General features: G+C 37.8%; 1 protein-coding gene, 2 long non-coding RNA genes, 1 other non-coding gene and 2 pseudogenes across 9 annotated transcripts; 2 read left to right on the top strand and 4 right to left on the bottom strand.

Annotated features, from left to right (window-relative positions):
- Positions 1-5,322: 5,322 nt before the first annotated feature.
- LOC139436537 (uncharacterized) lies at positions 5,323-56,652 on the bottom strand. Its single transcript, XR_011645831.1, has 3 exons — positions 56,555-56,652; positions 27,221-27,264; positions 5,323-9,469 (listed from the first exon to the last, which is right to left on the bottom strand). It is a non-coding gene; the product is annotated as an uncharacterized lncRNA (long non-coding RNA).
- On the bottom strand, positions 50,343-54,721 carry LOC105746555 (uncharacterized). 3 transcript variants are annotated; one of them, XR_011645830.1, is made up of 3 exons: positions 54,616-54,721; positions 54,342-54,481; positions 50,343-52,244 (listed from the first exon to the last, which is right to left on the bottom strand). It is a non-coding gene; the product is annotated as an uncharacterized lncRNA (long non-coding RNA). The 3 variants fall into 3 exon arrangements; XR_009180650.1 differs by lacking the exon at positions 54,616-54,721 and adding an exon at positions 52,671-52,777 and having other exon boundaries at positions 54,342-54,613; XR_009180649.1 differs by lacking the exon at positions 54,616-54,721 and having other exon boundaries at positions 54,342-54,613.
- Positions 54,649-278,540, top strand: TDRD3 (tudor domain containing 3). 4 transcript variants are annotated; one of them, XM_012526884.4, is made up of 14 exons: positions 54,649-55,917; positions 124,193-124,277; positions 130,161-130,226; positions 161,196-161,356; positions 165,539-165,680; positions 192,650-192,721; positions 196,050-196,199; positions 204,110-204,250; positions 214,331-214,487; positions 215,181-215,306; positions 231,464-232,311; positions 240,753-240,878; positions 271,182-271,307; positions 278,271-278,540. In XM_012526884.4, exons 1-13 carry the CDS (start codon positions 55,877-55,879, stop codon positions 271,296-271,298), a joined length of 2,232 nt encoding a protein of 743 aa, XP_012382338.1. In that variant the 5' UTR covers positions 54,649-55,876; the 3' UTR covers positions 271,299-271,307; positions 278,271-278,540. The 4 variants fall into 4 exon arrangements, with proteins under 4 accessions (XP_012382338.1, XP_058132580.1, XP_004462863.2 ...); XM_058276597.2 differs by having other exon boundaries at positions 55,788-55,917; positions 130,165-130,226; XM_004462806.5 differs by lacking the exon at positions 54,649-55,917 and adding an exon at positions 56,248-56,949.
- Positions 278,541-296,830: 18,290 nt separating this feature from the next.
- LOC101439445 (ubiquitin-conjugating enzyme E2 C pseudogene) lies at positions 296,831-297,496 on the bottom strand (annotated as a pseudogene).
- Positions 297,497-310,495: 12,999 nt separating this feature from the next.
- LOC101439878 (large ribosomal subunit protein uL18 pseudogene) lies at positions 310,496-311,443 on the top strand (annotated as a pseudogene).
- A 105,450-nt stretch (positions 311,444-416,893) lies between these two features.
- LOC111765226 (U6 spliceosomal RNA) lies at positions 416,894-416,996 on the bottom strand. The gene has a single exon (XR_002797625.1). It is a non-coding gene; the product is annotated as a U6 spliceosomal RNA (small nuclear RNA).
- Between the last annotated feature and the right edge of the window lie 70,591 nt (positions 416,997-487,587).

The following is a 487,587-nucleotide window of genomic DNA, read 5'->3' as shown; positions in this document are numbered from 1 at the left end:
CTCTCTCCCCAAGGCTGATAAGATGGCTTCTGATCCAGCCAGCCACCCAGCCTCCTATTCAGTAATTCCAAGATTTTTCTGTCTGGAAATACACATCAGTCCCATAAAAAGCTGGCCCTGCTTTTGTCACCTGCCTACTACTGCACCAGTCACTGTATCCAGGAGTATTCTGATAGGACCCATGGTCCCCTGTATGACTGAAGACTGAGGCTCTGTGGTAGTCATTAGATCTGTTTAAGAATATTTCTGCTTGCCTCCCAGATACATGGTAGGATTGTATTTCCCTTCCCACCAGAGTTAGGACTGTCCATGTGCCCAATGAGAGTTGAAAAAAGTGATGGGTGTCACTTTTTTTTAAAAGAAAAGCAACTTTATTGACTTATAATTCACATACCATAAAATTCACCTTTTTAAAGTATATAAAGTTAGCGGTTTTTAGTGTATTCATAGAGTTGTGCACCCAAGCCACTATTTAATTCCAGAACATTTCTTCACCCCCAAAATAATTCCCAGACCCATTAGCAGTCACTCCCCATTTCCCCCTGCCACCATCCCTTGGCAATTACTAATCTACTTTCTATCCTATAGATTTGCCTATTCTGGTCACATCATATAAAGGGAATCATTTGTGACCTTTTATGACCTTATACTCTAATTGAGGAGACAGAATGTGTTCATGGAACTAAAGCATGAGACAAGCTACCATATGATAATGGTGCTTCAGAGGTATAAGGAAGAAGAAATCAGAGTGAGATAAGATGGCCAAGAAGGGCTTCACTCTGCTTGACTTACGCTTAGACAATCAAGGAGGAGAAGGAAAGTAACATTGGTAGGGGTGGAGAGAGGGATGGACAAAGAAGTAGTAATCTACTTAGGAGACAATGAATAAATGGGCCAGTCTACCTAGAAAAATAAGTTCTATTGAGAAGCAGTTGTGAAATCTTTGGAGACTAAATTGAAGAAGGCTGTGAGTGATGAATCTATTTTATTCTGAGGTAGTAGGAGAACACTGAAAACTTGATTGTATAGAAAATTATGTTTTTGTGAAACTTATCTTATGGCAGTGTCATTAGAGGCAAAAGAAAAAGTATTCTACTCACTCACCTCTGAAGTGCCCTGTAAAGGTCACTCTGTAATGGATCTAATTCACCATAGCTCATCAGTACACTCGTGTGCAGACTTGAAAGTGACAATTGTTTCACCATCACTCTTTAACTGCAAAGACTGACTGTTACTACCTAATATAGGCATTTTCTATATTGGGTAGTATAGTGCCAGTTTGCTGATTAAAAATGCATATCAAAATGACCCAAAATATGCTGAACACAGGCTTTAAATTTGAGTATCCATCAGGGTTTTGCAAACAGTCTCTAGAGTCAAATCGTAGATTTCAATAGTGAAGGAAATTGAAGACTCAGTCATCTGAATGTGGCAATCATGAGCCATTTTGTGTGAGAGTTAACAAATATTTTCCCAACTGTCAATTCTAAGAAACATGCAAACAGATTCTGTGTAAGTGAATGCAGCAGTGAACCTGTGTCTCTGTTAAACCACAGAGAAATGAAATAAGCTGATTTTAAATTTCTAAAGGGAACTTAAACCACCTGCTAAGTTGTAGAATTTAATTTGCAAGATGAATACTTGGCAATGTGACACTTCTTTCATAGCTTCATTTGCTGTTTTAATAAAAATGTTCACAATGCTTTGGTTCCATCTGTTAGAGAGAGGGAAAACAGCTAACTGCTATTCAAACAACAAAAAAATACAGCTTTCTAGAAAACTGTATCTGGTGCAGCCAAAATGTAAAGAGGTATTTATAAATTTTATACTTCTGCCTCACTTCTAAAGAACATTGTAGTAATTGCTCTGCATTTTGGACTCAACATATAAATAATTTACGCAAAAATTTTAAATTTAAATTATTTCCCCCACTCCAAATGCAAACAAATTGCTTTCAAAGTTATCATGACCGTGAATCTTACTGCAGCAGGCTACAGATTTTCATTATAACAATTTGTAAGCAAATATTTGGTTATTTTTGTAAGCTACAAATCTGGCTGAAGGAGAAAATGATATGTAATAAATAAAAACTGTGCAAGCCACAAAGTATGTTTGTTGTTACATTCCCAGATTAGAGATAACAATAAGCTATAGCTTGCCAGCCTTCCTACAGTATTGATTGAACTTCCATAGTTCTTTTCCCTCAGAATAGGTAAAAATTTTCTAGCTTTCAGTAAGAATTATTTCTCAAGTACTAATTCCATTGCTAAAACCATGTTGGCATATAATAGGCTCAAACTATGTTTTTGATAAGTTAAAGAAACATAACAGCTGTCAACATAACATTAAAGAGAGACAATGAGGGGGAAAGTGGAGTTGGCCCAGTGGATGGGGCATCCATCTACCACATGAGAGGTCCACGGTTCAAATCCTGGGCCTCCTTGACCCGTGTGGAGCTGGCCCACGTGCAGTGCTGATGCACGCTGGGGGTGCTGTGCTATGCAGGGGTGTCCCCCGCGTAGGGGAGCCCTAAGCGCAGGGAGTGCGCCCCAGAAGGAGAGTCACCCAGCGCTAAAGAAAGTGCAGGCTGCCCAGGAATGGCTCCACTCATGTGGAGAGCTGATGTAGCAAGATGATGCAACAAAAAAGAAACACAGATTCCCGTGCCACTAACAACAACAGAAGCGGTCAAAAAGAGGAACACACGCAAATGGACACAGAGAACAGACAAATGGGGTGGGGAAGGGGAGAGAAATAAATAAAATAAACCTTTAAAAAAGAGAGAGAGAGACAATGAGGGCAGAGACATAGGGATGGACACCAAAATGTAGGGAAAATAAAGATAGAATAGCCTTTACAACCCTCTGCCCCATAGATATCAGTTTGAGATGCTTGGTAAAACTGAATTGTTGTGCAAAGAGGGGGACTGAGGCAGACCTTGCCCCAGTAGGGCATCTGTGGCCTATCTTGTTGATTTTCCCATGCTGTCCTATAAGGAAACAGTATATTCACCTTTCTTGCATGAAGCAGGTTGATGAGAACCTCATCTAGTGATTCAGTCTTGTGTATGGTTCCAGATGTCATGGCCTTGTCTCACCTCAATTGATACTGAGAGTTATTAGTCTCTTTGAATATTATTTTTAGATATTTGAGTCAAAACCTAGGCATTTTAAATGAATTTAGACTGAGATCCATGGACGTTAAGAGGAAATAAATACAATATCTCCTTAAGCCATTCCCAACTCTACTTAATTTAAAATTCAATTTAAGAAGGAAATGAACCTTAAATCAATTTACTTTTTCACTTAGTCTTTTCATAACAACAACAACAACAACAACAAATTTATAATACCCTGTCTATTTTAAGATGGGCCAAAGCCCCTAAAGGAATAATACCTATGCTAAATGCAAAGGAAAGTGTTAATTTCCATAAACTTGAAATAACAGGAAGATATGAAATATGAACTTGAAGAACCTAAAATAGAAGCAAAATAAAAAGGTAAAGGCATTACTGAAATGAAGATGAACTTATAAGAGAACAAGGAAAAATGGACATTGGAAAGTAAATAAGGGATTAAAGGGATAGAAAGGATAGAAATTGGAAAAGTGGGGGGAAAAAAGAAAAACAATTATGAAGAATTAGAGAAAAACAGCAGAAAAGCCAGGCAAAGAAGATTCAAATGGCACATGATAGAATCCTTAAAAAAGAAGACAAAATCAGTAGAAAATAATTCAAAAAATTTTCCCAAGGCTAATTTTTTGTTTTTAATCAGCCTATTAAAAGGGTATATACTACTACAGGGAAAATTGACCTAAATTCATCAAGTCTAAGACATCTCCTAGTAAAATTACTAAGTAGCGATTTTATATCCACCCACATTGCCCTTCAAGGCCTCAGAAGAACATTCTTCACACATAAGAACTCAAGGAATAGATTGCCCATGACTTCTTATTGGGGATAGTAGAGGACATAAACTTCATCAACAAAGAATGACTAGGGAAACAATAACAAAATAACTTTCAATGAGAATTAAATGTGTTTAACTGAAGAAGTAAAACCAAAACAAATGAAGAGACAAGGGTGACAGAAAGTAAGCCTTATATCTCTTTCCAATTTAGAAATTAATTGGTTAACAAAATTGGGAGAATTAGGACACAGAAGATGGATATGGACTCATCTGTAACGTCTAGGAGTCAAAAGATACTGTTTTAAGTTGACAGTCAAATACTCTAAGTAAAAGCAAATTTAGCAAACACAGAAATATAATTTATGATTCATCATGGATGACAAAGGAAAACGAGGAAGATGAGAAAACATTCTAATATTATCCTTGGTCATAATATGGAACAAATAATGTTTAAAGAAATAACGGTAAACAAAGGAATAAAAACATAGGCTTTCTTTTAAAAAGGCTTATATACACATACAAGCAAACAAATTATACTGGAGAGACTTTTAAAAACAATTATTGTCAGATAACTTCATTGGTAACAATATGACAGGACTAAGACCAAACATGTCATATCAATAAATGTGAATGAGTTTAATTCACCTATTAAAGGAAAAAATATTTTCAGATTGGAAGTCAAAGGAGAAGTTAACTTCTGCAGGAAAAACCTCTAGAGCTTTCAGAAGAGTTGAAATTAAAATAGGTGTTGAGATGTTAATATCAGATGAAGTGGTCTTCAGGATAAAAACCATTTTGTAACAAATATCCTTTATAAAGCCAAAGTGTACACTCCACAGTGAAGATACAAAAGTCATGAAAATCTATGCAGCAATCAAAATAGGAATAACATAAATAAAGCAAAAATGGCAGGAATTTATAAGCAGAAATATACAAAAATTCACTAGTGCAGGTAACTTGGGTCTTAACAAACATAAATAACATTATTAAAATAAATCTAATTGATATATGTTGAACTCTGCATGTGAAAATAAAGAATACACCTTGCTTTCAAATGCACATTTAACAGTCGTGGAAATTGGTCGTGTATTAGGCCATAGAGGAATCCTGAGTTAATGTATTTGATCACAATCAAATAACTCTTTGATCACAATCAAATAAAATTAGAAATGTCAGTAGATAAAAAGGCTATTTACTGATCATTTAAAAACTCTTAACTCTTAGGTCAAGAGCTATAAACTGAAATTGCAGAATTTCTAAAAAATTATAATTAAAATATGACAGTGCTCAAAAAAGATCATAATCCTAAATATTTGTGATTTTTAAAAAGAAATAAAAATAAATGAACTCAGCTCTCAACTAAAAATGTTTGAAAAGTGGCAACAACAACAACAAAAAACAGAAGACAGTATTAATAAAAAAACAGATTTAATAAATAAGAAAATAGAACACGTAGATAAATAGAACATGTAGATAAATTCAAAACCTGAATCTTTGAGGAAAAAAATTAAGTAGATAAACCAGCTATAACTTAATCAATGAAAAACAGAGAAATTGCAACTACACAAATTAATAAATGACAGTGGGACAGCAATCCCAGAAACTGAGAACAGTCAAAGAATTTTAAGATATTACTCTGCTCAACTATACTATGCAAATAAATTGAGAAACCTGGATGAAATGAATAAATTACCATACAAGAGATAGAAATGCTAACAGACTAATATCCAAGAAGAAATAGCAGTTGTCAAAGAGTCATCCTCCAAAAAAATTACAAGGCCCAGGCAATTTTACAGGAGTAAAACTTCTTTTAAAAAGATACCTCCAATGCTGTTTGAACTGCATTTTTCCAAGATGGAAAAATTAAAACTCAAAACTTATTTATTTATTTTTAACTAAATTCACAGACTTACATGAAGAAAACATTAAAACACAAAGGAGGGACACACAGAGAACATGTGAATTAATGGAAAAACAGACTATGTGCTAGATTAGGATCCAAATCAGTTTCTTCTAAGTTATATTTTAATTTAACACAATCCCAATAAATTCCAGTAGAGTTTACTTTTACGTAGACAAGTTGTTCTTAAATTTCACTTGGAAAAATAAAAAAGAGCAAAATAAGAAAATCCTACAAAAATAAACAAAACGGTGATCTAGAACTAGCCTTACAATGTTTTAAATTTTTACGAAACTTCACACAAACCCAAAGATCAAAATAAAAATTCCAGAAATAGTCAAATACATATTGAATTATATATTGTAAATTGGTATATAATAAATGTGGCACATTTATTGTGGCACATGTGGCACATGTAGGATATTCAATGAATAGTGTTGGAAAAATTGGGCCACTATCTGGAAAAGAAAAATAAGTAGGATACAGTCATACCTTGGTACTCCACTGCTTTGAAATTCATGGGATTTAGTACTCAAAGCATTTTGGTTTTTTGAAGCATTTTGATGCGAAAATTTTGTCCCAGTACTCGTTGTTTACTTGGTACTCAACATGCACGCCAGAACTTGTCAGTATCAGTTGCCCTGTGACTCACTACCTTTCCAGCCAAAATAAAGGGTCACATGTTAGTCACATGGTAGCTCTTGCCTTGTGCATATCCCATTGCAATCTTATCTTAGCTTCTGTGGTCATTTTGTGTATTTTTGCATTTTTTCTCTCATCGTGGATCCTAAGAAAATGAGCAGCAATAATGCTGAGCAGAAAAGATTACTTCATACCACCATTGAGCAAAAAAAGAAATAATAGGTAAATATGAGAGTGGTATTCACATTAATGATCTTGTTAGGGAATACAGTAAACCTAGAACAGTGGTCTCCAGCATGCCGAGAACAATGGTTTCTACCATCAGGAATAAAGAAGTGATGAGAAAAAAAGGTCTAATGTTGTAAAAGGAGTTGAAGCAGTAACAAAGCAGTGTTCCCAAACATTTGAAGTTGAAAAGCTGTTATTAATTTGGGTAAACAAGAAGGAGTTAGTTGGTGACGGTTTATCAGAAGCCATGATACGTGAAAAAGTGAAAGCATTGCATGCTGATCTTTGGAAAAACTAACCAGAACTGAGTGACGAGTGTTTGAAGTTTTGAAGGCCAGCCAAGGCTGGTTTGATAATTTAAAAAAGATGATCAGCATCCATAGTGTCATGAGCCATAGGGAGGCAGCAAGTGCTAATAAAAAAGCTGCTAATGAATTTATCAGTGAATTTCAAGACTACGTAGAGGCTAAGGGTTTTATTCTCCACCAAGATTTAACCTGTGATGAAATTGGAGTTTTTTGGGAAAAAATTCCGAGTAGAACCTACATCATAAAAGAAAAGAAGGCATTACCAGGCCAGAATTTGTGGCCAGAAGTTGTGACTCAGAGAGACTCTTAGGTTTGTGGCTGACCCCAAGACTGCAGGTACAGAAGGTACAGCTGTGCAGGATATTGTATCTTTGGGCCAATCCATGGGTCTGGAGGATGATGCTTCTGATGTTAAGGAGTTAGTGGAGGAACATCATAAAGAGCTCAGCACTGAGGAGTTGCAGGAACTACAGAAGGAGCAGCTAAGTGGCTGAGAAATTTCTTCAGATGAGGAGGAGACAAGGAAGGATGTCCCCAGTTCCTTGAAAAAGAAATGTGTGCAAAATGGGCAGAAATTCAAAACTTTGTGGAGAAGTACTGTATCAGTTAGGGTTCTCTAGGGAAACAGAATCAACAGGAGATACCTGTCAATAGCATGAGATTTTTTAAGTCTCTCAAGTGACCGTGGGAATGTACAAATCTTGGTTCCACAGGCAGGCTGCAAACCAGGGGCTCCAATGGAAGGCCAATGAAAGTCCTCAGTGAGTTTCTGGGAGATGTTTGCTGTCCAAAGTAGAACTGGGAAATTCTCTCCAATACTGAAATCACTTCCCCTTTTAAGGCATTCAACTGATTGGATAAAGTGTCACTCATTGCTGACAGCAATCTTCCTAATTGATGTAGATGTAATCAGCTGCCTATGCTTATGACTAAAGCCCTTAAATGTCCTGTATTACAATTAGCCCATTGCTTGCTTGACCAAAGAACTGGGCACAATTACCTGGCCGAGTTGACATATTAACCTAACCATCACAACTACCATCTGGACAAAGCTTTGACAAGCAGAAATGTGAACTTATTGAATGACCGAACAATTTCACACTTCTGAGGAATTCTGAAAAGATATGTCTTTATCAAAGGATAAAGTTTTTAGTGAAGGTGACAGTATGTCAGAGCCTGTGGTACAAGTTGAAAAAAGGCAGAAAAGAGAAAGAACACCTGAAGTGCAAGTGCCTGATGTTCTATTGGAGGGGGACTCTCCTTCCAGGCAACATGGCACGTAGCCTCTCCTTCTCACCACTCTCCTCCCACCATCCCATTAGGACATGGACTCTTCTCAGTACAGGTAAAGTGAAGTTTTTATTTTATTTAACCTAAGTGTTTATTAATTTTTAGGTTAATTTCTCATGTAAAGTAATGATATAAGATCCTATCTTTTTACATATTGCCTTAAAAATGTGCATTGACTTTGGTTTGGGAATGCATTAAATTTATTAACACTATTCCTTATGGGAAAAATTTGTTTGGTACTTGTCATTTTTGTTACTCATAGTGCTTCCCAGGACCAATTAATGATAAGTACCAAGGTACCACTGTACTTCACACCTTGTGGAAGGCAGAATTCTGGGGTACTTCCCAAGATTCCTGCCCCCGGGTGCATATACTCTGTATAATCGCCTCTACTTCATGTGGTCAGGGACCTGTATTATAAGAATTATGAGCTGTCACTTCTGTAATTAGGTTACAGTATGTGGCAAAAGTGAAGGGATTTTGCATATGTGATTCAGGTCTTTAATTGGTTGCTTTTACTAGAAAGGAGATCATCTGGATGGGCCTGACCCAATCAGATGATTCCTTTAAAACAAGGTCTGGATATCAGAGATTCTCCTGGGGCCTCGAAGAAGCAAACCCTCATGCTGTGAGAGGACCTGTGAGAGGCCCCCAAGGTGGGAAAGAAGGGGCCTCTCAGAGCTGAGGGCACCCCTTGGCTAACAGTCAATAAGAAAGGGCCCCCTCAGTGTCCTCAATCCTACAGCCACAAGGAACCCAATTCTGACAACAATCACCATGTGAGCTTGGAAACGGACTCTGAACTCCAGAAAGAGACAGAACCTGGCCTACAACTCCTTGATTTCAGCCTGGTAAGACTCTGAGTGTTGAGTCCAGAGAAGCTGCTCCTGGATTCCTGACCCAAGCGAACTGTGAAATAATACATGTATGTTATATTAAACCCTTGAGTTTGTGGTAGTCTGTTATAAAACAAAAGAGCAAATACATAACTAAATACCTAAAATTCAAAAGGATGAGAAAATTAGATATAAAGGTCACAACCATTAAGAAGAACAGAACATAAATGAACACATGAGGATGCCAAAAATTTAATCAATAACATTTTAAGAATGTTGTTGCTATTGTTGTTTAGTTGTTTTCAGCAGAAGTGTTGAATATCTTCGTCTGGTCTTGCCAGAAATGTCCCTGAAAACCTAGAAATGAACAATAAGAACACCTCAGAGAGGAAAAATTCTATGGAATATAAGGCAAAGCTATATTTTACATGAATAGTGCACACAACTAAAAAGACCCATTCCATCATTTTGCTCACATAGGCCATGCTTAAATCATCACACATGTGGCTTCAAGTTCTCATTGCTGTCAAAAGAATGAACTAGTGAATAACTGGAGTTGGGACAAATGACTCACTATTTGGATGAGAATAAAGCTGGATCCTCACCTCTCACTTGACAGCAAATTCCAGGGGGGTTAAATGTAAATAGTTGCATAAAACATTTCAGAGAGCAATAGATCAATATCTATGTAATCTTTGGGAAGAGAGAATAGTTCTGAGCATAATGCCAAAGCCAATAGGATAAAATTTTATATCCTATATATAATCAATGAATAACTTAACTTTAAAGTTCATCGACAAATCCAAAATACCAATGCAAAATAGGGGGAAAACTTGCAATTTGATAGATAAGACATACTAATGTATAAAGAGCCTTTCAAATTAATAAGTAAATGCAAAACGCCTCAATTTTGTAAACTTGGGTGCTTGTTAGAAACAGCTCAACAGGAGTATTACAGAGCAAGTTTGAAACTTTATAAAGCAACTGTTATGCAATACATGGAGGAGTTTCGTGTGGCGGGGGAATTAAAATTATTCAAGAGAATTTCCAGGGAATGTAATTACTCCTTCAATTAGTCATTCAATAAATGTTTATCAATTGTGTACTTGGTACTAGGTGCTAGGAATACAGTGGTGAGCAAGACATGGAGCATGCATTCCAACTGTAGGAAACTATAACTTAATAAAGAGAGAGTGAGAGCACAAGCAAGAGAGGGAGGGAGCTCAAGTGAGAGAAGAACTATGTCAAGAATTAAATTTTAATTAAAAGAATTAAAATGATGGTGTGACCCTGGGAAAATGAACAGAGTCTTTTAGAAAAGGTTAGAAAAAAGATTCAGTCACAAGTTTGATAATATTGAATGGTCATTTCTCAAAGATAACTAGATACTTTTTAAATTTCAGCAGATGCTTGGTGTATGAACTCACTCAGGCCTGAGAACAGGATAAGAGCTAGGGCTCTCCAATGAGATAGCATGCTCTTCACTAGATCTAGTGTTTTTATCTGTTATACAATTCAGGTAGACATTTATGGGACGTTCTTCTATATTGGTCTCAGAGCTTCAGTGATTAAATAGTTACCTCTATAGACTCATTTGATGACCATATTAGATCCATTAACTCTAAAGATAACCACCCACCCCTTGCCTCTAGTTACTTAGGCTTTGTCATTATTGGAATCTATCATCATCATTGAAAGAGTAAGCCCTCTTCATCTGTAATTTCTCTCACTAGTATCCTTGGTTAGCAGAGACCAACCACTGTGTTAGTCAGCTAAAGGGGTGCTGATGCAAAGTACCAGAAATCTGTTGACTTTTATAAAGGGTATTTATTTGGGGTAAAAGTTTACAGTTATGAGCCCTAAAATGTCCAACTCAAGGTTGCTTTCTCACCAAAGTCAGTTGCCATGTGTTGAAGCAAGATGGTCATTGATCTCTGCGAGGGTTTGGACACCCCATCTGGCTTGTCTTTCAGGGCTTCCTATATCAAGTCTCAGCTGTCTTCTCAAGGTCAGCTGTAAGTTATCAGGCAAACAATCTATCTGTCCCTGAGGCGTTAGCCATTTGAGAGTTCTCCTTTCTGTCACAAGGCAGGCAGGATCGAAATAACAAATTTCTCTTCTCTGGTGTCTGTGGACCTCTCTCTCTACCTGCATCTTCTTGAGTGAGTGTTCACTTATATCAGCCCACCAAGGAAGCAGGGACTGAACCCTGAGCCATGCCCTACTTATGTGGTCAAAACAAAGCCCTTATTTTAACAGGTAATTTAATCAAAGCCATTGCAGGTGAATCTAATGCAATCAAAGGGGCTCACACCCAGAGGAACAGACCAGTTTACAAAAAATCTCTCTTTCTGGGGATTCATAAAAAATCTCAAACTGCCAAAACCACTAAAAAAATTATTTTACAGTGGATGATTCTCCTCTCTGCATCACAATGACTGCCTCTGGACCCTCTTTTAGGGGCATAGTTGGGTCTTGGTGAATGAGTTACATGTGATAAATCCAGCCCAACATTCCCATCTCACGAAGTCTTTGGAGTCATTTACTATCACACCAATGAATTTATCCTCCACCCCCCCCCCCCAAAAAAGATGGAGTGACTACTTACAATGAGTTATCACAGAAGACTCCTCTGAGGAGGTGAAATTTAAACCATTCTAGGAAGAAGAAAGAGCTAGCACAGAGTTCCTAAGATACACACAAGTTTGTTAGGAAGTAGAAATGTTGCTTCCTATGGTCATCAATGGTGAGAGGGAAAGTGGTCCAAAATGAAGTTGTCAAGGAGGCAGGAGAGAGATTCTTAAGGCTTTGTTAACTAGGGAAAGGATTTTTATTTCATCAGAAATGCAAACAGAAGTCATTGGAGAATTTTAACTAGCAGACAGATAACGTGACCAAATTTACATTTACATTTTAAAAAGATCACTTTAGATGCTGTGGCAAGAAGTGCTAGTACATATGAAAGAAGAAGTGGAGTGACAAGATGGGAAGGTATTGCAGTGCTCCAGGTAAAACATGATGGTAGCTTGGCCAAGGGGGCTAAAAATGGAGGTAGAAATGAGGCGTCTTGGTATATGTCTTGAAGGTGGAAATGATAAGACTTGTTGATTTGGAGGGTGAGGGAATGAGAGGAGTTAGCGATATTGCCTAGATTTTACTGCTAAAAGGTGGGTCTGAGTCAATGGTAGTGTTCCTTACTCAGGTGGAGAAAACTAAGAGGAAGCAGGTAGTTTGGGATGTGGTGTGGGTAAAATGCTCCATGATGGTGGTTATGGGATTCCAAAGACATCTAAAAGTTATGTCAAATGGGCACAGGAAGTAAGAGGATGAGCTTGGAGACACACAAAGTGGGATGCCATTGGCACATGGATGATATTTAATGCGTAGTGTCTAGAAAAGAACTTGTAGGGCAAGATTATGGAGAGGAAGCCCATGAAGGGACTCTAGAATATTCTAACATTTAGAGGGGCTGAGAAGAAAGGGACAGCCAAGAAGCCCAAGAAGAAATAGCCAGGAAGGTAGGGAGAACTCAACAGAATTTAGTGTTAATAGAAGTCAGGGAAGAGTTTCAGAGTATGAAGTGGTCAACTGGAGGACAAAGTGGTCAACTACCTTGAAAGCTGCTGCGAGGTCAAGCAAGAAAAGAAGAAAAAAGTGACAGCTCTGGCTACCTGAAGGTACTGGTGATCTTGACAAGGGCAATTTCAGGGCAGTGGAGGGAGCAGAGGCCTAACTCAAAGTTCACATCCTCTCAGTTTGATCCTTATAAGGAACGCTTAGCTCCTGGGGAAGGTTTCGATGGGCTCATCCTGATTTATTTTCTCATCCCTTGGGATCACTGTGTCAGGGAAGTAATTTGGCAGAAATGGCTCAGCTGGAGCTGATACTCACACCCTAGAACCATCAATGTGACCTGGGAAGTCAATTCACAAAGCAGAAAGAGTCCACAGCAAGTCACGTCACCACTCTCCCAACACACAAAGGTACACAAATCTTTCTCTAATCTTAAAATAAGTCAAGAAAAGCAAACTTTTGGGTAATAAGTTACTATTTCCTGGTCAAGGCTTATTCTCAGCCTTACTTATAGGGTACAAATTCTCTATCAATGACAACACAAAAAGTATTAAATATTCAAACATTCTTGATTCAACATTCTTTTTATAAGAATAGTTTTTCTCCCATTATCTTTAATCTAGAGTCAAGTTAATTTGATTTACTGATCATATCATAAGCTTATCTAATTCTTATTTTGGGATATCATCCTTTATTATGAACCATGTGTTTAACTAAGTGTAGAGAATTGTAAAATGAAGATAATAGGGTGATTAATTTGAGCACAATAAGTACAAATTAAATTTTAATAGTCCTATGGTGGATATCTCTGTATTATCTTGTAAAGTATACTCAGACTTTTTCTATTTAGTCATAACATATTCAAGTTGCTTTTGAAATGAGTTAAGATCACTAACTTTCAATTTTGCTTTAGAAGTTAGGTAAATTTGTATTAGAAGTCAAAAAACTGAAATAGAAATAATTGTAATAGTCTATATGACAATTCTTTGTGTTTACATCTTTAAAATGTTACTTCTGTTTTAAAAATGAGCTGTAATTCTACTTAGCAATACTCTACATTTTTAAATTTTATAGAGAGGCTACACTTAAGTAATTACTATTAAACTGCTCTAAACTGAGCACAATTCTGGAACATTTACTCCTCAAATTCAGATAAACTTATGGTAAAGAAGGTTAAACTAAGAATGTATTGAATACATTCTTATGAATATTCCACAGTCCATCTATTGGGCTCAAGAAAGCAAATGGCAATGGAGAGAAGGAGGTGTCAAAGAGACTAAAAAGTTATATTAACTATCAGGATTATTTAATTATTTTATGAAACCATGTTTCATAAAACAAGAGCTCTGATTCCATGAGAGGGCAATGTACTGATGGTTGTACTGAAGCTATAGTCATTGTGGGGGTCAATTATTCTTACCTTGTGGGCAAAATTGGAAAAGTCTACTTGTCTTCTGTAATTAAAGGATGAAATCTCCAAATGGGCAAATTACTATAGTCATCCCAGTTGTTTGGGAAAATCCTAACAATTCTGCATAGGTTCCACTGAGGGCTCCATTGCCTCAGGGGAGCTCTCCAGGCTGCCCCTAGAAACATTCTTATCATACATGGCCACATGGCAGACCCATGAATTTATATCCTACTATTGCTTTCTGCTCACCCTATGGACTTGGATCACCTAACCCGGGAATCAGACCTTGATTGACACACAGCCTAGGTCAATAAATATTTGCTTAGTATGATTAAATTTTTTATTAATGAGTTTCCACTTCCAGGATAATTAACTAATTTTCACAAATTTGCTTATTGGTGTAATTTAGTTGATTTTGTCCTCCTGTTATAATAACCTTGAATTTTGTAGATAAACCTATTGCTTTTAATAAAACTTTTTTGTGTCTTTATATTTCTATTTTGCTCTTCGCCCTATATCTGTTCTCTGATTTACAATATTCAAAGAATTGGAAGCACAATTGTATTATTTTACTGTTGCTGCTTGCTATTCATAAGCACTTGCTATTTTCTGTTTTGTTTCTTTATTTTAAGTAATAGCCATCCTAGTGGGTGTTAAGTGGTATCTCATTGTGGTTTTACACTGCATATAAGAAATGGGCCTCACAGGGCTAAAATCAAGAATGACATCCAAAGCACAAGCACCAAAAGAAAAAAATAAATAATTTGGATTTCATCAGAGAACATTATAAGAAAGGGAAAAGACAACCAACAGAATGGGAGAAAATATTTGGAAGTCATATATCTGACAAAGGTTTAATGTCCAGAATATATAAAGGATTCTAACAGCTCAACAACAAAGACAACCTAATTTAAAAATGGACAAATGAGTTGAATAGACATTTCTCCACAGAAGATATACAAATGACCAATAAGGACATGAAAAGGTGTTCAGCATCTTTAGTCATTGGAAAATACTAGTAAAAACCACAATGAGATACCACTTCACACCGACTAGGGTGGCTATTATTTTTAAAAAGAAACAAAATAGAAAAGAGCAAGTGTTTGTGAAGATGCAGAGAAATAGAAATCCTCTACATTGTTGATGGTAATGTGAAATTGTGCAGCCATTGTGGAAAAGTTAGGTGTTTCTCAGAAAGTTAAACATAGAATTGCCATATGATCCAGCAATTCCACTTCCAGGTATATAACCAAAAGAACTGGCTTGAACAGATATTTGTACACCAATGTTCATAGTATCATTACAGACAATTGTCAAAAGGTGGAAACAACCCTAATGTCCATCTATAGATGGACAAGCAAAATGTGGTTATACATTCGTTGTAGTTTCCTTGGCTGCTCAAGCAAATACCATACAATGGGTTGGCTTATGGAATGGGAATTTACTAGCTCACAGTTTTGAAGCTAATTAGAAATCCAATTCAAGGCATCATCAACACGTTGTGTTCTTCTTGAGCACTGGTGTTCTGGCCATCCTTGATGACTGCTGGCCATCCTTGGTCCTAAATTCCTCTGCCACGTGGCAGTGCACATGGTGGCCTCTTGGCCTTTCCCTTCTCTTCCAGGCTCCACTGATGTACAGCGTCTGGCTGCTCCCTCCATGGCTTTCTCTCTATTTGTATGAATGTTATTCTGCTTATAAAGGACTCCAGTAATAGGATTAGGATTCATTCTGATTGAGTTGAGCCACACTTTAACTGAAGTAACCTCATCAAAAGGTCCTATTTACAATGGTTCACAGCCACAGAAATAGATTAAGTTTAAGAATATGTTTTCTGGGATACTTTACTCCAAGCCACCACAGATATTACTTCAGCCATAAAAAGGAATGAAGTTCTGGTACATGCTTCAACATGGAGAAATTTTGAAGACATCATATTGAGTAAAATAAGCCAGACACAAAATGACAGATACTGTATGATTCCACATATATGAAATGGATGAAATATGAAAATTTATACAGACAGAAAGTAAATTACAGGTTATCAGAGGCTAGGGGAAGAGGGAGAATGGGGAAATTAATGATTTACAGGTGCAGAGTTTCTGTTTGGGGTTGTGGAAAATTTTGGTAATGGATGATTGGTGATGGTGGCATAACATTGTGAGTATAATTAACATCACCGAACTGTATGCTTGAAAGTGGTTAAATAGGAAATTTTGTTTTTTATATATGTTACGACAATAAAAATAAATAAATAAATAAATAAATAAATAGAAAGACAGCTAGATTACCCAGGTCAGCTAACAAGGAGGTGAGGATGAACAACCACCACATGAAGGAACTGAGTCTACAACTGCAAGAAGGAGAGCCCCATCCATCAGCCATGTGGGATTGAAGCCCCGTATCAATTAAGAGGTGGAGTGGGCATCACCATCCCAGAGTCCTCAGGATTGGGAAATAAAATATGAACTAGAGTGGACTTACTGATATTCTACTACAGAATCATTGTGACTCCAGCAGTGGAAGAAATTATATCATTGATGTGGAGACAATGGCCACTGGAGTTGCTGAAGGCAGGGAGAGGGAAAAAGAGGTGTGATATGGGGGCATTTTTGGGACTTGGAATTGTCCTGAATGACATTGCAGGGACAGACGCAGGACATTATATATCCTGCCATAACCCACTGAATGTGCTGGGAGACAACGTAAACTACAATGTAAAGTATAATCCATGCTGTGTAGCAGTGCTACAAAACATATTCATCAAATGCAATGAATGTACCACACTAATGAAAGAAATTGTTGATGTGGGAAAACTGGGGGGTGTGGGGAGTGAGGCATATGAGAATCTCCTGTTTTTTATTTTTATTTTTTATTTTATTTTTTTAAAGATGTATTTTATTTATTTATTTCTCTCCCCTTCCCCTCCCACCCCGGTTGTCTGTTCTCTGTCTGTTTGATGCGTCCTCTTTGTCTGCTTCTGTTGTTGTCAGCGGCACGGGAATCTGTGTTTCTTTTTGCTGCATCATCTTATTGTATCATTTTCTCTGTGTGTGCGGCACCATTCCTCGGCAGGCTGCACTTTCTTTCGCACTGGGCGGCTCTCCTTACGGGGCGCACTCCTTGCACATGGGGCTCCCCTATGTAGGGACAGCCCTGCATGGCACGGCACTCCTTGCGCACATCAGCACTGCAAAGGGGCCAGCTCCACACAGGTCAAGGAAGCCCGGGGTTTGAACCACAGACCTCCCATGTGGTAGACGGATGCCCTAACCACTGGGCCAAGTCTGCCGCCTCTCCTGTTTTTTAATGCAACATTTTGTGTGATCTATGTAACTTTTAAAATAAATTAAAAATATATTTTAAAAAAAGAAAAAGAAAAATAGCTAGCTACAAGTCATCTAATCCCAGCATTCTATTTTTTTTAAAGATTTATTTTATTTATTCCCCCGCCCCCCTCATTTTTTGAGGTCACTGTCTGCTCTCTGTGCCCATTTGCTGTGTGCTCTCTGTGTCTGCTCATCTTCTCTTTAGGGGGAACTGACCTGGAACCTCCTGTATGGGAAAGAAGTGCTCAATTGCTTGAGCCACCTCAGCTCCCCGGTTTGTTGTGTCTTTCATTGTCTTTCCTCTTTGTATCTCTTTGTTGTGTTATCTTGTTGCTTTATCTTGTTGCATCATTTCATTGCATCATCTTGTTGCATATTTCACCATGCCTGCCCATTTTGCCAGCTCGCCTTCTCTAGGAGGCACTGGAAACTGAACCAGGACCTCCCATGTGGTAGGCAGAAGTCGAACCGCTTGAGCCACATCTGCTTCCTCCCACCATTCTACTTTTTAAGGTGGAGAAGGAAGGAGTTATTCCCCAACCTGATCCAGTAAGGCTGGCTGTGTGGCAAATTTCTTGATAACTTACAGTATCTGTTACCCACTGTGTTGCAGGGCTTTTTATGTAGATAGGTGTACCTAGGATGGGGGACACCAGAGGTAAATGAAAGAAAAGTTTATTAGTACTTACAGGTCCTGGAACAGAGAGGAGTGGCAGGTCTCACAGGGTCACCTGGGGAAACATCAGGAGTGTAGGCTCAACCAAGTAGGTGGAGAGCCAGAGGTTACAGTGGGTCTGGGGACTCTGCCTTTATAGGGTTGAATGGGTGGAGTATAGCAGTTGATCCGGCAGGAGTGGGAATTGGGGAGTTTGTATTTGACTTTCAGGGAGGTGGGAATCCAGGTAGAACATGTGGAGGAGAGGGAGAAACTTGATCTTGTATCAGCAGGTGTCAGGGGTGGTCATTGAGGGACCTAACAACAGGGTCTAAGATGTCGAGGCATCTTTACAGCAAAGCCCCTTATTTTACTATCTACCTCAGAGATGCTGGGGCAGTATGATAGTATTATTTTATTTTATACATCTACGAATGACAAGGTTTGATCACAAATAAAGCATAATTCCTAAAAAAAATAAAAAATCAATATGTCAATGGGATTGCATTCTTTCTAGAGGGTTCAAGAGAAAATCCACTCTATGCCTTTTCTAGCTTCTACAGGCTGCCTTGGCTCATGACTGCTTCCTCATTTCCCACATCTCCTGTGTCACACCTGCCTGGTCTTCTAAGGACCCTGGTGATTATACTGGGTCCATTTAGATAACCCAGGATAATCTTTCTTTCTCAAGATCCTTAACCTAATTTGCAAAGTCACTTTTAACTTTTAAGGTAACATAGTCACAGGTTCTGGGAATTAGGATTTGGAAATCTTTGGGGGATCATATCTTGTCTATCTACCACAACATTCACAGCTATGACATCAGAGGAGCAAAGAAACATATAAAATTGAGGCCAGACTTTACTATGCTCATTAAACCTTAGTACCAAAAGATCAAATTGCATAGAAAATAAATTATTAACATAGTTGGTAATGAGATTATGTGGCGTGGAGAGTTAATAGTTAACAAAATTCAATCTTGTGAGAAAATATAAATGCCATATTGGTTTGAAGCCAAAGTCTACCTAATCCAATTAAACCTAGAAATAAATTCTGTGAAGCCTTAGTTTCTATAGTATCAAACTGGATACATGAACATTCTCTTCAAGCTCTGATCACTGTTTTTTTAGTCTTTTCTTTTTGTAAATATATACATGATAAAAGAATTTACAAAAGTTGGAAGAGTATATGGTTAAGAGTAAATCTCTATCTCCTTCTGTCTTGCAGTCACTAGATTTCTTTCAGAAGTAGCCATGTCACTGGTTTCCTCCTTAATAGTTTTTGTTTATTCTTCCAGAAATTACTTGATCATTTTAGTTGCTTTCCTCTGGAATCACTGAGGCATTAGGAAGTTAATCCATGTATGCTTTTTGATAAATAAAACCGTCTCTATGCCAGTTATATAGCCATTAGAAATAATGTCTAATGAAACTTGAAATCTTTTTTTTCATATTTGGTGCTTAATATCTAATAAAGTATGTATGTTCTGATGACCTACAGTGTGTACCTTGATATATAGATCTTTGATGACATTTTATTTTTATTTATTTCCCAAAGGGAGCAATGCCATTATCCTCGATGTGATGCACTATTGTTTGGCAAGATATTACCTCTGGAGGAACTGGGTAACATAGCCAGTTAGGGGCAGAGCAGGATTTGAACCTAGACAGTTTAAGTTAGGTATCTGTACACTTAACTACAAAATTCTACCACGTCCAGAGGACAGTATTTACTCTGGCATTTCACTGCCTCTCTGCCCTTCATGCCTTTTTTCTTCTTTCCTTTTTTTAAAACAAAATTTTATGAATGCCTCGTATGTGCCAATTACTCTCATAAGTGCACAAAGATAGTAAGGCAGCGTTTGCATCCTAGGGATCACAGTGGCCAATAGCAACAAGTTACAAATTCTGAAAAATAGCACCAGAATGTACCTTCTACCAGTTGAGGCTAGAACGTGTGGTTTCCAATATTTCATATAATATCAGCTACTTATCTCTTTCAAAGGATGGTATGGAAATGAGAATTTCCCTCATTTCTTTCCCTGATTGGAGTGAATGGCTCATTTGTTCTCTCTTTATTCTCATCTGTACATGTTTTACATTGGGATTATTAAGTGCCTATTTAGCAAGATTCCTATCTTAAAATAGTTTAGAAGTATCTTATTGATTTTTTTACATTTTTATTAGTTTTTTTCTAATTCAACTATTTATTTTGAGATAATTGTAGATTCATAATCAGTTGTAAGAAATAATACAGACGATCCCGTGTGCCCTTTACCTAGTTCCTCCAGTGGTAACGTTTTGCCAAACAATAAGGCATCGAGGATAATGACATTGGTACAATCTACTGATCTTATTCAAATTTCCCAGTTTTATTGGTACTCGTGTGTGTTCATGTGTGTCCACATTCACACTTATGTGTGTATATAGTTCTATATCTCACTGATATTTTCATTTAAGGTGAATCTTGGATTTTTCCCCTCAGGTAATTATATTTTTACTTGATCTTCAACTTGAGCAAATTTTACATTTTAAAAGAGATACTCTATCTCATTCTGCAATAGTGTCTTTGACATTGCACTTTTTCAGACATTGCAATCAACCATAAAGACATTTTTTTTCTCCCAGAGACCTAGACTTTTGATTCATGCCACATATTTTCTTGAGCTTCCAGTGAGTCGCTTCTAAATTATCTTCAGTGAGTCTGTTGCTTTTTTTTTCCTTTTAAATTAATCCATGATTGTTTTTCCTAATAAATTCACTTACTGTATTCTTTTTGTGAAATAGAGTAAATGTGCTATACAGCTTTTTGGTTTTTCCCCTTGAATTGAATCATATTGTAATAGCTCATATATTAGTAGTCCAATTTCAGATTTTCTGTAGTAGCACTTCCTATTCTTACTTTCATTCAAATCTAATATAATTCATTTCTTTCTAGGTGCTAACATCACCTACTCTAAAAAACAGAAGTGAGTAATTGAGCCGACATAAAAACTTATCTTCAAAATCTCATCCACATTTAATATTGCCAACCCAAGAGTTTTACAGCACTACACTCTTCCAGAGTTCCCTAAGTTTAGCTATATCCTATTAATTTTTCTCTTTCTACCCAGCTTTTGATATGAAAATGAGAAAAAAACTATCACCTTCAATTCCAATTAATGCAACATAATAATCACATTACCTTCCATTGTAATGTGCTCATTTTATTTTTGGAATCTATTATTTATTAGGTAAGTATTGTTAGTTTTGTCACCATCTAATATTAAGAGACGGCTGATAGGAGCCCCAGATCTATGGGATTCTCAAACAACAACCTTGTGTGGGATCCTGCCACACAAAGTCACAAGGGACTTCAAGATGACACAACAAAGGATCATACCTGGTCCCATAAACCAGTCTGCTTGGCCTGCATGCTGTTGGCCAGCACAGTGTTGTTAAAAAGTTTCAATGAACTGACAACATTTTAAAAATCAGATTTCACACAAAATTCACACTTCTGATTTTTTTTGAAAAAAATTAGGATTCTGGCAGCAATCAGCCAGCGTAGAGGGTCAACTGTCCATACTGCACAGTCCGAGCTGCCCCGGCTCCACCACTTTCTCCTCTCTCTGACCTCAAACATGAACAGCACTGATCATTTAGCCTGGTCCTCAGGCTACTGTTTTCCTTAGACCTGGCCTGCCTGGCTCAGTCATGTCACCTGCCTAACTCCTATTGCCACTGACATGTGCTAACCAAAAGTCTGGACTTGGATCAAAACCCCTCTCTGGTCACCTGCTTCCTAGTAGCTGGGTCACATGTGATCCATGAGAATTCTTTTAGGCAGGTCGTTGGTCTTCTTTGGTAGACTTAAACCATTGATTTGAGTTTCCTAGGACTTCATCTTTGAACCTAGGCAGAGAAAAGGAGATCCCTTCTCCTCAAGGACTGGTGAGGTCTTTGCATGTGTTCTTTCCCTGGTCCCACGCTGGTGTCCACTGGACTGTCCAAAGTAAAGGCATCCCCAATCAAGATTCTGCTAGTAAACAGTCTTCTGTCTGCTCTCAGGTATTGCAGTACCCTGTTTAAGTTGGGGGTGGGGGTCTCATATGGGAAATACCTTCAGACTCTGCCCTGACACACTAGTCAGGGTGAGGAGAGAAAAGAAAACAGCCAGGTGACATTGGAAGGGAGGCCGATGGTCTCATTTGAGGTCTACTGACTACACTTTTTCAGTTTCCACGAAGACCTCCTCCTCTTATTCCATGACCTAAATTTTGGTATTTCAGGACTCCATTTTGCCCTTGACGCTTTCATATGTTGGAATGAATGGGGTTAGGGAAGACCAGTGTTTCCCATAGAAGTTAGTTTGCCATTAGCAATTGCTATTCTCCACTTCACATTGCTTGAGTATGCGCAGCTTTAAAGCCTTAGGTTTTTGGTCCACTAAATACTGCAAATTTTGAGTTTTGAACTGTTCTCAGTGTTCTGAGAACTGTTTGTTAGTCTCACTATTTTGATACCCACCAGGGAAAATATCCAACCTGCCATGGAACAGGATCGTTAACTGAAGCATCCACTATGAGAGGGAAAGTACATAATGTTATAAATGAAGTCACTGCCATGAAATAATACAGATGTATTCTTTTCAGTGAATTTTGTGCAAACACCCAGTCAAGCTGAGACTTCCCTGATTATGTACAGGGAATGTATTTCAGAAAATCACCAGCTGGGTTTTTCAGTGGTTTAAAAGCTGCTCTGCTGTAGCTTTCCAGAATAAAATAAGCAAATACCACCTACAAACTCAGTCAAGTTTTTTGATGCAACATCCCTTTACTTCAAAGCTTATAATGAAATTGATTTTCAGTGCTTTTTCATTTCAACTTGCAAGCTCCCATGAATAACTACTCTAAAATAATTTCAACTTAGGAATGCTCAGGAACTGGTGAGAAATTGATAGTGACTGTTTTATGCTTAGCCAAAAGCTATTGAATAAAAATGTTAAAGAAGAACTTGCTGTGTTTAGATGAGAAGTACCACATGATAAGGAGACAAAGAGCCAGAACTTGATTTTACATGATTAACATAATAATTTGAAACTTTCTTCAGTTTTTAGCCAGACTCAATCTGCAAAAGGAGGTTTCCTTGCCTGGGGAATTGGCAGAGTCTATACATCAGATTCTCATATGTTTGATCCTAGGAATTAATCATTGATTATGGCTATTTTGATAAGAGGTTAAAGAATATATGTGTGTGTGTGTGTGTGTATTCAGTGAGTCATCTACATATCTGGAAACTCCTAGATGAGAGACAGAATTTTTGTTTTGCAGTCATTTAGATCAAACTATGTTGGTATTCTTTCAAAGACATGTGTGGACCCAGGTTTCATGGGACCTTAATCTAATTGGGGAGGGCTTCTTTAGGAAGGAAGGCCAAACAAAATTATGTATTAAAAACTTGGTAAGAAAGCAAGTATTTATTTAGGAAAGATAGAAATCACAACAAATCACAAATCTTAAAACCTAAATATACCACAAAGATAACAAAATCCAGAAAATTAACAAAATGCTTTTAACTGAGGAATTGCCTAATACATATCTTTCAGACTTTTTTCCTTATACTTTTTTGCTACATACTCATTGACTATCTTTTCATATGACATTAATTTCAGGATATAATTTTCTATAGAAGGGATAAAAAGATAATCCAACCTTTCCTCTAGCATGGTTAATTTAAACTTGTTTATCGTTATTGATAATTTAGAAAAGCTTCAGCTTCACAACTCCTTGTTGGTAATGTCATGTACAATTTTAAGATTTTTGCTAAGTCTGGCACAACCTCTATCAAGTTCCTAACATATATGAACTATAGGATTTCAGGACATTTCAAGAGCTCTTGGGGAGTGACTATAGTTTGGTGGCACTCATTAACCAATTTCCCATTGATGTGCTTGTGTCATGATGCTGGGTGGGTCCTCACTGTTGGATTTAGGAAGAGTCCTAGAATCCATTCCTATACTTGGAAGCTAGCAATAACAACTGTATAGGGAAGTGCCTGTAAACACATAAATATATGCCACCAAACCCAAACTAAACGCATCCCAAACTCAACTTCCCCTTAGGCAAATCCTTGTAATGCCTGCAATTTCAAGTATAAAGAGACAGTTGTCTAGACTGACTGTGATTAAATTTTACAAAACAGGAGACTCAAGGAGAAAGAGCTTGAAGCCAGAGGGCTAGATCCAGCATTTGACTCAATTTTATCTATTCTCTAGGATATGCCCTCTGGATTCTGTATGAGCATGTGGTCTAGCTCTAGTACTGATGATGAAGAAAAATGATTCCTGGATTGCTCTGTTCCACTAAGTGTCTGAATGTTTTTCTAAAGAGGTAAATTTTGTGTCTAATTTCTTTCCCTTTTGCCCTGCATGAGTTCTCTGATTTCTTTTGCTCATTCCCTAGCCTTTCTGAGACTACTAACTGAGCTCTGTTATCCAAGACTGAACCTGGGAAGGTACGTGACCTTCTTGTAATAGAGGGAACAGAGAATTCCTTATGAGTATAAGAATGGGAAGATAAAATATAAAAGAAATACATTATTTAAGAAACAAAAAGAAAACCTAATATCTTTGTTCAATGAAAGTCAAATATATTATTTAAGTGTAGATCATCAAATATGAGAAACAGATATATTAACTTTTGTATGGACTGCAATTTTACTTGTACCAGATTGTTTTAATGTTAGTAAAGCCTTAATCAAAATTCCATGCTCTTTCAAACAAATTTAGTTTTATTTATGGCTTTAAAAGATGTCATTAGGATTGTTGCAGTAATTTGGCAGAATGGGGTGTTTCCAGTACAATTATGATTTGAAAGACACCAAAAGGTCACTTGTTCCAAAATATTTCTGTATTTCATAACAAAAAGGGATATGTTACTAGGGAATGTTCTTCTCCTATTATGATGATATAAATTATTTAATTACGTGAGCTATTTATCATCTTGATTTCTATAGAGACAAAAAATCTGACAGGCCTGAGGGTCAAAAAAATTGAATAGAACACAGCAGAGACAAGCTCTTGATGGCAGGAGAATGTTTGATCATAGATGACAGGGCTAGGGCAATGTCAAGGAAACCAGTTACTGCGAAACTCAAACTTTCAATTTAATTTGGCAAACATAAAATATGCCAGTGTTTGCCTTATGTTTATATTAGTTTTCTAGAGTTTCTGAAAAGATAGTAGATAGGGAATAAGATAATCAGTGTTCTGTCTTTCCTAAATGAGATTCATTTTTTTAAAATGGTAGCATTCCATTTAATTAAAGAGAAAATTGTGGCTAAGGGAATCTTAGGAAGCATAAGTATTCAAATATATAACTTCTATAATCTAATGTAAATTTTTCTCTTCAATTTGAAATAAGCTAAGAGAAGTATTTGAAATAGCTGTAAGAGATAGATGATGCAATTCAAACTGGCTGATGTAAAAAAGAACTTGTTGGCTTATGTAACCCATATATAAACTTCAGTTTTGGCTTGATACAAGGGCCAAAATAAATCAATATATCTCTTTCAACTATGTCATCCATTGTGGGACATCATTTTAAGGTCCCAAATGATGACTTCTGGAAGCTCCAAGCTTATAACTTCTAAGATTCAAATCCAAGAGATAAAGAAAAAAAAGCCTGAATGGCAGATCCTGAAGAAATCATAGGGTTCATTCTTACTGGACCAACTGGGGTCAAATGCTATTCAAAACCAAATCACTCTCTATAGGAAATCAGTAGCTAACTGGCCAGGTGTAGGCCACATGCTCACCCCTAGAGTGAGGGACAAAAGTGTACCTCAACCATATGGATAAGAACATAAATGGGGCCCCAAAGGAAATCCTAAAATGATGCTGCCTGCAAAAGAAGGGGAAATGAGTGTTATAGAGAGAAGAGCAATTGTAGTCTACCCTTTAGTAACTTAGCGTCAATGCACATCAGTCTTCATATATATAAACTTCCAAATATACTTTAGCCTAACATAATGGCACACTTGCATGGAACTCACATCCTTCCCAAAGAGAGACAATGTTTGGTCCAGTTATTCCATTTTAACTATAAATCGATATCTGGGTGATACATGTTTTCAACTAAGTCTAGAAATAACTGTCGTGGTCTGACAACCTATTGCTAAATGATAAATCTAATTATTCCCAATATACTCAAAATGCAATTGCAAAATAAAATGGGCTAATTTCAATTAGAACTCTTACAGAGAAAAGGATAGAATGAGAAACAACTCAGAGTGGTCTCTGATTCAACAGCACATTCAGATCTTGCATATAAGGAACCATCTGGACTTTTTTGCCTGGGCACTGAAGGAAAATCCATGATCAGCCATCAGCAAGAGGAGACCTAGGGATTATTTAGGATTTAGGAGTGGAATGATTACCAACTTTTTGTTTACTAAACTTGAGATTTCTCTAGCAATACAATTTTCTTAAGAATTTAGTTGGCTCTGTGTCTGCAATTCCATAGGTTAATCACCAAAGCCATTGATCATGTCAAATTAGAGTCTTTCAACTTAGAACCTGGCCAGAGTATTTGTATCTATTAGCAACTACCTTCAGTTCCCTCTTGTTCAGTTTGAAGGCCTCTATCTTGGCCTCTGACTTACAACACAATGAACATATGGTCTGTAGGTGAAGAGGCAATGGATAATGAGTTTTTGGCCTCCAAGATGCATACTCACTGAATATTTGCAATTACAGTAATTATTCCCTTCTGTTGGAAAAGAATTTATAAAAAGAGATGCTAAGAAGGAGCCTAAGCATTAGGATTCTTTTAGGTGCCAATCTCATGTCATGCTAGGTTTCTCACCTCCTTCATTTTTTGTGTTTCTCTAGCTTGGTTCAGAGAATTTTATTTTACAATATTGCAAACCTACAGATCACTGAACCCTCAGGCATCTTGGACTAAAGAGCATTGACCAAGAGTGCCTACTTTTAGCATAGATCTATTTTCTATTTTTCTTCCCTCTCTCTTTCAAATAGGTCAATTTCTATGCAGTTGTTGTCTTTTTTGTAAGAGAAAAACCAAGAGAGTGTCACATCTTACAAGCCAAATGAAAAATGTGTATCAGTGGAGAGAGGATGCGTTTCAAGCAATTGGGTACCTGCTTCCCACGTGGAAGGTCCTGGGTTCGGTTCCAGGTGCTTCCTAAAAAAGACAAGCAGAAGCCACAATGAGCAGATGTCACAACGAGCAGACACCACAGTGAGCAGATGCCACAACCAGCAGATGCTGCAACCAGCAGATGCAGCAACCAGAAGACAATGCAACAAGCAGGGAATGGAAGTGGCTCAGAGGTTGGGCACTGGCTCCCCACATGGGAGGACCTGGAATAGGTTCTGGTGCCTCCTAAAGAAAATAAGCAGACAGAAAAGGGAACTATCTGGGGTGGGGGATGGGGGAGTAAAAATAAATAAATAAATAATTAAAAAAATAGTAATCATTAAACGGAAACTTTTTTAAAAATGTATGTCAGGGAGGAAGAAGTACTCAACTGTGTTAAATGGCAATCTGATGAGACAAGAAAGAGGAGGAGGAAAGATTGGATTGGCTGTGTAGAGGTTTTTATTACCTTAATGAGCACAGTTTCAGTGGAGTAGTGAGAGCAAAATAGAGTGGGTTTAGGTGAGAATGGGAGGAGAGGAATTGCAGAAAGTGAGTTTTTGAAGAATTTTTGCTGCCAAGGGGTGTCTAATATTATTTCTATCCCTGGTGAGTTTTGACTGCATGCCATTGAATAAGAAGGGTATTTCTCTACTGGGTCTGTCAAATTCCTTGGTGGGCCCTTACTTACCACCACCAGATGGCACCTATAAATATTACAAGGATGAGTTAATTTTTTTTTTTTTTTACCTTTTTCAGTTCATCAACAGTATAACGAGGTTCACAGCTAGGGCTTTGCTGAAAATTTATAATAGATAGTATGTTAATTGACTTGAATTGCTCAAGATCCCTGAATTCCAAATTTACATCAAAATTACCAAGAGGGAAACGGACTTTGGCCCAGTGGTTAGGGCCACATGGGAGGTCCGCGGTTCAAGCCCCGGGCCTCCTTGACCCGTGTGGAGCTGGCCATGCCCAGTGCTAATGCGTGCAAGGAGTGCCCTGCCACACAGGGGTGTCCCCCGCGTAGGGGAGCCCCACGCGCAAGGAGTGCACCCATAAGGAGAGCCGCCCAGCGCGAAGGAGGGAGCAGCCTGCAGAGGAATGGCGCCGCCCACACTTCCCGTGCCGCTGACGACAACAGAAGCGGACAAAGAAACAAGACGCAGCAAAAAGACACAGAAAACAGACAACCAGGGGAGGGGAGGGGAATTAAATAAATAAAAAAATAAATCTAAAAAAAAAAAAAAAGATTAAAAAAAAAAAACAAAAAAACAAAATTACCAAGAGACAATAATCTGACTTATATCTATATCTATATCTATATATAATATATATTTCTTTATTCATAAAATTAACATTAAAAGGGATACCTATTCAGTGATACAAGAACACAAATATACTTAATAGATAGTTTGAGGTCTAATGGACAAAAATGATATAAAAACAAAGTATTATTAATCTACTTACATTTTTATCCATTGTATTCAATTTCACTTATTAATAACTTATTGGGAAATCTCATTTGATCTTGTTAAAGTAAGAATAATCAATTTTTAAGAAATCATATACTGGAAAGTCAAAATTTGAGAATGAATGAATTTACTAGGTTTTTCTAAGAGCCCTGAATTTTAAAAAGCCTTATAGTTTGTATATAATAAAGAGAAATACTCTCCACTATTTATAGATAGAATGTGCATTCCAATATAGTACCATACTGGTTGTTTGCTAGACATTTCTGAAAAGAGCTTAAATACAAGAAGAAATGAAAAGCAGTGTTAATAAAGGGAAATGTGGAATAGTATTATTATGCAGCTCATTCCTTACCTTCTAGCTCCTGCACACTGTTTTTAAGTAGTACAGGATGTCCTTAGTGTTACTTTGCATTTTCATGTGGAGAAGAGGAAATTATCTCCAGTCCTTAGAAGATAAAGAGGTTGACGTGGGTAGGGAAGACAGAGTTATTTTTGCTCTATTTCAGAAATGCTCTTAGATCCCCCCGGGAAGGACTTCTGACTTCTCGCTCTACCCAGAAATTTCCCCTTCAATCAGCCACTGTCCTGTTCAGGACTATGGCTTCAGGCAGTTGGCAGCTCATTATTATTACTGTCCAGAGCAAAGAATAAGGCTACCCTCTATCCAGTCAATTATCCAGATTAAATTTATTCTAAGGGTGAGCTTGATCCTGAAAAATGCAAAATGTTTCAAACTCCTGGAGGGATAGCAGGAACACTGTCAGCATGGTGGTTTGAAGCCGTATGTGCCCCAGAAAAAAAACATGTTCTTAAATTTAATCCATTCCTGTGGGTGTAGATAGGACCTTTTGATGAAGCCACTTCATTTAAGGCATGGCCCTTCAATCAAGATGGGCCTTCAGCCCATTACTGGAGTCTTTTGTAAGCACAGTGAAATTCAGATAGAGAGAAAGTCACAGGACGCCAGAAGTCGGAACATCGACCAAACCCAGAAGAGCGGTAGGGTCCAGGAGGCCCCGCCACATGATAAGTTAAGGACCAAGGACAGCTAGCAGCCAGCCCCAGAGGCCACCGTCTTTGGGAAGAAAGCATGACCTTGATGACACCTTGATTAGGACTCTTTCCTAGCCTCAAACCATGAAGGAATAAATTATTCTTGTATTTTACTGAATATATTCCAACAAAGAACTGCTATTTTTTTTCACCAACATTGCTTTTTACCATTTCATTATTCTATGTATGTGTAGAGGTATTTGGGAGAAATGTGTGAAAGGTTGTAAATTTTATGTGGCCAAGTCTATCAGTGTTACATGTTGCCTTTTTCCCCATTCCTTTTCAAATGTAGAAAGTTTTTCTGCACTCTTTGTGTTAATGAACTGCTTTTTATTTGTTCAAAAAAGGATCATTAAGTATCTTTTCCAGAAAAAAAAAATTCCCATTGTTTAACCTGACCCACTTCATAGTATTTGCTTGAGCAACCTAGGAAACTAAAACAGATTCCACACCGAATTCACTTGCCTTTCGGTATAGTGAAGAGCTAACATTCCTGATGGTGGCCTTTGCTGTAGGATTATGTTTCATGTGAGCCTGTGGATACATATTGTAGTATATCAACTTTCACATTATTTAGTGTAGGGCTAAACATAATGCCAATCAGTGTTATTTTGTAAGAAAGAAAAATAGGAAACCGTTGTGCGCTGATTCCTACTTCTTCTCCATAAGTCACCATTTCTAATGATATTAAATAGTTGATATTTTGAGAATATTTTATATATAATAAAGTATTATCTTCTATAACAGAGTTATTTATAAATAATGTATCCATTTTCACATTTAAATTTTAACAAACTATAATTTAAATGCATTCTGATTAATTTCAATTTACTCCCATATTAAATAGAAAAATATTGTGGGAAGTGTGCTTGGTAGAAGTTGTTAATTATTATGATGATGGTGATCATATTTAAGGTTTTTAGGATTTCTTGGAATAAGCAAAGGTATTAACTCAAATAATATCTCTAGACATACTTTCTACTGCTGCCGATGATTAATTGCAGCTTTATTGGACATAATCTTTTGTTTTTTACTGGAGAAGTTGTAGGTTTAGAGAAAAATCATGCATCTACTGCAGAGTGTCCATATACCACCCTATTACTAACACCTTGAATTAGTGTGGCACATTTTTTACAATTCATAAAAAAACATTTTTTAATTGTTCCATTAACTATAGTCCATGGTTTACATTAGGGTCCACTGTGTGTTTTATACAGTCCTATGTTTTTTTAAAGGTTATTTTAGTAACATATATACAACCTAAAATCATCTTTTTAATCAAGAAATGATTTACAATATAACCACACTAATTTCAGTCTGTTTAGGTGCTGATATAACTTAAACATGTCCAATTAACAAAATGACAGAAACACTTATTACTTACAGTAACCAATGTTTATTGTCTATTGTATAACAGGCACTGTATATGTATTGATCTTATTTAATCATCAGAGCAATTCAATCAGGACATTCTGTTAGGAGATAATGAGAGCCGAGTGCTAAGTAACTCCAGTATCACATTGCTAATAAGTAGGACAGCCAGGACTCAAATCCTCTCTTGACCACCCTTCTCTGGAACCACGCTGGGTGGTAAATGATGAGAAATAGTCCCTGCCTTTAAGCACCTCACAATAGGGAGGGGGAAATGGATGGACACATAGATAAATGATACCAATGTAGTAGAGAATGGATTGCAAAATGGCTAGTAAGTACAGAGGGAGTTGTCCTGTCAGGGTAATCTGGGAAGGGATAATAGCAGTGACAACTGAGCAGGAAGGAGAGAGGCATTCAAGGGTAAGAGCACAGTAAGTAAAAAAAAAAAAAAAAAAAGAAAGAAAGAAAACAACAGAAAAACCCCAGCACTGAGGAAAAGACATTAGCACACTACGGAAATCATGTAAAAGTTTGGTATTAGGGTAGAGGTGCTTGTTGGAATTAAATATGGCACTGCTGTGAATTTACTCTTTTGAATAACTGAATATTAAAATAGTCTGTAAGGATCAGGGAGCTTAAGTTAGAGGTTAAATGACTAAGACAGGACTTATGACTTGCCAAGTTTTAAACTAGGTCTATTTCTCAAGTTGTTTTAATTACTTTGTCAGCATCCTTCAAAACATATCCTTTCTGGAGATTTTTGTTTCAGGTCAACAACTCCGTGTGCATTTCAGCTAATGCCTCATTATTATGCTAACTGTATTTCCTTTGTTGAAACTCTATATTACAGTGTGTTACTATATATGGCAGGGTATGATCTGGCCTTGCCAGACTTTGGGCCATTACCAGTGGCTTCAGACTGAACAGGGTTATTTTGAGGTTACACACTGACTACAAAGAATTGAATTATTTATGACTTTAATATTCACCAGTGTTCCTAGTTCAAGATCCAATATACTACTGAATATTATCTGTCAACAAAATACTGCATCTCTTCCATTTGTTGATGACCAATAAAATAAAGCAGTTTGAATCTCTGCTTTGAACTCAGGCTGGTTGAATTACCACCCTCAAGTATTTTAATAATAATAATATTTATAATAATATTTATGTGTAACACTAACTCCTACCAATCATAATTAAACATAAAATTAGACATATATTATCAATATCTATGTGTGTATATATAATTTTACTATATTAGTATACTTAATACTTTTATTGTTTCATATAGAAACTGATTTGGAGAAATAGGTATCTTCCTCAAATATTAGCTATAAACCACAGCTGCACTTCTGAAACAAATCAGACTCTGACATACAATATATTTAAACAAAAATTAAATGTGTCAACACCTCTCTCTCATTTGACCACTTATTTCTTATACTTCTTACCTTCAGCAAAATTTAAGAAAAATGAATATCCGTTAACATGAGAGAAGTGGTAGAAGAAATATTTAAGAGTAGTGACTAAAATTCCTCATTTTTAAAAAACATCTAAAAATAAAAATATTGATAATATTATAGAACTAAACCTTAGAGATGAAGGCAGTTTACAGTTCAATTTTAATCATTTTTAAGACTTATATCAAAATTGTCAACATGAAAGCACTACTTTCGGAGCATAACCTTGAAACGGGGCGCATTACTTCATGGTAGTTTTTCCTCTTACTAACCAGGCAGTGAAGGGCACTGCTGGGAACAGCCCTGGGGAATGGAATGTCTTAAAGTAATAGTTATTTTTCCCAAGGAACAGTGTTATATCTGGAAGTTGTATTACTGACCAAAAAATTTGGCATAAAATAAATCACAGATATGCTCAATAATGGCATAAGGAGGACTTCTGGGAAAATGGTGGATTAGAAAGACACAGGACACTCTCCACTCAGAAAAGTCCTTAGAGGACAGGCAGAAATGGCCTGGGGAAAAGAGTTCTAAGGTGTAGGACACCATGGGGAGGCTGGACACCACCCAGAAGAGAGAGGGGCACAGGAAACGAACCTCAACCTCAGACCCTGAGAAGACTGCAGGGGTGGCTGCCTCGCCCCTCCTCCACTCTACAGCAGAAAGCGCTGAATTCTCCAGCAGGGCGTTGAGCTTGCAGCTACAAAGGGGGCCACGGTGATTTACCGCCACAAGAAACAGGAGAGCGAAAGGGACTCAGCCTAGGGCTGATTTAGCTTGTGACCCACAGATGTGGTCTACTGTGTCCAACCAGCCCTTCCAGGCTGGGTGGGGGCGGCACCATTTGTTGTCCCTGGGAGCCAGCATGGGACTAAAGAGAGGCAACCCTCTCAGAGCCTCCCTACGACTGGGACAGGTTGTTGAGGAAACTGAGGGGAGTGGAATTGTTTCCTACTTGGGGAAAAGAGAGGGTGCTGCCAGCAAAGGTTGGAGAAAGTCTCTGAGAAAGTTTGATTTGCAAGGCTCTTAGCCTCCAGGCAGCAATCTCTGTCTTATTGATCCATCCTGAAGCAGCAAAAACATTCCCACCAGGCATGGAACTGAGAGGCCTGTTGAAGAGTGCCATCTGCTGGCAGACCAAGGAAGTGCACGTGAGGGGATTAAAAGTAAACAAGAAAGGTTTTTTCTGGCCTTTACAGCCTTCTTCCCCAAGGCCCTTAGAAGCAGGTCTGCAACCCATTATTGGGTTCATGGTCCAGATTTGAGCAATTTACAGAGATGATTCTAAAGACCTAGAACAAGTAGAGCCACGGATTGAAGAATGTCAATTAAACAGTCTCTCCCCAGTATATCTCTCAAAAGAAAGAGAAATTGGACAGAGTAAACTCAGCATCATAATCAGATGTTAGACATCAGCAGAAAATTATAAGCCATACTAAGAAAATGATAGAAATAGCTTAAGCAAAGTAATATATCAAAGACCCAGATGAAACACAGGATTTGAGACAACTAATCAGATATTCATATGCATTTCCAAACTCAAATTAGTGTGTGGAAGGACAATATTGCTAACAGAATAAGGACATCAAGAAGACAATGACTGAGCAATCACAAAGAAGAATATGAAAACCTGAATAGAAAAGTAACAGAGTTCATGGAAATGAAAGACACAATAGGTGAAATAAAAAACATATTAGAGGCATATAACAGCCAACTTGAAATGAAAGAAGAAAGAATAAGTGATACAGAAGACATAACAGCTGAAATTGAAGAGAGAGACCAGAGAGAAAATAATGGAAAAAATTGGGCAGAGGGAAGCAGATTTGGCCCAGCCGATAGCGCATCCATCTACCACATGGGAGGTCTAAGGTTCAAACCTAGGGCCTCCTGACCTGTGTGATGAGCTGGCCCACACGCAGTGCTGGTGTGCGCAAGGAGTGCTGTGTCATGCAGGGGTGTCCCCTGCATAGGGGAGCCCCACGTGCAAGGAGTACGCCTCGTAAGGAGAGCTACCCAGTGCAAAAAAAAGTGCACACTGCCCAGGAATGGTGCCGCACACACAGAGAGCTGATGCAGCAAGATAACATAACAAAATGAGACACAGATTCTGGGTGCCACTGACAAGAATACAGGCGGGCACAGAAGAACACACAGTGAATGGACACAGAGAGCAGACAACTAGGGGAGGGGTGGGGGAGCAGGGAAGGGGAGAGAAATAAATAAAAAATAAATCTTAAAAAAAAAATTGGGCAGAGGCTCAGGGATTTGAATGATAACATGAAGCTCAACAACATACATGTCATAGGAGTTCCAGAAGGAGAAGAGAACGGAAAAGGGGCAGAAGATATAATGAATGAAAATTTCCCAACACTCATGAAAGAAATGAACTTACATGTCCAAGAAGCACAGAGTACCCCGATCAGAATAAATCTGAATAGACATATACTACTCAGAATGTCAAATGTCAAAGAGAAAGAGAAAATTCTGAGAGCAACAAGGGAGAAACAAACCATCACATATGAGGGATGCCCAGTAAGACTCAGTGCAAATTTCTCATAAGAAACCATGGTGGCAAGAAGACAGTCATATGATATAATTAGGATACTCAAAGAGAAAAATTGTCAGCCAAGAATTTCTTACCTGGTAAAACTGTCCTTCAAATATGAAGGTGGGTTTAAAATATTTATAAATAAAGAGCAACTAGGAGACATCATAAAAAAGAAAACCTTTGCAGGAAATATTAAAAGGAGGCTTAGAGCCCAAAAGAAAAAGACAGGCGAGACAGCTTAGAGAATGTAGAAGGCAAGAATAGCAGAAAGGGCAACCAAAAGTGTAAAAAGGCAGATGAAAATATAATGTGACATATGAAAACCAAAGAATAAAATGGTGAAAGTAAATAATACATTTACAGGGTGGCACACTTGGCCCAGTGTTTAGGGCATCCATCTACCACATGGGAGGTCCGCGGTTCAAACCCCGGGCCTCCTTGACCCGTGTACAGCTGGCCCATGCACAGTGCTGATGTGCGCAAGGAGTGCCGTGCCATGCAGGGGTGTCCCCCATGTAGGGGAGCCCCACGCGCAAGGAGTATGCCCTGTAAGGAGAGCCACCCAGCGCGAAAGAAAGTGCAGCCTGCCCAGGAATGGCGCCGCACACACTGAGAGCTGACACAAGATGACGCAACAAAAAGAAACACAGATTCCCGTGCCGCTGACAACAACAGAAGCGGACAAAGAAGACAGAGCAAATAGACAGAGAGAACAGACAACCACGGTGGGGGGTGGAAGGGGAGAGAAATAAATAAATAAATGAATAAATAAATAAATAAAATGCATTTACAGGAATATCACTGAATGCGAATAGATTCAAGTCCCCAGTCAAAAGGTATAGGTTGACAAAATGGATAAAAAACATGAGCCAGCCATATGCTGCCTACAAGAGACTCACACCCACCTTAGACCCAGGGATACAAACCAGCTGAAACTGAAAGGATGGGAAAAAAATGCTCAAAGCAAACAGTAACCAAAAAAACAGCAGGGGTAGCTATACTAATATTGGACAAAACAGACTTTAAATGTTAAAAGTTATAAGGATACAGGAGGCCATTATATATTAATAAAAAGGGCCCATCTGCCAGGAAGATAGAATACTCATAAATGTTGACATGCCTAACCACGGTGACCCAAATACATGAGGCATAACTGACAAAACTGAGAGGAGAAATAGCCATCTCTACAATAATAGTTGGAGACTTCAACACACAGTTCACATCATTAGATAGAACAACTAGACAGAAGATCAATGAGGAAACAGAGAACTTGAACAATATAATAAACAAGCTTTACCTTACATATATTCAGAATATTGCATCCCAAATCAGGGGGTTATACATTCTTCTCAAGTACTCATGGATCTTTCTCCAGGATAGTCCACACGTTAGGTCACAAGGCAGGTTTCAATAAATATAAAAATACTGAAATTATACAAAGCACCTTCTCAGATAATAATGGAATGAAACTGGAAATCAATAATAAAAAAGGGGAAATTCACAAATGAGGGAGGCTGAACAATACACTCCTAAACAATCAGTGGGTCAAAGAAGAAATTTTAAGTGAGATTAGTAAAAATATGGAGAATGAAATTGAGAACCCAACATATCAAAAACTAAGGGATCCAGTGAAGGGAGTGCTGAGAGGGAAATTTATAGTCCTAAATGCCTTTATTTAAAAAAGAAGAAAGAGCTAAAATCAAAGACCTAACTGAGCACCTGGAGAGAGTAGAAAAAGAACAGCAAACCACTCCCAAAGCAAGCAGAAGGAAATAACTCATAAAGATTAGAGTAGAAATAAATGAAATTGAGAACAACAACAACAAAACAATGGAGAAAATCAATAAAACCAAAAGCTGGTTCTTTGAGAAAAGCACTGAAGTTGACACACCCTTAGCTATACTAACAAAGAAAAAAAGAGAGAAGTTGAAAATCAATAAAATCAGAAATGAAAGGTGGGAAGTTATGATTGACCCCATGGAAATAAAAAGCATCTAAGGATATTATGAGAAACAGTATGCCAACAAGCTAGACAACCTAGAAGAAGTGGACAAATTCCTAGTAATGTATAAAGAACCTACACTCATGCTATAAGAATTACAAGAACTCAACAACACAATCACATTTAAAGAAATTGAATCACATTTGAGTCACATTTAAAGAAAAGTCTGGGATCAGATGACTTCACGAGTGAATTCCACGAAGCACTTTGAGAAGAATTAACCCAAATCCTGTTTAAACTCTTCCAAAATAATGAAGAGAAGGGAAAATTACAATACATTTTATGGAGCCAACATAACCCTAATACCAAAATAACGAAGCCAAATAAATATACTACAAGAACAGAAAATTACAGACCAATCTCTCTAATGAACATAGATACAAAAATACTCAAGAAAATACTTGTGAATAGATTCCAACAGCATATCAAAAGAATTATACACCATAACCAACTGGGATTTTTTTCCTGATAGGCAAGGGTAGGTCAACATAAGAAAATCAATTAATGTAATATACCACATTAGCAAATTGAAGGGGAAAAAAACCATTATGATTATCTTGATCAACACATTAAAGACATTTGACAAAATCCAGTGTCCTTTCTTGATAAAAAAACTTTGAAAGATAGGAATAGAAGGAAAATTCCTCACTATGATAAAGGGCATGTATGAAAATCCCACAGCCAACATCCTACTTAATAAGGAAAGGTTGAAAGCTTTTCTTCTACCAGCGGGAAGAAGACAAGGGTGTCCACTGTCACCACTGTTATTCAACATTGTGTTACAGGTTCTAACTAGAGCAATTAGAGAAGAAAAAAAAGTCATCCAAAAAGGAAAAGAGGAAGTAAAACTCTCACTATTTGCCGATGAGCTTATATATAGAAAATTCTGAAATTTCTATGAGAAAACTACTTGAATTAATAAACGAGTTCAGCAAAGTGGCAGGATACAAGATCAACATGCAAAAATCAATAATGTTTCTGTACACTAATATCGAACAATCTGAGGAAGAAATCAGGAGGAAATTTCCATTTACAATAGCAACAAAAAAACTCAGATAACTAGGAATCAATTTAAACAAGGAAGTACAGGATCTATAATCAGAAAACTTCAAAACAGTGTTAAAAGAAATCAATGAAAACCTAAACAAATGGAAAGACATTCCTTGTTCATGGATTGAAAGAATAAATATCATGAAGAAGTCAGTCCTACCCAAACTGATTTATATATTCAGTGCAATACCAATCACATTCTGACAGCTTATTTTCAGAAATAGAAAATGTTATTTAGAAGGGAAAGTGCACCCGTAATAGCCAAAAACATTCTAAAAAAGAGCCATAAAGGAGGAATTTCACTTTCTGACCTGGAAACACATTACAAAGCTACAGTGTCAGAATAGCATGGTATTGGCATAAAGATAGAACATCAATCAGTGGAATAGAACTGAGAGTCCAGAAATAAACCCTCACCTCTACAGTCAACTGGTTTTCAACTAACCTATTAAGTCCATGTTAATTGGACAAACCAGTCTCTTTAACAAATGGTGCTAGGAGAACTGGATATCCATAACCAAAAGAATGAAAGAGGACCCCTATCTCATTCCCCACACAAGGATCAACTCAAAATGGATCAGAGACTTAAATATAAAAACGAAGACCATAAAACTACCAGAAGAAAATGTAGGGAGGCATCTTCAAGATCTTGTGGTAGGTGGTGGTTTCTTGGACCTTACACCCAAAGCATGAACAACAAAAGAAAAAAATAGGTAAAAGGGACCTCCTGAAAATTAATTAATGTGCATCTCAAAGGACCTTGTAAAAATGGTGAAAAGACAGCTGACTCAAGGGGAGAAAATATTTGGAAATCATATATCTGATAAGGGTTTAAAATCCAGCATAAATAGAGACGTGCTATAACTCAACAATAAAAAGACAGGGAAGTGGACTTGGCCCAATGGATAGGGCATCCGCCAACACATGGAAGTTACACGGTTCAAACTCCGGGCCTCCTTGACCTGTGTGGAGCTGGCCCGTGTGCAGTGCTGATGCGCGCAAGGAGTGCCCTCCCATGCAGGGGTGCCCCCCACGTAGGGGAGCCCCACACACAAGGAGCATGCCCCATAAGAAAAGTTGCCCAGTGTGAAAGAAAGTGCAGCCTACCCAAGAATGGCGCCGCACACATGGAGAGCTGACAGAACAAGAGCACACATGGAGAGCAGACACAACAAGATGACGTAACAAAAGAAACACAGATTTCCGGTGCCGCTGATAAAGGATAGAAGTGGTCACAGAACACACAGCGAATGGACACAGACAACAGACAACTAGGTGGGGTGGGGGGGTGGGTGGGAAGGGTAGAGAAATAAAATAAAATAAGATAAAAAAAGACAAATGACCAATTGAAAAATGGGCAAAAGACTTGAACAGACATTTGTTCAAAGAAGAAATACAAATGGCGAAAACAAATATGAAAAAATGTTTGGCATCATTAACAATAAGGGAAATGCAAGTTAAAGCTATAATGAGATATCATTCATATCTATTAGAATGGCCACAATTAAAAAGACAGAGAACTTTGGTGTTGGAGAGAACGTGAAGAGATAGGAATACTTACTCACTGTTGGTGGGAATGTAGAATGGTACGGCAACTGTTGAGGGCTGTTTGGCAGTTCCTAAAGAAGTTGCATATAGATTTTCCACATGTCCTGACAATACCACTACTGGGTGTATACCCAGAAGAACTGAGAGCAGTGACACAAACAGATGTCTGCACATCAATGTTCATAATGGCATTATTCATGATTGCCAAAAGATGGAAACAATCCAGGTGTCCATCAACCAATAAATGGATAAAGAAACTGTGGTGTACACATGATGGAATATTATGCAGTGGTGAGAAGAAATGAGGTCATAAAACATATTAAAAAAACAACAAAACAAACCTATAACAACATGTATGAACCTGGAAGACATTATATTGAGTGAAGCAAGCTAGAAACAAAAGAACAAATATAGTATAATTGCAGTATTATGAACTAAATATATTGTGTAATCTTATGCAGTTAATAACTTGAATATGGGTCACCAGAAAATAGAATGAAGTTAGGGAACAGAAAGCTGAGTGTTAAGTAGTGCAGAATTGGTAAAAAGGATGTGTGGTAATCTTTAGAAATAAATAGAAAAGGTGAAAGCACAGCTTAATGATTGTAACTAGCAGTGCTATTATACGGGTATGACAGTGGTTGGAAAGGAAAGTCTAAGGTAATGTCAATTAATAAAAGAAAAGCTAAAAAATGTAATGTGTGACGGTATAGCATAGTAAAACCTCATGGGAAATATGAATATGTGTAATATTGCATATATGACTGTTTTTCTTTGAAAGTGAAAAAATGTCTGCTAATGTTATAAGATGTTAATATTAAACAAAAAGTTATTTATGCTAAGTGAAAGAAACCAGACAGAAAGTACTACATATTGTATGATTCCATTTGTATAATGTGTAAATATAAATCAATTTATAAGAGTGAAATTAGATTAGTGGTTATGTAGTGACGGGGAAGGATAGAGGGATTGAGAGGTGACTGCTATGGGGTGTGGAGTTTTTCTTTTTAGAGTAATGAAATTATTCTAAAATTTTTTTGTGGTGATGAATGCACAACATTATTATACTAAAAGCCATTGATTATACACTTTGTACAGATTTTTTGGTATGTTAATATATCTCAATAAGACTGCTTTAAAATAGATAAATATGCAAGAACAAAAGGCATAATAGTAAATATTGAGTTATGGTAAAGACTAAAGGAAATGATGTGAATAAGGGGCCTGCTGCAGTGCCAGGCAAGGTAGATAATCCATGTATATTAGTTTCTCTCATCCCAGATACTGGTTACTTTGGTTGCCTAACAAATTAAACCAAAAACATCATGCCTTAAAACAATAATAACCATGTTTTACATTTCATGGTTTTTGTGGGTCAGGAATTCAGCCAGGGTATAGCAGGCTCAGCTTTTCTCTGCTCCGTGTTGTTCAAGGCCTTAGCTAGAAGACCCAAAGCTGAAGTTGAATTATCTGAAGGCTAATTCATTCACAGTCTGGCAGTTGATGGTGGCTAGTGATTTAGGGGACTCAACTAGGGCTTTTGCCTGAAACACCCACATGTGGCCTCCTTGGTTGTTCTTATAATGAGATGGCTGAGGTATAGGGACTATAACAGAGACAGAGAGCAAGGCAGAGAAAGAGATGGACAAGCCTGTGTATTACCTTTTATGATCTAGCAGCCTTAATTCTCCAACTTTCTACTGGTCAAGGAAGTCATAAAGATTCAAGAAGAGGGAATATAAATTTTAGCTCTCAGTGGAAGTAAGTCAATGCCATATTGTAAGAAGAGCACGTGGGTTTGGATATAAACTGGTGCAGGCATCTTTGGAAAATACAATAAAATTACACTTGAAATGATAGAAATTGAAAGGGTCTAGAGGTTTTTGTAATCTACCTATTTGGGAAATTCAAACCTCTGGAGAAAACTGTCCAAGAAAAGTAAATGACCTGTGTGTGGCCATTCAACTGGTTATTCCTTAGTTAAGAGTTAAAAACAGGTTTGCTGAATCTCATTTCTATATCAGTTACCCTGTAAAAAATCCTATAAAATGGGTCAAATTAATTTACTGATTAGAGAAGAGTCTTAATGAATCTGAAATTCCAACCACATTAAAAAAACACAATTCTTACATATGAGAAATCTGAATTATTAAAACTTATATTGGGAGAGGAAGTTTCCTAGCTGGAATTGTAAAACTGTAGGTGTGTCTGAATAACAGGTTGGCTGGTGAGCGCCACGGTATCTACGTGATGAGCTGCACGTGTAGGGCAGTGTTTTCAGCAAGGGAAGAGTGGAGAGGACAGTGTAGTGTCTGTTCCTCAACTTGTTCCACACAGTGTCTTGTCGGAGCTTTAGGGGGCCAAAGGGCTGAAGCAAAAGCTATTTCAAAAGGAATCTGTGAGACCCACAGTTTGAGCAGGGTTCCAGGTGACTCAAGAGCAACAGGACTTTGGAGAGGCACAGGGCCTTAATTTGCACGAGTATCTCTCACAAATAACACAAACTGGTTTTGGCATAAACAGCAAGAATTAATTGACTCATGGTTTCAGAGACTGGAAATCCAACATCAAGATGTCTGCAAGGCTTGTTTTCCTCCTGAAGACCAGGGTGTTATGGTGCTGGCTGCTGGTAAAAGTTTGGGTTCCTTGGCTTACCTCTGCCTCCGCACACGGCAACGCTCTCTCCTTTCCCTTCTGTGCTGACTTTCTGCCTCTGGTTTTTTTGAGGCCTCCAGTGATTGGGATTAAGATCCACTCTCATTCAGATGGGCCACAAGCCGAAATAAAAATGACATCTTTAAGAGGTGCTATTTATAGTGGGTTCACACCCACAGGAATGTGGATTAAGGTTAAGAATTTGTCTAAATAGGGATGTAATTCATACATCACAGGTGGTTCCCATTTTGCAAAGAACTCGGTAGGGGTTGGGAGACACACATGGCCATTTGACATATTGAGTTTTTGCAGACTTGGAGGCATTACAGACAACTCCTTTGACAGAGAAATAGCACATTCAAAGAGGTCACTGCAGCAATTACAACATACGGATACTTTCCTCTTGCGGGTGGTGAGCAGTCGGCTCAGTTTCCTAGGGCTGCCATAACAAAGTACTGCAAACTGGGGGGCTTAAAACAACAGAAAGGTATTGTCTTCCAGTTCTGGAGTCTGGAAGTCTGAAATCAAGGTATTGGCAGGGCCATGATTCCTCTGAAACTATAGGGAAAAATCTGTCCCATGCCTCTCTCCTGGCTTCTAGTGGTGGCTTCTTTGCCACTATAGTGTTCTTTGCCCCAGTTATCACATGGCATTCTCCTCTCTGTCCAAATGTCTTCTTCTTAAAAGAACACCAGTTATACTGGACTAAAGACTTCAGTATGACCTCATTTTACCTAGCCTTATTCCATCTGTATGAAGACTTCAGTATGACCTCATTTTACCTAGCCTTATTCCATCTGTATGACCCTATTTCCAAATAAGGTTGCGTTCCAAGATACCAAAGATCAGGACTTCAGTGCATTTTTGCAAGGCGTGCAATTCAATGCCTAACAGGAGTGGACAGAACATAGGAGGTAGAGGCCTGTTGCTACACATGAGGAATCCTAGCAATACCAGGATTAGTTATTGCAGGCAGGGCTGGAGGTGTGGATAGTAAGGGATGCTTAAATCCTGTTAATTATTTTGTGAAAAATGACAATAAAATTTGACTATAAATGCTAATGTAGCCTTCTTTGTACCCAAGGGCAGATGAGTCCTATGAAAATTTGGATCACACTAATATACTACATAAATAACACTTACTTACCAATTATTTTATTTGACTTCTTAGAATTTGAAGAGTGTTTGGAGGAATTTAGATGACATATGTCTAAAATCCTGAAATGTTTCCTTCTTTTCCCTTTATTCTGAGTCAACTGGAAGCATATAAATTTCTTCCGTTTATCACCCTTCAAAAATCATTTACTGAGGGGAGCTGTTGTAGCTCAGTGGTTTGAGTGCCTGATTCCTGTGTATGAGGTCCTGGATTCAATTACCAGTACCTCCTAGAAAAAAATAATAGGAAAAATGATTTACTGAGGCATCTAACTACTTGTTTGGTTTTTGGGGTGATTGAAAGTTAGGTAGCCACAGCCTGATTACTGTTTTATTCTTTGCTGTTCCCAGAATCCTAACCCCTCCTTACCCTCCTTTCCCATTTCCAAGTCTTCATGACTCCCCAAATCCAAGGCAGCGTTTGAAGTTTATAAAAATCACAAAAGTACAGTTGAAATGGTGTGTACAAATAGAATGTTGCTGAGTAGGTTGTGGAGGTGGATAACTTGTGATCAGAAGTTTAGGCTCAAATCTCAGCTTTGCCTTTGACCAACTATGTGAATTTTGGCCTTAGTCTTCCCATCTGTAATGAGTTTTTACACACTTATCTTTATGACTTTTTTGTTAGGATTAGATAAGCTAACACAAAGAAAGACCCATTACCTAGGTCAACTAGAGAGTTATGAATAGCACTAGCTGGGAGTCACTTCTGCCTAACACCTCCTTGAATCCCTGCTCACATAATACTCATCTGTGTGAATGGATGTGTTTAAAGGTCTTTCTCGAGAACTGGATAGTTCTGAATGAGCAGAAGAGTGAAAAAAGCTTTGACATCAAATGCAATGAATGTGCCATAATGATGAAAGAGGTTGTTGATGTGGGAGGAGTCGGGTGGGGTGGGGTGTGGGGTATATGGGAAACTCTTACATATATATATATATTTTTTAAGATTTTTATTATTTTTTATTTCTCTCCCCTTCCCTGTTCCCTTCACCCCTCCCCCAGTTATCTGCTACCTGTGTCCATTTGCTGTGTGTTCTTCTGTGTCTGCTTGTATTCTTGTCAGTGGCACTGGGAATCTGTGTATCTTTTTGTTGTGTCATCTTGCTGTGTCAGCTCTCCATGTGTGTGGCACCGTTCCTGGGCAGGCTGCACTTTTTTCATGCTGGGCAGCTCTCCTTATGGGGTACACTCCTTGCTCGTGGGGCTCCCCTACACGGGGGACATTCCTGCATGGCACGGTACTCCTTGCACACATCAGCACTGCACGTGGGCCAGCTCATTGAATGGGTCAGGCCCTGGGTTTGAACCCTGAACCTTCCATGTGGTAGGTGGATGCTCTATCCATTGAGCCGAATCTGCTCCCCTTATATTTTTTAATGTAACATTTTTTGAGTTCTATGTATCTTTTTTTGTTTTAAAAGACAATTAAAAATTTAAAAATTAAAAAAAAAAAAGGCTTTGAAAAGTAGTAACCACCTTTTATTTATACTGAGATATTTTGGAATAAAAGAGAATATGAAAATGGTTTACTTCCCCTGGGCTTAGAAATGACTTTTACGTCCTTTGTAGTAAAAATTAGCAGAGGGGCCTCCTGGCTGGTGATTCAGAGGTCATACTATTTTTAGCCCCAGAAAGCTAGTGAAGAGAACTGAATTGCAGAGCAGGGTCTCCAGCCAGCTCAACTTTTTTGAACTAGAAACATTCCATTGAAGAGCTGCATACCAGCTAGAGCCCTGACAGCTGGTAAGCAGGAAATTTTTTTTTAAAGACTTATTTTTTATTCCCCGCCTCCCCCCCCCCCCCCCCCGGCTGTCTGCTCTCTGTGTCCATTCCCTGTGTGTTCTTCTGTCTGCTTCTATTCTCATTAGGTGGCTCCAGGAACTAATCTTGGTACCTTCCAGAGTGGGAAAGAGGCGATTACCTCTTGCACCACCTCAACTCCCTATTCTGCTACGTTTTCTTATTTTCTCTCCTCTGTGTCTCTTGTTGCATCATCTTGCTGTGCCAGCTCTCCATGTCAGCCAGCACTCCTGCACAGGGTGGCTTTCCCACACTGGGTGGCATTCCCATAGAGGGCGGCACTCCTGCATGGGGCAGCATTCTCGTGTGGGTTGGCACTCTGTGTCAGCCAGCTGGCTGTCATCAGAAGGCCCTGGGCATCGAACCCTGGAACTCTTATATGGTAGACAGGAGCCCAGGTGATTGAGCCACATCCGTTCCCCAGGAATTTTAAAAAAGGAAAAGTCTACCGTATGAGATGGATAATCAAATGGAAGGCATCCCTTGGATCAGTTCTAGAGGAAAAGTTACAGGAATGGAAAGACAAAATAAGTAACTGATTCCTGGCATTAAGGTCACAATTAAGAATTTCACAGAAAGGGCGAAGATGTTTAACATAATGCAGCTTCCCCTAAAGTTTAATCATTCCCAGGCCACTCATAATTTTCCCATATCCCTATACTTCCTGTATTATTGTTTACTTAATATATATATTTTTAACAGGTTCACTTTTTAAAATCTTACATGTATTTAGACAGGAAATTATATTCACTACTGTAAATGGAAAGCCAGGAGAATTTGTCATAAATAGAAATTAACTAAAAAAAAAGAAATACAATAAAAACACAAAACATTATTAAACTCTAGCTAGATATTGTCTGCAGAAGATTCTGACCTCAAGGCTTGCCTTCTTTTTGTGAAAAAATGGAGTTTAGCACGTGTTAGGGGGATATTTGAGAAACTTGCTCAAAAGTGACATCTCCTTTTTGAGGTCATCAGAAAAACTGAAAGGGAATTGGAAAGGGAATAACTTTCTTACTGTGTGATTGGTTCAAAGAATATTTATTGGGAAGCAGATGTGACTCAACCAGTTGGGCACCTGCCTACCACATGGGAGGTCTCAGGTTCAGGTCCTGGTGCTTCCTAAGAAGACAAGCAGATGCCTATATCTGCTGTAAGGAGCTAGATGCTGCACCCCAGCATAACCTGCCTCAGCGAGCTAGAAGCCACACCCCACTACAACCTGCCACAGGGCGCTAGACACTGAACCCTGCCACAAAGAACAGACGCCTAAACGAGCAGATGCCACAAGTCAGCAGACACCACAGCCCACAGGGAGCAGATGTGGCTCAGGCCGTTAGGCACTCGCCTCCCATGTGGAAGGTCCCGAGTGGGTTCCTGGTGCCTCCTGGAGAAGGCAAGCAAGCAATGAGCAAACAGTCGAGAGAACCATTGGGGGAAGTGGGGGAGGATAAATTGAAATAAATGGATAAAGTAAATAAATATATCTTTAAAATATTTTAAAAAAGAATATTTATTGATTCAATGTAACTTAATGTCATGGCCATAAACACGTAGAAATGATTCGATCTCCATTTATCGCACTTTCCTGGAATGCTGTTCTGGTGAAAAAAATGGGTCTGAATGTTCGACAGACAAGGATTTAATTTCCAGCTTTGTCATTTAATGACATTAAAATGTCATTTAATGAGTGTCTTAGGTATTTTTACCTCTATAATCCTCATTTTCCATATTAGTATTTAAGAAAACATTTAGCACATTCAATAATTTCAAAAAATTTTATTATAATTATTTTTTAGGATGTACCAGGGATTGAACCCAGGACCTCGTACATGGGAACCAGGTGCTCAGCCACTGAGCTACATCCATTCCCCAATGAGAATTATTTTTGTCATTTGTTTTGGTTTTAGGAGGTACCAGGGATTGAACCTGGGACTGCATCTATGGCAAACAGGAGCTCAACTCCTTGAGTTGCATCTGCTCCCCTTAATAAATTTTGCTGTAATGGAGATGATAATATGAATATTGATGTGCCCGAAGAGTAAGGAAGGTGCTGACTGTATTTTGCTGTTGTTTTATTAAGGTTTTGTCTATACATTATCAAGCAAATACATTTTAACTTAACAGTTTAGTTTGTTTTGACAATCCATCCATATTATTTGTCCTTCTAGCAATTGGACTATAGCTTCTTATTTCTTCTGCAGTGTCCTCTTTCTCTTACAGTTTACTGTGGTTTTTCCTTAGGCTCATTCCTTGAGCCTCTTGTCAATGTTCACATTGTTCCTCAGAAGCCTGTTTATTTTCAAGGCTTTAACTATCTCAAATAAGATGACTCTAAAAATCAATATCTCCAAACCTGCCCTTCACCTGTTTACAGTCGAAATCCTTATTTGATATTTGGCAAGTCTCATCACTTTAGATTCAATATGACTAAAATCATTACATTCATTCCTCCTCTTCTCTTTGTCAATGATCCCATGGTGCTTCCGGTTTCTAATGAGTGTGGAGGCTAGGTGAAAGTGCTTTGAGGTCAGAATACTCTGGATCTTGGCTCTAACATTTACAAATTGAACTGGAAATTACTCTTCAACAGACCCCATATATATATATATATAAATCATCAAAATTTCCAAAATCATGAAAAACGATAGAAGAGGAAGAAATTGTTCTATAAAGAAATATACTTAACATATGTCACACTTCTTACATCAAATTAGTTGATAAATGAAGGTGAAGAATGAAGTATATCTGTCTTTTCTTTGACATAGGTCCTTGTGAAATGTTGGTCCTAAAAGCAATTCAAATTTGATGTGTCTTATTCAGTGTGCTGAAAAGTGGTTAAATACCAAAAAGGGAGGAAAAATGATAGGAACTGACCTGTGGGGAAAGTCTGAAGAGGGGTCTGCATGTAAGGTCAGTTGCTAGCTGCAAGCTCTGAAGAGAGGAAATGATTTATAAAATATTTAGAATGTAGTGACTTTGAAGAAACTAAGGAAATGTAGGAAGTAATCTGGCAAATTTCATTAAGTATAAAATTTATAGCAAAAGTCTACAGATTTTGTTTGATCATTTTCCATTTAGCTTTTTTTAAAAAGATTTATTTTTACCCCCCCCCCCCAATTGTGTGCTCTCTGTGACCACTCGCTGTGTGTTGTGTCTGCTTGTATTCTTGTCAGCGGCACTGGGAATCTGTGACTCTTTTTGTTGTGTCATCTTGCTGCGTCAGCTCTCCATGTGTGTGGCACCACTCCTGGGCAGGCTGTGCTTTTTTTTTATGTGGGTCAGCTCTCCTTGTGGGGCACACTCCTTGCACATGAGGGACACCCCTGCATGGCATGGCATTCATTGTGCACATCAGCATTGTGCATGGGCCAGCTCACCACATGGGTCAGGAGGCCCTGGGTTTGAACCCTGGGCCTCCCATGGGGTAGGGGAAATCCGCTGCCCCCTTTTGTCTTTAAAAGCAGATCACCCAGTGCATTTTATCATATCATGTTTGAACACAAAATAGCTATGGTCTTTGTCCTAAGTAACCTAAAAGGTAGTTTCATTGGTTCTAAGGAATATAGCAATATTTAGTGTTCGAAGTGAATTAAATGAGATAACGGAAATACATATGTGTGAGCTTATCTTGTGATAGGAAAGCAAACCAGGCCAAATCCTTTTGTATATACTTATAAAAAAGTATGGTGTAAAATTGTTGGAAAGTGATTGTAACTTCTTTTTAAATAAAAATTGTGACAGTTTATAGCTGGGTGTACCCCAGAAGATCATGTTCTTACAGCTAATTCATTGCTGGGCCTGTAAACCTATTCTATGTGGGATCTTTTAATTAAATTCCTTTAGCTAAGGGCCTTTAATTAGATTGTGTGACACAGGGTGGCTCTTAATTCTTTTACTGGAGAGGCTGAGAGGAAGCCACAGATGGAGCAGAAAGCAGCAGAGCCTACAGGAGAAGGCAGAGATCGGCAGACCTGCTGTGTGCCTTGCCATTTGCCTTGCCAGAGGAACGAGGAATCCAGGTCTATCAGCAGTTGGTTCTTGGGGAAAAAAAGCAATGTTTCATCAAGCCTTGATTTGGACATTTTCAAAGCCTTGAAACTGTAAAGTGTTTAATAAATCCCCATTGCAAAACCCAACCCATTTCTGGTATATTGCCTTTGCAGCCTTTAGCAAACTAAAACAAAAATGAATATGGAAATACTTGAAATGTATCCAGAAGATACATTGAATTGTGATTATTCATTTTATAAGTGGTTACAATTATAAGTACTTTGAGTGATTTAAAATATAAAATAAAATTTTGATTTACATATGTTTAAAAGTAATACATCTGCAATGGATAGCTTTTGGAGAGTCTGCTAAGGGGAAAAGCACTGCTTCTCTCACTTGGTGGACCTCTGGCAGACTTTGCGTAAAATGTGACCCCTTCTGTCCATATTTATCCCCATGCCTAGTATCTAAGTACATGTATTTTTGTTCAAAGGTTATTTTAACGAGTAGATATTAATAGACTTGTCCAAGAGGCGGAGCTAGACCCACGACTCTGTCTATTCTCCTGTTCCTCATGTGAGCCAAGGTGGAAGTCCTCAAATTCCAGCCAGGTGGCAGATTTGCTGGTCTGAGCTGACACGGTTCATAGGAAACAGCCTCCCTTTGGAACTCTGACCTGCTGCCATCTGCTCTCCCTAGTCTGGAGTGGTGGTGTTGGGAAGCCATCATCTCAGGTGTCAGCTGGCTTCCGTGCAGTCGTCCTTCAATTGTCAAGAGGAGCTGCTTTTTCTCCAGCCAATGTAATCATGGGAATAAAACTGCTCAAAACCTTTAGGGACTCCCCATCCCTAAATTGAGAATTGAAATCTTATCATAACCTTATCCAAGCCTCCCCCAAACTGACTCTACTTTCCCACCTTTAGTCTCCATTCTCTTATTCCCCAACCAGACAGGAAAAAAAATAAGTGTCATTCAGACACACATATACCTGACACAAAATCAAGTTAGTTAAAAATTAGCCATTTTAATAATTAAATTAACTCACAATATCATAAGATCTTGGGTTTGTCTTCTTCTTCCTAACAAAGCTGTTATGTCATCTTAGGGTTTCTCCCAACTTTCAGGTCATCGTATAATTTCCATTTCCTGTAAATCAATGGAAAACCTTTTTTCGTCCCATCTAATCAACTACTACATTGTCCCTGGTTCTAACATATCTGTATAAGACATAACCTCAATATAAAAATTTACATGTGAAAGAAATTAGTATAATCCTTAATTTTTAACTTATGTATTTTTAAAAATTTCAAACCCTTAGAAAAGTTAAGAAAAAAATACAGTGAGCAGCCACACTCAATTAGATTCACCCATTAACTTTTGCCACATTTACTGTCTTTCCCTCTTTCATAAATATACATATATATATATAATTTTATTTTATATACTATATAAACATATATATATATCGTTGAATCATTTAAAAAATACATCGTAGACACTACAACTCTTTAGGCCTAAATGTTTTGGCATAAAATTTCCAAGATTAAGGATAAGAACATTATAACATCTAGGAAAACTGTAATTCTATTATATAACCCAAAATGCAAATTTCAACTGGCTCCAACATGTGTTTGTATACATACATATTTATATGTAAAAATTACACAGGCTATTTTGAACAGTCCAGGCTAGATTTCTTATAGAATATACCACTGGATTTTTTTTTTCCTTTTAACTCACTCCAGTATCACTTATATGTCCTTCAAAATCTGTTTAAATCTAGAGCAGGGTTTAGATCTATAGAGGTTGATCTTGGCATTATTGTCATTTTGGGTCAGATAATTCTTTCTTGGTGGGTGGGGGAGGGGTTGTCCTGTGTGTTGTAGGATATTTCGTGGCATCCCTTGCTTCTATCCACTAATGCCAGTAGCAGCTCTCTCTCCAGGTTGTGTCAATAAAAAAATATCTCCAGACATTGCTGAATGTTTCCTGGTAGGAGGCTGAGGGTGAGGTAAAATTGAGTCCCTGGTTGAGAAGCATTGTACAGAAGCTTAATTAAATTCAGGTTAAATAATTTTGGCAAGAACTTTTCTTAGAAGATGTTGTGTACTTCTAATTGCATTACATCAGAAAACACATAATACCAGATGTTCCATTATTAATGATGTTAACTCTCACCATGTGTTTAAGGAAGTGTTTTTTTTTTAATAGCAAAGATACCTTTCCCTTTTGTAATAAATTTTTGGTTTGATACTTTGGGTGGATATGAATATCCTATACTCTTAAAAATTTTTTTTTAAAAAAGATAATTAAATTATACAAATGTCACATAAAAAATACAGGGGATTCCCATATGCCCTGTTTCCCACACCTCCCACATTTTCCCACATTTAACATCTTTCATTAGTGAGGTACATCCATTGCAACTGATGAACACATCTTAGAGCACTGCCAGCCACTAACCATGGATTCAAGTTTATATTGTAGTTTACATGCTCTCCCACCCAATTCTGTAGGTTATGGCAAGATTTATAATGACCTGCCTCTGTTGTTACAATGTCATTCAGGACAATTCTTAAGTCCTGAAATTGTCCCCATATTACACCTATTTTTCCCTCCCCTTAGCCTCAGAACCTCCAGTGACCACTGCCTCCACATCAATGATATAATTTCTTCCACTGCTAGAATCACAATAAGTCTACAGTAAAATACCAGTAAATTTACATTAGTCCATAGTTCATTCCCCAATCCTGAGGATTCTGGGATGGTGATGTCCACTCCACCACTAATTGAAAAGGATCTGTGATTCCATAGAGCCGATGGATGAGACTCTCTTGCTTGCAGTTGTAGACTCTCTTGGTTCCTTGGTATGATAGTTGTCCTTCATGACCTTCTTGTTAGTTGTCCTGGGTGAGACCAATGAAAGGAGAGTAGGTGTTGCAACTCCATTGAGATTAAGGGTCCAGTGGCACATGGGCAGCCCAAAGATTTAAATCTCTTCAACATACACCTACCAACTCTAGTACTAACTATAGGTTCAAATAGAAGGCCAGAAGAGCCATGTGCAGGGAAATCACAACTAAGTCTGGCTCTGTCTCACTGGGGAGCATAAAATTCCAAAGTAAGGACCATTGGCAAGGTGCCAAACTCCTGAGCTATCTGCCCTGACTATAGTATCTGGATGTCTCAGGACCCCTCAGGAGCCCTGTTGTTTGGGGTAGTATCTACTTTGACAATCAATGAGATCCTGCTGACACATGCATTAAGTATTACCTCTGGAATGACCTCCCAACTTTGAATTCTCTTAGCCATATAAACTCACTTGTCTTTACCTTTTCCTCCTTTTGGTCAAGGTCTTTTTCCAGTTGCATTGCCAGTTGGTGCTTAGTAGTTATCCCTTGGTGCCAGGGAGGATCATTCCTGGGAGTCATATCCCATGCTGGGGGAAGGTAATATACTCATTTGCTAAGTTTGGCTTAAAGTGAGACCATATTTGAGCAACAAGGAGGCTCCCAGAAAGCAACTCCTAAGCACCCTGTAATATTAGGCTAAGTTTCAATTTCAGGAGCAGCAAGGAGGCTCCCAGGAGGCAACTCTTTGGCACCCTGTAATACTAGGCTAAGTTTTAATTTCAAGAGTAAAGGTTCATAACACATAGTCATCAATATCAAGGGCCCATCAATGGGCCATTGTCCTTCAGAAGTCATTGTCCCTGTACTCAGGGATTCTTGCTGATCCACTGGAGAATGTGGCAGAGCTCCCCTGGATGGGAATCGGGTATTCCTTTGGTTATTGTGTGAATCTCCACCCTGCCCCCAACCCGTGACAATCTCCTATGAACATCTGAGCACATTTACATGCCTAATATGTATACCCAGGTGAGCATCCTCCCATGCATCCTTCATTACTGACACCAACATTAATGATACTCTCCTGCCACAGGTGTAACACTTCTTCCAAAAGGAAGTCAATAAAATAGTCAAATACAATTAATAAGAAAATGAAATAATGATAGTTTTAAAAATAAGAAATAAAATACAAAAAATTTTAGAGAAAAAAATAAAAATTTGGAATAAAAAATGAAAAATTAATTTTGCCTTTCATCACTGTAAGATCTCTTGTCCTATATGTACAGTGATATTTTCTTCTGTTTACTACCCCAGTGTCTTACTTTTTTCATTTTGTCCTTAAAGATGTTTTAGGTTACAGAAAAGTCACATACCAAATACAGGGGACTCCCATATACCCAATATCCTTTCCCTTTCTCCCCCCTTCCCCTATTAATAATGTTTTACATGTGGATGGTTCATCTGTCAGAACTGATGTACAAATACTGAAACACAGCTACCAACCATGGTCAACGATTTACATTGTGGTTTACATTTTGGACATACACTTTTATAAACTTTGATACCATTTAACATTGCCTGTATCCATCACAGCAAGATCATGTAGAATACTTCCATTGCCCCCCAAATAACTTAACAAAGGCTTTCAGCATCCCCTGATGAACACTGCATGAATCAATTATGATATCTGGGATGGAAACATGTTTTCTAATTGTTATTTCTTCTACATTTATTAGTCTTACTTTTGTAAAGAAACGTTTTTATTCTCTTTCCTTTTTATTTTTAATGACACTATGAACTTATGCATTTATTTTCAATGTATTGCAATAATTTACTGTAATCATCCAAGTTGAATGATCATATAGTCCCAAATTTCACTCAATTCATTCTTTAGAGAATATCTTAAAGTAAGGGCAATTAGTGTTTGGGGAAGCATTTTGTTACAGTTATATTAAGGTTAATATGCAAACGGTAAATTCTTACTGTATTACACTTCACAAGACAATATATAAAAGCTTCACATTTAACTATTGAGGAATTCTGCTGATTGACAAAACATCATTTTCATAGATAAGAAGTTACAGTAATTGCAAAATGTAAATAATTGATAGAAAACCCTAATTAAATATTAATAAAGTATAATCAGCAATTTACCTTTAAAATGGTACGTCATTCTTCTTGCTCCTAGATATAACTGGTTTATATAAATAGAAATATATTTGTAGCATATGAATCATCTAAAAATGTTTATACTACTGCAAGTTGTAGGCAACAGGGTGGAGTTATTTCTGATTCTAAAAAAGATTAGAAATCAACAAGGAGTCACGTTTCCATACAGCTATGACTCTTGGGAAGTCGAAATGGAATAACCCAGTAAAAAAGAGGAAAAGTTTGAAATAAGGGATTTTAGCTCCACCCAGGCAATTACCCTCTTCCTTCTGTAAGTGCTAATTTCCTTCCCAGCTCCAGGGGCGGCTCAGTCCAGTTCCGCAGTCTCCGTTCCCAGCCTGTGATGGCGGCTTCAGAAGAAGAAATCGTGGTCACGGGCGGTAACGGGGTTTAAGTCTTTCTCCAGTTCTTGGCAGTTGGGACCACCGCCACTCGGGATTGCTTATTTCCGGAGACGCAACATAAGCGAAAGACCTCGGAAGGTGGGGCAAATTCTTGGAGCAGCATTTCTTCACCTCGGCCCTTTCTTCATATCCCTCTGATTGGCTGGCGTCCGTCTCGGCTGCCCAATCGCGCCGGAGCGTCCTCCGCGCCGCCGCCGCGCATGCCCACTCGGAATCCACCCCTGCGCTTCGGCCCTGTGGGGCGCGGAAGAAGGGCACAGCAGAGTGTGTGGTGGAGTTCGAGCCGAGGTCGTGGGGTCGCACTGGGACGGCGATAGGAAAATCAAGCAGTGACACAGTTGCCCTTTTTCCCCATTTGCCCTAAGTGCAGCTTTCCTTGGCGGTGACTGTTCCCTTTCATTGTGGTGTCCAACCTGCTCGTGGAGACTCGAAAAAACCCAAGACAAATTTTTTTTTTTTAATTTTTTGCATCTGGGCAGATCGAAAGGCAGTGACGTGGAGTAAATCTTTACAGGACGGTAAACTTGCCTCGTATGCAGAGTGGGCTGCGAACACCTTTCCTGGGAGTTTTCTGCACGAAACGCGGCCTTAGGAGCGCCGTATGGAAGTGCTGCCCCGCACCGGACCTGTCCTTGACAACTCCGGCGTTTTCCTGCCTTCTCTGAGGTGACCGCCTGCTGGCGCTGCACACACGGACGTTACTTTCTGCTGTACAAAAAGACCCTCCCTACTACTTTGCTAGGTGTGCAACTCAGTAAAGTGGCAAAACCCAAAAGCTAGGCTTCAGAGGAGAGGCAGAGTCTCCGTGGTCCTTGTTCGCAAACTGGCCTCCGAACCGCCACTCGCAGTCCCCAGCCCCACTTGAGGCGACCGCAGCCCCTCCGGCCCGCACCGGGCCGACCCCTGCGGTCGCTCTGAAAACGCGGCGAGCGGAACCCGCACGCGGAAGCGCCGGTCGCACTGAGCATGCCCAGTTGCAGAGTCGACCGGAGGAGTTTTTTGTTTTTTTTTCTTTTTTCTTTTTCTTTCTTTCTTTCTCTTTTTTTTTTGGCCAAGTAGGAGGCTTCCCCCTACCCCCACCCCAGGCCCCCACCTCCCTCGGCCTAAGCAGCTACCATGGCCGAGGTTCCCGACGCGGCGTTGTCCCAGGCGGGTTGGTAAGTGCCAGTCGCGCCGGCCGCCGGGCCGCGGGCGCGGGCCCCACGGAAGGTTGGGGTTGGGGGCGGCGGGGTGCGTGTCAGGGTAGGCGGACGCCGCCGCTCGCCCCGGCCTCTCCCCGGACCCTCCCGGCCGACTCCGCCCCCGGCGCCACGCGGAGCCCGACTAGTGCCCCTGCGGGCCGGGCGGCGGCGGCGGCGGCGGGCCCCCGAGAGGCCGGGGCTGCGGCTGGGCGGGCGGCGGGCCCGGGAGAGGCCGGGGCTGCGGCTGGGCGGGCGGCGGGCCCGGGAGAGGCCGGGGCTGCGGCTGGGCGGGCGGCGGCCCAGGCCCGGGCCGAGCCGGGCTCAGCCTGCAGGAGCCGCCGCGCGCTCCGCGCCGCTTCGGGCGTTGTCGGGACGGCGGGACGAGGGCAGGCGGGGAGAGCCGAGTGCGGCCGGGCCCGCTGCAAGTTGAGGGAGCCCAGAGCGCGGCCCGGGCTGCCCGGGAGCCGCCGCCTCCTCTTTCAGAGTACTGTGCGGATCGGCGTGAGGCTGCTGTCGGCGGCGCACGCACGACTTCCGCAGCGTAGAATAGCTGCGTTCTGAACTCGTGTGGTGCTCCCTACAACTTTTCTCGAAAGAATGGTGTTGTTCTTACCTTTAAATGCGTTTCACGTCAAATATTTCGGAGCCGAAAGCAGTAAAAAATTAACGCGGAATTAAGCAGTTTCTGGAACTGCGGCCATTACGGTTGTCAATATCCAATTTAATTCAGTAGCTGTTTTCTAGGCCTCAAAAGGCACACTTGAGGGTGAGAGGGGTAGGAATGAGGTTGAAAGAGAACTGCTTTTCCTCTCAGGAAGTTTACAACCGTAATGAGAGAGGGAGGCACTTAACACTAAAACGAGGAAATAGTGGTAAACTGTAGAGAAGACTGGGCAAGTGGGGTGTGGAATGGGAGGGGATGGAGAGTTAATTTTATAGAGAAGTGGGCTTTGAAAGATGCTGAGGAAAAGGTTTTCTGGACATGGAGCTGCTGGAAAGGAGGCACAGGTAGGAAAGTATTTATTGGTTTCCTTCTTGGAAATAGGAGGGAGTCCAACGAGGATTAAGACCTGAAAAGTAGGTTGGAATCAGATTATGGACGCTTTGAATATCTAGGAGATGTGGACTTGATTTTCTGAATAAAGTTTTGATCAGTGGAGTTATGTAATCTCAACTGTATTTTGAAGAAGTGGCGCCTGGCTCTACAGGCAACTCTAGTTTACAGGTGAGGAGACTGAAGCCAAGAGCTGTTAGGTAACTTGTCCAAAATGATATAGCTAGAAAGCGGTGGAGTTGAATGTTGAGTGCAGGGGAACTGGTTTCAGACCTGGTACTTTGAACTATTATGTATTATTGTTCCTACAGTTTTTGTTTTAGAATACCTTGTTATAACAAATTATAGCATTAAAAACTCACCTTTTTCACAAACTACGTTGTAGTTTCTTAGTAATGTCTCATATAGTTGACCTTGGACTTGGCCCCTGATGATTGGATTTCCACAGCCACTCTACTCAAGTTTAGAGAAAGTCCCTCTCTGCTTTGTTATATTGTTATATATTCTCAACAGTGTCATATTGTAGCACTTAAAAGTTTGTACTGTAAATGATCTGTTTACATGTTTCTTTCTTCCACCAGACTTTACTCCTTCCCCATGGCAGTGATTTTAAAAAGGCAGGACATAATCTGTGGTGCTAATAAAACCATCAACGAGTTTGTGAGGTTCATGTAATTTCTGATGGATCTTGAACAAACTAGGCATGTGCCAAAGAAGGCTAGGCTTTTGGGTGGCTTGCGCTAGATCTTACATTTAAGTAGAGATTGGATATGTTAAAATACAGACTCCAAGGGTTTAGGCAGATAAGAACACAGGAAGGAGAATTTCTGACCTAAGAGCAGCTTTTGGCTAATTCATTCCAGTTCTAACTATCCTGAATTTTCTCTTGCTCTTGGGTTATTTCTAATTATCACTGCGATTTTTCTTAGAACTCAAGTCTTTCATGTATTTAATGACCTGTGGGGCCTAAAAAAGAAATAGATGCTAAAGCTCCTAAACTCTTATTATATCTGTTCCATCATCTTTACCTAAAGTAGTAGATTTGGGAATTATTTAGTGCTGAAAAACTTAGGTTTCTGAAAATGTGATATTCAGGAGTACTAGATGGTCAGTATAGACCAATCCATTCAAATTTGCATTTTTTAGTATATTTTTTCTTGTACGTTTGTAATCTTCATTTTCTTCCATAAAAATTACTATTTTAAAATATAACTTTAACAGTAGCCACCCTGACAAACTTTACACTATTTTTTTCCCCCGTAGTGACCAGAAGCACACAAATTACTTGGTTTTGCTGATTTGAATGTAAAAGTTTTTGGGGCTTCCACAGTATCTTTGTTATGCTTAAATAATGCACTAAATAATATCTTAATCCTTTGTAATGCTTAATTATGTGCATGGGGTAGCTTTACCTAGAAAAGACGTTTGACTCTAGTTTTGTTTAGATAACAGTTTTACTTCACTCTGCTTTTTTGTTTTTGCTCTTTGGAGATTCATTCTCCTTAAGGGACATTGCATATTTCTGTTAACAGTGAGCAGGGATTATCAACCTTGAATCATTATTTTTTTTTATGTTAGCATGTTACTGGGACCTAATCAGCTGTGCTTGTGTTTCTGGAAAGATATTTTCCATAGATAAGTGAGTGTGCATGTGCAGATGAGGAAATTGAAGCACAGAAAGCATCAGTAATTTCCTTAGAGTCAAAGTGGCAGAACCAAGAATATTCACTACTCCTTCCACCATACCTTGGTGACCACTTGTACTTTAAATTGTTGATTAAAAATAATGTGTTTTGAAATAGAAAATTACATTAAAGCTTTTTGTGGCATGTAAATTTATTTTTGTCTTTGGGAAAGATAAGGTGCTTATTCTGAGGAATGATTGATGATACTGGAATTAAAGAAATTTACCTTGCAGTGGCTCACTTACTTGCTACTTAGGCATATCTGAAAATCTGTTAATTCTGTATTTTTTTATGTATTAGGAATGCACTGAAAAAGTGTGGCACTAAATTGTGTATCTTTGCTGTAAACCCAGCAGTGTTGAGTAGAAGATTCCATGAGGTAATTTTAGAAATGGTGTTTTCCATTTTATTTTGAAAGAAAGTATTCAGCACATTCAAGGTTTAACTAGGAAGGTTTTTTGCTTGTTTTTGTTTTTGCTTTTTCGTGGTTAGGACAGGGATGGATGGGAGAGAGGATGAACTTGTATGTATGCTTCTTAACCAAGTCTCGAGAATTTTATATTCCCTTTGGGGTTCTCTCTCTTTGATTACTATTGCTACCACCATGCTGACATCCTCTGGCCCAAAAAGTACAAAAGTACCTTCTCATAGTTTCACCTTTAAGCAGCTTAGCAGAAAGACTGCAGGTTATAAAAGTTTTTAATCAAAATGTACTGCTGGAGGAGAACAACCATGGGATAAATAAAGAAACAAGAAGCCCAATGGCAGTATGGATTATTAAGTGATTATTGCACTCTTGTCTTTAAGGGCCTACACTATTCCACAAGTTGCCTTGAGATAGCAACAGCAAAGGTGGAACAATTTCAGGGTATTTTGCTGGGATTGCTAATTACTAGCTTTGACCTAGTAGTAGAGGGCTTCTTTTTCGTATCATATTACATGGATGCTTTCTGCCAGACAAATTAATGAAAGTTAGATTCCTGTTCTACGCACACTCCTGTGCCTTTCTTGTTTGTCTGGTTTTAGTTTTGTGGGAGACACACCCATTCCCTTGGAGATTTGTGGTAAAGGATCTTTTACTTAAAGCCAGTTTTACTGATACATATTAATAAAGCATACAGTTCATCCAGTGTATACAATCAATGGTATTTGGTATAATCACATAGTTGTGGATTCATCACTTCAATCATTATTAGAACATTTTCATTATTTCAATAATAATAATAAAATATAAACAAGAAAATTCTTCATCTCTCAATCTCTGTTTCCCCTGTTGTACATAGCTGCTATTTCTAGCTATTGCTGCACAATTATTTATTAGGCAGTTTTGATAAAATATATTCACATACCATGCGATCTATCCAGAGTATGTAAATAATGGCTTTTAGTATATTCACAATGTTGTGTATTCATCACCACAAAAAGTTTAGAACAATTTTATTACTCCAAAAAGAAAAACACCACATAGCTTAGAAGTCCTTCCCCAGTCCTACATAACCACTAATGTCATTTCACCTTTTTTTTTTTTTTAAACAAATGACTTTACTGGTATATATTAGTAAAGCATACAGTTCATCCAAAGTGTACAGTCAGTGCTTTTTGGTATAGTTATTAAATAGTTGTGCATTTATCACTTCATTATTAGAACATTTTCATTATTTCAGTAATAATAATAAAAAATAGACAAGTAAACAAGAAAATTCTTCACCTTTCTGTCTGTTTCCCCTGCTGTACGTAGCTGCTATTTCGACTATTCTTGCACAGTTATTTATTTACTCAGCAGTTTTATTGAGATATATTCACATACCATATGCTCTATCCAAAATGTATAATCAATGGCTTTTAGTATAATCACAATGTTAGGCATTCATCACCACAAAAAATTTTAGGTCCATTTCATTTCTCCAAAAAAGAAAACCTCCACACCCCTTAGCATGCCTTCTCCAGCCCTACATAACTACTGATTTATCTTTTTAAATTTATTTACATTTACATTTTATATAAGTGGAATTATATGTTATGTAGTACTTTATTTTTGCTTTCTTTCGCTTAGCATAATGTTTTTTTTGGTCTGATATTAACGTCTTGTAGTATTAACATGCATTTGTTCAGTTCCAAAGAAAGTCTTATATGTGCAATTTTACCCACATTCATATTTCACATGTGGTTTTACTATGCTAAATGTTAAATTTTTAGCTTTCCTTTTAATACCGTACATAACCCTAGACTTTCCCTAAAGACCACTTTCATGGCTGTAAAATAGTACTGCTAGTTACTTGGTCTTTCACCCTTTCTATTCATTTCCAAAGGTTAACATACATCCTTTTTATCTGGTAAAGGATCTTAGTTTTCAGATGACAGATAACTTTTGTGGACCCTCAATTTAACTATAACTTCTTACAGTACACTAGTGGTAATAGTCATACATTAAGAACGTATGCAAAGAGTATCATAAAGATTGCTTCCTCATATTATTCCCAGCATAATTTTTAGGCATAGGTATGTTTGTAAAGAGTATTTATATTTCTTAATAAGGTTGTATATTAAGTGCAGGATTTTTTAAAAGGATTAATAAAATCCTTTATTGTTACCACTTTGATATAAATACTTCTAGTACACTCTGTGAAAGATCAGAACTGTTGAAACACTCTTCTAGATGAAGTAGAATAATATATCATGCTGAAGAAAACAAGAAGCAGTTTGCTTTAAATTCAGTTTTCTAGTAGAGTTTATTGGAGACATCCTTCTAGTTTGAAATATTTCCTGTTTCTTTAATGAGCATTTATAACTCTTTGAATTATATTGTTTGTGAAATTAAAATATTCAAAGGTAATAAGCCTTGTTGACCTTCCATCTCAAAATATGTTACGTATTGCCTTGCTGCTTTTATTGATACTGTAAACTGTTAAAAATGACAGGATGTTTTTTAAACTGCAAGTTTTCAGATTTCAAGGTGCTATTTGCAATGATTTTGTGTGTGTGTGTGAATAACCTATAAATCTAGTTTTAAGTGTCTGTAGACTTGACTGCCTCAAGCATAAAGGGATATAAAAATAAACTTGCTACCTCAGCAGATTGAAAATAATTTTCTCTTCTCACATAGCAGCATTTGCTAAATCAAGTAAAATTGCAAAATAACATTTCAAGAACCATAAAAATATAACTATATCAACTTTTTTGGCTAATGTTTTTCCTTTTGACACAAGAATACTGGCATTTTAACTTATCATGTTATTGTTAAGTATCTAGAAATTCTGAGTTTTGGAAAGTCAAGGATTGAAAGTAGCTGAAGAATACTTTACCTCCAGATAATTTATGGAAGGAGGAGACTGCCCTCCCAGGGATGCAAAAATTTTTGAAAAATTTTGGGAAACTTTTGAAGTGATAGGATGACAAGGAAAAACAGAAAAGAGGGAGCAAGAAATATGTGGTAATAATGGGAAGTATTAACAAGGGTGTCAAATCAAAGGTATTGACAGCAGAAACAAGTTGGGATGTGAAGAAAGGAAAGAACAGCTTCATGTTCTGAGGCTATACCAAGATCCTACTTGTTTCACAGCTGTCTGCTAGATGGGTTTGTATCTGTGTGCTCTTTTCACATGTACTGCAGTTTTAAAGCATTTAAAGGGATACCTTTACTATGCGTAGAGCCATATAGCTACCCACATCTCAGTATAGTATTATTGATGGTACAGTATCTTTACAGCAATAAGTGAGTCATAATGCAGAGAAATATACAATCCTTTACAATAGTGTGTGTACTGAAGTATATTTAATATTTATAGTTTTTATATGTAAGGCACTGTGTTTGTTGTTGGGATAAAATGATGTACAGGACAAGATTTAAACATGTCATACTCTTGTTTTTATACTTGCAGTGTGTTGTTGGAATACATCTGAGAGCAGTTAACCCAGACTTGGGTCATCTAGAAGGTCTTCCAGAACTAATGATGTAAAATCAGGGCATGTTGTAGTTGCCATCTCATGATGCGGTCTTTAGTGAAAAAATAAGGCATTTGCATTCATGTATTCATTCAGCATCTATTGAACATCTTTGTTATGGCAGGCACTTTCTTTTAGTACAATCAGATGTAGTCTTACGGAGAGAAAGCCATTAATTACCTATGAAATATGCCAGAGAGAAGGGACGTGATTCCAAAATAGCTTATAAGAGGGGACTTTGGCCTCTTCATCTTTCATCCCTAAGATCTGAAAGATGAGTGGGAAATGGTTGAACTAAAAATGGAGAGTAGCAAATGCATTTGTTGCATGCCAGTAGGGAACATGGCAAATACAAAGGTCTAAAGGATCAGTATGATTGGAGGGCAAGGCTGAGGGGCAGTGTATCAAGATGAACCTGGAGATACTGAGTGGTTGAAGATACAAGATCGTATATGGTGGGTCTTATTTTTTTCTTGGAGACAATAGAATCAGTTGAAGAGTTTTGATTATGGGATTTGAGGATTTAGGAAGGGATGACATCAGACTTAAGTGTTGAGATACTGTTGCATTTAATAAAATAGGTGGAAGTTGGACAGGAAGGAGTAGATGGACTGGGGCGATGGTGATGGTTGAGATAGAGAGTAATAGATTGATTTGAGAATTTAGAAGGTAAGATGAATAGAACTTTTTGACCAAGTGGATATAGGGGTAAGAGAGAGGTAAGTGCTGAGGTGTTGATTTCTGGGGGTTTCTTGTTTGTATCATATAATTGATTTCAATTTGGTTAGAAAGGGCCTGTTAGAAGAGAACCACATTTTTGCAGAGGGGTCCATGAATCAAATTTGGGAATTACTGAGTATGAGATGTCTTTGAATCATCTAAAATAAGATGTCCTTGAAAATAAGAAAGTACTAATCTGGGATTCAGAAGAGAAGACTGAGTAGAGATATAAATTTGTGAGTTGTTTAACTTTAGCTGATGATTGAAGCAGTGCTCTGATGAGGTCTTCTAAGCTTGCATTGTGCAGTATGGTACTCATTAGTCACATGTGACTACTGAGCACTTGAAATATGTCTAGTCCAAATTGAGATGTACTGTAAATGTAAAATACACACTGGATTTCAAAGACTTAGTACAAAATAAAGAAATGTAAATTACCTTATTAATGATTTTATATTGACTACATATTAAAATAATATTTTGAAAATATTATGTTAAATAAGTATATTATGTAAATTAACTTGTTTCTTTTTACTTTTTAATATGTGGCTTCTAAACAGTTTAAAATTAGAGATGTGGCTTACATTGTATTTCCATTAAACAGCTCTACTTAGGAAGCAAGCTTAGTTTGAGAAGAGGCTAGGTTCAAGCATTGAGGAATTGCAGCAGTTTTTACAGGAGAATTTAACCTGTAAGAACCTGATGGGGGGGAACATTGGAATTCATTATTAAGTTACTTTTCTTAGAGAAAATGTACATAGCTTTAAGAGTTCTGTGATAAGACTATTTGATTAGGTCAGTATTAGTTTACCGACTCTCGGACATTAGAAATTCAGAAAGAGCAGTTTTTAAAACATTCTTTATAAATTTAGACATCTGAAGTTTGTTCTTTTATCCCCCTTACCATTCCAAAACTCTTCAAAATACAAAATGCAAATAAAATTCAGCTGTAGCTTTTCAGAAGACAGTGTGTTATGGCTACGCCATTAAGTAGAGATACGAAAAAAAAGTTTTATTTTACTTTCTGGGTACTAAGAGGAGCTTGAAAATAAAGGTAGATTTTGTAAAATATCCAATATGAATAATTAAATATTAATACTGATGGAAAAAACTTGCTAAACAAATTAAGCTAACATTTTATAATGGTTTTGGAATTGATTCAGTTCAGCCTTTGTTCTGAGAGAGAAATAGGGTCATATGTAAGTTTAAGTGTCCAGAAAGCTGACAGGCTGATAGGTAATTGTGATAAAGTTATTGAAAAATTCTTCCTTTTGCCATAAATATATTCTAATTTTAGATCCAGAGAAATAAATGAGTATTTGGCTCATCTAATTAGTTAAAATAGTTTGACGCCTTACTATTTCACAGGCATCTTTAAAGCAAGGATCTGATGTGAACCAATGTATATGAGGTGCAGAGGTGCCCAAAGATGTACTTACCAAATCCAATGGATGTGTCATGATGATGGGAACGAGTGTTGTTGGGGGGGGGGAGAGGGGGGGTGGGGGGGTGGGGTTGAATGGGACCTCACATATATATTTTTAATGTAATATTATTACAAAGTCAATAAAAAATAAAAAAATTAAAATAAAAAAAAAATAAAGCAAGGATCAAGTCTTTCATATTTTTGTAGTATTCCTATCATTTAGTAGAGTGTGAGGCCCACAGAACACATTTATTTATTTATTTATCTATCTATTTATTTATTCCCACCCCCCCAGATGTCTGCTCTCTCTGTCCATTCGCTGTGTGCTTTTCTGTGACTGCTTCTATCCTTATCAGCGGCACTGGGAATCTGTGTTTCTTTTTGTTGCATCATCTTGCTGTGTCAGCTCTCTGTGTGTGCGGCACCATTCTTGGGCAGGCTGCACTTTCTTTCGCGCTGGGCGGCTCTCCTTACGGGGCGCACACCTTGTGCGTGGGGCTCCCCTACGGGGGGGACACCCCTGCGTGGCAAGGCACTCCTTGTGCAGTCAGCACTGCGCATGGGCCAGCTCCACACGGGTCAAGGAGGCCCGGGGTTTGAACCGCGGACCTCCCATGTGATAGGCGGATGCCCTAACCTCGGGCCAAATCCGCTTCCCAAGAACATATTTAAATACACTAGTTGCTCTTTTGTTAACTTTCTATTATGAACACCAAAAAGGATTATGCATATGTTTCTGTTTAGGATACAAAGCATGTGAAATAGGTTCCTTTTCAGTCTCCCTACTCAGTTCACCCTACTCAGAATGGCAAGTACTGACCACCTTTCTGCCTCTGCTGAGAGGCCAATTTAGTAAGTAGGGACTTCTATTCCTAGGGGTTTTCCTGGATCTTTCCCCCTAGGCTGTCTGCTAACTCCCTCAGTCTGTTTCACCCTAATTTGTGGGTAATATTGAGATTTCTCCAGGATTTTACTGATTTGTTTTCATTTGTCAGTTTTGCAGGTGGTGGAGGTGGGGGCAGAATTAGTACCTAGGCCCTATCAGAATTTTCTTTGACTGCCACATTTTAGTGTTAACAGGATGAGGATGTACCTTTTTCCTTACTTAGTTGCTGCTGATAAATTTTTTTAGTGCTTTTTTTTTTATTGTGGTTGCTTGCTTTGTTTTCAATATTCCTTTTTTTGTGTAATTACATCTTCATTAGATGTTTTTGTAAGCATATATTGTTTATTTGATAACTAATGTTGATGCATAATGCAAATATTTTTGTGCAGATATGATGAAAATATGATTACTATATTAGTACCATGAAATTTCATTGCCCATTTTGTGTCTCTCTTATATCCTTGTTGGTGCAAAGTGACCACCCAAAATGACAACACTTAAATTTGTGGGTGACCATGTTTAGTTGCTCTTGCTACACAGAGGCACCTGCCATGTACTCATTACTTTTCTACCAGTTATAAAGACAGGACTTCTTTGTAGTGATAGTGCACAGTTGGTAAACATCTCCATGTAATTAGACATAGTTTCTTAAGAAATTGAGAGTTTAACAAATTGAGTGTTTGATTAGACATTTTGAAAACAATAGTCCAGTGTAATGATGCATACTTTAATGGGCACAAGGTAATAAGAAAGGACTTTTTATGTAAATGATATGCATATTAAGTCTGATTATCCCAAAAGGGCAATAGGGCCTTGAAGATTTTATTAGTTTATACTTATGTGAATAAGCACTTAAACACACTGATATTATTTTAGTCCAAATGCAGAAATAGATTAACTGCCTTAGCCTGCATCGTTTTGTTGTTAAAAAGGAAAACCAAAACACCCTGTGTATTAGTTAGGTGGAAGGCTCAGCTGATGTAACAGAAACCCCACATGAAAGAATATAGTTTTTTTCTCTCTCATAAAATATCTTAGATTGGTGTGGCATTTCTGCTTTATGTTATCATTTAGGGACCCACGTTTCTTCCATATTATTGCTTTGTTATACCCGAGCCCCTTGATATTCCAAACATGACCCATGGACTAGCAGCACCACCTGGGAGCTTGTTAGAAGTGTAGGCTCTCAGTCCCACTCTCAGTGAATCTTTTGCATGTTTAAGTTTGAGAAGCACTCCTCTAGGGTATTGCCATCATCTTCATGGTCGTAACAGAGTAGTGGTCATATATGGGTTCCAGCTAGCAGGAAAAAGAAGGAGAACAAATGTCATGTCTTTGGGTTTCCAAGAATTTGGAATCTGCAAAGGATTCTGGAAAATGTGGTCTACCTTAGTGGTTCTCAAACTTTCTGTGATGAAGGGCCAGTTTTAAAATTTTCCAATTCTCTATAGACCACTACTCTTGGAAACTATAAAACCATGTGACAATGTGAAATTGTTCTAAAGGTTTCTAAATGCTTACCTCAGTTTACATACTTACTCCCTCATGAAGCAGTATTAAAGAGTTTGTAGATTGGCACTGGTCCATGGATCACAGTGGTTCTTTTCTAACTGGACACATTTTGAAATTATTACTCAGTGATACAGTTCAAAGTTAGAAAAACTTGAATGAATTGTTGGAGAGGAATGAGGCCTTTCATACTTTCTGATTTAATTTACTTGTTAATCTTTTTTAAAAAAATTCGTCATTTAAAGATTTGTTTGTCATTTTCCCTATGTCCTTTAGCTCTTTGTTCATATTTTCCTTTAGCACTTTGAGCATATTTAGGACTGCTTTTTTCTTTTATTTTAAGATTCATTTTATTTATTTATTCCTGCCCCCTGCTCCCCAACTTCGTTGTTTGAGCCTGCTGTCTGCGCTCTGTGTCCATTCACTGTGTGCTCATTTTTTCTTTAGGAGGCACTGGGAACCAAACCTGGGACCTGCCATGTGGGAGAAAGGCATTCAGTCACTTAAGCCACCTTAGCTTCTGCTTTCTTGTGTCTCTCATTGTCTTTCCTCTTTGTGTTTTGCTGTTGCATCATGTTGCATCAGCTTGCCAGCTGATGTGTTGTGCCAGCTTGCTGCACGTTGCGCCAGCTCGCTGTCTTGCTTGTCTTCTGCAGGAGGCACTGGGAACCAAACCAGGAGCACCCATGTGGTAGGCAGGAGCTTAATCGCTTGAGCCACATATGCTGCCCAATATTCTTTTTAAAAAGCCATATTATAAATTTGTTATCTCATGCTTGTAAAGGACTTTTCGGCTTGTAAAGCACTGTTTCCTACATTACGTGGCATTCCATAATAATAATTAATAGTATGTATGCATGTATTATATTTTCTTAAAGGGGATTGCAAACTTTCTGAATTTAATCATATTGTTGATAACTAGTATAGAACATCAAAGAATGGTCACTTTTTTTGAACTAATGTCTTTTTATGTATTCTGTAACTTTCTTACACTTTGAGTTATGAATTAATCTTAGTTTGGAATTGTTTCCCAACTCATCTGTACCATTATCATATAGTCTAACATGGCTTGACAAGGTTTGAATTATTTCTGCCTCAACATGTTTTCTGCAAAAATCAAGTTGAATTGGACTGTTGGTGGTCTTTTAAAATGTTTTATCTTATCAAAATAACTATTTTTTGTCTTTATTGTTTTAATATTACATTAAAAAAATATGAGGTCCCCGTATACCCCCCACCCCCCTCACCTACTCCTCCCCTTATCAAAATAACTTTTATGTGTAACTTAAATTGTTTGTAGTTATTCGTGATTCTTTAATGCTTTAAGCAAAAGTATATTTTAAAAATGTATGATTATGGATCTTTTTCTGTATAAGATAAGATATGTAATGTCAAAGTGGAATTTCTAACGTTAGAGTGAATGTTTTTCTTTTTTTTTAATTTAAATTTTTTTTTATTTTTAAAGATGCTTTAAATTACATAAATGTTACATAAAAAATATTGGGGTATGGGGAGAGGATACTGCTGAGCACCTGCTTCCTACATGGGAGGTCCCAGGTTCAGTTCCCAGTGCCTCCTGAAAACAAACAAACAAAAAAACAAGCAAAAGCAAACAAATGGAGAAATCACTGTGGCTCAGTGGTTGAGTGTTGGCTTCCCACATGTGAGGTCCAAGGTCCCCAGCCCTGGTACCTCAAAAAAAAAAGAAAAAAGAAAAAAAATATATAGAGAATTCCCACATATCTGACCCCCTCTTGCTCCACACTTTCCCCCATTAACAACATCTTTTGTTAGTGTGGTACGTTTGTTACAATTGATGAACATATTGAAGCATTGCTACTAACCATGATCTGTAGTTTACACCATAGTTTACGCTTTGCACTGCACAATTTTATAGGTTTTGACAAAATATATAATGAAGTATATCTGTCATTGTAGTGTCATGCGGGACAATTCCAGTGTGCCCAAAATGCCACATGTTACATCCATTTTCCACTCTCCTTCCCCTCAGAACTGCTGGTGGCCACTGCCTTTGTATCAGTGATACAAGTTCTTCCAATACTAGATTAATAATGAGTCTACTTTAGCCCATAGTTGCATTTCTCCCTGTTTTAAGTCAGCCAAAGGGTGCTGATGCAAAGTGCCAGAAATCCTTGGTTTTTATGAAGGGTATTTATTTGGGGTAGAAGCTTACAGTTACAAGCCCCTAAATAGTCCAACTCAAGGTACCATAAAAGGTATTTTCTTACCCAAAGTCTGTTGCCACGTGTTAACGTAAGTTGGTGGGCCATAACTATGAGGGTTCAGCCTGCCTCTTTGCTCTTAAAGCTCCTTTGGCCCATCTTCTTCCCATCTTAGCTGTAGGCTGGCATAGGGCTCAACTACTTTGTTCTCTTAAGTTGCAAGCTATCAGGTGAATGGCTCATCTCTGGGGCTGCAGGATCCTCCTGCATTTATATGGAACTCCCTTCCTCTTTTCTCATGTATCTCCTTCTATGTGTCTCCTCTGTTTATATAGCCCACAAAGGGTGCAGGGGCTCAAACTGAGTAGCCCAAATGGTGAGGTCGAATCAAAGCCATATCTTAACATAATTTAATCAAAGGCATATCAGCTGAATCTAATACAGTCAAAGGGTATCATGCCTAAAGGAACCAGTTTACAGGCATAATCAAATATCTTTTTGGAATTCATAAATAATATCAAACTACTACAACCCCTTATGGTTGTTCATTCTCAATATTGAGAATATTGGGATGGTGAAGCCCATTCTTGTTTCTGATTGAGAGGAGGCTTAAATCCCATGGGGCAAATGGATGGAACTGTCTTGCTTGCAGTTATGGATACTCTCTGTTTTTTTGAAATGGGCATTGTCCATCTCATCGTTTTTTTAGCTGTCATGGGTGAGTTCATTGAACAGAAGAGTAGGTGTTCCAGCTCTGCTGAGATTCACGGCTCAACCAGCATATGAATAGAATGAAGATTTAAGTCTCTGGGACATATATTTAATGAGTAAAGTGCTAATTATGAGTACAAATAAAAGGGGCAGAAGAACTATGTGTAGGAAAATTATAAATAAGTCTAGCTCTGCTACATTGGAGAGCATATATTCCAAAGTAAGACCCATTGATGGGTGCCAAATTCCTGAGATTGTCTGCCTACTTACAGTGTCTAGGTGTCTCTAGAGCCCTCAGGAGCCCTGCTGTTTAGGCACTGTTACTGTGGCAGTCAATGAGATCTTGCTAAACATGTATAAGCATAACTTCTGGAATGACCTCCTGACTCACTTTGAAATCTCTTGGCCATAAAAATTCATTTGTATTTAATATTTCCCTCTTTTGGTCAAGGTCTTTTTCCAAGTGCATTGCTAGTTGGTGTGTAGTAATAATCCCTTGGTGCCAGGGAGGCTTATCCCCAGGAGTCATGTCCCATGCCAGGGATGGGGAGGAAGGTAGTGCATTTATATGCTGAATTTGGCATAGAGAGAGGCCACATTTGAGCAACAAGGAGACTCTCAGGAAGTAACTCTTAGGCAATATATGATACCAGGCCAGGGGTTTTTAACCTTTTTTTTTTCCACAGACCCCTTTGCCAGTCAGGTGAAAGCCGCAGATTCTTTTCAGAATGTTGTGCGGATAGTTTTATGACTCTCAACATCAGAGGTCAGAGGAGATAAAGATAATAAGTTGATATTTTTCAATTCAAGCTCACGGATCTCCTGAAATCCTGTTAATCCCGTGGACTCCTGGTTAAGAACCCCTGTACTCGGCTAAGTTTCAGTTTCACAAGAACAAGGTTCATAAGTACAACCATCAGTATCAAGGGCCTAGCATAATCATTGTCCTTCTTCACTAGGCACTGTTCTTGTACTCGGGGGATTCTTGCTGCTCTATTGAGAATGTAGCAGGACTTCTAAGATGGGAGTTCAGTATTCTTTTGGTGATTGTGTGGGGCTCTACCCATCAAGACAATGCCCCATGACCACTTGAACATTTTCTTATGCCAGAGAGGCATGCTCCAGGTGCAGCCTTCCCTCACACATCCCCCCATCACCGATACCCCAGCCGTGATACCCCACTCCTCCCACAGTTGTGACCCTTCTGGGATCCAAAACCATCCCCACAACAAAGTCCCAAAAAAATAAACCAAAAAATATATATATATAATAATAACAAAATACAAAAATAAAATTTTTTTTCATTGTGTCTTTCATCACTGTAAGAACTGTTGTCTTCTATGTATAGTGACATTTTCTTTGGTATGTTCCCCCAGTGCCTTTTTTTAATTTTATTTTTAACTTTTATCTTCAAAGAAACTAGGTTGCAGAAAAGTCACATAGAAAATATAGGCAATTCTCCTATATCCAACCCCCTCCTCCATCCCCCTCCCCTGTTAATAACATTTTACATGTGTATGCTACATTTGTTACAGTTGTTGCACAAATATTGAAGCATTGCTACTAACCATGGTCAACAATTTACATTATAGTTTACATTTTGTACTGTACTCTTTTGAAGGTTTAAAATGGTCTGTATCTGTCATAGCGAGATCATGCAGAACAGTTACAATGCCCTAAAAATGCCCTGTTTCTTCTGTTCTGCCTTCTCCCTCCCCTTGGAAGCTGTGTTGACCACTAAGTTTAAATTTTTGAAGAACAAGATTCATAGTTAAATGCAATAATATTAAGGGCTTGACATAAAATTTTTTACGCATTGTCTATGTTCTAGAGAGATTTTCACCTCTTTAATTGAGAACATAGTAGGACTCCCCAGAATGGGAGTTTAATATTTTCTTGTTTATTGTGTAGGTCTTGAATATTTTTCTTACATTCAACTTGCTTGTTGCTGTTGTGGTTGGCCTAATATCCCTCTACAGCCTTCTTTCTAATTTGTATGTGTGTGTGCATGTGTCTACATGCCTAATTTGCCTAGTTGTACAGAAACCAACAAGACAGGAGGAATTCAGCATCTTGAAAGTGCCACCGAGGGGTGGGCTGACAAACATAAATCAATTTGTGTTTGAAACTGAGATTAATAAATTACATGATTTGAATAGTTAATATTTTATAGTCTTAAAATTATATCAAGACTGGACATATATCATGAGGGATTACTGAGAAAAGGAAAATTGTTACAAATGACACTTCTCTGTACACTTGATCTTCAGTTAGATTCATGTCTACTTCTTGAGAAGCAGTGTGGCTGAGCATGAACTCTGGACTCCAGCTATCTGAGCTGGGGTCAGTCCTGACTCTGTCACTCATCAACTGTGGGGTCAATTATAGCTCCTACTTTATAGAGTAATTAAGAGTATTAATGGGTAAAATACATGTAAAGTGCTTAGAACACTGCTTGGCAAGTAAATACTTGCTGTTTTTGTTATTTTATTTCAAGCCTGAATGTTCTTATTTTGAGTGAATAAATTCACTTGACTTGCTCATATTCATTTCTGATCTTGTGTCACTCTTAGAAAAAGTTAATTCCTTTTGTCCTATTTTAAAATTTCACATATAATCTGTGAAAGGGCTACTTTATATCTTACGGATTCTGAATCTCATAAAAATATTCCCTATTTGCCTTTGATAATCTTATAAATACTAGTGTCTCAAGTTAAAGATAAAATGGTACAAGTAGAAGGCTACTAATTGTTTCTAATATGTTATTTCACTTACAAGAGTAATAAAAATTTGAGAGAGGAAATTGTCAGTAATCTCAATATGGACATGAATTTAGTAGGTCTCAGAAGATAAAGGCAAATAATTTCACTTTCTTTTGAATTGTTGCTTTATTATTAACTATTTGCCCTTTCTTTTTATAAATAAGGTTTCCACTTAAGTAATGGGATGCCTTTCTCAAAAATTAAATATTTTGGAGCCAATTATACAATAAGTAAATATAAGGGCAGTATAATGTTTGTATTTTTTTTTAAGATTAAATTCATTTTATGAGAGAGAAGGACATCTCTTTTGAGTTTAGTTTTTGAAGGAAGAAAGATTATATAGCTATACTTTAAGTAAGGGGCCTGTACACTAAATCTGGCTTTCTACCTGTTTTGTAGATAAAGTTTACTGAAACAGTCATGCCCATTCATTTGCCCACTGTCTCTGGCTGCTTTTTTGCAAAAAAAGGCAGAGATAAGAAGTTCTGACAAAGACTGTATGGTCTGCAGAGCCTACAGTTTTTACTACCTGGCCCTTTGTAGAAAAACTTTGCTGATCTCTGCCCTAAGTAATTATTGAAGTAGATTTATTACTTAGAATTATTACTTACTCATTACTACTTAGAAAAACTGAATATGGAGCAGCTACTTGTTCCAATATTTGTCAAAAATAACTTTCCAGAACAACTACAATCCTTGTCCTTTTAAACCTCATTTGTGATGACTGTTATGAATGGAGCTGCCCTCACAGATTGGTAAATCCTAGTTGATAGGAATGTGCCATTACTTGCATTGAGGGCTTTCTAGCCAATACAGAGTTGTCAGGGGTTTTTTAAATGGTCCACTGATTTTAATAGAACTTTTCCATTATGTCCTGGGGCAGATGAGATAGAAATCCTTTGTTGGTTTCAATTGAGCATTTCGCTCACACCTGGACAACTTTGGGATTCTATAGAAAACCCAGACCACAGACAGGTTTTATCAAATCAATATTGTTTAAGTAGAGGAAACAGAGGGAATGTGAAGTTGAAAAACCCATGAAAACATACCAGACTTGAGTAAAATATAGATGTTCATCTTTGAATAACAAAATATATTTGGTAGCCCATCATATTTAAATGAACTCTTATTAGCAACAAGATGATTAGAGTAGAAATATGTTATAAAAATAACTTTATGCCTCAATTTGACAAAGCTTGAAGTTTTGTAATAGTGTTCAGGACTCCAGGGTTGAAGGGTGTAATAAAATCCAGTTTTTAAATATTCATTACCATATTTCCTGTTCAGTTTCCTTTTCGCAGATATGTGTGAAATTCTCAAACTGGTAGATTTACAAGTTCCCCCACTTGTGATTCGTATTCACTAGGATCCAGTATACAATTTCCATTTTAAACAGTATTGTGATTTTAGAAATTATGTTACTATTTTCTTAGGACTTTTATCTAACCTCTTTGGTGTTTTGGTCTATAATTAACATAGTGGCAATAAGCAAACATGTTAATTTAACAAATGTAACCAATAATAGGCAAATACTATTATTGGGAAGAACCAGGCCCTGTTAAATTAATTTTAGCTAAGTTAAACAGTCCAATGCAATCCTATAGCTCTTCACATCGTTGAAGAAGATAATAATTTTAGTGATACATTAGTTTTTCTGTCAAAATCATGATTAAACGTCCATTTCCAATTGTGAAATTAAATTGTTTTCTTTTCTCAAGTGGCCAAACTTTGTATACAAGATCCCCTGAAGAATTTTAAATCAGGGCCATGAAAAGATCAGATTTTCCATTTATGAAGCTCACTCTGGCTTTTATTTCAGGGATGGATTTTAAGAGATCAGGACTAATGCAAGGGACACTTTAAAGAAAAACATTTTTCGAGATAAACTCCATCAATCAATTTATTCTTAAGGGAAGGTGAAAAATGGAGACCTTTCTTTGGTTGGATCTTAGTGTCCTTGCCTTCTCCTCCCCATTTTACCAATAACATCTTTTAATACTGTTTACCCTATTAGTGTTAGTGCTGGCTGTTTCTTCATGCTCTTTGCATTCATAACTTCACTGAATGCCTCAAAACTTGGACTTTGTAAGTTGATAAAATAAAATAGTGATTTAAGATTTAACATGGTATAATATCAAATCATAATTGAAGAGCCATTTTATGATTTCAGGTACTCCTTTCAATAAAAAAAGCTATCTCTATAAAGATTTTTAAAGGTAGATGAGGAAGTACTCAAAGTTTTTAGATGTAGATTTCTAAAGAATAATAGGGGCTTTGTTTTTTTAAAGTATTGAAGTTAGAAGAACATATTGATGAAAAGAAAGGAGAAATTACTGATAAATGGAAATACTTGCTCTTATCTATCCCATAATTTAGCTAAGCTATTAACTTCTAATTCCATTCTTATTTTAGTGCTATTTTCAAACCAATATCTGGCTGAAGCTTTATTTAAAGCATTCATTTGAACAAGTAGATATTTATTAAGCAAGACATTTTTCTCCAAAATGTTTCCTTTTTAAGAAAATGTTTTGTGAATGCCTTTTCTAGCAAATATTTTCCTTTGGCTTGAAAATTGCTGTTTTAATATTAAGTGTATGTATGACTTTGTTCATATGTTCATGTCTTTGGCTCAGTCTTTATATTAGTTTCTGGACCTTAACCTACACCTACTGTTTACCCCCGTCTGTTGCAGTCTGGTTTCTGCTTGTCCTACTCTACTGAGATGCTTTTGCTAAAATTACCAATGACCCCCCAGTTGTGAGTGAATACCTTCCATGCCTTTCCTTCCTGACTTCTTAGCTAAATTGGACAGTATTGATTAACCTCCTTTTTTTTTTTTTTTTTTTAAAGATTTATTTATTTATTTAATTCCCCCTCCTCCCCTGGTTGTCTGTTCTTGGTGTCTATTTGCTGCGTCTTGTTTCTTTGTCCGCTTCTGTTGTCCTCAGCGGCACGGGAAGTGTGGGCGGCGCCATTCCTGGGCAGGCTGCACTTTCTTTTTCATGCTGGGCGGCTTTCCTCACGGGGGCACTCCTTGCGCGTGGGGTTTCCCCACGCGGGGGACACCCTTGCGTGGCACGGCACTCCTTGCGTGCATCAGCACTGCACATGGCCAGCTCCACATGGGTCAAGGAGGCCCGGGGTTTGAACCGCGGACCTCCCATATGTGATTAACCTACTTTTGGAAATTCACTCTTCTTTGGCTTCCCTAACACTTCAGAATTCTTGCTCTCTTCATCCCTTTGTGATCATTTGCTTCTTTTTAGTGATATTATTATCTCACCATTTTCTACCTTCCCTAACCTCCCTGTTGATATTACCAAATCTCTGTCTTTGGTCTGCTTTCTCATTCTTCTCATTTTAACTGGTCAACCTAATTTGCTTTCATGGTTTAAATTTATATCAGATGCTTCCTGAATCCGTCTAGACATGTACTTCCAAAAGCAGTCTTGTATATGAAATACTTGCTGGACAATTTGAACTGTATATCGCAGAAGCCCCTCAAAGTCGTCATGCTTCTGACTGCACTTCTTTTCCACTATCTTCCCAAATTCTTTATTCTCATTATACTCTTAATTGGTGGTATACGCATCTCATCAGTAGTATGAATTATAAATCTTAAGGGTCATTTTTGACTCGTCATTCTCATTTAAATTTAAAGAATCAAATCCTGCTAAGAATCAAGTCCTGCTAATAGTTCCTAAATATTTTTCCACTTCAGGCCTTCATTCATGGGAGTATTTTAGTGCCCTCTTGATTGGTGCCCTGGCTGCCTCTCTAAAATCCATTTTCTCTGTAGCCTTTAGAGTAAGTTATCTAAAATGGTTATCTAATGTTGAGATCTCTTGTAACCTATGGATTCCTTAGAAAGATAGGTTTTGGCCTCTTAGTTCTCCCTGGTTTCCTTTCTTTTCCTCCCCTGTAGTTTATGCTGTTAGACCATTAACTTGTTTGTGTGTCTTGCCATCATATCATTTCTCATCTGGCCGTTTCTGCCTGGAATGTTTTTCTCCATTTAAGTTATTTAATTCTTGTATAACATTTTATTTTATTTTAAGTTTTTAAAGATTTATTTCTCCTCCCCCCCCCCCCCAGTTGTCTGCTCTCTGAGTCCATTCGCTGTGTGTTCTTCTGTGACCACTTCTGTCCTTATCAGGGGCACCGGGAATCTGTGTTTCTTTTTCTTGCGTCCTCTTGTTGTGTCAGCTCTCCGTGTGTCTGCACTTTCTTTCGCGCTGGGCAGCTCTCCTTCCAAGGCGCATTCCTTGCATGTGGGGCTCCCCTACGCAGGGGACACCCCTCTGTGGCAGGGCACTCCTTGCGCGCATCAGCGCTGCGCATGGGCCAGCTCCACACGGGTCAAGGAGGCCCGGGGTTTGAACCGCGGACCTCCCATGTGGTAGACGGACGCCCTAACCAGTGGGCTAAATCTGCTTCCCTGTATAACATTTTAGAACATAGCAATAACCTTTTGTAAGAGATCTTCTCTGACCAAAGGAGGTATCCTTCTTCCAAGCTCCTCTAACAGTTTATATCTAGAACATTGTGCTATAATTGTTGATACATCTGTCTCAAGTGAACTATTAGGACTGAGGTAACTGACCATGTCTTTTTTATCTTTTCATTCTTAGGGCTTGCACAATGTCTATCACAGAGTAGAACTCAACAAATTTTTATTGAATGTACTGAACTTTCTTTTCTTTATTGATGTTTAATTAACATGCATTAAAATGGGCAGATTTAAGTGTTTAGTCTTATAGGTTTTTATGACTTTTTTTTCTTTATTAGAGAAGTTTTGTACATTTATAGAATAAACAAATAAAATACAGGATTCCCACCCTGTTATGAACACCTTTCATTGGTGTAGAACATTTATTACAGTTGACGATAGCATATTTTTATAATTGTGATAATAAGTATAGTCCATGATTTAATTTTGGTTCACTGTTTGTGTAGTATAGTTCTGTGGATTTAAAAAAAAATGTTTTTATTCTTTTACACCGTCTATACAGTCTAACACTTCCCTATTTTATTCACATTTACATATATATTTCATTGTTCTTAATTGTATTCACACTGTTATTTTACGATCACCACCATCCATTACCAAAATATTTCCATCATTCCAAATAAGAACCCTGTATTCTAGATTCTGACTGTATGAGTTTGATTATTTTAATTGTTTGATGTCAGTGAGGGCATACAATAATTATCCTTTTGTGCCTGGTTTATTTCACTTAACATGATGTTTTCATGATTCATCCATGCTGTTGCATTTATCAGGACTTCGTTCCTTTTACAGCTGAATAATATTCCATTGTATGTATATACCACATTTTATTTATCCATTTATTTATCCATTCAACTTTGGTTGCTTCATTCTTTGGTAATTGTGTATGATGCTGCCATGAACATCGGTGTACAAATACCTTTTCGAGTCCCTGCTTTCAGTTCTTTTGGGTATATACCAAGTTGTGGAATTGCCAGGTCATCTGGTATTTCTGTACTTAGCTTTCTGAGGAACCACCCAAGTGTCTTCCACAACAGTTGCACCATTTTACATTGCCACTAGAAATGAATGAGTTTTCCCATTCCTCCACATCCTCTCCAACCCTTGTAATTTTCTTTTCTTTCTTTCTTTTTTTAAAATAGCTGCCATCCTAACGTGTGTGAAACGGTATTCCATTGTGGTTTTGATTTGCATTTCCTTCATGTTGGGAATGTTTTCATGTGGTTTCTGGCCATATGTATATCTTTTTTGCAGAGATGTCCATTCAGGTCTTCTGCCCATTTTTAAATTGTTTTTTGTCTTTTTGTTGTTAAGTTGAAGGATTTCTTTTTATACTTTGGATATTAAAACCTTATTGGATACGTAATTTCATATTTCCTCCCATTGTGTAGATTGTCTTTATTTTCATGATAAAGTCCTTTGAGGCACAAAAGTTTTTAATTTTGATAAGGTCCCATTTATTTGTTTTTTCTTTTGTTGCTTGTGTTTGGTTGTAAAAATCTGAGAAACTATTACTAAGCACAAGATCCTACCTTTTCTACTAGAAGTTTGATACTTTTAGATGTTATATTCAGGTCTTTGATTTTATTTGGTGTGAAGTAGGGGTCCTATTTCTTTTGCAAATGGAAGTAGAGTTTTCCCAACACAATTTGTGAAAGAGACTATTCTTTCCAATTGGGTGGTCTTTGCCCCCTTTTCAAAAATCAGTGGGGCATAAATATGAGGATTAATTTCTGAGCTTTCAATTTGATTCCATTGGTTGATATGTCTCTTTGTGCCAGTACCATTCTCTTTTTATTATGGTGGCTTTTAATACGTTTTAAGATTGGGAAGCGTGACGCCTTCAGCTTCATTCTTCTTTTTAAGATGACTAGCTATTTATGGCCCCTTACCCTTCCATATAAATGTGATGATTGGTTTATCCATTTCTGCAAAGAAGGTTGTTGAAACTTTGATTAGGATTGCATTGACTCTGTAAATTGCTTTTGGTAATATTGACATCTTTTTTTTTTTATTTTTTAAAGGTTTATTTATTTATTTCTCTCTTCTCCCGCTGCCCCCACCCCGGTTGTCTGTTCTCTGTGTCTATTTGCTGCGTCTTCTTCTTTGTCCGCTTCTGTTGTTGTCAGCGCAGGGGAATCTGTGTTTCTTTTTGTTGCGTCATCTTGTTGTGTCAGTTCTCCATGTGTGCGGCACCATTCCTGGGCAGCTCTCCTTATGGGGCACACTCCTTGCTCGTGGGGCTCCCCTACGCGGGGGATGCCCCCGCGTGGCACGGCACTCTTTGGGAGCATCAGCACTGCGCATGGGCCAGCTCCACACGGTTCAAGGAGACCCAGGGTTTGAACTGCGGACCTCCCATGTGGTAAACAGATGCTCTAACCCCTGGGCCAAGTCCGCCACCAGTATTGACATCTTAATGCTGTTTAATATTTTAATCCACGAATTCAGAATGTTCTTCCATTTATTTAGGTCTTCTTTGATTTCTTTTAGGAATGTTTTGTGGTTTTCTATGTGTAAGTCCTTTACATCCTTGGTTAATTTTATTTCTAGATATTTGCTATTGTGAATTGAGTTTTTTCCTTTATTTTTTTTTTTCCTTCCTTGTTCATTACTTGTGTATTAGAACATTACTCATTTTTTGGGTGGTGATCTTGTACCCCACCACTTCGCTGATTTCATTTCTTAGCTCTAGGAGCTTTGTTGTCATTTTTTCAAGATTTTCTGTTTATAGGATCATGCCATCTGCAAACAGGTTAAGTTTAATGTCTTACTTTGCAATTTGGTTGCCTTTTACTCCTTTTTCTTGCCTAATTAATGTAGCAAGAACTTTCAGTACAATGTTGAATGACAGTGGTGATGGTGACCAGTGGACATCCTTGACTTCTTCCTGGTCTTAAAGGGAAAGTTTCAGTTATTCATCTTTCAGTCAGATATTGCTTTTTATCTATGTTCTTTATCATGTTGAGAAAGTTTCCTTCTATTCCTAGTGTTCTAAGTGCTTTTATCAAGAAAGGGTGTTGGATTTTGTCAAATGCCCTTTCTGTTATCAATTGAGATGATCTTTGTGTTAATATGTATTTGATTAATTGATTTCCTTATGTTCTACCAATCTTGCGTGCCAGGGTTAACTCCAACTTTGACAATCTGTATAATTCTTTTAGTATTGTATTAGATTCAGTTTGCTAGTATTTTGTTGAGAATTTTTCCATCTATATTCATAAGGGATATTGGTCTGTAGTTTTCTTGTGGTATTTTTATCTGGGTTTGATATGAGACTGATGGTGGCCCCATAAAAAGAATTAGGGTATGCTCTCCTCTTCAATTTTTTGGAAAGTTTGAGCAGAATTGAAGTTTTCTGCTGGAATACTTGGTAGATAGCCCCTCTGAAGCCATCTGGTCCTGGGCTTTTCTTTGTTGGGAGGTTTGTTTTATTTATTTATTATTTATTTATTTATTTTACTGTTTCATTCTCTTTAGAAGTAATTGGTTTGCTGAGATCTATTTCTACTTGAGTCATTGTAGTTTGTGTGTTTCTAAGATTTTGTCCTAATTTATTAGTGTTCAGTTGTTTTATAATCTTTTTATATTCCTTTTTATTTCAACAGGGTGGTGTTTGATGTCTCCCTTTACATTTCTCACTTTTTCTTTGTCAGTCTAGGCAAGGGTTTGTCTATTTCATCGATCTTTACAAAGAATCAACTTTTGGTTTTGTTGATTGTCTCTATTGCTTTTTGTTTTCTGTTTCATTTATCTCTGCTCTGATCTTTGTTATAAGAACCTTCTGCTTATTCTGGTGGGTTTAGTTTTCTCTTTTTCTAGTTCTTCCAGTTTCAAGGTTAGTTCTCTGTTTTCTGTTTTTTGAATGTAAACATTTAGAGTTATAAAATTCCCTCTTAGCTCTGCCTTTGCTGCATCCCGTAAGTTTTGGTATATTATATTTTTATTTTATTCACCTCAGGATATTTTCCTCTGATTTCCTCATTACCCCATGGGTTGTTTGAGTATATTGTTTAATTTTCACATATTTGTGAATTTTCCCATTTCTCCCTGTTACTGATTTCCAGCTTCATTCTGTTGTGGACAGAAAATATACGCTGTATGATGTCAATATTTTTTAATTTGTTGAGTTTCATTTTGTGACCTAACATATGGTTTGTCCTGGAGAATGATCCATGTGCACTTGACAAGAATGTCTATTCTGTTTTTGTTGGGTGACATGCTCTATATATGTCTCATGTCTAATTGGTTTAGAGTATCATTCAAGTCTTATATTTCCTAATTGATATTCTATTCCATTATTGAAAATGGTGTATTAAAGTTTCCTACTGTAATGCAGAACTGTAAATGTTTTCCTTCATATATTTTGGGGCTGTTGTTAGGTACATAAATATTAATAACTCTTACATCTTTCTGTTGAATTTTCCCCTTTATTGGTATGTAATGACCATCTTTGTCTCTTGTAACTGTTTTTGCCTTACTTAAAGTCTATTTTATTTCTACTTGTATGGTACATATTTTTTTCATCCTGTCACCTTCAACCTATTTGTGTTTTGAAGTAGGTCTTACAGACATCTTACAGGTGGCATATAGTTGGGTCTTGCTCTTATATATCCCTTCTGCCAATCTCTGTCTTTTGACTGTAAAGTTTAATCCATTTACATTTTAAGTTATTACTGATAATGTAGGACTTTCTTTTGCTGTTTTGCTCTTTAGCCTTTTGTAAGTCTTATATCTTTTTGTCTCTCACCTCCATTAATGCCTTTTATATTTAATTGATTTTTTTTTTTTGCATTGTACCATAATGAGTGCCTTCTTATTTTCATCTGGATATATTTCTTATTTGTTTTCTTTGTGGTTACCATTGGGTTAAAATTTAACATTATCAGTATATAACAATCATATTTGGTTTGATACCACCTTAATTTCAATAGCATACACATATGTTTTTCTTAGTCCACACTCGTCTTTTTTTTTGGTACTTGTTGCCACTTATATCTTTGTACATTGTATGTCTAAAAGCATACATTTACCATTACTTCTTATGCATGTGCATTTTAGCACCTGTGGGAAATAAGAAGTAGTGTTACATACCACACAATACACTGCAATGATACTGACATTTATAATTACTCAAATGGTTACTGTTAGGTTTGGAGGGAAGTCAAGGAAGAGACAAATCTTAGAGATCAGACCAGGAGCTGAGGTTAGTTTAAACAAAACCTTTAATGAGAGAGGTTAACACGCGAGTTAAGTCTAGAATAGACACCAGCAGCGAAGGAGGGAAAGAGGAGGGTATTTATAACTTGTTCTGGGGCTAGACTACAAAGGGGCTAGTTTGTGATGGTTTATGCTGGCTTTGCAGTTTTAAGGTCAGGACGAGATAACTCATATCTGTAGTTTCATCCATGTTCCTCAGACATGGGTTGCTGCTATCAGACCAGAATATTTAGGGAGGCAGCTGGGAGGAAACAGGTATCGGAGCTCTGATTCTGTAGAAATGAGTACCTGCAGGAAGAGGTGGGAGGGAGGAGGGATGAGGAGAGGGTCAGGATCGGAGCCCTGGGCCTAACAGTTGCCTTTACTGCAGGTCTTTATATCTTTATGCCACTTTGTTCCACTGCCTAGTGTCCTTTCTTTCAGTCTGAAGAACTCCCTTTAGCATTGCTTATAGGGCACGTCTAGTGTGATGAACTCTCAGCTTTTGTTTATGTGAGGATGTCTTTTTAATTTCACCCTCATTTTTGAAAGTCTCACGAGATTTAAAGTTCTTGACTGGCAGTTGGATTCTTTTAGCCCTTTAAGTATTTTCACACACTGCTTTCTTGCCTTCATGGATTCTGATGAGAAATTAGCCCTTAATCTAATGGTTACTCCTTTGTATGTTGTTTTCTTTCAGCGCTTTCAGAACTCTCTCCCTGGCCTTTGTATTTGATGTTATCAGTATATGACAGGGTATGCTTTTCTTGATGTTTATTCTGCTTCATGTTCTCTTGACTTTTTGGATTTTCATATTCATGTGTTTTGCTAAGTTTGAGATGTTCTTTATCATTATTTCTTTGACTATTCATTTTGTCTCTTTCTCTCTTTCTTCTCCTTCTGGAACTTCCATAATGCTTATATTGGTATGCATGATGGTGTCCTGGAGGTGTCTTAGACTATATTTGCTTTTAATAATTCTTTTGTTGTTTTTCATTTCAGCCTGGTTCAGGTGTCTTATTTTCAAGTTCACTGATATATTCTTCTTCAAGCTCCAATCTGCTCTTGAAACAGTTCTTGGAATTTTTCAGTTCAGTTATTGTGGTATCCAGTAGTTTTTTTCTTTTTTAAAATATTTTTACCTCATTACTAAGATTCTTATTCATTTATTTTCCTGATATCCTTTAGTTTACTCCTTGAACTTTTTTTTTTTAATTAAAGAAATTGTGACTTTATAAAATAATCCTACATAACATACATGAATCCCATATACCACCCCACCACCAGCACCTTGCATCATTGTGGAACATTTGCTACAATTGATATAACAGAACATCCAAATATTACTACCAAGTACAGTTTATAGCATACATTAGGTGTATTTTCCCCATAAACCACCCTATTATTAATATCATATATTAGCATTATACATTTGTTATAATTCACGTAGAATGTTCTCATATTTGTACTGTTAACCACAATCCATCCTTTACCACAAGATTTGCTGTTACATAGTCCAAAGTCTTGTAGAATCCATCCAAAGTGTATATTCAGTGGCTTTCAGTTCTATCAGAGTTGTATTGTCATCACCTCAGTCAACTTTAGAATGCTTTCATTATACCAGAAATAAAAATTGAACCAACTTTTGCTGATCCTCTCTATTGTTTTATTGTTCTCAATCTAATTTATTTCTGCTGAAATTTTTCTTCTTCTTCTTACTTTGGGATTAATTTGCTGTGCTTTTTCTAGTTCTTCCAGGTGTGTAGTTAGGTCTTTGGTTTTATATCTTTTCTTTTTTTCCTTTTTTTAATTTTTTTAAAGATTTATTTATTGCCCACCCCCTTGCTACTTGCACTCACTGTCTGCTCTCTCTGTCCATTTGCTGCGTGTTCTTCTGTGTCTGCTTATCTTTTCTTTCCATGTTTTTTTGAGGAGGCCCTGGGAACCGATCTCGGGACCTTCTGGCATGGGAGAGAGGCACTCAATCACTTGAACTACCTCAGCTCCCTGGTTTGTTGTGTCTATCATTGTCTTTCCTCTGTGTCTCTTTTTTTGTTGCATCATCTTGTTGTGTCAGCTCTCTGTGCAAGCCAGCTTGCTGCATGGGCCGGCTTGCCTTCACCAGGATGCCATAGGAATCAAACCCAGGACCTCCCATATGGTAGAAAGGAGCCCAGTCGCTTGGGCCACATCCACTTCCCTCTTTTTCCCTTTTTCATCTAGGTATTTAGCACTATAAATTTTCCTCTCAGCACTGCCTTTTCTGCATCCCCCAAATTTTGTTAAGTTGTGTTCTCATTTTCATTCATCTCAATATACTTACTGACTTCTCTTGCAGTTTCTTCTCGGACCCACTTGTTTATGTATGTTGTTTAACCTTCATACTTTTGTGCATTTTCTAGTTCTACGCCTGCTATTGGTTTCCAGCTTCATCTGTTATGATCAGAGAAAATGCTTTGTATAATTTCAGTCTTGGAAAATTTATTGAGACCAGTTTTGTGACCCAACCTGTTCGATGAATGTGTATCCTGTTGTTTTTTGTTACACTGTTCTGTCTATTCTTTTAGATCTAGTTCATTTATCAAATTGTTCAAGGTCTCTATTTCCTTATTATTGATCTTCTGTCTCGATGTTCTGTCTATTCATTTGAAGTCTTCATCTATTATCGTAGAGATGTGTATTTCTCCCTTCAGTTTTGTCAGCTGTATTTTGGGGTACCCTGGTTTGCTGTGTAGAAATTTATGATTGTTATTTCTTCTTGGTGGATTGCCTCTTTTAATAATATATAATGCTCTTTGTGTCTTAAACAGCTTTGCTTTTGAAATCTATTTTGTCTGTTATTGATACAGCAACGCCAACTTTTTTTTGGTTACTGTATAAGGTATCTTTTTCCACCTTTTTACATTCAAAATATTTGTATCCTTTGGTCTAAGATGAATCTCTTGTAGATAGCATGTAAATGGCTCAAATTTTTTTATCCATTCCACCAGTCTGTGTCTTTTTATTGAAGAATTTAATCCATTAACATTCAGTTTTATTACTGTAAAGACAGTATTTACTTCACCCATTTTGTCCTTTGGGTTTTATCTGTGGTGTCTTATTTTCACCACTCTATACTTTCAGTGTAAGATCATTTTTTAAAGCCTGTGTTGGGTAGTCCACTTTCTGGTCATCTTTCTTAATGTTTTCTGGAGTTTTATCCTCTTTCTTTGGATGGGCCGTCCTTCCTGCTTGTTTGTCTTGCATACTGTACATTGTAATACTTTAAAATGTTGGCTCTGGAATTTATTCCCTGAGATGTCTGTTGTTTTTTTTAAATTTAATTTGTAACATTTAATTTTTAAATTAATTTGTAACAAATTTATAATTTGTAAATTTAAATTTAATTTGACAGAGAGATTTTCTTGGGCTTCAGCCTTCTTACCAGGAAAGTCTGCCCAAGACAGATGCAGTGTGCAGGGTTTTCCCTTTCTTTCTGGGCCTCTTTGTTGCCCTGGACTTTGGCTTGTTAGTTATTTTGGAGTTCCCCTGTTTACAAGAGTTGGTTGTCCCCTCTGTTTCCCTGGAGACAGACCTCCCTCTTCTAGGTTTTTGAGGCCCATAAGCCTTTGCCCAGACTGTCTGCCTCTATGGATTCTTTTTTTTTAAAAGATTTATTTTATTTATTTATTTATTCCCCCCTCTTCATTGTTTACACTCACCATCTGCTCTCTGTATCTGTTTGTTGTGTGCCCTCTGTGTCTGCTCGACTTCTTTTTCTTTTAGGAGGCACCAGGAACTGAACCTGGACTACATGGAGGCACCCAATTGTTTGAGCTACATCTGCTCCCTGCTTGTTGTGTCTTTTGTTGTGTCTCCTCATTGTATCATCTTGTGTCAACTTGCCGTGCCAGTCCATCATGTCAGCTCACTGTCTTGCTGGTCTTCTTTAGGAGGCACTGGGAACTGAACCCAGGATCTCTCGTATGGTAGGCGGGTGCCAAACTCCTTGAGCCACATCAATTCCCATATAGTTCTTTACGTGCTCTTTATTGTCTTGAGCTACTTTTTTCCTGGAGGGCAATTTCTGGGAGGAGGGTCAAACTGGACAAGACTTTCCCAAGTCAGTATTTCCCAGCTGAAACATGGCCAGGGCCCCTAAGGAGAGCCCAGACCATCTCCAAAGTGCCTTGGGAGAGGGGAACAGGAAAGTCACCAAGAGCTCCTCCAATGGCTCCCATAGCTGAGCTTTCCTGACTTGCCTAGCAAGTGCTGTCAATTTTCTTATGACTAAAGATATTGAGCACTTTTCATTAGCTATTTGTAAATTTTCTTTTATGAAATGTGTCTACTTGAGTGTTTTGCCCAATTTTACAAATTTGGGTTGTTCAGCATTTTAATATTTGTTTGTTGGAGTTGTTTATATATTCTAGTTACTAGTACTGTGACAGATACATATGCTGTGAATATTTCTGTGTTTGTTGCTTTTCTATTTTTTTAATGGTCTTTTTTGATGATTAGAAATTTTAAATTTTGTGAAGATCAGTTTTATTGTTTTATTCTTTTATCACTAGTTCTTTTAATGTCCTGTTCCAGAACCATAAACCTCAAGTTTACAAAGGAACTCTCGTACGTTTGCTTCCAGAAGCTTTAGGTTTTTGAGTTTTTTGTTTAGGCCTATGGTCAAATTAATTTTTATATGTGGCATGAGAAAGTGGCCATTTAAAAAAAAATGTAGATATTTTGTTGTTTCAAGCAACATTTATTAAAAAGATTTTTCTTTCCCTAGTGGATTGACTTGGAATTTTAGTTGAAGATGTGTTGACCATATTCTGTGACTCTACTCTGTATCATTGTCCTCTTTGGCTGTCTACATGCCAGTACCACACACTCTTAATTAATGATACTTTATAGTAAATCTTTTTTAAAATTAAAAATTTTAAATTTTATTTTATTTTCTTGTATCATCCATGTCTATTCAAATTTATACTTCCCTTTCCTCCCTCCTTCTCCATTCTCTGGTAAGGTCTACTCCAATTTCCTTTACTGTGGATTTGATATTTCTAGTCTTTGATAAGTTACATTATACAATATTTGTCCTTGTATATCTTGCTTATTTCACTTACCATAATGTTTTCAAGGTTCTGCCTTATAGCTGCATGTCTCAGATTCATTCTTTCTTAAGGCCAGATCATTTTCCATTGTGTGTACATATCACATTTTGTTTATCCATTCATTTGTTTATAGGTACTTTGCTTCTACCTTTTGGCTAATGTGAATAATGCTGCTATAAACATTGGTGTACAGGTATCTGTTTGTGACCCTGTTTTCACTTATTCTTGCCTTATACCTAGAAGTGGAATTGCTGGTCATAAGCTAATTTTAGGCTTTACTTTTTAATTTTTTTTAAAGGAGGTACTGGGTGTTGAACCCAGAACCTTGTACATGGGAAGCAGACACTCATCCACTGAGCAACATGTGTTCCCCAAGGAGAGTTGGTTTTCTCCTTTGTTTGTTTTGTTTTTAGGAGATACAGGGAATTGAACCCAGGACCTCATACATGGGAAGCATGTGCTTAACTAGTCAAGCTACATCAGCTCCCTGTGCTTTACTTTTGGAGGAACTACCATATTGCTTTCTACAGTGGCTGTATCAATTTATTTTCCCACCAACAATGCCTTAGAGTTCTCATTTCTCTGAATTGTCTGTGACAGTTATTTTCCATTTTTAAAATACAGTAGCCATACATGGATGTGAAGTGGTATGTCATTGTGGTTTTGATTTCCATTTCCTAGATGCCTAATGATGTTGAACATCTTTTCATATGTGTATTGGTTATTTGTGTAGTACACTTTGATATCAGTTAGTGTAAGCCCCATCTTCTTTTACAAGATAATTTGGCTATTCTAGATCCTCTGAATTTCTATATGAATTTTAGAATCACCTTGTCCTTTTCTTTGCAAAAGCCTGCTTGAGTTCAATGAGCCAAAGGTAAACATGAACATAAAACTAAAGGAAATCAAGAAGACAGTGTATGAACAAAAGGAAGACTTAGAAATTTTGGAATTAGGAAGGAACCAAACAGTCCAGCCAATTCCAAAGTCTGACTTATCTCTGGGTCTGCGTCTATTGACTCTTACCTCTTGACTATTGTGTATCTACTTTTTGCTTTTTGGTATGTTGTGTGATTTTTAAAAAAATTTATTTTATTTATTTATTCCTCCCTCTTGCTCCTTGCACTTGCTCTCTGCTCTCTGTGTCCATTTGCTGCATGTTCTGCTGTGTCTGCTTGTCTTTTTAGGAGGCACCAGGAACCGATCCTGGGAGAGAGACACTCAATTGCCACCTCAGCTCTCTCATTGTGTCTCTCATTGTGTCTCATTGTCTTTCTTCTGTGTCTCTTTTTTGTTGCATCATCTTGTTGCGTCAACTTTCCACATGGGCCAGCTCACCTTCACCAGGAGGCCCTGGTCTACCATATGGTAGATGGGAGTCCATTCGCTTGAGCCACATCTGCTTCCCTATGTCATGTAATTTTTTTTTTAATTGCATGTTAGACTTTTTGTATAAAAGAACAGTAAGACTGAAATATTAATTTTAGTGCCCCTTCTCTTTAAGAGTTGGGGTTGAGTCAACCAGATCTGCAGCTTTTGTGGGCTTTTTTCAGCTTTAGTTTGATTCAGGTCACTACTAGTTTCAGGTGATTTGAGAGAGGGATCATAACTGTCCCTTCAACAGGGTATGGTAATTGACCATTGGCAGATTTTAGAGATCTGCTCTTGCTTCACAGTTAAGCTGCCAGTTTCACAGTTAATTACAGGAGATCTATTTCTCACTGTTATTGCCCAACTGCCAGGTTTATGGTTCATGTTCTGCTTTCTTTTCCTAGAGAAGCTTTTTCAGACTTGTACCCTGTTTCCTCTGTTGTGGCTTGGAATGCCTTGGATTAGTGTTTCTCAGCTCTCCTAAGAACCTTCATTCACCTTTGATTGCCTGGAGTGCTAGGGGGTTTCTCTCAGCTTTTCTTACCCTATTCCCTGATTTTGTTTACTGAAAGCCTGGAGCGTCTGGGGTTGCAGGGTTTGGGGGTGGAAAGGAGGAGGAGAGAGGATGCTCTCTTCTCCCCTGCTTTGCCTTGCCTATAATAATTGGTTGCTGAAATCCTCAAGTGCTCAGAGATACCATTCTTTTTTTCTTTTTTTAACTTTTTTTATTTTAGAGTTAATAGATCACAAAGACGGTTACATTAAAAAACATAAGTTCCCATATAACCCATCCCCCACTCCCTCAGATACCTTACTTTTTTCTTAAAGATTTATTTTTTATTTATTTCTCTTCCCTTCCCTGCCTCCTCCTCCCCAATTGTCTGCTCTCTGTGTCCATTTGCTTTGTGTTCTGTGCCCGCTTGTATTCTTGTCAGCGGCACCTAGAATCTGTGTCTCGTTTTTGTTGCATCATCTTGCTGCATCAGCTCTCCATGTGTGTGGCGCCACTCCTGGGCAGTCTGCACTTTTCTTCGTGCTGGGTGGCTCTCCTTACAGGGTGCTCTCCTTTTGCGTGGGGCTCCCCTATGCAGGGGACACCCCTGCGTGACATGGCACTCCTTGCATCCATCAGCACTGCGCATGGGCCAGCTCATCACACGGGTCAGGTGGCCCTGGGTTTGAACCTTGGACCTCCCTTGTGGTAGGCGGATTCCCTGTCCGTTGGGCCAACCCTGCTTTCCCAGAGATACCTTTCATCCCCTGCCCTGCACTAAGCCTTTTGTAGCTGATAGCTCAGAGTACCTCTAATGGATTTCCCTCAGTTCTCCTTTCCTGATCTCAACTTTTGTTATAAACATCTGAATACTTTGTGGAGACTTGTGGAAGAGTTGGCAGGTAATTGCAGACTTGCTTGTGACTGGGATTCCTTAAGATTCTAATCTGTCAAGCCAGACTATTTGACTGTTAACTAAGTCTGGCTGATTTCTCCATACCTGTGTGGCAGATTCCTCTTCTTTAGGTAGGTACAGAACAGCTGTGGGTCTCTTCTCTCCTCTGAAGAACTTGTCACTTTCTAGAGTTTAGTTCATTTAAATTTCTGTGTGTCCTCACTCTCTGAAGGATTTAAAAAACTTTGAATTGATTTTGCAACAGAATATATTTTTTTCATGAGATTTGTACTTTGATATTCATTGTTTAGGTAAGGTATTACAAAGTGAATAATTTTAATTTCTTTTAATTATGAAAAGAGGAAGCTAACTTTCATTTCAGATATATAACAATAGTTAGGATAAATGACCACTTGTTTTCAGGTAGAGAAATAAAAAAGTATATAAAAAGTATAAAGCGGAGTCTCTCAAGAATTGGTCCTGGCTCATGTTTTGTTTCATATTTGTACAAATGGTTGGAAAATGGAAATGTGTAGAAAAATTTTTAGGTTGCCCAGAGATACCAAGCTTTTCTACTAGGTAAAAGCTAAATACATAAGGTTAAAGGATCTTTAGATTAGCACATCTTTGCAATTAAAAGCTAAATTTAATAAAATGTACTGTAAAATAAGCACATTTTATTTATTTTGGACCAAATACAGGTCTGATAAGGCCTTTTGCTTTACTCTTCACTAAGAAATGTTAGCCCAGTTATAAGTGGTCTTTAGATAACTAGATTCTTCTGTACTTTTTAAAAAATAAGATTTATTTATTTCTCTTCCCTTCCCGCCCCGCCTCCCTCCCGAAGTTGTCTGTTCTCTGTGTCTATTTGCTGCCTGTTTTTCTTTGTCTGCTTCTGTTGTTGTCAGCGGCATGGGAATCTGTATTTCTTTTTGTTGCGTCATCTTGTTGTGTCAGCTTTCCGTGTGGGTGGCGCCATTCCTGGGCAGGCTGAACTTCTTTCGCACTGGGCGGCTCTCCTTATGGGGAGCACTCCTTGCACGTGGGGCTCCCCTACGAGGGGGGGACACCCCTGCGTGGCATGGCACTCCTTGCGCGCATCAGCACTGCACATGGGCCAGCACCACACGGGTCAAGGAGGCCCGGGGTTTGAACCGCGGACCTCTCATGTGGTAGACGGACGCCCTAACCACTGGGCCAAGTCCACTTCCTCTTCTATACTTTTTACAAAGAATGCTATAGTACAAGATTTTCTCTTGTTGTTGCCATACATTTGATTATGGGATTTCAAGTTTCCTTCCTATTTCAACTGATTCTAAGGCTGTACTTTATTCTCCTGTGCCTCAAATCCTTTATGGTATGAAGAGGGATAGGATTACTGGGTCATTACATTAAGAGCTTTACTGTTTCTGAGGAAAGCATTCAGTACTTCCTCTGTTCACTCTTTTAAGTTCTCCATTTCTTTCAGAAACCATTCCACTGTTTATTAAACATATAACTTAAGACAGGTTAAAAAAATCTGAATTTTCTTCTATATAAAATGAAGATGAAGTAGTACTTCTTCATAGGGTTATTGTGAGGATTCAATGAAATAAGGTATTTCAAATGCTTAGAGTAATGCCTGGCAGTTAATGGTACAGTAAATATTTGCTGTCATGATTGTCAGTCACCATTGTCATCAACATCATCATCCCCACCCCTTCACTGTCTCCTTCTGTCCATTCCAATCCTCACTTATGTTAGTCTGAACTCTCATTATTTTGCATTTAAACTTGTGCTAAAGCATCCTGGTACTTCTGTTTCTGATTTCTGTTCCTTCCATCTGGTTTATTTACATTTTCCAGACTAATCTACCTAAAGTGGAATTTTTCATCAGCACACTAGAGAATACTTCTTTCATTTGCTCATAGGACCAAACTTTGCATTGATAACTAAAGAATCCCTTTTACCTATTACAAATTGCTTCCTTAACACGTATCCATGTTCATTTATACTTTCCTTCTGCTACCAGTTCTTTGCCTTTTTTTAAGATTTATTTTATTATGTATTTCTCTCCCCTTCCCCCCTTTGCTCTCTGTCCATTTGCTTTGTGTTCTTCTGCATCCGCTTGTATTATCAGGTGGCACTGGGAAACTGCATCTCTTTTTTGTTGTGTCCTCTTGCTGCGTCAGCTCTCCGTTTATGCAGTGCCACTCCTGGGCACACTGCGCTTTTAATTTTTTTCACGTGGGGCAGCTCTTCTTGTGGGGTCCACTCCTTGTGAGTGGGGTTCCCCTATGCGGGGGCGCCCCTGCATGACACGGCAGTTTTTGCGCACTGCAGCAGTGTGTGTGGGCCAGCTCACTACAAAGGTCAGGAGGCTCTGAGTATAGAATGTTGGATCCTCCATATGATAGGCGGACACTCTTATCAGTTGAGCCACGTCTGCTTCCCTTCCTTGCCTTTTTATATGTGATGGTTTGCTTCTCCCTTGCTGTTCTTAGAATTTTCTCTTTATCTTTTATTTGACATTTTGAGTAGTATGTGTCTTGGAGTAGGTATATTTGGGTTTATTCTGACTGGGGTACACTGTGCTTCTTGTACATGTAAATTCTTTTCTTTTTTAAGAGTTGGGAAATTTTCAGCTATTACTTCCACATATACTCTTTCTGCCCCTTTTCCCTTTTCTTCTCATTTTGTAACTCTCTGGACATGTATGTTGTTGTGTTTCATGTTGCCATTCAACTCCCTGTGCCCCTGCTTGATTTTTTCCATTCTTTTTTCTCTGTTTTTTTTCTGTCTTCAATTCCAGCTGTTCTGTCTTCTGTATCACTTATTCTTTCTTCTGTCATTTTCAGTCTGCTGTTGTATGCCTCTAATGTGTTTTTGATCTCACCTATTGTGTCTTTCATTCCAGTGAGCTCTGTTACTTTTCTATTCAGGTTTTCAAATTCTTCTTTGCGCTCTCTCAATGTCTTCTTTTTTTTTTAAGGCTAGTATAAAGAATTTATTTGGGAAATGGGGAAAGAACAGTGCTTGCTGAGAAATGGGAAAGACAAATATACTCCAAGATTTGGTGAGGGTTCCTCTAGGCAGAGAGCGCGAGCTCTGCCTCATGTGATTACTTTTAAACAGTTAATTATACCACCCCCTTGCTAATGATAAGGGGCTGGGTCCCAGTGTTTTTTTAAAAATATCTGGGGCCAAGGGGAGGTCCCAGAAAGACAAACTGGGTCTTCAAGGTTAAATTCAGGGTCCCCTCAAGGTCTTGCAGCCATGTTGTCTGCTGCCCATGCAGGCTACCAGCTATGTTGTCGACCACGTTGTGGGTTGTCTTCTCCTCCATCACCCTGTACTAAACTGCCTCAACTCCTTCCCCCCCCCCCCCCCCCCCCCCCCCCCCCCGGCCGCGCGCGCAATAAGTTTATGCCCTTATTCTTAAGGGGGTGCTGAGGAGTGCTGATCATTCTTCTGTAGTTACTTCCATATGGTTAGGGCAGTAGTTCCCTGCCTGACAGGGTATAAACCTGTCTGGCTATTCTGTTGAGGTTGAGGGAAGATGATCTTACACTCTGGTTGGAACTGGCTGAAATCCCTGCATGACTAATAACCTTGTTTTGGAAGCCATTGATTCTGGAAGAAATAAATTTTGAAGCTACAGCATCCCACTAAGAGGATAAAGATGGTGGTAAGTGAGCCTAAAATAGGGGCCAGCTATGACACACTGGACCACGAGAGTGAGAAAGGCCATTTGCCTTCAGAGGCTGCATCCCTCTGAAAGTAGTGGGCTTCATCTTGCAGGTTTCTAATGCTGGACTATTCCCAAGCAATTTATATAGAAACAGCATTTTTCGTGAGAAATAGGCATTCCCCCCTCCCGTGCTGCTGTTAGCATGTTAAGGGCTCTGTGATTTTGCAGTACTACAACACAAGAGTTTGTTTGCTGTTTTAGTACTTCTAAGGCACAATTAGTTTCTTCTGTGGTGTTAGTTAGCTTTAGGAAGACACTGTAAAAGATAATGGGATTTGGTGTAAATTGCCAATCCCAGATTTCTTTAGTGGTGGTTATGCCTGAAACAGCTAGCTAAGAGGGGAGTGAATGCAGGAACAGAATACAGGAAATGAAAACAGACAAGATTTCTTAAGGGGTTTCTGGCTTGCCTTCTCCCTAGCAATATGTATTTTGGCTAGAGTTAGAAGGAACAGCTGGGTTTGACACAGACACAACTTAGCTTTGTATCTTGAAGAGGTATTTCAGGCCATCCAACAACTGGCACTTGTTTGTCCTGTCAGGTGCTTCTAGTAAGCAGTTGGCTTCACTTGTGTTAAGTGCACCCAGCTGGTAATTCTTTTAACTTGAATAGCTAAGCCAGTGCCATCTTGCTGGAACTCCTCAAGGTCTTTTTGCTGTCCTTTATCTATTTATCCATATTGTCTTTCAACTCATTAATTTGATTTTGGAAATTTATGTGCATCTCATTAATTAGTTGTCTTAAATCCTGCATCTCTTCTGGGGCTTTGATATATTCCCTTGCTTGGGCCGTGTCTTCCATTTTCTTAGCGAGACCTATAATTCTTTGCTAATCTCTAGGCATCTGATTAGAATGGTGCATTTACTCAGATGCTTGATTTCTCTCTCTTTTGTAGGGATTTAATGGTGGGAGGCTCTGCATTACTGCTGTCCATTGATTCTTAGTTCAAACTGGGTCTTTAGAATTGGCCCTGTGGTTGCTCATAACTGGGCACTGGACCCAGTAATGGATTGCAAACCCATTTCCCAGGACCTTGGGGAGGAAAGCTATAAAGACTGGAAAAAGCCTCTCTTATTTACTTTTAATTTCGTCACATGACATCTTTGGTCTGCCAGCAGATGCCATTCTTTGGCAGCCCTCTCAGTTCAGTGCCTGGTTGGAGTGTGTTTGCTGTAACATGAAATGGATCAGTGTGTTATAGGTTCCTGCCTGGAGGCTAAGGGCCTTGTAATTCAAACTTTCTTAGAGACAGTTCTCTAACCTTTGCTAGCAACCCCTTCCCTTTTTCTATAAATGAGTGAATAAGTAATTTACCTAAGCCATTCATTACCTGAACCTGTATATTTTTGCCCTCACACTTGAGTGATTGATATTTTTGATAGGTAAAGAATTGTCTAGGACTGATTTTCTTGTATTTTATACTTATCTTGACCCTCATTGTCCTACTACCCTATAACAGGCCACCATCATCTTTGATTTGGATTGCTAAAAAAGCCCTTTAACTTCTTAGTCTTCAGTATCATTTCCCTGTAGTCTGATCTCCAGTCTGCTTTTCTGTTGTGTGCCGCCAAAAGCATTACTAATTAACCCACATAGTTAAAGAAAAGAAAGTGGTATGAAGCAAGGAAGGCACAGAGTCACCTAAATTGGAGATAAAATGATGGTCTTCCTTGAAATCTTTCATAATCAAAGAAAAAACTATTAGAACAAATTATGGACTTAATGTACATGTTGGGATAATAAAATAATAAAATTCTAAAGCTTGCTTCTTTACCACTAGTAAGTAATTCAATAGGAAATGCAATTAAAAAATCTTATCCATAGGAACAAATCAAGAAATAAATTTGTTAAGACTTAGGCAAGATCTATATGAAAAAAAGTATAAACCTTTACTGAAGTATATAACAGATAATTTGAATAAATGGCTAAATAGATCATGTCCAGTAAATTAATGTTTCAGAGATGTTTTTCATATATAATGTTATTTTCCCATGAAATTCTAATTGTACTTACTCCTCTTCCCCATTTTTTTTTTTTTTTTTTGGAGGCATAGGGAGAGATATGAGAAGATGGTCATAAAGTTCATCTGGAAGCCCTAATGCATGAAATAGCCAAGAAGTATTTTGCAAAAGCAGAATATTGAGAGAAACCTTGCTGTATCACTATCAAAACCTATTTATCAGTGTTCTGGTGTCCTAGTGGCACAGGAATGGAAGAGAGCAGTTACATGTATGGATGCTTGGGGACTTTGTACATGACAAGTGTGGCTTTTCAGATGAGTGGAAAAGTATATGTATAATACAACCTGCTATAGCACCGTGTTTTTATTTTTTTCCCTTGCTCTGACTTAGTGACAGCTGGTATAACCTACTGTGCTATAGTTTGTACCAGTGAACACCTAAATGATCTTACATTGTATGTTGTCCAACATGCCTAGTTATTTTTTTTAGCTTGTTGCATTTTCTTTTATTAAAAATCTTATTTTCTTTATATATTTATGTAAAGAGCTTTAGATTACATAAGTGTTATATTGAAAATATAGGGGGAGTCCCATATACCCACCCCACCCCCACACTTTGCTCCATTAACATCTTTCATTAGTGTGGTACATTCCTTACAACTGATGAACTTATATTGAAACATTGTTATTAACTATGGTCTATAGCTTACATTATAGTTTACACTTTGCACTGCAGAATTTTATAGATTTTGACAAAATGTATAATGACCTGTATCCATCATTGCAATGTCATGCAGAACAATTCCAGAGTCCTCAAAATGTCCCATGTTACACCTATTTTTCCCTCTCCCTACCCTCAGAATCTCTGATGACCATTGCCTTTTTTTTTTTTATTTTAAAATATTTATTTATTTATTTATCCCTCCCTCCCCCCCTCATTGTCTGCTCTGTGTCCATTTGCTGTGTGTCTGCTTGTCTTCTCTTTAGGCAGCACCGGGAACCTATCCTGGGACCATCCGGAGCAGGAGAGAGAGGCACTCAGTCTCTTGTGCCACCTCATCTCCCTAATCTGCTGCATCTCCTATTGTCTTTCCTCTGTGTCTCTTTTTATTGTGTCATCTTGCTGCGTCAGCTCTCCGCTCAGGCCAGCACTCCTTCGTGGACTAGTACGCCGCATGGGCCAGCTCTCTGCACCGACCAGCTTGCCTTCATCAGGAGGCCTTGGGAATTGAACCCTGGATCTCCCATGTGGTAAATGGGAGAACAGTCACTTGAGCTACATCTCCTTCCCTGACCCGTTGCCTTTATATCCATGTTACAAGGTCTTCTATTGCTAGAATAATAATGTCTACTTGAGTCCATAGTTGGATTCTCCCTATATGTTTGTTCATTCCTCAACCTTGAGGATTTGGGGATGATGATACCCGTTCTGTTTCTGATTGAGAGAGGGCTTAGGTCCCATGGGGTATATGGATCTTACTACTTTTTGTGGCTTCATTTTGTCAGACAAAAGTCCTGCAATTAATATTGGGCCTAATGTGGATAGAATATTATCTTGAATGTTAAAATTTAAGTTTTACAGTGGCATGATGAGGTGCTTTTAAGGAAATGGGAAAGAAACTAGAGAAAGGTCAGTAAGCATGGTGGGAAGATGGATCTATAGTTGCTGGAAACTGCATTAGGCATATTATGACTTCAGGGATGTTTAAGGACTTAGATCTAGAAAGGACACTAGAGATTGTTTTGTCTAACCTCTTATTTTATATATGAGTAATGCAAGTACCTTATGTTAGGACATACTGTGAGTTAGTGCAGACTCCAGGTTTTCTGGGTCTGAGCATTTTTTTTTTTCAGGAGGTACTGGGGATTGAACCTAGGACCTTGTACATGGGAAGCAGGTGCTCAATCACTGAGCTACACCCACTTGAACATTTTTAAAATCTGGGTTTAAGTGTGGTTACAAAGAGTATAGACTGAACCAAAATCCTGGAATTAACCAACTCTGTCAGAGTTGCCAGCTTTGTCCTTTGCAAGCTGTGTATCCTTGGATAAGCTAATTAAGTTCTTTGTACCTTAGATTCTTGAACTATAAAATGAAATAACTGTACCTGCTTCACAGCATTGTTGTGAGGACTTAACTAAGTTAATGTATGTAAAGCATTTAGAACAGTGTCTAGCACATAGTAAGCAGCCATATTATTTATGATGGGCAATGTTAACTGTTGTAGTTATTATTTTTGTATGGTATCTTAAATTTAGTTTTATATATTGCAGAATTTACGCATCATGTTACTTAATACTTTAATTTTACAATACACGGTAATAGCCATGGTGCCTAAAATGTAGTCTTCATTTATTATAGGAATAATAGTAGAACCTTGATATTTGTGAGGGATTTTGTCTGATTTCACTCCCACCAAGCAGACATTTAACAGGGATGCTTCAAATTTGTGTTGTAGCAAAAATTACACATTGCCCTATTTGGTCTTTTACTTTTGATTACAAATAGTATTAAATCCTCAAATACTAATATGCTGTATTGTTTTTAAAAATATGTTCAAGGCTATTAAATGGGAAAGTTGTTTCTCTTTTTTTTTTTGTCTTTATTTTTTAATGTTACATTAAAAAAATATGAGGTCCCCGTATACCCCCCACCCCCCTCACCCCACTCCTCCCACAACAACAACCTCCTCCAACATCATGGGACACGCACTGCACTCGGCGAACACATCTCTGAGCACTGCTGCACCACACGGTCAATGGTCCACATTTAAGTTTACACTCTGCCCCAGTCCACCCAATGGGCCATGGGAGGACACACAGTGTCCAGTAACTGTCCCCGCGGTATCACCCAGGACAACTCCAAGTCCTGAAAATGCCCCCACATCACATTTTCTTCTTCCACTCCCCACCCCCAGCAGCCATCATGGCCACTTTCTCCACCTCAACGCCACATTTATTTCCATCACTAATCACAACAATTCTAGAATAGAGCATCAGCAAGTCCGTTCCAATCCATACTCCACTCCTCCATTCTATGGACCCTGGGGTGGCTATGTCCATTCTACCTCTGTATCAAGAGGGTGCTTAGATTCCACTTGGATGATGGATGCAGTTCTCCTGTTTGCAGTTGTAGGCACTCTTGGCTCCCTGGTGTGGTGGTTGACCTTCATCACCTCCCTGTTAGCTGGCTGGGGTAAGTCCAATAAACCAGAGGATAGGAGTTGCAAGTCTCTTGAGGCTCAGGGCCTGACTATCACATGGACAGTCCAGAGATTTCAGGTCCCCTGAGTATACACTAAACCCCAGCACCAACCACAGGTCTGGTAAGAGTGACAAGAGAGGCTTGTGAACAAAGATCACATCTGAGTCCAACTCCATCACACTCAGGAACACAAACTCCAAAGTAGGGCCAACTGACATGGCACTGAACTCCATTTGCCATGACCATAGAACCTGTGGGTCTCTGTAACCCTCAGGAGAACCAATACCTGGGCTTGTATCTACTTTACCTGTCTCTGGGACTCTGTTGAGGTGTGCATAAGGGTGACTCCTCTGATGACCTCCCAGCTCTTTATTGGAGACTTATAGCCATATAAACTCATTTGTCCTTTCCATTTCCCCCTTTTATTCAAGGTCAAAAGCATTTTTAACTCCTGATATTACATGTAGGCTGAGATATTCTCCTGGTCTGAGTTGACCCTTTTATTCAAGGTCGTTCTCCATCCACATGATCAGCTAGTACTTGGTAGTAATCCCTCGGTGCCAGGGAGGCTCATCCCCGGGAGTCATGTCCCACACTGGGGGGAAGGCAATGCATTTACATGCTGAGTTTGGCTTCGAGACTGGCCACATTTGAGCAACATAGAGGCTGCCAGGAGGTAACTCTTAGGCACCCTGCAACTCTAGGCCTAGTTCTTATTTCAGGCACACAGGCTCACAAGCATAGTCATTAGCATCAAGGGCTCATTGTTGGACCATCCTTCCTTATTGGTCTTAGCCATTGCACTCGGGGGATTGTTGCTGTTCCATTAGGGAATGCAGCAGAGCTTCCCCGGCCAGGAACTCAGCACTCTCCCAGCCATCGTTCCTAACTGTAACCACTGTGAGAATATCCAAACATTTTTATGCACCCTGCACATATGCCCTGGAGAACTGCCTCCCAATCATGCGTCCCCCACCAATAACCCCCCACACCAGTAATCCTCCTCCGCCACCATTGAACCCCTCTGTGGCCCCAAACCTCCCTGAAATTGAAACCCAATGTATTGCCAGGTTCCATTAATAGTAAAATGGAATATAGTGATGGGTTTAAAGGTTAGATATAGAATACATACTAATTTAGAAAAATTAAAGTAAAAATAAATTGGGGTATCAAAAAGTTAAAAATTAAAAAGCTTTGTTTTTGATGTTTTGCCTTCCATCACTGCAATAAGTGTTGCCCTGTATGCCAATTGGCAAGGCAACTTCTTCTGTCTCTTCCTCAGTGTCTATGTACTTTATTTTTCTTTTTTTTTTTTCTTATTATTAAGCTTGTCTTCACAAAAGTTTTAGACCACACAGTAATTCATATATACAATATATGGTACTCCCACATATTCAACATCAGACACTTTGTCCCTTCCCCAGCAATAACCTTTTTACATGTTCATACTATATTTACTGCAACTGATGTACAGATATTGAGACGATAGCTTTCAAACAAGGTTACACTTAGGTTTACATTATGTTTTATATTTTAGATTATACAATTTTCTAAATTTTTAGTTATGTTTTACATTATGATTTACATTTTATCCTATTGGCCCCTATACATTTTTGGTGTAATTTAACATGTCCTATATCCATCCTTGCATAATCTTGTGGAACCCTTCCATTGCCCCACAGTTACACTGATTCCACCTGTTCAATACCTCTTTCCCCCTCCCCTCAGGGCCCACAGCGACAGTCACTCTTCATTGCTTAAAGGGCCATGTTCAGAGATACTTGCAAGAAGTTGAGGGCTTGACATGCTCGGCTGCCTTAATGCATCGGGAGCCTCCATTTCTCTCGAGAAATGCAATTCCCTTTATTTGAGAACATCAGTCCTCCCCAGGAACGTCTATTAAAAGAAAGGAAAGTAGACTCTTCAGAGCCTTTAATAGTATGTTAATTTGTCTTGTAGCATTCTTAACAGGCAATATAGTATGTAGCCAAACATTTTGTTCTGAGTCTAATGGATTTTATAAAACAATCAACTGCCTTAGGATTGTATTAATATGCCCCAGTTAATATGAGATCTTTCTTTAGTAATTGTACCAGTTTAATATAGTTATGAATTCCAAAAATAGATATTGGGTTATGTTTGTAATCTAGTCTGTACCTGGGAGTGATTAAATCATTATTTGGGCTTTGATTGGGCCACGTCATTAGGGCGCGTTGAGTTCCCATCCCTTGGCACAGATAAAAGGCATGGCAAAGGACAGAGTTGAGGGATTTTGATGTTGGAGTTTGATGCTGAAGCCTTCAGCTGGAGCCCCGGGAAGTAAGCATGCAGAGGAAAGAGAGGCAAGCCCCAGGAAGAGAGGAGCCCTGAGCCCAAGAAGCAAGCCCTGGGAAGAGAGGAACCCTGAACCCAGAGAGAAGCAAGACCTTGGAAGAGAGGAACCCAGGAAGCCTGAACTTCCACAGACATCGGCAGCCATCTTTCTCCAACACGTGAAAATAGACTTTGGTGAGGGAAGGAACTTATGCTTTATGGCCTGGTATCTGGAAGCTCCTAACCCAAATAAATACCCTTTATAAAAACCAACTAGTTTTTGGTATTTTGCATCAGCACCCCTTTGGCTGACTAATACAGTAATACAGAAGGTATGAGAAATACCATATTTGTCAAATAAGAACACTGTATTGGGAAAGGTGTAAAATGGGTATTTTAATTTCCTAGGCTATTAAATTCCGTATTTGCCAAATAAGGACACTGCATTGGGAAAGGTGTAAAATGGGTGTTTTAGTTTCCTAGGCTATTTGAGCAAATACCATGAAATGGATTGGGTTAAACAATGTGAATTTATTCATTCATGGTTTGAGTCTGGGAAAAAGTCCAAATGTGATGCTTTCTTCCCAAGGACTATGGTGTTTTGGGCTAGCTCTGGTGATCCTTAGCTTGGCATATGGCAAGGCATATGTGGCCTCTTCCTTCTCTTCTGGGTTCCTTTAATATTCAGCTTCTTGCTTCCTGTGGCCTTTTCTCTGTCTGTATTTTATTCCATTTATAAAGGACTCTAGTAATAGGATTAAGACCTATCCCAAGTGAGGTGGACCACATCTTGACTGAAGTAACCTTATCTAAAGGTCCTACTTACAGCGGGTTCACACCCACAGGAAAGGATTAGGTTTAAGAACATGTTTTTCTGGGGTACATAAAGCTTCAAACTCCCACAATAGGCAAATGATACCTTTTTTTAAATTCTTTTTTTCTTTTGTTTTTCTTTATGTCTCTCCCCTTTCCCGTCCCCCAGTTGTCTGCTCTCTGTGTCCATTAGCTGTGTGTTCTTCTGTGTCTGCTTGCATTCTTGTCAGCGGCACCTGGAATCTGTGTCTCGTTTTTTGTTGTGTCTCCTGCTGCGTCAGCTCTCCATGTTAGCAGTGTTATTCCTGGACAAATGATACCTTTTTAACTCATTTTAATATTTATGATGCTATACCAGTTTAACACTGCAGTTTTAGAACATACAATATGCTTCTGACAGCTACAACTTGCATGCCTATTTCATAGCTTTGAGCTTTTTCCAATTTTGCAAGATTTATCACTCACAGAAATGATTGCTGTTTTTGTTGGCATTGAGAAGAAAGGTTAATTACCTTTTTTGGTGTCCCAGGCTCAGGGTTGTGTTCTAAATAATCTCATCCTATGATGCCACTTCCTGTTTTCCTTCAGATTTAACCACTCAATGCATCATTCATCCTGGAAACATTAGAGCATTTTTATTTTTCATTATGATTTTTTTGTTTGTTTTTATGTCTCACAGTTTACTAGACAATAGACATTATGAAAGTGGGGCCTAATTTTTAACTTTGTATTTCTTGTGGTGCCAAATAGGTCCCAAATAAAAATTTTCCTGATTGAGGGAGAAAGAAGAAAAGTATTCTTGAGACTTAATTACCTTTAGGGAGACCTTTCTGAAAAAATCTTTTGTCAGTGTTTTGGCTCCTACAAAAGGTGATTAATTCTTGTAAATCTATCTCTGTCCATATCCATTGCCAATTAGGAGTGCAACAGAGTTTTTGGGCAGCTATTAAATAATAGGGTTTGATTCTTTACTTAAAATTGTTTTCACAACAAATATACTGCCAAAATATGGGCTTTACAGTTTTCTAAATTACAGAAGTTAAAAAAATGGATTCATAAAATATAGTTTTGTCATCATACAGTTTTTGTTAGGGCATGCTTTTTTTTTTCTTTCGTTATTGATTTTTTAAAATGATCTTGAGTATTACCCTATTGGAATGAAGTATACCAATTTAGAGAATATCATTAAAGAACTTAGATTACACTTCCTGTGTTTGTTTATTTAAACTGTTTATTTTGAAATACCTTTAAATTTACAGGGTAGTTGCAAAAAATTATACAAACTCTGGACAGAAAATTCCACAAAACCCCTGCTCCCTCTCCCAAGATACCCTGATCTAACAATGTTTACATTTTGCCACGTTTACTGTATGTTTCTTTCTATCCAGCTATCTCTGATGATCTCTTTACTGGACTTTTGAAAGTAGATTGCATTCATTTGCTCCAAGAACACACAATACTTCCTTGTAGTTTCTAACTTCAATTCTGTAGCCACTTTAAGTGCAGTTATCAAGTTTAAGACCTTTAATATCGATATAAACTTGGAGTCAATATTCCAATTTTTTTGTATGTCTCAAAATGTCCTTTTCAGCCATTTCTCCTCCATTATTAGATCCTGTCCAGGATCACATATTGCATTTAATTGTTATTGTTGCCTTAATGGCTCCCATTCCTTCCTCCTTCACTCCCTCCCTTCCAACATATATATAATATAAACGTTTTCATTTCAAGTACTCCCACACATACCGTTCAGTGGGACCAATTACATTCCTAGCACTTTGCCACTTCCACCAGCATTCACCATAAACGCTTTCTTACCACCTCGAACAGAACCCTACACCCACCATGCATGAACGGTCTATGCCCCCTCTTGCCCATCCTGTGCAGCCTGTACTCTACCTTCTGTCTCTGCATTTGTGTATTCTCCAAAATTTTTTTTGTGATTACCATGGGGCTTAAATTTAAAATCCTAAATCTGTAACAATCTTGTTTGGTTTGATACCAGCTTAACTTCAGTAGCATAGAAAAACTATGTTTCTACATCTCTCCATCCTTCTACTTTTATGTAGGTCTTGTCAGAAATTACATACTTATACACTATGAGTCCAAAAATATAGCTTTATCATTAGTTTTTTATGCATTTGCCTTTTAGATCTTGTAGTAAGTGGAAGTGAAGTTATAAAACAAAAATATAATCGTACTGGCATTTATATTTATCCATGCCATTACCTTTACCAGACATCTTTATTTTTCATGGACTTCAATGTGTTGTCTAGCTTCCTTTCCTTTCAACATGCAGACTTCCTTTAGCATTTCTTGTAGGGCTAGTCTAGTGGTGATGAGCTCCCTTAGCTTTTGTTTTCTAGGGATGTCCTAATCTCTCAATTTTGAAAGGTAGTTTTGTTGTATATGGATTCTTTGTTGGCAGTTTTTTCTTTTAGCACTTTCCATATGTCATCCTACAGATTTCTTGCCTCCATGGGTTTCTGGTGAGAAATTGGCATTTGATCTTATTGAGGTTCGTGTGTATGTGACACATTGCTTCTCTCTTGTGACTTTCTCAATTTCCCTTTATCTTTGGCCTTGGATAGATTAATTATAATATATTTTGGTGTTTCTATTTAGATTTATCCCTCTTGAATTTCACTGAGCTTCTTGGATGTTTACATTTTTCTTGTCTTTGATTAAATTTGGGAACTTTTCAGCCATTATTTCTTTAGATATTGTTTGACCTTTTCTCTCTCTCTTCCCCTTCTGGGACTTCCACAATGCATTTATGGTGTCCAAAAGGCTCTGTTCACTTTTCTTCACTCTATTTTCTTTCTGTTCCTCATACTAAATTATTTCAATTGTATTATCTTCAAATTCACTGATTCTTTCTTTTGCCAGCTTCAGCGTGTTTGACTCCTAGGAGTTTTAAAATTCTACTACTGTGATCTTCAGCTGTTTAGTTCATTAACATAATTTTAATTTTTATATATTCTTTTTGTGCTTGTCATTTTTCTTTATGTCCTTTAGCTCTCCCCCCCACCCCTTTAGCTCTGTTCATGTTTTCCTTTAGCACTTTGAGCATATTTAGGAGTGCTTTTTAATAATTAATTTTTTTTAAGATTTAATTTATTTTTTCCACCACTACTACCACTTTGTTCTTTGTGCTCGCTGTCTGCTCTGTGTCTATTCATTGTGCACTCTCTGTGTTTGCTTGCCTTCTTTTTATGAACTACCAGGAACTGAACTCGGGTTCTTCCCATGTGGGAGAGAGACGATCAGTTACTTGAGCCACCTCTGCTCCCTCCTTTGTTGTTTCTCTTGTGTCTCCTTGTTGTATCACCTTGTTGTGTCATCTTGTTGCATCAGTTTGCCATGCCAGCCTGTTGGGTCAGCTTGCTGTCTTGCTTGTCTTCTCTAAGAGGCACCAGGAACCAAACCTGGAACCTCCCATGTGGTAGGCAGGCACCCAAATACTTGAGCCACATTCGCTTCCCAGGACTGCTTTTTAAAAAAAATCTGTCTGCTATGTTCCAAGTTTGGCCTTCCTTATTGATGGTTTCTAATGCTTTTCTCTACTCCTTTGCGTGGGCCATTGCTTCCTCTTCCTATGTATGTTTTTAATCTTTGCTGCAACTTGGACATTTTAATGTTTTTACATGATATTATCTCTGGAATTTAGACTGTGGCATGACCGTTCCTAAAGCTTGTATCCAACTAGTGTTATGACAAAGATCCTTGAGTGCCAGGAGCTAACAAAATAAAACAAAGAAAACACTGTTCCCTGTCTTTGCAGATTGCCTATGGAAGTATTCTTTTAACCATAGTTAGTTTAGAGAACAGACTGAGGGAAAAGTTTGGGGACTCCTTGACCTTTTCTGCACATACGTCTTGTCCTGAACATGCAGTGTGTGGCCCAGTTTACCCATATCTAAATCCTCATTCTTGTAGGAAATGGTGTTTCCTCACAGTTCCTACCACTGTACTATATTTCTTAAATCTGGCATTCCTTTGCCTCAGGCTGCTACAATTTGTCTGTTCACCTACAGCATTCTTTTTTTTTATTTATTTATTTTATTTATTTCTCTCTCCTTCCCCCCATCCCCCGCCCCAGTTGTCTGTACTCTGTGTCCATTTGCTGCGTGTTCTTCTTTTTGTCCACTTCTGTTATTGTCAGCGGTACGGGAATCTGTGTTTCTTTTTATTGAATCGTCTTGTTGTGTCAGCTCTCCGTGTGTGTGGTGCTATTCCTGGGCAGGCTGCACTTTCTTTCGCGGTGGGCAGCTCTCCTTGCGGGGCATGCTCCTTGAGCGTGGGACTGCCCTACGCGGGATCCCTGCGTGGCTCGGCACTCCTTGCATGCATCAGCACTGTGCATGGGCCAGCTCCACACGGGTCAAGGAAGTCCAGGGTTTGAACCGCAGGCCTCCCATGTGGTAGACAGACGCCCTATCCACTGGGCCAAGTCCTCTTCCTGTACAACATTCTATATGAGAGCTCTGTGCACTGCCTCTACATGCAGCAGATTCTGGGATCGCCACATGTCAACCTATGATGAGTGTTCTGATTCAGTTTTTAGACTGCCACCACATAGATTGGCACAGACATACATGCTCCCGGTATGAGAAGAGGATGACTCTGTAGTCTCTGGAACCAGAACCACAGTCTCCCACTGGGACCACAGGCTGGTCTCATGCTGACTTGGGGCAGCAAGGGCACCATGAGGTCCTACTGTTTTTAGGTTGTTCACTCTGTTACTACAATTATTTAACCCTTTTCTGGAACTTTGAAATGGAGTCCTGTAACCTCTCACTCTACTATCTTTTAAAATAATACTTCCCCAATTTCTTGCCATTCTGACTTTTATTCATTTTAGAATTTTTACTACCATTAGTGTTAAATTAGAAATGTATTCATTTATTTATTTGTGAGAATTAATTTGTTTAAATAGCATCTTTGTTCATCTGTGCATCTTTAAATTGGAAAATTGTTTTTAGAGGAAATTGGTAATGGTTTTGTGCTTATAAAATGTTGACATTTTATTCATCTGTAACAGTTCCTGATTTTTATATGCCAGAGATAGTAAAGCACAATCACTTTATTGCTTTTATAATTAAGATTTATATGAGCCTTCTTTTATGATTAGATTAATGAAGATGTATCTTTTGCATGAGGCATGTGTTGGTTCTAAACATTCCACACACATGAAAATGAATAAATTGTTACATTAATAAAAATCATGAGTTTATCCTGAAAACTCCATATCCTGTCTAATATCAGAAGAATATTTCTAGCCTTTTTACGTTTTATTTTTGTATCTCCATTCTCCAAAAGTGAGAACCCTGACTCCTACAACATCAGTGTATTTACTTGCTTTGTTTAAGCAGTTAAAGTTGCTATACCCATACACTATGAAAAAGAAACCCCTAAGTAGAACTGAAATTTTGTTAGCACTCAGTTGTTTTTTGTTTGTTTTTTGTCTTTTCGTTGAAGGTATTTACTCAAAGTGTGGTGTTCAAGGTTAAACATGGGTTAAGTTCTATTTTTAGTGTGTTTTTTAAAAAATTGATTTAAAATATAGACAGTTAATTTTTTTCTGAGTGTATTTAATTTTAGGCTCCCCCACCCTGTTGATTAAATTTTAGTTTTTGAATATATTATCATTTTTTGATAATAGAAAACATTTGAGACAGCCTTGATACAATGTAAAGAAGATCGGACTAGGGATTTGAAGACCTTGGTTCCATCCAGTGTTGTCTCTTACCTGTATATCAGTAAATTAGTGAACCGAACTTTTAAATTCTTTTTTTTCCCTCCTCCTCTTATATTTATTATACTATCATTTATATGTAATGAAATTCACCAATTTTAAGAATACAATTTGATAAATTTAGTAATTGTATCTAATTGTGTAATTACTACCAATAAAAGTAGCGAACAAATTTCTTACCCTTCAGCCCCTTTGTGTTTGATTCCCTCCCTATCCTCTGGTGCCAGGTAATTGCTGATATGCTTTCTGTCGCTAGTTTTGCTTTACTAGAATTTTCTTTAAATGGAAACATAATGTTAGCCTTTTGTGCTTGCTTTCCTTCATCTTAGGACAGGGTTTTTGACATGTGCTGTGTGTATTGATATTTTGTTCCTTTTTATTATCATATAAATCCATTCATCAGTTGATGGATTTATATAACAATAAAATAAATGGACATTTGGATTACTTCCAGTTTTTGCTATTATTAATAATGCTGCTTTGAACATTCATGTATGCATTTCTTTTTGCATTATTTTCCTAGGTATTACAGAACACATCTTTTCACGTATCACAGTTCATTTGTAGTTAATGTACCACTTCATCTAAAATATATAGGTCTTGCAACCTCTATCTTAAATTTAGCAGTGGACACTGTTATATCATTCAGTCTAGTGAATTTTTTATTTTTCCATTATGGACTTCCCATTTGAATTTTAAAAGTTGTTTTTATATCTCTACTGAGACTTGTTAATTTTCTATTCAGATTTTGTATATTGGAAACACTTTTTTTTTTTTTTTTTAAAGATTTATTTATTTATTTAATTTCCCCCCCTCCCCTGGTTGTCTGTTCTGTGTCTATTTGCTGCGTCTTGTTTCTTTGTCGGCTTCTGTTGTTGTCAGCGGCACGGGAAGTGTGGGTGGCGCCATTCCTGGGCAGGCTGCACTTTCTTTTCACGCCGGGCGGCTTTCCTCACGGGCGCACTCCTTGCGCGTGGGGCTCCCCTACGCCGGGGACACCCTTGCGTGGCACGGCACTCCTTGCGCGCATCAGCGCTGCGCATGGCCAGCTCCACACGGGTCAAGGAGGCCCGGGGTTTGAACCGCGGACCTCCCATATGGTAGACGGACGCCCTAACCACTGGGCCAAAGTCCGTTTCCCACTTTTTTTTTCTAATTAAGACTAATTACCTATTTTAATATCCTTGTTTGTTCTGGTTCCTTTTGGGGTCAGGTTAATTTTCTTTTTTCTACAGTATGCATTTCTCTTTTAAGATTTTAAAACATTTACTCCCCTCCCCTCTCTTTGTTTTGCGCTCACTTTCTGCTGTGTGCTCACTGTGTCTATTTGTCTCCTCCTTAGGAGCACCAGGAACCAAATCCGGGACCTCCCATATGGGAGAGAGGTACTCAATTGCTTGAGCCACCTCTGCTCCCTGCTTTGTTGTGTCTTTCATTGTGTTACCTCTTTGTTTCTACTTTTTGCATCGTCTTGTGTCAGCTTACTGTGCTTGCCCGTCATGCCAGCTCACTGTGTTGCTCTTCTTCTTTAGGAGGCTCCAGGAACCAAACCTGGGACCTCTCATGTGGTAGGCAGGAGTTCAATCTCTTGAGCTACATGCACTTCCCTATGTGTTTCATTTTGTAGATTCTTTGCGTGTTGGATAATTTGGATTGTATTCTGGTTATTGTATTAAGTTGTGAAAATTTTGGTTCTGTTTTTTTCACTGATAGTTTATGCTTCCCAGGTTTTAACAGCTATGTTTTGGCCAGGCTTATAATGTAGATTCGATCTTACATGGCATATCTGTTCTCCGTTCAAATCTTTTGTGTTTATTTGGGCTGCTTTGAGTCTGTTCCACACATGTGTGGTTCAGAGGTGTCGGAAACTATGTAGTCAGAGTTTGGTGATCTGTGACTCTTTTCTCTAGAAAAATGTCTTTGTTTAGTACTCCTGTTTCCTCACTTCCCTTTTATTTTTCCCAGGCCAGAAAAATTGTGGGGTTGTCTTGTGTGTACCTGCTGCTGATTGTGCCATTAGTACTACACTTTGCCCTAGACTAAAAGTTCTTGTATAGCTCCCTGTTTCCTCTGCTCATGTGAACCTGTACTTCCCTGTCCCTGCTTGCCCTAGTGTATTCTGTTCACTTTTGAGTACCTTTAGTTGATTTTAGTGTTTTAGTTTTTTGTTCAGGTTTTTTGTTGTTTTCTGTAGTAGGATGTCACATGTCCTTTAGGGTCTTACACTGTCATACTCTGAACTAGTATTCTAGAGATCACTCTTTTCTTTTTAAATAGGACACTAATGCACACACTTAAAAGCTGTGAGATTCGCACAAGGCAACTATATTAACTTTAACACACTTGACTGAGAGTAGGTAAGTAGGTATCAAGTAATTCAGCTGAATTCTCATTCAGTTATTGAAATTACTTTTTTACTTGTAAATTTCTTTAGAAGTAGTTGGTCAAATTTCTCTTTTTTAAACTTTATTTTTACATTTAATAGTTGAAAATATAAACAAAAAAGAAAAAAACAGTTAAGTAAAAACATAAATTTCTCAAATGTACTTGGATATAAATAAATTTGGAATCATGCAATATGTTTACACAATATATTTAGTTCATAGTAACGCATACAGTATTTGTCCTTTTGTGTCTGGCTTTCTTCGCCTATATAATGTCCTTGATGTTGATCCATGTTGTCATATGCCTTACAACTTCATTTCTTCTTATAGCTGCATAATATACCATAGTGTGAATACACCACGTTTGTTTATCCATTCATCCTTTGATGGAAACCTGGGTTGTTTCCAGCTTTTGGCAATTGTGAATTATGCCTCTATGAACATTGGTGTACAAAGTCAGTTCGTGTCACTGCTCTCAGTTATTCTGGTTATATAATCAGTAGTGGTGTTGCAGGGTCACATGACAAAACTATATTCAACTTCTTTGGGAACTGCCAAACAGTCTTCTACAGTGATTATACCATTCTGCATTCCTACCAATAGTGAATAAGTGTTCGTATCTCTCCACATCCTCTCAAGTACTTGTAGATCTCTGTCTCTTTAATAGTGACCATTCTGATAGGTATGAAATAAAATCTCACTGTAGTTTTGATTTGCATTTCCATAATCATTAGTGATGTTGAGCATTTCTTCATGTATTTTTTTGCCATTTGTATTTCATTTTGGATAAATATCTGTTCATGTCTTTTGCCCATTTTTTAATTGGGTCGTTTGTCATTTTATTGTTGAGTTGTAATATCTTTTTATGTATCCTGGATATTAAACCCGTACCTAACATGTGATTCCCAAATATTTTTTCCCATTGAGTTGGCTGCCTTTTCACCCTTTTGATAAAGGCCTGTGATATGCAAAAGTGCTTAATTTTGAAGAGGTCCTATTTACCTACTCTTTCTTTTGTTGCACATGCTTTGAATGTAAGGTCTAAGAAACCACACCATACTACATGGTTTTGAAGATATTTCCCTACATTTTCTTCTAGTAGTTTTATGTTCTTGGCTTTTACATTTAGGTCTTTGATCCATTTTTAGTTGATTCTTCTGTTGGGAATGAGATAGGGGTCCTTTTTCATTCTTTTGGTTATAAATATCCAGTTCTTCCAGCACCATTTGTTGAAGAGACAGCTTTGTCCCATTAATATTAGCTTGGTAGGTTTGTCAAAAACCAGTTGACTGTATACGTGAGGGTTTATTTCTGGATTCTCAGTTCTATTCCACTGATTGATGTTTCTATCTTTATGCCAGTGCCATGCTATTTTGACCATTGTAGCTTTGTAATGTGTTTCAAGGTCAGGCAGTGAAATTTGTCCCACATCACTCTTCTTTTTTAGAATGCTTATGACATGCATGTTCCCTTCCAAATGAATTTGTTTTTTCTAATTATGTAAAGTAGGCTGTTGGGATTTTAATTGGTATTGTATTGGATCTATAAATCAGTTTGGGTAAGATTGACATCTTCATGATATTTATTCTTCCAGTCCATGAACACGGAATGTCTTTCCATTTGTTTAGGTCTTTTAAAGTTTCTTTTAGCATTGATTTTTTTCTGCATATAGGCCCTATACTTCTTTGGTTAAATTAATTCTTAGGTATTTGAGTACTAGTGTACATAAACATTGCTGACTTTGATATGTTGGTCTTGTATCCTACCACTTTGCTGAACTCTTTTATTAGCTCAAGTAGTTTTGTCCTGGATACTTCAGTATTTTCAAAGTACAGGACTATGTCATCTGCAAACTGAGAGTTTCACTTCCTCTTTTCCGATTTGGATGCCTTTATTTATTTATTTTTCCTTGTCTATTTGCCCTAGCTAGAACTTGTAGTACATTATTGCACACAGTGGTGACAATGGACATCCTTGTATTGTTTCTGATCTTAGAAGGAAAACTTTCAACCTTTCCCATTGGGTATGATGTTGGCTCTGGGTTTCTCATATATGGCTTTTATCATAGTGAGGAATTTTCCTTCTATTCCACTTTTTCGAAGTGTTTTTATCAAGAAAGGATGCTGGATTTTGTTGATATACCTTTTCTGTGTCAATTGAGATGATCATGTGGATTTTTTCCTTCAATTTGTTAATATGGTGTATTATGTTGATTGATTTTCTTTATGTTGAACCAGCCTTGCATACCAGAAATAAATCTTCCTTGGTCATAAGTCTTTTGATATGCTCTTGGATTTGATTTGCAAGTATTTTATTGAGAGTTTTTGCAGTTATGTTCATTAGAGAGATTGGTCTGTAACTTTCTTTTCTCGTGGTATCTTTATCTGGGTTTGGTATTAGGGTGATGTTGGCTTCATAAAATGTGTTGGGTAATTTTCCTTCCTCTTCAGTTTTTTGGAGGAGTTTAAACAGTAATGGTATTCTTTTCGAAATGCTTGGTTGAATTTACCTTTGAAGCCATCTGGTCCTGGGCTTTTCTTTGCTGGGAAATTTTTGATGACAATTTCAATCTCTATAAATGTGATTAGTTTATTAAGTTCTTGTATTTCTTTTAGCGTCATTGTAGGTTGTTTGTGCATTTCTAGGAATTTGTCCATTTCATCTGTATTGTCTAGTTTGTTGGCATACAGTTTCTCATAATATTCTCTTACAATTCTTTTTATTTCTGTGGGGTCAGCTGTAACTTCCCCTCTTTCATTTATGATTGTATTTATTTGCATCTTCACTCTTTTTTTCTTTGTTAGTCTTAGCTAGGGGATTTTCAATTTTACTGCTCTTCTCAAAAAACCAGTTTTTGGTTTTGTTGATTTTCTCTGTTTTTTAATTCTCAATTTTATTTTTTTCTGGTCTAATCTTTATTATTTCTTTCCTTCTGCTTGCATAGGGATTGGTTTGTTGTTCTTTTTTAGTTTCTCTAGTTGTTCAGTTAAATCTTTGAATTTAGCTCTTTTTTGTTATAGGTGTTTAGGTTTCCTCTGAAAATGCCTTCGCTGTAACCCCTAGGTTTTGATAATTTGTGTTCTTGTTTTCATTTGTCTCAATATATTTATTGATTTCAATTGCAGTTTCTTCTGTGAGCCACTGATTACTTAGGAGTGTGTTGTTTAACATCTACACATTTATGAATTTACTTTTTTCCTGTCTTTTACCGATTTCCAATTTCATTCCATTATGTTCTGAGAAGGTACTTTGTATAATTTTAGTCTTTTATATTTATTGAGAGCTGCATTGTGCTCTAAATTGTCTATCCTGGGGAAAGATTCATGGACACTTGAGAAGGATATATAACCTGCTGAGTTTGGATGCAGTGCCCTGTACATGTCTGTTAGGTCTAACTTGTTTTTTATATTGTTCAAGTTCTCTGTTTCCTTGTTGATCTTCTGTTTTATTGTTCTATAATGATTTGAGTGAGGTGTTGAAGTCTCCAGTGATTATTGTGGAGATGTGTATTTCTCCCTTCAGTTTTGCCAGAGGTCGTCTGATGTATTTTGAGTCACCTGGTTAGGTGCATAGATATTTATGACTGTTAAATCTTCCTGGTGGATTGTCCCTTTTATTAAAATATAATGGCCTTCTGTACCCCTTATAACTTTTTTGCATTTAAAGTCTGTTTTTTTCTGATTTTTTTGGTTGTTTTTTGTGTGGAGTAACTTTTCTCAACCTTTCACTTTCAGCCAGTTTGTATCCCTGGGTCTAAGGCAAGTTTCTTGTAAGCACCATACAGATGGCTCATGTTTTTTAATCCATTCTGTCAGACTGCATCTTTTGATTGGGGAGTTTAAATCCATTTACATTCAATGACATAACTGTAAATGCATTATTTACTGCCACCATTTTATTCTTTGGTTTTCATATGTCATATACTGTTTTTGTCGGTCTTTTCACTCTCTTGGTTATCTTTTCTGTTATTCTTTCCTCTATACTTTCCTCCAACCCTCTCTCTCCTGTCTTTTTCTTTCCAGTTCTAAGGTTTCATTTAATATTTCCTGCAAAGGTGGATTCTTTTTTTTGTGACCTCTCTTACTTTCTGGGGTTTTTTTTTGGTAAATATTTTATATTCACCTTCATATTCAAAGGACAGTTTTGCTGGATAAAGAATTCTTGGCTGGAAGTTATTCTCTTTCAGTATCCTAACTGTATCATACCACTCTCTTCTTGCCTCCATGGTCTTTGCTGAGAAATCTGCGCCAAGTCTTATAGGGTGTCTCTTGTATGAGATGGTTTGCTTTTGCCTTGCTGCTCTGAGAATTTTCTCTATATCATTGACATTTAACATTCTGAGTAGTATGTGTCTTGGAGTAGGTCTATTCAGATTTATTTTTATTAGGGTACAGTACCCTTCTTGTATATGTAAATAGATTTCTTTTGTGAGAGTTGGGAAATTTTCAGCTACTATTTCCTCAAATAATCTTTCAGCTCTTTCCCCCTTTTCTTCTCCTTCTAGAACTCCGAAGACGTGTATGTTGTTGCATTTCATATTGTCATTCAATTTCCTGAGCCCCTGCTCAATTTTTTCCATTATTTTCTCTCTGTTTTTTCCTCCAATTTTTGGTGTTCTTTCTTCAGTATTACTTTTCTATCATTTTGAGTCAGCTGTTGTATGCCTCTAATGTGTTTTTGATCTTACCTATTATGTCTTTCATTCCCATGAGCTCTGTTATTCTTCTGTTCAGGATTTTAAATTCTTCTTTGCACTCACTCAGTGTCTTCTTTTTTTTTTTTTTAACATTTACTTTTATTTATTTATTCCCCTTTGCCGCTTGTGCTCACTGTCTGCTCTCTTGTCCATTTGCTGCACATTCTTCTGTGTCTGCTTGTATTCTCTTTAGGAGGCACTGGGAACCGATCCTGGACCTTCCAATGTGGGAGAGATGCACTCAGTCATTTGAGCCACCTCTGCTCCCTGGTTTGTTTTGTCTCTCATTGTCTTTTCTCTGTGTTTCTTTTTTGTTGTGTCATCTTTTGTGTCAGCTCTGTGCACGGGCCAACTCTCTACTTGGGCCAGGTCTTTGTGCGTGCCAGCTTGCCTTCACCAGAAGGACCTGGGAACTGAACCTGGGACCTCCATATGGAAGACGGGAGCCCAAATGCTTGAGCTACATCTGCTTCCCTCATTGTCATCTTGATAACGTTTATCTCTTTAGCCATATTGTTTTTCAACTCAGTAATTTGATTTTGGAAATTTGTGTGCAACTTGCTAATTAGTTCTCAAATCCTGCATCTGTTTTGGGACTTTTATATATTCCTTTTCTTGAGCTGTGTCTTTTATTTTCTTAGTATGGCTCGTAATTGTTTGCCGATATTTAGGCATATGATGGGCATTAGGATGGTAGTTTACTCAGATGCTAAGTTTCTTTCTCTTTTGTAGGGATTAAGTGGCAGGAGGTTGTGTGTTACCATTGCTCATTGTTTCTTGGCTTGACCAGGATTGTTAGGATTGTACCTGCTAGTTGCTCAGAACTGGGCTCTGGACTCAACAGACCCACTTCTCATGATTGTCTTCTTGATCCTAATCTCAAATTGATAAAAATTATTATAATATTTTCCCATTTATAAGAATAAGGCTAAATTTTCAATTTTGAAAGCATGCCCATAGGTGATATCTCAGTTCCTTTGAGGAAATTCTGTTCATTAATAGGCAAATTTTCATTCTTTTTCTTTCTCTTAAGACCTACAAGGCATTTTTGAATATCATTATGTCTTGAAAGTACTGAATTTTCCAGAATAAACAACAAGGTTAAGGTATTTAGGAAGGAAGAAAACTAATACTTATTTAACATCTGTTGTATACCATGCACATACTAGGTGTGTTATACTGTCTCTTTATCCTCAAACAACTCTGTAGATCATTATTTTCTCCATTTTTATTTTTTTTGGGGGGGAGGAAATTGAGAAATATAAAGATTAAGTAAATTGGGTAGGACCCCACATGTTAAATTAGAGGGAGTGGCTGAAATTTGCATTCAGTTCTGTCTCGCTAAAAAGTACAAGTAAGGTAAGTATCTCTCTGAACTATTCATAAAAATGCCTTCCAATATTTGCTATGATACGCTGTTTTTTAATAGAATTTCTTAGGTAACTGTAAGTCAGTATGCAGTCTCCTTATTCCTGGAATGCTTACCATGTGAGGCCCTTAGCATGACCTATAGGCATTGCTGCTGTAATGCAGTTGTGAATTTATAAAGCATTAGGCTTGAAGTAAAAATTTTGACCTGATGTTTGGTTTTATAAATGCCACCTTTATGCTGAGGAAAAGACAACAGAAATATCACATCTTATATTTTAAAATCTGAGTTATTAAAAACCTCAGCTCGATTTCTGAATTAAAGTATAAACATGTTGAAATATAACCTTCAATGAAGGTAAAAATAAGCTTTTGTTTTATGTTTTTAAATTTATGTGAAGGCTTAGTTTGCAGAATGAATAATAACATAGGTGAAGGTTACCATTTCCACTATGCTTTGTGATATATTAATTATGGAATTTCATCAGAATTTTTTATGAATTTTTTCTTGCTTGGCTTTAATTTTTTTAATACTTAAAGTAGTCTAGGTTTTCATAGTTTGATATGAGGTCATAAAAAATAGAAGTTTGTGATTCATTGTGACCTGTCTTCTTATAGGAGTCTTTTAACGGTTATGCTTCTCGATAACGAGAAAAGCAACTATTGAAATAAAGTTAAAAATGCTCTTTGTACACAGTAAAAAAAAGCATAGTCTCTAAAAATTCATGTGTAATTTGCCTTTATAATTCTCTATTTCCAAAAGATAAATATAGGAGAAAAAATTGCCTTTTGATATACTTCAGTTTTTTTTTCCTTATGGGGAGGTATTTCTTTAATACCATGAAATGAGGTTTTTTAAAAAAGCCCTCTGTGATCATTATATCAAATACAAATTCTAAAATTATAAAAGTCTTTTTAAAGTTTCTCTGTTGTTCTTTTTCTCCTCCCCCAACAAACAATACATGTATCAGAAACCTTTGAAACTGGTTTATAAAATCTTAGCCTCCAAAGTAGTATGATAGCATTTGTGAAACAAGGTTGTCATCTAGTGGTGTTGTCAAGTAATACATCCTTCAAGATGAGCTACCTCATAATGTTCAGCTTTTCAAAGGAAGTGTTTAAAAACAAAGGTTTCAGGGACGTGTGGTCATGGCTCAACTGATAGAGCATCCCCTACCATATGGGAGTACAGGGTTCAAACCCAGGGCCTCCTGGTCTGTGTGGCGAGCTGGCCCACGCGCAGCGCAGCTGTGCGCAAGAGTGCTGTGCCACACAGCGGTGTGCCCCGCATAGGGGAGCCCCACGCACAAGAAATGCACCCTGCATTGAGCTGCCCGGTGCGAAGAAAGCACAGTCTGCCCAGGGGTAGTGCCGCATAGACGGAGTGCTGACGCAGCAAGATGACACAGTCAAAGAGAGACAGATTCCCGGTGCTGCAGAGAATACAAGTGGACACAGAACACACAACAACAGGGTGGAAGGGGAGAGAAACAAATAAAATAAATATTTAAAAAAAAAAGCAAAGGTTTCAGTTTTTCAGATTTTAAACACTTTCAAATGTTGCTAATAGCCATCTTTCATTCTTTAATGTTGGATTAAGAAAAAAATTTTGTTAGGAAAATGAACTATTAAAGTTTGAATAGATTTTGGCCATGCAATCCCATGGGTTCATTCAATTTACTGCTGGTATCCCAATTTATATCCTTGTCTGTGATTCCCTCCCCACTTCCCCAATGTACCTGTAACCTGTATCAAATACATTTATTTCATCTGCACAGAAAGGAAAAGAGTACCTTCTGAGAATATTACTCTCTTAATGACCAGGTTGTCTGAAGCAAATTTTGTGCCCAAATTCTTGTTACCTTAATAATCTTGGTTCTCAATACATTTAAATGCTCCATTTTCCCCAAATTATATTCATACACAGACATTTATAAACTGTTTTCTTTTGTGCTAGAGAAGGACGGAATCAGCAAGTTGATTATTTCATGTCTTTTACTAGATGCAGTAAGAGCTTTGTAAGACAAATAGCAAAAACTGAAGTTTTGGTGCGTGTGCTATAATGCATTTATACTATGGAGAGTTAAACAGGTTAGGCAGAGTGAATAGAGGGAGCATTATAGAGTAAGTAGTCATAATTTTTATAATTATTTAATGTTTGAGAATTTGTAATAGGTTGGGAGCTTATGTATTTGCTGTTTTAAAATAACTTTTAATATATGTGATATTTTAAAAATCTGTGATTCCATTCTCATATGACTTGGGTAATTGAGCGTTAATTATCACTATTTGTGAATAAGAGAATTCGTTTATTACATTGCTGTTTTAGTATTTGGGTGTCATACTTGGTATTAGCAACTCCATTGTGGTAGGAAATTATCACATATGGAACATGAATCCCAAAAACTGCATTAGGCCTTTTGATTTAGGTTTTATTTGGACAATTAAGACCAGCCGTTGTCTGGATAACTTTTATTTTTTGATTGCGTTCCTAACTGTTTCGGAAGAATGTTTTTACTCTTGGTTTTCTCCTTGCTGTTTTAAAGATTTTTTTTTTCCTTAATGTGTTATCAGACTAGTTTATATCAATGTTTAATAATAAAGTCTTTTTAAAAATTATTTTATGGATTCAGGTCTCAGTTCGGATTGGAATAGGCACTCATTGTTTCCATGGATAGATAGGTGGAGAGGAAGAAAACTTTAATGTTTGCTTTGATGGCTCCGTTTCAGGTCACTTGGAGAATTCCTTCCCTTTGAAAAATATTTATCATCTGGAAGTCTGCAGCAAGGATGGGTTCTACATATGTCCATTTTGTAAAACAATTAGATCAAAGACCAAAACTAAATGTTTTGTCATTTTTTATTCTGATATAGGCAACTCTGGTAAGAACATTTGTTATGTGCATAATTGTATTCATTGCTTTCTTTTACTCAAAGTTTGACCTAAAAGACATGGTCCTTTTCCTCTTTTGCTTAAAAAGGAAGCCAGCCAAGGATGTTTTATCATTTGAGAGACATTTATGGTACAACACTGCATTTACAAAGGCAGCTTGGAAGTATACAGGAGCAAATAAACGGATAACTTAAATAAAACTTTTCAGTTGCGTAAGTGCAGAGTGTGTGTACCAGATGCAGGGTGAAACAAAACCCTGAAGCTAAAAATCAGATTTGGCAATAACCTAAAAGTCTGTAGGCAATCAGTGGTAGCTGAATTACATGCGCTTACTTGAGATGGGGTGTGTGCTCTTTAGTTTGCCTTGGCCCTCATTACATGCACATCATAGCCAGGGAATAAGATGGACTCAGTCTTTTACCTGCTTTCAGATGAATGGATCAAAGGAAAATTGGTTCCTTTTTCCTTATCTATGGTCTCCTGGGGATCCACTATCTGAATCTAAAAAATGAGGTTAAAATGATAATATTGGTTTTATTGCAGTTTTCTGTCAATGAAGTTCTTGAAATGCAAAGTGATTTCTGTCACCGAGGTGAAAATGGTTTTCGTAGGCACTTAGGATTTTTACCCCTTCTTCCTGAATATAATATTCATTATTTGCAGTAAGAAAAAGTCACCCTTCAAATTGGTAGATAATAGTTATTATTAAAATGCTTATTTCTGAAGTGAAGTGAGTTGCTTAAAATTAAGTGACTAAGTTGGAAAATTTAACATCTGTGAAAAAAGGAAGCATTTTGTAAAATCATCTTTATAAATATAGTTTGAACATTTATTAAACTGGTGATTTAAAAGTGTATTATTTGAAGGTAAAATTGATGGAAAATATTAGTCTATTTAGTAAGTGTCATGCAGAAATTTATCTCATTAGTGCCCCATATGTCAATAAAATGTTTTCAGATGTATTTTTGGTTCAGAATAGTTAAAATAATGTTGTTCCAAAATCTTCATTAGGAAGTTAAAAAACAGGTGCTTTTGCTAACTGTTCTAGTAAACAAGAGCTCCCTTGGGTCCATGTCTTTGGGGTCCATGCCCTTGGGTTTTATGTGCTCAAAGATGGCACATGGAAACTGATTATAATCCTCCTCCTGCCAGGCCCTTTGTGGAAATGTGCACAGGAATCAGCTCTGATGCACCTACTCCAGTTTTCATTTCCGGATGACCACATTAAAGTTGGTGAATCTTGTTTTGTTCATATTTGCATACTGCGTAACTGATGAATTTTGAAGCACATGTTGGCATTTGACTTTTCACTTTATTGTTTTATTCATTGATAATATTGCAATTTCAAATGTTTACAAAAGCAAAAAAATTAATTTATAGATCCCAAGTTATGGTTAATTTATTTAGGTTTAATCCCATGAAAATGGCCTGGTATTTACAGAAGGATCATTAAGATATTACTTGAGGAGAGCTGTGAATGGATTTCCTGGGTTTTTTTTTTTTTTTTTGATAATTATGGAGTAAACCTAAGTTTCAGGTCCTCTTGTTTTTCAAAATAAGAAGGGGTGAGTAAGGATGACCTTTGTAACTTCAAAATTGGGACCAAGCCGAATTTTGTAATGGTAGATGCCAAAAGTAGTTATTTCCTTGACCTACAGGTTTCTTCTGTTTGAAGCTAGAATTTTAAGGCCAGATATTTGAATATATATATGTTCTTCAGAAAGCCATTTAATGGCGTTACTTCAACAAAATTACACAATATTTAACTCAAACATGGGTAAAATCAGATTTTTCATCCCCTAATGGCTTCTGCTTAAGAATTTTCTTTAGATAGACTTTCCCTTTTTATACTTTGTAAGGATGTGTTGCTGGATTTTGTCTAGGTTCTTGACTAAACTGCAAGAAATGAATTTCTAGAGCAAGCCATGTTGATTAGTTGATTAGGCTAGTAATTTGTTAAGGTAGGGAGGGAAGAGAAATGGAGAAAATAACAGATCATGGATCCCAGATAGAGAGGAAGGGGCCAATATACCCCATTATAGATTATAAATTCCCAGCTTTAGTTGCATATTGATCCAAGCAGGGGTGAAGAAGGCCAGAATAGGCGCCAGGGACAGGGTGAAGGGAAGAGAGAGCAAAAGGCCTTTGCACTTGCTTTTTAAACCGCTAATTATTCCACTCCTTTGCTAATAGCATGGGAGGAGTCCTAGGTGTTTGCTGTTTTGATTGAGTTCCCCACCCATCAGTCCCCTGGGAGGGCCCAATTTTAAGGCTGCTGGAGAATATCTGGGGCTTCTGCTGGCTCCGAGAGGAAATCTCATTCTGAATGGGATTTCTCTTAAGGGTCTTCCAGCAACCGTCTTGGGGGTACTGATGTCCACATGGTCTTTTTGCCAGCTTCCAGATCCCTCTATTGATTTCTTATTTTTCTAGCCTGCTTCAGATGGGTATTTTGTCGTTATAACAATTATTGAATCTTTTATTATTAGTAAATATTAGTTTCCTGCTCTTTTACTGTGCAACTAGAACTACTCCTGTTTAATGTTTTAGTGCACACTGATTCAATATGTCTAGTTGTGTTTTGTGTGTATATGTGTGTGTGAATTGGTAAACTGATTAGTTGATTAGGAGACTGATTTGTAAGATATTAGCTTCTGTTTATAAGGAGTCTACTTTACTAATACTAGCATCCATCGTTCAATAAGTTAAAGCAGTATGCTTTAAATGGAAAGACTGCTGAAATGAGAGTCAAGAGGCATGCCTGGATTCTCATTTTAGCTTTACCAATACCAAAGTTTGTGTTTTGGGACAAGTTTAATTTAACATATCTGGGCCTCCTTTTTGTCATTTGTAAAAGTTAAGAGTTAATTTATAATTATCTTTTAAGATCTATCTCAGTTCATCTGACGTTTTATAATCCTTTAATTTTAAAAAGTTGTCTTTCTAGAAAGCACAGTATTCTGTTAGTCATCACATACTGTTTCCCTACTATGTGGGAGTTTGGAAAGTTGTGTTGTTACAATAATTCAATCAGCATTTTGTTTATTATTCATATTCCTTTGCACTGTTACTTTCTAAAATTGGTTTCAACCTTTACTTTCAGTTCTACCCCATTTCCCAGACAGAATGCTCTCGGTAATAGAGCTTAATTAATTAATATCTGTAGATATCTGTAGGCTTTGTGTGATTAATTGGTATTTACTACATATAGTATATGGCTACAGAATAGTATATTGACAGGATAATGAAGGAATTAATTTAGCCATTTTGGATTAAAGCAGTGTTTTAACCATCTGAGCTGACTGAACACATTTGTATTCTGTCGTCCTTTTTGTACTATCATTGCTGCCCACCATCTATCGTTCTTATTGACTCATCTACATACTTAACCACTGCTATTTTTGTTTTAACCCACTCAGCTACTTGCTTTCATTCATCATTGTACTTTAGCACTGCCATCTTCTTAAACTTTTAGTGGTAACTAATTTTTTTTTTTTTTTTAACATTCTTGGCTTGATTTATTTTTACCTTATCCTGACTTGGTCTTCTTTATAGACTTGTCATTGTTATATCCTGTCACCCTTTTGGGCTTTCTAACTATTTACGTTTCTTTTCACTTGCTCTTTTTCTTTTGAGAAATCATTCATTTTTTGTGTCTTAAAGGCTCATATTTTTTGGTTCCTGCCTTCAGGTAGGGTTTACATTAACAAAGGTGTCTTAGAAAATCAGTCTAATATTGGTGTAATTTCTGGCCACCAGAAATGATCTTGAGTTAGCTCTGTCAGACTACTAGTTCTGGATGCTTTTTGTGGTGGGAGAATGTCTGCAGTGGCAGTGGTACCATTGGCTCTTTGATTAAAGAAATTGATACTTAATTAAGAAAGATGTGATATGTTATAGGCATTTTTACAGGTGGACTTTTGGGTAGTAGGTATCTAAGTTGTAGAATTTATCAAAGGATTTCAAATTAACCATGTTGCCCATGGGTGGATGCATAGAAATAATTTTTCTTTCTTTGGATTCAGTGATCTCTTTAGTCTTGAGCTAAATATTTTCTCTGACGTGTGTGTGTGTGTAGTTTGAATTAGATAAAAGAACAGAGAGCAAAAAAGACAATTAGTACATAAATAGAAGAGAGACATAAAAAGTAAACTGTGTGGGGTAAAAGTTGTCTATATTTGTACCACTTAAAGTCAATTAGCATTTATTGAAGAACTTTAGAGAGCATAATGTTAAAGAAGGAACTTCAGAAACTAATATAAGAAAGTAGCCCAGAGAAAATTTCTGTTGGGTTAATTTTACAAATATTTTTTCTTCAGTTCTATTTTTATAACATATCTTAAACTCTTTCAAGAGTTTAATGTATTACCAGATATTAAATAAGTCAGGTAATGCATTTGTATAATGGCAAAGGTATAGTTCATAAGTTCCTTAAGAAGTATATTGACGTTTAAATAGCCTTTCTTGGAAATCATATGGATAATCTTATTAGCACAATATCCCTTTAATGGTACAAAAGAAGCGAAATAAGCATTATCCAATTCTTTCAGAAATGCTAAATAAGAAGTGTCAAAGACTTTTTCCTTAGTTTTTGAATGGAAGCATTATATAGTAGAGAAATATATGTAGACTTAAGATTTTGATTAATTTTGATTTTAGATAATATTAAATCATTTGTTTTATTTTAACAGGTATCTTTCAGATGAAGGCATTGAAGCTTGTACAAGTTCTCCTGACAAAGTCAATATAAATGACATCATCCTGATTGCTCTCAATGTAGGTTGTGTTTATTAATTTATAAACATTTTAGACCTGGAAGCTATATTCATGACAAATGTCTCATAGAATAAGCTGAATATTATGATAAATAATATGGAGTACACCTGTCTTTCTTCCTTTTCAAAATTTTTGATCCCATCTTAAGTTGCAGTGATGTTGGTTGATTTTGGTAATCTCAGATTAGGCAACTTTATTAGAAGTATGTTTTTTAACATCTATTATACAGAATCCAATGAAAAAGGAAAATGCAATCAATACTAATTTTTAAACTCAGTGATCAGTTACAGAATTCCATAACATTTATGGTAGTGATGTAATAGTGGAGAAAACTGACCATATTAATTTTAAAAATTGCCACATAATTTATATGGAAACTCTGGTTAAGTTATAGTTATTTGACAATTTAGATTTATTGTTTCAAAATAAATGCATTTGAGTGCATTTCTTTTCAATTCCCCTGTCCCCATTTGTATAGCTTTATCTTTTATGTAATTAGGATTGGATTTTGGATTTTTTCAAAGAGTTGTAAAAATTGCTTGAATTATAAATAAGTGGATTAATATTCTTTTTTCAGACCTATGGTTACCCCTGTTGGAGTTTTTCATGTTACCTTCTCAATACCAATTTATTAACAAAGTTATATTTTGTGATATATGATGGGTGGAATTCTTCAGAGACCATTGTCTAATAAATTCATATCAGTGCAAAATAGGTTTATTAGAAAGCAGAAATGGCAAACACTAATAAGAACATTTAAAGTATAAATATATAACTAAGTATATAACCACTTTTTAAAACTCGATTTAATTTATATTTACATAATTAAACTTGGGCTTAAACAGATAAAATTCATGTTCTGAAGTCTCCTTTTTTCAGCTTCTTTGAATTTTATTTAGCAAGACTGACAAGATTATTTCTTTGCTTCAGAGCTGTGTACCTAGATTTTTAATAAACAAAAGATTGGATTTTATTTAATAGAGTAAGCATTAGAAATTATACCTGTTATTTATGATGAAAATGGTAATATTCCCTACACTTTAACTTTCTTTGACTTGCACTCAAATTATTCTATTACTTCAAAAAAATGTTCTAAAAGAACTCTCTTTTATTTCTTTGTTAATTTGAGGTGGGAAAAACTTTCTAAAAATAATAGGAAAGTGATTTTTATATACTTAGGTAAAAAGCAGTGAACTGACTAATCAGGTATGAAACGTAAGTAAAATAAATCAAGATGAAATATTTGTGCTAGGCACACAAAAGATGTGTGATACTATCTGAATGAATTAATTTGTATAATTTTTTCCAATATATGTATCAAATAGATATATATGAATGAATATCTCAAAAAAAAAAGAATACTCTGTGATGAAAAACAATACTTTCAATCAGAATAAACGTACAACACATAAATCATCTACTTTTCAAGTTTATTAACTTGCAGTAAAATTTGGCCATTTATATTATCCTGTTGAATTTCTTTTCAATTTTATAGTGATTGTGACTATTAATCACTAGTTGAAGAAGACTTGTGTTAACAATTCTTTATAATTTAACTTATTGGGAAAAATGGACATGTTAATTGCACAGTGTTTTGTTTTTTTTTAATCTTACTAGGAAACTATAAAACTATATGGACTTTTTGTTTTTGGGGGGTCCTCTTGACTACCCACATGTTCGGTGGTTCACTGGGAGGACTCAATGGGCTTAGCATATAGTTGTACTCAACAGCTAAGGTTTATTACAGAGAAAGCATGCAAAACAGAACCAGCAAGGGGAAAAGACACATCAACCTGGAGAAATCTATCCATAAGTTTCTTATTTTTAAATTTTTTTAGTTTTTAATTTTTAAAGAAGCTTTAGATTACATAAATGTTACATAAAAAATATGTCCCACCTTCTTCCCCTCCCATACTCTACCACATTAACAACATCTCTCATTAGTATGGTACATTGATTAAAATTTATGAACACATATTGAAGCATTGATACTAACTATGGACAATAGTTTGCATTATAGGTTACAGTCTGTCACGCACAATTTTACAGATTATGAGAAAATGTATTAATGGCTTGTATCCATCGTTGCAGTGTCATGCAGAACAATTCCAATGTCCTGAAAATACCACCATGTTATACCTATTTTCCCTCTCCTTCCCCTCAGAACTACAGGTTGCCTGCCTTTATATCAATGATAAAAGTCCTTCCATTGCTAGAATAATAATCTGTAATAGAATAATAAGTCTACTTTACTTCATTGTTCATTCCCCAGTCTTGAGGATTTTGGGATGGTGATGCCCACTCTGTTTCTAATTGAGAGGGGGCTTAGATCCCATAGGGCAGATGGATGGAACTGTCTTGCTTGCAGTTGTAGACACTCCCTGTTCCTTGGGATGGATGTTGCCCATCATCATCTCTTTGTTAGTTGTCCTGGGTGAGTCCAGTGAACTGGAGAGTAGGTGTTGCTGAGATTCAGGGCTCAACTGGCACATTAACTGTTCAAAGATTTAAGTCTCTGGGACATATATTTAACAAGTATGGTGCTAATTATAGGTTCCAATAAAAGAGACAGAAGAACCATGTGTAGGGAAACTATAAATGAGTCTGTTACACTGGGGAGCATAAATTCCAAAGTAAGTCCCACTGCCAGGTTGCCAAATTCCTGAGCTTGTCTGCCCTGCTTATGCTATCTGGATATCTTTAAAGCCCTCAGGAGTCCCACTGTTTGAGGCACTGTTTACTGTGGCAGTCAGTGAGATCATGCTAAGATATGCATAAGTATAACCTCTGGAATGACCTCCCAACTCACTTTGAAATCTCTTAGCCATAAAAACTCATTTGATTCCCTCTTTTGGTCAAGGTCTTTCTCCAGATACATTGTTAGTTGGTGCTTGGTAATAATCCCTTGGTGCCAGGGAGGCTCATCCCTGGGAGTCATGTCTCAAGTAGGGGGTGGGGGGTAGGGAAGGTAGTGTGTTTTTATGCTGAGTTTATGCTTGCTTCTTCCTGTGAAGGACACACCCACTTGGTTCTTCCTCCATCAGTGAAAAATGTAATAGCATGTGTACTCAGTGCCTAAGGCTTTTATTTTTATCGGGTTGTTCATGAAGGTACTCTCTGCCTATCACACACCAGAACTGTAGACTTAGATTCTCAGAAACAAAGGTGTTTACCATAAATTACATTGCTTGTAAGAGTAGTATGAACTATACTTTCGGATAAGGAATGACCCCAAATGCTAGCATAGGGCCACCTATGTAAATAGGGTCTTCCAAAGATAGCAGTCTCATGCCTGCTATGTTAACTCTTTTCTGCAGAGATTTTTATGTTGAAAAGGAGGTTCTTAATTTTGTGCTCTATAAAGTGGGGAATAAGAATATTAAGAAATGAAATTGAAATCAAGCATGTAGTTTGAGGTATAACTACTTGAATTATTCAGAAAAAAATATGGAATCCTCAAATTATTGAACAGTATTTGTAAAAATTTATGAACAGATTTTGTTATTTTTCTAAAATTCTGTATATTAAAATATGATTTGCTAAATAGGTGTTCTGTTGAACTTGAATAGTCAGGAATCTTTTGTGTTTGTGTACATGTGCATGTGTAACTGTGTGTGTGTGTGTGTAGGTAGCTAGATGCTTTGTAATGATGGTAGACTTTTAATAGGTTAAATATTTTTCCCATGTAATTTTTTTGTTCATTATAAAAGTATTCTTCAACCCAGTTGTCTTAGTGACCTTGATATGTTGGGGTGTGAATAATAAAGCCTTTGCAGTACTGAAGAGTTGACAGAATTTAGGATGTTTAAAGTATTTGTTACGCCATTTTCATCTTGCTAAAAACACATTGAAGTATCATTTATTTATTCCTTTTAGTATGTATACACTTTAAAGGTATTGTTTAAACTTTGGGCATATTGTCTTCTATTTTAGCCTGACAACAACTTTGTAAGATCAAGTTGGTGATATTTTTCCATTTTATAGAGTATTAAATTAACTGCTTTTAGAGAAGTTGTGAGTGTTCAAGGTCAAATGATTAATAAATTAGAGTTTGGAATGAATCAGACTTTAGGGTTTTAGTCTAGTGTTCATTTCTATTTAATGTTGATGGCTTATTTTAGTTTACATTAAATTTCATGATTATTGATAAAAAACCAGAAATGAAGTACCATGGTATATCTTAAAATTTGTATATGTTCTCTTTCTCAGTCATGTTTAAATATTTCAGCCTTTGAATGACTTCAAAATAATGTCTATGATTTTATGGACTGTTAGTTATATTATTCACTTAATGAGTATTAGGCACAGTTAGATGATAAAATGGACATGTTTTATGTCTGCTGAAATAACTATGATAGCTAACATCCTCTGAGTGCTTACTCTGTGCTGGTCATTGTGCTAAGGACTTCACATGTATTAACAGTTAATTCTCAAAACAGTCCTAAAATAGGAAAAACTAGTGTAAGAAAGTATTTTTTTACTCTTATGTTGTTACTCAGTACTTTCAAAGTGAGAAGACATACAACCTGAGGTATGGTTCATAATTCTTTCCACTGCATTATTGGACTGAGACTAGGAAAATCGTAAACCTTAAAGCATTGATAAACAAGTGTTTGGATTTGGGGCTTAGTTCGCCCTGGCAGTTTCATTTGGTGAGTTTTAGTTTTGAAATGATCCTTGCATTATGTGAAAGAAATTATGATTCATAGTAGGAAAAGACTAGAAAACATGGATGGTAGTTGTGTAATTGATATGATTGTTTCTTAAGCTGACTACAAGTGGCTATTTAAGATAGGAGGATATTCTATTATTGCAGATATTCAAAGAAGACTTTCTTACTTCTATATGTATTCCTTTCACATCATAGTCATTTTAGTTACCCAGCATTTTCTCCTTAAATCTAACTAAATTCTTCATCATAATTTATGTGATAAAATGTACATAAAGTCTATATTCTTTTATTCTGCTCTTGAGGTGATGAAGAATTACTGTATTTCAAAGAATAACAAAAAAATAAAAATTAAGTTATCCAACCTCACTATCTCAAGTATCAGGTTAGTTTCTTAGGTTAAACGTTTGTGCTCTTTCATGAATATTGATATTTTTCTCGAAGTAAGTAAATACCTTGCCATTCCTTTAGGTTTTCACTTCCTAAAGAGGACATTGTCATTAAGAGTTCTTTTTTTCTGTGGCCTCTGATTGAAGTTTTCCTTTTATGTCAGAAATGCTATAATTTTGATTGTACATTATGTTTACCTTTTTATGTTTTGCTTTGGTTTGCTGAGTAATACTACATGTTTTAGCATTTTCATATGATTAAGTCATTTGTTCACTACCTTCCAATTTGTTTAAACAAATGAAATATTTACTACAGTAAAGTCTTATAATAATTCATTTGCTATTCCCTAAAACATTTGTGTGGCTTTGTTATATTACAGGCATCACAGCCTATAGAGTAATGTGTTTTTATGTCTCTGCCTAATAAGATACGTGGGGTTCAGTTGTAAAAATAAACTATCTTTATGTTTTCAAAAGTAGTCTTTGATTTAGATTGTGGCATTACTTTAAGTAAGACCAAAGTTTACGTAAATCAAGTCTGGATTTTAATATTAGAAGAGTTAGTATGTTAAAAGGTTACCTATAATAATGACCAGAATTAAGGCTTTATATGTTACTGTTTACCTTGCCAACACACTTTAAACAACTTATGTGTGGGACTGTCGTTTTAAAAGGTTGATCATATATTTGACTCTCATAACCAGTTAATAGACATTTATTTAATTTTTGATCCATAAACTCCTACGTATTTTCATCTTTTGTTTATGAGGTTTAGATTTACTTTTCTCCATAATTTGTTTTAATAGTAATATATTTTTGTTTTAGACAGATCTAAGAACAATTGGCAAGAAATTCCTTCCCAGTGACATCAATGGCGGAAAGGTAGAAAAGGTAAAGAAGAATGTTAACTTACTAAATTATGCTAATTACAGTAAACAGGAACATCTACTAAATTGCTGGAATTTTCTTTTATTTATAAAGACTACAACTGCAAAGCAATATTTTGGAGGTGAACAGGTCACAAAGTCCTTATTATGGTGATTTCCTGAACACATGAAAAATTATTGAGTTAAACTTTCATGACTTTTCAACATGTAAAAAGCTTTCATTTAGGAATTAAAACTTTGGCACACCTGTCTTTATACTTTATACTTACCTTTATGGCACACTTACCTGAGGAAAAGGACCTTTTCTTACCTTTATATTTTAGTTATCTATTGTATTTATTTAATGAATTTATTAATATAAAAGTATAAGATTGAGAATATTAGGAGCAATTTGGCAAATGTGGTTATTGCTTTTATTTTGCATTCATATGTGTATCCAAATTACGATTTTTTTCATTGATCTCTTTTTTAAATACAAATATATTATGTACCATCCAGTCTTTTGCATTCTTTTCATTTACACTGATTTTTTTGCTTTTAATTTTTTAATTAATTTTATTTTTAAAGAAGCTTTAGTTTACATAAATGCTACATAAAATCATATGCCCCACTCCCACCCACCTCCCACACTTTCCCACATCAACAACATCCCTCATTAGTGTGGTACATTTGTTACAAATGATCAACACATATTGAAGCATTGCTACTAACCATGGATCACAATTTACATTATAGTTTACACTCTGTCCTGCAAAATTTGTAGGTTATGACAATACATACAGTGACCTATATCTGTCACTATAATGGCATGCAGGACAACTCCATTGTCCCAAAAATGCCCCGTATTACACCTATCCTTCCCTCTCCCATCTCTCAGAACCTCTGGTGGCCACTGCTTGTATATCAATGATAAGAGTTCTTCCATTCCTAGAACAATAGAAAGTATATAGTAGAATAATAAGTCTGCTTTAGTCCATTGTTCATTACCCAATCTTGAGGATTTTGGGGTGGTGATGCCCTCTCTGTTTCTAATTGAGAGGGAGCTTAGATCCCATGGGGCAAATGAATGGAACTATTTTGCTTGCAGTTGCACTGATTTTCCTTTTATTTGAAAATGTATATAAATCATGTCAACCAAGAATGATATATACATTACCTGTACTCCAAAGAGATACTTTCAGTGTATGTGTTTTGTGTTTGAATAATTTTTCTTATAATTTTAACACTCAGATATTTAAAACCACTATTGTACCTCAGATATTTTAGGAATAACTTTATAAGGACTATTATATATTTTTACATTTTCTAAATATTAGTCTTTTTATGCAATAGATGGTAATCATGGCCTGGAAGGAACTGTAAAAAAGATTTCTAAGCTCCTTTAGTTATGAGGTAGATATTCAGGGAAGATGACTCTGCAGCTTCTTCAGCAATTTATTTTAATGTTTAACAACACTGTGTCAGCAAACGTTAATTATTTTTAATCTAAATTTCTTATGCTGCAACTTAAAATCCTTAATGTCTTCTTTATCTTCCCTCAGGGGAGATGGAGAACATCTGGTTATGCTCCTTTGTGAATAATTCTTCATGTATTTGAAGACTTGTTAAGGTCACCCATGTAGGTTTCTTTTGGATAAAGCCATTTCTCTTGGTTCCTCAGTTTATTCTCATTATTAAACTTTCCCTTCATATTCATTGTTCTTCTTAGAGTCTTCTCCAGGTTCTTTACATTTCTTTTTTGGTAGTTGTTCTTAGACTTTAGTTTGTGCCCTAATCACCCTGAGAGCTGTCTAAAACTAAATTGGTTCCACCTTCACCCTGAGCTTATGATTCCATAATACTGGAATGGAGCCCCATTCCAGCGGATGTTTATGTTGTTGGTCCAGGGAACATACTTTGAAAACTGTGGGGTTACAGAACCCCAGATTTGGCTGCAGACTTGCAGAATATGATGAGTATAACCATTCTCTGTAGGAAAAGATGATAATATCAAATCAGTTTCTGTGCATCTTTACACTTGTTTACTTAATAAAATTTTGAAGCTTTCTAGGTTTCCAGTTTTTCAACTTTCTCTCTATGTGTCCACAGGGATTCTGAAAACCCAATTCCATAGTAGCTCATAGATGATAGTAAGGTGAAACAGAAGACAGGGCTATTCTCTGCTTCCTCCATCCTACCACCATATCAGATCATTTTTGTTTTTGAAAGTTTTGCACAGTGGTCTCTTTAAGATTTCTTATGAATGTAGCTAAGAACAATTAAAAACAATAACTTAAATGCTCTTGTCTAGATCATTCTGTGCTATCTCTTACCTTTTAAAATATTCTTGAGTAATACTTATTATTGGAAGTTTTATTTGTTTTAACAAAAATATACAAATAAGTTTGGGGGAGAAGGAGTAAGAAGAGGCGAGGAATAAAGAAAGCAGAATGAGTATACCTTACCTTCTCCAAAAACCAATTTCTTGTCCAAAAATCTTCCATTAAGTATAGTTCAAAGTAAAAAGGCCATTGAGTTGGCAACAGAAATTATAGCACATTCAAATGTAATCAATTGGATGATGGTAGACAGTGCCCATCCCCCAAAACAGAGAGTACCTACAACTGCAAGACAGTTCCACCCATCTGCCCCATAGGATCCAGTCCCCCTCTCATCCAGAAATAAAGTTGTCATCACCATCCCCAAATCCTCAAGACTGAGGAATGAACAAACATAAGGGTGGGAGGGGGGATGCAACTATGGACTAAAGTTTACTCATTCTAGTAATGAAAGAACTTGTAACATAGATGTAAAGGCAGTGGTCATCAGAGGTTCTGAGGGGAGAGAGAGGGAAGAATTGGTGTAACTTGGGGTGTTTTGGGGACATTAGAATTATTCTGTCCGGCATTGCAATGATGTATGCAGGCCATTATGCATTTTGTCAAGACTTACAAAGTTGTGCAATGCAAAGTGTAAACTGTAATGTAAATTATAGACCACAGTTAGTAGCAGTACTTCAATATGTGTTCATCAATTGTAACAAATGTACCACAATAATGAAAGATATTGTTAATGTGGAAAAATATGGGAGGGGAAGGGGTAAGGTATATGGGAACTCCCCCCCCCACCCCCCCTTTTCTTTTAGGAAGTACTGGGGAGTGAAGCAGGACCTCCTACTTCGGAAGCAGGTGCTCAACCACTTGACTACATCTGGGCTGCGCCCCCTATATTTTTGATGTAACATTGATGTATTCTAAAGGTTTTTGAAAAATAATAGCAATATAAAATGATATTGTTATACCATAGTTCTGTGAATTTACTTCCCTCTGTTCCTGCCATCTCTTATCCCTAATAGAAAGGTCCTACCTAAATATGTAGACTATGCAGAAAGCATACATTGTTATACTAATTATACAGATATATATATACTGATTATATTTGTACTGAATATAAATATATTTATACTGATTATATTTATACTTATAATCAGATATTTACACTGATTACAAAAATTTTAATACTGAATTTTCTGAATCCTCCCAATGTCACATCTACTTAATGTACATTATAGACGTACTTGTTCAACAAGCATCTATATTATACCCACATTATTTGCTAAGCCCTAAGGTGAGGTATTTGTTTAAGCTTTGTTTTTCTTGCCCTAGAGCTTTCTCTTTGGTGCATAATAATTGAAAGGGTACCAGAATATTTGGTTGATTATTTATACATTAAGAAACTGCAGTGTAGTAGAGAAATTGTTTTCTTTGATGTCGCTCTTCGGTAAATTTTCCTTATCATCTAAATTATTATTATTTTTTCATCTAATCTTTAGTTATGTTGCAGAATTACATCACATCTTTAAAACACAGTCAAGGTGTGAAGAATCCTTTTAGTGACAGCCTGCATGGGGTATTGCACTTAATAAATATATGCTTCAAAATGGATTTTACTCACTTATATTTTTACCTTCATTTTTTTAAAAAATCTCCATGCAAAAAAAAAGACTAATATAGTAACAGCTACTTTATTTGTGCTTTGTAATGCATTATTAACCAGCATTTTATCATGCTAATGGTGGTGTTGAGTCATTATAAAGGCATGGCTCTGGAATCATCAGTTACTAAATTATATGTTATAGTTCTTAGTTAAAATAAACTTTATGCATAACTTATGGGGCTGCATTTAGTAAGCAGAATATTCAAGTGACAATCTACCTATTCTTTGAGTGTGTCAGGACATGGTATAAAATAATATTATTTTCTCATTTAAAAAAAATTAATTTATTGACTATATCACACATACATAATCATACATAATAAGTGTACAATAATAGTTGTGAACTTACAAAACAAACATGTAACATCAAACAGAACTCTCATAACTCACCTTACCACCAATAACTTGCATTGTTGTTAAACCTTTTTAAATAATGATTAAAGAGCATTGTCAAAATATTACTACTAACCAAAGTATTTTCCCCCAACCAACACTATTATTATCTTTATATCATTTATATATGGACATACATGAACAATTAAGTGTATTGTAAAAGTTGTGAACTTACAAAGTGAACTTGCATAACATCATACAGGGGTCCCATTCATCAACCCTCCACCATCACCTTGCATTGTCGTGAGACGTTTGTTACAAATTATGAAAGAATATTGTCAAAATCTTTACTACTAATTATAGTCCTTATCCTATATTTTGTGTGTTTTTCCCCCAATGTCCCCTATTATTTTTTAAATTTATTTTTTATGACAGAAGTTGTAAACTTATAAAACAATCATGCACATTTGCAGAATTCCAAAACAACACCCCTCCATCAACACACCACACTGTGGTGGAACATGTGCTGCAGATAAGATAATATCATCTGATTGTTACCGTGTCCGTAGTATACATTTGGCTCACATTTTCCATACTCTGCCTCATTATCACCATAGTACATTTTTTTCATAGGTGCAAGAATATTATATTATTACTACTAACCACAGTCCATAGGTCATTCCAGCTGTATTTTTCCCATGCTTCTCCACATTCCCAACTCCCTGTAGTAGTGATGTGCATTTGCTCACAAAGGACACTCTTGCATCTGTACCATCAACCACAATTCTCATCCACCTCTTGGTTTACTGTGCTATTCAGTTCTTAGATTATTCTCTAACATTCTGTCAGTTGGCATTTACATACCTAGACTACCATTTTCAGCCACATCCCCATTTACAAACTAGCTGTTACTGTGTGTTACCATCCACTCTACACATTTCCACACTTTTACAATAAAGTTAATTAAAACTTCTACATGCATTCATTAAGCATATAGTAGTCCATGTCAGTCCTCCTCTTACCTCCTTTAAGAATCTACCGCCTACCACCAGGTCTTGAAGATATTTTCCTATAATTTCTTCCAGAAGTTTCATGGTTCTTGCTTGTATTTTTAGTTTTTTTTCCATTTTGAATTAATTTTTTTTTTAAGATTTATTTTTTATTCATTTCTTTTCCCTTTTCTGTGCCCCCCCACCCCCAGTTGTCTGCTCTCTGTGTCGGTTCCTGGGCAGGCTGCACCTTTTTCATGCTGGGCGGCTCTCCTTATGGGGCGCACTCTTTACACATGGGGCTCTTCTACATGGGGGATCCCCTCCGTGGCACAGCACTCCTTACGCATATCAGTACTGAGCGTGGGCCAGCTCATCACATGGGTCAGGAGGCCCTGGGTTTGAACCCTGGACCTCCCTTGTGGTAGGTGCATGCCCTATCCATTGGGCCAAATCCACTTCCCTTGAGTTAATTTTTGATTAAGGTGTGACATAAGGGTCCTCTTTCCTTCTCTAGGCTATGGATATCCAGTTCTTTCAGCACCATTTGTTGAATGGATTATTCTGCCCCAGCTGTGAGGGGTTTACAGGCTATTCAAAAATCACTTGACCATACATGTGAGGGTCTATTTCTGAACCATCAGTTTGGTTCCATTGGTCTATCTGTTGGTCTTTATGCCAATTCCATGCTGTTTTTTACTACTATAGCTAGATAATCTGATTTAAAGTGTGGAGATGAGGATTTTTTTTTCTTTTTATTGTATTTCTGGCTATTTAGGACTCCTTACCCTTTCAAACAAATTTGATCATTTTTCCAATTTTTTTTAAATGCTGGTGGAATTTTTATCGGAATTGGATCAAATCTGTATATCAATTTGAGTAGAATTGACATCTTAATGATATTTAGTCTTCAAATCCATGAGCATGGAATATTTTTCCAGTTATTTAGGCCTTTTTTGATTTCTTTTAACTTTGAGTTGCAGTTTTCTGAATACAATTGCTTTATATTGTTGGTTAATTTTATTCCTTAGTATTTAAGTTTTATCTGTCCTATTTTCACCACTCTTTTGACACTTCTAGTTACTCTTATTGATATAATCTACATTTTTAGACTCTCATCCAGGCCTTTCTCTCCTATCTTTTCCTTTCATGCTCTAGCACACCCTTTAGTATTTCCTGAAAATCTCTTGTTTAGAAATTCTCTCAGTTTGTGTTTATCTGTGAATATTCTAATCTTGCCCTCATTTTTGAAAGACAGTATTGCTGGATATAAGATTCTTGGCTGAAAGTTTTTCTATTATAGTATCTTAAATATATCAGACCACTGTCTTCTTGCCTCCATGGTTTCTGGTGAGAAATCAGCACTTAATCTTATATGTTATGTTATGCATTGCTTAGTTCTTACTGTTCTCAGAATTCTCACTTTGTCTTTGGCCTTTGACATTCTGATGAGTATGTGTCTCTAGATTTGTCTGTTGGGATTTTTTCGGATGGGAGTACGTTATGCTTCTTGGACATGGATATCTATGTCCTTCAATTGGGTTGGGAAATTTTCTACCATTATTTCTTCAAATATTCCTTCTGCCCCTTTTCCATTCTTTTCTTCTGGGACACCCATGACATGTTTGTTTGCATGCCTTTTGCTGTCATTTAGTTCCCTGAGACCTTCTTTAGTTTTTTCCATGTTCACTTTCAGAGGCCATTTCTTCAAGCGCACCAGTCCTTTCTTCTGCCTCCTCAACTCTGCTATTATATGATTCCAATGTTTTTTTTTTTTATTGACTTTGTAATAATATTACATTAAAAATATATATGTGAGGTCTCATTCAACTCCACCCCCCCACCCCCCCCTTTTCCCCCCCCCAACAACACTCGTTCCCATCATCATGACACATCCATTGGATTTGGTAAGTACATCTTTGGGCACCTCTGCACCTCATAGACAATGGTCCACATCATGGCCCATACTCTCCTCCATTCCATCCAGTGGGCCCTGTGAGGATTTACAGTGTCCGGTGATTATCTCTGAAGCACCATCCAGGGCAGCTCCATGTCCCAAAGACGCCTCCACCTCTCATCTCTTCCTGCCTTTCCCCATACCCATCGTCCACCATGTCCACTTTTCCCAATCCAATGCCACCTCTTCTATGTGGACATTGGATTGGTTGTGTCCATTGCACCTCTATGTCAAGAGGAGGCTCAGATTCCACATGGATGCTGGATGCAATCTGCCCATTTTCAGTTGTAATCACTCTAGGCTCCATGGTGTGGTGGTTGTCTTTCTTCAACTCCATCTTAGCTGAGTGTGGTAAGTCCAATAAATCAGATTGTAGGTGCTGGAGTCTGTTGAGGCTCAGGACCTGGCTATCACATTGTCAGTCCAGAGATTCAAATCCCCTAAATATATCTTAAACCCCAACATTAACTGCACCTCCAGCACATTAGCATGAAAGTCTTATGAAGGGAGATCCCATCTGAGTCCAGATTCATCACACATAAACACCATTTCCAAAGAGGGGCCATCTGCCCTGGTAGTTAACCCCATCGGCCATGACCATAACTCCCATGTGTCTCTTTAGCCTTCAAAGGAACCAATATCTGGGGGTTGTATCTGCTTTATCTGTCTCTCTGACTCTGCTCAGTTGTGCATGAGGGCAATCCTTCTGCCAGCCTCCAGACTCTTTTTTAGAAACTCGTAGCCATATAAACTCATTTCTCCTTTCCATTTCCCCCTTACTTTAGGTCAAACAGCATTTTAAAGTCATGTTATTTTATGTAGACATGGATATTCTGCTGATCCGCATTGAACCTTCCGTATAAGGTCCTTTTCCAGTTGCATCATCAGTTGGTAGTTGATAGTGGTCCCTCGTTGCCAGGGAGGCTCATCCCCGGGTGTAATGTCCCACGCTGGGGGGAAGGCATTGCATTTACATGCTGAGTTTGGCTTCGAGACTGGCCACATTTGAGTAACATGAAGGCTGACAGGAGGAAATTCCCAGGCACAATGTTGCTCTAGGCCTTGTTCTTATTTTAGGTTTATCAGCTCACAAGCATAGTCATTAGCATCAGGGGCTCACTGTTGAACCCTCACTCCCTCCCGGTCCCTGCCGCTGTACCTGGGAGACTGTCACTGCTCCCCTAGGGACCACGACAGAGCACCCCTGGCCAGGAACCCAGTACCCCCCCTGCTGTGGTTTTTAATTGTTGCCACTATGAGTATATCCAAACATTACCATGCACCCTGGACATATGTTCTGTACAGCTCCCTGTCAGCCATATATCACCTGTCATTGGTATCCCATACCAGTATCCCTCCATTGCCATTGTTGAAACACTCTGTGATCCAGAACTCCCCGAAATTTGAAGCCCAATATAATGTCATGGTCCCTTACTAGGGAATGGCATATAGCGATGGGTTTAAAGGATAGATAAAGAACTTGGATAAAGTTAGATAAAGAACTTAGATAAAGAATGTTGACTTGAAAAAATTCCACATCCTATCTTTTTTTTTTTTTTTTTTTTTCCCCCCTAATTATTCAGCTTTTCTTCACAGGAGTCCTAGACCACAGCAATGCATATATATAATATACAGCACTCCCACACATCCACCAGAAAACCTTTTCCCTTCCACAGTGATACTCTTACGCCCTATTCATATCATATTTACTTAAAGTGATGTACAGAGTCTGAGACATTAGCTTTCTAACAAGGTGACATCTGTGCTTACATTATGGTGCATACTTTAGGATACACAGTTCTTTACATTTTTAGTTATCCTATGTTTTACATTATGGTTTACATTATCAGTCTGTCATCTCCTATATGTTATGGTGTAATATTACATGTTTTATATCCCTCCTTGTGTACTCTCAAGAAACTCCTCTCTTACCCCCCATTTACTTTGGTTCCACACATTTAACGTCCATTTTCCCTTCCACCTTGGTGCCCACAGTGACAGCCAACCTCCGTTTCCTGAGGAGCCACTTCCAGAGATAGATGGAATAGTGTTCAGGGCCTAACTTGCTCAACTGCCACAATGCCCTGGGAGCCACCCTTTCTCTCGAGGGATACAGTTCCCTCTATTTGATGGCATTAGTCCTCCCCAGGATGTGGGTCCACCCCCACTCTCACTACTTGGGATTCTACCCCATGGTGTCACCCACTCTGGCAGAATGAGCATTTAGACATTCCCCAGGAGCCCGTCCTGCATCAGACCCTCCCCTCCGAGCATTCTAAACAGGTAACCCTCTTTATTATATTTTGATATGATTTTCTCGGCATTTTACTCTCCACCAACTCCTGACCCTCTCCTGTGTTCGTATGCTACCCCTCCCTCCCCCCACTTTTGGGCAACGTTACCCATCCGTCCCTCCCCAGCCACCCTCAAACCCGCAAAGCCCCAACCAAAGGCAACCCCTTGCCCCCCTTTTATCTCTTCTTTGTGTTCATACTTACCACCATCTCGTCTTAAATTCCACCCCTGCAGACATCGGCTCATATCCTTCCTCCACCCTCGGATTTCCTGTAAGCCTATCGTTCAGTCTCTTGCTATCTAGGGCAGCTTGTTTATTTCATATCATTGAGGTCATGTAGTATTTGTCCTTCAATGTCTGGGTTGCTTCACTCAACATAAGGTTCTCAAGATTCATCCATGTTATCACATGTGTTTGTAGTGTGTTTGTTCTTACAGCAGAGTAGTATTCCATTGTGTGTATATACCACATTTTATTGATCCACTCATCTGTTGATGGGCATTTGGGTTGATTCCAACTTTTGGCAATAGTGAACAATGCTGCTATGAACATTGGTGTACATATATCGGTTTGTGTCCTTGTTTTCAGTTCTGTTGGGTATATACCCAGCAGTGGTATTGCTGGGTCATATGGCAAATCTATGGCTAGTTTTTTGAGAAACCGCCATACTGTCCTCCAGAATGGTTGGATCCTTCTGCATTCCCACCAGCAGTGGATGAGTGTTCCCCTTCCTTCACATCCTCTCCAGCACTTGTATTCTTCTGTTTTTTTCATAGCTGCCAATCTTATGGGTGTAAGATGGTATCTCATTGTAGTTTTGATTTGCATTTCCCTGATAGCTAGAGATTTGGAACATTTTTTCATGTGCTTTCTTGCCATTTGTATTTCTTCTTCGGAGAAGTGTCTGTTTAAGTCTTTTTCCCATTTTTTAAATGGGTTGTTTATCTTTTTATTTTCAAGATATAGGAGTTCTTTATATATGCAAGTTATAAGTTTCTTATCAGATATATGATTGCCAAATATTTTCTCCCACTGTGTGGGCTCCCTTTTTACTTTCTTGACAAACTCCTTTGAGGTACAGAAGGCTTTAATTTTGAGGAAGTCCCATTTATCTATTAGTTCTTTTGCTGCTCGTGCTTTTGGTGAGATATTCATAAATCCATTTCCTATTACAAGGTCCTGTAGATGTTTCCCTACACTGCTTTCTAAGGTTTTTATGGTCTTGGCTCTTATATTTAGGTCTTTGATCCATCTTGAGTTGATCTTTGTATAAGGTGTGAGATGGTAATCCTCTTTCATTCTTCTACATATGGCTATCCAGTTCTCCAGACACCATTTGTTGAATAGGCCACTCTCTCCCAGTTGAGAGGGTTTGGTGGCTTTATCGAATATTATGTGGCTGTATATGTGAGGTTCTATATCAGAGCTTTCAATTCGATTCCATTGGTCTATGTGTCTTTCCTTATGCCAATACCATGCTGTTTTCACCACCGTAGCTTTATAGTATGTTTTGAAGTCGGGTAGTGTGATTCCTCCAATTTCGTTTTTCTTTTTCAGTATGTCTTTGGCTATTCGGGGTCTCTTTCCTTTCCAAATAAATTTCATAGTTAGTTTTTCTAGTTCCTTAAAGAAGGCTGCGTTGATTTTTATTGGGATTGCATTGAATGTGTAGATCAGTTTTGGTAGGATAGACATCTTAATAATGTTCAGTCTTCCTATCCATGAACAAGGAATAGTCTTCCATTTATTTAGGTCTTCTTTGATTTCCTTGAACAATCTTGTATAGATCTCGTTGTATAAGTTCTTTACCTCTTTAGTTAAATTTATTCCTAAGTATTTGATTTTTTTATTTACTATTGTGAATGGTATTTGTTTCTTGATTTCCTCCTGATCTTGCTCATTATTGGTGTACAGAAATGCTACTGATTTTTGCGCATTGATCTTATAACCTGCGACTTTACTAAACTCATTTATGAGTTCTAGAATCTTCGTTGTAGATCTCTCAGGGTTTTCTATGTATAGGATCATGTCATCTGCAAATAATGAAATTTTGACTTCTTCCTTTCCAATTTGAATGCCTTTTATTTCTGGTTCTTGCCTCAGTGCTCGAGCAAGTACTTCTAAGACAATGTTAAATAGGAGCGGAGACAGTGGGCATCCTTGTCTTGTTCCTGAGTTTAGAGGGAAGGAGTCTAGGATTTCTCCATTGTAAACAATATTGGCTTTAGGTTTTTCATATATACTCTTTATCATGTTCAAAAAATTCCCTTGTATTCCAATCTTTTGGAGTGTTTTTATCAAGAAAGGGTGCTGTATTTTGTCAAATGCTTTTTCTGCATCAATAGATATAATCATGTGATTTTTTTCCTTCAATCTATTTATATGGTGTATTACGTTGATTGATTTTCTTATGTTGAACCATCCTTGCATACCTGGGATGAATCCCACTTGGTCGTGGTGTATAATACGTTTAATGTGTTGTTGAATACGATTAGCAAGTATTTTGTTAAGTATTTTTGCGTCTAGGTTCATTAGAGAAATTGGTCTGTAATTTTCCTTTCTTGTGATGTCTTTGTTTGGCTTTGGTACTAGGGTAATGTTGGCATCATAGAAGGAGTTAGGTAATATTCTTTCTGTTTCGATGTTTTGGAATAGTTTCAGCAGGATTGGTGTCAGTTCTTTCCGGAATGTTTTGTAGAATTCACCTGTGAAACCATCTGGCCCTGGGCTCTTCTTAGTTGGGAGATTTTTAATAACTGATTCTATCTCTCTGCTTGTGATTGGTTTGTTAAGATCATCAATTTCTTCTTTTGTCAATATGGGCTGCTTATGTGTTTCTAGGAATTTGTCCATTTCCTCTAGATTGTCATTTTTGTTGGAATATAGTTTTTCAAAATATCCTCTTATGATAGTCTTTATTTCTGTGGGGTCAGTGGTGATATCGCCTTTCTCATTTCTTATTTTGTGTATTTGCATCTTCTCTCTTTTTTTCTTTGTTAGTGTTGCTAAAGGTTTGTCAATTTTGTTAATCTTCTCAAAAAACCAGCTCTTGGTCTTGTTTATCTGTTCAAGTGCTTTCTTATTTTATATTTCATTTAGTTCCGCTCTTATCTTTGTTATTTCCTTCCTTCTTCTTCCTGTTGGGTTACTTTGTTGTTGTTTTTCTAATTCCTTCAAATGTGCAGTTAGTTCTTCAATTTTTGCTCTTTCTTCTTTTTTTGATATATGAATTTATGGCTATAAACTTCCCTCTCAGTACTGCTTTTGCTGCATCCCATAAATTTTGGTATGTTTTGTTATTATCATTTGTTTCAAGGTAGTCATTGATTTCTTTTGAGATTTCCTCTTTGACCCACTGTTTTTCTAAGAGTGTGCTGTTTAATTTCCAAATCGTGGTGTGAAATCTGGGCTTCTGTCCCTTGCAAATCTCCAGCTTGACTCCACTGTGGTCAGAGATAATGTTTTGTATGATTTCAATCTTTCTGAATTCGTTCAGCCTTTCTTTGTGGCCTAGCATATGATCTATCTTGGAGAATGATCCATGTGCGCTTGAGAAAAATGTATATCCTGCTGTGTTTGGGTGTAGCGATCTATATATGTCTATTAGATCGAGCTCCTCTAATATACTATTCAGATGTTTTGTTTCTTTGGTGATTCTCTTTTGAGATGTTCTGTCCAGAGTTGATAGTGGTGTATTAAAATCCCCCACTATAATTGTAGATGTATCTATTCTTTCACTTAGTTTTTCCAGCGTTTGCCTGACGTATTTAGAGGCACCCTTGTTAGGGGCATAGATATTTATGATTGTTCGATCTTCTTGACAGATTTTCCCTTTCACTAAAATGTAGTATCCTTCTTTGTCTCTCACAATTGTTTCACATTTAAAGTCTATTTTGTCTGATATTAATATAGCTACTCCTGCCTTTTTTTGGTTATTGTTAGCTTGTATGATTGTTTTCCAGCCATTCACTTTCAATCTCCATGCGTCTCTGGGTCTAAGATTAGTATTAGTGTTGGGGAAAGGCAATTGTGTAAGCAAGGGAAAAGTGTAAAGTAGTATTGGTGATGTATGTTAACAAAGCAAGAATATGAGATCTGGGAGGATGGAGGTTAGATTCATGTAGATTGTATAGAGTTATAGCTGTAGGTAGAGTACCTTTTATGAAGTAGATGACTGAATATGGGAGGAATATGGTATGAACTACAAAGCTATTGTTTTCATGAGAGAGGGAAAAAGAAAAGAAAGGTAATAGTTTCAAGAGTGGATAACAGACAGAAAACAGAACAAAGGTATTAGAAATTAAGAGTTAGACACTTTGTGGATCAAAGAACGGGAGGTGGGGGGTGGAATATAGGAGAGACAGTAGATGATAGTGGATATCAAGATGCAGGGGAAGGGGGATAGTGTAGGTAGCCTAAATCAGTTCACACAGAAATGAGGCAGTGGAGGATGGGAAAACCCAGCAAATGTGAGGTGTTCCCTGTAGCACCTATTGTGTACTTGAATTAAAATAAAATAAGTGGAAAATGAGGGACAAGAGGAAAGAGAAAACCGCAAAAAAAAACTAATTATAATAAAGAGAAAAAGAAAGACAAGAAGAAAGGAAGAAAGAAAAAGAGGATGGGCAAACGGTGGGGAACAGATAGGGGGAAGAGAGATACAGGTATACACATGTCACAATTGCAACACTATCTAAAACAACATCCCAAAAACCCCTAAATAACTGTATAAAAAAAAGGACTTTGGGGGACACGCTAGGAGAGAAGACTAGGGGATAATGCAATATTAGCAATCAGGGCGTCAAAAAGAGTAAAAAATAAGATAAAGTGAAAATAAAAACAAAACAATATGAACCAATAAAGATAAAACGCAAACGTTAAGGTCCAGGGCACTCAAGGACCCCAGGTAGACCCCAGGGCGTGATGGATTCAGGGGTGGAAAGTCTGAGACACTGAAGACTCAAGAGGTGTGAGTCTGGGGTGTGGACTGCCAGAGTCCAGGGGACCCAGACCTGGCAACCTCAAATCTGGTCCACAGAAAGCTTAGGAGCCCCGCAGTGCAACACAGCCTTCAGGGATCCCCGTAGCTGGGTGCCAGCCCCGTGGGGGAAGCCAGGTCCGCGAACTCTATATTGAATGTCTGATCCCTGCAATTCACCTACTCCTCAGGGTTTTAGCCTTTGGACAGCTCGCTCCCTGTGCTCCCACGCAATGGCCACTTGAGGGCGCCTCTACACCACAGCCAGTTCAATGACCCAGATCCCAAGCCCCGCCGGGTGGGGTGGGCTTCAGCTGGAAACGCTGAAAACAGACTCTAAGATCCGAAATCCCAAACTTCGCAAAATATTCCCCAATCGGCTTCCAGACGTGTCCTCCTCCCTCACTGCACCCTACAACAGTCTCCCCATTGTGTCCCCTTATTGCCCAAAATCCAATTCCATTGCAGATCGGCAGCCGGACCTGTGGGGATGGGGCTCCAGGCGGAAGTGCTACCCCCCCTGTCCGGCGACCAAAACGTCCCCCGCTTCACAACAAAACACTGTCTGTCTCCCCAAATCGATCTGCAAAGGAGTCTTGTCCCAACAACCCCTCACCAGCCAGCCCAGTATCCGCGAATTTCTCAGCACCGCAAAGCCTCCAGAAAAAGGAAAAAAAAGAACAAAAACCCTGGCCGCCGCGGCTCCGGAGCTGCAGGAGCGCCCGATACCGCGGCTCCGCCCACCCAAGGAGGGAACTTCCCGCGCCCAGCTGGGACCTCCGTTTATATATTATAGACGTATCCTCTCTGTTACCTTCCCACTGAATTGACGTCCAGACACCTTCCAACCAGCAAAAATCCCCGAAACAGCGCGGTCCCAAAGAGCCTTCAACGCTGCCCAGCCGCCCCCTGCAGAGACATTACCAGGCAAGTTCACTCAGCCACCATCTTGCCCGGAAGTCCCCAATGTTTTTTTAATTTCATTTATTGCACCTTTCATTCCCTAAGGTCTGCTATTTTTCTATGTATGCTTTCAAATTCTTCTTTGTGTTCATTCACTGTCTTCTTAATATCCATAATTTCTTTAGCCATGTCATTGAATTCATTAAGGAGATTTGTTTTGAATATCTGTGATTAGTTGTCTCAACTCCTTTATGGCATCTGGAGGTTTCTCTTGTTCCTGTAACTAGGCCGTAGCTTCCTGTTTCTTGGTATGGATTGTAATTTTTTGTTGGTGTCTTGGCATCTGGCTTACTAGAGTATTTATTCTGGGTGCAGTTTTTCTCTTTAGTTTAGGGCTTCCTGCCCTTTCTCCCTTGCTGGTTGTGTAGTAGGAGCCAAGCGTGTAATTGTTGCTGTAAGCTGTGGAGGCTCAAGCTGCCCTCATTGTGCCAGGGACCAATGAAGCTTCTTCCACCTTTTTCTTTGCCAGGGGTAGTGACAGAGTCACAGCTGTGTGGAATATTCCAAGTTGTGCAGCCCTAGACTCTTGTTGCCCAGAGAGACTGATGAAGCTTTACACTCCTATCTCCCCTGCCTAGGGTGGGAATGGAGCTGCTGGTGTGAACAGCAATCTATGCAGTGCAGATTCAAGATGACCACAGTTGCCCCGGTAGACATCTAATTTTAATCCATGTCAGCCAAAGTTACCTGCAGTTACCTGGATAGGCTGGTGCAGGGCTTGCCAGCCTCCTCCTTGCCAGAGGTGGCCCTGAAGCCTAGGCTAGGGCTCCAGGCTAATCTGGGTGAAAGAAACTTGTTCCTGTCGTCATTGTGATTCAGTCAGCTGGCCTTCCCCTCACGCTGGGGCGGAGTCAAAATAGTGGCCACTGGCCTCTTTCCAACTTGAGCTAATTCACACCCTAGCTGTTCCCAGGGTTATACCCTAACCAGCTGAATCTACCAATCAGTAGCTGGAATAAGCAGCCAACTGTCTCTTCCTCCCCTGTTTTTGGGAAATGGAACTTCAAATTCCAGCCACAGAAAAGCTCCTGGGGTAGCTTGTTCCGCCAGATTAGGATAATCACTGGCCTCTGTGGCTTGGCTGGTAATATCCTGGAAAGGCTGACACAGGTCCCTGCAGCTTCCTCCCTACCGGAGATGGGCTGGGGCCTAGGCTAGAGCTGCATTCTGATTTGGATGGAAAGAAGCCGGTCCCCACCAGCACTGGGATTTTCAGTCCTCCTCACTTCCCCCTTGTGCCAGGCACAGAGTTAAGATGGCAGCTCCTGACCTCTTTCTGGCTTGGACAGGCCCAAACTTCAGTTGTTCTCAGGATTTTTCTTTAGCCCCCTGGATTTACTCCTCAGTAGCTGAAATTGGTGCCCAACTGTCTCTTTCTCTCCTGTTTTTGGGAAGTGGAGCTTTCAATTCCGCTGCCGAGACGGCTTGTGCCTCTTGTGGAGGATGGGCCACCGGCCTCAGTGGCATGGAGCAGAGTTCTACTTATGAGTCTTTTCTGCAGATGGGCAGTCTCCTCCTTCCATTCCTTCAAGTATGTTGCAGGATGCTCTTCTGGTCTCCTGGAGACCACAGACAGGTGCTTCAGCTACCTCCAGACAGTTATGGGTGTTTATTAACTGCCCTGTAGCAGGAGCTGGCTCTAGGAGCTCCTTACTCTGCCACCATCTTGCTGGTTCTCCTCATTTTCTTTTTATATTAAAAAAGAAGGAAAGGAAGAAAGAAGAGCTGGGTTACTTGATCATCTTCCAAATAGATCATACTAGAAACCAATTTTCTAAAAATAATTAAGACAAACTTAAAATATGAGATGGGCTAGCTATCCCAAGAAGCAGAGACATGGTTGTGATGTTTCAGATAGGGTAAAGAAGGGCATAAAATGATGTGGACTGGTGAAGATAACAGACTTTATCTTTGGGCTGGATTTAAATCCTTATTGTCTTATTTATTAGTTGTGTGATTTTGGCAAGTTATTTAATCTTGCTAGATTTTAATTTCCTTATCATTCAAATATTATCTGCCTTATGACATTGTTTGAAGAATTAAATGTAATAATATACATGACACAGTAAACACAGTTGTAGTCGATTGAATTGTTTACCCCAGTTTGGACATGTTCTTGGTCTTGGTCTACCTTCTAGTGAATATGGATCCATTGTAAATAAGGTCTCTTCAAGATGTTACTTCAGTTAAGGTTTAGCCGAACTGAATCATGTTGGGCCTTAATTCAGTTTACTGTAGTCTTTTATAAGCAGAATGAAAGTCTGACAGAGAAAGAAAATTCTGGAGATGTAAGAAGCTGGACATCAGTGGAACCTAAAAGAGAAAGGAGAAGATGCTGCCATATGCATTGCTGTATGACTGAAAATCCAAGGTGCCCCAAAGATTGCCAACCAGCCAGAGGCTACATTGGAAGGAAGCCTCCTAGCCTTTGAAACCATGAGCCAATAAATTCCTGCTGTTAAGCCAGCCTATTACATAGTATTTGTTGCAGCATCCAGGAAACTAAGTTTTGGTACTGGAAAGTGGGGTGCTACTAAGACAGTACTTAAAAATGGGTAAATGGCTTTGGAATTGGGTAATGACTTTGAAGTGGGTAATAGATTGCTTTGAAGAGACTTTTGGTAGATATATGGATGTTAAACGTACTTCCATTGAGGCCTTAGAAGAAAGTGATGAATGTGTTATTGGAAATTAGAATGATGACACTTGTTATAAAGTGGCAGAGAACTTGACAAAATTGTCTTCAGATGTCAGATTGACAGTGGAACTTTTAAGTGTAGACTTGGATATTTATCTGAGGAGCTTTCTAAGGTAAGAGTAGAAGGTGGAGCCTGTCTTCTCTTTGCAGCTTATAGTAAAATGAGAGAGGAAAGGAATAAGCTGAGAATTGAACTCTTAAGCACGCAGAAACCAAAAGTGGATGGTTTAGAAAATTCTGAGCTTTATCCATAAAATGTACTTTGAGACTAGGGCCAGAATGGCTTTATCAGAGACCTCCCTCAGCTTTTGGAAAGTGAGTCCCCAGAGGATAGGGCTCCACCTGAGGGTTTAACTGAACAACTCCTTGTTGAACATGATTTCCATTTCATGAACATGTCATCATTTCAGTGACAGTCAGGATTGGAAATATAGTTATCCAGGGTAGGGTCTGTGGAAAGTTCAAAAACTGATGGTTTGGATGCAATTGAACTACAAAACCGACAAGGTTTTTACAAAATTTGTGTGAGTAGAACCATTGTCAGCTTGGACTGAAAGGGACAGAGAAGAAATGAATTGAAAGAATGACTTCAAGGACAGAACTGTGGAAGCCAAGGTTTGGACTGAAGAGATTTTCTTGAGCTGAAAATGTAGGCTCACCCATGTGAGTGGAAAGGATGGTTCTGCCTCTGCACTTAGAGGGGGCATTCCATCTACTGGGACATGGAGCGTGTAAGCCTTGAGCCCCATTTCTCAGGGAGAGTGCCCATACCTTAGTGCTTAGATAGGGTGGGGTCTTCATCCCAGTGTTTGGGGAGAACATAACCACTGTACAAGCATTTGGAAGGGGTGGGGCTGCTGCTTCATCAGTTCCAGAGGATAAAGCTTTGATCCGTAGATGATTCTCAGAACTTGAAATCTAATAGCATTTGCCCTACTGGGATTTGTACTTGTTTTCCTTCCAATTACTTCTTTTTGGAATGGGGATGTTTATTCTCTGCTTGTCCCTCCATTGTTTTTTAGAAGCAAATACATTGTTTTCTAGGTTTCCCAGGCCCATCATACAGAGAAATTTTGCCCTAGGACTATCATACCCATAATTGATTTTGATGAATCTTTGTACTTAGCATTGTTACTGAAATCATTTAAGACATTTAGGTTATTGTGATGAAATTAATTTATTTTGCATGTGAGAAAAACATGTCTTTTTGGGGTCCAGAGAACAGACGGTGGGAAATTGAATTGCATACCCCAGTTTAGACATGTTCTTGGTCTTGGTCAGCCTTCTGGTGGGTATGGACCCATTGTAAATAAGATCTCTTCAAGATGTTACTTCAGTTAAGATGTGTTCTCATCTGAATCAGATTGGACTTTAATCTGTATTACTGGAATTCTTTATAAATGGAATGAAGGTCAGGCAGAGAAAGAAGCCACTGGAAATGCAAGAAGCTGGTATTCAATGGAACCTGGAAGAGAAAGGAGAAGATGCCACTATGTGCATTGCCCTATGACAGAAAAACCAAGAAACCCCAGAGGTTGCTGATCAACCAGAATATACTGATCCTGAGAGGAAATAGGACTTCTAGTCTTCAAAACCATGAGCTAATAAATTCCTCATTTTAAGCTGATTCATTGCATGGTATTTGTTTAGCAGTTAGGAAACAAACAGTAGTGCAATGCATATGGCAAGTATTGATTATGAACAATTTAGGATGATATTTTTGTCCTGGAGACCTAGGAATTCATTAATCTCTTTTACCTCCGTTGGGTGCTGTGTTAGCAAAAGTGGTGCTAATGCAAAACACCAGAAATTGGTTGGTTTTTCAATAAAGGGTATTTATTTGGGTTAGGAACTTCCAGATACCAGGCCATAAAGCGTAAATTCCTTCCCCCACCAAAGTCTATTTTCACGTGCTGGAGCAAGATGGCTGCTGATGTCTGTGAGGGTTCACGCTTCCTGGGTTCCTCCCTTCCAGGGTCTTTCTTCTTCCTGGGCTTCAGGGTTCTTCTCTTCCTGGGACTTGCTTCTCTTTCCTCTGTCAGCTAACTTCCTGGGGCTCCAGCTTAAGGCATCAGCATCAAACTCCAACATCAAAACCCCTCAACTCTGTCCTTTACCTTGTATTTTATCTGTGAGTCCCTACCCACCAAGGGGTGGGGACTCAACACCCTAATGATGTAGCCCATTCAAAGCCCTAATCATAACTTAATCATGCCCAGGTACAGTCCAGATTATAGACATAATCCAATATCTATTTTTGGAATTCATAACCATATCAAACTGCTACAGGTGCCTTGTCACTGAGAGACTGGTAAGAGGATTCATTGAATGAAGTAAGGCAGATGGAATCTTCATTGACTGGAATTTGTTCCCAAATCCTAATGCAGAACTCTCTTACGTAAGAGAATTCTATCACTCTGATCTCAGAGTGATAGAATCAAAACCTGGCTGTGACGGTTTCTGCTAAGTGCCAAGCTGGTCTGTAATAGTACCATTCCTATGAGAGAAAGCCAAAGCAAGAGGACTGAGCACTGAATAGCATCATCCCAGTATTTAAAAAGCAAGAGAAGAGAAGCCATCTTCCTAGTGAGAGGTGCTTCTTTTAGCCTTGTAGTATCCCTTGGGACAGGCTTAATATGTGTCTTTCAACCCCCTTGGAAGATCATTCACTAGACCTGAGGATCTAAACTGTACTGGAGTTTTTCCATTACAGATCAGTAATTCTTCTGTTTGGAGATGAATTAAAGGAGTGTAGAAAGGAGTCTTCAAACTTCTGTAAGAGGACAAAAGCAAATGTTTGCATGATTTGTATTGTTATTATAATCAATAAGACTTCGATCATACCACTTGGGAATTTTAGAGTAGAATGAGGGAATGGAGAACTGGTAGATCTGTGGTTAGGTAAGAACTATTAGAGGTCTGTGGTTAGAAGACAGTTAATCCTGAATACGTTGCATTTATAACTCTATGTTCTAAGACAAATTTTGGGCCATCAGAACACTGTTAACTAGAGTTTGCAACACTGAAGTCTTATTAAATACTGTTAGTTATCATTGGGTATTTTGACAGAAAGTAGAATGACAAATACTTTCAGTTGATCAAGATGGTGACATAAAATGCTCCAGGATTCTGTTACCCCACAGAATATATGAACAACTAGCAAATAAACTCAAAGAACTATTTTCCTCAGAACTCTGGTAAGTGGTTAAAGGATTGCAGTAACTAGGCGTGTGCTAAAATAAGAAAATGCAACTTAACATATGCGTAATTATAAACACCAGTACTATTGCTTTGTATGTTTGGTATGTAATTTCACATTTTACTTTTACAGATAGTAAAATGCAAATGCATAAAAAGTAATGATGAATTTATGGTATTGGACGTATAAAGTATAAAGATATATATAATTTGTAACGTACAGACAAAATGTGGGGGGGATGGATATAGGAGCAATATTTATGTGTGCTATTGAAGTTAAGTTGGTATCAAATCAAACATAATTGTTATAGATTTAGTGTGTGAACCATGAAGAAATATCTGAAAAATGTATACAGAGATAAATGAGGAGGAAATCAAATAAGAAAGTAGTTGTTAGCATAAGAACTGAGGTACAGAAAGCATATATGACTTACATAGACCAAATAACAAAATTGTGAAAGAAAGTCCTGCATTATCACTAGATACTTTTAATGTAAATGAGTTCAATTCTCCAGTAAAAAGACAGAGATTAGCAGGATGGATGAAAAAGCATGATCAAACTATATGCTATTTACAAGAGACTCACCTTATATTTTAAAGATGCATTTTGAAATTACACAAGGATGGAATATTCCATGCAAATAGAACCTCAAAGAGCGGGGGTAGATATACTAAGTACATAAAATGGAGTTTAAGTCAAAACTGTTACAAGGATGAAGAACAACATTATATAAACAATAAAGGGGCAATTCAACAAGAAGTCATACAATTATATTATAAGCACTTAACATCAAGGCCCAAAATATATGAACAAACACTGGTAGATTTGAAGGGAGAAAGATGGTTTTACATTAGTAGTAGGAGACTTTAATATAATACCTTTCAATAATGAATAGAACATCTGGACAGAAAATAAGGAAATCAAAGCCTTGAATGATGTACACCAACTAGACCTAACAGACATATATAGAATACTTACCCAACAACAGCAGAATACACATTCTTTCTAGTGCACATGGCTCATTCTCCAGGATAGACTGTATGTTAGGTGACAAAGCCATTCTCAAATTTAAAAATACTGAAATCATACAGAGTATGTACCCCAGTCACAGTGGAATGAACCTGGAAATCAATAACAGAGGGAGAACTGAATAATTCACAAATATGTGGAAATTAAACACGTCTTAAACAGCTAATGAAAAAACCCACAGCTAGCATCCTATTCAATGATGAAAGACTGAAAGCTGTCCCTCTAAGATCTGTAACAAGACAAGGATGCCCGCTGTCACTACTGTTATTTAACACTGTACTGGAAGTTCTAACCAGGGTAATTGGTAAGAGAAAGAAATACTGCATCCAAATTGGAAAGGAAGAAGTAAAACTTTCCCTATTTGTAGACACCAGGATCTTATATATAAACTATCCTGAAAAATCCATATAAAAGCTATAAGGGATAATAAATGAATTCAGCAAAGTGGTGGCATACAAGATCAAGTCACAAAAATCAGTAGTGTCTGTTTACAGTAATAATGAACAATCTGAGGAGGAAATCAGTATTACAGTAGCAACTGAAAGAATAAAGTAACTGGGAATAAATTTAACCAAGAATGTAAAAAGACATGTACATGGGAAATTAGAAAATACTGCTGAAAGAAATTTAAAAAGACGTAAATAAATGGGAGAACATTCTGTGTTCATGGATTGGCAGACTAAGTATTATTGTGATGGCAGTTCTACCCAATGTGATTTACAAATTCAACACAATCTCAATCAAAATGCCAGCAGCCTAAGACAAAACAAAACAAAAACAAAGAACAACAGCCTTCTTTCCAGAAGTCAAAATGCCATTCATGTTTACATGACAGGGAAGGGGCTCCCTGTATCTAAGCTTTCTTGAAAAAGAACAGCTACAGGAAACTCATACTTCCTGATTTTAAAAATGAAGAAAGCTAAAGTAATTGAAAAAAAAAGTCATAGTAACACAAGGACATACAGATAAACCACTGGAATTGAGAGCTCAGAAATACACCTTCACCTCAATGAATACCTTTCTTTTTTTTTTTTTGCGGAAGTACTGAGGATTGAATCCGGGACCTCAACCACTGAGCTACACCTGCTCCCAAGCAGTTATTTTTTTTTCTTGCTATGAATTTTAAAGTACTTGTTTTATTTTTCTGTTTTGAAAGTTGCTTTATTTAAAACCTTATAGTTTAATACAAATAGACATATTAAGTCCATTTGGCCTCAACACAACAAAACATTTTCAGAGTTTACATTCATGATCTATTCCTCAAGTTATTCCATACAAAACGGTTTATAAAGAATGTGTTCAGGGAAACGGACTTGGCCCAGTGGTTAGGGCGTCCGTCTACCACATGGGAGGTCCGCGGTTCAAACCCAGGGCCTCCTTGACCCGTGTGGAGCTGGCCCATGCGCAGTGCTGATGCGCTCAAGGAGTGCCACCCCACACAGGTGTGTCCCCCGCCTAAGGAGAGCCGCCCAGCGCGAAGGAAAGTGCAGCCTGCCCAGGAATCGCGCCACCCACACTTCTGTGCTGCTGACATCAGAAGCGGACAAAGAAACAAGACGCAGCAAAAAGACGCAGAGAACAGACAACCGGGAGAGGGGGGAAATGGGGGGGGGGAATTAAATAAATAAATAAATCTTAAAAAAAAAAAAAAGAATGTGTTCAGCAATAGTAATGATTTAAAAACAGTAAGTGCAACAACACAAAAGCAATGAATATTCCTATTTTTAGGAGACATGTTTTACTGTGGAGGCATCCTGTTTAAATATCTATGATATCAATTCTGGGTGAACCAGGACAGTCTCTTCCTTTTTCTCAAGTAGTAGATTTTTTTTTTTTAAGATTTATTTATTTATTTATCCACCTCCCCTCCCCCCCCCACTTGTTTTTGTACTCACTGGCTGCTTTCTGAGTCCATTGCTGTGTGTTGTTCCGTGTCTGCTTGTCTTCTCTTTAGGCAGCATGGGGAACTGATCCTGGGACCTTCCAGAGTGGGATAGAGGCACTCAGTCTCTTGTACGACATCAGCTCCCTGGTTTGCTGTGTCTCTTATTGTTTCCTTTTGTTTCATCATCTTGCTGCATCAGCTCTCCATGTGGGCCAGCACTCTTGTGTGGGCCAGCTCTCCATTTGGGCCAGCTTGCTGCACAGGCCAGCTTGCCTTCAGCAGGAGGTCCCGGGAATTGAACTCTGGACCTCCTATATGGGAGACAGGAGCCCAATTGCTTGAGCCACATCCGCTTCCCATCAAGTAGTTGATTTTTAACAAGGGTGCCAAGTGCAGTTAAGGGGAGAGACTAGTGCCTTCAACAAATGATGCTGGGAAAACTGGATATCCATATGCATAATAATGAAGGTGTACATCTTCCTCATACCACATACAAAAATTACCTCAAAATGGATCAAAGACCTAAATATAAAAATCAAAACTATAAATCTCTTAGAAGAAAACATAGGGAGGCACCTTTAGTGCCTTGTATTAAGCAGTGGTTACTTAGACTTTACACCAAAAAGATAAGCAACAAGAGAAAAAAATAGATAAATGGGACTTCATTAAAATTTCAACTTTTCAGCATCCAAAGACTTTGTCATTGTATTAGGGTTCTCTCAGGAAACAGAATCAACAAGAAATGTCTGTCAATAGTATACAATTCTGTAAGAGTATCTTATGAAGCTGTGGGGATGCACAAGTCCAGGTACTACAGGCAGGCTGCAACCAGGGGCTGCAGTGAAAATCTCGTGAAGGTTCTTGATGAGTCCATCCTTGATTCCTGGACTCATGGATCCTAGTTATGGGAGAAACAGCACCATAGAATGGACACTGACGTAGAACGTACACAGCCTCGTACACAGCCTCCTGAGTTCCGATGCATGGGCATGCGACAACAGGGATGAACCTTGAAGACATCAGGCTGAGTGAAATTAGCCAGAGCAAAAAAAGGACAAATATTGTATGATCTCATATGTATGAAATAATAATAATAAGCTAACTCATAGAGTCAGAAACTAGAATATAGACTGCTGGAGCCTAGGGTGGGGTGATGGAGTAGGGATTAAGGTGTATTTGGTTCAGAGCTTCTTGGGGTGATAGAAGTTTTTGTAATGGCTAGTGGTGATTGTAGCTCGACATTGTGAAAGTGATTAACACTTTTGAATTGTGTATATGAAAGTGTTTAAAATGGGGAATTTTAAGTTATACATATGTTAACCGGAATAAAAATTTTAAAAATCATTAAAATTGTACAACACAGATTGTGAACTCTAATGTAAACTATGGACTATAGTTACTAGTATAATTATAATATTTTTTCATCAATTATAGCAAAGTTGTACTACACTAATGTGAAATGTTAAGGAAAACTGTGTGTGTGTGTTGGGGGGGAGGGTTATAGGATCTCTACTTCATGATTCTTTGCTAAATCTTTAAGAAAAACAAAACAGCTATTACTAATTAATTTGTTGTCTTGCTCAGGTCTTTTTCTTGTATTCTTCTCTCATAATATAATTTTGCCATTCTTTTCTTTTCTCCATAATGTTCTTCCATAATCTTGATGCATAGGTTTCAAACAGAAATTGAAACCACGTGGTAGAAATGTGAAGATGTCTATCTTTTTCAGTATTCCAAACTTAAGCCAGATTTTCCCATAGGCAATTCATGTTTTATTTTCAGGCCATAAATATGATTGTGACATGGAGGGATGTGTGGTGGAGAATATTTGAGTTTTTCAAAAAGAGCAGGTTTTTTAATTTTTCAGACTGAAAAAAAAAAAAAAACCCCGGAAACATAGTGGTTTATAACCTAAAAGTCAAGGAAAAAAGGTATGGCATAAAGGAAATAAAACCATTCATCTTCTAAAGTTGTTTAATATTTTCCATATTCCTCTCTAAGTTTAAAATTTTGATGTCCCAAGATGTAGAAGCCAATTTTTTAATAGAGCTTAATGTAAAAAAATAGTTTGTAACCAGTCCAGCTGAGGGACCTTTATACATTGCTCTGGAGTCCTCACAGGAAAAGCTTTAAATTCTGAGTTTATTTTTTATATCTAAGTTCTAGAACTGACATGTGTGCCTTTTTAATTATGAAACAATGATTAAGACCTAATTTCTCCAAGTTGAAGTGTCCGTCTCAAAGTCTTGGCAATACTAACAGCCACCACAAGATGGCTTTGCTGCCTTAAAATTCATAGTCATTGCAACCTCACGGTAGGACCCAGTCTACAAATTGAATTTTTTTTTTAAAGAAAAATAGTTGAAAACAGTTTTGAGTGTTAATTTAAATAAAATTGTGCTAGATCTCCTATATATTAATTTAGTCTCTGCTGAATTTACAATTTATGGGATTTCCTTTTAGTTATGAAAATTACATGTGCTTTTATTTTTTCAAAAAATGCATCACTGAAACCCTAAATTTACTATGTTTTCCAAGTTTTGGGTTCAGTAACATCAAGTTGGTAGTTGAAACCTGCCATGGTGATGTGGAAGTATTTAAACCATGGAAACTGACAAATGCTACAAATCAGGGTCGCCCTCCCCTGCTCCCCACACTCCAAGAACTTGTTTACCAGCACACTACTGCCATCAAACCAATTCCGTGGTTTGATTTTGAATGTTTTCCTTGATGTATAACAAATATACATACTTCAAAGCTTAATAATCCATCATTCATGTGGAGTGGACATCACTATCCCAGGATACATAGGATGGAGGAATAAAATATGAATTAGAGTGGATTTAATGATATTCTACTATAGAACTATTCCAGATAGTAATGAAAGAAATTGTAGCACTGATGTGGAGGAAGTGGCCACGGTAGTTGTTGAAGGCAGGGAGAGGGAAGAAGAGATGTGATAGGGGGGCATTTTGGGGACTTGGAGTTGTCCTAAATGATATTGCAGGGACAGATGCTGAACATTATATATCCTGCCATAACCCACTGAATGTACCAGGGGAGAGTGTAAACTACAACGTAAACTATTATCCATGTGGTGCAGCAGTGCTCCAAAATGTAATCACCAAATGCAGTCAATGTGCCACAATGATGAAAAGAGGTTGTTAATGTGGGAGGAGTGTGTGTGGGGGTGTGTGGGGTATATGAGAACCTCTTATATTTTTTAATGTAACATTTTTTGGTGATCTATGTATTTTCAAAAAATACAATTAAAAGAAATGATGGTTTGGGGGGGTGGGGAGTGGGGTATATGGGAACCTCTTAAGTTTTTTAATGTAACGTTTTGTGTGATCTATTCATTTTTTAAAAAGATAATTAAAAATTAAATTAAAAAGAAAAAAGCTTAATAAATGAAGTGAGCACCTGTGAAGCCTCAGTCCAGTATAAGGACTAAAACATTCTACCATTTTTGTCTACTTAATTGTCCTCATACCAAGGAACTGTCATCGTGAATATTGTGGTTAGCATTTCCTTGATTTTTAAAGTTATTTTAGTTACATATGTAATTATCCCTGAACAATATGTTGTTTTGTTTTTGAGCTTTATAAAATGATAGCATATTATCTGCTGCAGCTAATTTTTATCATTCCATGTTGTAAGATGTGTCCGTGTTACATGTAGCTATTGTTCATTCATTTTCTTTTATGTAACATTAAACTGTGTAAATATATTTATTCTACTGTTGATACATAAGCTCTTTTTTTGATATCAGAGGAACTGTTTCTAGGAACAAACTTGTACATATTTTCTGATGCACATGTGTAAGAGTTTCTCTTGGGAATCAGGAACTAAATTACTAGATGATAGAGTTATATGATTTCAACTTTACAAGAGAATGCCAAATTAATTTCCAAAGCAATTGTGCCAGTTTACATTATCTGCATTAGTATGTTTGAGGTCTCATTAATCCATATCTTCTGTGACACATCAGGTTTTTCTAATCTTATGGTTATAAAATGAAATCTAGTTGTATTTTCAGTTTGTATAATCCTGATCGTCACTGAGGTTGTTACAGTTGGTCATTTGGGATTTCTCTTTCGTGCATTTCCTATTCGTATCCTTTTTACATTTTTCTATAAATATTAAATTATCTTTTTATAATTATCTGTAAGTATACTTTATAAATCCGAATGCAAATTATTTGTTGGGTATAGGGCCACATATCTTTCACTTTCTTTTGAAGACGAGAAGATTAATTTTAATATATTTTTTGTTTTATAGATAACTTTTTCTTATGTCTTCCTTAAGAAACCCTTCCATACCCCACATCCAAAAATGTACTACTTGATATGTAAATAAAGTTTCCATTTTTTAAGTCTCTAATATACTGGCAATCGATTTTGAATATGGATAATGTAGAAATCCAATTCTGTTGTTTCCACATATATATTACCAACTAGATCCAACACCATTTCTTGAATAGCGCATTTTTTGTCCAGTGATTTGCATTGCTTATTCTGTCCTAAAATATTTTCATATATGCTTGGGTCTTTCCCTAGGCTCTCTAATATATCGTTGATCACATTGTCTTTCCCTGAACCAGTTTTTCCCTGTTTAATTACTATAGTTTTATCATTAATCTAGATATATATTAGGGCAAATCCTCAATTGTTAACTCTTCTTCATGATATTCTGCCTTTTTTCTCCATATCCATTTAGAATCAAATTATCAAGTTTCTTAAAATATCATGTTGGGGTTTTGATTGAAATTGCCAAATTTGCAGATCAGCCTAAAGACAACAGACGTCTTTATGATATGATACTAGCCCTGATTAGTAGCATTTGCTACTAATGTATTTTCACCATGACTGATTGTAGGCTACTGATAGGAAGTCTGTCTGAATCTGGAATTGGGAGGAGACGAGCAAGTTGGCTCTTGTGAACTGATAGGAGGCAGCTCCAGCACTCTGCTGAATATATCCCTAAATTGAGTTTTTCCATAATGTTTATAATTTATTGAAAGTATGTACGTAGTACATCTGCTGTAGTATTTATTGCAGGAACTTTCTATTTGTATTGCTGTAAATGTTGTTTTATAAATTTGTTCTATCTATCATTGGTACGTAAAGGCAGCTGATATTTTTATATCGATTTTAAGTTCTGTGACCTTGCTAAACTGCTATTCATTTGTAGATTTTTTTCCTGTTTTCTGTGTAAACATCATATGTATTTTGGTAATAAAGATGCCTTCTGACTTACATGTCACAGAGACGGAGTGAAGATACCCTTGTCTCTCTGGACATTAACTTTTAATTATTTTCTAAGAATTAAATGAAAACAAATGTTTACTTCCCACTTCAGTGGATGTACACTCCCTAGGATGTGTGCATCTCACTTTGGAGTACAATAGGTCTATGTTATGCCTATCCAATAGAACTTTCTGCAATGGTGAAAATGTTCTATATGTTCTTTATCTCCACTGTCGAGATATAGAACGCTTGAAATGTGGCTAGCGTGACTGAGGAACTGAATTTTTAATTTCATTTGATTTTAATTAATTTAAATGTAAGTTTAAATAGCCTATTATGGCTAGTAGGTCATATTGAACAGCTCAGACTGGGTATATAAAAATGTGTACACTGAAAGTATTGGGAGTAGTAAAGGGAGAAGATGAACATTATAAGAATTATAACCGGCCTAAGATTTAAGTGTCTTTATTTTAATGACGTTAACAAAAGCAAAGTTATTCCTGAATAAGCTGCTTATCTATACTTGATAAAGGTTTTGGACTTGTTTCAACTTGGAATTTTTTTCAAACTAAAAATTAGATGAGATTTCCATTATGTCTCTCATATTTTTTCTAAATTTATTACAAAGTAATTCCTTTACAGGCAAATACTGATATATATGGAATAGAAATTTATCAACTTGGGGACATACTTAGAAAATTAAGTGTAAAAGTTAGTTAAATCATTTCACATTTTCCTTTGCTGAAAATATAAATTAATATGCACAGAAAGATTTTACTTAACAGACTATAACAATAAAAAGTAGCCTTTTGTCTTTGACTGGAATATAGCTAGAGAAAACATTCTTCTCCCTGTTGTCAACACATACAGTAGAGCATTAGATTTAAAATCATTTTAAAAGGCAAGTACAGCTGATACTTTTTGAACTCTGTATAGCTTAAATTTTAGAGAAGTGTGTATTCTTCATTTATGCCAGAAGAGGGTGTACTTTAAACTTTGAAAAGAAAGCATTCCTTTTAACTGCTGCAGTAAAGTTAATGTCCTTAAAAGTATCAGAATGTCCCATGAGGGGACATGAGAGGGGCAAAATGGGATGTAGGTAAATGATTTAGAGCACAGAAGGCTAATAACATGTATTAATGTTCCTTTAATCCAGAAATATTACTTTGTTTTTCCTAGGGTTTTATTTTATTGTTTCTTTCTGAAAATGAATTTTAGATTATAAAATAAAAGCTGTTACTTGGGAGAATCTTTTGAAGGAAATTTTATCTTTACCAAAAAGCTAATATATTTAATTTCAATTTTTATTTAATAAAGTTAGCTTTATAGACCATAAAGTATGAACATTAAGGAAAAGAGGAGCACAATATGAAGACAAATATGTGACTAAAAAGTGTTTTTTATTTCTTTGTGTTTTGACAGCTTGAAGGTCCATGTGTGTTGCAGATTCAAAAAATTCGCAATGTTGCTGCACCAAAGGACAATGAAGAATCTCAGGCTGCACCAAGAATGCTTCGTTTGCAGATGACCGATGGTCATATAAGTTGCACAGCAATAGAATTTAGTTTCATGTCAAAAATAAGGTAATTGACACTGTTTTCTACATTTGTTACAAAGTGTTTCAATGTGTATTCAAAATGGATTTCATTTTAAGTAGTTTGGAAAGAAGCAATAAACTCTTAAGTACTTGTAATTTTTCAGAGGAAATAGCAGAGCTTTGCATTTGTGCTAGATATATATAGAAAAAGTAAAGAAATGCAGTTACTCCTTGCTTCAATGTTAGCTGTAAAAATAAATTTAAAGTGTTCTTGCATGAAAAGTAATTTTTTCAATTTTATTATAGAAAATTTCGAGTCATTGAGTTGCCCAGAACAAACATAATTTGAGAATATGTTAGTTTTTTCTTTGACAGCTAGCTTATTAGTTGTGCCCATCATGCTACTTATAGAGTTCTAGAAAAGTGTTATAGGCAAGTGAGTTTTCTTAGGAAATTTTTCAAGTCAGGGAGTTTCATGTGCTCCACTTTCCAAGATAAGGAGAAACTCTAAGGAACAATTTTCTAAATTCTTCTTTCAACTGCTTTTATTGAGGCTCTTTGAGTCATGTCTGTTGGAGTGGAGAAAAACAGTAGGAAGGAAGGGAAAGTGTCTCCTTTCTCCTCAATGTCCCCATTAAGCCAGTTTGAGCTGTGTTTTCTCAGGTTGGAACTTTCACTGGACATATGAAAACACTATTTTTTTCTGCTCTTAGTCATTTTTCTTTGCTTATGTTTTCTTTGTGTCCTCTGACCTTTTTCACTAAATGTAAACTCCTAAACCATATTTCTTTCCTTAGCAAACATTTTATCAGGCATTTATCATACATTATGTTCCAGTTCTTTTACCAGGTGTTAGAGGTACAGAGGTACATAAGGTTTAGACTTTGCCTTCTAGAAGTTATATTCTGATGCCTATATTCACAGGCATGCACATTATTACAATTAATATATCAACTGAATGGAGTAGAAGTTCAAAAAATTATTTTTACATTGGGGAGCTAGGAGTGGGGCTTGTGTGCCAAGCCCAGTGATTTCTTTTTTTTTTTAAAACAAATTCAATCAGTGAATGTCTGCCTCCAGTCACTGAGACATCTTTGTCAGAAGACAAATGTCTGCCTCAAATGTTGATTTCCATTTATTGGCTTTGTGAGCATATTGTCTTTTTAAAGAATGGAAGGATTCCTATTTTGTGGAGAAACATAGCCTTTCCTCCTTTGACAAATTCAGTGAGACCTCTGCAAGGTAGTTCACAGGTGACTCAGATGGAAGTCTTGCCATATAATAGCTTATTCTGCTTTTAGTGCTTTATGTTTCTCTAAGGTAAATGAAAACACAAGATCAGCCCAGAGTGGAGGTTCCTTCTCTATGCTGCCCACTGTTCTCTTTCGTTGTATTTATTGCTGCTTGATAACAGAAAAAAATGCTACATGCTTGTTCCCTCATTGTTGAAGCACACCTACCTTTGGTGCCATAAAAATGACAATTTATAAAACTACTTTTACACATGAACAGTTTGGGAGACTCTTTTTTTTTTGTCTTTATTAATTTTTTTAATGTTACATTAAAAAAATATGAGGTTCCCATATACCCCCCACCCCCTACCCCCACCCCCCTCACCCCACTCCTCCCCCCTAACAACAACCTCCTCCATCATCATGAGACATTCATTGCACGTGGTGAATACATCTCTGAGCACCACTGCACCTCATGGTCAGTGGTCCACACCATAGCCCACACTCTCCCACAGTCCACCCAGTAGACCATGGGAGGACATTACAGTGTCCGGTAACTGTCCCCGCAGCACCACCCAGGGCAACTCCAACTCCCAAAAACACCCCCACATCAGGGAGACTCTTTAAAATATGTTTTATCAGTGGTTTTCTTAGAAGGAAGGTGTTTTAATTTTGTGGTTGCTAACACAAATACTATCCTATGAGCTGGTTTTTCACTGGCTCAGTTTCAGAGGCTTGAAGGCTTACTTCCTCCCGGGGCCCATATCTTCTGGCTGTCTAGCAATCTTTGGGATTCCTTGGCTTTTCCATCACATGACAGTGTTGTCTTTTTTCCCTTCTGGGTTCCATTGACTTCCAGCTTCTGGTTGCTCCTCATGGCTTCTTTGTCTCTGACTTTAATCTTGCTTATGAAGGATTTAAGTAATCCAGATTTAAAACACCTTAACTGTAGTAATATCTTGGAGAGATTTTATTTACAATGGTTCTCACCTACCAGAATGTGAACCACAACCAAGAATATGTCCAAACTGGGGTACACAATTCAATTCAATCCACCACCATACACTTCAACCACACAGTTCATTCTCTAGGGAAGGAACTCACTAGAGAAGATAACCAGAAATTGGTATGGTGTATTTTTCCTCAGTTGGGCATTGTATTTCTCTGGAGTGCTCTTTCCACATTTCTGCCTTTCCTTGTGTCCTTTCACTGTTTTTTCTTTGTTTTTGCTATGAAGGGACTGTAAAGGTACCATGGAGTGCCAGTAAAAATAGCAATTGCACAAAATATGCTTTCTGAATTTCTACTATGGGAATGAAATTATAATTTAATCTAATGGTGCTGTATCAGTTGTCCTAATGGAATGGTAGTCCATCCTCTAATTAATTTGACATCTTTCCTTTTAAATTATTGAAGAGAGTTTTGGGAAGATACAGTCATTTTATACAAAAATTGTTCATCATCTGCCTTCAGAATAGCTTTTAGTTTTAAAGTTACATTATCACAATCTAAAGGTCTTTGTAAATCATCCTACTTTTTAAGGTCTTATGTAGTTTTTCCTATTGCTAATTTAATGTGGTCCTACATTTTTATTTTACTTTATAGTTTTACCAATTCATAAGAAAGTATTGGCTAAAAGTGATTTTGAAGAACAAATATAAGTCTTATATAAATGACACAATTTATTAGTAATTTCTTTAGAGGCAAGGAGTACAGCAGCCTGGGTTCTACTGTGGTTATCTTTTTGACTTATCCTTAAACAGTGACTGCAAAGGTGTAACAGTCTGGATCCGCTGATTACTTGGAATTGAGAAAACATTATTAAGTATAACTGTGTTCAGTGATTGCTGATATTGAAGACAGATAGACATTTCCCTAGCTTACTACACTTCCCACCCTAGAGTTTTTTATTTAGGGATTGGATTAGGCAAAGCTGTTTAACTATTTGATCTGTAAATTATATGTGATTACTAAGGATAATTAAGTTTTGGGTACTCAGAATAATTTTTACTAGTTCATCTGTCTTACTCTGTGTATGGCCTTTGAAGCTTTAAAAACAGACATAATCTAGTTCTTTTTATTATTATATACTTTATTAACCATATTTATTCAAAATAAATATGCTCTCACTGATTACTGATTACAGTGCTCTCACTGATTTACTTTTGCATTTATCAGCACATGGTAAATTTCATGAGCTTTTAAAATATGAACAATGAAAAGCCATTTCAGCATGATTTTCTAACTTATTCTATGTGTTTTAGGGTAGACAACTCTTGTTAGACATTGTTGTATGTAGAAGGAGGGTGGGTTGGGGACAGTATTATGTGCTTTTACTATAGAATAAAACTATGATAAAGTGGATTTCTTCCACTGTTTCCTTTACCAAAATTAGGGGGAGTCATAGGTATAATGTTTGCCCCAAATCTGTTAAAATTAGCCTGTTTGAGAAAAGTCCTTTTGAAATTAGTGCGCCTTAGAGTAAATAACTCAGGTGATCTTTAATTAGATGCTTACGAAAGAATAATATTTGGGGTGGGTTACTGTAGTTCATACTTATAATAAATTTGAAAGATTGTTAACTAATCAGACTCCTTTCTCTATATTGGAATTTATGTATCATAGCGTATCTTTGCAGTACATAATCAAAGCTCAGAGGAAAAATGCAGTCTTACATTTTATAGCATATAATAGTTTAGAAGGTACTTTTATGTCCTGTAAGCTTTCTTTTTTACCACAACTCTGAGATGTGGTTATTATTACATTTTTTAACATGCAAAAACAGAAACTCAGTTACCATTTAGCTAGAAAATGACAGCCTTGTACCTGGGTCGTCTGACTCTGTTATGGTGATCTATTCACAGTATAGCCAGTCTTCTAAATATTGTTTTCTTTTTAGTGCAGTTTGAAGAACTTGATTTATTTAAAATATGAAAGTGAATTCTAGTTTTTTGGAGGAGCTTCAACTTGTTTTAACTCTTTCTTGATTGCTTTAGCCTGAATACACCACCTGGAACTAAAATTAAGCTCTCAGGCATAGTTGACATTAAAAATGGATTCCTGCTCTTGAATGACTCCAACACAACAGTTCTTGGTGGTGAAGTGGAGCACCTTATTGAGAAATGGGAATTGCAGAGAGTAAGTATAAACTAAGAAAAATTGTTTGAACTTTCGAATCACTGTTTTTATTGCATTCTTTATTTTTTTAATGGAATCTTCTCATAATGAATAGGAAAATTAGTCTTTTGTGTCATAGTTGAATAGAGTGGAACACAGTGATATTTGGAGAAACTATCTACCTTTGTCTAAGCATACTGTTGCTCTAAAACATGCCATTTTCAGTATTTATTACATTATATTACATATTTTTAAAAATTTTGCTGACAAGTTTTCGAAATTGTCAAGATAACAATTATAAACTGTGATGTGTGTGTAAGTCTACAAATAATCTGTATGCATTTATATGATTATAATGTATAGCTACTAAGCTAAATTCCATACAAAGAGTGGGTATAAGAAAAGGAACTTATTGGCTCATGGTTTCAGAGGCTAGAAGGCTTGCTTCAGTATCTTTTGGCTAGCTGGTAATCTTTGGGGTTCTTTGGCTTTCCATCACATAGTAATGTGCATGGTGATGCTTTCTCCTTTCTCCTCCATGTTCTCTTGACTTCCAGCTTCTGGCTCCTTCCCTTGGCTTTTCTCTTCTTACAAGACATTATGCCACCCTCAAACTTGCCTGTTGTGCAAAGTGAACTAACGGGTCTAGCAGTATTTCAAGCTTTTGGAATTTTATGATGTTTCACTCTATCGTGTTTTCTTAGTTTGAAAGTGTCCATGTTTGGGGGATAAATGGTTAAGGAGAATTAGGCACAATTTTATTCTTTGTTACTCATTCTTATAATATGTGTTATATATTTAGCTGCTGTAATATGGAATGGAATGGAATGTCCCATAATTACATTGTTTAATAGAAAATGGCACAAAGGCAAGTGGCTTAATTGTTTTATGCAAATAACCAAGTTTATGAACTTGAATTTCCTGGAGAAATTCCACCTATTTCATGTGATCCTTTCATAAGTTGGTATATTGTACTTTTATTAGAGATTTTTAAGCTTGTGGTAAAATATTCTAAAGTCAAAACAATTAACTTACATAATTTCCCACAACCCAGCCAGAAGTGCCAACTGTAAAGTCATTTAATCATTCTGAGCTCCCTCCTCACCTTCAGTACACACATACATAGACACAAACACATAAATACATGCTCACACAGGTTAGTTGTACTTTGATAATTGTCCTTGGAATGTTGTATTATGTATCTGTTTTGTTACCTGAAAGCCATGTTAGTGTTTTTTGTTAGGAGTTGATAAAAATCTACTTTTAAAATAATTTTTAAAAATATTAGTATGATTATAGTTCTCTTTGGTTTTATGTTTTTGGTTTGGTAACCATAGCAATGTGAGAACCATGGAGTGCTCATTTACTTAGGCATCTGGCAGGTGGGTGATCCCTACACAAATGTACAGATAGAATTTATAAGCCAGAGATTTAATTTTGGAAGTAAGGGAGCTTTTCTCTAAACAGTCTCATAAAATAAATAGGGGAAGGGAGCATCGGGCAGTTTTAAAACTATGTGCAGGTGTTGTAGTTGTAGCAAAATGGATAGAGAAAGATGAAAAAAAAACCTTAAATGGTCTTATAAAATAAATAAGGGGAGACAACATTGGGCAGTAAATGACATGCAGGTGTTGTAGCTGTTGCAAACTGGATAGAAAAAGGTGAAGAAAAGAAAAAAAATTAGCTTAAGTGTTTTGAATGTTTGACAAAGATAGATTCTAGGAAGTTCCATACCAGATATACTTGCAAAGTAATGTAATTTTATAACATTTTCATGCCCCCAAATGACAGATTCGTTTTGCTTTATTCTTTCTCTGTATAATTAAGACTAGTTTTCATTTTCATATTTTTCAACTACTGTATATTTTTATTTATATTAGGTAATTCTCATTAATAATATTAATGCAATTTTTTTCCTGAAGAAAATGTGATATTTCTTTTTTTCCTATTACATTCCTTAAACATTATCTCATAAATTCTTTAACTAGATCTATTTTTTTTTTTCCTGGGTTCCTTGCATTGTTTTTGTTTACATCCTGTCTTTTGCTTATTTCTCTCTTCTTCTTTGGATTTCTATTGCTGAAATAAAGAGAAATGATTAACAGTAATAATAACAAACAGCTACTTTTATTAAGTATCTGTTATATACCTGGCATTTTATTGTGTACTTTGCATACATTATTTCTTTTATTTTTTTTTTAAGATTCATTTGTTTATTTATTTGTCCCCCCTCTCCCCCCAGCTGTCCACTCCCCGTGTCCACCTGCTGCCTCCAGGGGCACGAGAATCCGTGTTTCCCCCTGCTGCGTCATCTTGCTGTGTCAGCTCCCCGCATGTGCGGCACCATTCTTGGGCAGGCTGCACTTTCTTTCGCACTGGGTGGCCCTCCCTATGGGGCGCGCTCCTTGTGCGTGGGGCTCCCCACGCAGCGGACACCCCTGTGTGGCAGGGCACTCCCTGCGCGCACCAGCACTGCGCATGGCCCAGCCCCACACGGGTCAAGGAGGCCCGGGGTTCGAACCGCGGACCTCCCAAAGGGTAGACGGACGCCCCAACCACTGGGCCAAGTCCGCCGCTTCATTATTTTTTTTATACAAGATGGATAATATCATCCTTATTTTATAGATGAAGAAACAATAGCTTGTTTTCAAATCTAGTTATGTTGGATTCCAAAATTGATGATTTTTCTAACCATAAGTACTCTCAGGTATTTTTTTTAGGTGTGATCATAAATACCTTTGTATCTGTCAATATTTTAAAATTATTTTTATTTTTGGAGATCAGATGATTGCCAGTTTTTTTTGTACAATCATATCTGAAGCATATGATATATGAGTATCTGTTAAGAGTGGTTCAGTATGGCAGTGATTAAGGTAGCTTGGAAAAAAGCTCCTTCTCTCCTCCCCAGCTGCCCATCTAAGAAGAGAGCATTCATTCTTGTTCGAATAAGATTATGCTGTAATTCCAACCAAAATTGGAACTTTCGGATACTGTCATTACTTATACAGGGACATGAAATAATTATATTCACTATATAGAAGACTTGAGACATAAATATTTACCAGCACTGTTACCATGTTTTTTTTTTGCTTACCTGAGGAAAATGGAGAACATGAGAATTTTGTTATAATGAAGCAATAACTTTATCATAAATTTTTAAGAATTAATTTATTTAAGTATATCAGTCATACATAAACATACATAAACAATAAGTGTATAAAAATAGTTGTGAACTTATAAAACAGACATATATATAACATCATACAGGACTCATAACTCACCTTACCACCAGTAACTTACATTGTTGTTAAACCTTTTGAACTAATGATTAAAGAGCATTGTCAAAATATTACTACTAACCAAAGTATTTTCCCCCAACCAACCCTATTATTATCTTTATATCATTTATATGAACATACATAAACAATTAAGAGTATAGTAAAAGTTATGAATTTACAAAGCAAACATGCATAACATCATATGGGGGTCCCATACATCAACCTTCCACTAACACCTTGCATTGTCATGAGACGTTTGTTACGAATTATGAAAGAATACTGTCAAAATGTTACTGCTAATCATAGTCCTTATCTTACATTGGTGTGTTTTTCCCCCAACCTACCCTGTTATTTTTTTTAAATATATTTTTTATGACAGTTGTAAACTTATAAAACAATCATGTTCATGAGCAGAATTCCAAAACAACACTCCTCCATCAACACACCACACTGTTGTGGAATATTTGCTGCAGATAAGATAATATCTGATTGTTACCATGTCCATAGTGTACATTGGGCTCACATTTTCCATGCTGCCTCATTATTAACACAGTACATCTTTTGCATAGATGCAAGAATATTATTACTACTAACCACAGTCCATAGGTCACTCCAGCTGTATTTTTACCATGCTTCTCCACATTCCCAACACCCTGCAGTAGTGATATACATTTGTTCTAGCTAACAAAGGACCTTCTTGCATCTGTACCATCAACAACAATTCTCATCCATTTCCGGGTTACTGTTCTATTCAGTTCCTAGATTATTCTCTAGCATTCTGTCAGTTGGCATTTACATATGTAGACTACCATTTTCAGCCACATCCCCATTTATAAAGTAGCTGTTACTGTGTGTTACCATCCACTCTATACATTTCCACACTTTCACAATAAAGCTAATTAAAATTTTTACATACATGAAACATTAGTAGTCCATCTCAGTCCTTCTCTTATCTCCTTTAAAAATACACCACCTACCACCAGGTCTTGAAGATATTTTCCTACAATTTGTTCTAGAAGTTTTATGGTTCTTGCTTTTATTTTTAGTTTTTTGATCCATTTTGAGTTAATTTTTGGATAAGGTGTGAGATAGGGGTCCTCTTTCCTTCTTTTGGCTATGGATATCCAATTCTTTCAGCACCATTTTCCTTAATGGACTGTTTGGCCTGAGCTGTGTGGGTTTAACAGGCTATTCAAAAATCACTTGACCATACATGTGAGGGTCTGTTTCTGAACCATCAGTTTGGTTCCATTGGCCTATGTGTCAGTCTTTATGCTAGTACCATGCTGTTTTTACCACTGTAGCTAGGTAATATGGTTTAAAGTCTGGAGATGAGGGTTCGCTTTTCCTTTTTATGATGTTTCCTGGCTATTCAGGACCCCTTTACCTTTCCAAATAAATTTGATGATCATGTTTTCAATTTTTTTTTTAATGCTGGTGGAATTTTTAACAGGATTGCATTGAATCTGTATATCAGTTTGAATAGAATTGACATCTTAGTGACATTTAGCCTTTCACTCTATGAACATAGAATGTTCTTCCAGTTATTTAGGCCTTTTTAAATTTCTTTTAACTTTGAGTTGCAGTTTTCTGAATACAAGTCCTTTACATCATTGGATAAGTTTATTCCTGACTGTTTGAGTTTTACCTGTCATATTTTATTTTCACCACTCTTTTGATACTTTGTTATTTTTATTGATATAATCTTCATTTCTAGACTCTCTTCCAGGCCCCTCTCTCCTGTCTTTTCTTTTCAGGCTCTAGCATACTCTTTAGTATTTCCTGGAAATCTGGTCTCTTGCTTAGAGATTCTCTCAGTTTTTGTTTATCTGTGAATATTCTAACCTTGTCCTCATTTTTGAAAGACAGTCTTGCTGGATATAAGATTCTTGGCTGGAAGTTTTTCTCATGTAGTATCTTAAATATATCTGACCACTGTCTTCTTGCCTCCATGGTTTCTGGTGAGAAATCAGCACTTAATCTTTTCGGGTATCCCTTATATGTTATGCATTGCTTTTCTATTGCTGCACTCAGAATTCTCTCTGTCTATAACATTTTGATGAGTGTGTCTCTGAGTAGGTCTGTTTGGATTTTTTCGGATGGGAGTACGTTGTGCTTCTTGGACTTGGATATCCATGCCCTTCAGTAGGGTTAGGAAATTCTCTACCATTATTCAAGTATTCCTTCTGCCGCTTTCCCCTTCTCTTCTCCTTCTGGGACACCCATGACACGTATGTTTGCATGCCTTTTGCTATCATTTAGTTCCTAGACCTTGTTCAATTTTTTCCATTCTTTTCTTCATCTGTTCTTTTGTATGTTCACTTTCAGAAGCCTTATCTTCAAGCTCACCAATCCTTTCTTCTGCCTCAACTCTATTAAATGATACCAATGTTTTTCTAATTTCATTTATTGCACCTTTCATTCCCATAAGATCTGCTATTTTTCTATGTGTGCTTTCAGATTCTTCTTTGTGTTCATCCAGTGTCATCTTTTTTTTTAATATACATTTATTTTTTTATTTGTTTCTCTCCCCTTCCTTCCCCCACCCCAGTTGTCCATTCTCTGTGTCCCTTTGCTGCGTGTTCTTCTTTGTCCACTTCTGTTGTTGTCAGTGGCATGGGAATCTGTGTCTCTTTTTGTTGGGTCATCCTGCTGCGTCAGCTCTCCGTGTGTGTGGTGCCTGTCTTGGGCAGACTGGACTTTCTTTCACGCTGGGCGGCTCTCCTTACGGGGTGCACTCCATGCATGTGGGGCTCCCCTACGTGGGGACATCCCTGTGTGTCACAGCACCCTTTGCGCGCATCAGCACTGCACGTGGTCCTGCTCCACATGGGTCAAGGTGGCCTGGGGTTTGAACTGTGTACCTCCCATGTGGTAGATGGACACCCTATCCACTGGGCCAAATCTGCTTCCCTGTCCAGTGTCGTCTTAATATCCTTAATCTCTTTAGCCATCTCATTGGAATTATTAAGGAGATTTGTTTGCGCATCTATGATTAGTTGTCTCAACTCTTCTATGTCATCTGGAAGCCTATCTTTTTCCTTTACCTGGGCTATAGCTTCCTGTTTCTAGGTGTGGAATGCAATTTTTTGTTGGTGTCTTGGCATCTGGCTTACTAGAGTATTTTTTCTGGGTGCAGTTTTTCTCTTTAGTTTAGGGCTTTCCGCCCTTTCTCTCTTGCTGGTTGTGTAGTAGGAGCCAAGCGTGTAATTGGTGCTGTAAGCCCTAGAGGTTCAAGCTGCCCTCATTATGCCAGGGACCAATGAAGCTTCTCCCAACTTTCTCCTTTGCCAGGGTTAGGCACAGATTCACAGCTGTGTGGAATAATCCAAGTCATGCAGCCCTAGACTGTAGTTGCCCAGAGAGACTGATGAAGAAGGTTCATGCCCCTTTCCTCCCCTGCCTGGGGTGGGGATGGAGCTGCTGGTGTGGACAGCAATCTATGCAGTGCGGGTCCAAGATGACCACAGTTGCCCTGGTAGAGTTCCAATTTTCAGTCCATGCCAGTCAAAGGTACCTGCAGGTACTTGGATAGGCTGATGCAGGGCTTGCCAGCCTCCTCCCTGCCAGAGGTGGGCCTGAAGCTAGGCGAGGGCTACAAGCTGATCTGGGTGAAAGAAACCTGTTCCTACCATCACTGTGATTTTCAGTCAGCCTGGCTTCCTTTCATACTGGCGTGGAATCAGAATGGCTGCCAACAGCCTCTTTCTGACTTGGGCAGATTCACACCCCAGCTGTTCCCAGGGTTATATCTTAGCCATCTGAGTCTACCACTCAGTAGCCAAATTTGGCAGCCAACTGTCTCCTCTTTCCTTGGTTTTGCAAAATGGAGCTTCTAATTCTGGCTGCAGAATAGCTCTTGGGGCAGCTTGTGCCACCAGAGTAGGACAATCACCAGCTTTCATGGCTTGGCCATAATTTCCCAGAGAGGCTGGCGCAGGTCCCCCCAGCTTTCTCCCTGCTAGAGATGGGCTGCAGAGTGGCCTGGATGGAAAGAAGCTGGTCCCTACCAGCACTGTGATTTTCAGTCTGCCCTGTTTCTCCTCGTGCCAGGCGTGGAGTTAAGATGGCAGCTCCCGGTCTCTTTCTGACTTGGACAGTCTCAAACTTTAGCTGTTCTCAGGATTATACTTTAGCCTGCTGATTTTACTCATCAGTAGCTGAAGTTGGTGCCCAACCCTCTGTCTTCCTCCCCTGTTTTTGAGAAGTAGAGCTTTCAATTCCAGCTACGGAACAGGTCCTGAGGCAGCTTGTGCCTCCAGTGGAGTCCTCCATGGCCTGGAGCGCTCTTCTTATGAGTCTTCTCTGCAAACGGGCAGTCTCTTCCTTCCATTCCTTCAGGGATGTTGCAGGATGCCCTTCTGGCCTCCTGGGGCAGCCAAACAGTTGCTTCAGCTAGCTCCAAATAGCTCTGGATATTTACTAATTGCCCTGTAGCAGGAGCTGACTCTAGGAACTCCTTACTCTGCTGCCATCTTGTTGATTTATCATAAATTTTTAAATTTCAATTTTTAGAATTATAGTTATTTCACAATATAGAGGAGACAAAAATTTCAGCATATCTTTTTATGATTGGAAAAACTTTCTGGCCTTACACATCTTTATATCATATATATGTTATAAGCTTTATATTTTCTTTTAAGAACAGTTGATCTAATATTAATCAGGTACAAAGAAAAAGTTTTTTTTTTTTTTTCAGGAATATGCTTTTTCAGAATTCTCAAGCACAATGTTGAAAAAAATTAGGCTGCCCTTCTTTCTTCAATGAGCATAATTCATATATAATGTGTTGAATTTTTAGAATCCTTTTATAAGAATGAAAACAGACCTCTAAATAAAAAATGATTGATATTTTTTCCAAAATACTGATATAGGATTTCTGGAATGTGACAAAAACATATTCCTTGAAATTTGAATTTCCAGATACCCTGGGGCAGAATGGGAGAGACTTCGGAATATAAAATGTTGGCTTAAGTTTCAAAATTAGCAGATTTCTGTCAGACTGGTGGTCATCTTAAGGTTGCTTATGGGCAGAATTTGAGATTGTTAAAAATGTAGCTAGTGAACACTTGGAAAAGCAGCTGGTGAGTAACTTTTTATTTTGCTCAGTAGGGTTATTAGACTGATAGTTTAGAAAAAGATTATAGCCAGATAGTGCATGTGAATGTCAGGGAGGCATGTGATATACTCTCTCAAGATGTCTTTGGGCAACACAGGGAAGCTTGGACTGGTGGATCTTAATTGTAATAGAGTGTGATGCCTTGCTTTTACTACATTAACAGCTATTAGGACTAACTAAGCATGTGGCCATCATTTCTTCTCTGAGCTTGTTTCATTTACTTGGTATTAACTCTGGCCTTTGTCTTTTCTAAGTGAGAAAGATAATAAGAACTTGAAATATTTTCTTTTAAAGAATGCAGTAGAATATTATATGCTCTATTTGTTAATAAAATACAAAGTGTGTTCTGTTTTTATGCTGTATTATTTTTGATGTTTATGAATTTTTAAACCTACCTAACACTTTCATTCAAAAATATATATCCTATATTTTGATTGTTTTTTCCTTTTAACAGTTGTGTTTTTGTCAAGTTATGTAAATAAAGTATATGTTTTCTCTGGGGCTGCTTTCTCTTCCTCTGCATACTCCAGACATACTTGCAACTATTCCTGGTTTCTGCCTAAGGGCTTTTCTACATGTTTTTACCTTTTGCAGGGAAGTTTTTCTCTAACTTTCCCCTCCACCCACCCCTACCAGCTAACCACTACTCATTTTTCAGATTTGCCCTAAACCAGGGATTCTAAACCTTTTTTACCCTTTGTCAGTCAGGTGAAAACCACGTACACCTTACTCAGTTCATACTATACTGTTTATTATTTAATAAATATATCATACCTGCACCAACATGTCCCTACAAGAATGTCTTTTTTGAATTTCAGTTCAAGCTCACAGACCTCTTGTTAAAAACCCCTGCCCTAAACCATCACTTGGTCAGGGAAGCTTTCTTTGATAGTCAGGGAAGCTTTCCTTGACCCTTTATGCTAGGTTAGGGTTTCCTATTATATGTTCTGTACTTTTCCATTGTAGCACTCATCGTATTTATAATTACTTGGGTAATGTCTGCCTTGTTTTATGCAGTTACAGAAAAAAAGCTTGAGAAAAAAAGGAAATAAAGGTAGAAATAGAATCATAAGATTATAGTGTTCTGGGAATTTAGGTAAATGAATTTCAAAAATAATTTATGTCAGATGCTGTGTAGAAGTGAAAATAGATACTGATATGTGGCTCTTAGTTTTGGAAACTGGGTTGTTATTGGTGACTTTAGCTAAAGAACATCTTTATTATCTAAATGAACATTTTCATTATCTAAGGATAGAAAGCAGATTTCAGAGAGAACTGAATATACTTAGTGCAAACTCTTATTTGAAATTAGAAGGGGAGAGAAGACTATGATCGGTAGAGGGAGACTCCGGAATAAAACTTTTTAGGAAAGGGAAAAAATACACGAGTGGATAGGCTTAGGTGAAGGAGCTAGTAAAAAGGTAGAGTAAGTTGCCAAGGCAATGAATTTTTGTGTTAGGACTTGGGAAGGTCAAGGAGTAGGAGGCAGGGCTCCTAAGCAGTCAGTGAGGTTGAGGCAGGTGAGGAATGGGCTGAGTGTCTCTAATAACAATAGATTTGCCTGGAATTGTAGAGACTTCTACTCATCTATGGGGACCTCTGATGGTAATGGAAAAAAAAGGAGTAATTGGAAGTCTTTGAAGCCAGGCAAGTTGAGTTTTGGTGGGTATTTGTATGGAAAAAATTTTATAAGCATTTTTAAAATCAGCTACTGCCTGTATGTATTTTCATTATGTTTAAGGGCGTTTTGTAAGAATGCACACAAAAAATAATTTAATAAAAGTACTGTTACTTTTTAAAAAAATCAACTTTATGGAAGTATAATTTACTAAAATAAAATGCACACCCCCTTTTTTTAATTAAAGAAGTTGTGAGTTTTCAAAACAATCCTGCTTAACTTAAAGGATTCCCATATACCACCCCACCCCCAACACCTTGCACTGTTGTGGAACCTTTGTTGTAACTGATAAAAGAATATCCAAATGTCACTATTAATTATAGCCTATATAGTTTACATTAGGTGTATTTTCCCCTAAACAACCCTAGTAACACCTTGTATTGTATTGTATGTTTGTTATAATTCATGTGAGAATGTTCTCATATTTATACTGTTAACCGCAGTCCATCTTCCACCACAGGGTTCACTATGTTATACAGTTCTATGCCTTGTACTTCATCCAAAGTATACATTCAGTGACTCTCAGTTTCATCACAGAGTTGTGTTGTCATTACCTCAATTTTTTAATGTTTTTATTACTCAAAAAAGAAAAATCATATACCCCCTCATACTTCCCTATTGTTCACCCTTAGCATTGATGTAGTACTTTCATTGTCGTTGGCCCAAAAATATTACAGTATTAACTGTTAACTATAGTCCATAAGTTATATTAGTTGTATTTTTCCTAAGTGTCACCATATTCTTAATACTTTGTAATAGTGATGTACATTTGTTCTAGTTCATAGAAGAACATTCTTGTATTTGTACTATTATCCTCAAACCTTACCTGCTACTGCTACTGAGTTTGCTGTGTTATACAATCCCATGATTATCCTCTAGCTTTCTTTCTGTTGACATTTCCGTTCTTAAACTACGCCTTTCAGCCAAATTCACATTTATAAATCAGCAGTGTTCATTATACTCACCGTAATATAAAATCTTAAGTGTACACTTTGATAAGTTTTCACAAATTTATTTTTCAATGTAGAAACCACTAGAATCAAATTTCTATCACCTCAAAATTTCCTTGTGTCCCTTTCTGTTACCCCCGTCATCTTTCTAGATTTTAATATAAATAGAATCATACAGTATTAATCTTTGTGTCTGGTTTCTTTTGTGTGGTATATTATTTTTGAGATTAATATGTGTTGTTAAGTATACAATTAATCCATTTGTTTTTATTTATTTCATTGTGTGAATACACCAGAGTTTGTAGATACAGTCAGCTATTGATGGACATTTGGGTTGTTTTCAGTTTTGGGCCTTTATGAATAAAGGTGCTGTGAACATTCATATGAAATCTTTAGTGGGTACATGTTTTCAATTCTCTTGGATAAATAACTAAATTTGAATGTATAGGTCAGCTGCTAAATGAACATTTAACTTGTAAGAAACTGCCCAACTCTTTTCAAAATATTTGTACAATTTTACGTTCCCACCAGTAATGTTTGAGAGTTGTAGTTTCTGTGCATTTTCATCAACACTTGGTATTGTCAATATTTTAACTTTAGCCATTCTAATGGGTGTATAATGGTGTATCATTATGCTTTTTTTAAAAAAAATTAATTTAAAAAAATATATACTTAGATTGCATAAATGTTACATAAAAAATATAGATTTCCATATGCCCTGCTCCTGATCCCTCCCACACTTTCCCACGTTAACAACATCCTTCATTAGTGTGGTACATTTGTTGCAATTGATGAACACATTGGAGCATTGCCACTAAGTGTGGATTATAGTTTATCTTATAGTTTAAATTCTGTGCCACACAATTTTGTAAGGTATGACAAGATATATAATGGTTTGTATCTGTCATTGCAGTGTCATTCAGGACGATTCCAATGTCCCAAAAGCTCCCATTATACCATTTTTTCCCTTCTCTCTCCTCTCAGAACCTCTGGTGATCACTGCCTCTACATCAATGATTAAAGTTCTTCCATTGCTAGAATAACAATAGGTCTATAGTAGAAAAATAGTAGGTCTACTCTAGTCCATTGTTCATTCCCCACTCCTGAGGATTCAGGGATGGTAATGCCCACTCTGCCTCTTAATTGACAGGAGTCTTAGATCCCATGGGGCAGATGGATGGGACTATCTTGCTTTGCATTCCTAGACTCTCTCTGTTCCTTGGGATGGTCACTGTCCATCATCTGTTCCTTCTTAGTTGTCCGGGTGAGTCCATTGTACTGGAGAGAGATGTTGTAACTCTCTTGAGATTCCGGGCCCGACTGGCACTTGGAAAGCCCAAAGATTTAAGTCTCTTGGACATAAACCTATCAACTCTAATACTAACTATAGGTTCAAATATAAGGGGCAGAAGAGCCATGTGTAGGGAAACCACAACTGAGTCCAACTCTGTCACACTGGGGAGCATACATTCCAAAGTAAGGCACACTGGCAGGGTGCCAAACTCCTAAGCTGTCTGCCCTGCTGTAGTGTCTGGATGTCTCCAGAGTGCTCAGGAGCTGTACTATTTTATTTCTTTTGCTATTTCCTCCTTGCTGTCTAAGAGTATGTTGTTTAACTTCCATATCTTTGTGCCTAATCTGCTTCTCTGCCCATTACAGAATTCCAGTTTGATTCCGTTGTAGTCAGAGGAATTACTTTGTATAATTTCAGTCTTTTTTAATTCAATGAGAATTGTTCTGTGGCCTGGTATGTGGTCTATCCTGAGAATGGTCCATGTATACTTGAGAAGATTGTATATCCCACTGTATTTGAATGTAATGTCCTGTATATGTCTTTTAGGTCCAGATCCTCTTATGTTTTTAAGGTCTTTGTTCCTTTATTGATTATGTTGAGCTGTTGTGCCTAATTGTAATAATGGTGTATTAAAGTCCTCCACTGTAATTGTAGAGGCATCTGTTTCTCCACTTAAGTTTTTTCAATGTTTGCCTCATATATTTTGAGGAACCCTGGTTAGGTGCATAAATGTTTATGATTGTTCTCTCTTCTTGATAGATTTCCTCTTTGATTAATATTTAGTGTCCTTCTTTGTCTCTTAAAATACTTTTTTATTGAAAGTCTATTTTTTTCTGATATTAGTATGACTACTCCTGCCCTTTTTGGTTATTGTTTGCATGTAAAATTTTTTCCCACCATTCACTTCAGCTTCCTTGCATCCCTGGGTCTAAGGTAAGTTTCTTGTAGACAGTATATAGATGGGTCATATTTCCTTATCCATTCTGCCAGTCTCTGTCTCTTGATTGGAAAGTTTAAGCCATTAACATTCAGTGTTACTACTGTCACGAAATTACTTGCATTAGCCCTGTTTTCTTTAGGTTTATGTGTGCCATATTTTGTCTTTATTTCTCTTTTTATCTTTTTTGTTATTCTTACATTCTCCTCCACCTCTCCTGTTTTTTCCTTTCAACCTGCAGAACTCCCTTAGTATTTCTTGAAGGGCAGGCTTCTTATTGACAGTCTACAAATTTCTCTCAACAATCTCTCAATTTCTGTTTATCTCTGAATATTTTGAACTCTCCTTTTTTGAATGCCAGCTTTGCTAGATAGAGAATTTTGGGCTGGAAGTTTTTTTTTTAGTGCTTTAACTATGTTATACCACTGCCTTCTGCCTCCATGGCTTCCAAGGAGAAATCAGCACTTAATCTTCTTGAGCTACTACCCTTGTATGTGATGGATCTCTTTTCTCTTGCTACTTTCAGTACTGTCTTTGTCTTGAACATTGCACAATTTGACAGGTATATGACTTAGGGGCCTATTAGGATTTATACTGTGCTTCCTGGACATGTACATCCATGCCCCTCAATAGAGTTGGGAAATTTTCAGCCATTATTTCCTTCATCACTCCTTCTGCCCCCTTTCCCTTCTCTTCTCCATCTGGGATTCCTATCATACGTATCTTTGTGCTTTTCATGTCGTCTTTCAAGTCTCTAAGTCCCTGCTGGATTTTTTCCTATCTTTTTATCTATCTGTTCTAATGTCTTGTCTGATTTCAGATGTGTTGTCTTCTGTGTCACTGATTCTTTCCTCTGCCTGTTCAAATCTGCTGTTATGTGCTTCCACTGTATTTTGATTTCTTGCATTGTGCCATTCATCACCATTATGTTATCTTCTTAGGTATGTTTACAGTTTCTTCGGTATGTTCTCCCATTGTCTTCTTAAGATCCTCATTCTCTTCCTTCACTTCACTAAGTTGATTCGTGATACTTGTTTGGACGTCTCTGGTTAGTTGTTCCATGTTCTCCATCTCCTCCTGTTTTTTAGTTTGTACATTGGACTGGGCCATGTCTTGCTGTTTTTTATTATGGCCTGTAATTTTTTGTTGGTGTGTAGGCATCTGTTTATCTTGATGGTTTTATTTGATTGCTAAGCTTCCTTTTCTTCTCTAGGGTTTTGTTTTGTTGTTTTTGTGTGTGTGGTAAGGTTTCACTTTTGACACTTCATTCCTCTTATTCTGTTTCCTTGCTGTTGAGTCCCTTGGAAAAAGAAATTAAGACCAGAGGTAAAGAAAGAGACAAGAAGAGAAAAGAATAATAGTAATAATGATTTAAAGGGTAATAGAGGAGGTGTACAAGAACTAGGAAAATAATTAACGCAAGTAAAAATCATAAGTAGTACAGAGGAATAAGAATAAAAATGTAGAATAAAAAAAATGAAATGAGAAACAAAGCAGAAAAATACATAGACTGAATCAAAAGACTGGACTGGTAAGAGAGGAAAAAAAACAAAGGAAAAGTAAAGCAAAGAAAAAAGAGAAATTTGAGAAAAAGGAGGTGGAATGACTGAAAAACAACAAATCAGAAGATAGAAAAATGAAGAAAAGAAAATAAATAATATAGGTTTAAAAAAATCAGTAAAAGAAGAAAAGGGGGAAAAACAAAGGCGAAACCGACAGAAACAGCAACTGAAAACAAAAAAAACAAAACACAATAAGAAAACAGCCTTCCCCCTTAGGCCCCTAAAGAGCTTCTCAGGCTACTTGTGTTCATCAGTCAAACACCCTGCAGCCTGCTTTCTGCAGGTAACACACTGGGTTTTAGTGAGTAAAGTAGGGGAAAAAAGGAACCTTTGGAAAAAAAATAAATAAATAACAGATCCAAGAAAGCCTAAAAGAAAAAGATCATTTATATGTTCCCTGTCATAAGGATGCTTGATAACTAGGTGGATGACTCTCCTGATCACATCTCTAAGGTGAGCCTGGGAATTGAACCAGGGGCCTCATATATTCAAGGCGAGAATTCCTGCACTGAGCTAAATTGTCTCCTTAGGTTAATTAATCTTTAGAGAGCTGTCTGTCCCCTCTCCCCCAGCTGTTTTAGACTTCTTTAGCTTGCTAGAATCCTGCTGATTAGGTGCCTATCCCTGCCCACTCTAATCTAGTTTCTCTTTGTCCCTGGGCAGCTAGGCCTGACAGTCTGCCTGAGCAGTCCTCTGTCTCCTTTCCCTGTCAGGTCGGGGTACCGTTCGAGATTCAAAGGGAACTCAGCTGGTTAAACTCACTGCAGAGAAACCACTCTTCACACTCTGCCAGACCCCTCTTCCTCACAGGGAACACCCCTCTCAGTACATTGGCTGCAGCGAGCCAGGCGGCACTGAGGCTACTTGCCCTGAGGAAGGGGGTATATGTGCCATTTCCAGCCATAGAGGCAAGCAAACGATGGTTTTCTTTGGCTTCTTTATCTTTCTAGTACCTCCTAGATGACTCAGCACATTCCCATCCTTTATATATCCAAAGCAGTTTCTTTAGATAGGTCCCTGCCTTCTTTGCACTTTTTTTGTGAGAGGGTCAGACTCTGCATACCTACTTTGGTGCCATTTTCCTGGAAGTCTTCTATATGTTTGTTTTTTTGAAGTACCGGGACTGGGTATTGAACCTGGGACCTCACATGTGGGAGGCTGGTGCTCAACCACTGACCCACAGCACCTCCCCAGGGTTGGTCCTGCCATCTCTTTCCTTGTTTGTTTTCTTTCTCCTTTTCTCTAGGAAGCCCTGGAACCTAACCTGGAACGCCCCCCCGGTGGGGGGCCAGTGCTCAAATTCTTGAGCCACATCTGCTCCCCTCGTGTGGTTTTAATTTGCATTTCCCTGATTACTAATGATGTTAAGTTTCTTGTCATATGCATATTACCCATTCATATTTGTTCTTTGTTAAATCTTTTGCCCATTTTTAAATTGGGTTGTTTGTTTTCTTATTATTGAATTTTTAGTGTTCTTTATATATTCTGATACAAGTTCTTTGTCAGATATATGTATTGTGAATATTTCTCCCACTCTTTGTGGCTTTCCATTTTATTTTCTTAATAGTGTCTTTTGAAGAGCAGAATTTTTTATGAAATTCAGATTCTCTTTCTTTTTTCCTTCATAGCTCATTCTTGTGTTCTAGCCAAAATATCTTAGCCTTTTTCTTCATCATGGAGATTTTCTTCTAGAAATTTTGAAGTTTCAGTTTTTAGAGTAGGTCTATTTTGAGTGGATTCTTATATATGGCATGAGAAAAGGGTCCTGCTGACTTTTTTGCTTTTGGTTATCTAGTTGTTTCAGCAACATTTATTGAAAAGACTATTCTTTTCCCCACAGAATTACCTTGACACCTTTGTTTAAAAAAAAAAAAAAGTGTAGGTGGTGCTGTATATGCGTCTTTTTCTGAACTCTCTATTCTGTTCTGTTGGTCTAAACATTTTTCCTATGCCGATGTGTGGCTGTCTTGATTCATGTTGCTTTATAGCAAATCTTGATGTAAGTTCTCCAAATTTGTTCTTCTTTTTTTTAAAATTGATTTTTCTATTCTAGGTCCTTTGCCTTTCTATTTAATTTTTATAATTATCTTATCAATTTCCACAGAAATACCTGCTAGAATTTTGATTATGATTGCATTGAATGTCCAGTTCAATTTGGGGAGAATAAACATCTTTACAATACTTACTTTTCCAATTCTTGAATGTGCTATATCTCTCCATTTATTTAGATAATCTTTTTTTTTTAGCAGTGTTTTATAGTTTTCATAGCACAGGTCTTTACATATTTGTTAAATTCATCCTTAATTATTTTGTGTTTTTTGATTCTGTTGTAAGTGGTTAAGCTTTATTTAATTTCAATTCCCAATTATTTATTGTGAAAACAAGAAATAACAATTTATTTTTATATATTGACCTTGTGTGACCATGCTGAACTCATTTATCATTTATTAGTTTTATCTCTTTTTTGCAGTGTCTGTATGATTTTCTAAGTACATGATCATGTTGTTTGCTTCTTCCTTTGTAATTGGTATGTCTTTTATTTCTTTTTTCCTTTCCTTTTTCTGCAGTGACTAGAATTTCCAGTACAGTATTGAATAGAAGTGGTGGTAGTGTGCATCTTGCATTTGTTTTCTTGATTGTATGGAATGCATCCAGTTTTTCATCATAAATTATGAGTTATAGGTTTTTTATAGACACCTATGGTAGGGTTGAGAAATTTCTCCTCTTATTTGCTGAAATTTTTAGTCATAAATGATTACCGAATGTTGTCCTGTGCATCTATATCTGTTGAGATTACCATAGGATTTTTCTTCTATATTCTTATATGGTGAATTGATTTTTTTTTTTAATGTTAAACCATCCTTGCATACCTAAGATAAATCCCAACTGATCATAGTGTTGATCATATATTGCTAGATTTGACTTCCTAAAATATTTGTTTATGGTTTTTGTGTCTTCATGAGGGATGTCACACTGTAATTTTCTTTTAATTTCTTTGTCTGATTTTGGTATCATGATACTGCTGTTGTTATTTAATAATTGCGAAGTGTTCTTCTTCCTCTGTTTTCTCAAAGAGTTTGTGTAAGATTGGTATTATTTCTTCCATAATGTTTGAAAGAATTCACCAGTGATGCCATCTGGTCCTGGAATTGTCTTTAAGGGTTTGAGGGAATTGAATTATCAAGTCAATTTCCTTAATATGGTATTTTGGTTTCCTTCTTGCTAAAGTAAATACCATGCAATGGGTTGACTTAAGCTATGGAAATTTACTGGCTCACAATTTTAAGGCTAAGAGAAGTCCAAAATCAGGTGTCATAAAGATGGGACTTTTTTGGGATGTTTGCTCTTGATCCTTGGGACTTGGCTCCTCTTTCACATGGCAGTGCATATGGCATCCTCTTCTGGCTCTCTTCTAGGTTCCATTGACTTTCAGTTTCTGACTTTTCCCTCTGGCTTTCTCTCTCTATTGCCCTCTGTATAAGGCTTTCAGTAGTGTTATGACCCTTCCTGATTCCACTGGGCCACACCTTAACTGAAATAACTTCATCAAAAGATCCTATTTATAGTAGGTTCACACCCACAGGAATGGATTGATTTTAAGAACATGTTTTTCTGGGATATACCTGTAAACTACCATATATGGCTATTCAGATTTCCTTTTTCTTATCTTGTGTCAGTGTTGGTCATTTGTATCTTTCAGGTAACTTTGTTGTTTCATCTGAGTTGTTCAGTTTGTTGGCATAAGTTCTTTATAAAAGGTAAGAAGCATTTATAGTGATGTCTCATTGTCTGAAGCATCTGTAATGATTATTCTTTTATTTCTAATATTGATAATATCTTCTCTCTTTTGACCTTATCATTCCAACTAGAGATTGTCATATTTATTGTTCTTTTCTGAGGGTCAGCTTTTGGTTTTATTAATTTTTCTCTGTATCACTTAGTTCTACTCTTTCTTAATTTCCTTCCTTCTACAAATATCTGTTCTCATCTCTGCTTTCAGTTCTTTCGGTTATATACCTAGAAGTAGGATTACTTTGTCATATAGTGGCTGTATGTTTAATTTTTCATGAAATGCCAGACTGTTATCCATAGTGGTAGTACCATTTTATATTCCTACCAACAATGTACTAAGGTTCTTACTCATCCGTAGCACTTGCTATTTTCCATTTGCTGTAATAGCCAATCTAGTGGGTGTGTGGTTGTTTTAGTTTGCCAGAGGACTGCCAATGCAAAATATCAGGAAAGGATTGGCAATGGAAAATTTATTAGTGGTAAAAGCTTACAGTTCTGAGGCCAGGAAATGTCCAAATCAAGGCACCATCAGGGGCTTTCTCACCAACGTCAGCTACTAATGATCTAGTTGTTCAGCCATGTGGCTAAACAAAAATGGCTGCTGATTTCTGCCAAGATCTCTGTCTTCCCCTCTAGAATCTATCATCTCCTGAAGCTCAGCTGTGGGAAACAAGGCATTGGGCTTGTCTCTTTCTGGGCCTCATCTCTCATTCTCTTGGGACTTCTCTGCCTTTCTGTAGCTGTAGGCAAACCTGGAGTCCTCTCTCTCACATGGCTGTGTCAAAATGGCGGTGCTCACTTTTCCTGTGTGTGTCTCAGAGCCAGCTAGAGGGCGGAGACCCACCCTGAGTCACGCTTCACTGTCAGAGTCAAATTGAAAAGGTCTCACACCCACAGGAATGAATTAGTTCACAAATATAATCTTTCTCTTCTTGGGATTCATAAAAGAATTTCAAACTGCTGTAGAGGTAGTGTCTTAATTGTGATTTGTTGTGTTTTTTTTCCTGTAAACTTTTTATTGGAAATAATTTAAAATTTACAGGACAGTTGAAAACAATGTAAAATCCATACAGAAAACTCTAAATTATCCCTTACCCCAATACCATGTCCACCAATTTTAACATTATGCCACATTTGATGTATCATTACAACTATCCATTTACCTATCAGTCCACCTATCTTATCAGTTTTCTAAATATTTGAGAGTAGGTTGTATATATCATGCTCCTTGAACACAATACTTTCATGTAAAATTCCTAAGAGCAAGGATATTCACTCAGGTGTGGTTATCAAATTCAAGAACTTTAACATTTTTATTAAACCTTTAGTATATATTCCAACTTTTCACATAACTCAGTAATATCCTTTTGGGCCTTTTCTCCTCCATTATTAGATCCAGTACAGTATCATGTATAGCATGTAATTGTCATTGTCTCTTTAGTTTCTCCCTTTTTTGAATTGTGGAAACATACCTACAACCTAAACTTTCTTTTCTCAGCCACTCCCAAGCATACATTCATTATGGCATTAATCACATTCACATTATTGTACTACTCTCACCAGCATCCATTCTCAGAACTTTCCCATTACCCCAAACAGAAACCCTATACCCATTATCCATTTTTCCCATTCCCACCTACCCATCACCACTCCTTCTGATGTGTACTCTATTTTCTGTCTCTTTGTATGTATATTCTAGCTATTTCATATAGGTTGAGTCATAAAATATCCATTCCTCTTTGTCTTACTTATTTTACTCAATATGATGTCTTGAAGTTATACCCATATAGTGGCACGTATTAGGACTTCATATCTTTCAAGGCTGATTAGTATTTCATTGTATATATATAGCACATTTTGTTTATCCATTTTTCTGCTGACGGACATGTGGGTTGCATCTACCTTTTGGCTGTTGTGAATAACGTCACTGTGAATATTGGCACTATTAGATGTCTGAGTCCCTGCTTTCAATTATTTTGGGTGTACACCTCGAAGTGAGTTTACCAGATTATATGGTTGTCGTATGTTTAACTTTCTAAAGAACTATCAAACTGGTAACTACAGCAGCTTCACCATTTTACATTCCCCCCAATATATGAGGCTTCCTATTTCCCTGAAGAGTAGTCATTTTAGTGGATATGAAGTGGTATTTCATTGAGGTTTTGATTTGCTAATGCTGTTGCATATCTTTTCACATACGTTTTGGCCATTTGTAGATCCTCTTTGGAGAAATGTCTGTTCACATCTTTTGCCTCTTTATAAATTGGGTCTCTGTCTCTTTGTGGTTGAGTTGTAGGATTTCTTTATAAAATTCTGGGTGTTAAGCTATTATCATGTCTATGAATTCTAAATACTTTCCTCCATTAAGTAGGTTATCTTTTCACTCTCGTGACAAAGTCCTTTGCACAAAAATTTTTACTTTTGAGGAGGTCCTATTTATCTAATTTTTCTCTTCTGGCTTGTGCTTTAGATATGAAGTCTAAGAAATCATTGTCTAAAAATCCTTAAGATGCTTCCCTATTTCCTTTTAGGAGTTTTATACTCCTCATTCTTATATTTAGATCTTTGTCCATTTGAGTTAATTTTTGTATATGGTATGAGATAGTGGTCTCCCTTCATTTTTTATATAGTTATCCAGTTTTCCCAGCACCATTTGTTAAAGAAACTATTCTTTCCCCATTGTGTGGACTTGGTAACCTTGTCAAAAATCAGTTGGGCAGGGGAGTGGATGTAGCTCAGTGATTTGAGTGCCTCCTCATGTTTGAAGTCCTGGGTCAAATCTCCAGTATCTCCTAAAAAAAAAAAAAAAAAGAATCACTTGGCCATAGATACAAGTGTTTATTTCCAAACTCTCCATTGGTCTATATATGTCCCTCTGCTAAAAATGCAAGTCCTCTGACTTCATTCTTCTTTTGGAAGATGTTTTTGGCTACTCAGGGCCTCTTACCCATCCAAATAAATTTGATGACTGCCTTTTCCTTGTCTGCAGGGAAGGCTGTGTTGGAATTTTGATTGGAATAGTGTTGAGTCCGTAAATCACTTTGGGTAAAATTGTCATCTTGACAATATTTAATCTTCCATGAGGATGGAATGTCCTTTCACTTAATTAGACCTTTAATTTCTGTTATCCATGTTTTGTAGTTTTCAGTGTATAAGTCCTTTACATACTTGGTTAAATTTATTCCTAGATACTTGATTCTTTTAAATTGCTATTATAAATGGAACTTCCTCAATTTTCTCTTCATATTGTTCATTATTAGTGTATATAAACATTGATTTTTGCATGTAGGTCTTATACTCCATCACTTTGCTGAATTTATTTATTAGCTCTAATAGCTTTGTTGTAGATTTTTCAGAACTTTCTAAAGATAGGATCATGTTATCTGCAAATACCAAAAATTTTATTTCTTCCTTTCCAATTTAAATGCTTTTTATTTGTTTTTCTTACCTATTGCTGTGGTTAGAACTTTCCATACATTGTTGAATAACAGTGGTGATAGTGAGGATCTGTGTTTTTCTCTATATATTAGCAGATAAGCTTTCATTCTTTCACCATTAAATAGGATATTAGCTCTCAATTTTTCATATATACCCTTTGTCATGTTGAGGAATTTTCCTTGTTTTCCTAGTTTTTATTCTGTTTTATCAAGAAGAGGTGGTGAATTTTGTCACATGTCTTTTCTGGGTCAGTTGAGATATCATGCATTTTTTTCCCCTTCATTCTGTTGAAGTAGTATATTATATTATTTGGCTTTCATAGCATACCTGGAATAATTCCTATTTCATCATGGTGGATAATTCTTTTAGTGTGGTGTTGGATAGGGTTTGCTAGTATTTTGTTGAATTTTTGTATATCCATTCATAAGGGATATTTGTCTGTCATTTTCTTGTAGTGTCTTTATATGGCTTTGGTATGAAGGTGATGTCAGCCTCAGAAACATGTACTGTCCCTGCTTTTCAAATTTTAGGAAGTGTTTGAGCAGGATTGGTCTAAATTCTTCTTGGAATATTTGGTAGCATTCGGCTCTGAAGCCTTCTGGTTCTGGGCTTTTCTTTGCTGGGAGGTTTTTGATTATTGATTCAATCTCTTGTAATTGGCCTGTTTAAGTCTTCTGTTTCTTCTAGAGTAAGTGAGTTTTCATGTGTTTCTAGGAACTTGTCTATTTCATCTAGCTTTTCTAATTTGACATACAGTTGTTCATAGTATCCTTTCATAAGCATTTTTATTTCTGTGGGGTCAATAGCAATGTCCCCCCTTTCATTTCTCTTTTAATTTTTTTACTGATCTGTCCAATAACTAATTTTGGTTTTGTTAATTCTCTGGCTTTTAAAAAATTCTCTGGCTTTTAAAAAATTCTCTGGCTTTTAAAAAATTCTCTTTTTCAGTTATTTCTGCTCTAATTTGTATTTACTTCCTTTTCCTCATTTTGTGTATAGTATGTTCTTTTTCTAATTCCTCCAAAAATATGGTTAAGTCCCTGATTTCAGAGTTCTCATCTTTTTTAAAGTAAGCATTTACAGTGGTACATTTACCTCTGTGCATTGTCTTCACTGCATCCCATAGGTTTTGTTAGGTTGTCTTCTCATTTTGTCTCAAGATATTTCCTGATATATCTTGTAATTTTTTTCTTTGACCTATTGATTAAGATCGTCTGGTTTAACTTTCATTTATTTGTGGATTTTCCTCTTCTCTCTCTGTACTTGATTTCTAGCTTCATTCCATTGTGGTCAGAGAAAATGCTTTTTTTAAAAATGTATTGAGACTAGTTTTGTGACCTAATGTGTGATGTAACCTGGAGAATGATCCATGTACACTTGATAAGAATGTGTATCATGCTGTTTTGTGGTACAGTGTTCTGCATATGTCTTTTATGTTCATTTATTGTTCAAGTTCACTCTTTCCTTGTAAATTTTCTGTCTATTCTGTTCATTGATGGAAGTGATATTTTGAAGTCTCCAACTATTATTGTAGAGGTGTCTGTTTCTCCCTTTTGTTTTGCCAGTGTTTGTCTCATGGGTGAGACACTGGTTAAGTGCATAAATGTTTGATTGTTATTTCTTCTTGGTAGATTGACCCTTTTATTAATATATCGTGCTCTTCTTTGTCTCATGACAGATTTTAGCTTAAAATCTATTTTTCCAATATTAGTATAGCTCTCTTCTGGTTCCTGTTTGCATGGTGTATCTTTTTCTGCCCTTTTACTTTCCACCTGTTTGTGTCTTTTGTTCCAGGGTGAGTCTTTTATAAACAATATACAGTTGGATGATGGCTTTTTTTTTTTTTAATCTGCCATTCTGTCTTTTGATTGGGAAGTTAAATCCATTAGCATTCTGTATTACTGACAAGACAGGACTTCATCTATTTGTCCTTTGTTTTTTATGTGTCATATCTTCTTCTCTGTTTTCCTGTAATGTAGATTGCTTTTTTGTATATTTTATCTCTTGGAATATAACTGTTAGATTCCTTTCACATTCCTATTTCTGTACATTTTAAAAATATTTTCTTTGTGGCTACCATGTATTTGTATTAAACCTAACTGGTAACCTACTGGATTGAAATTATACAGATTTATAATTTCCACTCTATGTTGTTTTTGTCAACTATTACCTCTTTATAGAACTATTAATTGGGTTTTGCATTTACCCATTTAGTTACCTATAGTAAAGATTTTTCACTTCTTCATGCTGTTCCAATCCACACTGTCATGGCTTTTCCTTCCAATCTGAAGAACTCTTTAGTAATTCTTGTATGGCAAGTCTTTTGGTGACAAAATTTTTCAGTTTCTGATCATCACTGAATGTTTTAAACTCTTGTTCATTTTGGAAGGACAGTTTTTTTCAGACAAAGATGTTTTAGCTGGCAGTTTCTCCCTTTTGGTACCTTAAATATATAACATCACTTCCTTTTTGTCTCCATAGTTGCTAATGAGAAGTTGGCATTTAATCTCATTGAGGATCCCTAGTATGTGACAAATCACTTCTCTCTTGCTACTTTCAGAATTCTCTATCTTTGGCATTTGACATTTTGATTAGTTTATGTCTTGTAGTAGGTCTGTTAAAGTTTATCCTATTTAGTAAATGATGGGCTTCTTGGGCATGTATATTTATGTCTTTTTTTTAAGAGTTGGAAAATATTTGGCCATTTTTCCCTCAAATATTCTTTCTGCCCCTTTTCTCCTTCTGGGACTCCCATGATTACATATTTTGGTACACCTCATGCTGTTACACAGGTCCCTTAAACTCTGCTCCTTTTTTCCTGTTTTTTTTCCTCTATCTTTTCTTCTGATTGTATGATTTCAATTGACCTGTCTTGTAGTTCACTGATTGTTTCTTCTGCCTCTTCAAACCTGCTGTTTTATGCCTCTAGTGTATTTTTAATCTCCATTGTTTTTCTTCCCCTTAAGTTGTTTCTTTTTAAATTTTTATTCATACAGAAATATCTTACATATGTTCATATCTTTTAGCTCTATATTCATATTTATTTTTATCCATATTTCACTTCAACTCCTTGCACTGATTTAGGAGATTTGTTTGAACTTGTTTTGATTAGTTGTTCCATAGTCAGTTTCCTTTGAAGGTTTAATATGTGGCTCAAAAGCCACATATCCATGTTTCTTAGTATGGTTTATAATTTTTGCTGATGCCTGGGCTTCTGATTATTTCGATGTACCAATTCTGAAAGTCAGTTTCTCTCTCCTGCCTAGGGTTTTATTGTAGATTTGCTGTCTGTTAATGTCTTCTTCAACTCTTAGTCCGGTTAATACTGAACCTTTAGAGCATCCTGTGTTCAGATTTTCTCAGGTCTTCTGTACATGTTTCTTGCCCGGGACATGTGGTATAACTTTTAAGATTGTACTTCTGTGTAAAATAGTTTTACCTCCAGGAGGTTTCCTTTCCTTTGTTCCTTCTCTGAATCCTGGACTTTTCTGTTTATTTTTATGCAGATTTCCATCCCCTGTGGCTTTACTCAACTGTCCTCCAAGTCTCAGTGTCCTATTTATATTACAATATTCATTCCTGGGGTCTGTCCTGCCACACAGCATTTCAATTTTTCCCTTTTTTTCTGTGAGACTTTGATGCCTCCAGTAAATTCTGTGTTAGAGCATCCCACCCAAGGGAGCCAGAGGCATCAGCATGCAAAAAAAACACTTTTTTTTTTCCCCCCATTTAGGTGCTCCAGTAATTAGAGACTTGGGTTGGGTGTGTGCATCACTAGCTAACAGTTCTACCACAGGTCTCTTTTTCCTGGGGGCCCTTTTATATACATTATACTTACCCAGTGCTTGAGCTTCTCCCAGAGTCTGTTTGGCCATGAATCCCTATGTCTAAATGTCCATGTGTTTACAAATTGCTGCTTTGAGTGGCTCTCTGGGGCCTGACTATGGCTGGAGGTGTTCCGCCAGGGTCACAGTGTGACCCTGAAGTTGGGGAGGATGGATTGTGGAAGAGGGGTCTAGACTAAGAGGTCCAAGTTGCAGATCTCTCCTGTCTTTTTTTATTTTTTCCCACTTCTGCGCCCGTTTCCTCTCCCTCTCCTTCTTTGTCTCCCATATGTCATCTCCATATGTCATCATCCTCTATGACAGGGGTTCTTAACCAGGGGTCCGTGGACCCACAAAGGGTCTGTGGAAGGATTTCAGGGGGCCTATGAGCTTGAATTGGAAAAAAAATCAGCTTATTATTTTTATTTTCTCTGACATAACTGAAATCTAGTGTTTCCTTCACTTATGAATGTATGCAATAAATAAATTATACTAGTGTTCATTTCACCTAACTGGCATAGGGGTCTGTGGAAGAAAAAAGGTTAAGAACCCCTATTCTATGAAGAAGATTTTATTGTAATTAAAAGTCACCTCCATATTATAAATTATAACAATCTGATTTCTTTTTAAACAATTAGAAATCCATTTTTTCCATGTGTTGCTTGTTAATATACTCTGTATCTAAAAACTTAAAGTAGTAGTCAGTCTTGAGTATTATTAACTAGGTAATATTTATCTTTCAGGTTATTGTTTTAGTATGCCTTAAAGCAAAATTCTTGTTACCAAAGTTTGTTACCTTTAAACTGACTACTTGTTGAGAAGAGTTTTTTGCTTGTTGTTTTGTTTTTTAACTGTGTTTTGCTCTTTAGGGGAACAGCTTGATAAATATTTATGAAAGCTATGTGTGAATGTGTATTTTGATAAGTGAAGACGAGGGAAAGCCTTTGCATATTTGTTGCATTTAGTAATCAAATATTTTATATAGTTTGAAATAGTATGTATAAGGCTTTTTTCTCTGTTTCTTTTAAGTAACTAGTAAAAGAAGTGGATGACTTGTGTAAGTGTCGTAGATATATTTTTATGTATAATTTTGTTTTAACGACTCACTTTTCTCACAGAGCTTGTCTAAACACAATAGAAGTAATATTGGAACTGAAGGTGGACCACCCCCTTTTGTGCCTTTTGGACAGGTAATGACTTTTAAGTTGGAAGATTAATTTTAATCAGGGAAAAATGTTTTTCCTTTGTATTCTGTGTTTAGTTCTATGTGAAACTATTCAGGGCTTATGGGTGTTATATGAAAATATATTAAGTACTAGGAATTTAATAATTATTAATTTTTCCCCTTGCCTGTAATGAAATTGTTGGTAGAATCTTTTTTCAAGACCTATTGACCAAAAGATTGAAGCAGTTAAGAGCCATACTGCAGAGCAGTTTACAACCATTTAAGATAAAATTGGGGCAGGAGCTGAGAGAGAAATTCAAATGTAAACAGAATAAAATATGCCAAAGTTTCTCAATGAAAACAAACTGGAGAGTGAGAAAAGAAAATGTGTATAGAGAGATAAGACCAAGTTGAGAAGAAAAGAGGCAGGGAAGATACCATTGTGCTTTAAGGGAACCTGCTGTTGGAACTGTTCCTTCCAAGATTCTGTTCTTCTGCCTCAACCCAAATACCCATCTGTCTTAGTTTCCTAGGGCTGCTGTAACAAAGTACCATAAACTGGGTGGCTTAAAATAACAGAAATTTATTGTCTCACAGTTGTGGAAGTCTGAAATTGAGTTGTCCACACGTCCATAGGAAAGAATCTGTTCCTTCTCTCCTGCTTCTGGTGAAGGCTTGCTGACAATCCATGATGTTCACTGTTCAGGCATCATATTGCATTCTGTCCTCTATGTCTAAAGTTCCTCTTCTTTTAAGGACACTATTCATACTGGATTAAGGGCCTACCATACTCCAGTGTAACCTCATTTTTACTTGCTTAATTCTATTTGTAAGAATCCTATTTTCAAATAAGGTCACATTTTGAGGTCCTGGGGATCAGGACTCCAACATATCTTTTTGGTGAGCACAATTCAGTCCATAACACTATCTCATTTCAAAGACTTTTATTTATTTATTTTTTCCCTTTTTTTTTCTTTTTAAATTTATTGAAATAAATCACTCATACATAAACATACATAATAAGTGTATAATAGTTATGAACTTACAAAACAGAAATAAATAACATCTCACCCTACCACCAATAACTAGCATTGGTTTTTTTTTTTTTTTTCGTTTTCAAAAGTATTTTGTAATTTCTAGATTAACTAGCATTGTTTTTAAACCTTTTTAACTAATGAATAAAGAACATTGTCAAAATATTACTACTAAAGAAAGTATTTTTCCCCTAACCTATCCTATTTTAATAATTTCTAGTTAGCATTTTACTCCTCAGTCACAACAGCTATGATCCTTTACCCACATAAATTAAAAGTTTTCTCTCTAGACTCCCTGTTTTTCAACTACTTCTTGCTGCAAAATGCTACCTTGAGGTAGCTTGCACCTTCCTGGTTGTACTTAGCATCCACTTATATCCCCAGCAATCTCCTCTAATCTCTCCTTACTATGTCTCTGAAGATTTGAGAATAACCCCTATGGCAGCTTCCTATTCCTCATAATGGTACCAAAATTTAGCTATTGATAATCTGCCTTGCATTTCCTCTTTATTTTCCTTTGAGAGATCTGATTTAGAATGAAGATGAGCTAGAGATGTATTAGGTAGGAAACACAGAGACCTAAATTTCAATATTAACAAGAATTTTGTTTTTATTTTTCTATGAGTTACAGGTATTTAAGTTGATCAGAAGATAAATGGATGGTGTCAGTTTACTGCTATCCTCTTCAAAAACAAACTTGGTCCACTCAAAATTAAATTAAAGTTATATTTGTATTATGGATATTTTTAAAGTATTTTAATTATATGCTCCTTTTCTACTATTTTAGAGTAAGGGAAAGTCAAGATAAAAGAGGTATGGGGCCCAATAGCGTTGTTGATATTGTCACTTCTCACAATGTAACAACACGCCTTCCCCTGCCCTGAATGAAAAGAGTGCTAAGATGCTAATAATTTATAAATTATATGTAGGAATTTACTTTCCCCTTAAAATTTTGGTGTTAATATTTCTCTTTCATAAATACACAGTCAACTTTTTTTTTTCAGAGCAATTTATGATCTAATTATTTTCAAGAATTTGTAGGGTGCTTTATAGTTTTTTGTGTTAGGAAGTGTAATAAAAAAAAAGGTATGAGGAAGCAGATGTGGCTCAAGTGATAAACCTTCCACCTACCATATGGGAGGACCTGGATTCAATCCCTGAGGCCTCCTGGTGAAAAAGAAGAAGAGAAAACGTGCGCACCAGGCAAACCAGTGCCTGCACGAGTGCCTGCACGATGAGCCAGTGCCCCCACAAGTATCCGCATGGTGAGCCAGTGCCTCATGCAAATGAGTCACGCAGCCAGATGATGACACAACAAAAGAGACAAGGGGAGAGTCAAGGTGAAGTGCAGCAGAAACCAGGAGCTGAGGGTACAATTGGCAGGGAACCTCTCTCCCCATCAGAGGTTTCCAGGATCGAATCCTGGTGAATCCTAGAGGAGAGAAAATGAGAAAAGAAGATAACACAGACAACAAAAACAGCAGGGCGGGAGGAGGAGAAGGGGGAAAAATAAATAAAATAAATAAATCTTTAAAAAAAAAAAGGTATGGATTCAATCCTGTACAACCTGTTTCAGCCTTGAAACATGGGTTCAAGATAGATAATGCCAACCGTGTTTTGGTATCAAAAGTATGTATTTATATTGCTGAAAATATACTTTATAATATTTCTTTGAGAAGATGTTTTCCTCTTCTTTTGGTCACTGCGTTGAGAAAATAATTTCTTTTATGGGATTTTTTTACTGCTAGGATTGGAGTAGAGTATTAAAGTAGAGTCTTTTAAAGAAATGTTATCTTTTAAAATTTATTTTATGGGACTAAAAACTTTGCATCTTGATGTGTGGGGAGGAATGTTTTTAGATTTTTGGTTTATAAGTTCAGAGGCATTTTTTTCATATGTTAAAATAACTACCTCCCCTGCCCTCATGTAATGGGGAAATTAAACTGTTAGTTAAAAAGTGGAATTTAATTCTTGTGTACTAGTATAGTTTGCTTGAAATTGAAAATTATTTCAAATGCTTATCCTAAAATGAAATTTAGATCTTTTCTTTAGAAATGTGTTTTGAATGTATGCCTAATGTTAAATGGGTACAATTTTGTATAGCTTTTAATTATATTTACTAGTTACATTTATTTAAGTCATTTTACTCAATATTCTACCTTTATTTTTAAATCTATAGGATGGGATTTTATTTTTTATAAGCTCTCAACTGTTGTAAGAGATAATAAATATTTCTTTTGTAGAAGTATTCCTTTTTAATGAAAAACATGAATCTTTTCTGAACTATTGGATTCATTTATTTTTATTTATTGTTACCAGAAATGTATATCTAATTTCCAAGTGGATAGCAGAGAACTTGATCGAAGAAAGACCTTGCAAACAACAATGCCTGCTAAGCCTACAAATGATAATGATGAATTTGAGAAGCAAAGGACTGCTGCTATTGCAGAAGTTGCAAAGAGCAAAGAAGTAGGAAACTAAATCTAATTACAGATTTCTCTTATTTCTCATTATGCTCATTTAGATTACTCATGATCATTGTTTCTTTTCACATAGATAATTAATTGAACAAACCCTTAACATTATTCTTCTTACATATTCTTTAAATAGAAAATGCCTACTGCCTTATGGTATTTTAAACTTACACGTTTTACTCACATGTTTGTTTTCAGAATAGCTTTGCAATTACAGTAAGTTACTAATGGTAGCAACCTGCCCTTCTTGTCTCCCTCTTCCTTTTCTTTATAACAGTGTAACAACTGAACACTTTTTATTATGGCAGAGAGTTTCCCATTATTGGGCTAGATGTCATTTTTTCAGGATAATTTCCCCCATAAGAGCAACTTCTGAGGAATACAGGTAAAAATTAAAGGGTAAATCAGTGACTCAGGATTAAAAATTTTATCAGTTTTTATTCTTAATTCTATTCAATGTATAGTAAAAAAAATTTTCTTTGTATTATATGTATATTTGTACATATACATGTATAGTACATTGTATATTAATGATAGCCAAATGCTTTCCTTTTCATATTTTTGAATTTCTTATTTATTTGGAATAGGTGTTTTCTCTATTTATTGATTTTTAAGTTTTGATAAGAAATTTTAACTCATGAATTTTTTACGTAGTTTTTCTTAACCAGTGAGATTGAAATACAGTTGCATTCATTCAGAACCATTGCTTAAGCTTCACTAGCAACTGCTTTCATATTTAAATTTCAGGTTTAGTAGGAGAATTCTCAAATTTTGTTTGTTGTTCCTGCCCCATGTGTTTTCTGTTGTCAGTCTAGCAGTCCAGCTCTGGGGTCAGGTAGCCTGTAAGCATATTTACCTGACAACCTTGGATTGGTTGTTAGCTTTTTTGTGTCACATTTTTTGTCATCTGTAAAATGGAATAAAAATGGTTTCTACTTCATATGGTTGCTGTGAGCATTAAAACTGATAATTTAAAAAAAAAAAACACAACATTTAGAACACTACCTGGCAGAGATCATGTCATTCCTTTGCTTATAGCTTTCTTTTTTTTTTAAGATTTATTTTATTTATTTATTCCACAACCCTCCCTTCATTGTTTGTGCTTGATGTCTGCTCTCTGTGTCCACTTGCTGTGTGCTCTCTCTGTGTCTGCTCATCGTCTCTTTGGAGTCACCAGGATCTGAACCTGGGACCTCCCATGTGGGAGAGAGGCACTCAATCGCTTGAGCCACCTCCACCCCCTGCTTTTGCTATTGCTATCATTGTGTTTCCTCTTTGTGTCTCCTTGTTGCATCATCTTGTTATGTCAGCTCCATCATGCCAGCTTGCTGTCTTGGCCGTCTTCTCCAGGAGGCACAGGAACCGACCCTGGGACTTCCCATGTGGTAGGTGGGAGCTCAATCACTTGAGCCCCATCTGCTTACCTATACCTTTCAAAAAATGTGATTCTTACTATTCTTTTTTAAAGATTTATTTTTTATTTATTTCTCTCCCCTTCCCCACTCCCTCCCCACCCCCGTTGTCTGCTCTCTGTGTCTGTTCACTGTGTATTCTTCTGTGTCCACCTGTATTCATATCAGCAGCACCCAGAATCTGTGTCTCTTTTTGTTGTGTCATCTTGCTGCGTCAGCTCACCACACGGGTCAAGAGGCCCTGGATTTGAACCTTTGACCTCCCATGTGGTAGGTAGACGCCCTATCCATTTGGCCAAATCTGCTTCCCGATTCTTGCTGTTCTTCAGCATTTCTTCTTTCTTTGGCACATTTAAGAAAAATCATTTTTAACATACCTCAAATTAATGCATTTACATGACATATGTTCCTTTTTTCCCAAGAAGCTATTGAAATTATGAAGTTTCAAAAGTGAGGATAAAGGTACATATCAGTTTTCTTACTGATTGTTGGATAGTTTTTTGTTGTCGTTTACATTTATCTCAAACAAAACTCTCCTCCCTGGAATTTTGTTTGTTGTTACAGCTACCAATTTACTAGAATATACTTGGCATACTATAATATGCTTAATTTTTAAAAAGTCATAATCTTTCAGAGAATTGAGAATTCTCTGAAACTCTTGTGTTTCAGAATCTAAGTTAAGTGAGCTTTGGAATGGATATATGTTTTGGAGAGTTGTAGGCAGATGAATGATACTTAAAACTCTGAGGAAAATTAAGATCACCAAGGAAATGAATACTGATAGTGAAGAGAAAAGGGTAAGAGATGAACCTTGTGTCATTTCAGTCTTAAGAGATTAGATGGAAGATGTTGAGCCAGTCATGGTGTGACTTATGAGAAAAGATAAAACCAAGAGGATGCAGAAGATATTTTAAGGAGGAGTATTAAAGGCTGTTGAAAAGTCATATAAGATGAGGATTGAGAATTAATGTACAATTGGGATGGTTGTAGTTTGCTAGGCTGCCAAAATACAGTATACGTGAAATGGGTTGACTTTTACCATGGCAGTTTATTAACTTACAAGCTGTCAGTTCTGAGGCTATGAAAAGTGTCCAGATCAAGGCATCATCAAGCAATACCTTCTTCCCCAGGACCAGCTGTTGGACTCCTCTGTCATATGGCAAGGCATGGTGGCATCTGCTGGGCTCTCCTCTCCAGGATTCATTGCTTCAGCTTCTTGCTTCTGGCCTTTCTCAGCCTCTATGCCTTTCCCTCTGTCTCTCTTATCCCCTTCATAAAGGACTGCAGTAAGAGGATTGAAGCCCAGCCTGGGCCACACCTTACAGAAGTAACCTAATCAAAAGGCCCTTAACTGAAGTAACCTAATCAAAAGATCCCACCCACAATAGGTTAACACCCACAGGAATGGACCAACTTTAAGAATGTGATTTTCTGGTTTATATACAGTCTCAAACTGTATACTACAAGGGTAATCATTTATTCCCTCTACATTACTCTTAACATTCACATGGTGATAAGATAAAATATATGCTGCTAAGATAAAGTATAAGTGTGCAGATACTAGTGGTTGGGTAGATGTGGTGAGACTATTCAGGTTCTTTAATGATAATAAAAGTTTTCTCAGTGAGGAAGGAAGCTTGACATCAGTGATAATGGGGGAGAAGTTGTTAAAGGTTTGAGGACAACATGTAAAATAGTGATCTAGAAGATAGAGCGAGTGGGCTATGGAAATACAGTTAGAATTGCTAGGCACTATTAAAGACCATTTGAATTTTGTTTTCATGATGATGTCTCTTACCTAATTCACATAATATGGACAAGACCATGTGGTACCCTTATTGGTAATATTTAAGTTGTAATGGTTCTAGATATTTATATATCTTGTTTAAAGCATTGAAGAGCTATTCTGAAAATACTGTTTATCTGATTCTTTAATCCATAAAATGGAAAGAAAATAATAATACATCCAGAAGATGGGACTATGTTACTGGCACCAAAAGAAAATGCACTTATGGAGTTAACAGTATTTAAACTTCAGAAATGTAATTAATTTGGAACAGGTCAGGCTTAGCTTTTTATCTTCTGGTATAATAACAAAAACAGTAATTGCCATTTTTATTGAAGTTACCATGTGCCAGTTACTGAGCTAATGATTTCATAGTGGTGATATAATTTAATGCTTATAACAGTCACATGAGGTAAAATTTTCTCGTCCCTGTTCTAAGGGATTAAAAAGCTGAGGCTCAGTGGAAGTTAAATGACTTCCTTCAGGGCAGGAGCTAGCAAGTGATTGAGCTAAATAGAATCCCAACTTTGGCTCTGAAATCTGTCTTTTTTTTTAAAAAAAAGATTTATTTATTTATTTATTTCCCCTCCCCCACCTCCACCCCGACCCCGGTTGTCTGTTCTCTGTGTCTATTTGCTGCATGTTCTTTGTCCGCTTCTGCTGTTGTCAGCAGCACGGGAATCTGTGTTTCTTTTTGTTGCGTCATCTTGTATCAGTTCTCCGTGTGTGTGGCACCATTCCTGGGCAGGCTGCACTTTCTTTCATGCTGGGCGGCTCTCCTTACGGGGCGCACTCCTTGCGCGTGGGGCTCCCCTACATGGGGGACACCCCTGAATGGCAGGGCACTCCTTGCTCGCATCAACACTATGCATGGGCCAGCTCCACACCGGTCAAGGAGGCCCAGGGTTTGAACTGGGGACCTCCCATGTGGTAGATGGATGCCCTAACCACTGGGCCAAGTCCGCCGCCCAAAATCTGTCTTCTTAACTATGCTATATTATCTCCCAGTTTAGTAAGTATTATATCAAATTATTATAAACATACATTTTTCTTTACATTTTCCCCCTTTATTAGAGAAGATGTGGGTTTACAGAACAATCATGCCTAAGATACAGGCTTCCCATACCAATCCTATCACCAGCACCTTGCATTGGTGTGGCACATATGTTATAATAGATGATAGCACATTTTTATCATTGTATTATTAATCAAAGTCCATGGTTTAACTTAGGCTTCACTGTTTATGTAATGTAGTTCCATGGATTTAAAAAATTTTTAAATTCTGCTACCATGTACACAATCCAACATTTCCCCTTTTATTCATGTTCAGATATTTATTTCACTGCTTTAATTGCATTAACAGTGTTGTGATACCATCACCACCATCCATTACCAAATCATTTCATTCATTCCAGATAGGAACCCTGTACATTTTAAGCCATAACTTCCTATTCCCTATCCTCACCCTGTCTTCTGCCAGCCTGTATTCTAGACTGACTCTATAAGTTTGCTTATTCTAATTGTTTCAAATCAGTGAAATTATTCAATATTTGTACTTTTGTGCCTGGGTGATTTCATTCAACATGATATCTTCAAGTCATTCATGTTTTGCATGTATCAGAACTTCATTCCTTTTTATAGCTGAATAATATTCCATTGCATGTATGTACCACATTTTGGTTTCCATTCATCCATTAATGGATATTTGGATTGCTTCCATCTTTTAGCAATTGTGAATAATGATGCTATGAACATCAATGTGAAAATACCTGTTCGAGCCCCTGCTTTCAATTCTTTTGAGATTTCTAGATATTGTACTTCAGTACTTAGCTTTATGAGGAATGCCAAACTATCTTCCACAGTGGCTACACCATTTACATTGCCACCCGTAATGAATGAGTGCTCCTATTTCTCTGTATCCTTTCCAACACTTGTGTATTTTCCTTTATTTATTTATTTATTTATTTATTTTTAATAGCAGCCATTCTAACGGGTGTGAAATGGTATTTCAGTGTGGTTTTGATTTGCATTTCCCTCATGGCTAATGATGTTGAGCATGTTTTCATGTGCTTTCTGGCCATATGTATATCTTCTTTGGAGAGATGTCTGTTCAAGTCTTTTGCTCATTTTTAAATTGGATTATTTGTCTTTTTGTTGTTAAGTTGAAGAATTTCTTTATATACTCTGGATATTAATCCTTTATCAGATATGTGGTTTCCAAGTATTTTCTATCATTGCGTAGGTTGTCTTTTTACTTTCATGATAAAGTCCTTTGAGGAACCAGAGTTTTTATTTTCATGAGTCCCCATTTATCTTGCTTTGTTTTTTTCTTTCATTTCTTTTGCTTTGGGTGTAGAGTCTAAGAAACCGTGGCCTAACACAAGGTCCTGAAATACTTCCCTGTGTTTTCTTCTAGGAGTTTGATAGTTCTAGCTCTTATATTTAGGTTTTTGATCCATTTTGAACTGATTTTTGTATGTGTTCTGAGATATAGGGGTATATTGGGGTTTTCTAGGAAACAGAGTCAACAGGAGATAGCTGTAAATAATATGAGATTTTATATGAATCTTGCAGGTGACTGTGGGGATGCACAAGTCTGGATTCTGTAGGCAGGCTGCGAACTAGGGGCTCTGAGGAAAGTCCAGTGAAGGTTCTTGATGAGTTTCCAGGAGAGGTTGGCTGTCTCAAGACAGGCTGGAAAATTCTCTCTGAATGCTGAAATCACTTCCCCTTTTAAGGCATCCAACTGATTGAATAAAATGTCAATCATTGCTGATAGCAATCTCCTTGGTTGATTACAGATGTAATTAACCATCTATACAGTAAAGTCACGGATTCCTAAAGCCCATAAATGTCCTTGTATTAAAATTAACCCAGTGCTTGCTTGATCAAACAACTGGGCACAATTAACCTGGCTGAGTTGACACATTAGCCTAACCATCATAAAGGGTCTTCCTTTTTTTTTTTCAAATGGAGATTCATTTTCCCAGCACAGTATGTTGAAGAGACTTTTTTTTTTTTTACCAATTCAATAGTCCTTGCTACCTGGTAAAAAAATTAGTTGGCCATAAATGTGAGGGTTGATTTCTGATCTCTCAATTGTAATCCATTGGTTTATATGTCTTTCTGTCAGTACCATGTTGTTTTAATTACTGTTAGGGATGTTTGAGGCCTCCAAATTCATTCTTCTTTTCAAAATGGCTTTAGCTATTTGGGGCCCCTTACCCTTCCATATAAATTGGATGATTGGTTTGTCTGTTTCTGCAAGGAAGGTTGTTGGAATTTTGATTAGGATTGCATTAAATCTATAAATTGCTTTTGGTAATATTGGCATCTTAATGATGTTTATTCTTCTAATCCATGAACACAGAATATCCTATTTTTTTTAGGATTTTAAGCAATGTTTTGTAGTTTTCTGTTCACAAGTTCTTTACATCCTTGGTTAGATTTATTCTTATTTTATTCTTTTAGTTGCTATTATGAATGGAATTTTTTTCTTGATTTCTTGTTCTGATTGTCCATTCATTTTTCTTTTATTTATATAAGTAATAACTATCAAAACACTTCAGGTGGCTCCCTGCCAGCCTGCCTCCCTCCCTTCCTTCCTTCTTCCCTTCCTTCCTTCCTCTCTAAAAACCAAAAATTGAATGAATCCAGTAATGAGTCTTTTGTCTTTGAAGGTGTTTTAATTTTTATTTAAATTAAGCTTAAACATTGTGGTATATCAGCTACCTAATAGAAATATTTATTATGTTATCCATTAATGCTCATCTAACATTTTCTATTTTATAAATTCTATTTCATTCATTTTCATCTGATTTGATATAATTTCTCAGTGCTATATAGATTTGTCCTAGGTATTTTCTTAGTATAGTCATTTTAAAACATTAAACAATATATGACATAATTTCTAATAAAAATCGAGTCTTGACTTCATTCTTCTTAGATTAGAACTATACAGATATTAAATACCAGATAGTTAATTTGATATTGAAAAAGTAACATTGTGGGATGATTTTCAGTCATGAATTTCTGTTTTTTCAACCAAGTCTTCATTATGGTCTAGTCTTAATAGTTTTGATGAAACAAAAATTAGATTACATCAAAATTTCAAACTTAAGCACACATGTAATTATTCAAGTAAGTCCAGCAAAGTAAATATAGACTTGAAGGCTCTTCTCTATTCTTGGTAAGAAGACATATTATGTGATTGATGTAAAATAACATAGTAATGAGAGTTTTAATCTAAATTAAAATTTAATTTAAATTCAACCCAAAATTAAATTTTACGTTATATATGTTTACTTTCTAAGATCATAGAATCATATTACTGGACCATGTACATATTTAACTGATTCTCAGGCAAATCTAATGCCTTACTAAAGATTCCCTTGAAATGTAGCTAGATTTGTAACCCAGTATTAAATATTTGCCAATATTTTGTTGTGGAATCACTTTGACATCTAATTGCGTTATCTAATGCTTGCATTATTTAATTTTCTTCTACAGTGTAATCTTGCATTTTTTGTTGCCTGACCCCAACATGGCTAGTAGATGTTTGTGCTGTTACAATTTTTTATGTAAATCACAGTTAGGAAACTTTTAACTACTTCAATTTTGCCAGATGTTTTTAGTCATGACTTAGTGTATAGAGCTGTCTTTAAATGCTATTTATTTACATCTCTTTTATCTTTGTCTAATCCAAAGACCAAGACTTTCGGAGGAGCTGGTGGTGGTGCTAGAAGCAATCTCAACATGAATTCTGGTGGTAACCGAAATAAGGAAGTTTTACAAAAAGAAAAGTCAACCAAATCTGAGGGGAAACAGGAAGGTGTCTATAGAGAACTGGTAAGGCTAAACAACAGCCATATAGTTAATGTGTTCTACCTTCATTAGCCTTGATGACTCTTTTATTCTTTTTCACAACCACCAATAGCAGTGATCAGTGTATTATGGATAGATTTTACAACATAAGGGATTACAAGTAACTCAGATAAAATGTGGATTGTTTGGAAACTAATTTACAAAAAACTCACATTTCATTTAAATTTCTTATGTCTGAATAATGTCATTTGGAATGAATTGATGAAAAAGCTATCAAATTAAATTGAAACTACTCAGTGGAAATTATATACTAAGCAATTATGCACCAAGAGCATATAGTTATGAAGTTCTCCAAAGTATTTTCCCTTCCCTACCTCTCCCTACATCTTTTCTGAAATTTTACCTAAAGGATTTTGGTTTTGCTTTTTATGGATAAAAAATACTGAAACAAACATAGGTATATTATGGCCTTGATTGCAAAAAAGACATGGATTTTTAAGATCAATGGGAGGAGTCATTTCCATTATCTTGCAGTGGTTTAGGCTTTATCCTCATTTTCTTTTGTCTTTAGAGGTTGAATAAGTTCCAGGGATTTTTTTTTTTTCAGAGGTACCGGGGATTGAACCCAGTACCTCGTACATGGAAAGCAGGTACTCAACCACCTGAACTACATCCACTTCCAGTTCCAGTGATGTTTGCCAATAGGGTAAAGAATACCTAGGGTTACTTTAAGTAATGAGGGTTTATTATCTCCCAAAACAGGAAACCCAGAAGTACCTTGTTAACAAAAGTTGGTTAATTCAGCAGTATAACAATGTCAGAGCTCTAGTGGGCATTTCTGTAATTTCCTTGGCTTTCTTCTTAGGGTTACAAGATGCTCCATTCATTACATTTTCATGCAGAAAGTCCAGGGAAAGGGGAACATTTCTTTGGATGTGTGTCTCTTTTATCAGAGAAGGAAATCTTTGCTGAAATCTCTAGCAGATTTCTATTTATATCTATTTGACTAGAATTAGGTCACATGCTTACTACTAAACCAATCACTGGCAATGGGGAATGGATTTATAACTATGGGCCAGGCTTCTTCTTCCTTGAACAAAGTCCTTTTAAATAATCAGAGTTTAAATAGCTAGGGAGATGGTAGGCTGTTGGGAACACAAGTGGTCTCTGTCCTGAGGTATTTTCATGGAAAAATTAAGCTACAACTTATAAATAACTTGAATTTAGGGAGAAGGTGAAAAAGGAAAGTAAGTTAGGAAGGTAAAAGCGGACAATACAAAAAAAGATGAATAAGGAAGTGCAAGAAAAGCTTGTGTTAGCGGTCTGCTCAGATTTTTATTTCTCAGTTTTATACTGTGTGGCAAATAGCATGTTCTTTATTACTCGTTTTGGCTTTGAGAGATTCTCTGTCTGCTTCATCCTCTGTGGGGAATATTGTAATCTTTTAGTCATGAAGTAATGAAAGATATATTAAAAGAAAAATTTACCTCAAAGCAATAATTGGTAGTTTCATTCTTTTTATTTTTAAAACAATTTATCGTTCATACATAAACAAAAAGTATATAGTAAAAGTTGTGAACTTATAAAATCAGTAGTTTTTTTTTTTAAGGAGGAAGATATCTTTATTTAAGAAGGACTCTTGTAATTGCTGTCCTGCTATATCTGTTTATACTTATCTTCTGACTCATTTCAACATTCAGGAAATTTGACACATCCAAAAATCAATAAACATTTTTATGGTCAAACTTTTTTTAATGTAATTTTTCCATCAGGAAACTGTCTTTATTGGGTTCTACACATTGTATTTAGAACCCATATGATAGGTAGCAGAGGAGAAGAGAATGAGGAACTTATGAAGAAGTACTATGTTTTATACCATTAGGTTCCTTTATCTGTGACAATAACGTTTATAATATGTCTTTAGTATAATCCAGATATTCACTAACTAGGTCACAAAAGTGAATAGTTAAACTAGAGAGGAAAACGACCCCATTTACACTTTTTTTTTTTTTTTTTGAGGTTCCAGGACTGAAGATTGAACCTGGGACCTTGTATGTGGCAAGCCAGCACTCAAAGGCTTGAGCCACACGTGCTCCCCAAACATTCCCTTTTACATCTTTTTTTTAAATCAAATTTTCTTTTAAAGAAGATACTGGGGCTTGAACCCAGGACCTCATACTTGGGAAGCAGGTGCTCAACTAGTTCAGCTCCCCTCCCCAGATATTCTGATTAATGAAAACGTGAGCATTTCAACTTTCCAAACCATGCTACTTTTTTCTTATCTTTTTTCAGAAACATTTTGCTCATAGTGTGGGAAAAAAAATGAATATATATATAAAAATATAAATTGTATTATTAAAAGTTGGAATTTAATTTTGTATTTCTTAGCCAAGTGCTGGACATACTTACCATGCTTTAAATGATAAGTTAAAACTTTAACACTTCCAAAATAAATATAGGAAAATATCTTTGTGCCATTGGGACAGGCAGAGAGTTAAACAATACAGATAACAATGCTGTAAAAGAAAACAATTGATAACTTAGACTTCATGAAAATTTTAAGACTTCTGCTCATCAAAAGACAGTTAAGAAAATGAAAATAGGAAAGCCACAGACTGGAAGAAAATACTTAGTAAGATATATCTAATATATTCCTTAATATATAAGGAACTCCTACAACTCAGTAAGGAGAAGGTAATTTCCCTCCTTTTATCCCATATCACCCCCAACTCCAAAATAGGCAGGTCTTGAACGGATACTTTACAGAGGAAGATATATAAGTGGCAAGTAAGCATATGCAAACATGCTCATTAGTCATATGCAAGTTAAAACCAGTGGATACTACTACACTGCCACTATAATAACTAAAATAAAAAAGACCAACAAAACCCAGTGTTAGTGATACTGAAATAATGGAATCTCTCATGTATTGCTGATAGAGATGCATTATATGCAATTAATAGTAAACCCACTTTGGAAAAGGCTTGATGGTTTTCTAATAAAGTTCAGCATACAACATACAACATGCCCTAGCAAGTCCACTTGTAAGTTTTTATCCAAGAAAAGTGAAACATATGTCCACTGAAAGACTTACATGTGAATGTTCACAGCAGCTTTATTCACCAAACGAGAAACAACCTAATGACCCCAAACTAGAAACAACCTAAATGTTTGTCAGTAGGGGAAGGGAAAATAGAAGAATGGATAATGGTGCAGTATTCTACAGTGGAGTTTTACTCAGCAAGAAAAAGAAAAGAACTACTTACAAAGACAGGATAAATTTCAAAGACATGCTTATAGAAAGAAGTCAGACACAAGTCCATACTGTATGATTCTAGTAATATGAAGTTCAAGAACAGGCAAAACTAAGGTGAAAAAAATCAGAACAGTGATGGGGAGGATTGCAGGAATTGACTGAAATTTTCATGACAACTTTCTGGGAGAAGTGGTATGGGATTATACAGAGGTGTGAGTTACTTAGCATATCATTTATTATAATTGTATACCTAAGATAAGTGTATATAAATATATGTAAATTTTACCTAAAAAAAATAAAAAAGGGGGAGTAGGTATAGCTCAGTGACTGAGCACCTGCTTCCTGTGTACAAGGTCCCAGGTTCAATCCCCTGTACCTCCTTAAAGAAAAAAAGAATAAAGAGGGAAGCGGATGTGGCTTAAGTGATTGGGCTCTGTCTACCGTATGGGAGGTTCAGGGTACAATTCCTGGGGCCTCCTGGTGAAAGCAAGCCGGCCCGCACGGCAAGCTGGACCACACGGCGAGCTGGCCTACACAGAGTGCTGGCCTGCACAGCGAACTGGTCCATGCAGCAAGCTGACCAGAGCAGAGAGCTGGCTCAGCCGGGTGATGCAATGAAAAGAGACACAGAGGAGAGACAATAAGATGCAGCACACCAGGGAGCTGAGATTGTATAAGAGATTGAGCACCTATTTCTCACTCTGGAAGGTCCCAGGATGGGTTCCCAGTGCCACCTAAAGAGAAGACAAATAGACACAGAAGAATGTACAGCGAATGGACACAGAGAGCCCACAACGTTGGGGGGGGGCGGAATAAATAAATTTTTTTTTTTAATCTTAGAAAAAAAAACTGTTGAAAGGAATATGAGGGAGTAAGAAGTGATTGGAGGTATATATAAAATTAGAATGGCAGAATGTTGATAATTGTTAATGCTGAGTGATAAGTTCATTATGCTATTGTTAAGTTTGTACATATTTGAAGATTTCCATAATAAAAAGTTTTAAATTGCTCTAATAAAAAATTGTTTTAATGCTGTTCTACAGCCACTTAGCAATTTATTCTCTGATTTACTGTCATAGGCTGATATTCATGTTGTTAATTTATTAGGAGCATCCAGTTGTTTAAATATAAGGTATATACATAGGATTAGGAAATAATCTTTTATTCTACTTCACATTGGAATTTCAAATATAAGTAATAAGGTTATTTTTGCCTTAGATTTAACAGTAGTGTTATGATATAAGAAGTAACGAAACATTTGATATAGCCAAGATCCCGGCCGCGATTGGTGCTGTTTTATGAATTTTGTAGTGCATATGAGCAAGGGCACAAATCAAGCCATGTGAGTTATGTCAAATCTCAGTCCTTTATCCCTGCTCTGAAAATCAAAGTCATCTTCTCTTCAACCAGGAAATTAGCATGATGATCTAAATTCTTTACACTGCCCCAGCCCCTTGTTAATATATGCAAATGGCACTACCTTAAAATGAGACTTTCTAGCCTCTTGTGCTGGTATCTCCTATGTATATTATACCTCAGCAAGGCGGGTCTCATAAACATAACGTATGATCTGCATCAATACCCTTTCCCCCTTTTCCTATAGTATAATAGGACTACATAGCTCAGCTTATTTTCCATATAACAGATTTTCTCTCTTTTTTTGTTTATTTTTGCTCTATGAAATAAAAAGGCTGCCAAAGCTTGATAGATGTTACTAAAAACTTCACATTTTCTACCTTTCATTTATCAGTAGGATTTTGTGTCAAGATTGTATGACTACTCAGATATTAGTTTGAGCAAGCATTGCAATTTGTTGAGGGGAAACCTAAAATCAAATTTTGAGGTATTTCCAGTGGACAGATAGTTCTTAAGCACTTTTGAGAATCTGGCAAAAGTTACTTTATAGTGTACTCCTTGGAAAAATAGGAATTGGCATATTCACCCAACATTCTGTATTAAGTATCATTTGGTTTAAGGTTTTCTTGAAGGCAATCTGTTTTATATGGAACTTAGATTAAAAGCCCTGTAGAAGCTCTAGGGAGAAAAAATTTTTTCCTGTATGAACATAGGTGGTTAAAGACAAGGGGAAAGAGTTTGGTGTAAATGAGAGGTCTTAAAGGGAAAGACGAATTTCTACATTTTTATTCCACTCATAGAGAAATTTGTATGTATATTTAATTAGGGGAAATAGTTTATCAAGTGTTGTGTTTCTTTATTCGTAATAGAGTGAAGCAATAGTAATGGCAAGAGAAAGTCTTCTGAGTCATATCTCATTGTCCATATGATTTGATATTTTACAATAGAAGAATTACTATATCTAAGTGAGGTAGAAAAACCTGCATCTATGTTTTTCTGGTCACTAGTTTTGCTCTTCATCTTTCTCTTTTTGAAGGTACTCAAAGCTATATATGTTAATTTTCTTTGACAGCTCAGTCTAAAGCTTTCCATCAACTTCCATGATAGGTATTTACTGGCCATTTGCCAGAAGTTAATTTGCATTCTTGCAGTGACCTTATTATTAAAGTTTTGTTTAATATGTTATTTTAAAATACCAGTGTCTTCTCTTTTTACTTTTTTCCCTATTCATTTTCTGTCTAGCTTTGCTATACTGTATATAGATACAGATAAAGTTTTTGTATGTGTGGTTTAAAAAAATACAAGTTTATTTTCTCTATTGTTAAAAATGAACAGAGATAGGCAATTTTGGGGTGGTATACCATCTTCATAAAGTAATTAGGGACCTAGAGTCCTTCTACTCCCTCGCTTCACCATCTATCTCATTTTCACCGTCCAAAATGGTCCCCGCAGTTCCAGTCTTCATACCCGCATTCCAGAAAACTATATAGAGAATTAGAAAGAAAGGTACACACTCTTTTAAGGAGACTTCTCAGAAATATATAAAACTTCCTCTTATATTCTGCTAACTGGAATTTAGTTATATGGCCCCACTTTTTTCTAAGAAAGCTGGAAACTTCAGGCTTTTGATAGGTGGCGCTGTGACCAGCTAAAGACAGGGTACTGTTACTCAGGAAGGAGGAGAAAATGTGTAATGCCACCCTAGACAGCCATTATTATGAAGAAAACTGAAACTCAGGCTGTTAAATACCTACCAAAATTCATGCAGTTTATGTATTTTATACTGTGCTACTCCTTTCACAAGGGTTTCTCTCTTCTTATACTATTACAGTATGTGAATAAAGATTTCATTGTTACTTTCAGTTTGGCTCATTTTGCTAATTGACCACCTTGGCACCTGGCAGCTCTTGCCAGTCATATGGTAATTTTTGAGGAAGTGCTGAACAGTTTTCCAGAGTGGCTGCATCATTATACATACCCACCAATAATGTATGATGGTTCCAGTTTGTCCACAGCCTTGCTAATACTTGTTTCCTCTTTTTTATTATAGACAGTATAGTGGGAACAAAGTGGTGTCTCACTGGGTTTTGATTTGCATTTTTCTAAGGAGTAATAATGTTGAACATTGTTTCATGTATTTATTGGTATTTGTATATCATTATTTTGGAGAAATGTCTATTCAGATTCTTTGCCCATTTTTAAATTGGGTTATTTATCTTTTTATTGATGAGTTGTAATATTTCTTTATATAGTCTGTATACAAGACCCTTACCAGATATAAATTTGCATATATTTTCTCCATATTGTGGGTTGTCTTTTTACTTTCTCGATAGCGTCTTTGGATGCACAAAAGTTTTTAGTTTTGATGAATTCCAATTTATCTATTTTTTTCTTTTGTAGTTTGTGCTTTGGGAGGCATATCTAAGAAATCATTGCTTTAATCCAAGGTCATGAGGTTTATGCCTAAGCTGTCATTTAGAGTTTTATAGTTATATGCGGTTATAGGTGTTATATTTAGGTCTTTGGTCTATTTTGAGTTAATTTTTTGTATATGGTATGAGGTAAGGTCCAACTTCATTCTCTTTCATGTGGCTATTCAGTTGTCCCAATACCATTTTTGTTGAAAAAAACTGTTATTCCCCACTGAATTATCCTGGCTCCTTTGTTGAAAATGAACTCACCGTAAATGTTAGGGATTTATTTAAAGTCTAATATTATGGAAAGTATTTTCAGTTCTGTTATTTTTAATATATTTAATTTATGCTTAGATAATTTGTTCAGAAGCCTAGTTTTATTTTCAGTTATTTATAGGATTATTATTCACATTATTAAGAGAGATACTCTCTTCTCTTATATATACCCATCCTGGTGCCCTCTTGTTGGTATGCTAGATCAGATTTGGGAAGAATAATGAATTCCTCTGTGTATATGCAAAGTTTTTAAAAGGTGATACTCTGATGTTAATCTCTCAAAGAATTTTCTTGTAGAGTTGAAGAGACAAACAAAAAGTAAATTCCTTTTCTGAAATTCAGATCTTTTGTAAAAGATAACATGAAAGCTTGTTGAAAAGCTGAAAACATTACACTATCACATTTGGCTTTTCTCATCTGAGAACCTTTTTTTAAAATTAGAAGGTATGTTACCAAAATATCATCATGGTAGAGAAAAGAACTTTTTTCCTTTTGGATTTTATTATGATGATGTAATTAATGATATAGTTCTTTTTGTTTATTTCAAATCAAAGCACTTAACACTCCAACAGATTGACATGTACAGTTTATTACAGAACACATTAATGTTTAGAGCTCATTGGGATGAGAGCCCATGCTTCTACAATCTGAGAGACAGGAGGCAGTGGAGCCAGAGCAAACAGCACCTGTGCCTTTTCATGCCAGGGTGAAATGAAAATGCATGACCACTCTCATGGTACTTGGGCTTCTTATAACTTGCAGATCCCAGTTTTTTGTTTTTTACTTTTTTTTTTTTTTTTTTCCTGAGGTACTGGGGCCAGGGATTGAACCCGGGATATCTTTTGAGGGAAGCTGGTATTCAACTACTGAGTCACATTGTATCCCTTGAATTGGTTTTCATTTGTTTGTTTGCTTGTTGTTTGTTTTGTTTTGTTTTTAGGAGACACTGGGAACCAAACTCGGAACCTCCTATGTGGGAAGCACGTGCTCAACTGCTTGATTCACATCTGCTCCCATCATAATTAGTTTTATTTTGGCTATTTTTATAACTCTTCTTGACTGTTCTGAATTGGGATTTCTTAACTTATTTATGTACATCCTAGCCTTTACTCCCTTATTCATCCTTGGCACCAGTCCAGAAGGAGCTTCATCCCACTATATTGGGAAGGCAGCTTTGAATTTTTTGATAAATCATGTTAGGATCCTAAATGACTGAATAGTTCTAATACAAGTTGGCCAAGAATGCAGCATGTGTGGGGAATTATAAAATAAGTTTTATGACTTTCGATGTTTTCACATTAAAAGAGTATTTCATACTCATTTAGAAAAAGAAGATAGGTGAAATAAAATAATCACCTCTATTTCCATTAATTCGAGAAAACCACTGTTAATAGTATTTGGGTATGCTATCTGCTTTGGGGTCTTTTATATTTATGTATATATGCATTATATGTTTGCATGTTTGTGACTATGTATAGAATGTATATTTAAATATGAATATACTTTAGGGGGAAAATGGACTTACATTTGGGAAATATAAAGGTTTCTTGGATAACAATATCTGAGGAAGGAAAGGGCTTGACAAAATATACAGGTTGGACAGACCGAAAGAGTTTTGTTAAATGTAAGTGAGATCAGTGAGAAAGGTAAGATAAGTTATACCAAGAAGCAGGTTTAGTTATTAACTGATCAGTAAAATTACTCTTGGGTCAAGTTCTATGTATGAAACTATATTCTTAATTAGGTATTTGAGAGAGAGTTGGGAGAGGGATACATTGTCAAAGGTTTGATCATTTTCTGTGTTCAGATTAGTTTTTGGCCTCCCCCCTTCCCCTTCCTCCCCACCCTCCCTCCTTCTCTCTTTCCTATATTAGATTTTGAATAGGAAGGAATGAAATATAGTTTTTATGTCCAGGCCATTTTACATTGGTTTAAAATATCTATAGCAGGAATGGTAGATAAATTTTCTTTTATATACTAACTCTAATCAATTGATAGTAGCTGCTGTATTGAGAAAGATTCTGAGACAAAGGGCTTGAAAAAAAGTACTGTGCTTTTATCAGTGAGTTCATGGTCATCAGAATGGGTATAGCTGCACTATTATGTCATGCCTGTACTACCTTAAAGCCTACCCATGTTAACTGTTAGATATGCAAAAGTTAAAGATACATACTTGCCCATCCAGCTAAAGTTCTCAAGAAATGTCTTCATGGAATATGTGTGTGCTACTTAAAAGGGTTCTCACATTCTACTCAGGTCTAGATTTTTTAGGGTGATTTGGATTCTGGCACTTATAAAGTGTACTTAATATATTTGGAGTATAGACTGGCAAAATGTTATACATGTGATTGATAATGGTTATAGAGTACTAATGAGTACTGAAGCAAAGGAGAGTATAGAAACAACAAAGCTACTGAGGTGGTTTTGTTAGCTTCAGTTTATAGTTTGCTTTTTTAGAGAGGTACTATATAAATTACAGTTACTTTCTAGGATGAAATATGAACCATGAACATTTTCCATTAGGTAATTTTCTCTTCACTGCCTCTGTTATTTTCAAAGGACTTATTCTGACATTCCTTAAAATTTACTTTTTTTTTGCATTTGGAATAGAACTTGTAAAGTCAGAGAGTACATAAGGCACTACCCAACACATCATGCAGATTTTTCCTCTAATATTGTCTAAAAAATAGTATACTTCTCTTCCATTAGTATGAGGTGTAGTTTTTAGTTAAAAGACAATATTTTGTTAAAACTTACAAATTGATGTGTACTTATCAGCATTTTTGTCTTCACTCTTTGCAGGTTGATGAGAAAGCTCTGAAGCACATAACAGAAATGGGTTTCAGTAAGGAAGCATCAAGGCAAGCTCTTATGGATAGTGGCAACAACTTAGAAGCAGCATTGAATGTACTTCTTAATAGCAATAAACAGAAACCGGTTACAGGTCCACCTATGAGAGGTATAATTTATTAAGCAGTGTGTCAAATAGTATTGTTTGCTTTTCACAGGAATATACATTATGGACAGAGGTTGGAATTTATAGCTTTGAGGACGATAGCCTTATTTAACATTGTGGTAAGTGGAAGGAGCACCAGTTTTAGAACCTTGATATCTGTACAGGTTATTTTGAGTCTCATTATCTTTATCTTTCTATAAAGCAGGTCTAATAGTATATTATTTCACAAGTTTGTTGAGAGAATTAGAATATAAAGTATTTAGTTCTGTTAATTATTTCTAGAAGTATGTCACTTGTGTACCTGACTAAACATTCTATAATGTTTTAAAGAGCATAATTTTTCCTTAGTGTCAGTGTCATTGCATGATCAAATTATTACATGGTTTTTTTTCAAATGTGAATCCCACGTTCTTAAAAATTAGTCTTTATAGAAAAATTTGTAAGAATGTATTTTTTCCCTTTAAAAGGCAATTTATATGAGCATACTCAACTTTATGGATAGATCATTTAGAGGATTAAAGGTGCAATTTAATGTAATCATTCAAAAACTTTTTCAATAAAAAATATATAAAATGCAGAAACATGAAAAGAAAAATATATATATAATCCTACTTAAGATGATTGCTAATTATAAGTGTATTTTCTCCTTTTTGTTCTTGGATATACAGTATATATGTCTTCCTTTTAAATCTTAAGGTAAGGGAAAAGGCAGGGGGAGAATAAGATCTGAAGATGAGGACGACTTGGGGAATGCAAGACCATCAGCACCAAGTACATTATTTGATTTTTTGGAGTCTAAAATGGGAACTTTGAATATGGAAGGTAAGTTAACTTTAAAGAATTTTTCTTAAAGAACTAACTTTACTTGATATTTTACTCAAAAAAGCTTTAATTATGAACCTGTATTCTGTGTGTTAGTTTATAAATATATTTAATTACAAATTTCTTGTACAGGAACACAAGAAAAATTTGATGGTTAAATTCTGAAAATGCTAAATGGCATCTTATTTTATTGCCTCAATATATGAGTAATATCACCAAACTATTTCCTCCAGCTTTACTTCTACCCAGAGGGCATATCTAGCTATGAAAACAGAGTGTTGGTTGGAAAATTTATTATTATACAATCTTATATAACTTATTTTGAATACAAAACTGGTCTTATCTTTTCTTCTTCCTTGTATCACATATTGTTTGATAATATTCACACAGTAAATAAATATATTCCCACAAGACAATGTATTCTTAATATATATTTTCATGATTATCATAAAAATTATAAAGAGGAATAGTCACATGAAATATTTATCTTTTTTCTTAGCAAAGAATATGGTAAATATTTCCTAAAGTGGCGAGTTTTTTAAAAATATGGTTTCAAAAGGTTAAACGAACATACTTTTAAATTCAGATTTCTCTTTCAAATGTATTTTTAATCAGTCAAATAAAATCAGAGATAAAATGCCTTTATAACAAATTTGAAGTGTCCAGATTTCATGAAAATGGAATGTTATTTCCTAGACTATACAGAAAAGGCATTGTATTTTCAGAAGACAAATGTTTGATGTACATGAGATTTGTAACCAGTAACACAGAAGAGAACTATTTCCCTGATTCAAAAGCATGATATATTAGTTTTCTATTGCTACATAATAAGAAAGTGATTTAAAACAGATCAAATTTATCATCTCAGTTTCTGTGGGTCCGGAGTCTGGGCATAGCTTAATTCAGTCTCTAATCAGTGTCTCACAGACTGAAATGAAGGTTTCTGTTAGGGTTATGATTTTGCCTGAGGCTTACTGGTTGTTGGTAGAATTTAGTTCTTTGTTCCTGTGTTCCTGGATACTGGTTGAGGACTGATCTCAGGTCTGCCACATGGCCCTGTCCATAGGCAGTTCATAACCTGATTGCTTCCTCAAGGGCAACAGGAGAGTTTCTGCAGCTTCTGTAAATTGCTCTGACTTCTTCCTGACTCTGACTTTACTAGACCCTCTTTTTCAAAGGCTTAGCTGATTAGGACACACCCATTCAATGTAATTTCCCTTTTGGTTATCTTAAAGGCACCTGGTTATGGGCCTTAATTCATCTGCGGGATCTCTTCACCTTTGCCATTTCAGGTAATCTAATCATAGTTGTAAGGTCCCATCCTAGTCACAGGCCTGAGTCACATTCACAAGGAGGGGGATTCTATAGCGCATATACCTTAGAGGTGGTCTTTAGAATTCTGCCTATCTTGCATGAGAACACTGGCTGTATATGTATACCACCAGCTAAACCAATCTCTCAATTCAGTAGAATATCTTATTTGTGTATTCATAAATCCTTTGTTTTCTGGTACATTCTTTGTGCCTGCATTATAATCCCCAGAGTTCTTACTTTATTTTGCAATTGTAATTTTACCTTACTAGAAAAATGACAGAATTAAGAGATGTAACTTTTTAAAGCCCTTTTTATTGCTTCTCTTTTTTGTGTGTTCTTTGTCAACCCCATCACACCATTCCCTTCCTCGCTCCTCAAGTCACAGTGATAAAAATTACCCAAGTCATAGTGATAGATACATTTATTATTCTCCATACACCATGGGTTTCCTAATGGCTTTTTAATTTATTCATTTAACCAATTTTTATTGACGTGTGACATTTTTATTGACAATGAATGTGACAGGGACTGTGCTAAGTATTACAGCATTATGGCTTAGAGCATTGACTAGTACAGAAACCCTGCCTGTCTTTATAGGGCTTGTCTAAAAAAAAAAAAGGACAGAAGATTTACATGAAGCAAGATAGTACCTGTATAAAATTACTTGAATGCAAAGATAATTTATAAAATCTCTTTTTCTAGGCCCCTTGATATTCTTGTCTCAATCAACCCTTATACTATCCCACTTCAAGTTTCTTTGATTTCCTTTTATCTTACTATCCCCTTATATTTACTTTAGACTCCTAAATCATAATGAGGTTGAAAGATAATAGGAATTTTGCTCTGACCTATGTTCATATAGTGTTTCAATTCTCATAGGACTCATCCTATACCAATGAAATGAAGTAACAGTAGTATTCCATCTGGAAAAATGTATCAAAGTTAATTATGTGACTACTACACTCAAAACCTAGCATTGTAGGTTACTTATTTACCTATGTAACATTTATTTATGAGGAAACAAAAACTTGTGAATACTTCTGTTAATACAGAATATTGTTTTAGTAGAATGTGTTATATTTATATTACTGTTACTAACATGACTCAGAGTCAGCTAGAATTTGAGAAAAATATGTAAATTAAAATTCACAGGGTTGGAGCAAGTATAGCTCAGTGGTTAAGCACCTGCTTCGCACATACAAGGTCCCAGGTTCAGTTCCAGTGATGCCAAAAATAAATCACAAGGAATGCAATCTGTGACCTTATAATCCCGAAGTTTAAGAAATTTGAAATATTTGTACAGGCTCTTAAATTTTACCCAAATTCTGAGTAATGTGTTGATGTGATCATCTTAACACCAGAAATTACCCACTCTTTTCAAGAACACATTAGAAATTTCTGTCTTACTTGATGACCATTATTCTCAGAGAAGAAAATATGTGTTCTTTCCTACAAATACTGGTAGGAAGTCCAGCTAACATCATGGGGGGTAGGCAGAAGTCTTCTTAGAGGAGGTGACATTTAGCTGAATCCAAGGAGGAGCACTGGAGGAAGGGCAGACCAAGTTATGAGAGTGTATATGCAGGCTGGGCAACACCAGAGCAAGCAGCTCCTTGGGGCTGGAAGAGTGTGGGTGGGCAGAGACAGAGGGAGAAGAGTCTGAAGTGGAGGGCTGGAGCCAGATCAAGAGCATTTCATCTGTAGTTTTTATTTTATCCAAATGGCAATATAAAGCCATGAAATGATTTTGGACATGACTCATGAGGTCTCTTTGGTGTTTTCAGAAGTTTTATTGCCAATATAAGACCAATCATGGGTGCTTAACAAGGGATCTGTGAGCTTGAATTGAAATTCAGAAAAACATATTCTTGTGGGGACATGTTGGTACAGATATGATACATTTATTAAATAATAGACAGTGTAGTGTGGACTTAGTATGAGGTCTGGATTTTCACCTGACTGGCAAAGGGGTCCATGGAACAAATAAGGCTAAGAACCCCTGAAGTTGTTTTCAGTGTCTTAAGAAATACTTTAATCAAGTAGACTTGAAACCACTGTTGGGTTTGCTATTTCACTGTTCTAAATTTTTGTCTGATCAGAACCTGATACTGTCAGTAGCAAATTTTCTGACTCTAAACTGTCTTTTTAAAAAAATACACTTATTTATTTTTATTCCTGTCCCCATTCCCCCACCAAAGATGGCTCTCTTGTCTCTCTGCTCATTGTCTGCTAATATTCTTTAGGAGGCACCAGGAACCAAACCTGGGACCTCCCATGTGGAGGCAAGTGCCCAACTGCTTGAGCCACTTCTCCCTGCTGATTGCAGTGTCTGCTTGTTATGGTAGTTGCAGCATCTGCTGGTTTCTCTGTCTCTTGGTTGTGGCATCTGCTCTTTGTGGCGTCTGTGGTGTCTACTGGTTGTTTCGTCTTCTCCTTGTGGCATCCTGCTGTTTGAAACATCTGCTCATTGCATCATCTGCTTGTCTTTAGGAGGCACTGGGAACCTAACCCAGGAGCTTCCGTGTGGGAGGTGGGCATCCAATTGCTTGAGCCACTCCACTCCCCTAAACTGTCTTTTTGATGCTGTTGATATCAAACAGAAGAGATTGATAACACACATAAGCAGAAATAACCATATTGATTTATATATAGACAGCAGATTATTGTGCTTTTGGATAGCTCTTATGTTTTCTTGTTTTTGTCTTCATGGCTACAAGGTTGATGCAACTCCATGGTGTATGTTTTGCAGATACCATTCTGTTGCTTTCTTGTTAACCCACTCAGACTACCAAGTGAGTATATTTTTAGATGAGCTGTGCTGTGATTGATTATAAAAAAAACTGTGGTAAACTACTGAACTGTTTTCTGTTCCTTTTATGACTTCAGGATCATCTTTCTTTTTAATTAAAATTCAAGCACAGAATATACTTTTATTTTTGTAAAATTGAATTTCCATTTTGGCCAGAGTTCCATATATCTTATATTCTAAAATTAAATCTTTATTGATGGGAGAAATGCCCAGTTTTTTGGGAAAATCTGGAAAGCCTTTCAGGATAGAGTCTCTGTAATGTTTAATGGTTAAATGTTTTTGAACAGATACTGAAGAGAGTAATGCTCTTATAAATTTTATATATATTCAGTCATCAGTATCATTCTTTGGGTCTGTTACAGAAACCATTGATACTAGAAAGAAGTAGTCCTGAATCAGTGGTGTACTTTTGGGTTTAAAAATATTTTGGGTTTAAAAATTTTTGTTCCTAATTTAACTAATCAAACCTTTCTTGTTTCTGTATTTTGAATCAGTATAAGTTGTAATAGGACTTTGTTTAGTTTTAATACTCCTAGAAGTTAAGTTTTAACTTTTGGGGAAAAAAAAAAATCCCTTACAGATATAATTCTTTTTGACAATGTAATGATGATTAGTAATACATTTCCCTTCATATTACTTAATTTTCTCTAAGAGAGCAAAGGGTGCTAATATTTCTTTATTTTGGTTTTTTAAAAATTCCACCAGAGAGAATTATCTATTTTTCTTAGAACTTTTCTCTTAGCATTAACTTTCTGTTTTTGTATCTTTAAAATTGTAGCTCAATACAATTCTAGTTGACATTTTTATCAGTATTCTAAAAGAGTTAGGTTGGATTACATTATTTTCTGGAGTACTCAATAAAGTTTTCTATACATTGTGTAATGACTTGATGTCAACTTGGAAAATTTGGATTGATCAATTTATGACAGGCTATGTTCCAAAAGTCCTCATATATATGGATTTTTGGAATTTGATATTATACACTAGCTATTATAATTTACGACTAGATGATTGGGTCAACTTTCAAAAATTAGTTTTTTATGTCCTCATTATCTTAAGCATATCAATAATATAACTTCAGTGATACATAACTACCATTTGAAACAATGACCATATTTTAAATTTTTCAGCTTGGGACAAAAGAGGAATATGTTTGATTCTTCCCAGCGTTATGAGAGAGGAGAGTGAATTGACCAAAGAGTCTGGGTGGGGTGAAAAAGGACACCTTGAGACAATAACTGTATTGGTTTAACTTTATACGTCTTAATAAGATCAGGCCAACCTTAATTCGTTTGCTCTTATGTTCTGGTGTGGGAGCAAGGGGTATTGTGCTGAAAGTGAGCTGATTAACTCCTCAAATTTACTCTTCTGTTATCTCATTGTTTGTGTAGCTTATTTTGTAAATTAAGTGTATGTGATCAGTTTTGTGTTTCTCCATATTTTATGTCAAAAGTTTGGGTGGTAGAACACCACATGTCCTAATTATGTTAAGGACAAACACTTAGAAAAATATGAACAAAATTCAAATGGTAGAGACTTTTTTATTGAAAGGATAAGATTCACATTAACTAAGAACTTAAAGACATTCATGAATGTTGGAGGTCATAAGTGATCAAGCTCCCCCTTTCCAGGACCCAGTCTCATCTCCTGCTACATTTCCTACCCTCCCTCTTTTGTTCATTGGGACAAAGAATTCTACAGTCTCTATGGAGCATGATTATCTGATTCACAATCTTTTTGGCTTGTTGCTAGTAGATAATAATAATAAGACTACCTCTTAGCTATTTGCATCTTTGTCTTCATTGCTTTCAAAATGTTCAGATTGTCTCTTTCTTGCAGGACTTACTGAAAGTGGTAAAAAGTAACCTATGCAGTTTTCTATCATCCTGACATTTTCATACCAAGTTCTGTAAAGTGCCAGCTTTATTATTATTAGCAGCATTCTCCACTCATCATCTCTTCATCTCCATCTTTCTGCCTTATTGCAAGTCCTCATCAACCCTCCACTGACTCTGTGCATCTCTTCCTCCATTTTGCAGTAATTGCTCTTTCAAAATATAAATGAACCTCTTTTTCTTTTTTTGCCATTCTTCTGTTTTCTTCCTCAATTGTGTGTTCATTTAAACATATAGTGAACATATACATAAAATAATAGACATTATTGCTGGGTATCTGCTACATGCTAGGGACTGTGCTAGATGCTTTGCATATTAATATATTTAGTCAGCTGCAATTTCAAAATACATGCTGCTATTTCCATGTGACAGATAAGGAAATCATCTTGAAGAAAGATCTTGTCCATAAGAAGTAAAGAACTGAGATTTGGTCCCTCATCTGACTGATTGCCAAGTTAGAACTCTCTCTACCTTGCTGTATTTCTAAGGACCTACTAGTTTTTTGGAGGGGAAAAACAAGCAAGATAATATATTAAGTTTTTTTTAAAAATTAAGGAGTAATATCAGGCAGGCAATTGAATTTGGACATCAAGTAGAGTGGGAATAGCCAGCATAAGATATTGAGAAAGCAGGCCAAAGGAGGAGGAGCTCAAAGGAATGCTGAGAAATAAAGGTAGAAGTGTCCTGTGGGTTTATAACACCAGTAGTGTGCTGATAAATATTTCACAGTTGACTCTGGAAGTGGAGGTAGGGTGAGGACCTGATTTGTAGCTTTTGACAATTCCGGGAGTAAGTATAATACTCCCACTTTAGCTGGTTTCAGGTTATCAACAGTTTATTAGCCAGCTTGCAGATTTCTGAAAATTTAATAGTTGGCTCTTGTGAGATGTTCATACTGGCTTCAGAACACTACTTGTTGGGGACCTTGACAAGAATAGTCACAGTAAAGGGATGGGGTTATTAGAAGAAGCTGGAGGAATCCAGTAAGTGAAATGGTATGTGAATATTAAAATAGTTATTTTGAAGAATATGATAAAGTATTTACTATAGCATGAAAAAGTTACACAAGGGTTTCAGGTGATCAGTCGGCAATCCCCATAATATTTATAAAAGTTTATATTCTGTTTTGTAATGATTGGAACATGAATTACTTGTGTTTATACATATGTGCTAGGAATGAGAAATAGTCCTTGGTTTTAGGCTTGTAATCTAAGTCAGAATTCCTACAGAGGAAACATATAGAAGAAACAAAGTGTATAAATTTTGAACTTAGAAATTTTTATAGCCAAAGAGTTTTAGAATGTATGTGTAATGGTTTGCTTCTCCATTGCTGCTCTCAGAATTTTCTCTTCATCTTTGAAGTCTTGGAGTCTTGCAATAGGTCTATTCAGATTTATTCTGCTTGGCGTACGCTGCATTTCTTGGGCATGTAAATTCATTTCTTTCATGAGAGTTGGGAATTTTCAGCCATTATTTCCTCATATATTCTTTCTGCCCCTCTTCCCCCTCTCTTCTCTTTCTGGAACTCCCATGACATTTATTTGTATGCTTCATGTTTTGTTCAACTCCCTGAGTCCATTTTTAATTTTTTCCATTCTTTTCCATTCAATTTCAGCTGTTCTGTCTTCTGTATCACTTTTTCTTCTATCATTTCGATTCTGCTGTTGTATACCTATTTTCAATCTCACCTATTGTGTCTTTCATTCCCATGAGTGCTGTTATTTTTCTATTCAAGTTTTCAAATTCTTCTTTGTGTTTGCTCAGTCCTTTATCTCTTCTTGACCTCCTCTATCTCTTTAGCCATATTGTCTTTCAATTCATTAATTTGAGTTTGGAAATTCGTATAAACCTCATTGATTAGTTTTTTCAAATCCTGTGTCTCATCTGGGGCTTTGATATATTCCTTTGCTTGGGCCATTTCTTCCATTTTCTTGGTTTGGCTTATAATTTTTTGCTGATGTCTAGGCATCTGATGATGTAGGTGAGCTTACTCCAGTGCTCACTTTCTCTCTTTTGTAGGTATTTGGTGCTGGGAGGCTGTGTTATTACTGTTTTTCTTTGACTCTTAGTTCAACGTGTTCTAAGTCTTTAGAATTATCCCTGTTAGTTGCTCAAATCTGGGCTGTGGACCCAGTAATGGGTTGCAGACCTGCTTCCAAGGGCCTTGGGTAGGGAGGCTGTGTAATGGCCAGAAAAAGCCTCTCTTACTTACTTACTTTTAATTTCCTCACATGCACTGCCTTGATCCACTAGCAGATGGTGGTCTTTAGTAAACCTCTCAGTTCAAAGCCTGGTTAGAGTGTGTTCACTACAACACCAACTGTGTGACTGAGGATTCTACCTGGAGGTTATTCAGAGCCTCACAGTTCAAACTTTCTCAGAGGCTGTTCTCCAGCCTTTGCTGACAGCCCCTTCCTTTTCCCAGTTAGGAAATAATTCCACAACCACCTGTGTCTTCAATAGCCAGTCCCAGTCAGTAGGCAGCATGACTGAGAAGGTTGGAGCTCTTCAGTCTGGTGCCAGCTCCCAGGGCAAAGGATGGCCTGACTCCTCCCCACCTGCAAGGCTTATGGGACACAGCAGACCAAGTTCGTTGACCAAAAGCGAATCAGCCTTAGGCTGCATCCCTCTCACTCCTGTTTCTGGGAAGTGGATCCCTGTGGCCCCCTCTGCCTGTAGCCACCAGCCCAAGGCCAGAGAACTCAAAATTGTCTGCTCATAGGGTGGGGTAAGAGTGCTGATGGCTGCAGCTGCAGCTTCTACTCACAGTCTTCCAATTAAGATTTTTTCCCTGTGTCTTCCTCTCTTCTGGATAGTGTCCAGCCTTCCCCTGGTGTCCTAAACTCTAGAGCATTTTTTTCCGCAGGCCATTTCTGCTTGTCCTCTACCTATTTTTCTGGAGGAGAAGAGAGTCCCATGTCTTTTCTAATCCACCGTCTTCCTGGTTGGTGACATTCTTCTGGAAAAGTACACTTTTTGTTCAATTGTTGTACCCTTAGCTAAGCCCAAGTGACAGTGTTAAACTGGTAGTAATTATGAAATTGGCCAGTGTTTCATAATTACTAAGTTATTAGTACATAATTATTAAAGCATTGCCAGTGTTTTTGGTAATTGTATCTTTCTTTTTAGCAAAAATTTACTGAATGCCTCTGTTTGCCTGATTCTGTAGTAGCCTAGGCACTAGAGAAAACAATGCTGTCAAACCTCATCCTCAATTTGGTTACTGTGTAATAACATTTAAAGTAGTCTCCTTTCAAAGAAACACGAAATACTAAAATTAATGAACTCTATGCACTGACTTGGAGAGATGCCCACGATATATTAATTTAAAAGGCATATTTCAGCCCATGAGATGTAGCATGATTCCTTTTTTTTGTTGGTTAAAACTAAATTGCATATAAATATGTCTGTATAAATTATATAAAAGGAATAACACCCTCTGAAACTGTTGATAGTGGCTACTTCTGGAGGTGGGATTGGATAGTCAGAATCTGGAACTTCCATTTTAAACATTTTTCTAAGGATACGTTTACGGGTGATTATTTTTTTAATATTTCTTAGCATTTTTAATGTAGAAAAGTTTTAAAAGGCATAAGTAAGAAATTTTATCTGGAAAGCATTCATATGTATATAATATTAATAGACTTTCTTTTTACAACAATTTTAGGTTTATAGATAAAGTTAGCATATACTACAGACTTTTTTTTTTTAAGATTTATTTATTTATTTCTCTCCCCTTCCTCCCTGCCCCAGTTGTCTGTTCTCTGTCTATTTGCTGCATATTCTTCTTTGTCCGCTTCTGTTGTCAGCGGCACAGGAATCTGTGTTTCTTTTCGTTGCATCATCTTGTTGTGTCAGCCTTCGTGTGTGCAGTGCCATTCCTGGGCAGGCTGTACTTTCTTTCATGCTGGGCAGCTCTCCTTACAGGGTGCACTCCTTGCACGTGGGGCTCCCCTACATGGGGATACCCCTACGTGGCAGAGCATTCCTTGCACGCATCAGCTTGTGCGTGGGCCAGCTCCACACGGGTCAAGGAAGCCTGGGGTTTGAACCGTGGACCTCCCATGTGGTAGGCAGAGGCCCTAACCACTGGGCCAAGTCCGCTTCCCAACACAGACTTCTTATATACCCTCTCCCTTCTCCCTAGTTTCCCCTGTCATTAACACCTTTCATTAGTGTGGTATATTTGTTAGATTTGATGAGCCAATATTTGATGCATTATTACTTACTAAAGTACATAGCATCCATGTATTTTTCAGTGAAAAAAAAAGTTGGATATTAAGCAGTATTAGACTGTAATTTTTATTTTCTTATATATCTAAATTTCTTCTGAGTTACTGTATAATTTTACCATAAAGGAGTTTTTATTAAAACATTCGTCCTGCCCTAACAAGTAAAACAACAACAGAGTTAAACAAGATAAGGATCCTAAAGCTATGGTGGCACAGGGGGGCGGATGGAACGTATTGGTAGTTGGTGGAGATGTCTAGGTAGGGAAGCTACTTATTATCCAAGTATTGGTTTTCCCTTATGTGTTTAAATTTAATAATTTGCATAATTATAATGGTAATAATAATAGTTGTAAGATATTAATAGCAGTAACAGTTAATATTTACCAGTGTTTAATAAAGCTAGGTACTGTACTAAGTGCTTTACATCTATTAACTAAGTTAAACCCATTAGGTAGGCACTGTTATCATCAGAGAGGCTTGGAAAAGTTAAATATCTTGCCTAAGGTTACAGAAATAGTAAGTGGCAGAGCTGCGATATAAACCTGGCCATCTTGTTTGAGAGATTGTGCCCTAAATAGTCTGTGTTCTGCTAAATGCCAGTTTGTGAGTTTCCAAATACCAATCCAACTGTTCATAGGGGTTTTAGTTTTTTTTTGTATCACTTGAAAGACATAATATTAATTTTAGGTAAGAGTTCTGGCAGTCTCTAGCATCCAAATGTATTTTTCAGGATCATGAAAAAGGCTTTGTGATTTATACTTCTTACCAGAAATGAACAGATGCAGGTGATAAAATTATTGCTAACATGTTGGTTGCATTTTATTATGCTTCTGTATAGAGGCAACTTGACATCTTGAAAAGGTCCTGGGCTTTGGCTTCAGTTAGACTTGAGTTTAAATCCTGGCTACATTTTTCTAGCTGCAAGACTTCAGTTGCGGCAAACTTGGTTTCTTCACTTGTGAGATAAGGCCAACAGTACTGCCCTTCAGGGTGGCTGTGACAATAAATGAAGCAGTGTAGGCAAAAGACCTTTAAAGGAGAGGCTAGCACATAGTAAATATTAAGTCTCTCGCTTTTGGGGTGGGGTGTTCCAGGATAAAATGAAAAATATTCTTGGGGAACAAAATGTACCTATTTTTCTACTATAAAATACAGGTACAACTGCTACTTGAGAATGAATATTTATTTGAAAAGAAATATTAATATTTGAAGATATCTGATTAATTTAGCATATCCTAATATATAGACCCAAATGATTTGTGACAATTAATAAATTTATTTTTTAATGATTCTTGCTTTTCAAATCATGGACATGTAAGACATTATAATCAGTTATCTTGTTAATATCATTTATTTTGAAACTCAAGATCTGATATAACAGGAATATTTTATCTTAAGTCAAACTAAACTTGTACAGCATTGTTTGATTAGTTCTCTTGTATGAGCTTTCATCATTTTGATCTTTTAGATGTTTCCAAATTTTCATCTATTTTTTGATAAATCCAGTTTCTGTTACTCTTAAGGTTTCCTTTTTTCTGCTTTTTAAAAATTTTTTTCATTTTTTTTCATTTTTTTTTTAAAGATACATAGATCACACAAAAACATTAAATATATATTTTTATTTTTATTTTTTTGGGGGGAGGAAAAGTCCTTTTTTTCCATTGGATAAATTTAGTATATTTGGGAAAGCTTTTTTTTTTGATGACACTTTTTTTAATTACAGTTAATAGATCACATAAAATGTTACATTAAAAAAAAAATAAGAGGTTCCCATATAACCCACACCCCTTTTCTGCTTTTTATTTTGTGTTTACCAATTTTTTTATGCCTATTTTTCTTTATGAATCTTTCTCCTTTGAGCATTAAAAAAAAAAAAGGATGCATTTTATTCTACTACCTGCACAGAAAAATATCTTGGTGTCTTTATTGTTGGAGTGATTTTAGACATGGCCTATGGTACCAATTAGTATTTTATGTGGTTGGGAGTCATCAGGCCTTTTCAACAAGGGCAGCAGAGAATTGACTAGATTCTGACTGGAGAACTAGGGAGCTACCTTTCCATTTTACTTTGGGGCTATTCTCTAATTTATTTAAAATTGCCTTTTCCTTAGTTTAATAATTGAGTGTATTCTATTAGTTGTTTCATGGGTTAGCTCAATTTCAAATTATTTACTGTATATGTGGAATTTAGGAATTTTCCTTTCTTTGCTTACTGTTATTTCATTTTGTAGTGAAAAAGATATATGTAAAAGCTATTTTCTTCTTTTCTTAAGCTATTTTATTGAGCTATATTCACATACCATACAGTCCATCCTAAGTGTACAATCAGTGGCACTCAATATAATCACAGAGTTGAACATTCATCACCACAATCAATTTTAGAACATTTCCATGACTCCAAAAAGAAAAACCCCATACACATTAAAAGTCACCTCTTAATCCCTCTATTCTTTCCTAGACCTACATAACCATTAATCTAATTCTGTCTCCATAAGTTTATTTGTATTTACATTTTATATAAATGGAATCATACCATATATAGTACTTTGTGTCTGGTTTCTGAAAACACAATTTTTTTTTACCCCCAAGATGGCTCCCTTGTCTGTGTACTGGGTTTTTTGGGTTTTTTTACTTGTTGTTTGTGCTTATTGTCTGTCTGTTTTTTTCTTTAGGAGGCACTGGGAACTGAACCTGGGACCTCCTGTGTGGGAGGCAGGCGCTCAACTGCTTGAGCCACATCGCTCCCTGCTCTTTTGTTTTTTGCTTATTGTCTGTTTGTTGCTGGTTGTTTGGTTTTTTTTTTTTTCCCTTGTCTGTCTTCTTTAAGAGGCACCAGGAACCAAATCTGACATACCTCCCATGTGGGAGGTGGGTGCTCAAGTGCTTGAGCCACATCCGCTCCCCTATTTTCTTTTAAAATCACAATTTTATCTTCTACCTTAGTGGGTTTATTTCACTTATTCTTAAAGGAAATTCTTATTTTTTAAAAAATAATTTTCTTTCTAAATTCATTATACTATCCTAACATAATAATTGAAAAAATATTAAGTTAAGCAGAATGATTTTTCCTCCTTACTGTCAGCCTGTTTGTTTCTTTGTTCAAAACAATAAGCTATATTGGAATTTCTTATTATCTTTTCTAGGACAGTACTTTTCATACAAGAAACCTGATGGATGAGTGACTGAGTATGTAAATGAAGGTGTTAGAGCTTAATAAGAGCAATAGTCATAATAAAGTCCAGAAGTTCTTTCCATAGGTTGGGTATGGAACCAAAGGAAGAAACTTAGTATTTTTTTTTTATGAATACAGCTCTTCATTATAATTCCATGAATTTAGTAAGCCACCCTTTAATCCTCAATTGTAAATTAGGATATCTTTCCATTTTTTCTTTTGGAAGAAGTGAAATAAAATTCTCTTTAACCTTTCAAGCCTAGTTGAAGACTTCTTTTTGTATATAGAGTTATCTAGCTTCCAGCATAGTCCAGAATACTGAGTTACTCTTATTCTGATCTAATTATTTGTACCTCCTGACCATCTTAAATATCAGGGGTCATAACTAGAAAAATTTAAGAAAAATTGATCCCCTAAACACAACAATGTGAAAAGCTTACCTCCCAAATCTCTATTCAAACGTACTTGGAAGCAAATAAAATACCTTCATATTTATTCATTAATTTATTTTGGAAGTTGAAAACTTCTTTCAATTCACTATACAGGGACCTTACTTCTGTTAAATAAACCTCATAACCCCTGTATCATATGACTATAGTGGAGACTATCAATAATGTATATAAAGTGCTAGTACCTAATACATAGAAGATATTTTGCAGAGGGCAACTGCTGTTTTTATTCTTTAATAATGACAGAAACAAATGTGAAAACATGCTTTCTGATGAAAGTGTTCATTTTTGTACAGCTCATGGTTACTATTCTTGCTTTTCTGAAAATTTTTACTGTTGGATGCCAATAGAAAGTAGAGGTGACCATTTAGTGAAAAATGTAATATTAACTACAGTTGCTTAAAATGAGTTATTTGTATTATGTTTATAAAGCAAATATTCCTGGAAAGAAGTAACTTTTAAAAATGTCATTTTAACTTTAAATGGTCTTAATTAATGCTTGAGATCTTGCATGTGTGAGAAATCTATATTCTTTATTCACAATTAATGGATGGTTTGGTTTGATACAGAATTCTACATAGGAAGTAATTTTCCCTAAGTTTTAAAAGTATTTGAAACTTATTAGATTAGTTTTCCAGTTCTTTTGAGAAGATTGTTGCCATTTTGAGTCTTGATCTGCATCTGTGACCTGTTATGCCACACAGGAACCTTTAAGGATCTTCTATCCCTGTTCCAAACATTTCTCCTGGCACCATTCTGCCTCCAGTGGATGTTTGGAAATGTATGGTGACAGGATTAGTGGTCGCAGTACTTGAAAGTACCCAAGAAAGGTACTTTTAGCATTTAGTGCCTGGAAATCAAAGAAGATAATTTTCTTGTGAGGCAAGGAATAGTCTCACCCAAAATGTCAGTAATGCCCCTCTTGAGAAGTTTTGTGACTGTGAAAAATAAAGAATAGTCCCTGCCTTCATGCTGATTATGGTATATGACCAGAGAAACAAGCACTGTTTACAAAAGATCAGTTAATGTATTTGGTAATGTTAGATCATGCTATAGGAAACAATGGAGGAAGAAAATTTAAACGTTATGGTACTCATTGAAATAGAATAAAAATCACAACCTGAAATACAGCCATTTTTTAAAACTTATCTGAGGATATTTAACTGTTACTGCCTTTAGTTTCAAGTTCAACAATATCATTATGCCTAGCCATATTTTTGATGCCTTTTTCTCCATTTCCAATTAGTACCTGCTCTTACTTAGGTCAAAAATATTGTTAACTCTTTTCTATAATAGGGCATCTAATTATAATCCCAACTCTTAGAAATTCCAGAACCAGAAAACTTAGAGAAAGAGACTTTTTGCAAAGACTAGTGTTTAACAACGATAGTTAAATAAGTTTTTTTATTAGTATGGGATTCAGAAAGGAGTTGAACAGGGTTGTACTTGTGCAGCTTCATGGTAGCTTCTGATTTAGCAATTTGAAGTTCTGTTTCATTAAGGCTTTAGGAAAAGAGTTGCCAGAATAGCATATATAGCTATATGTTAGGAAGGAAAATATTCAAAGACAAGGACAAAATGCTTTAGAATTATCCCCCATTTTCATAATCCATAGTGTTGCTTTACTTCATTTTTTTTTTTTTGATTTTTTTTATTGATTTTGTAAAAATATTACATTAAAAAATATGAGGTCCCATTCGACCCCACCACCCCCACCACACCCCTCCCCCCCCCCCAGCAACACTCACTCCCATCATCATGACACATCCACTGCATTTGGTAAGTACATCTCTGGGTATCTCTGCACCTCATGGTCATTGGTCCACATCATGGCCCACACTCTCCCCCATTCCATCCAGTGGGCCCTGGGAGGATTTACAATGTCCGGTGATTGCCCCTGAAGCACCATCCAGGGCAACTCCAAGTCCCAAAGGCACCTCCACATCTCATCTCTTCCTGCCATTCCCCATACCCAACAGCCACCATGTTCACTTTTCCCACTCCATTGCCACCTTTTCTCTGAGGTCCTTGGATTGGTTGTGTCCATTGCACCTCTATGTCAAGAGGGCTTTACTTCATTATTGAGGCTAACTAGGAAAACTCTACTTTAAAAATAGGTGCTCTAAAGAAGCAGAAAGGCATTAAGATATTAGGGTTGGAAGATGAAAGAAAATGTTAAAATAGCAGTTTGATAGTTTTGTATTAGTATAATTTTTAGGCACTTTAAAATAATTTTAATGCAGAGTCTTCATTGTAATATGCACGTGATATAATTTTACCTTTCAGAACCTAAATCTCAGCCACTACAGATTCATCAGGGACAACATAGATTGTTGAATACAGAGCAAAATGGAATAAAAGATAATAATCAACCAAGACATCTTCCTCGAAATGATACCAGGCAGCCAAGAAATGAAAAACCTCCTCGTTTTCAAAGAGACACTCAAAATTCAAAGTCAATTTTAGAAGGCAGTGGATTACCTAGAAACAGAGGTTCTGAAAGACCGAATACTTCTTCAGGATCTGAAGTATGGGCTGAAGAGAGAATCAAGTGTGATAGACCATATTCTAAATATGATAGAACTAAAGATACTTCATATCCTTCAAGTTCTCAGTACAGTGATGGTACTTTTAGGAAAAGAGATAACTCTATGCAAAGCAGACCAGGAAAAGGTCCAGCCTATGCAGAGACAAAAGAAAATCCACTTCAAGAATCTATAGATTATAGTTATCAAAAACGTGGGAAAAGAGAAAACCAAACATCAAATCCTGATCATTTTTATGACAGGAAACCACGAACAATAAATAATGAAGCTTTCAGTGCTATAAAGCTTGAAAAATATTTAAATGTACATACTGATTACCAGAATCCTGTTAGAACTAACAGTTTCATTGGTGTTCCAAATGGAGAGACAGAAATGGCACTGAAGGGAAGGCGAGTAGGACCTATTAAATCAGCAGGGCCCATCACAACTATACCCTATGATGATAAAATATTTTATAATAATGGGCCCAAAAGAAGATCTGGGCCAATTAAACCAGAAAAAGTACTAGAGTCATCTATTCCTATGGAGTATGCAAAAATATGGAAGCCTGGAGATGAATGTTTTGCACTTTATTGGGAAGACAACAAGGTATGGATGCTGTAAATATATTATATATTGATACTAATAAATGGAACATTCTTGTGGGACTTCATAGGACTCTATCACTTTGGGACTGAGTTTTTTGAAAAAATATTTAACATTCTTATAGGGAGATGTCTATCCCATAAGATTCGGTTAGGTTAGGTTTTAGTTTACATGGTAGAAAACTATTGTAAAGGTGACTGAAGTTGAGCTTTTAATTCATCATTAACTGAGCCATTAATGTCTGCTTCTTTTCTTAGTAAAATTATACCACATCATAAGGAAGAAAATAGATTGAGAGGCACAAAATTTATTTAAAATTTAAGAAATTTAAGAAATAAAAATTTAAGAAATAAAATTTAAGAAATAAAAGAAAATTAAATTCTACATTTTCTTTTAAATTATATTCAGAATACTTTGAAAAATATTTAGTGGAAAGATTGATTATTTAAACTAATAAAACTAATAATTTAAGAACTCTTTGGTTTTATATTATATGCTAGTTGGAAAGAGAGACATCATGGAAGAAAGGGAAGGGAAAGAGAGAAGGTGAGAATAAGAAGGAATGTGGTCAATCATATGAAAACCTCCTAATAAGAGGAAGGAATCCAAGTCAATGAGAACGTGGAGGGTTGGTGACAGAGGGACACCAGAGAGAGAAGAGCCTATACACGTTTTCCCTTCTGCCCAACATGCTCTTTTACCAACTACCCTTCTTATACTTGAGGGCATGGCTTAGCTACCCCTTCCTAGAAGATGCCTTCTTCCTCTTAAATTATTTTTTCTCATTTCGTAGCTTGTTCACGTTCTAAAACTTAACACAAATTGTAAATATTTTTGTTTTAAGTTCCTGGATTAATATCTGTCTCTCTACTATAATTTTAACTTCCATGAAGGCAGGTGTATTAGCCAAAGGGGTGTTGATGCAAAGTACCAGCACTCTGTTGGCTTTTTTAAAGGGTGTTAATTTGGGGTCGGGTCGAAGCTTACAGTTACCAGGCCCTGAAGAGTCCAACTCAAGGTACCAGAAGAGGCAGTTTCTCACCCAGAGTCTGTTGCCATGTGTTGCCTGCCGCAAGATGGCGGGTGATGTCTGCGAAGGTTCAGCCTTCCTCTTCCCTCTTAAGACTCCATGGTCCCAGCTTCTTCCGATCTCAGCCGTAGGCTGGCATAAGGTTTGTCCCTCTTCCTGGAGCTTGTTTCTTTCCAGACTCAGCAGCCACTCTGTTCTTTTCACAAGGTCATCTGACTTAATTTGCTTTCTGGGGTGTGTCTATGCAACATTCTCTCTTGCTGCGTATCTGCTTCTATGTGAGAGTCTGTTTTACTATCCCAAGGGTGCTGGGACTCAAAGCTGAGTCAGACTCAAGCGATGTGGTTGAATCAAAGCCCTAATCCTAACATATGTTAATCAGATATCTCAGCTGAAGCTAATAAAATCAAAGGGTATCACACCCAGAGAAACAGACCAGTTTACAAACATAATATCTCATTTTGGAGTTCATAAGTAATACCAAACTGCCACAGTGGGACTGTGTCTCTTTTTCTTTTATAGTCCTGCTTCTCACACAGCGTAGGAATTTCATAATTATTAATATTTGCTAACTCTCTTAATTAGCTATATCAGGAGAGGGAACTTACATAGGAAAAAAGTAGAGTGGTGAAGGGACTGAGACATCATCAAGATAATAGAAACAGATGTAAGGAAATTTTAGTGTTAAGAATGTGAAGATGAAATTAAAGAGAAAAATATTTGAAGTTAATATTTCATAGGTAGAGTAGTTTCATGTGATAAGGTACAGGGTGTGTTAAAGGGAGTATAGAGATAAAGCTTACTGAAGATTTCAAGAAACTGAAAGGCTAGGGAATTGCATAGATCTTTTATAAAGATGGTATAGGACTTGGGATTGAAAACCAAGTCCTAAAGTGTTCAGTGAATGATGAGGCATAAGCAAACTGTTAACCTGATGATAGCAACAAGGGGGCAGTATTGGGGGGACAGTTATGGCTAGGTAACATTGGCTTTTTTTTTTTTTTTTTTTTTAACTAAATGTGGCACAGTATTAGTTTAGAAGCACATCTCTAGCTATCAAGTCCTCATCTAAGGCTGGAAGGAGGAGAGGAGATAGCACTATGTATCTTTCCTATTTTTCCCAGAAAAGCAAAATCCTTTCCAAAAGTACCAGCAGACTTCTGTTTAAATCCGATTGCAACTGTTTCACAGGGCTACTCCTTGGCTCTAAGGGAAGTTTGTAAAGCAAGCAATATCTCAAATATGTTCCCAAATTTAGGAACCAAAGAGATTGGGGTAGTAAGGATTACTTTTACCTGCTTTGGCTTTTTCTGTCTTGTGATGGAGGCAAGAAAAGGAGAATAGTTGGAAACCAGTGTCTGCCTTAGAGGGATTAGCCATTTGTGCTAGATGCTTCTGTGAAAGTGCTTTCTGTATTGGGTGTGTAGTGTTGTTAGTGACCTTGACAAGAGCAGCCTGCCAGGTTGGGATGAGTGCAGACTTCAAATTATAATGGATGATGAAGAAACAGGCAATTAGTTTAAGATATTAAACAGGAGAAGAAAAATGGGTAATAACTGGAAGCAGGTTTGAGAATAAAAAGAGGGTTTATTTTAGGATGACATACTAAAATGTTTGTATGCATTTTCAGATAATCTAATATTAACATCCTTCCCTAACCATTCTCCAGCCTAAAATATAAGGCCTATAATTTCAGACTTTTCCTTAAAAATATTCTCAATCTTCTTGGTCATTTGTCTTTCCATCTTGTAAAATACCAGCCTTGAACCATTTCAACTATTGATTTTCCTCCTTCTAAATCCTGGATACCAAGTAGTGTTGGAGAAAATCACTCACATGCTTGGAATGGTGCCACATATTTGTATTCTCCAGCCTTCAACTTACTCTTAATGCTGTTACTGTCTGTTTTCCATAGTCCACATTCTTTCATTGTTTTCAGTGAATTTTCTAGCTCAGCTACTCCTGTTGCCACATTTCTCCTGTACTTGCAGCAGAGGATCGTGCCTCCTGTTTTGCCTAGGAAATAAATGTCATCAAGCAAGAACTTATCTTTTTGCCATTTTTTTCAGTCTGTTGATGCCCACTCAATCTTTAGGACTCAATTCAGACATGTCTTTGAGAATAGCTTCTTTTACTCTCTGTCCCCTGCTAGATTAGGGGTGTGCCTTTCTGACCTTTTATGTCACTTATTTAATATAAGATTTGCCTATTTTCCTACTGACCTTACAAGAAGGACCAGTACAGGGACTGTTAGTTATTTAACATCCTATCTTTGATTCTTCCACAGTGCCTAGTTGAATGAATCTATTATGGATATGGGTGTATTTCCTAGATGCTTGCCTTAATTTATTTGTACTTTATCTCCATTGCCTTTGCAGAGTACCTGACTACCAATACATATTTAGTAAATGCTTGTATGAATGACTTAACTGTTGACTCAAAGGTATTCTGATTTTATATACATTTGAGTTCTTAGTAACTGTCTCTTTTTTCTTTTTCTGAAATCTGTGAATCTTAAAAATTAGGAAATTCCTTACTTAATAAAATGCTTTTACTTACACCTTGACTTAAACTTTGTATACTTTAGAAGACCTGATTTCCTCTGACTTCCTTTGTTTATTTTTGTTTTTTCATTAATACTTTTCTTTTTCCATTGACCTATTAATTTGTAAAAATAAGTATAGTATCACGAGATATGTGTGGCTTACAAATTATTTTATTTATTTGTAATGATTGGATAAAATCTATGAATATAGAACACCATATAGCACTGCATTTTGCTAATGTCATTTTAAATAATATACGTGAAGTAGAGAAAAATAAAATATATTTTTTTATATATTATAGAAAAGTATTTCTGTGTGTATACTCTTGATCAGGGGTTATTAACTTGATTTTACTCCACAGACCCCTTTGCCAGTCAGATAAAAACCACAGATCCCTTCTCAGAATCTAGTAGCAGATAGTTTTATGACACTAGACATTGGAGGTCAGAGAAAATAAAGATAATAATTTGATTTTTTTCAATTCAAGCTCATGAACCCCCTGAAATCTTTCCACAGACCTCTTTAAGAACCCCTGCTTTTGATGGATTCTGTATAATACATTTTTGTAGTTCTTAAAGCATAGGTTATTTATCACTTCTTTTCAGAGAAAAATCCATAGTTTTAATATATTTAATAATTTCCTTTTTATACCATTTAATAATTTCCTTTGCTCACTTTTATCTACTATTTTTAGATATAATTTTAAAAAGTCTTTTGTTTGTGAGTAGCAGATGGAGCTCAAGTGGTTTAGCTCCTGCTTCCCATATATGAGGTCCCAGCTTCGATTCTTGGTACCTCCTAAAAACAAGCAAACAAGCAAAAAAAAAACATCTCTCATTGGGGAGCAAATGTAGCTCCCTGGCTGAACACCTTCTTCCCATATACAGGGTCCTGGGTTCAATCCCTGGTACCTCCTAAAAAAAAATCTTTTGTTTGTCTTGCTTTCTTTTTTTGGATATTTTTACTTTTTAACAACTTTATATAATTTTCGATTCTATAGCTAGCTGCCTTACCAAAGTAAAAGATTTTATTAATGATGCCATAATTTGATATTCACTGAGTGAATTAATTGAACCATGTTTTGTAACTCTGGGTTGAAGTCTTGGCTAGCTGTCTTAAGCATCTGTTTGTATAGTGATTCTAGTTCCAGTGAAGGCCCAATAGCTTATATCAGACTAACCCACTGGCCAGTAGCAATGAAAAAGCTGAACAAAATACTTTAAAAAGCAATTTTAGAACTCTAGTAGAAACAGGAGGGAATATAATCCTTGAAAGAAAGGAAGCCCACTTTAAGTGAGCTTCACATTTACCTGGTTTTTCAGAGAGTACTTCCTAATTCACCTGTAGCTCCAAAATCTACAGACATAGTTCTTTCAAAATTGTTGTCTTTCAGATTATTAACCGACTCTTAAATTGTACATGCACACATGATATTCCAAGGAATCTAGCAGAATGCAGGAAAAAGTCTCCTGAACACTGATTTCAGACGCTGTCCAATGCAAGGGAAAAAAGACCCTGTAGTCTAAATCCCACAATGAATGGCTTTCCATTGAAATCCCAAGGACCATGCCTTAGTAGTAAGTACAAAACTGAAATAAGTCCTTACAGGATCAAAGATATCTGTATATTGTCTGCCTGACAAAAGAAAATATCCTTTTTTTTGTAGGGGACTGGAGAAGAGAGAGTAACATCTTCTAGAGCAGGGGTTCTTAACATTTTTTGTTTCATGGACCCCTTTGCCAGTCAGATGAAAACCATGGACCCCTTACTAAGTCCACACTAAACTGTGTATTATTTAATAAATATATCATACCTGCACCAACACGTCCCCATAAGAATAATGTTTTTTCCTAATTTCAATTTAAGCTCATGGATACCTAGTTAAGAACCCCTGTTCTAGAGCCTCCAAGATTTCATCTACAACATCTGGGATCCAATAAAAAATACGAAGCATGGTTAACACACACACACACACACACACACACAGAGCAAAAGAGAGAGAGAGAGAGATTAACCAGAAACTAATGAAAGAACAAAGAGAATTAGACCTACAGGTATTCAGATATTGAACATAGATAACTTCATTCAACAAATATTAACTGTTAAGTGCCAGGTGCTTGAGATGTATCAGATAGTTTTGACTGTACTATTACCCAAATGTCTCCAAATATCTGTTGAGATTACTAATAAAACTTTACTGTTAGTCATAATTGTCTCAAAAAATCAGTAATGTATAATTCATTTTGCCTCTGCCGAATATATTCAAACAGTACGGTGGTATAGGTTCTAAAAGAGTGTGCCTAACAAATCCCAAATAGATTATACCATTAAGCATTGGAAATAAGCTAAACAAATACCCTGTGAAGGAGATGGATTTAGTTATTTGCTGAAATCATCTCACTAAGAAGTAATCTTTAAATGTCTTGTCAAGAATAGATAACTTTCCATTTTTTAGCCAGAAACTAGTATTGTAGGTATTAAGAAAAGGAATTGAGTATAACTGCCATAAAGAAACCATAACCTTTTAATTATATTGTAATGATGATTTTGAGATTAATTAGTATAATTCACATTTTTTTAAAAAATGTGTTTTAGTTTCCCAGCTGTTAAACATATACTATACAATGTGTTGGCTTAAATAATGGGATTTTATTGGCTTGATGTTTTGAGGCTAATAGAAGTCCAAAATTGAGGCATCAGCAAGACAGTACTTTGTCCCAGAACACGGTGGTGTTCTAGGGCTGGCTACTGGTGATCTTTAGTCCTTGACTTTTCTGTCACATGGCAGTGCACATGGCAGCATTTTCTCCTGTTCCAGGTTCCAATGACTTCCAGCTTCTGAATGATACTCATGGCTTATCTGTCTGAATTACATTCTGCTTATAAAAGACCCCAGTAATCTGTATTAAAACCCAAATCAATTCATTTGGTCCACACATTAACTAAAGTAACATCTTGAAGAAGTCTTATTTACAGTGTCCACACCCAAAAGAATGCAGATCAAGGACATGTCCAATCTGGGATACACAGTTCAGTCTACCACTCAATATTCTTCTTTGTTTCTGTAAAAGGAATTGAGAATTTGAGGCAGTTTTCCTTTTCCCTCTAAACTGCCGTAACTAGCTCAGTTCTTTATCCCCTTTCATCTAGAATACTCCAGCAACCCCCAAGTTGGTCTCCTTGTCTTAAACCTTATGCCTCTTAAATTTTTCATCATTACTGCCACCACTATGATCCTCGTCTTAGACCTTGTCATTCTTTCTATCTAAAATCTTTCACTTGTATAAAAAAAAATAGACTCTAGCATTAATACAAAGCTTCCATCAAGTGGTCCTTACCTACTTGTCCTGTCTTAATTTCTTCTTTTAAACTGCTTTCTAGTTTCCTACATTCATTATCATGTTTTCTATCTCTGTAACTTTCCCTGCAACAGCCTTCTTAGTTATTTACTTGGCTAAACCCTACACATTTTTGAAGATGGGATCCATTGTTATTCCCTCCAGAAAGTTCTTCCTAAACCTTCAGCTTTGCTAAGTAACATATCACTACACCTTTATTATAGTACTTTCCACATTAGATAGAATATTAAACTATTAGTTCCTAAAAGGAAATCAACTTATTTGTTTTCCTAGGATATTACATGACTCATTGTTGAATTACCTGAAACCTGAATTGACAGGATATGAGAAGCTTACAATTGAAGCATAGGTCCAGAAATATCCAAAATAATTCACAGAACACAGAAGAGTTGGGTTAAGAAATAGAGGAGGAGAGAGGAGATGTGAATGTATGCCAGGAACTCTAAGATAAGGAAACCCCAGCAATTGAACATGGTGTATCCGAACTTGCTAGCATTCAGACCAGGAAAGGAAATACCATGGATTCATGTATTAACCTTTGTAGTATGAAATATATTAATCAGTAAAAGCAGAGTCTTGGTATATAGGATAACTCTTTTTTTTTTTTGAGGCTGTGGAGAATAAGAATTTTTGTTGCCCTTAGCATTTCCTGATTTTGGTTAACCTATTATTAAGAGACCATGAGAGTAGGTACTGATATAGTAGAGCATCTAACTATACTAGTTTAAAGAAAATATTTCTTAAAAGAAAGTGTTCTTTGTTTTCATTTCATGTTCACTAACATTCATTCAGACCTCACATTTGGGTTCTAAATAGGTTGGTTGACTTGTACTGGAGGAGCATTCCTATCAGATAGTCTGCTTCCAGTTATCTAAGTAGGTGAATTTTAAAATTGTAGTTCTGTTATCTAAATCAGTTTCTTGTGAGCATATTAATATACATCAGTTCCTAGAGCCAAATAAGACTGGGTAAACTGATAAAATAAGTTTCTGGTTTTGCAATGCCCCAAGTCCTATAGATTCTAGACATAAATAATCTGCTTACTCCCTCTCTGATATTCCTACCTCACCCTAGCACCTGTGAGGATTGAAGCAAAGAGCCTTCTTCTTTGCCATTTGTTTTTGTCATGTATTTCTGTTTCTAAAATAAATTACTTCATAGTTATTTTGTATATTTGATTATTAAAAAAGAATTGTCAGTGTTAGTCAAAGGTTTCAGTGGCTAACAACAAAATATAACAATAGTTCCTTTTACACCCATTAGCTTGTGAATATTCTTTACTAATCCTCTTTCGTTTCTTCTGAAATCTTGCTGTTATTGCCCAGTGTATGTCAGAACTCATATGGATGAGAGAATTTATCTCTTTTTTAGCCAATTTTATGATTATTCAAAGTTTTATGTCTTTAAAAATATTACATATTGTAACCATTTGAAACTTATTTCCATCAAATACTGCCCTTTGTAGATAATATTGATTGTCATATTTAAAACTCCTTTCTGTCTCCTCAGTTCTACCGAGCAGAAGTTGAAGCTCTCCATTCTTCGGGTATGACAGCAGTTGTTAAATTCATTGATTATGGAAACTATGAAGAGGTGCTACTAAGCAACATTAGGCCAATTCAAACAGAGGCATGGGTATGTGATCCAAATATGGTACAAAGGCATAAGCTATTTTGAAGAAAGTATATAGCTTCAAAAGATTAATCATAATCACAAAATTTGCAAGTGGAAAAATATTTTGAGTTTGCTTGAAACTGGCTACCACTAAAGTAAAATTTTAATTTAGTAATCATACTGAACTGCAAAAAAAATGAATGCATTGGTATTAATGTTCTTGTATAATGCTTTGTTATATTATGCTTTGGAAATAGGTGCCCTTATTTTCATGTTTACCAAAAATTTGTTTGTATGTATAAAATAGGTTTTTATGCATATTTTGTTCTTTCCTAATTTGTTGCTCAGTTGTACCCAGCAGTTGTCAATTTTAAATCTCTGTTGGATACATGTTTATTTGTTTATATTTTTTCAATTACATGTAAAATCGAGAAGAAAAACTTTAAAAAATTTAAAACTTTAAATTATATATGAATTAACACTGCATTTATCACACATAGACTTAACATATATGTATAGATTAATTATAAATATAGCCTTATAATTATATGATTAACTTTGTTGCCAAATGTTATGTCAAAGCTGTATGATAATTTTTATGATGTAATTTAGAACTTACTTGCCTCATGGAGTCAATTTTATACAGGATTTAAGTGACTTTATAAAACAGATACTTCATTTAAGCAAAAACAGGAGTACAAGATTAAGTTTCATAAAGTTTTTCTTATTTCTTTCCTTTCTCGAATAAACTTGTCATTATGCTTAATCTGTTGCTAATTCCCTAAAATATCAAAATATGCTATAAAGTTATATCTTTCAGACAGTAGCCTTCATCATTAAAATATGCATTATTTTCTCATGGGCTGCTTTTAGTTTTGGTCTTTTTACATTTTTCTTCTATGTCCTCAGTGCCTTCTATCCTCCCATCCCCAAATAAATGAAAATTATTGGCAAAAACACAATATTAGTAATCATATTTTGGGCTATGCATCTTTATTTTGCCTTTTTCTATGAGAAAAACTATCATTTTCTACATAATCAATATTTCGTATTTTACTGTATAAAATTATTAATAGTTCATATTTAAATTGAGATCTTCACCTTCAATCTCATTCTCCAAATTTTAACTTTTTTCTCTAAAACAATGAACTGTCATCTGTAAGTAATTTGTCTTTCTTTTCTTGAAGAAACTTGATGTGACCACGTTTTTGCCCACTGATTTTCATATGATGACTATTTTCATTCCCCTTTCCAGTTAATATACTTTAAGCTAATTTTGATGGTGAAATTAAGTATTTATATGTCTATATTTCTAGAAGTAGTCTTGGTTTGCTGTTTATCATATGCTCCCAAATTGCTTTTAAACATTGCAGTCAAAGATTCAAAATAGAATTCTTACATTTAGATTTTTTTTACATTTTAGAAACTTAATAAGAGATTAATTTTATTTTTCTCTCCCTCAATAAAAATTTATTTTTCTTCATTTTTTTTTTCTACTTCCTTTTTCTGTTCCAGAGTGGCCATAACTGATGAGTATACTTATCATCCCTCACTGTAGCTCTTTTATTTAGAGATGTTTGGTACTGAAGTGATAATTTTCTTTCTATAATCAGTGACTTTTCTTTTTTCCCCCTTAATAGTTCTTATTGCTTTATCCTTGGTTTTCGGGTCTGTGTAAACATATCTGGGCAATAAATTTATCAGATGCCACAGTTCATTTAGTGATTCTGTTCTGGACCACAGCCATACTTTCATACTCTTCCTGTTCATTTGTGAATAGTTATCTATGCTTTCTTGTGCTATTTTGTTACCTATTTACATTTAACTCCATTACCTTTTATAAGATGCTTGAAATATTTTACAAAACAAAGCAAGAAAGTATCACTAAATCTTTTGAAAAGTCTGGTATTTCTTTCTCCTACGTACAGATAGTCAAGGGATTGTTGATATTTTATGATTCTGCATAGGTTGATATAACTGTTTTTGTATCATGCACATTGTTATTAATAAGATCAGCTTTTCTTCATAATCTGTGTGAATAATTTGAGAGAATGATTTCCTTCCTGAAGTACAGAGGCCACCAGCCTAACATATCTCTATCCATTTCCTTAAAAAAAGAAAAAACTGATGTCTGCATATATTCATAAAAAGCCTTTGAAGAAATATAATCTTTGAGATTGCCAGTAAATTTATTGGAGAGTCAGTGTAGATTTCCTTAGCTTCTGACAAGGTTGGGGTTTATGAGCACTTTTTCTTTTTGTAACTTGGGGAATTGTAAATAAGTTTTAATTTAATCACATTTAGGTATCAAATGTACATACTTATCAGAAGCAAAATATTTACTGTATCAGTAAGATGGTAACTAATTGTCCAGTCATATCCAAAAAATTAAATGGCTAGAAGGTATAGGGAAATTGTTAGAGGCTTTAGCACAATTATTCACTCACAGTATTTGTATTAGTCCAGCAAAGGGGTGCTGATGCAAAATACCACTATCTGTTGGCTTTTATAAAGGGTTATTTATTTGAGTGGAAGCTTACAGTCACAAGGCTGTAAAGAGTAAGTTACTTCCCTCACCAAATTCTGTGCCACATGTTAGAGCAAGATGGTTGCCAGTCTTTGCACGGGTTCAGGCTTCCTCATCCTCCTAAGGCTACATAGTCCCAGCTTCTTCCCATCTCAGCTGTAGGCTAGCATAAGGCTCGTTTCTCTCCCCAGGGCTCTTTTCTTTCTGGGCTTTCTCAGCTGTTCAGGGTTCTGGTCTCTGCAGCTGCAAGCCATCAGGCAAACGGCTTTGTTTTCTCCCCGGGGCTCTCAGCATCCAAAACTAACTAAACTCTCTGTGTTCTCCTACTCTGTGTATTTACTTCCTTGTCTTTGATTGAGCATCTGTTCATATAGCTCACACAGGGGTGGGGTGGCAGGGACTCAAACCGAGTCTCCCTAGTGGTGTGGTCAAGTAAAAGCCCTCATCTTGATGTAATAAAGTAAAAGTGAAGCCTCTGAATCTAACATAATGAAATATACCCAGAGGAACAGACCAGTTTGCAAACACAATTTTTGGAATTCATAAATAATACCAAACTGCCACACTATTAATTGTGGGTTTTCTAATTTCTTAATTCTTGCACTACTTATGTGCATTATTATTTTTAAATTTGAAATGGTATTATTTTATTAAGATTTATGTTTGTTATTGGCACAAGATTTTGGGAAAACCACTTGTTTTCCTAAATGTAGCAATGATCATTCAGTGAAGAATTTTTTTAATAGTTTGCAGAAAAACCAACCAACAAAAGGCTGCAGATAAATAAAAAGCTTTTACAGAAGTGCATTGCCTGTATGTTTCTTAAAGGTGTAAGGATAAATCATCAAATAAAACCTTAAGAGACTTAATGACTAAATTAATAGTCTGCTATATGGAAAATTTAAATAAACATCAAATTAATACTTTAATTGTTAATGTTTTTCTCATGAGGTCTAGGAATTATTTGCCATAAATCTGTAAGCCGAATAGTTATTTTCTGTTTTTATCTGGATACACCTTTTACTTCTAGAAGGTACTCAATCTGTGATGGTATTTTTGATGATCAAAATATATATTCTCATTATAATCAAATACTTTATTTCCTCTAAAATAATTTATTAAGCCTTTTGGTAGGTCATACTTGATTTTTGTTGTTGTTCTAGCTAGATTTTACCTGGTTCTTTTGGCTGTCATAATATATTGTATCTTAATTTTAGTAACTTTAGGATAATGAGCTCCTTAATTATACACATCATGTGAGATCCACAGCTCATTCTTAACATCCAGGATAAATGCTCTTAATTTTTTATTTCTTTTTTCTGAAGAATCAGTTTTTTGGACATTGTAGGGCTTTTCCCATTTTAGCAAAGTAAATGAAGCATTATAGTCTCATTTATTATTTTTGAAATTATTAGAGAGAAAAGCCATCATGTTATTTTCTATTTCTGACTACTGTATGAGAAAATAAAAGGGGCAAAGAAAACCCTCCTTCTTGTGTTCCCTGTGGGCACTTTCCAAATTGGTTACTTTTAAGTCTAAAACTGAAACCAGGAAACCAGTAAAAAGATACCACAGGCAATTTGGAAGCCCTGAAAGAAAACCCCACCACTGTTCTCAGGGTCTGAAAAGCTCTTCTGAATGTGGAATGATACTGTCAGGTCCTGGTTTTCTGAGTATATTCATGGCCTGGATTCCTTGAGACTTTAATGTCCCAAGAAATTGTTTTACAACATGTTCATTTCCAAACTTTTTTTAATTTTATTTTATTTCTCTCCCTCCCCCACCTCCCACCCCAGTTGTCTGTTCTCTGTGTCTGTTTGCTGCATGTTCTTTGTTGCTTATGTTGTTATCAGCAGCACCGGAATCTATGTCTCTTTTTGTTGTGTTATCTTGCTGCGTCAGTTCTCCGTGTGTGCCCATTCCTGGGCAGCCTGAACTTTCTTTCGCACTGGGCGGCTCTCCTTACAGGGTGCACTCCTTGTGTGTGGGGCTCCCCTACGCGGGGGGGGGGGTCACCCCTGTGTGGCACGGCACTCCTTGCGCGCATCAGCACTGCACTTGGGCCAGCTCCACACGGGTCAAGGTGGCCTGGGGTTTGAACTGTGGACCTCCCATGTGGTAGACAGATGCCCTATCCATTGGGCCAAGTCTGCTTCCCCCCAACTCCCCCCATCTTAAAATCTTTATTTTAAAAAATTCATAGCACCTGCTTCTTGGTGTCAGGAAATGATCATTGTTCAGCTGTTGCTCTTATTAGAAACGTCATTTCTGGATAATGACCCTAAGAACAAAGCATGCAAATCATTTTGGGCAGAAATTCTGGGAAATGACTTTGTTATTATCTTTTAGATGATCATCCCATCTTAAGTGTTTTTCTAAAGAACATGCATTTATTCAGCAGATATTCTTTGCACATCTGTGTGGTGCTAGGTACACTATTCTTAGTGAACGGTAAGTATTAGCAAAACACAATAATCCCCGTCCTCTCTACAAAGGTAGGTGAAAGTCATAGTTTCTTAAAAAAACTTAAATATCTCATTAGGGTTTTTATTCTTATCTCTTGAAGCTTTAAAATAAAAAAAGAAATGAAGAAAATGCTCTTGTTACTGAAGTCCTAATTTACATAATCTTTAGATCTTTACTTTAGTCTGCCTTAGTCTGAAAATAAAATTAGTGAGAAGAAAGTATAACTTACCAATGATTTTTATCTGTAAAAGGTCCTTCTCTATTTTATTTTATCTACTTAGTAAAATTTGTTTTTAGCACTTAAAAATTTTTTTTTTTGGTTTTAGCATACTTATAAAAAAACTATCAGTTAATCTTAAATTTTACTTCTGTAATAGCATTGCACAAAATTTATTTCATAATGGTGCCCTGGAAAGTACATTTCAAAGTTACCTTTTCAGATTCAAATAACATTCATAGAAAGCCATAAACTATTCTACCACTAATAAAAATATTTTTAAAATGCCTAACAGAAAAATCTTATCCTATTTAATGAGGAGGAAGATTAAGAGTTGTGATATGTAAATCAATGGCTTAAAAATGAATCCCAAATATAGTAGAACAAGATCATCCTAGCTAATTTTTAGTGACATAGAGATAAAATTAGGGTATGTCTAGTTTGTATTTGAAATCAAAAGGTCTCAATAGATGTTAATAGATAATAAAGATGTTATTATAGAAACAAGATTTAGAATTGTGTAACAGTGAGGTTCTTCCAGTTAATATCTATTAAATAGTACAAATACCTATTTGTTCGTAGTCCAGAAGGCTTTTCATTCTTGGTGAGAAGTTCTTAAATAAATTAGTGTGTATCTCTTCTCATTCTTAAATTTCTTCACTAAAATCAGTTTTACTAAGTTACTGAAATACTGAGATACTTTATTCTTCCACCATACTTATTTTGGGAAACGTACCTTTCAAAGGTTGTCATATGGGCAGTACTCATTTTCTTTTCTAACATAAAAGCAGAATAAATCAGAATGAAACTGAATGACTAGTTTTTCAAATTGTGAGCTTGGGGATTCCATGCAATATCTTTAAACTTTCTTTTAATAAAGTTTACTTGTAGTAGATATGTTTTATTTACTTTTTCTGTATCTGTTACCCAGCCTGTCAAGAGAGTTGTGGATTACAAAAGGATTCTACTGGAGATATGAAACTGCTGACATAGAGGGAGAAATTATTCATTCATAACTACATTCCACATGCATAAATAAGTGAACTTAAATACTATTTATATCTGGCCCTGGAAACTTAAATTCATTTCGTGACAACTAAACCTACTGGAAAGCTGAAAATCTTGAGATCTAGTTTTGACCCATCTATACTATTAAATAAAGACATTTTATTTAGCCATTTAAATTAATAATACTAAGAAAATAGTATGCTATTTTAAGAATCTTTTACATAAGAATTGCTTGAATTCTGATATCTGATCACATATATTGTAATCGATTCACATGAACTGTATATAAAAACATCTTTAAATGGTGTGCTGAGTATTCTGAGTTTTCCTTTATTGAACAATAAAAATAGAAGGTTATGTTATTATTTCATGCGTCTTTTTCTGAAAGTGCAGTAACTCCCAAAATGAAATAATATGCTTTCTTTTTAAAATTATTTTAATGACACTAATCAGATTTGTTTCCATATATATCATAAAATAATTTAATTCTCAAATTATTTATTACTATGTACCAAATTAGCATAACTATTTGAAAAATCCACAGCATTTTTTTGTATAAATACCAATACAGTAGCTATTAGTCTTTTATCATCTAAGTGTCCCCTTATCATCTAAATGGCAACCTAATAGTTGGATTTCTGAATATAAGAGTTGATTAAGTAAATTCAAGGTATTTTACTTTAAATTGAATATTATTTTAATTTTTCCTTTATAGTAATCTTGAGAAGACATCATGGGTGAGATCCATAGCTAAAGGGGGGCTGGGATTGTAAGGTGAACCTATTCTTTTCTTTGACATTTTTGATTCAGTAAACCCAAGGCTTGTTCTCTTCCAACTGTAAATTTTGTCTTTTCATTTACTTTACTTATAGGAACTTTCGAAGCTGTAATTTCACACTGCAGTGAATTTTACCTTTCCTTTGCAAATATATTCAAAAGATTTGCTAATATACTCATTGCACAGGAAATAAAGAAGTAGTAAAATGAAACCAAGAGATGGTTTCATTTTGTTTTATTTCTCTGTTTCTAAAAATGTCACTCTCATATTGGGCATGTGCCTTGACTAGATTCTCATGCCAGTATATTTCAAAGATTTTTGTAACCCTGAAGAGGTGAGATATCCTTCTTGAATTAAAGAAAATATACTGTGTAAAATTTCTGCTTTAGTTTCTGATGAATTTCTGAGCCTCATCCATCTGCATCCAAAAACAGAACCAAAAAAAATGATGTAGTTCATTTTACTGTAGACTTTATTCCTTTTCAGATAGAGCTCTCTCAGTGTATCTTTCCTCTTCTATAGGCGATGGCAAACCTTGATGGTGAAAAGCTAAAAGTAGACATGTGATACATACTTGATTGCGTACCATAGTGCATCATCAGTTCTTTTTTTAAAAATGTTTGTTTTAAAGAAGTTTTAGATTACAGAAAGCTTCATTGAAAATATAGGGGTCTCATATGTCCCATCCCTTCTCCCTCACATTTTCCCCTATTAATAACATCTTTAATTAGTGTGGTACATTTGTTATAGTTGATGAACAAATATTGAAGCATTGCTACTAACCATGTTCTGTAGTTTACACTATGGTTTACACTTTGCACCATGTAATTTTATAGGTTTTGGCAAAATGTATAATGGCCTGTATCCAACATTGCAATATTATGCAGAACAATTCCTATGTCCCAATATTAGTTGTTCTTTATCTTTTTTACTCTTACGTGATCATCACTGTGTTTCTTTCTACTTAATACTATTTATCTGTATTCTTTTATCATCTTACTTATCTCTCTTTTTTCATTCTGTCTTCTAAACATCATTGAATCCTTTTGACTTTTTCTTTTTCTTTTTACCTCTGCTGGGTGGTTTCTCTTGATGTATATAGACTACCCTTCATACTGATCCTAATTCTCCTGAACTTCACTGTACCTATGCTATTTATTTTAGAATCTTGTGCAATAGGTTTAACCATCACACCTCAAGGGAAAGAGACGAATTGATCTGTTTCCTTATGAGAAACACTCTGGTGTTATGGAGCTTCAAGTTCCGTTCAACTCGGAAACTACTATTAAGAGTTTTATACCTTGGCTTGCAGTAATTATGGTAGCAGCCTGTCATTAGCTGAGAGCTCCATCCAGAAGAGAAAGGAAGTGCTTAACGGTCAGTACATTTCATTTGCCTTAAAAACAAAAACAGTTTAAGAGTAAACATAATGAAAAGGTTCTAATTAAGTAGACCATCATTATAAGAATATAGAAGTCATAATTTTTTCTACATAATTTTTAAGGCCTAGTCAATCTATTGCAGAGTTTTCTAAGGTATATTCTTAGAACATTAGCTCTACTTCATGTTAATAGAGTTTCTTGGTTAAATAAGTTTAGAAAATCTTATGCTAACAGAATTAAGTACACTTTGATTAAAGGACTTTTTTGAGACACTAGCAAGATAATATGCATTTTCAAACCGAGAGAGAGAGAGGAGAGAAGTGTTTCACAAACTTATTTGCTCATGGAACTCTTTTTTTTTTTTTTTCTTTCCCTTGAATAGAACCTTTTAAAAAAATTCTACAGGAAGAACTTTGGAAAATGTCTTAACTATCTCCTAGTTTTCAAATTTCCCATCTGTAAAATGGAATAAAGATTTACTTTGAAAATCTTTTGATTTATCTTTATGATATATAAAAATTTAGATTTTCCAAATCTCTTCCTAATAATACAATATGGTATATTTATGTTATGAGACTATAGAAAAAACAATTTATTCTCAAACCTATTCCAAGGTTCTTTGTTTTTCTGTGAATAGAGTACAAAATGTATTTCTGAATTTTTATGTCTCTTCTAACTACTAAGCTATTAGTAGTAGTGTTTTATGTGAAAATAAAATTTATATTTTACATGTAATATATATATGTAACTCACTGGATTTTTATTTTAACAACTCATTATGGAAACTTTTATGTATTAACTTTCAGAAATTGTTGTGTGAAGATTCCCATAGAAGCTTTCGTAATATCAGGATCCTTTCCTCTAATTCTCACCTAATAACCTTATGATGTTTATATGTTTCACCAGTAAGGTGGTTTCATCTTTCTTTGTATTTTCTATTTGTCATTCTCCAATTATCTAATCTAAGGCAAAATCTGAGATCCTTTTGTATATGTGTGTTAAGCTAGACTCAACTGCTAAATCAAAAAAAGGGTCAAAGCAAATTCTGTTGGATATGTGGGCATTCTTAACTTAAGAAGAGGACTCCTAAAAGGCCAGAAATTCTACTTGGTTTCAAAAATTTATATTGATCTTTTACTAATAAGCTAGTGTGTTACCTCTGAAGCCTTTGAATAATACTGTTTTAATTAGCTAAAAATTTGTTTTTCAAAGCCTCCTTAAAAAAACAAACCCATTATTAAACTGTTCTTATTTTTCTTGATAGCAGTTGTTAAATGATGTGAATTGGAAATCTTGGATCTAGTTCCAGAGCTCAGCTGAGAGATCTAAGGAGGAAAAGTCTTATAGTAAGAGACATTTCCAGAAATTTATAATTTAAAATCTAGGGCAGGAATTACTGTTGTATAGTAGTAGAATTGCAAAGCATTCTATAAATAATCAGTATATATATTATTAATACCATCTTTTTTAGAGTTCGGTGAGATACGAATTTTCAGTTAGCATACAAACTGGTTTGGTAGTTGAAACAGGGAAGGAAATAGTAATTTTTTGTTGTTAAATAATATAGTTCTGGTGGTCATGTTTATTACTTAGGAATCCTTCCTCAGACATCAAATCCAAGTATGGCAGTTTAATATGATTGTTTTTCAACAAATAGTCCTCTGACTATTCAACCACTTTTGAAATCAAATTGACCTGTATCCCCAAGAGATTAAGCAACAGAAAGAAATAGAAGATATGTTTCCTTCCTTCAGGGAGCCACCTAATAAATAATGATAAGGCCTCTAAAAAACTGTCTAAGAACCATTGCTGGGATGGCTCATGATTACAATTTTGTATTCACGTTAAGTGAATGGAATATTGCCAAGAAGTTGGGTTGTACAGCATTGATTCCTTAAAACTCATATTAACCTTAATCTTTTATCAGCATTTTCATCTTGCCTGAAGAATGCTCACTTTTTCCAAATTGTATGATTAGGGAATGTCTTGGCCATGTTTAACAGAGAGCTTATTGTACAAAACAAGATATTAAAAATCAGTTTAATTTCAATTCTCTTTAGTTCAAATTCTAAAGTTCATGGATTTGTGATTTTTTTAAATATTGTACAATATTTAATATTTTTGTACTATTTAAAGAATATTTTTGGGAAATATGAACAGTTATCTTGAAATGATTTAAATATTAAATTAATACTTTTTAAAATGTGGGGAGAAGTACACTAACATATTTTTACTTTTTTCATAAGGTGATCAGATAATATAAATCTTTTTACTTACAATTACCTAATTTGGCCATCAATACCCAAGGTAATCTTAGACTTAATCCAGTTTTTAAAATATGGAATTAAAGTCTTAAAGCAAAAGGAAAAGGCAGACATATCTAGACCTTGAATATTAGTACTTGATCCATTATAGGTAAACCTTTTTTTTTTTTTCATGTTCCTGCTTTTCATCTTTTCCTTCCTTCTCCTTATCCCACCACCTCCTTCTTGTCCTCTTCCTCTTTTATTTTGTTTTGCATGTGAGTGTGTGCCTTTTTATTCATTTTAAAGTTTTCAGGTAGCTTTTAAATATTGGGCGGGATATATTCCAAACCAGACTGGACAGATACCTAAATAAATAAATAAACATAGCATCTCTTAAAAGTTCAGAAATCTTCTAAAAACATCGGACACAAATACATTGATATTCCTGGTTGGTCTTTTATATGCCATAATTAATGTTAATGCTTACTTTGCACTTGGCCGTACTGGTGGTAGTTCTCATAAATGGAAAGATGTTTAGAAACTATTATTGAGATGTATTGGAGCTAATTGCAAAAAGACTTAGAATAATAAAGTGGGTAGTATGCCCAGGCCACATAAATTGTGCCCCTGTATTTGTAGGAAATTATCAAAGGAAATATTAAAAATTCTCATTGAATGTTTTTGAAACTTATAAATAGTGAAGATAGGGAATTAAAATATATAATTCCTTTAAGAAAAATTAAGGAACTTTTCAAGAAATCAGAGACTGAAAAGTATAAATGTTGTTAGAGAAAGTTAATTATGAAAGGCTAGTTTTAAAATCATTTGAGATGTAATGAATACAAGATGTATATCTTAAGATGATACGTATGTTTTCCCTTTAATTTATTAAAAAATACTTAAAGTTGACTATGAAAAGACCGAATATTTGAATAATCTATCTAAACTAAAGATTATAATTACATTAATGAAAATAATCATTGAGAGGAGATGATTTTTAGAATAGGAAAAGAGTGGCCAGAGATGAGGTTAACGGTAAATTTTTTGGATTGGTTCTTAGGCAGTTTTCAAAATAATTTTTATAATGGTATAATTTATAAGGTTTGACTGAAACTACTAAACAAAAATTTTTAAGCAATCCACTTTAAATGGTTTAAGAAAAGAAGATTGACTTTCTAAAATGAAAATTAGAATTTTTTGAGTTCTAATAAATTTCACACAAATGACAAAAGAGCTAAAAATGCTTTCGACATTGTTTCCTACTTATTGCCATTCTGGGGCCCAAGACTGAGAAACATTTTCAGGTTCTGTACGTTTTATCCTGAAAGGATTTGGTGAAAAAGGGTCACTGAGAGAGTTAAATGTCTGCTCAGCTTGGCCTTTGAAAGAAGAGGAAAGGGCAAGAATGGTCTTGGGCAAATTACTTCCACCTCCCTTTTTGCCCCTGCTTCAGCTCCAGGGGAGCTGGAAAGTGCACAGGAGGAATCAGAAGACCTGGGTTCGAGTCCCGGCTCTGCCACTTACTACCTATTTGACTTTGGGTAAGTTACTTCATTTCTCCTGGTCTCAGTTTCCACACAGGGATGTTGTGAGGATTGAATAACATAATCCATGTAAATGTGCTCTGAAAACTCCCAGGGACTATACATTTTTATTATCATAAGCTTGGCCTGCCTTCTTCCCTCTTCTTCTGGAGTGTCTAGTGTCCTCAGCTATGTAGATTTAAAGCAATCCAAAAAGATGTCTTCACTCCTTTTACTTTTCCCTATGTCCTCTTCATATTGGAACTCTTATTCATATTTCTGCATGCATTAGAATATACTCTAAGATTATACATGCCAGCCTGATTAAATTAATAATCTTCACTAGAGTATAGATTACTATTAGCCCCTTCTTACCCTTCCCACTCTTACCTTTCTTCTTTAATCTTCGCAGAATTATGTACTTAGAAACTTCAGAGTGTCTAATGCATGGAAATTCAGACAGAGTTGGGGAAAGAGATTTGGGTAGAAGGAAGTCCCTTAAATCTTCTTACCTAGCTCACTCCCCCATTAGTTAGTAAGGTTCCTGGAAATGGGGGGAAATGACTGTGCCTCTAGTCCTTTCTTTTTCTCCACAGTAAAGGAGATAAAAATAGTTCACAATTAAAAGTTCTCTAGAGGTCTCATGGTAAACTTAGATCCTTAAGGAATTATCATAGAGAGGAGAAGAGGCAAGGAATTTGGTAGGCCTTTCTTAAGTCAGCTCTTGGAATTGTATCTGACTTGAAGTTCTGGTCCTCTCTAAGCCAAACTAAATTTCCAATACCCGTCATTACTGGGTGCTCCGTTTATAAGACAGAGGGTGTATGGAGCTAAAGAAGAAAGATAACTTGCCTCCTGGATCACGTTTAGGTTCATATCAAGGAGACTATATTAGGGCAAAAGAAGAGCTTGTAGTTTTATTTGTTCCAACCCTCCCCTATAATCTGTGCATGGTCTGACTGTGTAAGTAATAGTAATAATAGCCAATTGTGTGCATTGCTTGCCATTAATGCTTAATTACCATGCAACACAGTAACAGTTACTCATGTCATTAAGTGAATAGATTAACTTTGTTTAAGATTTTATTTTATTTTTATACCCTTGAACCATTGACTTACGCTCAGTATGGTTTCTTGCTGAAGTAGCAGTGTCATCTTTTATAACTTTGAAGTTAGAGGGAAATCTGAAATTCTGGTAGTAATCAGATAAATGCAAATGGAAACAGTTGATTACAGTTTTTAACTTATGAATTAATGGAAAAAAATTAAATGATAGCACTTATTGCTGGCAAGGTATAGTGACATGGGTACATTGCTAATGGCAAATTGGTATGATTGCTCTGATTTTTTTCCAAGCCCTGAAAGTGTTCATACTTTTAAATCAATAATGTCACAGCTGATAATCTGTCCTAGTGAAATAGCAAAGGAAGAGATTTAATTGCTGGGTGATGACCACTGCAGCATTATTATAATAGTTGAAAAAAAAAAAAAATCTAGAAGCTACCTATATGTTAAATAAAAAGAAGAAAGTTAAAATTATCCATCTACAGGGTGAAATATACAGCTGATAAAAGATCACATGAAGGCTGGAATATCATAGAAAATATTTATGATAAGTGAATAAAAGCAATTTAAAAGCTTAAATGAGAATACACTCCAGGTAATGTTTGGTTTAGGATAATGAGATTTTGTGCAGTCTCCCTCCCTATGTACTGTATGAATGGGCATATACATATGTTTTTCAATTTTATAAACTTCCTGTAATTTTGTATTACATTTTTAACTTTAAAAGTTAAAAGCAGATAAAATTAGCAAGGAGATTGTTGACCATGATTAAGGGATTTTAGTCTAAAAAAATACCTGCAGTTTGCAAAAAGGATCCAAAAATATGGGAGTAAAAACAAATAAGATAAGCAAAAACAATCACTTCTTAATTTTTAAATTTTTTTCCCTTTTGCCTTCAGTGAGGTTAACAGCAACAATACTGTGGTTTTTCATGATAGAATACCTGTCTTTCAACTTGCTTTTGTTTGGAATCAGTAAATGAATATACCTATCATAAATAAGCCAGTAGTTACCTATCGAAAGCCTTACTACCACCTTTTCACTCTAGCCATTCAACCTACTTTCTAATTCCTTGCTGAATATTCAAACTCAGTCTCTCCCCAGTGCTTTCAAACACAGGTTGAAATACATTTCCACTATGAAATGTGTATTTAATCTGTCTACTACATATAATTTTGGGACTGTGTTAGTATGTCATTATGGCTTATATTTTTTAACCCTTTTTGTTTTACACTTCTCCATTTTAGTATTTGATACATTCTTAAAATACATATAAAGTGAAATTTTTTATTTGAAGTCTTCCTATTACCATATGATTTCAAATATAAGTTTATTTCAAGAAACCTTTTTGGCTCACTTACTATGTGCCTTTATGTTCACCATCAGAACAGTGCCCTATGAAACACATTTCCTTAGAAGGATTATGTGGGAAACAATGGGAATGCATAGAAGAGAAGTCCTTGTCCTGAAAGAATCACAAACTGTTTGAAGAGCCCAGAAGTAAATCAGCAATGGCAGGACAGAGCAATAAGGGTTGTGATGAACACAGCACAGATGTAGAATACCTAATTCCAGAGATGTAGAGTGAAATGTGTCAGGAATTGACTCATAGAAGAGACAAGCTTTCCCTGACTATCTTTTTATAAGACAGCAGTGTGTCCTCAGACACACTCCCTATACCCTTTACCGCCACCATTTTTTCCATACCCTTCTGCAACTCCCCACCAAGTGAAATCAATGTGAGGACAAGGACTTTGCCTCAGCTAAGACCTGCACATCCAGAACAGTGTCTGAAAAATAACAGGCTTCAGTAAATATTTGTTAAACCTAAGTGAATGAAGTTTAATGTTGAGTCTTGACAATCTTGAAGGATAGTTAAGACTTAGCTTGGGAGAGAAAAGGAGGAAAATGAAAGAAGGGAAAAGGCAGGAAAAGTCTAGAAAGGGCACAGCTTAATGTGTTATTTCTGTAACAGTTTAGGTTGGGTATAACAAATGTCAGTAGATGAGGCTGCAAAGGTAAGCAGAACTCAGATGATGAAGTGTGATAAGCAGGTTATGCTAAGGACTTTGGATTTTATCCCTCAGGATAAGGACCTCAATGAAGGATTTTTGACAGGGATCATGATGTAATCTTTGCTTTAGGGCATTATTGCCAGAGTACAGAAGATGAATTTCAGTGAAAGGAAAGAGCATGAAGACCAGTTACTGCAATAATTGAGGCACAAGATGAAGACTTTGGAATCATCACAAGTCTAGGCAAAAATCAGGAGAAAGGTGAAATTACCTTGAAAAAGTGTATAAAGAAAGAAGAGATAAATACTGGGGGTCAGATTTCTGGAAAATTATGCAGTTGATGGGTGAGGAGGGAAATTAAGAAGATATAGCCAGAAAGGACAAGGAGTTGGACAGTGTGGAAGGGGTGCTGAACTGGTACTATAACATCCTGGAAAGGCCAAGGAAGAGAATTATAAAGTGCCTATTTTTCTGATGTGGCAATCAACAAGTGACCAGTGACTTCAAAATGTGCTTTGAATGGAATGATGGAAATGTATTTGTGGTTGCTTGAGAGCGAGTGGGAAATAAGGTATGGAGGTGTAGAATCTTGACTACTTTCAAAATATTGGCTATGAAACGAAAGAAGATAGAAGATGAGAATGAAGAGTAAAGGAACCTAGAGTAAAAACCCAAGCTTGTTTATCTCAAAGGTGCAGGGAGGGCAAAGAGAGAATTAACACTAAACAGGAGTGAAGATTTAAAAAAAAACAAAAACCCAGGCCATAGTGAGTAAGTGGTGTCCAACACATATGACTTTGAGTATGTTGAGGAACACTAGAGACAGGAGGGAAAAGCAAAAATACAGGTGAGGATGTGGGATAGTTGGGTTTCCTGGTAGGAATCTGAATAATTCTTGACTAGGGAACTCTCTCCTCTGGAAAATGGATGCGGGTCATCTGTGGAAAGTACTGAGGACAAAAATGGAGAAAAATTTTGGAGAGTGGTGTGAAGATTTGAAAACTGTCCAGGTGAATGGGAGAGCTGACCAATAATGTATTTATTCTCACAGCAGAAGTTTTCAACACTTAATACAAATCATGCTCAAAGCATTCCATGGCAGCTTGTACATTGTTTATAGTTTTTTACTAGCTTCAAGAAAAGTTAGATGGATATGCACATCAGAAGACATTATCATCTTTATTAAGCAAAAGCTAACAGTACCCACTCAGTTTTCAGCAGAGATTCTCATTAGGATCTATGCCATTGTCTTTAGGCATTAGGAACCATGCCATTGTCCTTAGGACCTAGCAAAATTCATTGTTGGAAAATACTCTGTAAATCTGGTTTAAGGATCTTACTAATAACTTTATTAAACCCTAAGAATGTTAACCAGTTTTTTTGAGTTCATGTTCATGCCAGGTATTGATATATTAAGTCAATAAAAATGTTAATTAGGAAAGTGACCATTCTAAGTCACATTGTGTGTGTGTGAGAGAGAGAAGATTCTCTACAAAAGGTCTAAACAACTCATAGTCTCTCAGTAAAACCAGAGTTTAGAAGAATAGTCTGTCTCCAAAGATCATACTATTGAATGTGATAGCAGTCATTAAACAGAGAAACTTACTACTATGAAGTTTACCAAATTATTCATTCTATGAACATTCCTTATTTAAAATATTATAGTGATAAGTTCTTAAATACATTTAGTAACTTGCCAATTATGTATATAAAACAATTATTTCTCTTCATCTAAGCTTCTAAAGATAAATGCCTTGGAACATGCAGTGGTTAATGTGAAGAATCTGGTGTGGAAATGTTTGTGTTAGTGAATTTTACTGCTTTATTGTACTTTCCTTCTCAGTAGTCATGTTCTCAGGAGAGTTAATGCTCCATATCTGCAGATACCAAGGGGGAAGAAACCTAAATGTAGATTAATTTTATAAAGACAATTACTGGTTTTGATAAGCTGGTAGGATTTGTGTCAGTAAAAAAGATTGCTTCTGGGTTCCTTTCTTCCTTGGGAGAAAAATGAACATAGTGCTAATTGACCAGATCCTCTGCCTCTCTTCCGTATTACATTGGCTATTAGCAACAGTAATTATAAAATCTCTTTGTAAATATAGAGTGCCTTGGGTTTGGTTCTCAACCTCTGTAACTCACTGGAATAATGTAGTCAAATTGCTTGATTCAAAGCAGTAAAAGAAAAACTTTATGCTGTATTAGGCATTATAAAGAATGAAACTTTACCTTTGGAAAGTAATCATTGTTGACTTTAACACTTAACTTTGTACTAGACATTATTCTATTATTTATTTATATTAATTCATTAAGTAAATGGTTACTGGTGTTGTAGAATTTGAGAGAGGTTCAGTTATTTGCGTATAGAGAGGCCAGGACTCAGGAATGATTTTGAAAAGGAAAATGGTTTATTGACGGTGGGCCGGACTTGGGAGCTTTTTGTTTCAATCCCGAGTCCGGAACAAGATTTTTGAGTCCCTTTTATACAGAGAGGAAAGGCCAAATGGTCCTTTTGTTTCAGTTTTCAATAGGTTTGAATTAGCATCTATATCCTCTACATTTTAGGTAAGCTTTTAGCATGGACTTTAGGCATTCTAGATAAGTTTTTAGCATATTTGGTTTATATTTCCCTTGAATACTTAAAAGTTTATAGACCTTGCATTGCTAAACTGTTTCCTGGGACTGGAGTCCTTGCCATGGTCACCAAGGGCAGGATTGCAGCCTTTTATCACCCCACGCCCACAAGTCACAGATAGTTTAGGTTATCTCTGAAGAGGCAAAGAGCCTCCCACCAATAGCCCACATCACTGGTACTGTGTAGCCAGGATAGATCATTCTCTCAATTGAGTCAGTTTAGTGTACATTGTGCTCAGAGTAGATGGTATTGTGGATAATTTGTGTTTTATAGTAAGAATTCTAGCCCCTAAATGATATATCCATTTTGTTTTATTAATTTGATTATATATTTAAAATACAAGTAATTTAGAAAGCCCTTGATTTTCATATATTTATATAAACTTGTAAGAATTTTATGATCAGTCTAATTCTTTCAGCCTCTGCATCCACTACGATATGTGGGAAGAACACTTATTAGAGTCCCATATAACCTGGGCAAGATAAATAATTGTTTTCTTTTTAACCTCAGTTTTGTTTTTTCTCTAAAAAATAACAACAAAATAAACCCTACCTCATAGGTTTGTTAGGAGGAACATAGCTGCAACATAAACATTTTGTTCAGTCATTGAGTGATTGAAATGCCTGGCACATGGGTCCTTAATTAAGGTTGTTTCCGTTTCTTTAGTTTTTCCTTCAAGGCTTTGGAAGGGGCCACCTTTCTTTTATTGCTTACCTCCTAAAAGTGATGTTTGCTGGTTCTAGATTGCAGCGGCAGCTGCTGATTGAAACTTCCAAATCAGGTGTTGGGTATCCATTGTAAATTATCCCTTATGGAAGAAAACCCGCACTATTTTCTTTGTATTATCATTTTCTTCAGACTCAATCCATTTCCTTTTATTTTTCCTGTTAAAATTTTCTTTGCTATTTGAATATTACTTGTATAATAAAGGAAGTTCTGTATTAGAACTCTTAAAATATAGTCCTAGTAGAAAAATCCAAACATAGTTTTTCTCACAAAATGAAAGAACTATGCTCCTTTAAGATAATAGTATTGCCTGCAAGGTTATAAAATTTTCCATCTTTTTTGCTTTATGAAAAACCATTTTCTTTTACACTTCTGAAATCCCATGGTTTGTAACAACCTTCATAAATCGGTGACTTCCCTCCCAGCTCTGACACAAAGCTTTTCAGCCCATCTTGCTGTCAGTGTGCCTGCTGCTTGACATTGACAGTATTCTTGTCAAAACCAGGGTTTTGCATAGATTAGTGTTTAACCCTGGGCAGACGTTTCCTCCTCATTTCAGAGTATCTTTTTAAAAATTGTCATGCCATTATTCTGAGGTGATGAAAGCAGGTTTGGAATATTGTATCAGACATTTTGCACTCCAAAGGAAGGAGTTTATAAATTGTTAGAGTACCATGAACTTTCCGAGTATCTCTGATTTCTCATTGAGACTTAATTAGTAAACCTCAGTCTTAGAAATTCCTGGACAATATTGACCTAACCACTGATAGTCTCCTGTCTCTTCTAGTCCAAAGGATCTACTGGCCTTGGACAATTATGCACTTTTAAAATAAACAACCTAAATTGTGGGATTTGGGAGTGGGAAGGGGGATGACATAAGAAGAGGGAAGGAGGTGTAGTTGCACAATCTTACCTGTAAATAATCTTATGGGTGAAAGTTGATTGTTTTGCCTTAATACTTGTGAGAAAGATATGTATTAAATATTTGTTAAAACCAAAAATCTCTGACTCAAATACTACAGAGACTTGATGCCCTTCAACTTAACTTGGTCTTGCTGTTATTGTTACTAGCTATGGCTGAGTAGCAAAGAGGAAACAGCTTCATCCTTGAACAAGAAGAAGAATCTAGCACATATTTAATATGAATATATATTTATTACGTTCTGCATTTAAGATCAGAGAAAATTACTCTCCAAAGAATATATAATCAGTTCCTCCAGCCTCTATTGACCATTTCAGATATTTCAGATATGGAATTAGAGGTGACTAAATATGGTCCCTGAATCACTAACCTAGAAATAGTCTCATTATAGTAAAATATAATATATTTAATGGTCTTCATTGTATCTATCTCTTTAATTGTGGATATGAAGCCTGCCACTAAAAATTATGTGTTGTAGTTGATGATTGAGAGAGATAGGGATTGGGAAGGAGTGAGAAGTGGTTATATGAAAGGCTAATGAAAGCAATATGAAATTGGTCCAAGAGTCTGAATGAAATAGCAATTGTGGGTACTGGGAACAAGAGTGATTACAAACCAAAGCTACTGCCCAAGCAAGTGTGATGGCCACAGTGTTGAAAGTTGCGCCACCACATAAAATATAGAATTTGAGTGTCTGTCACAAGTAGTGTTGCTGAGAGCACAGCACCTTGCGTGTGAATCTGTTCGTTCATACTGTCTTATTTTCCTTTACCAAAGTTGATGGAAATAAGCTTTTTTATTATTCCTGGAGAAAGTGTGATAACTTTTTTTTTCTTCAGCCATCAAAAAATGATTGAGAGATTCCATAAACTTAGAAAAAGAATGGTTAAATAAACAAACATTTGAGATCTCAATGTGAGGAAAAAGTCCATAAATTAATCACATTGAGGGTAATGTGCATTTAGATAACAACCAGATGTGTGTTACTTCTCTACCAACTTCCTGGTATAAAGTGGTACAAATAGTTGAAAATGTGAAAATTAGAATTCCTTCTGTACAAAACCTAGTTAACAGTTGAAACACTTATTGTGTGCCAGGTACCATATAAAACTCCTAATGTATGTTAATTGATTTAATTTCTACAGGATCCCTATGAAATAAATATTAATATTCCTATTGTAATCATGAAGAAAACTGAAAATAGAGGTTCAGTGCCATTAAGTTATTTGCCTAAAATTTTTGAGCTAGTAAGTTGTAGAGCTGATATTCAGGCTTAGGACTCATTGGCACCATAACCAGTGATCCTATACTTTACCTGGAAATGCAGATAAATTATACCAATCTACCTGATGATTTTTGTGTGGATTTAATGAAATAATATATATAAACATCCAGCATTGCAGTCAGTCTGTACTCAATGTGTGGTAGTTGTTACTACTCTTTGGATAAAGTATCTTTTAAACATTTGGTTCATTCAATCTTAGTCCTCATAAATTTAGGGAATTTAAGAGAGAGACGTGAAGATGAATATTGGTAGAGATATCAGCTGATACTTCTCAAGAGGCTAGATATTTTACAAAAGGAAGGAAAAAATCTATTTTCTTTAACCTCCATTCAAGTACTGAAAAGAGTAATTTTATACAAAGACTCATATAAATTTCACTGATATCTAGTTTCAAGATTAACTGTATTTAATTCAAAATATACCAGTGGTAATGTTATGCCAAATATATCTTTCATTAGTGCCAGACTTGAACTTTAACTAGGATTAAATTTAAAACTTTGTATTTAGGTTGGGAAAATAATTATCTACAGATAAAGAATGAAACAGACCTGAGAGTAGGTTTTAGAGATTTTGGTTGATGGCAAGCAAAATATGAGTGAGCAGTGATTGAGCAGCTGCTAAAAGCATTAAAGCAAGGTTGGTTTGCACTAATTGATTTATGTAGAGTATCTTCATCTCAGGAAATAATAGTATTGTCCAGGCAGGCCATACTTGGAATATTATTCTGAGTGCTAGGATATGTAGAATCGTGAAAAACTAAAATGTATAAAGGAAAAGATGTTCAAGGTGTTGGAGAAACAATGGAAATAATGGTATTTCACAAATGTTTCTAGGAAGTGAGTTTTTGTTTTCGAAAATGGAAGACTCAGAAGTATAATACTTGTTTTTAAATAGTTTGAAAACTTTCATATGGAAATGGACATAGACTCAACTAGAAAATATAGGTAGAAATTACAGAAATGCAGATTTATACTTTCTAGTGAAGGGTAGAGAGCAGTGGAGTTGGCTTCTCAACCAAGTTCCTTTTATCAGAATTATTTGAATGGAGGCAGAATTGCCATCTGTGAGTGATACAGTGGCTGGAGTTTGTAACACAGAGATTGGATCAGTAACTCCTAGGCTATCAAACATTTCTAAAACTATGGTTTAAACTACTCTTTTAAAATTGACTAAGGGTTTTTAAACATGTTATCTTTATAATTCACTAAAGAGAAATACTTGTAGTTCATTATACAGGCATGATTAGTATAGGTTGCTGGGCAGGAATTAGGAGTTTAATGTGATAATGGTGTTTACTACATTGGGTCTCTACCCACTTTAGGGTTTAAATTTTTCATTCTTTTCCTCTGTCTTAGGCTTGTTAACTCTCAATAAGGAGATGAAAGCATCAGCAATGATTTTGTTTCTTTATATGATGCAATTTCTTCCTTATTATTGTATCATGCATTTCAAATCATATTTCTCTTTCCCACTCCAGCCCTCAGTAATTTTTTTTCAGACAGTACCAGGGATTGAACCGGGACCTCGAACATGGGAAGCAGGCGTTCAACACTGGAGCTACATCTGCTTCCCCCTCAGTATTTTTTAATGACAGAGCTCTTGCTTGTATTTTTATCAGTTCTGTCAGGGAGAGCTCTAATTCAGTTTCTTAAACTCTGTATTATGAGTCTCTGTAGCATTCTGTATCTGTCTGTCTCAGGTGGTCAGTTACATAAAATGCACTGTAATGACTATGTTAGAGTAAAAAGCAGTCTGGTATTATGTTGTAATAATTACTACTTTCAGAGAAAAAATGAGTTTACCCATCTTAAATTATTTTATGTTAGCCTACTCATTTAAGAAGTAAAAATGATATAAATTATGAGTGAAATGGTTAGCCACCTGTGATTAGTGCTCGTGTTTCTTAACCTTAAAATATTCTAAAAAACATTCACTCATTTACCATATTTGGGAGAACAGGTGCTTTTGCAAAGATAATTTATAGGAATTAACATGAAAACATATCAACATATATTGATAGGAGAGGCACATATTCCATTATTAATCATCACTGTTAAGTCAACTTTTTAAATAATTTGTTTCTTTTTTCATGACATTTACTAAAATTTTAAGGGTATGATCTAAAGGCAGGATGCACAAAGAGGTTAATCAAGTTAATTTATTTTAAGCTTCTCTTAAAATATTCAGATATGCAAATAATGTCTTCTGATTGATCCTCTTCATTATTGCCCCTTTGCTCATCTTCCTCTCCTTTTGTTCTACTTTTTTTTCTCTGTAATTAAAAGAGAAAAGAAGGACCTACTTCACCAAATGGTAACAACAGAATGAATTATAAAGTGAAGTTGTTAGTTTTTGTGTGTTGATTGGTTTTGAGTCTCTAAAGAGATGACAAGAAGGCAGATAGCAGGAATCTTTCTCTTTGCATTGGCTCTTGCATTTTCTCCAGTGGATTTTCCACTCTTATCTGCCCTGAACAATTTGAGGAATACTCTTACAACAAGCTAAGTCATGAATTTCAGCAGAATCTGTGATTCTAGATAGTTTAATTAAAGTAGACATGTGTGTTGTATTAATTTAGAGTGATTGAATTCAGAATAATATCCAACATGGATTGCTTATTATTTGCTAAACTCTTTATAGGTATTGTCATGTATAATTCTCCTAATAAACCTGTAAGGTCTTCACAGCTTTATTTGTGAAAACTGAGATTTAGAGAACTTGACTAACATGCCTAGGAAATCCAAATCCAGAATCAGATCTTAGACTGAGCTCCTAAATGCCAACCAGTGTTGTGATATAATAACTGTTGAGGGAATCTTTGAGTGGTTTGGCATCTTTTTGAGCAAGAATGTACTCCCTAATTCTAACTTCTGGATGAAGCTTTTGGATTCTATTTAACTTTTTTGCTAAAACAGCATGCTCTTTATAGAGGTATACATTTTCACAGGTCATATATTCATTCTTTGGTCTTCACTCATTAAATGATGTTTATTTTCACTAACTTTAGGGATGATGCCACCCGTTTACTTGAAATTGACCATAAGCTAGCTATCAGAAACCAATTCAGCAAAACTGTCTAAAGCATAAAATGTAAATATACCCAAGGTGATGCAATAGAAAGAACTTCAGAGCTAGAAGTCCAGGAATCTTACTGCAGTGCAGCCATTTACTATTAACTTTGAGTGAGTTATTCAGAGCCTCAGTTTTTTCATCTGTATAATGATGAGATTAAACAATTCAAAACATTGTTGAAAGACTTAGACTTGAATGAGATAACGTGCAAAATGCTAGGCACATGGTAGAATAAACATCCCCTCTCTATTACAATTTATAAATAAACTTAGATGCCCTTTTAAATGAAAGAGGATCCATAACTTACCATTTGGAATTTGATAGGTAATGTCTCTCCCATTCCCTTTTTGGTAACATTTTCGTCTAATTAAAATATGGGCATACCTTTTGATATTTAGATAAATTTTCATGAGTCTCTAAACTGCCAGAAATAGCTTGTTTGCTTTGTTTTATTTTGTTTTGGGGGGTTGTTTTTTTCGGAGGTCCGAGGGATTGAACCTGACACCTTGTACGTGTGAAGCAGGTGCTCAACTACTGGGCTACACTGGCTCCCAAAAACTTGTTTATTTTGTATTAAAGTGCAGATGAGATTAACAATGTTATAGAAGGTCAAGGATGGTGGCCCTGTTTTTGTTTTTATTGTGGTTTAAACTTGTTAAAGTTTAGTAGTCTTATTTAGGTTTTGCTTTCATTGACAGAGCATGAAATAAGCCTTCAAGCTAGACATTCAGGTGATTTTGTAATATCATCTTATAGAATCAACAGTTTGAATTTAGATGATTAGCACCTCAATGAAATGATTCATAGTCCTTCTGAAATTCTGCATGATAAAAGAATGAAAACACTATGTTATGCTGGTCATGCATTTTTGAACAGTTGTTTAATAAGTGGGTGTTGAGGCTGATTTCCCTTTTGTCTTGAGTCAGTATGTTGCTGTTTTCTCTTTTTTTTTTTTTTTTTTTTTTGCCATAAAATGTTTTTGTTTAAACAAAATATTACCTGAGGTGGTACATATATATTCTCTGGGAAAAGGGAGACTGTTATTTTCCATTACATTTTTTTCTTTTTTTTTTCTTTTTTACAATTACATTTTATTCTAAAATGGGTTTTATTTTAATCAAAGTCTAGAAAGGTAAAATAAATCAGTTATAAAATTTACAGTATTTCAGTTACATATAATAAAAACTCTCTCATTTATTAATAAGGCCAGAAATTTTTTTCCACTTAGATAAGGCGAGTTTTTATTATCAAATGAGACATTTCATTTATAGGAGTCAAAAAAAGAGTTTTGATTTTCTCAGTGATAGCAAAGGGGAAAGGGCTCTGAACTGACAGCTAGAGTCCTGTGTTCCAGTTCCTGTTCTTCCACTACCTCACTTTAATGCATTAGTCAAGTCACATGACCTAATTGGGTCCCAGTATACAATGGAGTGAACTAGGCCAGGTTTTTAATTTTTGTTTCTTAGGGTCTACAGAGCTTGTAGGGATTGAGGAAAAGAAAGTTAAGGGATCCTCCCTCACATAAACATGTAAAAACACTCAGTTTAACCTGAGCCCATCTGTTTTATATTGGAATTCTCCATAACCTTTCATTTGAAAGAAGGGTGCCATATTAACCCCCACCCCAAAAAAATTTTTGTTTCAGATCTGCTAAGTTAGATTATCTCTGATTCGCCTTCCAGTTCTGATTTTCAGAATGTCTAGGTTCTCACACTCTACTTGGAAGCTTAGTAAAGGGCAGACAGGATTGTGGACCAGAAGAACTAACTGTATTCTAACTTGGGTTATGGCACAAATTACTTGAGCAAATAGTAGCTTCTGATTTAATTGGACTAAATGTTCTTTACAAAAACTTCCTAATTTATAATCTACAGTTTCAGGCCTACCAAGGTCTGGTCTTCATTGTGGCAAACTGAGAGTATTGAATTGGAACATATTTCTTGGAGAGTAAACTTAGGTTCAGTGTTTGATAAAACATGACTTCTGTAGGCACAAATGCTATTCATCATCTTTTCAGAAAAAAGTGCTGACCCAACTTAGCTTTTGCTTTTAATTTTCAGCCTAGCTAATTTAATAGACTATCGGTATGACTAATCTAAAGTAGATCATTTTAAAATATTTTTATTGCAGATTATTTTTATTGAAATTTTTCATTCATACATGAACATCCATAAACAATAAGTATATAATAATAAAAGTGAACTTACAAAATAAACATGATATCATCATACAGGGCTCCTATACATCATCCCACCACCAAACCTTGCATAGTTGTGAAAGAATTATTATAAACTATGAAAGAACACTGACAAAATATTACTGTTAACATTGCCAATATCTTATATTTGGTATGTTTTTTCCCCCAACCCACCCATTTGGAGTCCTTTGCAAAGTGTTTTGGGAAAGCAGATTTGTCTTGAAATGATTGTTTGCTTATGTTTATATTAAAATTAGTTTATATTTCTATAAACTGTCTACACAAGCTAACCAAACCAGCAAAAGGTGTCCTGGAAATTAATCAAATAAGTGGTTCTATGCCAGTGTCTAAAGAAAAACTATACTCATTAACATTCGTTGTTCATAATATCCTAAATAATTTTATATGTGGGATGCTTCTGTGACTACTATACATATTCCTTTAAAAGAAACTGATTAGGAAACAATGATAAAATTACACACAAAATAATTATTAATGGACAAGTGACAATAATAATACATTTTTCTAAATATTCCTTTAAGAAACTGCCATCCTCTCAACCAAATAGTCCATCAGTATTGCCTCACAAAGTTATGGCTATTAGATAATGCTGAGGAATGGTATTTTAAGATAAGTCAATGCATTAAGTAAATCTGAACAAGGAGCTAGGGAGAACATAATATATATTAACAGCAAATTAGAACCCAATAAAAAGTTCCATAGAGAGTGGGTCAGCATTTAGTCCTTAGGGGCAGAGACAGCAAAAGAAATGTCTAAAAAGAAAGAGGGTAGGGGTGCCAAAGTCAAGACTTAAAAATTTCAGAATTCTCCAGCTGCCCTCACATTTAGACTTTACCTGGCTCGGGGTGTCTCACCCTCAGCACTATGGATTGGCTAATTTTTTGTTGTAGAGGGCTGCATTGTGCATTATAGGTGTTTAGCAGCATCCCTCGCCTCTACCTATTAGATGCTAATAGCACCTCCCAAGGTTGTGACAACCAAAAGTGTCTCCAGACGTTGCCAAATTACCCCATGGTAAGAAGGCAAAACCACCCCAGTTGAGAACCACTGGTCTAGCCCCCTCTTCCTTAAGAGTATCAGTTTGTACACTTCACCTTACTATTTGTGGAACAGAAAAACTGAGCTCTATTTAAGTGTTCCACATCTCCTAGTGAAGTATGTTCCAGGTTGCAAGTGACCAATTTACAATGAGCTTTTGTAACACAATTTATGAGTGGGGGAATGTATTTGCCTGTGTTTGTTCTCACTTCAGTATAATAAGCACTGAGACTGAAGATGATAAAGAAAGATGTTGTGTCTTGTCAAATGAGTTTTATAGATTAAATTGTGTATCTCTATGCATTGGTACTGGAACTTTTTTTTCTTTCAAAATACTTGATTCTTGCTTGATGCCACAATGACTTGCATTTTGAAATTTTTCATTAAAAGGAGCGATGAAGTGAATATTGGCATGAAAAGAGGGCACGTTTTGAATATTCATTAATATTTAAAATAGTATTTTAAAGTCAAGTTTTTTCTGATAACAGGTGAGCAAAAATGTGAGTCGTAGTAAAATGGTTCTAAATTTCAGACGCTTAGGTGGTGATGGTATTGGACAGTTGCTTTTAATGAAGTTATTGCAAGTATTTTTAAGAACTGAGACCTGAGACAAAATAAAATCATTCTGATCCTGACCCTGCCACTCTTGATCTGTATCACTGGGCAAATCATTTCACTTTTGGATTTGTAGATATTCATCTATAAATGTAAGGGGATGAACTAGATGATCTCCAATCACTGTTCCAGCTTTAAAAATAGTGCCAGATTTTTTAAAATATGTTCATAAACTAAATGAAATTAATTTTTTTTGAGTTTTAAATCTGTTACAGAATACTGAACCTAAAGTAAGAAGATAGGGTAGGATAAGGTGTAAATCCCATTCATTTATAAATGAATAAATTCATAAAATGATTTATAAATTGAGCTGTGTGCTATATAAAATGAAAAGAGATACCCAGATGATGCTAAAAATTATTAGCTATAGATTTGAAGATGGGTGTTTTGAGTGACCAGATTTGCCCTCAACTCCTCAGCAGGAGGATTATTTTATTTAAAAGTAAAGAAACACAGATTGAGTCTTCTACAATAACTGAAAACCAACTGTCAGAATCATCTTTTTTACTTCTACTTAGTATAAAAGGATTAAGATAGCAAATAATGAGAAAGAAATCTCATGGTTGGTCATCTCTGTAAAACCATTTAATTGGCTCTGGATAGTATAGTCTATAAATCTTTTAAGCACAGTAGAGACAGGTTTTCAAATAGCGGTGATATATTTATTTTATAAATAGAACTCATTTGCTCAGCAAATTTAGTGTCCTACCTCTGACAATGTATTTTGGTAATGTAGACTTTTAGATGTCCTCTAGCCAGCTCTGCATCTGGATGTGGAGGAAAATACCATTCCGTTCTAATTCCTAAATAATTACTTCATCTCCTTCAGTACCAAATACATTTTTAGTCCTTCTCAGTTAATATGCAAAGCTTCAGATTTTATCATCCATCATAAAATTAAATAGCTCCTTTTCAAATTTAGCAATATTTGACAATCATTGTTTAGAACATTGAACAGAATAATAATAATATTTTCTGAACACTTTTATACTGCTCTTCTTGTATTTTAATTGCTTTGCTAAATTACAGACAGTATCTGATGCTTCTAGACATTTTGAGATTGATTGTTAATGAAAGGAACATAGGTAAAGGAGAGCTAATCTGGGAGTTTGTCTCTAAAAGGTAACTCTTGCATCATACCAGATATATTGAGATTTCTGTTATCCTTTTTGGAAGAAATTGGCCCCCTAAGAAGGATTAGTTTTTGGCTATTGACTTTATTTCGTTGACATACAGACTTAAGTTTAAAGATTCAAGCAGCAGTGTTTGAATTCAAAACTCAAGTTTCCCTTAGAAGTATTAGGGTGATGTCACAAAACTTTCCTGGGCTTCAGTGTCCTTTATGAAAGTGGAAAGTATCTTAAAAATACTGTGGAGGATGCCTAATGATGAGAGTTATGTTTGTACCAAACATTAAATATCATTGCTAAAAATAGGATTTGATCAGATTATCTTAAAATCTGTTTATATCAGGTCAAATTGCAGTAGTTGGGTCTGTAAAAATTTAAAGAATAGAACTCAGCCTTGCATATAATTTCTCTGTTATTAATAGAGCAAGGAAGGTAATCATTTGGGAAAGAAAATTCAAAGGTAAAGTGAAAAAAAAGTAGTAGGATAAATTTCCAAAATCATGCAAATTATCATGCTCTTATAATTCAGTTGGAATTTAAACATTCTACTTAGTGGAATAAATGGTGTCTTGTTCATAAACAAAACTGGAAGCCAGTTTGTTTTTTCTGTCTTTTATAGGAGCATAACTTCATAGCTGAATTAATTTTAAAACACCAAAATAACAGGGTGGCAGCACTCAGTAAGAAACCAGTGTGGCTTTTGGCTATATTTCTGTTGCTTCTAAGTCCTTTATAAATATATGATTAATTGTTCCCTTTCTTGCTGTTTAATATGCTTATCCTCATTTTCCCATGCTATTTGAGCTGGTAGATCTGCACCCCTTTTTAAGAAAGAAAACGAGAAGAAAATAGTTTTATGTCTTACTGTGATGATCTCTGTGTCTTGCATGAAGCTTTTTTTTATATATGTAAATTGTATTCTCCCTTATTTCAACCCAATATTTTTTCCTGTCTCTTGATAAAAAGTTCTTAATAAATTTGGAGATTTCATCAGATGAGGACAGACAGCTGGTGAACATTCTCTGCCTCTTCAACCTCTTCTCCATATCTCACCAAAATCCATTTCCATAATAAATATGTAAAAATATTTAGAAGCCCAAATATTCAAGAACATTTTTATTGTAATTGCTCCTTTTCTGTATTTTCACAACATTGTATCAAATCATTTGCTGAAATATAGTCATGTTAACGTTTAGAAATAGTTCCCTTTTTTGGAATTAAATTTGATTTTAATATTATCACTATAAATTTCATTATTCTGTTACCAAGGACCAAAAGAGTTTTAACAGTGTCCCTGCCTTCTTTTCCTTCCCCCTGCCTCTGTCTGCTGTAAAAGTTGGCAAATGTGATCCCAGGGCACCTTAATAGGGTATATGAAATGGGAGCTATAAAACAGATTTAACTTAGGAAACTTGGAGCTATTTTAAACATGTTAAATCACTATTGTTTGCAAATAGGAGGAAGAAAGTACCTACGACCAAACTCTTGAATTTCGCAGAGGAGGTGATGGCCAGCCAAGACGATCAACTAGGCCAACCCAGCAGTTTTACCAACCTCCCCGGGCTCGAAACTAACATGAAAAGGTAAGGCAGAAACTGTGAGGTAGTTCCCATATAAAGAAAGGTGCTGTTCATGTTAACTATGTAATTCGGATTATTGATATTTTATAATAGACATGGAAAGAGACTGATGTTTTAAAACTAATTATAATCATAAAATATTTAAGGTGATACCATAGTTAAGTCTGTTAGAACCATTTTTCCTACAGCATGTCCTCACTTTGTGTCTCTGTCACATTTTAATTGAGGAATACACATCGTTTAGACATAATATCATTGCACAGACTACAGTATAGTGTAAAAATAATTTTTATATGCCCTCGGAAACCAAAAAATTCAGGTTACTTTATTGCCATATTTGCTTTATTGCAGTGGTCTTGGACCAAATCTGCAATATATCTAAGGTATACCTATTTAAGTTTGAAAGCAGAAGGAGGTGAAAGTAAACAAAGGACCAGATAATCACCAACATAGACCATTTAGTTTATTTTTACTTTGAAAAAAATCTTATTTATGTGTATTTTTTAAACTTTTATTGTAATAACATATATGCCACTGAAAATTTTCCATTTCATCCACTTTCAAGTGTACAATTCAGTGGTATTAATTACATTCACAATATTGTTCTACAGTTGCCAACATCAATTGCCTCAACTTTTCCATCATCTTAAACACAAACTCTGTGCCCATTAAGCAGTAACTCCTTCTTTTTTCATTCCCCCATCCCTGTTTTTGTTTCCCAACTGCTAAAACAGATACCATACAGTGCATTAGCTTTTAAACAGCAGGAATTTATTCACTCACAGTTTTGAGTCCAGAAGTCCAAAATCAATGCATCAGCAAGGTGATGCTTTCTCCCTGAAGACTGTGGCATTTTGGGGCGGGTGCTGGCAGTCCTCGGACTCCTTGGTTTTTCTGTCATATGGCAGTGCCCATGGCAGCATCTTCTCCTTTCTTTTCCACGTTGCATCTTCTGGGTGCTCCCCATGACATCTCTCTTTCCATATCCAATTTCTTCTGCTTGTAAGGACTTCAGCTATATTGGACCCTTATTCAGTTGGGCACAGCCTAACTAATAACATCTTCAAAGGTCTTATTTACAAATGGGTCCACAACCACAGGACCAGGGTTTGAGACATGAACCTGTCTTTCATGGGGAACATGATTCAATCCCCGACACCACTCAATTTCTTTTTTATTATTTAATTAATTTCAATCCTTTGTAAGAAAAAGGAAGTGCTTCAGAGTATATTTTCAAGAATTTTATGGTGATAACATGATTACTTAATGGAATATAATTTGGGGGTCATATGCTAGTGACTCAGAAATTTTCATCTTAGAGTTTAAGGAATAGAGTTGCTATCTGAAAATCATCTTCTGTAGGTAGAATATAAATAGAACAAAAATTTGATGAATCACACGGCCAATGTAAGATGTCTTATTCTGATGAACAAAGGCCTTATTTCTTAATATATTTTTGGAAGAAAATACTTTTGTCATATTTGTTATCATTGCTATCATTACATTAGTGCTTTTTAAAATTTTTCTAATAATTAGACTTTTCCCCTAAAGACTATATGTATCTTTTTTCTATCTCATTTTAATAACGAGACAATTGGAAATTTTTTAGGAATTGTTTTTAATTCCTTATTTCAGCTATTCATTCCATTAAGGTTCTATCCACGTTGTATTTTCTCCCTGGTAAGTGACTCTCTCAGTCTATTGAGACACTAGACCCCAAATGTGTCTGTTCAGGCCATAAAAAGTGGTTAGTCTGAATTGAGATATGCTGTAAGTAAAAAACACACAGTTTTCAAGAACCTAAAAAAAAAATCTTATAATTTTTTATTTTGATTATGTATTAAAGTGATAATATTTTGGCTATATTGGGTTAAATAAAATAAATTAATAAAATTATTTTCATCTATTTATTTTTACCTTTTTAAATGTAACTACTAGAAAATTAAAAATTCCATGATGTGTCTTGCATTATATTTCTATGGGACACTCTTGTTCTAGAGTCTTATATGTCCTTCAGCTTCCCCAAACTCCTTCTTCAGTTAAAAATTAGTTCTATCATCCTAAGTGAAAAAAGTTTTTCTTCTATTTTCTAACCCTCAGCCCCTATTTAATAGTCTGCCTAGAGAGGAAGCCTATTAATACTAGTTGACTTCTGAATTACCTGAGCATGCCAATATAGTGCATTTTTCTTTGTGGTTAACATAAAGCCATCAATTAACTGGATATGTTTAGTTGGTAGTTTATAGTGTCCTGGTCCATAGTACTTCAGATAGCCCATAGTATCACAGAAGAGCTACTTCTCGACTCTGGTTATTTTCCTGTAGCATTCAGTAACTATCCAAATGATTCTTCACTGTGCTCATGACCATTTTTAAACAAAATTAAAAGGTATATAAGGACTCCACCAACTTTGCATTTTGAAAACTTGGACATTTTAAAAAATGAGCTCAATGTGTCTATAATTGAATCTCTTTTAAAAGTTAAGTGAAAACTTGGAAATCCCTTTTAGCTTTCTGAGGTCTTTAAAATTGTTTAAAGCAAGGTCTTAACATGAGGCCAAATGGTCTCAACTCCCTGATTGCTCTAGAGTAAAGGTTTTCTCAGAATGGACTGCAGAGCTCTAGGATTCTTCAGGGTTGCCTTCGGGACTGCTGAAAGCAAGAAGTAGAGGGAAGGGAGTGAGAGTGACTGAGCCAAATGGGTAGAACTCTCAGTCCTCTTGGCTTTTTAGTTTCCTTCATCTGTTTTATATATATAAGGGTTCCACACAAAATTTCCTTTGAATAAAGAGCGTACTTCTTAAAAATAATTATATAACATTGCTCTGGGGTAACTAGCATATTCACATCAAATAGTGCACATGTAAACTGCTCCTGTCAACTCTCTGTCACATTCTTAGTGGTTTTCTACATTCTCCTCTGTTAAAACTTCCACCTTGCCTAGATACTTGCTTTGGATTTTACTGTTGGCATAAGATATATGTGACAAAGAAATTTTGAATTCCTGATGTTTTATTTTGCCAAAGACTACGGATCCAAAGTTACCAGAAATGGGTTGGCTTTTATAATGGGAATTTATTTGGGATAAAATCTTACAGTTCCAAGGCTGTGAAAAAGTCCAGATCAAGCCATCATTAGAGATTGTCTCACCAAAGGTTGGCCTCTGGAGATCCTAGACTTCTGCTATGTGGCAAGACAAGATGGTGGCTGTCTCTGCTTTCTCCTCCAGAGAAAACCAGTATACCTGTTGAAGCAGTTTGATATTATTTATGAATTTCAAAAAAGATACTGGTTATGTTTGTAAATTGTTCTGTTCCTCTGGGCATGATACCTTTTGATTGTGTAAAATTCAAAGGTTTTACATTCTCTTGATTAAATCAATTTAGGGCCTTTGATTCGCCCATTTCAGTAGGGTATAACTCAGGGTTGAGTCCCCGCCCCTTGGTAGGCTATGTAAGTGGACACTCACTCAAGACACACTGAAGAAGATACACATGGGATAAGAGAGGCTCCACGGACATGGCAGAGGAGAGAACTTTGATTCTGGGGCCCCGGAGAGAGCTGAGGCATTCACCTAATAGTTTACAGCTGACCTTGTGAAGAGACCAGAGCAGCTGAGCCCGGAAAGAAATTAATCTATGCCAACTACAGCTGAGATTGGAAGAAGCTGGGACCATGGAGTCTCAAGAAGGGAGGTTGAACCTTCACAGAGATCAGCAACCATCTTAGGTGAGAAAGTACCTTTTCCAGACCTTGACTTGGACTCTTTAGGACCTTGTAACTATAAGCTTTTACCCCAAATAAATACTTTTTATAAATGCCAATAGATTTCTGATACTTTGCATCAGCACTCCTTTTGCTGACTAAAACACCTGACAACCTTAAAAAAAATACTTTTGAGGGACAAACCCATTGTGGTATTATTTTAAAACTTGTAACTACAAAATTTGTCTTAAAAAGTAAATGTACAAAGACATGTGATCTCAGTTGAAGAAAATTGTTTATATCTTTGGGAGGTTCAGCAATAATAAGAACTATACTTCTTTCCTTTGTCACATAATTGAATGTATTATTTTCTTCTGATGAGGAAAGATATTTTCTTCTTATTTTTTTATTCCTGGTTTCCATTAACTTGAACATCTTAAAAAAAAAAAAAAGACACATGTTGTAGCTAGCCATTTGACTTCCAGAAAATATAAATATGAATTTTAATATTTATTGAACATTTTCTAAGGCTTTATCTAAAATTATTCTGACAGTGAGGTTAAGGTGCTTTGTACTCTTTAAAAAAACATAATTTCATCATCATGTTCTTTATGTTTTGGGTACTTCGTATGTTTTAGTTTACTTTGACACTTGGTAGCTGTTCAATAATTGTTTTGTTGAATCAAACATTTTTTGATAAAGTTTTAGGTGTGTACTTTGCACATTCTCTGATTGTCCTAAAATTCTGTTTGCTGGGGAGTGGGTAAAGCTAAGTGGTTGAGTGCCTGCTTCCCATGTACAAGGTTGCAGGTTCAATATCCAGTACCCCCTTAAAATAACAACAACAAAAACCTCCACCCACCACACACACATACACAGATATACTTTCCCAGAGCTGGAGAGAAAATTGGTTTCTATTTGAGCCTATTATTAAGGATGGCATCACTGACTACATATGCAGGAGATATCTGGGAGTCAGAGAAGAGATGAGGGTTTTGGGGAGCAATGTGGGAAGATAGGCCCAAAAAGTGATGGCAGGTCAGATGTCAGCCTTGAGGGGAGACAGAGCCCAAGATTCCAGGCTTCTAGTCCCTGAACTCTGTCATAATTGTTACAGACAACTTGGAATCATGAGTACCTATAGATTACAGAAATTATCCATAGTTCTTTATTCAGTGAAACTGACCAAATCTATGTGCATTTGGAAAGTTTCTGACATGATTGGACTCCTAGGAACTAGATAGCAATTAGTTGAGTCAGGCCTTAAAAATGAATTTTCAACTTCATTATCATAATAAAGAAGGGTCCTCTGAAGATATTCTAAAGGCAGGGAAAAGTTTAAGGGAAGAAGCAAGTGACTTTTGGTGGCTACAATAAAGAGTATGAACCAAAATAATGGGGGCCAAAAAAATCTCTCGGTGATGGCAAAAGAGTGACTTCAGGCACATGAAGAATTTTAAATTTAATGGGTTTGTTGCTGTCGTGGACTTCTGAATTAGAGAGTAATATGATCAAAATTAAACTTACAAAATATAACTTTGGGATGTAGGAGAGGTTATGGCACTGAGAAGGAAAAATTCTAAGAAGTTATTGCAGTGATCCAGCCAAAACGTGGTTAGAATTCCGTGTCCTGCTGTGAAAAGAGGGAAATCGCAGACCAATGTAGTAAGAGCTTTTAAGACAAATTAGCAGGAAGTTCTCTAGTGCCATGGATGTTTAGCTTAGCCTGTAAAGGGGTTTAATAAATGTTGACTACCTTTGAATTTCCTTTCTAGTTTCTCATTTGTTTAATGAAAGCATGATCTTTACAGTTTTACATATTAAGCATAGACTACTACATAAATATACCCTGACATTGTTTATTTCCAAAGATCCAGGCTGTAACATTATTTTTAACTATTAAGAGATGTATTTTAAATGTCAGTTTTTTGGAATCTTGTTCAGCATCTGTTTGCAGAATTTTCTAAAACAAAATCAGGGAAACAATTGCAATAAAGATAGGTGTTAGAGAACCTCATGATGCCAGCATGACCAACCTCATATGAGGATAATACCAACCAAACCTCTTTATTGTCTAAACAGGAGACTACTTATTTAAGGCAGACTTGAATTGTTTGTATGCAACCATGGGAACTCCCCTGGCCCTGCCCAAGCATTCTTTCTTGCATGAAGCTGAAATATGACTGGAGTAAACAAGTGTTTAACCATTTGCTGTCACCAGCTGTAGCAGTTTGATATAGTTATGAATTCCAAAAATAGATACTGGATTATGTTTGTAAAGTGGTCTGTTCTTGGGCATGATTATGTTATGATTAGAGCTTTGATTGGGCCATGTCAGTAGGGTGTTAAGTCCCCATCCCTTGATGGGTAGGGGCTCACAGATAAAAGGCATGGCAAAGGATAGAGTTGAGGGTTTTTCATGTTGGACGTTTGATGCTGAAGTCTTAAGCTGGAGCTCTGGAAAGTAAGCACACAGAGGAAAGAGAAGCAAGTCCTGGAAAGAGAGGAACCCTGAGCTCAGAATGAAGCAAGCCCTGGGAAGAGAGGAACTCTGAACTTGGAGAGAGCAATATCTGGGAAGAGAGGAACCCAGGAAGCCTGAGCGCTGACAGACGTCTGCAGCCATCTTGCTCCAACATGTGAAAATAGGCTTTGGTGAGGGAAGTAACTTATGCTTTATGGCCTGGTATCTGTAAGTTCCTATGTCAAATGCATACACTTTATAAAAGCCATCCAATTTATGGTATTTTGCATCAGCTCCGCTTTGCCTGACTAATACACCACCTAAAATAGTTTCAACCAGGGTGGTATCTGATAAAGGTGGGGAGCAAGCAGGGGGAGGTGGCTAATTAAAATAAAGTACCTATGTGGAATAAACTAAATCCAGAGGTGTTAAAGGGGAATGGAGGTGGGGAGTAGGGTGGTGAGATAATTCATTGGCAGGTTGTATCCTTTTTTGTATTCCTTATTAATTCAAATTCAATCCAAATTCCTGAAGTCTACATCCTAAGAATACAGAGGCTAACAGTAACAGAGACATAGTTCCACAATTTTTAGAAGAAAAATAATCTTTTTTAAGAAGTTTGTTTATATATTGCTTTTTAGAAATTCTGTTTACAAATTACAGAGCAGTGTCCAATTTATTCCACTTGAGATATGTCACTTCACATTTGCAGAGAAGTTTCTTTAGAAGTATATCTTGACAAATTATGGAAAAGTCTACTGAGGGTCCAGTTTCACTTTCTTCCTTTCTTTCATGTAGAGTCTTCATGAAGAAAGGAGCAATTGACTGAAACCTGGCCGAAACCTGTTGCTAGACCTTCTTTCTGCCTTCCCTTCAGAGCAAGATGCAGCCACAATGGGTGGATATTATTATTTGAAGAAAGAAAAAGTAGATTTTTAAGTAAAAAAAAAAAAAAAAAAAATCAACCCTTACAAAGAATGGGAAAAAAACTGAGTTAAATAAAGGAATACCTTTTACAAATGAAAGAATTTTTTCTTCTGCCATCAATAAAGCCAATGCACTATTAAATATGTATGTTTTATTTGCCTAATATTATCTTTCTTGTTCATTTAGTCTTAACTTCATACTAATAGGTTTCTGTAATATAGCAATTTCAGCATGCTGAAGCCTCCCCCTAAAATTACTGAATAAATTGACTTAGCTTGCCACATTTCTTGCAAAAACAACCTGGATCCAAGTAACAGTTCTTAGTGTGATAATGATAATAGCTGCTAAATATGACTGCAAAAAGTATTTAAAATTTGAATATGTTGTTTTGAGAACTTAAATAGCTTTTTTCAAGTGTGATTCAACTAAATAGTAGGCATTCCCTTCCTTATAGAATGTGTGGTGGTTCTTTCAACTTGGGTCTGGTACAAACCGGCTTAAACACTGACGGAACTTTACTGGCTTTTTAATTTTTCACCTCTAGCTTCATTGGACTAAGGCTATGAGAACACAGTCTTTGTCCTATTAAATGAAGAGTTTATAGGTAGTTGACCTTCCAGCCTGAGGCCACAACGACAGCACCCCCAGCTTCATGCGGTTCTCTCCTAGTTCTCCCTACAACTCTACTCCTATTACATCCTCTGGAGACTTTGGCTGATCACAGTGACTTCTCTCCTGGGTCTCTGTGACTTTTCATTAATATATTGTGGCTAACCCCAGTCGTAGATTAGCTGACTGCAAGGAGTATACATGCAAGGGCAGGAATAAGGAAGGAAAATATGATTGACAGTAGTACAAGTTGTGCTCCTGCTGTGAGTAGGCCAGAGTTGCACTCAGTCACAGTGTACACACAGGGAAGCAAAATGTAGGCCCAGGTGTGAGCATATGTGGGTGTCAGTGTATGGTTTGGAGAGCTCTATCTGCCGTCCCCTTTTGTATTGGGTCGATATATTGATGATTTCCAGAAGTAAAAATGTGTTGGGATGTTTATCATTCTTTTCTATCTCCCATTCTAGTAATATTTCTTAAGGTGAAATACCAAAAATATAGATATTCATTAAGACAAAATATTTGAACTTAAAAAAAATATAAACAAGGCCACAGACATATAAAGTGGTTTTAAATAAACAAGAAAGAGAATAGGGCTACCTCAGTTTTTTATAAAGTAACCACAGAAGGAAAACCTTAGTGTTGTGTCATCATTTAGTTTCACTGTGAAGAAAAAATTCAGTCGAGAGAAGTACATCTTCAGCCAGGGGAATGGATTCCACATGCCTCTGGGACAAGTCTTTCTGGGGATGTGGCAGACTCAGGAGCCTTTACCTCTCAGTGCCACCGGGTGCCTGCCAGACAGGTGCATGGGACCACAGGGCTGGCTCTGGGAGAGACAGCAGACAGGAGGCCCCATGGACTTGTGGCATCCCACAGCAAGAGAAAGGCAGGCTGTGTCTAGAGCCAAGGTGAGTTCACTTCCAGGTGGGCAGGCTTGGTGGGGTTACGCACAAGTGCGCAAGCCTCTAGTATTCCTTTTTTCCTGTTTCTCAGCCAGCACAGAGGGGGAGGACCTGGTTCATTAATTAAAATAAGGTCATGATAAACCGTTCCTGTAAAAGAGGTCTCTGAACAGGATATTTGAGCCCCAATTCTAAACAAGGCTAACTAATGCTTGTCTTTCAAAGGGTGAAGAGTGGAAGGTTGATAAAGAAAGCTTATGGCAGACACTTTGAGAACACAGGCATGAAACATACCAATAACACAGTGCCTGCTAAGATAGACTGGGAGCCTTCTGGGCTAGAGAAATAGAAAAGCTATTGTTTAGGGAGGTGTCTATTATAAAAATGAGGGATTTTTCTCACGAGAGGATGAAAAATTTCCTTGAGAAATTAGTACCAAGAACAAAGTGGAAGGGAAAATGGAGAGAAACTGAGAAATATCAAATAAAAGAAAGAGTCCTAGGGAAATACCTAAAAACTTGAAGAGAGATGTCCTTTAGATTCTATACTCCAAAAGAGGTGGTCTTTGGAAAATAGATAGATTTTTAAGGCACCAGAGTGACTCCTTTAATTTTTCCTTGCTACTGTTTCCAGAGGCCCTGCTTTCCCAGTAGCAGTAAGTCTCTTCTACGACCATGGTTAGACAAACCATGTAGGTCAAAATCTCAAAGCATTGATTGCTAGTATTGTTAGGTGCACAATATATACTCTAGTATGGTGAATGTTATAACTTGAGAGGATAATGGTGGAATCATATTTAGTTTCATACTGGTATGACCTTGACTGCAATAATGTACTGACTGAATTCAGAGACCTGCAAAGGCCAACATCGTTGAAACATTTATAAAAGGCTTTGAGAGACCTGTCCATCTCATGGATTTTATGTTGATTTTAAAAAACAAATTTAGAAGAGTTTTAGCTAGAAAAAGTATCTCCATGAAAGGGCAGCTGGACATGTTATAATACCTCATTTGAGGGTATGCTAGATTGATACATGTACCCCAATTAAACATGTTCTTAATCTGCATACCTGTGGGTGTGGAACCATTGTAAATAGGACCGTTGAAAGTGTTATTTTTAGTTCAGGTGTAGCCAACTGAAGCAGGGATTAATCTGGATTACTGGAAGGCCTTATAGAGAACAAACCAGAAACAAGGGTCAGAGAAAGTCAGAGGGAGGAGCTGTAAGCCAGATGTCATCTGAATCTAGGAGAGAAAGAAGAGGATACAGCCCTGTGATTCAAAGCAGGGATAAATGCTAAAGAACCCCAAGGATTGCCAGCAGTCAGCCCCAGAGAAAGTAAGCCTCACTGATATCTAGATTTTGAACGTCTAGCTTCAAAACTGTGGACCAGTAAATCCCCATTGCTTAAGCCAACCCATTGTGTTGTATTTGTCATAGCAGCCTGGTAAACTAAGAGAGAGGGATACAGAAATATACCTAACTAATTACAGACTTTAAATGCTTTTGGATTAGTAGGAAAAGAACAACATTTGGAGGGATATGGTGACAGTCTCTTAACTTCAGGTGGCAAGTTCTTACCCTTTCACCATTAAATAAAGTCATTTTAGCTAAAGTTGGGAGTTCAGATCCACTTGTGATCAGGACAGAATATCAGGGACTGGATTTTTCCTGGATGAAACAAAAAAATCTGGACAAAATATATGGACTCTACACAACAAAGTGTAGTGACCCCTGAGAGATGGCAAGCAAACTAGGTGAGCTCTATAATTGCTCCAGATTACTGCTTGAAAAAAGTTGTAAGGCTGTGTTGCAAGAAAGGGGAACCCAGGCACTGCCTGTCAGCTTCCATGGGTTGGGAGATGGAGATGGAGCTTGAGGAAGATAAAGTAGATAGATTTTGCAGGGCAGAGCACCAAAGAAATGAATCGACTTAAATATAATAAACTATAAAACATCTGGTAGAATACAGGATTTCTTGTGGCCTTAGGTTAGGCAAGGAATTCTTAGATATAACACTAAAACCATGATCCATAAAAGAAAAATTGATAAATTGTACTGCATCAAAATTAAGAACTACTCTTCAAAGATAGGGTTAGAGAGTGAAAAGCCAAGGCACAGGCTTGGAAAAAATATTTACAAATCACATATTTGATAAAGGACTTATATGTAGAATAGGTGAAGAACTCCAAAACTGAATAAGAAACCAAACAACCCAATAAAAGGGCAAAAATTTGAACAAAGAAGAAATACATACAACAAATCATTTGCATGAAAAGATGCTTGATACTACCACTCATTAAGGAAGTGCAGCTTGAAACCATAATAAGATAGCACTACACACCAATTAACATGACTAAAATAGAGAAGGAAAGATAATAATAGGGAGGGTTGGGGGAAAATACTTTGGTAAGTAGTAATATTTTGACAATGTTCTTTAATCACTTGTTAAAAAAGTTTAACAACAATGTAAGGTGTTGGTGGTAGGGTGAGTTTTGAGAGTCCTGTATGATGTTATATATGTTTGTAAGATCACAACTATTACTATACACTTATTGTTTATGTGTGGGTGATATATTTCAATAAATTAATTTTTAAAAAATATAGAGACCACTAACCATACCAAGAGTTGGTGAGGATGTGGAGGAACTGGAACCCTCATACACTGCTGATGAGAATGTAAAGTGGTACAAACTGTTTGGAAAGCAATTTGGTAATCTATTTTAAAAGTTAAACATAATGCCTATCCCATGACCCCCAGCCATTCAACTCCTAGCTTTTTACCCAAGATAAATTAAAGCATGTGTTCATACTAAGACTTGCACATGAATGTTCATAGCATCTTTATTTGTAATGGCCCCCAAAAGGAAACAGAAAATAAATTTCTGTTGTTTAAAGCCACCCAATTTGTGGCACTTTGTTATGGCAGCCCTGGAACCTAACACAGTGACAGACACAGATCATTGTTTGCCTAAAGATGGAGAGTAATGGGGGGGAGGTGACATGGCGGGTGGGAGGATGGGATTACCAAGGGACACATGGTAACTTTCTTGGATGATGGATATATTCATTATCTTGAGAATAGCTGTGGTTTCATATGTGTGTATATGTATACTAAAATATTTCAAAGTGTAACTTACAATGTGAAGCTCATTGTATGTCAATTATACCTCAATAAAACTTTTTAAAATTATTATTATTTTAATAAGAGCAGTTGTTACCCCATTGCTTTTTATTTAACTGATTTAGTGAATGCTAGACATTACTGCTGCATTCAATGAAAATGTCATAACTTTTCACTCTTCAGTGAGTTGGGTAACAGTATATTGACAGTTGTTATTATCTTTGTTAGGAAATATTTGCAATAAAAATATAACTGATAATTTTAGAGATATGAAGTCTTTAAATTTCTAAAGCTCTCGATTCTCAGAACAGGTTGTTCTAATTGTTATTTTAACTACTGTAACTACTGCTTAGATCAGGTATTCTTAACCTTTTTTATTTATTTATTTATTTTATTTTTTTGAGGTACTTGGGATCAGGGATTGAACCTGGGACCTCGTATGTGGGAAGCTGGTGCTCAACCACTGAGCCACATTGGCATCCCTGAGTTGGTTTTCTGTTTATTTTGCTTGTTGTTTTTGTTTTTTTCAGGAGGTACCAGGAATGGATTCCTGGTCCTCCCATATGGGAGGCAGGAACAACCACTTTATTTTTTTTTTTAAGATTTATTTATTTATTTATTTCTCTCCCCTTCCCCCACCCTCCACCCCAGTTGTCTGTTCTCTATGTCTATTTTGCTGCATCTTCTTTGTCTGCTTCTGTTGTTGTCAGCGGCACAGGAATCTGTGTTTCTTTTTGTTGCATCATCTTGTGGTGTCAGCTCTCCATGTGTGCGGCACCATTCCTGGGCAGGCTGCACTTTCTTTCACGTTGGGTGGCTCTCCTTATGGGGCACCCTCCTTGCGCGTGGGGCTCCCCTACGCGGGGGACACCCCTGCGTGGCAGGACACTACTTGCGCGCATCAGCACTGCGCATGGGCCAGCTGCACACGGGTCAAGGAGGCCCGGGGTTTGAACCGCGGACCTCCCATGTGGTAGACGGACGCCCTAACCACTGGGCCAAGTCCGCCACCAGAAACAACCACTTGAACCACATCCACTCCCGGTTCTTAACCTTTTTGTTCCATGGACACCTTTGCCAGTCGGGTGAAAACCATGGATTCCTTACTAAGTCCACACTGTACTGTGTATTATTTAATAAATATATCACACCCGCACCAACACGTCTTCACAAGAATAATTTTTTAAAATTTCAATTCAAGCTCATGGACCCCTTGTTTAGAACTCCTGGCTTAGACACTTAATTAAACTCTTCCTGTGGCCTGGAGTTTTGTGTTTGTATGTATGTGTGTGTGCACCTACATTTTTTATTGTTAATCTCTCCTCTATCTGAAGTCCCAGGCATTTATTTAAAATGACTAGGGTTTTACATAGGAAACATATATCTATCTAATCCTTTTGTGTCTATTTGTATTTACTATACAGTTTTCAAATATTGATGGAAGTAACTTTAGCATATGAGGTCCAGTTTGCTATTTAATAGGTACTTGTTTTAATTTCATGTGTCCTTTACATTTCTTGAGAAATAAAGCTCATAGACAAATACCTTTGGCAATTTTAAAGTTCTATGAATCCTTCTAAACGTCACATGGCATATTTTTCATTCATGAAGTAACTTCTCCCCCACCTATTCAGTATTTGATTGGAATGACATATACATGCTAAAATAATACACTTACATAGAAGTATTTGCATAATATTATAACTTCTTTGTAGTCAGATTTATGTGCACTGAATAAATGACTTATTCATTTGTCTTTCTTTTTAGGTACAGGGGCCAGGAATTGAATCTGGGATCTTGTATGTGGGAAGCCAGTGCACAACCACTGAGCCACGCCAACTCCCCTAAGCTGTTTTTTTTATTTGTTTGCTTTTTGTTTGTTTTCTTTTTGTTTGTTTTTAGGAGACACCAGGAACCAAACCCAGGACCTCCCATGTGGGAAGTAGGCATTCAGCTGCTTGAGCCACATCTCCTCCATTTGTCTTGACCTGTTGCTTTGGATTTATTTATAACATGCTAAAACTCATAAAAAAAAAATCCATAGAGGAATCTAGATTCATGTGATAGTTACAAGATTGAAGATTTTCTTAACCATTTTATATGAAACACTTCATTTTGAGATGGAGCATAGCAATTTTTCCATGTTTTCGTTATAACAAACTTAATTAGCAAAACACTCATTTCTAAGTCTTTCATATAAGTTTAAAAATCTTTTATTTATTTATTTATTTATTTATTGTTGGCCCCACTGAGTATCAGGCCCAGGATACTCAGGCTATTCAGGCTATTTACTGTTTTCTTATTCATGGACAATGCAGGTAGAAACAAAGATCCTGTACTGACCAGATTATAGTTAAGTCATCTCCTAAAATTTCTTCCATGAATTAACTTGATCAACCTAGTTTTTAAAACTGTCATATGCTTCAAATAAGCTGCTTATGTAAAACTGGCTTATCGCAACAGGAATTGTTCCTTTTAAATGCTGTTCACTCATACTTTTTTAAACCTAATTCTTGGGGTCCTCATGGCAAACGATTTGTATGAGGTATCAAGGTCATGTCCAGTTGTTCAGTAGGAATCTCCTGGTTCAATTGTTTTGACTTTAACCCCTGAATATGATTCATTACTTAGATCTTTAGACACCAATAAAAGGAATCTATATTATCAGAGTAAACACTATAAAAATTGGATGATAGGTATTTACTAATTCCCTTAAACACATTTAGGCACTTTTGGATTGCTTATCCAGGCTCCACTTTTCTCAGCATTGCTCTTCCCCTTTTGATCAACTGTTTTTCAGAGGGAATGCTATGTTTGCACAGTAGTTACTGCAAGGAGGAGGTGGAATCATGGGACCAAAGGTCCTCTTGCTTCTTGGCTTTGTGACCTTAGTCAAGTTGCTTTACCTGTCTCAGTCTGTTTCCCCATCTGGGAAGGGAGGATAAGAGTGGTACTTTCCCTGTAGGATTATTTTAAGTGAGTAAGAGAGAAGCAGACTTTGACATCCAGGAGTTGTCTTGAACTTCACAAGTGGGTGTTCTCCAGTTGCCTATAAGCAATTTCACAGAACGACACCATCAGACAAATTCTGTCTATAACCATGATGGAGCAAGAAAAAAGCAAAACCACTGCATAATCTTCTCTGAACACCAAAAACTGAAACAAGAAAAACTAAAGAAAACAAAAAGGAACGTTGTCCAAACCACAAAAATGACCCTTTTCTGGCTAATTTGAGTGATGGTCTCCTCTTTACCATTTAGAATATTAACTCTTCTTTATTCCACCATCTAGATAAAACTCATTAAGGTACCCAATCACAGAATTATCCTGCCTCTTGACAATACCCAGTTTAGATCAAAATCTACTCTCCCTGACTCCTCCCTAAAGCCACCTCACAAGACCAAATCCTATAATAAGTCCTTTCTCATATTATCTTCCTAAAATAATCCACAGTTTTCCATAGTGTGTGGTCTTTCATTGCTATGAGTCAATAATCTCAAGCTCATTCAATGATAGATATTTTCCTGGTAGTCTTTGTCTGGAGTGCATTGAAATGAGATTAAACAGGACAGTGCCTCTAAATCCCAGTGACTAAAAACACTGAAAATCTCAATAATAGCATTTAAAATGTGATCTCTTTCTTTGCCACAGTTCCTTGACCCAGGAGAAGACCTTGGTAGGCCAATGAGTGTTTCTCTTCAAACCGATAGACCTGTAACAGTGAATTTCAGCAGTTATTGGAACCAGCGTACCATGTGACCTGGGAAATAGAGAGAACCCACCTGCTGTAAGATAGAAAAATAATTCAATGCTCACAGAGAAACAGAGCTGAGAGACAAGATGCCTGGGCTCCTTACAGAGCTCCTGGCTTATGCTTGTTTTTCAAGTGTGAAATACCCTTTCCTTGGATTCTAAGAAATACCACAGTATCCTTGGAAATTCCACTACTGTTTGCTTAAGAGATCCTAATGTTGTTTCTTGCAGCCAAAAGAAATCATAAAAAATATAGAATTAACAAGTAATATATTAAATAAGTAAGGTCTTAAACATATCCCATATTACTAAGGCACTATTTTCCAGCTGGGTTTTCTGTATTTTTCTGGTTTCTGTAATGATTTACTTCTGCTCCTCTCTGAGTTTCTACTCAGGATCCTATGGACTTTTCATCATTCATTTTCTCAGAGTTTTATTAGGACACTTTAGGAGTTCATTATACCTACCACAGCTCTAGAGCTGCTGACACTATGGGGTGGTGGTTGTGTTCCCTGTTTCTGGTCTCTGTCCATTTGTGATCTGTATTGTTCTACATGGAGCTAAGTTTTTCTAAGGATCTCCAGCCCTAAAGTATTTTAAGGCTATGCTTTGTAAACATGTTTCCTCATACACCCCTTAAACATTAAAAACAAACAAAAAGCACCCCACCTACACTATATACCTCTCTATGCCAACTTTAAAATTTTTAAATTAGCTATAGAGAAATGTTATCAGAAGTTTAAAAGTTGCAAAGGATATCATTCCTGCCATGTCATATACGCACTTTTAATATATTTATATTTTCAAAGCCTTTGGATCTGCAGGTTTAATTTATTCAAACTGGGGACACATCTTATCATTTTCCAAAGTTTAGGAAAAGCCAGTCCTCATTGTCAGACCAGTTTGGTGAATAAGAGTTTTTGCTTTGCTTGTTTTTTTGTTGTTGTTTGTTTGTTTTTTTTGGACAGTGTGGTAGACTGAATTATGTGCCCCAATAAACAAATGTTCTTAATCTTAATCTGCATTCCTGTGAGTATGAACCCATTGTGAATAGGGCCTTTTGAAGATGTTATTTTTAGTTAAGTTGTGGCCAACTGAAGCATGATGGACCTTCGTCCAGATTTCTAGAGACCTTACTCAGAGAATCGGGAATTCACAGAAGCACGAAAGGAGAAGACATTACCATTTGATCAGAAAGCTAAGGTACCCCAAGGATTATTGGCAGCTGTCCTCAGAATGCTACTGACACGGCAGGAAGCAAGCCTGCTAGCCTTCAAAACTGTGAGACAATGAATTCCCATTTTTTAAACCAACCTATTATGTGTTATTTGAGATAGAAGTTCTGACAAACAAGACAGTCAGAAGTGTCTAATTTTATTTTTTTCCTCAAATCAAACACAGTAATACTGTACTTTTTGTTTTCAACCTTTTTGTTGTAGTAACAAATATACAACTCAAAATTTCCCATTTTAACCACATTCAAATATACAACTCAGTAGTATTTTTTATTTATTTATTTTTTATTTCTCTCCCCCCCGCCGCCCCAGTTGTCTGTTCTCTGTGTCTATTTGCTGCGTGTTCTTCTTTGTCCGCCTCTGTAGTTGTCAGCAGCATGGGAATCTGTGTTTCTTTTTGTTGCATCATCTTGTGTCAGCTCTCTGTGTGGGCGGCACCATTCTTAGGCAGCCTGCACTTTCTTTCACGCTGGGCGGCTCTCCTTACGGGGCGCACTCCTTGCGCATGGGGCTCCCCTACATGGGGGATACCCCTGCATGGCAGGGCACTCCTTGCGCGCATCAGCACTGCACGTGGCCCAGCTCCACACTGGTCAAGGAGGCCCGGGGTTTGAACCGCGGACCTCCCCTGTGGTAAACGGATGCCCTAACCACTGGGCCAAGTCCGCTTCCCTCAGTAGTATTAATTACATTCACTTCATTCCCAAATTCCAAGATTGATAGAGCCTTGCCATGTATTCATGCCCCAAAGAAAGAAGACTTCAATTTTTGCTTGGCTGCTCCACAAGTCTCCTTCAGAAGTTTATTCTTGAATTTTCTCTACTTCCCTTCTCTCTGACCATTGCATTTACCAGGGAAATAGGCATTTTAAGATTCATGATGGTTAAAAGTTATGGCTCTCTTTCTTCCACTTTTTTAAATGTACTTTTCTTTTTATGAACACTCATTGGATTGGGGTGAAGGTGTTGAACCACAGTAAATATACAGCCTCCCTTCTTAAATGCCTTAGGTTTCTTAAAGAGGAGAAAGATGACCATGAAAAGATGGGAAGAAGGGAAAAGAGAAGTAGCAGAGGGACCATTGGCAGTATTCTCAGACAGATCAGTTTTTGGAAGAGTACATATGAAAGTTGAGGATATAGAAAATGATTCCTTCAAGCTATTCATGTCTATGTGCCTATGGAAAATCTTTGTGCTCACCCCCCTCTGGCCAGCATACAGGTACCTCTTTGAAAACCAGTGCTGTAGTCTGAGACAGTGATTTTCCAACATATCACAGGACAGACGGTTAGGACTTGAACATGACTTTTGGGGGACTCAGTTCAATCTTTAACACCAGGGTATGGAGTAAGCCTGACATTAGTGTAGAAAAAGCCCTCAGGAGGCTTTGTTTGGCTGTTCCCAGGTGTGTGGTCCTCCTGGGAAGGTTCTTACATCCTCTGGCCTGTGCCCTGGGCTCACCTTGACTGTCCTGTCCAGGCACCAGGCCATGAGTAAGTAATTGCACCATCAGCACTGGCCTTCCACAGATTGCTTTTTCTTACAGCCTGCCTTGCATTGTCTCCTCCACCTAGCACTTCTCTTCAGTCTCTGCTGTTCTCCCACTTTGCAGGGCTGCTTCCTCATCACTGCAGGAGCTGCTCTGTGCTAGCTTGGCTGGCAGGTCTCACTTATGAAGGAATGACTTCTCAGAAGATACCGCTAAGGCAACCATTCCACTGGGAGAGAATAACTTTCTTCTCTAGCTAGTTCTCTCCATTTTCACTCCCTTCTCAGACCTCTTCCCCTTTCTGTCTTCTTTAACTGACAAGTTTTAAAATCTTATCTCAATGAGCATTAAAAGCTACCAAGGGAAGCAGATGTGGCTCAAGTGATAATGCCTCCACCTACCATATGGGAGGACCCGATTTGGTCCCTGGGGCCTCCTGGTGAAAAAGAAGAAGAGAAAGCATGCCTGTGCAGTGAGCCAGTGCCTGCGCAAGTGAGTCAAGCAGCAAGATGATGATGCAACAAAAGAGAAACAAAGGGGAGAGTCAAGGTGAAGTGCAGCAGAGACTAGGAACTGAGGTGACGCAATTGACAGGGAACTTCTCATTAGAGGTCCCCAAGATCTCTAGGTGAATCCTAGAGGAGAAATAATGCGGCGGCTTGCTCAGCAGATAGGATGTTACCCATTGCTAATGGCCTTTTGGAGCCGATAAGAAAAGGGGCCCTTACCTTGAGAGCGCGGTGATGGGAGCCGAGGTGCGCGGTGAGATGAGGGGTTGGAGCCGGTGGGGCTCCGATGGTGGTCGCAGGCCAAGAGAAGGCCCCAACGAGGGGAGGGCGGAACAACGAGCAGTGGAGCAAGGCAAAGGGGGAGCAAGCGTGGAGGGGAGGAGGCAGAGGTGAAGGCAGGGGTGGAGGTGCTCAGGCACGCGCTCCTGAGAGTTTTATTGGCGCCTCTTAATCATAGCGGGTCGGTATAAGCCCCCGACATGGAAAGAGAAAGCCATCCAGCGATTCTCCCAGACCGCCGTGGATCATATGAGGTCACCAAGGTTCAGGAGCAGCAATGCAGAGTGAAAAAATAGGGGTGAGAAGAGAGGAGGGCGTAGGGCAGTGGTAGGGTTACTTCAGACGTGCAAGCGCGCGCTCCCGAGAAATCCAAGGCTCCTCTTAATCATAGCGGGTCGGTATAAGCCCCCGACATGGAAGGAGAAAGCCATCCAGCGATTCTCCCAGACCACCGTGGATCATATGAGGTAGCCAAGGCTCAGGTAGCAGCAATGTTGCACGAGAGAAGCCTCACGGTGAGAAGAGAGGAGGGGGGGGCCGCCAGGTTATGGAGTGTGGCTGTGGTGGGGTTGCCTTGCCCCACGTTGGGTGCCAACTGCGGCGGCTTGCTCGGTCGGTAGAGGTGGGGTCTGGCTGCGGACGAGGGGTCGGTCCAGCTTTGGACGAGGGGTCGGTCCCGCTTGGGACGAGGGCTCGGTCCCACTTGGGACGAGGGGTCGGTCCGGCAGCAGACGAGGGGTCGGTCTCACAGGGGTTGCACAGTTAGGCTGACGGGGTCGCCCGGCAAAGCCGGCGACGAAGGGGTCGCCCGGAGAAGCAGGCGATGAACTGGGGACAAGGGAGGCCAGGCCCTTGTCAGGGGCTCTCAGGACTGGAGGGCGCACGGCAGAAGAACTACCGCGGAGACAAGGTAAACACGCAAGTCCACTTTATTGAGGGAGAGGCAACAGTTTTATAGGGGCTGAGGAAGGCTGATTGGTTGAAGCCATGCCCTGTTCTGATTGGTTGCCGGAGAAAGGTCAGTGGGCGGTACTGGACGGGGGAGGGGTGGTGATTAGGATTGGCTGTTGCTGTTGCTGGGGGAAGTGGCAGGGTTTAGTGATTGGTGGCTGCTGTTGCTGGGGTAGAGGGCAGACTTGAGTTTCCCACCCACGCCTGGCTGTTGCTGCTGTCGGGGGGAGGGGAAAAGGGCAGACTGGATTTTTCCGCCCACGCCTGGCTGTTGCTGCTGTCGGGGGAGGGGAAAAGGGCAGACTGGAATTTTCTGCCCTGCGCCTGCACAGGGAGAAAGAAGAAGAAGGGTGCCGCCCCACAGGCATCGTGTGGCGCCATCCAGGAGGAGGGGCGGCCGCGGAAGCATGGCTGCCGAGAAGGGGAGACCCGAGGGCACTCTGCGCCCATGCCGAGCTCCCTTCAGGGGTGGCGGTGAGTCCGACCAGCCACCCTATTATGGGGGCAGCGGCTTGGCCTGCCGCGGCTGCTCCCCCACCAGGCCAGCAAACCACACTTCAGCCCGAGGGGTGACCGCAAAATAAGAGAAAAAAGACAAAAAGAGAAATAGATGCAAAAGATCACACAGCAAATGGACAGACAGCAAAAACAGGAGGGAGAGGGAGGGGGAGGGGGGAGGGGAAAGGGGAGAGGAGAGGGGAAGTGGGGGAGAAAAAAAAGAAGGGAAAAAAAGGCTAGCAAAAGCTTCATATTTTAAACTTCCTTTTCCTCTTTCATGTCCCATTCCCTGCCTTCCTCCTTACCTGTGGACACTGCTGTTCCTGGTAAGTAGGGTGGAGCCTGGATATTGGCAGTTGGGGATACTCGTACAATGTGATTTGAGGAGTGCTGAAAGATACCTCCTCAAAGGAGTGGTATTCAGGAGTAATGGAACATTGAGCCATTTGCCTTTTAGCATAAAGAGGGTCATCAGGTAAATGAGCAGATTATCTGAGACTGTGTGGGAGGGGGAAAAGCAAGACTTGGATCTAGGGGCTGCTACTTTCCAGCTATGGCTTTTTATTTTTATTTTAGATTTCACAAAGCTTTATTTTATTTTCCTCTAAAATGGAGAATCATTACCCATCTTGCTTGTTGTAAGCCTTTAATTGTCACTTTTAGAATAACTAGGATATTGTGAAGGCTTGGAACAGACAGTAAGAATTTGCTTCTCCTTCTGCAAAAAAGCAGAGCCATGAAGGTGCTGTGAGGAAAGATGGGGACCTGAGAGCTGTGTGAGGCTAAGACCCCACCCAGCCAGGAAGCTCTGGATCAGCACAAAGGGGAAGTATGACTCAGAAGAGAAAAGAGATACAGAGAACGAGTAAGGGAAGAATGACTACCCCAGCTTTGCAAGTTACCAACTCTAAGTCACAAGTATTACATCGGAAGATGTAATTGGCTTATTTTCTGAATGTTGTTGAATTAAGGAAAAAGGAATGGGTGGGTGGATGGATGAATGAATGAATGCTTACTTGTTCTAAGATGCAGTTTGAGATGTAGACATTTTTTTACAAATTCAAAGTTTAAAGATGTATATGAAACAGGGAGTTTCAAGAAAATATCAGGCCAAAATCCCTTACCTGTTTTTTTTTTTTAAGATTTATTTATTTATTTATTTCTACCCTCCACTCCCCCACACTTGTTTTTGTGCTCACTGTCTGCTTCTGTGTCCTATCACTGTGTGTTCTTCTGTATCTGCTTGTCTTCTCTTTAGGCAGCACCTGGAACTGAGCCTGGGACCTTCAAGAGTGGGACAGAGGCACTCAATCTCTTGTGCCACCTTAGCTCCTGGCCTGCTGCATCTCTTATTGTCTCTCCTCTGTGTCTCTTTTTGTTGCTGTGCCAACTCACCATGCAAGCCAGCTTGCCTTCACCAGGAGGCCCCAGGAATTGAACCCTGGACCTCCTATATAGTAGCCAGGAGCCCAATTGCTCGAGCCACATCTGCTTCCGCAAAACCACTTATCTGTAATATAGAAATCCAAAAATCCCAGAAAACCCAGCTTGTTTTTAAATTTGCAGCAAATTCATTTATCAGTAAAGTCTGACCTGAAATGATATTACATAGGATTTATTTATTGTATTTAGTGTGAATATACATATTTCACAACAGAAATATTAATATTTGATTATGGGGTACTGCTCCAGATCCACTTGGAGGTGTTGTATGGTATAACACTATATTATCTTACCAAAGTCTGAAAAAAATCAGACACAAAATGTTTCCAGCAAAGGATTCTGGACTTGTATTACTTCACAGTTGTTCATGAATGTGGAAAAATGATAATGCAATTTATAAGACAAATAACATGTGTGGGCATGTCCTCTTAATATTCATGTAGATATTTCTCTTACAATTTTGAAAATACAAAGAGAAATTTCTTTCACATGCTCTGCTGCCATATGGGGTACAGTTACATTGCCCATCTAATGTTTTGGGGTTCATGGTTCCTCTATCATAATTGCTGCACTCAAGATTTAAAGAAAAACAGCACATAAGAAGAAAGAACAAATATATAGTTGAGTTTTCATCTCAGGATCTTCAGCTATTCCAGTGAACTATCTGGACAACCTAGGAGAAAATCCAGTGTACTCTGTAAGGTTTAGACATAGAGTGGAGTGGTAGAGGGGGTCTTTGTAGATACATTCATGGCATAGTGGGTCTTGGTAGAAAGCATCTTAGAGGGGAGCTTCATGGTGTATACCTTTGTGGCACAGTGGAGCTTTGACAACTATCCTTGGTGGTGGAGTAAAACTATATAGCTGTCACCTTAGTGGTAGTGTGGAACTTTCTAAAATTCAGCTTGGTGGCTGTGATATATTGAATTAGGTACTCCAGAAAAAAATCTAAAACAAAACAAACATATTCTTGATCTTCAACTCATTCCTGTCCGTGTAAACCCATTGCCAATAGGATCTTTAAAAGATGTTACTTTTAGTTAAGTTGTGGCCAAATGAATCAGGATGGATATTAATCCTATTCCTTGAGGCTTTCTAAAGAGAAAGCCATAAGGAGGGACAGGAAGCTAGAAGTCAACAGAACCCTGGAGAGAAAGTTCTCCTTCCATCACATAACCATGTGATGGAAAAGCCAAGGAACCCAACTATTTATGGCCGGCCAGAACACTACAGATCCCGGAAGGAAGCAAACCTTCCAGCTCCTGAAAGGATGAGTCAACATATTCCTGCTGTTTATAAGCCAACCCATTGTGTGGTATTTGTCATAGCAGCCTGGCAGACAAACACAGTGGTAGAGTGGGACTTTTTAGTGTGTAGCTTAGAGGTGTGGTTGAGCTTTCTGGAATACACTTTAGAAGAATAGTGGAGTTTGGAGCTTCAAGTTGGAGGTTTGACTCTTAGGTCCACCTCTTCCTGGTGAGACTTCAGTTCATTGTGCCTAATAGTAATTGTACCCATCTGAGAGGGTGTTCATGAGGCTTAAATGAGATAGTGTATGTAAAGCATCTACTATGGGCCTGACATAGGAGGTACATGTCAGGTGGTAGTTGCTCTTGTAAGAGCCAAGACTGATCATCCAGTACCCAGCATTCTTGTTTCTAAACTGGGTCCTCTCACAGGTCTGCTATCTGTGGTGCCGCCTAATATGACAACTATCCCAACCCCAAGGATCACAGGGTTCACTACCCCTTCTACCCCCAATTCATTCTGTCATACTCTAGGCTCCAAGGAACCACATCCTGCCACTTAATTCCAGTTTCTTACTGTCTGAATGATCAACTTGTATTCTATGTCAATAACTCTTCCAAGATGTGTTTCTTCACCCACTGAGTGTTTATACTTTCTCTAGTGAGGGTAGGAAGTAGAAAATTTACTGAACACATTACAAGAAAAACCTCAATGTTTCTTTGCAAGCTAAAAATAAAATTTCCAACATGTATTATATATTTTAAAGTACACGATAATGAATAGCAGGGCAGAAGTTGCTAGGTTTTTTGAGTACTAAATACCAACTTATTGTCTCTTTAATTTTTTTTTATTAGAAGAATATGTTTTTTAAAATATATATATGAAATGACTCCCCCCACACACACATTGCTCCCTTGTCTGTTTTGTTTTTTTTTTTTTTTTGCTTGCTGTTTGTGCTCATTTGATTTTTCTTTAGGAGGCTGCAGGAACCGAACCTGGGACCTCCCATGTAGGAGGTGGGTGTTCAACTGCTTTAGCCACATCTGCTCCCTAAATGGCTTTTAAAAAAAAAAGTATTCATTTTAAAGAAAATTTAGATTACATAAATGTTACATAAAAATTATAGGGGATTTCCCATATTCCCCTCCCATACTTTCCCACATTAACAACATCCTTCATTAATGTGGTATATTTGTTACGATGAACACATACTGAAGCATTGGCACTAACTGTGGATTACAGTTTATACTCTGCTCTGCACAATTTTGTAGGTCATGACAAAATATATAATGACCTGTTTCCATCCTTGCAACATCATGCAAGATAATTCCAATGTTCCAAAAATGCTCCCATATCAGCATTTTCCCTCCCCTCAGAAGCTCTGATGGCCACTGCCTTTATATCAATGATACAAGTTCTTCCATTCCTAGAATAACAATAAGTCTATATATAATAATAAGTCTACTTTAGTCCATTGTTTATTCCCTAATCCTAAGGATTTGGAGATGGTGATGTCCACTCTGCCTCTAATTGAGAGGGGGCTTAGATCCCATGGGGCAGATGGATGGAACTATCTTGCTTGCAGTTGCAGACTCTTTGTTCTTTGGGATGGACTTTGTCCATCATCATCTCCTTAGTTGTCCTGGGTGAGACCAATGAACTGGAGAGTAGGTGTGGCAACTCTGCTGAGATTCAGGACCCAACTGGCACATGGAAGGATCAAAGATTTAAGTCTCTTGGACAAACACCTATCAAGTATAGTACTAACTATAGGTTCAAATAGAAGGGGCAGGAGAGCCACATGTAGGGAAACCACAAATGACTTAAATGACTTTTTAAGTTGAAGTATTTAAATACAAATATTTCAGTCTTTGGTGACAGCTGAGTATTTACTTTTTTTTTTTTAAGATTTATTTATTTATTCATTCCTCTCCCCTTCCCCCCCACCCCCACCCCCACCCTGGTTGTCTGTTCTCTGTGTCTATTCGCTGCGTCGTCTTCTTTGTCCGCTTCTGTTGTTGTCAGCGGCACGGGAATCTGTGTTTTCTTTTTGTTGCATCATCTTGTTGTGTCAGCTCTCTGTGTGTGCGGCACCATCCTTGGGCAGGCTGCACTTTGGCTCTTCTTATGGGGTACACTCCTTGTGCGTGGGGCTCCCCTATGTGGGGACACCCCTGCATGGCAGGGCACTCCTTGCACGCATCAGCACTGCGTATGGGGCAGCTCCACACAGGTCAAGGAGGCCCAGGGTTTGAACCGCAGACCTCCCATGTGGTACATGGATGCCTTAACCACTGGGCCAAGTCTGCTGCCTTGAGTATTTACTTTTATGGCTGTGGGTTTTTTTTTAAACCCAAAATGTATTTATTTAATTAATATATTAATCACAAGGGCTCAACAGAGACTTAATTTGAAAAACAAAAACAAAACAAAAATGACACCATCTATACAGAAGGAAAGGACAGACCGTCTCAGGAAAAAATAAAAAGACAACACAAAGAAAGATGCTGGACAGTCTGGGTCAGGGCTTTTGGCTGGAAACTTGCTTTGAGTAGGTTGCTTGCAGGTACTTCTTAAAGGCTGTGGGGTTTTTCCAGAGCTCGGCAGCATGTGTGTTCAAAGGGCTATCGATGTTGGGTTCTCCCAGCAGGCTCTGGATGGAGAGGAGGATGGTCCTGACATCATACAAAGCAGACCACTTGTCCTTCAGGATGTCCAGGCAGATGTTACCCTGGGTGTCCACGTTAGGGTGGTAGCAGGGCATAAGGAACTTCACTGTGGGCGTATTGCAGGGGTAGCCACTAGGGAACTCCAGGGAGAGTTTGTACCTCAGGTCTTCATATACTGTGCCAGCTGCTCCGTGGATGGTTCCTACCCATTTGAAAAGATTGTCTGATTTCAGGCTGAAATTCCTTTGTCACCAGACATCATGAGGGCCATCAACTCCTGCTGGAGCCTCTTGCCCACAGAGCCCCAGGCGGTGCCCCCTAGGCTCGGCCCCTTTACGGGCGGCGGCAAAGCTGACAGTGGCTGGGTCACGGTTTTGGGATGCCATCCGGACAGCGCTGGCAGGAAGACCAAAGTTGGGAGAACACGACTGCAACTCTGTGGCTGTGTTTTCACATTTCCTGGAACCCAGATATGGACACAGACATACACACACTTCTCTGTTATTCTAAACACATCGAGTGTATGAGTTTGAGGTTTAGCTTTGGTTTTAGAAGTCACCAAATCCTCTCCAGGATTGTAGTATGACTGTGCTCAGGGGCAGATGACAGACTCTGAAGTTGTAATTGCTTCCCCCTCTCAGGAGCATGCCTAATTCATGGATTTAGAGAGGCCTGCCACACCTTTCAGCTCTCCTATTAGGCTATAATTCATCTTTGGAGCAAAGAGATTCCAAATGGAAAGGTCAAACCACTCAGAAGCTGCCTTGGCATCTAACAGAAAGATTCTATGTCTCGGGGCACCTACCAGCCATCCAGGTGAGGCTGAGCAAGCAGGGAAACGTTTCACTTCTGCTTCTCAACATTGTAGTGAATAGCGGCACAAATTCTCATAGCTCATCAAATGCAGATAGGGCTTACATTTTCCTTTCAAAGGACAGGGAGAGCTCTGACTCCCTGTAATTATTGGATCTTACTTAACACCCCGCCCTCCCAGCCCTAGGGCACCAGGACCCTGCTCCATCCCTGACTGCACAGGCTTTTCTTGGCAAGAAAAGCCAACGCTTCAGGCGCTTTCCATTTGTCACTTGCCAAAGGCTGCAGCCAGTGCGCAACTGCCTGGCTTAAAAGTGTTCCAGAGCAAGGTTCTGTGGGTTTGAGGTTTGTCCTCGCTCATATTCACCGTGTGCCGGAAATTCCCCAGTGAAATGAGGCAGCAGCTTGGCACTCTACATATCAGTTATCTTCCGCCTTGGGTCTTGAGGCGAGCTCAACGCAAATGGAAAGCATCCTGGCTCTTTGTAGGAGTGTTAACAACTCACCAATTATTTTCAAACTCACTACAAGGCTATTTCCCTCCAATTCTCAAGTTTGAATATAGCAACCTGCTTTTCTTTTAGACAGCAGTATTCTAAGTCCCAATATTGCAATTTTTGATTATATCCCCTTTGTAGAATTTGCAACATAATCTTCAGATCTGTCACTATAACCTTTCAGAAATCCTCTAACAAGTAAATACATGTTGACTCCATCTCGATCACCCCCCTCCACACACAAACACACACACCTTTCAGGATTTTATTTCTGCTTAACATCTAGTCTATAATGTCCTTTGTTGATAGCAGAAATTTAATTATGTGCCTATTTATTTTATTTTATTTTTAAAGATTTATTTTTTATTTATCTCCCCTTCCCTGCCCTCCCCACCCCTGCAGTTGTCTACTCTCCATGTCCATTTGCTGTGTGTTCTTCTGTGTCCGCTTGTATTCTTGTCAGCAGCACCGGCAATCTGTGTCTCTTTTTGTTGCATTATCTTGCTGCATCACATGTGTGCAGCACCACCCTGGGCAGGCTGCACTTTTTTTGTGCTGTGTTTCTCTCCTTATAGGGTACACTCCTTGCACCCCTTTGCAGGGGACACCTCTGTGTGGCACAGCACTCCCTGTGCACATCAGCAGTGCGCATGGGCCAGCTCATCACATGGGTCAAGGAGGCCCTGGGTTTGAACCTTGGACCTCCCATGTGGTAGGCGGACACTCTATCCATTGAGCCAAATCCACTTCCCTTATGTGCCTATTTAAAACCTGAACTTACTCAGTCTGTAGATCCCTTGAAAATGTTATTTTTTCAGGTGTGCGATCACAGCAAAACTGCAAAAATTTCACACAACAATTATGTTTCAACAAGATTAATTTAAAACAGGTGGAGGGACTAACTTTTTAGACAGAAAAAGTGGTTCCCTATATATTAGAGACAATAAAGATAATGCACAAAATGAGGGAGAAATGAAATTCAGAAGATTACATATATAGGAAAGATATTGGGAGAGAAAGTGATATTAAAGGAAAGAAGGAAATAAGACCGAAACGAAAACATAAATAGTTGCCTCTTGCTAAAGACAGTAAACTCTACTCAGCTCTCCCCTCCATGATTGTATCTCTCTGGGCCCTCCCTCTACTGAGTCAATCATTCCTTTTTATGTTTTTCTATAATCACACCCTCCTTGTGTGTATGTTTACCCTTATATGTGTCATCAGGTGCTTCACATTACTGTAATGATATGTTAATGTAATGTAATGTAGTGATAGTGGCCTCTCCCACCACACTAAAAGCTCCAAGGGCAGGGACCCAACTATCTGGTCTGGGGCAGTGCCTTCACAGAGTAGGTGGTAGGTAGTCTTAGTTGGAAGAGATAATAGTGTCTTTGTGATGGACATGGATGCACTTCTTTCCAGGTAACCCTTCAAGGAAAGACTTGTTGCCCCAGCTGCGGCAGACAGATTTCAGCTCTCAGCCCCTTCAGGGATTGCCTCAGCTGCAGAGAGCTGCCTCACTCAAGGTCACCCCTTCTGAGGGTGGTCATATCTGTCACTGAGGCTGGCTCCTTCAGCCCAGTTTGGGGCGAGGCTGAAGGGCCATTCTAGCTCCAGAGCTTCTCCGTGGGCCTGGCCAAGGCTCTCAGTGGGTCTGCACTGCAACTCGATTTTTCTCTTGGCCCACCGCTGCTCTTGTCCCTTGCTTCCACAGGTGTCCATCCCCAGGGCACTCCAGATGAAGGTTCTGCACACTCATTCCATCTCAAAGTTTGCTTCCTGGGGGCTCCAACCTGTAACATATTTTAGCTGAGTCTAAAAATTAATTAGGGAATAAAGGTAGAGAATTTAGGAGGAAGTATTTTATTGTCTTTAGTAGCATACAGTTTTAAGGAGATAAAAACAAATAGAAAAACTGAAAGGAAAAAAAAAGACCATACTGTGAGGGAAAGAATAATAACCAGGGACTCCTGGAGACCTGAGGCTTGAGCCAGCTCTGCTAAAAGCAGTGTGTGACCCTTGAGCCTCCTTGTCCTCTGCAGAGAGAGGAGATGGAACAAAATAACTCCAAAGTTCCTCCCCCAGCTAACTTTCTACCTGACTGGGGTAGAAATTCTAGTAACATTTAGTGGAAACTGGGCTGTGAGCAAAAAGTTTCCGAAGAGGACCTTAATACTGTAAATCCAAGAGTCAAACCTGAAGGAAAAGAAAATGTACCATCCAGAGTTGGAAATGGTGATATAAAATCCCTCGGAGACTGTCATTCTGACAACTGACAAAGATGTGTGTGAAAAAGAGATTCTTTGATAGCTACTTGTCTAGAGATAACTGATGCCTTTCAAGGGGAATGAGGTAAGAGGATGAAGAGGGCATGGACTCGCCAGACAATGAAAATTAGGATAGAGATTAAATTCAGTTATAAAAAAACATAATCAGTGACATTTAAAATAAAGAGAGAGGCAAAGAGGAACATTTTATAGTCTCAAAAGTAAAACTTACGGAAATCAAGAAGTTTGGCTAAAAGTTGAAATCTTACTGTATTATTTCATTTTGGTTTCAGGATCCTCTGGTTTATATTCTAAGTTAAGAACAATAGTCATTCAACAAATAGTTATTAAATGCTTACTTTTATCAGTTAGGCTTATTTGGTGCAATAAAAAAAAAGGAGCAAAAAATACATATATATATTTATATATGGTAAGGGTTTAGGGGGCTAACAGAATAGAAGGACAAACTGAACTGAGCAGGCTATCCAGGGGTCTAGCAATAGGAACAAATAGAGAATCTTTCCTGGCATCCATGGCTCCAACCTTTTTCATCTCTTTATTTGCTTCTAAAGATTCTACTTACCAGGAAAGAAGGGAAGTGACTAACTTGAGGTGCTTCGCACACCAGGCCTGGGAGCTTGAACACTTTGAGAGTCCTACCAAGATGGAATGTCCTGGGGGAAGGGAAGTTCCCCAAAGGAAAATCAAGGTTATGTTGTCAAAAGAAGGGGGAAAGGATGCATTCTGGGTCAGCAAAAAATTCAGATGTCGCCCACACCTACTTTGTACCAGGCACTGCCCTAGCCATAGGTACAGGTTGGTGAGAGAAGCAGACCTGATCTCTGCTCTCAGGGAACACATAGCCTAGGGACAAAGTACCACAAGGTATGGTAGCAGGGTATTCATCCCCAGTCCCAGACTATTTTTTCTTTTCCCAATTCTACTATACAATTTGGAAAACTGAAACGTCTTCCCAGACTCTCTTGCAGGTAGGAGTGGTCAAGTGAAATAGTTTTGATCAGTAATGGAAGCAGGGGTATACTAGCAGGTTCTAAAGGAGGTATATGGGAAACAGTTTCTGCTTTCTCTGATGAAAGGGACAGATGCATCTGGGACTGCTTTTTCCCTTTTCTTTATATTTGGGACATGATAGCTGTTGCTGCAGCAGCCATGTGGTGACCTCGAGGATGAAAATCCAACAAGTAAAGATGGTAGAAGAGAAGAAATGAGGAAGCCTAGGGTCCTGATGTCATCATTAAAGGTCATCCTTGCTATTTGTAAACCACCATTAAAGGGGGTTCTCTTCCAGCTACTGCCTCTTTTTTCTTTCCCTTCCTTGCAATCCCTTGAAAAATCAGTGTCTTTTGTATTCCTCACCTCTTCATAATGCTATACCTTACTGCTATTCAACTGTTATACTCTGCCACTGTGCTGAAGCTGTTCTGATTAGGTAGTTTTGATGGGGCAGGGAATTTTTCTATTTTTCCATCACTGTGTGTCCAGAACCACAATAGTTGCTCAAAAAGTAAAAAAAAAAAAAAAAAAAAAAAAAAAAAAAATTCTATTCATCAAAACAAATGCATTATCTTCCTTATCTTGACTTTTAAAAAATATACATTTTTATTCTTATTTTTTAAAAGAAACCTTGATAACATAAATGTTACACAAAATATATAGGGGGGAAGTGGACTTGGCCCAGTGGTTAGGGCGTCCATCTACCACATGGGAGGTCCGCGGTTCAAACCCCGGGCCTCCTTGACCCGTGTGGAGCTGGCCCATGAGCAGTGCTGATGTGCGCAAGGAGTGCCCTGCCACACAGGGGTGTCCCTGCATGGGGGAGCCCCACACACACGGAGTGCGCCCGGCGGGGAGAGCCACCCAGCACGAAATAAAGTGCAGCCTGCCCAAGAATGGTGCCGCACACACGGAGAGCTGACACAACAAGATGAAGCAACAAAAAGAAACAGATTCCTGTGCCTCTGACAATAACAGAAGTGGACAAAGAACACGCAGCTAATAGACACAGAGAACAGACAACTGGGGTGGGGGGGAGGGGAGAGAAATAAATAAATAAATCTTTAAATATATATATTTAAATATATATATATATATAGGGGATTCCCACATGCCCCACTTCCCTAGCTTTCCCACATTTTCCCATATCAACAACATCATTCATTAGTGTGGCACATTTGCCACAATCGATGAACACATCTTGGAGCATTGCCATAAGTGATGATCATAGTTTATGTTGTAGTTTACACTCTACATTTTTGCAAATTATTACAAGATATACAATGGCCTTTATCTGTCATTGCAATGTCATTCAGGATAATTTCCTGAATGTCCTGAAAATGCCCCCAAATTACACCTATTTTTCCCTCTCCCTTCCCTCAGAACCTCCAGTGGCCACTGTCTCCACATCCATGATAAAAGTTCTTCCATTGCTAGGATCACAAGTCTACAGTAGAACAACTGTAAGTCTACGCTAGTCCATTATTCATTCCCCAGTTCTGAGGATTCTGTGATGGTGATGCCCTCTCCACCTTTAATTGAGAGGGGGATTAGATCCCATGGGGAAGATGGATGGGACTTTCTTGCTTGTAGTTGTAAACTCTTTCTGTTCCTTGAGATGGTCTTGTCAGTCATCATCTCCTTGATAGTTGTTCTGGGTAAGTCCAATGAACTGGAGAGTAGGTGTTGCAAGTCTTTTGAGATTCAGGGCCCAACTGGCACAAGGACAGTCCAAAGATTTAAGTCTCTTGGACATCAATTCTAGTACCAACTATTGGTTCAAATAGGGGGCAGCAGAGCCAAGTGTAGGGAAAACACAACTGAGTCCAACTCTGCCACACTGGGGAGCATAAATTCCAAAGTAGAGCCCACTGGCAGTGCACCAAACTCCTGAACTGTCTGTCCTGACTGTAGTGTCTGAGTGTCTTCAGAGCCCTCAGGAGCCCTGCTATTTGAGGAAATATTTACTTTGGCAGTCAATGAGTTCCTGCTGAAATGTGCATAGGTGTAACCTCTGAAATGACCTCCTCACTCACTTTGAAGACTCTTAGCCATGTAAACTCATTTGTCTTTCCCCTTTCCCCTTTTGGTCAAGGTCTTTTTCCAGTTGCACAGTTGAACCCTTCTGTGATCCAAAACTTCTTCAAAACGGAAGCCAACAAAATAACTGAATACAATTAATAGGAAAATGATATAATAATGGCAGTTTTAAAAATAAAGAATAAAATACAAAATTTTTTTAAGTTTGAAGTAATATAAAAATAAAAAATATAAAATTAAAAAAAATTTTAACATTATGTCTTTCAGCACTGTAAGATCTGTTGTTTTTTATGTAGAGTGACACTTGCCTCCATTTATTTGCCCAATGTCTTCTTTTATCATTAAGTCTTCAAAGAAGCTTTAGATTACAGAAAAGTCATGTATAGATATAGGTGATTCCCATATGCCCAACATCCTCTCCCTTTACCCCCTTCCCCTATTAATAACATTTTACATGTGGTAGATTTTATCACTTTTTTTTTTTCAGGTAATACTGGGGATTGAACCCAGGACCTCAGAATGGGAAGTAGTGCTCAATCACTGAGCGACATCCTCTCCCCAATGAGAGTTTTTTTCCTTTCATTTGTTTGTTTGTTTTTAGGAGGTGCTGGGCATTGAACCTGAGACCTTGTGCATGAGAAGCAGGTGCTTAACCACTTGAGCTACATATGCTCCTCATCTTTTGTCATTTTTTGTTATTTTCTTATATCACTTATTTCTTGGTCTTTGTAAGTTAATTATGTCCCCCTAACTTTTAACTTTTTATTATGGAAAATTTAAAATTTATGAAAAATTATGAAAAATAAAATAATGAATGCCTAGGCATCCATCATTCAGCTTCAATTCATGACCAATCTGTGTCACCAAAATCTTCACTCACTCCTGTCAAGTTAATTTGCAGAAATCCAGACATCATGTCATTTCACCCCAAATATTTCACTTTATATTTCTAAAAGGAAATAAAGCATTTTAAAAGCCTAACTACAATACCATCATCACACATACAAAATTAACAATAATTCCTTAATATTGAATGCAATTTTTCTTGACTTTATTTTTGACCCTTTTGATTATTTTTTGGAGGGTGGGATATCTTTTTCTGCCTCTGTTTCTTCTACCTGATCCTTAACTGTTTGTGTCTCCAGATTTCTATTCTTGGCCCACTTCTACACTCATTCTAACTTTTCCTGGGAAATCTCACCAGTTGTTTACCTTCCATAGATGTGCTTATGACCCTCATCTCCAGCCCAGATTACCATCCTGAATCCCTGAACCATTTGTCTACCTGCCTGCCAGATATCCTTACCTCGGTCACCTAGAGGTACTCAAATGCAGCAAGACAAATTCCAATTTCAAAATGGCAGCAAAAAGACATTTCTCCCTCCTTTTTCCAAAAACCATGAGAACAAGACAGAAGTTTATAAACTCCATCCATGAAGAAACTGGGAGAACTCTTTAACTGTAAACAATAAATATGGGGGTGGAAAACAGATCAAGGAATGTGAATGATTTTGTAGAGAAGAAGATTCAAAGGACAAGCAGGGAGAATGTACCAAATCCCTAGAAAGACTTAGATTGGCAACACCATTACTTCTTTTTTTTTTTTTTAGGTGATTACTGTGTTTTTATTTTATTTTATTTTATTTTTTGTCTTTATTTTTTTAACCATTACTTCTTAAGACAGGGGTGAGGTATAGAGTTGAACACAGCAGATTGCATTGTGTTGTTTCCTTTCCACCTGGGATCATGGGTGTGCCTAATACTAGGGAAGATTCAGAGGCCATTTAAAGTAGCCATGAAGCATGGGGTCAATTAAGCAATAGAGGGAAGCAGATGCGGCTCAACTGATAAAGTGTCTGGCTACCACACAGGAGGTCCAGGGTTCGAACCCAGGGTCCTCCTGGCCCATGTGGTGAACTGGCTGACACGCTGTGCTGTCATGCTCAAGGAGTGCCATGCCACGCAGGCCTCCTGCATCAGGGAGCCCCCCGTGCAAGGAATGCGCCCTGCGAAGAGAGCCGCCCCATGTGAAAAAAGTGCAGCTTGCCCAGGAGTGGCGCCGCACAGAGAGCTAACGCAGTAAGATGATGCAACAAAAAGAGACCGAGATCCCTGGTGCCTCAGAGAATGCAAGAGGACACAAAAGAACACACAGTGAATGGACACAAGAGAGCACAATTGGGGGAGGGGGGTGGAAGAAGAGGAAATAATAAAATAAATCTTTTTTAAAAAAAATTAAGCAATAGATGCCAAGTCTGCACTCCCATCTTGTGCTTTCCTGGTCCATGCAGAAAAAGAATTGTAACCTTCTGTTAGAGACTGGCTGGCAAAGCCAAGCAGAGATTTTTCCAGACTTGGTATTAGCAGGCACAGAGGAGGATGGAGTGAAGAGCTTAGCTGAAAATAGGGAGGTTAATTCTGCACATTGTAATGGGAGACTCCTAGAATCTACGCAGCTTCAGGCACATAGCACCCTCTTCTCCCAAGCAAAAGATTGAAGGTAACTTCTCAGGATAAAATAAACTACTGCAGAAAAAATATCTAAAAGCAGACCGTTCTGCTTACCCCACAATAAAGCAACAATTTGACAAGAACCACTCCCCATAAAGCTCCTAGTCTCACTGCCTCTCTTAGATCTGAATGGGTTGCCAAGAAAAACTACATGTTTAGGAGAGTCAGCAAAATGAAGAGTGACCAAAAAAAAAAAAGCCACAGTTTTTAAAGAAAGGATTTTTGAAAAGAGACATTACAGAGAGCAGAAGATAACATCAAATAAGTTATTACTATTAAACTGAAAGAGATAAAGGAGGTAATACACTCAGGAAATAAAAAGGGGAAATTGTATATGCGGTCACCCCTCGGGCTGAAGTGTGGTTTGCTGGCCTGGCGGGGGAGCAGCCGCAGTAGGCCTAATTCCATAGGGTGGCTGGTCAGACTCACTGCCACCCCTGAAGGGAGCTCGGCATGGGTGCAGAGTGCCCTCGGGTCTCCCCTTCTCGGCAGCCATGCTTCCGCGGCCGCCCCTCCTCCCGGATGGCGCCACACGATGCCTTATGAGGCAACACCCTTCTTCCTCTTTCTCCTTGCGCAGGCGCAGGGTGGAAAATTCCAGTCTGCCTTCCCCCCCCCACCCCCCCCCCGACAGCAGCAACAGCCAGGCACAAGGCGGGAAACTCAAGTCTGCCCTCCACTCCAGCAACAGCAGCCACCAATCCCTAAACCCTGCCACTTCCCCCAGTAACAGCAACAGCCAATCCCTAACCACCACCTCTACCCCTTCCAGGACCTCCCACCGACCTTTCTCCCCAGTAACTGCTTGCGACAACCAATCAGAACATGGCATAAACTTCGACCAATCAGCCTTCCCTAGTCCCTATAAAACTGTAGCCACTTCCTCAATAAAGTTGGACCTGCGTGTTTACCTCGTCTCCGCGGTAGTTCTCCTGCCATGCGCCCTCCAGTCCTGAGAGCCCCCGACAAGGGCCTGGCCTCCCTAGTCCCCAGTTCGTCGCCTGCTTCTCCGGGCGACCCCTTCGTCGTCGGCTTCGCCGGGCGACCCCGTCAGCCGAACCGCGCAACCCCTGTGAGACCGACCCCTCGTCTGCTGCCAGACCGACCCCTCGCCCCAAGCCAGACCGACCCCTCGTCCAAAGCTGGACCGACCCCTTGTCCGCAGCCAGACCCCACTGCCACCAACTGAGCAAGCCGCCGCATGTATATATGAGTAAATAGAAAACAAAGCATCTTTAGAAATTAAAAACCATTGCTGAAATAAAAAAATTTATAGACATGTTGGAAGATAAAGTGAAGGATCTCTGAGAAGGTAGAATAATAAGACAAAGAAGATAGATATTTTAAAATAAGAAAATTATTGGATCAGTACAGAAGGCTTAAAATCTGGCCAATGGCAGCTGTAAAAAGGAATGGCATAGATAATGGAGAGCAATAATGTGCAGAAATTATACCAAAAATCCTGAGTCTTCCAATTGAAAAGGATCGCAAATATATAAGAACAAAAACCAAGAACCACAATCAAGAAATAGTAGCACACCAGAAATAAAGAAGAGGTTCTTAAAGCTTCCAGAGAAAGAGAAAAGAATTAGATGCCATAGAAAATATCAGCAATAAGAATGGCATCAGGGGAAGCGGACTTGGCACAGTAGTTAGGGCGTCCATCTAGCACATGGGAGGTCCGTGGTTCAAGCCCCGGGCCTTCTTGACACGTGTGGAACTGGCCCATGCGCAGTGCTGATGCGTGCAAGGAGTGCCCTGCCACGCAGTGCTGTCCCGGTGTGGGGGAGCCCCACGCGCATGGAGTGCTCCCTGCAGGGAGAGCCGCCCAGCGCGAAAGGAAGTACGGCCTGCCCAGGAATGGCACCGCACACACAGAGAGCTGACAGCAAGATGACGCAACGAAAAGAAACACAGATTCCCATGCCACTGACAACCACAGAAGCGGACAAAGAAGACGCAGCAAATAGACACAGAGAACAGACAACTGGGGCGGGGGGGAAGGGGAGAGAAATAAAATAAATAAATCTTTAAAAAAAAAATGTCATCAGGCTTCTTAAGAGCAATATTGAATGGAGAACAGTAGTGGAGAAGAGCCTTAAAAATTTGGAGTGAAAGTGAGTTTTAACCTAGAATTCTATTTCTAGTCTATGCCCATCAAGGTGAGGGTAGAATAAAGATATACCTTAAGGCATTTGCTTCCATATCTTTTCTTAGGGAATTAAAAGATGATGAGCTCACTGAAATGTCAGCACAAACTGATAAAGAGGTAAACTTGGGATCCTGGGTACAGGATCTTCAAAAAGTTTGGGGAGAAAAGATTTCACAGGACTAAGGCAATGCCCAGTCCCAAGATAACAGCTGCATAGCAGGTCTCGGGAGCAAACATGCCAAGCTGGAGCAGATGTTAGAGGCCCTAGAAGATGGTTTCCAGGAAAATCCTGGAACTGTGACTGCATCTGTGTTGAAATGTTCTGTTTTCCAGAGCTGTGAAGGGCTGTGGGAAGACCTAGTCAAAACTTTAAAGAAAAACAAGCAAATTAAAAGAAATGAGGCAATTGTTAACTCAAAAAAAACCACATAGTTTTATAAGAAGGAAAATGCGATCATAGGATGCTAAGTGATGCCACAGAGAAAAATATTTCATAATTATAATATATATATATGGATTTAATTTTAAAAGAAATATATTTAAAATGGAAGATTGGTAGAGGAGTGTTTATTAAGTCCTCAATAATCCTATTGAACCAAGAGGTTGCAGTTGATGTGGCTGGGTGGGATTATCCCTCACTCCTCATGCTTCCATAGAGGGAGAGGAATTCCCACTTTAGGCCCAAAAAGAAAACAGCATGGGGTGTTCTCTTCCAGCTTCCCCACCTCTACCCCCACCCTTGCTACTCCTTTTTGTTCAAGGGAAGTGTGCTGGTTTGAGTCTTTTGTGGATTGCAGAAAAATCCTGTGTTTGTGTTTTTTTTTTAGGTTTGTCACTTTTTTTTTTTTAAAGAGACTTAGACTACGTAAATGTTACAGAGACTATATAGGGGATTTCCACATGACCTGCTCCCCACACCTCCCACATTTTCCCACATTGGCAACATCTTTCATTAGTATGGTACATTCATTGCAATTGATAAACACAATTTGGAGCATTGCCACTATGATGGTTAGGCTATTGTGTCAACTCAGCCAGGTAGATGGGCCCAGTTGTTTGGTCAAGGAAGCACTGGGCTAACTGTAATGCAAGGGCATTTATGGACTTTAGTCACCATTGATTTTACTTAGTGGTAAATCATAGATAGCTGATCACAATTACATCAATCAGGAAGATTGCCATCAGCAATGAGTGATGCTTTATCCAAGATTCCAGCATTGACTGAGAATTTCCCAGCTTGTCTTTGGACAGCCAACATCTCCCAGAACTCATCAAGAACCTTCACTGGACTTTCATTGGAGCCCCTATTTGCAGCCTGCCTGCAGAACCTGGACTTGTGCATACCCACAGTCATGTGAGAGACTCTTACAAAATTGCATACTATTGACAGATATCTCTTGTTGATTCTGTTTCCCTAGAGAACCCTGACTAATACAGCTTGGTACCAGGAGTGGGGTTCCTCCCTTGGTCCAAGGTGATGTTCTAATTCCAGATCTCAGCTTCTATGGTTTTCCTCTTGAAGTCATTTCCCCTTTAATCTCTCCTTTCCATGTCTCTATTATTCTAGGGTGACAGTGGTTTTGTTCATACAGCTCTCTCAAAAAGTCTGTTGGTTTCACATGCAGGAAGTAGGCATCCAAACCATCAGACAGTGAGACTTTCCACAAGTCTTTCCAACATAACTGCATCTTCAATCCTGATTTACAAGTTCCAGGTTTAGTTAAGTCCTCCAATGGGGCACTTTTATCTGGGAGATTGACTTCCAAAGCCTTGGAGTTTCTGGAATCAGTTTCTGTTTTCTTTTGCCCAACAGTTCAGTCCTTAGTTTATCTCTCTAGTCCAACATTTTGCTATAAGCTGCAAGCAGAAGCCAAGCCACATTCTCTGGGTTTACTTTGGAAATTTCTTCAGCTAATTGTCCAGGCTCACCATTTTCAAATTCTGCCTTCCATATAATACCAGGAGCTAATCTTGCTAAGTTCTCTGCAACTTTAAAACACGGATTGCACTCCCCCTCCACCCCGCCCCCTGTAGTGCTCCCAGGCCTGCCAGTCTGTGCTGAGCTGCGGACGCTTTTCTCTGATCCACAGGATGGGGTTTGTTAAAGCTGTCAAGAATAAGTCCTATTTCAAGAGATACCAAGTGAAATTTAGAAGACGACAAGAGGGTAAAACTGATTATTATGCTCGGAAACACTTGGTAATCCCGGATAAAAATAGGTACAACACACCCAAATACAGGATGATAGTTTGTGTAGCCAACAGAGATATCATTTGTCAGATTGCTTATGCCCATATAGAAGGGGATATGATAGTCTGTGCAGCTTATGCTCATGAACTCCCGAAGTATGGTGTGAAGGTTGACCTGACAAATTATGCTGCAGCATATTGTACTGGCCTGCTGCTGACCTGCAGTCTTCTCAACAGGTTTGGCATGGACAAGATCTAGGAAGGCCAAGTGGAAGTAACTGGAGATGAATACAATGTGGAAAGTGTTGATGGTCAACCTGGTGCCTTCACCTGCTGTTTGGATGCAGGACTTGCCAGAACTGCCACTGGAAATAAAGTTTTTGGGGCTTTGAAGGGAGCTGTGGATGGAGGCTTATCCATCCCTCACGGTACCAAACAATCCCCTGTTTATGATTCAGAAAGCAAGGAATTCAATGCAGAAGTACATCAGAAGCATATCATGGGTCAGAACATTGCAGATTATATGCGTTACTTGATGGAGGAAGATGAAGACACTTACAAGAAACAGTTCTCTCAATATATAAAGGACAGCATAATGCCAGACATGATGGAGGAGATGTACAAGAAAGCCCATGCTGCTATACGAGAGAATCCAGTCTATGAGAAAAAGCCCAAGAAAGAAGTTAAAAAGAAGAGGTGGAATCGTCCCAAAATGTCTCTTGTCCAAAAGAAAGATCGGGTAGCTCAGAAGAAGGCAAGTTTCCTCAGAGCTCAGGAGCAGGCTGCTGAGAGCTAAACCAAACTGCAATTTTCTATGAAGATTTTTCACACAAAGACAATAAACTTATCAACTTGCTAAAATACACACACACACGCACACGGATAGACTTTCCTCCAGTTTCCAATAATAGTTTCATCATCTACTTCTAAGGCATCATAAAATGTCTCTTTAGCATCTATATTGCTATCAACAGTCTCTTAAAAGAACTGTAGGTCTTTTCTTCCAAGCAGCTCTCAAGTCCTCCAAAAAATACCACTTACCCATTGACAAATCCATTCCAGCATTCTGGTAATTGCTAAAGCACCTCCCCACTCCTTGGTACCAAATTCTGTATTAGTCAGGCTGATGTAAATTACCAGAAATTGGTTGGTTTTTATAAAGGGTATTTATTTGGGGTAGGAGCTTACAGATACCAGATCATAAAGCATAAGTTACTTCCTTTACCAAAGTCTATTTCCACGTGTTGGAGCAAGATGGCTGCCAAAATCTGACAGGGTTCTTAATGCTGGAGTTTTGATGTTGGCGTTCGTTGCTGAAGCTGGAGCTCTGGGAAGAGAGGAACCCTGAACCTGGAAGGAAGCAAGCCCTGGGAAGAGAGGAACCCAGGAAGCTTGAACCCTGTCAGACGTTGGTAGTCATCTTGCTCCAACATATGGAAATAGACTTTGGTGAGGGAAGTAACATGCTTTATGGCCTGGTATCTGTAAGCTTCTACCCCAAATAAATACTCTTTATAAAAACCAATCAATTTCTGGTATTTTGCATCAGCTCTCCTTTGGCTGACTAATACAACCACCAAGCATGGATTATAGTTTACTTGTAGTTTACACTCTCTCCCACTCAATTCTGTAGGTTATAGCAAGATATATAATGGCCTGTATCTGTCATTGTAATGTCATTCACGATGATTCCCAAGTCCCCAAAATGCTCCCGCATACACCTGTTTTTCTCTCTCTCTACCCCCAGAACCTCCTATGGCCATTGCCTCCACATCATTGATATTTCTTCCATTGCTAGAATCACAATAAGTCTATAGTAGAAACAAGTAAATATACTTTAGTCCATTGATCATCCCCCAATCCTGAGGATTCTGGGATGGTGATGTCCACTCCACCTTTAGCTGGGGGGGGGGGGGAGGGGGGCTTCACTCTCATATGGTCAATGGATGAGACTCTCTTGCCTACAGTTGTAGACACTCTCAGTTCCTTGATATGTTGGTTATCTATCATCTCCTCCTTGTTAGTTGTCCTGGGTGAATCCAATAAACTGGAGAGTAGGTGTTGCAACTCCATTGAGATTCAGGGCCCAGTTGGCACATGGGCAGGCCAGAGATTTAAGTCTTTTGGACATACACATACCAACTTTAATGCTAATTATAAATTCAAATAGAAGGACAGAAGAGCCATGTGTAGAGAAACCACAACTGAGTCCAACTGTCGCTCTGGGGAGCATAAATTCCAAAGTAGGGCCCACTGGCAAGGCACCAAATTCCTGTGCTATCTGCCCTGACTATAGTGTCTGGATGTCTCTAGAGCCCTCAGAACCCCTGCTATTTGGGGTAGTATCTACTTTGGCAATCAATGAGATCCTGCTGTAATGTGCATAAGTGTTATTTCTGGAATGACCTCCCAACTCACTTTGAAGTTTCTTAGCCATGTAAACTCATTTGTCTTTATCTTTTCCTCCTTTTGGTCAAGGTCTTTTTTTTTCTTCAGTTGCATTGCTTGTTGGTTCTTGGTAGGAAAATACTGTTCTTTTATCCTGTAAACCGACTGTAGATGGACCTTTTGATTACATTCAGTTAAGGGCCTTTGATTAGACTGCAGGACCAAGGGTGGGTCTTAATCCTCTTATGAGAGTCCTTTATAAATAGAGGACTAAAAAGGTGCAGACATACAAGTAAAAAAGCAGCTGAGAGAGAGAAACTCTGAGAGGTTGAGAGAGAGCTCCTAGAGGCTGGCGACTGGAATTGGCAAAGCACAGAGCATAGAAAGAGGCACCCTAGAGGCTGAAAGTGGCAGGGCCTGGAGGAGAGGAGAGCAATGAGCCATTTGCCTGATTCATAGCTGAGCTCAGGGAGAAGCATCTTTAGATGATGCTACCACGTGCCTGATCACCCACATCCTCAGAACTGTAACCTAATAAAGTCCCACTATCAAAGCCAACACATTTCTGTACATTGCTCCCAGCAGCCTTTAGCAAATGAAAACAGGAAAAGATGCACTTTTGATTTGGCTGAGACCTCTTCAGAAGCATCCAATTGGCAGGATTCCTGCTCCTCTGCCATAGCCTTCTGGAAGCTCTCTGGGTCCTGCTCTGCCCTGTGGGCAAGGTCTGCAGTTTAGGAAGCCCATCTACCCTGGTCAATAATCAAGCTGATACTTTGCTCTTCACTCACCTTCCTCCCCTGCCTGCCTCCGAATCAGTTCTGAACACAGGAGGAAGAGTGATGTTAAGCTTCTTCAGGAGAGTATGCATATTATTTGGAACAGCAGAGGTAAATACCAGAATAAAAAGCTGTAAGAGTTGAAAGTAGTTGTATCTATGGAGGAGAAAAGGCACAATGGGTGGGTGGGAATGATGGCTGCCTTTTTTATTTGGGTTTTAACAATATATGGCTCTTTATGATATGTAAACCTAATACTTTAATGAAAATAAAACACATAATGCAACGTATCAAACCGTACTCAATATTCTCTCTTGTATCTGCCCTTCTGTCTCTCAGGGACTGCCATGTCCTTGGGGAAACCTTTCTCAGCCTCTCCCTCCAGACAGAATTGATGTCTTTCTTTTGTGTCCATTTTGTACCCTATATAGAATTCATCCCTAAATATACCAAATTTGTATTGCAATTATTTTATATCTTGTTCATCTAATGTTTAAAGTTACATTGTAATTTTGCATAATCAGGGCCTAGTATAATGTTGGCACATAGTAGGTTCTCCAAAAATGGCCCACTGACATCAAATGAATCAGTCTGTAAAATTGGAATGATTATGTTAGTTCCACTTACCTCAAAAGGCTATTGTCTAAAAAAAAAAAAAGACTATTGTCTGATAATATATGTGGAAGTTGGTCATAAATTTTAAACAATAATTATATATTAGTAATTATGTTTTACCTCTTAAAGATGAATTGAAACTGCAATTTATTATTTGATCCTAAGTGTGAATATACACTAATCGGGAGTCATTTCCAACCTTTAAAATTCTTCTTAAAACACAAATCATGAAAATGTATTGTTGGAAAAGGTATTAGATGATCTGTTCTGACCACCTGGTTTTATAGACAAGGAAATGAAAAATGACAGCTGTGACCATAGGCACATAGCCCCCTCTTACCCGCGCCAGAACTCTTGATTCTGTCGTGCACTTGCCCTGCTTGTGGGGTGAATTGTGTACCCCAAAGATAGATACAAGTCCTAACACCAGTACCTATGACCAGTGACCTTATTTTGAAATAGGGTCTTTTTAGATGTAATCAAGTTAAGATGAGGTGATACTGAATGAGGGTGGGCTCTAATCCAATAGCATTGGTGTCCTTGTAGAAGAGGAAAGAGACCCAGACATGTGGGGAGACTGCCAGGTGGCAGTGGAGTGGACATCGGAGCACACTTCCACAAGCCAAGGAGCACCAAGGCTTGCCAGCCACCACAGAAAGTTGGAAGAGGCAAGGAAGGATCCTCTCTTAGAGCCTTAAGAGTGAGCATGACCTCGTTGACATCTTGATTTTAGACTCCTATCCCCCAGAACCATCACAGGGTAATTATTTTTTGTTTTAAGTCATACTTTTTGTGGTAATTTATTATGGTGGACCCAGCAAACTAAGATATTGCCTCTGATACAAAAGAAACACTGCAGTTAGTGTGATTTGAGAAAAAAGGGAATTTAAATGTAATTTAAGAAAGAAAAAAGCTGCCAAATTTACATTTATAAAAGTAATAGAAAGATTCTGACTCTTAAACTGTTTCTAAACAAAATATTATGAATGAACTTCATTGAATATTGATATATCCTTCAGCACTAGGGCATTTTAGAGCATTTATTTGTTATTGTGAAAAATTACACATGAATTATATATAACAAGATGTATATTCAAATTGCATTTGAATAATGTATAATAAGAATGTCTTTCTTTATTCATTTAGTGCTTTTCTTTCAAGAAACTAAAAGTACCTTGTGCACTTTTTAGGTTAGGTATGGTTTGTTGGGTGTAAGCTTTTTCACTTAACCTTAGCATTTTGGATACATTAGCAATTGTCTGAGCCCTTTAAAATATCACTCATCCTGAAAGGCAGCATTCTGACCAAGTAACAGATGTACATTGTCTACCCCATCCATCAGCACAACTTGGAAGAACCATCTTGGAAGATAAAGCCATGACCTGTGACTTTGTGGTGGAGGAATCTGAGTTTGAGTCTAAGTTGTGTCTTTTGGTGGTATTCAGACATTTCTGGACTTTTGGAGGAAGTGGTAGGGCCCCTGTGACAAAGAATGCTCACCAATGGGAAAGATGAGTGCTCTTTCCACTGCTGTCAAGAGCCCATTATTAGCTCAGTGAGGGCTACAGGGAATGCAGCCCAGCTTTGCTGCTTTGGAGTCTCAGGATAGTTTGTCACTTTGCCTTTGGTACAGAGAGGGAGTGGCTATACTGCCATGGGTCTAGAAGCAGAGGTGGGGTGAGGGGTTTCCTCAAGAACTATCAAAAACAGCAGGCAAAGATAGGGCAAAGATCCGAAAGAGCTATACATGAACTCATGAGAGAACTTCCTAGAGACTCCCACACATTACTGGGCAAGACTTTGACAGGGTACAGAAGGTCCTGTGTCAGGCAGTGGGAAAGCATGCATTCAATCATTAACAAATCTGTGCCAGGCATTCTTCTTGGCGCCAGAGATACAGCAGTAAACAAAACAAAGATCCCTGCTCTTGTTGCGCTTACATAAATGATGGTGTGATGATAAATAAGAAATATATGTATATAGTTTATGTATTTACTTATTGTTAGAGGTTTGTAATAACTAACAAGCTGTAGCTCAGTTTCCTCTGATATGCATTGGGAAAAAGGCAAACCCTTTCCCTGGCGTCTGAGGGCACAGCACTTCCCCACAGGTTAAACAAAAAAACCTCGTAGAGAAAGGAGTAAAGGGAGATACAAATCTTCACCATCTGCATATCAGAGGGAGGTGGAGATCTTTACTACCTCTACCTGCATATCAGAGGGAGATGGAAACCTTCACTATTTACATACCAGAGGGAACTAAAAGAAACCCTTTAAATCCCTACAGATAAGAAGAAACTTCTGCTCCTGCAGCATTCCAAGAAACCATAAACTCCTTAACCCATTATCAGGAAATATTTTCACTTCTGGTGCTTCCTATTGGCCCCTGCACCTCACTCTGACCTCAACCCCCTCCCACTAACTATCATTTCCCGGCCTAGGCAAGTTCGGTATAAATTCAAGTCCCGCCATTCCAGGAACGAGCTGAAGTCTCTCTTCAGACCCTCACCATGCTGGTTGGGGGACTGAAGTCTGTTCTTCAGACCCCCTTTGTTGGGAGAGCTTCTCAATAAACACATTTTCTGCCTGTGGTCAGTCAGTCTCTGTGTCCCAGTGAATGCCGTTTTTCTCCAACACTTATATATGCATGTATTTGTTTTAATATTTATAATAAACTATCTACTGTTAGAAAGTGACAAATGCTATAAAAACTAGAGCAGAATAAGTGGGATTAGTATAGGGTTTGGGGAAAAGGGTCATCACACTAGGACACTAGTAGTCAGGATTCTCTGGAGAAACAGAACCAACAGGATGTACACATATATTTATATACATATACACATACACATACACAAACACATATATACATATATATACATATACATGAGTATGCATACACACATTTTATACTATAAAAAAGTTTATTTTAAGGAATTGGCTCATGCAATTATGGGGACTGTTGAGTCTAAATTCTGCAGGAGAGGCTGAAAGCCTGAAATGCTTATGGGGAAGCTGGCAGACTGGAAATTCTGGTAAGTATTGATGATAAAGCCTTGAGGCAGAAATTCTGATCCCTGCTACTCTCAGGTTTTGCTCTTAAGACCTTCAAATGATTGGCTGAGACTCACCCACATTATGGAGGGTAATGTCCTTTACTGAAAGTAAACTGAAATACTACCACAGCAAAAACTAGGCCATTGTCTGACCAAAGAACTGGACACCATAACCTAGTCAAGCGGACACATAAAATGAATCATCACAAGGACCCATTGAGAATATGGTATTTGATGATATTTGAACATAGAACTGAAGGAGATGAGAGAATTAGCCGAGCAGTTATCTGTGGGAAGAGTGTTCCAGGCAGAGGGAAGAGAAAAGGTTCTAAGTTGTGAATGGGGACACATCCAAGTGACCCCAAAAAGGCCAGTGCACCTGGAGGGGAATGAGCAAGGAGGAGAATGGGAGGACAAGAGATCAGAAAAACAGTTTGTGTCAGATCACAAGGGGCTTGTAGGTCTTTGTAAGGACTTTGGCTTTTGCTCTGAGCAAAATCAAAAGACCACTGTAGGGGTTTCAGAAGGAAATGGCATGATCAGATTTAAGTTTAAAAGGAACCTTTGGACTGTGATGGGGAGGATAGTAGGAAGGAAGATAAGAGGATTATGCAGGAAAGCTGGTGAAAGCTTGGACCAATATGGTGGCATGGACATGGAAAGAAATGGTTAGATTCTGGATGTATTTTGTGACTAAAGCCTATGTTATTTTTTGAGGAACAGGATGTGGGATGTTAAAAAAAGGAAAGCATCAAGGATGGCTGATTTGAGCAACAGGAAGGTTGGAATTGACATACTGAGAATGGAAGATTGTGAATGTGGTGCAGATTTTGGAGGGAGCGTGGAGTTTCAGGAGTTTGGTTTTAGACATATTGAATTTGGGATGTCTATTGTTCATCCAAGTGGAGATTTCAAGCCTAGCATTTTTCAGTTTCTGTGACATAATTACCTCAAATGATGAACCCTGGGAAAATCTGGGTTACATTCACAACATGCCCGTGAATAGCAAGTTGGAGGGGATAATTGCTGTAACTCGTGTTACTGGTTAGAAGTTGAATGTGTTCACAACAGAGTTAGATAATCAGCTAGATAAGAGGCTAGATTTTCAGTTCTGGGCAGTGCCACCTCTCTCTGCAATCTGATTCTTTGTGAAAAGATCCATATGCTTCCAAGAAAAACTGATTTGGGATCTACCTATTTCTTTTAATAAAAGTAATTATCTCTTTATGTGCTTTTCTCTCCTACTTGATTGTGAGCTACTTGAAGGCAGGGACTGAGCTCTCTTTATTCTAAACAATTGGCAACATGAAGTCTAGATTCAACCAAAAATGTTTATTCACTGAGTAAATGAATGTCTACATAGAATTTCTGTCTACATAAAAGTCAATCATTTTGTCTGAGTAAACTATATTTAAATATTTTAAGCCATCTTTCTCCCACTTAATGTCCTTAATTGGTCCAAATAAAATAGGGCATAGGTAAAAAAACCACTAAGTTGAAAGAGTATTACCATAATGCAAAAGTGATCTGGTAAACATAATGTTTTTTCTGTCAGTGAAAGCCCTCCTAAAAACATTAGTCTCTAATTTACACACATTGTAGCTAATAAAATGGATGCTCTAACTTGCTCCTCAAAGTATGATCTTCAGACCAGTAGCAATGATATCACCTGGGCGCTTCTTAGAAATGCAGAATCTCAGGCTCCACTGCACACCTGCTGAATCAGAATCTGCTTCCTAGACAACCCCCCCCCCCCACCCTAGGTGATTCATTTACACATTAAAGTTTGAGAAGCACTGCTCTACAGCAGGGATGGCAAACACCACCTGGGCTGGCAGCCTGTTTTTGTACATAAAGTTTTATTAGAACATGACCTTGCCCACTTGTTTATATATTGTCTATGGCTACTTTGGTGTCAGAACAGCAGGGTTGAGTCTTTGCAACGGAGACTATTTAGCTCACAGAGCCTAAAGTATTTATCATCTGGCCTTGTAAGAAATAGCTTGCTGGCCCAACTCTTGAATTCCAGGGGTAATATCGGTATGCCTCCATGGCAAGCACATACCAGGAGATTGTGGTGGCCTAGATAGAGGTAAGGATTTCTTTATTTTTTACTCTTTTTTACTGGGAAAGAAGTTATTCAATAATTTTGAATGAGTATGAATTTTTCTGTGGTACTATTGAAAATGTGACAATTGTGGACACCACTACTGTTCCAAAAAGAATTTTTTTAAGGGGACTTTTTCTGATTATAAAAACAATATGTACTAATTGTTGTCATTTTAAAAGAATGAACAAGAAAAAGAAATATTATCTATATTTTAATATGTATTTTTTTACATAGTTAGAATATTATATTTTGCATTTTGTATCCTGTTTTCTACTTATCATATTACAAACTGGTTCCCAAGATAATTAAAAACTGTTTCTAAGCACGATGCTTAGTAGTGCTTAACCTTCCATCATGTGGCAACTGTTTAGTTTTCTTAACTATTCTCCTATGGTTGGCTATTTAGATCAATACTTATTTAAAAGTGAGAATTTGTGCTTATTATAAAAGTGACTAGTAAATAATGTATTTTGGCCATTTTACTAAAAGGACAGGGAAACAACACAAGATGAAAGTCCAAATTAATTAGCCCTTTAGTATTGATGGCTCTTTGTTTGTCTGGAGAAAGAAATTATTTGGGAGAATATGATGGAACATGATGGAAAATAAAGATACAAGTTGTAATCCCTAATAAAGAGGTAGGTGATCTGTGAAAAATAGAAAAAGCGTTATACATACAATGCAGTGAGAACAGTTTTGACACAACACAAGTGAAAAGACATTAAGTCCTCAATTGTGAGATTAAAAAGTATGCTTAGACTATCAACAGGCAATTAAAACATCATCTACCCAATCAACATAGCATTTATAGGCAAAATATGTTGTTTGTTAACAATAAAGCAGCTTTTATTTTTTCTTAAAGGTTTATTTTTTAATTTATTTCTCTCCACACCTCCCCGCCCCCCAATTTGTCTGCTCTCTGTGTCCATTCGCTGTGTGTTCTTCTGTGTCCACTTGTATTCTTGTAGCGGTACAGGGAATCTGTGTCTCTTTTTGTTGTGTCATCTTGCTGTGTCAGTTCTCTGTGTGTGCGGCGCCATTCCAGGGCAGGTTGCACTTTTTTTTGTGCTGGGCGGCTCTCCTTATGGGGTGCACTCCTTGTGTGTGGGGCTCCCCTATGCGTGAGACACCCCTGTATGGCACAGCACTCCTTGCACGCATCAGCACTGTGTGTGGGCCAGCTCATCACACAGATCCGGAGGCCCTGGGTTTGAACCCTGGACCTCCCATGTGGTAGGCGGATGCTCTATCCATTGAGCCAAATCTGCTTCCCTAAAGCAGCTTTTAAAATACTGACTCTTCAGGTCATGGTTTACGTACTGGGCTCAGATACGTTCATATCTCTTCGGTAAGTGTGACCTTCCTTCGCCATGGTCCTGAGGGAAGGCACCAAGTGCTTGCTTGGGCTTCTCAAGCAAAGCTGCCTGGCCACACCTACTGTCAGCAAAGTCCTACTAGATCCATCTCTGAAGAGGGCTGCTACTCTCTGTCCTACAGCCAACCATCATCATCTACTGTACTCCTTATGTGGATTTACTTATTCTGAGTCTGAGACCACACCCCCATCCTTGTGTTCCAGAATGCTGTTTTGGCTCATGTCCTTCTCTTTACCTGTAGTCTGTTCTAGTCTAGCTGCCCAGAACTCTCAGCCCTGAGCTTAACTTGCCCTTGTGGTATGTCATCCTCACATGCTATTCCTTGGAGAATTCAGCTTCCTAATAGGATTGCTACTTCTAAAACCTTTCATAATCTAGAGAATCCACAGTCCTATCCCCATGTAAACTAACTGGTAATGAATCATTCATGACTTGCTGGCTGACACTATCAGGAAAGGTATGATTTTGTAATTTGCAGTATCACCAATAAATATATAATGAAGGAAGAAACTCTCAGTCTCAGGAACAAATGCAGAACTTGGGTAAGGAGTTTACAGTGTCCTCTCCCAGCTCTGCAATTTGAAATGCTCTATATTAGGAGGAAGTTATGTTGGTGCCTAAATGAGGTAGAAAGGTAACACAATGCATATACAAGGAAGCATGCTTTGTGTTTGTAGATGAAATACATAAATACATAGGAATAGTCTTTACTTCCATGAAGAAATAAGACCAATTACTACATTTTTCTTGAAACATTCAGTTCTCTTGTTCTATTTTCTTTTTCTCCATGGGTATAGATAAATATTTCCTTTTCCTTTTCTTTCTATTAACAAAAATATGTATTGGAAAAATTTTCAAATGCAATTATTAATCGCAACTAGCAGTAGTTCTCAGTGTCAGGGTGACTATAGGGCATAGTGAAGATTTTGGAAAATTGGAGCAGGCATAACATATTTAAAGGAATAAATGCTGTTCCTTTAAATGGGCTAACTGCAAAATGATTATATAACCTTCTGTAAAATGATTATATAACCCCACTCTAATGAGCTCAGTCATGTGACATGTGTTACTTCCAGGCAGTGCATAATTCTGTGTGTTCTCTGTTCCCTTCTTTTGAAATCATTGGAATACGTGTTGGGATGGTGCCTGTCACTCTTTTTGAGTGATATGATAAGCAGGCACTCATTCAGTCCATTATGGACATGTAGCAAGCATAAGAAATAATTTTTTTTTTTTAAGATTTTGGCCCATTTGTGCCCATCTTGACTGACACAAACCATAAATTGGGATTTTTATGTGATAACTTCTAATTTTTACATACTGCAAACCAATTCCAATTCAAAAATTTTTTTAATTATTTTAATCAAAGTAATACTTAGACATAGTTAAAAAATCAAATGATATCCAAAGTATATAGCAAAATAGAGACATGTACTATTCCACCCTGAATCCCTTTCTTTAGAGTAGATCAGTTTCTACAAGCTTGTTGTGCTGTTGTCTTCATAGAATTGTCCCTGATACCGTCTTTTTTTTAAATGATGTTGTGAGTGTTTATTTTGTAAGTTCACAACTATTACTATACACTTATTTTTTAGTATGTTTATGTATGGGTTTATGCCTTTTTTTTTCTTAAATGTTACATTAAAAGAATATGAGGTCCCCATATATCCCCCACCCCCTCACCCCACTCCTCCCACATCAATACCCTCTTTCATCATCATGGGACATTCATTGCATTTGGTGAATACATTTTGGAGCACTGCTGCACCACATGGACAATAGTTTACATTGTAGTTGACACTCTCCCCCAGTCCACCCAGTGGGCCTTGGCAGGACATACAGTGTCCAGCATCTGTCCCCGCAGTACCACCCAGGACAACTCCAAGTCCTGAAAATGCCCCCACATCATATCTCTTCTTCCTTTTTCCTACCCTCAGCAGCTACCATGGCCACTTTCTCCACATCAGTATCACAATTTCTCCAATTACTAATCACAGTGATTCCATAGTAGTATATCAGTAAGTCCACTCTAATCCATACTCTATTCCTCCATCCTGTGAACCCTGGGATGGTTATGTCCACTCTACCTCAATATCGAAAGAGGGCTTAGATTCTACATGGATGATGAATGCAATTCTCCTGCTTGCAGTTGTAGGCACTCTTGGCTCCCTGTTGTGGTGGTTGACCTTCTTCACCTCCCTGTTAGCTGGCTGGGTTAAGTTCAATAAATCATAGGGTAGGAGTTGCAAGTCTGCTGAGGCTCAGGGCTTGGCTGTCACATGGACAGTCCAGAGATTCAGGTCTCTTGAGTATACACAACCCCAGCACCAACCACAGGTCTGGTAAAAGTGACAGAAGAGGCATGTGTAGAAAGGTCACATCTGAGTCCAACTCCATCACACTCAGGAACACTAACTCCAAAGTAAGGCCAACTGACATGGCATTGAACTCCAGAGCCATCTGCCATGACCATAGAACTTGTGGGTCAATGTGGGTCTCAGAAGAACCATCTTGACTTAGATGGTTTCTTTCCTTGATGTCATTTCCTCTTGTGTCTTGGTTTACTCATTTGTTGTGCTGAGATACAGTTGCCAGTAGCTTCTAAAGGAAGAGTGCATGGGAGGTAAATTTTGTGAGCCTTTGCATGTTTTGAACTTTCTTTATTCTGTCCTCACACTTTAATATTTTGTCTGGATAAAATACTTGAGTGTGGGAAATAATTTTCACTCAGAAATTTGAAGGCATTTCACCACAAGATTTTACCATCCAATATTTTTGAGAAATCCAAAGCTATTCTGAACCATGATCCTTCAAATGGATTTAGTTTCTCCTTTATTCCTGGTTTTCTAAAATTTCATGATATTATGCATGGGACTTGGGACTTCTGTCATTAATTTTGCTAGGTTCTTGGTGGGTCCTTCAATTTGAAGACTCACTCATGGATGGGGAATTTTCTTGTTTTAATTCCTTGATGATACTTTCTTTCTTTCTTTTAAATCTCTTCCCCCTTTTCTAGAATGTCTGTTAGTTTCATTTTGAATCTTTTTATACTGATTCTAATTTTCTTATCATTTATCTTCTATTTATCTTTTTGTTTTGCTTTCTGGGGGAATCCCTGAATTTTATTTACTGTATCTTCTGTAGACTTAAAAATGTTTTTTGGTGTGGAGAAAGTGGCCATGGTGGCTGCCGGGGGTAAGGAGTGGGAGGAAGAGATGAGATGTGGGGGCGTTTTCAGGACTTGGAGTTGTCCTGGGTGGTGCTGTGGGGACAGTTATTGGACATTGTATGTCCTCCCATGGCCCACTGGGTGGAATGTGGGAGAGTGTGGGCTATGATGTGGACCATTGGCCATAAGGTGCAGCGCTGCTCAGAGATGTATTCACCAAATGCAATGAATGTCTCATGATGATGGAGGAGATTGTTGTTATAGGGGGAGGAGTTGGATGAGGGAGGTGGGGGGCATGTGGGGACTTCATATTTTTTGAATGTAATATTAAAAAAATAAAGAAAGACAAAAAATAAAAAATTTTAAAAAATTAAAAATAAAAAATACTAAGAATTGGAAAAAATGTTTTTTCTGCTTTCATATTTTAAAATTTTTTTTAAAATTTTATTTTGATTTTTACAAACTAAAATTTCTGATCTCTCTTTTGATCTCTGAATTTTCATTTTTACAGCAATATATCTCATCTTAAGGGAGTGAGTGTTGCTGGGGGGGGAGTGGTGGGGTGGGGGTGGTGGGGTTGAATGGGACCTCATATAATTTTTTTTTTAATGTAATATTTTTACAAAATCAATAAAAAATTAAAAAAATAATTATCAAAAAAATATATATATATATCTCATCTTTCTGTGTTTCCTTGAAGTTTTCTTCTGCTCCTGCTATTAATCTATTTTTTTAAAAGAGATCTTTATTTTTTCCTTTAAATTTTTGTACATTTTGGTCTTTTGTGTCATGGTAGGATTTCCTCAAATGCCCCATGCTTCTTGGGTGTCCATTGATACTTAGACATTAAAATGCTTTATGCATGGGCCGAGCTTACTGACTGGTGGGTTTGCCAGGGGATTTTGGGGCAGCAACTGAGCATTTGTTTGTAGCTACCAAATATCAGTGTCTTTAGGTCCTCTAGGATGGCTCATGTTTCCAGTGAAAGGCTCCTAGCTGTATAAACCTGGCTGCTGGTGCTCTGGAGATGATGAAGAGAAGGGGGTGGGGGGCTTCTCAGTCTATCGTATGTCGATTTTCAGTTAATTCCTCTGGCTCAGCCCTCTCCCATATAAGGTTCACTGAGTCTTAGCTGGCTGAGATTCAATTCCTCAAGAGAGTAGACCTTTTCTTTCCTCAGAGGAGGGCATAAGAGGAATTGTCTAACCATATAGAGTGGGAAAGGGGACTTGTGGGTCTCTAAAGGATCTTTCCACCCATCCCTGTACTTAGCCCTCAAGTACACTATGCATTCTATAATATTACTTCCAAGTTCCAAGACTTTCTGGGCTTCAAAGGTTGGACTGCATAGCCTCTTGCTACTTTTGCTCTCTGGAAGCACAGAAGTTTCAACTTTTTCTTTGCTAAGTTAGTTTTTATTCCTTAGTTCACTTTCATTCCTTAGTTCACTCTTCATCTTCCAAAATTTTGTTTGTCCCCCCTATACTCTGCCACATTTTTTCCTGTCCTCTTTATCACTGGGGTTCATACTACTTTCAGTCTGCCGTGTTTAACCCTTATTAGAATTAAAAAGAATAAAACAAAAAAAAACCCAAACACTGGATGGGCCTCTTCATCCTGTGAACTGCCATTTGTCATAACAGGTCTAAATTAATCTTTCATTTTGACTGAATTTTATTTCTGATAAATATGATCCTGGGTAGGTGACACAAATTGAAGTTGAGAGGTAAGTATATTATTTATTTATTTATTTATTTATTTGTGTGGATTGCTTGCTTATTTTCTCCACTAGTTTTATTTTAATGTCTTACACAAAATTTATCTGTCAGGTAAAGAGCCTTCAATCATGACGTCAATGTCTTTGGCATTCAGGAACAAATCAAGTACACATCAACATCGCTTGAATGTCTGGCATAATTGGAACCAATCAGATCCTATAAAAATGGATATTTAAATGCTAAAAATCTCCCATAATGTACATCCAAATGGCTAACAAAGCTAAGGTCCATCTTATTTCTGTGTTCTGGACATTATGATAATGGAATCTGACTTGCTCAACACTAATGAATTACTATCCACACAGCAAGGTTGCTGCCTTTTGTCTTAAACACTAAAGTCAGACTTACAGCTTTGTTTATCATTAAGTAGATGCTTTGCCTCACTGCTTGTCTTTCAGTAGCAGAAGACAATGGTTGCATTGCCAAATTAAATTGGTATGGTTGTCTAATTAACTATGAGTATCTGCACAAATTCTTTCCCTTGCTTCTCCAGAAGAAGAAACAGCATGTTCTCACCAGCTCAGCAAATCTTTTCCAAGGCATTGCTACTTCCATTAACAGGCTTTGCTGCATTAACAAAGAGGGAAGAATGTGAATCATCACACTTCAGTGGTGGGATGCCCCAAAGCCTCTGGTCCCAGGGATCACATTTCATCAGTAGCTAAGGACCATCCTTAAACACAATATGCTGTGTAGGCTGACAACCACCCGAGTGTGCCTAGTACTCAGGGGTTCCTGAGACACAGGACTTTCAAGACTAAAACCAGGAAAGTCCTAGGGAAACTGGGAAGTTAGTCATTCTACCTCTCTGCGGTCAGGAATCATGTGAAACCTCATAGGCATAAGGCTTATCCGAGCCACCTCCACATTAGACTGAGAAATGTTAGGCCAACACATAGGGAAACTGGCATAAGGAAGCTGAACACCAAGCTGACCACTGCCTGGCTTTCCATCTGGTCTGGACAGTGGGTCAACCCTGGATTATTGGATGCCTCCCACTGTTGTCTACCCTGAGAGAGCGCTGCAGCTCAATAGCTCTTGCTCACTTCAGTTTCCTACAGTCTTCTTCCTGTTTGTTTACAAGCTGTGCTGGATGGGCTGTTGTTAATCTTTCTTACCAAGAGCCATGGCAACTACATTAGGGGCAAGACAACAGAATTTAAGACAGCCTGTACAACCTCTTATCCACATGGCTTGATAGATTTGAGTGCTGTGAACACCATCCATTTAATGGGTATAGTCAACAAAGAAAAAGAAGACAGGGATCTCCGGCCACTGCCTCTTTCCTCCTTACCAATGCCACCCTTATTCTCTATACCTGGTCCCAAGGCAGGAAATTCTGTCAGTCTGGTTTCCTTCCTAGGGAAGGATGTGGCTGACTACTGGTGTCATCTAATTGACTATTTTGGGTCCCTATGGTCAGGAGTTTGTTCTGTCCTAGGGGAAGTTCTAGAGATCAAGTTCCGGCCCAGAGCATGCTCCAAGCCTGCACTCCTGCCTGGGGCCGGTCTTATTTCATGCACTCTTTGCTTCAATCCATCAGAGCAGAGTGTCAGTCCTGATGTGGTGGTTTTGCTCTCAAAAGGTTATTTTTTCTTAAGTTCTCAGAGAAAGGGATTTAATTACTATTAGCTCAATTACTCTATCATACTTAAAAGAAATCCTAGAAATAAAAATAATCATATAAACCAGGTCATGCTAACCAGTCCAAAACACTCTCTAATTGTGCTTTGTGTTACTACTCCAAAACATACTCAACCAAAATATATTGGACATGAATGTCATCCTTTTTTCCCCCAATGTGTGATAACCACAAACCGAACTTTGAGATATACTCTGGACTCTCTGCTGTATTTGGTCAGTTAAATGGATTTAAAGGTGGAAGTAGAACAAAGGTTTAGTGAGCACTGATTACATGTCAAGCACTGTTCTAAATAATCTGCTTTATTAATTAAACAACAGAACTGTACAGTAAAATGGGAATTCATATCCCTGTCTTGTATTAGCAACTGAGCTATTTCCTTAAGGTCACACACCTACTAGTAATGCTTCCACCTCCCATGAGTCTTAAAGTTCATGGTCTTTCACCTACAACACGTTGAGTGCTAGCCCTCATGCTTTTGCCGTTTTGAATGGCCCCAACACTGGTGAGGAGAACGGTGTCAAAGGACCATTTTCAAACAGAAGTTTGAGAGAAAGGAGAAAGAGAGTGGAAGGAAGGTGGTGACCTGTCTTTCTACTGTTGCTGTTTCTGATGTCTGAGTCTTTTTCTATATTGTTCAAAGTCAAGCTTTCCATCTTGATCTAGATCCTGACTAAACTATGAATATTCATCTTCTTTAATTTCTCATGCTTAATTAAGTCTTTCTCTTGCTCACTCGAGTCCCTCTGTTTTGCCCACTTTCCTATGTGATGAGCTACCAGATGGTACAGGGAGTTTTGGCTTTCTCTGGAACCCCTGAGAAGCTTTCTTGTACCTTCCTCATTGACTTTTTTTTTTAAAAATTATTTTTTAATACATATCAGCTGGTATTGTACTTTCATGATCTCATGTAACTAAATTCCACCCAGGCTTACATTCAAAAGCATCCTTTTCCCATCCAGAACCCTACCAACACATCCTGTTTGTATCATAAGCTTATTCCTTAGGATTCAAGAGGCCCATTACAACATTTATTTATGGGATCCTGGAATTTAAATGTAGCCTGATGGTTACCCTTTCATAATTTAAGTTTCATCTAATTTTGTCTTTGTTGCAGTGCAGCTCCCATTTACTATTTTCTCTGTTCCACTGTGTGATTAGTCCCTAAAATATGCTAATATGTAAACTTGTGATTTGGATGTTGTTTTGTTATTTGGATTCATGTGACTGGCATTTGTAAATTTTTTCTGTCTTTTTGAGGTTATTGCATAGTATCCCAGTTTACTATATAAATTTCATCAAATGAGTGATATAGGCCTTTTCCATTATTATTGTTTGGTGTTTGTGGACTTTTGATTGGCTCAATGCAGAGAAAATCCCTGGGGAAGATATAATCCGTGTGCTCAGTAAGACTTGTTGAAAATGATTACAGATTGTAAAATGGTTTTAAAAAGAATTATCACTTCCTTTTTTGGTATAACTCCCTTTGCCCTGTCCTCAAGTAAATATACCAAAACTTATTTCATTTTGTTTAGAATCTTTGGCCAATTCTTTTTTTTTTTTTTAAATTCAAACTATATTTCAAATTCAAAAGATAAAATAGCATAATTTTATTTAGCCAATTCTTAATACATATGTAACAAGCGTCAAAGTCTATGACTTCAAGGGGTAGCTTTCCTTGGAAAATAAAGTATTTATTGCATATTTGTCTGTGAATTGTCCACTGGTCAACTAATTCTCTGTAGGCTCTGCAATGAGCACCACTCCCTTTGTTGTTAATCATGGCCTGGAAATCTGGGACTGCAACCTGCTCAGTGTGATACTTCCCCCATCTTGCCCTTGAGACTGTAAACTCCATGAGGGCAGGCTTGAGTTCTTATTTTCTGAACAAATTGCAGGCACCTAGCACAATGTCTGTTCATAGTTGATTCATGAAAGATATGTTTCGGGTGAATGAATTTATTAATCATCTGCTCTTTGTCAGGCACAATGATGATAGACACTAGGGACTCAATGGCCATCAAGAAGTCCCTGTCTTCCTATATATAGCCTATCATTTTGTAGGGAATATTAAACAGAATAATTTATGATAAATGTTATGGCAGGTTTGTGAAACTGAAGGAAAATGGAGTAAGGGAGGATACTGAAATGGATTGAAGTGAGGATTTAAGAACTCGAGCTGGGGAGAGAAAAAAATGAAGTGAGGGTAGTAACAGACAGTAGAGGAGTTGAAGACCTAGAGGAGGTATGAGTAAAAGTGAAAGAACTGGGAAAATTGATGTTGTGGCCAGAGTGTGATATTTGAATTTTATTACCGTTACAGAAAGTCAGGGCAAAATCCTAGTTAATGGTGTGCTATGGAAGCAGGCAGCCTAGAGGAAAAAACTTAAGCCACGAACAGGTTACAGAATTGAGAAGTTACAGGCTAGGATGACACATCCACATGAGTGCTAACATTATTTAAAACAATCAGAGAGGTGCCATATGACTGAGCCCAGGAAAAATCCAACCAAATTATTTCAACCTCTTCCTCCTCTAGGGCATATGGCCCTAGATGAATGCCACTCCTATGAGGTAGGTTTCTGTTCTAGGAGCACCCCATGCATCTCTGTCATGCCCTTGTGATGGCACTTATCACACTGAATATCAGTGCCTTTTTACATGTGGGTAAAGCATTTTGAGAGCAAGGATTAGGTGATGGTGCATAGAGGTGCTTGATAAATATTTCTGAATGGAGAATGAATTCAGCTATTGAAAGTAAGCTTGGTTTCAGGTGTGACTTGATTAAGGAACTCAATAACACTGCTAGTTTTCCCTCTCTGTTTCCGGGCTCTGCTTCCTTTGGCTTAGTTCCATTCTTAAACATCTCTCTTCTCATGTTAGAAAAATGGCACCAGACCTTACTTTTGCTCAGGTCACTGTCTTCACAATTGTGATCTATATCAAAATGTCATCTATATCACATAGGCTGAGTGTAGGGAAGGAATGGTTCTCTAGAGGAAAATAAAGGCGCTTCTATGAAAAAAAGGGCAAATGGATTGTGGGCAGTGGTAACAATAGATATCTACACAAAAGGCAACAAGGGTTACTTCCTTTATGAGATCAAGAGGTACCAATAACAACTTGAAGAAGGGCAGGAAATGGATCTTGTTTTCTCAGGGCTCTGAGTCAACACCCAGATGTTTGACTCCCTCTGTTCCTGAGGATCTATTCTCTTTGACTTCCCAGAATCTCAGGGGACTGAGAGGTTGGAGGTCACTGGTTAAACGGAGGCAGGAGCTTGGTGGCTGCTGTGGGCAGCTTTCTCATGGGAATTCCCTCAAGACTTCTGATGAGGACTTGACAGTGACTTCCAATTGAAGATAGACCTGCAAGGCTTCCAGCAAATACCTCAGCTGCTGGGAACAAATTCTGTCTTGCAGTGAAAGGATAAAGGCATAGGGTTTTGGATATGGATGGGAAGAAAGTAAAACTGAGAATAACTGAAAACAGTAGGTGAAGAGAAACAGATTTCAAGATAAAGAAAAAAAAATAAGAAAGGATTTGCTGCACATTGTTACATTTTGGAAACTAGAGGGTAAATCTGCTCATGGCATTTAGGCACAGCATAAGGAAATAACACCCAGAGTTACTCAGAAAATATAAAAATCCTCAGTAGCAGAAAAATACAAAATCCATTTTAGAAGAACTCCAGTCTTAGTAAGAGATAAAAAATATAGTGATAGACAAGGTAATACACAGAACAGATATGAACACATTATTTTAATCTCCTGGACCATTCTCTCCCAGGCTTTAGACCATTTTAATTCTCTTCCAATTTACAAATTACTTTAACATTTCTAAGGGACACAGATGTGTCTTAAATTGATAAGTGGCGTGTCAAGCATCACTTCCAGTAACAGGAAAAGAATCCACAGTCTTTAATTTTTACACCTAATTGACTTCAGTTGAGGTGTAGTCAAATGCATATTATTTCCTAATTTGACACCTTCCATTTAAGAAGTCTTATTTTATATGTGGCAGAGTCACAGGTGTGAAATTAGTCACTGGGAAGGCTAAGTGTTCCAGATTCTTTTGACCTTATGGCTGGAAGGAATTTAATTGTCACCTCATAAAAAGAAAGGAATTTTGGCCACTAGGGAAGATGATTACATAGTCATTGACAATGTGAACTTGAATGACCACATTAGCTCTTTAATTATAATGAATCAAGAAGAAATGTTCAAGGTTGGAAAGGAGGCACTTGGTAGGGGATAATGACAGGTACTTATGCAAATGGTATCAACACTGATGGAATGAAGAGGCTGGTACTTCTTAGGGCCAGTTGGAGACTTCAGCCAGGAGGGAGAAGTAAAAGATCTACAAAAGGGTTCAGCATTTCATCACTACACATGAACTCATATTTTTCTATTCACTTCATTTCAAGCTGGGGTTTTTCTAGAAAGGTGGCTCCACTGTCTTTTTCCTCTTGAATTTTTAATGCAAATTTAGTGTTAATTTCCCTAAATGTGAATGGAGGAGAAAAGGGAAAAATTAGCAAAAACTTCCAATAAGTGAACTTTCTTTACATACTGTATTAGTCAGCCAAAGGGGTGCTTCTGCAAATTACCAGAAATTGGTTGGTTTTTATAAAGGGTACTTATTTGGGGTAGGTGCTTACAGATACCAGGCCATAAAGCACAAGTTACTTCCCTCACCGAAGTCTCTTTTCACGTCTTGGAGCAAGATGGCTGCCGATGTCTACGAGAGTTCAGGCTTCCTGGGCTTCTCTCTGGGCTCAGGGTTCCTCTCTTCCTGGAGCTTGTTTCTCTTTCCTCTGTGAGTTTACTTCCTGGGGCTCCAGCTTAAGGCTTTAACATCAAAGTCCAACATCAAAACACCAACATCAAAAAACCCCAGCATCAAAAAGCTTCAACTCTGTCCTTTGCCATGCCTTTTATTTGTGAGTCCCCACCCACCAAGGGGTGGGAACTCAACACCCTACTGATGTGACCCAATCAAAACCCTAATCATAATTTAATCACACCCAGGTAGAGAACAGATTACAAACATAATCCAATATTATTTTTGGAATTCATAACCATTTCAAATTGTGACATATACCCTCTGTATTAGCCAAAGGGGTGCTGATGCAAAAATCAGTTGGTTTTTATAAAGGATATTTATTTGGGGTAGAAGTTTATAGTTACCAGGCCATAAAGTATAAGTTACTTCCCTCACTAAAGTCTGTTGCCACGTGTTGGAGCAAGATGGCTGCCAACATCTGCCAGGGTTCAGGCTTCCTGGGTCCCTTTGGGCTCAGCTCCTCTGTTTTCTCCACAAGGTGAGCTGTAGACTATGAGGCTCTCTAGGCTTTTTCCCTCTCCACAAGGCCAGCTGGTTTCTCTTTCCAGGGCTTTCTCTCTTTCCTCATGACCAAGGTCCTCTGAGTGCTTACTTTCCAGCTCAAGACTCCAGCATCAAAAACTCCAACATCAAAACTCCAACCTCTCTTCTTTGCAGTGTATTTTTCCTGAGTCCTGGCCCACAACAGGGTTGGGGAAGAAATGTCCTATTGATGTAACCCAATCAAAGCCTTAATCATTATTTAATCAAGTAAAAGTAAAACCTTTGAATCCAATACACTCTAATATGCCCAGAGGAAAAGATCAGTTTACAAACATAATCTAATATATTTTTTGAAATTCATCAATAATATCAAACTGCTACAGCCTCTCACTAGTAAAAAAAAAAAAAAAAACAGAAGCAAAAAATAAAAAAACAACTTTAAAAAATTTTTAAATTATTTTTTATCACTAGCTCTGTCTTCAACTTCTCAACTTTTATCATCTCAAAACACCCAGGACAGTTCTGAATGCATAGAACACACTAATTAAGATGAATAAATTAGTGATTGAACAAATGAATGATAAAGAGGCCAGTTATGAATGTTGTAAAGGAGAAATGAAAGCAGCCAAAAACAGAATTAAGGGATACATCTTAGAACTCAATTTCTGTACCTTTTACAACACTGAAAATAGACATATTTCTTGGAACTGATTAGAATCTGTTGAGAACTCTTTTAGATAATCATTTTTAGTCAGGGATGACTTAATTAAGGTAAGGAAATATACACAGTTTTTACCACCCACAGGCAAGGTCCCATGGTGGTAAATTTGTCAGAGTAATGAAACTGGTTTCTGTTTATAGAAAACCAGACAGTCCCCATTGGAGTCCTTCCTTCTCAAAAGTGAAAATACAGTCCCTGTGAAAAATATCATATTGAAGGGTACAAGAGGGGGCGGTGGTGGAGCTATTCCTCACTCCTAATGCTTTCTTTCATGTGGTGGGAACTTTCATTAGAATAACACTTCTCTCTATCCTTCTCTCCTCTCCCTACTCTCACTCTCTACTTTTCTTTTCCACAGGGAAAGAACACTGACTTATTTGATATGTCAATTTGGGAGAAGAAACTCACCATCTTCCATCCTTTCCAGAGCTCTCCTGCCCACAAGAAGCCCACATTATTTTTCCCACTTTGTCAATAGTTCTCAAAGTGTGTCCTTAGACTAGCAGCATAAGCATCACCTGGAAACTTGTGAGAACTGCAAGTTTTCAGGTCTCCACTCAGACCTACTGAACCAGAAATCCAGTATTGTGTTGTTTGTTTGTTTTTTTAAGATGTATTTTTTATTTATTTCTCTCCCCCCCCCTCAGTTGTCTGCTCTCTGTGTCCATTTGCTGTGTGTTCTTCTGTGACCGCTTCTATCCTTATCAGCGTCATGGGAATCTGTGTTTCTTTTTGTTGCATCATCTTGTTGTGTCAGCTCTCCATGTGTGTGGCACCATTCTTGGGCAGGCTGCACTTTCTTTTGCGCTGGGTGGCTTTCCTTACGGAGTGCACTCCTTGCGTGTGGGGCTCCCCTATGCGGGGAACACCCCTGCATGGCACAGCACTCCTTGCGCTCATCAACACTGAGCATGGGCCAGCTCCACATGGGTCAAGGAGGCCCAGGGTTTGAACTATGGACCTCCCACGTGGTAGGTGGACGCCCTATCCATTGGGCCAAGTGTACTTCCCCCAGTATTGTGTTTTAATAAGTGATTCAGGTGATTCTATTGAATACCAAAGTTTAAGAACCACTGCCTTAAGTTTTACAGGGGCAGGCCCCACTGGGGAGGCAGAATTATGCATATTTGCACATATTATACACATGTGCCCTGTAACCTCTGTAGGTAAGTGTCTGTATTAACATCTGTTGCTGTGTAACAAATCATTCCAAACTTTGGTGGCTTTTAAAAAGACATTATCTCATAGTGTCTGTGGGGCAGGAGTTCAAGAGCAGCTTAGCTGGGTGGTTCTGGTTCAGATTTCTCATTGGGTGGCAGTCTATATGTTGTTTGGGGCTGCAGTCATCTGGGGGCCAGACTGGGGAGGAAAAATCTGCTTCCAAAATGACTCACATGGCCAATGGCAAGAGGCCTCAGTTCTTCACCATGTGAGCTTTTCTATAGGTTTATTGAGTATCCTTATGAGATGGCAGCTGCCTACCCCCATAATGAGAGCTCTACCAGAGTTAGACAGAAGTTGCAATGTCTTTTATGACGTAGGCTCAGAAGTCACATTCTGCCATTTTTACAATATTCTCCTGCTTTTACAAGTCAGCCCTATTCAGTGTGGGAGGGGCCTACAAAAAACATGAATAACAGGGGCCAGGATTCATTTGAGGCCATCTTGGAAGTTTACTGCCCTATCAGTAATCAAAGTGATATTTTACTTCTGTCTGCTCATTCCCACCTCACATTTGTTTTCCATCTTGGACAGGGAAAAGCAATGTTATTTATATACCCTCTCAAAATTCAAGATATAGAAAGAGTAAATCATGATAATCTCTCCCTTGTGTTTCTCTAATTAATTACCCACTATACATCTCTGCCAGGATTTCCCAGTCACTGCAAGCTCATGAAATTAAACCCCTGATCTACCCTGCTAAACCCGCTTTTCTTTCATGTCCTTCCCAATAGCATCAGCATCCATCCAGTTGTTCAAGCCAGGAAGCTTGGAATCATTCTTAACTCCTGCCTTCTTCATTCTCCAAGGTCTGTTTATTTTTTCTCCTGAATAGCTCTCAAACCATCCATCTCTCTTCAACACCGCAACCCTTCTCTGTCAACAGGATTGACACTACAACTTCCAGCTGGTCTCCCTGACTCCTCTCTGTCTAATCTATTGACCTGGCTTGGCTCACATCTCCAGGCTCTTCTCTTGCTCACTATTCCCAGTCAGTCTGCAGATCCTAAAGTCTTGAGAATGCCTACTTTGGCTCATTACCAGACCTTTCTACACATTTCCACCCTACCTGGAATGTCCTTTGCTCTACCTTTCTCACTTGAGAACTTCTGTTTGTTCTTCAGAACTTGGTTTAGATAATACCTTTCTAGGGAGGTCTTTTCTGACGCTCAGGTATGGGGTACAAGCCTTTCTATGGCCTTCCTCAGCACACTATAGTTAACCAATAGCATTTACCAATGTGGAAATGATGACTTACTTAAGCCTCTCCTCCACTAACCTGCATGGTCCTGGAGGCAAGGAACATGACTTATTAACTGTTGTATGCCCAGCCCCTGCCACATATTCAACACTTTATTAAACTTGCTGAATGAATGAATGCTTTTCAATTAGTATTTATGTCTTTTGCTTATACTCTCAGTGGAGTGTTATCTCCTTTGACTAATGTCTATTTACTTCCCATTATATTTTCTGTCCTCCCTCCATCCTGTCCCTCCTTCCCTATCTCCTTCCTTCTCTTCATCCTTTCCCCAAAATTTATTGAGCTTCTACTCTATACTAGTACTGCTCTGTAGCTTTCTTTCCACCATTTCTTCAGAGCATACAAATGACTTTGTTTAGAATCAATGTGGTGCACTTGACCCACGGTGATGCATGCCTTGCTTTTCTCTTTCCTAAACATAAACACATACCTGGGTTGAAGGTCTTTTGAGCTCGCTCCTTCTAGCATGGATGTTCCATCCCATAATTCACCTCTTTCTTTCTTGTGTATACTAACTATGAATTACCTGGTTAAAATTGAATGCATATATGTATATATATGATCAATTTAGTGTTGGGAATTGAGAGTTAGGGAATTTGAGGAGGAGGCTAATTGAAAGGTAATTTTAGCACTTTTCCTCCTCATCTTGAGACTCTGCTGGCTCTCTGAAATAGAAAATAAGTCTTTATTTGTAGTGTTTGCCAGTTTTCATGGTACAAGTGCACTCCCCATGGTTGATTTCAAGTTATCTATGTGATATCACTGAACCTGGAGTTGGGAAATGATGGGCAGAGTTGGATCTCATGATCTGGTACCAGCTGGCTCCAGCATGCCATGGCTATGTTGGGGGAATAGGCTCCCAGCAAGAGACTCCTGGACAACTTTGGTAGTTGTCCTTTTTTGATGTTTGCCCTAAACACTGTATAGTCACCAATTGGGTTATTCTGATGGGGTACAGGATACTATACTCAAACTGGGCTGAAAAAAGTACTTTCTAGAAAACTTGAATTTGGAATTGGTCTGGCTGGTTTCATGAACAAAGGAGATGTAAATCATGGATTAGTACAGTGGCCACTCCTTCAAATGGACTGACAACAGAACACACCCCTCTGCAGCATAAAAGTAGCAGCACCAGGAGGTGGAGAGAAGGGAATGCCTGGGCTGCTATTGCTTCATGTATCTGAGCACAAGCAGTACCTCTGTCTGTGGATCTCTGACACTCCTTGGCCCTCTTTGCTTAAGCTACCTCCCTGGTTTTCGATTATTTACAAATGAAGCTGTTAATAGTATTAAGTATCTGAAAAACAACAACCTATTATACCATTTCTGCATTCATCTTCCCAGTCATCTAGAGACTCACTTCTGATAATAAATTCCTGATTATAGGTTTAGGAATGGAATGGCTCTTTTGTTAGAGAAGATCTGTTTCACAATACAGCTTGCAGTAGGCCACTGGTTTTCCAAGCATCATTCTTGGAATCCTAGAATCGCTCTGAGCTACCTTGGGGACTGGAAGGACAAGCACAGTGGGAGAGGTCCAGGCTCCAGTAATAACATCAACCAGAACAGCTCCAGGTTGAATCTATTTTAAATGTACTTGTTCCTTTAATGACTTCACTTGTACTAAATTGTAGTAGGGCTACTGAAGCCTTACTACAATTGTGAAGAGCTCAGCTTGACTTGTGTGTCCCTGGCATTTCCTTCTTACTCTCTCAGGCACTGGTCTTCTCACCCTCTCCTCCAGATACTTATACCACTGCCAACTGCAGAAGCAGCTCTTGGGAAAGGGAAATAATTTGGAACACCGGAGTAAGAAAGTGACTGATAAGGGCAAAGCCGTCACCCTCCTAAGACTACCTGCATGGAAGCAGATGATAAGGTAAGGCCAAGGGAAGAAGCTCTAATATTGGAATTTCAGTCATCATCCAAGGGGTAGAGAAAGATTTTTAGTGGCTCTGTGTATGTGATGCGGGCAAGATGGGGATGATTTTCTGTACCCTGTGAAATTTGCTGAGTAGGAGGTTAATTTGCGGAATCATTAGACCCATTCTGATTCATAGTCCTTGCCTAGGTACTGGTTTGAGATGAATGATCTCTAGTTTTTACTTTGGCTTCACTTAGATGAAGAATATTGTGTTAGATTGAACTATACACCCGTCCGTAGATATGTTCTTCATCTTAATCCACATTCCTGTAAGTGTGAATTCATTGTAAATAAGATCCCTCAAAGGTGCTCTTTTAAATTAAGGTGTGACCCAAATGAAGGAGGCCAGGTTTTAATCTAGATTAGTGGAAGGCTCATGAAGAGATAGAAATGGAAGCAGAAGTCGGAGAATGCCATGGGGGTGGAGCCAGAAGCAGGAAGTCAGCAGGAAAGGGAAGAGAAAGGAGAGGCCGTTGTAACGCGAAGGGAAGTAGAGGTCAAGTCCAGGAACCTTAAGGATTGTGCCAGCTGGTGCCAGAATGTTACTGACCCCTAGAGGAAGCAGCCCTTCCAGCTCTGAAACCGTGAGTCAATAAATTCCTGTTGTTTCAGCCTACCCATTGTGTGGTATTTATCATAGCAGCAATCTGAGACAACCAGGACTAGTGTTTACTTTTCAAAAGTTTCATTTTCAATAGCAAATATGAATGAATTGCTGAGCTGTGTGTGGCATGTCTCTGATTGCCCCTGTGAGGCAAGAACAGCCCTTAATGGCATTTAGCTAGTACTTCTCTTGGCTCAAGAGCTGAGGGTGTTTTCTAATAGACCTCACAGGACTCTCGGCTGTAGTAGCATGCCAAAATCACAGCACTGGGATTAAATCAACATGCAGATGTGCATATGAATTTGGAAAAGGACAGAGTATGCCCCTGAGCATAATAATTTATATCAGTTTGTAAGGTACCATGCAAAGTATAACTTGGCAACAGAGTTCCAACATGCCTTAGGCTTCAAATGGAATAAAGTGCATTTCTCAGAAACCTTTGGGAGAGATGGTAGTGTGGCATTTTCAACACATGCATAAAATGTAGAAATTACCTCAATTCCTATGGGCTTTCTTACTGACCTTAGAAATTTGATCACATTTAATAGGATTTTGTGATGAGCATGTTAATTTTGAATGTGTTCACTGTAGCCCCTAGGTTTTATTGTGTGTAACCTAATTAATGGAATATTCAATAGATTTTGGTTAGTGTATTAAAGAAATTGCTAGTGAGGATTCAAAGTTCTAGGAAAAAACAAAAGGTGATTTCACTGCTAAATAAATATGTAATGGCCATATCCTGTACTTTCTTTTCTGGTTTTATCTTGTATTTTCTTTTTGTTTGACCTAAATTTACTTAGTTCTGAAGTCTTGCTATGAGATTTCACTTGCTGGTAATCACTCTTTAACTGCTTGGGCAAATTATATATGAATTTCATTTTAATAATTTTTTTTCTCAATCTCTGCCTAGCTTAAATTAATAGGATAAATTTTGTTCAATTAATAATACTTGTTGCTTTTTTCTTTTTCTTAGGCAAGATTTTCTTTTACAGTTTTTAAAAAATGCCACTGATTTACTAGTATGTCTGTTACTTGGTGCTGCAACTTGATCTTTTCTTATGTATTTTGTTTTGCGGTGATGGGGTTTTCTATCATTGTTTTGTTTTTTATCATTTTCTCCTTCTCTGCCACTGAGTGCAATTTCATTGCCCATGGACAACTATATGTTTTAGAAGTTGATATCTCCTCTCATAAGATTTTGCAAGGTTACAAGAGCTGAGATTGCCTAATATATAAAATGTTTGCCATGACTATAGGTTTCTTTTTTTATAAGGTCAACAAACAGAGTCATCTATTAAGCATTTGCCTCTCTATTTCTCCACTCCTCTGGGATAAAAACATTTACTCAGATGAGCTGAAGAGGGATGGGGATTAACATTTACTGATGATCGACTGATTTTACCCACTGGGATAAGAAACATAAATACTACTTCCTTTACTCGTTATAACAAAGCCATATTTGAGGTAGTGTTTTCCTCAACTTGCTCATGAGGGAGTTATATGTATCAAATGGGTCACACAGATTTCCTGGGTTTGGCCATTTTCTTGTATGTACAATTTTAAGACTGTCAGAAAGAGATGTGAGCATTGGCAGTATCAAGCAGTACTGCTGATGTCCTGACACCCTCACCCTTGCACTCTTTTTGAGATGCCATCTAAGTATCAGTGGTATATTTGATTTGTTCTTTCCTTTTTGTGGAGGCGGCTGGAATAAATCCAATTAAGGGAAATGTTTTCCTAAATGGTTGCTGTTTATTAATATCTCCCCACTTAATTTTGCCAATAGCAGAGAATCCTAGAGGTAAATATTGAGGGTCTATTGAGGATCTGTTGGGCTTGATTTGTTTATCGGAAGAAAGATCTTACTTACTTATGTATCAACTATTTATAGAGAACTGACTGTGTATGTCATGGAAGTCAAAAAGTATTTGCTCTTTTAAAGCCTCTGCTGTCATTGAAAGAGGGTTACTCACAATTTGAAAGACCAAGAAATGGATAAATTGGATATAGAAATAAGGGAGTCTGGATGAGGCTGGTAAGATGGGAAGTTGGAAGGGTATATGATAGGGTAGGTGATCTACAGAGGAGACCCTGTGTGGGGCTGTTCCTGGGGACTTTTGGAGAGAGAGAGAGGCATTTAATTTTCATGACAACCTGTAAGGTAAGTATCATTAGTTCCTTTTTACAGCTGAGGAAACAGGCTACCACAGGGATCCAAATGGCATCTGTGGAAGGCACTGTGCCATCACGGCAGAGGGGAGGAGGCACAGAGGTTAACACCAGGAAAGGATGCCTTCTTCCACGCCATACAAGATATGTTTAAGGACCACTTATTAAGTTGTATCGTATCACATAAACCTTTTTTGTGTGTGTTTCATGGCAAATCGGTAATGAAATCTCTTGTGAACAAGACAAGCTATCCTATGGTGTGCATAAATGTATGTCTTATTAATGAACTGGAGTTTGAACCATTTCTGGATTTCTCAAAGTTCTGATTCTTGCTTTAAGGCAAGAACCTTAAACTGGATGAAAACTGTGGCTCAGAAAAGTAAAATGCAAGCAAGGGCTTGAACTTGGGTGTGCTGCCCCTGGGGCCGATAATCTTAATGACTGCTTTAGTCCACAGTACGTTAATAGAGGTTACCATAGATTTCCTATCAGAACATCCCAATTACTCTGGCAGCCCCTAGGAAATGTTCCTTTTTGTTATTCATCAATTGTATTTTCTAGGTGCTTTTAGTGTTGAGATGGCTTATCAATGAATTGATTTACAATGATTCATTGCAGATATGGGGGAAATGACTGTACACAGTCTTGTTAGGATGGTTGCATGTACCATTGAGAAACTTTTTAAGAATTGAAATATGTGGTGAAATACAATTTACCAAGCCATATTTTTAGCTTCTTGTTTCAACAGTAATTTTTTAAAAAACAACACATGTATTTGGAATTGGGAATAATTTACTCAGTGTGTGATCCCCTCATAAACAACTTCAGCATCCCCTGGCAGCTTGTTAGAAATGCAGGCTCTTAGGTCCCACCCCAGAATTTCTGAATCAGAATCTGTATTTCAATAACATTCACAGGTGATTAGTATGGATATTACAGTTTGAGGTGCACTACTCTAAAGCTGTTTTATGCTCCGAGGTGGATTAAAAAGCATGGATACTCATTTTCCCCAGTCTAGGCTTGCTAGAAAGGGTAGTTAGCTGAAAGCACAGGAACTGGCAATTAACCAAAGGTGCTAGGAGTTAAGCGCAAGCTAGTGGTATCAATAGGAAAGGCTCTACGAGGAGGAAAAGAGCAAGTACAGCCAATTATCCACTAGGGAAAATTTCAAGCCTGTTTTGCCTTCTGGCATTTCAAGTTCTTATAACTTCCAGTACCTGCCATTGATGCCTGCAGCCCTAGGGGGCAGTGTGGTATAGTAAAAATTAAGTTGTGTCAGCTCCTCTGAGTTGTTCCTCTTGGTAACCCTGATCCTTGGGAAATTACTTAACAATCCCCCCGAGCCTCACTTTCCTCATTGGTAGGGTTTTTGAAAGGATTAAAAACAAAATGAATCAAATGTCTAGCACATATTAGGGATTCAGAGCTAATTTCCCAACTTGCTGGCTTCCCCCTTGCACTGATCATGCCTAATTCATAGTTACAATGAAGGAAGCTATACTGTTTATGCTTTAAAAGTGTTAACATGTTATACTGAAGCAATCCAGTGGCTGGCTTGGTGGACAGCTAAGTTTGCTAGTAAGTGCTGCTTGTAAACAGCTTCCATTCTGTGTGCTCTGGGAAGGGCAGCTCAGAGACAGACAAAATCCCAAAGATGTTTTCTGCTTCTCGCTAATTTTCTTACCTGTGGATGCAGTGATTAGACCAAGAGCATACTTCTGTTGCAGAGGTGAGACCTTCCACAGGCTTAGATCTAAAGCAGTAGTTCTCAAGCTTTGGCTGCACATTAGATTCTCTTGGTGATTTGTAAAAACGACTGATGCCCAGGGACCACCCAGAAGAGCTAATAGAATCTCTGGGGGGTAGAGTGGGGTTAAGAAAGCCCACCATGTGATTTTAATGTGGCGCCAAGGCTGAGGACCACTCTAAACCAGGCATTACAGACTCACTACCACCATCAGCCATTCATTATAGACTTAGTGCTTAAGTGCAAGCTGGTGAGACTTCAGCCTAAAGGGCTGTGCTTTCTCTGGCTGTCAACAAACTCATGTGCTTCCTGTGGCTTCTGAGAGATTTTAAGTTTCAGAGTGTGACAGTTGAGGAAAAAAAGCCAAAACACCTTAAAATAAAAGCTAACTTTTATGTTTCCAGATATTGTATTCTTTTATTCCCAGCTTTTAGTGGGATCTTTGGATTCTGACTGGTTTCATATATATACAGACTATAACATTTGGAATATTTGGTAATAGAGAATTTATTTGCTTAGAAAATTGTCTGCATTTCTAGTTCTTCTTTATCTCCCCTTTGCTGAAGGAGAGAATGATTCATTTTCCTGATATTTGTATATTTCCTAAATTTTTGTCAATCTTGCTTGGGTATTTACATATCAGTTCAGAAACCAGTGAAGACAGGAATATCCTCATAGGCAACTTGGGGTGGCTAGACATACTTTATCACTTGGTGCTCCAAGCACCTTCTGAAACTGGAAGTCTGGGAAGCAGTAAGAATGGTTGAATTCATGTACAGTGAATGGGGATGATAAGAATACATTCCTCCCAGGACTGAAATGAAAGTTAAACCAGTTAAAACTTAAAAGTGCTATGAACAGTATCTGTTGCCTAATAAGCACTCAGTAATCATTAGCTTTTTTTATTTTGGGAAGCATGGTTGGAGTGTAACAAATGTGTCTGGAAATGGGTACATTGTTTATTTAGATGTGGTAGTAAAAGCCTTTAATTTTCAGTCTTTATGAACAATTTGAGACTGTTAGAGAACAAGTAAAATAACAGCGTATTTCATAATCTGTACAGCTGATTGAAAGCATCTGTGACAATTCTGAAATGTTTCTCTGATGAGAAGATATATGCTGGGGAGTGGAATGGGCACACTGCCAGTGCTAAGCATAATCAGGAGGTTTTGATTTTAATTTTTTAAACATTTCTATAACTTTACGGATACAACAGAGAAATTAGTTTTAATAACTAAAGCATCCTTAGAGAATGAGAACTCTGTACATTTGTGACATGTTATTATTACATGTGTTTATCTCCACATCTCAGTGATCAACACATCTTGTAAGTTCTATGTACAAAATATATCTTGAATCTGCTGGCTTTATTTCCACTAATTGCCTTAATCCTAGCCTGAGTGGTGCTACTCTCCCAACCATAGAGTACAGCAGTTGTCTCCCTGCTTCTATTATTCACCCAAAAGTAGTCAAAGCAGTCTTTTAAAGCACAGATTGTATCATGTCACTTCTATGTATAAACACTTACCATTACTTCCTACTGACTGTTGAAAAAGAAATCTTATCTCCTTAGTGTGGCCTTCAATCCCTGCATGCTGTGGTCCCAGCTTACTTTATCAGTCCCACTTTTTGATATCTTCCTCTGTATTCCACCATAGTCCAGTTCCATTCAGTTTCTTGAGCCACACTCTCATCTCCAGGCTTTGGAAGATGTTTTCCGTCTTTCTGCCAACTTCCTCCCCACCCCACTCTACAAACAGCTTTCTCCTTCAAATCTCAGTTTACATGTTGCCTCCTCAGAGAGGCTCTTCTTGGCCAGTCTGTAAAAGGAATCCATCTTATTCCATATACCTGTCCACTGTTATTTTCTGTCACTGTACCCTGTTCATTTCCTTAACAACATTCTTTTCAATTCATTTGTTTGTTTACTTATTTATTGTCTGTTTCATCCAATAAACTAAAAGCTCAATGAAGGCAGGCAATGTCTTTGTTACAAGGAGATACCATTACCATTCATGGTCTCTCAAATATCGTGGAATCTTTTCCATCCTTGGTAGTGCTAATTGTCTGCCATGTGCTCTGTGTGTGGTGTGTGTATTGAAAGAACTCCATCTGTTCTAACCAAGTGGTAAATGGTGTCCAATGCAAGCTATGGGATCAAGTACTATCATGATAATGATAATTCCTTAATGCATTGGAGACTTTACAGAGATAGATTTTTAATGTAATTTTATTTTGTTTATTATGTTTGCATTGAAATCTGCACTAGTTTTAATAAGTACCATAGATGATACTCATTGAAGGTGCTGTCAAAGTACAAAGGACATGTTTTCAGATGGTCTATATTTTAATTTTAGAGAAATAGATCATATACATAGGGGAATATTTCACATTTTTAGCATATTTGTACAGTTTAAAAGCTCATAAAATGAGCTATCAAATATCATTAATAAATGGAGCAAAATAATATTTTTAATACCCTTGTATGTCTCTCCATAATCTCATCCGCATCCCTACCCTTCCAAAGGTAACAACAATTTTGAATTTTGCACTTATCATTGGCTTGCTTTTCTTTATGCTTTTACCATGTAGGTATGATTCCCTAAGAAATACACTGTTTCATTTTGCTTTGCCCTTTAGTTAAATGTAATAATTATGCATATATTCTTATGTGACTAGCTTTCTTTCTTCAACATAACTTTTTTTTAAAAAAAAGATTTATTTATTTATTTATTTCTATCCCCCTCCCTCCCGGTTGTCTGTTCTCTGTGTCTATTTGCTGCGTCTTGTTTCTTTGTCCACTTCTGTTGTTGTCAGCGGCAAGGGAATCTGTGTCTCTTTTCTTGTTTTGTAGTCTTGTTGTGTCAGCTCTCCGTGTGGGCGGCGCCATTCTTAGGCAGGCTGCACTTTCTTTCGCACTGGGCGGCTCTCCTTACGGGGCGCACTCCTTGCACGTGGGGCTCCCCTACATGGGGACACCCCTGCGTGGCAGGGCACTCCTTGCACACATCAGCATTGCACATGGGCCAGCTCCACACGGGTCAAGGAGGCCCAGGGTTTGAACCGTGGACCTCCCATGTGGTAGGCGGACACCCTAACCACTGGGCCAAGTCCGCCGCCCTCAACATAACTTTTGAGATTTATCTATATTGATGAGTGAAGATATAGTTCATTCTTTTGACTGCTGTGTATTATTCCATTACATGACTGTAATACATGATTTATTTTTCCATTCTAGTCTACCTGGACTTTCATGTTGTTTTCAATTTTTGTTTTTGTTTTTGATAAAAAATAACACTCCTCTGAACATTTAAGATATTTCAGTGGACATGTATAGTTTTTCCCTAAGATGTATATTCAAAAAGAATTGCAAGGTTATGTGGCATGTATATGTTCAACATTATAAGATAATGCCTAATTATTTTCCAAATTGTATGAATTTAAACTCTCACTGGTAATCCTTCAGAATTTCTTTTGTTTTCCTGATTGAATGCCCTTTTAAATATAGTTTAATTAACCCTTTTAAATGTAGTTTAATTAATTTCTTTTCCTTTATGATTTTTATTTTTTGTCTTTTTCAAGAAATTCTTCCCTATACTGAAGATATAAAGATATTCTCTGATATTTTTCCTAAATGTTTTTCCTTTCTTATTTAAGTCTTTGGTCCACCTGGAATCTATTTTTGTGAATGGCAAAGTGGATATATGAATCCATTTCTCTCCATATGAGTAACTTTCTTTTTTTCATCCATCCATTCACTATAGCCCAGGCTCTATTTTATATTAAGTTTATGCATGATCTATTTCTGGGCTCTCTGTTATGTTTCATTGGTTTATTTGTCTAACTCTGTATGAGGATCATGAGGCCTAAATTATTATAAAAACTCTTTAATAAGTCAATATCCCCAGAGGACAAGTCACCACAACCTTCTTTTTTTTACTTCAGGGAGTGTTTTATTTATTCTTAGACCATTGATCCTCTCTATGAATTGCAGAATCAGGTTGAAAAGTTCCAAAAAATATAATCTGAGTTTTCTCATCAGTAAGAAGGGCTAACAACATACTGATTTCACAGGCTATTGTGCAGATTAAATGAGTTAATTTATGTAAAGTGCTTAGAGCAGTGCCTGGGTCATGGTATTGTCCAAATAAATGATAACTATTATATTAGGATGTTGAATATGGCATGTATTTATTTAATCCAGTCTGAAGATATTTGTCTTTCAGTGTAGAATTTCTTCCAATTTTTAAAAACTCTGTGAGGTGAGGGAGTTATATAGTATATTTCTCTTCTGTTAGTGTTTTCACTAGAAAATTAATGGTTTCACTAGAAAATTTAAAGTATGTAGTTAATTTAGCAAAATCGACAGTTAATACATTTACTTTCCTCCTAGAAAGTATTCATGTTAATAACTCCCTGACATTAAGTCATTGTACTAGTTTAATTTTACTAAGATTTTTAAAAAAATTCTAAAAATTAGACATGATTATTATTGTATGGTTGATTTTTGCCTACATTTACTCTGTGTTTACCATTTTCTTGACTCACAAGTTTCCTCTTGTATCTTAGGTCTTCCTCCTGTGCTAATTTTTCTTCCTGATGTTTATCCTTTGGAAATTTCTTCACCAAGTTTCTGTTGGCAGTAAAAAATGAGTTTTGTTTTTTTTAAATATGAAAATGTACTTATTTTACCCTCTTTCTTTTTATTTTAAGATTAAAAAAAAATTTTTCCTTCCCCCTCATTGTTTTGCACTTGCTGTCTGTTCTCCATGTCCATTCACTGTGCACTCTCTGTGTCAGCTCGTCTTCTTTTTAGAAGACACTGGGTATGGAACCTGGGACCTGTCAGGTGGGAAACGCTCAATTGCTTGAGCCAACTCCACTTCCTGCTTTGTTGTGTCTCTCATTGTGTTTCCTCTTTTGTGTTAACTTTTTGTGTCATCTTGTTGTGCCAGCTCACCATGCCAGCTTGCTGTCTTGCTCATTTTCTCCAGGAGGCAGTGGGAACTGAACCTGGGACCTCTCATATGGTATGTGGAAGCTCAATCGTTTGAGCCACATCCACTTCCCCACCCTCTTTCTTAAAGTATAATTTTGCTTTGATAAGAGTTTGGCAGTCGTATTCTTTCAGTGTTTTGTGAACATGATCCTCTGGCATCCATTGTTACTGTTGAAGTTATTTTTTTATTTTTCTTGTTTTGCTTTGTATGAAATCTATCTTTTCATTCTGCTTCTTTTTGTGACGGTCTCTTTGTAGTGTTCTGCAATTATAATACAATGTGGATTTATTTTTGTTTATTTTTTTGGGATATGTTGTTTCTGAAGCTGAGGACTAGAGTCTTACCAATTCTAAAAAATTTTCAGTCATTTTCTTTTTGAATATTGACTCTATTATCTTTATTCTTTCCATCTGAAATTCTATATTTTCTACCTCTGTCTGTGTAATTCTGAGTAATTTCTTCTGATCAATGTTTCATTTCACTAGATCTGTTTTTCTCCTGCTATGTTTAATCTGCTGTTTAATCTATAGATTAAAAATTTAATTTTAATTTTAGAAATTCATTTCTTGAGGTCAACATTTTTGTTCTTGGCGGCGGACTTGGCCCAGTGGTTAGGGTGTCCGTCTACCACATGGGAGGTCCGCGGTTCAAACCCTGGGCCTCCTTGACCCGTGTGGAGCTGGCCCATGCGCAGTGCTCTTGCGCACAAGGAGTGCCGTGCCACGCAGGGGTGTCCCCCACGTAGGGGAGCCCCACGTGCAAGGAGTACTCCCCATAAGGAGAGCCACCCAGCGGGAAAGAAAGTGCAGCCTGCCCAGGAATGGTGCCACACACATGGAGAACTGACACAACAAGATGACGCAACAAAAAGAAACACAGATTCCCGTGTCACTGACAACAACAGAAGAGGACAAAAGAAGACGAAGCACATAGACACACAGAACAGACAACTGGGGTGGGGGGGGGGGAAGGTGAGAGAAATAAATAACTAAATCAATCTTTAAAAAATTTTTTTTTTCTTTTTAAATCTGGGTACTTTTGAAGTGTCTTGTTCCATTGCCATACTTTTAATAACCTCTTTTTTTTTTCCTTTTTTACCAGCTTTATTGAGATGCAGTTCATATACCACACAAATTACCCAGTAGCATACAGTACAGTTGTTTTGAGTATTCACAGATATGTGCAGCCATCACCACAGGCAATTTTAGAACATTTTTATCACCTCAAAAACAAACCCTTTAGCTATCACCTGCCATTTTAAAAATGCATTAAACAAGCTCATGTTAGCAAACTCATAGCTTTGTTAATCAGATCCTGATGTTTGTTGTTTCAGGTTACTTCTGCTCAAGTTAACTTGGTCCTCACATGTTTTATGAAGCTTGATGATAAATTTGTGGTCCTTGGAATCTTACCTTCAGATTTTCAAGAGTCTCCCCTCATATAAGTCTGTTTTTGCTTCTACCAGGTGCCAGAGGTTTCTACCAACCTCAGTCCATTTTAAAATAAATTTTGTCTTGGGGTTTTTGGATTACACAACGATATAGAATCTGGCTCCAAATGCTAAGAGTTCAGGCAGAGAGAAGGAAGTATCTCTCTATCTCACTTTGTTCAATAGGTCTTTTCTCCAATTCACCCACTGGTGATGTTGCCTCATGGAAGCTCCGGCTTCATCTGGTTGTCCTGGATTTGCTTGTCTTGCACTCTGCCAGTCCCTGTCTTTATCTCTTCTCCTTCTATGGGACTCATCAAAGCTCAGGCTTGAATCTACCATGGATTGCCATATATCTTAGAGCAATGCCTGCTCCAGAGTTCACCTACTGGAATCACACTTTCTACTAGTTTCTGTTACTTGCAGATTTCCCCTAATTTACTGTTAGTTTATCCATGGAGTTAAAACACTGGGGAAAGATTTAAAATTATTTTAGGTGGTCTGCACCAGAAGGACTTTCTTGGCATCTAGCCTGCCTTATTCCTGGAAATGTAATATTCCTGGTCTCTGTAATTTAAACACTACACCGCACAGAAGTATTTTTTTTTAATGATATTACAATAGCTATTATTTACTTTGCTCTTATGAATTAGGGACTCTGCTCAGTGCCTTACATGTGGTATCTGATTTAGCAATCATAATAACCCATTCTAATATGTACAATGCTTATCTTTATTTTGTAGGTAAAAAAACTGGGTCTTGAAAAGTTAATACCTTACCCCAGTTCCTACAGCTAGGCTGTTATGGAACTAGACCTCAGCCCAGGGTAATCTGACTCCACAACTCAAGCCCTTGAAGGTTTTTGAGCAACATTCAAAAACATAAATATTAGCAAAATGTTTCAGGTATGATTATATGTAAGTTAGGCGCTGTGATTTGTGCTAACTTGATCTGCACCCGTGGTTGGGCTGAGGAGGAATAAAGATGCTGATGGCCTAGGGAAGAACTCTTGCTCATTAGCTGCGGATGAGAGATGAGGAGCAGGAAGGGCTATGTGAGTGCCTTGAATGCCACCCGGAGTCAGGCTCTGAGTTTTGGGGTGGGTAGGTATTGGATGTATGTGTTAATTGTCCCAGAGAATAGGATTAGGCATTGTTTGCACTTTTTCTTTTTTCTTTCTTTTTTTCTTTTTGTATGAAGAACCTGACTACCAGTGTCCTGCTCATATCGAGGCATGTGGAATATTTACTGGAGCTGGCACATGAAATTAGAGAAGAGCGAATGAGCATTTGTGTTGATTGGGTTCAACAAACTGATTTTGTTCTATTCCTGAATCTGTTCTTACATTTGAATTATTTTTTCCTTTCTAAGAGCCTCCTACAAATACACCAACTGCTGCTCAATTGTCCCAGTCTGACCCTCAATTGATTTCAAGTTTTTAAAGAAAAGTAAACATTGCTAATTTGGGGATGAATCTCTTGTGTAATGAATTGGTGCTTAATGGCGGTGATCTGGTATGTTGGGCCAACATAGTCCCTTAAGGACAGAGAGGATTTACCCTGTTCTTAGGTCTATATAGTCATGCTTGGACAAGAATCTTATCTTTCTGGTATTCACTAATAATTTGTCTGATGTTTACCTCCCTTATCACCATTATCATCATCAACACATTTATTGCACAGTAGCAAAGGAATACATATTGAGTATCAATATCCAATGCTGAAAAGTAAATGCAAATTGGCATTGTCATTTTATGCAATGTTCAACCTTTGGTAATATCTATTTTTATATTAATATAATCTCCAGAGTCTCCCCATTGTAAAGTATTTTCCTGGCAAATTATTGTAAATTATATAAATACAACCTTTAAAAATCACTTGGTAATGTCTATAATCCTTTGTATGATAGATCTCTAATTTGTTAGAGGAATATCACATATTGTTGCATTCAAAAAGTATATTTTTAATGGCATCCTTATTTCATTTCAAGTAAATGAAAAAAAGCGGAAGTCCTAGCTCAAGTTCAGACCCCAAAAGTATTAACATAAAAATAAATTAGGGTAATCTGGATACTGTGCAAATAAGCCACATAATAAAATATCATCAAAAAGAGGGAGGAAACAAGAAAGATTGAGAAATCTTTTTTTTATTGAGGCTTCATTTATGGAGGGACTGATGGATTCTAAGGAAGACAAGAATGATTGCATGCTCTTTAGGAGATGGATCAAGTGCCTGTCTGGTGAGAAGTGGCTTCTAGACACATCAAGTTGCCATTTAATGCAGCCCAACCAGAGGAAGCCCATCTTCTGCTGTTTCTTTCCTTCCTTTTGTTTTAAAAGTAATCATCCATCCTGTGAAGGGGACTTAAAATGGAAGGTGAATTTAGACCAAGACTTTGATATTCATTGAAAGTTGGGGAGGGAAGGGAGGAGATTAGGGAGAGAGGGAGATAAAATATAAAAAAGTCATTATTATTTTTTTGAATGTTTGAACTATAAGTTGGGAGCTGAGAGAAACTGGTAATATAAGGCTAAATAAAAGAGAACTTTAATGACTCTGAATTATTATCTTCTCAAACACCTACAGACTGTTTCACAGCCCAGAGTTGAAGGCAGAAAGCTCAGGTTTGCACATTTTGTTCCATCACTTAATAACTATGTGACATTGAATGATATTATGGGCCCCAGTTTTCTCACCTAAAATCTGGGGTGTGTTAGGTTGAATTATGTATTCCAACAAGCACATGTTCTTAATTTTAATCCATGCCCCTGTGGGTATGAACGCATTGTAAATAAAACCTCTTGGAGATGTTAATTTTGGTTAGGATGTGGCCCAACTGAATGAGTGTGGATCTTAATTGGATCATTGGAATTTTTATTGGAAAAAGCCATGGGGAGAAGTTAGAAGCTTGAAGTCAACAGGACCTGGAAGAGAAAGGAATGGACATCGCTGTGTGATGGGAATGTCAAAGAACTCTAAGGATTGCTGGCCAGCCAGCACCAGAATGCTACTGATCCTGAAAGGAGGCAAGCATTCTAGCCTCTGAAACCATGAGACAAATTCCTGCTGTTAAGCCAACCCATTTGGTGGTATTTGTCATAGCAGCTTGGTGAACTGAGACATGGGGCTATTGACCTCTATCATAGAGTTGTTTAGGAGATGAATGTATCAATAAGGGTCTACTGTAGGGTCTGACACAGGTCAGGAACATAGTATTGGTAATGGTTGGTTAAATTTGAATCTCATTTGCACATTTTGTCTTTTATAAGTGTCTTCCCATCAATATCCTAGCTGACTGGTATTTAGGTAGGAGAGGAAGAAGGCATCTTACAGAAGCTCTTGAACAGCCCTCAGCTACCCATGGCCCTAGATCTCTGGATGCTGGCCTCTCTGCTGTGCCCTGGCTTGCTCATGGAACCATAGTCACCCCTGGGAAGAGGTCAAAAGGACCCCCCCCCCTCCCAACTCTGAAACTTCCTCTTTTGATGCAGTACCCCAGGGAGATTCTAAGCTTCTGTCTGTAGTCCTGTACTCTTGGGGTGCAGCTGTGAGTCTCTGAGCTCAAGCAAGAAACACCTTCTGTCTTTCACATTCCCCTTTTCCCTGGGGCCTGGGCAAACTTCATCTCATAGATCCCTTCCCAAAGAAAATCAGCTCATAAGGAAAGATACTTCTAGGCTACCTGCATGCCAGCTGGTTGAATCTCAGGATCTTATTATTTTCTAGTGCATCTCCTTGTTTTCGTCATTTTTCTCTCTGTGATTCGGCATTTGTTAGTTTAATTGTTTATTTTCCAGCTCCCATCTAGACCGTGAGCACCGCGAGTGAAAAGGGCCATGCCTTGCCCCCACCCCTTCCTCCCACACTCTGGTATCCCCAGGGCTGAGCATAGTCTTTAGTGTGTAGCAGTTTGAATGGATAAAGGAGTGGGTGTTTGTACTTGTGCCTCTCTAGGTGGGAGACATGCAGTAGTGCCCCTGCTCTCTTTTTCAGTCTGGAGGAGATGTGCTCCCTGTGGGGCTGGGACCACATCACACTTAACATAGCCCTGTTTCACCACCAGCGATCCTCTTTTGACCTGTGAGTGTGGCATCCTGAGCTGAGGCGAGCCGCATGGTACCTGCTACATCCCACCTGGTGCACTGTGAGATGCTCTTTCTTTAATGTGAGCAGAGATGCTTCAGCAGCTTCTCTCATTTTTGCAAGGGAAGGAATCAGCCATTTCCTGGGTCACTTCTAGTTCCAATTTCCATGTTTGTATTAAAAGGTTAATTGCTTTACACCTACACATCCTCAGCCTGGCATCCCTGAGAAAGAAAAACAGGCACAATGAGAGCATTTCTACTCTAATGTCATTTTCTGCTTCTAGTGCACGCAGTCTCTTTATTTGAGGCCAAATGCACATTCCCATTTGAGAGATGGTTGCTGTTCTGGCAGCGAGTTGTGGCTGGCTAGATAACTGCTTATTCTGAAGCCCTTGAAGATATTGCGTGGTCTTTCTATTTACTGTGGCTGGTAGAGAACAATTCCTTATTTTCTAAGGGTAGCCTTTAATGAGCACCCAGTGGCTTTTTGATGCTGCCCTCCCACAGACTGTGGGTAAAGGCAGGGCTAGGAATCATACATTTTCATTTGTGAAAGTATTTTATATTGAACCCTGTCAAAAATAACACTGCCTTTGGGACAAAGAAAATACAATTTGATAGCAGTGTTTTTTTTTTTTCTTTTTTTCTTTTTCTTTCCCTTGGACATGTTTTATTAGTTAGAGTGTGGTCTTTGGACCATTGCTATTTTTCACTTGAAAAGTAATTTGGGACAGGGCTCTGTCCTTGTGTTACTGATGAGTTGAATAACTATATTTATCAGAATATAACTGGCCCAAATTAATACCTGCCAGTATAAGTGGAGGGGAGAAGAAAGCAGGAAAGTAATTAATCTGTATAATTTCCTTGGGAATAGAGGAGCATAATGTACTCAGGAATTATAATTTCATGAGGACAACATTCCTGAACTGCTGCCTGCCCAAGATATCCTGTGAGAAACAGAGAAGGATTTGGGGGACTGAAAGTGGGAAGTGTAGCCATCTGGAATTCCCTCTCTCTAAACCGGAGACAAGAATTGGGTTGGAAAATGATTTTCCCAGATAGAAATATCAGTCTCAGTTAGCAAATAGCCATAAGATCCATTCATTAATCCATTCAGCACATATTTAAGGGTCAATTGTCAGAAAGTCTATAAAGAATAAGGTCTAAAGACGTCATGGTCTTAAAGTCTAAGAAAGGACACAGTCCTGTCAAAGGAACAAATATAATTATGAGTCAGCAGTGCTGAAATTCAATTATGTAGAGATTCAGAGTCAGTGTATAGTAATGTTTTCAACCTTTTTCCATCATATCCCTTAAAGAAATGTTTTAAGACATTTTTCCATGTATTATGCCTCTCATTAAATGTTAATACCACAGATATATCTGTTTATCTGCTGTATATGTATCTGCACACTAAATAAACAAGAGTAAGAGTTTGCCCCCCAACAGGCAATGCTTGTCCCTTTGAGGACAATATCAACAGCATTGTGACTGCATGGCTTGAAGGAAAGAGTCATGTCTCACTCAGGAGAGCCTCTAGGAAGCTGTAGAGAGGAGATTTGCTACTTTAAGAATTAAAAGATGAGTAGGTGTTCCTTCAGGTGGAAAGAGAGGGGAAGAGTAGGAACAAGGAACACCATGTGTGATGAAAGGGTAGAAGTATGAAGGGAATAATCCAGTATGTAGAATGCCCAGGGAGAAAGAAACCTGCTAAAGGCAGAAGTCTCTTCAAGGTGCTACTTATATTCCTGGTTTTGCCCATCATATGTACCAGGATCTTGACTCTTGAGTCAGGTGGGTTCCACCTAGTTCAGGCAAGTATAATAATATCTGAAGGGAAATAGATGTGGCTCAAGCAGTTGGGATCCCATATACCATATAGGAGGTCCAGGGTTTGATGCCCACGGTCTCCTGGTGAAGGTAAGCTGGCCTACATAGAGTGCTGCCCACGTGGGAGTGCCGCTCCACTCAGGAGTGCCAGCTGACGTGGAGAGCTGGTGCAGCAAGATGATGCAACAAAAAAGAGACACAGAGAAGAGACAGTAAGGGGAGAGACACAGAGGAGAGACAATAAGACAATAAGCAGAACAGGGAGCTAAGGTGGTGCAAGAGAATTATTGCCTCTCTCCCACTCTGGAAGGTCCCAGGATTGGTTCCCGGAATTGTCTATTGAGAATACAACAGACACAGAAGAACATCAGTGAATGGACACAGAGAGCAGACAATGTTGGGGAGTGGGGATGGGGATGGGATTAAATAAATAAATCTTAAAAAATATATCTGAATAGATTCTTATGCATATGACTAGTGGGGCAGTATAGGATTTGTCAAGAATGTTTGAGCTGAGAATCTGGACTAAAAACTGTTTATTGTAGTATATGAAAACCAGTAAAAGGTATGCAGGGGATTCTGATGTTCAACCCCACTTTATCTTTACTAAGTAACTAGGATAAAATCTTTTTTTTTTTTTAAGATTTATTTTTATTTATTTCTCTCCCCTTCTCCCCACCCCCAGTTGTCTGTTCTCTGTGTCTATTTGCTGCATCTTCTTTGTCTGCTTCTGTTGTCAGCGGCACGGGAATCTGTGTTTCTTTTGTTGTGTCATCTTGTTGTGTCAGCTCTCTGTGTGTGCGGCACCATTCCTGGGCAGGCTACACTTTCTTTGGCGCTGGGGGGCTCTCCTTACGGGGCGCACTCCTTGCGCATGGGGCTCCCCTACACAGGGGACACCCCTGCGTGGCACAGCACTCCTTGCATGCACCAGCACTGCGCATGGGCCAGATCCACACGGGTCAAGGAGGCCCGGGGCTTGAACCACGGACCTGCCACATGGTAGGCGGACACCCTAACCACTTGGCCAAGTCTGCCCCCCTAGGATAAACTCTTAATTTGTATGGCTAAGGAAATAATTATGAGAAGCATGGAGTTTGGAATCAAAAGAGCTAGGCTCAAATTCCGAATCCATCATTTAGTTGATGGATGACCTTTAGTGAGCAGAGTAACTCCTACATGCTTCAATATCCTTGTCTATCTATATCCTAGGTGTGCTGAGGAGAGCAAATGAAATAAGGTTTTTTAAATACTTTGTTTTGGGAGGAATGTCTCTCTCTTCCAGGTGTTTTATCAAAGTGGAGGGAGCTCCATGAATGTAAAATGCCAGCCTCTCTCTGTTCCTTTATTCATTATGTTCCTGGATGTTATAGTGACTTATCTATTGATCAAACATAGTAGGGACAACCAGGCTTCTTCAGCTTAGCTGCCTCCTCTTTCTTGAGTGAATTGCCCACAAGAGGCATATGTTCTAGTGTTTCTCCAGAAGCTCTTTTTTTTTAGCAAGGTCAGGATTATGGTTGTGGTGGTGGCATAGATAGTGGTGGTGGGAATGGTAGTTGTGGTGATGGTGGTGATGAAGTTGGAGATAGTCAGAGTGGTGGTGGAGGTGGTTGTGGTAGTGATGGTGGAACTGGTATTGGTGGTGATGGTGGACGAGTGGGGTAGACTGACCTAGTTTATCACTACCAGAGACTGGGTGTGCAGAGCTGCTTTCTTCTGGGGTTCAGTTGGTTGAGAATCCCTCTGCCTTCACTTTAAGCTACTTCTTCCCTTTTGCCTCTATCTATTGATAAATGTGATATTTTGGCCTCCATGGTTATTCTTTGTTTTATTTCTTAGCTGATTTAAGAACTTTGTGTAGGTAACAAAGTTGCTATTTACTGGATTCCTCCCTTAGAGACCACAGCATTTATTATAATACCTGGAATATAGTAGATGTTAAATAAATGGCTATCAATATTAGCATTATTATTGTTATTGTTATAATAATATTGTTATTAAAACTCTGGATTCACCATTGCATAGCTTGCATTGTTGTTGTCTTCTTTCTTGACTGAACCCTGAATGATACAGTTATTGATGCTGAAAGTGGTTCTAGGGGAAAAGAAAGTTTAGGACGGGAATCTGTAATCAGATCCTTTATCTGACTAGACTCAAAGGCATTAATAACCCTGTTTCTGGTGATAAATTGGACACAGTAGTTCATGGAATATAGTAGCAAAATAGTTAAGTAAATTAGTACGTATTTACTGGAATGCATGAGTAAGGTTGAGATGCCAGAGGCATCTAATAACTTAGAGAAACTGGAAAGTGGGAGAGTATTTCTCATGTAAGACCTGCTCACCTTTCCTTTAAAAATACATCCTGGTAACTACTAGGATGGGTATAAAAACAACAACAAACAAAAACCTGGAAAATAACTGGTGAGGAGGAGAAATAGGAACCCTCTTACACTGTTGGTAGGAATGTAAATTGGCTCAGGTGCTATGTAAAACAGTTTGGCAGTTCCTCAGTTAAGTTAAACATAGAATTACCATATGACACAGCAATTGCAGTCCAGGGTATATATCTCAAAGAATGGAAAACAGGACTATAACAAGTACATGTTCACTCATATTCCTATGAACACTGTTCACAATAGCCAAGAGGTGGAAGGAGCCCAATTGTCCATCAATAGATGAATGGCTGAACACATTGTGCTATATACATACAATAGAATACTATTCAGCCATTAAAAGGAATGAAATACTAATACATGCTACAAGATGGAGATCCCTTGAAACATAAGTGAAAGAAGCCAGACACAAAAGGTCACATATTGTAGATCCCATTTACATAAAATATCCAGAATAGGAAATTTTTTTTTTTTTTTAAGAGAATAGGAAAATTAATAAAGACAGAATGCAGATTTGGTGGTTGCTTGGACAGGGGTGTTGAAACATTTTGGAACTAGATGGGAGTGATGGTTTACAAAATATACTAAATATACTAAATGTGTTACTTCAGTATTCACTTTAAAATGGTTAATTTTATGTTATATGATTTTCACTACAATGAAAAAAATGTCACCTGGGGCAGGAGGATTCAGAAAGCACTCCTTTTACCAAGGTTTTGAATACATTAGTGAGGAGTATAAAACATCCCTGAAGAGTCCTGTGGTGGCTATTCTTTGTAGATGAAAGTGGACTCAAAGTGGAAAGTGTTATCATTGAAATGTACCACCTGAATTCAGTGGGGATAACTGAAATTTAGGGATCCCACTCAGAAGTCAGTGGGGATAATGGGAATTGAAGGTGGATGATGGCTAGGGGTCAGATGGTGTCATTTATATTAGACAAAGTGGGCATGGCTACCAACAGCAGAGCTAAAATAATTATTATGATTTGCTCAAGGTATTTTTGGCATTGGCTAATTGGTCATGATGTTCTTAGGCCTTAAAATAGGACAGTCTACTAAAATTTTATTTTATTTGACTAAACGGAAGAGCTTTATATCTGGTGAAAAGTGTGACTCTAATCATCACAAAAGAGAACTGCAGTCCGTCAGCCAATTCCCAAATTGAGCCAGTTCACAGACTCATAGCTCCTTTAATGAAGGGGAGGCTGGGTCCAGTTGAGGAAGAATCCTTTTTCACTGCCAAAGAATTCTACTGTAAAGATTCTAGTTTCTTCCTAGCCTCCCCAAAGGGTCCCGCAGTTACCTGTCAGGGCGATTGTGTACTATGGAAGGAGAACTAACTCAACTTTTTGGCTCAGAACTGACACTAATTGCTGGAGACTCAAATACCAACCAATATGGTCTATTTATGAGAGTAAGAGCTTAAAGAGATTATATAATTAATGGAATTTTGACTTGATTCCATCCTCAAAGTGGGCCCAGTGGGTTATTTTCGCACTTAGGGAATGCAGTTGGAAGAGACATATTAGCAACTGGTAGAATCCCCCCACTGGCTCCTTGATTATGAAGTGAAGGTGGTTATGCTTGGACAGTCTGTGTGGAAGCCACTAGAATGGCTTCTATCTCCAAAAGTCTCAAAACTAAAAGCGATTCTGCATTCCTGGAGACATTTCCGAGACTTGTGCCTTTACCAAGGATGGGAAGGTTGCAAGGATGGTCATTCCTACTGTATCCTCATTCAACTCACTGTCTGGTCTTGGCAGAAGAGAGATGGATCTTGTCATTCCTGGAGCAGTGACAGCAGTATTTTTGTAAACCTAAGTGGTGAGTCCAATTGAAATGGTGTTACAGATGTTCCTTTGCTGGAGAAAATCAGCATCGTCTGGATTCTTATATGCAACTTGCCTAGGCTGTTGTGGCCATTTGATATTATTTATGAATTCCAAAAAGAAATACTGATTGTAAAATGGTCTGTTCCTCTGGGCATGATACCTTATGATTGATTTAAATCCAATGTTTTACATTTACTTGATTAAATCAAGATCAGGGCTTTGATTCCACCATTAAGGAATGCAGGGTTGAGTCCCCACCCCTTTGGTAGGCCAGATAAATGGACACTCAATCAAGAAGAAAATAGACAAGAGAAGAAGATATGCAGAGAAACAGAGAGCACTCCATAGACACAGAAGAGGAGAGAACTTGTCAGTTTTGATCCTGCGACCCCGGGAAGAGAGAAGAGCTATTCGCCTGAGAGTTTACAGCTGACCTTGTGAAAAGAATAGAGCAGTTGAGCCCAGAAAGAAATGAGCCCTCCAGCCTACAGCTGAGATCTGAAGAAGCTGGACCCAGGGAACCGTAAGAGGAAAGAGGAAGACTGAACTCTTAGATAGGCCTTCCATCTTGCTTCAACACATGATAATAGACGTTTGGTGAGAAAGTACCTCTTACAGTACCTTTAGGGCCTTGTAACTGTAAGCTTCTACCCCAAATAAATACACTTTATAAAAACCAACAGATTTCTGGTACTTTGCACCAGCACCTCTTTGGCTGACTTATATAGCTATCATCCCCAGTTATTCAAACCACCAACACTAATCTAGGCATTGCCCTGAAGATATATATATATATATATTATATTTTGTAAATGTGATTAAAGTTGACTTTATTTTTTTGCACTGTTCCCATGGGGTTTATTCTTTTTTTTTTTTTTTTAAATATATATATATTTAAAGATCCATAGAGCACACAAAATGTTACATTAAAAAATATAAGAGGTTCCCATATATTCCCACTCCTCCCACATTGACAACTTTTTTCATTAGTGTGGTACATTCATTGTATTTGATGAGTACATTTTGGAGCACTGCTAGCATGGATTTTAGTTTATGTTGCAGATTACACTCTCTCCAAGTCCATTCAGTGGGTTATGGCAGGATATATAATATCCTGCATCTGTCCCTGCAATATCATTGAGGACAACTCTAAGGCCCAAAAATGCCCCATTATCACACCTCTTCTTCCCTCTCCCTGCCTTCAGCAACTCCTGTGGCCACTGTCTCCACATCAATGATATAATTTCTTCCATTGCTAGAGTCATAATAATTCTATAGTAGAATACCAGTAAATCCACCCTATTCCATTTTTTATTCTTTCATCTTGAAGATTCTGGGATGATGATACCCACTCCACCTCTAAATTGAGGAGGGGCTTAGGTCCCACATGGCTGATGAATGGAATTCTCCTGCTTGAAGTTGTAGGCACTCTTGGTTCCCTGGTGTGGTGGTTGACCATCTTCACCTCCTTGTTAGCTGACCTGGGTAAGTCCAATGAACCGGAGAGTAGGTGTTACAACTCTCCAGAGGCTCAGGGCCCAGCTAGCACATGGACAGTCCAGAGATTCAAGTCTCCTGGGCATATACCAAACCCAGCACCATTAAAGTTGACTCTAAGTAAAGGAAATTATCTTAGATGATCTGGGTGGATCTGTTTTAGTCAGCTGAAAGGCCTTAAGAGCAGAACTGAAGTTTGGCTGATGAAAGAGAAATTCTGCCTGTGGACAATAGCTTCAGTCTATGCCTGAGAGTTCTAGTCTGCCCTTCCTGATGGCCTACCCAACAGATTTTAGATTTTATTAGCCAGCCCTACAATTGCATTAGCCAAAGGTTTATAATAAATCTCTTAATATGTATACCCTACTAGTTCTGTTTCTTTGTTTGAACCCAGCTGATACAGCTACTAATGTGGTGTAGCTAGTCTCTAAACTTGTTACTAAATATCATTGGATGGAATTTGTTTTCAAGACAAGGCCTGCAATATTCCTTCACTATCCAAACTTGGGGTTAAAATTCCTCTCCAGTTCTCTCTTAAAATTTTATCTTCAGGGACCTTGATTAATGCTTCATTCCACAAGCCACTGTTCTAGTCCATGAATTTGATGGTATCATGCTAATTGGACTAGTGAGCAAATGTAGAAACTACTCTAGATACCTTGGTAAACCATATAAAGAACACAGAGGGTAGAAATAACTCCTCCCAAAATGTAGGAGCCTTCTACCTTACCAAATTTCCAGGAAACTAGTGACCTGGGGTATAATGAGATACCCATTCTAAATTCTGGACTTTGCTACAGCTAAGAAAGAGCACAGCACCTGATGGGTCTCTGGCTTGCCCATCACAAACTTGGCAGTGCTAGATTCACTAAGTCGTAAAGTTCGGCATGCTCAGCAGCATTACATCATCAGTGTAGGTGATACATAGGTAATCGGATGTGAGCAGGTATTGAAGGCTCTTGTAAGTTGCATAAACAAATAGCCTAGATGCCCACAGTTACTGCTTCTACCACATTGTTTCTTCCCTCTCAGTCTGCACTATGGCCTCATTGTAAGTTCCCCATTACCTGCTAACTGAGGAAGCAAAAATTCAGTGTCCTAGTTTGTAGAGGGTTCTGCACAATATGCTGGCATCATCTGAAAGTAGATAATGACAGCACTGGAGTCCCATTCTGGGACTTTGAGCCTGTTTTAAAAAAAAATTTCCTTGGAAGGATAGATTACAAGAGGTAAGGAGAGAGCTACAGCATTTCAAGGCAAGTGGCTAAAAGTTTATCGTAGTGATCACGGACTTGAAAGGAATGTGACTTACAAGGGCAGGAGAAGAGCTATGTGGATGTGGATTGCCTAGCTGGCAAAGGATGTGAAGATATTTGTGTTCCAAGTGAATGCTCACCACAGAGCTAACTCGGTGAGAAGGATTTTCATCATCAGGTGGACAAAATGACCTATTTGTGGATGTTAGTTCTTTCTAGACATCTCATCCTTTCCAATGAACTCAGACAAATGGCTGTTGTGGCAGGGATGGAGGTTATGCATGGGCTCAACAACATGGACTTTCATTCACCATGGCCTATTCACATCTATTGCTAATTAAGCAACCTAACTTGCTAACAGAAGAGACCAAACTGAGCCCCTGACCTGGCACCACTACCTGGGGAATCAGCCAGTCACTGGTGGCAGGTCAGTTACATTGCATCACATCCTGGAAGAGGCAGAACTTTGTTTTAACTGAAATAGACACTCTATATATGGTTATTCCTTCTCTGCTTACAAAGCTTCTGATATATTTGCCATCCACAGATTTATAGAATACTTTATTCACTGTCATGGGATTCCACACAGCATTGTTTCTGTTGAAACAAACAACTTTACACAAATGAAAAATGGCATGGGCTTTAGGAATTCACTGATCTTACCATGATCTCCTCACCTAGAGCAGGGGTTCTTAACAAGGGGTCTGTGAGCATGCATTGAAGTGAAAAGAAACATTATTCTTGTGTGGACATGTTGGTGCAGGTGTGATATATTTATTAAATAATACACAGTACAGTGTGGACTTAGTAAGAGGTATGTGGTTTTCACCTGACTGGCAAAAGGATCTGTGGAACGAAATAGGTTAAGAACCCCTGCCCTAGAGTAACTCCTCACCTGGGTCTAATAGGATGGTGGGATGGCCTTTTGAAGAGTCATTTCAGTACCAGCTGGGTGACCATGCCGTGTGGGGCTGGGGTAAAGTTCTCCAGGATATGCTTTTAATTATTGACCAATAGATAGTGCTGTTTCTCCTGTAGCAAGGGGCAGAAAGGAGTGTGGATTCTGCCAGGTATTATCCCTAATGATCTGCTAATCAAAACTTTTCTTCATGTCACCCCAACTTTGGATTCTGCTGGTCTAGAGATTTTAGTTTTCAAGTCAGGAAGAATGCTTTCAGAAGGGGCACAACAAGGACTCCATACTGAAAGGGTTTCTTTGTTGCCAGTAAAGCTTGGTGTTTCTCATGCCAGTCAGCCAACAGGCAAAGAAAAGTTACATAATTGGATTGATTGGTGAACTTGACTCAAGAGAACAGCAGTTGCGTAATTGGGGCAGTATTTGTGCGGAATGCAGGAGATATGCTAGGGCACCGTTTAGTACTCTCATGTTCTGTGATAGAAATAATAGAAAACAATCCTAAGCAAGCAAGACCTTTAGGAATGAAGGTGTGGCTCACTCCTCAGGATAGGTACTATGACCAGTTGAGGTGCTTGGTAAGGAAAAGTGTAATACAGAGTGGGTAGTGGAGGAAGGATGCTATACCTACCACTATGCCCACGGGACCTCTCACAGAATCTGAATGTGTAATACGTTAGAGTGGTACATCTCTTATCTCAGAATTTAAGTTACAAAATATCAAAGGGAGAGTGTGACTCAGATTGAAGAGGACTGAACATTCCTAAAGGTGGATGAAGTTTATGTATCCTCTTGGAAAGAAGGTTAGCAGGTTTTGGTTGTGGGATAATTGCATCATGTTAGATAGAAGCATACTTTTGCCATTATCTTCATTTGCAAGTTAAATGTAGTTAAAAGAAGTATACAGATGTTAAGTTGAAAGGTTTAGAAGTGTTGGAATGTGCAATTGGCACCTTAGGAACTACATTTTCTAGGATCTTTTCCTTGCATGGTTAGGTTAGAAGTGGCCATTAGAAGAACTAGCACAAGATTTAGGATGCAGAAGTGACTCAGTGGCCACTGTCCTTGGAAGGATGCAGCATCAGTTATTGTGATGCTCAGATGCAGAAGTTCCTGGCAGATCCTAGCTGTTTCATATTGTCCCCTGCTCTATGTCTAGCTCATTGTCCTGACTGGGGACTTTACTGACCACCAGTACCCCAGGCTCACTATCAATTGCTTGGCTGTAAACACACAGATCTGGACGTTATACAGAAACAACAGCTTCCCATAGACCTCTCCATGGGCTCCGCCTTTTTGTTCCCAGTTTGGTGATTAGAAATGCTTGGCTCCTTAGATTTCCCTGCAGTCTCCAAATTATCCACCTGTTGTGCCAATACTTAAGGAAGACTGATTAGTGCCTCCTACTCTGGCCTTCCAAATTCTCACTGAAGACCTCCACTTCCTCAGCATCATCTCCCACATAAATATAAGGTCTAATTCCTATAATAAACTCATTATGCCCATATTACTCATTTTGTCTCTGCTTTAAGCCTGACTCTTGAATGACTCTCTTACTCAAGGACATTGGTGTTGCAATTGTCCCCCCTCTCTAATGCATCATAAACTACCTCCTCTTTAATAGATCATTCTCATCAGGAAATCAAAATACAGATTTCTCCAATTTAAGCAGACAAATACTTTCTTGATCCCACATCAAGATCATACAACTCCGTTTACTCCCAGTTATAGCAAAACTCCTTTAGATCTCTGCCTGTCACAAAGGTCTCCAATGCATATGCTTCCCTTTGTCTTTTTTTTTGGTCTTTATTCATTTTTTAAATATTACATTAAAAAAATATGAGGTCCCCATATACCCCCCACCCCCTTCACCCCACTCCTCCCCCCATAGCAACATTCTCCTCCATCATCATGAGACATTCATTGCATTTGGTGAATACATCTCTGAGCATTGTTGTACCTCATGGTCAGTGGTCCACATCATAGCCCAAACTCTCCCTTGTTCCATCCAGTGAGCCATGGGAGGACATACAATGTCCAGTAATTGTCCCTGCAGCACCACCCAGGACAACTCCAAGTCCCGAAAATGCCTCCACATCTCATCTTTTCCTCCCGTTCCTCACACCCAGCAGCCACCATGGCCACTTTCTCCACACCAATGCCACATTTTCTTTGATTACTAATCACAATAGTTCATGAATAGAATATCAGTAAATCCATTCTAATCCATATTCTATTCCTCCATCCTGTGGACCTTGGATTGGTTGTGTCCACTCCACATCTATATCAAGAGGGGGCTTAGATTCCACATGGGTGCTGGATGCAATCCTCCTGCTTTCAGTTGTAGGCACTCTTGGTTCCATGGTGTGGTTGTTGACATTCTTCACCTCTATGTTAGCTGGGTGGGGTAAGTCCAATAAACCAGAGTGTAGGAGCTGAAGTCTGTTGAGTCTCAGGGCCTGGCTATTATACGGTCAGTCCAGAGATTCAGATTCCCTGGGTATCCCTTTGTCTTTTGAACCCTTTAATCAGGTTTCTCCCCAGTACCTCCCACTGAAAAGACTCTTCTCAAGGTCCCCTTGGTAGTTCCAATAGGCAATTCTAATACCTCATCTTACTTCATCTATCAATTGATAACCCCAATGCATGATTTATGCTCCTAAACCACACACCTCTCTCTGTCAACCTGCTGCTCAAAATTTCCAGCAGATTGAAGTTTAGAGTCATGTTCATTCACAGTTTCATGATCTGACCCTCATAATATATACATCCTCCTCTTCAGACTCTCTTTTTACAGACTTCTACCACCTACTCTGTGTGCTCCAACAGCTCTGAATTATTGGAGTATTCAGAACAAGATTTGGCCTTTTTCAAATTTATGAACATTTACCTGATGCTCCCTGCCTTTTTGTCAATTTCCTCTTGCCTTATTCTGAATGTTTTTGAAATGCTGAATTAACTCCATTATCAGTTCTATTATCAATTCACATTTACCAGATGAATTTGACATGAAAAACAAAGTAACCTGGCACTCTCACAACCTCATGTTGATGGTGTTATCTTCTGTATTTCTGCACACACTAGCTGGATGGCTATTTCATTAGATCACAGATTAGAAGATAAAACTCCTGTAAACTCATGGTAGCTTTGTGGCTGGCACCAAAGGAAGCACTGAACAAGGGCTCCAGATCCTGACAAACTGTACTGATTAATCCTTCCAGTAAATTCTCCACTTTAGAATGCTCATATTGGAATTTAGACCTTGTCATAACCTATAAAATTGTGTGGGGCAGAGTGTAAACTATAATGTAACCATGGTTAGTAACAATGCTTCAATATGTGTTCATCAATTGTAACAAATGTACCACACTAATGAAAAATGTTGTCAATATGGAAAGGTATGTGGGGGGAGAGGGTGGAGCATATGGGAAGCCCCTATATTTATGATGTAACATTTAAGCAATCTAAAGCTTTTTAAAAAAATAAACACTCAGGGAAGCAGATTTGGCCCAACGGATAGGGCGTCCTCCTACCACATGGAAGGTCCAAGGTTCAAACCCCCGGCCTCCTTGACCCATGTGGAGCTGGCCCATGAGCAGTGCTGATGCGCACAAGGAGTGCCCTGCCATGCAGGGGGTGTCCCCCGCATAGGGGAGCCCCACACGCAAGAAGTGTGCCCCATAAGGAGAGCTGCCAAACATGAAAAAAGTGCAGCTTGCCCAGGAGTGGCACCGCATACATGGAGAGCTGACACAGCAAGATGACGCAACAAAATGAGACACAGATTCTGGGTGCTGCTGACAAGAATATAAGCAGACACAGAAGAACTCACAGTGAATGGACACAGAGAGCAGACAACTGGGGGTGGGGGGCCGGGAAGGGGAAAGGGAGAGAAGTAAGTAAAAACAAAACAAAACAATGCTCATATCATTCACCTTTCTTTATTGCAATATGCACTCTCCTGATTTCAGATTTTTATTTTTGTTTAAGTGAAGCAGAGAGAAACTTCTTGAAAAAATATTTTTTGAAAAGACTGGCAAAATGGAACTCATGTTGGGAAAAGAAGAAAGAGTCGGTTGTCCAGATTCTGTGAGCTCCCACCTTGCTTTGAACATCGCAAACACATGCACGTGCACCCTTGTATCATTAAATCCAAGAGGGTTTGGAATAATGTTAAGAACCAGATGTACAAGAGACTGAATAGACAGGAAAATCTTTTTTTTTTGTAATCGTTGCATACCCTAGTAACAAAAGGATCTAATGTAATGAGATACAGCTGAGCTTTGGGGAAATTTCATCAACCGTTTGATTTCAAGTGATTTCATTCTGCCTTTAACTTGCAGCAGTGGCCTTTGATATTGAAATAGGAAAAGAACATTGAGTCTGATATTTTCTTCTTCTAGTACTTGTCATTTCAATGAACTTTCCAATTACTATTGCATCCTCAAGAAGCAAGTAGGATTAATACCCTTATAAAGTGCTTTGATTTTTTATTGTAAAAGTATGAGATATCCTAAGATGATAAATGACTTGGACATTGGCTTTGAGCAAATCAAGGCCAGAACAGTGTTTAAAATTCAGATTTTTAGTTCCTAGCATTATAACCACTCAACTGATCTATTCTCCCCTTCAGTTCCCTAGGGGATTACACGTTGGGTTCTGGATGGTTGAAGTTAAAGTCTGGTAAGGCTATTTTACCAAGAGTCAGGAATCTTGAGTTCTAGTCCCCACTGCAACTCTGAATTTCTGTTGATACTAATAGTCCTTGAATTCAGTTGTATTACCTGTAAAATTAAACTGTTAAAATTAATTTGACTGAAGTTAGTAGACTATTTCACGTAACTTCTTAACCTTAGGGCATTTAAAAATAATGCAGACTCCAAGGTATAGAACATGCTTCAGAGGTGGCAACTCTTGGAGACATGAAATTGATAGAATATTGATATTCATATCCTTCTCATCAGTACCTTGCACTTGCAAAGTAGTGAATCCCTTTTAAAAAGGAGCTGACAATATGGTATATTCCTGTGTTGCTACTCTCCCGTTCAGTACCTTAGTTACTCAACTCCATTTTTTTAAAAAAACCTGTACACCAGTGTTTGTTATAGCATCATTCACAGTAGACTAAATGTGGAAAAAACTCATGTCCATCAACAGATGAATCAACAAACAAAATGCAGTATACACACATAATGGAACACCACTTGGCAATAAGAAAGAATGATTCTGAGATGTGCTGCAACATGCAAGAAACTTGAAAACACCATGTCCAGCCAACCAATCAAGACACATAAGACAAACAGTATCATGTCACCTATAAGACATGTCTAGAGGAAGTAAATTTGTAGAGTCAAAAGTAGATTTGAGGTTACTAGAGGATAGGGGTGGAGAGAGAGTGTATGTTTGGTGGATATCGGGTTTTGTTTAAAATAAATAAATAAAACTTTTGTTCTTCAAAGGATACCATGAAGAAAGTGAAAAGACAACTCACAGAATGGGAGAAAATATCTGTAAATCATGTATCTAATGAGGGACTTGTATCTAGAATATACAAAGAACTCTGACAAGTGAGTAACAGAAAGACAATCAAATTAAATCATGGGCCAAGGATCTGAATAGAAAGTTCTCCAAAAAAGATATATATACAATGGTCTTAAGTACACGAAAAGATGCTCATCATAATTAGTCATCAGGTAGGTGCAAATCCAAGCTACAGTAAGAATCCATTTCATAGGCACTGGATGGCTAGAATAAAGTCAGGCAATAATAAGCATCAGTAAGGGTGTGGTGAAACTGGAACTGGATTGAAATGCGTCCCCCAGTTTGGACATGTGTTTAGTCTCGGTCTGCGTTCTGGTGGGTATGGACGCATTGTGAATTGCATCCCTTGAATATGTTACTTCAGATAAGGTGTGGCCCAAATGAACCAGACTGGGCTTTAATCGAGATTACTGGAGTCTTTATAAAGAGGAAGGCAGATGTCAACAGTAAACAGGACCCAGCGTTATCAGGTTCCTGTGGTTCTCCAACAGCATGTCTCGGGACAAAGCCCTCTGCTCAAGGTCCAGGCATTCCTAATCCTCCTGGATAGTTCTGTAGCCACATCCCAGTATGTCAGCATTCCCTGGGAAAGAGACATTCCTGACACTTCCTTCTCAGGTGAGCTCAGTCTTAGGAAGTCAATCCCTTATGCGTCAATCCCTTCTTCTGACATGCCGCTCAATTTGCTTCCGGGTCTTTCAACTTCATTCCTAATTTCCTGTTTTGTAACACTTCTGGGGAATTATTATATTTTTAGTTTATCAATATTATTGAGTAACCATTATCTTTAAAATCTCAGAATTTCTCAAACATTTAACTGAATTTTTATTGTCTTATTGATAAAGTATTTAATTTTATGGTAGAACTATAAATTCCAATTGAGAACAGTCTCACAGAATTAACAGCAGCAGCAGCAGCAGCAACAAAGCAATAGTACTCACAATATTAGCTAATTCATCACTTGCTGCTCTAATTGAATTATATGTATCAACTCATTTAGTCCTCAAAACAGCCCTTTGGGGTAGCTTCCATTGTTTCTTTCCCACAGGTAGAGGGAGCAGAACAACACTGAGTTTAAGAAACTTGCCTTAGGTTACACAGCTAATTCAGACCAAAGTTGGATTTGGATTTGGAAAGCTGGCTCCAGAACAAAGTTCATGGCCACTTTATTATACTGTTGGGCCAAACAGCCTAAGCACCACTGTCATTTAATTTGATATGGACATACAACCTATAGAAAATAATAAAAATATAGAATATAGGCATGTACTTTAGAAGAATATAATATAAATGTGAAGAGGGAGATGATATTTAGAGCAATGCATATAAGGATGGAATTTACTATGATTTGAGGTTCACAGTACTTGATAGGAGTTTTAGGTTCATCCTTGATCGTCTAAAAAAAATTGAAATTCCAAGAGCTGTGAAGTCAGTATTTTGCCCCCATTTTCTTTAAGATCCAACTACTTTATATGAATGAGACTGCAACTGAATAGAAAAACTATTGTTCTTTAGGAATCACTCTTGTTGGGGAAATGTTCTATACTTCTTTTAGTCTGAGCTAGATATACCTCCTCTGTGTTCCCATAGCACCTCATCCTTACTTCTGCCTTGACTACTCACAGCTTTTTATTTGCCTATCAGTCTGTCTTCTTCATTGGCTCTAACAGATTATCAAAACTATGTAAACTATAGAGTGTAGTTAATAGCAATGCTTCATATTTGCTCAGCAATGGTAACAAATGTACCACACTAATTGTATATTAGTCTGCCAAAGGGATGCTGATGCAAAGTACTAGAAATCTGTTGGCTTTTCTAAAGGGTATTTATTTGGAGTAAAAGCTTATAGTTATAAGGCCCTCAAGAGTCCAAATTAAGGTTGCTTTCTCATCAAGGTCAGTTGCCACATGTAATAGCAAGATGGTGGCTGATCTCTGCAATGGAACCTTCCCCTCTGAGCTTCCTCTCTCTCAGCTGCTGGCTGGCATAGGGCTTGTCTCTCAAGGCTTCCTCTCTCTCCTGGGATAGGCTTTGTTTCTTTCTGGGCCTTCTCAGCTATTCTGTTCTCTTCCAAAGGTCAGGTGTAAAAACTATCAGGCGAATGTCCCATCTCTCCCTGAGGCCCCAGGATCAAAAATGACAGAGCTCTCCCTCTTCCCTTGTATCTTCCTGAGTGAGTGTCCATTTATATCAGCCCACCAAGGGGATGGGTACTCAAACTGAGTCATGCCTTTCTGACACGGTTAATCAAAGCCCTTATCTTAACAGATAATTTAATTAGGGGTCCCTCAACTGAATCCAATATAATCCAAGAGTATCACACCCAGAATAGATTAGTTTACAAACAACCTTTTTCTATTTGGTATTCACAAAAATATTCTCAAACTGTCACACTAATGTAAGATTTATTAATAGGGCAAAATGTGAGAGGGGTAGGGGTGAGTATATGGGAATCCCCTATACTCTCTTCTTATTTTTTTAAAAAAATTTATTTTATTTCTACCCCCTCCCCACTTGCCGCCTGCACTCGCTGTCTGCTCTCTGTATCCATTTGATGTGCGTTCTTCTGTGTCTGCTTCTCTTCTTGTCTTCTGTTTATGAGGCCAACTAGGAACCAATCCTGGGACCTCCACAATGGGAGAGAGACTCTCTATTGCTTAAGCTGTCTCTACTTCCTGGTTTGTTTTGTTTCTCATTGTCTTTCCTCTGTGTCTCTTTTTTGTTGTATCATCTTGTTTCATCAGCTTGTGGTGTGGGCCAGCTCTCCATAGCATGCGCCAGCTCTCTGAGGTACAGGCCAGCTTGTCTTCACCAGGAGGCCCCGGGAACCAAACCCAGGAACCCCTATATGGTAGACAGGAGCCCAATTACTTGAGCCACATCCGCTTCCCCCCATACTTTTCTTTTTAAATTTATTTATTCCCCTCCCCCCCCCCCACACTGTTTTTACTGTCTGTGTCCATGCACTGTGGTCTTCTGCGTCTATTTCTCTTTTTTGTCTTTTCTTCTCATTTTCCTCCTCTAGGATTCACCAGGATTTGATCCTGGGAACCTCTGATGTGGAGAGAGTTGCCCTGTTCACCACCTCTTCAGTTCCTGGTTTCTGTTGCGTCTTGCCCTGACTCCCGCCTATACTTTTTTCTTTTTTTAATATTTTTTATTGAAGTATATCACTCATACATGAACATACATAAACAATAAGTATATAGTAAAGACTGTGAACTTAGAAAATAAACATACATAATATCACACAGGGGTCTCATATACATCACCCCTCCACCAACAGTTTGCATTGTTGTAAAACATTTGTTACAAACTATGCAAGAGCATCGTCAAAATATTACTACCAACTATAGTCCTTATCTTATACTTGGTGTATTTTCTCCCAACTCACACTACTTTTTAAAAAAATATATTTTTGTTACAGATATTGTAAACTTGCAAAACAATCATACAGAGGTATAGATTTCCCATACAACACCAAACCATGGTGGAACATTTGTTACATATTATGAGATAATATCAGACTGTTACCACCAATCATGGTCCATAGCATACATTTGGCACACTTTTTCCATACACCTCCATTATCAACACAGTACAGCTCTCCATTGATACAAGAATCTTATAGTATTGCTGTTAACCACAGTCTATAGGTCATATCAATTGTAGTTTTCCCATTCTTCTCCATATACCCATTACCCTGCAATAGTGATGTACATCTGCTCTAGCTCACAGGACTCTCTTGCAGTTGTACCCTTAACCACTATCCTCATCCACCTCTGGGTTCACTATGTTATTCAGTCCCTCGATTATTCTTTAGCTTTCTTTCTATTGACATTTAATTCCCCAGACTACCTTTTTCAGCCAAAATCCCATTTATAAACCAGTTGCTACTCACTATAATGTGATACCATCAACTCTATCCATTTCCACACTTTTATAGTCAAGCTAATTAAAAACTTCTACATACATTAAGCATCAGTAGTTCTTCTCAACCTCCCTCTTATCTCCTAATAACCTATACTCTAGGTTTTAATTCCATGTGTTTATTATTTGTACTTAGTTCATATTAATGAGACCATGCAATATTTGTCCTTTTGTGTCTGGCTTACTTCGCTTAGTATAATGTCTTCAAGACTCATCCATGTTGTCACATGTGTCCCATTTCATTTCTTCCTACTGCAGCATAGTATTTCATCATATGTATATACCACATTTTGTTTATCCGTTCATTGGTGGATGGACATTTAGGTTATTTTAATCTTTTGGCAATTGTGAATAGCGCTGCTATGAACATTGGTGTGCAGATGTCTGTTCGTGTTCTAGTTTTTAGTTCTTCTGGATATATTCCTAGTAGAGGAATTGCTGGATCATATGGAAGTTCTATATTTTGTTTCCTGAGAAACCACCAAACTGTCTTCCACAGAAGCTGCACCATTTTACACTTCCACCAACAGCAAAGGAGTGTTCCTATTTTTCCACATCCTCTCCAGCGCTCATTGTTGTCTGTTTTTTTAATAATGGCCATTCTATGTGATTTAGATGATATCTCATTGTTTTGATATCTCAATGTTCTAGTGATAAGGAACATTTTTTCATGTGCTTTTTGGCCATTTATATTTCTTCTTTGGAGAAATGTCTATTTAAATCTTCTGCCCATTTTAAAAATTGGATTGCTTGCTCTTTTATTGTTGAGTTGTATGATCTCTTTATGTAGAATGGAAATCAAACCCTTATCAGATAAGTGGTTTCCAAATATTTTCTCCTATTGACTGGACTGCCTTTTCACCTTTTTGATGAAGTCCTTTGAATCACAGAAGTGTTGAAGTTTGAGCAGGTCCCATTTATTCATGTTTTATTTCATTGCTCATACTTTTAGTTTAAGGTTTAAGAATCCACCACATACCACCAGGTCTTGAAGATGTTTCCCTACATTTTCTTCTAAGAGTTTCATTGTACTTCCTTTTATATTTAGGTCTTTGATCCATTTTGAGTTAATTTTTGTATAAGGTGTGAGATAGGGGTTTTCATTCTTTCTTTTGGCTATGGATATCCAGTTCTCCCAACACCATTTGTTGAATAAACTGTTCTGTCCCAACTGGGTGGGTTTGACAGGCATGTCAAAAATCATTTAGTCATAGGTGTGAGGGTTTGTTTCTAAACCATCAGTTGAATTCCATTGGTCTTTATGTCTATCTTTATGCCAATACCATGCTGTTTTACCACTGTAGTTAGGTAATATGATTTAAAATCTGGAAGTGAGAGTCCTCCAACTTCACTTTTCCTTTTTAAGATGTTTCTGGCTATTCGGGGCCTCTTACCTTTCCAGAAAAATTTGATAATTGTGTTTTCCATTTGCTTAAAAAATGCTGGTGGAATTTTTATTGGAAATGCATTGAATCTGTATATCACTTTGGGTAGAACTGACATCTTAATGATATTTGGTCTTCCAATCCATGAGCTTGGAATGTTCTTCAAATTATTTCGTTTTTTTAAAATTTCTTTTAGCAGTGCATTTTAGCTTTCTGAATACAAGTACTTTGCATCCTTGGTTAAGTTTATTCCTAAATATTTGATTCTCTTAGTTGCTATTATAAATAGATTTTTTCCCCCTGACTTCCTCCTCAGATTGCACATTATTAGTGTATAGAAACACCACAGATTTTTGCATATTGATCTTGTATCCTGACATTCTACTGAAAAAATTTATTAGCTATAGCAGTTTTGTTGTAGATTTTTCAGGACTTTCTAGATATATCATCATATCCTCTATGAATAGTGAAAGTTTTAATTCTTCCTTGGATGCCTTTTATTTCTTTTTCTTGCCTGATTGCTCTAGCTAGAACCTCTTGCATTATATTGATCAACAGTGCTGAAAGTGGGCATACTTGTGTTGTCCTGATCTTAATGGGAAAGCTTTCATCATTAAATACAACATTAGCTGTAGGTTTTTCATATATGGCCTTTACCATGTTGAGAAAGTTTCTTTCAATTCCTATTTTTTGTAGTATTTTTATCAAGAAAGGATGTTGTATTTTGTCAAATGACTTTTCTGTGTCAATTGATAAGATCATATGATTTTTCTTCTTTGATTTATTAATGTGGTATATTATGCTGATTGATTTTCTTGTGTTGAACCGCCTTGCATGCCTGGTATAAAACCTACTTGATCGTGATGGATAACTCTTTTAATGTGTTGTTGGATTCGATTAGAAAGTACTTTATTGAGGATTTTTACATCTGTATTTGTTAGAGAAATGGGTCTCTGATTTTCTTTTTCTGTAATATCTTTATCTGGTTTTGGTATTAGAGTGATATTGGCTTCATAGAATGAGTTTGGTAGTGTTCCTTCTTGTTCAATTTTTTGGAAGAGCTTGAGTAAGATTGGTATTAAATCTTTTTTGAATGCTTGGTTGAACTCACTTGTGAAACTGTCTGGTCCTGGGATTTTCATTTTGGGAAGCTGTTTGATGATGGTTTCAATATCTTGTGATTCAAGCCTTTCATGCTACTTTACTGGAATTGTTGGTGTGGGGCTTAAGATATATCTAGGGGATTTGAATCTCTGGACTGACAATATGATAGCCAGGCCCTGACCTCAACAGACTACAGCTCCTACACTCTGATTTATTGGACTTACTCCACTCAGCTAACATGGAGTTGAAGAATGTCAACCACCACACCATGGAGCCTAGAGTGCCTACAACTGAAAGCAGGAGGATCGCATCCAATATCCATGTGGAATCTAAACCCTCTCTTGACATAGATGTGGAATGGACACAACCAAGCCAAGGTCCACAGGAAGGAGGAATACAGTAAGGATCAGAGTGGACTTAATGTTATTCTATTCATGAACTATTGTGGTTAATAATTGAGAAAATGTGGCATTGATGTGGAAAAGGTGGCCATGGTGGCTGCTGGGTGCGGGGAAGGGGAGGAAGAGAAGAGATGTGGAGGCATTCTTGGGACTTGGAGTTGTCCTGGGTGGTGCCCCAGGGACAATTGCCAGATGTTGTATGTCCTCCCATGGCCCACTGGATAGAACGTGGGAAAGTGTGGGCTATGGTGTGGAACATGGGACATGGGGTGCAGTGATGCCCAGAGATGTACTCACCAGACGCAATGGATGTGACATGATGATGGGGGAGAGTGTTATTGGGGGGGGGGAGTGGTGGGGTGGGGGTGGTGGGGGCGAATGGGGATCTCATATTTTTTTTAATGTAATATCTTTTAAAAAAATGAATAAATTGAGTAGAATTTGAAAAAAAAATCTTGTGATTGGTTTGTTGAGGTCTTCTATTTCTTCTAGTGTCAGTGTAGGTTGTTCATACATTCCTAGGGATTTTTTCATTTCATCTATATTGTCTATTTTTTAGCATGAAGTTGTTCATAGTATCCTCTTATGATCTCCCTTATTTCTGTGGGGTCAGTAGTAATATCCCCCTTTTCATTTCATTTATTTGTATCTTCTCTCTTTTTCTTAGAAGTCTAACTAAGGGTTCGTCAATTTTGTTAATATTCTTGAAGAACCAACTTTTAGTTTTGTTAATTCTCTCTATTGTTTTTTGTTCTCAATTTCATTTATTTCTGCTCTGATCTTTGTTATTTCATTCCTTCTGTTTGCTTTGAGATTAGTTTGCTGTTCTTTTTCTAGTTCCTCCAGCTATGTAGTTAGGTCATTGATTTTAACTCTTTCTTCTTTTTTAATGTAAGCATTGAGGGCTGTAATTTTCCTCTCAACAGTGCCTTCACAGAATCCCATAGGTTCAGATATGTTGTATTCTCATTGTCATTCATCTCCAGATATTTATTGATTTCTCTTGAAATTTCTTCTTTGACCCACTGATTATTTAAGACTGTGTTGTTTAATCTCCATATCTATGTGAATTTTCCTTTTTTTTTTTTTGCCACTTGTTGATTTCCAATTTTATTCCATTATCATATGAAAAAATGCTTTGTATAATTTTGATTTTGTTGAATTTATTGAGGTCTGCTTTGTGACCCAATATATGGTCTATTCTGGAGAAAGATCCATGAGTGCTTTAAAAGAATGTATATCCTGCTGTTTTGGGGTGCATTGTTCTGTATATATCTATTAGGTTTAGTCCATTTATCATATTCTTCAAGATCTCTGTTTCTTTATTGACTTTCTGCCCAGATGTTCTATCCAATGCTGAAAGTGGTGTATTGAAGTCTCCAACTATTATTGTAGAGATATCTATTTCTCCCTTCAGTTTTGCCAGTGTTTGCCTCATATATCTTGGGGCATCCTGGTTAGGTGCATATATATTTATGATTGTTATTTCTTCCTGGTGAATCATCCTTTTTATTAATATGTAATGTCTTTCCTTGTCTCTAATAACAGTTTTGCTTTTAAAGTTTATATCTTCTGATATAAGTGTAGCTACCCCAGCTTTTTTTTTTTTTTTTTGTTACTGTATGCATGGAATATCTTTTTCCAACCTTTCACTTTCAATTTATTGGCATTCTTGGATCTACAGTGAGTCTCTTGCAGACAACATATAGATGGCTTATATTTTCCTATTCATTCTGCCAGTCTGTGTCTTTTGATTGGGGAGTTTAATCCATTAACACTCAGTGTTATTACTGTAAAGGCAGTTCTTATTTCATCCATTATGATCTTGGTGTTTTTATCTGTCATTTTATTTTTGACACGTTTAGTTATTGTTATTGATACAGCTGTCATTTCTAGACTCTCTTCCAGGTCCCTCTCTCTTGTTTTTTCTTTTCAGACTGTAGCACTCCCTTTAGTATGTCCTGCAAAGCTGGTATTTTTGTTATAAACTCTCTCAGTTTCTGTTTATCTGTGAATATTCATTCTAATATCACCCTCAATTTTAAAGGATAATCTTGCTGGGTATAAAATTCTTGGCTGGCATATTTTCTCCTGCAGTATCTTAAATATATAATACTACTGCCTTCTTGCCTCCATGGTTTCTGATGAGAAATTGGCACTTAATCTTATTGGGTATCCCTTATATGTTATGCTTTGCTTTTCTCTTGCTGCTTTGAGAATTCTCTCTTTGTCTTGGCATTTGACATTTTGATTAGTATATGTCTCAGAGTTGGTCTATTTGGATTTGTTCAGATGGGAGTACGTTGTGCTTCTTGGACACAGATATCTATGTCCTTCAATAGGGTTGGGAATTTTTCCAACATTATTTCCTCAAATATTCTTTCTGCCCCCTTTCCCCTCTTCTCTCCTTCTGGGACACCCATGACATGTATATTTGCATGTCTCTTGCTGTCATTTAGTTCTCTGAGACCCTATTCAATTTTTTGCATTCTTTTCTTCATCTGTTTTTTTATTTGTTCACTTTTGGAGGCTATGTCTTCTAGCTCACTGATCCTTTTTTCTGTTACCTCAAATCTGCTTTTATATGCCTCCAGTGTATCTTTAATTTCATTGATTGCACCTTTCATTCTCATAAGGTTGGCTATTTTTCTATGTATGCTTTCAAATTCTTCTTTGTGCTCATCCAATGCCTTCTTAATATCCTTTATCTCTTTAGCCATCTAATTGAATTTATTAAGGATATTTGTTAGAATATCTAAGATTAATTGTCTCAACTCTTTTATGTCATCTGCAGGCTTATCTTGTTCCTTTAACTGGACCATCTCTTCTTGTTTCTTGGTATAGATTGTAATTTTTTGTTGGTGTTTCTTCATCTAGCTTGCTAGATGTATTTATTCTGGGTGCAGTTTCTCCCTTTAGTTTAGGGATAATTTTTCTTTTCTCCCTTGCTGGTTGTGTAGTGGGAGCCAAGGATGTAATTGGTGCTGTAAACTATGAAGGCTGAAGCTGCCCACATTACCCCAGGAATTGATGAAGCTTCTCCCACCTTTCTCCTCTGTCAGGGGTAGGGACAGAGCTGCAGCCATGTATAATAATTCAAGTTGGGCACAACAAAACTGTTTGTAGTCACCTGGAGACACTGATGAAGCTTCACACCCCTTCCTCTCCTACCTTAGACAGGGATAGAACTATAGTTGAGGTCAGCAATCTATGCTGTGTGGGTGCAAAATGACCACATTTGCTCAGGTAAACTGATGTAGCACCAGGCCCTCTCCCTGCTGGGTGTGGGAATGGACTCTCTGGAGTACCCAACAATCTAATCTCTGTGGGCCAAATATGCCTACAGTTGCCCTGAGATGCTAAGGGAATACTGTTGCTTCTGAACTTTAGGGGGTGGGAACAGAACCACCAATGCTGAACAGTTCAGTCCCTGTAGGCTGAAAGTACCCGCCATTGCCTGGAGAGGCTGAGGAAGCACCAGCCCCCTCCTATCCTATTGGGTGGTGGGAGTGGTTCTATGGGCACTCAACAGTTCAGTCTGTTTAGGCCGAGAATACCTGATGTTGCCTGGAGAGACTGAGGAAACACCAGCCCCCTTCTATCCACTTAAAGCATGGGGTTGGAACCACAGGCACCCAACAGTTCAGTACCTGTTAGCTAAAAGTACCCACTGTTGTCCAGAGAGGCTGTGGAGACACCAGACACTCCTACTCTATTGACGGTGGGGGTAGATTCATAGGCATCCAATAGTCCATTCCATGCAGGCCGAAGGTCTGCCATTGCTCAGAAAGGCTGTGGAAACACCAGCCCCTTTCTTTCTTATTGGGGGTGAGGATGGATTCACAAGTACCCACCAGTCCAGGCTGTGTGGGCCAAAGCACCTGCACTTACCCAGAAAGGCTGGGCAAACAGTTCATCTCTTGTCTTATTGGAGATGGAGGTGGAGCCACATGTGCCCAATGGTCAGGCTTGTGCAGCCCAAAACTGCCTGAATTTGCCCTGAGAGACTGAGGGAACACAAGCCCCCTCTTATATATGGGGGGACAGAGGTGGAGAAGGGGTCAAAGGCACTCAACAAATCTGTTTGTGTGGGCTGAAAACTACTGCCATTGCCCAGAGAGGCCAAGGATATACCCAGCTCCTCTCCTATTCTCTTGGGGTGTGGGGTCGCAGCCCCAAGTGTCTGACTATTCAGCCTGTGCCAGTGGAGAGCACTTGCAGTTGCTGGAGAGTCTGGTGCAGGTCCTGCTAGCTACCTCTCTGCTGGAGGTGGAGCTGGAGCCTAGGCTAGGGCTGCAGTCCAATCTTGGTGGAAAGAAGCCTGTCCCTACCTTGACTGGATTTTAGTCAGGTAGGTTCTCCCTCATGCCGGGGGTGGAGTCAAGATGGCAGCTACCGAACTCTTTCCCATTTGGACAGTCTCAGACCCTAGCTGTCTCTAGGATTATACTTTAGCCAGCTGAGTCCACTAATCAGTAGCTGAGGTCAGTGGACAACTGTCTCTTCTTCCACCGTTTATGGGAAATGGAGTCTCCAATTCCAGTCACAGAATAGCTCCTAAGGTGGCTTGTGCCCCTGAAGTAGGATGGGCTCTAGCCTCTGTGGCATGGCTTGCAGCTTCCCAGAGAGGTGGCACAGGTTGCTCCAGCTTCCTCCCTGCTGGAGGTGGGACTGGGGTTTAGGCTAGACCTGCAATCTGACCTGGGTGGAAAGAAGCTGGTATTTTCCCTTCGTGCCTGGGGTGTAGTCAAAATGGCAGCCACTGGCTTCCCTCTGACCTGGACAGGCTCAAAGTTTAGTTGTTCCTAGGATTCTACTTCAGTCCACTGAATCCACTAATCAGTAGCTGAAGTCGGTGCCACACCGTGTCTTTCTCCCCTGTTTTTTGCGGGGGAAATGGAGCTTCCAACTCCAACCACGGAATAGCTCCCAAGCTGCCTCGGGCACTGACCTCTGCGGTGTGGAGTGTTCTAGTCATGAATCCTCTGTGCGGATGGGCAGTCTCCTCCTTCCACACTCTCAAGGATGTTACAAGATGCTCCTCTGGTCTCCTGGGTCCTCCGAACAGGTGCTTTGGTAGCTCTGGGTGAACACCAACTGCCCTGTATCACATGCTGAGTCCAGGAGCTTCTTACTCTGCTGCCATCTTAGCTCCTCCCTCATGGCTCATTTTTAATCTTTGTGTACCCTGTGACTAGGAGAGTAGGAGCTAAATAACTGTCTAATTCATAAAGTCATCTTCCCAACTGTAAAAGCTTCCTGAGGCCAGAGGGCAGAGCAATGTTTTGTATCCTTCACAGAACCCTCCACATTGCTGAGCACAATTATCAGAGGCATTAACAGCAATCTCATGCCCCCCCTATACTTTCTAACTTTTCTGTAATCTAAAACTTCTTTAAATATAAAGTTTATTACATGAAAATAATAATTGGAGTGTTGTTATTTTCATCTTTGCAGCCATCTGACTCTCATATGCTTTGTACATGACAGGCATTCAATAAATGTTCACTGGAATGACATAAAAGTGTATCAAAACTATTTTAAAAACTTCTGGAGAGACAATGATTTATTTTTTTCTACCCATGTTTGATTTTTAATACTTCTACAGAGTACCTACTTAATGCAGGAATAGTATTTGTTATCTCTCTCCCTTATATTTATAAATTTAACATATATTATTAATTGAATTGTATTGGAGGTTCTTCAGAGTTTAGATGTATCAGAGAATGAGAAGCTGTTCAGTCAGTTTTGTCTGGGCTATGCTGTAGTGACAAACCAACCTCTAAATTTTAGTGACCTAACACATAAAGGTTTATTTTAATCATGCAATTTGTACATAGATCTGGTGACTCCAGAGAAGCTGCTTTCTAATTAGAGATTCTGAGATCCAGGCTGCTTGCATTTTGTAGCTCTGCCATCTAGAGCAGGGGGCTTCCAGGTCACCATGGTTGGAAAAGAGGGAGCTGGGCACTTACTCTTAGACTTTTTTATTTTTTTAAAAATCTCCGTTTATTTGCTATCCCAACCACAAGTCCCACTCCTGGGAGGCAGCTAACTTTTTTTTGTTAAGATTTATTTTATTTATTTCTCTCCCCTTTCCTCCCTTGTCTGCTCTCTGTGTCCATTTGCTGTGTGTTCTTCTGTGTCCGCTTGCATTCTTGTCAGCGGCACCAGGAAACTGTGCTGCTTTTTTGTTGTTGTTGTTGCGTCATCTTGCTGCGTTAGCTCTCCGTGCATATAGCTCCACTCCTGGGTGGGCTGTGCTTTTTTCATGCAGGGTGGCTCTCCAGGGTGCACTCCTTGTGCGTGGGGCATCCCTATGCACAGGACACCTCTGCATGACACGGCACTCTTTGTGTGTGGCAGCACTGCGTGTGGGCCAGCTCATCATATGGGTCAGGGGGCCCTGGGTATTGAACCCTGGACCTTCTATATGGTAGACTGACACTCTATCAGTTGAACTACAACTGCTTCCCACTCTTAGACTCTTTGGTCTGGAAATGATGCACCTTCAAACCAGAGTCCTTTGGCAAGAACTAGTCACTGTGCCTACTGCATTGGAGCAGGAAATGTGGCAGAGGACAGCAGCAAATGCCTCTGCCATTGTGGTAGAGTAAGCAAAGTGGAGTCCAATGATCAATATTTACACTTAGTTACAGCCTGGTATGTTTGTTTTAAAAATGCTAATGAAGTTTTTTTTGAATAGGTAATACCTTATTGCAAAGGAATCTTGACCTAAATATCAGGGAATTCTCCCCTCCCCCTTTTGACAGAATAGAAATAAATACATTTTTTAAATGAGTTAGCAAATGGAAGAGAAAAACATTGGATGGAATAGGGGTTTTTGTTTTTGTTTTTAAACACAATATCTTTTCCTTTTTTTTTTTAAAGATTTATTTATTTTATTTATTTCTCTCCCCTTTCCCTCCATGCCAGTTGTTTGTTCTGTCTGTTTGCTGCATCTTCTTTGTCCGCTTCTGTTGTTGTCAGCGGCACAGGAATCTGTTTCTTTTTGTTGCGTCATCTTGTGTGTCAGCTCTCCGTGTGTGTGGCGCCATTCCTGGGCAGGCTGCACTTTCTTTCCCGCTGGTCGGCTCTCCTTACGGGGCGCACTCCTTGCGCTTGGGGCTCCCCTACATGGGGGACACCCCTGCATGGGGGACATCCCTGTGTGGCACAGCACTCCTTGTGCACATCAGCACTGCACGTGGGCCAGCTGCACACAGATCAAGGAGGCCCTCCCATGTGGTAGACGGACGCCCTAACCACTGGGCCAAGTCTGCCGCCCCAAAATCTTTTCCTTGGTATTATTATGACATAAACAGATATTACCCATACTGCTTAGTCTTCTGATGAACTTTCTGTCTAAGGAGAGATTTATATCCTTTCTCTTCCCATTTTTAGAGACCTGGAAGAGTAGGGCAAAAAGAGTCTTGTTCATGATCAAGTGATGTGGTCACTGTTTCTCTCTCATGAGGTGATCTGCCTTTTTCTTTAATCAGAGAAAATTGCTAGTGAGAACATTTGATTACAGTTTTAACTTTCATAGGAGTGCTAAGAGGTGAAGCTTCCTCTTGAATAGATAAAGTAAAAAGCACACAAAAACTCTTATACTATCGTATGAGACATGAAGATTAAAAACACCTGTGCTCTTTTCTCTTTATTTTCTTCCTTTGCCCTATCTTACACAAATTGTCTAAAGACATGGAGTTGCCTCAACCTTGCTATGCCATTTTTTCCACGTGACAGTTTTCTAAATCTGGGTGTTTGCAGTTAAAGGAAGCATTTAACATGGGAAATAGCCAAGAAAGTAACTTCAGTCTATTTCTTCAGAATTGTCAGAGTTCCCAAGACATCATGGAGAGACGTAGGTATGTGTTCATCAAGCCATTTCGTTTCCAGGAATATGTGACTGAGCTACGTTTTTCAGGCTCTAGGCTTCTCGGTAGGGTCATGAACTAATTTTTGTCACTGAAATGTGAGCGGTGGTAGTCAAGAGATGGGTGGGCCTTTTCTCCCATTTGTACTGCAGTAAATGAAGAATACTGAGATGGTGGAGTTGGCAGATAAAGCAGGCTGTATCCTTGAGTTACCCTGAGGAGGCGCTTCAAGCAGTAGAACCTCCCAGCCTGCATCTGACCTGCCTGATCTCTGTGTGTTAAGATCCGGAGATTTCAGGGTTTACTGATCACTGCTTAGTACAGCCTCGCCTATCTAATACAGACATGATATATGATCATAGGATATGCACATGCACAAAATCTAAGAGGTGTAAGAGGCTCCACAATCCTCTTTGCCAGAGGCGAACACTATTATCAATATCTTAAGCATCTTTCCAAGATTGGTATATGCTAACAGGGACAAAAGTAATAATTATGGTAATAGCAGTAAATGCTTTATAAGAGCATGCTGTACTAGGTACAGAAACACTAACTGCTGTAAAAAGTGACCATCAAATGTATTATTCCTCAAACCCAAAAAAAGGTGATCTAAGTCAGCAGTATTGGTGGGTAGTATGGGGAGTCTCTGCTCCACTGCCAGGGACCATTATAGATAGACACTTTGCTCTCTTCAATGTGTGGCTTCCAAGACTGCCCTGCCTGGCCATAAATATCCAGCTGGCAAAAGTGGGAAGAGAATAAAAACAGCATGTGAGAGGCTTAATTCAAGACCTGCCAATCATTGCCTAGAATTCTGTCAGATGCCCTATCTTACTGCAAGGGAAGCTGGCCGGTGTCATCTGCTGTGTGCTAGAAAGAAGAGGAAATGTTTGGTGAACAGCTAGCAGCTTCTGCATTACTTTCATAGCAATTCATTCACAATAGCTATATGACATAGGGACTGCTATTATACCCACTTTACAGATGGGTTAACTGGGAGGCTGAAAGATCTTTCATTTGTCAAAGATCAGCTTTTAAGAGACAGAGTCTGGATGAGAGCCTGCGCATTCCGGCACCAGAACTGGGCTTAACCACTCTGTTATAGCTTTTCACTCTGCCTTATATTATACACACTTTGTTAATATTGTTTTTTACTCTAAAAATATTTAGTGGAAATTATTCAGTGTTTGAGTATATTTCTTTTTAACAGATATAACTATTGTATGATTGATGATTTTGATTTCCCCTTTTCCCCATTACAAACATGATGCAGTGAATGTTCCGTAAAGTTATTTTTGCAAATATGCACAAGTATATGGAGAAGAAAAATTCCTAAAAGTAAAATTGCACAACTAAGACATTATATGTGCATTTCCTTTTTTGATAGTTCCCAATTTACAATCAGTGAGAGCTTTTTTTAAATACAAAAGGTACAGTTTATACGTCCATGAACAAAATATGCAAACGCATTTACCCACAATCATGTCACACAAAGGTTTGCAAAATTACAAGTAAAATTAGTATTTGGTAGTATTACAGTAGATGTTAAACATCTCTGGATATATTTAAGTGCCACTTTTATTTCATTTCTGCAGTGGTTCATATCCTTGGCTTACTGTTCTTTTGGGAAGTTAGATATTTTATTATTGATTTATATAAGATCCTCATATAATGAGGAAATTAAACCCTTCCCAATGATATATGTTGTAATTTTGATTTGTTGTAATTTTGATTTGGTCAATCTTTCATTTGTCTTTTGATTTCATTTATGGAGGATATTTTCCCCCTATGTTTTAATTTAAACAAAAATTCTGTAGTTGAATTTACCACTATTTTCTTTAAGGTCCTCATTTTTTTCTTGGGTCAGGAGTGGAAAAGTTTCTTTCATTTTGAAATTAAAAACATTTTTTTCTGTGTTTTCCTCTATTTTCTTTTATATTTCTTTTTTGTAGTTAAATTTTGGAGCCAGCTGGAATTTATTATGTTATGAGGGGGTAAAGATAGGAATTCAAATTTTTTTTGACTATGCAATTGTCCCAACACCATTTATTGAAGACTTTATTTCTCCCCATTTTCATAAACTATCACCTTTTTCACATACTAAATTCCTATGTGCATTTGGGTATATTTCTGGATATTCCATAGACCTACCTATTTACATTTTATTGCCATACATTTTTACTTATTGTAGATTTAAATATCTTTTGTTATCTTATTGTAAACACCTCTATTATTCAGAATTTTCTTGACTCTACCTTTTATTTTTCCATAAAAACTTTAAAAACCAACTTGAGTTGTTCTTGATCACATACATTTATAAATTAATATTTTAAGAATTAGCCCCTTTCCATCTAAGAATAGGTTATTCCTTTTGTTTATTTGTGTCTTCCCTTTTGCTTTTTTCAGCTTGCATTTTCAAGTTCTCATCATCTAAATTTCTTTTTAAGCTTACTCAGCTTTTAATTTTTTTCTTTGTTTGCTTTCTTATTCTTCCATTATATTTTCTAATTGGTGGTTATTTGTATATAGAAACGCTACTTATTTTTTTACATAAAAATTTTCACCAGTCATATTGCAATTATCATTTTTAACTTACCCTTTGAGTATTGGAATAATATCACAAATGCCCATGCCAGCTAACTTGCATTTGAATCCCAGCCCTGCCACTGAACTGGGTGTAATTGAGAGGACAGAAAGATAATTCATGAAATTTCTTAATCCGTGTAACCATTATTCTTTCTTAAGTAAAGTTTTATTGAAGTACATCACTTATACGTGAACATACATAAATAATGTGTATAGTAAAAATTGTGAACTTAAAAAACAAACATCCACATCATCAGACAGTCCTTCCATATATCACCCCACCACCAACTTACATTGTTGTGAAACATTTGTTATAAACTATGAAAAAGCATTGTCAAAATATACTACTAACTATTGCCCCTATCTTGCATTTGGTGTATTTTCCCCCAGCCCACCCAATTATTAATACCCTGTATTAGTATTATATATTTGTTATAGTTCATGAGGGGATGTTCTCATATTTGTTTTGTTAACCACAGTCCATCTTCCACCATTGGGTTTCATGTGATAGGCAGTCTCATACTATGTACAGTTCATTCAAAGTGTATACTCAGTGGCTCTCATTGTCATCACAAAGTTGTTCTGTCATCACCTCCATCAATTTTGAAATGTTTTCATAACTCCAAAAGGAAAAATTCCATATGCCCTTATTCCCCACTATTGCTGTCCCTTAAAATTGATATATCTTCTTTGTCATTGCTGCAGAAATATTACAGTCTTACTGCTCACTATTGCCTATAAGTTACATTAGTTGTAATTTCCCCATATATTGCCATATTCTTTATACTTTGTAAAAGAAGAATATTCTTAATTTATACTATTAACTACAATCTTCATCTACCACCAAAATTACTGTTATACCTTCCCTAGATTGTATCTAGCTTCCTTTCAATTAACATTACATCCACAGACTATCCTTTCAGCCACAATCACATTTATAAATCAGCAGTGTTTGTTACACTCAGTATAACATGTTACCATCAATTCTTCATTTCCACACTTTTACAATACACCTTACTAAAAATTTTACATACTGTACGCATCAGCTCCCATTCTCAACACACAATCTTTTTCCTAGTAACCTATACTCTAGAGTTTACTTCCACGCATTTACCCATCATATTTAGTTCATATTAGGGAGATCATAAAAATACTTGTCCTTTGTGTCTGACTTGTTTCACTCAACATAATGTTGTCAGGGTTCACCCATGTTGTCATTTGCATTCTGAATTCATTTCTTCTTACACTTGACTAGTATTCCATGGTATATATAGGCCACATTTTGTTTATCCATTCATGTTGATAGACACAGGCTAGTTCCATATTTTAGCAATGTACAGCGGTGTGCAAATGTCAATTTGTGTCCTTGCTTTCAGTTCTTCTGAATTTATTCCTTGTAATCAGATTGCTGGATCATACAGCAGTTCTATATTCTGTTTCTATATCCAAAGAAGCTGTAGCATTCTACATTTCTATCAACAGTGAAAGAATGTTCCCATTTCTCCACATTCTCTTCACCATTTGTAGTTTTCTGTTTTTTAAAATAATGACCATTCAATAAGGTATGAAATGGTATCGTATTGTAGTTTTGATCTGCATTTCCTTACTAGCTAATGATGTTGAACATTTTTTCATGTGTTTTTTCACCATTTGTTTTTCCTCTTTGGAAAAATATCTATTCAAGTCTTTTGCCCATTTTTAGACTGGTTTGCTTGTCTTTTTATCATTGAGTTGTATGATCTCTTTGTATGACATGGACATGTAGTTTCCAAATATTTTATCCCATTGTGTAGGCTGCCTTTTTACTTTCTTGACAAAGTCCTTTGAAGAACAAAAGTGTTTAGTTTTGAGGAGGTCCCATTTATCTATTTTTTCTTTTGTTGCTTGTGCTTTGAGTGTAAGGTTTAAGAAACTACCACCTACCTCCTACCACAAGACCTTAAAAACGTTTCCCTATATTTTCTTCTAGAAGTTTTATGTTGAAGTTTTTATATTTAGATCCCCAATCCATTTTGAGTTAATTTTTGTATAAGGTGTGAAAAGGGATCCTCTTTCTTTTGGATATGGCTATCCAGTTCTCCCAGCACCATTTGTTAAATAGACTGCTCTGGCCCAACTGGTATGCCTTGTCAAAAATCACTTGACTATAGATGTGAAGGTCTATTTCTGAGTTCTCAGTTCGGTTCTGTTGGTCAATATGTCTATCTCTATGCCAGTACTATGATGATTTTACCACTGTAGCTAAGTACTGTGGTTTAGAGTCAGGAAGTGAGAGGCCACCAACTTTGTTTTCCTTTTTTAAGTCATTTTGGGTTTGGGGTGCCATACTATTCCAAATAAATTTGTTAATTGGCTTTTCCATTTTTGTAAAGAAAGCTGTTGGCATTTTTATTGGGACTGCGTTGAATCTGTAAATCAATTTGGGCAGAATTTGACAGCTTAATGATATTTAGTCTTTTAACACAGAATGTTCTTCCTTTTTGGTTTCTTTAGTCAATGTTTTGTATTTTCTGAATACAGGTCCTTTATGTCCCTGGTTAAGTTTATTCCTAAACATTTGATTCTTTTAGTCATTGTTAAAAATGGAATTTTTTCTGATATCCTCCTCAGATTGCACATCAGTAGTGTATAGAAATGCTGCTGATTTTTGCTTATTAATTTTGTATCTCACCACTTTGCTGAACTTGTCTATTAATTCTAGTAGCTTTGCTGTGGATTTTTTTTTTTCCTAGATATAGGAGAATTTCATCAGCAAATAGTGAAGGTTTTACTTCTTCCTTTCCTATTTGGATGTCTTTTATTTCTTTATCTAGTCTAATTTCTCTAGCTAGAACTTCTAGCACAATATTGACTAACACTGTTGACATTGGGCACCCTTGTCTTCTTCCCAATCTCAGCAGGAAAGCTTTCAGTCTTTCACTGTGAGTATAATGCTTTCTGTGGGTTTTTCATATATGCACTTTACCATGTTGAGAAAGTTTCCTTACATTTCTATATTTTTGAATTTTTTTTTTTAATCAAGAAAAGATGCTTTATTTTGTCCAATGCCTTTTCTGTGTCAATTGAAACATGTAACCATTTTTCTTAATCAGATATTGGTATAGAAATTTTACTTGATTTATAAAAGAATTTTTTTTTTTTTTAAAGATTTATTTATTTATTTAATTTCCCCCCCTCCCCTGGTTGTCTGTTCTTGGTGTCTATTTGCTGCGTCTTGTTTCTTGTCCGCTTCTGTTGTCGTCAGCGGCTCGGGAAGTGTGGGCGGTGCCATTCCTGGGCAGGCTGCTCTCTCTTTTCACGCTGGGCGGCTTTCCTCACGGGCGCACTCCTTGCGCGTGGGCTCCCCCACGCCGGGGACACCCTTGCGTGGCAAGGCACTCCTTGCGCGCATCAGCACTGCGCATGGCCAGCTCCACACGGGTCAAGGAGGCCCGGGGTTTGAACCGCGGACCTCCCATATGGTAGACAGACGCCCTAACCACTGGGCCAAAGTCCGTTTCCCTATAAAAGAATTTTTATGCTCTGTTTTTTTTTTTACTTGGGAACAGTTCAAATAATGTCTTTTATTTTTCTTAATAAGAAGACGTATAAGGCAGATTTTCGTTCCTTGAGGGAAATTTTTCTCATTCATCAACTTTTTTGATCCTCCAAAGCTCTTCTGATAAAACAATAATTATGCTAACTTTTATAAATATGAAATCTGCACAAAGAGGTTAAAGAACTATCTGATCCAGAATTTAAACCCAGGGTGCCCTTACTCTAAAACCAAAATCAAGATTTAAAGATGCTATAATAGAATACCAGTAAGTCTAGCAATGTAAGAAATGATATCATTGATGGGAGGTAGTGGCCACTGGAGGTTCTGATGCAGGGAGAAGGAAAAAGAGGTGTCATATGGGGTCGTTTTTGGGATTTGGAATTGTCCTGAATGACATTACAATGCTAGATACAGGCCATTACATATCTTGCCATAACCTACAAAATTGTGCGGGCGAGAGTGTAAACTACAATGTGAACTGTAATCCATGCTAAGTGGCATGCTTCAAAATGTGTTCATCAATTGTAATGAATGTACCATATTAATAAAGGATGTTGTTAATGTGGTAAATGTGGGAGGTGTAGGGAGCAGGGCACATGGGTATCCCCTATATTTTTATGTAACATTTATGTAATCTAAATATCTTTTAAAACATATATATATTTAAAAAAAGATTTAAATATGCTAATATGGTAAAAGAAAATACAGGGACTTATTTATTTGAAAAAATATGCCATTTTAATTGCAAAATATATACATCCATTGATGCATGTAATGTTTTTCTGTAAGATACTTTAAAATATATAAAGTATTTTTAAATTACACTTCAGTTTAGTTTGTGGGAAGGTCTTAATTATAGCTTTAAAGGAATAAAAAGAGTAAAAATAGTTCTGCTGATCTGATACTTTTGTAGGTTTTCCTCTTTTGTGTCTTTCTTCTCTCTACCCCTATCACTACTCTTATAATTCTGGCTCATATAATGCTTGACCTTTACAACAGCCTATAAAATGGTCTCTCAGAATCTCTAGACTTGTGTTCCTAAAAGGTGTTCTCTGCACTGTCCCCAGAGCATATTTGGCAAATCTGATCACATTTCTGCCTGTACTGAAGTTAGAGCTCTTTGGGACAGCCTCATGGCTCTCTGTGGTTAAATCTCTTCCCTCTCCAGCCTGAATTTTTGCTAGAATACTCTAGCACTTCCAAATACATAAAGTTCTCCTGGGCACACAAAGTGTCTTTTCTCTTTGTAAATTTGTCCTCCTCACTACCTCACTCCTATCTTCTTCCCCTGTTTTACCTGGCTCACACTTCGTTTCCTACAGCAAACTTTCTCTCTTTCTTCCAATCCCTAATTGATCTGGTGCTAACTGATCTTGATGCTCCCATAATATCCACTCTCTGTGTTCCTTTCTCATAGCATTCATAAGTATTTCTCTTTCTATTCCTACCATGTCTCTGGACTTCTGGAAACTTAAAGACTGACCATGTCTTATATATCTTAATATCCCCAGTACCTTACCTTGTGCCTCATATGTGGGAGTTTCTCAATAAATGCTTGTATTGGAAAGAATAAACAGTTGTCCCCCTCCCCCCACTCTTTTTTTTTTTTTTAATGTTTTAGGAAAGCAGGGGTCCTGGTTCTTTTTAACTCAGTGTAGAACTCTAGACCGATCTCTGTTAGGCTCTGCATACATAAGTCTTCAAGCAGATTTTGTACTAGAGACAGCTTAGTACTGGATAATACTAAAATCAGGAGAGCCAAGAAGAGGCAGGAAAACTCCTTTTCCTTTATCACCCACATTCAGTCCTTTGATGGCGCATCTTCCTACCTCTTAGGTCAACTCCTTCACCTCCAGATCTGTTCCAGCTTCTGCTCTGGCCGCTGGCCCTCATTGTAGTTCACCTGGGCGTCTGCAGTAGCCTTGCAGCTGCCCTTCTGATCCCCCCATCATCCATCCTTCAAACATTTGCCAGAGTGCACTTTTCAAAATTCAAAAGTGAACATGTCACTTGCCCTCTTAAAATCCTTCAGTGGCTTCTTAGAGTTTTCAGAATGAAGGTACCTTGTGTGTTGGCCGCTGATCTTCTAGCTCCATCTCCTCACATTAACCCCTCCCTCCAAGCCCAATTCCATATCAAAGTGCTTTCCTGGGCTCTGCTCTGGGCTTTCAGGCCTCTGCCCCACTTGATACCGTATTGTCCTTTCCAATATGCCTGAGAACAAGTTTCACTTGTCAAGACTAAGCTCAGGCACCCCTTTCTCTCCATGGGCTTTCTGACTCTCACTTCCTTGCCAGAGTAGACTTGACCTTTTGTTCCTTTGGGTCCTCTCTGTAGTGTAGTGTGTAACCTCAGCACACTTCTACCCCAGGCTTTAGAAACACTTTACTGCAAGCTGTATTCTCCTAAACTTGCACCTTTTTCATCTGTGCCTGGCGCACAGGAGTACCATGTTTGTCAAAATGAGTAAAGAGTGAAGGGACAAATAAGTGGATAAGTGAATGATAATTAAGCATCTGGCAGGTGACAGAGTACAAGACGGGTGAGAGTTCTCACACCCAGGCAGAGGGGCAGGCTGGACCAAGGGCCATCTGCCTCAGCCAGTAGTGCCTTATCTCCATTCTGTCAGGGGTGGGACTGGTTCCGAGGTCTGGGGTAGCTCAATCCACTGGTATACTTCTGTATGACTTGAAAGATTAGAGTGTGCTGTTAAAGGTAAGAACTGACATTTAAAATACAAAAGCACTTCTCTCTGTCTCAGTTTCTTTATCTGAAACCTCTAATAACAATACCTTTTGTGACTGTTTTATGTGCCAACCTGGCTAGGCTATGGAACCCAATTATTCAATCAAACACCAATCTAGATTTTGCCATGAAGGTATTTTGTAGATGTCCTTGACGTCTAAATCAGTTGACTAAATATAGGAGATTATCCTCCATAATCTGGGTGTGCTTCTTCAAATCAGTTGAAAGCCTTTAAGAACAAAACTTTGGTTTCCCTGAGAAAGAAGAAACTCTGTCTGTGGGCTGCAGTGTCAGCTCCTGCTTCAAAGTTTTCAGCCTGATGGGCTGCCCTACAGATTTGGACATGCCAGCCCCAAATGCATGAGCCAGTTCCTTGTTCTCTCTCTCTTTCTCTCTCTCTCAGTCCCCTATCTCTATCCTTCTTGTCTGTTTCTCTGGTAGAACCCTGATGGACACATCTGCCATCTCAATTGTTTTAGGACTGAACATATGTGATTTGATTAGAAGAGTTTAAAAGACTACAGAATGTAAGATATTCAGAAAACTTCCACAGCAGAAACTCCTTTCTGATGCCCTAACAAATAGCTTCTAACCACACCCTGTGAAAATGGTTTTTTCAAAACCACACCTTGTAAAAATGATTGATTTGACATGTCTGAGATTGTTAGAATAAGTATTTAAGTCCAAAATTTGGGTTTTTAAAATCTATCACTTTATTTGAATATAGAAAGGAAAGTGATTTTTTAAAAAATTCTCAAAATGTGTGAAAATAATTGTAAAGTATTGCTACCCAACTCCTAAAGGGCAAGCATAAGCTTTACTGGGACTTATGGACAGGAGAGAATCTCTGAAGGTGGTGGTTCAGAGAGTGAATGAAGTTAGCACTCTGCGAAAGGATGAGAAAACGAGGGGTGATATATAGGGGGTTTCAGAACAAGGACATTCCATAGTGTACGAGAGCAGATTCCTGTCAGGCAGGGTCATGTGAAGTGTACATATGGGGTCTGGTGGTGATTTCACTACGCTAGTGGAAAGGACATTTACCCAGAACATTTACTGTTTTGGGAAGTTTATAGTTCACCACACCATCTGTTCATTCTTTCCCCTCTGGGGAGGGTTGTTAACCTTTAACTTATGTCTAGATCACGTAGGCAGTTTTATGCTAAGGGCTTGTGGGGTGGGGTAGGGTGCTGGGTCCCACATAAAGTTACAACAAAATTCTGTTCTATATATTGAGGAAAAGTCACACTGGCAATATGGGCAGATATTGGTACCTATAGGATGGTGCCCTTTTGGTCAGTAGAAATTTTGAATCATAGTAATGCCTTTATATTTCTAAAGTTACTTCACAAAGGAAAAGTAGTGGGTGAAGGAAAAGGAAGGAGAATAGCATTTGATAGAAACTTTACATATTATCTTATTTGATTCTCACAACAACCTATTGGGTAGTAATTAATATCCTTATAATACCAAAGAGGAACAGAGGTACAAAACAGTTATATATTGTGTCTAAAGTCACACGGTTGGTTGAAAGTGGCTGTACCTGTCTCCAAAATTATTTCCACCCTATTTCTCTACTGAAGAAAGACACTGTAGCCAAGAAAGCTGTCTCACAGGAAAGCATTTACCCCTATTTATAAATGTCCCAGCAGTTCAAAATCTAACAGTGGCTTCTTCCCCTTTTACAAAAACTGTAAATCACTGTTGTGGCAAAATAATATTTTGGAAATACTTTCTACTGTTTCTTTTTTTCTCAGTAATTCTAAGATTTTCTCAATGTCCCTCCTATCCAGAAGACCAGTGTGAGATGTATTACATTTGGGCAAAAGGGTGAATGGAGCCCAGGGAAGAAGGAAAACATCTGAGGCCCAGCCAGGGGTTAGAATAGGTGAAAAGCAGAAAGTCACACTGAGCGTTTTCATTCTTGAACATATTCCCCCACCCTATAACCAAAATTTGGGAAGGTAGGCAAAGGGTTGGGAGGGGCAGAGGGATTTGGGAGAATCCTGGAGCAAGGAGGTCTTCCTTATTTCTCAGGGAATAGCCTAGGGAATTTGCAACCATTTAATGAAGCCAAACATTCAGTGTATTTCCAGAACAATCAAGTGTGATTGATTTGACATGTTTGAAGAAATTGTGCAGGCACATGAGCCTGTACTGGAACCACTGGTATCACTGGCATGTGTGCATCACCTAGGGAGTCCAGAAATTTTTGGGTGTACTTGTGAGAGTTGCAGAAATGCTAAGAGAACCAGAAGGAGCACAGGGTCAGGGCATGTAGGCTGCAGAATATGGGGACAGTGTGACTAGCACCTATAATTGTGCCCACACATTTCAACAGTGAATTGTTGATGATACCACTTCTCCCTTCTACTATGAGAGAGTTAGTGCCCAGGAAAGTCAGTAGTGAACTGCAGAAGATTAACAAACACTTCAGGATTTTTTTAATTTTTAAAATTTCTTTAATTTTTTAAAAAAGTATTTAGATTACACAAATGTCACATGAAAATCATAGGGGATTCCCATATGCTCTGCTCCTCATACCTCCTACATTTTCCCACATTTATTTATTTATTTTCTTCCCCTTCCCCACCCTGCTGTTTTTGCTGTCTGTATCATTTGCTGTGTGGTCTTCTCTATCTATTTCTCTATTTTTTTTTTTTTTGTCTTCTCTTCTTGTCTTTCTCCTCTAGGATTCACCTGGATTCGATCCTGGGGACCTCTCATGTGGAGAGAGGTTCCTTGTCAATTGAGCCATCTCAGTACCTGGTCTCTGCTGTGCCTCACCTTGATTCTTCCTCCATCTTTCTTTTTGTTGCATCATCATCATGCTGTGTGACTCACTTATGTGTGCACTGGCCACCACACGGGCACTTGGCTTGCTACGTGGGCACTTGGCTTGCTGCACGGGCACTTGGCTCACTATACAGGCATGCTTTCTCTTCTTCCTTTTCACCAGGGGGCACCAGGGATTGAACCTGGGTCCTCCCATGTGGTAGGTGGAGTCCCCATCACTTGAACCACATCTGCTTCCCCATTTTCCCACATTAGCGACATGTATATTCATTGCAATTGATGAACACATTTCAGAGCATTGCCACTAACTGTGTATTAAAGTTTATATTATAGTTTACACTCTCTTCCACCCAACTCTGTAGGTTATATCAAAATATATAATGGCTGGCATCTATCCTTGCAATGCCATTCAGGACAATTCCAAAGTACTGAAAATACTACTGTATTATACCTGTTTTTTCCTCTACCTGCCCACAAAACCTCCAGTGGCCACTGCCTCCACATCAATGATATAATTTCTTCCATTGCTAGAATCATAATAAGTCTATAGTAAAATACCAGTAAGTTTACTTTAGTCCATATTTCATTCCCCAACCTGAGAATTCTAGGATGGTGATGTCCTCTCCACCTCTAAGTAAAAGGGGACTGTGATCTCATGGAGCTGATGGCCGGGATTCTCTTGCTTGCACTTGTAGACTCTCTTGGTTCCTTGGGATGGTAGTTGTCTATCATCACATCCTTGTTAGTTATCCTGGGTGAGACCAATGAACTGGAGAGTAGGCGTTGTAACTCCGTTGAGATTCAGGGCTCAGCTGGCACATAGACAGCCCAAAGATCTAAGTCTCTTGGACATACACATACCATCTCTAGTACTAATTTTAAGTTCAAATTGAAGGCCAGAAGAGCCATGTGTAGGGAAACCACAATTGAGTCCAACTCTTTCACGCTAGGGAGTATAAATTTCAAAGTAGGATCCACTGGCAAGACACCAAGCTTCTGAACTATCTGCTCTGTCTATAGTGTCTGGATGTCTTCAGAGCCCTCAGAAGCACTGCTATTTGGGGTAGTATTTACTGTGGCAGTCAATGAGATCCTGCTGAGAAGTACATAAGTGTAACCTCTGAAATGACCTCCCAACTCACTTTGAAGTCTCTTAGCCACGTAAGCTCATTTGTCTTCACCTTTTACCCCTTTTGGTCAATATCTTTTCTCCAGTTGCATTGCTAGTTGGTGCTAGTAATTCCTTGGTTCCACGGAGGCTCATCCCCAGGAGTCATGTCACACACTGGGGCAAAGGTAATATATTTATATGCTGAGTTTTGGCTTAGAGAGAGGCCACATTTGAGCAACAAGGAGGTTCCTAGGAGGTAACTCTTAAGAACCCTATAATACTAGGCTAAGTTTCAATTTCAAGAGTAAAGATTCATACACACAGTTATCAATATTGAAAGTCCATCAATGGACCATCCTCCTTCACTGGTCATTGCCCTATCTTTGGGGAATTATTGCTGATCCATTAGAGAGTTCCTAGGATGGGAATTTGATATTCCTTTGGTTATTGTGTGAAATCTGAACAAGCAGGGATACAGATTAACTATCTGAATCCTTAACTATCTTTTAGGGCTCCACTGGAGGTGGAAGGCAGGTGTTAGAGGGTCTTAAGTCAGTCCCCTTCTGATTATGTACACAGAACCTATTTAGAGCTCCTATCTTCCTCCAAATACGATATGTCTGCTCCTTTCCTTTCTTTTTCTTCCCTCCCTCCCTCCCTTCTTCTCTGTGTGTCTGAAATAAAATACCTTATGAGTTCATACCCATACTTCAAATTTAGGAAGACGTGATTGTTAGTTAACATCTTCTATATTACCCATGTATCATTTGTCATGTACATTAGAATCCTCGTTCTCAACATCATGGATGATGGAATTAGAATATCCCATAATTATTAATTTGCTTTATCTCACATTACATGTAAAAAAAATCTCAGAATAATGTTACTAACACCACCAATATGATGAATAGAAACAGTTAATTTTTTCCTTTTCTATTTTTTTCCTCATTGTATATATTCTAGCTGTCAGGATTTATATGCATTCATACTATTCCATCACTCTTAAAGTTCATTTAATTTTACCTTTATAACTACTATCTGGATTTTCTTTGTCTGCCTTCAATGTTTTTCACTTTCATTTGAATCCTTTTTAATCCTTTCATCATGTCCTTTTAATTTTGAAAGGTTTTCCTTCTTTTCACTTTATAGTTTCTTAAGACATTAGTGGCTGTTTTGTTTCTCCTAGTTTCTAAAATTTTTTTTCTTCTATTATAGCTCTTTTATGAGTTCCATTTTTATTTCTGTGTTTGTGTTATTTATTCATGTCCTATATCTGTTTTGTAATATCTTTTAATTCACTTAGAAATAGTAGGTAACTCTTTAGAACTGTTTTGTGGGAATGTTTTTCTGCCATGCTTTCAGTATCTATAGGGTATTATTGTCCTCCATATTCACTTATTTACATGGAATTTGACCTCCATGTTTTTATATTGCTTATGTTTATAAGGAATTAATTTTCCTAAACTTTTAGAAGAAGATGTGCTTCAGGATAGTTTTTCTAGCTTCACGGAGTTCTTTCTTTCATTGTTTTTGAGTAGAGTTCAAAAACATGGAAGCTTGCTTTCCAAGATTTCTTCATCTGTTTTCTTCCTCTACTTCTCTTTCCTTTATCTTTCCTTTATCTTTCCTTTTCTAATCCTGTTTAATTTTGATTCCATTTCCACAGGTTTGTTTTCAGCATATGTTTCTGTTCTGGAAGGAAAACCCTATCTGATCAGTTTCACAAGGTTTAGACTGCTCTCACCCTTCAATTCTTGTTTTATTTTAAAGAATTATCTTTTATTTATTTCTCTCCCCTTCCCCCCATTGTCTGCTCTCTGTGTCTGTTCCCTGTGTGTTGTTCTGCATCTGCTTGCATTATCTGGTGGCATTGGGGAACTGTGTCTCTTTTTTGTTGCGTCATCTTGCTGCATCAGCTCTCCATGTGTGTGGTGCCACTTCTGGGCGGGCTGCGCTTTTTTCATGTGGGGCGGCTCTCCTTGAGGGGCACACTCCTTGTGCGGGGGTGCCCCTACATGGCACGGCACTCCTTGCACATGGCAGCGCTGCATGTGGGCCAGCTCACCACACGGGTTAGGAGGCCCTGGGGATCGAAACCTGGACCCTCCACATGATAAACGGACGCTCTATCAGTTGAGCCATGTCCGCTTCCCCAATTCTTGTTAAATGTTCCTTGTACTCTCCCACTATTGGATTGGACAAAATTTTCCCAATTTCACGTGCTGTTTTCAAGTTGACCCTTCATAGTTTCCAGGGAGCATCTGCTGGTTATTGTTGGAGTTTCTTATGCTCAGGTCCATCAGATGTCCTATTGTTTCCCTTTGCTTTCTTCTACACAGACCCTGATACCAGGCAGATCTTGTTGATGGTAGTGATTTGTCCCCACTTGTTTGGTAACTTATGGCTTGTGGGGATGTTTTTTCACTTCAGCTTGTTATAAACATTATCCATGAATTTTTGTTTTGCTAAACACTTTATATAAAGATTTAGGGAGATTCAAAAATTATGTGACCACGATCTTCTCCTAATATTTCTTTTCTGATGGAGTGAGAAGAGAAATAGGTCTTGGCTTTCGGGCATTTTAGGTCTTTGTTTGTGTTTACTTATCAGTTTTATAATTAGTGTAACTAATGTTCAATTGATGCATAATTACACCGTGAATGATACTGTCTCTTGAAAGTAAGACTTTTTAAAAAAGTCAGAGGATCCCATCAGCCACATTACTATACATACGTCATTCTTTGCTTTTATTATACTTTTTTACATTCTCTCTCCTTCTTCCTCTCTGCCCCACTACCCACTTTTCTTTCTAGATATTACCCTACTACCTTCAGTGTGTTATTTACATCTTTCAGTGTGTGGCTTTCTTGGAGCCTGCTTATAAAAACTACTGATGTACTTGTGCTACTCCTTAACTCAAACCAAGCCTATCTTTATATAGATAGGTAAGATGTTTCTTAGTATAAAATAGTGACTTTATTTTATTGCACTTGTCAAAGATAATTAAGCAAAAGTAGTTCAGTCTATAAATATAGACATCGATCTATTCTACTTTCTCCCCAGTTTAAATTTTAAGTTTAGTCATTAAATGTTTGGAGCCAGGTCAGAGAATTATGGCCAATGAATATATCTAAGGAAGGCCTTTTCTCTTGAACCCTATAAATAACCTGACAATCTTGTTGTATAACCAATGCCTAATGTTCATTTGGATTGCTCTGATGTTCAGTTTTATTAGGCATTCACAAAACGAAGCTTGTTCTCCCCCTGCATGTAATTAGCATAATTAGAGTTTTTGTGTGAAGTATCATATATCTGTTGTAGAAGTTTTTCAGGGTAACAAGTATATTGAATTATCTCACTAAAATCACAGGTTTAAATAATTAGTTTATGTAGTCTACTCAGTAATACTTCATACTGGAAAATGAAAGATCTGCCAATCAAAACAGCATCCAGTGATTTGGAACAAGAATATATTCTTGTTCAGCTACTCAGAGCTGGCTGGATGTAATGTTTATATATGAAATGAAAAACAGACCAGAGCAAGATTATGGGATGATTTTTTTTCTCTGAGAGGTTAACAAGAATAAAGTAAGTGTCAGATCATGCTAACCCAGGGAACAAAATTGTAAATATAGAGAGAAGAAACAGGCTTCTGGGTTTATATTGTGCTATTTTATGGGGATCGGCTTCCATTGTTACCATAATATGTTATGTTGAAAGGGGCAGACAGGGCTGCTGAGCGGCTGGTTGGAGAGGCCCCAGGAGAGATTAACCAGGAAACTTAGTTGTCACACAAGTTAGAGCAGCCTCGCAAGTGAAAATAAATCCCCAACATGTGGCTGTCTGCCTGGGAGTACTTGCCCTTCCCTGCACATCTGACTCTAGGATCAATGCATTTCTCTTTCAAATCACAAAATGCAAAATGGCAAATGTTATATTTTGTGCAGACCGGTATAATTAAGTTACAGGCCTAATTAATTATACTTAACCAAATCACTGCTAAATTAAATTCATATAAAATTAGAGTTTATATCTAGATTACCTGTTGTTGTGAATTCACCTGCTGTGAATTTTAGAGAACAAGTACTTTGCAAGGATATGCATATAATATGAAGAATGGGCAGAGGCAGTTAGTGATGTGTGTTGTATGGAAAAGTGAGAGGTTTCCTGTATCTTTTCATTCTCTCTGAAATGAAGATGTATATGTTTTATAAAGGAGATGGGTGATGATAAATTTTAATCTGTTTTGTGAAAGGTTAAAGCTTAGTTTGTTTTTACTATTTACCATGACAATATTTTCCCCTATATTGCCTCTCTTGGAAATTACTTTATTCTTTAGCTCTATTCAACAGTAGAGGCAGGTCTGTAGTATCAGTGTTTTGCTTTTTCCTGTGGCCGATGATTTTCATTAAATGGAGACTGAATTAATTAAAACTTCTGCCTGGATGATTATGACCTAGTGCTCTACTTTGTCTTTTAGAAATACCTTAGGCAATCATGATTTCTAACTAGTACATTTTCTCTGGATTATTGACCACTTGAAAGAGTTGAAACTGTTTCCTTGGATTCATTCAGTCCCCTTGGATTTGCTAGTGCAAGGACCAGAGTAAGAAGCAGAAGTTAATGTTTATTAAAATATTTTTAAAATGCCTTTGTGAAATTCTTTAAATTTGACTTCTAGCTCTACAAGTTTCTTCTATGACTGTGATGAGTCCTTCTTTGAGAGAAAATAGGAGAAATACTGTGTTTATCATGGATGACTCATCTTAGTATGAAATTTATGACTATTAAAGCTTTGGACCACTTCTTCACTGCTTGAACTAGAGGTGCTATGAAAATCACATCATCATCTTCTGGAGATAAAAGGTGGATTCCTACTACCACTTCCTTATTTCCTATGAGCTCCTGATACACTTTCTTCTTCAGAGAGGGACCAGTGCACATCTGAACTAGTAGGTACCTGGACTCTGCAAATTGTATTGTGAACTGAATTGTAACACTTGGATGACTTCTGAATGATATCACAAATAAAATTTATTTTCAGAGTTATGTTGCAAATGAAAAAAAAAAAGTTTTCAATCATCATGAGACTCTCCCTGGTTTCTTGTTCAACATTGTCTCAAAGGCCACGTATTGGTAACCTGAGGTTGGCAGCACCAGACAGCAGCCAGCCTTGTTCCCATGCCACCTCAGATCTCATAACCAGCAGAAAATGTAGGTAGACATCTAGCTGTCAAGCAAAAATAAATGTGCTTCTCTCTGCCACTCCTGACTCCCTTTACATTACTTGGTGTACAGCTGATGGTGGGAAGTGTCTGTCCAACTAGGGACTACATTTCCCAAGATCTCTTCCAATTAAGTGCAGCCATTGATCAGGTTTTAGGAAATGAAATGTGATTGGAACTGATGCACACCATTTGCTGGTCTCATTCATCTGCAGCACCCTGCTGTGCTCTTTTCTTTCTTCAGCTAGTGGACATGGGGATAACTCCCAGCATGAACTTAGAAGTCTTGTGGTAAAAATAGCAGAACTTGTGTAACTCTGGGTTCCTGTGTCTCATCCATGAGGGAACTCCTGCTGCTCATTGTAATGTGAGCAAAAAAGAAAATTTAATTGTTTGGGTTCTCTTAAATTTTTGGTTTTCTTTGTCATAGCAGCTAGGGTTCCACTGATGAATGAAGCATTTGAATCCATTCAGGCATATACAAGCCTAAATTAATAACTGAATTGAAGATTGGGATGGGAAGGTTGGCGGAGAGGAAGAAAGTTTATAGTGGGTCTGAAGTTGCTGAAGATATGCAAGGAAAGTACACCTAAACTATTCAACTTTCAGTCTAAGAAAAGTTATTGATAATTAGTTCTAGAGTTGGGGCCAATGCAAGATTCAAATATACAGTCATTCATTCAACAAATGTCTAATGTGTGCCCAACATTATTCTGGACATGGAAATAAATCATTTGGAAAAAAAAGAGGACCAAAAAATTTCAGACTGTTCTAATTCCCACTGCATATACCTATTAATTCCTGCTCTGTTTTGGTTAATGAGGGAAATAATCATAACATTTTTAGTTGCACATGTCACATAAGTCAGTAAAATACCGCTATTGTTTGTTCTTATAATGTTTAATTCATTGTCAGTGATAAGTGATTTGGGTTGGGGTTCTTTTTGCGGGGGAAGGAAATACTCTACCTAGATTTCTTTGGACCTCTTCTCCTGGCTCTAACTTGGTTCTGACAGCAGAATAAGTGGGATATGTATGAGGTTGTGAAATAACTGCTGTTAAAATGTGCAGGATTCACCATTTAAAAGGAATTGCATTTCAATACATGATAAAAATTCCAGATTACCTTGAGAATTGGGACTGCTGCTGTCAGTTATATTGAAAGAATCTCAACATGCTAAATTACCTGACAAGTTGTGGTATTTTATGTGCTGTATTGATACTGGAGTATTTGTTTTGCTTCAGTGGGTACTTAATTATTTGTTTCTTCTTGACAGTCTGCTAGAATTAATTCACAGCATTATGAAGCTGCATTAAGCATCCCCTTGAGAACAAGGGCTGAATCCTGTAAATCTGGGGCATTATCTGAATGTTTTGCCCACATTTTAAATATATTAAATTAGGGTCATGTATTACTTTTTAAAAAGAGAGAAATTATAGCTTTTCTATCCTAAAGGAGGTTTCAGAGATGCAAGATGAAAGGAGTTAGGCACAATTGTAGGAAATGTAGGCTATTATGGGATCTGGCTTAAGGGACCATGGGCAATGGCACTCAGGAAGCCTGGCATAACAGGCACATTTCTTGCCCGTTAGCAATTAAAAATTGTTTTCTACACACAGCACAAGTTCCGGTGAAGATCCTTTTCTGAGAAACATAGACAGTATGGACTAATAGAGTTGATCCAAAGAGTTTGTAAATCCTTAGTGTGTTAAAACCCTCCATTAGTGGTAGCCTACGGGATAGGTGCAAGTTTATAATACAAGCCTGTTACGAGTTTAAAAATAGGAAGTTAAATGTTAATGTTCTTGAGTGCTGAAATACCAACATTTTAAAAAAATTCTTTTTTCCTTGAAAGTTATTGAGAACATCAGAAAGGTAAAATAATTTCCTTTAAATATTCATGATAGTCTTAGTTTTCCCTGAAGAAAAGGGAGTTCTGGGAATATCAATCATTACATAGTTACTTTCTCTTCCAGAGATGTAATTCCTTTCTGTGTAAACAATATTTTCTAGTCAAGTGACACTTATGGGTCAGACTTCACAGTCAGAAATTAGAAGTCTTTTTTATTTTTCCTCTGTGTCTATTTGCTGCGTCTTCTTTGTCCGCTTCTGTTGTTGTCAGTGGCACTGGAATCTGTGTTTCTTTTTGTTGCATCATCTTGTTGTGTCAGCTCTCCGTGTGTGTGATGCCATTCCTGGGCAGGCTGCACTTTCTTTCGCGCTGGGTGGCTCTCCTTACGGGGCGCACTCCTTGCGCATGGGACTCCCCTACGACACCCCTGCGTGGCAGGGCACTCCTTACGCGCATCAGCACTGCGCATGGGCCAGTTCCACACGGGTCAAGGAGGCCCGGGGTTTGAACCATGGACCTCCCATGTGATAGACGGATGCCCTAACCACTGGGCCAAGTCTGCCGCCCCTGAAATTAGAAGTCTTAAGCAAAGGCCCACTCTTTCACAGAATTGTGTAAGTAAGTTTGGAAGATAATGGCAGTCTTGTTAACTTATTTTCTGAGGAACTTTAAAAATGTACTTAAATGTGATTCTAACACTGATACTCTCCTGAGTATCTGAGAGCCTCTGAGAAGAGGCTGGTTTTGTGGAAAAATATCTGTATGGATAAGTCATCCTGTGATTTTCTAAAGTGGATATTTAGGAGACATTTATGGAAAAGATAAAAAGGAAAGAAAAGGTACTCCACACTCATAAGGGGCATGAGGTTTTTCCCTATTATAATATTAGCAGAAACAAGCTGGTTATAGGTCAAGAAGAAGAACAGAAAAATGTTACAAAATCGAAGCCAATATTCAGCCTACTCTTTGTGTTCCTTGGTGGTGCTAGCATGCTATATATTTTGGGATGATAGTAAAAGTCATGCCAACAATTATGCATGGAACAGTGACCACTGTTTCTCAAGTGTGCCCTGTTTTTCCATCTGTTCATTTTGGGGGGTGGGTTTGTACAAAATATTGACATTTTCTAAACCTAACGCCTCCAGTGCTTGGAGAAAGTAGTTTTATTTTAGTTCTGTAGTTTTATGTGTAGTTGAAAAGAATATGTTCTGAAAATGGAGCGCCTGTACATAAGCCTGACACCTGTATTTGTGGGGAGGGAGGACTGAAAGAAATGGAATAGGAAGCACCCAGTTCACATATTCAAATCAGTTCCTAAAATTCCTAACTTAGACTTTACTAAGGTCAGGAGTTCTTATTGTAGGGAAATAAAAAACTTGTCAAACAATACAGTATTAAAATACTAAAAAGTAGTAGTAACATGATACTAATAAATATTTCAGACAAATCACTATTTTAGTGAGATTAGCTATATTTTGCCCATGGTGAGTATAATTTTAAAAATGTTTAGACAAAAACTGGTAGGCTTATATATTTCTCCATGGTATTTTTGAGATGAAAAGCAGAAGTCTCTTTTAGTATCATGTAAAAACTAGACAGTTTAGTGAGTGGACTATCTAGTTCTTCATTACTAAGGCTGAGAAATTTTTTTCTCAGGTATTCTTTCAGGTTCAGATATTGTAAAAGAAGAAGCACAAGAAATAAACGCAATGTAAAAATAATTACTTGAGTTGCTTCCTCTACTATTCTACCTGACAGTCATTATAGAACCCTTTGCAGAAGAATTGTTAAATACTGTAAATTACTTAGAGTGAATCCCTTTGCTTTTAAGAGAAAATAAGAATATGGCATTATTCTTCTCAACATTTTTCAGTTCTATAATAAGCAATCTTTTACTATTTGGGGTTTATGTTAATAGAAATTCCTTTTGGTTACAGACCTCTGTAAAGAATATTATTAAATCATAGTAAAAGATCTTGGTGGTTCATTTACAATGTAAGGCTAGGGTGGACATATGAGTATATTTCTCTTATTGCATTCACATTATTCTAACACTGATATCCTCTTTTTGTCATTATTCTGTTGGAATGGGTAGGCAGCCTGGACAGTGTAAAAGATGTGAGTAACAACAAGTGTGATTGTTAAGTTCATATGTCAATTTGATCAAGGTATGGTGTCCAGTTGTTTGGTCAAGCAAGCACTGGCTTGGTTGTCATTATGTAGATATTTTATAGATGGATTTGCATCTATAATCAGCTGATTGCGTCTACAATCAACAAAGATTTCCCTTAGCAATATGGGGAGTCTCCTCATCCAGTCAGTGGGAGGTCTTAAAGCCAGAACTGAGGATTTCTGAAATCATTAAGAAGAATTTCTGAGAAGCAGATTTGGCCCAACGGATAGGGCGTCTGCCTGCCACATGGGAGGTCCAAGGTTCAAACCCAGGGCCTCATGACCTGTGTGATGAGCTGGCCCACGCTCAGTGCTGATGCGTGCAAGGAGTGCTGTGCCACACAGGGGTGTCCCCTGTGTAGGGAAGCCCCACGTGATAGGAGTGTGCCCCAGAAGGAGAGCCACCCAGTGCAAAAAAAGTGCAGCCTGCCCAGGAATGGCGCCACCCACACGGAGAGCTGACGCAGCAAGATGACACACCAAAATGAGACAGATTCTGGGTGTCGCTGACAAGAATACAAGCAGACACAGAAGATCACACAGCGAATGGACACAGAAAGCAGACACCTGGGGGTGGGGGTGGGGGGGTGGGAAGGGAGGAGAAAAAAAAAACTTAAAGAAAAAAAAAAGAATTTCTGCCTAAATTCAGCCAGCCAGCCTTTCCTGGGGAATTGAACTTCACCTTCAAGCAGTTTCCAGCTTGTGGTCTGCCTTACAGAATTAGGACATGTCAAACCCCTCCATAGTTGCATGAGTCAATTCTTATAATAAGTCTCAAGAGTTATATATATATCCTGTCATTTCTGTTTCTCTGGGCAGCCCTGACAAATATAACAATGTAAACATTTTTTACACACATATTCTTATATAAAAAATTGGCAAAAGGGAGAAGTTTTATTATTTGAGGGAAGTTTTATTAAAATAAAGTAAAAGTGAGTAATGGGCAAATCGTAGTAGTATCTTTAAGTTTTATACCAGTTGCATTTCTTAATATCCACCAGTGACTTTTCCTCCGTGATATGGTCTGAGTAGGACAGATTTTTTATTTTGAAGATTTCATGATTTACTTTCTTCTAGTGTGATATGCTCACTTACCATTTTCTGCTGGCCATTTGGTCCCTTGTCCTTACCCCACTCTGATTGAGCATCAACGCTATTCAACACTAAATACATAGTGGTGAATTATTCATTTCTTGCATGAGTGGACTTTCCAAAATGCATATTTGATTAAGTCACTATTCAGTTTACAATTACTCAGAGGTCTCCTTTTTGCCCTGTTTGAACTCCTGAAGCTCTCCTCTGAGTATGCTCATTAGTCTTCAAATGATCCCAATGCCTATGGAATAGAATTTGAGTAGGAAATACTGATTGGGAAAGGTTAAAGAGGACCTTGTTGCCAAACTAAAGATTTTATTTAACCCAACATGACTTTACATGAGCTTCAGTCAAAATGAATTTACTGTTTTACCCAACACTTATCTACTTTCATGTTTTGCTCCTAGGAGTCTGTCCCACTAGAATATCTGGGTATAAAGTTCTGCATATATTTAGATTTATTAGATATTGGTAAATTACTCTTTAGTCATTGTACCAGTTATTCCCATTAAGAGTATATAAGAGGGAAGGGGATGTCACTCAAGTATTAGAGCTTCTGCCTACCCTGTGGGAGGATCCGGGTTGGATCCCTGGGGCCTCCTGGTAAAAAGGAAAAAAGAGAAAGTGAAGTGTGCCCATGTGGCAAGCCAGGACCTGTGCGACAAGCCGAGTACCCACACACCGAGCCAGTGCCAGTGCAGCAAGCTGGTGCCCGTGCCATGAGCCACACCTGTGCAAGTGAGTCACGCAGCAGGATAATGACACAACAAAAGAGAGTCGAAGGGGAGAGTCAAGGTGACGCGCAGCAGAGACCAGGAACTGAGGTAGCACAATTGACAAGGAACTTTTCTCCACATCAGAGGTCCCCAGGACCAAATCCCAGTGAATAGTGGAGGAGAAAAAATGAGAAGAGAAGACAAAAAGAGAAATAGATATAGAAGATCACATAGCAAATGGACACAGCAAGAACAGCAGGGCGGGGTGGGGGGCGGGGAGGAGGGAAGAGAGGGTAAAAAATAAAAAATAAATAAAATATGAAAAAAACCCAAAAGGGTATATACTCCTTTTTCCACATCCTTCTCAACACTTGTTAATATCAGATGGGTGTGAAATGGTAACTTGTTTCCTAGTGAGGTTAAATATCTTTTCATAGGTTTATTGGTCATCTGTGTTTTTTTCTCTATGGATTACATTTTAATATGCCCATGCTTTTCTAGTGGTTTGCTTGTTTTAGTTATTGATCTCTTCTAAGTTAAATTGACTGTAGATCTTATCTTTCTGCCAAAAACTTGTCTTTTGGTGGTTTTTCCTTTAATATTGTATTTGATATGCTGAAAACCTAAATCTAATGTAGTCTAATTTATTCATATATTATTTTATGATTACTTTTTTTGTCTTTTAAGATTAATATTCTATTATTTTTCCTCTATCTTAATGTTTTGCTGTTCATATTTAGGTCTTTAACCATGGAATTTATTTTTGAGTAGGGAATCCAGTATTTTTCCTTGTGTCTAACCAATTGTCTAAGCACTATTTATTGGATTGTCTGTTTTCTTGGCTGGTCTGCAGTGATAACCCTCTCATGTGCCTTTTTCTCAGCCCTCTGTTCTTTTGGTTCAGTCATCTTTCTCTGCTTCACTATTGTACTGTCTTAAGTAGTATAGTGTATAATAAGACTCACTATGTGCGAGAGTGACTTTTCCTCTTCTTGTATTTCAAAATTGTCATTTTTGCTCTTAATACAAATTTGAGAATCAGCTTGTCAAGATCCGAAACAAGACAAACTTTTTGGGGTTTTGTTTGAAATTGAATGGAATTTACAGTTTTCCTTTTCAAACTCCACATAAAAAGAGGCTAATTGCACTTTATTTCCTACCCACACTCAGAGGGGCAGCTTTGCGTCTTGCATCCTAAGAGACTCACACCCACCCTATGGAGGCAAGCTGCCTTTAGCGCGTTGTAGGAGATCTACTCCTCAGGGCAACTGGTGAGGGTTTCCTGGCACCCCTTACCAGTACCCAAGGAGAAACACCAGACACCTTTACTCTCTGGTGGGCTACCCCGGTAGCAGGTCAAAGGAATACTGGGAAAAAAGCAGTATAAATAAATTACTACAAGTCCATACAACTAGAACAGAGGGAATGTCGATATTCCATCTACATTCTTCGCAGACCTTCTCGTTTCCTATCTCTGGCACCATGTGACATCATTTACCGTAGAAAGAGGGAGAGAAAAGGAAGAGGAATGGGAACTATTTTAAGAAGGAAAGGAGTAAGGTATGAAAAAAACTAGTGGGATATTATACCCAGATGTAATTTTCAAGATCACCTAATGCAATCCACTCATTTTATAGATGGGGAAAATGGTGGCTCAAAGAGGTTAAGTTGCTCGTCAAGAGTAACTGGCTCTTAGTCTAGTGCTCTCAAACAGAAATATTTAAAAGGCTATAAAAAGTAAGTTACTAGTGTAGCTATTATCACTGTATTATACTTAGAAGAAACTCTGCTCATATCCTAAATTCAACATTTTAACTCACTTTATCATTATTTCAATACCTTCACGTTTTCTGAACTTTGAATCCCTCACAATGTACAACAGGGAGGGCAACCTCCCTCTGACAGGGCAGCCAACCAACTAACCTCCCTCCCCTCTCCTTCACGCTCTCCGTCCCTCCCTTTTCTTTTGATGTTGCACAGGATTAATATAAGAACATTAGAACAATCCTTGAGGCTTATTTACTTTGTTTGGGTGTGTAGCCCTATTACTTTTCCTGATTGCCTTAAGTTTGATATTATGAAAGTGCTCAGGGGTATTATTTATTAGATACAGGTGATATGTGTTTATTTCTAAGCTACTTAGTAAAAGCTAATTTCTATACATTTTTCTTTTCTGTTTCCTGGTAAAAAGCCTGAAAAACACCTTCCCTTTTTTATTCCTGGTACTAGTTATTCAGACATAATGATTACCATGCAGAAAAATCATTCTTTATCTCTATTTCAAAATCGTATTATGTTTTATTTAAATGTGCTTTAAAAATTATGTTGTGTTAGGATAAGATGGAATCATAACTGGAAATCATTTGGTCTAGTAAGTTTGAGTAAGACAGGTATTTAGGGCACGTGCTAGGTAGAGGAAATAAAATAGCAAAGGAAGCAAAGTTTGACACAGAGAGGGCACGACTGCTGATTCAGGGTCGAAAATTGGGTAAGATTCCTTTTTAAACCAGTTTTTGAGTATGTGGCAGATCTTATGTTAAGAGTCCTATATTTGTTATGCCATTAAAAGAATCCTAAGAGACATATAGCATTATTATTTCCAATTCCTATTCAGGATACTGAAGCATAAAGGGATTGAGCGACTGTCAGTTGTCACACATTTGGTAATTGGCAGGGCTGGCTTTGAATGCAGCTATGTCTGATTTTGGACCATGTCCTCTCTGCTGTGTTGTTGTACCTTTTCCCATAAGTAACAGACTTTCCAACAGCTCGATGTGGAGAGGAACAAGCAGAAAATAACTGTTTTCAAACCTGCTTTGTTGGCAGCCTCTTCCCCTCTCTTGAGTATCTTGAGCAGATCCATAACTTCTCCATCCAATTTCATGTATTAATAAGTTCAGTCCCGTTTGCCTCATTAAAAAATTCTCCTCCTCCCAGGCTCAGGAAACTGCAGTGGGGTAGGGCAGGCATCTTGTCCTAGTCCCTCCCCGACTCATTGGAGGCAAAGGACAAGAGCTTATTAGATTGGTGTGATCTGTCACAGGTGCCCTTGGTGGGCTGCCCAAAGGCTGGCTCTTTCTCTTCTGCAGACATTTCTGTGGGTTCTAGAGTGATCCCGTGGGGAAACTCACAGCTCGACATTGTTCCCTGGTTCAGGAAATGCACCCTCCTCCAATCCTACTTCTTGCTGAAAACCCCACACACCCCTTTGCTGCTAAGGACACCATATCCTGGGAGGTAGATTTCTTAGGTTTGTTCTGGATAATTCCTTCCTGGCTACCTCTGCAGCACCCATTAAGCTCATGGGCAAATTTGACCTTCTTGCCTAACTAAACTCTGGAAGTACAGACCACTTCCTCTGCTCGTCCCTCCCTCTTCCCTCAGCCCTGGTTAGCCTCTCACCTTTTGCACTTTTTCAAGGGAGGGTAAGCGCCAGCCCCATTGCCTTCCAAATACTAGGGGCATGCGTCAGACCCTCTCAGGGGTTCTTCACTTAGCTTGAGATAGAGTGGGGGTAGGACCCAACACATACCCCTTCCACAAAACTCTAAAGTATTTTTGACTCGACAGTCTTTGCTCATCCATCTCCTGGTGGCCATTTCTTTACTTATAGAGCCTGAAGGTGAGGGATGAGTTAAAGTTTGCCTTATTCGCTTTGGGCTAGCTTTAAGCAAATCCCACCTAAGTGTTTAGCACATCTCTTTAGAGTGCTGTACAACTTGTGGGCCTCTTCAGTTTTGGGACTTCAACTAAAATTTTGTGACAACAGGAAATGCTCCATTCAGTATATTGTTACCTGGGCCAAGATGTTTTCCCAAGAAAGTGGTGTATCCAGCATTGGCATAAGTGAAAATTCATGGCTGGATTTGGGCAGAGTCACTGCTGCATAGACAGCATTTTGGTGTTTAAGCTTTTGGTTTGTAGCCCTGGGCTGGGTGTGTGTGTGTGTGTGCATCCACGTGTGCACTTATGGATGTGGGCACGTGTTTGATTCTTCCTTCTGTCTTTATTCTGCTTCTCTGTAGTGAGTGAGGCAGAGGCATGCTTTACTTTCCCAAACATCCACCTTTCCTTTTATCGTGGAAAAAGTGATATCATGTTATAGCCTGAAAGTACATATTTATTAATGTGATCTTTTTTAAAGATTTACTTTATTTCTCCCCCTCCTTGTTGTTTGCACTTACTGTCTGCTCTCTGTCCATTGTCTTTTTAGCAGGCACCTGGCACCTGGGACCTGGAACCAAACCTGGGATCTACCATGTGGGAGGGAGGCGCCCAATCACTTGAGCCACCTCTGCTCCCTGCTTGTTGTGTCTCTCATTGTGTTTCCTCACTGTGTCTTTTTGCTGCATCATCTTGCTGTGCTAACCTGTCATGTTGGCCTGTAGCATCAGCTCACTGTCCTGCTTGTCTTCTTTAGGAGGCAGGAGGAACTGAACCTGGGACCTCCCTTGTGGTAGGTGGACACCCAATGGCTTGAGCCACATCTGCTTCCCATTAATATGATCTTTTGATTAGTGTGTATCTTTCTTACTAGACTATGAGCTACTTAAGAGAAGACACTTTGTCTTCTTTTGCTGGTCATTATATCCTGAGTGCCAAAGAAAATTTTTTGAGGAAATAATGAGGAAGCAGTTAGTTGCAATTGTCTAGCCCATTTCACTGGGATAGGAAATCAGACATAGCAGCATAGACCTGGAAAGAGATAAAAAAGAAAACAGGCATTTGGAATAGAGTTCCCTGTACTTCATTCTCCAACACTAAGCAAGGCAGCTGGCTGTAGGACAAGGTGAAGATTTACAAGGTAAGGGGGCTCTTAACAAACAGGCTGGTCTAGGACAATAATTTTTCTGCCTGGACACTATATGTAAAAAGCATCAGGTGCAAATAATAATGAACAAACAAGGGACTGTACTCTGACAATTTATAAACTGAGGATTAAACTTCACTTATTTTAACCTGAAACCTGTTTTAAAACCTGAAGTAGAAGAATGTTTCAAAAGACTAAGCTGCTTTGAAACTGAGAAATCAAGGAATCAAGAAATACAGAAATAGCCCTAAAAGGGCTGAGGGACTGTTTGAGAGCCATTATGAGAAGAACTGGTGAAATTAGGGGAAATATAAATCAGAGACTCCCTGCCCTTTTTGTGTCCATTTACTAATTCCTTTAGTTCTGCTCCATTATTCTTCAGGCACCCTTTACTGCCATCTAATACTTCAGTTAGAATAAGAGTGACAAAATAGGTCAACTGGGATTGGCTGGAATCAGATGTTAGGACATTGAACTTAACCCAGGCCACTCTCAACTGTCCCTGGTCCCACCAGCCTTCCTAGGCAGACTTTGTATATGGGAGTGAGCCCAGTGTGATGAGCATGGAGGCCAGTAGTTAAGTTCAAGGCGGGGTGTTATGAAGGTAGATCAAATTTACTGTTTGCCTGCCAGGTACAAACACTGAGGTGGGTGCTCTATCACGTAACATCTTTCTTGGTCCATGGAAGTTAGATATTGTTGTCTAACTGAGGAAACTGAGGTTCAGAATTGTTAGCCATTCGTCCAACTTCTCAGCTAGAAAGTGACGGACTCAGGATGGAAACGTGTTCGATCTGATTTCAAAGCTCAGGTTGTTCTTACTCCTCCATACAGGCTCCTGACCTTGAGAAAAGAGAGTATGGATTCCTTCATAACTATGGATCATTACTTGTCATTCAGAAGGACAAAGAGTTCCAGAAATCACAAAACTAGGAAATGACAATCAATGCTGTTATATAACAGGAAAAAATGCCAATGCCCAAAATAAATCATTAGCCTTTGAGCCTTTCATCTATTGCTTTAACATGAAATTACACACACACACACACACACACACACACACACACACTTTCGCCTCCACATTACCATTTATTGAATATGCTAAGTACTTTACATGCTTTGCTTGTATTATCAAATACAGTCTTGCTAATAATCTGATAAGGTAGGCACTATCATTTCTATTTTATGAAGAAGAAATAGTTGAGACTCAGAAGAGTGATTTGGGACAGGCACAGAGCCTTCAAAGCTAAGCTTTGAAAACAAAGCTTTTCACCACTCTGATGTTTGCCATTCATTCATTTATACAATATTTGTTGAGTATCTTTTCTACTCCTCATTATGCTAGACAATGTGGATGCAACAAAGAACATCACCTAGCTTCCACCCTAAAGGACATAAATACAGGCAATGATAATGACATGTGATAAAGTGGTGATGGAGATATGTATAGGACCTCATAGGAGATAAAACAAATGCCTCATGGTAGCTCAGCAAGAGACACCTAACAGCCTTTTTGGAGGAAGTGGGGTGAGGGTAGTTGAGCATTAAGTGAGGGAAGGAAGCTTCTGGGAGGAGGTATGGGCTTCATATGAACTTTCATCAGTGAGAAAGATTTAACCAGCTAGAAATAACTTCAAGGGAAAGAGCACTATATAGAGAGGATCAGAAACACGGAGCAGAGATGAAGTGTGATGTGTGCTAGAGGAATGCTGTGAGGAGTTCAGTGATGCTGGAACAGAGAGGGCAGGATAGGGTTAAGGAAGATGAGGTTAGAGAGCTTTGTTTGCTACATTAAGAAGCTTGAACTTTGTCCTCTAGATCTCTGAGAATCTGATGTACCCTATGAACCTTTTCCCAGGAAAAATGTACATGCAAGTCTGTGCACATTCATGCACACACATTGCATATACTTACACAATTTTATATATAAATCATGTGGCTCTGTAGACCCATTGACGCCCACTGTGGCCCAAAGACTCTAGTTTAAGAAGAACTGCTGTAGAGATAGGGTTATAGTAAAATGCAGTTAAAAATGGAGAAAAATAGGATAACCAAGAGTAGATTTCTTTCTGAGAAGGAGGCCTTTTGACCATCTCTGATCTTCCTTCATCTGTTTTTGGAACATTCTGAGTCATGAATTGCTATCTGAGAGAAGAAGAATGAAGAAATCAGAAGGAAAGGAGCCCTGGTAGCTTGAGTACCTACTGAGTGCCACATGCTTGGCGAATTTTATGTCCTTGAATCCTCACAATACACTTTAGAAGAATTATCCTTATTTTAAAGAAAAAGGAAATTGAAGTAAAACTAAAGAATCTTGTTCAAGTTCACTCAGCTAATTAAAGGAAGAGCCAGAATATGAATGCGAAATTATTTTTTACTGAAGCACGTGTTTTGTCTTTGATATCATTCAATCTTTCTGGAATGAGCAGAAGATATGATTGTTTATAGGACATTTTCCTCTACTTTTACTACCTACCTAATGGCTTATCAGAGAAGACCCCCAAATCACTACTGCTAAATGCCTGTGTGAAAAAATAGTATTGTACTTTAATTGAGTGCCCTCTGCTTTTGGAGTTTTATTTACTGTGTGAGTTTTATGTAAGTTCATAAAAGTTACTAGATTCAATATTCCAGAAATCACTTGCAATTTAACATCTAGATAATTAGGGTAACAAAAAGGAAGTTAATTCAATGTTGGTTTATGATGGTCATTAACTTAGCCCCATTTCCTTGGCTGAAGAAGGAAGAGTTCAAAAATAGAGACTGCTGCCTCCAAGGAGATAGATGTAAGAACAAAAGATTTGTTATGAATCCCTTAAAATCACAGAGTCCTTTTTAGCTAATTATGGTAGCTTAATTAAAGTTATTTTAAGTTATAGTTAATTATGCTTAATTAAGGTAATTATGGAATTAGCCAAGGGAATCTGAATGAACCATAATGCAGGCATGTTTGGCCTCCATTGATCAAGTTTACTTCTTTACACAGATTCACGAACATCTCCCTGTGTGACCTACAGGAGATAATATGAAATGAGGTCTAGTTATAGTTTTGATTACAGAAAACTCCTACAAACAATGAATAAAGTTATACACATGATGTCTCAGAGCATCCTACTGTGTTTTCAAAAAGTATAACATGTGAGATTGAATTGGATTTGATTTCTTTTAAAGAAAGATTACTTTTGGGAAGCAAATGAGGATTAAATGTCTAACAGTCAATGCTGTTTATGTTTTGAAAGCCTAATAATGCTTTCCTGTCTGTGTATTATTCAAATTTACCAGATGCTTTAGGGACTCTGGTTGGCTTTGGGAAGGGTCTAGCATTTTCTACTTAGAGATATAATTTAAACTGAAATATCTAGGTCTGGCTTTGTTACCATCCTATTCTTGATTCAATAAAAGTCACTGGATACATAGGCAAATGAGCGATTATGTTTGTTAAAGTCTCCCCTAATGCCTTCTAGGCTTTATTGTTGCTGAAATATATCAGGATATTTTTTTTGGGGGGGGGAGGGGGTGAAGAATTCCCAGTGAATTATTATTAGGTCAGTGGTTTTAAAAGTACAGTTCCCCAGGATATTCCAAGTGGTACCTATGGGCTAATCATAGTCTGTTGAAATGAAGTAAATATTTTCTCCAAAGAAAAACCTCCCAGCTGTGTAATAGGCTTGAGAAAATCAGAAATTGATTCAAGCCTCTGCCTAGATTTTCTGCTTCACCCCTCCAAGTTTCTTGTTAGGTTTCCTGGTGGTAAGTCTTGTCCTTTCTCTTTAACAGGGAATAGTACAAAAAAAAAAAAAAAAAATTAGCGGTCTCTGTCCATAACTTGATATTAGGTAGTCAGTGAAAACTTATAACTGTTTTTCCCCTTGAGGGTAAGTCTCAATGGGGTAGTGGAGAGGGGCGAAGGCCTCAGAGAATCAGGCCATGAAGCCCTGACAGTGGCACTCACTCCTAGGCTGAGTCCTGTCAGCCGTGCTGGCATCCCGTCCCCTCTCAGGGTGGCTGTGTTGGTAGGACAAGGTCACAGCCACAGGGATGCCTGCAGAAGACTCTTAGTCCTTCCTGAGACTCTCTGGGACCCTCCAGATGAGAAGTTCAGTTATCAATAAGCTTTTATTCACAATATTTTTCTCACTTAAAAGAGAACCTTTATTCAGTTACCATTTGAGAAAAATATATTTTTTCAGTATTTTTCCCCTTTTTTAATGTCTTTTTTAAAAAAGATACATAGGTAACACAAAATGTTACATTAAAAAATATAAGAGGTTTCCACATACACCACTCCCCATGCCTCCACTCCTCCCACATCAAGACATCCTCTTTCATCTTTGTGTCACATTCATTGCATTTGGTGAATACATTTTGGAGCATTGCTGTACAGCATGGATTATAGTTTACATTGTAGTTTACACTCTCCCCCAGTCAATTCAGTGGGTTATGGCAGGATATATAATATCCTGCATCTGCCCCTGCAATATCATTCAGGACAATTCTAAGTCCTGAAAATGCTCCATTATCATACCTCTTCCCTCTCCCTGCCCTCAGCAACTCCTGTAGTCATTGTCTCCACATCAATGATACAGTTTCTTCCATTGCTAGAGTCACAATAATTCTATAGTTGAATACCAGTAAGTCCACTCTAATCCATACTTTATTTCTCCATCTCCACCCTGGGATGGTGATGTCTGCTCCACCTCTAAATCGAAAGGGGGCTTAGATCCTACATGGCTGATGGATGGTATTCTCCTGCTTGGAGTTGTAGGCACTCTTGGTTTCCTGCTGTGGTGGTTGGTCATCTTCACCTCCCTGGTAGATGACCTGTGTAAGTCCAATAAACCACAAAGTAGGTGTTACAACTCTGCTGAGGCTCAGGGCCTAGCTGGCACATGGACAGTCCAGAGATTCAAGACTCTGGAGAATATACCAACCCCAGTGCCAACCACAAGTTCAGTAAACATGACAGATATTGCATGTGTAGAGAGGTCATATCTGAGTTCAACTCTATCACACTCAGAAGCACAAATTCCAAGCAGGGCTCACTGGCAAGGCACTGAACTCCAGAGCCATCTGCCATGACCACAGGACCTGGAAAAAGACCTTGAATAAAAATATATATATATAAAATATATGTGTATATGTCTGTCTGTAAATATAAAGAGGTTTAGTTTAAGGGATTGGCTCACATGATTGTGGGGGATGGGCAAGTCTTAAATTTAGGGGTCAGCCTGGAAACTCAGACAAAATTGACATGGTAGTCTTTTCTTTTTCTTTTTTCTTTTTTTAAAAATATGGAACGTTTCACGAATTTGCGTGTCATCCTTGCACAGGGCCATGCTAATGTTCTCTGTATGGTTCCAATTTTAGTATATGTCCTGCCGAACAAACACTAATGTGGTAGTCTTGAGGCAGAATTTCTTCTTCAGGAAACCAGTTTTTTGCTCTTAAGTCCTTGAGCTGATTGAATGAAGCCAACCCACACTGTCAAGTGTAATCTCCTGTATTTAAAGTAAATTGATTATAGATGCTAACCATAGCTACAAAATACCTTTAAAGCAACATTTAGGCTAGTGTTTGACCAAACAATCGAACATCATAACCTAGCTGAGTGGCCACATAAAAAATTTTTTTTCCACATAAAATTAACCTCATGACATGTTTATTGTAAATGATCAGGAGAACCCAGGGAAGCACAAATAAAAATCCCATGACCATAGGAATTGCTTCAATAGTGGTCCTGTTGGTTAAGGTTAAGTAGCAATTCTGATATATGGATATCCAGAAATAGAAACACCTTTAAGGCTGAAAGGATGCAAATCTGGAACTGTTGTTTAATCATCTTCCATCCACATGAAGAAAGACTGTCTATAGAATGAAATGAACATTAAGAAAGCAGAATTGATGAGAATAGTATTTGGAACAAGTAGGTGCTCAATAAATGTCTATCAAGAACATACATAATTTAGTCTGTAAAGGAACTAAAATAATCTTTTTATGTCAGCTACATATTTGAGACCTTACTAAGTAATTATAAAAATGTAGTGAACTTTGAAAATGCTATCTTTTTTATTAAACACATTATACGTACCAGCTGCCATCTAAGAATTATGAAGATGGGGCTCCCAGTTCACTAAGTTACTGAGTTACCAGTCTAGGATTCTAAGCCTACTGTGTCTGAAGCTCCTGACTTCTACATTCTGCTGCTTTTCTGAAAATATGCATCTTCAACCAACTGCAAGGTTTAAAATTAAGAATGGGTTATTGTATGCTTTTGGTTTATGTATAAAGGCGTAACTACTAAACTATAATTTTAAATTCCTTGCTAGTCTTATATTTACTTCAAATGCATTGGAACAAAGTATATCCTTTATCGTATATCCAACATCTTCAGAATAAAAGGCACAGATTAAATCTATAATGGTTGTTTTGTCCTAGATATGGTACTAAGAATCGCAGCTCCACAGAGCCAGTCTCACCACAGCTGATGATCTGAGATAGAAACACAGACAAGAGTGCATATGGGTGGCAAAATTAAGCATGCACACACCATGAAATTAGGATCTGGGTTTATAGTCAGATTTTATATAATATACAATTATATTTAAGTCAATATTTAAGTGCTCTAAAACAAAACTTGAAAACATCCAGCTTTGAATCAAGGAAAGTTGCTACAAAACTTAGAAAGAAGCTTAAAATACCTTAGGCCTTTATTTTATATAAAGTTTATTTTGTATATGCCCATTTTTTATGTGTCATAAGTAAGTACTTAAATAGCCAATAGGGGGCTTTTTCCTTTTTATGTTATTTCCTCTTTCATTGCTCAGTGTAGGACATATACATCATACTCATGTATGGGAGCCTCATCATAGCATAAAATTTTGTGTGAGGCAGATCCATTTTGAGCAGCCAAAACAGTTTATTCTGAGTGCAGAAAGACCTTGCCGTAGCTTTGCTTCTCCTATTACCAAGGCCCTCAGCAAGGGCACCCATATGGTATGACTTCAGGATTCCAAATCCTTGAGAATGTTGATGAACGTTTCTTCAACCTCCAGAAGATTTTGTGTTCCTACTGCAGAATTAAATTCCCTTTTGCTACAACAGGCTAGTCTCCAGTTAGAGGAGTCTGTGGTCATTCTGAAATGTGAAATGAATTGTATTCATGCAGGATCTCCCCCTTCAGAAGCAGGATGATTGGCATAATCAGAAGTTCTGGACTCCTGTCTCGTGTGATGCCAAAAAGCTAGAGCCATCTGAGCAGAGCTCCCAGGCTTCTTGCACCGTCAGGAATCCAGTGCCTCAGAGTGGCAGGTGAGAGGGAATAGCTGAGGTGGAAAACAGCCAGCTGCCAGCCTGGCACCATGGGACTCAGAGCAATTCTTCAGAAAGCTCAAGTGAGTTATTTCTTTTCATTGTGTAACTCTCTCTGTGAATGGAACATGGTGCCAGGGGGTGAAACTGAAATGCTCTATCAGGATTTGGCTGGGTGAGTTATGGGACAGGTGTGCATGCGTGGAACACCTGGGTTAGATGGATTGGAATAAAATATGATCACTGGTCCAAGCTAGTTCACAACACCACAGAGCCATCTGTTATGGCTCAACTTAGCATGACTGTCAGTCTCCTGTAGGAAAATCCCTAGGGTAGGGGTGTAAAGTTGGAGGTGCATAGAGAGAGAACAGGAAAAATACCTGCTCTCAAAAAAAAAGAAAAATGACATGAGCTAACCACTGAGTTTTACAAAGTTAATTTTAACACAAAGGGGAAGGTTGGTGATTTTTCCCAACTGAATAATATCTAGAAAGAAAAATGACTTACTTAGAGTTGCTATCATTGTCTACCATTTTCTGGTGTGGACATTTATGGAAATGATAGCCAGAATTTCTAAGATCCAACTGAATGCTAAGATTCATAGGCAGATGCGAGATTTCCTGCATAGTTTGGATCAAAGAGTGCCCAGACGGTGCTTGGCTCAGCCCGAGGGGGGTGTGGAGAGGAGGCTCCTAAGGTGAGTGTGCATTTAGGTATAGCACAGAAGATGTAGTTTAAACCTTTTTGTTTGGTACTTACTATTCTTGCTAAAGGAAAATTGTAGATCATCTCTTCGAAACTTGGTAAGTATGAAAATATGACTCCCTGATTCTCCCTCGGCCACCTCTTTACTTTTTTTTATAGTAAAAAGATTCCATGGTACATTTTTCTGACTGTACCCCCTACCACTCTCCCCCCAAAACAGAGGACACAAATTTTTTTTTCTCTCCAACTAGATAATAATTGAATGTGTAAAAGAAGAAAATAAACCCTGTGAATATACCAGGGAAAGGACAGACACATGAATAAAACCCACAACTCTTACATTGTGTTCCTCTTCCCTTTTTACCTTGCAATCTTTTGGAAACTATTTCATAATTCAGTGAATCCTCTAATTCTCATTCTCAGCATGTTCTCAGGTGCAGCCTCCTTTCTTTGGAGGATAAATTACATTTCTCTGGATTCAGTAGTCCATTGTGGACGTCTATGGAATCTACTAATACTGAAATGGTGGTACCCGACCCCACGAGGTGAAACTGAAAGTCTGAGAGGGCTGGAGATGAGTTGGGAGCTCAGTGCACATGAGATGAACTATAGACATGTGCAGAAATCAGCAGTCCAGGGTCATAGACATGTTGAAACTAGCTATAGCAATGTTTGAGGTAGGGCGGGATGGTGGAGCAAATCAATGCAAGTCATGCTAAGCCTGGGTTGGGCTACAGAATACTTTCCTGTGGCCCAACTTCAATATTTTGTAATGATTTCAATCTTCTATATCTCAGCCTCATGGTTTGCCTATTGGACACTCTCATTCAGGGCATAAAACTAGTGCATCATATGTATATATATGATATATGTATAAAAAATAAATACCCTATGTCATCTAGCTGTGCTTCCACTTGCAATTCATTCACGTCTGGCCCTAGAGTAGAATATTCTTATGGTTATAGGTACCCTTTCCCTTGGGATTGATGAATCCTATAGAAGAGGTAGCTTTGATCCCACCTCTTAGCTATAGCTTAGCACCACAGGTGTTTCACCCCATAGGTAGAGGTAGATAGGTAGGATTGGGAGACCAATCTTCCAGGTTTTTCCAAGACTGGGGGGTTTCCAGGATGCAGAATTTTTTTGTTTTAAAGCTGGGTCAGTCCTGGGCAGATTGTCATGGTTTGCTCAGGACTGAGGAGTTTAGGGGTCAATTGACCAGACAGGCATGTAGAAATTCCCACTTCACTTTGCCTGTCAGAGTGGAATCAGCCCCTCTCTAGCCCCTCTCTTCTGAGGCTGTCAGATGGTACAGGGCTTATTCAGTCCATGGCAGAGGAAGCAAGAGCTCTACTATTCGCTTACCCCCTTCATCTTACACAGGGAAGTAATGTTAGTACATAAGAACACACATCTGGCTGGGTTTTATTTGCTAGCGCAAAATTACTTTTTGATTCATGATACATTTTGATCTAACCACATCCACTATCTAAAGTTTGATCAGTGCTCAGGTCCCGGTCTCTTCCCAAAAGAGAGAAAAATATACCCGTAGAAGGAAATCCCCACACGTCTGCTCCACCTTTCCATTCCCGCATACAAGTTTAAATAATCACAGAGAGAACTTTAAGAAATAGCCTCTGAGGGTGTCATGAAAACAGGGGTGAATTCAGTATCACAACTGGAACAAAAACAAGCAGGAACAAAGATGAGAGAAGAGCTAAGTGGCAATGAGGGCCAACCCGAGTTTCCTGCGAATTCTGTGCCACTCTGCCTGTGTGCCTTGCCTTCTGCCGCATTTTATTTTTCGCTTGTTCTGTTGCCCTTGAGGAACCCTCTGTGTGCAGTGACTTTCTACAGTCATGGATATTTCTTTTGGAATGGAGTCCTGGAGAAGTTTGTTGTTACCTTACGTTGTTTTTTTTGAAATTCTTTCATGTACATTCTAAAATACCGTTTTAGTAAATGTTTTAAGTCATTAGCAGCAGCAGAGAGAAGTGTTGGAAAGTGGACACATCACGATTTCCATTTGAGGCTACTTAATTCCTGCCCTTAGAATTTATTTATGCATGCTAAGTGAAAGGTGGAGGCAATATTTCCCCTCTGAAAAAAAAGTTCGGGGAGGTAGTTTTTTGTTGTTGTTGTTGTTGTTGTGGTTGTTCCTCTCCTTTTCAAATTACTTGCAGAAGACTGCGGAGGACAAAGGTATTCCATTTTCAGATACCATGGTGTGGTTATGAGCTGCGGAGAGAATTCGCCAGCATTCGTCGCACCCCAGCTCTGTGCAGCACTTTAGCTCTGACTACCTCGTGTGGTCCACGGAGAGGCAGGAACACTTGGGAGCTTGTTAGATTTGCAACCTCAGGCCTGCCTCAGACCTTTTGAATCAGAATGTGCATTGTAACATGATCCCCCCGTAGAGAGTCCGCACATTAAAGTCTGAAAAGCAGTGCTGTCCTGCATTTGGAGGAAAAAGGAGGGGATGGCTCCAGCCACAGTCCATCCTGTCCTGCCGTCCTAGGGTCCTCCTCCTCACAATGCCCATCTGAGTCCTCAAGTATTTGCCGTGGAACACAAATCCTGTTATGGATCAGAATTCCTCCAAGCACCAATGCTCCGGGCTTTATGAATTTTGCTGCCACTCTCACTGTTCTTGCAAACACATCACAATGTTTGGAAGCTGACTTTTGGTCCACTCAAGCAAAGTGACAGCTGCAATCCATTTCCAAGCCTTCAGTACTTTGGGTGAAGTGCTTGCTTTTTAAAAGTTTTTTATTTTTATGTTTGGAAGCAGCATGTCATAAAGAAGCAGAGTTTGGAAGGGGCTGGGTTGCAGTTTTCTCAGGGGAGGTCTCAATAACCCTCCAGGAAGGAAACAGAAGCCATTAGGTGGTAATTAGGACCTCCATGGCTCTTAGCAGCACTAGATGCAATGCCTTAGAATTAAGCTGTCAGCTACTCAGTAAGGCAGCGGCAAGTCTGCTGTAGTGTGAAATTATTGAGGGTAGAATTCCAGCAAGAGATAGGCTAGTTCCTCTTTTTACAGGAGAGCTGCTGCTTCTGAGCTATACATTAGTCAGGCAGTACATGTTTTGGAAGTTTTAGACTGAAGACCTGGCGGGACCAGCAGCTTTTTCTCTATCGACTTTGTGTGCTCAAGCTTCTCTTCTAGGGCCACCAGATCACGTAACGTCAGGGCACCCCCATCCACACTGTAGTTTGTGTGAGTGTGAGTCCCTGGAGTGTGCAATGCCATGACTCTATTTTACATTTCCCCAGTGTAGACAGTGGGCAAAAGGGATGTAGGTAGAGCCATTTCAGTCATTCCATAGATATTTATTATTATCATTCTCACCCCCTGCTGCATTTCAAAATCATTCCTGGTGCTATAAGAATTATAAAGCTACTCAGGCCCCATTCCTAGAGCTATTGATTCAGTAGGTCTGGGGCAGGGCCTGGAAATGTGTGTTTGTGTAAAACTGTAGGTAATTCTGATGTGTGTCAACTTTCTATTTAGCATTTAATGCTGAGGTGGATATTTAAAAAAATTAAGATACTGTCTATGCCATCAAGGCATCTGTAGTTTGGAAAAGAATTGTGTGTGTGAAAACACATGATACTTTTATGTTTTTGCAGCAAGTACAAAGAGTTCTGTGATAATTGTGGCAGAGGCCAGAGCCAACTTTTACTTGGGCACGTCTTTGTATTTTGTGCGCACACATGGTGTCCAATCCTAAGCAAAATTGTGACATCTGTGACCGTCCATATCAGCTCCTCTCTTCTGTATTCTGTGCCCTGCAGTCCCTTCTTAAGCTCTTGTCTGCTTCTCACCCCCACAGGTATCTGGTTTCTTCTGGACTGTCCCTGTTAAATCCTGTTGTTAAGATGTGATCGAACTCATAAGCATAGTCATCAGTAGAAGAAGTTGTCGAAGTGGGAGGAGTAGGGGGTGTGGGGAGTGGGGTATATGGGAACGTCTTATATTTTTTAAGGTAACATTTTGTGTGATTTATGTATCTTTAAAAAAAAAGATATGCTTGACTGACTTGTTCACACTGAGCTGTGCATAACCAATAGTCCTATTGTGTTTCTTTACATGGACAAGTTTCACTTTACTAGACAGAGACAATACTGGGATTGGGAAGTGGCAGCCTGGGTTGGGGCAGGGGTGTGTGCGGTGCGTGTGTGTATTTATTTATCTAAAGAGGGAGTGGAGAGTTCCAAGGCTCTTTGCAATCCCTGCGATGGCTACCTCTTGTTACTGCAGTAGAAATTGATTACAAAATTTAGGGTTAATGCAGAAAGTGATGGGCAAGGGAGGAGCCATCACGCTGCTAACAGCTTACAGTGGCCATTAGTTCAAAATGAATACTAATTCAGAGAAGTGCCGAGCAAGAGAAAAGGAGAATTAAAGGAGATGAAACTCCAGTGAAAAGTTGATCATGTCTTGATGAGCAGTGAAAATTGATGAGGTGAAAAATGTCAGCCCACTCAAAAAAAGATGTTTTCCAGGTTTATAAAAATAATCACTAGGATACCAAATGCATCCTACATTTTATTTTCACTATGTTTCTTTACCTCATAATGGCTTTAAAGTTATTATTTCCCTATATTCTTGTTATGAAAATGACATTTCTTTATGACTTTCATTTGTAAATAAAGAAATCTAGGAAAGATTCTCTCTCTAAGGAATACAAGATGCTTGACCATCAAATTCAGTTCCTGGACAAGCTGTAGTGAGGGGAAGGTCACTTCCAGGCAGAGTTCTCTGAAAGTAACAGAGACACCAAGTGAAGAGTTCAGCTCTTTTATATGGGTGGTAAGAAATTATAGAACCCTGAATCCTTTCACTTCTAGATTTATGCTCATTTTCAAAGAATAGTCACCTAGTCTCTTATTTAGGGCTTCAGAGAGTGGAGCCAAACAACCTCAAGGACTTTTCCTCTGAGGACGCCGTCTCCCACAGAGGCCCAGCTGCTGCTGGTTGATGGGGTGATGAGGAAGCTGCCGTAGACCTCTTGAATTGTTTTAGTCCCATCTCACCCCAAAGGGTTGCTGGGTTTCCAGGCTTTAAGCTTTGCTGATAACACTGGACAAGTCCGTGCAGGTATTCTAGAACACTTGAAACTGTGTTAGTCTCTTGTGTGAGATGAATGCGTTGCCTGTCCTGAAATTCCATTTGCAACAATTGTCAGCCTTTCCTCTGTTGGAGACGCCACTGCAGGTACCAAAAACACAATACAATTTTTATGAGCAATAATTGCACATGCTATGAAATGTCTGTGTGAATTCTTCCAGATTTGAAGTCATGGAGCCCGCACAAGCTCATCGTGCTTTCAGGAAGGTCGACCACAGTTTACGTATGAGCTGGACTGATACTACTGTTTAAAAGTTGTGGGGACAGCACTGCATGACCCTCTGATTTGTTTGTCAAACTCATCTGAGATGGCATGCATCTCTTTATGTGAGAGTATACAACCCAGCTGGAATTCAAATCAAGAAGAAAAGTGCTCTGGCAAAGTTTGTGTTGATAGATATTTCCTTCTTGTACTTTGAAATGAACAAAAAGACTTCATTTTATAGTACTGTCAGGGTTGAGAGTCCACAAAAAGTATGATAGAGCTGATAGTGTGGGATGCCTATGTACTAAATGAGTCATCTACTTAGCAGCAGCTATTCATCTGCAGAAGTCTTCATAGGAGACACTGCAGGGCCTGGGCCCGCACATACTGCCCGCCTCTCAGAATCAGGGCATATCCTCAAAGCATAAGCTTTGATTCCAAATCCATGGCAAGTTTTGAGATTTTACAAATCTAGGCTTCATAAAGGTAAGGCCAGAGCAATGGAAAATTACAACAAATAAACCCGTCAGCCATATAAACGACACTTACGAATTTTGTGCTCTATCGCGAAAACTGACTAGTTTTGTATCAGGGCTAATCTTAAGAGATTAGTGCATTGACAGGCTATGCAGTGTGTGCCATTGAACTTAGTAAGCTTACTGAAAAATGACCTCCTTACCACTTCCCAATGACCTGTACAATTAAGCAAGTGACATGTTCTTTGCCTGCCTGTGTGCTTGCCTGCTACTCTGAATCTCAAGCTTCATTAGCAAGCAATGTTGGATGTTCCAATTCCCAGTCACGGTGGTTTCTAAAAGAAACAGCCTCAGGAGAGCTGGTAGATTTTGCTAGCTATGGATCTTGGAATGCATTCTAATTAAATGTAGCAAAAGATCTATAATATGCCTTGATTTGCTTAAGCCCTTGTTTATAAAATTTCCAGGGTGCAAACATGCCTCAATAGATTGTATGGCAAAGTCTTTTCAGGACTAATTCCCACAGTAGCATCGGCCAGCAATGGGGCGCCTTTCTTAGTTCCACACTGAGGTATGGTATATGTGAAAAAATTCTTGAACAGGGTGAAATAAATAATTAGTTGTCGCTTTATATTCCAGAGAAAGAATTAATATGAGAATTGTGGGGGTTGCATAGAATGTTTGTCTTAATCTTTTCTTTTGACTGCTTCAGGGTCTCTTTGGGAAAGGAAAAACTTGGGAATCAGCAAAAAAATGAATCCTAGTTGGACATAACTGAATATAGTTGTGGAAAGAAAATACTTGAAGCTTTTTTCTGTATTGATTATTCACCAACATTTAAAAATTTTGGTAAAGGCTGGTGGAGTCTATCCTTAATTTCTGTGTAGTCATAGGAAGTATTATTTCTATTAATTCTATTTCAGTAAGTATATTTAGTATCTACTGTGTGCTGGACACTATGCTAAATACTTTATACACATGCTTCTGATCTTGAAAGCAACCCATTGAAGTATATATTGTAATTATCATTTTACTAAAGAGAAAAGTGAGTAGTTGAGCAATTTGTCCAAGGTTCTTGCTAATAAGTAGAGCATTTTAAACCCAAGTCAGCCTAACGCCAGAACACATGCACTTCAGACTATACCATTCTGCCATCCCGTTCCCTCGCCTCTGTAGTTTAGGAACTAGAAAAATGAGTGAGTGTGTCCTTTTGAGCCATCTTAATGCACAGAAGTTTGATTTTTTTGTGTGTGATAAAAAATACCTTCCTATTTAAAATTCAATGTCGTGTGTATTTGGTTCTTAGAGTAGAAGATACACTTATTTTACTACTTCAGAATAGCCAGGGATACGAATGGTGGGCAAATGCTTGCTGCTCATGCAGCTATTCTTAATTTTTGCAAGAAGTTTTAAACTATAGTGGTTGTATTTATGGTTACAAGAAAATAACACCAGTGGATGTAGTCACTCTGATATATGCTAATTTTTATCCTGTGAATATGCATCTACACTATACATAGTAACATTAAAGAAGCCTTCACCACACAATCCATCAATACACACCTGTCAATCTGTTGGTTAATTACAATTAATGGAGCTGGCAAGGCGGAGCGCTGATGAATATTAACTATAGTTTGTATTCTCCAGTCATGGTGTTTTGAGTCACCATAGCGTATGTGTGATGAATACACTGTAAGGATAATGCATCCTTTCCAACTAAATAATTTTGACACAATGATGACATGTTTTTCCATCTTTTTCTAAAGTGCTTATCATTTCTCTCCTCCCTCACAACCAAGTAAAGCAAAACAAAAGTGAAACAGTAACTTCCAAAAGGACATGAAAGTATTGACTTAATTTCCATATGCTGTACTGAACATTGTCCTCAAAGCAGCCTAGGAAAAGTCCCTTCCTATCTTTGCCCTGATTCATAGATTTTATTTTTGCCTAGGATAGACTGAAGTTCTTAAAAAGAAAAGAATTCTGGAAGAATTTTAAGACAGAAATGATCGGAAATAAGCAATGTACATTGGCAATTTATTTTGCCTCTATAAGATAGGTTTTTTCCTTTTAGTAAACATATTCACCTTAGCATGTAGAAATTTGCTGAGTAATTATGTGGCATTTTGAATATAAGGCATGTCTGCAAATTGGTGCAGAGATAGGCAAATGGGATTGTGAAGACACTTACTTGAGAGAGCCCTACAGCTTGTCTCAGAACCTTCCTTACTCTAGCGATGCAAAACCCTCATCAGGTTTCTTCAGGTCCCTTGTGGAATGGGTTGAGTCAAGTTCTGCAGGGTCTCACCCATAAATGAGCAGTTGCTCCAGCCTCCAGAGGCCTTAGCTTGTGACAGCCTTACATCTTAGTCACCTGAGTGACCCCAGAGACCATGTCCAGGTGTTACACAAACCACATAGCCCTTTCTACCTCCCCCACCTTTAAAAAAAAATTTACACTTCCAAAGGGCTATTACTCAGAAGGAAATTAGGAGAGGAGGATTCACTCTAGTCCATGTCACTCTGATCCTGTAGCTGTTTGGCATCTTCATCCAGGTTGGCATGCTCTCCTGCTTGTGCTCAGATCTATCAGCAGCTGATCACCAGAGAACTGGAGGTCATTACATAGAACTGATGGTGCTGTGAAATGGCCAGTCCATGATTGCCAGGAGCTTGCAGTCCAGAAATCACTGTTGGGAGCTGTGTCCCAGAGGCCACTGAGCTGTCCTTAGGTACTTTCAAATCATTCCCTGCATATAGGACGGAGCAGACCCTGACAGTGTTGTTTGCTCCAGGAGAAGCTCACTTTGCTAGGGCACTTTGCATTCTATTCTCATTCTCTTCCTCTTTCCCCTCTCTCTTCCCTCATTATTACTTTATTTGGTAATTGGTTGAGTGTGGAAAAAAAAATAGTAGGAATGTAGGCCTAACGCTGAAAGCATTTTAAAACATCCTCTCATGGAAAGAAGAAAATTGCATGCCTGATCTATTTCTAGGTCTGTTAATTAAATCTTTTTTGAATTATTATAACAATGTACTCATAAGAATAATTCTTTTTTTCTGTTAAGAATACAATTAAGCCAATTGCATCCCACCGAGATTTCCTTTTAAAGGAAATAACTTATTCTTCTGTCCTATTCATTGTGTGTTTCAATATCCTTCTTGAGACTAAAATAACTTTGTTTTCATGTTGTCAGTTGCTTCTGAAAAAAACATGTGTATGACAAAGTAGATCATTGTGATTCTTAATTATTAAGAGTAAAAATATAATGGAAGAAAATGTCTTTCTGTACAGTGACTAAGATTGTGGCAAAAAACCTTGATTTCCTAAACAAAGCAAAATGCTATTAATTATCCTTTATCTCTTCAAAAGTGATACTCTACTAAGATACGCTTCTTGAAATTTTAATTAATCAACTTTCAACCATGATTGTGGAAATTGTTCTTTTCATCAGTGATAATTTGATATTGGTCTGATTGTAAATAACAGTATCATGTGGCCCTGGAAATTACCTATGTTTACAATTCAAAGCATGTTGGAGTGTGGGGAAAATAGCTTGAATTTGAACGTGGGAACCTGGCTTGAAGTTAGAATGTTTCCATAATGCAGATAAGAAATGTGGGCTTAAGAACATCAGACCTTGACTAGACCAAACAATGTCTTGTCAGCATGAAAACTGTTTGCATGTGGAGGCATTTGAACTTTATATGGCCCATTCCCTAGAATTGCAGGTGTTGCAGCTTTAATAACAAGCAGTCTTGAAAGTAAACATAGATGACTACTGCTTTGTAATTTCTAATAAATATGATGTGGAACTAGGGCTGAGGCGCTCAGTTCCAGAAGCTGTGAGTTCCCTGGTCCCATTTTTATTTTCTCTTGTCTTTCTTTCTGTCCTTTTATTTCTTAAGTTCTGCATTGCTTTCCCTTCATGCAAACGTATTGCTGAGCTAATCTCAGCAACTGACCCCTGAACAGGAACTTGAGGGGAAGAAGGTTTGCTTCAAGTGAAACTAAAGGTGTTGTCACGGCACAGAGCCTTGAGTGGCTTAGAAGGTGTTCCAAGTCCTCGGTGAGTAAAGACACTCTCAGGTATTTTTTGCAGGGTTACCATGGGAAGTGGAGACAGTTTGCCCATATATCTGTCTCTTGAAATAACTCCTCAAAGATGGAGGAGCCAAGGCCAGTGAGACTTGTATTTTAGAACTCTTACAGATTATAGAAAAATATTGCTCATAGTTCCCAGGAATAGGAAGTTTAGAATTAGGGGATTAGAAAGAGTAGAAAAAAGAGTTAAAAATATTACATGTACAAGGTGTTCTGCTCCCTATTACTATTTGGCCTACTTGGGCTATTATTAAATCTGTTTTGATACTAAATCTAAAGTTTTGCCTTCAGCTCCTTCATTAATTGACTTTATTTTTTTCCTTCTTTAATTTAAAAAAAATGTTACATTAAAAGAATATGAAGTCCCCATATACTCCCCACCCCCCTAACCCCTCTCCTCCCACATCAACAACCTCTTTAGTCATCGTGGCAATTCATTGCATTTAGTGAATACATTTTGGAGCACTGCTGCACCACATGGATAGTGGTTTACATTGTAGCTTACACTCTCTCCCAGTCCATGGGAGGACATACAATGTCCAGCATCTGTCCCTGCAGTACCACCCAGGACAACTCCAAGTCCTGAAAACGCCCCCACATCATATCTCTTCTTCCCTCTCCCTACTCTCAGCAGCTACCGTGGCCATTTTCTCCACATCAATGCTACAATTTCTTCCATTACTAATCACAATAGTTCCATAGTAGAATATCAGTAAGTCCACTCTAATCCATACTCTATTCCTCCAGCCTGTGGACCCTGGGATGGTTATGTCCACTCCCCCTCTATATCAAGACGGGGCTTAGATTCCACATGGATGATGGATGCAATTCTCCTGCTTGCAGTTGTAGGCACTCTTCGCTCCCTGGTGTGGTGGTTGACCTTCTTCACCTCCCTGTTAGCTGGCCAGGGTAAGTCCAATAAACCAGATGGTAGGAGTTGCAAGTCTGCTGCGGTTCAGGGCCTGGCTATCACATGGACAGTCCAGAGATTCAGGTCTCCTGAGTATACACCAACCCCAGCGCCAACCATAGTTCTGGTAAAATTAACAGAAGAAGCGTGTGTAGAAAGGACATATTTGAGTCCATCTCCATCACACTCAGGAACACAAACTCCAAAGTGGGCCAACTGAGATGGCAGTGAACTCCAGAGCCATCTGCCATGACTGTAGAACCTGTGGGTCTCTGTAGCCCTCAGGAGAACCAGTATCTGGGCTTCTATCTACTTTGGCTGTCTCTGGGACCCTGCTGAGGTGTGCATAAGCATTACCCCTCTGATGACCTCCTGACTCTTTTTTGGAGACTCATAGCCATATAAACTCATTTGACCTTTCCATTTCCCCCTTTTATCCAAAGTCATAAAGCAGTTTTCACACCTGATATTACATGAAGGCTGAGATATTATGCTTGTCTGAGTTGATCCTTTTATTCAAAGTCTTTTTCTAGTTACATCATCAGTTGGTGCTTGGTAGTAATCCCTCGGCACCAGGGAGGCTTATCCCTGGGAGTCATGTCCCACAATGGGGGGTAGCTAATACATTTACATGCTAAATTTACCTTAGAGAGTGGCCACATTTTTTTTTTTAATATTTATTTATTATTATTATTTTTTAATTACATTAAAAAATATATATGAGGTCCCATTCAACCCCACTGCCCCCGCCCCCCACTCCCCCCACAGCAACACAGAGAGTGGCCACATTTGAGCAACATGGAAGCTCTCAGGAGGTAATTCTTAGGCACCCTGCAGCTCTAAGAGTAGTTCATATTTTAGGTGCACATAGTCATCAGTATCAAGGGCTCATTGTTGGGCCATCATTTTTTATTGGTCTTTGCCATTGCACTTGGGGGACTGTTGCTGTTCCATTGGGGAATGTGATAGCGCTCCCCTGGCTAGGAACTCAGCACTTCCTCAGTTGTCGTTTTTAACTGAAATCACTATGAAAATATCCAAACATTTTTATGTATCCTGTATACATGCCCTGGAGGACTCCCATCAATAACACCCCATACCAGTGTTCCTCCCCTGCCATAGTTGAAACTCTCTGTGGTCCAAAACATCTTTAAAAATGAAGCCTAATATATTGCCAGGTTCCATTAATAGTAAAATGGAATATAGTGATATGTTTTAAGGTTAGATATAGAATATATATTAATTTAGAAAAATTAAAGTAAAAATAAATTGGGGTATCAAAAAATGAAAAAATGAAAAAGGTTTTTTTTTTGATGTTTTGCCTTTCATCACTGCTATAGACATTGCCTTCTATGTACAGTGGCGAGGCAATTTCTTCCATTTATTCCTCAGTATCTACGTCCTTTCTTTTTTTTTCTACTTACTAAGTTTATCTTCACAAAAGTTTTAGATCACAGTAATTCACATGTACAATATACAGTACTCCCACATATCCAACATCAAACACTTTGTTCCTTCCCCAGCAATGATCTTTTAACATGTTCATATTATATTTGCTGCAGCTGATGTACAGATACTGAAACAATAGCTTTCAAACATGGTTCCATTTGGGTTTACATTATGGTTTATATCTTACATTATACAATTTTCTAAATTTTTAGTTATCTTATGTTTTACATTGCGGTCTACATTTTAGCCTATAGACTTTTATACATTTTTGGTGTAATTTAACATGTCCTATATCCATCATTGCATGATCTTGTGGAACACTTCCATTGCCCCACAGTTACACTGATTCCATCTATTCAATACCTATTTCCCTCTCCCCTCAGGGCCCACAGTGACAATCAATCTTCATTACTTGAAGGACCATATTCAGAGATACTTGCAACAATGTTGAGGGCTTGACATACTCGACTGCCCTAACCCATTGGGAGCCACTGATTTCTCGAGAGGTACAATTCTCTCTGTTTGAGAACATCAGTCCTCCCCAGGATGTGGGTATACCTTCACTCTTGTATGGGTCTCCACCCAATGATATAACCCACTATGACAAAATGAGCACTCACACGCTCCCCAGAAACTTGCCCTGTGACAGATGCCCCTCCTTAAGCATCTTAAACAGGTAACCTTCCTTGTTATATTTTCTAAAGAGTTTTCTCTACATTATAATTTCAACCACATACCTGACAATCTCCTATGTTCAAATGTTCCCCCCCCCCCAATTTCTTGGGCCATCTGGCCCTTCCTCCCATCCCTAGCCCCCCTCAAGCCTACAAAGCCCCACCCAAAGGTATCCCTATACCCCCATTTTATCTCTTCCCTGTACAAATACTTACCTCCAGCTTATCATAGATTTCACCCATGTAGGTGTCAGCTTGCAACCTTCCTCTACCCTCCAACTTCCTTTCAGCCTATCATCCAGTCTCTAGCTCTCTGAGACAGCTTGGTTTACTTATATCATTGAGGTCATGTAGTATTTGTCCTTCAATGCCTTGGTTGCTTCACTCAACATAAGGTTCTCAAGATTCATCCATGTTATCACATGTGTTTGTAGTGTATTTGTTCTTAAAGCTGAATAATATTCCATTGCATGTATATACCACATTTTATTTATCCATTCATCTGTTGATGGGCATTTGGGTTGATTCCAACTTTTGGCAATAGTGAATAGTGCTGCTATGAACACTGGTGTGCATATATCGGTTTGTGTCCTTGTTTTCAGTTCTACTGGGCATATAACCAGCGGTGGAATTGCTGAGTCATATGGCAAATCTATAGTTAGTTTTTTGAGAAACTGCCAAACTGTCCTCTAGAATGATTAGATTCTTCTGCATTCCCACCAGCAGTGGATGAGGGTTCCCATTCCTCCACAACCTCTCCAGCACTTGTAGTCTTCTGAGTTTTTGATAGCTGCCAGTCTTATGGGAGTAAGATAGTATCTCATTGTAGTTTTGATTTGCATTTCCCTAATAACTAGTGATTTGAGCATTTTTTCATGTGCTTTTTAGCCATTTTGTATATCTTCTTTGGAGAAGTGTCTGTTCAAATCTTTTCCCCATTTTTTAAATGGGTTGTTTTTCTTTTTATTTTTGAGGTATAGGAATTCTTTATATATGCAGTATATAAGTCTCCTATCAGGTATATGGTTACCAAATATTTTCTCCCATTGTGTAGGCTCTCTTTTCACTTTCTTGACAAACTCCTTTGAGGTGCAGAAGGCTTTAATTTTGAGGAAGTCCCATTTATATATTTGTTCTTTTGTTGCTTGTGCTTTTGTTGTGAAGTTCATGAAGCCATTTCCTATTACAAGTTCCTGTAGTTGCTTCCCTACATTGCTTTCCAAGGTCTTTATGGCCTTGGCTCTTATATTTAGGTCTTTGATCCATCTTGAGTTGATTTTTGTATAAAGTGTGAGTTGGTAATCCTCTTTCATTTTTTACATATGGACTTCCAATTCTCTAGGCACTATTTGTTGAAGAGGCCATTCTCTCCCAGTTGAGAGGGTTTGGTGGCCTTGTCAAATACAATATGGCTGTATATATGAGGATCTATATCAGAACTCTCAATTTGGTTCCATTTGTCAGTGTGTCTATCCTTGTGCCAATACCATGCCATTTTCACTACTGTAGCTTTGTAGTATGTTTTGAAGTCAGGTAGTGTGATTCTTCCTATTTGATTTTTCTTTTTCAATATGTCTTGGCTATTCAGGAGCTCTTTCCTTTCCAAATAAATTTCATAGTTAGTTTCTCTAGTTCATTAGAGAATGCTGTGTTGTTTTTTATTGGGATTGCATTGAATGTGTAGATCAGTTTTGGTAGGATAGACATCTTAATAATATTTAGTCTTCTTATCCATGAACAGGGAACATTCTTCCATTTATTAAGGTTTTCTTTGATTTCCTTGAACAGTGTTGTGCAGTTTTCTGTGTATAAGTCTTTTACATCTTTAGTTAAATTTACTCCTAGGTATTTGATTTTTTAATTTACTATTGTAAATGGTATTTGTTTCCTGATTTCCTCCTCAGATTGCTCATTATTGGTGTACAGAAATGCTACTGACTTTTGTGCATTGATCTTGTAACCTGCAAATTTATTGAAGTCATAAGTTCTAGAAGCTTTCCTGTAGACTTCTCAGGGTTTTCTATGTATAGGATCATGTCTTCTGCAAATAGTGAAATTTTGACTTTTTCCTTTCCAATTTGGATGCCTTTTATGTCTGGTTCTCACTTCAGTGCTCGAGCAAGTACTTCTAAGACTATGTTAAATAGAAGTGGTGATCGTGGGCATCCTTGTCTTGTTTCTGATCTTAGAGGGAAAGATTTTAGGATTTCACCATTGTAAATGATGTTAGCTGGGGTTTTTTCATATATACTCTTTACCACGTTAAGAAAGTTTCCTTCTATTCCGATCTTTTGCAGTGTTTTTATCAAGTATTGTGCTGTATTTTGTCAAATGCTTTTTCTGCATCTATACATATGATCATGTGATTTTTTCCCTTCAATCCATTTATATGGTGTATTACATTAATTGAATTTCTTGTGTTGAACCATCCTTGCATACCAGGAATGAATCCCACTTGGCCATGGTGTATAATTCATATAATGTGTTGTTGAATACGATTAGCAAGTATTTTGTCGAGGATTTTTGCATCTAGGCTTATTAGAGAGATTGGTCTGTAATTTTCCTTTCTTGTGGTATCTTTGTTTGGCTTTGGTACTAGAATAATGTTGGGATCATAGAATGAGTTAGGCAATGTTCCTTCTGTTTCGATTTTTTGGAAGACTTTAAGCAAGACTGGTATTAGTTCTTTCCCGAATGTTTGGTAGAATTCACCTGTGAAGCTGTCTGGCCCAGGGCTCTTCTTAGTTGGGAGGTTTTTAATGACTCATTCTATCTCTTTACGTGATTGGTTGGTTGAGATCATCAATTTCTTCTTTCATCAATGTAGGCTGCTTATGTGTTTCTGGGAATTTGTCCATTTCCTCTAAATTGTCCTTCTGTTGGAATATAGTTTTTCAAAGTATCTTCTTATGTTGGTCTTTATTTCTGTGGGGTCAGTGGTGATATCCCCTTTCTCATATCTTATTTTGTATATTTGCATCTTCTCTCTTATTTTCTTTGTTTGTCTAGCTAAGGATTTGTCAATTTTATTGATCTTCTCAAAGAACCAGCTCTTGGTTTTGTTTATTTTTTCAAGTACTTCCTTATTTTCTATTTCATTTATTCTGCTCTGATCTTTGTTCTTTCTTTCTTTCTTCTTCCTTTGGGTTTAGTTTGTTGTTTTTTTACTAATTCCTCCAAGTGTGCAGTTAGTTCTTCAATTTTAGCTCTTCCTTCTTTTTGGATGTATGAATTTATGGTTATAAACTTCCCTCTCAGTACTGCTTTTGTTGCATCCCATAAGTTTGGATATGTTGTGTTATAATTTTCATTAGTTTCAAGGTAGTTATTAATTTCTTTTGAGATTTCCTTCTTGACCCACTGTTTTTGTAAGTGTGTGTTGTTTAACTTCCATATCTTATGCCAAATCTGGGTTTCTGGCCCTTGCAGATTTCCATCTTCATTCCATTGTGGTCAGAGAAATTATTTTGTATGATTTCAATCTTTCTGAATTCATTGAGACTTTCCTGTGGCCGAGCATGTGGTCTATCTTGGAAATGATCCATGTGCACTTGAGAAGAATGTATATCCTGCTGCTTGGGTGTAATGTTCTGTATATGTCTATTAGGTCCAGCTCCTCTAATATATTGTTCATTATCTTTGTTTCTTTATTGATTCTCTTTTGAGATGTTCTGTCCAAAGTTGATAGTGGTATATTAAAGTCCCCCACTATAATTGTAGAGGCATCTATTCCTTCACTTAGTTTTTCCAGTTTTTGCCTCATGTATTTGGAGGCACCCTGGTTAGGAGCATAAATGTTTATGATTGCTCTTTCTTCTAGAAAGATCATCCCTTTCACTAATATGTAGTATCCATCTTTGTCTTTCACAATTGTTTTGCATTTAAAGTTTATTTTGTCTGATTTTAATATAGCTACTCCTGACCTTTTTTGGTTATTGTTTGCTTGTAAGATTGCTTTCCAGCCATTGATTTTCAACCTCCTTGAATCCCTGGGCCTAAGATGTGTTTCTTGTAGACAGCATATAGTTGAGTCATATTTCCTTATTCAATCTTCCAGTCTGAGTCTCTTGACAGGTGAGTTCAATCCATGGACATTCAGTATTATTGCTTACAAGGGTTTACTTATATTAGCCATATTTTCTTTGGATTTGTGTTTGTCATATTGTTTGATTTTTTTCTCTTTTTGTCTTTTTAGTTGCTCTTACACTCTCCTCCAACTCTGTCTCTCTTGTTTTTTTTTTTCTTTCTTCCTGCAAAACCCCCTTTAGTATTTCTTGAAGGGAAGGATTCTTGCTGGCATACTCTCTTAGTTTCCTTTTATCTGTGAATATTTTTAACTCTCCATCATTTAAAAAAAATTATTGAAATATATCATTCATACATAAACATACATAAACAATAAATGTATAATAGTTATGAACTTACAAAACAAACATATATAACATCAGACAAATATATAAATTCTCACCCTACCACCAATAACGCATTACTGTTAAACCTTTTTAACTAATGATTAAAGAGCATTGTCAATATATTACTACTAAACAAAGTAGTTTTCCCTATCCAATCCAATTGTTATTATCTTTATATCAATTATATATGAACATACATAAACAATTAAGTGTATAGTAAAAGTTGTGAACTTACAAAGCAAACATACATAACATCATACAGGGGTCCCGTATATCAACCCTCCACCAGTATCTTGCATTGTCCTGAGATGTTTGTTATAAACTATCAAAGAACACTGTCAAAATCTTACTACTAATCATATTCCTTATCTTACATTTGGTGTGTTTCTCCCCCAACCCACCCTATTATTATTTTTTAAATATATTTTTTATGACAGAAGTTGTAAACTTATGAAACAATCATGCACATGTGCAGAATTCCCAAACAACACCCCTCCATCAACACACCACAATGTGGTGTGTCATTTGCTACAGATAAAATAATATCTTCTGATTGTTACCATGTTCATAGTGTACATTTGGTTGGCATTTTCCATACTGCATCAGTATCAACACAGTACATCTTTCACATAGATGCAAGAATAATATATTATTACTACTAACCACGGTCCTTAGGTCAGTCCAGCTGTATTTTTCCCATGCTCTTCCACATTCCCATCACCGTGCAGTAGTGATATACATTTGTTTTAGCTAACAAAGGACACTCTTGCATCTGTACCATCAACCACAATTCTCACCCACCTCTTGGTTTACTGTGCTATCCAGTTCCTAGATTATTCTCAACCATTCTGTCAATTGGCATTTACATAACTAGATTACCATTTCAGTCACACCCCCATTTATAAACTAGCTGTTACTCACTGTGTGTTACCATCCACTCTATACATTTCCACAATTTTACAGTAAAGCTAATTAAAACTTCTACATACATTAAACATCAGTAGTCCACTCGGTCCTTCCCTTATCTCCTTTAAGGATCCACCACCTACCACAGGTCTTGAAGATATTTTCCAATAATTTCTTCCAGAAGTTTTATGGTTCTTGCTTTTATTTTTAGTTTTTTCTTTAAAATCCATTTTAAGTTAGTGTTTGGTTAAGGTGTGAGATAGGGGTCCTCTTTCCTTCTTTCAGCTATGGATGTTCAATTTTTTTCAGCACCATTTGTTGAATGGTTTGTTCTGCCTGAGCTGTGTGAGTTTGACAGGTTAGTCAAAGATCACTTTACCATACCTGTGAGGGTCTGTTTCTGAACCATAAATTTGGCTCCATTGGTCTATTGTGTCTGTCTTTAGGCCAGTACCATGCTGTTTTTTACCACTATAGGTAGGTATTATGATTTAAAGTGTGGAGATGAGGGTTCACTTTTCCTTTTTTATGATGTTCATGGCTTTTCAAGACTCCTTAACCTTCCAAATAAATTTAATCATCATATTTTCCATTTTTTCTTTAATGCTGGTGGAATTTTTATCAGGATTGTACTAAATCTGTATATCAATTTGAGTAGAATTAACATCCTAATGATATTTAGTCTTCCAATCCATGAGCATGGAATGTTCCTCCAGTTATTTAGGGCTTTTTTGATTTGTTTTAACACTGAGTTGCAGTTTTCTGAATACAAGTGCTTTACATCATTGGTTACGTTTATTCCTGATTGTTTGAGTTTTATCTGTCATATTTTATTTTCACCTCTCTTTTGACACTTTTAGTTACTTTTATTGATATAATCTTCATTTCTATTCTCTTTTCCAAGCCCCTCTCTCCTGTCTTTTCTTTTCAGTCTCTGGCACCCCCTTTAGTATTTCCTGAAAATCTGGACTCTTGCTTAGAAATTCTGTTTCTGTTTATCTGTGAATATTCTAATTTTGCCCTCATTTTTGAAAGACAATCTTGCTGGGTATAAGATTATTGGCTGGAAGTTTTTGTCTTGTAGTATCTTAAATGGTATCTTAAATATCAGACCATTGTCTTCTTGTCTCTGTGGTTTCTGGTAAGAAATCAGCACTTAATCTTATTGGATATCCCTAATATGTTATGCATTGCTTTTCTCTTGCTGCTCTCAGAATTCTCTCTTTGTCTTTGGCATTTGATATTCTGATGAGTATGTATCTTGGAGTGGGTCTATTTGGATTTTTTCGGATGGGAGTACGTTGTCCTTCTTGGACATGGATATCTATGTTCTTCAGTAGCACTGGGACATTTTCTAACATTATTTCATCAAATATTCCTTCTGCCCCTTTTCCCTTCTCCTTCTGGGACATCCATGACATGTATGTTTGCATGCCTTTTGCTGTCATTTAGGTCCCTGAGCCCTTGTTCAATTTTTTCCATTCTTTTCCTTATCTTTTCTTTTGTATGTTCACTTTCAGAGGCCATTTCTTCAAGTTTACCAATCCTTTCTTCTGCCTTCTCAAATCTGCTATTATGTGATTCCAATGTTTTTTTAAATTTCATTTATTGCACCTTTCATTTCCATAAGATCTGCTATTTTTCTATGTATGCTTTCAAATTCTTCTTTGTGCTCATCCAATGTCTTCTTAATATTCTTAATCTCTTTAGTCATCTCATTGAATTTATTAAGGAGATTTGTTTGAACATCTCTAATTAGTTGTCTGAACTCCTTTATGTCATCTGGAGGCATCTCTTGTTCCTTTAACTGGGCCATAGCTTCCTTTTTCTTCGTGTGGATTGTAATTTTTTGTTGGTGTCTTCGCATCTGGCTTACTAGAGCATTTTTTCTGGGTGCAGTTTTTCTCTTTAGTTTAGGACTTCCCATCGTTTCTCCCTTGCTGGTTGTGCAGTAGGAGCCAAGCATGTAGTTGGTGCTGTAAGCTTTGGAGGCTCAAGCTGCCCTCATTGCACCAGGAACTAATGAAGCTTTTTCCAGGTTTCTCCTTTGCCAGGAGTAGGGACAGAGTCACAGCTATGTGGAATAATCCAAGTGCAGGCCTAGACTGTAGTTGCCCACAGAGACTGATGAAGCTTCACCCCTCTGTCTCACCTGCCTGGGGCGGGGATTGGGCTGCAGGTGTGGGCAGCAATCTATGCAATGCAGGTCCAAGATGATGGCAGTTACCCTGGTAGACATCTGATTTTCAGTCTATGCCAGCAAAAGTTACCTGCAGTTACCTGTATAGGTTGGTGCAGGGCTCCTCAGCCTTCTCCTTGCCAGAAGAGGGGCTGAAGCCTAGGCTAGGGCTGCAGGGTGATCAGTGTTAAAAGAAATAGTTCTGGGAAGCTGACTTGGCCCAATAGATAGGGCATCTGCCTACTACGTGGGAGGTCCATGGTTCAAACCCCAGGCCTCCTTGACCCATGTGGAGGTGGCCCATGCTCAGTGCTGATGCACATTCAAGGAGTGCCGTGCCACGCAGGGGTGTCCCCCCCCCATAAGGGAGCCCCATGTGCAAGGAGTGCGCCCCGTAAGGAAAGCTGCCCAGCGCGAAAGAAAGTGCAGCCTGCCCAGGAATGGCACCACACACACAGAGAGCTGATACAACAAGACAATGCAACAAAAAGAGACACAGATTCCTGTGCCATTGATAAGGATAGAAGCGGTCACAGAAGAACACACAGCGAATGGACACAGAGAGCAGACAACTAGGGGGTCAGGGGAGAGAAATAAATAAAAAATAAATCCTTAAAAAAAAAAAGAAATAGTTCCTGCCAACACTGAGAGTTTCAGTCAGCCTGGCTTCCCCTCAGGCTGGGGGTAGAGTCAGAATGATGGCTACTGGCTTCTTTCTGACTTGGGCTGGTTCTCACCCCAGCTGTTACCAGTGCTATCTCTTAGCCAGCCAAGTCTACCAATCAGTAGCCGAAATCGGCAGCCAACTGTCTCCTCTTTCCCTGTTTTGGGGAAATGGAACCTCCAATTAAGCCACAGAATACCTCCTGGGGCGGCTCGTGCCTCCAGTGGAGGATGGACACCGCCTCTGTGGTGTGGAACGCTCTACTTCCAAGTCTTCTGTGCAGATAGGCAGTCTCCACCTTCCACTCCTTCAAGGATGTTGCAGAATGCTCTTCTGGTGTCCTGGAGCCCCCAAGCAGGTGCTTCAGCTAGCTCCAGAGAGCTCTGGGTGTTTGCTAAGTGCCCTGTAGCAGGAGTGACTCTGGGAGCTCCTTACTCTGCTGCAGTCTTGCTGGTTCTCCCAAGTCTTACCACTTTTTAAGGAACATAATGTTCCAACCTGCTTTCTCAAAGTCAAATCCTGAAAAATATCTTTTTATTTCAAAATATTGCAAAAGATTTGTTCTTTTACCTTGAAAGAAAAATTAAAGTAATAAAATAATTAAATTCCTTTAATATGTTCTAAGTTGAATGGAAAGTGTTTAAAAGTGTTGTAAAATTAAAAGGATTCTTTAACCCTCTGTTAATTAAGATTGTATAGGCAGTGGACTTGGCCCAGTGGTTAGGGCATCCGTCTACCACATGGGAGGTCCACGGTTCAAACCCTGGGCCTCCTTGGCCCTGTGTGCAGCTGGCCCATGTGCAGTGCTGATGCACACAAGGAGTGCCCTGCCATGCAGGGGTATCCCCTGCGTAGGGGAGCCCCATGTGCAAGGAGTGCGCCCCATAAGGAGAGCCGCCCAGCGCAAAAGGAAGTGCAGCCTGCCCAGGAATGGCGCTGCCCACACAGAGAGCGACACAACAAGATGGCACAACAAAAAGAAACACAGATTCCCGTGCCACTGACAACAACAGCAGTGGACAAAGAAGAAGACGCAGCAAATAGACACAGAAAACAGACAACCATGATGGGGGCGGGGAAGGGGAGAGAAATAAATAAATAAATAAATAAATCTTTTAAAAAAAAGAAAAAATTGTATGAGTACAAAAGTTCATATGACTACTTAAAGAGTGTATAAAATTCTTGAAAATTTACCAGTGTTTCAGCATACTATTAGACAAATACAATGTTGTTAATCCTGGTTGTAATTATTTAATAGTATGTGTTACAAAAACAACTTCTTATTGTAAATTAAAATAACGCCACTGCTGTATGTAGCAGTTCCAAATATTGCTAGTTTGTTGCAGGAACTTAATATCGAACTCTGTCACTATTACTTTGTTTTAAAACTTGCTAAGACTTTCTTTAGTATTTCCTTAGGCAAATCAAGTCAGTCAGCATTCCCCTACCTGTGGAAAACCCAACAATGAACTTTTGCAGTGCTTCCCCAAAGCTGTGTGCATAGGCCAACCATCTTCCCTGGCCTGGTGGCAAAGAATCTGGCTGTGTAGAAGAAATCTGTGGCTGAAACCTTACTAAAGACATTACGTTAACCAGTAATCCTTTTTTCAGAATTGAAAGAAACATCAGAGACAATAGTATCTCATCTTAAGAGCCTAAAATAGGCAAATAATTGGGACAGGCTGCAAGGTCCCTGCTGCTCTATCAAATTCTTAAATGTTATTTGATTGGGTAAGACAAAACTATACTCTCTGCTGTAACTGATAAAGTACAATGTTTTCTCATGTTAATGTAGTTTGTAATATTGTTGGAATACTAAAAATCTTTCATTCCTCACTTTACTCAAATATTAAAACCATTGTATGTGTTAATTAGGATAGGCTGTTTTAAAAAATAAAAAAAGAAAAGAGGGAGAAGGTGGACCTTGACTTAGCCTGTGAATTGGATGTGGTCAGCACCAATATTGGCTCTGGGTGGGGTTAGTGACAGAAGCAACATTCTAAACAAGTACCCCTTGGGTTTTAGTCACAATTCTGGGAAGGGGCCAAAAGTACAATATAAAAAAGCAATTGTATGCAGCATAAGTAGCCCTGCTGAAAGTAAAAGGCTTAATCCAGTAGGGTCTGGTCACTCTGAAGACCGCCATCCCTATTTGGGGTGGATTGCAAATACTAAAAGCAAGACAGAAACAATGGACTGTTGTGAATCACCCTTTACGGGGGAGACATCTGTGGAAGAACATCTGGGACACCTGCCAGCAGTGACGGGTAACTGTCTGTCTTGTCCCTGCCCACTCCTCTAACATCCCTTTCAGGACTGTTGAGGCAGGTGCCTTCGTGAAGATCCAGAGCCACACCATTGAGACTTGAGAAGAAGCAGAACGGCTCCACTGGAAAGGTGAATATCGTGAGCACCAGATCTTGTGGTGCCTAGCCCAGCAGTTCCAGCTGCCTGTTACTTGCCAACAGCTCATGGACTTCACCCATGAGTGCCCATCGTGCTCACTTCAGAGACTGTGACATTGGTCCCCTCCTGCGCTTGGGAGGGACAAGGTATGCTTTCACTGCTGCAGACACTGCATTGGGACTCTTATAACAAGACAGCTACTGTTTTCTGACTAGAAAATGAATCCTCACAACAATGGACGAAATTTATTTATTTATTTATTTTATTTTTATTGACTTTGTAATAATATTACATCAAAAATATATATGTGAGGTCCCATTCAACCCCACTCCCCCACCCCCCCCTCTCCCCCCCAAAACACTCGTTCCCATCATCATGACACATCCATTGGATTTGTTAAGTACATCTTTGGGCACCTCTGCACCTCATAGTCAATGGTCCACATCATGGCCCATACTCTCCTCCATTCCATCCAGTGGGCCCTGTGAGGATTTACAATGTCCGGTGATTGCCTCTGAAGCACCATCCAGGGCAGCTCCATGTCCCAAAGACGCCTCCACCTCTCATCTCTTCCTGCCTTTCCCCATACCCATCGTCCACCATGAATGGACGAAATTTAAATTCAACACTGAGTTGTGGCCCCAGGTCCAGTGAAGATGCTAAGAGCAGGCCCAATGAAGGCATTGAAATTATGAGATAAACTTCCAGCTGCCCCACAGCCAAAGATGGGGGAATAACAATAATTTGTCTCTTCCTATGCCTCAAACTATACAAACTGGGGAAAATGAGGTCATTTTTGATCGAGTACTGGCCTGTATAGCCTTGCTGGTGGGATTCTTAAGCCCATGAGAAATTAAAGTCTATTCACTACATGTATGCTAGTTGGAAGTCTTATTGTTTGTTGTTGTATAATCTACTGCAGTTATAGATTATATATAAAATGCAGTCCTAAGCTTGGAAGAAAAATTACAAACTGTAAATATGTGTTTATGCCTACAATGTGATTGGAATATATCTAGTTTTTGTGTGATCTCCTATATATATATAATAGCAGTGATATTCCTTCAAAATCAGTGAAACATCATTTGCATGGCCATAGAGACAATTTAAGCTTAGATATTTCTCAGTTACAAGCCCAAGTAACAAGCATTCAACGTGCTCATTTGCAATTGCTTCCTGCCTCACAAACTATGACAGGAATTGCGGATGGATTAAGATCCCTGAACCCTATGATATGGATTAAGAGTTGGGAAGGGATTTTCTAGGAGGTATATTATCTGTTCCTGTCTGTTTTGTATGTACTTAGTCCTCAGATGTACGCAACAAGCCCTCCGGGGTATGAACCAGCTAGAAATCGCCTAATCTGCCTTCAATGCTCTGAAAAAACAAAAAGGGGGAAATGTGGGAAAATAGCTTGAATCTGAATGTGGGAACCTGGCTTGAAGTTAGAATATTTCCATAATGCAGATAAGAAATGTGGGCTTAGGAACACCTGGCCTTGAGTAGCTTGAACACTGTCTTGTCAGCACGAAAATTGTCTGCATGAGGAGGCATTTGAACTCCATATGGCCCGTTCTCTAGTATTGCAGGTATTGCAGTTTTAATAACAAGCAGTCTTGAAAGTAAACATAGATAACTACTGCTTTGTAATTTCTAATACATACGATGTGGAAACTAGGGTCGAGGCTCTCAGTTCCAGTAGCTGTGAGTCTCCTGGTCCTATCTTTATTTTCTCTCTTGTCTTTCTTTGTGTCCTTTTATTTCTTAAGTTCTGCATTGCCTTTCCTTCGTGCAAATCTATTGCTGAGCTGGTCTCAGCATTAGAGTCCTTTCAGTTACAATTCGTTCTATGCCTTGCACTAAAAGGATACACACTGCAATGCGTAGAATGAGTTATGATGATCCTGTGGGCAAGGTTACAGCCCAGGAAGAGTAATTTTTAATCACCACTCTGGGGCACCCACTTCCTCACTTTGTGCTTTAATCATCTATTTTCACCTTTGACTTTTTATTTTTTAGTAGAATAAAATAAAAACTTGTAGCTCAGTACTCATTATTTTGACTTAACACTATTAAAAAGTTTTCATAATGTTTGATCACCAGCCTCTGAGACCTCATGTATTTTCTCCATTTCAGTAGGAATGGGAATGAGAAAACCAGTTCAGTCATGGTCAATTTGGCATTTTTCAAACAGGTAAGAAAACTTCTAGGTTGATGGTCTATGTTAAGCCTGCATTCTCAACCTGTTCTTTTCTATAATGATTATCTATAATTATCTTGTAATTTGTGGAAAGGCTATTTTAAACTGAGAATTCATCTACTTGTACTAAAAAAAGGCTATAGCATAAGGCTAGGTAACCTGACATCATCATGCATTTAGTACCTTTGAGAGTTTGGAGAGAGCTCAGATCCATGCTACTTTCCTTTGTGTCTTGACACAACTAATTTTTCTTTAAACTATTTATAGCAAATGGACCTTTGATCATTTCAACTGAGTGCTTTGCAATCCCTAAACCTGGCTGGGAGTTAGGGGGAGGGGATCCATGGCCACCCATTCAAGATCCTTCAAGAAGATCGCATCAATATGGAAGATGATTTTTACATTGATAGTCTTCATTTTTTTTTACTGCAATGCTTCTGGGAAGACAGAATGAAATAAAGAAAATACTGAAACCAAGCTTGAAAAAAAATTTTTTTTGAGTTACTAGAAATTGAACCCAGGACCTCATACATGGCTCAACCACTGAGCTATATCCGCTCCCCTGAAAGCAAGCTTTTTATTAATGATTTTCCTGCATTGACCAGGAAGATAAAACAAAAGAATGGCCAATTTATTAAACTTAAAGCATTTTATGGTTACTGAAGATTATCACTGATGAATGAAAATTAGAACTGGCATTCAAATATGCATATTGGAAAAATCATCTCACGTTAGAGCTATAATGGACATTACTGATCTTTTAACAGCAATATTTTAATTTTTATTCATTTTTTATTGCTAACATCTTAAAATCATCCTGAAAATCATAGCAATGCATTGTACTAATTTTCAATATTTCCTGAGAACACTTTGTCTCCCTTAAGGAAAACCTCCAGCAGGTTAGCTCTAAGTTGCTTATCACTACCACCACCATCACTATACCACCACCACCATCATTATCATCATCTACCAGAGGAGAATCAAACATGGCTTCAGTCATTGGAGAAGTGACTATACCCATGACTTTGTGCTATGATATTAAAAAGCCACAGAAAGAAAGTCAGTGCAATTATCTTGCAGGCATCCATGAGGAAAGGCAGGCACCAAGTGTGTATAATGTCTGACCAAGCTATAACTCAGCAGAGCATGACAGGCCAATTCCCATTATCAGGAACCTCATGGGGCATCACAGTTTCTTTGTAGTGGAATTTTGTAATTTTCAGAACCTTTCTAAAGTTGTCCAGTTTTCAGAACTACAAATAACATATGTGGTACCCAGCTTCTCTGTAGGTAACAAGAAAGTAAAAAAGATGTGCCCTCTTAAAATTAATAAGAGTACAGCAGGTTGTTGGCTACAAGATTAACGTATCAAAATCAATAGCTTTGGCAGAGGATTGTGAGAAGATGGCAGGGTAGGAAACTCTAGGAATCAGTCCCTCTACCAGAACAAATATTAAATAGACAGGGACTGTCTGAATCAGTTATTTCAAAACTTTGGATTCCAGTAGAATTCCATGCAGCATCCAGAGAAGAACAGGAAGAAGAGGCTGGTAAATTATGGTAAACACCAGTAAATTGCTCTTCCTGCATGGTGGTTACAGTTGCCTAGTCCCTACTCACATGGTAGGCAAGAATGGTGTCCAGCCCTTGGTGTAGCTTGCTGGTACCAGAAAGGGACATAAAAAAACTATTTCTGGGGTGAGCCCCGGCTGATTGCTCATCATGGTTTTTGATTAGTTACTTCATATTACTGGGGTCATACCTCTGAAGATGGCCATTGTTTCATCCAGCCCTGGACAAAGGTGACAAAGGAGATATCAAGATTGATTCTGCAGAACTCTAGAGGATATTTGAAGTGGTGCATTTGCTGGGCAGGGGCTGAGTCAAGAAAACACAGCTTTGGGCATCTATGGAAGCAGCTCCTGGTGCCTTTCTTGGCTTTTCCCTTACCCTTCTATAGGCAGTTTGGAGCTGGCTGGCATCACTTTGTGGGAACCTGGACTTGCTCTGTCTGGGAAAGACTGATTTGGGAAACTCCTCTCTGGGGTGCCCTCCTCCCACAATTTGTTCTCCAGGAAAAAACAGCTTGAGGCAACAAAAGCAGTATAAGAAACAATTGAGGTGGATGGCCTGGGGTAAAGGCTTACCTGCTTTAAATTTACTTTAAGTGGAATACAAGGGAAAGGGCAAAGTTCTATACCCTGGGGAAGTAGAGGGAGCATTCAAACTTCTATAAATGTGGAAACCCCTAAAGAGCTAGCAAGTAGGAGCCTAGGAAAAGACACAGGCCCAGAAAAGACAGGAAGGACCATGCACTTTGCATTTGCCATGGGAAGACCTTCTCTATAGGATGACTGACACTTAAGAAAATCTCTGTCATATGAGCGGCTTGTTACAAACTCAAGAAACAGACATCTCAGGGAGTAAATCCCAGAGTTAACATATTGAAATATTAAAATGCACAGTGGCCAACAAAAAATTACAAGACAATAAAGGCAGAAAATGTTGATCTATCCATAGGGAGAGTATAAAACTCCAGAAAGCATCAATAAAGAAGACCAGACTGTAGACATGCTAGGCAAAAACTTTAAAAAGATGGTCATCATTATGCTCAAGGAGATGAAGGAAAATACAAAGAAAGAACTACAGGATATCAGGAGGGAAATGAATAACCAATTTGAGACTTTCCATAAAGATATAGGAAAAAAACCAAAAACAAACAGAACAACTGGAGTTGAAGACCAAAGTAACTGAAATGAAAAATTCCCAGGAGGATTTCAACAGCTGATTGGAGCTGGCAGAAGAGACAGTGAACTCAAAGACAAGACAATTGAAATGAATCAGGCTGAGGAGCAAAAGGATAAAAGGATTATTAAAAGAATTATTAAAAGAAAAAATAGCCTAAAAGACCTCTGGAACACCAACAAGTGTACCAATATGTAGATTGTGAGGGATTTTAGAAGGAGAAGAAAGAAAAGGGCAGAAGGAATACTCAAAGAAATAATGACAGAAAACTTCCCAAACTTAGCAAAAGATGTGAATATGCACAATCAAGAAACCCAGAGAACACCACACTGGATAAAGTTGAAGAAAAATATGCCGTCACATACTGATCTAATTGTCAATTGCAAAGGACAAGAAGAGAGTTCTGCAAGCTGCAAGAGAAAAGCAAGCATTATGTACCAGGGAGTCCCAATTAGAAACCTGCTGATTTCTTATCAGAAACCATGGAGGTAGTGGGTTAAAATGCTGAAAGAAACAATTGCCAACCAAGGATTTTATATTTGGTAAGACTTTCTTTCAAAAATGAGGGGGAGATTAAGACATTCCCAGATAAACAAAAAGTCAGGAAGTTCATCACTGCTAGACATGCCCTACAATCAATGCTAAAGGGAGTTCTTCAAACTGAAAGGAAGAGACACCAGACAGTGGTTCAAAGTGGCATAAAGAAATAAAGACCTCTGGTAAATGTAACCATTTGGGTAATTATAAATGTCATACTATTATAATATATTTCTTGGTATTTAACTCTACTTCTTACTTCTTACTGCTACTAAATGCAAATACATTAAAAGCAATGATATATCTGTGGTTTAGACATACAATGTACAAAGATATAATTTGTAACAAGTGCAAAAAAAATGTGGAGAGATGGAGGGGCATAGAAACAGTGTATGTGTATGCTCCTGAAGTAATTTGGTATCATCCAGTATGAGTGTTTTAAATTTTAGCCCCATGGTAAACACAAGGAAAATAGATGAAAAATATATCCCAATACGGTACAATTCAAAAAATCAAATAAATGTGAAAGTAGCATTAATGGAAAAATTGGTAGATAAAATAGATGTAAGACCTACAAGGAATAAATAGCAAAATGGCAGAAGTAAGTCTTGTATTATCAGTAGTGACTTTATCTCAAATCAATTAACATTTCCAGTCAAAGGCAAAGATTGGCAGAATTGATTGAAAGCCATGACCCAACTATATGCAGGCTACAAGAGACTAACCTTAAATTCAAAGATATAAGTAGGTTGAAAGTTAAAGGCTGGGAAAAATATGCCATGTAAGAAGTAACCAAAAGAGACCTGGTGTAGCTACACTAATATCAGATAAAATAGACTCTAAGTCAAAAACAGTTTCAAGGTCATTATATACTGACAGATTTGAAGGGAGAAAGAGATGGTTCTAAATTCGTAGTAAGAGACTTTATTTACTCTGGTTAATTTTTTTCTCTATTTAAAAAAAAAGTTACATTAAAAAAAGATGTAAGAGGTTCCCATATACCCTCCACCCCCCTCGTCACACTCCTCCCACATCAACAACCTCTTTCACTAATGTGGCACATTTATTGCATTTGTTGAATACATTTTGGGACACTGCTGCACCATATGGATAATGGTTTACATTGTAGCTTACACTCTCCCCCAGTCCACCCAGTGGGTCATGGCAGGACATACAATATCCAGCATCTGTCCCTGCAGTACCACTCGGGACACCACCAAGTCCTGAAAATGCCCTACATCATATCTGTAAGAGACTTTATTTATTTATTTTTAAAAAAGATTTATTTATTTATTTCTCTCCCATTCCCCCCCCCCCACTCCAGTTGTCTGTTCTGTGTCTATTTGTTGTGTCTTGTTTCTTTGTCTGCTTCTGTTGTCAGCGGCACAGGAATCTGTGTCTCTTTTTGTTGCATCATCTTGTGTCAGCTCTCCGTGTGGATGGCACCATTCTTAGGCAGGATGCACTTTCTTTCGTGCTGGGCGGCTCTCCTTACGGGGCGCACTCCTTGCACATGGGACTCCCCTACACGGGGGACACCTCTGCATGGCATGGCACTCCTTGCGTGCGTCAGCACTGCGCATGGGCCAGCTCCACATGGGTCAAGGAGGCCCGGGATTTGAACCGCGGACCTCCTTTGTGGTAGAGGGATGCCCTAATCACGGGGCCAAGTCCGTTTCCCTGTAAGAGACTTTAATATACCAGTTTCAATAATGGGTAGATCATCTAGACTGAAAGATCAGTAAGGAAATACAGAACTTGAACAATACCCTAAACCAACTAGACTTAACAGACATGATTTAATAGCATATATAGAACAATTAACCCAAAGACAACAAAATACACATTATATTCAAGTGCACGTGGATTATTTGCCAAGATAGACCATACACAAAGTGTCTTCTCCAATTACAATGGAATGAAACTAGAAATCAATAGCAGAGGAAGAAATGGAAACTAGAAATCAATGAGAGAGGAAGAAATGGATATTAAACAAGGCACTCTTAAACAACCAATGGATTAAAGGGGACATGACAAGGAAAGTTAGAAAATATCTGGAGACAAATGAGAATGAAATTACAACATACCAAAATTATGGAATGCAGTAAAGGTAGTGCTGAAAGTGAAATTAATAGCACTAAATGCTTATATTAAAAAGAGATCTCAAGCCAGAGAACTAACCTCAAAATCAGAAGTACTGATAAAAGAAGAGCAAGCTAAACCAAAAGCAGAATAAGGAAAGAAATAACCAATATTAGAGCAGAGATAAATGAAAGAGAGAATAAAAATAAAAATAAAAAATAATAAAATCACATCAAAACCAAAAGTTGGTTCTACGAAAAGATAATAAAATTGACAAACCTTTAGTTAGATTGACAAAAAAACAAACAAACCAGAAAAGAATAAAATCAGAAATGAAAAGAGGGACACCACTAAAATAAAAAGAACTGTAAGAGAATACTTGGAACAACTGTACACCAAGACATTAGGCAACACAAATAAAGTGGGTAAATTCCTTGAGACACACAAACTGACTACACTGACTCAAGAAGTCAATAAATATAGTAAAAAGATTAAATCTATAATAATTAAGAAATCTCCCAAAAAAGATAAGGCAAGGACTAGATGGCTTCACAGGGCAATTTTACAAACTTTTCAAGAAGAATTAAAACCAATCCTGCTCAACCTTTTCCAAAAACCTACTTAATTCATTGTATGAGGCCAATATTACCCTCGCACCAAACCAGAAAAAGATACCACAAGAAAAGAAAACCAAAGACCAAAATCTCTTTTGAATATAGATGCAAAAATCTTCAGCAAAATTTGAGCAAACTGGGAAACGGACTTGGCCCAGTGGTTAGGGCGTCCGCCTACCACATGGGAGGTCCGCGGTTCAAACCCCGGGCCTCCTTGACCCTTGTGGAGCTGGCCCATGCGCAGTGCTGATGCGCGCAAGGAGTGCCGCACCACGCAGAGGTGTCCCCCGCGTAGGGGAGCCCCACGCGCAAGGAGTGCACCCCGTAAGGAGAGCTGCCCAGCGCGAAAGAAAGTGCAGCCTGCCCAGGACTGGCGCCGCCCACACTTCCCGTGCCGCTGACGACAACAGAAGCGGACAAAATAAACAAGACGCAGCAAATAGACACAGAAAACAGACAGCTCGGGGAGGGGGGGGAATTAAATAAATAAATAAATCTTAAAAAAAAAATTTGAGCAAACTGAATCCAATGCTCATTAAAAAATTTATACACCATGACCAAGTGGTATTCATCCCAGATATGCAAGCATGGTTCAACATATGAAAATCAATTAATATAATACAGTACATTAACAGAATGAAGGAAAAAACCCAATGATCATCTCAATTGATGCAGAAAAGTCATTGGATAAAAAATACTGCACCCTTTCTTGATAAAAACACTTAGAACACTAGGAATACAAGGAAATATATTCAGCATCATAAAGGGCCTATTATGAAAAGCCCAGAGCTAACATCCTACTTAATGGTGAAAGACTGAAAATTTCCCTCTAAGATTAGGAACAAGACAAGGATGGGCACTGTCTCCACTGTTATTCAACATTTTATTGGAAATTCTTGCAGAGCAATTAGACAAGAAAAAGTAATAAAGGCATCTGAATTGGAAAGGGAGAAGTAAAACTTTCCCTATTTGTAGGTGACATGATCGTATATACAGAAAATCCAGAAAAATCCACAAAAATCCACAACAAGCTCCTAGAGTTAATGAATTCAGCAATGTTGTAGGTTACAAGATTAGCACCAAAATATCAGTAGTGTTTGTATACACAAGCAGTGGAAAATTGGAAGAAGAAATAAACAGAATTCCATTTACGAAAGCAAGCAAAAGGATCAAGTATCTAGGAATAAATCTAATTAAAGATGTAAATGACTTGTGCACATAAAACTACATAGATTGCTAAAAGAAATAAAAGGAAACCTAAATAAATAGAAGGGTATTCCATGTTCATTGTTTGGAAGACTAAATATTGTTATGATGTCAATTATACCCAAAGTGATTTACAGATTCAATACAATCTCAATCAAAATTCCAACAGTTCACTTTGCAGAAATGGAAAAGCCAATTATCAAGTTTATTTGGAAAGGTAATGGGCCCTGAGTAGTTCTAAAATATCTTTAAAAAGAGTAACAAAGTCAGAAGTGTCACTCTTCCTGACTTTAAAGCACATTGCAAAGCTACAGTGGTCAAAACAACATGGTACTAGCACGAAGACAGATATACTGGCCAGTGGAATTGAATTGAGAATTCAGAAATCAATCCTCATACTTATGGCCAATTGATTTTTGACAAGGGAGCAAAGAATATTCAACTGGGAAAAGAGTAGTCTTTCAAAATGGTGCAGGGAAAACGATCTCCATTTGCAGAAAAAAGAGGACCCCTACCTCACACCTTACACAAAAATAAACTCAAAATGGATGAAAGACTTAAGTATAAGAGCAGAACTATCAAACTCCTAGAAGAAAACATAGGGAAGCATCTTCACAAACTTGTGTTAGGCAATGGTTTCTTACTTTACACTCAAAGCATAAGCAACAAGAGAAAAAAATAGATAAATTGTGCCTCATCAAAATTAAAAACTTTTGCACCTCAAAGATCTTCATCAAGAAAGCAAAACAACAATCTACACAAATGGGAGAAAATATTTCAAAACCACATATTCAATAAAGGTTTAATATCCAGAATATATAAAGCAATCCTTCAACTTAACAACAGAAAGATAAATAACCCCACTATAAAATGGGCCAAAGACTTGAATAGACATTTCTTCAAAGAATATATACAAATTGTCAGAAAGCACTTGAAAAGATGTGCAATATCATTAGCCATCAGGGAACTGTAAAAATCAAAACGCAATATCACACCCATTAGAATGGCTGATCTTAAAACACACACACACTGGAGAGGATATGGAGAAATAGGAACACTCATTCATTGTTGGTGGGAATGCAAAATGGTGCCACTGCTCTGGAAGATATTTTGACAGTTCCTGAAGAAGTTGAGAATAGAACTGTCATATGACCCAGCAACCGTACTAAAAGAATTGAATGCAAGGACTTGTTATTCACACACTGATGTTCATAGTGGCATTATTCACAATTGCCAAAAGATGAAAGCAACTCAAGTGTTCATCAAACCAAAGAATTGATAAACAAAATGTGGCATAGACCTAGAATGGTATATTATTCAGCTGTAAAAAGGAATGAAATACTGATAAATGCAAACACATGGATGAATCTTGAAGACATCTTATGAATAGAGTAAAATATGCCAGCTACACTACAAATATGATGATAGCACAATATTTTGAATATAATTAACAGCACTGAATTATGTATTTTAATGTGGTTAATGGGGGAAATTTTAGTTGTTTATGTATTACTAGAACACAAATTTTAAGAAAATCCATGAAACTGCACAACAGTGCACCCTAATTTAAACTATGGAAAATAGTTAATAGTGTAGTTATAAAAATGTGCTTTCATCAATTGTAACAAATGTACCACACCAATATTAGGTGGTATATGGGGATCCTGTATTTTATGCATGGTTGTTCTGCAAACCCCATATTCTCTAATAAAAAAAGTCAGTAGCTTTTCTATATACTGAAAACAACCTATTGTAAAATGGAATAGAAAAAATATTCCCTTCAAAATTGCAACAAAACCTTTACTATATCTAGGGATAAACCCAACAAAGAGTACAAGTGCTTTATTGAGATTGTTCAGTGAAAAACTGTTTAGGAACTGTATAACAGTAATTTTGGTGGTGGATGAAGATTATGGTTAATAGTATAAGAATGTTCTTCTTTTACAGTGTTGAAAGTATGGTGATACATGGGAAAATTACAACTTGTAACTTATGGATTATAGTTAATGGTAATATTGCAATATTTTTGCAGCAATGACAGGGAAGATAGTATATGAATTCTAAGGGACAACAATAGGGGGGTATAATATGGCACGGGATTTTTCCTTTTGGAGTAATGGAAATGTTCAAAAATTGACTGAAATGATGACACCATAACTCTGTGATGAATATGAGCCGCTGAGTGTACACTTTCAATAGACTATACAAAGCATGGGACGGTATAATACAATGAACCTTTTGGTGGAAGATGGACTGTGGTTAAAAGAACAAATATGAGAACATTTGTATCATGAATTATAACAAATATATTAATACAGGGTATTAATAACTGGGTGGGTTGGGGGAAAATACACCAAATGTAAGATATTAACTATAGTTAGTAGTAATATTTTGGAGATGCTCTTTCATAGTTTGTAACAATTGTTTCACAATGATGCAAGGTGTTGATGGTGGAATAACATATGGGAGTCCTGTAGGATGTTATGGACATTTGTTTTGTAAGTTCATAACTTCACTATACACTTATTGTTTATGTACATGTATGAAAAATGTCAATTAAAAACATTTAAAAAAACTAACTATAAATTAATACATTCAATATTATACATTTATATTCAAAATTGCATGTAAATATATAACATATTCAATATATTTATATAAAAGTATAAAAATAACTAGAAGGATGCACACAAATCATGCATATGGAATTTGGGACGGGACTAGTATTGGAGTGATGATCAAAAGAAACTAGTTTTATTTGTGATCATCAAAATTTTTAAGTAAATGCATTACATAGTATTTGTTTATTTAAAAACATTTAACATAGAAAAAATACTAGAATACTAGAAGCACAAAGATCAGAATACTAATTCTGTACTCTGAGAAGAGAGATGGACTTTCTTTTTACTACTTTTGTATTTTCCAAATCTTCTGTGCCAGCATCTCAGACGAAAACAAACAAACCCAAAAACTTGCATAAACTTGGTCACAGAATGGTAGGGACTAAAAGCAATGCCATCAGAAGATAAATGAACCAGGCACAGGATGATGTAGTGAGAAAAACTAGGATTTGGGACATATCAGGCCAGGATTCAAAGTTAGAGTCACCACTCTGTCAGCTGGAAGTACTAATACCTAATTTTCAAGTTGCGGAAGGGGTTAAAGATGATGAATATAAAGAGCCTTATGTAGGACCTGATATGTAGAGTAAACCAGAAAGGCAGGGGATAAATCCAAGGATCTGAATCAAATTATCAGGCTAGGAGAAACTGAATTTCTAGAAGAGCCACCTATAACCAGATTCAGGACCATGTAGATAAAGAGTTAACCAAAGGAAAGTAATATCAAGATACGTAAGGTGGCAATATGTTTATACTGGGAAGAGATGCAGGATACATTGGGATTCCAGTTAGCCAGAGACTGATGGCCAGCTGCAATGGCCTCACGCTTGCTGCCTCTGGCCATTAGGGAGCAATGATCATGTGATCTGGGCTCATGAATAAAACCAGCCTCATGATAGTGGTGGAGAACACGTATTTTTTGAGGGCTGCCTGTGCCTAGGTTTCAGCAGGCACTGAGTGTTCATAATAACCAAAGACATTAGTGTGACTTAGGTGCAGAGAGGTTAATTTGTCTTAATTCAAAGATTTAGTGGTAGAGCTAGAATTTGAATCTTTGCCTCACTCTAAAGCCTGTGCTCTTTCCACCAAAACCAAGGATTATGCATCAGCATCTTTGGGATGGGGGCAACATCTATAAGCAAGGGATAACACATATTGAACAACTATTATCTGCCAAGCAGTGTTCTAAGAGGGTTGTGTGTTCTTGGAGATTTATATTTTTTCCCACATGGCAATCTTTTAAAATATGTGCAGATGAGGAAACAGGCTCAGAGAGATGAGGCAACTTTCCTGAGCTCACAGAGCTAATGGATGGCATCTGCCTCGTTATTCTGGAGATTGTGAGTAGTTTACTCTGCCCCCAATTGGGTGACCTCTTTTTAAATAGTCCACACCTAAAGATTCTCTCTACTCTTTTTTGTTTCTCCAAAGTAGTTAATGATGATTAACCCTTTTCTGCCATTGTATACTTCCTGGCAATTGAAAGGCTGAAAAGAAGTGTCTCCTTGTAAAAGCCTTCTTTCCAACCACCTAGCATGCCTCCTGAGATCAAGTTTGTGTTTATTGTTGTTCTTTTAGGTTAAGTAATTACAGATAAAAACCTTTGGTTCCATGGATTCACAGGCACCTAATGCCTAGCTGGCTGCTTTTTAGAGTAGAATTCCGTTTCTTTGCACCTGGTGGAAAACAGCATCATTACCCAGAGAATATTGAGACCAGGAATGATTCTGCTTGGTGGAGGCAGAAACGGAGGGATGGAGGGAGGGAACGGAAACACTGCAATTCACTTGAGAAATGGCTAGCTGTGACTAGGCAGCCTTGAAAAGTACAGTATGTTAAAGGAAGTTAGAGGTAGCACTTTTGTTTCTTCTTGGACAGCTTTATGTAGGCAGCGACGCGATTTGAATCCGAGGAAGGCAGAGATGAAATCGACATGCCCTGGGTTGCGAGGCCTTTTTCGGGTTAGCCAAAATATTAATGGAACTGTTTATGGCTCTGCAGCAACCCTGGGTTTTATTTTCCCAGGGTCATGCGTCTCCTGGGTTTGTCTCGGCGCCTTCTTTCACTTCTGCTTGGCATCCCTCTCTCTTTGCTCACCACGGGTAAGGGAGTCTTACCTTTTCCTTGACTCTGACTCCTGTGCTTACTTTCCACCCAGAACCCTGGAGATTCATTTCAAACATTTTGCAAGTTGCAATTCCTGGCTAGTTTTAATTGTTCAACCTAGAGTGGAGGGTGGATGAATTTAAAAAGTGATATCAGGGTGCTGAGCCATTTGTAACGCATCAAAAGCTTTAGATATCACATGTTGCATCACTTCAGTTAGAAAGCAAGCATGGCTATGCTAGATATGATCCCTGCGTCATCCTGTCTTCTCCTGTCTGGGTGTAGTTTAAATATGAGAGAAATAAATCCTTTCTATAAAGTACAGACATAAAAAAAAAAAATCAATGGTCAATTTACTTTTTGCTGCACACATAATAAAGCAGAAGAGTTTGTTTTCTTCATAAGGGTTTTCCTGGTCCCCAAATACAAACTTTCTCTCCAAAATTTTCCCTTTTCCTACTTGTATTAGTTTGCTGATCCCACTGTAATAAATGACATAAACTGGGTGGCTTAAAACCACAGAAATATCTGGTTTGGCTGTCAGTTCTGGTAGCTGTAAGTCTGGAATTGAGGTGTCGGCAGGGCTTTGCTCCCTCTGGAAGCTCCGTGGGAGGAAACCTTTGTGTCTTGCAGCATCTGGGGGCTGCTGGCATTCCTGGCCTTGCAGCCGCATGCCTCCCATCTCTGCCTCTGTGGTCACGTTGCTATCTCTTCTTCTCTGTGTTTCTCTCCTCTGTGCATCTCTTCTAAGCACACTTGTCATTGGATTTAGGTCCCACTCAGCTAATACAGGATAAAGTCCTATTATCAAAAGCCTTATGAGGGAAGCAGACTTGGCCCAGTGGTTAGGACGTTCGCCTACCACATGGGAGGTCCGTGGTTCAAACCCCGGGCCTCCTTGAGCCGTGTGGAGCTGGCCCATGTGCAGCGCTGATGCGCGCAAGGAGTGCCCTGCCACGCAGGGGTGTCCCTGCGCAGGGGAGCCCTATGTGCAAGGAGTGAGCCCTGTAAGGAGAGCCACCCTGTGCAAAAGAAAGTTCAACCTGTCCAGGAATGGCACTGCATACAGGGAGAGATGACGCAACAAAAAGAGACAGATTCCCGTGCTTCTGACAACAGAAGTGGACAAATAAGAACAAGCAGCAAATGGACACAGAGAACAGACAACCGGGGGGGGGGGGGGAGGGGGGCAGGGGAGGGGGGCAGGGGAGAGAAATAAATAAAATAAATCTTTAAAAAAAAAAGCCTTATGAGACTTAATCATATGTTATGTCATATGAGGTAATAGTCACAGGTTCTGGGGATTAGGATGTGGCTATATCTTTTTGGAGATTTCTATTTATCCCACTTCACTGCTATAGCAAGAAGCTAATATGTTACCATCTAACACTAATCTCATTTTAACAAAGGGGACAGCTTTGAGTTATAGCAGTTATCCCAGGGCTAGGGCCAGGGTCTTGAGTGGATGGGAGCAAGCTGCCAGTATTCGAGGTGTAGTAGATTGGACTATGTACCCCTAAAACCACATGTTCCTAATCCTATGGGTGTGAGTCCACTGTAAATAGGACCACTTGAAGATGTTATTTTTAGTGATGGTGTGGCCAACTGAATGGAGGAGGCTCTTAATCTGAATTGCTAGAATTTTATAAGCAGAAGAAAGTCAGGCATACTCAGAGAGCCATGTGAAGTTGCCAAAATTCAATAGAACATGGAACAGAAAGGAGAGGACGAACTTACAAAACAAATATGTATAACATCAAACAAACATATGTAGCATCTTACCCTACCACCAATAACTTGCATTGTTTTAAAATCTTTTTAACTAATGATTAAAGAGCATTGTCAAAGTATTACTACTAAAAAAAAAAAAAAAAAAAAGAAAGGAGAGGACATCACCATGTGACAGGAAGGCTATTTTGTCATAGCTGCCTGTGGAACGATGGCAGAAAGTAAGCTTTCAGAATGGTGTCAGGTGGCCATGAATACAGAGTTCCCCATCTACTAGTCTTTATGAACTGCACATTTACGGACTTGATGCTTCAGCTTCAGAGAAAATTAAGGTGATTTCATCAAAGTACTTTGCACTAAAAAGTCCACACTTATGACTGTTAGATTGACTTTTCACAAAAGCAATGAGAAGTTAGAAAATAAAATCAACATATACAGATAATAGGTTTAAATGAAAATTCGGCAATGAATAAAATTAAAGGCAGAAGGAATTTTATGGGGTTTTCTGAAATTGTGCATTGCCAATGTGGTCTTAGTCTCTCTGAGTTTGATAACTGGTTACCATTCTTGTGCTATGTTGAGTAGAATCTCATTTGCTTGGCATCAGTTGGGTAATGATGTGTTTTGTATGCATGCATTTCCTAGGTAATTGAAGAATAACCTTTTAAGGATTCAAACTTCTAACAAAAGTTTAGATAAAAATCTTTCCAAATGGATCTCTATTTTGTAGTCTTTTAAAATCAAGTCCATTTAAAACCATTTAGCATTTTCTTGAAAACCAAGTTTCATCGTAGGAATTTCATTTATTGTATTATACTTAAATGCAATGATTTTTTTTAGGGTATGTTGTGTATAGAGTGGTTATATCCATATTAAAAAAAGCCAGATTATTCTGTTTGAAGTCTACTGTCTGCTTTTTTCTTTGTTCTTTTGTCAAATTGCAATGTTATTACTTACTATTGTCAGTGTGTTTTCCTTTCCGATTTGTTCATTATAATTTTAATTATAGAATAAGAAACCAGATAACCAAGCTTATTAGAGTTAGAAAACACCAGTAAAAGTAAATGGATTCTGAGGAACTCTTTAATGAGGTAAGTTCACGGACTTTCATGGTATATGTGTTGTGTAATTTGTCTTCCACATTTTAGCCCTAACAACCAAGCTTCTAGAGACACGGCCCACATTTTCTACATCTTTTTGGTAAAGTTACTAATATTTCTCAACCCACTGATTTTCCTCTCTTTCAGAGACTGACTCTTCTTGTTTTGGTTATCAATAACGTTTTTTCTTTTGATTGTTTATTCCCAATTCTCTTTGGTGCCTCTTCTTTCTTTCCCCTCCTACAAAATGTTTTATTCCTAGCCCTCATCTCTCCACACTGTCTTGGTGAGCTAGCAGTGGGTGATTGCCCAGGGTTATTTGGGTATAATATTGGAAAGGAGGATGGCTAAGGAAAACATCAATGGCCATAGGAGGCAGATGGACCTCAAAAGCCATGCAATGAAGCAAGCTTGAGGCAGGGAGTGGGTGAATGGTCCAATAAGTAAAGGCTAATCTGAGCAGATGCAGAAGCTAGAGATGGACTCAGTTCCAAGGTGTAGGCACTAGATAGAGCAGGGAGAGTGAGTTTAGCAGCTGCAAAAATGGAATATTGGGCACATGCTCATTACTCCACCATGGGTCTTCAGATGCTAATTATGGTGGGAAGTTGGAGCAGGTACAACTAACCTATTTGTGTTCAAGGGCAGAACAAAGTGACAAGTACACAGCTCTGCTAGCCCTCTAGCTTGTCTATCCCGTTTCACTCTCACTAATTTTTTTAATACAGTTCGATGTAGTTAATGCTTTAAATCATAATTGTCCATGCTATTATTATTAGCATGGTTATTTCTTTAATCCGAATAGGACATTGACATCCCCTCTGTTTACGTCTGCCCATTTTGTGTGCTTGGGTGTAGAGGGCATGAAAGGAAAGATGGCTTGTTTTTTGTTATTTGCTTTTTGTTTGTTTTTTCAATTTGATTGATACACATTAAAGTATAAATCCATCCGAAGGTTACAATCAGTGGTATTCAGTGTAATCACATATTTGTGCATTCATCACTTCAGTCATTCTTAGAGTGCTTTCATTATGCCAATAATAATAATAAATAACAACAAACAAAAAAACCTCATTGTCTCTCAGTCTCTCTATGCTTTCCCTGCTGTACAGAGCTGCTATTCTCTTTCCTTCTCTCTAGTATATTTCCATATGCAATATCACTGCTATTTGTGTTTTACATAAGCCTTTTTTTAAAGATTTATTTATTTCTCCCTACCCCCTCATTGTTTGCACTTGTTGTTTCTGTTCATTTTCCTTGTTTCTTTAGGAGACCCTGGGAACGGAACCTAGGACCTCTGATATGGGAGGGAGGTGCCTAATGGCTTGAGCCACCTCCGTTCCCTGCTTTGTTGTGTCTATCATTGCATTTTTCTTCTTGTGTTTCTTGTGTCATCTTGTTGCACAAGCTTGCTGCACCTGCCCATCATGCCAGCTCGCTGTCTTCTTTTAGAGGCACCAGTAATTGAACCAGGAACTTCCCATGTGGCAGGCAGGAGCTCAATCACTTGAGCCACATCTGCTTCCTACATAAGGTTTTACTGTCTTATACAGTCCCATATTACAGTTTTAGCTTTCCTTCTAGTAATATACATGACCTTAGACTTACCCTTAGACTGTCATACCTATAGAGTAGCTCTGCCAGTTACGAACACCATGACATGCTTTCCTCATTAATTTTTGAGATAGGATTGTTATAGATTATCTATCTATCTGTCTATCTATCTATCTATCTATCCATCTATCTATCTATCATCTATCTTTCTAGTAAACAGAGATTAAAGAAAGGGAAAGCAAGTATTAATTATTTTTTCTCCTGGGAAACATGTAATAAAATGCAGGATTTCATCTGCTGCCTGGACATGTTGGCTCTCAATTTGGCTCCAGCCCAGAGAGCTAATAAAATACATCTGACTTCTGATGTCTTGATGCTTAAACTACAGTATGTCCAAAACTGATCACCTGCTCCTCCTCCCAGGTTTATTTGGTGGTACCACCACATATATAGTCACACAATCCAGAAAGCTGGGATAATGAAAGAAGTCCTTTCCTTCTTTCTTCATACGCATCTGGTAATGAAGCCCTGCACCTATGCCTCATAAATGCTTTTTATTTCCTCTTTCATTATGCCAGTGCCACGACTTTATATCAGACATGCCTAATTTCTCATCTGAACTTTTGTGTTATTGTAATCTGTTTTTTGTTCTTTAAGATGGCCTTGAAATGTACCTTCTTGAATAATATCTCATAATCATTGACATGTTATTAAAGTATTAGTTAACAAGACTAGAATTTAAAAAGTTGTTTAATTAAAATGAAATCATATTACTCAATTCATTAATACTGAAATCAGTTAAAGAGCAGGTAATGATCCCATTATTGGTTAAGGTCTTGGGTTTACTGTGTAACAAGCATGTGTTTGGTGGGTCATTAAATGTTACCATGTAAATAAAGGCTACCTAATACTGTAAACAAATAAGTTTGGATAAGGCTACTGAAAATTCTTAAATTGTGAGTACTGAAATAAGTGTAATTGAAATTGAGGGGCTAATTGAGATTATGGCTAGTATAGCTCCTCCCATCAGGAAATTAATAGATGACATGATGTAATATTTCCTAAATATTACAAATATCAGTCATTCAAACAGCAAAAGCTATTGGTTGAATAAAAGGCTAACAGTTTCAATAATTACCATACAGAGGTAAGTGGATTTGGTGTACCTTGTGATAAAAAGTATGTTAGTGACACTTTAATTTTGTGGCAGAAACCAGTACTTACTATTCCTGATAATAATGGAACTGCCGATCTGAGTTTACTGAAAATTGCTTTGCCTCCAAACATGATCTAGATTCTATATTGATGTGTATTAACTCAACAAATATTTATTGAGTGTCTACTATGTGTCAGACATTAGGCAGTATATATTGTAAATACAATGATGGGTAAGTCAGACAAGATTTCTGACCTCAAACTTAAACCTTTTAAAGATCTACAAGTTATAAAGAGCAATACCCCCTGCCTAACTTAGAGCAATACCCCCTGCCTAACTTAAAGCAATTGTTCTTCCTATATAAGAAATCTTTCCCTAACAATGTAAGACCTAAAATGCCACTGTTATTGTACCATGCTGAGAGATATTTATGCTTCTAGTTTAATCACAATCCTATTTTGAAATATCGTAGCCAGAAGACTGAATTATGTTATCCATCAGCAACACACTTTATTTAGGAGTAAAGGAGAGAAGGTAAAAAGAGAATCGTTAATAAATATAATACATATATTGTGTATAATAAGAGAAAAGAAGAAAAAAATGTATAGTTCCTACAGTCTTTCTTTTGGCCACTAGTCATTAGGCTATGGTTGGTATTTATAATTTCTTTAATCTACTACCAATTCTATGTTTCCTTTTTCCAAAGCCAGCACCCAAGTTATTTTGAAGTTCTCTAACATGCAGGGTAACCCTCAAACCTTAATCTTGAGGCAAAAGAGATCTTGGTAATTAGTCTTGCTTGTATTGGCTTCTTCTAGTCTTCCAATGACTTTTGTCTCTGGACATGGCAATACTAGGAAGGAGATGTTATTCCCTACCTTCATCGTGTAACACACAATATTTCCCTTGATATCAGAAACAATTACTCCAAATAGCATTGAACTTTTTTTTTCCTATCTGTTTAGTGACATGGTCTACCTAAAAACATCATGTGGCTAAATAAATCTCAAATCAATGGAAGCAATAATTGAACCCAGGTAAAAGCATTCTTCCCTTGGGTACCAAGATCACTGAAAAAAAGCCCAAAATTTTGAGTTCATGAAGTAAAACTTTTTTGAGTGGTCAATTACATCCCACCAGATGGCATGGATTTTTTCTCTAAAAGAAACTTTACCATAAAATGATTGATGATTCACAGGATAAACCATATCCAGTACTCTGACAGGACTGACTTTGCAAGGTGTTGCCTCCAAGCTGGCTCTATAAAATTAAGTCATCAAGAGGTCAGTATGCTCTTCTGAAGGATTACCTGCTTTTGCATGATGAGATACATGAAAACAATAACATCAGTTCATTACTTCGTTTATTTTGGTCATAAAATACAATGCTGCCTGGGATAACATCAATACTAGAAAAACAATAATGGCAGATAAGGCATTTAGTAAGTTCATAATGGTATTGCTGACAGAGCAGTGGTCTTTTTTGCAGTGTGGACTAAGTGCCTTCCATGATGAAAGGAGTTTAATTTGATCAACTTGTGACCAGATGGTTTGGCAATTCTTCTAGGAGTATCATCTTTGGTCACTGTGGTTGGCAGATAGTGCACTCAGCAACCATGCCTAGTATCAAGGAACAGTGGTGACGGGAAGGCCATGCTGTTGAATCCATCCATTGCTTCCATTCAGACCACCACGGTCACTTTCACATGGCCCCATTGGTCATGCACTGGAGTGGCAATGGAATGGTGATGACTGACATCTGCAGAATGGTTCAGCCCCTCTACCTGCTTTGTAGTTGACCCCTGGTGAATATTTATATATACACAAATACAGCACAAGTATTTTCACACTCTGTGTCCTTTCTGAGAGGTCCATTCATATACCTCTTTCCCTAATCATCTATTCTTGTTCCAAGACTCTGACTAGCTGGCAAACTCCAATCCATTAACCAGTCTGGATCCATACCTGAGGCCACCTCTCCTTCCACAAGAAGCACCATTTAATGTTCTTTTTCCACTTGGATCCTTGCCTATTACCTCTCAGAACCACCCAAGAGTGTGGTTGCAGTTCAGCGGCTTTTATCAGTTAATGCCGGCATATCATGAAGTAACATACATGCTCTTTCCTTTTCTGTTAATTTGTTCTAGCACTTCAGCCTGATGCCACAGGTATTTATTGAGGGAGAAGTGGCAAAGCAGTAGGTGTAGGTATTGCAGATCATCTAAGTTACTTCCTTCTGTCTTCAGGACCTACTGGGGCATAGTGTCGTACAAACCTTGTCCATATACAGTAGTATTCTGCTGTGTATATCTGATTGTATAATTTGGCAGATTAAGAAATAACTATCTCATAGTGGGCAGCTCAAGATGCATAGTTATTTAGTGTTCCATGGTCTGTTATTTAGTCTCTACCAATGCCCAGTAGCAAATCAGAAGATGCTTTTCAAGGTAAAAGTAGTAACCAGAGAAAAATGGCATGTCTTTACCCCACAATCCTAGAGGATTGAGTTGTGATTCTCTTATACAGGTTCGCCAGAGTCTCTGTACAGCATTACTCTCTGCCACAGCACTTCCAATGCCATTGAGTATGCTGTGTCATAAGGCCCAGACCTCCTGGATTTGCCTCAAATTCTTTCCTTGCGCTGGCTCCCATTTAAAATTCTTAGTTTTAGGGGATACACAGGAAATGATTTTCAGCATTACCTCTGAATATACCACATTACTTCTAATATTCAGAAACCCACTATGCATTGAACTTCTGTCTTTATGGTGGCAGTACAGATTGCAGCATCTTTTATTTTATTTTAACTTTCGAGAAGATTTTTCAGTGTTTCCCAGATCGACTTTAAACACACTTCAAAAATGTGGTAGTACCTTGACTTTTTACATAGTTTATCTCCCACTGTTTGACATCCATGTGTCTTATCAAGGCATTTAAGGTATCTGCTAGTTCTTGTTCTCCTGGTCTAATTAGCATAATATCATCAACTAAATGGACTAGCATAATGTCATGCGGGATGCTGAAATGATCAAGTTTCTTGAAGAGTAAATTAGAGAGCTGAAAAGTTGACATAGGCCAAAATCTAGACAGTAAAGATGTACGATTTTCCTTGCATGTGAGACGAAGTGTTTCTGGTTACTCTTACCGTTAGAGATGGGGGTGGCTGTGAAGCATTGATTGGGTCAATGGCTGCATACCCAGTGCCAGGTATTATGCTGTTTTTCTCCAGTAAAAAGACAACATCCATAAACATCACTTCAATTTTCTTCTTTCCTGATTAATTTCCAAATAATCTGTAGGAATTCAGTACAACTCATCTGATTTTTCCACTAAACAATTTACCAGACTTGTTGATATTGGTATTAACCTTGCAACTCCCTCAGGAATGTGGTGTTAATCTTGGTTTGCTGTTTTTAACAAAGGAGTATTGGGGCATAATTTGAGTGGGTGTGGGGGTTCCCTTAGGCTTTTCTTCCACAATGACCTTTACTTCATGGGTCAGGGAATTAACCTACAGAATCTGCCAGTCATTAAGTATTCTCTCTATATATCCTGGGACCTGGGAAATAAACATAGAATGGGACCTATTGTTATATGGATTTAGACCAAGAGCCCATCTATGATCAGACTTCCCAAATGTCCACCTGAACTGGAGGATCAAGATGGCATTTCAGATTACCCAAGGATTAAAACCAGTATCTATTAACTTTGAGAAGATCTGGGCATTTTCTTTTACCCAAGCAATCACTTTGGTAAGTAACTGTTGGTCCCTCCTTGGAAAGTTTGGGATAAGATTCACAGTATACACATGTCTCTGTGTTTACAATCTATCCTCAAATGGATTTGGCCTCCTCAAACAAGGGGTTCGGTAAATGAACTAACTTAGGTCTCAGATGTGGGTACAAGATTCAGTACATTCTGTGATAATCCAAGTAGGCTTTCTGCTCAGCAGACCTATCATTTTTTTTTCACCTATGTTCATCAGTATCTTAGGCTATTCACTTATCTCATTTCTAGACACCCTAGAATCAACTAGCGATAGCAATAGATCTGTGGATCAACATTCATTACCTTTCTGTTCCAATTTTTATTGTGTCTGTTATACTCTCCTTGTCACTGGTATTTAAATGTGACCAACTGTTACCTACCACTTCAGGTTCTCATTATTTGTATTGAGATCAGGAACTCAGTTCCTTTGCCTATCTCTGTCCTTGGCAGCTCTATAGGAGAGATGCTCCAAGGCTTTGAAGGATGCTGGTGTCCCCATCAATTTCTTATTTTTTGGTAAGTAGAATATCATCCCAGCCCTCTCAGTGGATAAGGTTGGAGTAGCTAAAAAGGTCATTCATAATATATTTATTCCATCCTTCCCATTGCCTTGAACATTTTGACTCTTAATTCCAACAGGGATTATCAAATTTTAGTTCGCATTAGAATTACCTGGAAGATTTGTTATTATATAATTTCTGATTCAGTAAGTCTGGACTGGTCTCAAAAATGAGCATTTCTAATAGGTTTCCAGGTGATATTGAGGCTGATGCTGTTAGTTTGGGGTCCTCACGTTAAATACCAGTGTTCTACAATTAGTGTAGGATGTTCCAGCATTTCAGTCTCATAGACTATAAGGAATAACTGAATCTAAGCTTCAATTAGCTAGCCTAGCAGACTATTAATGCCACTTCCATGTGTTCCAGTCAACACATTTAATCCTGAACTCTGCACAATAAATTTTACCCAGTGGTGCCTAATATTTTGCCTACCTTTGTGTAACATTGTTAATATGCTCCTAAACTTCTGCTGACTCACATTGTTGTGGTCTTCTACCTCTTGAAAGGTAGGCTATTTCCTCCTGGCAAAGACCTTGTACTTCTATGCCTGGGCTACCCAGAGCTCCTGCACCTGAAGGCAGTGTAGACCAGCCCTGAGGATAATAAGCACCATCTTTGAGGCGCTTGCCTCAGGCTGTTATTGAAAGGCTTTTTTTTTGGTCAAGGGAAGGTGAGGAGGAGAGTTTGCCTCCACTGGTCAGGAAGTTTCAGGGAGACTTGGATCTCTTGCTTTTATTCCTATTGCTCACTGTTCATTAAGCTTATTAGGTTGGCAACTGTTGTAATTTGTTTGTTTTAGACACTTCAATTTTTATTTTGGTGGTTGAAAAGGGATGAATACTTTCTGTTTGCAATCTTCCTGTCATGTGTATGAGCAATATGAAATAAAGGAATTTATTTGGTATAATTAGTGATTAAAAGAAGAGTGAAATACATTTATTTTATTTCAGAATCCATTGGATTCTGCTTTCTTTAAAGAAGAATAGGAGAAAATTGTTTTCATTTTGAAAACCTCAAAAATGGGGTTCCCTTTCAGAATATTTCACAAAATGCCAACAAAATAAGCACAGTAAAATGGTTTCAATTTTCTTCAAAGATAAGTCAAATGCCAAGTAAAATGTCAAAACATATGACAATGTCTTGCAGAAAGATTTTGGCCTCCAGTGTGTGTAGCACTGTGGTCAGTGCAATATATTCTAGTTGGTGATTTTTTTCTTGTTTGTCAACTACATGACATCTCTGAATTTTAAAACGCATCCTTTAGACTCGCTTTTTTGAATATAAGATATCATTTTGAATATGCTGGGTTCATAAACTAGGGCATGAATTGCAGTAAGACAACATGGGACCTTTTAATCTGCAATACAGATAATTTTACTTTAATGGTGTTTGTTTTTTATTGAGTTGTGGATGTGGTCTTCAGGAAACCAACACTGAACTTTTAAAGGGAAAACAAATCCAACCTTGTTGTATCCACTCTTTTGATAAAGACTTTGTACTTGGCTGTCATTTTTGAAGTGTCTTGATAAACAAGGTAGGTTTACAGGTATTAGAGTATACTTTTCTTTGACTATGCAAAAGTAGTAGTGAGTTGAACAGATGCACTTCCTATAATGAAATAAAATTTCAGCAATAAAATAAGCTTCTAATTCCATTCAACTCAGAAATATGATAAATGGAATGTATAACTCTTCTGTTGAAAAACATGTTTCTTTTGCAGGAATTATCTCATATGCAACTGGTGAAATGGAGATGATGTCATAGCTTATACAAGGCACAGTTCTCTTGCAAACTAGAGGAGATGATGTAGAAGTTGTCTGAGAGAGCTGATTTGGGATCCTTGCAGACCAGGAGAATGCCACATGCATTGTCCAGGAGGCACTGGGGATGGAGAGATGGAGAGGCCAAAGGAAAAACTGTGAGTTGACACCTTGTGGCTGGGAATGCTGCCCATCCCCTACCCCCAAGGGGAGCAGCTTTGGTAAAATCTGGCTGAGTAGCCAAGGGAGAGGGGAGGAGAGATCGGGAGCGGGGAAAGGACAAATTCCTCCCTGGGAAGGGGGATGGTGCAGCAGAGGGCTGAGTATAGTTTCTCTTTGGGGAATGTAATTACCATAGCTCACTGGTTCAGAAGAGTTAGTGCAAATGGAAAGATTCATCTCCTTGGAAGGGTTTACTGAAGAGCACCATCTTCTGGCCAGCTAGAAAAGTGAAGGAATAGGAAAAATCAATTATCAAATTTATCTTGAAGGTTAAGGGTCCCTAAATAGCCAAAAATATATTTAAAAGGAAGAATGAAGTTGGAAGACTCTCACTTCCAGACTTTTAAGCATATTGTCTAGCTAGTGATAAAACAGCATGGTACTGGCAGAAAGATAGACAGATTGACCAATGGAATCTAGTCAGAGTTCAGAAACAGACCCTCACATCTATGGTCCAGTAATTTTTGAAAAAGCTGTTAAACCCACTCAGCTGGGTTAGAACAGACTATTCAACAAATAGTCTGTGAAAAACTGGATATCCGTATCTAAAAGAAAGAGGACCCCTATCGCACACCTGGTATAAAAAATAATTCAAAATGGATCAAGGACCAAAATATAAAAACTAGAACCATAAAACTCCTAGAAGAAAATGAAACATCTTCAAGATCTTGTGGTTGGTAGTGGTTTCTTGGACCTTACACCCAAAGCAAAGAACACACACACAAAAAATAGATAAATGGGACTGCCTCAGAAATAAACACCTTTTTTAAAATTGCGAATGATTTTGTTAAGAAAATGAAAAGACAAACTCAATGGGAAAAAACTTCAGAAACCATATATCTGATAAGGGATTGATCTCTATGTTATATAAAGAGATCACACAATGACAATATGACAAGCAATCCAATAAAAAAAATGGGCAAAAATAAGATAAATAAAGGAGAACAGATACTTTTCCAAAGTAGAAATACAAATGGCCAAAAGACACATGAAAAGATGTTCAACATTATTAGCTATTAGGGAAATGCAGATGAAAACTAAAATGAGATCATCTCATACCTTATAGAATGACTATCATTAGAATAAAAAGAAAACTACAAGTGCTGGAGAGGATGTGGAGAAATAGGAACACTCCTCCTCTGTTGTTGTGAATGTAAAATGGTGCAGCCTCTGTGGAAGATGATTTGGCAATTCTTCAGGAAACTAAATATAGAACTGCCATATGATCCAGCAATCCTGCTACTGGGAATATGTTTAGAAGAACTGAAAGCAAGTATGTGAACAGATATTTGCACACAGATGTTCATGGTGGTATTATTTACAATTGCTAAAAGATGGAAACAACCTCAGTGTCCATCAACTGATGAATTGATAAGAAATAGTATATCGTAATATTCATACGATGGAATATTATTCAGCTATAAGAAGAAATCAGTTGGGGAAGGACATGACGACATGGAATAATCTTGAGGGTATTATGTTGAGTGAAATAAGCCATACACAAAAGGATGAATATTTTATTGTCTTACTGATATGAGCTAAATACAATGAGTAGTTTCATGGAGTTGGACTATGAAGCATAGGTTGTCAAGAGATAGAATATGGGATGAGAAGGTGGAGAAGATGCTGGATGTATGTAGAATGTTTAATAAGGTCAAATGTAAATACGTCGTAATGGATGGACTTGATGGTAGCACATAATGAATGTAAAAACACTGTTGATTTATGGAGGTGATTATGGCTGAAATGAGTAGTCTAGGGAGATTAATGCTAGTTGCAAGACAGCTGGAGTATAATATAGGGAATGTATAACAATGATTTTGACAGATGAGGGTTGTGGTTAGTAGTGTAAATGTAAGAATGTTCTACTGCAGGGTGTTGGGAATGTGGTGATGATGGGAGGGATATAGCCAATGTAATTTGTAAACTATGGTTGAAAACATTGTTGTGATTTTGTGACAAGGGTAGGGCTGGTCCTGTATTAGTGCTGAAAGTCAAGAAAAGAAAGGAATATTGGGTTCAGTTTTATGAGATGTGAATATGATTAAGCATTTTTTTCTCTATTTTTTATTAATAAGGAGAACTTGGCTTTGTCATTTAACTAATCTGTGTTCATCTGTGTATTTTTCTGAACACTAGAGGAACAATTGAGTTAGTAGTTGGAATTAGAGGAGATATAAGTGCCTGCACAGAACTTTTTATGCGTAATACTTCCATAACTTGTTGAGCTGCCTTTTTCTTTATTTATTTTGAATTTGAAATCAAGTTGTTTTTTCATAAAGTTGATGGACAAGCATATCCATGAATTGTATTTCTAATTTTGATGAAATTGACCTTTATTAGAAGTGAATTCTGGAAGGATCGATATCTCAAAGTAGGAAGCATACTTTCCAGGGTATAAGTTTGCAAAAGATGGACTGATGATGTTCTTAGGTGCAATTGCCAGTGGAGGCTTAATTGTGCTAGTAGATTGATCAGGATTGTTTTGTTTTGGTTAGCCCCTTAGTTACAAAGTCCCATTGGTTTTGACTGGTCTACCACAACCCTGTTTTCCCATAAGCACATGAGGATTTTCAGGAAGGTATTTTTAACCTTTGGTCCTTATTGATTAAGTGGTATTTTGAATTTGGGTTTGGGTGGGAGGTCAGGTACAAAACGAATAGGGAACCAGAAGCAATAATGCATGAAACTGTAGTTTATTACTTACAAGTCCTGGAGGGGAAGAGGGATGTTGTGAGAGTTGACAGGGTTGGCTCAGTTGACTCAAGCAGCCCACAGGCAACACACAAGTAGAGCGAGAGGGATCCATGGGCCTTTCCCTTTATTATGGACTGGAGGTGGTGGTAGTAAATTTCTACAGGAGTCAAGGTTTGATTAGTTGAAAGCAAACATATGTGAAAAGGGAAAGGGACTGGGAGTTTGAGGGCAGTGGGATGGTTAGCTTGTCATTTGGGACCAGCTGTGGGTTCTGGATGAGGTGTATGAGTTGTGTGGGGCAGGGGGGTGATAACAATTGGGCAGAGGTGACTGATAGCCACTGAGGCCGTGGCATAGAAATGGGCTAATAACCAGAGCAAAGGTCAGGAGGACTTGACAAATGGATGGGGAGGCAACACAGACATAGGGGAGACTCAGGACAGCCTCAGAGCAAAAACGTCTGTCTGTGGACTAAGAAGGCTGGGGTGAACCTCTCTTAGTTCAAGGGACAAAGCTTTGTAAATTGACAATGAATTGTTACCAGCTCATCTTATAGGCAATTGCATAACTAAAATGACATTATGTATGTGAAAGTGCTTTATAGATTTTAAATAATATTATTTTCTTGTTAACAAGTCTCCCAAGACTAACCTCAGACTCTCTATAAACCCTTCTTTGTCATTTTTTATTCAACATGCCTTTAGGAAGTGCTACCTTTGTGTGAGCACTGTGCTGCATGCTGTGGATAAAATGAGCAAAATCCGTCATGGTCCTGCTCTCCTGGAATTTATAGTCCAGGGTGGGGAGAGGGACTTAAGGCAATCACAGACATGACCGTTTAATTAAAAGACATGAAGAAAATTAACAGGTAATATGAGAATACAAAATAAAGCATATTGATCTTGACTAGGGTATAATGGAATTCTTTTCTGCGGAAGGGCCCCTTGAACTGGATTAGAATGAAGAGCAGTTAATTAGGGGTGTGTGTGTGTTTGTACATGCACAGGCTCATTCCAGGCAAGGAAGCAGTGTGCGCAAAAGACCTAGGAAGAAAAGACAACAAATTCTTGAGGATCTGAAATAAAGTCAATATGTCTACACACCTGGGAAAGGATGAATAGAATCATAATCAGGGCCCAGACTGGCCTAAGCCCCCTCGTTCATGGTAAGGATGTTGGGCTTAAACCCAAGAGCAGTGGACTCATGGAAGAATTTTAAGTGGTTCAATCAGATTTCCATTCTGAAAAAGATGTATCTCTTGTTACTGAATAGATCAGATCATCAAGAGGCATGAGAGGTCTTATGGAGACAAGTTGAGAGGTTATCATAGTAGTCAAAGAAGTTTTCTTCAGAGCACCGTATTATCACGGACCCTCAGAATACAATGGTGACAGTGCACAGATATAGGAATTTAAGAGCTGCACTTGACTGTGCAAAGTAATACATTAGATATGAAGGGTGAGAGGAGGGCAACAAAGATCACATCTAGGTTTGTACCTTGAGCAACTGGGTAGATAGTGGTAACATTCATTGATTTGAACATTGGGATTTGGGAAAAGATAGTGTCCAATATGACCTTGGACATATTGTATCTTAAGTGCATGGGAGATTTCCAAGTAAAGCTATTGAACAGCAAGTTGGATATATAGGTCTAGAGTTTCAAGGCTGGGGTTGGGATGGGTTGGAGATATGAATTTGTGAAACACCTGCATGTAATACTACTGAAATCTATGTACTGAAATCTATGTATGAGATTATAAATGGAGAGAATACAAACTGAAAAAATAAGAAGGCTGAGTTATGCTGAGCTTAGGGCTGAGAACTGGGGTAGAAGAAGATGAACTAGCAGAGGAGAATTTGAATGAATTTGAAGTTGTATCATAACTAAAGCCAAGCAAAATTTTTTAAGAAGGAGGAAGTTGGTAAAACGTGGAGCTTATATTCAATTGCTATTTGTGGGCACATTATAACATTGAGCTTCTATTCTGATAGCATGGGCCCTGTGCCATGTAAGTTGTTAAATATTTTTATTATCCCCCTCATCACAGTGTTAAATGTTGCTGAAATGTTAAATAAGATAGATTAGTAAGTGACCTTTGGATTTAGTTATAATAAGGTAAATGGTGGTCTTGAGAAATGTTATGATGGAATGATGGAGGCAAAGTTAGGATTGGAATGGTGGTTTAGTTTCCCAGGCTGCTCAAAGCAGATACCATGAAATGGGTTGGCTTAAACGATGAGAATTTATTAGATTTTGGTTTGAGGCTGAGAAAATGTCCAAATCAAGGCATTATCAAGGTGATGCTTTCTTCCCAAAAGCCAGATGCTGGCTGTCCTGGGCTTCTCTACCACAAGGCAAGGCATGTGACAGTATCTGTTGGTCTCTCCCTTCTCTTCTAGGTCCCACTGATTTCATGCTTCCATGGCATGTGCTCTCTCTCTCACTCTTTCTCTCTCTCTCTCTGTATTCATTCCATGTATAAAAGACTTTGATAATAGGATTAAGGCCCATTTTGATTGAGACTGACAACACCTTAACTGATGCAACCTCATCAAAAGGTCCTACTTACATTGGGTTCACATCCACAGGAATGGACTAGATTTAAGAACATGTTTTAAGAGCATACAGCTTCAAACCATCAAAAATGGGCTGATAAGTGAGTGAGGGGAGTGAATAAAGGAACAATTCCAATGAGATTAAATAAATATTTCAATAATTTGGGTTGCAAAAGAGATGGAGGTAGTAGCAGAAAAAATGATATGGGCTAAATGGAGATACTGCTCTCTGTTTCTCTCTACCGCCCCCTCCGCCTTTTATTTAGATGATTCAATTTTCAGCATGTTTAAAAATGTTAATGGGAATGAATGATTCAAATAAAAGTGAGGGGGAAGAGGATACATAGTGTAGGGTTCCTGCTTCTTAGATTCTGTGGGCAGAAATTGGCAATTTATTTTAAATTAAATGGGTTCAATATAGATGTTTGGTTTCTAACACATAGGAAGTCTGCATTTTAACACTTCTTTGAGAATCATGGTCAGTAGGATTGCCTTCTGATAATCAGGATTTCTCTTTCAGATTTTATATAAACATATGCTTCCCTCTTTCTCCTTTGTGTAGAAGCTACACAATTTTTACTTAATAATCAGGATCACTTACCCAAGCAGTACAGTAACTCACTTCTTTGCCAACTGTGGTTGGTTAAATTATGTATCACAGAAAAAGACACATTCTTTTTATTTTATTTTATTTTTTTGAGGTTCTGAGGGCTGGAGGTTGAACCCAGGACCTCATATGGGGGAAGCCAGTGCTCAATCACTGAGCCATATTGACTCCCCTGAGTTGGTTTTTTCATTTGTTTTGCTTGTTGTTTGTTTGTTTGTTTTTAGGAGGCACCTCCCATGTGGGAAGCAGGTGCTCAACTGCTTGAGCCATATCTGCTCCCCAAAGACATATTCTTAATCTTAATCTGCTCCAATGGATGTGAACACACTGTAGAAATGACATTTTGAAGGTGTTACATTTAGTTAAGGTGTTGCGTGACTGAATGAGGTTGGGCCTTAGTCCTATTTCTGGAGGCTTTATGATGACAAAGCCATGTGGAAGAGTCAACTTGGAAGAGAAAGGAGGAGATGCTGCCACGTGCATTGTCAGGTAACAGAAAAGCCAAGGACCCAAAGATTGCTGGCAGCCAGCCCCATAATGCCAGTATTCAGGGGGAAAGTACTGTCTTGCTGATACTTTGATTTTGGATTTCTCCTAACCCCAATTCCCATAATTTAAGCCACCCCATTTCATGATATTTGTGATTTCAGCTGGGAAACTAAGATACCAACTTTGTAACATGAAGAATCATATGTGGCCAAGCAGCAAACCTCAGCCTCTAGTGTCTCCTTGTGGAAGTCTTCCTTTCCTGGAAACCAAGGAAAATAAAACAGCAGGGCCTAGAGATGAAGGGATGTTGGAAGAAACATTGTACAAGTAGGTTATTAGAGGTAATAGAGAAATCACTCCCACTCCTACCATCTAATTCTCAGAAACCATGTGTTATTTGCTGATTTGGGTCAGAGTACATCCTCCATCTTGTAAGGCTGTGATAGGGACACTGTGATCCATCACTCAGATACCCCCTAAGGCATAAAATACATATTCTCCCAGCTGCCATGAGTGCTGCAGGCAGAGTTCTTAGTTCTCATATTCTTTTGGGGATTGCCTCAGCTGAAAAGAGTTACCTCTCCCAAGGTCACGCCCCTTCTCCCAGGTATTCAATGACTGATTAACAAGGGAGTATAAAAGGGCCAGCTCATCTTCAGAACTCCCCACAGGATTCGCTGGGATTTCCGGTGTCCTTGCATTGCAGCTGCTCAACCCCCTCTCTGTTCAATTCCACTTCCTTCCATATCTTCCCCAGGTATTGATTCTAAGAGCATTCCCTAATAAACTTCCTGCATCTAATCTCCTTGCCAGTGTCAGCTCCCTGAGGAACCCAACCTGCAACAGACCCTCGCCCACAAGATGACCTGGCTGGCCCTGTAAGCGAGTCTTTGATGGGCCAGTCCACTGTTAGGTTAGGCCAGTTGTTTTGGTTGTTGGGGTAAGACCGACCAATGAATCCTGATGTGCAGGATGTGTACTAATATTTTTCTTCTGCTGAGGGATGTATTCCATTGTCAGAAGCAACTCTGTGGGATTACATGTCAGGGAATAAACATCTCCTAAATCCATGTTTGTTGGTACTGGCAGATACAATGTGGATAGGGAAGGTACATCCGTTTTCTGAATAGGTAGAAATTCCAGGAATGATAAATCAATGGCCCTTCCATAACGTCAGGGGTCCAATGTCATCGTTCAGCCACCTAGAGGGTGACTGGGGGAAGAGAGCCATTGAGGGCTCACTATCTCATGGGAGAGATAGATACACATGTCTAGTGAGACTTATGTTGCTCAACATATTTCAGAATACCTTTCTGGAATTGCCTTAATCCTTAGGGGCCTTATGTACTTAAGGGTAATATATATATTTTTCTTTTGTCTCAAAATGCTCTAATATACATGTTCATCTAGGTTTTAGATTACTTTATCACTGAGCTTCAGCAATCTTTGGTAATTAACAACCACTTTTTTTTTTTAAGATTTATTTTATTTATTTATCTCCCCTTCCCCCCCATTGTCTGCTCTCTGTGTCCATTCACTGTGTGTTCTTCTGTGTCCACTTGCATTGTCAGCAGCACCAGGAATCTGTCTCTTTTTGTTGTATCATCTTGCTGCATCAGCTCTTTGTGTGTGTGGCACCACTCCTGGGCAGGCTGTGCTTTTTTCACATGGGGCGGCTCTCCTTGTGGGGTGACTCCTTGCGCATGGGGCTCTCCTACACAGGGACACCCCTGCATGGCACATTACTCCATGCGCATGGTAGCACTATGTGTGGACTGGCTCACCACACAGATCAGGAGGCCCTAGGTATCGAACTCTGGACCCTCTATTTGGTAGGCAGATGCTCTATCAGTTGAGTCATGTCCTCTTCCCATACCAACCACTTTTAAACATTCCCTAATTCTGATTTATCTTCTCCTTGTGATCAGAATGATATAAAAAATATGCTGTCAACAATAACAACAAAGGGAAATACAACTGAAATTTTAGTTGAAAATGGATTTGGGGGTGATGGGATAAATTGTTCCTTCCTTATACATTTTTGAATTTTCAAAAATTTTATTATGAACATCTATTACTTTCATAGTGAGAAAAAGAAAATTTACTAAAAGTAAAAGAAGGCTATTCTTTTTTTCTGTAAAGTGATATGTTACATTTTAAAACATTTAAAAAGATATTTTGAAAGGATTGCTTTTTCTTTTTTTTCCCCAACCCAAGTTCCTGGTGGCAATTTACCATCTGCATGTACAGGTGTGCTTGAGTACGGCACTGAATAACAGTTCTTTCCACACTTTGAAGTAGTGACATTTGGATGTATTTATCAATTTTTATTATTTTGCTGGTTATTTTTATCTGTTGCTAGAAGGTGAAATGTTTTCATTATACTATTAATTATCTAGGCAATGATTTAAGAATATATTCATACCTTGTTCATTCTTTCCATGAAATAATGTATAATTATCTTGCCTTAGCACAAGGCAATTACTCTTATCACAATTATTGAAATTAATATTTCCTTTTTAATTTAATAAATCATAAAAATGGACTATATGCTGAATCTAGCGCTACAGTTTCCTTCAAGGGAGTTTAATTTCAATATGACATCCCTCCTTTTCTTCACAATGACTTTATATAAATCATTCATCAAGAACATTCATCAGGAGTCATTCCAAGGGAAGTGACAGGTGGAACTTTTAATAAATTTCAGTTTTATGTGACTAAACCATGAGTTAAGTGAACTTTATGCAGTCTAAAGCTTGGAGCAAGGGAGAAGAATCCCTTGCTTTTTGCTTAAGGCTGATTAGGCCAAGGATACCTATAAAATATCACTGGATTTTGAATACTTCCACTAATTAATCAAGGAAAGATTTCTTTACTTGATCTTTTAGAGAGGTTTTGATAACACAGGTAGTTCATTAAGCACATCCTGTTATTTTCTTGTTTTAAATCTAGTAGTATAGCATTCACTAGCCTTAAATAAAATAGTTCAGGAGATATTCTGGAGGTTTCTTCCAGCCTTCGAATGTCATAATTCAGCATTTCAATGTCAATGCAGCCTTACTATAGGATTGCGGAATGCCTGTGTTTACGAAGGAGCACCTTCTTTTCGATTTGTCCTATTCACTTCCTGGGTATTTGGTCTCTTCGGATGATCTGTGTGGAATGTATCTACTGTGTCATATTTTTAAAAGACGTGATTGACTAAACCCTTACTGTATCCATCACATACTTCATTTGAAAGTACTGAAGCTTCTGGAACTTGATGAGATTTTGTAACTAAAATTAATACATAAATAAATAAATTGTTCCCACAATGGGAGATTCCTCTTATAAAAAGTGGAATTCCATCAACTCCTCTTTGTTCTGTTGAGCTCTGCTGGCAAAAAGACACCCGAATCCCCCGAATCATCTAGTTGAAACTCGCATTTTCGTCCTTCCCCCTGGTAATGGGGATGACAAATGGAGCTGTATTGTTTCTAGAAAGCAGAAGAAATGCTTTAGTGAACTGCAATATACTGCAGCATTAATACAATACAATAAATAGGAACATACATGCATTCAATAGGAACATATGATATGCTGCAATATCTCTTCAGCTGGACTTTTTGCCTAATTCTAAAAGGGATGCATATCTGTTATTAACCTACGTTCTTCACGGGGCCTTTAATCAAGCCATCACAGTTCGACAGAGAAATTCTTAGCAGTTTGCTTTTGAACAGATAAAAAGGATTTTAAATGCTAGATCAAGGGAGACTTAGACTCAAGATAGGCTATTCCAGTTATTTATCCAAACAGAACTCTTGGCATCAGTTTCACCAGCTTAAACTGGTAGTCTACTGTTGGAAATCAAAAGGAAATCAGAAGACGTTCGAATGGGTCCTGTTTTAGGATTCACAAAATCTTTGTAACTCTGCTGCAGCAACCTGAGTGTATGAAGAAATTACAACTTAAGGAAAAGAACATGTAATTAAGTCTCTGTGGGCTTGCTGGGTTGTTAAGTTAGTGAAGTTTTGCTTTTCTAAAGCGAGTCTTCCCACTAGGCAGCTTTTTAGAAATTCTAGCAAATTACTGCAGAACACTGGTCTTGTGATAAATTACATCACCGATTTTCTTTTCCTCTTTGAAAGGAAGGATTTTTCTTCAATTGGCTAGCAGACATAGGAGTTTCAGTTAATGTCATTTTCATGATGTCTTTAAAAATTTGAAGAGTATTTTTTCACAAAGCTATGAATGGTAGGAAGACGTTTAAATGGAATGATTCACTGGCAATGTGCTAATAAGTGTTGGTATCAAAAATGCAAAATAACTTAGAAGCTTATTTTAGAAAGTATAAGTGTAAAAAGGTGGTGCACTTCATAGTGTGTGCTAATTATAGTGGCCAATCCATCTGGATAGCCACAGAGTTGCAAACATTGGCTCTCAATGGGAAAGCAGAGTTTGGCACTGCCTATTGTTCCTGAGTACAAACCACTGCAGTGACGTGGGGGTGGGGCACCGGGCGGTTTCTTTGAGGAATGTGCAGAGTCATAAAGAAACCCAACGAGAGCTATTAACCTTCAGAATGGCTTTAAAATGCCATATATTTCAACCTTCCTTTGTGCTGGTAGACAGCACACAAAGGATGCCTCAGAAGGATTTGTATGGGTAGATGGAAAACAACAACAACAACAACAAAATACCAAAGGAAAGATACAAGGAAAGAGAAATGGGGGCAAAGGTTTCTGAATGAGATTGAGAATAGAATAAAGAAGCTGAGAGAAGGAACTTGTATTCACAGCAAAGACTTGAGTTCACATTTACCCAAAGGCACAAAAATGTTTTGGTTCTTGCACCCAAAAGGCTAACATATATGAAGTTGCCCAGAAAGGCACGAAAGCACTAATGGCCACATCAATCCAACTGATTCACAATTGTGGAAATCTTAGCAGGCTTCAGAAGGGCAGCCAGAACTCAATCTGAATATTACGTGAGTATTTCAGAAGGCTGTGCTGAGAAAATGAAAATAGTTGAGTAGATGGAATTGAAGATTATTTCCAAAGTCATTTACAATGTCACATAAGCAAACACAGAAAAGATCCAAGAGAAGAAATATTGCCTAGCAAATCAGATAGTTATATATATATTTAGCCCACATTTCTTTTAATAATATCACAGTGGTTTCAGTTCCAGTGTTCATTGCATTAATTTCAGTTTTGGAAATAGCACTAGGCAAGCCTGGCCTTGAATGAAAGATGAAGATCTTTGCATTCTAATCTTCCTTTTCTGATTACATCTGTTACATTTTGGTCCTTGCTTCTTAGTGCCTCGAGTTCCCACAGTGTTCAGGCCTGCTTTAGCTTATACTGTAGAGCTTCTGTGTTTCTTCACCCTCCTTATTACCCAGTCTGCCTCATTCAGTCATTCAGTCATTCAATCCTATACATAGAAAATGAATATATACTCATATATATCTTCCCTTCTCTTTCCCTCATGCTCAAATGTACCAGCAGATTTTTCATCCCATTTGTAACTGGCGGATCTGATATACTAATCCTGCAGAAGGCATTATTGGATGTTGAAGGATTAATATTTTGTACCTCCCAGGGAATTCCTGAAGACATGGCCTTGTTCTCTAATGCCAAAATGTTAATACCTGCTTCAAAAAAAGAAGGAAGTGGTTTTGAGCAGGGAGGCACACAGTAATCGGCTGAAATCACAACGGTGGCAGACAGTCCTACCCATATGTGAAATAGCCTTAGGAGTAGCTTGAGAAGATTCTTTTTTTTTTTTAAGAGAAGATTCTTATGGGAATCTAGATCTTGAACTTTCTCAGTGATTTTTTAAAAACTGTTGGATGTATTAAAAGTTGTTCCAAAGATGTCTCTGTGGTTATGGGGTATGCCTAATCCTGGATCCTAGTCACTATTAGCCATGTAGGTACATTTTGATCCATGCTTTTTTGATTTGGGGATTTCAGAAAACCTAAATAATGAGCTCTGAAAAAAAGTATGGAAAAAAATATCATAGGACATGACAGGGTGGCACAGTGGGTGGAATGACAAATATCAAGAAACCTGAGCTGCATTTCTGTCTCAATAATGACCTGTGGGCATCTGGTCTGTCTCTTAGGAAACCCTAAGTGGAAGAATCCGTCCAGTGGGATTCCTCAACTGAAGACCCCTGAGCTTCCATAAAACAGTTAAAACCCACTGGGTTAGATGACCTCTTATACTTTTTTCAGTGGCTCCAAACCTATTAGGTTTTGAGTGTGCCTTCCTATTAGAAATTAAACGTGGAATTCATGGGCAGTGGCTGTGGCTCAAGCAATTGAGCTCCCATTTACCATATGGAGGACTTGGGTTAGATCCCAGAGACCTCCTGGTAATAAAAGAAAGAAGGCCTCCCAGACTTACGTGGTGCAGAGAGGCACAGGCCTTCACACGGTGACGGGATGCACCAAAAAGGCAATGATGCAACCAGATAGAAAAAAAAGAAAAGAAATTAAATCTGGGATTCAGGAAAGCAATTCTGTTTTAAAAAGAGAGAGATTTTTGGATCACATTAAAGCTCGTTTCTTGTGACACAATTTTCTTTTTACTGGAAATCCTATGGCTTGAACTCCTGCCAGAATTTCTGGAATTTAAAATCCTCAAAGTTATTTGATGAATAATTACTAAAATAGGAAAATAAACATTAAAAAAAGAAGATAAATAACAGAAAATAATTAGTGTGTTTCCTTTCTCTGAGAGACAAACTTCTTTTCTCCGTGAATGTACGTAAACAGAGGAGTTGGCCATTCCTATTTACCTCTGGAGAGGTTGTTCTGTGGAAAGCGGGACTGGGGCGTTTTTAGCCTACAGCCTTGTCCCATGCTTCTTTAAGATTGCACTGGGCATGCCAATTGCACATTTCCCTAGGGTTTCTCTTTATTTGGGGGACAGCTTCTCATGCCTTGGATTTGCCATCTCAAACTGTTCCATATATCCTCTTCGTGTATATCCTGTAGAACCCCAGTATCTCTCTGCTCTTAAAGCCCTCTATAATTCTTTGTGACTTCCCCAAAGGAGAGTTTGTAGCAGGGTCTCAGCTCTGTCCTCTAGTGCAACCTTCCAGGCTAAGGTTCTTCTAAGTAACAGATCTTTTAAGGACAATGTTCAGAGTCCTCTAGATGAACTTTGGGGAAGCAAATCTGTATAAATGCTCACCATCATAATCTCAACTATCCCCTCAGCAACTTTCTATTTTTCTCTGAGGCAGAGAAATGGTCTGTTGATTTTCCCTTTGGCTCAGAGTGTATTCTCAGCTACCCAATGGATCCCAGGACTCTTATGATTTAGGAATCCAGGGAGCTTTGCACAACTCTCTAGTTTATATTTACTTTCTTGGGTACAGCGGCACATGACTAATCAAGACTCATAAACAGCCCTGGGCTTCTCACAGTTCCCTGAAGTAATTATGCACAGTAAACTCTAATAAAGATCATGGGTTACACACACAAGAGCAGCTTAAATCCATGCTTCATTTAAGCTCATTGCGATGAGCAGACATTTGGTTGGTTGGCGCCTTTTCTCTGTGGACCAAAAGATTAGCGTTTATTTCAGGGTAGTATAATTTGCTCTTCAAAGGAGGACAGTGAAATACCAAAGAAAACCACCTCTCAAGGGATGATGGGCGAGTTGGAGCTTGGGCCTTTTTGAGTGTGTGTTTGTGTGTGAATATAGATTTCATTGTCCTACACTTCAAAGCTGAGAGGTGGGAGGGAATCTTATTAGGGGATCCTTTATGGGAAGGGACCATGGATCCCGGAGATGGGGATTTCCTCTACTGGTGCATAGCTAGGAGTTTTCTGACATCACTGGGACACTATGGAATTTTTCTTGCAGAGGCATAATTCAAATTCATAGCTCTGATGAAGTAATTAGGAAAGAATACAATCTGATATAATTTTGCTGAGTTAGGGGAAGGTTACCTGCATTTTTAAAGGCCTTCTTCACAGTCTCATCTTGGAAGGCCACTCATTTCAGTCATTGCCTTCCCTAATGACATTCATTTTCAGGCCCGATGCCTGCGAAGTGCAGGCTCAGTTCTATCCAGGCTCTGCACTAATTCTGAGTCTGGACCTGGGCCATGGATACCTGTGGGTGTGGCATAGACTCTGCTTCTGATCTGCAACAAAAGGACTGTGATTGGGATCTGATTGGCACCTAACTCCTAATCTCTCCCAGGTGTTAGGTGATGCCAGTTAGCATCGGGGTTTCTCTATTCGCATGCTTCAGAGTCACACCATGATTTGGAACTCATTATCATTGCTGACGGCCAGCTCATGGTTGAAGAAAGTGGTAATGTTGACAGTGGCTCAGCTTTATCCAGTACATTCATTTAGTACACTGTGGAATGCACTTTTTCAAGCACGTTACATGGGTTATCTCATTTCATTCTCACAAGAACCCCTACCAAGTAAGCTCTTTTGTTCTTCTCATTTTGCAGTTCGGAAAATGGAAGCTTTGAAAAGTTAAGTAACTTGTCTGAATTTACACAGCTAGGAAGGTACAAAGCCAGGATTTGATGCCAGACTCCCTGACTGTAAAGCATACATTTTAACCAATCCTCCAGTTTTCTATTATATCACAGGTTTCCCTTTATGAGAAACCAGGTAAGAAAACTCTCAGAACCAGACAACTCTTGTTCCAGCATCTGGTTTGTTTCCATCTAATGGAAATTACAAATCATGAACTCTTTCTATTTCCCTTTTTCCTTTGCTGCTGGGACACTCAGAGCCAACTCTGTGGTTTCCTTCTAGGAACATTACAAATTGTAGGCATTCATTTTTGTGTCACTAACATTAATTTTTGGCTTTATACACTTTCACATTGCTTCAGTTTTCTCATTAAATTTTAATTTGTGCTATATATTTTAATGTATTGATTAGAGTAATACTTGCTGTTGCTACTCCTCTCATTGCTTCACACAGAAGTTTATATTTTGCTCACGGAGTAGGTCAGTGCTGGTTTTGGGCTGCCCTGCTCAAGTTGATTCAGGAACCTAGGTTTCTCTGATTGTGCAACTCAGCCTTCTCTTTGGGTCACACGGTCTTCTAAATTCAGATGGCAGATGGAGAATGAAAGGATGGAGAAGGCACACTTCCTTCTTAAGCACCTTGCCTGGAAGGGACACACGTAACTCTGATGAGAACTCCCTGACACCACACGGAACTATGGTATGTGATCCTTGCCTGGGCTTCTTGGCAACAACTATATACTTGAAGGGAACTCCTTAGTGGACAGACAGCCATCCTTGCCATGGTTGAAAGATGCAGGCATTCTTTTGTAGAAGGGTGGGTATGAGTAAACAGTCTGGAAGTAGCTTATGGGCTACAAACCTGGAACTAGTTTGCAGTAATATTGGGAAGTTTTGTGTCTGATGGGTCAAAGTCCCTGGACACATTTGTAGAACGTATGGAACTGGTCTTCTGTGCTGACGTATGATTAAGATCAGCCTTCCAGGCCAGGCTCTGCCAGACAATCTGCCTGTAAATTGCGCACCCCCTACCTGGGGTGCCAGACTACTGTCCCTGCCATTCCATCAACTGGCTGGGATCCTTCTCCAATGCTGGTGAAGGACCAGAGCCTGAAAGCTGCCGCCCACCTGACTTTGAGCACAGCCAATGCCTGGAGACCTGATACCACACTTGTCTTGGAGACTGACCTCTCGGTGTATCGATGCCAGCCTGGGTCAAGCTGGAGTCTACCAGGTTCCCTTTGGACATCAGGTTTCTGACTTGGGGCACCCTCCCAGTTGGGGTATATCTGCCTGAGCCTGGCTCCCTTCCTTTTCCTCTGGGCGGCAGCTGCTGCTGAGGCTCCAGAAAACAGACTTTAAGGCTAAATCTGTATCTAAGTTTTTTCAGCTGATAACCTGCATGAGTTAAATTTTCAATATACTCCAGGGGATCTGTGCCCCATTCTTAGCCACTCTGGCTCTCTTCTGCCATATACGCTTGCCTTGGAACTGGTATTTGGCCTTAGCAAATGGCAGTGGCGCTTTCTTGCTCTGGAGGTATTAAAAGATTAACAGGTAAAATGGGTCTTTCGGCTTTATAACTAAAATTTAAAAATTACCTGAGTTAGGATCCATATCTCAGAGTGGAAACTGAAGTAGGGAAAAGTTGAATTAAGGTAGCAAAGGACGTTTTTATGGAGAGGAAGTGAATGGGAGAGATTGTGGATGATCCCAAACTGAGTACACTTCCAGTTTTGGCAGTTAATGAAAAGCACATTCTTCACTGTTTCTCAAGCCAGAAAACTGGAGTTATGCTTACTACCCCTCTTACTTCTCCCCTCCCTTGGAATTAAATCTGTCACTACAACCTACAGATTTTAGCTTCTCTTTATTAACTCTAAATATCTCAATTATGCCCACATCTCTCCATCTCTTCTGGCCCTGACAAGTGACCAGCATCTCTGCCTTCAACTTCTGTAAGTGTCTGCAAGCTCTTCTTTTCATGGTCACTCTTGCTCTCCAGTCAGATGTTTTCCACGCAGTAGTTTCTAGTAGGGTCACTTTACAAGCAAATCTCATCATAATGCTCAACTAATGCCTTACTGGCTTTCCCAGCTCTACATACAAACCCTAAAATTCTTAATTTGACCTTTGAGGCCCTGCATGATCTAGTACCTGCTTTACTCTGTAGCTTAATCTCAGACCCCACCCTCCTTTCCTCTGTCTGCTCCAGGCACACTGGTCTTATAGTTCTTCAAAGAGCACAAACTCTTTCCAATGGCAGCATTGTTGAATGCTCTGTTCTCTTTCCCTGGAAGGTTCTTTTCCCACCTGCCCCACAACTTTTTGTTCTTAACTAAGCCCTACTTACTACTTCCATCTCAGCTCAAACATTTCTTCCTCAAAGAAGCCTTTCAGGGCTGGGTCAGGCCCTCTGGTACACCCTTTTGAAGTACCCCACACTCTTCCTTCATATGGCCTAGAACAAGTCTGATAACGTATCTTGTGTTATTGAGTCATGTTGTACCTTCATTATACAATATGACTCAATAACATCAAAAAAAAAAAAAAAAAAAAAAAAGGAGAGGATAATACAGATTCAAGTCCTACCAGTTTAGCATTAAGCTAAGAGCAGTCTATAGTCAGACTACCCAGACTGAGTCCTGGCTCTGCTTCTCAGCACCTGTGTGGCCTTGCCTGAGGCAATTAATTTCTGTGTCCACTTTCCTCCTCTACGAAATGGGGATTAAAATAGTACTCATTGATAAATTTGTTGGGAGGATTGAATGAAACGAATATACGTAACATTCTTAGAACTCTGGCTGGAACTCTGAAAGCATCAATTGTACTTGTGAATAATATTATTTCTAATGATGCTCTCACCCGCTAAACTAGAAGCTGCATGAGTGTAACCACAATGTTTATTTTGCTTCTATTTTACCATAGTACCCAGCACAGTACTTAATACAAAGAAGATACCTGATAAATACAGATTGAATGAATTGAGGTAAAGTACACATTCGATTACCAGCATATGAAATTGAGAGAATTATTATGTTCTGTATGCGTTGCATTTAAGTTTGAACTAGTTTTACTAAAGATTTCTCTTAAATAGGAAGATCTAAAGCAAAGTTGAAGAACTAACTTTTATTTCCTTATGTACCACTCTTACACCTTTTCCACCTGATGTCCTAAGGTCATGGGGTCTGCTTGATAAGTGGAAAAATGAACACACTGGAATTCATGTTAAGATATGTTGCACAAAGTAGATGCTCAATAAATGTTAATCAAGACAATTATCTCACTTAAAGTTATTTTCTTTTTCTAGTCAGATAATATTTGTGTGGGAAATAATTGAATGGCACCTAGGAGGGAGAGATCTTTTTTTGGGCATGGTGGTTACTTTTTTCTATGATTTGGATAGAGACAGAAGTTTAGAAGAGGATGAGAGAATGGGAAGGGTGCTAAAGAAGGCAAAGGAAATAAAAAGTTTAATTAGAGGAAGGGGAACTTCTGGAAAGAGAGAAAAGTGAGGAGTAGAAAGGAGAGAGAAGATGAATAAAATTGGGAAAAAAATCTCAGAAGTAAAGGTAGGGAAAGTAGAAGAGTAGGGTAAGTGAAAGGAAGGTGTGTGGGAGGAGCGGGGGAAGGAGGAGTGAAT

This window comes from Dasypus novemcinctus, chromosome 15, assembly GCF_030445035.2.
Source record: "Dasypus novemcinctus isolate mDasNov1 chromosome 15, mDasNov1.1.hap2, whole genome shotgun sequence".
Lineage (NCBI taxonomy): Eukaryota > Metazoa > Chordata > Mammalia > Cingulata > Dasypodidae > Dasypus > Dasypus novemcinctus.
This window is presented reverse-complemented; position numbering and strand designations above follow the sequence as displayed.

Excerpts from the sequence above, each read along its gene's own strand:
- TDRD3 (XM_012526884.4), top strand. The coding sequence starts at position 55,877 with ATGGCCGAGGTTCCCGACGCGGCGTTGTCCCAGGCGGGTTG. Across the intron at positions 130,227-161,195 it reads ATGGCGGAAAGGTAGAAAAG|CTTGAAGGTCCATGTGTGTT; the intron begins GTAAAGAAGAAT and ends GTGTTTTGACAG. Across the intron at positions 192,722-196,049 it reads CTTTTGTGCCTTTTGGACAG|AAATGTATATCTAATTTCCA; the intron begins GTAATGACTTTT and ends TATTGTTACCAG.